This window comes from Pezoporus occidentalis, unplaced genomic scaffold (assembly GCF_034315485.1).
Source record: "Pezoporus occidentalis ecotype Australia unplaced genomic scaffold, CSIRO_AGI_Poc_V1 ctg50, whole genome shotgun sequence".
In the NCBI taxonomy this organism is placed as follows: domain Eukaryota; kingdom Metazoa; phylum Chordata; class Aves; order Psittaciformes; family Psittacidae; genus Pezoporus; species Pezoporus occidentalis.
Genome location: NW_026915836.1, coordinates 2398900 through 2841675, shown reverse-complemented (window position 1 = coordinate 2841675; position 442776 = coordinate 2398900). Strand labels below are relative to the sequence as shown.

Genomic DNA, 442776 nt, shown 5'->3' with positions numbered 1-442776 from the left:
TGATTTGGAGTATGATTTTAACCCAGTTCCATATTCAAATGGCCACCAGAGAGCCCTGGAGAATCCAGTGCAAAATGTGGGCAGATTAAAATGCCTGTCTTCAGGAAACATCCTCCTTCCATTAAACATGCAGGAGAATAAAAACATCTTCATGAAATTTTTAGAATTCAAATGAGGTTAAAATAAGATCATGCTGCCTTTGTAGCCATTACAATGAAATCCAGAACGCTCCAAGAGAAAATTAAGGAAACAGGTCACACTAAAAGAGATCTGGGCAAAAATGGGATGTTAGTAGTAATAACACAGGATTTCTCATATGGAGTTCGCATTTACCTGTAGTAGGATTTGTACTTTGGTGTATTTAGTGGCATTTTTAGATTATCGCTCTTAAAATACGTACGTTGATTAAAAAGCAGTGGGTCCAATACCACCCTTGGTTCAGATGGTACGCAGAAAGTGTTCTCTTTATTACGCTTGATCTGTATTTGCAGGTGTATATTTGAGAATAACGTTGGGACCCCCTACCTGGCAGGTAAGAAAGAAGTTAATATAAATTAACTTCTATATGGAAGTTAATAGTATACTAAAACCAGATTTTAGTGAGTAAAAGTACCTGTCAAAGATAACTGAAAGGCTTTAGCAGGTGTCTAAGCAGGGAGGCTGGGAGAAACCTGTGCCAAGCAAGGCTGAGGCACAAGTTGAAATGTGTATGTCACTTCTTTCCTGGGAAAGAAAAGAGCTTTTCTATCCAGAGTGATTGATTAGACTTCTTTATGTGGGCTTAAACGAAAAAGAGCTAAGATCTTTAGACAGATGGAGAATAACCATAATTGACGTACCATCCAAGAAACTCTGCCGTAACCTGAAAACAGCAGTAATAACAGCACAAGAGGATATGAAGTATATGAGAGTTTCAATGTGCTAAATCCAGGACCTTTAGCTATGTACTTATATATGCTGCTTTCAAATATCAACTCCGTGTCAGCGGTACAATTCCAAGTATGATTTGAGAAGCAGTCTCAGTAAAAGCAGCGTTATCCCATTTTCTGAGCCTTAGGCTAGCTGCTATTTCAAGTTCCAAGGGCCAAAGCCTGACTGGTTAATCCTGGCAGAAGTACCACAATATATATCAGTGGAAATACTTTTTCCATTTCTGACCTCCTGTATCAGTGTGTAATAAAATTTATCAATTCCAGCTCTTAATGCTCATCTTCAGATTGTAAGTAGCATAAAAGCAGGACCCAAATGTAAATGAAGATGGTTCCTGTCGACATTTAAAATTAAGCTTTTTCAGGATAACAGTGATACGTTTGCATTGCGTCCCACGCCTGTGGTCTGTTGAGATAGTCAGAATGCTTTCCATCAGAGCAAACAGATAATGCTTATGATACATTTATGTATTATATATGTTACGCAACAAATAAAAATTATATAATATATATAATATGAGATATAATATATGATTATATATCATTAAATACAACATTAATTTTATAATACATAAAATATAACCCTGAAGGTTATATAAGAGCAGGTTCAAAAAATGCAGTGTCTCAGAGATGAAGGCAAGGATGCAGGAGAGAATGATAGTGTCCATGAGTCAAGCCTCAAAAGTCTGCAATGCTTTTACCATGCATAGTTTATGTGTATATATATATATATATATATGTATTCCTTGCCTGGCTGAATTTTGAATACCTCTAGGAATAGACATTCTCAGTCTCTATGGACACTTTTTTTCTCATGTCCATCTGGAATGCCTTCTGCTGCAGTGTTCAGAAATTGCCTCTTATTCTTTCTCTTTGTACCACCAAGAAGACTTGGTTAGAAGACTGTGTAGTAGAAGGTAACTACAACTGGATCCCCTTTACACCTCTCTAAGGTTAAGTCCAAATTATATAAAGATTTTGTTATATACTTATTCTGTCTATTGAATGCTATGTAAACTTTCATGAATTTATAAAATACACCTAACATTGCATCTGATTTGTTCGTAATACTAAACATGCTCATATAAACTGGGTGCTTAATACCACAGTTCTGTTAGATTAGATGTTCAGAGTGATTTTTACAATTTTCTTCTTTAAATTTTAAATTCCTGTCTCCAAGAAGCATATTATAACATATAAAGGAGTAACATCTTTTGAAAGAGTACTATTTGCATTCAGAAATAAGTGATAATATCATGCAATACAATCACTCATGCTTTGACTTCAATTTAACTTGATTGCAGTTTTCTTTTAGTCCCATAGACTTTATTAGTTTCATTGTAAAAAATGCCTCAAAATGGAAAACAATCAACAACTTTTCTTCCTCTCCAGCTAAAGTATATAAATGATATGTTAAGCACATATTTCGTTTAAATTGCTTGGGCTTCTCAATCCTGCACTGGCAAACAGGTCCAGCAGCCTGTGTTTTATTCTGCTCTCTGATTTAGTAAATAGTCTGCTACAGCTGGTTGGCAGATGCCAACTACAGGATGCCCAACACCACCAGGGTGTACCAGATGATGTGCTCAAATTAAGACTGGTCATATTCTGCTGTGTATGTGGCAGCCTGTTGCTGAATCCCATGAGAGTCTTGGGGACAAAAATGTTGCCTCACTTGTTTTTCCTCTATACTATGTTCTTTCTGATCCCTTCGCCTAGGGGTAGCCTTGTGTGAGCAACATGGCAGAGGAAGGTCAATTAGCGAGCTGTAAGGCAAAAGGGCTGTCTTGAGTGCCATGGGAACAGAGAGAATGCATCCATGGGATGCCATGGGAGCGCCAATGTCACTGCCATTGTCCTAGACAGGTTGTAGCAGTCACGGGAGGTTCTCCATTAGAAGAACATGGCAGCATCACAGCCATGTTCAAAAGTGGGAGAAGGAGAACCTGGGGGACTACCAGTTGGTGAGTTTCTGGGAAGATCACAGAGCAAAATCTCATAGAAGTTATTTCTTCTAGGCTGAAGGTGACTGGGAACAGCCTGTGAGGATTTGCTAAGAAGAAATTTTTCTTGCTAAACCTTATTGCTGTCTATGATGAATTGACTGTTTCAGTGGATGAGGGGGAGCAGTGGGCATACTTTCATTTTAACACAGCTTATGGCATGGCCTACTATGGTACTTTTATAGTCAGACTGGAGAATAGAGACTTGAATGGGTGAACTACAAGCTGAGTGTTAAACTTGCTGGACTTTTGGCCTAGAAAAGTATTTGTCAACAGTAAAAATCCAGCTGATGTACAGCTTTTAACAAGATTATTTAGGGTTTAAGAGAGGTGGCAGAGATATCTTTGTTCCTGGATGACAGGACAGTCAACTTTTGCAAGCTCACAGATGTCAACAAGCTGAGGAGCAGGGTAGGGAGATCTTCAGAACCTGGAGATGTTCAGAACTTGCATGGCCAAGGCTCTGAGCAACCTGATAAAAGCCTGGAGTTAACACTGGTTTGAAGGAGAGCTGGATCAGATCTACAGAGGCCCCTTAGACCCTGCCCCATGATTTTGCATATAGCATCTTGCAAGAAAAGCGTGCTCTATATACACATGTTGGGAAATACCCAACTTCATGGTAGGGACAGACATCCACTGCAGCTGTGCTCCTAAGTGAGTCGGTACGCAACATTAAGAATTTTAAACATGCTGCCTCTGTTGCTTATATGTGGAGAATCTTCTCGTCTTTAAATTATTAAGCCTTCTTTTTTCCTCACAGAAATAATGAACCACAAAAGATGCCATTAATAATGCAGCCTTCTAGGGGTCCTAAATTTAGCAATGGTATGCCAAAATGATATTTTTAGCTATCGATCATCCTGTAGGCACCAATTTATCATACACATAGACTATTACACATAGGCTCTATTTGTCTCTGCAACTCTGTCTAATATAAGGGCGCCTCCTCTGTCATCTTTTCCTTCTCTATAGTAACATTTACTCTTATTTCATGCCAATTTGGGCCATGGAGTTAGTAGAGAGGAGTTTAAAATTATTACATACAGCTCGTGCTAGTCTAGAAACTGAAGATCCTGGTGGATAAACTTTTCTTTTACCCAAACAAGTGCAAGATTTAAACACAGCATAATTGAAACTTGGCACTCGAGGGAAACAGGCCTAAAGAAGAAAAAATGACAACAAGAATTTAGTCCAGGGAGAAACCTAACAAAGAAGTCTCCCTCAGCCGATTACAGAGCACAGTTGGTTGACAGAAAGTGTACAGTAACTAAGAGAGGTCCTGAGACCCCCATGGGAAATGGTAAATCCAGCCCTTGTTCTGCAAGTTTATGAAGCAAGGACAGAAGCAAGAGGCCTCTATGAAATGGAGAGGGGAGGGATTTTGGGCCAGTTTTTTCAGTAACGTGAGGTTTCCTTTTGTTGCTGTATTTCTTCAATGGGTAAGACCTGAATGAGTGTATCCTAAACTACATTTGGGCAGTAGGGTGGAAGAACAGCATTTAAGAGCCTGTTTACATGGCTGGCAGAGCTCTTTGGTGGCCACAGCTGTAGCCCAGAGCCTCCTGAAGGGTTGGGCATGGCACACACAGAAGGTCAGGGCAGGACGTTGGATGTACTTCTGGGTCTGCCTAGGGCACGAGCACCCCGAGGCTGCAGAAAGCAGCTTCCACAATTGATATGCAGCTGAGATCAGAGGGAAGAGCCGGCAGCTCTTGTTCCCTCTTCTTCCAGCTAGCAGCTCTCTGGTTCTGTCAGGTCCTGCAATGAACTTCATGCTTCCTCCACACCATTCCTAGGCGCAGGGATGAGAAAAGAATCGTAAATAAGTTAGTTGGTGAAGCTGCTATGCTGACTAGATGTGAGCTGTGAAGATGTTCACTAGCAGGAGGGCCCACACTATTGGTTACTGCAGCTCATCTGACAAAAACGCCTGTTGTGCTTCGATGATTACTGATTAGGTATCCGTATTTTGATTCATTTAGTGCTATTTCTGTTCTTTACTTCCTACAAGGATAAAAGAAGTTCTAAACCTGATTATTTTGTTTATAATGTACTTACCACTAATGAAGAGCTGCCAAAAAGACCTTTTTTTTTCTAGCTAATGGAATAACAATTTGCCAATGGGCAACAGTGCGAGCGGGCTGTCTGTCATGCAGCCCTTTCTTAATTGAAAAACAAAAGTCTTCTTTTCCTTCTTCTGATCCTGCATAAATTGAATTGAAAAGGCTGTAAGCTTATACACAATATTATGACTGATAACGTGATTCAGGAAGGGAGTCAGAGGTCAGAGAATGGAACTTAAAACCATCCATGTGCTTTGTGCTTCCAACTTGCTTACAACTGAGAGTAAATGAGGTGACGAGGCAGCTCCTCGTAGGAATGAGTTTACATAGTTTGATGCTTCAATATCCTCTCGCAAAGGCGCGTAAGCATGGTCCAGAGGAGTCGATGGATACTGGAGCCAAGATCAACCCAGAACCCCACAAGCAGACACAGAGCTGTTGGCTTAGTGCTTGGAGTCAGTTCAAAGCCAATCCTCCTGAGCTACCAACAGAACGTCTAAATCCTTATCCTTATATCCAAGCACAACTTGTAGGTATTTTGATGGGAAATCTTGGGCACTAAGGCACAGATTTTTATGCTATGCATTGAATTGCAATTAAGTTTAATCTGGAAAAGCAGTCTTCTCTCTGACTGGACCTACTTGCAGGCCTGATTTCATATTTCCCACAGTTCCTGCCTGCTTATTCTACTGGAAACATGTCTCAGTAACAACCCATAAGCAACCAGAGAAGAAATTGATTCCTCAGCAAACAGCTCCTTCTGTTCCCTGCCCCTGTTCTGCTGTCATTGGGAAAAGAGGGGACCGCAGGTACTTGCCATAGAGAGAGGTTGTGGTGCTAGATCAGAGGCATTTGAAAAAGGAAAAAGGCAATGAAAGAAAACAAACCAAAGCCAACCCCTGTGAGTTATTTGGACTCAATTATCTTGACTCATGACACGTGTTGTCATGGTGTTTCTGGTTTTAGTTAACTTTTGGAGAGGTGGCTGTCAACCGCTTGTTGGCAGTGTGTGTGCCATACTCTCCTATTCTGTGCCTCTTTCCAGCCTCGCAGCGCACCACTTGCAGGCTTGTGATGGGAGGTCTTGTGGGCAGCTCCCAGCTGGTGCCTGTCCATCGTTTAAGGTGCAGAAATTGTGAGCTTTGGTCCATCACAGTATCTGAGCACCATCGCAATGTCAAGACAAGCATTTGTAACTCTGGAGGGTTTTGGCAGCTGTTTTGCTCCTGCCTTCCCTTGGAGCCCAGGAAATCTAGAATATCCTTCCTAGAACAAGCAGTGCAAGGAGTCAGATTTCTGTGACTGAAGGAGAAACTACTAAGGAAGAGTACCTTGAAAACAAGAAGTAGCAGGGGGGGTTGTGTGAGTTTCTGATGGCTATATTTGCCATCAGAAGAATTTAAACAATGGTTAGATCAAGTAGTGTATCAGCAGGCAGGGAGATAGCAGAATGGGATCCGTGGCGACATCTGCTTGTGAACGGTGCTGAGTGCTGTTTATAAGGCATAAATATCAGCATATTAACAGCAGGACTCTTCTTTGCATGTAGGTCTTCTTAATAATGCCCAATATATGGCATTTTAAACTTTCTGATACTGTTCAAACAGTGGTCTACACATGCCTTCTGCTGGTTTCATGTTATAACGCTTTGCATTTGTTGATTTACCTTTCTGTCTCTTAAAGAACACAAAATACTTATCCATGTTCGAACGTTTAGCTCCAACAATCTAGAGAGCAAATGCTTGGTAGCACATAGTACCGTCAGTTGTAAATTACCATATGGTCCTCGGTTTTGGGAATCACGCCGTGAAGTCTCAGTGCAACCAGGAGCAGAAGCACTTTACTGGAAGCTTTTTGTATCTGTCAATTACTTTCAAGGCAATGCAGTAAGTTTCTCTCAGGTGGGCAGATGAAGGTGAAGAACTGCGTTTCCTTTACTGCCGAGGCAGTTGGAGCACATGCTTCACTAGAGTCCAGGCAGGAGGGGCTTCAAAATACCTCCTTGGTGGCAAAAGCTTTAGTCAGAACTCGTATCTAAGACAAGTGAGCAGGAGACAGATCAATAGGAAAGCCTGTTTCATTAGCACCCCTGCTCTGCAGCTGTTTATTTTTCCTTTACAAAGGCTTATTTACGTCATTGTTTTCTGGCAACTCGTGACTCCTCTTTGACCTCATTTTATCTCTTCTTTTTATGTGCTTCATAAAGGGCTCTTTCTCTGCCATCACTCGCCCCAATTCCAAGTTATTTTCTAGTCTGTTGAAGAGCTTTTTACCTTGCAGCTCATCGTATACCCAATTTTGGTTATGATTTGGTGTACATAAACGGTTTATCTTCAGTGTAAGTTAGTTAACTAGTTCCTAGTACTTAGGAAAAGTTCCCTCAGACAAGCAGAGCCAAAGCGGTAAATGGCCTTGAAAAGCAGGCAGACATCAGGTAAGGGTAAGATAAATGGCCTTGATTTTGTTCGCATGCTGTGTGGGACTTGGGAGAAGGTAGATTCACTCCTTCCGTTAAGGGTTCTCACTGATAGCAATGGGAGCATTTTCCTTAAGTGAGGAATGAGTAAGGATTTGGAAGTGAATATTTGTGCAGTTGTTTATCAGTTTGGCCAGGAGGACATTCAGCATCATCTGCCCTACAGCCTTAAATTATAAATTATGTGAGGCCCAGGAGGTATTTTTTGTCCCATTCTTGCCCAGTGCAGCACGATGCTTTTTATCAGCTGTGGCTTGTACATTGTATAGATGCAAAGTAAGGCTAATAAAAGCAGCAGAAAGCAGAAAGTTGCTTTATTGTGCATACTCAGAGGATTCTTGGTGCTGAAATAAACTTGCTGAAAGCCTGCAAGTGCAGGAAAGCGGTGTTAGTGCCATTTGCCCCAGGGCCAGTACATCTTCAAATACTTTTATAATCATTTATACTGAACTGAATTGTTTGATGATTGTCTGTACTTTTCAATTCTTCTGGCTAACTAGGTCATGTATAAAGGTGCACTGTCAAACTAACAGGAGAATAGCTAAACCTGGACTATGGGCTGACAACTGCCATTCCTCATGTGCTAGATGACATTTAGTATCGGTGAGGATGCTGTTCAGACTAGAGGAGAAAACCGCATGGTTTAGATTAAAGAAGTTTATAAGATATTGTTTGCACCCTTGGGATGACCTCTGCCTTACTAAAATAGCTCTGAATGTTTGATTTGATTAGTAGGCATTTGAATCCATCTGTCCAGCTTGTAAGGAAAAATGTAACCAAGTGCCGGTAGGTAAACACAGACTGACAGCCAGTGATTGCTGAAATGCCCTGGCTACTGTTTAAAGACATAAGAGTTTGTCACATGCTGATTGTGAACTGAAGGGAAAATGGCTGAACAAGGAACTTATTTCAACAGAGTTCATGTTTTTCAGTAACCTGAGTGACTAGATATTCAAAGCAGTAAAGCTTTGCATGAAGAATAGGAGCTCCTATTTGTTTCATGAGGTAGGCAATGAAAGTGGGCTATTCCTCCCAGTCAATCGAGGCCTTCAAAGTCCCATTTGAAAGCTCTCCTGGACAGCCAAGGAAGTGATATGTCATGTAGTATAATAAAACCTGCCTTCCCAAGAGCACAGAATCATAGAAAGGTTACACCGAAGGAACACAAATCATAAAAAGGTTTGAGTTGGAAGGGAACTTAAAACTCATCCAGTTCCAACCCCCTGCCATGGGCAGGGACACCTTCCACTAGAGCAGCTTGCTCCAAGCCTCATTCAACTTGACCTTGAACACTGGCAGGGACGGGGCAGCCACAGCTTCTCTGGGCGCCCTGTGCCTCACCACCCTCAGAGTAGAGAACTTCTTCCTCATATCTAACCTGAACTTCCCCTGTTTCAGTTTGAAGCCATCACCCCTTGTCCTATCGCTGCAGTCCCTGATGAAGAGTCCCTCTCCAGCATCCTTGTAGCCCCCTTCAGACACTGGAAGCTGCTCTGAGGTCTCCAGGCAGCTTCTCTTCTCCAGGCTGAACAGCCCCAATATTCTCAGCCTATTTTCATACGGGAGGTGCTGCAGCCCCTGAGCATCCTTGTGGCCTCCTCTGGACTTGCTCCAGCAGCTCCATGTCCTTCTTATGTTGAGGACCCCAGAACCGCACACAGTGCTGCAAGTGGGGTCTCACAAGAGCACAGTAGAGGGGCAGGATCACCTCCATGGTATGCACAGAAGATTTCTTTTAAAAACCAAATAAATCTGGACAGCTCAGGCCCTTGACGGATGTATTTACTAAATAAACATCCACACTGGATTAGAACAGCAAGTATTTTGTTTCTTGTTATTTCTTTCAACTCTGCTTGTTGTTTTACTGCTCTCACAGAAACGAGTGCTCCGTGGGAAGGCATGCCTCGCATTTATGCTGACTTCACCCAGGAACCCTTACTGGCTCCTGTGTTTACCTCGCGCACAACAAAACACATCCAGATTTGAACTCTGTCACTTGCATTCTGTTCGGAAGACAAAAACAAGTCCCTTTGGCCCCCTCTGCCTCTGAGCTTTGGCTTATTTGCGCTCTTGAGCTGCATGCAGTGTGTTTTCTGGAACACGTAGCCTGGTTATATCAATCATAAAACGCGCCGGAGGACAAGTGTAATGCTGTTTGTCTGCTTTACAGCTTGGGAGTTGGTACCCCTGTGCTTGTCGCTCCGCTTTCCTCTTGATCTTCTTTGGTTTGGGTTTTCTTGTGCTTTTTTGCTTGACGTTTGTTTCCTGATCCGCGGTTGCATAAAGCAGGAAGCAAGCAAGCGGGCTCACGGTTAAAGGATGTGCTTTTTCACACAACAGATAACTTCATGGTGGAACCCATTACCGTGGGATACATTATTGGTCTATTCAAATGGATTCAAAAGATCACAGAGGGAACGTCCACTCGGGGCTATTAAACACAGCAACTTGATGTCACCTTGTCTTGGAGGTCCCTATAGCCATATACTTCCCAAATTGTACACAAGGAAGAATCTTCTGGTATTTGCCATTTCTTGACTGCTTCTCTGACATCTATGGCTTGTTGCAAAAGACAAAATGTTAGGTTTGGATGAACCTCTGCTCTGTTCTAGTATGCCTCTTCCTATGGCATAAGCTCTAATAGAGCTAATTCTGAACTACAGGAAGTTTTACCATTTGTTTCTTGTCTATTTTTAATCATTCCCTATGGTCTGCATGGGATAGCTTCTAACCTATGCTGCTTTCTGTCAGTGCTGTCCTTGAAGGCACAGCTCCTAGGTCTAAGCTCAAGATTTTGCTAGTTGGAAAGACCCACAATCTTTGAGGATTAGATTGAGGAGAGATGCTCGATCTAAACAAGACAGAGGTTGCTCTGAGGGAGGGGATGAGCTGGGAGCCAAGTATGACGCAGGTAGGGCAGTCAGCCCAGCCACCACGACTCAGTTAGGGGTTGCTCTTAGGGTCTGCTGACAAGTCTGGACATGGTAAAGTAACAAATCCAGTGTCCACACAGGGATGCCGGCCAGGAGCAACAGGAGATGGGGCTGATGACACGGCTACAACATAGGGCCAAAGTTCATCCAGGAAAACTGTTCAGCAAGTCGGGAAAGCAAAGGACAAGGCCAGGTATGGGTGCACCTACAACGTACCTCAAGTTAAATAAGCCATGAGAAGCTGGATGGGAGGAAGACCGAGGTGAGAGTGGTCACAATAATCAGGGTCAACTGGTGGCCCAGGTTCCTATAGAGATTCAGTCCTTTGTATCAATTGTTTTATTGCCTTGTTGGGGTTTGCTTCTCTCTGAGTGTCAGTGGGTTCTGAGTTGGAGTGGTACACAAATCTCTGAAGGGACAATGAAATAGATCACAGGCTGAGTGAAAGCAACAGGAGGTCTGCAGCACTTGGGCCTTGCCATGTTTTAGTAGTGTCTCAAAGCTAGTAGCATCTCCTTAACCAGTAAAAGTTAACACGCGGTTTTAGGATAGCAGGCAGGAGGAAGTGTGCAATAACCAAATAATTTTAATCTCAGTGACTCTGAAATCAACATCTGCAGCAATAGTAAGCAAATGCTAACAATTAAATGGAAAAAATAAAGCCAGGAATACTGTAATCAATCCTGAGGGAACATTCACAGCCAAGTTCTACACTCCTTTGCAGTCAATTGGATTTACAGGCACAGGTATTGGTTGGAATCAGTAACTTTAGCTTGTGTTTCAAAGATGATAGAATGTTTTGACATAGATTTTAACAATCAACATGTAATAGAATCAGATGAACATCTTTTTAGTGACCGGAATGGTTTGTACATCTGTTATAAATCAGGAAAAACCCAATGTAAATAACTTCTTTCAGGTCTACCACATGATGAAGGTTGGGCGAAGCCTTGGATGGCATGGTTTAGTGTGAGGTGTCCCTGCCCATGGCAGGGGGGTTGGAACTGGATGATCTTAAGGTCCTTTTCAACCCTAACTATTCTATGATTCTATGATTGATTTTTTTTTTTTTTAGCTAAAAACCCCAAACAAGCCAACAAAACCAAGAGATCAAATTTGCAGTTTTCTGTGTTTCAAAGTCTCGGTAACTGCGTAACTGCTCACCGTTACATTTTAATTCATGAAGCATTTGTGACTGTATCCAGACCATTTAAACGCCTTGGCGCTTATCTATAGCTACGAATTTGGTCCTCTAGGATGGGTGTACCTTCTGAAGAAGGAGATGGTGGTTTAAACGCACAAGATTGGGACCACCCTGCGGAGCACTTAACCTCAATAGCACTGCTTCCGCTTGAAGCGGATTAAAGGAAGAGGTGCTCCGATGTAGAAACATGGAATTGTGTTTCTGAAGTTCATCCAGAAACTCTTCTGACTTTTGGATCTGGAAATATTGCAAATCTTTTGTCACTGTTTTGCAAATATTCTGTTTATTTCCATAAGGATTGGTATGAAATCGTGTTTTGCCTTTCTGAAACTACTCGGGCAAAACTTAAGCCTTTCTTGAATGCTATGGAAGAAGGCGGAAGAAAGAGGAGGCATAGGAAGGGTGAATTTCATTTCTCATTCATTGTAATCCGTTGCCTCGGGACATCTTAGCAGGCAAGTTACTTGATCCAGTGTTCAGCACCAGTGAGGATTTGCAAACAGCATATTCTCTTGGGTATATTCCCTGCCGGCTCCTCCTCTAACACTTTCCTGGAGCTGTGGTAGCTCATCAGTGCATTTAATTAAATATGACTTTAGGCTTATTTATGGCTATATAAATGTATTTGAGTTTTAGTCGAGATTTTATCACTTTTGTTCACTTTTATTCTTTTTTTTTTTTTGAGAGTTTTATTCACTTTATACTGACTTGAAGTCACTTTATTCCCTTTTGTCTCTTCATTCACTTTATCCTCACTTTTTACTCACTTTTTTCAGGTTTTGGTTTTTATTTTTCCAACATTTAATCACTTCTGCTCGCATTTATTTGCTTTTACTCAAGTTTTTGTTCACTTCTATTCACTTTTAATCACTTTTTACGCAGCTTTGTCAGGACAACGTGGTTTCGATAACAGCTTGTGAAGCAGAGAGAGGTTTAAAGCTTTGTTTGAATAAAGGGAGATCTCCATCAGACACACCTGGTTCAGGGCTCTCCATTTGCAGTCAGTAGCCACCTATTTGATACCTTCCCTGCCTGCAAAGTCCCTCCTCCTTCCTCCTTTGCCTTGGATCCATTCTGCACTGCGTAAGTTACAGTTCCCACGAGACAGGTGAGTTCTGCATGGTTGAACAAGCTACCACGTTATTTACAGTGTCTTTTCCATAGAACCACAGGTGTTTGTGCACAGAGGACTCTGTCAGTCAGTCCCAGTGACAGTGAGCCTGTGTGGGCCTGAACGGGAGATTTCAGTGAGAGTCTGAGCCATTCTGCATTAGAATGAGCCTGCATGAGAGTGAGCCTGAGCGGCAGGGAGTTTGCGTGTGTCTGAATGTCGTTTCTGAGTGTGAGGCTGAGCCGGATGGGAAAAACCCCAGGCTGATGCTCGTCTGACAGCTTTTATTCCAGCTGGTGCTTTGTGGGAGGGGTCGTGGGCCGGGCCTCGGGTACATCAGGCACAGCCTTTGATTTGGGAGCTCATTACCACGTTTGTCCGTATGAAACAACTGCACCAAATGTTGAAGCTTCTCCAAAGAGCTTACCGAGTCAGAGCAGAAGCCGCGCCCGCTCAGGGTAAAAGGCCGCCCGAAGGACTGAAGTTCCAGTAACTGGTCACTAGATGGCAGCAGAGACGGTGAAATGCATTTCGGGTCTCTGCCCCCTGCTCTTGGGAGGGGGACGCGGGACGTGCTGGCCAAGTCTGGTGTATGTATATGTATTAAGAAAGAAAACCTAAGCGATGCGCTGACTCACAGGCTATTACCGGGGAGCAGTTCCGAGGAGAAATCCCGGTGCAGCCCCAGCCCTGTGATGAAAGGGTACCTGCTCACCAGTCTCATTGGCTGTTCTCTGCTTCAGGGGTGCGTGGGTTTTGGGTTGGTTTTCCTTGTTTTGTTCCCTTTCTCCCCTCCCGTTCCCTGGCGGGGGAGAGGGGGGAGTTGACCCCCCCTAACCGAAGGGAGATCGGGGTTGCGCGGTGTGGGTTTTGGTTACTGGGTTATGGGGGCAGGACGGGCCGGGACTGCGTGCTCACAGCGGGGAGTGTGCTTTGGGGTCCAGGCTCTTCCCCCGCACCGCCGCATCCCTCGCCCTCGTTCGCTGCCATTGAGGCTGCTTTCGGTTGACCCTGGAATACCCCGTCTCCAGCAGCAGAGCTGGAATGTTGCCTGGAGGGATCCCGGCGACGGGAAACAGGGTGAAATGAAGGAGTAAGGTAAAGGAGAGCGGGAGGGAAGGACGGGGAGACCCGGAACAGAGTCCGAGGGAGAAAGGGAAGAATACAGAAAGGAACGGGGTGCGCGCGTGTTTTAGGCAGAAGCCTTCACCCCTGGAAGGGAGGGGGGAGCGAAAGGGGGGATGCAGGGACGGCGGGAGATTGCTGTGGAGGGAGGGCGAGAGATAGAGAGAGAGATGATAGATAGATAGAGAATGATAGATACAGATGACAGAGATTATTATAGAGATGATAGGTGATAGATGATAGAGATGATAAATGATAGATGGTAGATGATAGGTGATAGATGATAGATAAAAAATGAATGAAAATTTTATCATAAAATTAAAAAGCCCCACCCCGCTTCAGTAAAAAGAAAGAAAGGGATTAAGGAATAAAAAGATGAATTCACTAATTCATGAATAAGTCACCAACTTGTTAACAAATGGATTGGGTGGACCTAAATGCGCTGGAGGAGGTAAGTCATGGGCTGCTCCAGACTCTCTGTGGGTGAATTCTTGCACCACAAGTCCACCTTTTGAGAGACATTTCTCTTTCTCCTACATCCAGTCTGAACCTTCCGAGCTGCACTTTGTAGAGGTTTCCTTCTCTTCCCATTAGCAAGAAAACCTCCATCATCTCAGAAACCACCCTTCAAGTAGCTGTAGGCTGCTATTACAGTGTTAATTCAGCAGGCGGAGTGAACATCCCTCAGCAAGGCCACCTAAAGAAGGCTTCTAGAGGAATGGGTGATGCCATCAGTATAGAGAACCTAGCACCGTGGAGGAGCAGCGGGAAAAGCCAATGGTCTGGACCAAGAACTTCTTAGCAAGACCTGAAAGGAAAGGTGGTGTCCTTGCGTACAAGGTACCCCATGCTCTGGGAATAGGGCACTTCATCTGCAACATTAGCACTGATACCATCTCAGCACCCCCTTCAGGCCTGCAAAAGGTATACTACAGCTCCCTCCTAAGGGGAGTCAGAAGCCCAGGACTGGCCTTTGCATTCACCACACCATTCTTCAGAACAACCACAAGAACCCAGACACCACCTTCAGTACTCTGATTTCTGAGTATTTATTTTACTTTATTAGAAATTACAAAGAGACTCTCTCCAGGAGAGCAAGGAAAAACAAAACCCAACCCTGAAATATTTCCAAGCAATTCTGTTCCATATAAACACAAGCAAAGTTACATATTTCATTCACATGCATGTACAAAAACATCTTAAGTGAAACATCCTTCACGCAGAACATGTCCATTAGTCTCAGAATCAAGCACATAATCAGACTGGCCTCACTTACCCTACCTAATCTTATTTTCCTGTTTTAAGCTGTAAATTTCTATGCAAGAAACAGCTCTTTTTTTTGTGCACAGCATTATGCACATTCGAATTAGCATGGATGGTCTTAGAATTAAATCACTGGGTGGCACAAGCTGCAGTACAGCTGTATACTAAAGCTGTTACACTGACGTTTATATAGTGGACTTTGTTGGGTACCAGGCAGAACTCTTCAAAAGGAATAAAAAGTTATTGCTAGAGGGACAAAGGAGTGTGACACACAGCGCTCTCTCAACTGCGACCCTGTATCATTCCCATGCAAAACACTTCAAAAGCCAAGTAATTCACAGATCTCCCTCTCCAAATTGATATCAAAGTTCTCAACAATTTCAGTCACGGCAAAATAATTCACTAAAGACATCAATGCTACTGGATTCAGACGTGGCCAATACGCAATACTCCAATTTGCCATCCTCCCACCTTTGGATAGAGAAGGGAAAGAGAAGAAAGAACCAACAAAACTGCAGCCTCCTGAGGCAGGTGGGTCAGCAGAGCACTTTACCAGTGACCAGTAGGAAACCACAACTGCCAGAGCATTCCAACCCGCTGCATAATCTCACTGTGGCTTAACATCTGGGCATTACATGGTCAATGACCTCCTCGCTAGTTGCCCAAGGCTGCATTAGCACCTGATTCATCAAAAGAGCATACTGTCTGTATCTGACTCTGTGAGCCAGGCTTGAAATTTCACTGTTTCGCACATGATGAACACCACTGTAAATCCAAGGACTGTAAACGCTCGGAGGGGAAGGGCTCACCCAGAAGTTAAAGCTTCTACAGGTATAGGAAGAAACACAAATGTCAGAAACAGCACAGCGTAACGGCAGAACAGGAGGTACAGGTTTTACTCTGCCATCGTTTTTAAATGTACAAGCGATACAAACGCGTTTCACATCTCTGCATAAACACACACCCCCAAACGCTTCTCTCTTACACTGCAAGAACACAGCTGAATCAAAGGAGGGTGTTTAAATATACTTGAAGCACTCCTGGCTTGTTGCAGAGTGTGTGTTAGAGAGAAATGGGTGTGAGAAAGTGATGTAAAATAACACAACTAGAAGTAAGACAGAACATCTGCAAGTGAGCAGTATAAAGACAGTACTGAAGGTTGACACTCAGAAGGTGTCACCAAAGCCCCTGGAGAACACTAGATTTGTATTTTTAGCCCACTTTAGCCCACCCATTTAGCAAATGAGCAAGTGATGCTGGCAGCACTCTGTCCTCTAGCTGCTAAGAATAGTGCAAGGGACTTTGCATAGGTGCCCCAGCCTCAAGGATACTTGAGTAAAACAGTTTGGGCCTTTCTCTGTAGATGCTTTGCCACCGATAGGTGCTCTCCTTCAGTATGAGACACAAGGGCCAAACTGGGCTAAACCCTGAGGCCCCAGCCTAGCACATTCTGTGTGCTGTGGTTGTGGTCTGCTGGTTTGGATAGCTGAGCAGTCTGCTTTTAGCCCTGTACTACCATTTGAACAGCAAGCTCTGCTAAATGTGTAGAAAAGAAGCAGCACCAGCCCAGCAGGAGGAAGTCTCTTCTGATTCCCATACAAAAAAGGCTAAAGGCAGGTCACTTAGCTGAGATACTGATGGTGTGGATGTCTTCAGCTGAGGCAGTCAAGTTGAAGTCACTTCCTGGGCACACAAAGGGAAAACATACATTTCTAAAAATGCCGTTCATCTGACCTGCTTTATACTTCAAGGCAGATGAACTGCAACCTCAGAATGACTATTTCTCTTCAGCTACAAATGTGACCCAGAGGAACAAATTAGATGCAGGCATGTAAAACTGAGCGAGAAAATATCACCCCAAATGTCCTCCTTGTAGCTGGGCAGTCGAATAGCACAGTTGTGCTGTTCTTCTTCATTACAAGAAATTTTGCTTAAAACCAGTACCGTACAGGTCAGTAACATTTCAGTGTCCATCTAAGCATTCTCCAGCCAGCAACAGTCCTGCCAAAATGGAAGCAAAGATCACAACACTCACAAAACCCTGAATGACCACAGTCCCTTTCCTGAATAGTGACTAAATCTCAAACACTCTTCTAAGAGGCAAATACTACTGGCTGAGAAAACAGGGACACTGAAGGTTGCCTAATGGTGCCTCAAAGGGAATCAAAACGAAGATTTCCTGATACAATCATATGCTCTTCTACTACTGACTAGCTTCAAATAGATGGAATTTACTCCCCAGGAGAAACCTTTAAAACTCTGATGGGCAGTTTTAACTCTAGTGTCCATAAAAGCCTGTGGTCACACATTCTTATAAAACATGGAGGAATTTCATGTTTGGCTTCTACTTCTATAACGTGGAAGAGAAATACAGTTAGGAAAAAAGATTAAGGCTAGGCATGTTATACACAAAGAAAAATACTATGCCTGAAGCTCATTCTTTCAAAAGATAAACTTGCAATTGTAAGGACAAATGGGAGGTTTGGTAAATCCCCTCAAACACCCCAAGGGGTTACAGGTATAAAGCCAGTTTAAGTGGCTGTTCATTCTTGATTCATGTTCATTCCAGCTTTTTTGATAGATACACACACTGAAACAAGTTAAAGACCACGCTGATCAAGTGAGGGTTGTGCAGGACAAGAAAAAATGCCATCAGTCAGCTGAGCCATAAAAGAAAGCAGCAAAACAGATTCTGTTTCAGACTAAGCTGTCAAGATAACAACTTTGAATACAAAACCTCAGCCAGCCTGAAGCTGCTGCACTCAAATCAATGAGAGCAAAGGAAAAGTTTACATTGCCAATATTGCCTCACACCAATAGTAAAAGCTGCTTCGTTCTCTCCAGAAAACCACATCAACTTCTCTGACCAGACGATCAATAAATCAATCAGGGAAGAAGCTCTGATGGGCTTCTTTGTAACAAGGAAGAATTACTGGAGAATGTGAAGGTCTTACCTGCAGCAGACGTGGACTTGTACACCTTCAGTAGCAAGTACAAGGGAGAGTCCTGCACCTTTAGGACAACATATTTGGGTTTATTCAAGGAATGTCTTGGCAGGATCTCAGAAGAGACTGCCCTGGCCTTCCAAAGGGGCCCAAGTGTGCTGCCTTATCTCGAAAGGCAGCTTTCTCAAAGTAGAACAGTCCTTGTGATGAGCAGAAATTAAAGCAGGCGTGACAGAAGGCCAGCACAGGTGACCAAGGAACTCCTGACTGAGCTCAAACACAAAGGAAAGAGTACACAGAAGTGGAAGTGAGGATGGGCTGGCCAGCAGGGATACAGAGACAACAGCCTAAGTGTGCAGGGACAGTTAGAAAGGCCAAAGCTCAGTTAGAGTTGAAACTGGTATGAAATGTGCAGAAAGGCTTTTTTAAGTTCACTGGAAGCAAATGAAAGGCTAAAGAAAAAGGGTTTGCAACAACAAGGGTTTACAACAGTGCAGGCAATCTGGTGACAAAGGATGCTCTTTATACTTTGAGGCTGATGCACTCAACACCTTATTTTGCCTTTTTTGACCGATCTGGTCTGCCTTCAGGCCTGCTAGGTCCCTGGGTCTTCTAGCAGAGTATGTGGGAGTAAAGTATTAGCTACAATAGAGGAAGATCAAGTTAACAACAACTTAACCCAATTGGACATACCTAAATCCATAGAACAAGACATCTGAAGGCACTGAAGGAGCTGGCTGACGGCACTGTGAGGCTACCCTACAGCATCTTTGCTAGGCCATCATAATCATCAGTGATAGTCCCCAATCAGTGAAATACCCTGCACAAATTAGCTGTGCTTCAAGCAGGGGACTGGACTAGAAATGTCAAGAGGTCCCTTCAACCCAAAATATTCAATGATTCTATGACTTAGCACATCTCCTCACAGCTGCTTTCCACTGGTAACTTTGGGATTAATCTGTCAAAGCAAGCCTTGCCACCATCAAATGTACAGGGTGATCTTCAATCTCATGAGTCAAGAGGGAGTAGAGAAGCCAGCAAAGAGGGGAGCTGAAGAGCACCACATCAAACCTCTTATAATAATTTTATGCAAGGTCCCTCATACATCAGGGCCAGCCCTGTTTATGAATCACAACCATCACAGTATTCTCTCAGTCTGTTTCAAGTCTATTACATATCTTCAAGACTAAATAAAAAGGCTGTCTGTTTCACATCTTCTTCATCTTTTTCTTGCAGCGCTGGTTGAAGACAGGCGAGGATCCCATCAGACTGTCAGCAGAATGAGAATCGTAGCTGCTCTCAGAGCCATTGGGGCTCTGTGGCATCCCAGCTTCACTCATGCCTGACATTGGTTCCTCAAAGACATCACTGCCTAGGACCCCATGGCCATGCACATTAGCCTCCTCATTTTCCTGTGGCTCCATTTTCACCTGTGCCAAGTTCCAGAGTGGGGAAGCATTCACCTCAGCCCCTGGAGAAAGAAAAAGCACACAGTAGTAACTGAGTAAAAAGACAGATCACAAACAGCAGATGCAAGACAGCAGCACAGATAAAGAAGGAGCAAAACCAAAGGTACAGGTGAACTAAAGTGGAAGGAAAACAAACAAAACACACCTAGAAATAAGTGAAACAATAAATAAAATTACGTTGCATTTGTTTTTTTTATAACCCAGTGATCATTGCTCTAGAAAATACAATGCTATCCTTTCATAGCAATTCTCCACATGGCTTTCTGCATGAGAAGAAACAACAACTTAAAGACCCCATATCACTCTCCAGGAGTGTCTCAGCAGCAATGAGTACACCAACAGCACACGGACTACACCCTGCACACAAGCAAGACTTCGAGGCAGTCCACAAGTCATTCATGATTATGAGGTCCTTGCGATGTCTGCAACCTCCTTTAACCTGTCAGACATACTGGACTTCTGCAGCAAAAGTGAAGTGAGGATTAGGTAGATGAGCTTCCAGCACTGAAATGCAGGCACATAAGAGCTGCAGTGAGCCACTGCCTGCCTCCTTGTACTCAACACCCACAGGTCTCATCCCATCCTTCAGCAGAACAGAAGGAAATCCTGGCTAAACCTTGCAGACCCCCTTGCTGAGAACTAGCTCTTCTGGGCTATTTTGGACCAGTGTGCAACCTGAGCAGACTGAGGATTTTCTGTACAAGACTATGAAACCATACTTCTTGATAACAGCAAATGTTTTTCTCCCCAAGAGCAGTAATTATAGATTGCATTATTTCTGCTTATTTACAGTTTTAAGAGAGACAAAAAAATCCTAGGAAAAACAGACTAATTGGGTTCCTTGCTGAGATGGACATAAACAGCCCAGAACTGAACAAAGCTGGAAATCTCTTCACTTTTAAATCTGGTCCCTCTTGTGTGGGGTTAAATTCAAATGGCTAATAAACAAACCTTGGAAACCAGTTTTAATAAGTTTTCCAAACCTTGTGTCTCGAGGAGCTTCACTGCAGTTTGAAAACACAACCAAACCTCTTGCACTGAGCCCAACCTACTACTGTTCCCAATTATCAATATACTACTCCTCATTAATAGCAATTATATAGAGAACAAATCTACCACCAGTGATTTGTACTCAGTGTTGTACCACCAGTGTTTGTACTGAGAATTCTCCCTTATGAAGGCATTAGGAATCTTTTCCATAGCAGCTTAGCTCAAACCAGGGTTTAGGAGACCTTTGAGATAACACAGCCTACATTAGCTTAGCAGTTAGACAGCAAGCCAGAATGAAAGTACTCGCTGGTGTCCAGTTGCCTTAATGAAAAGTCCTTTTTATGTTCATTATAAGTAAATGTATTCCTCTCAACAGCAATGGACACATCATTAAAACACTTATCAGTTCCACAGAGTTGCAGCTCCAGCCTACACAACAATCAAAAATGCTCACAAAACCTGTGTCTTTCTTTCATCAATTGCTCTTCATTGCTCAGCCTTATTCCTTTCACCTCTATCAGCTGTCATTGAGAGTGTCACTAATGACTGAAAGTACTTCAGCATGGACACAGGTTATTTCACCTTCAAAGCACTTTAACTTCAACGTACTTTGCAAATGAGATAATCCTCGTGTTATCCTGCTGAGTGGAGGAACAAGGTCCCCAGGTTTGCCTCCATTTCCCTAACTGCAATGAAATTAAACAGCTAGCCCACAGCTCATCAGCCACACACACGCAGAAACACACACACACACGCAGAAACACACACACACACACGCAGAAACACACACACACACACACGCAGAAACACAAATGTTGTACCAAGAGTTTTGCCCTCAGACACCGAAGCCTTGCTGCCCTCTCTGTGGGCCTCACACTTGTATTTTTGAGATGGAGATGTCCTAAGTGCAGCAGCTTTGTTTTGCTCCTCATGATATTAGGCTCTTCAGCCTACCCAGCTCTAGACTGGGATTCTCACAGCAATGAGATTTTCATAGGCCTTGTGAAGTGAAGGGGGATTTTCAGGAAGGAACAGAGCATTTGTCTTCTTAATTAGAAAACATCAATTCAGTATCAAAGAGGCAGTCAATATACAGCTAACATGCTAACCTCTGGGTCTCAGGTGGCTGATGCTAATGCAAAGCTTTCCAGATGAATCACTCGCAACCCCACATGGGCCATAGGAGTCTGCTGTTCCCTCTCCCACAAAAATGCAGTTCCATAGTACCTCTCATTTCAGAGGTACTGTGAAAAACAACACGAGCTTCCAGAAAAACATCAGCTTTTTAAGACTCAGCAGAATGTGCTATTTGGAAAAAAAACCAACAACTAATGGACTCAAGGGTATACTCTAACCTCACAATATATGCTGCTTAGTTTAGAGTGAATAGGAGGATAGGCTTCACTGGTTTTTAACCAGATTTTTAAGTGAAACAGCTGTTACCACAGGGATTTCCAGAGCTCAGAATGTTCTATATAAAATTCACAAGTGGCCGTCTTTGGGAGAAGAATGTCTTCTCCATTTTTCATTTAGCACTACTAAATGGTGCACAGAGTAAAACTCGTATATGGACATCGAAAAGGCACAGCACAGCAGATTCTCCCATGCTGGCAGTGTGCTTCAGTGCCAACATCAAGGGATGACACTTTAAGGAAGAATGCAGTCTTCATAACCCCACTACTTCACTCACCATTCACTTTCCCTGGCCTCAGCTAACTACAGCAAGCTTCGGAGTAAAGATGCTAGAACAGGAGAGACTCCCATGAGCCCATTCCTTCTAAGTCCCTTCTGAGCTTTCATAAAACAATGACTGTCACTACCAGGGTGACTTCTGAATATGGAGGACTGCACTAAGTATCATTAGTATTTCCATAATTCATTCAGTGCCTAAACTATATAGGGTCTTGAATTCACTTCAGTCACAAGGAACATGGCTTTCAACTTTTCAGTAACATGAATCTCTGGACAAGAATCCAAAACTACCCAGGAAAAAAGAAACCAAACAAAAGGAAAAAAAAAAAAAATCCAGGAATCTCCTTACCAGAAATAAGGATAAACTCCAGTCTCTTAAATTAAAATGCATAAAACCAGAAGTTATTATTGTCTTTGTTACATTAGCCTGGAAAAAAACAACCCAGTACTGATATCTGCAGCAAATACCCTACTTCAAAAAGCAAAGCCCTAGGGACATCACTGTGGAAAAACAATCTACCTCACACCAGCAACAAAGCCAAGAACTTTGATCATCCCCTAAAAAGCAACACCATGAAAAGCATTTTGTGTTCTACAGGGTCCACAAATGGAGTAAATATTCAATAAATCCCAGCAACTGATACCTTTGATTCTTTGGGTTTGTATTTAGGAGCAAGTTAAGAGTTTCCCTCCCATCCAAGTGTTTTAGTTAAAACTCACAATTCCTTCTTCCTCTCCCTCTTCTGCTATTAAAAATGGGAATATGGACCTGCTGATGGACTGTTTCCAGGAGCAGCAAGAAACCCCTACCTGAAGTCTGTGGGGAAGCTTCTACTTCTAAGTTGGCAGAGAAGCGCTCGCTTTGAGCTCCAAGGACTCCAACGGGCAAAGACTGGTCACCAGAAGCTAGATCTCCTTCCAGCTCCTCACTTATGGGGAAAGTAATATCACTGACAGGCTCCTCCTTAATCTTCACAGGCTTTGTGTCTTCTGCTGCCTTTTCAGGGTTGACAATCTTCTCATATTCTTCAGACAGCTGCTTGCTAACCTGTCAAAGATCAATGGGGGTGAAAAAGCAGCCAGAAAGGTCAGTGACTTCAGAGACTCTGATGGCAATTACACTGCACTGTTCCCACATTATTAACATCTGACCTGAACAAACAAGTAAGTAGGCTACCAGCTACACAGAAAAGACTTTTGTTTTTTCCTCTTTAACAGCATTTTCTGTTCTGTAACAAGGGAGGTTTAATCCATTAATACATCTCCAAACAGATATGAGCACCTTTATTTCAGACACAGATGATGAGGCCCAGAAACTTAAACGGAAGATGAAACAAAAGCAAAGTGTCTCAGTCTTACTCTTTGCTTTTACCTATAGTACTGTCCCCGTCCCCATCTAGGAACAAATTTAGCCGAGCATTAAAAAATAAGCAGCTCAGACACTCATCTGAGCCAAAGCCTGGGTATCTTCTGTCAGATTAAAGCAAAAAACTCAGAAGTCTTCTCCAATGAGAGAAGCGAAACAAATACAGGAATAAGATTTAGCATAAGCCTGTACTAGAAATTTAACAACAGTCAGCAATTAATTAAAAATTTCAGATTTCACCTGCATCTAACAAATACTTGTTTATACCACTGAATCCCAACAGTCAGCAAACTGTGCTCAGGAAAATCCCAAGGCTTTCTAACAGCAGAAGCAAGAAGGAAAAAGAACAGCAAAGCCTATTTCCTCTAGATATACTTCCAGATACAGAGACTGCTGTGAATAGACCTCATAATCTATCACAAAATACACACTTACAGGTGTGGCTGTTTTATACTGTCTCTGTATGCCACAAGGTGTCAACCCCAGGAAAATAAGGAGCACAAGGTAATTGCTCCAAAATGAGTCAACTGGCACTCATCTCCTCAGACAAGGAAGAAGGGATGGCAGGTTTTACCTTTGGTCACAGGCTACCTACTTGATTCAGGTCTTGGATTTTGATGAGTAAGAGTAAAACTCCTACTTCAAATCCTTGCATTTCTCTAAGTCCATAACAGGCAGTCTTACATCATTCAAACAAAATGCTTTAATTTCATAGAATACATGGACCAAGAGAAACTATACCCATATTCTTACAACTTATGTGATACCTCTTATTCCAAGGAATTTAACAACTCCTTTGCTTCCTCCATAAAAGCACAGTCCTCTCTAGAGTTGAAAGTAGCACCTCTGTGACAACTCAGATCAGCACAATACTACCCTATACTCCTAAAGCTTAAGCAAGTCACCCCTTGCTGAAGCAAACACAAGCCACTATACATCCTAGTAATTTTTGTTTGCCTCCTTGTTTTCCGAGATGGTAAGCAGCAAAACATCCCATTAAAGCAAAAAATTCAGTCAGTACTGATTCTACCTCTACTTGATGCCTTTCTCTGGGACATTCAAGAGCTGTGTGTTAAGCTCCTCTTAAACCCAGACAAACAGCCAGTAGAGCATTCTAAGCCTCAGAAGAGACACAAATAAGGGGCTCTGTCTTCCAGACAAAAAAATGCCTTGATGATTCCCCTCCACATGGTTTCCTAATTGGATTTTAGCTCAGTAAGACCCTGGACTTGCTATAGGAATAAGCAATTGTACTGGGGGTACATTTCTTGGTGCTGTCAGGTGCCTACAGCTCTTCCCACCTGAAGCATGTAGCTGTGATAATCCTTAATACGGTGCTGCCAGAACTTCTGCAGTGAGAGCACGCTGCCAATGCCCACTTCATGGAAGACCTGCTCCATGACATCAGGGAATGGGGTGTGCCCAAGGCGGGCTTCTCGATCCACTGCAAAGCGCAACAGTTTGGTGAACTTCAAGCAGTACTCGTGGGCAATGTCTGTCAGGGTCTCCAGGACACTCTCATTGGCACACTCAAAGCCTGTGTGAGCCAGGATGGTGGCCATGGACTGGTAGAGAAGCTGCCGGCAGGAGGACCAACTCAGCTCAGTCACTGGTTCCCCTTTTCCTCTGAAAAACAGAACATATAAAAATAGCACATCTCCACAAACTGAAAGCAATGTTACCAGTTGAAGAGATACTGTCAATAATAAAGCGATGTACAAAGGGAAAGACAGAAAGGAGCTGTCCACAGCTTCTCCACCTGGAGAGCTGGACTTGAATTTCTACCAAATGGAGTGCAACAGGGTCACTTCAGAGCCATTTTCCCAAAACAGCAGAATAAAGAAGAACATTGGAAAAACAAGATTACACCAGTCAGAGTGCATCAAAGAGCACAGCACACTAACGCAAACAAGAAAGTCATCTCCTTCTGGAAAAAGGCTTCTTTCCACCTCAACCTCATCAAGCCTCTTTTAAAATATCTTTGCTGTGTCTACAGAAGGCTGCAAATGCATAAAAAGAAACTGCTCAAGAGATTATGGCAAAATAACAGCAAAAATAAATCGTGTCCCAGCAGCACAACCCAGAAGACCAGATAGTCTGGGGGGTAAGCCAAAGTACTCAGTCCATCAGGGGAAGTTATGTTCTGCCTGCTGTATTTATCACTGCTACAAACCCCTCCCAACATTAAACCTATCCCATTGACATGTGCTCCCCTACCTCTGTACAGGCATTTCTTCACTACAAGCCCTTCTGCCATGAACTGTCTTCCCCTTGCAAGCTCCCAGTTTTGTGCACAGATTATCTTTCTATGCAAAGCACACATCCCATGCAGTCAGGAACACAAACGAGAGAACGGCAGAGAAATCTGTTAAGAAACAAACCATGCATGCACAAGAAAAAGCATCTGAGGAGGCACATAATGAATAGGTTTCTTTTGGAGACAGATCCATGATAATTGGAGGAAGGTGAACAGAGAAGGAAATGCTAACAGTCATAGTGTAGTAAGAGCCTCCTGTTCAAATGGTAGTTTCAAGTCTACAGTTCCTTACTTATTCTTCACTGGTAATACTTTAAGCTCACCGTCTGTTTCTATACCAACCAAAAACCAAATGTTAATATCTTTATCGTGTATTCCAAGAACCGTAACAGCAACAGCTGCAAATCAGCAGGTCCAGATGGTGATTCATCCGGGAACAGTAAAGGAATTCAAGGATGAAATAGGTGTGGTGATCACCTCTCGCACAGTTGCCTTGGCCCATGAGGACCAGAAGGCAGAAAACGTGAAAACATTTTAATACATTCAGAAGAGATGTGATCAGCTGCAAGCTGGGAAGCCCGAGATATTCTGGTGCGTCAGAGAAATTCCAAGAAATTATAAGAACAGAGTTAAAGGACATATGTGTAAGAGCCCAGATAGCTTTTGTAAATGGAAAGCCTGCTGTGTAAACCTACTAGAGTCCTCCAAATCCATCCACAAGCAAGTATGTGAAAGATTTCCACTGTGGAGTCCAGGTCTCCCCTCGTGCATCTGTGCCAGAATCAAGGTTTGTTTCAGTGTATTTATGAAAATGGAGGAAAGGAACAGCATTGTTATTAAAACTGATGGTGGTACAGATTTGTGGGGATTGGAAAAATCAAAACAACTGGAAAATAGCAGTGGATTAGGTTCTGCCTCTTCCTCACCTCAGAAGGGAGAAGGTGGTAGGAGCTACAGGGATGAGGACACAGGGCACACACAGAATGAACCTGGGCAATAGCAAAATAAAAGACAAGAGTGCAGGGTCAAAGGATGACAATGAATAACAAGGCAACAGGAAAGGACATGTCTATATTGAAGAAACTTGTGATCATATTCAGGCTTGCCACTCTTATCTTTCTTTCTTCCTATGTCTAAATAGGTGTATGCGTTGCTTCTTCTCAAACCCAGGTTACCGCCAAAGAAAACTGAATTAAAATATGTATTCAGTCAAATACTGTAACTCTGACAATGGCACTTCAGAAGGCAGAATAAAAATAAGCCCTTCCATGTTTTATTAAGGGGAAGAAGGGCCTTTAATTTGTTTTTACACCACACTAAGAGCAAGCATTATCAAACCATATAACTATTTTTACTGCTGTAACAGCACCTGCTGTTCTTAATGCATGTAAGTGTCTTAAACGAGTTAAGAACAAACATGCAACAACAAATGCAAAGCTTTCTTCCTGGAAAAGCATAAATGTGTTTGGTTTGGCAAGCACAGCAGCTCATTAGAAATCCACTGTCAGCCACGAAACATCTCGCTTCAAAAATGTCTATCCAGTTATTACAATCTGGTCTTTAAACTCCCCCATGTGGCTGACTGCTAAATAACATTTCTTTCCTTAGACCCCAGAAACTCGCAAGGGACAATAAAGAGACATAACAGCCCCCCGAAACATGGACAGAGCCACAGAAAACCGAACTTAAAACTGAAGGCATCAGGGAACACATTGCAGAGCACTGCTCAGGTCTACAAACTACAAGGCCAGAAAGAGCAGGAGTCACAGGGATCAGACTTCCTTCTCACACAATTGTGTTTCCCTTCACTCCTCCTGGCTAATTACTTTATTTCTTCCAAAAATGATGGTGTTCCTTCACAAACAGCACTAAAGAATCACCCTCATGTTCAGAGGCACTATGTTACCAAAAGCATCATCATGCAATAAAATGCATTTTATACAACCTCAGGCCATTAACGATCTCTGTGGGATTTAACTGTAAGTTCTATTTCACTGGTGCACAGTCTCCCCATTTTAAAAACTAAGAAACATTATCCTCTCATACATCATGTCCATTGGTGCACAGCCTTCAATCTAAGAATGGGAACGTAACATAGTGAGGATTTATCCCTGAATTTAAATGCATGTAAACTACAAAGTATTGCAAGATCCTGCAAGAGATGCAGCATGTCCTTGTGAATTTAGTGCTTGTCAGAAGGGTAGACAGGGCAGTGGTGGCAGCAGTATTTAGTCAAAGATTGGCTGCTGAGGTAGAAGCAATACAACCTTCCTTTATGTTTTGTCCAGCCCTTGGCTAGTAGGGTCAGTACCAGAAACAAGAATTCCCTTCACCCATGCTCATCACCAGCATAACACCAAGAAATGGGGCAAAATGTGATAGTAACATCATCTCAGGTCCTTGGCCACTGAACTCTTACAAAAGCACATTTATTTTAAATAATGTGCATGTCATCCACACAGCAGAAAACTCAACCTTTCCTTTCTGAAGCCTGTTTCACACTTTGAATACAAGTGTTTGACCCTTCAGCCTAATGGAATTGATGTAGCTATATATATATATATGTTAAAAAACACTCAGCTTTCCTTCAGTCAAGAACTAACCCAAGGAAATACCAACACACCTGTAGAAATCACTCTCCGGGTCACTGTGCCTCAGCTGAAATGGCATTTTGGGGGTTTTGCTATCCAGAGGAAGCAGGTCATCAGGGAGAGGCGGAGAGGCCGGACGAGATGGCAGAGGTTCATTGTCTTCAGCTTTTATACCCTCCGCTTGCTGCTGGTTCTGAGCCTGAGCCATGGCGATGAGGCTGCGCAGCCGCCTGTTGTGCTGGATGAGCTGGATGGTGTGAATGGTGAGGCTGCAGGGCTCCGAGGGGATGTCCAGCATGGTGGTGGGACGGGGTTTGTTCGCAGAGGGCTGGTGCAGTGGAGGATCCTGGACTTCCACTGTACGGAACTCACGCTGAAGCAGGTCAAAGGAGCTGCGGTTGGCCTGGTTAGATGAAACTGGAATCTCGCCCCAGTATCGCAGCATCTTTGCCCAGGAGAAGGCTCCCGAACGCTGTGGTACAGAGGAGCCCTGTCGCAGGGGAAAGTGCTAAGCTTTGGACAGCAATGGGAGCTGGGTGACACTCCTGAATGAAGCCGACTACGAGCGCCACGAAAGCCGCCGCTCAGTGCCTCACGACGCTCCAGGCCGCAGCGCTGGCACTGAGCAGGTTACATCGCTGCTGCTCCTGAGGGGGAAAGAGAAAGAAACGCACCCGTGAGGCAGTAACTACTTATGTCTCTAACAGAGGCCGCTCTGGGTCTATCCCCTGCGGGCCCTCACTTGAGCAAAGGAACTCCGGAGGCCGCACTCGGCTCTCCCGCCCTCTGTGCCTCCCTCCTTCGTCCTCACCGGGGCTCCCAATACCCCGCGCCCCCGCCGCTACCCCCGGCCTACCCGCTCCGCTTGCCCGCCGAGCCGGAAGTGAGCCCTGGTCCTGCACCAGAAGCCGTTCCCCCGCCACCACCGCTCCTTCAAGCCGGCAGAAGGGAAAAAAATCGCCGTCGCTCCCGCCGCCGCCGCCGCCGCCTCTCTCCTTGTCTCACCCCTCACGCTACCCTGGGCCGCAGCTGGGGCAGTGGCTCCACACCCTGGAGCCACTCACTACCCCCGGCACTGCAACCGCAGCGGTGCTCGTTTCCGGAGGACTCTATTTAGGACCGGACCCGGGAAGATGGCGGAGGCCATGGAGCTGCCGCCGGAGGTTGCCGTCGAGCCCCCCGCCTTCAAGCGGCCGAGCTGCCCGCTGCCCGCCGCACCCCGCGCCGCGGAGGGTGGGGAGCCGGGGCCCAGCCCGCCGCCAGCCCGCCCTGCCGCCGCGCCGCGCTACGAGGAGCCGCCGTGGGGCAGCCGCCCTCCGGACGGAGCCGGCTACGGGCTGGAGGTGCTGAAGGGCGGCGTGGTGCTGGGCTCGGTGCGGCTGGAGGGCGGCAGCTGGTTCCTGGTGGGGCGGCTGCCCAGCTGCGCCCTGGCGCTGGAGCACCCCTCGGTGTCGCGGCACCACGCCGTGCTGCAGTACCGCGGCGCTGGCTGCGCCCCCGATGACCCCAACGCCGACGATGCCGCCGGCTTCTATGTGTACGACCTGGGCAGCACCCACGGCACCTTCCTCAACAAGACGCGGGTGCCGCCCCGCACCTACTGCCGGGTGCGGGTGGGTCACGGGCTCCGCTTCGGCGGCAGCTCCCGCCTCTTCTTCCTGCAGGTGAGTCGGGGCCCGGGGCTTGTGTCGGTAGAAGCTTCCCCGGATCGAGCTCTGGGATTTACTTGTCTCCATCTTCATCGCCATGGGATGGGAAAGCCGCTTCTGCCGTGTGAGGTGGTTTGGGTGCTATGAAAGCAGCCGAGCGCTGCTATGGTGGTTGTGCTGGCAAAAGCAGTCAGTTGTAAGTATCCGCTGCGAGCTCTGCGGTGAGGTTTGGGGCTGAAGGACAGAGCAGCGCATTGCTGCTCTGGGCGGCTCTGCGGATTGCTCCGCATGAGAACAGGGCTGGCAGCTTCTGCCGGCGTGTAGTGAGTGCAGAAGGCATTTCTCTCCGGCAGGATGATGCGTTAGTGAAGCGAAACGCTGATATTTCTGTGTGAACAAGGGCAGCTTTCATTACCAGAAATTTAGGGCACTTGGTGTGCCTTGCACATATGTCAGAGGCTGCTCGTTACTCACATTCTTCCATATGGTGTTGAGGGACTTTTTTACCTTCTGTCTTTAAAGTACAGCTATATTTGAGTTTGGTCTGACTGCAAGTACACAATAACACTCATCTCTTTTTTTCTCCCTTTCAGAAAAGGCTTTAAGACTGATATGTTCAGTTATGCAAGCTGTAACAAATGGTCTAATAATTCCACTTTTTGAAGAGCACTGTAATGATTTATTTATGTTATTGTATGTAAACTGGATCTGTGTTGAAAATACCTCTTTATTTTTCTTTTAAAAACCATTTTTGCTAAGTTACTGTTTGTGACTTAGGGACCCAAGGAGGACCAGGAGTCTGAGTCAGAACTAACTGTGACTCAACTGAAGGCACTGCGCAAGCAGCAGCAAGCAAAGCTAGAAAAGACAATGTTGGGAGAGGACTCTGATGAAGAAGATGAAAAAGAGGAGAAAAATGAGAGGAGTCAGAACAGTGATATGAGCTGCTCGTGGGGAATGGGTAAGTGATGATGTGTAAATCAGCTGATACATCTTGGAAGGTCTTTAAGCCAGTTTTCAGGGAATACCAGGGTTGAAATTCCAGCTTTATGCCAGGAAAGTCTTGGCTACACAGTAATCCTTTTAAAAAGAAGAGTGCTGTGACAAGGGAAGCTTGTATTTGGTGGGAAGTATGCCAGAGCTCTTTTAGATGCGGGGAGGAATTTGCCTATGCCTATAAAAGACCATGAAACTGAGAGTCTAGGTTTGTTCACACTTCTGCCTGAGAGGTGAAATTTAATTGCTTGAGACTTCTATGCAGTATGGTTGTCTTTAAATTTAAAGAAGTCCACATCTTAAAGCTAGATAAATTGTAATTAATGAGCTGTTCAGGCCAAAAGGAGTTGGGGATTTTGAATGGAAATATATAAGCACATAATCCTTTAATGTGCTGACACAGCAGTGATGTTCATCTGCAAAACTGCATCTTATGATAGAATGAGTAATAGTAAAAATGAAGCAGAAGCAGGGTGTTTTTTTTGGTTGGATGCAGAAATAATATTCAAGCTAAGGGAAATAATCTTAGGATTACATAGCTGCTGCTTCTTTCAAACTAAGACAAGTTGAAATATACTGGTGATCTCTTTCTCCCGTTTCACCATACTTTTGCACTTTCTGTGTCTTGTAGGGGAGGATGCTGAGGAGGATGAGGTTGAAGAAAACCCTATTGCTGTTGATTTTCAGGATGTGCAAGATGCCTTTTATATGAAAGATCCTAGGAAGGCCTTACAGGGCTTTTTTGACAGAGAAGGTACTGTACAATTTTTCTAAGTTTAACGTGAATTTCCTGTTTACCAAAGTGTGATGTTTATGCCCATGTTTGCCTTTGGGAATTAAGGTGTAGGAGCTAAACTTTTCTCTTACCTTGTGATCAAATTTTGGGTGGGGGTTGGTGGTGGTTTGAGTTCTTTGTGTGGTTTTGTGTTTGTGGTTTGGCTGTGGGTTTTTTTGTTACTTTGTTTGATTTGGTTAATTTAATTTAATTAGTTAGTTTAATTTAATTAATTAAAACTTAGATCACCATTGTATATCTGAGACTTCCTTAGTTACTAATTCCTAAACTGGGAATTGTAGCGAGAGTTGTATGCCTTTGGAGCAACACAGAAACCACAACCATGCTTTGAAGCTATGCTGAAAGATTCATACCCATCAAATTTCAGTCTCTTCTGTTTGGCAATGGCTGTGATTGCGAGATAGAATTGGAAAGTCCAACAAGACAAATGGCAGTAACGAATTGCTCTGAACTTCCAGTGGTTGCTAGTGAAACTTACAGATGACTCACTTATTTGTGAAAAATTAATCTTCAAAATATCTGTGAGTTCAGACTGAAAAATGTCATTACTTCAGTGTCATTTACTTGAATACATATAGAGACAAGATTGTTTTTTCTTTGAACTACACTGTGAAAAACAACCACATGAGCATAGTACCAAGAGAAGATCCCATGGCAAATTCATGCTTATAACAAGGGCAACTTAACCTGTTTTTTTTAACCATGACATTCTTCTCTGCTGTAATGATTATTCTTGTTTATTTCAATTTTGGTTACTACATCAACTTTCTTTTTCTCTCTAGGAGAAGAGTTAGAATATGAATATGATGATCGTGGGCACAACAGCTGGCTATGCAGGATCAAGTATGTATCTCCATTCACTTTCTCTGCATAGAAGCTGACTTCATTGAATTCACAAACAGAGCCTGAAGGAATTACTTGTCTTGTCACACTTGGCAAGGAGGCCAGCTGGAATTCGATACTGAGACAGAAGTTCAAGGATCAGTGCCTAGTTTAGTGTCTGTGCTCCTTTCTGGTCTGGCAGCGTGGAGACCTCATAGCAGCCTCCCCATCTGAAGGGGGCCTTTAAGGATGCTGGGGAAGGACTCTTCATTAGGGACTGTAGTGGTAGAACAAGGGGTAATGGGTTCAAACTTAAACATGGGAAGTTTGGATTAGATATAGGGAGGAAATTCTTTATTGTAAGGGCGGTGAGGCACTGAAATGGGTTGCCCAGGGAGGTTGTGAATGCTCCATCCCTGGTGGTGTTTCAAAGCCCAGTTAGACAGAGCCTTGGGTGACATGGTTTAGTGTGAGGTGTCCCTGCCCATGGCAGGGGGGTTGGAACTGAATGATCTTAAGGTTCTTTCCAACCCTAACTATTCTATGATTCCGTAAGGCAGTTTTTGATAGGTTCCTGCAAGAGGCCACTAACGTAACTTTGTTATCAGAAGAAGGTGAGGTGAAAATTAAGTCAACAAGGTAGGTTTCAAATGGATAGGAACAACATTACAGTGACTGTACTGCTTAAGAAACCTTTTCTTCAGCATGGAAAGTATTTGTTAGTGGTTGCATGGATGCAAGGTACTGGTGCTTAAAATGATTCTGAGACTGACATTTAACTTTTTAGCTTGTTATATTCCCAATGGAATGAATATAGGAAGAGTTACTGTTTGGACTAGTGAAATAAAATGTGTGCTTTAGGTTATCTTGTGTTTTGATTGGTACTATATGAAGTGAAAAGTGAAAAATACTTAACCCACCGGAAAAGACCAGATTAAAACGGAAAGAACAATGTCACTATGATAAATAATATATGTTTGTATCTGAGCTGTTCTCTGATGTTTCAAACTGAACAGGTTGCCCGTGGATGATGCATCAGGGAAGCAGCTGGTGGCAGAGATTCTCCATTCAGGAAAGAAGAAGGAAGCAATGATACAGTGCGCCCTGGAAGCTTGCAGGCTACTCGATGCTCGGGGAGTACTAAGGCAAGAAGCAGGTGAGTAATGAGTCAAATGCTATGATTGTTCTAAAAGCCTTAAATTAGGGATTTGCGATTGCTATCTTGAATTTGTTTTATTGCTCAGTGGTATACAAATCATTGGCTTCTTGCCTTCTCCCTTCCCTTTGCCAGTATCCCGAAAAAGGAAATCAAAGAACTGGGAAGATGAGGATTTTTACGACAGTGATGATGACACCTTCCTTGATCGAACTGGTGCTGTAGAAAAGAAACGGCTGAACAGAATGAAAAAAGCTGGTAAAATAGAAGAAAAACCAGAGACTTATGACTCCTTGGTAAGAATTGTTATGATATGCCAGGCTTATTCTCTCATGCACCTATTAGTACTAAGAAAGAAAATCAAAGCTGTTTCCTGATCTTTCTTTGATAACTTGAACTCTGATATCATTTCAGACCTTTCACTCTCATTTGGCCAAGTTGCAATAAAATAGTGGTTTTTTTTTTATTTGTGGACAATATCTATGAATATCTTAAAGTATTGATTTGCTTTATTGAAGAAGTAGCATACTACCTTGCTTTTGCCTGTGTAGTATGGACTGCTACTTGATGAATCGTGGCAGCGGGTGAATGAAATACCAGGGCAGGATACTTTTATAATAGTTTTAAAGCATCAGAAAATAATTGCAGCCTTTCAGGCATACAGGGCACATCGTAAAGAAGAACGGGATCATAAAGAAGGATCTCATTCTGCTTCAAAGAATAAGTGTCCTGGACTGACAGGCATATGACAACTAAAAGCCATGCACAGACAATAGGGTGTGGGGGAGCAGGGATAGGGAGGATTGGAGGATCACATTGGTGCTGTAACATTGCTGCAGAAGCATTACCATATTTTTGTGTTTCAGACAGAAAATGATTTGAACGGTATGTGAAGGGATTGCTAGTTGTTTAGGGACAATCTAGACTATATTTTTTTCAGCCCAGAAACCCTGGTCAAAGATCAGAAGTAGATAAATGGAGGTAATTTGGTAGGATATTTGAATAACTCTTAAAAGGGGATTTTAAGAAGATACAAAGATCTTCTAAGCATGTTCTTTTCTAGGTCAAAAAGCTAAATGAAGTTGAAAATGAGCTTTCTGAGATAACAGAGAAGCTGAAGGCTTCAGGGAAAGGTAAGGCCTGAAGTTTATTTGGTCATAGTGCTTTTCATAAAGAGCAGTAAGGAGATAAAAATGTATTTTATGGATTTCTGTCTTAAGGGCCTTTTTTTTAATGTCCACTTTTCACAAAGGGGTAGGGAGATTTGCAGGTCACTGTGTTAGCTTAATAAGGATACTTAATACTCTTCAGCCAATAGTTTATGTACCGTGTGTATATAGTCACTTGCTAATAAATGCAGCCTTGTCCAAAGCAAGCAACATCTAAGCTAAGTTGAGGGGAGTGTACAAGTTCATGGGTGAGCATTATTACTGGTTATCTGCCCATATTAGTGAAACTGACCCAATTTGAGGAACGCTTTTTCTCGTGAGTTCCAAAACTGTTTATAAGGGAAGACTAAGCAACTGGCAGAAAAGACAGTGTATTTTATTTCGCTTCTCTCATTGTAAATGCATCTTAAAAAGGAAAGGTGAGAGAAGAAAAATGTGCAGTCAAAACAAGTTTTTCAGAACTAATTACTGATGGACTAACGGTATCTCTCACTCACTGATGCAGCTGAATGAAAATCAGATGCATAGAGCTCTTCAGTCTCATCTTTGGTTACCCATTCAGAAGAAAATTATCAATAAGTTGATGGTGCAGTAAATAGCCCTATACCTTTAGTCACTGAAATATAAAGCGTAATAACCATGGTTGACTTACCTCCCAGCAACATCAAGTTTTACTTCAGTAGTGTAGAAAACTGCTTCAACAGATACTGAATGCTAACAGTAAACATCTAAGTTGAATTACCTGATCTTAGGCACTGCTGGAATCAAGCAGAGAATTGTATTTGCAAGAAGGGGTGATCTGACTCGTTGAAGATCACTCCCTGATTGAAGCACTTACATGGTTGTGCAGATAAAGAAGCAAACTGCACCTTTAATTGTTCTGAATTACCTGACTAGACACTAAGCCATATCTTTGAAATTTGGTGTTTAAATTAAATGATCATCCTGCTCAACTCCTGCCTGCTAGGAGCTTCAGACTGTTATCAGTAAGTTTTCGTTGATGTTTTTTGTCTTGGTTCATATAAATAGTTGCAAGGAGAGTATTTCTGTCTGAGTTTCCTTTATGACAAGTTTTGTCATCATTTATAATTGTGTGGAGGTGAATGCTATAACAGTTTCTTGGGTTTTGAAGCCTCTAAATTCTGTATATATTTGAACAGTTACTGTTATGGCTTTAATATGCTTGCGGATTATAAACTGTGTTTTGTTCTAGCTCAGCAATATCCTTTCCACTTGAGTCCATTTGTAAACATAAGTCTTACTAGACTTTTCTGTAAATATTTGTCATGTAAAATTGCTTGAATGTGCACCTTTAACAAAACCATGCTATTTTATTGAAATTTAACATATGCTGCTTTAAATACAAAGTGCTATTTAATTAGCTCAAGCTGAACTGAAAATAACTTATTGTTTGCATAATTATGCTTGTGCATATATACATAAATGCTTCTAATGCAGCAAATGCCAGATTTGCCACTTTTCATATAACACTGAAGGGCAGAAGGAGGCTGCCTGTCAAAAGGCTCATTCAGATTCTAGCAGCAACGTTCTTCTTTGTTTGCATTCAAGTTGTATTTGAATGCTGTATAAAAACTTGTTCAAGCCCAAGGAAGGAGTTTTTCTGTGGGTATTTTGCTTGGTTATTTGAATTCCATGTGTTAGAATTCTGCAATCATTTTTCTTTGTCATTAGAGCTTTAGTTTTTCCTCTTGAGTTTGAATTGCATCAACATAGACAGAATTATTAATATTTGAAATCAAGTGGAGGAGAAAGACTGTCACTGTTCTTTTCCAAGTACAAAGCAGTGTTTTCTCATTAGAAAATGCAGTCAAAACAAAGGTAAATCTCGTGTGATTGGCCTAACATATGAAACTATTCTTGTATACACTCTGTCATGCAGGGTTGGGAGGCAGCATCATGTGTTGATTCATTCTCAGCTTTGCAAATGTTATTACATACACGTTCCAGGAAAGTCAAAATGGGATTCCCCGTGCAGTGGTGTGGCATTCTTTGTAGCTGTGTTTATTTTAGTCTGTGACTACAAAAAGAACCCATAAGCCACTTTGTTAAGGAGAGCAGATCTTGCAGTGAGATGAATAACTGAAAAGACACTCATAAAGAAGCATTCAATTTTAAGAGAGGCTTTGTTATGTAAGTGGATGAAAGTTTACTCTGAGGCTTTTGTTAAGAGAAATGCTTTCATCTTTCCAGGGCTAATAACCTCTATTATTTCACCTTGCAACAGAAACTTGCAGAGAGGACAGTTTTTCCTATATACGGTATTCTGTAAAGGTAGGACTTGAGTACAGCTGTTGTCTCCCCACTCGTAACAATGCATATCTGCCCTTTATCTTGCCTAGTCCAGTCCCAGCCAGCACCTCAAGATTCCTTGGATGAATTCATGACTGAAATAAAATCAGGATCTACCTTAGACAGTGTGGCACGAAAGAAGCTTCACTTGAGGTCCTTTGAACTGAAGAAAGAGCAACAGAGGCTGAAAGGGCTAGTAAAGCTTGTCAAGCCTGCAGAACTGCCTGAGCTGAAGCCCCGGTAAGTCTTGGCTATAGTGTAAAACAATTGCTTTTACCGTTGTTGTTATCCATGGGTAGTTGTGCAAACCCAGTAAATAGACAGCCTTCCAAACACAAAGGCAGGACTGCCTTCCAACCTACCTGGCCAACCTACCGCTTCAAAGAGACGCTGTGCCTTTTGGGTGTTGCAGCATCTGTGGTTGAGGCAGATGTACCGCAACACTGGAGTAAGCTAAGCCCACGCCGGGAGGATGAGAAGGGGAAAGGATTGGAGTCGTGGTGTCAGCTTTCACGTTTTTTTTCCCAACCTGCATCTAAAAGGAGCAGAGGAATGTTACAGGTGTTATGTACAAGTTGAAAACCACTTTAATTCCATGAAGCGTACCTGGAAGTCAGGTGTAGTGGCTCTTCAAGTACTGCCTCGCAGAACTGCTGCAGTTCAAGAGGGTGTGTGCTGGGTTCATCATTTGCTAGTGGCAGCTTAATTACAGGCTTAATTAGTTGGCTTAAATTGAGTTTATCCTTCAAGTGTGTTTTTCTATATGCATAAGTATTATATACATATGTAGGTGTGTGCAGTTGAATTTGAGGGAGTCTGTGAGACAGGTGTTTTTTTTCTCCTTATTTTTTGCTTCCTGTTCCTTGGATGCTGCAAGTGAGAGAGAAATTAAAGGATTTTTATATATCCATTTCTAATTTGCAGATTGGTTTGCATTTGTAAATGTAAGACTGGGTTGATGCTATGTGCACTCTTTTCCTCTGTATCTATTTTTTTATTAGGAGTGGGAGTTACAGTCTGGAAGCAGAGAACAAGCCTAAAAAGATTACCTTGCCTCTGTTTGGTGCAATGAAAGGGGGGAGCAAATTCAAGCTGAAAACTGGAAGCCTAGGGGTAAGTTTGACTTGCAAGAGCAAGTCAGAGGCTGTTCTCAGGGTATGGAGACTGTAGGTGGCAACCATGTCTTCTCACATGCAAGGAAACAGAATGGAGGTGCAGGCCTGTGGCAGTGGAAGGTGCACAGGGCAGCAAGCAGTGGCTGTTGGATGTTTGCTGCCAGCAGTTGCCGTTCTCTGTCCTTGTACAGCCAGTCTCCTAGGCACAGCTGTGGTCAAAAGGCAATGAATTGAGTAGAGGCAGCCTGGGGACATCAGGCTGAACCACTGCTATACCTCAGCAGTTTTTCTTGGTCTTATGGCAAAGATCATATCCAAGATTGATTCTGTTTCCAGTGCCCTCTTGTGAAAACATTGTGCTCCTTGTCTATGGACTGGGTGTATTTTTTCATCTTCCATCTCTACTAATAACTTTTCTTTAAAACCTAACTGTTCTTCATCCTGAGAGTGTTTCCTTACCTGCTGTCGCTGACAGTAATGTGTGTGTTTTCTTCTGTAACTAATATCTGTGGCATCCAGCTCCATTTATCGTAGCACTGAAGCACAACTCTTTCTCCCACAGAAGTTGCCTGTTAGGCGCCCAGAAGTCCCTGAAAGCTTGTTAAAAACAAAAGATGATGGACCAGAGGAGGAGGAAGAGGAGGAAGAGGAAGAAATGGAGGAGAAGCAAGAAATAGATACAATAAACAGCAGAGCATCAAACGTGGAAACAAAAATTACAGCAGAAGAAGAAACAGAAAAAGAAACTAATGCTCCTGATGGTTCTTCTTGCAATAACAAGAATCTAGAATCCCTTCAGGATGGTAAATCATTGGTTTTGTTTTTTCCCAGTAATGAAGCTGAGACTGTTGCTGCTGAATTTTTCAGAGCTCTGTGAATCTCCTAGTGTCTGAGTCACAGTTTCTCCAGCAGATTTCTTTTCCATATGTTTTTCCTACAAGTCCAGACTCTGTGTGTCAACAGCTGAGTTTAACATGGTTCCAGTTGAAGCTCCCTGTGGCAGGCAGTTCTCCATGCTTTTGGTGAAATAGAAGAAATCTCCTGCACTCAAAAGTCAAAAGTTTGATCAATGTCCTGGGTTCAGCTGTAACAGTTACTTTTCTCCTTCTTGGTAGCTGGTGCAGTGCTGAGTTTTGGCTTTGGTCTGAGAACAGTGCTGATAACACACCAATGTTTTAGTTGTTGCTAAGTAGTACTTAACTCTGATCAAAGACTTTTCAGTTTCCAATACTCTGCCAATGAGGAGGGGCACAAGAAGCTGGGAAGGAGCAGAGACAGGACAGCTGACCCAAGGGGTATTCCATACCATAGCATGTCATGCCCAGTATATAAACTGGGGGGAGTTACCCAGAGGGGCTAGCTCACTGCTCGGGTTGGGTTGGGTATTGGTCGGTGGGTGGTGAGCAGTTGTATTCTCTCCCCTTGTTATTTCCCTTACTGTTATTATTAGTAGTAGTTGTTCTGTATTATACTTTAGTTATTGGACTGTTCTTATCTCAACCCATGGGGTTTACACTCTTTTCAATTCTCCTCCCCATCCTGCCCGGAGAGGGTGAACAAGGGGAGAGTGAGTGAGTGGCTGCACGGTGCTGGGTTACTGGTTGGGCTTACACCATGACAGTGAGTCCTGCTTTCATTGGATTGAGTGTCCATATGAAAACAACTGCAATGCATTGTTGGCAGGGAGAGTGGCTTAATAAGGAAAAAACAAAAAAGTCTGTGTAAAGCTTCAGATCTCTTTGTAAGGAGGAAAAATACTTTTAAAAATGGCAGTGGAGAGGCATCTTCTTGTGTCTGTGTGGTTTACCCCCATTCCCTCCTTTTCTGTATCAGCTTGATGCATTTGAAAAGTCAGTACTGATGTTTCTCAGTAAATGAGATGTTTGATGACAAACCTAATTCTAACTTTTTGTCTTAATGCTGAACAAGTTACTGGCATGTTTTAATTGGTCACAAGTTTTTCTTTAATATTGTATTGTGAGGGACTTGGTACATGAAGTAATTTGGAGAACTTTCAAGAGGAGTTATTCCTGTGACAAATGCAACCCTTTTGTACTTTGTCTCAGGGATGTTAGTGCTCTGCTCAGCAGAGTTACTGCAGAGTGCTCATCTGGCTCTTTCTTTTCTCTTTTACAGGGGCTCCTTTTCTGCCTGAGCCAAAGGTACTAAGGAAAGAATCTCAGATGGGACCCTCACAAGAGAAATCTCAAGGTGAGCAATAGAGTTTAGGCTCTGTTGTACAGTAGCATGTTAGTTTAGAAACTGTCTAAGGGACTTAACTGTCTTCTGTCAGTAGAAGGAAACTAAGCTTAATCTAGAATTGAAACAAAGGATTGTGTTTTGCTTGCAAAGCGGTAAGTGTGTGGTGAAGACAGGTCATTTCAACCATGTTTCAGTCCTCTGTGCTTTTCATAGTCATTAGCTCATTTGAGATCCTTTGTTTAAAGAAGAAAGAGGTATGAGAAGAAAAATTATTTTAATTTAGGAGCTTAAACATAATGCTCCCCACCCCCTGCCCTACTGTCTTGCAGTAGCTCTGAACACTAGGAAGGACAGAACTTTTATAAAGTGACAAATCTTCTGTAACATTAGCTAATAATCTATTAATGACCTAGGTGACCAGTCTGTATGTACATGCACACAAGAAGGATCCCCAAAGTGAAAACTGATGTACTGAACGTAGAGGAGATTGATATGAATATTCTGTTTTTTCATAACTGAGACTCTTCAGAATGTTATCCTGTCCTCATTGTCTCATCCATAGTCTTTACGCCACAAGAGGCTCAGTATTTCACAGCTCAAGTGGCAGAAGAACAAGGCATGCTTCTATCTCTTCTGTATTCCACTCACAAGTTTTGGGGTTATTTTTTGGTTGGTTGATGTTTTTAAAAATGCATGTTGATCCTGTGCAATTCTGTTTTCTTCTAAATCAATCCCTGCAGTGATTACAGATAGAGAGTATCTTTAGAAAGGAAACATCTGCCGTTAACCAAAGTGCGTTATAGAATACCAAATAGAGGACCTTATTGAACTGCATTCAGATAGGTGACTCACAGTGTATTAAGCATATGTTAATAAACCTGTGAAAACTGAAAGGATGTTCAGCAGTCTGAGCTATTAATTTTGTTGCAGTGAGCTGTCTTGGATTTCCTTTTGTGCCAATTTTTGTGTAAACTTCCTGCAAGCTTATTTCTGATAGTGTTTGTCATTTATGATGTGTTGTAAACCAAATCTTTCTTCCCAGCATCTGAGGCAGCGTGTAGGGAACCTGAGGAGGCATCTGAGAAAGTTAAGGAAATCAACAGCTCAAGCAAGGTGAGTTACAACACAATGACTCCTGCAGTTTAGGAGTTTCAGGAAATCATTTAGTAGGCTATTTTATAGTGAAATAGTAGCAGTTTGACTGAGTATAACTTAGTGGCAGTAGTGCTTTGCTGCTGATGAAAACCCAAACATAGAACCACATAGTGCCACTGGGCACAGATTTTGGAGAAGGTAAAGTATGGTATTTTTGACATGATGGAGGCTCTCAATTCAACCACAATCTGTTTTAGAGTTTGACGTTTCTTCTTCCCTGTGTATTATAGCTTTCATCCCTGACTCTAGTAGAAATAGCCCTCCCCTTTCAGTATTTGTCTCTGAATTAATGAGAGGTTTAGTGGCTGGGATACATTGGTGTAAGGGTGCAGCACCTTAAATCGTTTTTGCTTTTGCAGGCAAAGCAACCACCATTTTTTTCCTCACAGTACCCAGATGATGACCCAGACTACTGCATATGGGTCCCTCCTGCAGGTATCAACCATTTCCTTACCTTTTTTAGTCTTATAACTCAAGAATCTAGCTAATAGGTAGTCCAGGTGTCCTTGTAACTTCTGGAGAAAAAGATAACTCGGGAATACTTTAACCAGAACCTGATGTTTTCTGGCATTTTATGCCACATATCTGCTGTATGGCCATGCAAGTCTTGCAGTGTCTGTAGTAGCTTCATCTCAAGGGACAGATACACCTGAGGTTTGTTTCTGAGTGTCGTAACAGCCGAGGGAGCTAACTCCAGTCACACGGAGTAATACAGTGATCTAGTTGAAAGAGAAGCTCAGACCTTCACTACAGATAGTCTGCAGCTATTATAATAACTCCAAAAGGAGTAAGAAAAATGAGAATCAGTTTCACTGAAGAAAACTATAATCTGGTGAATCATCCTTCAGTGAAAAGACTGCTCTGCTCTGGCATATGAATCCACTGGAACAAAACACCCGATGCAGTAACGTGGAGGTCTGATCTCGGATAGCCAGGCAAGCTGTGTCCATAAGAGGGAGCTCATTTCTCTGTCTCTGCCTGCTAATAATAATAACCTGTTTTCTGAGATGGCATAATGAGGATACAAGAAAAAAACCAAACAAAAACCCCACAGGAATATATGATGCAATCTTGGCATGATTAGTAAAATTAAGAGGAATGATATGTATAAATCAAAAGACGATTTCAATTGTAATATCCAGTCTGACTTTTTATCCTCTTTGTGGTTATCTGACTGCTGCTGCCTGGAGACTGTTTCATGCTTGGGTACACATTTATCTTGGATAAGAGGGGGAAAATTAATTCAGCTTTTCCTCTTTGCCCATTAGGTCAAAGTGGTGATGGCAAGACTCATCTCAATGAAAAATACGGCTACTGAGCATCAAGTGCCCTGGAGTACAGCTGAGGCTTGAAGGATGGCTCTGTTTTGGACTCTTTCACTACATGTTAAGTGAGGGATAAAAGACTTGGCTTTTCAGAAGCTGTTCCAGATTCAAGGGCATTAGCAGCAGCTCTGGCTGCTGCTGGCTTTCCTGGTGTGTTCTCTTCTAGTCTTTTAAATGCTTTTTTAAAAGTAAAAGCCCACACATTTTTCTGCCTCATCCTTTTCATTTGGCTTCAACCCATGGGCTCAGTTTTCCTTTTGTAAATAAAAGTATACAAAAAAAATACACCTCTGTATACTTAAAGGCTTGATCAAATTTATTCCTGTTGGTTTTATGCGATTAAAATGAGAAACACTACTGGTATGCTGCTTTGGCTCCTGTTTGAAAAGACTGTGATGGTAAATACAACCTAAAACTTGAGGGTTTGCTTTCGGTTTTTTCCTATGGAAAGAAAAGGTATTTTGAGAAGAAAATTGTTTTCATTTCTTCCTCCAGCAGTTGGGGGAGTACTTGGTTGGGAGCGGACTGGAAAGTGGGAGCATACAGTGTTTTTTATACATGTATGTATGCATACCTATAGTAGACATATACATGCACACACAAGGTGTGGAAATGCCAAGGAACTAAAGAGGCTGGCACTGCTTATCTTATCAGAGGCTAACAGAAGAAATTATGGAAAGATATTATGAGCTGGAAAAGCTTATAATGAAGCCTGTCTTTCTGTTGCAAAACAAGAGCAAAGCATCATCTTAATGCAATTTAAGGTATGCCTGTTCTTGATTTATCACAAATATTAATTTTGAATGCCTATATAATTAGTTTATGAAGTTCTGTGTATTTATATATGTGCCTATTTAGTGTGTATATGCTATATAGATTTTTAAAAAAATCATTTAAATATCCATAAAAATGCAGGTATGAATTGGATGACTCCCAGTCGTCCCAGAGCCTGTGTTGTGGTAAAGGCACAGGTCACAGAGGACATCTGAGGGATGGTAAATCTCTAGACACAAACATACAGGGGCAAGGAAAGCTGGAGAAATTCTAGTGTTGTGCTCCAGGGTCATACATCCTTTGCCATGCTTCCACTGGACAAGGCTGCATCCCTGTGGATAGATTGCAGGAGGGCATGTCAGAAGCCAGGGAGAAGGGGTAGCTGTACAGCTCTTCTGGTTCTTGAAGGGATAGTGTTGGAGCAACGGAGCTCACTCTGATTTTACCCTACAGGTAATGTAAAGCAGTTTTGGAGCTTGGCACTTTGGGTGTTTTACTTTATATGCTCAAGCTGCAGAACCAGCATCTTTGCACCTACCATCTTCAACATGTTTAGCTTTGCATTTTGACAGCATCTGTGCACCAGGCTGGGGCAGCCTGATGCTCACTGCTTCTGGCAGAGGCCTATCTGTACATAAGCCAAGGAAGGGCTGTCGCCCCTCTGTTCAAAGTGCCAGCTCTCAACAGGTTTCACAGACTTCTCCAGAGCCTTGCTCCAGTGTGCAGCAGGCATCTGCAAGGGCTTCTGTTCATCACTGTGGGTGCAGAGGGCCTGGCAGGTGTCAATGCAGCACAAGGGAAACAACAGTTTGCCAGTTATGCTCATGAGAAGCACAGGGAGAAGAGCCCACGAGGTGGGTACAGCTTTACTTTGATAGCAAAATCACAGCGATGTATCTCTTCATCGGGGGCTGCTTTGTAGTACAGAGAAATGGTACTTGTCCTGCTGCCAAAAAGCACATCTCTGGGGATCAGGGACTTGGGCAGTTTGGTCCTGGCTAAGACCATGAGCTTCCCCATCTTTCTTTTCATAAGGGCTCAATTGTGCCTCTGTAGAGATCTGATGGTAAGTCCTGCTCTTTTTCGGTGGTCCATCTTTTGTTGCATTGTGTAATATGAATACCTAAAGGTGGTCCCCACTGGTGCTTCCAGTCATTTTCATGGTAGCACTCAACAAAAGCAATGGGAAATAGCACCCCTTATATTTGAAAGTTGTTATCATCCCATCGATGATCCCTTAGCCATCTCAGAAGAAGGTTTTCAGTTGCTCACAGCCACATAACTCAAGACAGGGTTAAATCTTTTCCTTTTTGGCCAGGTACATGTATTATTTGTCAAATATCTCTTTCTTCTGCTGATAGCCATAAACCAGCGTGTGTGTGTGTGTGTGTGCAAGCAGGGGCTGCCATTTTAGGCAGAAAGAGATAGATACACACAGTGATAAACCTTCACCTCGTCATCACTCTCTCGTCCACTGGGCCATCACCATAACCTTGTTTCTTTATGATCTGCAAGTCCTCAAAATACTTACACCTTGCTGGCAATAGTAACCCTGTTCTCACTGCAACTTGAAGCTCTCCTGAGGGTCTGTGTATGTGTCAAGGGTTGGGGTTCTTTTCCTTAAGCACCATGATGTACGTCCTGTCATGATCCCATTGTGGAGGAGGGCATAGTCAACTGGGATTTTCAGCAGCAGGATAAAAACGGAGGGCATAACTTTTGCAGCCCTTGGGGGAGACGGCTTAATTTCATGGATACAGAACGTAGAGTCTATGAAAACCAAACATAATTGCATGGCATTTTGGCATCCTGGGTGATTAATTACACACATTTCTCCTTCAGAAGCTGGCTGACAGCTGAGCAGCCACCATAGCCTTTGGCCTTAGAGAAGTGTAGCCCTGAAACTCTGTGTCATCAAGCAGCTGACTAAAGTCCACATGTGCCCTTAAGTGCCTGTTCTCCTTCAGTTTTCCTCTCCACTCCTCCTTCATCCCACAGGGCAGCTGGCACTAACTCCATGGCAAAACCATCACTTGGGCTGTGCTCCCAGTCTCCTCTATGTGTCTCCTCTACCCCTGCCCTGCAGATGGAGTTCTGATCATGGACACGGAGCGCTGCTGCTGGCTGACATTACAGGCCTGTTCCAGGCTCGGTGTTTGAGATGTTTTCCACATAGATCTTCCATTTTCACACAAAATCAGAGCCAAACAATCTGGGTTCCCCAGATTCACACAGCAGTCTGCAGCTGGGGCACCTTCTTGCGGCAGTGTTAGGCAGGCAGCCAGCAGAGACAGCTCTGAGTGTGATTAAAGCATGGATGCCAAAGCTCACCAAGGTTTCTTGCCCCAGGTAGCTTTCCTGACCTCCCTAACACCATAATGATGCTCACTGTGTCAGAGGAAGAAACAGGTCTTGGGTTATCTAGGACTGTTGCTTGGCTTAAGGATCCCCAACATTATTTTTCCACCCAGGAGGATGATGAATATATTAACACACAGCATGTCTTCAAACAAGGGGATGCTGCTCAGCATGACCCTCCAGTGCTCAGACCACTCTTCTTCCATGGAGCTCTCTTGCTCTGCTCAACAGTTCTGCACCAGTCAGACCCCTTGCCGCCGTAAGCAGTGTGAGACCTCCAGCAAAACAGAGATAACCATCACCGGTGAGGTTTAGCTCAATCATACAGCACCATTTTTTGCCTGTAACATTAGAACAAAGACAGGCTGCAGGCCCCTGTGTACCCTATTCTCAACAGGCTGTACTGTAAGAGGAGCTGGACGGACGGTCTGATCGCATCTTGGCTTTCCCTGAACGTACTGACTCAGTCTGAAACTTGTTTCTGAATCCATGGTGCTTCAATTAACAGTGGAAGGCTCTGCTTGGAGCTGTGCACGCAGGCAGCCTTGGGGTAGAGCTGAGCAAAGTCACCAGATCGAACATCTGGCATAAGTCAGCAGAAGATTGACCCTCACCCCAAACTGCGCTTTGGGAGCTTCTTGCCTCAATGCCTTATCCAGACTAACAAACCTGTACTTTTCCATGGCCATTCCCACTGCTCTGGGTGCCATTTGTTTTCCAGATGCCCCTGGTTGATGCTTGGTGATTTTCAACTCAGCACTGTTACATCTTCACTTCATTCAAAACCAAAGATCAGAGCAAACAACCTCCAGATGGAGCTCCTGGTGCACAGACATCACCGTACCTTAGGTCTCCTCTGACTTAAAGTAAGGAAGCTCGGCTCTATCTGTGGATATGGTCCCTGAAGAATGCTTCCTCTTGCTTATCCAAGGAAAACCGAAGCTACATGTGACGCTCCGCTTTCAGGAATGGAAAGGAGCATTCATAAGGTCTTTTCAAAGCATTCAAAAGAGCATAACACCTATTTGGTTACCTACTGGTCAGATTGGGGTCACAGCACTGTAAAAAGCCACAGGACACAGGGAGGTGTCATTAATAAGTCGAGTGTCCTATAGCCAGCCCACAGACCTTGCTCCACCATTCAAGAAGGGATTGTTTAAAGCTGCTGTTTCCTGTCACAGCACTCACGATTAGTTGGTGTTTTCTTTGCAACATGTGTTTACCTCATTATCATACTTACTTTCCACTGCTATGAAACTTCCACTTCTGTATTCACCTAATAAATACTCTTAAATTTATGGAGCATCAATGCCCAAAGGCCTGTGAGCACCTAATATTTGGGCAGCTGGCGGCAAGATATTTTCTTTTGCAGTTCAATGCACAAAGCAATATCTATTTTGATACCTGCATAGCACCACATTCTGCTGTTCTGGGCCACAGGACTATGCATACACACTCAGCATGGCTGTAGATGAGGTTTGTAGCTGGGGGGTAGGTTTAGTTTCTACAATCTGAAAATGAAATGCTGTCTTAGGAGTTCTCAGTTTCATTATCAAAGTGAATGTGAGGTAAGATGTGAGAAACGGTCCCTAAGGAAAGGTCTATAGATGATCTCGATTTGCTTCGTTATGCTTTTAAACTGGGGAAGTGTTCTGTTGGTTGTGCAGCTGTATGGATGTATGTGCAGGTGTACGCGCGCTTTCAACCATGAATATATTGCTTTGTTTCTCTGCTTTGACCTGCTAAATAACTTGAAACTCAAATTTGTGCTTTTGCTGGACACAGTCTGCTGAAACTGCAGTTTTAGGGCATATGCTGAGTACCTGTTTCAAATCCAGTTTCTTCTGGCACCAAGAAATGAGATATGCAGGCTAAGAATTGCATATGATACAAACCCACCTGCAGGTGACTGCTCAAGGGAAGTCTGACTGAGATTAAGCTCATGGTCATCAGCTCCCCCAGGGTAGAGGCAAAAGGCATTGAGCCTCCCTTTTTGTAGGGATTGTGTTTTTACCCCTGTATATAAAGATCTACTTGCTGAAGTCTTGACTGCATGGTCAGTATGCAGTGTGTGCAGTACTTTGTCCATATGGTCAGTATGCAATGTGTGCAGCTCTTTGTCTGTATGGTCAGTATGCAGTGTGTGCAGTACTTTGTCCATATGGTCAGTATGCAGTGTGTGCAGTACTTTGTCCATATGGTCAGTATGCAGTGTGTGCAGTATTTTGGTTTAAATGCACCACATGGACTCTGACAAAAATTGATATTCATCCTAATGGCAAAAATCTTCATACATATGGAAAAGTTTAGGAGCTGGTGTATGCAATACAGGCGCAGCAGCGTCTGCTCTGGAAGGGCAATTCCAAAAGGGAGAGATTTACCCAGTGGCTTCTTACACTTTCTTCTGTTTGGGAAGTGATTATTTTCTTTCCATGCAGAAGCCAGGGACTAGCAGGCACCTTCTGAAGCCCCTCCTTGACAATAGGTTTGGCTGATTTAAATTGATCTCGTCTCTGTTCTCCCACCAGACTCAGTTGGGTCTGTTGTGTGGCTGCTCTGCCATTGCTTCTCATGGATGCTGAACCCTGTTCAAGCTTCATGGTACCCCATGGGGCAGAACTACGTTGTGCTGAGCTCCTTCCTTTGTTTGCCTTCATTCTCAAGCTCACCTTCGCCTTACCTGTAGCCCAAAACCATCCCTTTCATACTTTTATCCTGCTCCTGAGTTGTGCAAGCCTGAAGAACGATTCTGTCCCTCAGCCAAGCAGAAACTGAACCTGAATCTGTATTTCAAAGTTTTGAGTGGAACCTCAACCAAGTGTTCTTTTGTTGGGCACCTGAGATTTGCCCTTGCAGATGCCTTCAGGGGGACAATGGCAGAGCTGTGAGCTCATGATAGGGCGGGATGACGTTTCTCTGCAGAAAGCCAGAGGAACACTGATGTGAAATCTCATACCTTACTCATTCATCTCCTTATCCCCCAGCCATAAATAACCACCCCACTCCCATTACACCTCTTCAAGGAACAGCGATCCAGACTGCTCCATAGCAGCAAGGCAGCAACACTCTAATTGCTCTTACATGCTAGGGTAGTTATGATGGGGTCTGTGGTGGAAAGATGATTTACTTTCCGGTGTTGAAAGCACAGCTGTAAGCACACAGACCTTCTCTGTGCTTCCTCCTGACACAGCTCTCTTGGCCTCTCAGGTGTCTCACCGCAAAACAGATGAAACCATTTTCTCTCTCCGAATTAGCAGATTTGCCTGAGAGCTGTTGTCTGCCCTTGCAGAGCAGTCAGACAAGGGGACATGCCGTGAAGTGCTGATGCTCTGTTCAGTTTCTCTTCTGCTGCTCAAAGCATACAGACAAGAACTAAACAGTTTGGGCTCAGGCCTAAGGGGAATCAACTGAGACTGCATCCTGACTCCCTCCCAACCTCTGACTTTCCCGTGGCATTTACCTCTTGCTGCCCAATTCACCTAGCAGTAAAATGTGGCTAACTTCACAGAAATGCAGTTGTACTCAATGAGAGAAACCTCGACCTCTTTGAAAGACGCTGGCACTACATCTAGGACCTTTGTAAATGGCTTTGTTAGCTAGGATTAAAAGGTGCCATCAAGCATCTCCCCCCCTGAAGATGCAGTGCTGTTTGGGGTGGCAAGGAGAGAGGGGAGGATGACAGGGTCTCTCTTGTATAGGAAAAGGCAGAATTCAAGCTGCGCTTGAAATGACTACAGAAAAGCTTTCTAGATGTTTGAATGGGCCAGTGAGAGATAGGAAATGGGCAGGAGATACAATTTTATTATGCCAAAAAAATCACCCTGGTTAGCTCTTGTAGCACCTGGGTAATTAAAAACCTGTTTCGGATTAGCCCCAGGCTGTTCCCCAAAGACAAATGTAAAGATGTGCTCTTTTCAGAGTACAGAGTAATGGTTAGAGGTTACAGTATGATTGCTTTCATCTCATAAAATAAGAATGAGAAAAACCCTCTAAGATCCATTAGCGAGAGCACTGGCTGGGTAGTCCACAGGTACAGATAGTTTAATCTCTTTTATACTGTATCACAAATGGCTTTCGTGCCTGTGAACACTGGCCATATATTTCTCTCTAATCATCCTTCCACAGGCCAGATCATACCAGTTGTGTTCTGCTCAGGGGCAGAATGGCTGTGAAATCTGGAGTGGCTTCCCCAGCAAGAGCATGGCTTCATAATCAAGCAGCTTCCTCAGTGTTGCCTCTATGTGCTGGGAAATAATTGGGCTTCATTCTTCTTATGGCTATAAGCCCAAGACACATACAGCTGTGCTCAAGGAAGTTATGTACCCAGTGGCAGTTTATGATGGCTCTTCTCCAGTCTCACAGAGATGATATGTGGTGGCTATATACAGAGAGAGAGAGATGCAGAGCATCTACAAGCAATATTGTTATCGTGTATAAAATGACATAAAAACTACAGCAAGCCAGATTTCATTGTCGATCCTGCCTTCCCTCTGTTTGGAATTTGATGAAATGTGCCATGACTGTAGGCTTAACCCAAACTAGTAAAACTCTTTTAATAATGACTTCTCTTTGTCTCCACTAGCTGCAAAGACTTACTTAATGTTCTGTTGGTTTTTCTAACAAGCATCCAGTGTCAATGGGACTTCATTAGAAGGGGGTTTTTAAACTACAGCTCTTGCTCCAATTTGTATTTTGTAATAGTCATGTTTAAAGAAAGAGGAAAGAAATGTCATGTTCCAAGCCATGAGGGGGGCATGTGTCTAAATAATACAAAGGAACTGGAGCTGTGCAACAGCAGGAGAAGGAAGAAAACGCCAGATCCTCTCCACAGCCACTCAGATTTTAGTAGAAATAGGAATAGATGCACTGGCCCAAAGGCTCTGCTTAGCTTGTTACCTCTTGGATGCACAGGGGAAGAAGCACAAGAAACAGAATGTGTGTGAATGCCTACATAGAATCATAGAATAGTTAGGTTGGAAAGGACCTTAAGATCATCTAGTTCCAACCCCCGCTGCCATGGGCAGGGACACCTCCCACTAAACAATGCCATGTGTGTATGTATATATCCACACACACACATATATGTCAGACTGACCTCAGAGATGCACAGTGGTAGGGCAGAGGCAACAGTGACAAGCTGCAGGAAGGAATATTCCAAGTAAGTATTAGGAAATGCTCTTCAGGCCTGGAAGGACTCAGCTCTCAACTGGACGAGGGCGTGAGCAATCTGACCTAGGCTGGGCTGGCTTTCAGGGAATTAAACATGATCACCTCCAGAGGTGTTCTCCAGCCTGAATGAATTCATATACATGAATATACATATATATGATTATACGTATTATATATACATAGGCATAGATCACAGACATACACATTTTTGGAACATATGAAGACACATATATGTATGGTATGTATGTGGAACACTCCCTCTTCACATTCCGTGTGGACAAGGGCCGCTTACCTAACCTGTTGCACTGTTGGCTAGTCTTTGCAGTGAAAAGAGAGACCTTTTGGACCTCATCCTCCAGACACACTTGTTCCGCGGTGTTCCTCACGCAGCTCTCAATGCAGAACTCATTCCTTCGGAATTGAGTAGGGCTCCTGGCATGGGCCATTCTCATGAAAGAGTTTCAAAATCTCAAAACTCAAGCTAGAGCAAGCATGCTACGAAACAGATTTAGGCGAGCAGCTGCCAGATCTGTCTTGTTTTGAGTCTGACGTTTGGCCAAAGGATGAGGATGGTTGTTTTCAAACTGGAAGTTCAGATATTGGGGGAAATTATGGCCTTCCTTCTGCAAGGAATGACAGCATGAAACGAGTGCTGTGTGCGAGGGAGTGAACGGGCTGTTGTCTCCTAAACTCTGGTTTTAGTTCTTCCTTGGATCCTATTGCCTTTTGCATAGAAACTTGACTTCTACAATCCCTTCAGCCTAAAGCAATGTCCTTCCCCTTGTGAGTGGGTGGGAAGCTCTTATTTCAGAATCCTTTAAATAACCAGACTCAATTTCACCCTCATAAATCTGATCTCCAACACACTTCCCCTTACTAAATAAGCAAATATTTTCCCTAAAAACAGTTTGGCTTATTCTTAGGTTGACCTTTTGTCAACAAAGCATGAAGATATTATCGTGATGATTGGAAACACTTTTCTAAGGCCCATAAACCAGGCAAACAAAAAGGGGAGAGGGGAGGGGGGAAAGGCTGAGGCTTAAAAAACTCATTTTGGAAATGTCAACTGAGCAAGCAAACAGCATGAACTATGAAAAACAGTGAAAGAGGCAGAGAAACAATGTGTGAACAGTGACAGAGCCGGTAATTCACCGTATACACAACAAATCCATCTGTTAAGCTGGGAAACAATACTTTGCTTAGTTCTGTGGGGTTTTCCATGGCGGGGTTCAGATGGCACCGTCTCCAGAGTGCCTTGAGAAGGTCCTCAGCTCCTGCCCTGCCACAAACAGCCTTGTCAGGAGGGACACCAGGGATGCACAGGGTCCCTCCTCCATCCCAGCTGTGGTTGCCAGCCTAGTAAGCGATTTCCATGTGCCACAGGTGAGGAGGCAGTTTCTCCAAAGTGTCTGTCACCTTCCTCTGCCAGTGAAACTAAAGGTAAAGGCTGTTTGGTTTTCATTCCCCCAACAGGATTTAACCTGGCCAGGGATGTCGGCCCTGCTGCCTCCACTGGTCCCCAGAGCTCCCAGCACACAGGTTTGACCCATACAGTGCTGGGATGTCCCAAAGCAGCCGAGTGTTGTTGGAGGGCACAAGTTAGTCTCTGTTTGAGCTCTCCAAGTCCAAGCCCAGACAGGTGGTAAGTGAGGTGAGTGATTAGGTACAGCCTGTTCAAACAAGATGCTTCATAAACCTAAGCAAAGTTCATTCCAAAAGCTGAGAAGCACTGGTCCCATGACTTAGGCAGTTTTAGTGTCATGGAGAGGAAAAGCCTGGGGTAAGCACGGGAGAAATGGTTCACTTAGCTCCAGAGTGGCATAATTCCTGCTAGGGAAAGCTCACTACGTCATATAGGTCTTCAGCAGCAGTGGGAAGGAATGATCTATCTCAGTGACCTCTCTTAGAGGTGCTCTTTCCCAGCTGGTTCAAACCCCTCTCATCATAGCAGCACTACTGAGACAAAGGGCAGCATGGATTGACAAGGATTTGGTGTTGGGGAACTGGGAAGGACATTACTCACCACCAGAAGTCCCTTCGCAGCTGGAAGCTGATAGAGCTTTTCCTCACCAACCACCGACATACCAATCTTCTGGATCAACCAGCAGCTATTGACACCTCCTTTTCCTTATGATAGTGACTGGGATGAGTAAAGCAAACAAGACGGCTACTCCTTCTTGCTCCCATTTTCTCTTCCTTGCCTTAGACAAGCTGCATCCTGGGCTGGCCACTGTGCGTTACCACCAGTGCTGTCATCAACTCCAAAGTGACATAGAAGAGTTGGTGGAAGAACCAAATGGTGTTGTGCTAAGGGACAAGGTATCACAACAAATATACCCAGGGTCCAGCACAGGGCAGATAATGCCCATTATCTGTTGTGGTCAGTGGAGTGCAAATATCTCTCTCTGTTTTGCTCTCCCTGTTACAGTTTGCTGTGCTTTTACTGCCATCACAGACATTAGAGAGGAGGGAGAGATGAGAGCACAGTTCTTAACAGATTTAGGGAAAGGCTGGAGCTATAAATCAAGCTCTTCAATGCATTTCATCTCCTTCCCTTTCAGCATTTAGCAAGAAAACAAATGCATACACAGGAAATAGGGAACAGATGCGCAAGCGCATCTCGGGACATATAAACTAAGATGCAAGTAAGCAGGCAGGCAAGAGTAGCAATAAAGGGTAATTAGACCACACAGGCACCACCAACATGGGGCTGGACCTCCAAATATTGCCAACATCCAAGAAGATCACAGCAAAGTGAACTCTTCCATTTGTGGCAGTGGTGGTCTCAGGCCAGGACTTCAGCTATAAGTACCTGATGCGCTGATGGCTGGTGGGGTAGTGATGCTCCCCAGGGATAAAGAATCACTGAGGGATACAGGAGAGCATCTGACAGAAACCCCCTGGTTCCCTCTTTGGGGACAATTCTCTCTCTCCACAGCAACTAATCTAATGAGAGAGAGCTTAGGGCAGGGATTGGAAAGCCATCATATCCAGCCATCATATCATACTTGCTCTTGGGTTTGAGTGTGGTCAGCACTTTTCATCTCCCACCCTGTATACAGAAAGATGGGTGTTTTTATACTGGATCTATTGAGGTTGAGACATTCTTCCCTTGTTCCCAGGGCTCCATAAATCCTTACCCACAAGTATCCCAGGACACCAGCCTGCAATCCTGTGCAAAACTCGATCTTGCAGCACCCACAGAAACATGGTACAGCCTTGTTGCAGAGGCCTGTTGGTCCCTTCAAGGCCAGTAACAGCCCTTTGGTCCTGCAGAGTCTTACATGGCAGGGCAGGGTTTGACTCTGAGCACCTGAATCACCTCAGGTCCGTACGCTTATCATGCTCCTACCTTGCTCTCCCAGTTTCTGCCTTGCATGCGTTAGACGGGCATCTCTGCATATGTTTTACTTCAAGGTCTGCCCAGGCTTTTCTGAATATACTGAGAGCATCACACAACACAATCACCGCAGTGATTTGTACTTAGGTCCAAGTAAAAAGTGTCTTTATTCCTTTGCATTCCCCCTGTCTTGCTTACCTGCACGGGACTGTGAATGCAGGAAGGTTATGGTTTGTACTGTGTTCTGCACCATTCGCCAGGGAGGTCCCTGCTCTGCTCCCCACCACCCTCTGCACTGCCTCTGGGGATTCAAAGGGTCCAGACAGCGATGTCCCTGAGCCTGGTGACTTAAGAGAGCTGGCAAAAAGTACTAATGTGACCATCCCACCTCCCACTGCAGGAGGGAAGGGGGGGTTCTGCTCCTCCTGCCTCACTTGCTCCAGAGAAGTGCACTCTGCTTTCCAGCTAGACCAAAGTATTTAGTTAATATCTGAGATAATTTCTGTATTCCCCAGATAGGGAAAGGTCAGGCACTTGGAATAAAATATCTCCACAAGGCCTCCCTCACAACTTACAGATGACACAAACATGCTGCTTCTTTCTTTTATCCCATTGTTCCTCCTCTGCCTCCTTTATCTACCATCTACCTCCCCCTCAAGTCCTAGTGGCACTCTTTTCTCCTCATCCTCCCTGCTCTCCCCTCTCACTGTACATTGCACAGATCACTTAACTGCATTTGCCAGGAGCTGGGCGTCATTAGGTCTCATGCTCATTCATGAGCACCCCATGCTGGAAGCACACTGCAGGCTGCCCTTCAGTGCCCAGGGGCTTTGGTGGAGTGTTGGCAGGAAGGTCTTCAAAGTCAACAGGAGCATGAGTAGCCCCAGATGCTGGCCATCTTAAGCAGAGCCCTGTGTGCAGGCAGGAGGGAGGTGGTACTGTCCATTGCCAGAGGGCATTTTCCTCCATGTCCTCCAGCCTTTTGCTGGGGGATATGCTTATATTTAACTCCATGTTTCCAGGTCAGAAGAACTGTTGCCCCTTCCCGAAAACAGACCATCTTAATGCCTATGCATGTGGTCTCACAAATCGTTTCCCCACAACAACAGCTGTTGAAGCTGTTTGCCACTGTGTAGAGCACTTCCTGAGCAGGGGAGTCTTGCTTTTCAATCAGAGGACAACACGCATGAAGGGGACCTGATGGGCTGTATCTAGGCCTTTGCTATCACAGGCATCTAGGTCATAAAATCCCCTCAGAGACCTTTCCTTTACTCGGTGGTGGTATTCCGGGGAATGTTTGGTTAGCAAGAGTAATTACATTAAGCATGAACCAGAATCAAACCTCAAGCACAGGTTTCAGTTCTTGCTTGGCATTTCCTGAGCCCCATTGCAACAACACATGAAATCTCTAACCCTTCAGGTTTGGTTTCACGCTCTCTCTTACCTGTGCCTCCAACCAGGCTACCTTGATATACTGCAGTGTAGAAACAACAAGCTTGCATTCAGCTGTAAGACCCTGCCCAGGGTACCCCATGTATCCCACTGAGTGGGACCCAAAGCGCATGACAGGTTATGGAAAGGTTTCTAGGAACCACTTGGGGTCCTGCTGAGAAGCAGCCACCTCTGAACACATTGCAGCACTCATTGAATGGCTTCCAACCATGTAAGAGCTTCATTTGTGAGACTCCTAAGGAGATTGCATCCAGTTGTCATTGCAAAAGGGGGAATTTAAGGCACGCACAATGAAATTATTCCCACTGGGAGCTGCCAAAAACAACAAGGGTGGCACCCCATTGCTATGAAGAGGAAAAAAAGGCTGTAGACTGTCATCTCCTGCTGTGTGTGGCCAGGACTTTGATGTCCCATCTCCTCTGAGCACAGCCCTTCCCCACATGGCTTCCCCTCCACCAGCCTCCCAGGCTCCCCAGGTACTACAGAAGAGCATGGACCAGGCTGGAGGCAGAGGTGAGCCCCATCAAGCTGCACAAGCTCTTTGCCTGCCTGGTGTGGGAGCACAGACCTGTACTCGGGGATAGGCTACCAGCTATTTTATTATTATTATGTATTATAATTATAATATATATTATAATATATAATGCATATTAATATATTATTATTATTATTATTATTTGGAATATATATTTTGGAAGGTCAAAATTTCATTTACAATGTATTACCAGCAAATCCCTTAGATCTGGGTGGTCACTGAAGTAGTGAGTTCTCCTGGATTTAACTTGGAGTTTGGTGTCTAAATGCTTCCGAGGATCTTTCTGTAAAACAAGGATAACGGCACCTCAGGTCTACAGAGAGGTTTTGTGAGGACACAGAAACTCCACCTGGTGAGGTGGGCAGATCTGGCAGCACACGTAGGTTATGCCTTAGGGGCATTGCCCTTTCTTTAGCAGGAGCTCAGTGCCACCATGCTGCTGCTGCCCTGCCATACAGAGGACTTCCTGTCGATGTCCATAAGCCTGAAGGCTTCCCAGTTGGGTAGTCCTGCCTCAGTTATCCGAAGACAAAGACATGCCTGGGTTGTCAAGCTGGAAAGCTCATCCATAAACTGTCCCAGGCTTCCCCACCACCCTCCGGGCTCTGCAAATGTCTTCTGGTGTCACCAGAGTTTTAAAAGACCTGGGAAGCAACACCTGGACCAGATCTAGGGTTCATTAATCTGTAAGAGGTCCTTTCTTCTCTAACCAAGCATACAAAGCAAAACGACAAAGATCTCTGGGGGAGGCTGGGCCTGGAAGAGGCTCAAAAGAACTTAATCTCATTCTGCTGTGTATGTTTTTGCTTTGTATAGTGCTCTGTACATGCTTTCTCTCCAGATGTCAGCACCAGAGATGTCAGCATCAGCCAAGCTGCGGGTGACAGAGCAGCTGCAGAGGTGGTGGGGCTGCCATGAGCATGCTGGCCAGGAGGGGTGGGCATCCTGCACTAGGGCAGCGTCACCCTCACTCTCTCCCATGGCATCACTGCTGGTGCTGCAAGGCTGTTCCCAGCACTGACTCTGCTGGTGTGAGACAGCCTGGTCCCCAGTTGTTAAGAGGAGCTGTGTCTGATCTGATCTCCCATGAGGAGGACAGCTCAAGTGAAACCATTGGATAGGTCTGCCCAATGGCTGGAGCTGGGCGCCATGGGCATGGCACAGTGCTGCCAGATGCCAAAATGCAGGAAGCGTCCCGCTGACAAGAAGATGTACAGTGAAATGGCCAAAGGGGCATTGATCAATCTTCAGCATCAGCTCTAGGTTTCAGTAGTTGTTTCGATCTGTGAGTTAAATAATACCAGTGCTTCACTGAAAGTACATTTGGAGAGGTTTAGCAGCAATTAAACTCATATGTATCTCTCGCATGGGAGCTTGACTTCAGTGAATATGGCTCCAATAATCAAGTGGTATTTTATTTACGTGCTGTAATTCTGATATTAAAATCTATACACAAACCTCAGTGGAGACAGCAGTCTTCTAATGCATGCTGGGCTTTGCAACTGGCAGCAGGACGCAGAGGTAAAAGGTGACAAGATGGATGTGATGTGAGTGCCCCTAAGATTAACCAACACCACAAACACAGCTGAGTGGGGTCCCTGACAACAAAGGCACAGCTTCCAGATCTTCAGCTGCAAGCTACTAGAAGGCTAGCTGAAATCCCTGACAGATAAGCACTGGCAGGAGACCAGTTTGGGATGCTCTGTCCCGCAACAGGGTCACAGCATGGATGAAGTATTTAAACTCATAGCTGCTTGCAAGCTTCATACAGCGAGGGCTCATATTTAGGATGAAGGTAATGCTCCCCTCAAATGACAGGATGCAGGATCCTGAACCTTAGTCCTTTGAAATTGCCTACGGGACCCAAAAAGGGTTGCACTGGGAAATTTGCCTTGTGGAGGAAACCTTTTAGGAGAACCAGAGAAAACTTCAGAGGCCTCACAAAGACACAATGATTCTGCATCTACTGCCACAAGTCAAGCACAAGTGGCTCAGTACCATTCCTGGTTCAAAAGCCTTCAGTACCTCACGTTCCCTCTATGGATTTGCGTCTCCCACCTCATGGTTGTCTTCTCCACCTGCACCGTGAGCTTTAGGAGAAAGAAGCTCTGTTGATACCAGATGCTTGACCCAGAGATTTTGCCTAGTGAGTCATAGCCAGTGCCCCAGTGAGGATGCAGCCAGGAGATAATCAGTAAGAGCTGCTGAGGAGAAGTATCTATCTTGAGAACTTATGTTTTCCCTTCGTTCTGAATGTGGATAACCCTGTCCTGCCAGGGACACATCAACCTCTCCGTGCCCATCACCCGGACACCACTGCTCAGGCTCTCTGGGCTGCACTGCATGGTCAGCCGAGCAGGATCATAATGGCTGCTCCTCCCTTTGATATCTGTGGCCACAAAGGAGAGTTCATTTCTTTGTCACATGTTGAGTTGATGACTTTCCTCCAAGCAGAGGAGTTGTGGGGAGGGAAACAGTCAGAGGCTGAGATGAAACGGTACCTCCAGTAATAAAAGTGAAGCAGATTTGCCTATAGTGAGTTTTCCTTTCTGAGAGCCATGCCTGGATAATCTCAGTTTCTACCTAAGAGATAGCAGAGCTGACATACTCCATGTGGCCACACATGAAACCACAGACATGACCCCTTGGCTCTTAGTAAAGGGGAGGAGGGAAAAGCACTAGCAAGGGAAAAGAAAACAATGAAACCCAAATTCATAGGGCAAACAAATGTAAGAGCTCCTATTTTTACTCAGTAATTTAAACGCCAGGCCCCCTTCTTATTTCTTCCATTTTTAATCTACAGTAAGTATCTCTGAACTTTGCTGAGACAATAAATCTGGGCCTCTTTGAAGACCTTAGGCGGCAGTGCAACAACAATACACTTTCTAAACTAAACATTTTAGATTCGTTTTCCTTTTGATGTGCAGCATGGTACCCCCACTGCATACGTATGCACACACCAACGCACGCACGCATCCTGCTGAACCCACCACGCTGAGGTCTATTGTTCCTCTGCCACCAGCAATGGACATAAGAGAGCTCATAGCTGGACGCAATACGCAATAACACCCTCGCAGAGACGCACAAGTGAGCAAAGGCTCCTTGGTAAAAGAACACCATAAAAGATGTGACCAGTAAACAGCAGAGTTTAAGGTCACAGAGGAGGAATTAATTGTTCCGTGGTAGGGGCAGGAAGTGGTTGTAAGGAATGTTAGAGTGTTTATTTTTAAAGCACGGTGAGAGAAAAGGAAAGAAACTTCAGTGCATGATGTTTCCCTGGCACCCCCGGGGACTATCAGCAGGGTCACGTCCATGAGATCTACTATGCAGGCTTCAGCCCCCTGAACTAGCAGACTAAGTGAGGGCAACAGCTATTTATCATCCTTTGTGTGAGCCTGCTCTGGATGCTTTGCCTGTGGGTTTCACTGACAATTGTTGACAGAGAAAAAACAACAAGGCACCGATCACTTCACCGCTCCAGCAGATGTGCATCCTAGTCCATGTGCCTCCTACAGCCATCCAGCTGAAGGGATGCAAAGCAGTTATGAAGCGCACATTACTCACCAGTCCATCACTCACCTGCTTCCCAAATAGAGCTCCCCTGGGCCAGCAGTATGGCTGTAGATTAGCAAGCAAGCATGATCTCTGAGCACAGCAATTTGGGGCAGAGCTCAAAGAAAGACAGTGAAATCTGGAGGGAGAGGAATGCGTGGCCCATGTTCTGTCTCCTGGTCATGGTGATGTGAAGTCCCCGTTTCACCAGATTCATCATTTAAGCCACAAATAGGTCAGCAACAGCACTTGCTGTGTGATACGCACTGTGGAGATCGAAGCACGGTGTTAAATCACTCATTTTCTTGATAACCCAGCCTCTTGTTATCCTACCAACTCTGCAAGCAATGATTCAAACTCCAGAATATCAACTTCTGCTGAAGGCAGAAATGTCTATGGAAAAGCTCACTCAAAGTGTGAGACGAGGTTAATTAAAGCAATGTTGTCTTCTTGAGCCTGGAGAGAGCTTGAAACAACAGCTTGGAGAGGTGGAAAAGCTTTTTTTCCACATTAAGTTTCTAATTCTGGGACAACAACTGATTTAAGTATCACTGTTTGGCTTGCTAGTGTTTTATCAGCAGTATCCAGCTTAGATGTCCATGCCAGGTCTTAAATAATCTCCTGCACTTCTCCTGCTGCCATATAGCCTTTTGTTCTATTGCCTGCTTAATTGCCTTTTGCTCTGTAACAAGATCTTCAGTTTCTTCCCTGTGATTTTTAATGGAGATACGGTTTGACGATGTAGTAGTGTGTCAAAACATGGACCCAGCCAAGGGAGCGAAGGGGACAGGAGGGAGAGAGAAGGAGTGATGCTCAAACTCCTCGTTCTCCCCACACTTGCTGCCTGGGGAAGAGCTGCACCAGGCACATGGAGCCATGGGGACAGAGGAGCAGGGCGATAGCTGCAGCTTTCTGAATCATCAGTGTCCTCCAACCCCTGCCCTCCAAAAAGCAAAGCCAAAACGGATCTGCCCGGCACACATTCATTCCCTGGAGACGGCAGAGCGGGTTAAAAGCACATGCGAGTGCTCACCCGCAGCGCCCAAGCCCTGAAACCTGACCCGGAGCAAGCTGTGGCAGGCAAGCCTGACACAGGGGGATGCTGAAAGCTCTCCATCCCCGCAGGAGGTGGAAGCGAACCATGCTGCCCCTTCGGTGGTTCAAGCTGGTAAGCAGAGGGAAGCGCTGGTGTTTGGACAGATGCAGGCCTGTGTCACAGGCAGAAAGGCTGAGCACAGCGCTGCATCCCCTGCTGCCTGTTATGGGTCCATCCATACTAATTCTCCAGGCTCCTTTTAGCCATCTCAAAAGGACTTGCTCTCCAGCTGCTTCTCAGGTCCTCATCACTCTACAACTCTAGTCCCACCGTAGTAACAGAGCAGACACCAGTGAGGACACTGTGGTTTGACAGAGCAGTAGCAAAAAGTGATTCAGGCTCTGGATTGCCCTCTGATCCTTTGAAGAGGAGCTATAAAGAGCAAAGGCTTAAAGAAATACATTTCAGGCTTTCCCATCTTGCTTTCAGGGCCCAGAGAAGTGTCAGTCTCCAGGGTCCCAACACTGAATTTTGCATGTTACTTCTGACTCTCCCTGATCACACTTTGCTGCCCAGATGACACCCCAGCACACCAAGGCATTGCACAGCAGTGAGTGGATGTCTCACAGCAAGGGTACAGTGCCCATAAGCATAAAGCAGATGTCAAAGTACGGGTGGGTTTATAACACTAGACACACCTAAGGCCAGTCCCAGGTCCTGGCTTTCATTCTTTGTGCTCAGGATCAGAGGAGCTCAGAAATTAGGGCTAGGAAATACCTTCAAGAGTTTGCAAGACAGTATCGGCTATCCCTACACTGCTCCTGACATGTTTGTCCAAGTTCTTCTTTGGGACACCTCCACTAATGGATTTCCACCACTCTTTTGTGTGATCCATTAGCAAAGATGACCTAAGACATGCTTAACAGCTTGGAGAGGCAAGCAGTAAACACCGCAGTGACTGCTTTCCAGGCTGAGAGAAGGGGAGAAAGTTAAACAGGAGAAGGATGGGAAAGCTGAGAGGAGCCACAAAGAGTCTGCACAGATTTTGATTTGTGTCCCCTTCAAACCTCCAAGAGCTGCACAAAGCCCAATCCTCCTCTCATCCCATCTGGAGGCCCAAGAGGCTTCCAGATGGTCTACAAATGAAGAGTCAGAGCCATGTCAGCACCCCATGAGCTCGCATCACCACCAGGAGGTGATGCGTGAGAGTGTGACTGTAAAACCCGAGTCTTTGTCTCAAGCCAGGAATAAGAGACTGTTGGGAACACAGTCACTGGCATGTGGCACCGCTCCCTCCCATTAAAGTAGCCTCTTTAGTTTGACAGATGCTGGTGGTGCCAACGCCAGGGCCTTGACACCACAGCAGCTCTCTTGCAATTGGCTTGTTTCAGCTCCAAGCGGGTACAGCCCTGTAATAGCAGCACAACTCCACTCGCTACACTTGGACATTACCATTACTGTTGATCTTGGCGTATTATTTATCCATCTTCCCAGCCATAAATTTCCTTCCTGGACTCCATGACTTGCTTTATGACCGCACTCTTTGAGCTGAGACTGCAAAGCCCTGGGGACGAGACCTTTGCCTCTGTGCTTTCTATTTAGAGCCTTGCAGCTTTATGACACTAACAGAAAGAGTAACCTCATAGACTCACAGAATCATAGAACTTCCCAGATGACTTTGCAGCCCAAGCCCAAGTCTGTTGAAATGCTACTTTTTGGCTACTTAGAAGGTCACCCATAAGAGCATGGATAAATCTCACGCCCCAGCTACTACACATGGGGAGGAGGAGATCTTGATAGCTTGCTTCAAATATGACCTACAACAAACCATAAAGTCTTTCCCCTGTTCTCCCAAACAGATCAGCATAAAAGTCCACCCCAGAGGCTCATTACTTGGCCTCTGTTTCCTGAGTTTAAAGCCTCAAAGGAGGTGAGTAGTCCCACTGTATTAACACCAGAGGCTCACAGATCTTTGCACCAAGCTTTGGGAGCTCAAGCAAGGCCAGGGCTCACACAGCATGCATTAACGCCTGTCTGTCAGAGAGTCCCAGAGCTTGCCATGCTCCTGGCTCATGCTGATGGCCTCAGAAACAATCTGATGACAGCACAGCCCAGCAGCAGCTGCCTAATGCTCCAGTCCCCCTCCCAAAGTCATTCCTTCCTACCAGCTCTCTTGCTCTGGACCTCTTCAAGCAGTCTGCTGTGGGTGTCTTTTCATTGGGGTGAGTAAATCTGAATGATGCTTTCCATCCCTGTCTGCCTCAGCTTGGAGGGGTCCCTTGGGTGCACCATGAAAGGAGAGGCACATCTCGACTGGATAACAGGGTGGTGCAGTGCTTTTTATAGCTACAGATTCCTGCATATGTTTCTGAGCAGGACGTATATACTCACATATAAAGATGCAGAGAGACGTCAGGGTTGAGGGCCCTCATACAAATGAGTCCTTCTTGGTTGCCCCCTCTTTGGAGGGCACCTTGGTGGGCTGGGGGTGATGAGAGATGCTCTTGGCTGCTGACAACCAGCTCTCCCACTGGGCATGGAGTGTTGCTTCTTTCTGAGAACAGAGGCCAAACGGAGGGAGTCATTTGCACCATTGAGAAGTGGGTGTAACGCCGTGATTTACTGGCATATTACAGCCACATCGGCACTGACTTCGCACGGATAAGGACAACTGTGAGGAAAACAAGGGAGGAGGCAACAAGACTCAGAGTAAATCCACAGAGATCAATAACGTTACATCAGATTTACGCTGGTTAGTAAACCAAAGGTTGCAGTCTGCTCCCCACAACACTGGTTTATTACAGCTCCAGATTTCATACCACAGCCACTGAAACCAGGATCTGTCCCCTGAGGTTTGATAAATAACCTCTTCCTCTCGAAAAGCCTCTTCTTTAGCTCTCTGTGAGTGGAGAAGAAGAGACAATGATGCGTGGATGGAAAAGCAACAAAAAGAACTAAATTAGAACTAAAACGCAGCAAGGCTCCAAAGAATTCACAGATGTCTCTCCTCTCCTCTCCTCTCCTTCCCCCCTCCCCTTCTCCGTGGTCAGCTGTAAATATTTATCTGGCAGGCTGCAGCGAAAGGCATGGCCCAAAACACTTCATCACCATTTCAGCGTGGCTGCCCTCCAGAGCACCCTGAGCATGGGGGTCGGGGAGCTCTTTCCTGCAGCTTTGTTAGAGGAAGGTCCCTCTGTCCTTATGCGGGCACAGGACTGCTTTCAGAAGCAATTCAGAGTATCTCAAACACGGGCTGCTGGATGCGTTGCTTTTCTTCCTTTTGGGGGTTGTTTGTCTTCTTTTTTAGGGATGTTTTCACTTCCTAGAGGGTCTGATTTTCCTTTTTTAAGCTGGAGGGAGGAACACGGGTCAGCTCTGCCACCCCAACACCAGCAGCATGGTGCTGATTGCCAGACAGAAGTAGTGAAGGGGGGATGTGAAGTTGGACTGGATCAGTCAGGAGCTTCCTTTGGGAAGCGAAGGAATCACTGTATTTCTGTAATTCACCCCAAAGTGTTGATGAGACATGACCCCATCTCCCCTGGCAAGGGTGGCTGTCTCAAGAGTGGAGCCCATCAGCTCCTATGGGGAGCTCAGCTCCACTAGGGACAAGTGGAAGCTCTCCAGAGGCTGGCAGTTTGAGGGGCTTTGTTTTGAGGATGCCCAGCAAGAAACACCATTGGTGCCTAGGGTTGTATTCAGAAACCAAGTCAAAACAATTCCAGCAACTGCACTTAGTGTGTACCTCCGTTTGCCAAGAGCAGCTGCCTCCTCCTATGGTTGTGGTTAAGGGAATGCATTGGGTGTTTAAAGGGGAAAAAAAACAAAGGCTTCCTCAAGCAAACACTTGGACACATGTAGAGAGATGCCAGCTCAGAGAAGATAGGGACTAGCTCAGCTGGATCTCCCTGGTTGGTGGTGTTTAGAGGTGCCAACACAGGGCAAGAGAAGGCATCATTGCCTTCAGCTAGCACCAACGTGACATGCAGAATCCAAATATTCCATCCAAAATATTCCTCCTTTTTGTTTTTTTTCTAACTTCTTCCTGCCCCTTCCTCCCTGTTCAAATCCAGAGCGGTGTCTAGGGCCCAGAAACACCCAGCAAAATTCATCTGTTGACTTCCTTCAAAGAAGGTATTGTGCTGAGCCTCTGAAATGGCTCACCCTACACCCTGGTATGGAGGAGCTGGGAGAGGAGAAAGGGAGGACAGGACCATAACAGGTCCACCCTCAGGGTCTCCTTAGAGGTTCACTCCAGCCCCACAGCAGCTCAGAGGCCAATGCATGGTAGAGTCTTCCTTGAGAGAGGCACTGAGATGGCCAACCAAAACCTCTCTTGCTACTTCAATGAGCAGCTTATTGCCCCAGTCTCCAGCTGAAGCATGAAAGTAGTTTGTTTTTCCAGTTCCCTGCTATTTTCTGCAGGGAACAGCACACTTTGGCAAAGCAGAGCCATGCCTGACATCATATATTCTTACTGGCCTTCATCACACTGCAATTTACTGCCAATTAGCTGGTTCCCCCCTGATTATTTATTAGTCTGCCTTTATGCCTTCCTGGGCAATGAGATTCAGTTCACTTCTTCCCTCCTTGCCAATGCTTCCAGTGGAAATGAGGCTTGGTCAGCACATCTGCAAACATGCAGAGTTCCTTGAAAAGGCAAGTCCCCTCCTTGCAATGAACTCCTTTAGAGCAGGGGAGCAGTAACCACACACATGAACTGATCTGAGGTTAATCTATTGTCGTATCCATGGCTCTTGTAATATTTAACACTCTCAGAGCCTCCTGCCTGTAAATGTAAATGTATGAGAATCTCCTCTTCCTTCATAAAATGAACAGCCCTGTAACTCCCTTCTCTGCAGTAATTAGGGTGCCTTCGCAATTGCAATGCCAATGTGGCCCAGCTGTATCCAAAGGTTTTAAAAACCCAAACAGAGGCTAAGTAATCAGACTTCAAACTGCACAGGTTTTAAGCCAGTGCTGCGAGATGTGAGGCCTTACTTGGGACTTTGAAATCTCCAGGGCTGACAGTACTGCAGCAGTTAACTGTGTGCACTGACACTGATCACAGCGTTATTACCTGGATGCTCTGTGAGCAGCATCTCCTCTTAGGGCAGGCTTTCCCAAAAGGCTCTGTTTCCTTTGACCAAACTGGGCTGTTGGCTTTTTACGGCATGCAGGGCACTGTACCGTGAGCAATTTCCAGTCTCCCTCTGAGCCCATGACAGTGACTGGCCAGCATCACACCCCAAAATCCCTGATAGTGGCCGGCCCACCTTTTCCCCTTATAATGTACTAAATGACAACACACAGGGGCACGTGGGGAAAGACCACTTCTACGGTAAGGAGCCTGGTGCCTCAGAAGAGCCAAGGAGAAGGTGAGGGAAGGCTTTGCATTATCAGTACTGCATTATTGGTGCATTAGGGTCAGCCCTGGGAGTGCCAGGCACCAACTTTGAGCAGGACAGAACAGAGCTGGTGCTTTGCATGACCCCATGGGGTTAACATGGCATTGAGTTTACCCAGCTGCAGTTCCCATCATCTCCTCTGTAGTCAGTCCCCATGTCCAGCCAGCAGGCGCTCGGAGTAGCTGACTCATCCATCAGTCCTGCTCCATCAGGGCAGCCAGTTATTGCTGCCTTCATAGCAGTGAGGCCAAGCATGGCAGGCATGGGGAAGGCACAAAGTGGGGGGATGAAATATTTTGTGCACTGCAACTGCTGCCGAGCTGACAACAGCCAGCAAGAGCTGGGATTTCCCACGATCCCTTCACCTTCCCATCAGTGGGAAGTGCCAGTCTGGCCCCCGGCTACTGGCCAGCTCTCAAGGGGTGGGGAGGTGGAAGGGACCTCCCAGGCCCAGCTGGAGCTTCTCTGACCCAGACATCCAGCACGACGCTGTTTTGGCGATGCACTTTGCCCTCCCGCTTTGCAAGCCAAGAGTTTATAAACCCTGCAGGAAAAGTGCCTCCTCTTCCTCCCTGCACTGCCAGCCCTGCTTTCAGCTGCAGGCGCTGCTTTGCCACCTGCCTCTGAGCTGCAGATGCAGCTCACTCTTCCCTCTTGTCTTATTAAAGCTGTTTGCTTTTCCTGGGCAAGGGACCGGCTTGGTGACAAGCAGGAGATGACAGGGAAAGGTGAGAAGGAGCTGAGGCTCTGGGTGAAGCCCATGCACAGTGCTAGACAGAGGCTGGCTGACACTGCTGCACCACAGCTGCCCCGCGGCCAAGCCTGGGTGGTCAGAGCCTCCCTATCCCAGCACCGAGCCCATCCACAAACTGGGAAATTTGTAGTAAACACGTTGTTTATGGACTAACAGCCTTGGGAGTTAGGGAAGGGCACCTTGCACCTTGGAGGGAAGATGCTCCTTGCAGTGAGACCATCAAGACAGACTGGAGATGCAGGGCAAAGCCTTCATGCAACCAAGAATTTCTCTAAGGACTGAAATGATTTGCTTACTCTGCTCTGAGTTTCAGCTCCAAAGGGAGGATCTTTCCTCTGTGCAGATTTTTCCTATTCAGATATAGCAGGAAAACTCAGTATTTTGGTTTGTGCAAGAAGTAAAATCCTATTTACCTTGAATCTTGCACTGTCTCCCAGAGGCAATCACAAGGCTACAGTTTGTAGAGCACCACAGTAAAGCAAGCCCCAGAAATACCACTGGAGATAGAAAGGGGAGGTGATTTAATATGAACCATACGTGCTGCTCAGGGGTTTCTGAGTAATCCAGCTTCTGCATGTCCCCGCTGCATTACAGAAATGATGCATTGTCTCCCCTTTCCTTGGCTTCATTGCAGGGAATGAATCTTCCCCGAGACCCTAATTGCTTCCAATGCTCTCTGCTCTATTTATGTTTGATTTTACCCAGTGGTTTCAAGCAGTACTGATCCTGAATGACTGTTGATCTAGGGCTGTACCCTGGCTAACATCTGTTTTGAAAGAGCTGTGTGCAGGTCTGTTTGAATAACGTTAGACAGGGCAGAGAGGACTTGACTCTTCAATTAAAGGCTTTAGAATGAGCCAGTCAATACAGTGCTTTTCTTCACAGACACAGCCATGTAACCATGATGGTTTTCATTTCAGGCTAATGTGTATCTTTCCACTATCTTTGTGTCAATTCCTTGCCTTAGCTGCTCCCTGCCTCGGTTTCCTCCTCACAAACTGGCTGTAGCTCCTTGTGCTTTGGCCAGCGTGCAGTCAAAACCTTAATACCACACCGTGCCCTATTGAAAAGAGCAGGAGCCATGACTGCCATCAGCCCTAGCATCCAGAGGTCAGCAGATAGAGGCAGCATCTCTTGCTGCTTCTGGGCAGAGCAGGAGGGGAACGTTTGTAGCCTTGTCTGAGCACACGGTGACCCACTTCATAGGCAGGGCAAAGTGATGCCTTCTCTGTCTGCTCTCATGAGAACAGACGCAGCTCAGTCTGTGTGGTGGTGGAGGACAGGAGGAGCATGTAAAGCAGACAGATGGCTACACAGCCAGCCCGGTTATTACTGGACTAAATTGGGTAAATCACAGGCTAAGCAGTTGCTCTCCCTGCGGTAGGAGAGGATCTGACACTGTGATTGAAAATCAGCAGCACCTCAGGGGCAATCATGGCTGGGAAGCTTGCTGTGCTGGGAAGCGCCGCTCAACCGGGTGCGGCACTTGGCCTCTGTTATTACTGCACTTTAAACCACGAGAACAAAATGTTTGGGACATGCTAATGACACCAGGAGAAACAGAAGCATTCTGATTTGGTAGTAATTGTTGTAATTATTTGCTACCAGAGCAGACAGGAATATAACATAATGGGTCTGATTATTTATCAGCATTCAACACAAGAAGAAAACAGTGCCGGTAAATAGCAGAGGGTTTACTTTGGGGAACTGTTTAAAGCTAGGAAAGGACAAAACATCTCTCTTCAAAACAGGGCCTGTGCAGGCTCTGCACTGAGGTCTGATAAAGGCTTTCAGGATTCAAAACATGGTTGAGGGTTTGCCCTATGTATTTGGCTTGGTCGCACTGCCCTGGCCAGGTTTGCTGAGCAGCCTTCCCTTAGGCAAGACCCTCGCCAGCATCTTGCCAAATGTTACCCATTGGCAGTGAAACCATCCAAGGTGGAACACTCTGGTTACCCTTTTTGGGAAAATCTGGCAAGGATGCTTCAAGCATTTCCAGGAATGGCAACGTAGTTTTGTCTACGTTAACACCTTACTGCTGCTGAGAGGAAAGGATGAGACCAGATTGCCAAGGAAGGAAATGAGTATGACAAGATTTGTGAGTGAAAAGAAATTGCACCGAGACCCCAGTGCCAAAGCCTCTGGGCTGGCTCGCTGCAGGGTCTTAGGGGAACCTGAAACCAGGAGAGGAGGTGAAGAAATGGGAGGCCTGGAAAAATACGTGGTTAGGTAGAGGAAAGGCATTCATGGAGGCCAGGGAGAAAGAGAAGTAGGCCCAGGTGGACAAACAGGAGAGCTATGGGCACACAAGGACAGGTCTCGCACCAGCAATACAGGGCACTAAAGGCTCACCATCCCTGTGGGACCCAATGGTGTAGTATGCCAGTGTGCTCCAAGGCTCCCCTACATGGAGGACACGTGCTGGTTAGCCTACCTTGGGGCATCTGCAGGATGAGCCATGGTGAGAAGAGCAGAGCTCCTGGGGGAGCCTTTGATAGAAAGCAACTTTCCTCCCATTGCGGATGGTGACCACTTTCCTCATCAAAGGGGCTTTGTTGTCTCCATTTATGTCCCCACTTGGCATCTCGCTCCCATGGCACTTTCAGTTCCCCACTCCTCTGACCTTGGAGCTACTATGCTATGAACATGTCAGACAGGAACATGCAATTGATGCTGGCCAACCCACTAACTGACTGAGCTATTATTACAGCAGGCACTGATGTGAGCAGCCACAGAAAGGAAAACAGATTTTGGGGCTCCTCATGTGTCTGGGGCTATCTGCACATCCTGTCCCGGGTTAACTGAAAACATGTGGTCAAGGCTGCGAGGCTGGTGTGCAGCTACAGCCAGAGCTAGCTCTCAAAGCATCTGTATCTTCTATTTCCTCGTCCCCTTTCTTGAGTAAGCTCACTAAAATCTAGCTCAGGAAATGGTAAGATACCAACATGCTTAAATGTCCTCCTCGTCGCTGATGTGAATTCTGCAGAGCCCTGCTGTTTCAGCTGCATCCTTTTTGGCTTGCTCACTCCCATGTGAGGGTTACCACTTGCTGGAAGACACTTGTCCTTATTTTCCTCAGGTGTTCCTGTATCCCCAAAATGTATTACATGTGTAATATACATCTCATAAGCCTGAAAGTGCTCAAACCAAACTCACTTTGTTCCTGTGACACATGGACACCGGCCTGTGACCCGGTAAAGACCTGACCCACTTTAGAAACCAAAGCTGTGCCCTTGCAACCAGACTCTGCACGTACTGACCATGGATGGTTCAGGCTCAACCCGGCTGTGGCAAGTGATGTGATGGATACCAGGCAGTGCTGGCGAACTGGGGTGAGAGCAGAGAGGCTGAGATGGGGCTGGCAGACAGCAACCTTCCCACCTCCAGAAAGCCTTCCCACCTCCTCACCTTCCTCAGCCAGAGGTGGCACTTGTGCAGGCAGTGTTTCCTGGGGAGCAGTTGTCATTCTTTCTTTTCAGATGTGGAGCCATGTACATAGCGAGCAGCCTCCGCCTCCTGTGGTGCAGGGCTCCCCAGGGCAACCTCGCACTTGGTGCAGATCCGCTTCCAGTTGTTTGCTTTGAACCTGCCACCTGCTGCTTTTATTTGATGTCCCTGAAGTTCTTGTCTGAGAAGGAACAGTATACAATCACTCTCTATTTTGTAACCAGGTCGCTTTGTTTTGAGTCACTGTTGTCTGGGTCCCTGCTTCTTTTTAATTCAATGGCAAAAGCTTCCAAGTGCCTCAAGGACATAGATCAGGCATTTGCAATTTTTAATTCACTTTTCCTAAATATTACTGGTGTGATGCTTTGCTAAAGTCTGCCAGTTGCTGCCACAAGTGGCTAAGACTGCAGAAAGAGCAAAGAGATACTCACTACCCTTGCCTTGGCACACGTAACCTATTTGTATACCCTCTGTACATCACCACCTGCAAACATACAGCCTCATTCATGTCCCTCCCCAGCACAAGCTCTTCTGCCCATGCCCTAGGATCCACCAGCAGCCACCCTGCCAGCCCCACACCTGCCTGCATGCATACCCATTGCCTCCACGACTTCCTTTCCACTTCAAATATAAACAACATGCTGTAAATGTAAATGCCATAACCATATAAATGCCACTACCAACGCACTCTGTATCTATACACCCACACGGCATCAGCACATACCCCATCCAACCCTAACCTGATACACACCCTTGAACTCATTCTTCCACCCCACGCCTTGCTACAACAGGCTAAGCAGCTTCAGAAAGAGCAAGGGAAAGCCCCAGTCCTTTTGAATCTTTTTCCATGCAGATGGAAACGGGGTAGGTGTGTTTTCCAAGTATCATCGTGCTTTGTAGCACATGGGTGGGGAACGTGCCGCAGGCGGGCTTCACATCAGGCCCTGTCAAACAGTGAGCACAGGCTCCCTGCTCATGGGTGACTGCAGGAGTACAGAGATTTCTGCATAAATAAAACATATGAAGACACACATATATATTTGTGCATATATGTACAGACATCTGTGTAAGAGGATGTTTGGACAACACATCAAGAAGCGCCAGTCTTGTGGGCTGGTTGCAAAGGGACTTGCCAATCCTAGAGCACACATACAACTCACTTTGCCACTGCTGTGAGCTTGGATCCCCCTCTGGTATTTTTATAAGGCCATAGCATTAACCTAATTAATTTGCTTTAATTGGAGAACATTATTAGCCTAAATGGTCCCACTTAAATCACAGAGAAGCCGTGGCCAAGCTCTTCAAACAGCCGCCTGTCCCCACTCACCCTCCTGCAGCTGGTTAACACAGCTGAGTTCAGCCCGGGCTGTGCCTTGGCACAGCAGTCCTCCTCTTCACAGGGCTTGTTTTCTGCTCTGCAGGGAAAGACTCAGAGCAAAGATACCAGCTTAGTAGTTACAGGTTCCCTCACCGAGCCATCACCCAGACCTGGTGGGAAGAGACCAGTGTCCTGAGCCACCTTTGGAAGCTACACTGGTAACTACAGCTGAAAAGTACCCATAAAATCTTCGCAAATACCACTAGCCTGCTATTGGCTTTAGAGATACCAAGGTTTATCACCACACTTTACCACAAAACCTGCCCTCTTTTGTCATTAACATTAAGGGCTAGCTGCAGGGAGATATAGAGGTGGCCGTGACTGAACTTAACCCATGCTGGGTTAACATGCTGGGGACCCAGACTACAGCCCTGGGTGCAGCAGAGACAGCTCACTCAGCCGATGGCACATCGCAACGCTTCACGTCAGCTTTCTGCCGTTCCCTGCTGAAGCCAGGCTTTGGCACAATAGGTGCCCATACCTATGGTGTGGTTGATACAAGATCAATGCATCCCTCTCTATGCACTGATATACTTGTGATCGAGCTTGTCCTGGCAGAAGGCTGCAGATGATCAGTGTTTGTGGAGCCACAGCAGCCACCGTGCTTCTGAATGGCCTCTAGGCCCCCAAAGGCAGGTGCTGAGCAGTGAGGATGGTTTGGAATAAACATCATGTAGAAAGGTAATTCTGTATAGGAGGTATGAGAGCAAAGGGCTTGGGAGAGCAGCGGGACCACCTTAGAACCCTTGCAAAATGGGCCAAGGCCAATTAACTGTGAGCTGCAGCTGACAGAGAGGGGAGGAGGATTTCAAGAGACAGCAGGAAGCCTAGAGGAGATCAGAGCTTGGAGAGGAGGGCAGAGAAGGCCTCCTGGGAGCAACTCTAAGTAGGACTGCTAAGGGAATTTAAGCTGGTATCTCTCAGGAGGCCTTGGAAAAGGGGACATAGGTAACAGTGCTGTGAGGTGCTGGCTAAGATACAGAGATAGGAGTATGAGGAATTAGCTCAAGGAGATAGCAAGGGGTGGGAAATGCACATTACAAGTACCTGAGATGGAGATTTCGGAGCAAGATCCAGAGGAAGGCGATGGCTACAGTCATGCCACTGAGGAGCATAAGTGCTCTGGCTGTAAGCAAAAGGGCTGCTGAGAATCTTGGGATAGAGATGGAAGGTGCACTGAGGCTAAAATTGCAAGCTGAAGACCAGCTGTGTGGTCACCCACCCTTCTGTTCTGGGGGGATGGAGACCTCCAGCCAGGTCACATTCAACCTCACCTCTGAGCAATAGGCAGGTCACTCAATAGCCAAAGCACCTTCTTGATGGGGGAAGCACTACTGAGAGCAAATCAATACAATCCTATCAGGGTTAGCCTCAAAGGAAGCAGCTGCACAGGGAGCTCGTCTTATATGCAAAGAATTGGGTATTCGTGTTTTCAAAGCTCTTGCTAGCTGATTGTTTCCATGCTCTTGCAGGTCTGGGATTTGGAAGTGCTTGGGGCTGTCAGTGCTGTCATAGCTCACTCTTCTCCATCCTCTCCTGTGCCCCCTGGCCCACAAACACCTAGATGGTAGCAAACAAGAGACCCACCAGAGGTGTTAATATAGCAGCTGTTACACTTTATTTCATTGCTTTTTTAATTATTTTTCCAATTCAAAAAGACAAGAAAAGTTACAAAAGTACTAAAAGGCATCGATATTGGCAGGACATCCCTGTGCTCCCACCTGGGGAAGGCAGCTGGCAGCACCCATGGGTTGGCAGAAACACAGCTCTGGGGCCAAGCACCTCAGCAGCTCTTGCTGAGCAAAGCCTGGGGCCACAAAGGGGCTGCTGTCCCAGCCATCTGCATGGGGAACGTGGCTCTTCAGACAAGGACCACACTTCCTGAGCACAGGGATTTGGTCTGAAGGGCCAATGCTTCCTGTCCTGCACTGGTCAGGTTGATGGGCAGCAGTTAAAAAGCAGAGGCGTGCCATCAGAACAAGACAAGCAGAGTCTCTATAGGGGCAGGAGGATTCAGCAGAGGAATTGGCCTTTCTTGGAAAAAGGGACTTACTGCAGGGAGCCACGATGCTCTGCCAGAGGTACCTCACCAACAAAAGCAAGCACACCCTTGGAGGTGATGCTGGTGCGGGGGGTGGCCCAGCTGTGGTGGCCTGGAGCCAAAGAGCAGGCAGAGCTGGGTCAGCATCTGGACAGATGTTCCCTCACCGCCTTGCCCAGCTGCTCTGCCTGTCTGAGTGAGAGGCGGCTGGGGAGGGAGGAGGATAGAGATGGGGATTTGGGTCCCCAGGGCTCCACGGCCTTTGGGCTTTCCCCAAGGGTCTCAGTGAAGGGCCCGGAAAGCACCAGTGAATGCTGGTTCACTGTGTAGCCTCTTAGCGGCAGCCGGACTGACGCTGGTCTCATCCACAGAGTGGCATCAAAGACCTCCCCACTGCAGCAGAGTTAAACCCAAGTATTTTACTCACAGTTGCTCCTCTTGACCCAGGCAAGAAGTAAACTGCTCACTCCCCCTTGCACTCAGCAAGATAGAGGCTCAAGGTGGGGAGCACCTAGACAAAGAGGTTACTCTCTCTGCCAAGTGCAGCAAGGGGAAATGCCTTGTTCCTCTGCTTCACCAAAAGAGGTAAAACCTTGTTCTATTAGCTGTTGCCTTGTGGCACATGCACGCCTCAAGGACAGATCCCAGTCAAATTCCAGTGGCAGTAAGGCCAGCACGGTCCCAACTGCCTTAGGACTGTATGGAGAAATGTCCCATAGCTTCACTGGAACTCCCCTCCTACTTCTTCTACCAATAAGTGGCCACAAAACGGAGACCTCTTTCTTCCACTCTATGCTATATCTAGGAATACTTGTTCCACTGGTATAAGTGTACCTGAATTTACTAGCCAGCATAACAGGGGAGTGGAAAGCTTGCTGGAGGCATTAGATTTGGTTGAGTTTGGTGATAGCCGTTACTTTTAGCATCATGCTAGGGCAGCAGGGCAATGCTGTGAAGAAATGCTGCATACTCCAGAACACAGCCTCAGCAGAGAGGAACCCAATAGCACACAGTCGCCCCCAAGCTATTCTCTCTGATAACGCTGAGGACTGAGGGTGGGTGCTGTTTTCTCAGACGGCTGAACACAGACCTGCCATTCTAGAGTTTTACTCTACACATGGGAGGCTCAAGCCTCTCTCATTTCAATCTCCTTTTAGATGATATCACTGAGCTGCCAGCAGACCAGCTGGAACTCACAGCTAGATGTGCCTACTACCTCTCTGCACCCCTCCTCCGAGGGTCTTCCATTCACAAGAGCTTGAAGTGAATGCAATTATAGCAATATCAGAGAGGGATCTTCCTGCTTTGCAGGCAGTCCTGTGTAGCCTCTGCCTCCAATCCTGAGCTCACTTCTGAGCGAGAGAAGGATTAGATCTATAGCAAAGCACTGCAGACACAGGCACTCTTGGGAAACTGACTGGACTTGGTTTCACACCCGTGGACCACTTGTCCCTGCTGCCATATAGGCCATACTAGCCCCTGAACCCCTCCCAGAGATCAACCACCACCATCCCCAGGTTTGACACTGCCTTGGTGGCTGCCCTTGCCAGTTTGTGGACCTGACTGGTTTGTTTTGCCCTGAAAGACAAAATCTCTCCCTTTGCCACTATTCAGATATGGCATTGGTATGAAAACAGGCACTGCTGCAAAGCCATACGCTTCCTGCTGCCAGAAAAGCTGTACTGCAAAGAAGTGTCAATGTCCTCTTCTTCTCCCACCCATCCCCTTGGGTATCACCACCTCCCCTTCTCCCTGCCAGGCAGGTGGCTGGATTACAGTTCCTGAGGTTTTTGGAGAAACTCCTTCAGTAGGCACATGACGGTTCTTCCACTGGAGCTATCGGGCTCAGCGGCTTCAAGGTGCTGAGGGAACGGAAGGCAAAGGTGGATGGATCATACACAAAGTGGGGTGGCGGGCAGCCTCCATTGATGCTCTGCCGGGGAATAAAAAGAGGGATTAAGTCAGTGCTCATACAAGCTGCAAATGGTAAAGGTCCTGCCTTGAGTGCTGGTCACATCCCTCTCCAGCACAATTGCACCTCCTTGAATGAGGTCATGCTTGTACTTGCAGCAAGTGCAACATAAGCAGTGAAGCTCTTTGCTTGTGTCCTTACTCCTACCCACTGAGAAAAAAGCATGCATATCCCACCTCCTCCAGGACTGAGATCCCTGGGATCCACATGCCTAGGACTCATTTCATTGCACCTGCAGCCAGTAAGTGAAATAGGATATCCATGATGCATGGCTCCAGACTGCAGGGTTCAATGAGGAATGGCTGAGAGATTCTCAGAGGAAAAGATCCCACCTGAAGGCCTTACAGCCTGGTTCCATTCCCTCTTTTGCTCCCAGTGTTCAGAGCAGACCCAGAGTGCATGACAGGAGGGAAATGCTGTTCTTCCCTAGGCTCTGCCAGGACCTGTGGATCCCAGAGGAATTATAGCACCAAAGAAGTGATTCTGCTCTGTTAAATAGGAAGCGTTTTCCTTCTACTTCTTGGGAACTGTTTTGTTTCTTCTCTTCCGCAAGCACAAGCACCAGTGTGGCAGCTGCTTCACAGGCACTCTTTAGCCAGGAGATGAGGTCTCACCACTTCATGGGCCAGCAGAGTACTTAATCATAATCCCATAGAGTTCTTTCCCCAGGGATAGGGATGAGCTACTGTGAGTGCCACACACTGGGAAGTTCAGAAGCTTAGAAACTCATGCAGACGTCCCGCACCCTCATCTCACTTCCATCACTGCTGGGAAGGGCTTTACTATTGCTTTCATGGAGGCTACATAAGAGATCTGACCTGGGCTCTGGTGTTCTGTGCCCCCCCTGCTCCCTCTTCCAGACTTTTCCTAGCAAACCCCATGGTTTCCATTGCTCAGCCTGCACTCGGGGACTGCTCTTCAAATAACAGGGCTTTTTAGGAACAATTACCACCTCTGCTGTCTCCTCTAAGACAGAGGTTCATTTTGGCTCTTCAAAGTCAGGTCTATCAGACAGCTGCAACCACAAAATGGCACGGCAAGGTGATGTTTTGATGCCACCTGCTTCTGTCCTGGCTGGGTTGTCACTTGTCATCACAGCACAGACACACACAGCTTTTCCCAGACAGCTATCAAACGGTGGGGCTCACACAGTCACCTCAAATTAGAGGGAGCTGTGGCAGTGTCCAAGCCAGGCCCTGGGTGCTGAAAGATCTGGGAGCCTCTGCCTCTAGGATCTTGGTCATAGCTGGGCCCCATAAGCCCTTCATGTCAGAAAGGGCCTCTTTAAAAGCCAGTATGGGCAGCATGTTCCTGCCTAGTTGGTACCTCCTCTGCCAATTAAGATGGGCACTTGAGAATGGAAAATGCCAACATGGTGCTTGGCCTCATCTGTGCCTGGATTTTCAGCCAGCAAATCATGCCCTGCTTCATCCCCCTGACACCTTGGCCAGCAGCATAAGAAACAAGAGAGGCAGATTTAAGGGCCCTCACTCAATAGCCACCTGCTGTGGGGTTATATATGGTGTGTGCTCTGGCAAGCCTCAGAGCTGGAGAGTAACATAGCAACCCCTATTCAAAGCTAAGGGGCAGAATAAATCAGCACATTTGTCCTTCTCCAGAGCAGAGAACGTCCCCTGCCAGTGCCAAAAGGGAATGCAAACAAAGAACCTGGCAGTCCCCTCCATTTTGAAATGCCAGACAGGATTAGGGAAGGCAGCTGAATCGGTTCATTTCTGGCACACAGCAGATGAAGAAGAGGCTGGGGAAAGACGGATCCAGAGGACAAGCAAAAGTCATCCACAATAGCCACCAGGCTTTGGATGGGAAGGTGCCCTGGGGTTTCTCTCTGGACCTTTTTCTGGGTCAATGTATGGGGCAAAGAGCTTTCCCAGGTACTGCAAGGAACACAGCACATAACAAAGGCTGAGGAGAAGGACAGGGATGTGAAAAGACAGGAGGATGCAGAGATTCACAGTTGGTCAGGGAGCTGCAAGTAAGGCACAAACTGCACCAATCCTGCCTCTTCATCACGGAACCTCTCAAGCAGCCACAAGATGATGTCTGGCTTTCAACAGCACAGCTACCACAATGGCAGGCAAAGGCAGGGTGAGAAGAGCCCTGCAGGCAGTAACAGGAGGATGCTGTAATGCAACCACCTTAATTCATGGCAACACCAGGACCAGTCTGCAGTGATTTATAACCCTGAGCAGTATGGGTCTGTCTTGCACCTATTCCGTGACTGATAGAGCAGCAACTCTGCTAGGAAGAGCGAGCACCGGCACCAAATCACTCCACAGTCTTCTTGCAGAAGAGCATGTTTTCTTTGGAGCCTTATCCTGCCCTGGGGATGACCAGACCTGATCTGGCTTAGTCCACTACACCATTTGGGATCACAGCATGTGGTGGTCTGGCTCTGATGAGTAGCACAAGGCAAAGCTCTGTAGATGTATTCCCAGAAAGAAGATGGATAGGGCTGGCTGCCAGAGAGGGAAACATGTTCCTCCCACCCTATCACTTGGGCCAGCTGCCTCTCTGTAATGTGGGCACACATCCTAGCTAGCCTGCTCTTCCCCCCGGGTGCCCAGTGCCAGCCTGGGATGCCTAGGATATCGCTCTGACTACAGAAGGCTGTTAGAGTGGTTGCTGCCCCTGCAGCAGCTCCAGGGAGCTCACTATAAACCTGCCTGACAGCCCCTGCTGAGCAACCCCAGACCAGCTCCTGCAGAGGCTCCTTAGAGCGCAAACAGTCCGCGCTCGACATTAAAGGCCGGTGCGTTCACTCTAATGGCATTCAGACAGCTGGGTAACTCGCACAAAATGGAGCCTAATATGGGCCCTGTGCTAATGGCAATCATTAACCAGGGCCCTCAATTTGTTAGGCAATGTATTTACACAGCTGGAGAATGGCCTGAGACACGAGCACTCAGCTGCAGGCAGGAGGGGGCACACGCTCCATCACACGTGCCCGTGCTCACTTGCACACGCTCACCTGCTCTCACACGCCTCGGGTTCTCCCCAGGACACAGGCACTTGTCCGCATCCCTCTGTGCACACACAGACCTTCTCGTGACTTGGAAACCGAAAGGAGAGCTGTCCCTGCTCATACAATTCTTCTCTGCTCACATCGTAACTCAAGGCAAGCAGGGCTTGAACTCCACAGGCATCAGGGGACAGTCCAAGGCACCACAGCTCATCACTTGCTTATACAACTGCCCCGAGCAGGAGGTCGTTTCAGTACCTGCAGACACCTGTGCTGCCTCATTGCACGCCTCATTTGAGTTAGAGGAGCTCCTAAGGGACCCAGCTTGGGTTACACTATGTGCAGACCACCTTGGTCGCGTAGACTTGTCAGCATGCACACAGACACACGCTTCTTCCTCCACATACACCCACCTACACGCACACTCTTGCAAACCTGCCACCAACTGCATTACCACCACTGAATACAGGCGGTAAATAAGCAGCCAGGCTTGAAGCGTATCTAAAGCACATTAACAAAGCAGCACAACAGACGATGGTACAGATAGCGACAGGATGCAGGTGCCTCAAAGAAGACCAGCAAGATTAAACACCACAGAAGAAATGCAGGATTTCAATCATATTAGCAGCCCTCAGAAAGCAGAGAAATGGGAACTGCTTCATAAATCCATCTGTAACATGATTGTACATACCAGCAAGGAAAAAGTACATAGGAATCAGATAAAACAGGTAAAGCATAAGCCTACTGAAACAAACACACATTCCTTCTAGAAACCCATCCCTTACCCCTGTGAAGTCTGGGAAAACATCCCAAATGCAGATTGTGAAACAACTTTATTTTGGACTCATGATCCCACAGAAGTGAGGTTCTCTGGACAAAGCAGAAGCAAGCACAGCTCCAAGCATGCTTTCAGCTGTGGGAATGACAATCCCCACAGGAGGGGTAAATGAAGTTACCTAACACAACAATGTCTTAGAAGGGAGTGGTGGGCCAGGGGTGATACAAAACTAAGCCCTGCTTAATACTCTTTGGTCCTCTTTCATAAGAGCTCTAGTATCCTGGTGGGATTCAAAATCAGATCAGCTTGTGCACTCTGCCAACCCATCCCTTACTCAGGGCCAACGCAGCACAGGAGTCCCTTCTTTTTCCTACCCTTGGGCCCTGCTGATTGGGAAATGCTGTCGAGCTCTGTTTAAAGGATACTGCCTTCCAGTGGTGGATGCCTCTCAGTGGTGGGCGAATGATCCCTTTGCAGCCTGCAGACTCACTTGTTAAAAGTCCTTTGGGATGAAAGGCACCATGTAATTGCAAGTTGTAAAGGCGCACCCGATTCCCACCACTGCCCTATGTGGAAAGGAATGAATTCCCAAAAGAGCCTTGGCAAAGACAGATGTCTGCCTGCTTGAGACAGTTGCCTTGCCCAGGAGTAGACAGAGCCAGAGGTAGTACTGATACTCAGGCAAGGCACAGAGAGAGTAAAGGCTGTCAGACTCCATACTGGAGCATTTATAGTTACACTGCTTTTGATTCCACTCTTCATTCTCCTTCCACTCACCCCTGCCAGGTGGTTAGAAAAGAAACTGATGACACTTCAACCTTGATGGGTGAAACCATCAGCTGTGAGCAAGGGAAGGGGACCTTCATACTTGCTCCTAGCTATATTCCAAACATGGCCCTGACCAAGCCACTTCCTCAGTTTCTCCTATCCTGCTTTCAGCTGGGATAGAGAAATGTTCTTTCTAGTAGCTGGTACAGGGCTGTGTTTTGGATTTAGTATGAGTATGAGAGTAAGGGTGATAACGCACTAATTTTTAGTTGTTGCCCGGTAGTGTTTATATCAAATCAAGGACTTAGATCTTCTCATGCCCTGCCGGTGTGAAGGCTGGAGTGGCACAAGGAATTGGGAGGGGACACAGCTGGGACAACTGCCCCAACTGACCCAAGAGATATTCCACACCATATGATATCTGCTCAGCATATGAACTAGGGGGACGTTTGGAGCGATGGTGTTTGTCTTCCCGAGTAACTGCTAGGTGTGATTAAGTCCTGCTCTCCTGGAGATGGCTGAACATCTGCCTGCTGATGGGAAGTGGTGAATGAGCTCCTTGTTTTGCTTTGCTTCTGTGCGTGGCTTTTGCTTTACTTATTAAACTGTCTTCATCTCAATGCACAAGCTCTCTCGCTTTTACCCTCCTGATCCCACTGGCTGTGTGGTGCCTAGTTGCCAGCTGGGGTTAAACCGTGACATACACCACAGTCAGGCAGCCAGGATGAACTAATTACCACCTAGGTGTGGGGACCTTCCATGAGAGGCGATTTCCTTTCAATTACAGTCTTGCTTCAGGCAGTTTTCAAGAAATAGTGGCTGACAAGCAGGACCAGCTCCTCCAGTGGAGCAGCAATTCACATTTAACTGCTGCTTCCTTAACTCCTGGAGGGCCTCTGACAATTTATTCCAGTCACAGACCTGGAGCAGCAAAAAGAGTAGCTTTTCAAAGGCAAGCCCCTTTCCTCCTGGAAGTCTCTCCTCCACATCCAGGTTCATATACAGTTTAACTTCAACTAAAAGATATAGCATAACCGAACTTCATTCCAAGACTATCCTCCCTTCTCTTCCAAGAAAAGAAAGGGTCAACTCCAAACACTGTTCTGACAAGGAAAACAAAACTCTGCAGTGAGCTTTGTTTCCCTGGGTTCTCCATTGCCCTTCCCTACAAGGCTGAAAGGGCTGTCTTCCTCCACCAGGGTACGGCTGCCCAATACCAACTTCCTTCTGTGCAACCACTCTGCAGAGAGCAGTCCATCAGTTTACAAACACATCACTGTTCTCCTCTGAAGAGAAGGAAACCCCTTGAGAATCTATCAAACATCTGCACATCTGTGTGCAGAGTTGTCAGATGGCAACTACCACACCTAAGAGAGGTGCAACCAGACAGACACCACCAAACTTCTTTGGAAGGTGCTTCAAAGGACCTAGCAGATGCTTGCTGGTCACTTGCCCAAAAGCAGAAATAAGCCAGTTTCAGCTACGGGTCCCTGCTGGCACCAGTGAGCTAAGCCTTTCTTCTCCTCTCTCGCACATCTTTGAGATGTGTCTTTGAGAAAGCTGTTTGCAGGCTTTGATTTGCCAGCCTGACAACCTGAAGGAAGGAGGCTGCATGCTGAAAAGGGACAGATGGGTCATTCAGAGGGGCAGGCTGTCAGTGGTCCCTGGCCAACCTGAGGAACTCACTGCTCCAGGGTCCGGGCCCAGTGAAGGTCATGCTCCGAAGGCCACACAAACCTCTTACGAACAAGTGAATGAACCCACATGCCCCTACTCATGAGCTGTGTCTTGTCCCCACTTTCTCTCTGTCTGATACAGCGGCCTGTGCTTCCCTAAACACACCTGCAGCAGCTCCTGCACACACCACAAGGTCTGTGTGTGCCTGAGTGGGATGACGAGCAGGCATGAGAGGAGCTCCAAGCACCCACAAGACACACGCAAGGCACAATCTGACCCTAAGTCTAAAGTCTGTACCTAAGTGACACTACCTTTTCCTCTCCTCCTTCCCCACCTTCCCCTTCCCTCCCTGTGTGGCAGGAACATTGTCCCTGCAGAGAGATCAGAGCCAACTGCCCTCGCAGCCCTCCTCCCTTCAGGCCAGGAGCCCCAGCTACCATGCTTCTGACACAGCAGGCGCATGGTGCATACTTGTACACGTGCAGCTTCCAGTTTGGATGAGGCCAGGACAACCTGCCTGCCTCTGGCCAGGCAGGCTGGCACAGAGCAGCACGCGGCTTGCAACTTAAAGGGAACGCAGATTAAAACTGCAAAGTGAGTATTAATTACCCTGGCATGAGCAGGCTGCAAACACATGCTGACACAGCGCGCTTGCCTCTGGACAAACCGCCCCCAAGTGCAGGAAGTAGGTGTATTATGGGAGAGGTGCGTGGGGAAAGAGGATTACAGCTCTGGGGATTGGGAGAGGGAACGGGTGCCAGGTTCCCACAAACAAAGGGGAGCGGGGAGCAACTGCAGTGGGACTGGATGCGGTGGCAAAAGACATGCCTGATGTGCCATCTTGGACTCGAAGCTCTGCTGGAGAACAGCAGCAGAGCCACCGTGACCCTCCGCCATCCCCTACCCTTCTCCCTCTGCTCTACCACCCAGGTGTGACCAAATCTGTCCCCCAGTCCCTTGCACCATGGTGCCACCAGCCACAGCCACCACCCAGGGCTGCACCTCTGCCCTAAACTCCTTTCTACCCCTTTTCCACACCCCCCTTCTTAAACCAGACCCGTAAGCCACATCTGACCACAAAGCAAGGACAGCGCTGCGAATAGGAATAGGAGGGATGTCAGCCTCCTGACTCACCAGCCACTCTCTACTTTCATAATGATGTCTGGATTATGCAGCTCTTGGTGATTCCACAACATCCCTTCGGCAAGTACTTACATGATATAATGGGTGCAAGGGCACACATAGCAGGACTTATGAAAAGCAGGCAGCACTAAAAATCCTTTAAGGAAGCAGGAAAAGAGACATGACAGTCCCTCTTCTGGCTGCTATGGACAGGCTGAAGGCTAGTTAGCCTTTGCCATGAAACCTAATGAAAGCAATGCTAAGTAGAAGAACGTCTAGAGCCAGATGCTTGGGACTGTTTTTAACAGAGGCATTCCCACCTTGGCTACACTGGATCCAGAGGAAACTCTGGACAAAGTCTTTTGTCAGGAATTATTCACACTAAGGGCTGAGGTTCTCCAGGGCCAGCTATCACTGCACAGAGACCCTCAGCAGGAGCAGGCAGCTCAGGGGCTGGGTTGGGAGCATGGGGGGAACTGGTTCCCTCAATAAGCGAATGGATATTCATACTCTCACTTAGCAGAGGACCTTCTCGATTTTGCTCAGCACACACGTGCCTATCCACAGGAGACAGGAGCCCACACGGGGAACTGGAATGTTAAAACCTCAATGAGCAGCCTCTGCACAGCAAGTAACCCAAGGATGCTACCAGCGAGGGAGATGAGTCTCTCTCATTGCTTCTAAAGGGCAGGTTCAGGTTTAGGCACACTAAGGACAACCAGGGCAGTTTGACAAACTGTTAGCTAGCTGCAGTTTGGGATCTCTGCTGCCTGAGATGTCAGAGCCATTTGTACTGCATGATAGGGTACGAATAAAGACACAGCTCAAGGTATGTGGTTTGAAGATCAAAGTCCAGACTTCAGGTCTCCTCACACTGTCTCTCTTTGGGCAAGTGCTGGTTTCTCAGTTTAACTCTGCCTCTGGGATGCTATAGTTAGCAGTGCTTGCAAAGCGCATTGGGAGCCTGTGATGGAAGGAGCAACATACGTGTGTGTATGTACACAGGGTCTTCTGACTTTTTAGAAACCTTTACCTCATGCTGCGTGGCCAGAACAAGAGGCTTCACCAGCACTACTCTGTCACCTAGCCTGCCTTACATTTGTGAATGGCTCAGGTGTTTGCCAAGAAGGTATCTCCTGCTCAGCTCCAACATGAAAAGGTCCCTTATTTTAGGAGAAGAAAACCTAGCATGTTTCTGCAGTGGCCTTTTATAGGATGCAGATGCAAGAGATACAAGAGAGGGAAGTCATTCCAGGGATCTGGCCTCTGGCCAAGCAGAAGGCGTTCTCAACATTGATAAGATCAAGGCAAGAGCACAAGAGGTTTATATTCCAATTTAAAATTCCTATTTTGTTTTTACATAGCAGAAAACATCTCTCTGATCGGCCAGGTTATCAGATTGGCCTTGAAATCCTTACTCCCTCTCTGCCTGCTCCAACAAGAGCTCTTGAGATACCCAGGGGCTTGCCAGTTGGGTCTTCCACCCACCTGCTGCTGAGATAAGCCCATTCAGAGATTGCAGGTAGGAATTTGTGAAGGAAGAACACGAATAGGACTAGATGAGTGTCTTGTAAAAGGGCCTGGAGAACTGAAAACTTGTGGTATTGCAGAAAGACTTTGGAAGATGGGTCTCTGCAGCCAGAGCTGGCTACAGCTGACCAAGCCTGGTCCAGGGCAGAGCACAAGCACATCCTTCCAGTGCTAAGGGAGTGTCTCCATGCAACACCCAGCTGAACCATGCAAACATGCTCTGGATGCTCAAATACCCACCCGCATGCTGTACCCCTCATCCACACCTACAGCCTTGCTTTCAGTTACACACATTACACGAGCTGAGCAGGTCTGCACACACGCATTGCCCACCTCACTGTGCAGCACCCATGGAGGCTCATGCCAACCGCTCCCCTTGCAGTGACATGTGCTATGCTACACGTATCTACATGTACAGATCCATACTTCATACACACACTGTCACCTCCAACTGCTCTCTGCCCGAGGGGCTGATTCTCCTGTTCCATTACCCTTTACTGGGGGGAAACAGAAGCAAGATTTTTTGAGCATTATTTTCCCTTCACTATAGGCCCTCCCCTTGCACAGCTGCTGTTCCTGAACACATTTCAACACAACTGCACTGCTGGACGTTTGGGAAGTTTATTAATCTCTCTGCCTTAATCTGTTCAAGTTCTTAGGCTTGTCACATCACTGTCCTATCATCCCTCTTAAGAACTGCTGAATGAGTAGAAAGGTTGCAGCCTGACACCACCTGAGCTGCCCCTTGGGGAAGCTGAAGGGAACATTGATAAGGTGACACTTTAGTGTTAAAACAGCACGTGGAGAAGCAAAACCCCACCTCACTACCTTATGAAACAATGTCCTCAGCAAGGACAGGACAAAAATGCTTCATTGATGTTACTAGCAGGTCACCGCCATTGTCATCCTCACAAAGGAGGCAATAAGCATAATCCTTTCTCCTTCACTCTATCCAGCAGCAGAACTACAGGGAGAAAACAATCACGTCTTAGTGGCTGGACTGAGATTTCCCTTCATAGGACAAGAGAATAGCATCATCCTTCAGAGGTACTGACCTCTCTCAGCTGCTTCCAGAGCTGAGGCACCTCAGCAAGGTATTCTGCCAGGGACCTGCTGCCTCCTAAGCTAGATATACTAAAGTGGGCACTTGCAATCACTTGAAAAATGGAAGCAAAAATGGTCTCCTTTACCTAATGACTCGGCCACTGTGACAGACCAACAAGAGACAGTGAAGTATCATATGCTATTGTCATGGAAACCACATGAGCACCTCAGGTATAGAGATGCGCTGCCACAGCTTGGCAGGGTTGGCCAGAGAAGCATGGATTCTGTGCCATCTGTCAGAATGGTGTGCTCTCAGTTTCTGCTGTTTATTTTAGTGTGAGCTGACATGGGCTCAGCAGGGAGCAAAGGGGTAATTCTGCCTCTCAGATTCTCCAGGGACACAAGAGTAGTTGCAATAATGAACTCAAGGTGTCAGAGGAAACCGCGCCACTGAGGCATCACTGGAACCCCAGGGACTGAGGGACTGACACCAAGCAGCACTGGAAATAGCTACAGGTCCAGGGACACCCAGGAAAAATTGTGGAAGCACATGGACAGGCATAAAGGAAGGTGATAATCAAGTTGCACTAAAACACTGCAGCAGGATTAGACTGTCAGTAGGTCTGAAGGACAGGCACAGTATGGGGAAGCTCACAGAGCACAGGAGGAGACAGCTCTAGTTAAAACAATCCAAGCAGGAGCACAAGAGATGATAATAGATCAGGATTAATTGTGCAATCAGAAGTATCAGGTCATTGTGGGGATGCTGAAAGACAGGACTGAAGTGCCCTGGCAGAAGGCATGTAAGGGAGTTGGAGAAACACTGTCCAGCTCTGCACAAGGTTCTAGCCAGGCCAACCTGCTCCTCCTCCTCTCAAATACCAAATTCACCATAGGGGCACTCAAAAGCATGCCCATAAACAGAAGCACTTCTGGGTGCACAAAGGCATCAGTCCCTTTTCCTGCTGGACAAGGTATAAACCCTGAAGGATCCTGGTCTGTCATTCATCCCTCCTGCAAGACTATAATTACTGCAATGAAAGTAGTAGCTTTATCACAAAGGATATCTGTTTTCTTCATCCTGACCTGGTTTTGCCTGTGTATCACAAACATGGGGAGCATCAGATGGGGCTCAGTGGACTAAGGCACTTGTTTTGGCTGCAGCGTGCAAGGTCACAGACACATCTCCCACAACACTATCCAGTACTGACCAAAAGAACGCCAAGGTACCCATGGAAGAGACAGGCTGGCTGAAAAGTCAGGGTATAGGGTGCTAGAGACAGACTCAGAGGTGCAGGCAGTGTAAATTACAAGCAGGAGAGTTGGGCAGACCTAGCCCTGCTAGGCATGTGTGTGCTCAAGCATGGGAGATGCTCAGACACTGCAGTGTCAGCCCAGCTACAAAGCCACCCAAGCAATCTAGCCTTCTTGTCTGCCATCATTCAGTCTCACATGCCATGCAGTTCTGCAGGTATAGTCCATTTTCTGCAGCTGCCTACTCAGTACCTCTCACCTCTACCAACCACCACTTGTTACCTCAGATTAGCCCTTCCCTCAGCCAAGAAGGATCCAAATGACACCCTACAGGACAGATATGCATAGCTGTATGAGCTCACAGGAGGGAATGTAGTTTCACTCCAAGAAAGCTTTGAGCCCACAGCCTCCAAAACAGAAAAGCCAGTGTATTATTAGCCTCATCAGCACCTAACCTAAATTACAAGTAGCAGCTTTTGTTATGCAGCTGATCAAGCCACAGGAAACCTCCACAGATAATCTTCTGGGTATAGATGTTCACAAAGAATCACCACATTCAGATACATGCGGAAAGATGCAGGAACTGGACCAGAAAAGGGCAACTTACATGAATTTTAATTACTCTAGTCTTCGCTCCACAATTCTTCTTAAGCAGCATCTTCTGAAAGAGAAGTAGAATCCAGGGATTAGTAGCAGTAGCACGAGGGAACAGAAAGAGGGAGGTTGCAGGGAGTCTCTTTTCATCAACATTTAATTAGCAAACAAGACGGATGGATGGGTAGGTGAGATATGAAAGGCTAAGAATTACTAGAGGTGGCCTAACCTGAGACTGTCCCACCCAACCTGCACAGTCCCTTGGCAGCGACTGACACCCTGGGATCTGAAAGAACATACAAGAAATTCCAGGGAGAAAGAGATGGAACAACTGCCTAAAAGGAAGTTTCTTCTGTCCATTAGCAGTTAGACTTTGCCCTGATGCAGGTGAATTTATCTTCCTTTCGTGAAGAAAAGAATAGTGTATTTAATGTAAATGTGGATGTTCTCATTATTTAATAGCTATTTTCATTATGTTTATTTAGAATTAAAAAACAAGGTAAAAAGCACCTGCCCACAGACCTAAATCCTCTTGCTATATACCGCAAGGGCCATTAAAGTTGCCATAACACATGAACTGCACAACTTAGCAAACAGGATATCCTTAAACCAGCAATTACTGTGTGTAACTACAGAAATAAACAGGTGAGTTACAGCTTTATCCCAGTTCCGAGGCAGTGCTTTGAAAGTTGGCAAGTGAATAAAATCATTCCTTCCCCTCAAAAAACCTCCAAAAAGTGACTCAGAGTGGAAAAACAAGGCTTTAGGAGAACAGTTTTTCCCATAAATAATACTTCAACTACATTTTTATGACAAAAAGCTTGGTGATGGAGGTGCATCAGGAAGAAGCTTCTCCATCAGCTTTTGAAATAAAGAATAGATTTTCCTAGCTCCTGCTTGTTTTCAAAGAATCAGGTTGTAAAAGAGGCCTGATTCTCAGTTTTCGAGGCCCATCCCTGAGGGGAAGAGCACTGTTGCAGCAGAACATATCCTGCTGCATCCCATTTGACTACAAGCTGCATGACTTTGGACAAGACTCTCAAAGTTCTCTAAGCAAGGTTCTCTAAGCTCCTGTAACATGAGCTTTGCAATGGTACTTGGCTGAACCCTCAAGGATGGAGCAAGGCTGTGACACCTAACTCCACAGTGCCTCAGTAGCACCACAGGATCCTCAGCTGAAAGGGGAAAAGTATCTTTAACCTGTTAGCCAGGGAGCAAGCAAACCACTTTCCAGTGCAGTCCAGAAGGGTCCAGTGCCTAATGAGGTCGCATCCACAGATCCATCCCCCAGTGACTCCATCACAGTGCAACAAAAGACATTATTTCCCATGTATCAGTTAGCTGAGGCAGCAAGACCTTAAATTTACTCATCCTGACCTTCTACTAAAACACACAGGGAGGAAAAACAGAGACAGCAATTACAAGACAACAACTAAGACTGTCTGAAAAGCTTGAACTAGCCCATGGGTGGATGGACGGACGGATGGTCAATACAGCAACTCTACCAAGAGGAATTCAAGTGCTCAGCTATATCCCAAACCCTGTATTTCTGGCAGAAAAATCAGGTGCTCTTTTAGCAGTGCTGTTGTGATGAGTTTTAACCACATGAGGATCTTACCACTATTTGCACCGTTGCTACAACGTGCAGCAAGAGCATGATGCCCTACATAACAATTTTTGTTAGTTAATAGAGATCTTTGGTGTGCCTCTTGATGAGCTTAGAAGTAAAATGGGGACATGACATCCCCTTATCCACAGGCTGTAAAACTGGAGCATAAGCCTCAGAGGGAAGTCTCTGGAACTGCTGGATTTTCCTCCTTCCGTTTAAAGTGGAAGTGGAGCAAGACCATTTGTGCTGTACTCTTCCAACTTCACTGCAAGATCCCAAGAACATCATAGCAGACAAAACAGAGGGGGAGGGGGGGCAGAGAGCGAGCAAGCCAGCCACATGATCCTGCAGCTAAAAGTGAATAAACAGAAGGCCAGTTATCAAATGTTATTCTGTTTAATCAAATTGCTTCCACCTCACTTGCAGCCACACACTCGCTGCACCCAGCACAGTAAAGCCATGCTTTACAAAAAGTAAGTTGAGCATCTTTGTGTGGTTTTCCATTCCTTGGTTTTCCCTTTCCTTGCCAAACCTGAGTGCAGACTTCCAGTCGGGGAAGCTAAAATGCAGTGCTGCCTAGCAACAACCAGGGACTTTCCATGGCAGCGTCTCCTCCTCATCCTCCCTCTGGAGACCTCCACGTCACAAGTCAGCCAGGAGATGCAGCAACTCATTAACTCCTATTTACACAGATAGAGGGTAGAGCTGAAATAACATTTATTTGGCTACATGACTTGCAGTAGCCTAAAAGCAGGAGAAATGGCATATAAGAAAGGTGACACATTCAGTTTAGTAATTATGTGATTGTTCCTAACTACTAAGCCAACCTGGAAGTGCAGTTTTGTTTCCGAGTTATTTTTTGGGAGCTATGACAAGGAGATTTGCTGAAGGTCATAGAAAAAGTAGCAGAGCTGAGAATAAATGGTAGGGTTTGGTTTCTGAGATTCTTTCTTCCACCTGCAGAAAAGGAAATGAAAGAAGAGGCAGCGTCTGTATCCAGTTTTTAATTTCAATTAAAAAGGCCCTCCTGTTGGTCTCTGACAGAACTGCTGGCATCAGAGCTGAAACCTACAGATTGGGAGCACTGTTATGTGCACCAAGGAAAGTTTGTTTTATGATCCTCTACTTAAAAAGAGGAAATGACATGACTAAGGAAACATGGAAAGTCTTTTTAAGGGCACAAGAGTTATGTCTCTCTCTAAAAATAAGACTAAATTGGAATGGTTTGGGTTAAACTCCCAGGAAACAGCAGAATCTGGTCAGCCTAAAAACCCTCCCACCAGTCTCACCTCCTGTTACACAAATACTTTCTGTTTATAAAGCCAGTGACTGTGCTCTGGATTCAAAAGAAAGCTGCAGGGACTGGAAACGATCACTTGGAGAGTTACATATTTACCGAGTAAGATGTGGTAATGAACCCCTGAACAGGCACGTGTGGCTTTGCTGCACATCGCTGCCTCATCAAAATACCACATTAAGAGCAGAGATGAACCACCCCCCCTGCTTCCCCCAGAGCACAGCTCTCTAGTGCAGCCTTGTTTTAGCAGAGATCTCTGATTAAGCTCCAAGTCCTCTACCACTAACTTAAGCTGTAATGAACTAACCCTACTAACTAATGAACTAACACCCTAACTAACTAAGGGTGTTAAGTGTTGCACACATGTATTTGCTTATGTACACAAGCTCCTGTACCCAGATCTACTGCATACAAACTGTATTACCTAGATGATTGTAACAGATACTAACAAAATACAGGTATTCTTAACAGAAGGTCATTCTAGGAATAGTGAAACTCTCAAGAGGGATGAATCTATGTCACACTACTGCAGCTCAAAACTAAGTACTTACCACTGTGCCAATGAATGGCTTAAAGACGGGCATCACAGCTAAACATTAGAATATTTAAGAGTTTGAACAATCTCTTAAATCACTGTACAATGCAAAGTACCAGCTTATATGTTAATAAACACCTTTCATCTTGCATCTGCTTTTTATGTGCACAGTTTTAGAGTGATTTCATTTTCACTACCTCCATAGGACAAAGCAACAGCTCTGTCTACTGGTGGGGGATTATTATCTTAACTTCATTATCTGGTTGTAGTTTTAAACCTAAGAGCTGGATGCTGTTTAGCTGCTACCACTTTTTTTCAGAACAGTTTAGTCTATTTCATGCAAGAGAGCACAGGAACTCTCAGTTCAACTTAACCCATGTAATTGACAACAAATCAGTGCACTTCATCAAATGGTCCATACTGATACACAATCTGCTTTGCTTTGACTGAATAATTTTGCACCTATTTTCACTTGTTTAATGGAAAAGATTTCAAAAGTGAAGAATTTGTTTCAGTAACTGTGCTGCCACTTGACTCAAAACCCAGACTTTCAGAAGAACATCAAGCAGGCCAGAAGTCTGCCTTTCATTAGTTTTCCTGAGGACCCTCCACAGCACTTTGAAGACACTGATGTGTCTATCACTTTTTGGCATCTTAAAGCTCTTGACAGGATACTAAGGTTAAAGCAGACCAAGTTTTAAGAAGTCTCTTTAGCTCCATAACTCTTGTTTTACTTCCACGCTGTTAACCCTACCAGTCTGCTTCCCAGGTGTCTGGAGTCTTCCAGAAACAAGGCAGATCAAGCTTGAATGTCCATCACAGAAAACACGTATGTAGAAACAGACTGATGATGCTTCGTTGTTCAGAAAGAACTGAAAGAAACATTGTGACATGAGTAGAAACTGTGCTCTAAGTCATAGCAGAAGGCTGATGTGAAGGAAAAACCATGCCCGGTGATGTGATGGCCATAAAGAGGAAAAAAAAAACCCGACAGCAAGGCAGTGAAGCAGCTCCATGGCCCAACAAGCAGAGGGCTGAAAAGCCCTCAACAAGATGCCTCTTGTGAGGGGGAAGTGAAGCAGACGCCAGTGCAGAGGCAGTGCCAATGGGTGAGCTCCAGCCCAATGCCACTCCTGGTGCACGCGCAGAGCTGGCCAGGGGAGCACAGCCCCATGGCCCTTCTCTCCTGGGAAGGCACTGGAGCGCAAGGAGCCTGCCCGACGCATTTCCTGCTGGCCCCTGGAGCCTGGTTTGGGCCAGGAGAAGCAGCCTTCCCCACCAGCCCGCTGCTGAACACGGCCTGTCCCAGCCCACCGCTGCCGAGGCAGGGAGAGCGCACGGAGGGTTAAGGCGCAGGGCAGCAGCGCAGCTGCGGGCAGTGGGCAGATGAGGTCAGGGCCCCGCACAAAGTGGCTATTGTGCAGCACACTGTGGCTGCAGGCTTCTGCTTGACCAAGACCCACCTCCGGCCCACCGCGGGGCATGGGGTGGGTGGCCCAGGGGTCCGCAGGGGCAGGAGGCTCACGGCTGCTGGACACCAGAGAAAGGGGACACACGCAGGCAAGCAAAGCAGCAGCAGCACCCGCCGGGTACCGAGCGGAGCATTGCAGCAGGGCCCTTTTTTACAGCACTGGGTGAATTAAAGGAAGGGGATCGACTACCTCCAAAGGCAATGCTCCCACAAGAGAGGCCCCAGCCAGAGCTCAGTGGGGATGCTGAAGTTATCAGTCCCTCCCTGATGCAGCACCAATGCCTCTGGGCTTAAACATCAGAGCCCAGTGCGCTCTCTGCTTTCACAGACATCTCCTATCCAGGAGCACAGTGCTCCATGCCCATGCAGCAGAGCGCAAGGGAGCCAGACCACGGCTCCTGTCCTTCTGCCAACGCAGTTATGGGTGCTCTGCAACGGGCAAAGCTGGCTCTGCCCTCCCAGTCGGTTTAGGAGGATAACAAGGAAAAAACCTTTTAAATCTATTTTGTAGGTTGATTTTGGACTGGATCTTTAAATTCCTTGGCACTGAGCAGTGCTGCTAGGACACTGGCATCACCTTTTAGCTCTGCAGTACAAAAACTGTATGGAAGAAGAACATCACAGGCTCCTCCTTGCTGCTGTAAAGCTAAGGCAACTCCAGCTGACCTTACCCCCCAGCCAGGCTCAGGCTCACAGGCACACATGACTATAATCAGCAGAGAAACAAGAGGGGCAGGCCTTCCCAGCTCCCTGCCCAGCCCCTACATCAGCACAGCATTTCACCCACAGCCTTAAATCACAGTTATCATCTGTCAGTCTGCAGACTGCTCCACCAGAAGTTAAACAGCCTCACAGCACTTTAAAATACAGGCTAATTCAAGTGCTTTGGCCAACAGGCTCCTCCCAGGAAAACAAACTCCAGCATCCAAAGACTGTAAGCTGTGGTAATGCCATGGAATATCCTGAAAAGCTTTGGAGTTCTTTAGCAAGTCCTTTCTATTTCATATTCAGTTGAATTAGTCATTAACGCTTCTTTTGCAACATTTACCCTCAATCTGCCTTCAAAACATCAATACCTTTGGTCTTTCAACACTGTCATAAAGGGACCCCATCTCTATCAGACACAGGAGCCCCAGTTTTCCAGGCAGCACCTCTGCCAGCAAGTGGCACGAATCCATGGCCTCCGTATACTGCAAACACTGACCACTTAGCATCTCTGGGCAGGGCAGCAGAGGAAATGCTGATTACTAAAGTGATCACTGAGAACAAATTCAAACTAGAAGCGAAACAAAAAACCAGACGAGGCCTTACAAAACAGAGCACTGCAGGGACCTGCCTGAGACCACACATGGCAAACGGTGGACCATGAAAGGCACAATAAACTAACTTCTGTGGTTAGCAAAATCCCTTCTAATCATGGTCCCATTCATCACCCTATTTTGTACACTACTAGGAGTGGTTCAGCTGTCACTGCTTAAGAGACATGGGCGAAAGCCTACAGCAAACACAAAATGGCCCTGAACCAGGGGTGAGTCTTACCTGGCAGAATAGCAAGTCTATCCCACAGGTGATTGCTCTCTAAATAAGCACAACCCAGTTGCAATGCCCACTACAAGAGAGTGTGAGCCCAAGCCTGGCCAGGAAGGTCTGCCACCTGGCAGGGCATCTGAATTCCCACCTCTCCCAGGGAGCAGGAAGCAGATAAGGTTATTAAATTACAGGCTGCTTTTTGAAGTTCTCACTGACTATTACACTACTGCCATAGCTAATGCAAACACAGCTACCAATTTACACAGTTATGGTCTAAGCAAACAGACTGGCCAGGTGACTGGTTTTCTACTGCTCCTCTGTCACCTTTGTGGCATATGGTCTCCAGATATGCTCTGGATCTGTACAGAAGCCCTGTCCCCCTAGGCACAGAGAAGAGGCCAGATTTGCCCTGGCACTTTTACCACTAGCCCTTTGATGTGAATTTGGGGATGGAGGAAGTGAACACTGCACGGTGCATCTCTGGCTCAGCAGCCGCTTCCCCTGCTGGTTTGCCTGGCAGGGTCTGAGTCTGCTGGTCTGCAGGGTGCATCAGATGGTTCATCTATTCACTCCTCGCCAACCCCAAATCCCTCACTGGTTTTCTTTGAGGCCTGGAAAGAATGCAAAGCTCCATTTGCGTAGCAAGCAGACATGACCAAAACCTCCAGCACCTGTGGAGTAGCACAAATACAAAGAAGGAGCAAGATTCATTAATTCCCCATCACTCGGCTGCACTTGCCAAAGTTATCAAAGTTCAAATGCTGGGCTTGCCCCTCCTGCTCACTGGAGCCTGGGAATGGAGGAGGGAGGGGTGTGAAGGGACAGAAGGCTCTAGTTTCACAGCTGGCAGGCATGGTAGCAGCTCTTGAGGAAAAGCTGACAAGGCTTTTAATTCAGGGCTGCCAACGTGACCGTTTCCTCGCTTCGTTCCTGGCCTTGATACCAAAGCTGTCCACAGGGAACACCCAGTCTGGTCTAACTCACCATCTTATGTCTCTGTAGTGTATGTTACTTGTGCAGTTCCAGCTTGTGACTGTTAACTGAAGCCTTGGCTTGGATGCAAGTCCAAAGCCCTCCCTCCCCACGGACTTTTGCCATAGGCAGAGTGAGGGCAGAAGGCACGTTGCTGCTTGCAGCTTTATCCTGTTCCCCTTGTCAGCGCATGGGAAATGCTGCTTCACCACTGTCCCTGAGCACACCAAGAAGGGGTGAAGACATTAGCCCAAGTCAGGCAATAGAGTAAACGCTTTCCTCCAAGCAGGAAGACAAGAGAGGGCTCTGTAAGCCACACGGCTGCATTACAAGAGAAAGAATTCAAATCAATGAAAGGTGCAGGCTCTTGTCAGCTGTGACACTGCAGGGACACAGAGAGGGAGAGAAGCCACAGATGGCTGCTCCTAATCCCAAAGCACACAGGCACTACCAGGGAGAGGGCCAGGTTACCTGCACACCATCCGCTAACTGAAAAACCTACAAGACATTCCAAAGGCTCTGGGCAAGCCCCAGCTTCTGGTGCATACCAGCCAGAGAGTGCACAGCTTAGGCGTCTGGGACACCACATTTCCAGAAGGAGACTCCACGCTCATACAGGTTCAGCCTGGCAGAGGAAACAATAGCTGTACGCAGAGAAGGTAAAAGAAAAAGGTCAGAATTCTTTCAAGTCTGGATTTTTAAGCCAATTTCTTCATGGTTTTGAGCCAACGTGAATGATTTAGATGTTGATCTCATCTATTTATGTTTTAAAGTATAAATTCTTGGCCTGGAATACCTGTTTGTGAGCCCAAAAGCCTGCTCTAAAGAGTATAGTTAGAAAAGGGACTTTTCAGGAGGTAGAAACCCCACACTGTACCTACCTAATCCATCACAGTAACTGTACAATGGAGATCAGTGTGTTGGTCTGGGGAGAACCTGGACTATGCACCTTTTCAGCAGATTCTTAGCTAGAGGGTTGGTGTTAGTGGAGCTTCCCACAAACAGGGCAACATGGGGTATACTCATCGGACTCAAGGAGGGAAGGACTTTTCAGCGGCAGAGGAGGCAGGCATGGCCTGTCCTTTACAATAGAAACCTCAGAACATGACTGAATCGCCTCCCACCCTCTCTCCAGCTGAGTGCCAGAGACACTACCCTATGGGAACCCCTGCCTTGGGTTCAGCTGGTGCTGCTGGGAGCACTCACAAAGGCAGCTTTCAGCAGAACACACACAAGGTCACATCTTCCGATGAGAACTTGGATGTGTGGACAGTGGAGAAGCTCTGAAGAAAAGTGAAATGCAAGCTGACTGCATAAAGAGCTCTGGGAAGCCAAAACAAGCCTGTCAAACAAGCAAGCATCCTTGCGCCATGGGGCTTGCTCAGGCTCCACAAAGTTGAAAACAGGGCACAGAATCCCACTCCTCTTCCCAAGACACACACAGGCACATGCCACGTCTGCACAGCCCCACAGCATATTTTAGCATCTTTCCTTTCATATGACTCTGGTTTTGAGATCTCATTTGTTTCCATGGGCACATGAAAATAATTTTACATAAACAAGTAATGTATAGAAATTACATGCCAGAAGATTATTAACAAACCTGAGAGACCATTTGTTTGCCTTCAAATAGGTGTCCATGAAGTGGATTTGTAAGTTGAAGCTCAGAGCTTTTGATGGGGTTTGACCACCAACTTTAAAAGGGCTGACCTAGGCCTGTACCCATGTGAACAGCTCGCAAGGATTTCAGAGGCACCAGTATCCCCCACCTGGTGCTCTGTCCTTCCTCTTCAGTAGGTATACGGTCCCCTTCAGCACTGGAAATCAGCACTCGTGGATTCTAGTGCACCCTCTTTGTTCACATCCTCATGGCTGCATGTGACTCCAGATGGCCCAGAAGCTGGTCCAGGGATGCCTCCCCAGTGCAAGACACAAAACAACCCGGCAAACAGTGCTTTCTCTGGTCACTTCAATGCACTCAGCTTCAGCATCTCCCCGTGTCCATGGGTGCCAGCACAGGATACACATTACTCCTGCCAACGTTTTGAACCTTCTCTATGTGAGAGCAGTGATGAACCAGCTCAGAGCCAGAAGCAGGCCACCACCTCCCCAGCCCTTGTTAGCAGAGCATGGCAACCCTTATAGCTGTGCCCAAAGCACTAATAGGAGAACTGCTGCCCTCTTGTATTGTTCTCAATTGTGTGCATCAGGATCCACTTTCCAAATCGTTGGCAATATGCCTTCAACTCAAAAGCCTGCAAGATCCACATCAGAGCCTGTATAACACGTGCCAGCGCTCATAACATGTGCATCGATTTTAACACACAAATCAATTTGTTGTTTCCTTTTTTCAGTTCAGGATTTTGGCTCATCTGATGCTTACAAAACAGTCATGTCCTAGGACCAAGAGGGCTCATTCACCCACCACACTGGAGAAGAGCAAAAGCTCATGTCATCTCATTAAAAGAAGAAAGAGTCCAGAGAGAGACCTGAATGCCTCAAGGCCAAGGTTATTAAGATCCTCTGTGCACAGAAAGTTGATAATCAAAGCAAACATTGATACCACGTTTACATGAATAGTTTTGAGGTAGTTTGCATGATTTGGGTAGTTGCATCTGGAAAGCAAACAAACCAGTGTCCCCACTCAGTACAGTTTTATACAGTGGACCAAGCACAGGCAAGTCTCACAGCTGCAGCAGTAGTTACCACTGCTTTACACTTCAAACCCTACCAGCAGCCCCATCATGAGATAGCAATCTGATTTGTTTCAGCTTCTTGTGGTTTACTGTTGCACTAATCTTTAGGGTCTTCCCATAGGCTGTTTAGCACAACTGCCCATAGTGAGAGCCTGCAAAATGCAGACAGGAAGAATTAGCACAAAAATGCCTTTTCACACTTATTCTTCTCAAGGCTGACTGCTACATTGCCTGTATGATGAAAGATACAGGAACACTATAAAGATGTCCTACTAGAAGTCCCTCTGCTCAAAAACACGCCTTCAAATCACATTTTCCAACTTCCACTGCTCATAATTACACTCTTACCACTAACAATACTTAGAGCTGGCCATGCTCTTCAGAGGATGCCATGACATTCTATTGAGTTGAAGACAAGCTCAGAGCTTGATCTGATGATACACCAGATTCAGAACTACAATGAAAACACATATATCATGAACTCACTGTGCTATTTCCACCAGAGCTCCGACCAAAGTGACACATCTTAGGCTGAGACTTACATTAAGGTGTGCTCAATATAGCATCTTATCACCTAGCCAGGTACAGCACGTTCTTGTGTGAGGTTTGCCCGTCTTTCCTGCACAGACAGGAAACAATGGCACTAACAGACTTTCCTGAGCAAACCCAGGGCATTCCCTATGGTGGTTTCCCCAGCTGCAGACCACATCGCCTGTAACATAACATCTAATGGGTTTAACAGCAGTGAGAAAACCAGACATGTGACTGGCTGCATTTTAAAGGAACTGCACAGATCCACTGGCTTTGGAGCTTGGGAAAGGATGTGTTAAACTGCCCTCTGTTTCTTAATCACATATGATGCCCACACACCATCACACCAGAGCCTAGAGGAGTGTCCGATGAGCCTCTGAAGTGATATGCAAGATAGGGAGGGTCCTGAAGTCTCCACAGGCAGCAAAAATGCTTTCAAAAATGAACATGCTTACAATAAGATTGCAAAGTAACTTGCAGAGTGATTCAGGGTTTTATGCTTTGTGTAACCTGCTTTTTCCATAATCAAAGGCATGAAGGTGAAATTATAGCTTACAAGGATATGCCAGGGTCTTGAAACACAAGCACATTCTTAGATTTAAAAATACAGTTTGCCTAGCATAGATATGACCACAGACTTCATTTATATTAAGTTCCTAACACTCCAGAAGATCCTCAGTGTTGTAAATCCATTCTTAGGAAATCGCTTTCCATGACCTCATAGCAGCCTTCCAGTATCTGAAGGGGGGCTATAGGGATGCTGGGGAGGGACTCTTCATTAGGGACTGTAGAGATAGGACAAGGGGTAACGGGTTCAGACTGAAGCAGGGGAAGTTTAGATTGGATATAAGGAAGAAGTTCATTACTGTGAGGCACTGGAACGGGTTGCCCAGGGAAGTTGTGAATGCTTCATCCCTGGCAGTGTTCAAGGCCAGGTTGGGCAGAGCCTTGGGTGACATGGTTTAGTGCAAGGTGCCCCTGCCCATGGCAGGGGGGGTGGAACTGGATGATCTTAAGGTCCTTTCCAACCCTAACTATTCTATGATACTATGAATAAGCAAAGTCCACCAGGAGATTGAAAAGATTATTTTCAATAAGGAAAACCAGCAAACTTAATAGGGCTTCTGTTCAGTATCTTAATTTGTGCTTTCTTTTAATGTACCTGGAGCCTCCAGGACTCCTATGCTTTTGAAGCCTTGAATTCAGGAAAGAACATAATCCTATGTTTGTGTCTTGGAGAGGAAAGGTTCACCTCTGACATACCGGTCATCTCAAAACCAACTGCACCTCAGCAAGAACTGGGTGTCTGGGAACAGAGCTCTGGAGAAGGGCAAGAAAGTTTAGAAGAGAATATGCTCTGGTTTAACTCAGTCTCCATCTACATGAGAAGTAGATGCCTCTATTGAGTGCCTCCTGCGAGATGAGCTGTGGACCAATGCCCAAAACTCCCATTGACATCAACAGGCTGAAAGAAAGTGCGAGCAGAGCCCAGCAGTGTGGTTCTCATGTGAGCCAACAATGGAGAGGCTATTCAGAGCTAAGGCAGAAAATCAGAGCTAAACCCCAGCCCATGCCAAGGACAGCTGTGTTGTTGACAGCCAGGCTGGCTATTCTACTATGCCAAAGCTTGTCCAAAAAGAGTATTTCCTAGAGTGTTTACTCTAGTTGCAGGCTTAGCCTTAAAAGCCCAGCCAGCTTCTGCCTCTTGAACAGCAATGGCTGCTATATTTCCATGTGTCAGACCTGCCCTGGCACAAGCTGCTTGCTTTCAGTGTGCCATGGCAGACCCGGAGCACAAACGCCTGCCATTAATAGTTAATGTTCACCATCACAGGACCGCCCTGCTTCTGTTGATTCCAAACCCGCACTACCACCTCCCTCCTTCCTTCTCACTCACAGGCAGTGCCCCAGGGGAGACTGCAGGGTGGAAAGCACACCTCTCAGCACCGCTGCCAAGCCGTGCTGGATGAGGACAGTGTCCTGCTTCAGAGATACAGGGCTAAGCAGTGCCAGTGGAAAACAAAGGGAAAAACAAGCTCTTACTTTCTGTTCCTTGATGCCATTGTAGTGCTTTGAACAAGCCTCTTACTATTCGATTTTTAAGGAGCAGCAGGCCCTGTTGTCTCATAGGTGCTGAATTTTAAGAGACTGGTCATTTGCTTAAGTGCTCAAGGTGGGAATTCAACACTTAGTGGTGGTGGTAGGGTAGGAAGAAGAGAAAAAGCCTAACCTATCTCTTCTGCTCATTTCAGTTTCTTGATCTATGTAACAGCAAGAAAAGCAAGCCGAAAACTGCCATCAGGCACTTTCTGGACTACATGAGGAATAACCAGTTTGGCTCTAAATAGCAATTTACCCTCTCCAGTCTCCTCAAGCTCACCTCGCTGCTCCTCTGAAGAGGTAAACGTAAGGCTTTCTCCTTTTCAGAGGCTGCTAGCATAAGCAAAAGATGTAACTTACCACGCCTGAAGAGAGATCCATTCATCCGCAAGCCAAACACAACATGGGCAGTGACAGCATATGGTGAAGCCACCTGCAAACTCCTTTTCTCCCCAGGCAAGGATGAGATATTTGTATCACAATGAGCCACATGCTGCAGGAGGAGTGGGAAAGGAGAGGTATCAACAGCCACATGGGGACCCAACCCAAGCAGCACTTCTAGTCCAGACACACCAAGGCTGTGTGAAGACAATCCAGCCCTATTCCAGGAGAAAGCACTATAGAGAGGGTTCTGGCCTTCATTTCCAAGCAACATCTACTAACTGGTCTTGCTGGAAAGTACAAACAGGTTACAGCAAAACTTCTTAATCTGCCAGGCCCTCAAGGCTACTTGGGCTGAATTGAGACAGTGGGGAAGAAAATGTGCCAGCATTATCCTTCTGCACTCTATTGTGTCAAAACAAGAAACAAAACACCCTTTGGAAAACCTTCTTCAAAAAGCATCCACAACAGCCACATGCCAAGAGAAAGAAGAGGAATATGCTGCAAGATGGACACAATTGGGTAGCCAACCCAGCAGCCACTCTGTGACTGCCATTCACCCCCCCTGCAGTTAGGATCTCTAGGGTTTGCTGAGTGATGATTTGTGTGGCCTGACACCAGCCAGCCATGAACCACTGCAGGAAATATGGGGGACTGGGCTTTCCTTCTGCTCCTTCAGCAAACATTATTCTCTGTGGTTCTTTGAGAGAAAAAGGATAGAGGTCAAGACCCCAGCCCTGTCCATTCATATGCAGATATTCTGGCAGTCACTTTCAGGTGGGAACACTCTCCCCTCCCACCCCCAAATTTACTCCCTTCAGGCCTACCTACCCTCAGTCACACCAGGAGTTCAAGCCTCACACAGTATCACCACCCTCACAAAAGACTTGCTCCCTAAGTCACATCTCAAGGACACATGCCAGTGGTGCCCATATGCCCATTTGATCTCCTTTCTCTCTGGTCTGCAGCCAAAGAATTGGCTTTAGCCTAATACCTTCTTACCAAGCTTTAGAGCTTAGAGAAAAAAGGACAACAGGGTTGGGAAGGTAGCCAGCAAGCTCGCCAATCTAAATGATAAGCCATCAGCTTTAGCCTTAGGCTCGTAATTTACTGCCACTGGTGCCAGGGTGCTATTATTGTCCCTTTGGGAATCTTAATACAACAAAATTACTTTCTCTAGCTCTGTCTCTACCCATTCTTAATCTCCTCTTCCCCACAGCTCTTTTCTTGCCTTCAACACATACTTTTCCAAGCTTCAGCCACATCTATTTTCCTTCCCTAGTCTTCCTTTTCCTTCACCCAAGCTCTCTGGTGCACTCCAAATTGCTCTGACCAACCTAATCCCCACTCTCTCATAATTCAAAGCAGCACCTCAAGGAACCAGGTTTCAGCAGATGTTCAGGCTGCTGGCTTACACTTGGAGACAGCCCAAATGGTACTTAGGTCTCATGGTAGCTATATTCACCAACATACAAGCTCCTAGGAAAAGAAGGCAAAGTTACATGGGTATCTACCCAGAGACAGATAAATATTTCCAGAAAGAAGCACATTTAGTAGCTCCCTTGTCCATCTCCCCCTTGAACTGATGCCCCTTTGCATGTGCTACAAAACCAGGTGAAAAATGCACTCAGGCAAAACAGGGAAGGAAGGGATTAAGGGAGAAGAGCTGAAGTGTTTGACATGAGGAACAGACAAGCTAACACACTGTCATAGGTCTAACACAATGATAGAAGAGGTCCAAGGAGAGATGCATGATCAGAATGAAGGTTTGCAAGTAGCACACCTGAAAGGTGAACACAGCATCAAGAGATCTCATGGGTTGAGGCCACATCTGGAGTGCTGGGTCCAGTTCTGGACAGGAGAGATGAGGAGCTACTGGAGAAAGTCCAACAGAGGGCCACAAAGGTGATTAAGGGACTGAAGCATCCCTCCTATGAGGAGTGGCTGAGAGAGCTTGGATTGTTCTTATATTGCGCACCAATATCTGAAGGGAGGATGGAGCCTGTGCTTTTCACTGGTGCCCAGGACCAGGGGCAATGGGCACAAACTGAAACACAGGAAGAGGTTCCCTCTGAATGGCAGGAATCACAATTACTGTGAGGGTAACTAAGCACTGGCACAAGGGAAGTTATGGAGTTTCCATCCTTGGAAATACTCAAAAGCTGTCTGGATGCAGTCCTAGACCACTGGCTGTAGGTGACCATCGCTGAGCACAGCGGTTGGACAGGATAATCTCCAGAGGTCCCTTCCAACCTCAAGCGTTCTGTGAGAATGCTCTAACCTCTGTCATACTGACTGATGCCAAGAGTTTAGGAATAGGACTACGTTATCCTACTTGCTTTGCCTTTGGCATTTACAACCTGGCACTGTGGCAGCAGGTGAACCTTACTGTCAGTGAAGTGAAAACATAGTCAGCCCAATTGCCTCCTTCAGGAAAGAAACAAAAATCATTACCCTTTCTAGGAAGCAGCTAGGCCAAGTTCTACATGGGTTACTGCTCTCTGATGCTCTGATTCATCCAGCCCAACAGCACGCAGGCACTTCCACTACGGCATGTTTTTGCATGGATTAGATAACCATCCAGGGAACACTTAGGGAACACAGAGAAAGAGGTATCTGCTGCCTGGCAGAGTCATAATCACCCCCTGGGGGCAGGGTGGGGTTCCTCATGCCTTCCCTTGTTATTGAGTCTCTCTACCTTCCAGACAGCACCCTTCCTTCCCACTCCCCCCTCTCCACCACTGTCAAACTAGGAGTGCCTTAATCAGCAAACCAGACATCAGCTGGGTGGCACTGAGCCAGAGTCCTTGCAGCAAACATCAAACCAGAAGAGAACATCAACTCAGCTCCTCCAAACGTACGAAGAACAAGACACCTCTGCCATGCCCCATTGTGCATTCATGTGGTCCATGCCTACAGTCCCAGAGCTACATCCCTGCAGGCGAGTAGCCTGGACCACCAGTCATTTTCAGCTCCAAACTTTCTCATGGTTCGGATTGCCTTGCAGCAGCCAGGCACAGCCTTTGTTTTGCTGTCTGCTTTGGTGCCAAATGCTGGTAGGGGTGACATGGACCGGAGCTTCTGTGCTGGAGGAACAGCTGGTGTAGAATATTTCTGGGGGTGACAAATACAAGCAAAATTGCAGGAGGTTACCAGAAGCAGGATTTCTCATTCTGTAATGGTGCAATCAGCTTCTGCAACAGTTTCCTTACTGCATTGCTTCAGCAAGCACCCTGCTGCACCCCGGGACAAAGAGCTGCTATGGCCCAGTTTCTCACACCTGGGAGAGACAAGCTCCGGCACGGGGCTGCTTGGGAAATGGTGTAAGCCATTAACACTAAGCACAAGCCCCTCAAACCCACTCAGTCCCTCTGGAGAGTGAGGCTCAGGGCAGAGACAGCACCAGCAGCGGGGGTTTCCAGCTCCCCATCGGCACAGAGGCAGGCTCAGGCAGGCAAACAGATGATAACAATTTTCAGGAGCTGACAAGGCCTGGATTCAAAGGGGAGGCCAAGAGGTGAAAAGGACTCACGAGCTCACACGTTCTCTATCTGGAAGCTATTTGTCAAGTCCTGGAGAGACAGACAAGGGCAAAGCCCAGCTGTGGTAAGGATATGGAAATCTCACCCTGGAGCCATTAGCAGCCCAAAGGCTGGACCCCAGTGAGCCAAAGGTCATACACTGGTCCTTGGTCATGGGTGTTGAGTGCTGCCCTGCAGCCTCTGTGCAACCAATATTGGCCCCAAGAAAGCTTCCAAGTGACAATCACCCTACCAGGCCCAGTCCAACCAAAGAACCAGCACTCAAACATTGAGCAGAAGCACTGCTGGGCTTGGTATTACACAGCTAAGCCCAGATCAGAGTTCACACTGTATTCAGGCCACTTTCAGTGTCAAGCCAAGATGAAGTTCCACTTACCTGCTGTGCACTGCAACTATCCACCCACCAAAGGGGTGCATTGTCTGCAGGGAGAAATCCAAATGTTAGCACAGGATGCATTTTTCTCTTCTGTGATGGCCTTTTTCATCCTAGCATTAAACCTCCATAAGACAAGAGTATTGATATTATCTAATCATACATACAGGCAAACCATAGCAGGAAGGTTTCACAACTTGCTCAGAACTACCTAGCGACTTTGTAGTGTAACTGGAAATACACTTTGTAGTGTAACTGGAAATACACCCTTGTAGCCAAACTCTCTGCCTTGTACTTTAAAACAATGCTTTCCTTACTAGCCACCTACCCACACATAAATGAGGACAATTTGGATTGCTCACCATGCCAACCCAAAGCTGCTCTCCTCCAAGAGAGATGTTTTACGTTCTCTCTCCCTGAAATGCTACACTCTGGCTTTTCAAGTGCTGAAAGATTTCAAAGGAGCTCCAGGCAGTCCCACTAAACAGCACTGGAGGAAGGACCCTTTACTTCCTCTCCATTTACACAATGTGCCAAGACCGGGGGAATAAGTTCAGCAACTCCATAGAGTCTTTGTGACACCCTGGACTTCCTTACACCTCAGCTGACCCTTGCATCCCTCCGTGCCTTCACCTCAAGAATGTCCCTCCTCTCCTTGACCTCATGCTCTCAGCATTGCTGTAAAAGCCAGGGCTGTCCAAGGTAACAGAGTGGAAGCAACCACAGGCTTTCTAGGATATGCATCATGTTCATTCCACAGCAAGTGGATGGCAGCAGAGCCTGCATGTAAAGACACTGCTGTCCAAGGACCATGATCAAGGGGTGGCTGGAGAGGTCATTCACTGCTGTGGCATGGGTGTCTGCACAGCCTGGCACCTCATCAGAAAAGGACTTTTTAAGCCTGCTCCTGTGCAGCCTTCCCTGCTGAGGGAGGCTGAACTGAAATGCCCAGATGATAGAGATTTCCATTTACCCACAGGCCATGAAGGCAGAAGCACAGCAAATCCCTAACACCTTAAACGTGTTCAGATTGCTCCTAGCCCACTTGGTTTCTCCCACACTTCCTAGAATTGGAGAATGGGCTGGGTAGGAAGGGACCTTATAGCTCATCCAGTTCCAACCCCCTGCCATGGACACCTTCCACTAGGCCAGGTTGCTCCAAGCTCCATCCAACCTGGCCTTGAACACAGCTTCTCTGGACAACCTGCGCCAGTGTCTCAACACCCTAATACTGAAGATTTTCCCCCAAATATCTAATCTAAATCTACCCTCTGGCAGTTTAAAACCATTTCCCCTTTTTCTATAGGGTCTCCCCAGAGCCTTCTCTTCTCCAGGCTGAAGGAGCCCAGCTCTCTCAGCTGGTCTTCATAGGAGAGGTACTCCAGCCCCGTGAGCATTTTTGTGGCCCTTCTTTGGACCCAATCCAACAGGTCCAAGTCCCTCTTGTGGTGCTGCCCCCAGAGCTGAATGCAGTACTGCAGGTGGGTCTCACAAGAGGGGAGAAGAGGGGGAGAATCACCTCCCTCAAACTGCTAGCCACACTCCTTTTGGTGCAGCCCAGCATACAGTTGGCTTCCTGGGCTGCAAGCACATACTGCCAGCTCCTGTTGAGCTTTTCATCAATGAACATCCACAAGACATCCCACAGAGCCGCTCTCTGGACTAATTTTCTGTCATCATCCAATATAAACAGAATTTGATGCAAAGGCAAAGCACTCAACATCTCTTCTTCAACCCTTGAGTAACCCATACCCCATCATGCACCCAAAAGTGCCGTTCGGTCTTAGAACACATTTGCTTCTGGTACACATTAACCTTGCCTGATCCTCTTTGTCATCTGACAGCTCCACAAAGCTGCAGGAATGGAAAGTAAGAGCCCAGATGAAGCCTTACAGTAGCCAGTTTAATACTGTCGTTCCTCGCTTACATTGTTTACCTGGCTGAAAAACACATGATGCCAAGTGCTGCCCAGGGAGTTAATACCAGTTTTGTTGGAGAATGAAAACAGACCAAGAAACACCTTGGTCCCATTTTACAGGTGGGGAATAGAGGTATGGAATGAGATTTGCCCAAGGATTTGTGGCAGAACTCCAACCCCAGATTTCAGATCATTCTCATAAGAAATAAGATTGCTGAGTTTAGGTAAGCTGATGGGAATCCAAATGTCAGAAGATGGAATCTACAACACAATTCTATTGCTATTTTTGTAGCAGAAACAAGTACAGATAGCAAGTAAGAAGTCATCATAAAGCTTCAAGGTTTACTGGTTGACAAGTAACCAATTGGAACTATAAAAATGATGCAAATGACCACACACTGTTCCAATATTCAGGCTACATCTTGCTTTGCATGTGTTCTGTCACCCCTATCTCTCACCAAAGTACACTCTTAAATTAAAGCCACCAGGTGAATAGCCTCTCTTTATCACAGGGATTCCACAACCTACAAGCGTAAAAGTACTTTAAAAACCACACAACTCCACACCAGCTTCCAGCATCTTTTGCAATACTCTTTGCTTCAACTGATAGAGAAGTGTGGAGAGCAGATAGACCAGGGAGCAAATTGGCCTCACAAGGCTGCCCAGAGAAAGCACAACAGTTCGTAAAGCTTGCTTCATTATACCCTAACCTTCACCAACACACTCCCAAACACACTGTTGAGAAGAAGTGTAGGCAAAGTAGGTAGATGCTATGCCTGGGATCCAAATGAGAGCAAGCACCTGCTCTAAAGGAACATTTCGACATTTACTCACATGCACTCCAAAAGAACAGGCAGCTGGGCACCGGCTCACCAGCTTTCCTCTCATCTCATTAGGATGTGAGACTAATTAAAGTCTGTCAGTATCAGTAGAAGATTTGGGTGATGTGAAATGCAAGACTGGGCCTTTTGAATGTTCTGTGAGCAGAAACTTGGCTACAAGAGCAGAGGGAGTGATGAAAACTGTACTGAAACCACAAGTCCCTGAATTATGTATTCATGAGATGTATGCTGCCAGCAGGACTGAGAACAAGCAGCAATGTAATGGGGAAATGGAGGGGTCTTGCATACATCTCGGAAAATGAACATATAGTCCTTTCTTTCAGTGGGTTCATCTTGTAGGCTTAAAGGGGGTGTTGTTAGTGAGGTTAAAACTAGTACATCCCACCAACCAGAGGCTGTAAAATTCTTCCCTAGCAAGAGGAAATTCAGAATTAACCGTCTTTAACTTACTGCAGTTTACCAGAGTCAGCAGATGCCTGCAGGTACCCTTTCAAACAGTTGTTCTACGCCAGTGCAAGAAAAACAAGTGATCAAGAGGGAGCTGGAACACTAGCTCTGCAGTAATGCCTCATGGAAAAGAGATGCCAGATGGGCACTACGCAGGGCAGCCCAGCACACCAGTACCAGGCGCATGCCATTTCCCAGCCACTACAGAAATAAGGCAACCTCCTGGCATTTACACACCTTAACCCCAGGCCCCTACACAGGTCCTGCAAAACCAAGAGTAACTGCACCTAGAGCAAACTGTAATCCTTCGTAGAGTGTTGAAAAGGTGAAACGCACTGCATTACATTGATGTGAAACTCCTAGGAGATATAGAGAGACCTGGCTCCAAGGAGATCAACAAGTGTGAAAACACCTATCCCCATCAAGTCTCCAGTCACTTTCATCACAAAGGTGTCTCCTTATACACCCCTAAGCAATTCATTCCTTTTGGAGTAACTGGTATGGGTCAGATCATGGCCACAGGGTAACTTGACGCAAGTCAACTCCAGTGATTTTGTTCCTGCGTCACGCGATCAACCGGGCAGTATAGGGGGTAGCAAGAGAACAGCCCAACTGTAGTAAGAGCAACTCAAGTAGCAGCAGCTACTTAAGTATCTACACTTAGGCCTAGCTTATCCTAGACAGAGCGCAGAAGTAGGCTTAAAGGGGGCATTCACAAGAAGATGTATTCACAAGAGGCAGCCCTATGAGTTTACTGAGCCCTGCCCCAATAACTCGTTTTTGTCTTTCCTTACACCACCTTCTCTCAAGCCATGCTGCCTTCCTCTTGCGAAGCTCTTACCTGTTGCATTTTTTCCAGGTCAAGGCTGGGCCTGCTGACCTTATCCCCATACCCTTGTCGATGTCTCTTACAAGGCATGACTTGCTCAAGGCCCGCCCCGACGCTTGTGAAGATTAAAGGTCTGGAGGCTGTGCTCCGCACCAAGGGCTGGAGTCTCTTGGGAGGGGAGGCACTGAAGAGCACGGGGCTGGGGCTGGCGTGCAGGCCGTCGGCGGGCTCTGCCACAGGCCGGAAGGACATGGCGCACAGGTTCTTCACCTCGTCGTCGCTGGAGGAGGTGTTGTTGCTGTCACTGCAGCAGGCAAGCCTGCTCACCTGCGACCACTTCCGCTTCTCAGCCGCAAACTCCCGGTGGATGCGCTCGAGCTCCTCTTCCGAGCTGTGGCGGTCAAGGCTGGCGTGCAGGAGGGCACGGACCTTGCAGCATTGGTTCTCCTGGTTCTGGAGCTGGTTGGGGGCCAGAGGGGTCAAGGTACAATTCCGTCTTCTCTCTGGTGGGAAGAGGGGAGAGAGAGTAGTGGCAGAGCGTTTCTGTGCCCCATGCCCTGGGCCTGCCTGTTCCTGACCTGTGTTTTTCACCTCCTCCCAAGTAAACTGAGCTGTTTTCCCACCTTTTCCTCCCCAGAAGACACCCACTCTGGCCGAATGCTTCCCTTTGGAAGTTTCCAGACTTTTGCCTAGACCAGGCTGCTAGACATCCCCTCACAAACTGTCACTTGGAAGTCTAGTTGCAGAGCAAGAACGTGGATCTGCTGCCCACCTCATCCCCTGGATGAGGAGCTTCCCTGAGGAACTTGCTTCCAACTAAAACCACTAAGTTCCAATGACCAGTTCTCAGGGCACAGGAGGCAAATAAGTTACATTATCCTTAGCAGCACGTCTGTGGCTCAGATAATAGAGATCTGGTTTCTGGAGGTGAAAGTCCTCTTTCTATTACAAGGCTTGCCATACAAGAAAGCCTGCCTTCAGCCATAAGCTGGGCACACTTTACCTGTTCTGCTGAGCTCTTTCTATGTTAAGCATATGGGGCAGGGATTTCAATTTTGATAGGACATGTCCTGTGGGTCAGGAATTTTAGTTCTGCCTTTGCATAAGAGCCCACTTGAATTTGGCTAAACAGCAATAAAACACAGAGCATACACAGAGACTTAGCACAGCTCAACAGATGTTCTAAGCTGCTTTATACCAGATTCAAAAACAGCAGCAGAGCACCTGTCTGTCCTCTGTCAATAGGGCTGCCTAACACCAACAGTACAGGAGGAACGGAGCAAGCTAAGTAGAAAAGGAGCCCAGGGGAATGAGGGAAGTAAAGGTCAGAACTCAAGGAAAAGGAAACCTAGAACAAAGATGGTGCAGGTGCACAAGAATGGAATAGAAGATAAGTTTTTAGTCCCAGTTCTGCCACTGGCTCAGTTGTAAGTCTTTGCTGCTCCATCTCTGCAGCACTGATGCTTTAACACATCTACCTCTGGTACGAAAAGTGTGACTGCAGTTTCTGATAACCAGCTTCTACCTGTGAGGTCCCAAAGACTACAGGGTGACTGATTCAATGTATTTGGTTGTGGTACACTGGGGACAGAGGAGGCACTTCCAAGAACATGAGCACATCCCTTTACCTCTATCAATCTGAGCAAGTTCCTGGTTCTCTCCCTCAGAGTCATCGCTGTCCTCATCACTCTGGGGGTAGGAGATCTAGGGGGCAAAGAGAAATAAAAGGCTTCATCATGAACACTGAATATTGCCCTGCTGCTGCCCAAGCAGCTTCTCCCACCCTCCCACTCTCATACCCTGCAGGCATCACCCCACCTAACCGCACACACCCAACCATACCACCTCCCTGTTTACACATCCTCATCTCCAGCCTCAAACTCCCATCATACCCTCTTACTTGCAGCAACACAAAACACACAGCCCACTGCTATTTCCACCTTACTGCACCGCCAGCTCTTTCCCAAGCACAACGAATATGCCCTGCCCTGAGCTTGCCAGGCATGCAGCTTGTAACCATCACGGCCTACCACATCCACATCACGTGGACAACTGAATCTCCAAAAGCCACTGCCGAAATAAAGACACATCCTGTCAACAGCACTATCATCTTGCAAGGTACCCACAAATGGAAGTGGTATGTTAACTTCAGCCATCCTATGTATGTACCCACACTTCCCCTCCACAGCACACACTATGCTGTCCCTGCCAGCACAGAATCTTACAGTCCCACTGAACACCCGTAAATGCTCTAAGAGTAACGATAATTCACATATTCTACCAGGAATTTTCAGGAACATTTGCTCTGGGTCAGCCAATGGACTTCTCCACATCACTTACTGTATACCCAAATACCCAACTAAAACACGTTCTAACACTGAACAAACTTGGTAGTTGCCTCTTGAGAAGGGTTGGGATATCTGAAACCAAAGCTTTTGTAGGTCAGATAGATCCCATTGCTGCAGTTTCCTGTGTAGAGGAAACTCTACCTTAGCATGTGTCTCTGGCAGCGGCCAAAAGCAAGTAAGTCAAAGGAAAATGCAATACTTCAAAAGAAACCTTCATGGAGACAGTTCTGGAATAACATGATCACTACAAGAGCAGTTTCATGATTCCTTACAGCTTTTTATTCAGAACAACAAGCATTCCCATCATTCTTAGCCAAGTCTCACAAGCTACTTGCCCACAACAGAACTCTGTGACAACAGGTTTCAAAAGGTTACATGCTGTGTTTCCTTTGAAAAAGGCCTGATGTGCTGTGCTTGGCTTTTATAGATAAGGCAGGATGCAGCCATCACACTGATGGGGACCTGTTTTGCCTCCACCACTGTTCTAGAGAAGCACCCCTGGAGTGCTTCATCCTCTCAGAGACCCAGAAGAGCAACTACACTTCACTAGGTGCCTACAAAAGACACATACAGCTGGTGCAGAGAAACAGGAACAGTGGAGAAATTCTGACTGACACAGCTAGCAAGTCAACACACCTATTTTGTGATCATCACAATATGACTGGGTCTGCAGATTCTGTTCCCCCCTGCCCCAAGCCTGTTGCCACCTTTTTTCTCCTCCTTTTTTAAAGCTACCTTTTGCCCTTCTCTATTTACATTGCGCTTTAAGAAATCAGAACTACTTTTCTTCCTAGCTAGTCTTTAATCTACTTTCCCAAGTGTTAAATGATGAATGGTGAAAGTGGCACAGCTTTACCCCCATTGCTGATATTCCTGAAGTAAACGCAGGGCGTTGTTTTTCCCACTGCAGCCACAATTTTCTTGGATGCATTCACACACACGTGTCATTTAAGAAAGGCAGCTGGCACTGAGGAGCCCTGCCAAGTTAACAGACCTCTGCTTGTCCCCAGAACAGGTATAATACCTTGTTTGTGCCACAGCAGTTCACAGAGGGGACAGCTGACACTGAGGTGCCATTGTGCTAGCTGCTGTACAGACAGACAGCAGGGTCCTGTCTTCCTTACAAAAGCCAAGGCTCCAATTCTAACCCGAGAGGTACTGACCTTAGTCTGTGGCTCATTCCCACATAAAACCCTTTCATTTGGATGTGGCAGGGCTTTCAGTGAAGTTTAACAGCTCTGCCTGGGAAACCCATCAGCCATTGTTTTGTACCATGTAAATGTCAATACATGGCATGGCCCTGCTTCAAAAAAGGCAACGACATCTAGCACATGCAGGTCAGAGAGCTACTGCACAACATCACTGGCTTGAGATGCTTAACATAGGAGCTGGATTTGAGTCAATGATTGACACTTTGAAGGTCTTTGTGTCTATTGGTCCTGGGCTTCCAAAATACTCACTCTTCCCTGTAGAAGTGCAATCTTGCTGCCCTCTGGTCTCATAGGGATAACACCCCTCCATTAAGTCTTCAACAGTCCCACAGGCAGCCTAACACTAATCCCCTGTGAGTTACCTCCATCACTTCTCTGGAGGCTTTGTTCAGAGCACCTGTGAGAGAAATCTCTTTCAAACAAGAAGATACTGGCTCTGTGGATTTGGTCTCATTGTAGATCCCAAAGAAATGTAAGTGGTGGGACAATATGAAAGGCTTCATGGAGAAAAGGGGATCCTCTAGTCTTGCATCCTGACACTAGTCATGGAAACATAAGCACCGGCTCTTTAACCAACTAGAGTTTTTACAAGTAACATATCAAGTGCTTTTCAGAATGAAGACAATCAGAGACACCTTCCTGACACCCACCTTTTGGAAGAACATACCAGTGGCCCATTTCTCTACACAGTCACACTTGGGTTCTCCCATTATTCCCACTGGTGCCATCATACCCTTGTTCTAGCCCATACCTTTGTTCTGGACAATACCCTCAAAAATTAGAATATTTTCATGATGTACATCACAGGCTAAGCAAAAAAAGCATTAAAATCGAGCGATTGTGCATTTTGTGCATGACAGATGCTAAGTCTCAGAAGTCACATTGCCTCTTATGTCCCATGACCTGTACTGGCTTTCAGACTGCCTCGCATCTCTTATTTTGTGTGCGTTACATGCAAATACCCTCCTGCTTCATCTTCGCATCTTCCGATCAGGAACATCATCATTTTCTTCCCATTTGTCATTTAGCAAGTTCTTCTGTTTTAGTACTTTCTATTAGTAAACCCTCCCACAAATTACATGCTAGCTGTGGGAACTGAAGTCTCCCAAGCTCCTGTGTATGAGACCCTCACTCCCGTGTTCCCTAACAGAGAACCATCACTCATGGCAGACTAACTCATTGCTCATGAATCTTGCAGAGTTGCTATTTTACACATGAAACTCCTTGCCATAATACAGCACGCAGATGAAGACTAATGGAAGTTAAAAAAAAAGAAAGATTTTGTCTCTGTACGGATAACAAGAATTCCTAGAAATGATAAAGATATAAGGACTCAAAGACTAACGCTCTAAGTACTTGGAAATTAACGCTCTCTCCCTTGACTCTTCCAAGGCTTTCACACTTTTCTCTTTTCAAAAGCATCCCACTAAACACAGCAGTGTTGTGTTCAGGTCTCCAGCCTCCCTGTGTAAGTCCCTGTCTTATAGCAGCCACAGCTTTACTTTCATCCAAGGAAGCACAGCCTTGTTTTCCTCACAAACTCAGAATTGTGGCACTGCTACAGCAGAAAACTTGATCTCCTCCTACCAGGTCATGGCTTCAGTCACAGCATACAAGTCTTAGAACTGTTTATATTAAAAAGACACCTCTTGTTATCATCTCATCCAAGCCCTGATCAACTAGAACAGGTTGCTCAGGACCGTGCCAAGGACACTCTGTACCTTAACACACAAAAGTGAGAAGAAGAAATCTCCAGTTCACAGAGATCTGTAAACGTTTACAAGCCACAGCAAGAAAAACAAGCCAGAAAAAGGACAGGTGCCCATCCATCCTCCAGGCTTTCTTCAGGAAACACACCAGATCCCAAGGGCAAAGACAGCAGCCTCCTGTTGATGAGGTTCTCAATCTTACACCTGGGTTCTTCAGCTCCAGCACCAGACATGCCTTCTGCCAGGCTAAGGACTACTGTGACAAATGGAAACATGGACAAACTTCCCCACAGATTTGATTTTGTGGTCTCCAGCAAGGAAAGATGGGCTTGTATAGAATAACCAGATGGAGTTTAAGAGGAACCAAATGTCAAACTTATAACTCTGAGGGAGAGTTAACATGAAAGAAATTAGCAGATACAAGAAAAAGCTAGAGACAGAGAAACATCCCTTTCTCACCACACTGCTGTGTATCAACTGAGGAACGGTAACTAGCTGCAGCCAGAACTGGCCAGGTCCTAAAGGGTCCCATCACCCTTGAAGCCTAAAGCCCCAAAACACACCAGACAACAACCCCCACCCACCCACCCTGGTAAAGTGGAGCCCCTCTTGGCTTCGCTTACAGAAAACAACCTGCTATCACAGGATCAAAAGTAACTGCATCAAGAATCATCTGGGAGCTTACAAAAGAGAAGGGAATCTCACTTACATGGCAGAATAAATCTCTCCCAACAGACTTCACTTAACGTCTGTATTGTCCTAAAACCATAAACATCAACAATGTGGTTTGGTGCAGTGGAGGGTGTTTGCCTGAGGAGCAGATAAGACAAAGATACAGCTGAGCACAGGTAAACCCTCATTCCCTGTTTGAATCAAGAATACACACGGGCTGGAGGGCATGTTCCCAACCTACCTCTGGGAGGGAGAGAATTTACCTCCAGCCAGGTGGCTGCCCCAGAAGAGGCAAATACTGCCTGTGCTGCTACATACAAGGTTTTGACACAGGCTCATTCACTTGAGCCCTGGTACTCCAGGGAGTCTCTGCAACTGAGTAAAGCCCCTTCCAAGAGTCCAGCAAAGAGACTTTGCTCAGTTGGGCTCGCCCACTGGCTCCTGGCACAAAAGCACAAAGGGCTGATGAGCTCACCAATGACTACTGGTATCTCTGCCATGGGGAACCAATTTCCATTTCTTCAGATCAGAGAAATGAAACCAGTGCTCACTTACATTGTCCCTGCCACACAGCCTTCGGAACACCTGCTAGAGACATGGGCATCCTAAAGCACAGGGCTCTGCTCCTGGCTCTTCTCCATCCCCACTGCTTGGCTTTAGTAAAAGCATTTTACTAGATTTCCCCCGTGTTATTTTGCCAGGTCAACAATCACTGCAGTTGCTATGGGACACTGCCTCATCTTCAACGAGGGAGGTGCCAGCCTCCCAAGTATAAGAAACATTCAATTAAACAAGTGAGAAACAGGAGTGATGAGACACCAAAAGGCAGTTTTGAGCCATGGAACAACATGAGGAAGAAGGAAGGAATGAGTCAAACAGACCTCCAAATTAACATCTAATTCCTCTTACAAGTTCTTCTTTAACTTCTATTTTAGAGATATTACAGGGACAATGTATGTTAGTAAAACAAGCTGTAATGCCTGCTTTCTCCTCAAGAAGAGTTAGAGATTTAATTCAGTGTTTAAGTATCCGTGAGATATGACTACCCAGACTAGATATGGGGTCCTTCAACAGCTAAACTTCCAGCCAGAACAGTCTCTGGAAACACTTTCTAAAGTCTTTCTTTCCGTTGTTACTATTGTTTTCCTTTTTAATTTTCGTAGCAGCTCTGCCTTCAAACACCTTTCCCCATTTCCTTGCAAATGGTTACAATTCAAACCCATGGTTCATAACCTGTCCTGCTTGATAGAGGAGCTGTCTGGCTGAGTCCTGAAAGCAGAACAGGCCAGTGGGACACTGCACCCCAAGGTCCTCGTTTCCCAGGCTTGCTCTATGCTGAAAACAGCAAAATCCATGTTTTTGTAGGAAGGCTGCACGTTTAGTCAGACACATCAGCTTCTGCACGGGCCCAGAGCCCACTTCACCATCAGTGGTCTCACAGATTTGAGAGCAGAGGGTCTCTCCAGGCAGCAGAGCCCACAATGTGTTAACAATATAAATGTCATTTCTGTTGAATGCTTGCCTTACACAAACACAGGCAAACATGGGGACTGGCAACAATCAGGGTGCAACTGGTGGGAGTCATTAAGCAGAGAACATAGAAACTGAGCCTCTGGTCTGAGGAACAACTGCTGAACTTGGTTTCCAGAACCACGGGTTTCAGTTGGATTACCTAGACCTTGAGAGGAAAGCACTATGCTTACACACAACAGTGAGGACGTGAGCCATGGGCAGGAGGAGGTGCATGTGTGGTCCTCTTACTGTCTTAAATCCTCTTCCTCATGCTTCTGCAATTCCAAGAACGAATATGTGTGTTTTCAGCCTAGTTCGCATGGCAAGATTATGTTTAGCTACTGTCTACAGCTCCTGCAAAGAAGTTATAACTGTGGCCAAATCTGACTAGAAGTACAGAGGCAACAAGGGCACTGGCTTAGGCTTGGGAATCCCCACTTGCAAGTGAAGTGCAGAAGAGGACTCATGACAGAGGCAGCTGCAGTGGGGCTGGCTCCAGCACTGTGAAGGGGCACCAAGAAACAGGCCAAACCCACAGAGCAAGCTGGGCTCCTTGTACTCTCTCACCTGCCCCATATCAGTTCTCCTGCAGCAGTCAATCTGCATCAAGCCTCCTCTTCTAGACTTCCCCTTGCTCTTCCCAGGGCAAAGTTGAAATGAGACTAAAGATGAGCACACAGGGGGCTTTCACAAAGTAAAAAATAATAAATTAAAGCACACACAAACCCAAACAACCAGCAAATCCCAATGCTTCAACATCACTCCAGATCAGTATGGTACACAGCACCAGTAATCCTATGGTGCGTGGACATGTGGACTGCATAGTCAACCAGAAACAACAGACATTTGATGTTCTCTGATCCCAGGGAACTGAATGCAGCTGATGCTTACAGCCAACACTTCTATATCCACCCTGGCTCTGTTCTCAAAAGCTCTGGGCAAATACTGTTAGAAGAGCAAAACCAAAATCATCCTTTTTAATTCCACTCAAGATAAACATCCAAAAGACAGTGTTTGCAAAGAGACTAGAACAGACTCGGTTCTACACAGCAGAGATTCTTGGAACAGTAACGTTCACCTGTTAACTTACTCATCCTGTGCGGGGAGATAGCATTTTACATACATCCAGAAAGGAATCAGCAAGAAAAACAGTGTAAAATGTTGGGAAACACCCATCAGAAAGAAGCAGTGACCTACAAAACGGTTGTGCTGCAAAGAGATCCCTTTGCAAAGGAGGTCAACTGTTCTGACAGCTCACAGCATGGAGCCCTGGCATTCCCCTGGCTCGCACTCTGCAGGAGCAGCGTTACTCAGCAGTGTTGACACCACAAAGCACAGCAGTCCAGAAAGACAAGAAGGAGCCTGAAGGATTAAAGACCTTCATTATGGGGCCTCATCCAACCTGCATTAAGATACAGCAGCTTAGCTCCATCTGTAATTTATAGCCCATTTGCTGCTGAACCCCAGCTCCAAACACAGTCAGATTAAAAGCAGCACTATTTGTCACAGGCTGACAACCCTTGCAGACATAAGGGGAAGACAGTACAAGGGACACCTAGAACTGGAGAGGCACCTATAGCATAGCTAATTTTATCTGTAACACATGTACTGAGAGGGGAGAATGGCAGATGGATGCTCACCAGTGCCAACCATTCCTGCTTTGGCCATGGGGATTTAAATACGCGCCCTCCCCACTGGCATAACTCAGTGATTACATTGCTGTGATGAGAAGAGATGCCTTTGCACAGACCAGCTTCTCTGACGGTTCACAGCGAGTCCCCAGCACTGCATGGGTCCCCTCCACCAGGGTGGTAGAGCTGGCAGCAGCTGCCATAAACAGCACATCTGGTAATGGTTGTTCCATTCCCTTCTCAAAAGGCCCAGAAAGGGCAACTGCCATCGCCCCGAGATACCTCATTAGCTGAGGAGAAGCTGTCGGTCTTGGGAGACCTCACTCAACACTCACCTCTGCCCAGCCACAGAGAACTACATTAGCCAGATTTGCAAACACAAGGAACAATGCCTTACAGTCAGGCTGGAAAATGCATTTGGAGCACACGAGACATTTCAGGCTTCTCCTCCTCTAAAAATCCCACATTAACCCTTCTGAGTACAAGCAGACAGGAGCTGTTTCACCTCTGTGGATTGACATCAAACTTGCATTTTAGCATGGAGCAAGGCAGTAATGCAGGATAACCCTTCCAGAGCAGATCTTTGAATCATCCCATCAGGCATCTTTTAAAGTAAGAGTTAGAACTATGTAAGAGCTTGCAGTAGCTCTTGCAGCACCAAATCCTCTCCTTGTAGGATTCCAAGTGGTTCCTAGTTCGGACAATCTGGCCAAAGTGGTGGTCTCTTCACCCCGCACATGAGGGATGGGCTAGAGATGAGTGACACAAAGAAAGAATTTGAGTGTTTACTGTCTCCTCCATGAAATTAAATCAGTAAAGAGGTAAGGCCTAAGCAAACAATGGGGATCCTTCAGCGACAAGGAGGTAATGGGGTGATATTTTTTGCCACAAGCTGTTCTGGATGCAGACATTTGGTGGGGGGAAGTGGACAGGTTTGCGTAAAAGAAGTTCATTGGGCTACTAATGTACAGACAGCAGCTCTTCCTGAGAAGTCTCACAGACCAAAATATGTGCTGTTCTCATGGTCCCCCCTACGTGCCCATTTCTGGTGCCTGCAGGAGATAGGATACCAGGGGAAACAGGCTATGGGTCTACGACAGGATGGATGCTCTCAAGCCCCATTCATGCAAGCAGGCCGTGCAGCACATGCATTGACTTGCAATGTCACAACAAGGGAATGAACGCAAAACACAAAGGTGTTCTTACAGATCCAACTCGCCACAGCTACTGAGCCAGTGCCCAAGCACCACAAAAATCAGCACCCCCATGTACCATTTCAGGAACATGAAAGGAAAAGTTGCATTGCAGAATACCACTGAGGGGTTTCCCAAGAGTGACCTGTTCTGTCCAAGCCAGGATAAAGGGTTTCTATGAACAAAAATGTATACACAGAAGCTGCTGATTTTTTAAGCCTCTAGATTATTTCACCAAATAGCACTGTTCTCCCCTGTTAAAGGGCCTTTGGCCAAAGAACTTTTATTTCTTTGGAATAACCAAGTCCTAGGAATAGAAATGAAAAAAGGAACCCCCACACAAACCAGTCTGGCTGCAGACAACCGGCTGGAACAACCACTTGGCTTGTGTGTAGCAACTGGGTGACAGGATATGGAAGGGTTATTTTGTATTTTCCCAGCTTACATCCAGACACACTCTCAGCACACTGGAGGATGGATCTAGATGCCTGTCTGGCACCTTTCTGCAGGATGGGAAATTCCCTCTTCAACCAAAGAAAAGTTTCTCTTCATCTTACGCCCATATAGAGCTCGGCAGATTGTGGCCTCTGATGCCAAGAAGGACATCAGTTAGAAAATAGCCTGCACCATGGAAACAATGTGGGCCCATTAGGAAGGAGTAAAATAAGGCAGATTTCTGGACAAAATGAGTGCGAGGGAATGGGATCTGTATGCCATCAGCAACTTGGATTCATGATCAGCTTGCAATCAGTGGCTGAAAACCAGGGATGTAACCTAGTCAATCAATCAGCTAAGCAAGACCAGTCAATACTGTGCTCCCTAGAAGTGTCAGAAACCAAGGTCTGCCTACTCTCATTGTGGACATTAATGAATATTAAGGTATTTGGGAGTACTTCATGCAGGAATCTCCTGCCCTTTCAGAAACCTAAACTCAGATAAGGACCTGCCTTGCAGTCAGGCAACAAGCCTCAGGTCAACCCATCCCTGAAATGGTACACATAAAGACCTCCTTAGGCTACCTAGGCTTAGGCACTAGTTGCCTCTTTTCCTCAGAAGTTACTTCTAGTCCTGAACTCTTAGGTCTTCTCATACGGGCTGATGCTGGAACAAGGGCCAAGAGGTGATCCCAGGCAAAGCTGTAAAGGGCTTTCCTGAGGTGAGTTCACTGGGTACAACGACCAACCTACCCATGTTGTCATGCCAGTCCCACACAAGGCAGCTCATCTGAGGAAGCCAATCCATAGCCTCACAGACTACCATGCCTGAGGGACACCTCCCCAGGTTCCACCACATCTCGCTGACAGCACTCATTTAGAAGGTGCGTGCCAGTGGGGCACAAGCACTGCCTTCTGTTCCCAGCACCACAGCTCAAACCTTGGCAAGCTGAAAGGGCTCTGCAGCAGGACTTCATCTCTACAGTGAGCCTGGATGGTGAGCCAAGAGTGCTGGGGGAGGAGAGGGCTGAAAACAGACTGCCTACACCAGCTGCTTGCAAGGCTGATAGTCACTCACATAACCTTACCCAGGCTCTTAGCTCCTGCCATGCTAACCCGCAACAGCTAAGGAAGACCCAGGATCTGGGTCACTGTAGGTGCAGCTATGTGACAGCTTTGATGTAAACCTTCCAAGCAAGATACTTTCCTACATCCAGGTCCACCAGGAAGCTTTCCTAAGTGTCCACGGTATTTCACACTCCATAAAGGCTAGACTATGGAGGCAACCAGATGAGCTCTTCACATGATGTATTTTGTTGCAGCATTCCTGTTCTGCTAGGGGTGTCTCAGAGAGAACAGCAGACATTCACCTGGCCAAGGACTTGGTGTGCTGCAGTAATTTAAAGAGGAGGAAGAGAGACTTCTTACCATGCAAGATCCACTCCCACTGCCTCAGCCAGCTCCTGAGATGCTCCAGCCTCAAAACGCCTGTCCTACAACAACTGAACGATTCATAATGCTGTATATACTGAGGTACATGTGGAGGCCAGGTCAATGTTCAAACAGACCAGTCCATGGCAAGGATAATGAGTCTGAAAAGCAAGAACACAGCAAGACAGGGGAGAAATGCCCAGGATCACCCCGTTGGTCCAGAAGAAGCCTTTTTTGAGCTGTGCTTCATCTGTGTGCCATGTTCCCACAGCTTGAGCAGGCCTGTGTCCAGAGTAGGATAGAGACAGCTCTGCAAGGTCACACTGGGCCATATGTCCTTTACATTGACTTTTAGGCCTGGGTCAGAGCAGAGTTTGCACCACGCAGGGAATCCTTTCTGTGCAGATAAAGGTCAGAACTAATTGGCTTTTCTCTAAATCCTTGCCTGGGTGGTTCATGCTGAGTAGTTGTGGGTGGTACTGGTGCCTATTCAAAAACAGCTTAGCTGGCTTACTCTGCTGGTCAACGATGGCAAGAGGACAAACAGGCTCTGCCCACAGCCACGTACAACAGTTACTGCAGAGAAAACAGCCCTGAGTGCACACATACCTGTGATGCTGGTTGCTAGGAAGAGCTGGGTCACCAGGCAACCCGAGTCCCACTGAACAGGAGAACAGGGGCTACAGATAAATGCACGGGGGTAGGAGAGGTTGACGCTGCCTACACTGTGGGTGGTAGTGTATTTCTCACTGAAAAGGGAATACAGCCCCCGATTCCCATACTGAGGCATCCCAACAACACTTCTGTAGCCCCAGCATGCTTGAGAAACAGCCAAAGGAGCTGGCCAGACTGGCCCTGCCACCCACCGCTCCTCAGAGATGTCCTCAGAGGATGCAAGCCTTGCCTTTTAGTTTAAAAAAGGTGAACTCACTGTTCTGCAAGACATAATTAAAGTAAGTTATGACCTGGGTCTGCTTTCTATTTTCACTTAAGCTATAAGCTGTTTTCCTGATGAGGAAAACTTCTACCATCCCAAATAGTGCAACATAAATTCAGGAATTATAAGACAGTGCATGACAGCAGGAAATTAAGCGCAAAGTCCAGCAAAGCGGAATGGATTTATCTGTTTAACTTCATGCAAAAGTTCAATACACAGTATTACCTCTTCAGAATTCATTTTGCATTCAAGTAAAAATCAAGAATTTAGAAATAGAAGAAAAACTAATGACATTTCCTCATTACACTGGTGAGTAGGTTTTTCTTCTTTTAATTTAGCCCATACTTTCCTATCAGTCAGAGAGAAGGCAGCTGAGAGGATGTCCACTGACCTATCCCAGCATCAGTGAACTGCCCCTTATGCTGTATCTGCAATATCTGCAATTTGTCTAAAGTCCAGCTCTCTGGAATTAAGTCATTACAGGAGGTTATCAGCACTGGATGTTAGCACAGGAAAGATGACAACCCTTAAGGATTAAGACATTAGAAGCCAAGTAGAAAGATTTGCCAACTTATTATTTTACAATGCCTCAGGCATTAATCTCAAAAACTCAAGGTTTCTGAGTGGCTGGGATTGCCTTTTCTATCCTTTCCCTTGGGTAAGGGTCTATCACAGCATTTCTAACCCATTAACATAATTCTAGTTCAAAATACCACAAGCCTAACTTTAGGCATATTCACAGATACTCCAATAGCCAAAACTGTACTTACACACGTTTATGCAAGTGCTTGTGTCCCTCCTGAGCAAGAGCAAGACAAACCAGAAGGCTCTAACGTTACCAGGTGCTAATAGGAAGAAAAGCAAAGCTGGAGGAATGAACCTGTTTGGTGAGATGTGCTGAAAAACCCGTGAAGGAGACAAAACCTTCATACACCACAGGAGACAGACAAAGGTACATTTTCACTGCGCCAGCCTGTCTTCAGCAAGCCTGAAGAGCAGAGGCTGGCTGAGCACGTGACAAGCAATCAGCCCAAAGAAAGAAGGAAATTAATCTGTCCTCATTCATACGAAGCATGAGCCCTTACACAGATCTTTGAAAGCACACCCACTGTGCACCAAGAATAATGACTCTACTTCACTCTTCCTTTGGTCTGAGCAGGAAAAAAACTTGAATCACACGCTCTTGGCTCTGCAGAATAACCAGCTGCCACCAGGACAGTGACTCAAGTCACTGCCTGCAAGCCTGAGGTTCACTTTCCACAGCCAAGCAAACCCTTTCATATAGGAAGGATCAGGATGATTCCCAGGCTGGCCAGACTGGAGTCTCACAGCTGATTCCAGATACAGGTGCCAGTAGAGAATAACCAACATGACTTGCTGGTCCCCAGTGCTGTGCACACACACATGCGAGCAGAGCTTTGTTAACGCCTCATCCACAGTCCCCTGGTGCAACAGACACCCATGTTCCATGTCACCCACAGTTCCCATGTCACCAGAACAGACTCACCTATGACTTCATTTCATTGATGAACATTAACGAAATGACAAACATGTCTGTCTCACCTCTGCCGAGGACAAAAAGCAACATCCCAAGCACATAAGCAATTTAACAGCTTTTCTGGATTAGAACATCAATTGTATCACCTCCAAAGCTGTCTGTGTCGACAGCAAAGTTGGAATGGAATTGCCACCCTTAAAGTGCTCAGTTTTCTTCAGCTGCATGTTCCAGCCAGCTACTTTTTTAACACCCCACAATCCAAGTACTTCATTCTGATAACACCTAGGGCCACAAATTAAGGGCTTAGTTTGACTGGCAATGCACAGACTTGTTCCAACGAGATGCTCCCTGCCCCAAGGAGCCTGCTTGCAAGCAAAGCTTAGAAAATAGATGCCTACACTTTAGCTACTACACAAATGTGCAAGGGCACAAGAGCTGAAGAGGGATTTGGAAGAAACGCATTTGTATGAGAAAACCCTAACCCAAGGTGCAGGGATGAACAAGACATTTCATTAGTAGAAAGCTTACTGTGTCAGAGGAGAATACTCCTAAGGACTCAGTACTCAACAGCAATGCACCCTGAGCAAGCTCACTGACTACATCAAGCTGTGTGTTGCGGTCAACACACAGCCATCCAGAGGGACCTGGACAGGCCTGGCAGGAGAGGAGGGCCAGTGCAAACCTAATGAAGTTCAACAAGGCCAAGTACAAGATCCTGCATCTTGGCTCGGACAATCCCAAGCACAAATACAGGCTGGGAGGAGAATGGATTGAGCAGCCCTGGGGAGAAGGACTTGGAGGTGCTGGTTGGCAAGAAGCTCAAAATGACCTGGCAGTGTGTGCTCACAGCTCAGAAACCAACCGTATCCTGGGCTGCATCAAAAGCAGTGTGACCAGCAGGTCAAGGGAGGTGATTCTCCCCCTGTACTTCACTCTCCTGAGACCTCACCTACAGTACTGTGTTAAGCTCTGGGGGCAACAAGACAAGAGGGATGTGGACCTGCTCGAGCAAGTCCAGAGGAGGCCTCAAAGAAAATCAGAAGGATGGAACACCTCTCCTATGGAAACAGGCTGAGAGAGTTGGGCTTGTTCAGCCTGAAGAGGAGGCTCTGAGAAGACCTTAGAGCAGCTTCCAGGGGCTAAAGGGACCTACAAGATATTTTGAAAGGGACTTTTTACAGGGCCTGTAGGGATAAGACAAGGGGTAATGGCTTTAAACTGACAGAGGGGAGATTTAGGTATTAGGAAGTTCTTCCCCATGAGGGTGGAAAGACACCGGCACAGGTTGCCACAAGAAGCTGTGGCTGCTCCAACTCTGGCAGTTCTGAAGGCCACGCTGGACAGCAACCTGGTCTAGTGGAAGGTGTCACTGCCCATGGTAGGGGGTTGGAACTAGATGAGCTCTAAGGTCCCTTCCAACCCAAACCGTTCTATAACAATTCATGCTTTAGCCACAGCAGCTGAAGGACTCTAAGCCACTTGGCTGGACTATGAACCGTAACAGCTCAGGAACAGACATGCTGCCACTTACCTACCTCTGCTACAGTGGTGCCAGTGCCCAGTGGGCAGGCAGCAAGGTCAGCAGGACCTGACTTCCAACGGTTCAGATTTGAACCCTAACTACCACAGTTCACAGCCCAGCCACCCCTACCACAAACTGCCGGCAGCACTAACCCAACAGCAGGTGAAACATCAGTCTGTCAATCCCTCCCTTCCCCTTATGGTGACTTCTGGTGAAAGGGCAATAAAAGAGACACTAACCTCAGCAACACCAATCATCAGGCCTCTTGAGTCAAAGCCCTCTGAGCATTGTTAGCTGTCAACTGCCTAAAGGCCGACTTTAATAGGGAACATAAAGAAAAGTTCATTGTATCAACACCCAAACCTTGTGTATTTCCTCGTTTCACTTACAGGAGGCAACGGCAGCCTCTCAGCTCCTCCAAGGAGGGGAAGACTAGGAAGACCGGTCACAGCAACATTAAACCTGTTCAGCACACATGGTACCAAAGTGAAGCCCTTAGAGTGGGCAGAGATTTCATCCTGAAAAGATTTCCAAAGCTTGGCTGACAATCCAAGGTTGGTCAAATCTCCTAAGCTTACAAGAATGAGTTGACATTTTATCCAAGGACAGTCTCCTGGGACTTTGCCTCATGGTAATACTGTTGCAAGCTGGAAACAAAACAGCAGCTTGCTTTTCCTTGAATTCGGGAACTTCCAACAAAGGTCATAAAGTGGAAAAGCAAATGTGTAATGAAGGAGAAGAGCAGCTAAGCACACTGTTCTTGAAGCTCTTGGTTTGGGTGGTGGATGCAGAGCAGTTTTTATTCTACCCAAACTAGATGCTCATTCTCCACTTACACTCCTATAGACCTGATTTTATGCTCACACCTAACTTTTCACTAGGTTTCAAGACAACAAACTGAGCCTTTTAAATAATGCACGTAACACGTGCCAGCAAATACATAAACCTGTAGAAACACAGACCGGCATGAGGAAGTTGAGAAGGCAGAAGTGGGGTCCATGCCATCTGAGGGCAATAGAGGGAGAAGGTACAGGACACCTGGCCTTGTCAGAAGGCCCATGCAGCGAGCCATGGGAAGCTCCCACAGCACTTGCTGCTTGTGACACCTACCCACTGCCCACACCTGCAAGGAGATCTGGCCCAGTGCCTAAGATAGAGCACTGCACGGTGTTAATGTAAAGTGATTACAGATGCTGACACAAGGCTCCACCAAGACCAAGCAGCTGCACAAGATCCCCAAAGGCCCACAAACCATACATAAACCCAGAGCTTGAAAGTCTGGCTTTCTGCCCATACACATGTATACCAGCCATTGTACCACTCCCCAAAGCAGGTCGCAATGATACCTCTGATGCTCTGTGCATCAGCCTTGCAAGAACCAGTGCAAGATTAAACCGCTGTTCTCTATTGAGCCAGCAAAAATGCAGACAACCTGTTTGCAGCACAAACCCCTGGCACCAGTATGGACAAAATGGCTGCAGATACCCACTCCTGCAGGTCTTCCTGCATGCCTCCAAGCATCCTTAGTGCTGTATACACCCCCAGAGCTCTTTCCAAAAATTCTTCTGGTTTCTCAACCTAAGGTTCCAAGAGACAAACAAGGCCGTGAATCACAGTGTTCAAGAGAAATCCCCCCCAGTCTCTGCAGAGATTCACTGCACTGAATAGGTCCACTACAGCCTAAAGCACTGGCTTTATTTCCAAAAATAAAGTCTAATCCTGCCTCCTCCAAGAACCATAGAACGTGCAGTCCCCAACGGAAGAAGTTCACAGTCACAGCAAACTTTGAGGAAGCATCAGCACTGTTTCTAACCAAGTTTCCATCAGCCAGTGAATGTGCAGAAGTTTCCATCACACAGTGAATGTGCAGAAGTGCAGCCACACAGCAATCCGCCCTGTGCAACACATACAAAAGACCACTAGAGCCTGGTATAGGAATCCCCAGCCCCCAACTCACGCAACAAGGGCTGCTACTTTCCCCAGATCCCTTCTTTGATTTGTGGCCAGACACTGCACTTCCCACAGTACTGATGCCAATCCAGAGCAGCTCTGCTGATTACAGGGGGTATCCCCGAGTTCACAACACTTCTGCCAAGTCAGGATCTGGTATTTTTTTGTAACTCACTCCCCAGGACTCCATTTTATCCCATTGCATATGGCTCAAAAATTCCTCCTTGCATTTGGTAGGAAAGGCTTAGATATTCCTTATCCTGAATTTGTGATGCTCATTTTTCTTTTGAGCACTAAGAAAGGATGTAAGCAGAGTGCAGAAAGCCAGGGGTCAGTGCAGTGTGCCGGCCTGTAAACTCCAGCTCAGAATCTGTCCTTTAGGGCCAGAAGAGAGAAATGCAAATAATGAGCCAAAAGGCATTTTAGCCAAACCATGTTTGTAGAGTACCTGGCACAGTGGGGTTGTAGCCTGGCAAGGGCTGGGAGGTTGCACACATACAGAGGTAACTAGACAGGCAAAAAGTTAAACATGAACCCTGTTAAAAGTAAATACTTCTAAAGGACAAATACATCTACCTTTATCAACCTTTCTGTATTACCTATTGGATTATGCAGAATAACCCTCAGAGCAAAGAAACAGGACTTCGGTAAGAGGAACACAGCCTAGGCCAGCTCAATAGCACACTGGCTGAGAGGAAACTGACCTGGCATAATAAACACTGCAAGTTACTAGCTTCCCAAAGCCCCGTTATTAGTTACACGAGGGGTACGAAAAAACAACAGTGACAAAACGGGCTGTTCTTACCTTTAGCTGGAAAGGCTGAATTTCGTTCAAACTCTGGTTCCTGAGCTTTTTGGTGAGGATTTTCAGCATGGTACAAATCCGAGGAGCCAAGAAAGGGTTAAGTACACACGCACGCCCCTTACATCTGCCGAGCCGCCGCCGCTGCTGCGCTCGGAGGAGCTCCGCAGAGCTCGCATCCAGCACCCCAGGTACGCGGCGGCGGGGTGAGGCTCGGGACAGCCCGCTCCAGCTGTGCCCCTCTCTCTTCCGCCCCGCACTCCGTCCTGCAGCCCTCGGCGGCGGCAGGGAGAGGGAACCCCTTTTCAAAGCCTACGGAGAGACACCAAACTTCCTCCGCGTTCAGCCCCCTCCCCGGCCGAGGAGGGAGGTACAGCTGGCAGCGCGCAGCAGGGGACAGGCGGCATGGGCCGGCAGCGCTCACTGCGGGCCGAGGCCCCGGGCTCCGCTCGCCCCAGGCGGGTCCCGCACCGCCCCGCACCGCATCGCGCTCCGCTTGGACCCCCGGGCGCCGCGCGGCCCCGCGCCCGCACCGCGACGCGCAACTTGTAACGAACGGCGCGGCACCCATTGGCGGCACGGGCCGGGACGGGCGGGGCCTCCGCTTAAAGGGACCCCGCCGGCGGCGCCGCTGGGGTGGATCCTTAGGGACGGTGTGAGGAGAGAGGGAAGGGCACCCATGGGGCGCTGACTGCAGGAAAGGCCTCGGTTCGGCTCCAGGTGGCAAAGTAACTTCTCTTAAAGGCGTGCAGCAGGCAGCGCCTGAGCCAGAAAACAGCTCTGCTCTTCAGGCAGTGCCCTCCTAGAGGTGCCTGCAGTACCTCCTCTGTTAAAGCATCCTGGCATTCACGCTGTGAACTGATTTCCCCCAGTTCACACCAAATTGGAATCACCATCCACACTTAGGGCTCTAAGCCACCGTACGTTGTTCTAGGTACTTCTGGTTTCCTTATTGCAGGAATACAGAAAACCAGGGACAGCTCACATGAGCAGATCGCTAGCTGAACACCCTGCCTCCCATGGGGAAGAGTAAAACGCCAGGTGAAAGCAGAAATCCTCCCTGTAGATATGCAATAGTATACCCAATGTTAGGTAAGAACTGCTCCTGATCCCTGACTGCTAATCACGGTATATCCCTAAGCCCAACATCTGAGAATCTCTTATTACAATTTTCTTACCCCAGTGAATGTCACTTAACAAGATTTGGTTTTATTTTCCATACAAAGCCCAGTTCCCCAGCCTTTATTCTTTCCTTATTCTGGCGCTGGAGCCATTGGCTTTCCCCGCAATGGTCTGTTAAATATCACCCATAAACCACCACCATGTGGCTGCTTTCCCATATCTGAACTCTCCAGGTTCAAGCAATGGGACAGGCACACGTCAGGGCCCATTTTTTTTTGTCTCAGGGCAGATGAAGCTGAAAAAGCTCCCTGGAACAGAGAAGAGCAGAACCTGCCATCCCCCTTGCATCGCCTCACAGCCCTGTACCCAAACTGTTACTGCCCCACTAAGGCACAGAGCAGCAGGGGCCAGTACTGCTTAAGACAAGTGGCAAAAGCATGTGCCCATGAGGCGCTTGTGATGTGAGAGAGACTAATACTGTAATTCCTTGTGTTAACTCTGCTCTTCCCACCTTTACCTGCATGTATTCCAGCAGACACCTGCAGAGCAGCTATTTCTTTCTTGCTCTGTATTCCATATAAGCAGAATAGCCAGGAACACCGCCTTCAGGTACACCTGGAGCTTTTGGGGGTCAGGCTGTACACACCTGCTCCAGTGTTGTCTCAGACTGCGTAGCCATGAGCATCTCTGTTCCAGTAGGCTCAGGAGAAACTCACACTCTCAAGTTCCCTCCCCAGCTAACCTCGTACCTCGCCCTGGTAAAGTACTGTGACCTCTCTCCTGCTCCACAAACTCAATGCCAGGAGGAACTGATTGACAGATCACAAGCTCTCCATTGGTTCACAACATCCAGCCGCAGCTCTGAATGAGGCACAGGGACACACTGCTATAACCAACAACCAGCAATTTAGCAAACCCTTGCAGAAAGCAGAGTTGCAGCGTACTGCTGCGACTCCTGTCTTGTGTGAGCCCTGCCCCAAGGATGAAGCTTGACATGCTAGATGGCCTCCCTGTAGACGACAAGTCACACTGCTGCATCATGTACTGGAAAGCAAGCTTCCTGTGAGGCCTAGATGTGCTGCTCCTTCACACACGTACAGGTTGCAGAACACTGCCAAATAACTTTTACCCAAGGATAGCAACATACTTTCCAGGCCTAAATAACAGTATTATTCCCAAAGGAGAAAACTAAGATAGAGGAAGGTTACTTGAGTTTCTAAAGGTCACTGAGGAAAGCCGTGGAAGATCCAAGAATAGAAGTGGTATCTCCTGGCCCCTAGCCGCATGCTCCAGGCTGTAATCTAGCCTGTTACTAGATCACACTGCTGGAGCTATGCAAAATTCAGTGGTTTCACTGCCCAAGCATCTCATGTGATCACTTTGCTTTGGTTTTGGTTGCTGTGGGTTTCTCACCCCTGGAGTTTTGATCTGCCTACTGGGTTCAATCCAAATCTCAAACCTCATCCAAGTTTCCTCTGGTCACACAATAAAAACCTGAAAACTACATTGCATAACATGAGGGTAAGCCCAGACCCCTGCTCCAGCATTGCTTGAAGATCTCTTTAAATTCCCCATGGCCACACCAGAAGCAGAAGGGAGGCAGGTGACAAGTTTCCCCTGCAGGAGCACATGGCATTGCAGAGACAGGGAGAGGGCAGAGGGCTGTGAGCTGAGCCAGGATCCTGGTTCACTTCCACAGTACCCACATGTGCCTGCCTGCTGCTGCCATGGGGAAGAGGTCGCTGGAGAACTGCCTCAGCTGATGGCGTGCCACATCTTATTTTCCTTCCAAGACATACCTCTGTGGGAATTCTGGCCAAAGACCATAATAAAGGAGACAGGCAGGAGGTGTGAAGACAGTGCAGCAAGGACTGCTTTAATACTCAGATTCCCCCTGAGCTGTATTTCTTGTGCTTGGAGGACAATCTAATACCTTCTGCAGTTTATTCTGCCCAGGGTGTACCATTAACATTGCAAGACACAAAACCAGGAATGTGTGTGGGTGCAGAAGGGCCCATTAGGCAGGCCTGGCCAAGCCTTCTCATAAGGAAAGAGAAGCTATTTTCACCTTTTGAAGTCACCCGGGGCTCACCTTGCACAATGAACCCCCTTCGGCCCTCTTTTCCTTCACACTCTGCCACAGCTGGATCATGCTGCATCTGCGCGGACGTTGCTCCGAACATCCCGATGTTGGAAGCAATCAAAAACCCATCCAAGGCAGAGGCTCAAGTGCCATCTATTGGGGATCTCCCCTCATTACACCAAAGGAAGCAAGGGGATGGAAAACCCCTATCAGACCGGTCTCACTTATGGCCCTGACTGGGTGATGTCTGATAGACACTGGAGCTACAGCAAGCGCCAGGCGCGGAAGCAGCATCTATCTGCCAAGGGCAACGCTAAAAGAGAATAGCAAGGCAGAGGCAGGATGAAAGCTGAGCCTAGAGCTTGCTTTGGAGGGAGATGTGGGCCCAAAGCATGGCATGGTTTGAATGGTGCCACGGAGCAAGGCCATCCACCAGCTGCCTCGGCCACAGTCCAGTGGGTAAAAGCAGAGGAGGACAGTCCACAGAAACAATGCTAATTGTTCCCAGAACAGTGTGACTGACAAAACAGGCAAAGGGCACTGCGCTCTGCCCCTCAGCCAGCCACTGATCACCTGTGGCAGGTACCGCTGGGCACCTCTCCTCCCAGTGAGGGAATTGCTCTCTATAGACACCCATAGGGGAGAACTGGCCACTCTTATCTGAATGGCTACAAACTGTCACAGAATGGAGCCAGCCGCTGTCATGCAAACACTTTGGACACTCAGGGAGCATCAGGAAGGGCTGGTCAGAGATGGCTGAGATTGACAACTACCTGCTCTCTTTTAGATGCATCTCTTTTAGGCACATCCAGGCAATGAACTATTCGGTATACATGTTTTGCAGATACAGTTTTTGACTGCCACAAGAAGAGGAAAAGAAGCAGAACAGAAATTAAATACAAAGCTGTTTGGCAATTACTGATCCTTACTATTTGATAGAGGAACAATGTCCATGCCAGCACAGGCCACGTGACAGCAGTAAGGAAAAGAGATGATCCTCTTAACATCACTGCTGGGCAGCCCCATTTCTGTTATAACTCCCTTGCTGCCCATTCTCTCCCTGCAAATTGCTAGGGCCAATTGGAAAGTCAGCGTGTGGCTAATACACCAAGAGCCAGGGAGAGCAGGATTGTAACGGCCGTTTACACCATGCTCCTCTAACTGGTATATTTGTTCCCCTGCAAAGAGGCCTGGAAGGGGCCCCATGACACCCACTTGGTAATGAGCTGCTTGGACAGTGCCCACAGGGCCCGCAGTTTAGCTTGGCCAGCTGGAAGCTCCAGGGTAAGTGTAGCCTGGCTTCTTGGAATCACAGGCAAAGAGAATAGATGATTCTCACTTTAAATAGGTTCTTCCCTCTAACCCCTGGAGAAGAGGAATTATGTCATCTGGCTAAAGGATCTCTGACCTTCTTCTCTTCAAATACAGTCACTGTAACTCTATTCCTTTTCAAATGCTTTCATGGTAACAGTCCTCAGCATAGATCACACAGTGGTTCTGAGCCCTGCCATGTAGCGAGCCAGGAGTCCAAAGACAAAATAAACATCCTAGCCCCACAGAGAGGGTCATCCAACTCATCAGCTGCCTTGGGATTGAAGCCTTTAGGTCAAAACCAAGAAACCTCAATCTACAATGCTTATTTAGAAGGGCAGCATCAGAGAGAAAGGGCCCATGATCCTGCAAAAGCAGGGAACTTCTTAAGCAGAAGTGCTAGAAATGAGCACAGACAGTCTGCACATGGGAAGGGAAAAATATTATTGTGGTTGCTAGTTTGATGGGGGAAATTCCTTTCTGGAACTTCCTGGCTGCCCAGACAGCCTCTGGGCTTATCCCAAGTGTACAAATAAAATACAGCTTTCAACATCAAAGAGGTTTCCCAGTTCATCTAGTTGGGCACTATGTCTAGATGTGTATTTGTGAGTGGTTTCAGTGCTTCTAAGAAAAGTGCAGAAAGAGCCAGGTTAGTATCACCAGGGAAAGGAATTCCGGGAATGATTTCCAGGAGGTGCAAGTTTGAACTTGCTGCCTTGCAGCTCCTGCTTACCATGGGCCCAGTGCATAGGAGGAGAGCAACAGCCAGGTGTCGCGCATGCTGGGCCAGGCTGGAAGTCTCCTGGCCACAGGGCCTGGCTGCAAGCCTGGCCAGACCTCTCAGATTGCCATCAGATGATCAGAAAACATCAGCCAGGCACTGGGACTCCCATCAGCCTGCCTGTGCCCCAGCTCCAGCTGCTGCCAGAACCCAGTTCGTCAGTGGCGAGGGAAGACAGTTCTGGGTCTGCTGAAGTCAGGGCATAAACCTGTGCTACTGAGCTGCTCAGGGAAGGCTGGGGACAGGAGCACGTGCTACCTGAGGCCTCTGCAGGAGTGACAGCACAGCAGAATCCTCAGAGAAAGGCTTGGAGGTAAAACATACAGCTCTCAAAATAACTGTAGAACTGAAAACGGCTGAGGATTTGTGGCCACAAACCAGCTGAAAGCCAGTTGAAGGGGTCCAAACATCCCGTAAAACTGCGCTTTGAGGAACAGAACAAGACAACTTGTCTTCATAAGCCTCTGCCTCCAAAGCTCAGACTGCCAGACTGGCCAAGGGAAGAGAGACCTTAGAAAAGTTTGTAATGAGAATAAGCCACAGGCATGTCTTACTCCTGGCTTTCTGAACTCTGAATGCGTGCTGTGTCTGTATATTCCCCCCTCTTCCTCCCCTTCTCCAGTTTCTTCCAGAGGCCAAGGCCAAATGCTGAAGCTTTAATCAGTTTCTTACAACTAAGGACAGTTATTTGCAAGCTATCCACCAGAAATCCCAGTTGGAACAGCTCTCTAGGCAGCATGGCTGTGTAAACAAGGATGAAAATGGCCTTGAGAGGGAGGAAATGAGTTTGGCATCAGAAACCGTGAGCTCTGCATGAAGGCACGCCAGCACTAAAAATGGTCAAAAAGGGGGGCAAGAGAAGATGGGCTAAGACAAAGGGCAGACAGAGGGTGAGGATGAGATATTACTGTGGAAGTCTTATGTTACATCACTCCTTTATGTCTCTTTGTTCCCAGGGTCAAACGCTTCAGCTAAGAGGTGCTGTCGGAACAGAAGGAGGATGTGGCAGATCCATGAAGAGAAGACAGCCATGGCCTGCTGCTGTCCGACAAACCTCCCTTATGGGGGGCTGCCTGAAGGAAACCTTGTGGAAAGCCGTGTCTTGCATCCGATACTTTCTGTTGCCTGTATTATATACATCCATCCCCAGAGGGCACAAGAGACCATCACTTTGCCTCCGCCCCGGCTCACCCGCTCCAGCTGAGCACCGCCGGGAGAACAGAGAGCGATCTGAAGGGGTTCTTGTTTTTTTTCCCATCTTTGCCTCTGTGTCCTTCCTTCCTTCCTCATGAGCTGTGGCAGAACCGGGGTAACTACACAGCAGCAAGGGGCTGCTTTATGTTGACAGGCACGCACGCAAGCAGGAAGTTACACTTTGTTAGCCAAAGTGCCTCACGCGTAGCCAGCCAGGTTGCTGATCCCAGGCGCTGCACGTTCCTTTGTCACTGCTTAAGCCCAAGGACAGTGTAACCAGTCTCCTGGCCCCCAAAGAAGAACAGAACACACAACCTGACAGCATTCAGAGGACGCAATGTAGAAGGAAATTCTCTGGGTCTTAGTTTCCCCACCGCAGCCAGCATTCCTAGAGGTATTTGTGAGTCATTATCCGGAACCTGGTTTTGAAAAACCCCTCGTTTCTCAGCCAGATCCACTCAGCTGGATGCTGGCTCCTCTCTAGATGGCTAACGGGCCCAAATACATAGCATCAAATCCCCCCGATTAACCTGCTCATGCTACACAAAGAGGCACATACAGCAGGTGTGTGGGATTCAGTCTCTGGGAGATCTGCACAGCTGTGTAGCAAATTGCAAGAAAAGTAGGATAGATTGAGCCTAAAGAACGTTAATCTCATCACTCCCCAACCCTCCCCTTTTCTCCTTTATAAACCCAAAGGATGACTTCTGAAGATCCAGGCAGATTTGCTGTATGCATGGCAGACACACGTCATGCCAGCAGATAAATGGGCTTTCAATACACTTCTGCCCAGTTCCTTGCTGCTGTCATCACCACACTACATGAACATCACTACAGTATCAGAGTTGTCCCAACATCTATTTGCACATGTGGGTGGGATGGCTGGATACTTAAGTCACATATTGCATAGTAGAGTGGGAGTCCCAGCAGAGCAACCAGGCTTGCACAGGTAAGAAGAGACACTCATTATGTATGAGTTCATCTCAGCCCTGGCCTGTGCATTCTGGTGCTAATGTGGTGGCTACGCTGACAGAAATGAAGCTCAAGTTATGGTAAGAGTCAGGCTAAGAGGATAATAACCATAAAAATTTAGGAGAAAGAGCTATGATTAGAAGAGCAGATGGGTCAGGAAAAGTATCCAACTTGGAGCACTGTCATTAGCACCCTGACCAAAGGACTTCTGTTCCTTGACACCAATGCAGCTTTGCTGCTGTCAGTCAGACACCTTCCTGTGCCATTCCTCAGAGGACATAGAGAAGCTAAAATCTCAAGTGCATTCACGTAGTGGAAACTGGATAGTGCCGTTCCCAGGAGGTGCTGTACCACAGGGGTCAGTGTAACTGGGCACACTTGCAGGGGTGTTCCCTTGCAGAATCTAGTCAGTCCCTCCATAATTTCATATAGCAAAATTAGTGTAATCTTAAAATCCCCAGGTTTTACCTGAAGGAAAAACTATTTTCTACCAAGCCTGATGAAACTTAGCCAGGCTTTGAAAAGCTACTGGTTTGTATGGTTTTATTTTTTCCTCTTAATGTTTTATGTGACTTTCTTCCTAAAAATATATTTAAAAATGTTAATTAAGCAGAGTTCACCATTGTTATATGCTACTGTCATGAAGGCAGCAATAATAAAACCGTGTAATTATACTTCACCTTCCACCAGGGGTATGTTATTTAGGGACAACATGAAAGGGCCATTAACTGCAGAAGGCAAGGTGATAGAAGATTTAAAGGATCAAGGCCCATGTCCACAAAACACATAAGGTACCATAAAATGGATCTTGGGAGAAATCAAGTATCTAAGTCCAGGCATGCAACCCTTAAAACCCTGCCTAATCCCTTGGGCTCCCAGACTATGTCTATACCAGTAAATTAAACGTGCCCAGGTCTGTTCTCTGGCACTGAGGGCCCTGGCACAGGATGGCTTGCACCCATAACATTAAACTCTTTTATCCTTCAAGCAAGGCATTTGGATCCAAGTGGTTGTTGGGAACGGCCCCTGGCCCACACTTACTCCCTCCCTCAGTCATGCCTGGGAATTGTTTGGAAGAGGGCTAACTGGCACAGCCCAAAAAACACAGCAAGAATAAATTAATGGGGATCAGCTATTAATTTCTTAGACGATGGAGTTGTAGTGCCCCAGAGCATTTGCCAATATAGACGTAACCCTAAAATCCTGTGTGTGCATATGTATTATCTATATACATACTTATACAATACCTCTCTCTATACATTTATGTAGATTATTATGCACTTATACTGTATATAGTTACAAGTGTCAAGTTTGGTCTGCACAGGAGGGATTCCTTGGCAGAAGTGCAGTGGATAGGTGTTTATGTTGGTGGCTGACCAGCCACCAGTAGTCCTTACTTTAAAGTGTCTTCATTCCTCCCTTCCAGGTTAACCTGGAATTTCTACCTTCACAGACACTGCAGGTTTGTTCTGAATAACTGGAAATATTTGGGGCAGTTTTCACATCCATTTTCACAACTGGAGTGTGCATTCGTCCATGCTTAGAGGTACTTGTCTGGAGATTGCCTTTGCTTTGGAGATTTGCTGTGCATCTCTAACTGTCTCATGTCGATGCTGTACGTGACCTGGCAGATGGCAGGAACGGTGTAAAGCCCAGGGCTCTCCTGTGACTGAGCACCTTGTGTCCACCTTGTCAGAAGGGAGCCTGAATCTCCAGCTCTACCTGCTCCTCATGCTAAACACCACTGCAGCCCTTCAGAGCTGGAAGCCATTGCTCTGTCCTGCCTGCCTGACGTCAGTCACAGTGTCATTTTGCAGAGGCAAACAGGACACGCAGGGATGACAGGATTGGCATGGCAATTGTGGGCCCGTTCCTATAGCACATACAGAACCTAGAACGTATCCCAGATTACAAGGTACACTTTGATTTCTCCTGGTAGCAATAGCTGGTTTTCCCTAAAACTACTCCACACAAGTCATGTGGAGGCATACAATATTTATTTCCAGGCTTAGCTTTCACACCATCCATCAAAAGAATAGCATCTTCTGTCCAGCCTTGTTTCAGCAGCGGAACATGAGCAGTAGCTTATCTTGACTTCTACAGGAAAGAGCCTGAGCTACAAAGGCAAAACTCCAGTGCTGTAGAAAAGGAAACTTTATGTTCACATAACCATGTCCATATAAACCGTACCATGTCCTTGTTCATATAAAACAATATACCGTGAAACCTGCTGCTCCATGCGGTGGGTCTTCTGTGCTAGACAGACAGTATGAGCTTGAAAAGCCTGTTTTGTGAGACTCTGCAGGTGAGTTACCTGGTCCTTGAGCTATGCTGACACCTTCCAGTCAGCAGTGGGTAAATACCAGGCACTAAGGCGGCTGCGGAATAGCCCCCTGCCAGCTGCAGTTAGTGCCTGATGGGTGCTAAGGGACCCGCAAAACAACAGCCCAAGGCTTGTCTCCAAACTGCCCCCACGCGAGCGGGAGAGTAGGATGTCTTCACAGCTGAAGACCTGAGCCAAAAGCCAGAGCAATACACGCTGTGACTGATGCCGCTGAGTCAAGAGGAAATGACCCACTCCTAGGTAGCACTGCAGGAACTGCTGCAGGGATAGAGTCATACACATGCACTGCCGGGCAAGGCACGCCGTAACTGAGAGCATCTGCAAGCCCGCTCCGCTGCGGGGGACCGGCCAAGCCATGCCCGGCGAGGGGAGCGCGGTGTGTCCGGAGGTCCGCAGAGCCTGGCGTGGCAGCAGCGATCTGCTCGCAGCCGGAAGGGAAGCCTTGCTGCTCCCTTAGCCCAGGCAGGGAGTCACATCCTCCCGTCCAAAACGAGCCCTCGGGGGTCTTGCTGCCCGCTGTCCCCGGTCCCTGCGGGCCGAGATCGCCGCCGGCCGCTTCCCCTCAGCGCTACCCCAGCGGGGCCGGCAGGGGGCAGCAGCGCCGCACGCACCGACACGGAACGCGCTCAACGTGCCACGGCCCTAACGGCCCGCGGGGCGCGGCCTCTGCAGCCCCGGGTCCTGCCGCCGCCCGCCGCGCACCCCCTACGGGCCCCGGAGCCCCCCAGCTCCGAACGGGCCGCCTGCAGGAACCCCTGTGCTCGGCTGTAACGCCACTGGTGCCGGGTTTACAGCGCTCAGCGACCCAAACCACCTTGGTCCCCTTCCCCCTTGGCGGGGAGCGAGTATCCCCGTGTTCCCTGTCACTACAGCGCGGCGGGGGCACCGAGCCCCCTCCTCGCTTCACCCCGAGGCCTCGGCCAAGAATGCTCTCATGGTTGCCTCCACACTCCCTGTCCCGAGCTTTCCTCGCTCCGGTGCAATCCCTCCTTGCAACAGCTGGAACATCGAAGCCAGTTGCAAGAGTGCGTGTGCGAGTCCCTGCCAAGACGTTCCCATTGTCACGGCTCGCTGAGTTCCTTCCCCTTCCTCCACCCACCGAATCCTGCTGGGTTACTGGAAACACCGCAGTCCTCGTGTACCAGTGTCTTCAGGCCACCTATGGCAGAAAGGGATTTTTCCAGGAAAGGCACTTAATCACTGTCATTCCCAACTTCTCTGGCACTTGGAACTGATTCTCCCTTACTGAAGGGGGTGAAAACCTATTTCGACAGCATAAGCTCCTCGATAGGGCAGAAATAAAGAAATAAAAGTTAATAATAGTAACCTAGGTGAATCTGTGTTCCCCAAGCTCCAGGACACAGCCAACCTGATCCATACAAAACCCACCCCAGAGGCTAGCTCCATCACATCCTACCCACCTGTGCAGTGGCTGGAGCCTCCTGATAAGGTCACTGTGTAGGCAGGCACTTCAGTTACATGGGGTTAAAGTGACAATTGTACCTTTTTAGGGTCGCAACCTGAAGGAAAATAAGACTGATGATTAACTAGAAGTGGAGAACACTCCGTTAATGAAGGCAATGAAGGCAGGACTATGAGGTTCTTGTTCTCTTTCTTAAGGCTGGATTATTCTGTCGTTCTGCAAACTTAGCTTTTAAATGCTAATGTCTTAAAGCTTTTTTAAATGCCTCAAACTGCAAAATGGAGGTAAATGCCTACTGCACAGAGGCAACATGAGATTTATTTATATAAACAACACTGGCCAGATAAGGTATGTCACAGAAGAGCAGAGAACAAAGTAAATATGGCCAATAGCTTCAGCATGAAGGAAGTAGTGTATATTTTTGTCTTTGTGACTGAGAAGTATAAGGAATAAACAGCCTCTTTTTACACTGTACATTACATTTGCTTGCTGAACATTTTCTGCTAGATACCCAATTTTCTAGCTAGAACTCAGGACTCTCATGTTATTGTCACCAGACACAACCCTAAAGAGAGCGAAACACAAACAGAGAAACAACCAGAAACTTTCTTGTACCATCAAAGATGTAGGAAAAGGAGCAAGGAAAGGTGGCAAGCCACAAAGTTTGCCCAACAGAGAGGCCAAAACAGGGCAGAGAAGCATCAAAAGCAGCCACAGGCATCTGAAAGGAAAGCACAAGTGAGTGGGAGGGAGACAATGCAGTAATACAAAAATAAAGCCCCAGGCCCATTTGGGCACTACAGATTAAAGGGCAGGGGCCAGCCAGACTGACAACTGTCTTGGAGCTCTTCCCCAGGCAGCAAGGCACTGGGTGCTCTCCGTCTGTAATAGAAAGGCTTTAGGCACTTCTGGTCATGCCAGCTCCCTTTATTACTTGTTCCTCAGTGAACTGCTCTTCCCCCCTCCACAGCTTTCCCCAGCAGCCTTACCTGAACCCTTAAGGCAAGTGCTGCTTTCTTCTGGCCACAGGGCAGCAGAACAGAACACCCACCACAGGCACCCCACCAGGCCTACCAAGGTACAAAATCCGCCAGAACAACTTACTAAGGACTTGCTTATTTTGGCCATTCTGAGGAGAAAAGCCACAGGGTTTCAGTCACATCTCAGGTGCTCTTTTTACCCAACAGACCCCCACTGACCTAATGCACGAGAACCATTAAGTGATGCTGGCCAGCTGCACTGCATCTTCACTACCATAAAAGCACACAGCATGGTACTGTAATGGTAAAAACTTGAAAGACAGCTAGGAAATCTCCCTCTCTCCATAACTCCAGCAAAGATATACACATGGGAATGCCCTGACATGCTTTTTAATTCAGTTCTTGCCTCACAGTTCAGAGCCTGCTGCATCCCAGTAGCACATGCAGTATAACACAGCCCAGCAAAACCTGGGTGTGATGTAGGTGGGCTCAAAGCCTCTACCCTGTCTAAAACGTTTCTACAAGAAGTCATCTTCACAGCCCTACTCACCCCTAAGTAAATTCTGCTCCAGTTTTGGCATCCTCCATGCACTGCTGGAATCTCAGGACTCCTTCTTGTCTGAGAAGGCCTCACAGTATAAGAGCAGGCTCCATAGTTGCCCTTTTCTCTACTGCATTTATAAGCCATGGAGAACCAGACTGGTGGAAGCCCCTTGATGCCACCCTGCTAGCTGGGAGAAGTAGAGCAACCAGGAAAGATAAGACGACCTCATAGCACTTCAGGCTTTTTGTTACCTCCAGGTAGTTTGGGTTTGATCCAGCCCCATCCTCCTTGAAGGATCTCCAGCCAAATTGCCCACTGTTCTGTAGGAAGGACACTACCTGGTTCCCCCCACAAGCTTGGCTGACCAGGTTGATGGCAGAATGGTTTTGGTGTGAAATGATGGGAAGACCCTGAGTATCAGATCTGTTGTTTCTCCCAGCTCAAAGATTCACTAGGGAAACCTGGTGCCTTTTCTTTCCTTTCTGAGGAGCTTGGCTTGACTCCAGAGAGATTAGAGAAGCTGAACTGTGAGGGGAGGATCCTGCCATTAATAAAGGACCAGGTGCAAGTGTGGGGAAGGAATCTATTCCACCATTAAGATACCTCCATTCCCTCTGGGAAGCCCCTGACCTGTAGTAAGGGTTCAATGTCATTCTTGAGGCTGGTGGAGGAAGCAATCTCTTCACTCTCTCCTTCCTGCTCCATCTCCGTAGATGTCTTGCACCATGAAACAGAAGTCCTTACCCATGCACAACCCTTACCTATTGCCAAGTGTTGGGAAAGCTGTGCCTTCAGGAACTGTTACAAGAAGGTCACTGAGCTGCTGAAATCTGACAGCATCTCCATCACATCCAAACCATGGCAGCCAGTTTGTTCTCTGCACCGCCTTCCACAGCTACAATAAAAGTGGGCAGCCCAGCAGGTAATGCTTGCAACTCAGAGTAGCTGAAATTGCATAGGGCCCAATTCCAACCCTGCTTTTGTGCAAATCTGGGAAAGACACCAATTCTTCCTGCACCCAAGTGAAAAAGACCAGCCATCAGGCAGGAGGCTGGCTTGTCTGAATGAATTAATAGCTGTAAAACAACCCAAGTTCCACACAGGCCTGTCAAAGCCATTATTGGCAGTCTGGCTATCACCCCTCCTTCAGAAACAAAGGGCAAAAAGATGCAAAAGGCATCAAGCAACTGCAGAATGACCCAGCCTCAGAGAGAGATTCATCATCATGCAGGTGCCTAAAAGTAACATTTATCTGACTGATGTAGACTAGACTTGAACCAGGCAGTCTGGAGTTTCATAGCCATCCTCTTAGCTCTTAAGGCTGAGAGCCTTAGAAGGTTGAAGCATCTAAATAACATCAACTACCTGAAACCTAAATACTTTTGAAGAGCAGGACCTCAGGATTAGCCTGCTAACCAGAGGAGCCTAACTTCATGCTACTGGGAACACCAGTGTCACCTGATACTTGCAAAGAGGCAGTTGAGGATTGAGAACCCACCCAGTTAAAGCAGTATAGTATCTTGCTTCTTAATAGGCAGATATAATTGATGTTAATCTTTTGGGTGTGCTACTAAATACCCAAAGGGGATGTTTGTTTTTCAATTTCCCTCTTCCTTAATGGCAGGTTTTCCCTACCCTGCACAGTCAGTCACCCTGCAATTCAAAGCTATAAATATTTTAGCTTGCTTGATAGCTGTAGCATTTCAGTGCCTTTCACCTCAAGCTTCACCTCATCCATTATCCACTGCTCCTTTGTGGCGGGGTTTCTGAGCTGATCTCCTCCTGTTAAGCTACACAGGCTGTGAGTTCTGTGTCAGCTTTTCCTCCAGCTGATCCATACCAGGTACCTGAAGGAGAAGTATCAAAGGAGAGGGAGCTCCTGCCTTGGGCAACTCGGAGAGATGCAAGCTGTTTTCCTGCACCACTAGAGACAGCAGAGATGTCCATCTCTGACTGAAGAAGATGGATGAGACTGGGAGCCAGGGTAGACTGAAAAGGGGAACAGAGAAGGAGGGGGACAGGATGGGTTGTCACGAGAAGGGCAGCAGGAAGCATAAGGCAGACGAAAGCTGGAGCAGAAGTGGGGGAGAGGCAGGATGTATAGGGAGAAACAGGGTTTGAAAGGAATGGGCTGATAGGCAGAGTGGGCATGGCTTAGAGTCATACATGAAGTTTAGCTAAGGGGCCGATGTATGTGGGAGAGTGGAGATCATGTGGGGAAAGAAGGCAGCAGCAGTTGTGGAAATGGATGGATATAGTTAGATTCTTACCTACCGAGTCCTAGCTATGGAAGTAGTTCTGGAGTTGCTATACAGTGGGCCTTAGCAAGGGCCAAAACCAACCCAATGGGTTTTTACAATGGGGCTTGAGAAGTCTCTGACATGATGCCTAGAGAGGACATGTCTAAGATGTGACTGGAGAGAATGGAAATCTGCAACCTGGAGACTTCTTAGGCATAAGGTTTGGGAGGGTTGGGAGTAGTGGGTGAGTGAACAGCAGGAGAAGGTGGCATTAGTATTTCTTGAGGAAGAATAGCAGAAAGAGTGTGCAGAGAATATGAACAGATTGAAGGAAAAGCAATGATGCTACTGTTGTTCCTAGCCTCTTAGGCAACCATATGCAAGTGCTCTAGGTGAAGCCAGCTTTGCTGTAGGCTTTACAGTTAATGCCATTTTAATTTATGACATGCCACTAATGGAGAAAGATTTAACATGTATTTATTCAATGTCACTAAAAATACTCCAGCAGTTGCAGGGGGAAGAGGATAGTGCTGATCACTGGGGGATGGTGGGGAGGGCTTGTACTTTCATAAGGACTGAAGTGTGATGCTTACAAGTGGGATTTGGAAATGCTCTCTCCCACTAAGTGCCCAGTATCCTCTGCCATGAAAACCTGCTGTCAAGTGTCATGTCAAATCAAGGAGACTGGGCAGAGGCAGAGAGAGACCCTTCTCCTAAGTGCAGCCCGATGGACAGACAGGAATTTCACTGCTATGGCATTGCCTGAACCTGGCAGGTTCTCACTAGAAGCAAATGCTGTTTGGCTGATAATGAAGGACAGGGTTATTCTGATTTCAGTCCAGGTGAGAATGTTCAGTGCAGGAGTCCCTTTGTCACTGGTAACACTGTGTTAGCCATGAGCAATCATCTGGCAGGTTTTAATCTGTCACAAAGTCTGCAGAAAGTGTGGGGCAGTAGGTCAGCTGTGGGGACAGCTGGGTGCACGATTTTCTTCCTCCTTCTTCCTGCAAAGCCAGGTTTCTGGTTCCTGTCCTGTGCTTCTTCCTTGTCTCTACATGGGGAAGCTTGTGTCTACAGCAAGGGGTGGCAGAGTGCCTTCTCCTTGCTCCGGAGCTGGATGCAGCCTTGATGCGCAGATGGTGAAGATGTACAGATCTGTCCCTACTTCCATACTGGAAGGTAGACAGCAAACTGGGCAGGGGCTCATGGCTCCCTGCGCTCCCTCAGTAAACCAGCCTGCCTTCCCTGGAATAACCAAGAGGATATAATGCCTCCTGGCCAGGAGTGACTGTGATGTCCTGACTCCTCCAACATAATTGGGCTATAAAGTAATAGAAGGCTTCTTGCTCACAGTATGCAGCTCTGTCCCTATGTTTGCTAATTAGAGATGGGCTCACATAAAATGCTAAGATTCAAGCCTCCATGGGCACCAAGGGAACTCGGATCCAGGTTAGACAGTGCTTGGATGCTTTGGTGATTGGCACCTCAGAAATTACAGAGATAGCGCACAGTGGAAATAGATGGGACTTTGCAGCTTTGGCTCTTCTCTGCTAGTTATAATTATTTAACATGATGTTTCACATCATATTCAAGCTCCTGTGCAGACAGCAGCAGCAGAGAACAAGAGCTCTCAGTCACCTAGGAGAGGATTATGTGGCTATGACAATGTTCAAACCCACTGGGCTCTGCCATGCTGCATTATTTAAGCCCAGTAACCAAATTTAGTAACCAACCCCTGAGGCACTGAGAGAAAAACACAGCTTCCAGAGCTCCTTCCCTGCAGTCCTGTCGCTCCCTCCCTTAAAGGAGCCACTGCTTTTCCCTTCCTCTCTCAGCCCTACCAGCCAGGCCTGACCTACCACAGTGCTCCCACAGGAGCAGTGAAGTCCTTTGCATAGGCATAACGTGTGACCCAGGTAGAAGCCATCCCACACAGTGTGAAGCCGTGGCAGTTGGGTGCAGAGTTACCACATAGGGAAAACAAGAGTTGTCCCAGCTCCAGCCCTTCAGGATGCAGGAACCTGAGGTTGCGTCTGTGCAGTGAGGCATGAGCTCAGGTACAGACAGACCAACCCTACAGCCAGCGCAAAGCCTGTCTGGAGGACTGGCTGCTTCCCAGCTGTAGCTCCGTACTAGATATCCATGTGTGCTCAGGCTGCTAATGCTTCCCACTCTTCCCACACCTGGCTGTCAGCTCTGCAGCTCCAGCTAAATCTGTGCGTGAATGTGCCTGCTGGTAAAGTGTGTGGACAAAAGCAATTCTGGACATATGGACAGGCTTAAACTTGTGCTTGGGTGAAGATCTCTCCTTGCCTTCCCTGCCCACCAAGCGCTGCAGCTGGAGGAAAGCAATGGACTCAGCTCTAGCTCTCACCAGCTCATGCCTTCCCTCATTGGCAGAGCTTTGTCACTGCTCCACCATGTCACAGTGCCAAACAATGGCACTTGTTAACCAGTTTTTACAAGGAATAAGACAAGGGGAGCCTGGCAGTCTTGGGCAGACCCTCTTCACCAGCACCTCAGACTGTTGGCTCATTTGGCTTGGGTTCAGTGAGAAGGTGCTATGCCACAACAGGCCCTTGTCTCCCCAGTAAGATGGGAGAGCCCAAGCCCAAGCTCTCTGGAGCGATCCGTGGGAAGGAGAGATTGGGCAGAGTGAATATTTAACCAGCACTATGTCAAATGCAAACACACATCCACCGTGGTGTTTGTCATCGCCGAGCACTGATCTTGTACACACGTTTAATGCAACGCAGCTTACCTCCCTGCTGATTCTGGCAGAGCTGGCTTGAGAGACCCAGCATTTACCTCGGCTTGTGAAGAGGTCATTTCAGTAGAGCCCAAGGTCAGCCTCAGGGAGCCATGAATTAGTGCTGAGACCTGCGGGTGCTGTAGGTGACTCCCACCACCACCGCTATTAACTGCAAGGTGTGTCCGCTCCACAGCAGCAATCGGACGCCACAGCCTCTCAAAGCTGTCTGCCGTCTCTCCGATCCCTCCCTGGCCTCCTGCCCAGCGCCCCAGAGGCAGCGAGTCGGAGCCTGGTGTTTACAAACACAGCCTTTCAAACCCTGCCTGGAATGAGGAAAAGGAGCAAGCCCAGCTGGAGGGCCCTGGGAGGAGCACATCTCCTAGGAGCTCATCGGGAACATCTTCCCGAGCCACCTCTCTTGACCTAGATGAGCTATGGCTGAGCTGCCAGAACAAGGAACAACGAGAGGCCAGCAGCAAGACTGGCCTTGCTCCAGCTGGGCCTCTGGTGGCTGCCATGCCAGGGAGCATACAGCAAGACTGATCATAAGGGCGAGCTCTGCAAGGAAAGAAAGACTTTGGGGTGGCACGGATGGTATCAGCTAGTTCACAGGCCAAAACATCCCTGCCAGCTTGTGCCATTCTCAGAATCCAAACTGGGGGTATTCAGGATTCATCGGGCTTCTAACTTCTTTGCTGTTGTTGTTTCTGCAATACCCTGCCTGGCCAAACTCAGGGATGGGTTATTAATCACATGCCTTGAATGACACATATGGCTTATTGCACCAATGCCCCTGAGCTACCCCTATGCCACAGCCATTTTGTCTGCAGACCTCAGGCTCCTTCCCAGTACTCGTACTGATGCGGTGGCCACCAGAGCCGATACCAGCCTCTGGAGGATGATCCCTGCAAGCAGGATGCCCTCATGCCCAGCCAGCTCTTTCCCTGCCACACAGACACCCACCACAGTGCTGCGGGTGGCAGCGAGGATGGCGGCAGTGGCTGCCATGTGGGGCTCAGCCCTTGGAGAGCTGTCCTCGTCCAACGCACAGCACTCAATGCCTGGCGGTTCCAGGCTGGCTCCTGCTGCGCAGCACAGGACAGGCCTGGGTTTCTGTGAAGTCAAGATACCCCAGTCCTTTCTAGGGTCTTGTCCCGAGGGGAGAACTTATTCTGCAGCAACGTCTAAAGCAGCTGCCCATGGGACACATTATGCTGGAAAAACAGTCGGTTCATTGGGGTGTGATCGCTCCCCCCCTCCCATGTGCTGGAAATCAGCTTGCTTGATTCAGCTGCAAGCTCTTTTGCGGGCCGTGGTTTGGCCCGCGAGAGGACAGCCGCCCAGCTCTGCAGGCTGCTGTGCCCTCCTCGCTGCTTCAAAACAAACAGCAAAGCCTGCAAGTGCGCGACGCTAGCGTGGATCCCGCTCTTGGGAAGGGATGTGGCTCCTCAGCCTTCTCTAGGGACACACATGGAAACCGAGCTGTCGGGATAAAAATACTGGTCCTGGTGAGAGCACAGCAGCTGTGACTAACATCAATCCACTTGGCAAAGGGCTTCCCGCTCTCCGCCTCTCCCCTTCTCCGGGAACCCTCAAAGGGCATAACTGGAATCCCCGTCTGGGGAAGGGGAGGATGAGGAACACGCAGACGCCCAGCCTGGGATTCCCTACAGCTATTGCTGGTTCCAGGCAGGCGAGAGCCACGTGCAGCAATCTCACAGGAAGCGAAAGGCGTGAGACTGTTTGTGTGCGATATATACAGGCGGGCTGGCTGAGGGCAGCCCAGGACCTCTGCTCTCGGCATGCAGGAGCAAGGCCCCGGGTTCCGCCAGCAGCCTGCCGCCATCCCGCCTGCTCGCTTGCGCTAGCGGGAATGCATCCGCAGCAGCAAACACCCAGGCAGAGGAGGTTTTCAGGGTGGGCTGCTTGGCCGGGAGGGAAGGGGTGAGTGGGTGTGGAGGGGATAAACCCGTGGTGCTCCTCAGTTGCGGTGCAGAAGCAGGCCTCAGATTTCCTACCCAGTAGAAACCTACCCCAGCAGAACTCTTATCAGTGCCCAGCCTCACAGTCGTGCAGGGAAGTGCCACCACTGCCGGGTGCACAGGGCCCTTCCTGGTACTGCAGGCTCTGTTCTTCTGCCTTAGACTTCCTCAGGGCTGACCCGGTGGCAGCCAAAGCCACAGGAGACACATGGATGCAGCAGAACCACACAGACGTGAGCTGCGTCCTGGCACAGGCAGGATGAAGCTGTTGCCTGGGAGAAAAATTACTGGGGGCATAGAAACGTGCTGACTGCCTTTACACAGAAGCAGGCTCAGGAGAGAAACCCACTGTAGAGCAGTTGAGCTCTGTCCTGTCTCCTCTACTCCACAAAGCACGTGCCGCTCATGCAGTACCCTTCTCATCCCATGCCTGCACCAGCCATGGCCCATCATTAACAGCCTTCCTTCCCAGACAGACCATCCTCGCAACAAGGGTAACCTCTCTGAGTGGAACAGCACTTTCAAAGCAGTGTGCCCTGCAAGCCATGGTCCTAATATTGTTTGCATTGAAGTCCAAAAGATCAGCCTTTTTGATCTCTCCCGGGCAGCCAACAACTAACCTCTGGAACCTGCCTGTTTACGAGACACGGAGAGCAATTGTCTAAAAGAGGGCGATGAAGAGGACGTGGGTGCAGGGGGAGGAGGAAGGCGGGGAGGGGGAGAGGAGGGATACGTGTGTCACAGCTTACCTCAGAGCCAGAATTAGAAGCTGGGTAAAAAAATAAAATCATAGCAGGAAATAATGTGTGGCTTAAAATAGCAACATCAAATGGGAGCGAGAATGGGGAGTGGGTGGCATCTGAGGTTGCTGCTCTGTTCCTCCCTCAATGGCAGGGTGATTAATATGTCTACGCTACTTGTGTTTATGTAACAAAGGGCACTAAAGGCCAAAGCTGCGTTTTCACTAACAAACACTGCAAGGGAGTCCGTGAATCTTTTCTTCCCCCCGTAGCATTAAGTGGGAGGATCTGCACTCGCGCTTCCTGCCCCAGAAACACAAAAAACCATCACCAAAAATCCACGCTCCGGCACTGCACGCGCAGATACTTTTCCACGCTTGGCACAGAGGCACAGAGACCTCTAAGGCTTTGAAGGCATTCTTCTGTCTTTCATGGCTCCCCACAGAAAGAGCCTGTTCCCGGAGCACACCTGTAAACGTGGTCAGGTTGTCTCTGGCTGGAGGCTGTGTTCTAATAGCAGGCAAGGTACCACTGCGTGTTACTACACATTTTTGTGCTCATACTCTGTATTTGCAGTGAATCATAGATCTCTGAGATGGGTCATGCAGTCCATTTCCTTGCCAATGTAGGATTGTTCCCAGCCATATACTTAATCCCTCACGTTTCTCTTGGGAGACGATGACTCAGACTGATCAGTCTTCTCTCTCCACACCTTGCACCCTGAGAACTGCATTAAAGACTGGCTCTCATTCATGTGTTTTGGTAAGGAAAGGACATTTCTCTTGGGTGCACCAAGAAATATTCAACCCACCACATCACTGTTCACAGATGATGCTGAAGTTACCTAGCAAAGTGGCCAAGGAAGGTATGGCACTTGTGTTTTGGACTGCTGTGATCTCCTCTGGACTAATAAGCAGAACAGGCCTGCTCTGAACTTGCAGACAAAAGAGACCTGGAAAGCATCCCAAGTGAGCCCCGTGGGGTGCAGGAATCTCGTGTCTCAGTACCTCCCCTTCATCAACAAGGCGGTGTGCTACTACAGGTCACCCTCCCATGTCTGTCCACTCAGAGAGCAAAGGCAAGAGCAGAGACCTCCCTTCACCTGCACACACAGCCTAAGCCTGCACTCCCTCACAGTCACTGCTCCTATCAAAATGCACATTTGCAAATATCTGTACACACAAATAGCCCAAGACCAAGTTTGTTGTGTGATAAAAACCTTCTGTACAGGCCTGATTCTGATACTCTCTGACATCAGCAGATATCTTTGACATAAGCTGGGCTGTGCTGCTGTCAGAGGAAGGAGAATCTGGCCCAGATCTGATGCAAATCTTCCCACAGGCAGGCAGAGCAGCACGATTTGTTTAAACATGGTATGCTGCTGGTGCAGACACAGATCACTTCCAGCAACTCCATCAACATGTATAATATCCTGCTAGTTAAATCCAGCCGAGGTAAATATCTCCACCATGTTATCCCTCCAAGCAAATATAGTACCTGTATGGAAGAAATTCCTTAGAACATTTCCTGTCTGGAGCTGAAGCTTGCCAGGGACTGAATTTCCTGTGAGGCTACAGTTGGGAATGCAAAGCAAAGAAGCTAACAAGAAAATGAGATACGTATTTGAACCTGCTCTACACAGATCCTCCTCAGCAAGCACATCCACCCCCTCCCCCTTTAGATAAAAATGAAGCACTTTGATTTTCACATATCACCTGGGTCATTTTTCATTAGTAATTATTATTTTTACCCCCCTGCCCCCTTTCTGCCTCTTTTTTTCCAGCTGCAATTCTGTGACTTACGCATCCTGAAAATGAAAGAGATTGTTTTTGCCAATAGCAAAGTGCTATGCATCCTTTCAACCATCTGGAAATGGATTTTTTATTCTTCCCGTCTCCCAACCACACATGCACGTGCACACACACAACCAAGTCTTTGTCTCTTGGAATTATTTCCCGCACCGAAGCTGATGGCCATGAAAAGAATTCAATAAAAGAAGTCCCACAAGCATTAAGAGGCCGAGACAGAATAAACAGGCTGACTTCCTGGGCACTTGTTCTCGTCCAAACTGCCACCTCACGAGGAAGTGATGAATGCAATGGAGCATATGGTTCAGTGGTTAGAGATTAAGAGAGGTTGTTAAGGCTCCTGTGTTTTCATCCTGGCTTTGCTACAAATCTTTGTCACTACCAGCAAGTTGCCTACCTGCCTAGTGCCTAACCTCCCCCAGCTATAAATAGGGTTACAGATATTTTCTAATCCCTTGTGATGATCAATCTGTTCGTGTTTGTAACGCGAGCTGATCTCCAGAGATAAAAGAAGTAATCTAAAGTGAAAATTGCCACGGTAGCTATATGCTGAGACAAATAGAGTCAAGCAGGACAGTCTGGGAGCCAATGACTAGACTTGATCATCTCTTGCCCAGAGGCAAATGTTAAGTGAGCTATGTCACCATGCTATCCAGATGAGTGCAGGTCTGCAAGAGACAAAGAACAGCCAGAGCCACACTAACTGGTACAAACATGCTTACGGTGTCCAGCTGAGAATGAGTAACAGCTGCTTGCTCATCATCCTGATTTCTGTCACTACTAGTGTTTCTGAACGCTGAAGTGTCCCAATGCTGTGACTCAGGGTTGTGAGTCATGGGGCTGCATGTCTCTGCCGCGTGGAATCACTCACTTGCTCTCTCTGATGAGACTGCAGAAATCACAGATCATCTTGGGTCTCCTATACTGGTAAGCCTTAAAAATATAGGCGGATATTTACAAACACATCCGGACCAAAGTCTCCAATGACTGTCTATCTGGGATTCATATTAAGAAATCAGTTTCACATACACCCCCCATCCAAAAAAAATCTAGGAAAAGCGAAGCATTTTTTTCCTTCTGTGGACATTTAATTCCTATATCCCCAAAGCTCTAGTAAATCTGGACTAAACAGGATGCTGTGCAGGTAGGATTCAGCTTCTTGCTTCCCCTGCTTTTACCAGTCACGCATTTAGACCTGAAATGCTGACAGCAGGGTGACACAATGTTTTTTGGCACCACATCTGCCTCATCCTTGTCCCAGCTCTCCAGCCTTCCTGGTGAGGAAGCTTTGATCTAGCAGCATTCTCCTAACCTCAGCGCTAGGCTGCAATTAGCTGCACACAGGGCTGCACTGGGAGCCCTCTGTGAGCTGGCTGGCAAGACCTCTGAGAACACACCAGATATTCCACAGGTATCATCAAGACCTGTGTTGACCACATACAATGCAGTGGGCAATCTTCCCATCTGCAGACTGCAACAGCAACCGGCCGCGTGTCCCGGAGCTCACCTCCAGTTTGTATAAATTCCCTGTTGATACAGGTGCAGCTGAAATGGCTGCTGCTTCCTCTTGGGATGAGGGAGCATCACCTCAGCACTGAGGTGCAAAGCCCTGCGTGATCTCACTGGCTGGGAACCTCCTGTGCTGCCTGCCCGTACAGCCCCTAATCAGTGAAGCGGAGGCCCCATGCTGACAAGAGTGGGATTGCCGATACTCCACTAGTGGCAGCGTGGTTTGTGTTGGCAAAAGAGTGTTTCTGTTGGCATATGCCTCTTCCCTGAACTGATTAAGTCATGCCTGTTTTTGCAAGTATCTCTGCGGCAAGGTGTTTTGCTGGTGTAAAGATGTGGTAAAGAATCACTGTCCCTGCTCACAGCCAGTTCCCCGAAAAGCAGATAAAGAGCTATGATGGCAATCTCTCTGAGTGAGCTTTCTGTGTGCTGAGACAGGGTGAGTGCCCTTATATGTCTGCACTAATGCAGACAATCACCAAGATCCATACTAGGAAAGCAAACACAATGCTCTGAGCACAGGGACTCCCGAGTGATAGGAAGTGACTTCAGCACACCAATTCCTCTGTTCCCGTAACTCTCTGTGGGTTTGCCAACAATCCTTATCGTCCTTGCTGAGAAAGGAGTGCCTTTGCTAACTGATTACATCCTCCTTTCCTTACCATGGTCAGCCAGTTGCTGCATGCCAGAAACAGCTGGTATGATTGATAGATAAGCACATGTCTCAATGTATTTTCCTGTCTGCTGTAACCACATCCATCCCTGCAGCCACTAGAAGGCAGTTCTAGAAAGGAGTGAAACAACACAGAGCAGTTTTGTTACTACTACTGGTTTTCTAGAAACACTCATCCAGGGAATCTCAACCTTTCCCATATTTCCATACAAAACACTGCAGGTCTCTGTGAAGGAAGGCAGGGTGGTCCCAAACCTCTCAGCTAGCATCCATGCCCCGCACTGGTGCAGGGTCAGGTCTAACAACACAACCCGAGACTAACCAAGAAATGTGCAAGACCAGACTCTTTGAGGACAAGCATGAATGTTTTTGGCCTTTATCCCACTTTGGTTAAAGCTTTGTGTACCTGGAATTCAACATTTTTTGACAGCCTGCAGGCATTCTTCGAATGCAGTAGCACAGTTAAGTAATAAAACGCTTCAGGATCCTCTCTATTCTGAGTAAATCACCCTCTCTTAAGTAGCACATCCTAACAAAAGGCACGTCAGGCCAAATTTCTCTTCAATTTGAGTCACAGGAGTGACATCAGAGATGGAGTTAGCCTTGCTTGTTAAGTGCCTCGAAGATGCCCAATTTTATTTTATGGGGCTTTGTTCTGTGAGTTCCTGGAATCTGTTTTGTAGACACAGCCCTTCCCTTGCTGTTAGCTCACACCATGAGGTGGGCAGAGAATTTCACACAGCATCTTCTTTGACCTTCCTGGTACTGAGATGATTGCTGCTGCTGTTTTGGAGGCTTCTGAGAAGCTCCCACAAGCTTTTGTCCCCCTATCTCCTGAGCTGCATCTGCAGCATCCAACCACAGTCCCTCCGGAGGGCAGGCTGGCTCTCACAGTGACGACACCGCACTCTTAATTTGTTCCAGCCTGTTTCACACTGACATTTTAGCACTGACGTCACCAGCTGCTGAAATTTCATTGCTGCTGCTAAGAATAACAGCCCTTCTCATCCCCCACCTTACTCCAAATAATTAGTTTAATACAGTAGGGATCAAGGCTTATCTTCTCTGACACAAATCAGGGTCTGGTGGTTAAAAGAAGTAGGAACAAAGCAGTGAAGATGCTTATGTGTTCTGTCAGCCTGGGACCAAAAAAAAACCCAACCAAGAGTGTATTGTTAGGTGGTAAGAGTGCTATAAAAAAATGAATGGGAGAAGTTCAGACTGATTTAAAGCTCTCTTGCCATACATGCTTAGCTTAAATAGCCTAGGCTACAGTCTGCCCCAGAAGTCCTTCATAAAGCCCCTTCCCAATTCTCCAAGGCTTTGTACATTGAATATTTGCTTATACTGGTGCAGAGCGGGCATAAAATACTGCCAAATCCAGATTTCCCATTGAGTTTGGGGCCTGAACCAAATCCCATTGATTTCTGCGGGAGGATTTCTATTAACTTGAATGGGCATTGAATCAAACCTAAATTGGCAGTGCTCTGCAGCCATTTGGCATAGTGTAGTTGTCTGCATAAGGTGGAGAATCGGGTCCAAAGACACTAAGAAATGCTTTAATTAAGAGTTTTACTGAGGAGAGCGAGATTTTCCATCATTAATCAGATAAACTGAATTTGCTCTATACTTTTAATGGCAAAGGGTCAGGTTTTCAAGGACGCCTGGACTGAAGACGAAGCCGAGTGCTTATGGGGTTTTAAGAAATGTTTAAAGGCAAATCAGGCGTTGAGGAGTCTTTCCAATCAACAGGTCTGTCCAGTTACTTACACCCTTTGAAAATCCTACTTGTATTTTGGGTAGCCTTATAAATCCAGTCATAAGAAACCTGTCCCCTGTGGCCCCTCCTCATAGACGAAGACCGTCACCTCTGTCAGATGCAGCCACTCATCCGCAGTCCCTCGTGGTCAGAGGTGACAAAGGCCTTTATAAAGCAGACACACGGGGCCCTGGAAATGTTATTTCCAACCCCTGCTGGGGAAGTTGGTGGCTAGCACAGCTTCCGCTCCAGAAGCGGACCTGAACCTACACAGACCAGCATCCGGTCAGCAAGAACAGTCTCAAAACTTCTTTGTTACCACTTCCCCATCAGCTCTGAGGTCCGGCATCATTTCCTATGTTGTTGCTGACCCTCTCGGCCACCTTCCTCCACTGCTTGATCTTTAGAAACAGCCACATTCATTATCTCTGCATGTCCCTTTACTGCAGAACAAGGGAAGATTCAGGAGCTGGCTCTTCTGATGGATCCTTTGGCTTCTTGGCTGGAGTGTTTTGCCTAGTTATTATTTTGAATTTGGACTTGAGTGCTTGGCGTAATCTTTTTCTGGAGAGCACAGGGAGATTGGTCACGAGACATGAAAGAGACATGTCTGCTCCGAAATCCCAGAGGACAAGAGAGGAAAGATGGGCGCAGCACTGTCACGCTGGGATGCCTTCCCCTGAAGCGCAGCAAGGGAAGAGATCCAGAGGGGTCGATCCTAGAGAGGGAAGGAAAGCAAAGAGAAAGTGAAAGTGCTGTTCAAGCCGAGCCCTGAAAATGAAATAGAGGCCTGTGGAATGTCTCCTCCGACCCCTGGCAGCCATTCTTGTTCGGCCCGAATCAGTCAGCCAGGTCACATGCTGCTGGGCCGAAGGAGCATACCTCCAAGCTGACGTGCCTCTCCCAGCAGACATCAGGATGGGCTTGGCTGGAAGCCTGTGGGATTGCTGCGGCCACCTGATTTCCTCACCCCCCCACACTAACCTCTTCCTCCCCATGACTAACTGTGCTGTGCCTCCTCCTCCATGGTCCCTCACCCCGTGCACTTTCATGCACCAAAGAAACTTGCTAGGTTGCACCACTTACTCCCGGGATGAGTACCAGGTAAAGAGAGAGGAGTGCAGCAGGGAACACAACTCTTGCAAAGCAAGGAAGGGGAGAAACTCCAGCCTGGCACTGGCAGGCACTGCAACAGCTCCTTCTGATAAAAACCCTGTCTCTGGGTTGGAAAACGTGCCCTAAAAAACACAGACTGAAGTTGATGAAAACCTGTTTGCTACCAACAGTAAGGCCTCAGGTACACTCATGGCCAGGCTGGGGAGTCAGCAGGCCAGGCGATACCAGAGCTGCTTCAGCTCCAAGCTTCATGTCTTGGAGTCCCACTCTAAAGCCAAGCTGTGCCCAGCGGCATTCCTGGATGGAAGCAGGAATGGCATTGCCGCACAGTGTATTTTTCATTTTCTTTTGCTGACATCCACAAAACTGCTCCCAGCTTTGGGCTGTGGCCCTCGTTCTGCACCATACCAGTCTGATGCTGGTGCTGCTTCACTGAGGACCAGCTTTGAGTCTCATCTTCCCTGGGGCGAGCAAGAGGGGGAATGGGCCTACGGTTTTATTTGTTGCTTACTCCAAAAAGAATCATCTAATTAAAAATCACTGGAAACCACATGCATTTGCAGAAATGGCTCCACTTCAGAGGAATCTCTCGAGGCAAATAAGTGAGTAATTTTTCAAGGGTTTAGACGTTTATGAAAATAGCCTCTATAGTTACACTCGCTCGGATAAAATTACAAGTGTTTTCAATCCTCATACTTTGGGTCATAAGTTGATCCTCAGCTGGGGGCCAGGGAGGAATTTCCTCCCAGAGGATATTATTGTTCTGTGAGGTTCTCAGGGGAGATTCACATCCTCCAGAGGACCTGGCAATAGCCATTGCATCAAAAAAAGATCCTGCTCAGATCGAGCCGGTGCTCTGCCCTGCCTCTCCTGTCTCTATGCTTTTAACTAACCGGCTGCGACGCACCCTTACCTAACAGCTCACCCCGGCCTAACGCACCGGGGAGCTGCCGCCCGTGGGAAGGCATCCTGCACCGCGGGGGCCAGCAGCGGGACGGCCGCGGCCACAGCCCCGCTCCTTCTGGGAAGCGCCGGGATCCACCGCAGCACCGCCCCGCCCCGCCCCGCCCGCGGGATCAGCCAATCACCGCCCGGACATTTGCATACAGGCCCGGGCGGTTCTGGTCCCGCAGCAGGGTCCGCAGCCGGCTGCGGCCTCCGCTCCCCCTCCAGCAGCCGCTACCGGGCACCGCGGCGGCTCCGCAGGGGAGCAGCGGCGAGAGGGGTCCCTGGGCAGAGCGCCCCTCGCCCTGTCCTTGGGGTGAGCACAGGACGCGGCTTCATGTATGGAGCGTCGACGGTTTGCAAGCTGCCCGGATGACCCTCAGTGGTCTGGGGTGCAGGCTTCAAACCTGTAGCTGTCTAGCGACAGAGTGGTTCAATTCCACCTTTCGGGCGAGCCGCCGGAGACCCAGCCCCTCCGCAACACTTTTTACACCCCAGCGTCGAATGCACACCTGGGAATCAAAAGGCATCTTCCACTGCATCATTATCCCTTGTCACGGTGCAGGGACACTGGCCCTAAAGAACACATCCTGGGCACAACAGGGAGGTCCCATCCACTCATATTCCACCGGGCTGGCAAACAAGTGTTTTTCCTTTCCATTTGTTATTGCCATCCCCTCAGAGCACAGGACTGGACTGATGAAGTGGCAGTGTGCTGGCACAGCTGAGGGAAGAGAAATCACCCAAGGGTGCCTGGGGGAGATTTGGATTTTAATTGGATTCTGCTAAGCAGTTCTTTGTTATGGTGTCACGCATCCTACAAGAACAAAAACGAAGTAAATAACAGAAGTCATTCTCTAGATCTGCTCCATATTGATGATAACCCATCTCCCACCCACACTACAACAAAGATGCTTCACTTCAGCAGCAAGCACGGGTGCTAATAATGTCACCCAGCCCCACGAAAAATAAAGGTTAGCATGAAGCTAAAAACCATATTCTTCAAGCAGAAGGCATTTATTTTGTGATACCCTATTGCGATGACTCCAGCAGATGATTTGTGGAGCCTCTAGCTAGGATGAGACCCAACCAGCCCCACTGCAAGGGAGAGTGAGGATTTGAAGGGCATTTCCTTGGCACCTCCTGGTCCCACACGCAGGAAGGGTGATTCTGCCCGGTGAATCCCCCGGAGGGAAGGGAGGAATACTGAGTGAAATACCGGGTCCCCGGTGTTCCTGGGTGCCTTCTGGGGTGTGCACTGCCATCAGGAGTTAAGTAGGTAAGCACCCCTGGGGAGGTAAGCTGGAATGACTGTGCTTCCTGTACATCACTGACTCACTCAGGGAAGCATCGGGAAAAGAAGGGAAGGGCAGCAAGGACCCGGACACCCCTCCTGATGGCCGCTGCTGCTTCCAGCCCACAGATTGCCCCATTCAATGTGAGAGGCGCAGCCCTAGTGCCAGCAAGGCCTGCTGCTCGGGAATACACTGCTCCGTTATGGGAAATCTCAGGGGAAAACCCCTCTGTGGCTCAATCCAGGGTTTTTACAGCCTTGTAGGGGACGTGCGTGCGCTCTCCCGAGCGCAGCAGGGAGTGCTCCAAGCCCTAGATGGCTATCTCTGTGCTCCGTGCCGCTCCGTTTACCAGCCAGCCTCCTCTGCCTATAATGAACTTTCTATGTGGAATTTCTCTGCGGCCTCAGAAACTGGTATCCGCACCGCAGCTTGGCTGGGGGCTTTTGTTTGTGGCAGGGGGGGAGCACTGGAAAGGCCTTTGCCCAGTAGTGGGCAGCTGAGGACGTTAACATTGGATGTCAGTTGCCGAGTCGAGCATAATACGGCTCTTTCATGTGGTGTTTATAACTGAACATGCTGTTTTGTGTCAGCCTGGTGTTTTTTTCTCTTCCAAGAAGTAGTTTTGGATTAAATTATGACAATTACATTCTTATATTCACCCCCCTCGCCAACCCCCACCCTTGCCCTGCGTGCACATAAACACAAATGGGAATTATGTGCTCTGAGCGCGATTTGAACTATACAGCCTGGGATCTGTGCCTGGCATTGAGTTCACTTTTTTCCCTCCAGAACAAAAAGGCCACATCCACTCTGCACTCTTTCATCGCCTTAGGATAAAGTAGGATGGTCAGATTGTTGGGGTGGGTGATACTGTCCCACAGGGAGTTCATGGGGAAAAGAGACTTTCAAGAGCATGAGACAGGAGGCTGGGGCACCGTAGCAGGGGAGGTTGTAGTAAGCAGCATGGGGGGCTAGGTTTGTGAAATCCAGTGTGAATCCCTACTCCGAGCTGCTTACACCCCCTGGCTGGCTCACGTACCTGGGCAGACAGCAGGAAGTGATCCCGTCCTTTGGGGCTGTGTGCCCTTTAGGATGTGGCTGAATGTAGGGAAACATGGGGTTTCATGAGGACAGGAGACACCACAAGGCTGCTCTTGCAGCCTTTAGCCGACACCGTAGGTGGGACAAGGCTTAGGAAACAGGGCACCCTCTATTTTGGTGCTATTCTTTAATCACTAGCTGGAGAAGAGCACCAGTGCGGAGTCCCGTGTAGATGATCTGCCTGTAGGAGGGACATTTTGCACAACGCTATCCATGTCTTGCCTGAGTTGGCTTTGTTTGGAGTCACTCATTAGTCAGGCAAAGCTTTCGGTGTTTGAACCTGCATGTCACTTTCTTCCCTGACAAAGGGCCAAGCTAAGAGGAGCCAAGGCTTCACCACTGGTTAGAAGGCAAGCCGGGGGTTACTCAGAGCCAAGACGCACGAGATCCTGGCTCCTCAGCAAACGTAATCTGCCTCCTGCTGTTTTCCCCATGGAGTCACGGCGGGGTGAGGAGGATGTGCTGGTGACAGATGGCTGACGCGACTCGCTGAGTGCTGAGGGTGACTGGGCTGTGACTCAGCAAGTGTTTGGTTTCAAGAGCTTGGGAGCACGTGCTTTTGCACTGGCAATGGTGGCCCTCGCTGGCTCTCCTGGAGGACTGGGCATGGGCTGTCATCTGAAGCCTGTGCCTGGTGTTCTCCACAGGAGGAAAGCAGGCACACGTGGCCCATTGAAGCAGAAAGTCAAGCTCCTGATTACTGTTTCCATTGGTAAAGGAGAATGTTTGAGCGTGTATAAACGTATGACCTGCCAGTGGTGCTCAGGTGTCCTACTGGCCTTCAGAAAGGAAACCATTCAATATCCTGGCCTAAAATAATGACCAGCTTGCTTGGAGGGAGTAGGACTCGGAAAACTTCTTTTGCAGTCGAGTCACTAGAGGGGGACAAAGACCTAGTCTGGGTACACATCACTCTACCAGCTCCCCCGGTGCAGCGGTGGGAGACACCTTGGAAGAGCAGAGATGGCCCTTGTCTACTTCAGACTTGAAGGTGTCCAAGTGCTGCGACAGCTTTCTGGATGCTGAGAACCAGCAATGTATCGGGGAAATAAAGCCACTCCGCTCCCCCAGAAGCAGGTTAGCACATGCACGTTCATGAGTAGTTGAGCAGCCTTTATGTTGGCTCTTCCAGCATATCTCCCTACCTAGGGCCAGCCTGTCCATAGCTGGCTGGAGCTTTCAAAGGCTAAATACCAGCCATTGCACAGCACAAGACAGTGTCACCTGGGTGGACAGCCCAGACAATCATGTATGTTCACAGGCACATACCATTGTTCTCCTTTCTCTTATGAACGGGGAAGAGCTGAATTCTCAGGTCTGGATAGGTGCCAGGTGTTACTGTTATCTCTGTGTGTTAAAGACGTCATGGAAACACTGGAGGACTTGAACAGAGTGTACCTGAGTGCATCCCACACACGTGCAGAGAGTAGACAGAAGTGGCCACGGCAAGCAGTAAGGCAGTGCTTGCAGCTAACATATTGACCTGAAGGGCTTAAAAGCCACTACACATTCTCCCCTGGCAAAATGTCGACCAGAATGACTCATGCGAATGGATCGTGATACGCAGCCCTCAGCCCAGCCAGGCTGTGCGGGGAACCAAGACACTCCCATTTTCTCCCCTCCAGCATAACTACCCTGACCAGAGCCAGGACTGAGCCATTTTGGCTCTGACTGGAGCTGGTCAGAACATGTTTTTCTTTTCTTCTCTTTTCCCCTCCTTTACCCTTTGGAAAATGTTGACATTTTAGCAAAAGGCTGAAAACCCAAACCCTGAATATTTTCCATTGGAAAGTGCTGGGGGGAAAGGGAGGAGAACAATCCCCAAAATGCCAACAATCAAATCTCTTTTGCTTTTAAGGCTTTTGGGTTTATGAGAGGGGGCACATTTGAAGGACAGTGAACACCTTCTATGAAAATATCTGCTCTCTCGAGCCCCATGTTTTTACTAGGCAAGTGTTCCAGCTGGCATCCTTTTCACTGGTGATGGTTTGGACATTCTCTACATCTAATTTTGGAATCGACCTGAAGAAAACTTAATTGATTTTATTGGAATATAAGGCACAAATGATACTCCCACAGCACAATTGATACTCTCTTGGTATTCCCAGTATCAGGAGAATATATCCTGATATTCTTTCTTTGACAACAGTGCTGTTTACACAAACATCTCAAGCAAGTTTGGGACCTGGTCTCTGGAGACACTGCACTCCCAGAGCTCCAGCTGACTTGCCTCAGACCTCAGAGCACATTCCTGAAGGGAATCTACCTTTCACAAGATCACATTAAAGACTGTGAAGGAAAAAATATGTACTGCGAGGCACGTTACTTGTAAATATTCCTTGACTGATTGATAGCACAGAAACACTTACAGAGCATTTTGTTCTGATGTCTTCAGCTGATTTAGATTTCTGTCTGAATTGTAATGTAGACCTGGAACATCTGTTTCATCTCGTCTTTGCACATCACTGCTTTCCTGTAAGTTAAAAATAGAAAAGGGACAGTGTTAGCATAACAGAGCACACACATTTGTAGGAGATGAGTTCTGCCCTCAAAACTTTTACTAAATGTGGCTAATAGCAGGTTAGAGTTTAAAAAAGGAAAGATCTGAAAACGGGCATACCCTGGTCATACATAAATTCAGGCTGCAAGCTAGCAGAAGCTTTCAAAACAACAGCAGAAGAGAGTTCAGAATAGCCTCCAAAGAGGAACAATGGGAATAAAACCTGTTTGAACATATCTCTTTATCAGCTGTGGGATATGACAGCAGAGTAGATTCAATGACCCAGAGATCCCCTCTAATTTGTTGTGCCTCTTCCCCCATTTTTTTGCACACTGAAGCAGTTACTCTTTACATTCCCTCTGCTATAATCTAGCAATTGCACTGCTGCACTTTGTCCAGATTTAGCACAGGTCTCTGCCCACTGTCACCTCCAGGTTTTTCTGAACTAGCCACCTGTGGTTGAATTAAATCAGTGCCAAAGAAGAGGCGTATTTGGCACCAGCAAATCTCTGTGTTTTATTTCCTTTTCTGTTTAGGAACATCTCCCCATCATGATTAAAGCTTGTAAAGCAGTGGGTTTAGAAGAATAATGGTGCAAAATCTCAGTTTTAGACCTCACCTTTATCAGCTGGGGACAACTAAGTTGCATATTGATAAAAGGAAGAGGCACTAAATGTCTCTGGTAATGCAGTGACAAGAAACACAGAGCTCCCAAGAACCTGCATTGGTGCTGTTTGTCCTTTGTCATCATTTTTCAAGGTAAGTAGCCAATTTTTCACTTGCAGAACTCTACTTCTGAGTTAATAAAGTCAGAAAATCAAGAGATTTCATCCCGCACCTTGGAAACACAACTGCGTGCAAGAAGCCACAGCAGGTACCCTAAAAGTAGACATCCAGCGATGAAGAGCTGTAACTAGCCATTGGAAAACCATACATATATAGCTAGGGTGTAGCTATATGACTTGCCAAAGGCTGAGCTGTCCTTGCTCCTGTCGGTCCTAAAGGGGCAGATGCAGAAACAAGGAGATTCCAAGTAAGAAGACAAAGGGTCAATTGAATCACCCAGTCCTTGTGTGAAATGTAACAACTGGGAGAGCAAACAAATTAATGTAGGGCTTAGAACTGTTAACATTCAGGAAACATGTTCCACAAATCCAGCTTTCCAAGAAAAATCCAATTCTAGCTTCCTTCTGGTAATTTAAGGAAGCAACAATCTGTTCATACGACCCTCAGATCAGGCTGGCACAGGGACTGGATCTGCCAATAAACACTGAAGAACAGCCCTTGTGGGCCAGAGCAGTGGTACTCCCCATGGACCACTCTGCTCCCAACTGGGGCAAGGTGAGAGGCTACCCAGGGAGAGAACTTGGACCTGGAGATTTCCCTCTCCCTTGTGTTTCCTCAGCATTTGCCTTTGTTGGATAGAGATGTTAGATGGTTAGATGGTTAGATGTCCCCTTTAGTGTCCATTTACAGACCTGTTGTCTGCGAATTTGTCTGATCCCACTTTGAGCCTGCTGATGCTGTCTGCCTCAGTAGCCTGCTGGGCCAGCAGCTTCCAGAAGTTCTCTGCTTAACGTGATGTAATTTCTTTAATCTGTTTTAAACTTGTCTTCTCCCAGTTTCACCGAGAGCTCCCTGCTCTACTGTTGGCCACTCATAGCTCTGCATTCACCTCAGCCATCCTCGTTTTGGGAACATAGCCCTTAATCATCAGAAAAACAGCCAAGAATTGCAATATTGGGTTGCTCAGCTCACTTCCATCCCTGTCGCTTGCTGACCTGCCCGGAGTGGTTCTGTGCCTGGAGCACTCTGGCTGTTACCAAACTCAGAGGGGAGCAAAACGACAGCAGAGCAAATGGAGCGCAACTTCCTCCCAGTGCTTGACTGCCTGCGCAGCTGCTCACGGGTGACGCAATGGGTCCATTCCTGCGGTCAGGAGCTGGATGCTGATGGTCCTGTCCCCATCCTGGGGCTCTGCAGGTCCCTGCCCTGCAGGGGGCTGCAAAGCAGCGAGCTGGATTTGGGCAGGGTAGGCTGGCAGCCCCGGCGGGGGATTCGGGGGCATCTTCCAAAGTGGCTTTAATTAATGAGCACATGTGCAGCGAGGAGAGTTACAGCATCCCACTCAAATTGTTGACTTGGAGCCGCTTCTGGAGACAGCCGTATTCTGCTCATTAGGAAAGAGCTTTTTTGCAATGCCCTTGGATTGGATGGCTCTTGGATTGCACCACGAGATCAAGTCCACGTACGGGCTGCCTGCCTTTCGGCTGCCAGCTCCAAGAGGGTTGTTTTTCTTGTCTTCTCATTCTCAAGGAGTGCTCAGCCAGATGGCCTGTTTTCGAATGCACTGTGCGTTGGTTGGATGTGTGTTTGGAGAGTCTGCCAGCTTCACGAGAAGGAAGAAAGAGCAAAAGAAAGGGAAAAAAGCGCCATTTGGTATCTATCTCTGGGACCCAGCCAGAGTTGAGGCTCTGTTTGAAGAAGGGGGGAGTCTTAAGAAAGAAACTCTAGACAAAATTAAAAGCTGGAAAAACTTTCAAGCTTGACAGACTGGGAGACTGAAGTTCTGTGCAACATCCATCCACTACCTGGCTCCCTTGCAAACATGTAGCAGACTCCTTCAAGATCAATAGTAAGAGCAAGCACAAGCACCAAGCATCTGCCTTGCTGTCCTCCCAGCGCACTTCACCTATGGGCTGGCACGTGGAGAGATGACCCAGCCATTCTGCTCACCAAGGCTGCGTAACACTGCCTGTGGCCTCTGGGATTTTGCTCTCAGTTCACCAGCACGCAGCCCGGACACATCAGCCCGGAAAGAGGAGCCACAGTTGATCTGTATAAAATCACCATCACCGCGGCCCAGCTCTCAAAGAAGCTAGCCTTAATTTCACTGCAGGCCAATGCCGTTTTCTTGCAGCCCCTCATGTTCACTTCCCAGAAATACCTTCTGTTGATTTGGGGCGGCAAATAAACACAGGCCAAACCAGAGCAACGGCTTTTTCCAGCACTCATTGGCAAATAATTTGAACCTGACGAGAAAAATCTGTGGTTGAAGGGAAGGGGGAAGTTTTGAAGTTTGGGTGGATTGTGCTCGGCTTTCTTTTTTAACTAGATGTCGTGTTGTGGTAAAAACACATTGTTCCAAGCAGCAGGAGGAGGTCTTGTTAAGCAGAGCTGGAGAAAGCCACGTTTGTAACCATCCCCGCTGGCTGTCACGCCACTGCGCCTTACAAGCAGGCTTCAGTACTGAAACCATGGCACAAAGAGGACGGTTGCGGGAGCATGTGTATCTGTGCGGTGGGTGCCTGCAACCCCCCCGTCTCTGCTGGTTGCATCATATGATTTTCAGTGAAATGATGAGGATTCGGGGGCCCAGGGTGAACAGTGTGTCCATGGCAACACCCCCTGGGCTGTGGGTTACACGCTGCAGACAGCAGGGGCAAAGGGGCTCTTCTCACATGAGCTGTGGGCCACACATCTCAGGCAAGACCTGCCGGTACCTGCAGCCTGTGGTAGGCACCTGTGGTCTTCCAGAACTTCCCGACTGGCACTGCGCGGTGTCCAGGACGTATTCAGTGTTCCTTTCACAGCAGTAGCAAAGTGCATTTGCAGTTCCCAGCATGTAAAGAGCAGGAGCCTTCCCTGCACACAGGGAAACAGCAGCAGCTGGTGGCAAAATGGACTCTGACACTGAGACTTGGTGGTGCAGAGGCTGCCCTGGAAGGGAAGGAGGATCTGACAGTTCAAGACAAGGACTACGTCATGCAAATACATTTCTGCATGGGTATGAAGGCTGCACAATGACATCACCTCAATTCTATTCTGCTGGTAAATCATTTACCAATTTTGGTAAATATTTCCAGCACAAGAAACCCAGCCTGCAGTACCTACAGTCACAGCTAAAACCATCACAAGGGGTTGGATTTTCTGCCTGACAGAAAACAAGGTGGGAAAATCCAACAGGAAGTTTTTGAGGGCTCATTAAACCATTCAGGCAAGTGCCTGATTGTCACCAAGTGCCACGTCATGGAATTGGTAAAGGAAGGATTTCTGTCCTTAAGCATACAGAAAATTCAGGGGTCCAGGAACCATAAGACTGGGCTTTGCCACAGCCAAATGAACTGCCTTAGGCTTGTTACTGCACCTCTTGGCACATGGAAATAGTAATTACCACAGTGTTCACATGAGTACTGTTGGGATGAGGTAGCTGCATGTTTAAAAGGTCCTTGGTGCACTTTGGGGGGGAGATCAGCTGCAAACAAACTCACCCAAGCTGCATGGCTGTGTCAGACATCAACACTAACGTGTTAGTTTTCATGTGCTTTACCTCATTGCTGTAGTGCTGCCTGATCCCTGGATCAATGCACCTCTAGGACACACACAATGGGCTTCAGGCAGGAGCTGACAGGCCAGTCTGAGACAACCTTTGCCTCTAAGCTGTCTGCTGGCTGTCATTACATAGCTAACACTGTTTAAGGAGGGGAAGCTATAGGGATTGCCCAAACATGGGAGTTTGGAGATGCACGTACTGTGAAGAGGGGGGAGGCTTGCCTTCTAGCACCAGTCCTGGCTGCTCTGTCACCAGCCTTTGTGTATAGCTATTTTAGCCAGTCAGTACCTGGATGGGAGATCTCTAACACTGAGAAAGTCTCCTCTACCCAGCTAGGCAGAGGTCAGTACACACTTCAATATGGCATGTTGAGGTATTATGTTGTCCATTATGAACAACAGCGAGTGTGGCTGCACCCGAGTTCAGTAGCACCCACTGAAGTACTGTGGAGGATGGCTCCAATTAAGCAGCAGAGCAGCTCACTTAGGCACCATCCTCCTTCAATTCCTAAAGGCTTTGAGAGGGAGTGAGCTCCCGAACCCAGTTATAAAATGGCCAACAATCTCCCCTTCCTCCATGTGTGGCCCCACTCTCTACCCAGAAGCTTTCAGAGCATGTTCTTAACTTCATTCGAAAAGTAATATGTTGCTACCAAGAAGAGATGATGGGGAGCACACAGAGCTTCTATTTCCCAGTTGCCAGGCAAAACTTTCTGCACTACATCTCCAAATGACAGGAGATGACACAACAGGCAGAGGACAGAGTTGGACATCAGTAGCAACAATGTGATGGTTGAAGCTGGAGAGCTGGTTTAAATTTAGAGCCTAAAGATACACAGAGTGGAGGGTGCCTGAGAACCGTACTGCTTATGTTGACAAACCTATGCAGGCCAGGCATGGAGCCAGTCCTGTTCTTCTGGAGTGTCTCACTCACATCCATTCTCAGTCCATGAGCTTCCCATGATTTTATTGGTGGTCCATATCTCCTATAGCCCACATGTTTGACATTACTATGGAAAGCAGAGGTCAGAAAGATTAGAACTCTTTTTGAAGTTAAGGGAAGGAAAATCTTTAGCGAATGACTTATGGCTGGAAGTAGCTCCATCATTCAAATGCAGAGACCCATTTGACACACGACTGGAGCTGGATGTAAGGACAAAGATGGTTGCTTTAAGAAATCCTGGTCAAAGGTAAAACGGAAAACAACAGAGCGCATGTTCAAGAAATCAAACTCTAAGACCCAAATGCACTTCAATGCCACGCTGACTGGCTTTTAGTCTGTGACTGCATGGTAGTTCCCAGTCTGTTTTCAAAAGCACATGCACATACACACACATACAAGTAAATACAAAATACGTAGCTGTTATTCACACAGGATTTCTTGGCAGGCATTTTACCATGACTTTAGCAAGGCTTAACACTATCTACCACAATATTCGTGCATTCCAGTTAGGATGTTATGGTCTGGATGGATGGACTAGCAGAAGGTAAAAAACTGGTTTAGATGGTCAGGCTCAGAGAGGAGTGGATGTGTGTTGTGCTCTACATGCAGGCTGGCAACAAATGGGGTACTGCAGGGGTCTATCCTGGGCCCTGTCCCATTTAAAAATCTTTAGCAGTTGCCTGGATGATTTAATGGAGTGCTTGTTCATCAAGTTTGGAGACAACATCAAAGTAGTAGGGGGCAGTCGATATGCTTGAGTGCAGGGTTGCCATTCAGAGGACCCTGGGCAGGCTGGAAGAATGGACTGATAGGAACCTTATGAAATTCACCAAGGATACATGGGAAGGAAGAGCCCCTGCAGCAGTATAGGCTGAAACTGATGGGCAGAGAAGCAGCTCTGCAAAAATGGTTTGAGTATCCAGTAAGAAAGCAAGCCAAAGGCACTCTGGGCTGTATTAACAGAGTCACAGCCAGTAGGTCGACAGATTGACGGGTGTGTTTATCCCCTTTCCCTAGGTACTCAGATGGCAACTGCGAAACTGAACCCAGTTTTGACTCCCAGTGCAAGAAAAACATTGACACATGGGACCAAGTTCAGCAGACACCACCAAGATGGCTGGGGGCCTGAGTCCTGAGAGGAGAGGCTGAGGGACAACTGGGCTGGTTTGGTCTGGAAGACAAATGGTTTTGTAGGGGACAAACAATGGCCTGACAGCTCCTACATGGAGGTTATCATGAAGATAGAGCCAGGCTCCTCGTGATAGTGCATAGTGGGAGGACAAGAGACAAAGGACATAAAGACGTTCAGGCTGGCAATAAGGAAAAGCATTTTCACCATGAAGACAGTCAAGTATTGTTCTTGTCTTATAGCTGACTTTCTCCTTCCTGTTCAGCCTGGAGAAGAGAAGGCTGTGTGGAGACCTCATAGCAGCCTTCCAGTATCTGAAGGGGGGCTATAGGGATGCTGGGGATGGACTCTTCATTAGGGACTGTAGTGACAGGACAAGGAGTAATGGGTTAAAACTTAAACAGGGGAAGTTTAGATTGGATATAAGGAGGAAATTCTTTACTGTGAGGGTGGTGAGGCACTGGGATGTGTTGCCCAGGGAGGTTGTGAATGCTCCATCCCTGGCGGTGTTCAAGGCCAGATTGGACAGAGCCTTGGGTGACATGGTTTAGTGTGAGGTGTCCCTGCCCATGGCAGGGGGGTTGGAACTGGAAGATCTTAAGGTCCTTTCCAACCCTAACTATTCTATGATTCTATTCGATGATTCTTTGAATAAGAGGTGAAACTAGAGACCTCCTAAAGTTGTTTCTAACTTGAGCAATTCTGTGATGTATGGTTTTGAAAGGTATTTGGGAGCCTGAGTGTTATCCACTTAAGGAGCAAACACAGTACCATGTGAGATGATTGGCCAACTACTCTGCATGAGTAGAAACTACTCAATCAAAAGTCACAATGAATCATCTGCAAAAAGATTTGTTTGTATAAAACAATGCACTGACAGTTTTAGACTAACAAATAGTTGAGCAAAAGTCTGTTCTTCACAGCCTGACAAGGAACGCAATTTCAGTGAATTTATGACCCACTTGCACACCAGTTTTCCTTACTGCCCAGTAAACTGAGAACTCTCTTCTCCTGTTGAGGGCTGTCATCTTTACATGAAAAAGAATGAGAAGACCAAAACCCAAAGCAGCTAGAAATATTTCTTTGATTATTATTATGGCATCTTCGGACTGAAAACTCAGATTGCTTCACTGCTGTTAATTAATTAAGCCTAGAAACACTCATGCCAGGAAGTTTGATATCATCACCCCTTTTTACAGATGGGGGAGAACAAGACATAAGATTCACTCAGGGCTGCTCAGTGAGTGAAGGGCCAAACCAGAAATAAAACCTGGGAATCCTGGCTCAGAGTTTTCTCTTACAATCTCCAGACAAAGCTTCTTTCCTGTAAAAATCCATCTAAGCTCTTCATAGAATAATGAGAGCCAATTTATTTCCTCACTTGTTAACAATGAAATCTGACAGGCTTTGTAGTCAGGATGCTGCAGCTCAGTTAGGGGACCAAGGCTCTTCCCCATGAGGGGAGGCCTGGAATGTCAGTCTTTAGGTGGCTTAGCAGGGGCATGGTTCCAGCTGCCAGGTACTTGAACTCCTCCCCCTGTGGCAAAGCTTTAGGGAAGAACTGGGATATAAATGACCAAAGTGACCTGCCAGAAATGTTAGGGGAAGATTTAGACAAATGGCAGCTGGTTTTGTAATGATAATGCTTTGCCCTTGTTGGCACTTAAGAGGTAATGAAAGAACATTTACCTGCCCCTCTATCAGGTTGGTTTCTCTTTCCTTTCTATTTCCTTTCCCTATGAACCACTTCAGAGAGCTGAAAAACCTCTGAGACACAGGCAAGTTCCAGGCAGCACTTCAGCTGTGCCCCTCAGTTCTGCCTTCTTCAGTTCCCTCAGGTCCAGAGCACACAAAGTTCCTAAGGGCTTACAGCTCACGAGCAGTGACTTGCACTACCTTGGGATATGTAAGAAGGTAATGAGTCACAGACTTCTCTACCTTCTCTGCCCAGGGCAAATGGCTCACCATCCTCTCTGTCATCACTTCCAGGGTTTCTTCAGAGGCCAAGAAACAGAGACATGAAGAGCTCCACAAGTGCTGACCATCCAATATTTTGAAACTAATGACTGAAGATTGCTCAGCACCTTTTAACCACAGGACATTACATCTGAAACTAGAGCATCCCAAACTAGGGGACGTGTGTAACTGTGCCATACTTGCTCAGCATCACATGAAACAGGCTCTGGCAGAGGAGAAGCACACTCAAGATTTCCGCATTAAAAACCCTGTACTTTTTCTGCTCTGATGTATTTTCTTTTTGCAAAGCAGTACAAGAAACACTATTCCCACAGAGCTTCTGGGGCAATCCTGCATGCCCTCTGTGTTGCTGCCTTCAGCTTTTGGCTATAGGAAAGCTTTCTGCAGGGTAGAGTTGAGGACACTGATCATAAAGTACAGAAACCAGAAGAGGGGAGGGAGGGTCCATCTTTTACAACAAATCCTTGGGGAATATGGAGGCTCATCCTCTCTGTCTCTCCAGCGCCATCTGCCCCATCTCTACCAAGTCTCCAAGCTCAGGTCCAGTAGGTGGCATGTTTGAATGGACTAAACATCTGGAAATAGTTTGCTATTTGCAGTCCCCTCCCTCAAAGCTCCATTTGTGGTTACACGTGGTTAACAAATCACTTCTTTGGTCCCAGATGTTTGCTGTGGCCCTTCCCTTTCCCTCGGGGGCATTTTTAGCCACCAGTACAGAGCGTGCATCGCCTCCTGCAGGGAGGCAGACTGAAGAAAACAATGGCAGGAAAGCCACTAACTTAACATTTGGGGCCAAATCACCTAGCCTCTGGCTACCCATGTCCCTTGGTCCAGCACTGTCTTGGTGACCTGGGAAGTAGAATTTCATATACACCTTCTCCCACAGGAGAAGTAAGAATGTGAAAGAGGTAGATGCAACCCTTCTAAGGTTGCAAACTCAGCTGAGGTCTGGGGAGGGTGGTGGTAAAAAGAGAGAACAGAGAGAAGAGGGAAAACACAGAGAAGAGCACTTGTGTCTGTCAAAGCAAAACTAAAAGGTCTGGCGACCACAGGAGGTTGGCTTAGGCTTTGGCTTTGGCTCAAGATCAAAGCCTGGAGGTAGCTGTGGCTTTCTGAACTTCTAGCTAAAAGTAGCAGAAAGAGGCTCCTGTTTTATGATGCTGTTGGTACCAAGAGCTGCTTGCAAGGATCCAAAACTGCAGAGAGAGTGAGACTCAAGGACGCGAGCCTTCCCATCACACTGATTTTTCACTTGGAGGGAGAGAGAGGTTGGTGGGATTCGAGTCTCACCTAACAGGGAAGACAATTTAGGTTATACTACCTCAATGGCTTCAGAAAGGCCAAGAGCAAACACAACAACTGCCTATCTGGTTGAAGCAGGGTTAGGGGAAGCTGCACAATAGGGAAGGGGCTAATTCTTCACCAAGCTGTGTGTTCAATGGAAACATGCATTGGCAAGAAAGGAGAGTTCAGCTGAAGCCTAGAACATGAAATTGAACAAGTGGCTTTCTAAGGAAAAGCTAAAGGAGAAGTTCCACAGCTTGTTTCACTGTAGCAAATCACAGCAAGACATGGGAGAAGGGAGTCAGGTTAATTTGTAATTAAGAAGGGACTTGATACTCTACTGAACTACAATTTGTGTAAGTGTTGTACAGACAACTGTTTTCTTGAGGGCATCTACCTCTTTCAAATGTAGATGAGAATGACTGAGGACATTCTCAAGAGAGGATAGCTTTCCATAGTGTTGAATCTTTGCCCAGAAGCCACACCAGCCTTCTATTCATTCACAAGTAGCCCGGTCTGTCAATCACTTACCATGCAGCCTCGCCATTGAGACAAATCGCTGGGATTGATAGGTTAGGAAGCACTAGATATGGTAACTAGAATCAGTTGAAGCAGCCACTTAAGAAGCTTCTTGGGATGATAGACATGCACCCATGTCAGGAGTTTCACAGTTCAGTACAGTTGACATTCAATTATTTCTCCCTCTGAATTTCTTGCATACCAAAGGATTCTGGCAAAGAAACAAGGAGAAGGGCTCAGCTAACCCAGGAGTAGCTGGTTTTTATGTCTCTTTGCATCCTGAGACACGGGAACACTTTTACACATTAGTACGTTGGTGTCTCACCGTGGCTTGGCTGGGATCAATGGCAGATGGCATAGTGGCTTGTCCAGCAGAAGGACTAACAATACAAGAAAATGTCTTCTGTGGCCAGTGAAGCTGTGGCAGAGACCACTGCAGCAGTTCGTGCTAACAACTCACAAATAATACAACCAACCAATAGGAAGGTTACTGTAAATTCATCAGGCAAATATTATTCAACCATCTGAAGAACGGCTTGACTAATGAAAAGGTTACTTGTGAATAATTCCAGAAGGATGATAACACGTTGGAAAAAGTACAGAGAAGAGATACTGGGCTGATTAAAGGACTAGAAACCATGCCTTACAGTGGAAGACTCCAGGAGCTCAATCCGCTTGAACAAAGATCAGGTGAAGGGTTAATCTGATCACAGCCTCTTAGCGCCAATATAAAAGCAGAGGTCTGACGAAGGAGGGTTGTTCAAACTGGCAGACAAATAGATAAAACAATGGCAGAGAACTGAAATTGGACAAATACTGTCTAGAAAAGAACCCATGCTTTTTCAGAAGTGAGAGTCATTAAGCAGTTTAAGTAAGGCTTCTCATAGATTACTCCATTCAGCAGCGATTTGTAAAGCAAAAAAACCCTCTCTGAAATCTCTGTATTTCCAAGAAAAAGTGAGTGTGATTCTGCAGCCTATGGTATTTAGGAGCTCAGACTCATGATACCACTGGCTCCTTCTCACTTTGCAGTCTCTGAAGCAACTCAGAACTGGCAGCAGCAGGTGAGGTGCTGAACAGAGGGATACACCAATTGTGAGTGTTATTCATCAAGATTTAATTGCTATGTTTGTAGTGACTGAGGAGATCAATGGAAAGACTCCTAGTGAAGACATCACCTTGAGGAAATCACTGTTGACAAGACACACCTTCTCTCCCTTTGTTCTTCAGGGAGCAAAATCCTCTATGCATATGTCTTTTGCCCCTTGCAGTGCCTCTTTCCCTTTGCCTTCCCCCAGTGAAAGCAACTTAGCACTAACTCAGGAAGGATTTGTGAGGTTTAACTCACTAATGATTGCACAGTGCTCTAGGAGCCTCATCTGGGAGATCAAGCCTGTTTGTGTGTGATCCTACTCATTCCCTTAGACAAATGGAGGGAGGCACTTGCATCCTCCTATCTGGCAGCTAGTGCAATAACAACTTTAAAAATAGATTTTGGCAGAGAACTAAAAAAATTAAAAGTGTCCTAACTTGAAAGGCTAGAACAAGGATTAGACAAGGCTGCTTGATCTGGTAATTCACAGGAAATCAGTAGTTCCTTCACTCATGACTGTATCATTCGTTGAATAAAGAGAGCCACTGCCTGAACCATTCCCAGTTCCATGTAGCTTAAAGGAAAAAAAAGCCACTCTTACTGTGGCCAAATGCAAAGTCACTCTTTGGATCATGGGATAATGCCATAAGGGTTTGGTCTGATTCCTTTTAAGACAGGAGGTTTTCGTATCGGTGAAAAAGGCAGTTCAGCAAATCAGTTCAGCCTCCACTCCATCAGCAGATTTCACCTCTAAAATCATAACAAAAGCTGCCAGGAGGGAAACAGGCCCACTGCTCAGCTGCCTTTCTTTGTGTATCTGCTTGAAACCAATCTTGCAGAAAGCTCGTAGCCTCTAGACTAACACTAGTTGAGCTGAAATAAATATGAATCTACAGTGGTTAGGATGCTCAAGAAATAACAGTTGGTAGTGTGGTAATGGAAGAGAAGAAAGGGAGTGGTGTAGACAGAAGTCCATGTGTGTGGATTCCTTTGACAGTGGGTTTGCTTTGCCTAAGTGTAATAATTCCTTGTACTTTTATAAAGCTTTCCTTCCAAAGACCTCCAAATTTCTTAGAGATAAAACTGTCTTTATCTTAGAGCTGTCAAGCAGTACAAACAGGGAAATGTAACTGTCCTTATCTCAGAGGTACCAAGAGGTACAGAGAAAATTAACTGCTTGAGACCACACAGAAGGACTGCCTATTGTAATGCACTTAACTAAAAGACCTAAACTGTAGATCTCATGCCAATTGCTGCTAATGGAAAGAGATAGGATTCCATCTGCTCTCTGAAATGGCTATAGCAGTTGATGAAACTTTAAGTATCTAAGGTTCGACAGGATGAGGTTAAGACATCAGCCCAACACCTTAATGCTTTGTTTTAGCTGAAACTCCCTCCACAAAACTCACTGGAATCAGTGGGAAACCTCTCAAGGATGCCAATGAACTTAGAAGAAAGCCATACAGCTCAAGGTCCAGGCCTTGGTGGCTACCACTTTGTTTTGGGAACTTCAGTTTAGATTTTCAAAACAGTTCAGCTGCAGGTACCTACCCACTGCCAGGACTGTATCGTTCAGCCTGACTGGGAATAGGTGTCATTCCCTGTGGGAGAGTCAGACGCTGAGGAGATGCAGCATTTCCTTAGTGACAACTCAACTCTGAGCCATGTATATGAGTCAATTGCACATTTCCACAGTGGCTGGAGTCCTGGCTGCAAATGCAGTGGAAGACGGTCTGTCTGTGTGTGCTGCCCCACTGACCAGGATTTCTGGAGAGCCGCAGTCAGAGTGGAAAATCCATCATTCTGCTCAAGAACCTCAGCTACTCTTACCTAACTCCTGTCGATCAGTCAATGAGTTACAGGCTCCTTCTGAAACAGGAGCAACCTCACAAGAAGCAAGGCAATGAACACAGCGGCAGAGCAGGCAGCTACTCCATCCTCCTGTTAAGTGGAGACTGCAGCAGAGTTATGGAAGATTACACACCCCTCCATTGCCAATCACAGCTCTTCCTTTTCTTGGTAAAAAAAAATCAGAATTGATCAAAGGGCCTTTGCTCTTTGTTGCATTTCACACTGTTTGACCTTTCTGCTCAGGAGTTCCAAGAATGAGAAAATGAAGCCAAGATTGGCAACTCGTAGATTTGCTTAAAAAGGTTAAATGATAAATTGCATCTGAGTGAGTGAACCCAGGAGGCCTACAGCAATTCAGCCTCTCTAAATCCTGGGATTTTATTGAAAGGGGTATAGCTGCATCTGATATGAACATATGCAGTAGGGAGACATGAATGCTCTATTTCTAAGCTTACTCTGGTATTACCAAAGCCCTTGGATACGTAAAGGCATACTGTCCATACAGCCTGGCACACAGGAAGGGCCACTGACCAAGCTGCTGTTGCTGTCACTGCCACTTACAGCTGAGTGTGTTTAACCAAGGAATCATTCAGCTCCTTGTAAGAGGAACTCATCACTGCTGTATCTGAGCATCTCCATGCAGGACCAAAATCAGGACCTTCGAGGACTCGCTGGCAGAATTTGGTCACAGCAGCATTGCAGGAGTGTGCACCCAGGAGCATCATCTAGGCTCTTACAGAGCGTCTGACAGCTCATGATATCAGTGCTGCCTAACACCAGGAGATTCGATGGGAAGAGGGAAGCCAACTGCAGGGAGACATAAGCAGGCAGTGCCTTTTTAACTCTCTCAGTGAAGGAGACCTTTGCTCTTTGCTCTGACAGTCTTTTCGCATATCATTCCTGGGAGGCACCACGTAGAGCCCAGTCCTGGGGAAGAGCCACCCAAGCATTTATAGCAGCTGGGGACGTAAGATAGTACTGTGGCTGAAGAATGGGTTCGGATTCTTGTCAAGGTACCAGTCTCAGTGTGCTGCTTTCTGAAGACAATGCAGTGCTGGGTCCTGACTTCACATAAAAAGAGGGGAAAAGGAATCACCAAAAAAGCCTCAACAGGGCATGTTTTCCACAGGGAAAATGAAAAAAAACTCCAAACCAATAAATAAATAAAAAAAGGAAATTGTCCACTGGGATGAAAACATGAAACCCACTGAAACCCATAGACTTTTCTATGTAATTTACTTGATTTTTAAAAATAAAATAATTAAAAAAAAAGACAGTGAAAAATGTTTACTTTTTTCCTCACCTTTCCTTTCTCCCCTTCCCCTTTTCTCCCGTGCCACCACTGAAAAGGGGATAAGAGGAAAACTGACAATAAAGCCTGGGTCGCACAGGCTTCTGAGGAGAGCAATATGTTCTTTGCAGGAAGACTTTCAAAAAAGGTCCATGAGCAGCCCCACATCTTGACATTAGGCACGTTGAGCTTCCCCCTCTCTACTCCCTGTTCTTCAGGGAAATCCATTTGCCCCTGGGGTTAAGTGCTTCAGTTATTAATCCAGGTATATAATCAGGGCTGAGTACAGCCACGATGTGCAGCATGACTGCTCTCTCATCAAATGACTGGGAATATTCACCAAAAGGGCAGAGAAGGTGTGACCTCTTCACGTTCCCGTTTAACTCTGTTCCCAATTAAATTCCCTAAAGGCGAGTTGATCAGCATGAGACCTCCCGTCGGACAGGTAAGTTGGTACAAAGGGGTTTTGCTCTCCTTGCTTTCCAATTATTATTTCATGAAAAATACATCAGTTCTAAAACGTCTGGAATGGATCCTGAGCTACATATGGAAGCGGATGGTTTGCCAGTGCTGGATGCTACCATAACATGTACGTCACCATGCCTTTCTCAGTTGGTGACTAGTAGTTTGCAAAGTCTGGGTGAGCATGGAGTGATTTTACCAGACATGAGTGAGATGCTATGTAAAAGCAGTCGTATGGTGTTTGAGGTTTGTCTTTGTAACTGGCTCAAGCATTCAAATACACCTCCTCCCAAGCTGTTGTTTCCTACTCTGTACATAAATCTTCCATCCACTTAGCTTGAATTTTGTTTTTTTGCTATGAAAGACATTATAGATATGAGATGTGATTGCCTAGAGAGGGCAGGCAGATAATCTCAGTTGTAGAGTTATATTTTTCTGTGTTAGCTTTCCGGGTTTGCCCTTTAAAGATATGACAGTTGTATATAACTGGAAGTAATTTAGCCCTGGAGGGGTGAAATTCTTTTTTAAGCTCTCCATGTAATCTTAATTTGTTATTGCAAAAAGATCTCTAACCAGGAGCAACTGGGTCCAATCTGATGCTGAATTATAAATAACTAGAAATCCTGGGGCAGTGCTCTGCAGTGCCAGAGCTGTTGCCAGATGCAGTTGGCGTCAGATGTACGTCTAACTCGAAGGCATCTGCCCATATTTCACCCACAGGTATTGCAGACAGGAGGGGAGCTGGAGATGTGTCCTGCTGACTGTCCTGCAAGTGAAGCCTTCCCAACACCATGGTGCAGAGGATCAGATGGGTTGGCACTCTACAAAACTAGTGGCTGTACCGATACACAGTAGAAGACAGTCCCTACCTAGAAGAGTTAAAAGGCTGCAACTGGTAACAGAGAAGTGCAATGACTGCCTCTGGTTGTTCAGCAGCTCAGAAAACCCTTGGAACTGATTTGGCTCTGCAGACACTTTAAAAACAAGTTTAATCCCTTTCCACTAAATCATTCTGGTTTAGTGCTAGCATGAGATGTCCTGACCACCATTTTATATACAAGCATGAGGTCACTACAGCCAGTACTGGATTATGTACACTCTTCAGTGGGAGTATCGCCATTTCAAAATGATGCAAGAGTGTTTTTGTACTGAGGAAGTGGTGAGACCTTGTTACCCAGAACTAGGTCATCAGAAGCTAGTGCAGGGCAGGGCCGGGAATATCAACCCACCAGTCTTCTCCCACTTCATCTGGAGAATGGACTGAGTCACGTGAGAAAGCAGAACATTTGGGCAGGAACTTATCTAAGGTCAGGTGCTATGGATCACATCTTCGTCATGTTTACATATATGATTCTTATGCAGCTATGCCCCTTGGATACTCACTGAGGTTAGGCTAAATAGCAAGGCACCCTTAAAGAACTGGAGTAGAGCCATAGGACCTTTTGGGAATAACAATTAGTTTCTTACTGATCTTCACAGTTAGGAAGAGCAATATTTCCTGAAATGGGGTTAGAGCCTGTGTTGTAAGACTTGTGAGAAAAAGGATGGTGAATGTTTTTTTCTGGTTCTTTCAGGTAGGATAACTCCTGGTGAAAATATGTGATTCAGTCTAGCTTTGTTTTGAGGGAAGTTCAGGAATATCTTGGTCTATCTAATGGCATGGGAAAATAGGTTGTTCTTTGTCAGACAAGGAATATTTCCAGCCAGCTAGCTAGAGCTAACTTTAATTGATTTGATCTAGCAGTATGACAGCACTGAAGAGTTTAATGCGGGCTAAAAGGTGACTGGAGTGTACATATACCTTCATGGATCAACAGGTCCCTTACAACAGGCCACCTGTGAATGCTGTTACAGTCCTTATCTTGTTAACCTAATGGACTGCCACCCCTTTACAGGAGGGAGACTGTTTCTTCATATCTGGGAATGTGACGGGGCAAGGCCAGATGGACAGTGCTTATGAAACAGAAAGAGGAAAGACAATGTTTTTGCAGACTATGCAAAGGTCACAGCATCCACATTGTGCGTCATCAGGACTTAAAAATTGCTTGTATGTGTTTAAGTGAAATGGGTCTAGGGAGACTACAGCAGATGAAAAAACATTTAGGGAACTAGCCAGAGACAGTTATGCAAGAGTCCAAGACTTCAAACAGATGTCTACACACGCTCCTGCCGAGCCTCATTTCTAGTACCTGTCCCTTTGTGATGGTTCCTATTTTCAGTTTTCATCCCAGGTCTAGCTCAAACCTGAGCTGGGCAGACAGAAATGAATGGAACACTGCCCTGCTTAACACTGTTTTTCTGCTGTCCCATCAGGTGCAAATGACTGACTGGCTTCAGAAGCAGAAATGCATAGAAAAAAAGAGCGATGATGCATTCAGTGCTTGCAGTGACGAAGCCCTGGGGCTTTCTAAGCCTGGTGTTCTCAGATCAAGCAGCCATCAAAGCACATGACACCGCAAATTTATGTCCTGCTCCTCCTTCCCAGCTCCCCGCCCTTCATAAAATCCATCAATATGCCTGCTCCAAATTCCCCAGAGACACGCTATTACCAGACACAGCCAGCCAGCCAGCCATCAGTTACTGAGGTACAGCTCATAAGCAGCTCACTAAAGAGCCTGCCGGGATAAGGGAGGGAACTGCTGTGGGTGTATTGTTACAGCCCCATCATTTCCCAAAACACTGAATGGAGTAATAGCTTGTTTATAATGATGCATGACATCAAGGCAATGCTATACAGCAGCACTTGAGAAACAGCTTTGAACCCTATGACCTTCTTCCAAGTGAGAAAATCTTTAGGGATGCCATGGGATGCAGAAACATCCTTTTTCCTCCCTTCTGGTTCTCTAGAGAATTATTATTATTATTATCATATTCTTCTTATTATTATAATTATTATTAAATGGACAGGACCACATCCACTTGCCACTGTTGAACCTGCTTATTTTATTTTCCTTTGGAGGTGATCACTCCGGCTTAAAGTTGAAGATATCCCCTTGCCAGGAAGTGATGGGAGTGATACACCAATTATTCCATAGTAGATTTTTGACATAAAATGAACCATGTCCAAGCACTTGAGCTGTTCTCCAATAGGAGGAAAAAATTCCATCCCCTATCTGTGTCACACCATGTTCTCATATTTATTCTGACATAATTATTCTCTCCCTTTTCCTTTATTTACTCTGGTTAAAGATAACTGACCTTACAGGTTCACAGCTTTGATTTTGATACACTCTTTCTTTGCCACAGTACCACAGCTAAATCCCTTTATGCTACATGGCAACCAATCCCCCCTTCCTTTGATAGTGCACTCAGTACGCTGCCTGGTTGGATTCCATGTTTCTCAGCAATAGAGAGCATTTGCTGACCAGCTAGCTCCTTATATTCATGTTTTACACTGTAGCAAAAATGAAAGCAATCCAGATTTTAGGGGGGTTGAGGGGGAGAGTGGGGACAAGCCAAAACAAATGACAACTGCTCCTGTTCTCCTGAGATATCTGCTTTAGAGATGAAATCTAACGCACCTTCTACCCCATCCTCCCCCAGGCAGCTTCTTCCAAAGAAAGGAATAATGTCTTCAGTATCAGCGTGGGTGACTTACTTCTGCGGGACTAAAAAGTCTTAGGACTGAGCCCTGCAGATGACTTAAGCTGCTCTGTGTACAGAAGTCCATGCATAGAAGGCAAAAGCCTTGTTTTGTTGCCCCAAAATGGAAGAAGGTTTAGAAGCTTGCTAAAAACAACTTTCAATCAGTTTTACACATGTAGACAATGCTGCCTTTAGTGTCCCATATGGTCCCAGCTGTTGGCATAAGCAATGACAATGACACTCATTTTTTTGCACATATGTCCCATGCAAGTCCAATTTTTCAGCTGCCTGCTGATGGGAAGTGATATTCACCCAGAGAAAAGCTGTCCTTGAGACCCACAGGATCCCAAATGCTGGGGAAAAAGTGTCAGTGGGGAGGATTAGTTGTACTATCACTTCCGGCTACCATCTAATTTTATCTGTGTGTCACTGATGCCGAACGTCATTCTTTTTACCATGAGAACCCCTCGACAAACAGGACTAAAAATAAAAGGCAAGAGCTCAGAGTTGGCACAAAGTGCGCTACATGGACTCCAATTTGTATAGCAGGAACTATAATCACTCTGAGACGTGCCCAAGCCCTCAGGCATCCCACGGGATTGCAGTCACTTGTTTACAAGGTGTTTTGATTTGCAGCTGTTTGACTACTGTGGCATTTCAAGAGGGGGCGGTTTGAAAGGATGTTGTTACTTTGGACGTTTGGATTGGGAAACGAGTATTGAAAAATCACACAAGAAAACAGGTGAGTGCTGTCTTTGTTCCTCCCCCTTTACATATGAATGACGCCAGTGCTGGAGAAAGGAGCGCTGAGAACAGAGCCGGAGACAGGAGCTTTGGAAGGGAATAAGCAGGGAACAGGTAAAGCTCTGAGAATGGAGCCATGCCCTAACCTACACCACCAAAGTTCCCCATATCTGATCGAAGAGAACTAAGCACCGGAGGTGAGAAGGGAACCATCCAAGCCCATTGCTTTTCTGCCTTTTCTAACAAGGCTGCCAACAAATACATTGACACCGTGCCATGGACACCCTATGAACTGGGCTAAAGGCCATCACCAGCTCACTTCAAACAGGCCAGCAGCTGAAATGGATTTGGTCACTGGCTCAAAGTGATTTAGCTCCTTCCATCATTCCTGCTCTCCTGACCTGGACAGTACCTCTTTCAGAGCTGCATTAAGCTAATGCCCACTTTCTTCTGAGCCCTCTTGGGATAATGGATTCAGATATGCAGAAAGAATGTAAAAATCCACCTGCTATGTGGGATGAGTGATGTGCCCGTGAGTGTTTGTTTAACACTGTGGACAGCACGAACTCTACTAAGTTGTAACACGATGAGAAAGGGAAAGCAAGGGGAGAGGAGAAAACAGCCTGGCTGTTTTAAAACTACGTCCACCGAGCTGTGTGCATTTTTGGCTTAGTTAGCTGTTTGCCTGTTTTTTTGTGGGAAACCAGGAAGGACACGTGGAGCTTTTCCCAGGCTTTAGTGTGTTATTCTCTTGTTTCCAGCACTGGGTTCTGTATGTGTTAATTGACAGTAACTCATGTAGAAAACAGAGTGCCAAGAGGATATTTACCTTGCAAACATCTCATCTGCTGCCCCGCTCTCCTTTCCTGTGACTTTCTCAAGTGATGACTGATTTGAAGTGCCACACGCACTTGAAGAAGCATCACTCCTGCCAACCTTCGGCACAAGCGCCTTTGCCTGCCCAGTGTGTGCCAGCAACCTGACCGCACTGTCTTGGCAAGGAGCAGCCATCTCCTCACTTCCTGGAGGTAAAAGAGGGCTCAGCCTAGAATGTAAAGCATAAAAATGGAAAGAATAAGTTAGGGTACAACGTGACAAATTGTTGTTTTTCTAGCTGAATTAAAACCCACCCTATGTTTGATTCTGAGTGACACTGATTGGTTTGGCACCAGCAGCTTCTCCACTGGAGACATAAGTGACTTCTCTCTCAGCAAGCACCAGAATTATCTAGGCTGGCATTACAGTTCATCACACTCCTTGCTTTCTTTAGGCAAAGTTGAAGGAAAAATGTGCATTTGCATTGCACATGCCACCGAAGATCCCAAAGTACACGACTTATCCTAGCCCACACAGCAAATCTGTATCACAGTCATGGTTAGAAATCCTGACTCTCCCTCCTTTCCTCCAGCCAGGATGCCTTGTCCCCAAGGTTAGCTATGACTGCAGCCATGAGGGGCGTGCCACGCTGTCACCACCTTGCCATACGCACCAGTTTCAGCCTCCCTGGTTTTCACCCATAGCTATGGAAAACTGCCTGCAGAAGAGGCTGCTAGAAAGGAAGCCGAAGATTGCTGAAGTCTATTCTAATCCACGGTGTCTATATTTATGCAGCCCTTGTCACAGCAGAGCAGAGAAAATGTCACTGGAACAGTTTCCTTTTTGCCAGCAGGCAAGAGGTTTAAAAAGAGGCAGTATAACCTCTATTTGATGATGTGTTTGTACAAATGTTTAACTTGCTATTTCATTTGAAAATCATCTTTAATGTTGATTTATATTCCTGGCAGTGAAGCCAGGAGGTTGGCAATCCCATTCCATTTCAGTCTGTTCACTGACTGAGGCAGTAACGCAGATCAAAGAGAAGAAGTCTTACAGCACTCACATTCTATCATCCTGACTGTTTTCAAGTTCTCACTCTGGTATTCACGGGCAGATTATGTAACTACTAGATTTATACTTCTGAAGGCCAAATAGTAAAGACTGAGCCGATGTATCATTAAGAGGAAGCATTTGGAAATGCCTGGATTGAAACAAAGAGCAATATATCAAGTGAACACTTGACAGGAGCCGCGTGGCTTTCCTTGAGATGTTGTCTTGCTCCAGTCTTTTACAGGGTCAGCCACTTGAGTTTATGCCACAGAATATCAAATTAACTGCATGTTATTAAACATCCCAAGTCTTGCTTTCCACCTAAATACGTCAGGCTGAAATTGTCATTGCCTTAGTAATCGCTAAATAGTCAAGGACTTGAACTCCATCATTAACGGTGTACCCAATGGGTGGGAGAGGGGGAAGTAAGCCACAGAGCTGTTATCCTTTAGAGGGTAACAGCTTACAGTTCTTCTCCTAACTGCTCAGAAGAACATCAAAACTTGCCTGGGTGCCCCCTTGAGCCTCCCTGCCCATGGGTTTTGCACAGTCTCTCATAACACTGATAGGTTTAGTTTCCTAATGCCTCAGACACTTGATAGCGCAGTAGTACCCCCTTTTCACACAACAGGGAACAAAGACAGGTGGGGGTTAGCAGATGTGCTGAAGGGTGACAGAATGGATTGAGAGCAGCCCCAAGAAGAAAGGCTTGGGGGTGTTGCCTGACAAGAAGCTCAAAATGACCTGGCAGGGTGCAATCACAGCCCAGAAACCAACCGTGTCCTGGGCTGTGTCAAAAGCAGCGTGACCAGCAGGTCGAAGGAGGTGATCCTGCCCCTCTACTCTGCTCTCGTGAGACCTCACTTGGAGCATTGTGTGCAGTGCTGGGGTCCTCAGCACAAGAGGGATGCTGCTCATGTGAGGCCAGAGGAGGCCATGAAGATGCTCAGAGGGCTGGAGCACCTTTGCTATGCAGACGAGAGGGCTGGGCTTGTTCAGCCTGGAAAAGAAAAGGCTCCATATGGGGAGCCCTCAGCAGCGCCAGTGCCTAAAGGGGCTGACAAGAAGTCTGGAGAGGGGCTTTTTACAAGGGCGTGTAGTGACAGGACAAGGGGCTTTAAACTAAAGAAGGGTAGGTTTAGATTGCGTAAGAGGAAGAGGTTCTTCCCTGTGAGGGTGCTGAGGTGCTGGCACAGGGTGCCCAGAGAAGCTGTGGCTGCCCCATCCCTGGCAGTGCTCAAGGCCAGGTTGGACACAGGGGTTTGGAGCACCCTGCTCCAGTGGAAGGTGTCCCTGCCTGTGGCAGAGGGTTGGAGCTGGTCCCTTCCAACCCAGACCATCCTGGGACTGTTCTGTGGGGCTGGGCCCCCATGGCGGCCGCCCCGCACCTCAGGCGCTGCCTCCCGAGTGCCCTCCCGGACCCAGGCCGCGCCGCGGACCCTCCCGGCCCCCACCTCCGGGCGCTAACGGGCACCGCGCCCCGCCCCGCCTCCGCCCTGCGCCCCGGAACCGCTTCCCCGGGCGGCCCGGAACTGTCGGTGGCAGCGGAGGGCGTGCGGCCGGCGCGATGTTTGTAACGGTAGCGGCCTGTGAGTGGCGCGGGGGCAGCGGAGCGGGACCGCGGGTGGGCCCCTGGGGGGGGAGCCGAGGTGGGGAGCCGGGGGAAGCGGAACTTGTGAGCCCTCAGTGGGGAGGTTGGGAAGCTCCAGCGCCTGAGTGGAGAAATGGGAAGTGGCGGGGGGGAGGGAGGGGTGGATGTGCCCGCCTGGTGTCTGGAGGAGGTTGGGCTGTGGTGGAGGAACGGTGCCGAGGGAGGCTGGGCAGAAGGTAGTGATGGCCTAAGCAAGACCTGCGTGGATGGAATATAGATCAGCCTTTGTTGGTGGGGGGGTGTTTATTGTTTACGCCGTAGATTTATGATTGCCTTAGGTTCAGTTTGCTGACAGAAATAGGTAATTTTGCCTGTTTCGTGCTATGTGGCGGGTTAGATCAGGGGAACAAAACACAACCTTCCGAGAAGGTCACTGTTATCCGAGAACAGCTCTGGCCCGGTTCACCGTGCGGCCACATGAACCACTGCACTGTGACAGGAGGCAGAGCAGGTGTAAGCAAGCAGGGAGTGGGGCTGCAGCTCTCAGTGGCAGAGTTGTTTATGTCATACCTGCCCTATGCATGTCCCCATAGTGAGTTCATATCCAGCACCTAAAGCATCTGCAGGCTGCAGCATCTGCGCACCGCAGAGGTAGTGGTGGTGGAAGACGGAGCAGGCAACTGTGGGCACGTAGACGGGTGGAAGAGTGCAAGGTTTTGGTGACAGCAAAGCTCTTTCACAACCTGTCTGGGGCTATGGCAAAGGCAGGCAGTGGAAAACTCTTAATCTTTATATGTTGCATACAGAGGAAACAAGATAAAATAACTTTTTCTTTTTTATTCTTCTTCCTCTTCTTTGTGCTGCAAAAAACCAGTGGCCAAGAGCAAATCTAAGTAAGTGTTTTCCTCGTCAGCTTTTGATTTCTGTTACTACCCTGTATCTTCAAGTGACTTCACATAATATTAGGTATCTCTAGCGTTTTGTAATGTACCCGAGAGGACTGCAGTCCTTAAGTCTAGCTGCATCCTCTTGGTCCTTCTGCATGTGTGTCTTTTCACAGGTAAGTGCAGAATGGTATAAATCTCCCTCAGGTTCTGGAATTGCAGCAAAGGCGGGTTTTGCCCTATAGGCTGTTGCATTTTGCAGAGCTGTAATATCCAAAGCACCCTGCACAGGGGAAACACACGTCTGTGCTGTGTGATTAAAGAGAGGCTGTAAATTTTCCCCATGACCTTCCTCTTGTTGACCTTACATTTGTTTTAGTTGAGGAGGGCAAGCTGGGGTACCCTGTGGGTCTTTGGACAGGTGCCGTGAACCTTTCCCATGGGCAGAGTGCAGGACACTTCCCAGCTATAGCATGTTTGTGTGTCTGTGTGTGAGCGGATGGGGTGCAGGCAGTGCTCTGGGCGTCTTGGTTTGCTCTGTACTCCAGCTCAGGATGTCTCTGTGTTTTACTGTTATCTGTTATTTGTGGAAACAAACAACAGTAAAGCAGGATGTTTCTGTGAGGTGGAAAAACAGCTTTTAAAAATGGTGTTTTTCATGGTAATGTACTGATTTCCCCCACTCCCTTTTCTGTTTTCCCCCTGGTCTTCATTTCTCTGTTCTTTGCATAGTCCCATCTATACTTCAGGAATATGTTATCTCCTTATATTACCTATAAAATTAGGGTTTTTGAATAAGGTGTGTATTGTTCAGAAAAAGGCTTGGCCTCAAATCTGTGGTGCACAAGAATTTTAAGGCCTGGTTGTACGGATACCACTGAAAGGAGAAACCACACAGAGGGTCTGAGGAAGTGGGTGAGATACAGGGGAAATAGTCTGTGTGGTTACTGTTGCTACAGTACTGTACAGGAGAGGATAATAATTGGGGATAATCCCTACACTGTCCTTTGTCAGTTGGTCTCCAGGAATCCAGCATTCTGTTTATTTTGATCTCTAGAGTGACTTAGATTGCAGAGCTAAAATGGGAGAGCTCAAGGAAGTACATTGGTCAGAGCTGCACAAGTGGGGAAGAATGGATGTCTCTGCAAGGTTAATTTTGACAATACAATTTTGTGTTAGAAGCAGGAAAATCCAGGGAAATTAATTGAATGCTTACGTGCAGAGATGTATCCACCTTTACATTGCAGTGCAAGAGAAGGACACAATTTGCAGGCTGGTTACAGGGTTTGACCTTTCTTTTGAAACTGCAGAAGCTGCCCCATGTCTGGGAAGTTGTGCAGATCTGGGCATGCTTCCAGGCTGGAGGTATGGTGTCTCCTCAGTCTCCTGACTTGTCCTGTTCCAGGGACACTGCAGCTGCTGCCAGTCAGCCCCACAGACCAAGAGCCCTCCAGTGGGGAAGGGGCTTCCTGGTGCTGGATTAAAGCCCTGTATCTGTAGTGGGATGTGCCATGCTGATGTGTTCTGCTTCTCCTTTTGCATGCCACTTGTTGCATCCTATCTGCTCAGGTTCTTCTCTGCCTGTGGAAGTGATATTCTGTGATGCAGTGTCATCTATAGCCCAAACATCTTCAACTACCATCATCCTTCCTCTGTCGCTGTTCTCTTTAAGTTACAATGACTCAAGTGTATGCTGATTCATTTTTCTTTTCCTTTTTTTTCCTCCTTCTTTTACTTTCCTTTTTTTTCAGTTTTTCTTTTCCTTCTCGTTCCTTCTTTTCTGTTCCCTTTCTTTCCCTTTCTCTCTTCACTGCTTTGTGGAGGAGCTACTTCTTTCTGGTCTTGTATTCTGTTCACGAGTTACTTAAACTTGATGCTGGATCTTACGGGTTATAGTGGGCTCTTTGTCTGTTGTAAGTTTAGCATATAATACTGACACTCCTCTCCAGAACAGCCATGAAATTGAAATATCTTACGTGACTCTGCCAAGTTGTTTATGCTGAAAGCTTGTCCATGCCCTGGCAGACGGGGCAGGCCGTTGCTGTGTGTTGGTGCACTGACACAAAGACATTCCTTGTGACTTTAGATACATCCTGGTGAGGATGAAAAGTGCGGCCGAGACAGGCTACTGTTTCAACGTCAGGAGACTCCGGCTGCAGGAGAAACTGGTCCTGTACAAGTACGATCCCATTGGTAAGAGCTGGGGGAAGAAGTCTGCCTGCTCTGTATAAGCTTCTTGGACTGTGTGGGGCAAAAGGATTGAATGTAACAGGATTCTTCCCATCTAAGCAGAATATGTCATAAGATGTTTCATACTGGGATGACTGTATGGTTGCTGTTCTTTATGACATTCCAGTGGGAAGTAAACTTTACCCTCATTACAGATCGTGGCAGTGAAACAAAGTAATGACTTGCCTGACACATCAGAGCTTTGATGACAGCCATGCCACATGTCAGTGGCAAAGCAAAGTAACACAGGAGTTCTTTCATTCTGTTTCTTTGTGTGGTTTGATAGACTGTGCTACCTCCAACAAGCAGCCACGAAGTACGCCTCAATAGAAATGCTCCTTTATGCTCCCATGGGTGCTCTAGACAATAAATTTTAACCATCACTTACATAATAGACTTTTTCTTTTGAAGAAATAAACACAAGTTCGTCCTTCTCCACAGATGATACTGCTGTCCACGTGACAGTTTGTGGGTTCTTCTATGTTCCTCTGGACTTTGTAGATTTTCTCAGTTTAAGAATCCTATTTGTTGAGGGGTTATAGCACTTGCCAAGCTGCCTTTTGCTCACCCAGCTTTCTGAAAGATGGCTGAGAGCTTAAGTTTCTGAGGGAGAAATCAGTCTGTAGTTACTATTAAAAAGCTTAATTTGGGGAAACTTAGAACCTAAACCAGAGCATGCTAGAAATAGCATGACGGAGTTAATGCGAGAAAGGCTTACTTAAATCTCTAGAACAGAGAAGTGTATTAAGCAGCTCTAAGTAGATGACATAATGCATGGCCAGTAGTTATGTTTTTCAAGCTTATTTTTTGATTATGTTCTTGTTATCTGACTGACCTTTTCACACTGAGCTCTGACAGTACAGGAGGTTCATGGCAGGTGAGAGGAGCCGCCACAGAAGCAGTATGCTCTCATTGGAGGACTCACGCTGACAGAGGTTGTGGCTCCCCTTCTGAATTCCGTACAGAAGGGGAATTGGAGATCACTGGGATTATTTTGTTGACTAAGAAAAGTTGAAATTACTGCATTGAGACATTGTGCAAAGTGATCTTCTAGAAGCTTCTCAAGCTGCAGGGAATGCGAAGAGTAGGAGAGCTCGGGCTAAGCAGCGCTTCTGTTGTGGAACATGTAGTAGGTTGTTGAAGTACGAAATTGGAAGTAATTAAGAAAAAAAGCTCTGATCTTTGTAGCCGGTAGTAGAACACAAGTGAGAAATTGATGTGAGAAAGTGCTGCATGTGTGAAGGGAAGTAAATCCGAGTCTAGATACCAGCTCACATCAGGAATATGTTAGGAAGCATTTTCACTTGGCATGCATTTTCACCTTATGTTTTGTACTTCTCAGAAACCTGGGACCTCTGCAGAATGAAGCTTTTTAGTGAAGTAGTGGCAGTGGTGCCCAAGTTTCACTACCTCCTAACTGCAGCAACAGAATGTGTTACTAAGTTGCACTATTTCTTAAAATGAAACTTTTATGTCGAAGAAGAGATTTTGTTATTGTGTAGCTTTCACAGGAATTCATATAATGCAGTTCAGTCGGAACAGCGGTGCCGTTCGTATGTCATTGTAAAGCTTTGCTTTCATTTATTTTTGGGGCTTTTTTAAAGTAATGCATTGACTATGCTGAACCTGCAGCTGAACTGACTTTGCCAGCATGTGCATCAGGCATTGGAGGCAGGGTCAGTTTGTGCCTCTCTCATGGATCCACAGGACACTTAGTTAAGGTTTCAGTCAGTCCATGAGACCACCTAGATCCAGCTCATCATCTGTAGTTGTTCGGGCTTTGAAGTTGAAGAATAGTAGAAAGCAATAAGAACCTATTTTTGTCCCTACACTGAGCAGCTGTGACTCAGAATAGTCACACAGAGCAGCTGTTGAATGTTTTCAGGCACTCAAATCTTGATACTTATTTCCATAGAGGTAAAATGGACCTCTTAGGAACTAAAAATTACATGTGGTAAAGTGAAAGCACTACTAAACCCTTCAAGACCTGGTTAGCAGCAGCACTGCACCAGTTGGTTGCTCCACGCTCATTTAAGCAGCGAAGACAGCCATGAGAAAGGGACATAGGCTCGTTGGATTGCATTTTAACACTTCAGGCTTCTTAACAGAGTCTTTTTTTCCCCTCTAGCAAAACAACGTGTCCTCTTCACAGAGAAGAGAAAAATCCGCTCTCTCTGAACAATGACCGGAGTTGATTTATGTGAGAAGAGAGATGGTCTGGGGGGAGGATGGGGTGAATACTGATTCAGAAATCCAGCAACATGGGCTGAAAAGAGAGGAAATGAACTGGGATCACCGTCTCCTGTGATTTGAAGGCCATTGTGAATAAAACAATGTAGAGAGAGAAAATTCTTAATGTCTGGACATAGATCATCAGAGTAACATTTATTTATCTTTTGAGTTATTTTTACAGTACTCAATTAAAAAAAAATTAAATAGCAAATCCCATTGTGTTTTCCATTGTGAAAGAGGTTGTAATCTTCAAAGGAGCTATTGTTTTATACGGCAATAAAAATTAACATTTTCCACAGCAGGAATTCAATGGCAGGATTGCGAGTTTTTCTAACCTACCAGCCACAGCTTCAACAGCAGTGACCACGAACTGGTCATTCCTTGGAGGGGAAGTTCTGCACCAGCACCTTCCTAGGAAAGAAATAAACAGTGGGAACCCGGTGAATTGAGATGAGCTTTTGGAGAAGCTGTGACCACGGCTGTAAGGGCTAGGTTATTGTCAGTCAGGTAAGCAGGATGGAGTTTTCTCTCCTGCGTGTTTGTCCGGCATGAGGAAAGCAGACAGTGTAGTTCTGTGATAGTTTTGCAAGTTTTTCTTCTTTAAGTAGCTCACCTCTTAGCTAATAGTGCTAGAAATGTTTTTCAAAGTCTACCTTAGTAGCACACTCATCCTCTTTCCAGTCTGAGGGACCTTCCCCAGCCTGGCAGAGCACATGGGAGCAGATGGGGAAGGAGCCAAGTGCTGGCCTAGGTGTCTGCAGCCCAGGACTGACGCTGTAGTCTCAAAGCTAATGCTCTGCTTCATGTGAGCATTAGCCCCGTGGTTGTGTGTGGGGCTAGAGAGACCTGCTGCTGTGCTGTGTTCAGAAGACCCCATGTGCCCACCCTGTCTTACTACTCTAGAGCAGCAATGAACAGGATTCCTCAGGTAAGAAGCAAAAAGGCTTTCCTGGTCTTTCCAGGTGGCAGAGAAGAACCTCAGCAGTCAGGAGACTAATGTTGTCTGCGATAAGATAAAATTGGTACCTTGAGCTAAGCAATGTCAGTTAGAAGAGGTTCTGGGGCAGGTCCTTTCTATAAGGATATGAAGATTGTGCCCCTGCTGCCTGGACGCTCACTGATGCGACGTAATTAGAATTCCTGACCATTTCCTCCATGGGTAACTTGGGATAGTAAGCCAGGTAGAAGGCCAGTGCTCCCACAAAACTGTCTCCAGCTCCCTGGAATAAAATGACAAGTTTTAGTAACCTCAGAGAGGGAAACAATTCAGACACATTTACTGGAAAGACAAAAGTTGCAGCACGGGTTGCAGGAGCCAGGAAACTGTTTGGGGGTTGAGTACTATTCACTTTTCTATGCCCAGGAAATTCTGCTGTGTTAAACTGTCGATACGACTGTACTATCCAAACCACGATCCTGTCTTTGTGCCCAGCTGTTGAGTCAAGGTACACGCTATAATATGACTGAAAGCATAAAGAAAAGCAAGTGTGCCACAGTTCAGCAACGTGCTGTTCTAAACACTGCTTTTGAAACTTCCTGTTGTTGGAGTGTCCAATTTTGATTTCTCAACCTGAATGTTTCATTAAAGTTATTTTTCTCTCCTTTAACTTCTGTTTTTCATAAAGGTCAGTGGTAGAAGGGACAGAGAAAAGGGGAAAAAAAAAGAAGCCACGTGGCTTGTGGCATCTGTAAATTCCTGGTTGCAGAAAGATACATTTGGATGCCTCTAGAACTTGGCTGCTGCTTATTATAAAGGTCCCACTCATGAAGGTCTGTGCTGTGTATCTCACATAACCCACTCTTACTCCTGGGGCAAGCTTTGGCACCTGTGATGATTTGCTGTATGAGTAGAAGGCAGGTTCTCCTGGCAGCTATGGCCCTTTCCAGCTATCCATCCCTGGGCCACATCTCCCAGCAGAGCTGTCCCATGCTCTGCCCACCCTGCATGATGATCCCTGGGCAAACAGGGAGGACACCATGCCCTGCCTTGCTCTGAGGTACCACCTGGTGCTGCTCTGATCAGCAGAGAGTGACAACTGTTTGCCTCACAAGTGCTTTTGAACAGTAACTGCTGTTTTGTGATGTTGACTGCTCTGTGAAGTCCCCAACAACTGGCAAAATGATTCATTTTTAACTAGATTTGCTCATTTCATTCCACAGGGTCCCTGCCCCCTCCTCCCCTAAAACTGCCTTGATCTCTAAGGCCAGACTAATAGCAATTCTTGTTGATATCATAAAACTGGTTCTAAGGTCCCCTTTTTGAAATCATACTTTTTATCAGGAAAAGCATTACACTGAATGCACTGGTAATATCTTCTGCATTCAAAACCCAGCATATGGACTATCCCCCCTCAGGGGATTTGCCCCTGGAGTTGTGATAAATAGGCCCCAAGAGTCATGGGACAAGAGCAAAGGGCCTGGAAAAAGTTAGTTAAGATAGCTGAGCAAAGTTTGTAACTGGAAGTTAATGTTAGGAAGTAGTTTTCCAGCTCTGAGTTCTAGTGGTTCTCAGTGTTAAACTCCTACTTCCCATAAAATGAGCTGCATGTAAGATCATTCCAGCTACAATCCCACCGCTTCCACAGAAATCTGTCCGTAACGTTACAAGCAGCTGACAGGCAGGGCAGAGCAGTGTGGCAATGCAAGGGGACCCTACAAGGGTAAGCACAGGATACAGGCGCCCACACCGTGCCTTGGCTCTCTTTGTCCAGCCCTTCCACAGCAGCTGTTTGCATTGGCGTTCCCAGATGGGAGACTCCCTGCTTAACTCTCACTTAGCCTGGTGTTTGGACTCTGTCTCCCATTGCCTTCCCAGTGGTACACGATGGAGAGCGGCATCTGGCAAGGCAGAAGTTAACAGGGAAGCTGTACCCCCGGCGGGCAGCACCTGTTTCAACAGTTCTGTATTCCTGAACATACCATGGGCAATCGAAGGCTTTTATCAACTTCTACTGGGCCTTTGTCTCTCTCCTGGTTTCCAGAGTGCTCCCACAAAGGCAGGTGGAGCAGGAGCCCGTGAGTGCTAGTTAAGCATTGCCAGTGCCCTTTGTCTGATGCATAATACAAGAATCCCTGGCCCATCTCGTGAGTTTATAATCTAATCAGTGCATGATTAATTATTAAAGCTATTTTGGCGCTGCTGTTACAGACAAGTAGAATTTCAGATCTGTTATGCTGTAGCTGTAGCAGGAAGAACTCATTTTTACATCAAATATTTCTCATGCCATGATCACTGGGTAATGGAAGTGGCCAAATACTATTTTCATGCAGAATGCTCAGAATATCAGGTGTCAAATAGCAAAAACTATTACTCACAAGCAGCATCGAGCAGAATACTGGCTTTCTCATCTTTTTAAATGGAGGTAACTAAATACTGCCCCAAATATTTGCTGCACTGTTTGCTACTGGAGCAAGAAAAGACTAACTGCACATCTCCCAGGTCTTAGCACGGATCATGGCAAGAGAAAACGTAAGTGATTCTCCTTGCAATGTTACTGTGCCTCTCCACTTGTGGGTGATGCACTGACATTGTGAGGCAGCTGTAGATCTCCCTTTTGGAGAGGCTGGACAACATGAGGGGACTACAAAGGTGGAAAAGGGGTGAAGAGCAGATCTCCATGCAGAATGGAATAAGGCCCCCTAGATAGAAAGGATTATGGAATGACTGGGACAATATACAGAAGGATTTGATGCCCAGAAACTTTTGCTGAAATCCTTACTTCCCATACATAGACTGAAGGAGTTGGTATCTCTAAAGCTCAGCTACCGCAGACCCCAAGGGTGTCATATGTTCAGTTGCTGGTCAGTAAATGTTTTGTATGTGGGGTGTTTTCAGTATAGCTACTGCAGTGCAAACAGCGGCATGCATCAGGGTGATGATGCAGATGCCCTGTTCAACCTCACTTCTGGTCCATGCAGACATGACTGGCCAAACATGCCTTAAAAAGCAATAGCAGAACTGATTCAGCTGCAAGGTTAACTGCAGTAAAAACTATTTTCAGCTTACAGAAATAGACCTTCCCTCTTTGGTATTGTGGATTAAGCTACATTGGGTTTGGTAGCTTCAGAAAAGGTCAGTGCAGAACAGAAGGAGGAACCGGCTCGGAGTAAAATCAAGATCATCCAGACTCTGGATTAGCAAATACTGATTTTACATTTACCTGTTTCAAAGTCTTCTGTAAGCAAAAAAAAACCAACCCTGCAACAACAAACAACTCCTTTGCAAAAATAATGAATTATGAAAATGACCACTAAGGTGCATTTATTCTGCCCACTGACAAAATATAAACACAGGATATGTAATATTTTACATTCTTCAGCATTTCTTTTCCAGGAATTCTAAATCCATTGCAGATTTTGAGATAATCTTCATCTCTGTGAGTGCCTGGAGACAATTCCTTCCATAAGTATAAAAACTGAACTTGTTTAACCTTTCCCTAACGCTCGTTTGTATGAAATAAAATAGAAAACTAGATCAAAAAAATAAGGCCTGATATGGTGTGGCTCGCTCTAAAATGTGAATGTTATGGTTTTGACTAAGATTTACAGTTTTGAAAACCTATTTATACTCTGTGCCACTAGTCTGGAAGGCCCTTGTTTTCCTGTTTGTCTGGAAAAGGGCATTTTTGTGTGTTACAATCCAGCACCGATTGAGATTCTGTGCCTCTAGAGAAGAGAAAACCCATGAAAACCCTTCTATTTATACCTTAGCTTTTGTTAGTCCTGATTTGTCAGAAGCTGGTTCACAACTTTAGTAGAACTATTTTTATACAATGCTGCCCTGAGAAGCTTTTTAAGGAAAGTGCTTTGTAAGTGGAAACTATATTGTTCAACAGACTTTCCGGCAACGAAAGCATTTTTCAACCAGTCATGCGTGGAATAATAGGATGCATTTCACTTATACAATAAGGTATCTTGTTCACCCGAAAAATCGGAGGCCACGAGGCCAAAAGCACAGTTCACAGCGTTTACAGCTGCTTTGTTCCAGGGCAGCCTCTTGCTCAGGCTTTGCCCTCCCTGCCTGTCCTCTTGGGCAAGAGTGATGCCAACCATGTAAGAACAGGAGGGGGCTCTGGCTCATCGTGTTATTGCTGAACCACAGAAAACCTTCCTCAGCTGCTCTTTCAAGAAGTCACATAGAATCATAGAATGGTTTGGGTTGGAAGAGAACTTAAAGCTCATCCAGTTCCAACCCTCCTGCCACAGGCAGGGACCCCTTCCACTAGAGCAGGTTGCTCCGAGCCCCTGTGTCCAACCTGGCCTTGAACACTGCCAGGGATGGGGCAGCCACAGCTGCTCTGGGCACCCTGTGCCAGCACCTCAGCACCCTCACAGGGAAGAACTTCTTCCTAATACCTATCCTAAATCTACCTTCTTTTGGTTTAAAGCCATTCCCTATGTGCACTCTGTGTATTACATGGATTCACTCCATTAAATACATTGTAAGAGCATGTTCCCAAGGAATGATGTGTTGTATAGTAGTACAAGAGAAACGTTAGGCATGCCTGTAACGATAAATGCTTCGTCTAGTGAATAAATCAAAACATCAATCCAAAAGCTGTCAAAAACTGCATTATAATGTAGAATCAATGATATTGCTTGCAATGATGCTTCTAGTCTCATAAGAGCACTCATAGCAGTGCAAAAATGAATGAAGCCTGAGGATTACACTGATATAGTGTAGTCTAAATGCATGGCAAGACAGAGATGCCCAACTGTGCTGAAGGAATTGGGCCTTGGAGAATTCCTGTTGTATTTATAGCACTCCACAACCATGTGATACTGGATTATGCTGAGGATGTTATCGCTTTGTGTCACATCTGCTCAACATTCCTTGCTGTTCTCTTGCCTACTCTGTACCCGAACTACAAATTAGCCCCATGTAACACAAAAATAGCTACCAGTGAAGATGCTCACATCCATTCCTTGTAAGCAAGGAAAGCCTAGGTCTCCCTACAACAATCCCCAGCTTGTGGGTTGATGAAAGGTTACTAATGGAACCGGTGAAATGTTTCCAGCCCTCAGGACATACTTGGACACTCCTGTGCCATGAGGGTCTATGTCTCAGCTAAGAGATAATTTCAGCTAAAATACTCAGGGAGTGAAATATCCCTTGGTAACTGTGTGGTGGGTTCACCCTGGCTGCAGTCCAGGTGCCCACCAAAGCTGCTCTATCCCTGCCCTCCTCAGCTGGCAGAGAAGATACAAGGAAAAGCTCATGGGTCAAAATAAGCACAGGGAGAGATCACTCACCGATCACCATCATGGGCAAAATAGACTTGACTTGGGGAAATAAGTTTAATTAATTACCAATCAAATCAGACAAGGATAGTGAGAAACCAAACCAAACCTTAAAAACAACTTCCCCCCCATCCCTTCCTTCTTCCCAGGCTTAACTTTACTCCCAGTTTCACTACATCCTCCCCCCAAGTGGTGCAGGATGACACAGGGAATGGGATTGTGGTCAGTTCATCACATACTGCCCCTGCTGCTCCTTCCTCCCCAGGGGAGGATCCCTCACACTCTTCCCCTGCTCCAGTGTGGGCTCCTGTCTGCATAAGCCACAGCTCCTGCCAGGAGCCTGCTCCAGGATGGGCTTCCCACAGGGTCACAGCCTCCTTCAGGCATCCCGTGCTCCAGTGTGGGGACCTCCATGGGATGCAGGTGGAGATCTGCTCCACCGTGCACCTCCAGGGGCTGCAGGGGCAGAGCCTGCCTCACCATGGGCTGCACCATGGCCTGTGGGGAAACCTCTGCTCTGGAGCCGGGAGCACTGCCTCTCTTCTCCTGCACTACTCTTGGTGTCTGCAGACACTGGTGGTGGGCTGTGCATGGTTGTGCTCACAAGAGCAGACCTTTAGAGGTCACAAACTTCTAAAACATGAAATAGCTGAAAATTACAAAGAGATTTCCCACTAGCACTGTTATTCCTATATCTGTGCATGGAATTCTGAGACAGAAAGAAATGATAAAAAGTCCTTAACATGGAACTACCAAATTTTGCAATAAAACCCAAGTAAACTTGGAACAAATAAACAGGGCTCACCTTCCTAAGTCTAAGTTAGGCTTTTGGTGCAGACTAGAGAGCACTGCAAAGCTACTTGGGTTGAAGATAAAGGAGAAATGCTCAGAGAAGCACTCTGCACACTGTGCTCCAGACCTTTGGGGTCTGGATCCACAGCTGCATTACTATGCTTTATCTGTGCTCTGGTAACTGAGTGTTTCTGCAGTCTTGCCACAAGGACAAGCTAGAACATGTTACCTTAAGCTGAAAGACAATACAGAGAGAGAATCCAAGGCAGTAGTGCTTGTCTCCTCCTTTCTCCTTCCCCTCTGTCTTCCTCAAAACACATTGCCGCTGCGTGATGTGGTCTGCATGCTCCAGACCAAGTCCTGGGGTGCTGTTGTGCTGCTGCCTCACCACATGCTCCTTCCTCCTAGCCACGTGCAGAATGGCTGTATTTGGCCACTGTTTGACAACGGCAGGAGGTGTAAGCTAACACGTTTTAATTTGCATTCCCTGTAGGTTGACAATACGCTCTTAACTAAGTGATTCAGACTGCAGTTTCGTAATAGGCTTAAGCCAATCCATGGTTATGTTATGGCTGAAAGGCTCAGTCCTCGCTCATGTTTTTCTCCTTGTCTCATGTTCCCACACCCTCCTCTACATCAGAACTAGCGCTCGTGAGGTCAAGCAGTGAAGCAGATCAGGTCTCTGATCCTTCTGAAGGCTAAGCCAGCCAACACTGACCAAGAAACACGCAGATCAGCAAGCTGCTGTATTACCGCAATAGCTAGTCCAGTGCAAAGGAGAGAAAGGTTAGAAACACTCCTTTCAGCAGCAGCATGATCTTGGATCAGCCTAAGCCAACTGTGAAACCTCACCCTCGGTCAACACCAGGCAATTCATTAACTCAGTTGTGTATCCAAGACATAATACTCTGGCTTCTCACTCGCACAGGGAGAGCTGCCTGTTCCACTCTTCCCCCTCCACCCTGTGGGCTTGGACTGGAGGAGTGAGGGAACGATCACGCTTCCTTTCTGTCTCTTTTCCAGGCTGTGTTCTGGGAAGCTGTGGGAAGGAGCAATCCCTGACTTCCTTGCATTTATATTGCATCGTCATACTTGCATAGCCATGCAAGGGGAAAATTTCTTGCTCACTTACTCAAGCTGAATGAGGGCAGCATGTCCTCTGGTCCTTCACATGTCTTGAGAACTTAGAGGTAACTCAACTACACCCACTGCAGACTATCAGTTGGGAAACATCAAAACCAAAGTGCACCGCAAAATGCTTCACATCAGCTGTCAGGAATTTTTACCCACTTCCTGACAGATTTCCTGATGGTTCATTAACAGTGATTAATCAGCATGACCGTTAACCCCCTGCATTCCTGAGAGATTAATCTCGATACAAGGCCTCCTGCATGCATTTTCTTTCCTTTCTGAAACATCCTACTACATTAAGTTATTCACTGTTTCTAAAACGATCAGTGACAAGCATTACAGATGCATGAATTCCCCTATAAAGTTATCTGGTTTGTGGTGAACGTTGGAAACAAAACATACAGCATTCACAACTCTGCAGTTTTTAATTTGTATGTCATCTAAAAAGCACAGCTGAAAGTATCTAGAGATCTGGCAATAGCACACAGTCCTGCTTCACATTCCAAGACCCCTGTACAGCATCTGTTTTGAAGGCAGGTAATAGCGCTCCCATTTCAGAGGACAGGAAATGAACCCAACTTTAGATCAAGGATGTTAAGAACACCCACTTTGAGACATCTGTGGGCTCAATCCAGAGCTCCTGATCTTGCAAGGACTTCAATGTGGGTCACACCGGCTACCCATCCTTTGAAAATGAGGCACAGCTTGGGAGCCCCAAAACTGATGTGTACAAAACTACTAAGTGGACCTCCACGAGGTGCCATGTTTCTGCTGCATTCTCAGTCGGGATCAGAACAGAGGAGCTCCCACCTTGCTGTTTGCAAGAAAAGTACTGCAAGGTGGCTGCGAGGTGATGGCTTTCTCTTAGTGCACAGTGAAGAAATCTGGGAGGGAGCATGGGAGAGCTTCCTTCTGCCAGGTAATAATATTCCAGTACGCCACTCAGCACCAGGGAAGAAAGTTATTGCGTGTTACAGACTAACCCCAGAAAGCCAACAAAGTATTCACCCACAGGGAACGCTGTTTTCTGAATCATCGAAACAATTCAGTGTGCTGATGCTCATATAAACTCCTTTCAACTCCAGACAGCATTAATGAGAGGTGACAAATTTATGTCTTTCTTACACAATGGAGTAAGAGCACTGAACCAGGAACTCTACACGCTGTTTGGAAAACAATAGATCCATGCTGCTGAACCTGTGAAATTCCCATCAACCAAACAATTCGCCGCTACTCAGATTCCTATGCTACCAGAGTGATATTTTGTCAAGGAATATTTCAATTTAGGATACAAGTCTGTGTAAATCATAGAATCATAGAATAGTTAGGGTTGGAAAGGACCTTAAGATCATCAAGTTCCAACCCCCCTGCCATGGGCAGGGACACCTTATGCTAAATCATATCACCCAAGGCCTCGTCCAACCTGGTCTTGAACACTGCCAGGGATGGAGCATTCACAACCTCCCCGGGTAACCTATTCCAGTGCCTCACCACCCTAACAGGAAAGAATTTCCTCTTTATATCCAATCTAAACTTCCCCTGTTTAAGTTGTAACCCGTTACCCCTCGTCCTATCACTACGGTCTCTAATGAAGAGTCCCTCCTCAGCACCCCTATAGGCCCCTTTCAGATACTGGAAGGCTGCTATGAGGTCTCCACGCAGCTTCTCTTCTCCAGCCTGAACAGCCCCAACTTCCTCACCCTGTCTTCATATGGGAGGTGCTCCAGTCCCCTGATCATCCTCGTGGCCCTTCTCTGGACTTGTTCCAACAGTTCCATATCCTTCAGTTAGCTTTTGCCTTGGTACATGATTCTTCCCCCATTTCACATCTATGTTCTGTGACCTCCTTTCATCTGATCTGAGAGTTAATTCCTCACAGAGAAACTCAAAGTCAGCAGAGGAAACCCTCCACACTTGGTTGTTTTTTTTTTTGCTGGAGCACATATAGAAAACTTATGACATACAAAACACAGTACTGGAGAACTCTCATCACACTTCAGCTCAATACAAAACTCTCCAGTGGCACTCTTGCAAAAAGAACAACTTATACACCAAGATGGGTCAACAACAGGGGAGCACGTAGATATCGCCACTAACAGAAACAAGATTGCAGCTGAACATGCTACAGGAGCTCTAGCTACCTTTCCCAAAGCTTGAGCTTGCACAGAATCAGTTGTGGTTGAAGTTTGTCACTAAATGTATCAGCTGCTCAGAAGGTTGATTTGTACTTCTCAAACTGGTTTATCAAGCCTCAACAACACACAGCTAGTCTCCTACCCTAATCAAAAGCTTCACTTATCTCACTTCCTTGAGAAGTACTCCATTCCCTTCATTATTCATGTCACGCTCATGCCAACTTGTAATTTCTTCCTAACAAAGCTCATGCTTAGGTGTTAATTCACAAATTTCATGTAATGAACATATGAAACTACAGCTGAAGCCCAGCCCAGAATACATCATGTTACGCTGATAGTACTCTGCAAATACTGGCAGTAGGTTTCCCTTCCAGACAATGAGCCAATGAGCTCCCCAACCAGGACAGAACTGGCCAAATTGTCATGACTGTGTCACATCAGGGCTTCAGGACCCCATAGTCTAACAGCCAAGTCAGAAGGGAAAAACCTCTTTGCTGGGCAATTTCACTAACCACACATGGTTTTTTTTTTTCTCTCTGACTGAAAATGCCAAAAGACTCTTAGTGATCCCATCTAATCTGATGAGATGCACTCAGAATGACACAACTGCCATCTCGCCTGGAATTGATCAAAAAGCCATTCTTTTTTTGCACGAAAGCTCCATATGCTCGAGTGCCTCTTTCAAAAGTAACTAGGCTTTGTTGGCTGGCCACTGCTCCTGCCTACCTCAGAACTACATATCCTGGAGGGAAAAAAGAAACCACCAGACTTCAGGAGTTGTTTTTTTTTTGTCTGAGCTCACTTTAGCGTTGTCCTCTTGCCAGCTCCCTGCATTCTTCTTCCTACTGAGTTTGTCTAAACTTTTCGATGAGTACTCGAGCTGTATCTCCTCTCTCTAGGTTCAGCCAGATGTGACCTATGAGCCAGAACTGCTGCTCTCCTCTAGAGTATTGTTCTCTGTAACCCACCCATTCTGCTGTCCTTAACCTGTGGTGGGGCAGATGTGCAGAAAACAGAGTTCCCACACCTCAGTCATGGTTTCCAGCAGTAGGTGACCACCAAGGCACTGCAAGCACCAAAAGGCATTCTCTGTGGGATTCCCTGTGAAATGGATCTTTACAACGAACATACTTACTGCATACTTAATGATTTCAGTAACAAAATCACAGACAGCAGCTATGAGGCATAAGACTTTCCTTACCTTTTCCCTGTATTTCTAGAATCACAGAATGGTTTGGGTTGGAAGGGACCTTAAAGCTCATCCAGTTCCAACCCTCCTGCCACGGGCAGGGACACCTTCCACTAGAGCAGCTTGCTCCAAGCCCCTGTGTCCAACCTGGCCTTGAATATTGCCAGGGATGGGGCAGCCACAGCTTCTCTGGGCAACCTGTGCCAGTGCCTCACTACTCTCATAGTGAAGAATTTCTGTGTCTATTTGTGCTTTGAAAGGAATAAAAGCAATATGACTTATAGCCATTGCTATAAGTAAATATTGTTGCCAGAATTTGGTTTTCTACAGTGGAGTTGTTCTAGAAGAGCTGGTTTTATACCTGTATGTCTATCTCTACACACACAGACATAAAACCCTGAGAAAAGTGACAAAATCATTACACTCAACTGTAAACTCTCTATTAAAGACATTTCTATAAGTTACTGTCATCAGTCACCAAAACTTACAGCTTTAGCTTCCTTCCATTAGTCTAGCTTAAGCTGTAAAACATATTCTGTCCTTGGGACAGGCTACTAAAGATTTCAGTCCTTTACTCTTTATAAGAAATAAAACTTCTGGCATTTTCTGTGGTTAGAATTTGCAAAAGCAAGAAGCCTGATTTCCCCACTATTCTCATTTCTCTGTTCTTGTTCTTTTGAAAACCTAATTATGCAATATCACCGATCCAGCACAAACCTTTCTGGTTTCTGTAGTGACCAGAATGGGCAATGTAATCTCTGCTGGGGGAAATCAGGTCTTAGTTCATTATCAACATTACTGCAATTGGGTAACTAAGCAGGCAAGGGGCTCTGGGGCCAGGCTTGCCTTCTCTCTCACCGTAGCCAGAACTCGTGAACAGATTGAGCAGACTAGCTTACATTCCACAACAGCCAGGATGATACCTGGTTCTGCAGAAACTAGCTTTAAAGAAGAAAAGGAGGCATAAGACATGCGTAAGCTAACCATAAACACAAGAGGTAAAAAATACTGAGGAGTTTGGCCAGGAATATGCTGCACTATTACACAGCAGATCACATTTGCAGCTTCCTACGGCTCAGGCCAGAAAAAGATGCTTGGGAAGGTGACGCTCTGGATGTGCCAGAAGCGCCAGCTTCCACTAGCTATTTTTAACTGCAGGAATTTAATTAGAAAGGATGGCTGCACACAGTTGGTCTTCCTTCCTCTCCATCCTTTGTGCAGCTCAGATATCCCTGAGTGCTATACACCATTACAACCGACACTGTCTTGTATGCATGCTTTGGAGGCCCAGTGTCTGCTCCAAGCACAGGGTGAGCCACATAGCAGGACTGAACATCCTCTTGGAGGAGACCATGTGCTGGCTTCGTTGTAAAGACAGGGGGAGAAGAGCAAATCAAGAAAAGGGATGCAGCATGTTCCACTGCAACGATTTTGATTTATGTTGCAAACCACAGCTAGCCCAAGAGAAGCAATAAAAGGGCATGTCCTACTCTGCACTCAACCTGTATAAATTTTACCAGTGTTTCATTTACTAAAGCATCCCAGAATTGAGATGGCACAAAGACAGCTTGAAGATATTTCTGATTTTAGCTTCCCTAGACCTTATCAGAATATAATCTCAGGTCCAGATGTTGGATGCTGGATTCTTCACTCGTTCTGTCCCCAAACAAAACAATTCAGTTGGTGCATAAATGCTACCAGCATCCCTACTTCTTTCTGTCCAGGCCAATCAAATGGGTTAACTTCTGAACCGGAATATTTCTCATTATGACAATAGTGCAGCCAAAGCATGTGTCCTTGTAGTGTATCTCCACAAATCCCTTACAGCCTCTTCAAGAAGCATCCAATGCAAAGCAACTCTGCATTACTATGCACTTTTTCATTCACATGGACATCTACAATGATGTCCAGCTCTAAAAATGAGACAGCTGATACCCTGACAAAATTTTTCCTCCAGTCCTAACTCTGGTTCAAGAGAAGTACAGAGAAGAAGTTATGGTTTTATCAAGGGAAGCAGGTTCACTTGCCACTGGCAAGCCGGTCCCTGTGCACTTTTGTTCCTCATCTGCAAAGCAGTGGTAAGAATAGCACTTTACCTTGTATTGTGAGTGTTGTGAGTACAGAGGTAGTAAATAATGTAAAGTGCTTAGCAACTTACGTAAACAAGTATACAGAACAAAGATGTAGGACACAATGGGACAAAACATCATGAACTGATATGGATGGTGTGTAGCCCAAACCAAACAGTTCTTGGTATCACTAAAGCAACTGGGACAGAAACTCAGATTTATGATGAAGTTTTGTTGCCTGGCACTCTGTAATCTTAGAAGGGGCTTTAAAATATCTAAATATTGGTTTTAATCTTCTTTTTATTCTACATCTTCATTAAGTACCCCCTTGTAATTTAATCCAATTTGTGGCAAATGCTAATACTGCTTTGGGCCCACTTCTCCCTGTCAGCTCTATCTGTTAAATTATGCATTTCCATCTGGAAAGAAACTGTACAGGACTGTAGGCTCTCTTCCACTTAAGAGTCAGGAATGGAAAGGGATTTAATTAGATGCTCCGTGGTTGAGAAAAGGACTAGAGCAAAGCCTGGGTGGTCTGTGGAATCTTCCACTGGAAAACAAGGCTGCAAATTGTTCTGTGCAAGCCTGCTTCTGTTTGCTCATTTTGTTTACATTGTTTGTTCTTAACAGATTAAAATAGACAGTTACTAGGCAGATAAACAGTGTTTCCTTCCATGATAATGCTGTCTAGAAGTAAAGAGAGTAGCATGGGTCATTTTTTGGCTGCATGACCCCAACTCGCCATGGAACTTGGAGAGGGTATTTTTAGCTGGTGTTTCAGAGCACCTAATCGCTAACATTTTTTGTTCCATTTCTCCTACCTGTGAAGTGGGGATAGTATAGCTTTCTGCTCTCAAAGAGGAAAGAGGGCTTGCTCTGCCATTTCTCAGCTGACTGCCGATGCAGAGAGACGCATCTCATGCAATCCCTCTCATCACTGGCTGGATACCTGTATACACTTCGGCCACTGGCCAATCCTTCAGAAACAGAAGTGTCTTCAGAAGGCCTGAATCAGAAGCAGAAACTTGTGATGAGCCAAACAATTCCCATCTACACTTAACCGTGAGTCAACTCAAATGCAGTGATTTCAGTCATGTGCCCTTTCACAGTTCAGCTGAACTTCAGAACATAATAGACGCAGCTTTAAATAGATTTACAGTGCAGATTGCTGATTGGAGTGTCTGGAAGATTAACTTATTCCTCGTGGTTTTTGTGTTCCAAAATTCAATGGATTCCATATTTGTAAAAGAGGGAACGCAGAAGTCTAAGTCAGAAAGTGGGCTATGACTGAAACTAAACTTATTTATTAACCTATTTTGGTTGTGTGTTAAAGAAAGGAAGCTATTATGCTGTCGGTTTGTGGGATGTTAATGGGAGCTCTGGGCATAATTACTCTGTGTTGGTGTGTGAATAAACCCCACTGATAGATAAGCTGTTTGCCCTATAGTAACTTTTTCCCTTTCCTTGAAGAAGAAAGGGAAGATAAGAAAAGAAAAAAGAGAAGAAAGAAGAAAGGAGAAAAGAAAAAAGAGAAAAAAAAGGAAGAATAAAAATTAAAAAAAAACAGAAAAAGAAAAAGAGAAAGAAAAAGAAAAAAAGGGAAAAAAAAGGAAAAGGAAAAGAAAAAGAAAAAATAAGGAAAAGAAAAGGAAATGGAAAGGGAAAAGAAAAGGAAAAGGAAAAGGAAGAAGAAAAGGAAAAAGAAAAACAAAAAATATGAAAAGGAAAAATAAAAAGAAAAAGTGAAAAAGAAAAGAAAAAATGAAAAAGGAAAAAAGAAAAAAGAACAAAAGAAAAAGAGAAAGAAAAAAAAGAAGGAAAATAGAATCTTGCCCTTTGTGGTCACTTTACTCCTTGCTACAGCCTTGGGTAGGAAAAGGTTAAACACTCAACAACATTTTTCTCTTCTTAGCAAGTTAGAGAACTGTACATCAGACACATTGTCTGCCAAATGCTTCATTTACTACCAGCTGCATTTTTACTTTGTTGAGAGATAGCCGAAATAAAATCACTGCTCTTTGTGGAAACGGCATGCTAAATAATGTACGGCTACAAGATTATTAAATAGCAAAGGCATTTGATAATATTAGAGTCAACCACAAGTCCCACTTCTGCTGATGCACAGAATTTTGAGTAATTAGTCATTGCACAGAGTGTTGTATTTATATCCCCTTGAGCTTCAGACGTTAGGCCACAAAGTCAGGAGACAAAGAATTGCTGTTATTAGGAGGACTGTTTTGGATTTATTTATATTCTAAGGCTTTATTTCAGTGTCCACTTCACTCCTCTGGCTCAGGCTTCCTCCAAACCAGAAGATACAGCAAAGTCAGAGCATTTTAGTGTAAACCATATTTTTACAGACAAGACCTCTTAATTTCAAGCAGAACTTCAATGAGTTTGCAAAGCCCCCAAAGAAGCACAACTGGCCTGAGGTTATATGACAAGCCTGGGAAAAAGGCCTCCCAGGTTCTGTTCTGATCTCTAACAGACTTCTCATGGTTTACATGCAATACATTAATAGCAGCTCCAATTTACGGATAGATGAATTGGGATACAAAGAGGACAAGTAACTCTCCCAAGGATTTACAGCAAGTCTTTTGCAGAGCCCTGGAACTCTTACTCAGTCCTTTGTTCAAATTGCTAAACCACACTGCCTTCTTTAGACCACAATTACTGCACAGGCCTGAATACTGTCACATATCTAAAATTATACAGCTATACACTTATATGAGGCTTTATTAAAATAAAGATTGTGTAACATCTTCAGAGTTCAGTGCAAAGCTGCACAGTGAGCACTCAGTTGCTTAAAGACAGCCTTTTTAATTGTCTCCCCTAGCAAAAGAGCCAGATGTAATATATCGCAATGAGAAATCAGAGGGAAACTTAGCAGGATTCGAACACAAAACATCTGATGACAAATTCATATTCTAGCAATGAGCCTTCATTTTGCAGAACTGACATGAAAAAACAGTGGTAACATTTATGATTGTGACAAATAGTATGTATCATCTGTCTCTGAGAATGTCATACAGAGTAAGACTCTATGGAACAAATCACACACTCATGTCAAATTTCAGGCATAACTGAGTAGATTAAGTTTTGAATTTGATCATGTCTCAAATGAGTTTCCTGTTCATAAGCATGGCTTATAAAGACTATAAGGCTAAGGAGATCAACCTAAGCTGAGATCCTCAGCTTCCCTCAGCAGGTTGTGTACTCTCTGTATCCAAAAGCACAACCAGACAGGGAAAATGCTGGTATCATGAGAAATGATACAGGGAATTTAATGTTGTGCTTAGAAATACTGTGAAGTTAACCATGCTGGGCTCTCCATGAGATTTAAAAGGGAGACCATGGACTTGTTTGGACTAGGGGCACCTCTGTGAAAAGCGATCACACTTTTCCATTTAAACATTGTGTGCCCAAGTGTCTCTGTTTGCCTTCACTGGGAATACATCCATGCCTAAGCCAGATACGCAGATGCCTGATCTGATTGTGAGTGTGCTAATGCAGGACTTTTGTGCACACAGCATTGGCATGTGTAAACCCTGAGGTCAAGTAAAAGCTGATGAAAAGAGCTTAAGCAGAGCAACTGTACTTAAAACTCCTGATGGGATGGAAATAAGAAAGTCACCCTAGCTGATGCAAGCATGCATGGGTGCTATTCAGCATCTTGATTCAAACTGGGCTCTAGAGCAAACCAGAGGTTTCAGAAACTAACCCTAGAGTACTTCCCTCCCCAGAGTGGCCTCTGTGCTGGCAATGGGGATGCAGGGGGTGTCAGTGGGCAGCTCTGGCTTGCTTGGTCATCATTTTCCACTAGTACCTCCACACAGGAGAGATTCTGCCTGTGCCAACCCTCCAATTGAAAGCATAGATCCTAGACAGGACACCCCACCTTCAACTACAAGGAGCAATGACAGTAAAAGGCAAAACCCCGAGTCCCGGGGTGCAGCCCCAGAGCCAGCAGACATGTTCCAGCCTGCCACAGCTTCTGGCCACTAGACTGACCCACCTCCCAGGAAGGCCTGGCATGGACAACCCATGGATAACCTGGAGCCCCCACAAAGCCCACCTGCACATACCAAGCCCTAGGCAGGCCTCCACAGTACCTCAGGGGCACGACTTGGTCCCCAGCTGCCACCTGAAGCACTCGGCTCTGTTAAATCATATAGTCTTCTTTTGCAAAATGGAAGGGAACTAATCTCACTGCTGGCCAAATTCCAGCTTTGAGTAATTACTTTCTTCTGACAAATTTTCCTTGGCAGTTTGAATGGAATATAATTAGTAAATGTAAATAGATGTAAATAGTGCTGTAAATTACACTTTGCGTGACTGCAGAAGCAGAGGGGGAGAGTGAGGGTGAAGGGGCGAAAAGAGCAGAACTTCATTCTCCACACCATAGACAACGGTGTTGCCTTCCCTGCCATCAGGCTGGGAATGCCTCTGCCAGGACGGTGTGTTCAGGGCTCGTGCAGCAGCAGATGCCACGATCTAGGATCATCACACAGATCATCCACTTCACCTCAAGTACAGTTTTGACCTGGTGGTTTTCAGTCATGTCCCACAGCTGTGTTCTCAAGCAGCTGCTGTGTTCCACCTCAGCTGTGCTTCTGCTTCAGCAGCAGGCAAACTGCTTCACACACAGACACACTCAACTGCTAAATGTGTGTGCATGATATTATTGTTTTCTATGAAATGGTTATCAGATTTGTGAATGGTTTGTGAAACCTTCTGCTACCAACTGAAGAAGTGTCATAGAAGTGGAGTTATATAATTATCCTTCACAGCTATTTTAATGCAGCCTCGTGTACTAGCTTCACCTAAAGCGGAAATAGCTCCTTCCAAAAATAAAACAAATGCATATATTTAACTTCATGCAGTCAAGTGAATTTAAAAGCAACTATTTAAAGTAATGAAAACAGATTATAACGTACGCTTTTCTTATATTATCTACACATTAATACTTTTCTATATGTCAAATGTCTCTTACGTAGGTCATCTGCTTTAAATACACATTGATGTGGCTAGTAAGCTTCATCAGGTATTGCTTTCACATAGTAAATCTGAGTATGATTTTTCAATTATTCACTTATTTTTGTTTTCATTCAAAATCTGCATATAGAAAATAGCAGAAACTAGTAAAACGAAGGGAAAGTTTGTTTTCTTAACAAAAGCTTGTTGCCCTGTTTAGCTATAACAGGAGAAACAGATGTTTCAGCTTTACAATACTGAGTCTTGCAAAACTTCCCTCTGAACGCCTAGTCGTGCTCTACATGTTTTGGACTGTGTATGGAGAGCTCTGCTAACAGTCATGGGAAGCATTGCATACATTAGCAAAGCCCACATTAAGATAATTAGCGCTAAAAAAAATAAATCAACAAGCCTCTTTTTTTTCCCCTTTATAGTATTGATTTAGTGTGGGTGAAAAATGCCAGATTTTCAATCGTGAAGATTCATGTTCCACCACAGAGCGGGAGATGGAGCCAGCTTTTCCCACTGTTCTGCCAATAAACTCTGAGATTAACCATCTCAAGAGCTACGAGGAAGAGCCAGGCTCTACGGTCTAACAACCCGTAGCCTCTCTGATGAACCTATGAGCACGGAGAATGGGGAGCACACAGTGTGAGACTAAGGGAACTCAAATTCTTAATCTTTGTGGCTGGACTTGTGCAAGTATTTTCTTGTAAAAGATGTCCAGAATTGCTGTGGCCGGCAGAAAGGGCCAGGAGGCAGTGCTGAAGTTGCACTGCTGCAGAGAGGACTCCAGGCAGTGGTAGCAGCTATGGGAAAAGTTCTGCAGTGAAGGGAGTCTTTGAAGTTCATTTTGTATCTCAAGTGTGTATCTTCTAAGTGACATGCTCTGTTTTAATACAGACTGTTTTCCTAAGGGGTCTGCAAGTCTTTTGCAAGTCCTGTGATGGGTTATACACACGTTTAAGTCTGTCTGGTGGTAACTTTACCTTCTGTGGATCCAAACAATGTCAATATGGATACTGGCACATAACCAGATGTGATTGGATTATGGCAGCTTAAAAAATGACTCCGTGGTCCCTCGAGCAGCTGAAGTCAGGGCAGTTTAAGGTAGCAAGTTTTGTTTAGTATTAAATTACATGCTAAGAGCTTGCACATGAGCAGCTCTGAATACTCTGTGGGTAGGTGGCTACTTGCTAAGCCACCTAACAGCTTGAGTTTATTCTCCTGGGGAAGGATCCACTGCAGACATACCTCTGAAGACAGTAATGTGTCCTAGTAGGAAGTCTAGTATTTATTTTAGTAACAGAATTATCCAGGTTAGTTGAGGATGTTTGGAAGGGTTGCTTTAAAACCACTTGCTTGCAGGCAAAGTGATAATCAGTCTAAGCACTGTAAGACTTTTCTAATGGAAGGCCAACACATCTTTTTTCATTCAGTCTGCAAGAGTAAACTGAGCGCAGCTGTTTTACTGAAAACAACCCACTGGTATTTAAGCAGATTAACAAAATTAACTGTGAAAATCCTCTGCTATGTGAAAGCCAATAACCTGGTGGCCACAAGGAGGCAGGGCAAGGATTCAGTAAACTCAACGAAATTGCTTCATTTAAGAAAAAAAAAAAAAGAAAAAGAAAAAAGAGGAGCATTGAATCAGTTCAGTCATGAATTTCTGAACTGCTAGGCAAGATAAAAAGCACTTTTCAGCCCCAGTGTGTGGTTTCAGTATTGCTGCTTTATTCCAAGAGCAGCAAATATCTTAGGATATCAAACAATAGCTGACCTGGCAGCAATTGTCTGCTTCTTTTGAAGAAGCAGATCACACATGTTTCTTCTTCATCACTTCTGTGTGATGTAAAGAAAAACTCTAAGGCTAAGCTTTGATAGCAATAGTGGTTTTATCAACTCAGAGCAAGCCACACTGCCAGGTTCATAAGGTGTTGCTCCCAAACTGATAAACTCTGCTTCTGGGCAGCTTTGGGAGCTCTGCCTTTTGCTCCCATGGCACTTCTAATTCAGTGCTAAAAGCAGGCAGAGGCAGTTTGGTGTCTCTAGTCCCCTACCAAGAACCTTATGCACAGTACAATACAGCAATACTTCCTTAAACCAGAACTTAAGGACATTCCAAATTCAGCACTAACAACAAGGTCAACCTTTGAAATGACAAAGAGGCAAAAGAGGAAAATAAAGCCAAAGTATCTCTGTTTCAGAGTTAAATTGAAAAGGATTCAATTTAACAGTGAAACAGCCCTCCACAATATCAGCACATCACAGTCCAAATCTATGAGTGACCTTCTGTCTCAGATGAAGTGACTACTCCTAGCTCTGCCACTGCATGCTACTGAGATAGGTAATTTCAGTCCTCTATGCCTTTGTTTCCTCATCTTTTAAGCAGTTGCTTTCCCTCTTTGTGAAGCAGTATGAGGCCCATGGATAAAAAAACATGCTACAAGAACTAGTTATTATTAATGCAGTTCAGATATGGAATGCACCAGATGGCAAAATCTCCAGGATTTTAATGAACTATTGTAACAGAACATATGTAATATGACGTTATTATAACAGGCATTTAAATGTATAGTTAGTACATACAACGTGACCTGCTCTGCTCTCAGTAACTCCACTGGAATTATTTTGGATTTATGTCAGATAATACTAGGAACACAAAATAGCCCCATATGTGCAATGTGGTAAGGTTTTCATAGCAATGCTATCTTAACTATTGCCTGTCCTGTTTTCATTTTTTGCTGGGGGTATTGCATTTAGACTGAAATGCCTCTGACCAAGTATCCCTTACCTATCATCAGAAAATAGTTGTCATGGAGCAGCAAGAACTTTGGGGTTCTTCCACTAAATTCTCTAAAAATTACGTCTTTGAGGACCTTAAGCTAGCACCTGGTAAGCAATTCACTCTTGTGTCAGAAGAGCCAAATGTTCAGTTTCAGACTGTGAGGACAGTAGTAACTCCTTTCTCCCACAGCATTTGAGTTGTGGACAAGATGAGTTATATGACTGGGCAAAGGTGAAAAAGCAGGACTGCAGCTCAAGCCACAGGCATCAAACATTACAGTCAGAGACAGGTACTGACTTCAGTAAAAGAGGAACATGAAGATACTATCAGTATGTATAATAATTCTAGCTCATCTACAATACAGACTATAAAACTCAACTCAACTGACATTTAATATATGAGAGGCTAGAAGCAAGATATCAATTTCACATCATAAATTAGCCTTTGTGCTAGTGCCCAAAGATTTGGCTGATTACTCATTGCTTTCCCTTAGTGCTTAAGCAGTCTTTTCCAAAGCAAGACAGTTAAACCACAAAAACGTACCGTAGTGTCCATAGCCCTGACCTTCCCAGCAGGAACGTGCTTTGGAATGGGTTCTTCTACTGATATCATCATGCAGCCTTCTGCTCCAAGAGTAACAATTACGAGCTTACACCCTCTTTCTAACAGCATGCGTCCCACCTTTGCAGCATCTTCAAAGTTGCCAACTGGGATGCCCGTTAAAATTTCTGCCTGGAAAATAACCCACACAAATGAAAATCACAATCTGACAGAATTCATTTTTGGACAACAGTTGCATTTGAAAACATTAGTATCATTTTTAAATGTGTATTATAGGATGATCATGAAACCACTTCCTACACTGATAATTCAGCTGTCTTGCTCCTCATCTGAAATCACTGGGTACTTCAGGCACAGCACACTAAGAGAGTAAGAGAGTAGCCTAGGCCGAGACGCAGGAGGCATGGTTTCTGTTCCAGTTTCTATGACTTACCTGGCATGCAGCTCTTAATAAAATCCCATTTCTCCCACGTACCTCAGTTTCTTCATCTGTGAAATGAACACAAGGGCACAGCCTTGGCAAAAGCATTTTGTGCTCTAATGTGCAAAATGCTACATGGCAACTTGGCCACTATTGCTGGGGGATATTTAGCCCCAAGGGCGAAACTTTTAAAATTCCCTTTTAAATTCTCAGTGTTCAGCTAGAGGGAAATCATGAGGGAAAATCTCTTCAAGAGGAAAAAAATAATTCTCAGCTTTGACCACTCTGTTCACTTTAGCATATATTTTTAGATAAAAATACCTAAAAGTTATCTGGAGCCTGCTGTGGGCAAAGGCCCATCTCAAGATTATTATATATTTGTGTAAGGGCCATGTCCATAGGCTTCTGTCAAAACTGACTCTCCTGTGTTGGCTCTGTGCAAACACAGATAAACTCTTTTTCTAACAGATGGTGACCTTAAGTCAGCTTCTCCCAGCTGGCTCTTACAATTAATCTCTTCTAGTTCCACCCAACAAAGAGCAAATTTTCCCCAAAATTTGCAATGAAGACTCCAGGATCAAGCATCCTTTTCACCACTTCATACATCGTCCTGAAGGCATAGCATTGTCAACTGTCATGTACTTTTGGCAGGGAAGAGAACAAGAATGAAACAGCAAGGAAGGGAAGAGAAAATACAGTGGCATAATACAGTATGCCTTCAATTGTAAATAAAGAGACATAGTCTATTTTGCTGTCTTTACTACATCTTGTCCTGCTTGACTGAGGAGAGGGAAGTCCTGCTTTATCTTGCACTACGAGGTTGCTGCTGGATCTGAAAAATGCAATCTGAAGTATTTTTAGTTAACTGCCTAGTAACCGGGCATAGCTTCCACTCTCTTAGGGTTACTTTCAGTGGTAAACTTACTTTGGAAGCTATTCACCCGCTCGTCTTCCTGACCTCTGCTACATTGGCTTCTTGGGAAGCCTAATTGGCTTCTTGGGAAACAGCTGCTGAAATATTTCGAAGTACCTTCCTCTGCATTACCGAAACCTGAATTCAGCACACATACTTCTTGATGTAACAGCCTATAAACTATAGTGATTAAACAACTGCTCCATGGAGCATGAGCCATGCCTGTAGTAAAGACAGGGAGACAGCTAGGGACAGGAACTACTACAGCCATCCCCGAGTAAACCGCCCCCAGCTGTGAGTCAGCGCCCGCTGCTTGCCACTGTCATTTCCTGTGTTTCAGCCTGACCCAGGAGAGAGAAGCCACCCTTAGGCTCTGAAAGGCCAGATTATGCCAACACACTCCCTAGAGCTTATAGTATCATTAGCAGAGTACTTACTGCTTTTAATTTTCAAACTTACAGGACCAAGCTCTCAGTCCCTACTTGGACAGATGCATAAATGGTTTCAAGCACTGTCGAGCTGATCGCTGCAAGGCAGAACCTGGTGTGGCACAAACCTTGGTGGGTAAATTCGTGCAGTGCAGGGGCAAGGTGTGGTTAATGTGCACACGCAACTGAAAACTACTTTTTTTTTAACCTCACTGATCCCAGACAAGGATACAGTAAGCTTTAAATTCGAAGACAGCATGTAGACCCATCAAATTTTCTTTAGCATGTCACCATGCTGCTCAAACATCTCTTGCAGTACTAACTATTGAAGCAAATGGAACCTACTTCAGTTTTTAAAGGCTTATAAAAGCATTTTCAATGAAGAAACTTTGTTTCAAATAGTATCTCACAAAATCTTTTGAATGTATCTTCTTGCAAGGTTTGCAAGGAGTCAATACTCCAATAATGGCTTTGGAGAAACCAAGGACAGAAAATAAAGAGTATTATAAGATACATACACTCTATTCTAATGTTCAAGAGTCTAAAAAGTCTGTGCCTTTTCATGATTTTTAAGCTCTCTGGAGCTTAGACTATTCCTGTACCCAGAACACATAGCACATCATGTTACAGGAATAAAAATGGATTAACACGGATCCTTGACTAAAACTGGCTAACTGGCATTTTACCTAATGTTGCAAAGTCTCCAGGACAAAAATGGGTTTGGTTTTGGTAGAGAAACAGTACATCTAATTTGGGTTTATTTACTTTGTATTTACACTTTCCATGAGCAAGGTAAATGAAGTATTTAAATATCATATTCTTCCTAATGAAGCACATACGTTGTATGCCCTCTTTGTGCTTGCTGAGCCCCAAGTCAACAGGACTTTTTTGCTTAGGTAGTTAAAGAATTGTTCTGGGACTGATATGTGCAAGGTTTTGCAGAAATCTTTCTCTTCATCTTTACACTGCTTGTATCAATAAACAAAATTATTTTGAACAGACAGAGTCTGTATAAAAGTAGATCTTCAACTGCTTGAAACCCCTATCATCTAACTCATCTACGGCAGGATGGTAACACTAAAAAACACTGGAACAAGCTGGAAGAGCCATAAAAGCAGCAGAAGCCAGACAGATTCTGTGCCAATAATTAGAGATTGCGGTAAATGTCAACTGATGTTAAATACTGTGGTGAGTTTCTAAGTTCCTCCCTTCAGTAGAATCTTATTTAAAAAACAAACTGTGGTACAATTGAAGGAAATAACTAATGGTTATGTAAAGAAAAAATTGAATAACAATGCTAAAAGCCCAATGTGGACATTTGCCATCGCACTGTACAAAAGAGCAGCAAATCGAGAACTTTATTTTTCTGCAGCTAGTCCCATAAAACTCCTCAGTTCAATGGACCTATTAAAGGAAGAGGATGTTCCACAAAACTGCTGTCAGAATAAACCTTCGGTGGGTATTATATGAATAATCGACACAGAATTCTCTTAATTTTGTTTACAAAAGTGGAAGAGAAATTTAACTGAAGCTTTTCATTTAACTGATATGAAGGTTTTTGGCCATAATCCTTGCTAATCTTAGTTAGCTCTCATGCCTCTGTAGACTGTAGTCTAGTCACAGTAAGTTAACACAAACCAGCACTGCTACAGTAAATAATGGTCCTACTTTTTCCCTTCCACTCTGGCCCGCATGGTCCATACTCTTGTGCCAGCACAGCCATTTGTGTGGCCAGGAAACAAATTGAATTGCAAGGCAGATTTGTGTCAAAATTAATGCCACCCCAATCCCATACTACCCCCAAAAGCCAATCTAAACCAATTAATTCTCTCAACAGCAGTACTGGTTTACCCTGGTTATAAGTGAGAATGAAACTGTGACATGAACCTTTGCCCAGTGTTCCTGGCTGTTGTGTGTTTGGGGCAGCCTATGGCTTACACAGCCACTTTCAGGAAGATGTCCTGGATCCTCTGCTTGGCATTTGCAAGACCAGATCTGCGCCACGGTATCTATTTTGGGGATCTCTGGCGCAAGTGAGACACTGACATGTTACAGCATACTAAAGTGGAAGGCTGTCAAGATACTCAGAGGGCCAAAGACCAGGACATACAAGAAGAGGGTGGGTGAAGTGGGCTTGTTCAGCCTTAAGAACACAAGGCTCAGAGGAGAGATAATTGCTGTCTATGGCAATTTAATGGGTGGATATCGAGAAAATGAAGCCACAGTCCTCTTGAAGGGATGGGACGGGACTAGAGACAACAGGCACAAGCTGGAACATGGGAAATTCCAGTACTAGGACAAGCTTTCTCACCACAAGGGTGATGAAGCATTGGAACAGGTGCCCAGAGGTCATGCAATCTCCATCCTTGGAGATTCAGAACTTGACTGGACCTGAGCAATCTGACCTAAATTGGCCACGCTTCACCAGGGTGTTGGACTACAGCCCTCCAGAGGTCTGTTCCCAGCTTCTATGATCCTCAGCAAATAGAAACTGGTGAAACAACAAGAAGTGTTAATTCTCTGGGGAGCAGTCTATCACTTGGACTGCTTTCTGTGCACCTCGCACAATAACAGCTTTGCAAATGCTGCCAGGTACTGCTGGAACAGAAATAATAATAATACAGAAACGGTGCCAGTTTTAAGGCTAACCCACCTAAAACTACATATGATAACTTAAAATATTTTTGATCTAAAATATTTAAACACAGTAAGCCAGTTGGCTACAAACTTGGCTTGTACCTTAGAAGATTTCTTTGAGAATGACAGCACAAGAACTCAATCTCATTAATTCTAACACATGTGAACAGTCCCAACGAAGCAGTGAGATAGATCTGGTGCAAAAGCAATTGCAAGATCAGGCCACAAGCCAAGCTAGTTCCAGTTGTTTCAAATTATAAAATTTTTACATACATACGGGCAGAAATACTTATCGTGCTGGAATAATTAAAAACTGATTGAAATGAATTGGCTTGAAGCTATTCCCTCCCCTCCCCAAAGTAACATCTTTCATTTTAGACTAAATATGGGAAATTTCATAGTTTCCAGCAACTGATAAAATGAGGCTTAGAACAAAGCTGGAATTAAAATATACTGTGAATCACTGGCAACTTCTGCTTTATGGTGTAATAGTAGCCTTCCATTGCTTGAAACAGAAAAAGCAAATTCAAGAGACATTCTGGAATATTTTAATTCTAAAGGACTTATTTTTGTTTTGACTACTAGACATATCAATTATTTTTCTTAAGGAAGACTATCCCTAGGATTAATGTTGCTATATTAATAAGCAGTATCTTAAATGTCCTAATCCATGACTCTAAAACAGTTTTATGAACTTGATAGCCCCCTGGTCTTGTAAAGGGCAATACTGTATCTTGATTTTGGACATACTACCACGAACTTCCATTCTTAATATTTCTTCCAAAAATGATCTAACCTCTAGCAATAGACAACAACACTTAAAAAGAAATAATAGGATGGTATCTATTTTTACATGCTATTTTTTACACCCCTTTCAGCTTTCTTTAACAAAATTAGCATTAACCTACTTTTAGTTGTCCTGCTTTCTATCACTGATGCCGTAAAGTAGTCTGTTAGCATTTAATCAAATCTTTGCTAGGCCTTTCTTATTTAGATCAGAAGTCTGATACCCATTCTACAACAGGGAGAAAGCAGTTCTCAGTTTTGCATTAAAAATAGCTTGACAAACTAAATCATTTGCTGTAACCATTTAGAAGTTTTCCTTCTCCCGAAGTGCTCCTCAGTGTTCTTTGAACAGAGAGGCAGCTGCTCTTCAAAATGTTTAGGACCAAGCTGAAATCGCTGATGTGCAATATATTTTGGTTCCTAACCTGCAGGGCTAAGTAATTGCATGCACACACTAAGTAAGAAAAACAACACATGAACTGTATTGACATTGTGGTTGTGCCTAGAGCCATGCTGCAGCAAGGCAGCACACAAATACGTGGGGAAAAAATGGTAAGCATTCCAAAGGGCTCATCTTGTATAGGGTTGTCTGTTTCTCAACATTTGTGGATGACTGAAAAGAACAACCATTGGTTTTCACTAAAGTGACATTGGATACATTTATTTTTCATTAGAAGAATTAAGGGAACTGAGAACTAGCACATTCCTGCACAAACCTCAGGGATTAGGCTGTGCTACATCTGGGAATTAACAAACTAGTCTCAACAAGTTTGATCTTCCTGGGAAAAGATAAAACTGAACTACAGGCTAAGCAAAGAAAGAACTGATAACCTTGCAAGATTTGCTCTGAGTTTTTTTGGTCATGAACCACATAAAAAGAAAGTAATGTCAGACATAGAAAAAAATTATTATTGCAACAAGCAAGAGTGAAAAGAACAGCTTGTGAAGAGCCTTCTAGACAAACTAATGGTAGATAATGCACTGATAGTATAATTTTGTTTGCTTCTCTCTAGCACATAAATCCATAAGAACAAGCTGTGCTGTTATACCAGATACAGCATGTGATTTCATTAAATCCTAAAGCATTTAATGAAGGATAAAGTGCAACGCTGTATCTGATGCCTGCATGTTTGGGACCCAACATCCCATGGCTGGCTGAGGCTACAGCTGACATTTTTAAACCATTATTGTGTGACAAAGGCATTGCAGATCAAACCTCCTGACCTTCGTGGCAGTAAATAACAGGAACTTCTCACACAGTAATAGTTCAGCTAATCACAAGGACTACCCCATTTTTAACAATGCAAACACTCCACACAGTGTATGAGGTGTCTAGCTAAATGGCTAATGTTCTGTTCTCCAGCTAACATAATCTCCTCTTAGCAAACACATGCACATATTATTCACAAACCACAGGATTTTATCATTTAAAGGTATTTCTTGGTGAACAAGAAAGTTAAGGACATTTTGGTAAAACTGTGTGATAAATACTTGTAAATTTAAGTGATTAAACCAAAACTTGCAACTAAAAAAAAGAAAAAAAAAATCAGTGTAAATTTAATCTATATATCTGTTTTATATATATATATATATATATCAGTGTTTAAAAGTATGTCTGCGTTTTAGAAGCAGCTGAACTGGAATGCTCATCTTTAAATCCAAGATGATTTATTAACTATTTAAAAGATCTAGTAACAATAAAGCAGAAGTACACCTGGTAGCACCTAAAAATCCTCCACCAAAAATAAAAGATCCCAAAAGGGGGTAAGGCTGGAGCATAAATAGAACTTTGGCTAGAAGGAAGTTATTTGAAACTTAGAAATACCAAGCAGGAGAGGCAATGGAGCTGGAACAGAGTATCTCAGGAAGACATTTTTAAGCGGCATGTTCAATAAATTTGACCATAGAGACTAATGATTAAAAAAAAAATCCATAAAATAAGAATGGCCATAATGGCTCAGAGCAAAGAGCAAAATTCCATCTTATCCAATTGCTCCTTTCTGACTGTGACTGCTAGTAGGTACTGAGGGAAATGAAAAAAATATGTATAAAAAGATCTTTTCCCATTATATGTTCTGCATCACCAAAGTCCTGGGTTCTTCCTGGTGTCAGAAGATAAAGGAAATGCATATGTAGTTCATTGAATGGAAAAAGTCTTAACCATTAGAATTATCTTTAAGATCGGTAGAATTAACATTGCTTTTAAGTGCCACACAGGGATGTGACGGGTAACCTTTATTTGAGTATGTAAACATTTATCTCTATATCAAACTTCTCAAGTGAATATATTACAGGGATCTGAAATTAAAGAAAGTCATGAAAGAAAACAGAAAACAGATGGCATATGAATATATAACAATTACTAAAGCCCCAACTTTCAAACTTGTGACATAAGAAAAACAAATGCTTCATTCTTCCTCTTCTCTCAGCAAAAAGAAAGGAACAATGGCAATAGTTCATCCCTGAAAATCAATTCAGTAACAAATCAGATGCACAGAGAGGATGAAATCAAACATAACTGATTATTACAGTCATGCTTATGTAATTGATTTCATTGCAAAGTATGAAAATGTTACTGCTAAAAGCAAAGGTACTTATGTGCCATTCTTGTTCTCAGAATATGCTGTAGGAGTCCCACATTGGATCAGTGCTCCCATATGGCTGGCAGGAACTTCCAGGTCTACCATTTCCACACATTCAGAAGAGAGAAGCCTCCTCAACAGTAGAGAGTGTATTTCTATGCCTGACTGTGCCTACAGTGATCCCAGCTATCTTCAAATGTTAATTACTTTTTAAAAGAAAATAGCAGAAAAGAATGCAAACTGTGCCACCAGCTCTGCAGGAAAGGCAGAGGAGTGAGCAGGGATCTATTATAATTATACACCTGTATTTCTTGTTCTTCAAATAGAAGTAATTTTCTTTTCTCCATGTGGTCGTCATAATAATACACTCTGGCTCCAGCAAGCTGAACTTCTCAAAGAATGTCTCTTTCAAGACTGTCCTCTAGCAATAAAGTATAACAAAGGGAAAACTTTAACATGTGTGTTACAAAGAGCAACGAGACAGAAGTCAGGAATAGACAAGTAATAGAAAACAAAGTTTTGCTTCTAACATATGGGGGATAAGTTTTTGCAGGGGGAAAAAAAAGAAGTAACTAGTGACATTATGAAAAAGGCAAACAACGAATGACATTTACTAAACTGGTGGGAGAGCATGGGTGTTCTGAGCTCAAAATGTTAGCTAATCCAGGGGCATAGTCCAGGCACAAGTGTTTCCTGAAGCATGAAGAAAACACCATATGGGTGCCCTGCGAGTCCTCTGAACAAGAATAAATACTTTTGCCTTAGCATTCTCTTCATTACATCTAAATGAGTCCTGATAGCTGTTGGGTTGAGCCACAAATGCTACCACTGCCAGTTACACTGGGAACTTTGCCTTTCGGAGACCTGAGAAGCTGTGGCATCCATCTCCCACATCGCTATTTTGCTAACTCCCGAATGCTTTGGGGTATCTGAACTGGGCAGGCACATACTGAAACATCTCAGAACAAAATTCAGATGCCCATTTGGGTTATTTAGACTGAAGCTTTAATGCTAGACTTGTGAACTGAGAACTTCTGATACAGTTTGTGACGGGTTTTAAAAGAACTTGCAGAAAAGGGTAATCGAGTCTTGAAGAACTTACTCTGATAGACACTGTCATCAGACAAAAATCCTGTAAATAAGGAGGACCAAGCTTTTCTCTTAGCTCTTGCCCCTTATCTCCACAATGAACAAGGTAACATGTTCATTCCAGAAATCAAGTTTGCTGGAGATATCTTTAACTATGATCAAGGCATGGCTTCTATCCACTAGGTTACTTTTCCCACATTCCTGTTTACATAAAGAAAGGGTGAGGGGAAGGAACACAGCATGCATAATGTTAATAAATAGGAAATTTCAACAAAGGCCTTATGAGATGAGCTTAATTTGTCTCTTGTGTGACAAAAATAATTTCCTTTGGGAAATAACACACTTGAATTAGAAAAGAGGGAGAAAGGAGGGCAAAAAAAAAAGGAAGACGGAAAACACAGTTGAAGGGCCAGAGAAACAGATTCACTGAAAACAGATCTGACAGGAAAAGGCATATGAAGCTACTATTTGCCATCAAGTGCAGCAGGCGTGCATCACCTCCTGGCAAGTGAGTTTAAAACTGTCAGAACACTATGGCTAGCACATTCCTGCTAATCATATCAAGGGACTGCAGACAAGGACAAGGATCTATCTAAATATTTCCCACTCATTGAAAACGTTTTAAAAGTGTCCTTTTATGGATTTGTTTTAAGGACACAACCTTCCCACTGCAAATTTTGAGTGCAATCTAAAGGTATTCTAGAATACTCCTCTCTGCTTGTTGAGCCAGGTGGCAAACTTGTTACCTCCAAAGTCCTATGTGAGAGGAGCATGCCTCAGTTTTCCTGCTCCCTATGCTGCATTACTGAGAAGAGAATCTCTCTGAAATTTTACTGCTCAAGGCTCCTTCTTTAACATGACATATGACCATTACCTCAGTTTCATTGCAGCAGAAGATATCAGAATGGGTATAAAATTGTGGATCTAGGTCAGCAAGGGCTGGAGCTGGATTAAATAAAGTCTTTACTGGAAAAAGAAAAAAAAAAAGAAAGAAAAAGTCTAAATCTCTGGTGGTTTAGATTCATAAACCATCACCTGAAATACCACTGAGTTTAATTCACAGCCCCCAATGCTTATTATTAACATGCAAATGACTCTTGGTTCCTGTAACCTCATTTTATAGAAATGCTAGAAGTTTTGTTTACTTTATTAAAGTTCCTTCTGATTTATGCGCAGGCACCTGTCATGGTGGGAACATGACAGAAGAGTAACAGGAAAAATAACCAAGAAATGACTAAAAAAGAGGGGAAAGCATTAGCCAGCAATGCAGTTTGTTTAACTGATGATGCTTCTTCCAGGATTTTAGTAAGTATAGTTCTAGAGTTTTTTCAGCGTTGTTATCTGCGTTCTGTGCATGAAGCAACAGGGGTATGGAGTAATGAAGGGCATGTCCAGACAAGGAGTTAAACGTGCTTCTGAATGTGTTACCTAACTTGTTCAAACTGCCACATTATAAAACTGTAGTGTAGACGAGGCATTGTATGTTTTTAATATGCTATCTGGCAGAGCTAGACCTAAACTTAACACGTGGTAGAGTATGTTAGTTAACCTAACTTTAAACTGTAGCCTAAGGCCCTGTGTAACAGCAGAAAAGGTTTGTCATGAGGACAGTGACTTACTCACTGCTAGCACAGGAAATCTTCAGACTTGGTTTCTACTTTGCCAATTTCATGATGAATACTTCTGTGTCTTAGCCACAAGGCCATCATTTTTACACAAAGCACACTCTCTTACATTAGAAATATTCCTTATAGTAAGTGATCAGATCTTCCAAATTGGATGCCTGTGTTTTCAGACTAAGTTTTAGACCCTATGCTATAGCACATAATATTCAGACTATTTGGAATCCCAGTTAATGCCCTAGAAGAGAAAGATGCACAGAGACCTGTGAAACCTGAGTACTGATGACTTCAGAAGATGACCTTTTGATACACTGAGAGTTTTAGCCTTTGACTGTACAACTTTATCATGTTTCTCTACCTGCTTTGGTAAAATGAGTATTAAAGTGACAAAGACATTTATTCAGAAGTCAGAAAATGCAAGGATTAGGATTTCCAATGAAATTTTAATTTGGCTCCCTTATATTATTACAATACAGTATGTATTATAACAAACTCTTTAATTATATAATCACATACCACTGAAAAACAGCATGTGATCACATAATTAAAGACTGCAACATAATACATATGCAGAAAGGATACAAATTAAGGTTTCACATGCAACCTTAACTCTTGCATTTCCTATTTCCTGAATTGCAACCCTAACAAAGTTTTTCGAGACACAAATATTTAAGGTATACTTTCCTACCTAGGTAAGACAAACAAACAGCACATATTGGAAAACAAACTCTGTCGTGGTATCATACCAATGCATACATGGGTCACGAGCAGCACTGGAAGTGTTCCAACTTGGGTTTTAAGTAATACAGATGCATCATGAATAGTGTGCAATGCATTACTATTAGTTTGCTCCCATATTTAATATCTGCTGAGCCTGGGGGAGATAGAGGAACCATAAAATTCTCTTTCAGGCTGTGAAGAAGCACATAGCTTGTGAACAGGGAAATCTGTTCGGTCTCCCTGAGGAACACCAAATTATTTTTTGCCCAGTTCTTTCTCATCCTTTGCCAAGAATCCATACTCCTCCCCTAGCTTCCATTCTTGATGCCTCCTTACATAAGCACAATGCAATAGTAACCTTTTTCACTCAACTTGTATCACATAATAGCTCTTTATGCCCCTTCTATGTTTTCTTTTTTCCTCTTCCGGTACCCACAGCCTACTCCCTACCTCCATATTCCAATTTCTATTCAAATTCAACAAATCCTATTATCTATTCCAATTTTGTTCCTCTTTCAGTTTCTTTCTTCCTTCATCCTCTGCCACCCCCAAAATCAAGCAAATCCCTCCTACACTTCTCTTTGAAATCTACTCTCCGTCCCCAGCATTCCTGTCCAGCTTTCTCTCTTCTGTATTCAAATCAAGGATTCTCCTGCTCTGCACTTCCTGGGCCTGTGAGAGATCTTCAGTAGTATAAAAGAAGTTACTTAAAACCAGATTCAGGAACTACACCGAAAGTCATGCTGCCCAAAGGGACAACTGCTTGCATGGACAGGCTCTCATGGGAAGCTAGCTGTGAAGCTCTAACAAGTCTATGTGGAAAGTAGTTATTTCTCAAAGGCGGATGATACAGTAAAAATCATGCAGATTTCCATGCTATTGTAAAGGCTTTTCTTTGAAAGAAAGCTCCTTTGCTACCAAGACTCATGTAAATTTTAAGGTAGGCAGCATTCATAATTTAAAAAGGGGGTAGCCCTTTTAGCCGCTGTGCTTTGGCAGAAATTACAAGGAGTTTAACCACAGAAAAACAACTGATCTGAAAAATCACAGCCCGAGATTAAAAAGGTGAAGCACCTGAAAAATAGATCCTTTCCTTGCAGGTGGCACAGAACCTTAATAACTGAGGTTGCTTCCAGCCCATTTTTCACTACAGTATTAATAGGCTGGACATTATTAGTCATCTTTTATAGAATCTTTCATTACAGAAGCCCCAAAACTGCTTTATAGACTTAGATGTACACTAACATTTTGCCCATCAATGAAGCGGCTCCCGTCTTGGAAAAATCAGCAGCTTCACAGCACATGGCCATTAAAGACCTAGAATTTTCCTGTCAGATTTCCACTACAATTCATACTCACTTCATATCATTATTCACAATTAACCTTTCCCTTCCCTTCCCTTCCCTTCCCTTCCCTTCCCTTCCCTTCCCTTCCCTTCCCTTTCCTTTCCCTTTCCCTTTCCCTTTCCCTTTCCCTTTCCGTTTCCCTTTCCCTTTCCTCTATATCTTTAATAATCTGTACCACAATGAGTGGGTATCAGAACATGAAATGTCCCTCTCTAGCTTACAGATCCAGGTGATGCTGAACAGAAGCCAAGGGTTCTTGCCTGTGTGTCCACATTCTTTCTCCATCTTATCGTATTTTTTTTCAGTAAGAATGAAGACAAATAAGCAAAAAAAACCCAACCCTTGAAACAGGGGTTTGAGGCATCTGGGTTTGCATCTGTTTTAAACAAAAATAGTCTAGTGCACTTCTTAAGATGCAGTACTGCATTATACATGAGGGTATTGGAGGCTAAAAGAAGGAAAATTGCAGGAACAATTTACAGTTGGCTAAGGATAGATTTTTACAGTGCTACAAACTCAGCTGTTTACTTCGATTTGACTGCACATGACATTTGAACATGTGTAGCCTACTGCTTTAAAGCAGAAGCAACCAAAGCTTTCTGGATACGAGAGCTGCACAGCAGTGGCTGACTGACAGCACAGAACTATAGCTGGCCTTCAGTTAACTACTATCTTTTCTCGATATATTGTGCTGTCTACAGATGCTAAATGCTTGCATGCCAGTTCCATGTATCAGGTTTGGATTTTTTATTTTCATTGCCTTAAAAAACACCCCTCTCTTCTGTCACAGACCGGACATTTTGCCATATGAAGGTGACAGAAGTGTGAAGCATCTTACCAGAGCTATGCATAGAGTTACAAGTAGACAAAATAAGTCATGGATATTGACTCATGACTCAACTATAGTCCATTAACCACTAGGTTAAGAATGCTTTTATCCATTTTCATAAAACATAATGAAAAAATATAGTATGCTCTGTTCCCCCCTTATATCACAAGCATTTCAGGTGCTACTCAGTTTTCTGAAGTTTTTGTCTAGATTTGCATGAAACCAACTTTGATATTTCAAACAGAAGTCAAAATAACTTTTCCCCATGCACAGTTCTGTTTATAGAGTTTATGACTATTACCACCTCAGTTTCAGAGCCACTCTCCTCCAGCCTCACATCTAGTTCCATCTCTGACCCGCATCTCTATCCCCTCCCAGTCTTATCTGCTCTACAGACATGAACAACATACTTTTAATCTCATACAGATGTCTCACTAGCATAATTATTTACCTAGTGTTCAAGCACTGTGGAAATTGTGCTTGTGTAACTGAAAGCATTACAGGCACTTAAACAAGCCATCATGTTGGTAGTAAAACCCCATCCTGTTCAAGCAAAATGACAGTTTTCATTTACATATATACACACTGAAGGAACAAGCACCTACATTTAAAAGTACAATTTACTAATGATTTCACAGACCATGACTGTCTATTCAAAGGCAACATGTCAAGTCACACTCTAAGAATGTTGGCTAAGAAGAAAAAGCTTTAAAGATGTTTACTTCTATGCAGAAAACCACAGCCATACCTACTGCTGTGCTAAGAGAACAAGGGCATAAGTCTGTTTTTGAGGCCATTTCATTCACTTCATTGTGTTTACAACTTCACTGACTTGCATTCATTATCCTTGTTCTACTCTGGAATAATACCAGAGTCAGGCCAATGGTTCCTGACCTAACAAGATTATACTGTATTTCTTCACAGCATGAAAATCAGAGGAAAAGCAGCACCAAACATATACAGGTTGATTATAAGGGTACGGGTCGATTTGCCATGCAAGGTAAATACTGCAAAGTTTAAAAACTGAACTCAGTTTTCATTGGTGTAGCATGGATTTGTTGGCTATTATTTCATTTCTAAATAAAACCAGTATGGCAGAAACCAGAATAGACCTCAATATCTTTATTTAGAAAGCATGATAAGGAATATTTTTCATGCCACACAAATGAGGGAGACAGAATGGCTTATGTTAAATTACCTCCACTGGCACTTGCCATTTTCAGAACTTCAAGAGAAACAGCAGGGGTTATTTCTAGCTGGCAAACAACCACTTTGGCTTTACAGATGACAGCAGAAGCCCTCTTCAGATCTTCAAAATTTAAAAGCAGGTTGGCTCCTGGGACTATGACAATAACATTCTGTCCTAAAGAGAAGATATCGTGGTTTTTATGTTAACATTTGCAATAAAGTATGTAAAACAATTCCCTGCTTTTCTACAATAAATTTCAGATGAGTGTTTCAATTTACTTTCCAAAAAATCCACATTAAAGATGTATGCATTGCTGACATTTTCAAGTGTTGGATACTTTTAAGATTCAGCTGGACAGCGTGCTGAGCCATCTTGTCTAGACTGTGTTTTTGCAAAGAAATGTTGGACCAGATGATCCTTGAGGTCCCTTCCAACCTGGTATTCTGTGATTCTATGACATAACTGAAGATTTCAGAAGATAATCAAAAAGATCATCGGACTAATGAACCACCACACAACACATGCAGTATATATTCCATTGGGAAAAGTCACATACGAGCTTTCCCCAGACTTATTTTGGTGTTTTCTATGAATTCTAAAGATTCACTGTACATTCACTGTACTAGTCACAGTGGAGAAGGGGGACATATCCTAAGGCTGATATTTCGGAGAATCCTAGAATGGTTTGGGTTGGAAGGGACATTAAAGATCACCTCTTTCCAACCCCCTGCCATGGGCAGGGACACCTTCCACTAGACCAGGTTGCTCAAAGCCCTGTCCAATCTGGCCTCATTTTTGTCTTCCCCTTTTAGTCAGCAGTTTGTCAGCACTACTTTGTGTTTGAAAAATAGCCCCCAAGTTCTTTCTTATTCAATCCAGCTTCATTTCCCTCCTCAAGAAAATAGAATGAAGCTATTACTTCTTGTGCACATAGCTGCCCTGTCGCATTTTACACACCTCATCAGTACTGAGCACCAGGATGGCAGGGGACACAAGTGATGGGGCAATTTGCATTCTCCTAAAATATGCCAGTAGCACTCGGAAAAGCATCAATGTGATTATTGAGCTCATGTGCCAAAAATGCCACAAACATTTTAAATTTTCCCATCAGCTGGGAACAGAAGACTATTTCCCACAGCTATGAAAATTATGCATGTTCTGCATAGCAGCAGGCTTGCTCCATTCACCTGTGACACTTCAAGTCAGGGCCCCTAACTATCATCAACACCAGAATCAGCTAGTCACAAAAACCCAGAAAGGTAAAATGTCTGTGTCTAAGGAAAGCTTTATCAGGAGAGAGTAAAGAAGGTGGGTGACACATTCTGCTGGCCAGCAGAATGGTCTAAGCAAAACTACAGGTGCAGAAGCTCAGCAGTATCTCAAAGCATGTGAAAGATCCTTTTAATTCTCATAGTTTGTTTTATAGTTAGGTGAGGAGGGTCATTTACGTAGGTTCCCAATATTCTTTTGTTTTCCTTCAGACATGCAAGTTGCCTCCTTTTATTGCAGTTTCTTTCTTTCATTGTTTTTTTTTAATCTCTGTTACAACACTCAGAGACCTTCAGGCATAAGAGCCTTCAAATTAAAATGTATTGTTAATCACTTAGGTATTAAATTCAATAAGTCAGTTGTTCCTTGATTTACAGGCTCAGCCCGCCCCCGCTGAAGATTCCTTTAAGGACTGCCAATCATTAAAGGCTACCAATTCTGTAATGAACTGAATTACTCTGTAAATAAATATTTATGTTTTTAAATACATTATTTTTGTTGAATGCAACTTCAAAGTCCTTTGAATGAGAAATGTGCAAAGCTTGTCTCCGTAAATATGCTCTGAAAAGAAAGCAGGACAATGGAAAGAATAATATAGTGATCTCAGAGGGAGGGGCCCAAGCTTTCCAAAGCAATTCTGCTGTCAATGGTTTGGTACAGAACAGCTGCATATGAAAAGCAAAACCTCAGCATTTAAAGCCAACGCCCTGCTTTTCAACAGACAATGATGGGCATCTCGGATAAAAAAAAAGCCTTCTGCAAGAAGTAAATGCTACCAAAGATACCTGAACCCTGCAAAGGGAACATTCAAAGGCAAGTTGTGCCTTATTTTGAAAGCTTACAGGGTGCAGCAGTGCAAACAGTAAAAGGCAGGAAATCAGTGGACAAAACCACATTTCATTTCTGCCTGGACTCTGTGCTACCTAGAATCTTCAGACTCTATCCACATGTCTTGCTGCATTATCTTGCTGAACTATTTAGCTGTACTGACATGTATATTATTATTAGACTTTAGAGCTAATGGCCCAAGGCAATAAGGAAGGCTGTTTGCTTAAACCCATATGTGCAAATTCAAGGTAGACCACGTTGCACTGGATCACAGTCAGAAGCTTTTCTTTGCAGCTACAGAAGGTCAGAGACTTAAAGTCTGCTTTCAAACCTGCCAGGGAAATGCAGCACCTACTGCGGTACAGCAGTCCGGATGGGCTTCACCCAAGCTGGAGGGAAGTAGCCACATTCTGTTTGTAGCTACATACACCACACTAGCTGTGAACGACAGCGCTCACCACAAGCTTACACCAGTGTGCATGAAAGGAGAATCTGGACCCATGCACTCATAATTAATACCAGAATCTTGTATTACCAGCAACCATTTTGTTGAAAGCAATTGCTTCTTGCCAGGGAAATCAGATGGGAAATTGGCACCAGGGACAACCGAGTTAAAGACAGATGGCAAAGAGGGGTGGGATTCATCTTGTCCAACATTGACTAATTCTTAAGTTTAAGAGAAAAATCCTACATTCTAGGAAATTCTAAGAAAACTGATTTCTAAAAAATAGTCTTCTAAGTTCCTTCAACAAGGAGGAGAGACAAGTATTTTCAGAGGTTTTATAATCTTACATATCTCAGATATCTGTGTGATGAGGAGATAAACTACTGTCCATAAATGCCTATGTACTTCTGTTAACTCCAGGTGAAGCCTTGAGCCATACACCTCATTTGGAAACAGCTCAGGCGAGGTTAAATGTTACCCACACTAAGAATGAGAAAAATATACTCACTGCATTGCCATTAATTCCAAGAGATCTTTACTTAGACTAAAAATTCTCACTTTTAATGGGAGCATCTATATAATTTTAAGTTTTGCAGACATCAGCTGGAATATTAAGGGCCACATTCACAGTTGCTATAAGCTAGAACAGCTAAATGAAGCTGATAAGCTTGTGGAGGCTTACACCAGATGGGGATTGGGTCCAATCAATACTTTAAACAGTGTGAATGCTGTCCCCAGTTGGGCTTCTAAACCTGCTACTGTCACTTCTTAGAAAGGTGGGTAACCCAAGCTAGATTTTTTTTACAAGTGACATTTTATAGAGGCCACTAGATTAGAAGTGTCAGCAGAAAAATCAAAGCCAAACCGTACACAATACAGTGCAATAATCATCACTTTTTAATATGGATGGCGAGCTAAAAGCCGTTGGTAGTGCTTAGAACTCCCCAAAATCTCAAACAATGTAATTATAACCTTAGCTGTGGAGCTTCTGCATAACAATAAGTAAGTAAATAAACAAAGGTGATATTTGTGATCAGAAAATAATGCTACATAAAAAATGTTTGCTGCCAAATCACACAGTTCATGAATATGAGGGCAAGTTATGGGTGTGTCATGGTATCATCATTTTCATGCAATTACTTGGTAGAAGCATTGTGTAGTCTGCTATACAAAACATTTAAGTTCATGAGGAATGCCAATACAAAAGTTATCCTATAAAAAATCAGGTGACATTTCTTCATAAACCTGAAGGTTCCAAACAAAGATTTTCTCTTTGGAAAGTATAATTCAAACAAGCTAGCGTATGTATTCTACGTTTGCCCTGTTTATTTAGCCTTACCTCAATATATATTTTAAATGGGTTTATACTGGTTGTGCTTTGGTATTGAAGGTATACTAACCTATAAAATAATGCCTATTTACCATTCATGAATCATTAATAAATTTACCATAAAGTCAGCACAATGCCTATCTCAAGTGAGGGTTATCTCACAGTATTATGTGTAGGTGAGCTCTAAGTTCTAACTTGAAATAATCAAGAACACTTTAATCATGACCCATCAACCTCTGTTGTCTCTCCATTAAATTTTTGCTATGAACCTTGAAGTTGTCAGATCAGTCCTAGCTATCGGTCCAGCCAGGCCAGCTTAATGGCACTATCAACACTCATTATTAGATATAGACAAAGCTGCAACAAACTTCAGAGGTGATCATGCAAAATATTACCCATAAAGAGTTTATTTTTTTCCCTGTAAGTGTATGTAAAAATGCAACACACATCTTCAATTCATGGCAATCTTACCTCTTAATAGCACACTGTTAGCAGAAGGTGTGCTAAGTGACAGAGCTAGAGGAAAGGTGGCAGGCTGGAAAGGGGAAAGAAAAGCTGGGCTTCAAAGTGATGTGATGTACTTCAAAGAGAATGTGTTAAGAAAAGCAGCCAAATGTACCAGCTTTTCTCCTTAAGGGAGAAAGTACAGGTTCAAAGTGTACAGGGTCCTGGTAAACTGAAGCCTGTGTTTAGTCAAAATCTACCTGAACAGGCAACCACATAAAAGAGAACAACTGAAAGGAACACGAGGCTCCAGAAAGATTTCTGCACAGAATTCTGAGACCAGTCCAGAGGGAAACTTTGCAGTGTCTCTGGGCCGCATATTTTCCAGTGCAGCATTATAAACTCGTTATACATCTCTCCACCATTTTGCATTAAAGCAGCAATTTAACCTCTCTTTTATTGAAATTATACTGTCTTGTCCCAGAATACAAAACAACTTTCAGAATATCAGATGTGCCTGACAACTGCCAAATTTTTAGTACTTTGCCAATTACAATAATGGGTGAGTTATAGCTTTGCAACTCAGTAACCAGCAAGAAAGCTTCCCAGAAACTGAGCAGCACTGGCTAGACAGATGCAGGTAACATCCGGGAAAGTTTATTTCAGAGCCTCCGTTGACTCTGGTCTCTAGAGCTTTCTTTTCCTCTGTATTCACTCATCCATCATTGCCTGCTCCCTCTACTTGAGTATCTCCCCTACTTCTGCCTGTAATTTTATTCAGTTGGTTGGAGTTGGCATTTTTCTCATGTACCAGTACTTGTAAAGAACTGGTAAGCTGCAAGTGTGGGTTAGGTGTGTGAAAATACAGCAATTAAAACTTGGTGATTTAAAGAGATGATACCTATGTTTTTTTTATTTGTCCTTCATTGTCTTAACACAAAACACCACCACTATCCCCAACTTCAAATGCTTCCCTTTTAGGTATAATTTGAACTAGCACAAACTACTTTACATCAGTGCATTGAATACTGTGGTGTTTCAGCTATGCCAACACAACTACTGCGGTAAAACATACATGCGTAGACAAGCCCTATGCAAAGTGCTGTAAAACTTGTTTAAGTCAAATCAGCCAGGTTTCTACAGGGGAAAAACAAAAAAGAAGAAAAAGATGTCTCTTGCAACAGCAAAGCACAAAAGCATTGCTATTTTATTGCAATTTACGCAATTCAAGGACCAGATGGTTTTAGAGAGGAGCTGCAACCAGAACCATTACCAATTCTGTGCATGAGTTTGCTTTGTAGTATAGTTCTGACCAGGTTTGCTCTTCTACTAGATTTTAAATGAAATCTGAGGCCAGTGGTAACTTAATTAAGGACTTTTTCAGTTTCTCAGAGAAAGAAACTACATGACATTTTGCACTATTCATCTTACTATGTGAATAACAAGACTATCACAGACCCTTTGACACTAACATGTAAGACAGCCTACTGTGAACTTGTGCCACTGAACAATCAGTTTCCACTCCTGATGTTTATAAAGGTTTTAGATCCACAAGATGGCTTTGTTCATTAGCCTCCAGAAAGATTCATGGTGTTATAATTTTAAGAGGTCATCCTCTGTTCATTCAAGTTTAGACCACGTCTATCTTAGCTGGCTATGCATGTGGATCTGGAAGTAGTAAGACTGCTTCTTGCTCAGCTATTCTGGACAGCAAACCTTTTGCAAATCATGGTTACATGTACAGAACAGTGAGGCCTGGGAGCATGCTAGCTTTTTCTCACAGTCTCTCCTATTTACAATGGCAAGAGTAGTGACTCTATGTGGTATAAGACAGACCTTCTTAAGAGTTACTGTGGTAATTTATCTGGTGATGTAAACCAAGAGAAAGGGGTGGAAATAAGAGGCAGGTATCCAGTTTATTCCATGTATTAGAGCTACCTTATTTCTGAATTAGAGCTGTCATGCAAGGCTTTGATTAATCTGACTTACAGAAAATTAAACTGACATCTCCAACTAATTTGCCTAATTTTCCGAATGCTCCTGTGTAGACTTGCCTTTAGTCACAGTTCCTTCCCAGGTCTGCTCTTGGAGTGAACAGTCATGTTTCCTTTCCCATTTTGAGCTGTAGCCCAATGTACTACCATCAGGTTACAAAGTTAAATCAATGTGTAGCTAAACTATGGTAACTGTTCAAATGACAGCTTTTAGCTGAACTTAAAGTAAATTAATCCATCCAATCACACTTAATTTATTACGTTTGCACAACCATTATTGGTCTCCTGAGCTCTACATCTTGATCCAGACACATGTACTTCTAAGAGCTCTCAACAGCGCAACTTGCTTGAGGAAAAGACAGAAAGTTTTCAGATGATAATTTAGCAACCTCGAAGAAGAATATGAAAACAAGACAAATTTTCTTTTCTTCTTCCCCTGCAATATGACAGCAAAGGCACAGGCTAAGGAAAATTAACATAGAAAAAACAGATACGCCATTTCACTGCGTATGCATCACAGCAGATGTAACTTGGGATCAAGAATTGTGGTAATATTACAAGATCAGCATAAATATTTGTACTTACACTAAGGACAATTCCTTTTCCTGATTCAAGGCCTAATGACTCAGTGTGCTGATGAGGGAAACCCTTTCCCCACAGGACACGAGGAAATGGAAATGGCCTCAAGTTGCACCAGGGAAGGAAGGTTTAGATTTCACACTAGGAAAAATTTCTTCACCAAAAAGGTTGTCAAGAGTTGGAAAGGGCTGAAACAGGGAAGTGTCTGAGTCGCCATCCCTGGAGGTATTTAAAAGACCTGTAGATGTGGTGCTCAGGGATATGGTTTTAGTGGTGGACTTGGCAGTGCTAGGTGAACGGTTAGACTCAATGACTCTAAAGGTCTTTTTCAACCTAAATTATTCAATGATTCTACAGTAAAAGTGGAAAAGGAGAGCTTTAACCTTCTGCTACACCATGTGCTCTGGCCAATGTAAAACTAGATAGATCAGCTGGCTGACTGAATTATGGCAATCACACTGTTAATCTAAGTATTTGAATTTTGCCACTTTCAGGCACCTCATCCTACAACACTGTCTGAAATAGAAGGAAGTTTCACAAAGCATGAATAAAATCTTGAAAAAATTAAAGATGTAGAAAAAAGTAATTCCACAGTTAACAGTGATAAGGCAAAGGTTTCTTTTATGGCTGTAGAGGCAGAACAAAGAGGACAATTCAGAGTAGAAATATGTACCTTCACTGTTGACAATTATTGAAGCAGTTCCAGTAGCAGCATCTGCAGTCTGACCTACAAATGCTAAGAAAGGGAAAAGTTACAGCATGCATTAGTTCAATACATTACTTTCAACCAATAGCATGTGATGCAGTTTAATTGAATTAAATCTAAAATGAACCCATAACCTCCAGTAATTTAAAAATGCTAATTACTCTTTCATGTGCAACAATGCCAGAGAAGCTAACAACAACAAAAAGTGTTAATTTACACCCACAAAACAGAAATGCAAGTCCAACATTCTTTAATTTGGCTACATCTCTGCTTTAGAAAAAGCATATTATTTATACAGCCTTCTCAGGCACTCTACTCCTACGTGAAAGTATTTCTTTTATCCAATGAAACAAAAGAGTCAAGGCTGGAGAAAACAAAAATATTAAAACAACACAGCATTTAATTCTGTGTAGATTTGCATTTCAGCAGTAGTATTAACGTGTGCTATAAAAGCAGTGGTGAGGCTGTGTTTCCTCTTTGGATTATTATTCAGCTAAATTAACTAGAAGTGAGGCTGGCAGCACTGCCTGTTACAAAGATTGTTCCATGTTTACTACTATAAGAACCTGTTTCCAGCCATCAGCAAATTTGTCAGATATTAAACAAATTATAGGTGGAGGGTTTTTTTAGGGAGAACTGTAGTAGAAAACTGTCAAAATAAATTGAGTTGTTTCTCCCTCAAAAAACAAAATCTGTATTTGAGACAAATCTACTATTTGAGGCAAATTCTGGTGACCTTTTTAAGAAGCTCTCGTGCCCTAACATTGTAGAACGTGGACTTGATGCTAGGCAGAAGTTGGCTTCTTTCTTAAGATGTGCCTTTTGCAGCCAATTTAAAAATCTGCTCAAATTTGAACAAGGCTGAAAAAACCACATAACATCATGCTCATTCAGGTTTGCTAAAGTATTCCAGGTACTTGCCCTGGAGGTACCCTTATCTAGCTCAGAGTTACAGGGCTCAGAGCAGAACCTTTGCTTCTCTTCACCATGAGTTAGGCCTGCACACTAGCATTGAAAACTTGTGTCTTCTGTGCTCTCAGTGCTCTTCCTGCAGGAAATAAGCAGCATGAGCTGCAAGCTACCCAGTTTACATCAGTAAAGGTCTAAATGGTCTGAGCAGCACTGGTAGCTGATTGTTGTGGAAATTGTGGAAGACAAGAAGACTGGGAAAAGAAAATTGAGAAATGGTTTGAAACTGGAAAGAAAAGGGGTAAGATGATACATTAGGAAACAGAAAAGTGATGCAAAGAAGACATACGACAGGCATCCAGGATACGAAATTCGGCAGAACTGGCATTACAGCAAGGATTATGATCCAGTAGCTGGTATCTTTATGTATAACAACAGAGATAGGCTAGACAAGAATAAAACTGAGATGGAAAGACAGTGACTGAAGTAAGACAGTCCTAAGCAAACTGAATCACCCTTGCCTGCAAATCCTGGAATGCAAGCTGGGATCCTGGACCAGCATCACCAGCACTACATCCTATCTTCCTGCAGGGCTGATCAACATAGTGAGTGACTAACACCATTCTGAGATGTTTTTAACTCAATCAGCAGAAATTGGTAACTTGGACCTAAAACTTCCAACCCTGCAGCTGATCTATCTAGGTATCAAGGAAGTGCAACGTGATGGAATTTCTGATTTTTTTTTTTCCCTTTCTGATTTTTTTCTTTTGCTACTATAAAGACTATTCAAAAATCTATGTTAAGTTTGCAAGAGCAATCACTTAAATCAGAAAACATAAAATTTAAGGTTCCTTGTGGAATATACATTTTCATTAAGTGCTATGCATTATAATAGCTTTATTTACATGATCAAAGTCTTTATTCATGAGGTAGGCATGCTTTGGAGAGATTTATGACTGTACATTAACAGACATTATTTTATGGTAGCCTTGCTTGGTTTCTGCGTAAGTTGAAAGACACACAATGAATAAACCTGTATATGCACTGGTGAAATATTTAGATGCTGTACTGATAAGCCTAATAAAAAAGCCCACAAAATACTGATAGTTCTGTCTTTAAAGCAGGATTTGAATGCAGTAAATGAAGCTTGTGGCTGAACATTAAGCAGAAAAGATAAACAGAATATTGAATTGCCACTTAATGATTGCATCTGCCCACCCTTGTCCACCCTGAAGGAGACGAGTCATGCAGACAAAAATGTGACCATGTAGTCCAGCAGCACACAACAATACATTTACATAAGAGAAAGAATTAGGCTTACAAAGATGCAAAGATATCTAGAATACTGTGAATGTTTAATTTTCCCTTTTCTCCAAAAGCTTTTAACATTGATTTTTGTGTGTATGTGTGTTAACAAATATCCGTTGCAGTCTCTAAAATGACTGCATGTGTCATTTCACAGAATAGAGGTGAGATGCACTGAGTTGACAAATGCATTTCCACTCTATCCTTCTGTTCCCAACATGAAATTCAGAATGAATAATCAGACTGGAGTTTTCAATTTCTCACAGGCATTACAATCATTAATGCCAGCCTAAACAATTGTATTTCTCCAAGATATCTTCAGGTGAATTCTACTGATGTAATCAGCTGAGATTTAGAGGTAATAACACTGTATTTTATTTTTAGTGGTACAGCTGATTTCAGAAGTCCCCGTATTCTCACTCATACTCATTCATTCCTGCCAGTTGTGTCAAAATAATTATTCATAGTTCTGAATGGCAAAACACATCAAATAAGGCAATAAAATAAGAAACCCTCCACTGCCAGCTTTTAAAGCTTAAAAAGTATACATAAGGTTTCTTTAAAATAAAATTTTACCTGTAGAAATACCATTCTTCTTCAAATTTTCAACATAATCATTGCCAAAGGAATCCTCCCCAACCTATACAAAAGACAAAAGGATAGGTTTTCTCTACAGAAAAGTGAGAGGATATATAGATCATCTTTACACAACAGAATCCTCTACTGTAATCTGAATGTAATACTTTCTGTTTTGCAGCACTTTGCCTTATTAACAAACAAATAATAACCTAATAAATGATAGTAAAAATGTATTAATAGTATTAATAACCAATAGGAATAGTGTTCTGCAGTTTCCCCTCCTGTATTACAAAACTGCCCCGTACAACAATGTTGCTATATTAAGGTTTTATTCTTTTAATACCACCTGGCACTGAAGCTTTCTGGGGACTGTAAAATCTGGAAGAGTACTGAATCATTCAGCTTCAAATTGAAAGCATTTATAGTAACTCCCATGCCCTTTTTAGTTGCATTTCATGTTTTGAATTTTCTACCTCAAGTTTCCTCAGTGGAAAAATATCAAACTGTCCTTATAGGCCAAAAAGGGACGATAAATATGGCATTGATGATTTCTGTAATTCTCAGCGCTAAATGTACTGTTTACAAATTCAACATTTTTTGTTTGCTTTACCCAGCAACAGCAGATTAAGTTGAGTTGGGAAGTCAAGCTATGCTCTATTGTTTTTCTAACAGCAAGTTAAAGAGTTTGTAATTTCAGATCCACTAATCCTTTTAGCTGAACAGAACTCTGCCTGCTGGTTATTCAGACTAACAAATTTTTTTTGGTAACATTACACAAGCTGAACAAAGGAGATGAGGTATATGGAGAAAAAAAATGGTGTAACTTGCCTAATGTCAAAATAACACTTAAAATATATTTAGAAAGCCAACACAGTTTCAAATGCACTACTTTTAGTCTATGTCTTCAGCATGCAGAGTGTGTGCTCCCACTTCCAAGGTTAAGTTTTGTAACTGAGTGGTATCAAAGGCTGACCAGTACTACAGGAAGTATTTTTGCATGAGAAGAGAAAACATCTTTCAGGTTAGAAGCTAAATCAAGATCCTGGTCACAGTCTAAACAGCGAAGGAATTACATGGGAAGCCCTAACTAATGACCCACCTTCTCATAAAACAGCTCTAAACAGCTAATGGTATATTTGAATTACTGGAAGCACAGAGCAGTTGCCCCTATTGCCTGCTATTAGAAATTTGTCTATTCATGAGCTCAGTACTTTAGAAAGCTCAGAGAAGACCCGAGTGCTAGCTACTGATCACAACAAGCAAACCCTGAGATTCAGAACTGTATAATTTAAAGTGTCATGGATGGATGATCCTTCCCCCACATGTCCTATTGCACAACCATGTTTTGAAACATACTTTCATTTCCTACAATCTCTATAAGGGATTTTTCTAAAGTATTATTAGGGGTGGTCCTGATCTTTTACCAGATGAGGACGGCAATTTAAGTCAAAACAGTCTAAGCAGACAGAACATTCCTCTAGTACATGGAAAAAAAAATCCAACCAACAACATTTCTGTGGGTCACTGTGTTATTCATTGTTTGCACATTAGAGTATTTCTGTATCTCTGACTACTCCCAGTTTGCCAGACAGGGCGGGTTGTCAGAAGCTGCATCTTCTGACTGCTTCAGGCTGGATGACTGCAGCCATCTGTGATTTCAACCTGAGCTGTGCTCACCTCTGCAGCCTAACAGCTGTACTACTGGAATGCACTCCGCCTGATGGTATCACCTTCTCCCTGCCTTGCTGCTACAGAGCTTCTACAACAAATCTTAGGATTTGCTCAGTTATTTCAGCAACAAAATATTTCATAATAATTTTCCAAAAGCTCAACTGAAACTTCCTTCCTTCAGTTCTGGGTCCTACATAACTGACAGACAGGCATCCCGTATTGTTCAACTGTCACAACAACTGAGATCAGCCGTGGTACTTTTGCTCACAGCAAGACACTGCAGTGCTGGAGGGAAGCCCTTGAAGGGGTCTCCATGGAGGTCCTTTTCCTCTGGAAACTTTTTTCCATGTTAGTTCATCAGTATCTAACCCAGTTAATCCTAGAGCGTTTGAAGGGCTTATCTTTCCATTCAGGCTTTACCCCCAAGGAAGAGAGAGTACTGGGCATCAGACTCATTTTAGATTAAAGGCATATTTACTGACCATGTCAAATTATGTAACATTGTTTTAAATATTCTCTACTTTTGCACAGTCCTTGATATTGGATAAACAGAAAAAATAAATGTCTTGGTCTGTTGACCACAGAACATTGTATGCACTGAAATAGCATTTCTTCTTTCTTGAGTCCTTAACAACAAGCTGTTTGTACAAGCATTATGGTCACATAGTTTGCATATTAGAACAAGTGGAATTACATCAGTATTTTTCAGTCTGCTTTCTTCCTGCTCACCATCATGTTTTCCATGTGGAGCTAAGGGACCTGGCTGGCACCACAGAAGCTAAAATTCTAGCAGCTGAGAGAATCAAACTCCTCTGTACCTGAAAATTAATTGCAATAAAATCATGTACCTCTTAACAACTGTTTGTTTAATCTGTTCTATATGCTCTTTTTTCTTCATTAGGGAACTAAACAAGTACTAAAGACTAAGACAGAAATACAAAAGGAAAAAACAATTGATGTTATCCATCATATTCTGGGCTGCATCTGAATATAGCTATGTTCTTACAGTGAAGTGAATAAATAAAGTATTCTTACAATAAAATTCTTACAGAACTTGAACTTAAATTTGGCTTACAGATCATTTAAAAAGAGAAGACTACATAGCATGGTAATACAGCTCTTCCTGTTTCTAAGTAGGAATCAAATGCAGCTGGTGTTTAATAGAATTTAGTATGTGCAGTATCAGGCTAGTGACATCTATGTCCAGTGAGGAGGATTCTAAATTGTTTGTCAGAAGTAAACCAGGCCTTTTTTCAGTACACGCAATGCCTCTCAGACCAACATCCCTCCACCATCTTAATCCAGGATGTTTAACTGATTTTTTTGGTAATGGCCACTAAAAAAACAAACAACCAAACAAACAAAACGCCCCCAAAAAAACCCAAACAAAAAACCAAAAAATGTTTGGGACTTAGGAATTCCTCAAGACCACTGTGCATTTTTCAGTACTGCAGCAGGGTTCTTGCATGAACAACGAGCAATTAATTTATTTGCTTGCTTCCTTAAGTTCCCTGACAGTAATCCTTTTCTCTGAACAACTGTCTTTGTCTTTTTGAAGTGGCAAGTTTTCCATCAATATGTTGTCTTACTGTAGTGAGCAAATCGAGGAGGGGAGTTTCAGACTGATACTGTGATACATACTGATAACCCAGAGTAACAGCGGCCACTTGCAGGGAGATGCAGGCAGAACACTGTTTGCATTTCCACTACTCAAACTCAGTACTTGATTTTACATTAAAATTCACAGCATTCTGTGGCATCTCCAGTCAGAACTGTAAGTCATTCTAAAACTCCCTCTTCTCTCAAACCCTCGCCAGATAGTCACTGGCTCTCTTTTGCATTTTAAAGCTCTGAAGTATGAAGAGTGCCTTGTCATTTGATCGGAGATGTCTGCTGCTACTCTTGCTGAGGACATCCTCAGTCTAAATTACAGTCCTTGTAAGAGGATGCCACACTCCAGCACAATATCTCTCTAGTATTAATACCAATTTTATTCTGTGAACTTCAGAATGTAGAAGGAATTGTTGCACTTGTACTGGAAAATAAATGTTGGGAATTATGATCAAAACATAAGCATATTACTGAGCACTGTGTGTGTATGAAGGGAAATCTGGCTTTAAGAACCACTGAATACTCATGATGACTTGTTAAAGTAAAGATAATCTAATTGTAATGGCTCATTACTGCCTGACTCTTCTTATTTTACTCAGCAAGAAACTTTATACTACATCCTATTGACCTCTGCAGATATAAGACTGTGCTGCCATGGGATGAGACTATTCTGGGAGGCTACAAGTGCATAATTAATTCAGAAAGTAAATACTGCCTTTTAAAATCTAAAAAAAAACCACAAAATATGGATATTAACAGTCAATCTCTGCCATTTCTTTGCTCCAATAAATACACATCAGAATGAAAGAAAGAAGACTGGGTTTTACTGAAATAACATAAATATGATTTTGGAAAGTAATTAGAAATTATAGTAACTGCTATATTTTATTAGGAATGCAAACGTTTCCAGAAACATGTATGCACTGAGCAAAGGCTAGACCATTAAAAAAGAAAACAAAATTCACACTTTCAGTGGAAAAAAAACCCTGCTAACATTTAGCAGGAAATGTTAGCAGGGAATTCATTGCCAGTTCATCTTGTTCTTGAATCTGATCGTTATTGAATGCAAAGATGATCAAATATACACAATATTACAGAAGCCCAAACATTGCCAACATATATATATATATAAAGTACACTGCAGAACAAGTAGTGATAATGACAGACAGAAATTATTGCAGGTGTAATTTAGACTTATAGCTATCATTCTTTAGCTTAAAGATTGGATTGGAAAACCAGTGAGAAAGGCTTCTTTGAGATGTTTCCAGGGTTTCTCAAAAAATCCCTGACAGACAATGATCCAACAAATTTAGCATCCTCCCCAGCTATGGCAAGAACAAAGTATGCCCAGTCAATTTGAAGTTTCATTTACAGTTGGCACAGGATGGACATTAAGGCTACAGAGAGAGAAAATTTGATCTTAACTTTGATAATGATCACCCAAAACTGATAATGTTTAATGACAAAAATGAAACAAAGTCATTGTAAGAATGTAGCATCTGCCAAGCTGAATCAGCCCAATGGTCTGCGAGCCAGCCTCTAGAACTGCTGCATATTACATGTTCCAGAAAAGCAGGCAAAAAAATCCCATAGCATGCAAAGGTGCTAGGATTTGGACGTGAATATCTCATCCTAATCCCAAGTAATGAGATAATGATTTAACCCTTGAAGCACAAAGTTTTGCATTGCTTCTCAAAGTTGTTACTGGCTTGTCAGTGTCTGGTTTTTAATCACTTACAAAGTAAATTTCAGATGGACTGCAGTGCCTAGCACCTGAATGTCATCGAAGAAGCCCTGATCTTTGCAACAGTGGCGAACATAAAAAGGAGAGGCTAACCAAGATTACAAGAATTTCGAACATCTCAAACTCTCTCCCATTCTCTTTTCCATGGTGCATCAATCTTAAGTTTCGCAATCCTTCTTTATACGCAATTTCTGCCAGATCTCTAGCCAACTAGTCTTTGGTTCTGGCAGTGTTTTTAGAACAGCCTCCTCCATGCTTAAATTTATAGCTGAAGTAAGGAAAAGAAAAGAGAATTAGAGAGGGATTAAAACAAAAAAGAAAACCCAAAACCACGAGGAACTTTTCTGTAAATCACCTAAAGGTTTACTGGAATTTGCATAAACATTTAGTTCAGCTGTAATCCAAGAGCATGTTGGTGCTTACCTTGCAGATCAGTGAGGTCTTGGCCCCAAGTCGAGCAGACTGGACACACTGGTTGGCTCCTTTCCCACCAAAACCAATGAAAAACTTATGTCCAAGGACAGTTTCTCCAGCTCTTGGCAATCGTGTAGTAAGGCTATTCCAATTTAAAGCAATATTTACAGCATTAGTGACTGAAAATAACAAGCATCTTCAAAATAAGAGTTACATTCTTATAATCCTGAATGGTCCAACAGCCAGCGAGTAAGACCAAAAAAGACTCAAAAGACCTTTTAGGGTCTCTACTCCACACCCCACCAATTTAAGTTTATTCCTTATAGGCCACCCAGTCGAACTTCTTGTTTATTACTCAAGAGAGGTACTGCATTTCTTTTGTTCATGTTTCATGTTTCTACAGGAAAAGAAAGCGCTTGATCCCTGCCTGGGATTCCCCAGTGCTAACTCGATACAGATAAATAGTAAATCTATAGCCTCACTGCTCATGTTTTACTGTAACATTCAGTTCAAGTTTACATATTGTTCATTTAATTTCATTACATCTAATTATACCTTCTCGAACCACCCTCAGTAATTTTTCACTCTGTTGGTGTTCACACCCCTCCAAACTGTAGATTGGTATCAAAACCTTCCTCCCCTCTGCTGTCACTCAGGAGCCCTGTACGTATTTAACTTTTCCTTTTGTGAAGTTTTTCTCTCACAAATCAAGCTTTACAACTTCTCAGCATATTTTTTTTCTTGAATGCAGTCCAATTGCATTTACATCCTTCTGGGGATGGGTGCCCAGAATCAGATGCACTAATACAAGCGGAGACCCATCAGGAGTGTGTTCTGGTTTAATTCCCATTTTGGAAAAAAGAAAACAAAACTGTAATTCTGTTAACCCCACCAGATGCTTTGCTATCTCCAGCAGAAGTTGAAAGGAAGAAAAAAGACACCACTGAGACTATGTGGAGGAATTTCTCTGAATCACAGAATCAGCCAGGTTGGAAAAGACCTTCAAGATCATCAAGTCCAACCATTCCTCCAGCACTGCCAAGACCACCACTAAACCATGCCACTAAGGGATGCAAAGGGCTAGCTTACTTTTGCCACTTCCATTAAAATATGTAACACAAAACTGTGTTTACTGCAGTTGGGTTACCAAAATTCCTGCCTTCTCAAGCCATACATTCCAGGCACCAAGTTTAAAAATGTAATTCTTTCTATCTCTTAAGCTACAACACATGTGCAGGGAGGGCTTCCTGTCTATCATGTACTAGTGACCCGTTCAGTCAGTGACAGTTCAGACAGGTTTCCAAAAGTCTGCAGGAAAGAAAAGTGGGGAAGGGGAATCTGAAAGAACAGAGAGGAATGTGCCCTAATGAGGAAGAGATTAACTTCAATTCTGTTTGTTAACTTATTATTTTACCCCAAAATCTTCCCACAAAGTTGCCAGCCCTCCAGTTCTGAGAAAAAGTGACGTGCTTCTGCACTAGCAAATCACTACAGAGTGCTCTTTGAAAAGGACATGAAGAATACATGCAGATTACTTTCTGAGTTTATGCTGCAACTTCTGAGGCATATTGGAGTTCACAAAATCTTCTGAATTAATGACAACGCACAACCTGATTTACTGAAAATTCACAGGAAAAAGAAAACAATTTTCCCTACTGATTTTCCATTTCAGCACCCATCAGTCCAAAGGCTTAGGACCATTAGGAAATCAAGAAAACCTAAAATTAAACTAGCAAACCCAAACAAGTCCTGAACTCCCAGAAATTAAGATTTTTCCTTTGAAGGAGTTATTAGGGGTCTGTGCTTCATCAGTAGTTACAGTTTCTGGAGAGATGCAGGTGGGGATGCAGTCTCTAAGTAACCAACAGAGCACCCCAGATTTTAGTGTGAGGGGATGGTGCCCAGCCAGCAGGTTTATTTCATGTGGGTGACCACAAAGAAAGCCCAGAAGGTTCACACATACAGCTAATGGCACTCACTTTGTTTTGAGAGAGGCAGAGCTAGGGTCATTCTATTGGGAAATGCTTAAACCATTTTAAATAAAAATACAACAGCATTTTAGAAGCATACTTATAGGTACCTTATACATGGAAAGGATTGTTAAGTTAAAACTACCTACAGCAGCATCTGGCAGGTTGCTTACAACAGTGAGTAACTATAAGGTTTCAGGGAATAAGGTGTAATGAGTGTATATAAGTAACGTTTATTCATGGTAACATCTATAATTTATCGTTATTTTCGCCATTGGAAGACAAAGTAGTGATGGCTGTGGACCAGAGAATGAAGGCCACAAAACCCAGCTGAGGAACCTCCTCTTCAGCTAGTGCCAGGGTACTCCATGCACGCTTCTAACATCATGTACATTCAGTAAAGAGTAGTTGTTTCACCCGGCTTGGTAAGAAATAGTAATAGCAGCTCTTGTATAATTGCTTTCATCCACAGATCTCACTGCGCTTTTAAAAGCAGAACAAAACCATTATTCCTACTTTTTGGGCATGAAATTTAGGCAAATCATTTTGCCTTTTTGTGCCTTGGGTCAGCCAAGAAGCCAGCCGCAAAATCAAAACTAGAGATCAGCTCAATTCACTGGCTCATGCTGCCTTCTCATTTAAATTCTGCAGTCTGAAAATGGTATCAAGTCTCAATTCATTTTCCTTCCTTAGGGTGCTTTTCAGAGATTACAGCTTATTCTAAATAGAATTTGTTTCCACAAAAAGCTCCTATATTTTTAGACAAAAATTAACAATTGCGACATCCCAGCAGACATCTGCTAATAGCGCTGTGCTGAGTTCGTACGCATTCTCAAGAAGTACTTTCAACCATATATATTCTTGTTTTAACAGTAACCAGACCATGACTTAACTCTTGTCTGAGTTATGTTGGCATCAACACACAAGTCCAATGGAAGCATCATAACTGTACCGGTGAAAAAACAGGCTCGGTGAGATGAGAATCTGGGCCTCAATGTTACAAGCAGCATGGCACAACAACTGCCTCTGGGAATCAAACAGCATGTTGAAGATGGGGAGATGACCTTTTCTATTGTTTTGATGGAAAGGTACAAGGCAAAGGGCAAAGGATCAAGTTGGAACAGTGATTTATAATTAGCCAATTTTAAAAATAGGCTAACAAACCAGGCAAGACCAGGCAGCAGGCCCCGGTAGCTCACTGTAAACAAACCTTCACCTTATTACATTTCAAGCATGACTGCCAATCCTTTTAGACCAATTCTCCAATTCTTCATTTCAGAAGCCTATTTTTATTTCTCATATTAAACAGATTTAGAGTACTGATCTACATATAAGCCTGGAGGCTTCACTTTCACTGCAACCGGTGTTCCAGATTCTTATTTTTTGCTAATATAATGCTATTCTCTTGTCATTTTATTGTGCAACTCTACTAACTTTTGATTCACATCAGAGAATGTTAATGAGCATTTCGGGCTTCTGTTATGAGCAGGCAATGATGAGTAATCTGTATGATTAAGGAACCCTATAAATTCTTGGCTTATTAATGGTGCCACAAATACTACTCAAAATAGCCTAAAAATGATGAAACAGCTAACGTTACTCCAAAACTAGGCTAAATAAGTTAATTAGAAAAACTGTCACACAGGCTTTCAGAACTGTTACAAGAATGTTTTGTAAAGCCATTTACAACTTTGACGTCATTTGAAAACACAGACCTGTTAAACCTAATGTAAATTGCTATCAAACAGACCGCTCTTTGCTTATGCGATAAATTCTGCTCAGCCTTGAGAGAATAAATGGCTCAAAGGACATTGGGCTCTTATGTCTTGTGAGCAACCAGAAACTAAACTTGAAACCCCCCAACACTTACTGATGTGAAATAAAATTACTACATAATGTTTTGCAAATTGTGCACCATACTACTGAGTCCTATTTATAGAGGAAAGTTCAGACTGAAGCACCCTGAAATACTTACAAAGGAAGGGATAGAATCACTCAGAATTTCAACTGAGTTTTTTCCAACACGGTATTTAAATGTAATGCACACAGCAATGCTGCCCACATTTGTTCAGGGGAAATGAAAAGTCTTACAGCAACTTATGTTTCAGAGGTTTGGGATGAATAAAAGCACACACATTAGAATTTGCAGCAAATTCAACCCTCTCTTCCAGTAAGTGTGAGCCACAAGTTCCCTTAGAGGCGATTCCTGAGTAGCATTCGTATTTTTAGACAGGCAACCCTTTGGAAGGATGGCATTAGAAATAGAACAGAAAACCTTTACTACTGTGTTGAAGCACTGAATCAGAGGTGAATGTGTAACTCACTGAGTCATTAATGCCACTCCTGCCGGTATTCTGGGTTTTCTTGAAAAGTTCCCATCTAAGCAGTGACTAGATTATATTCAGAGATAGAAAATCTGAAGAAGAAAGGAGGGGAAAGGAAGAGATGTATACCTGCAGCATTTGCATAAACTAATCCTGAAATTAGTCATGGTTTGCTTCAGATTCTTGACACCTAACCAGTGTCTGTTCACTGTTTTCAACACATGAAAGTGCTATAAAGATGTATCTTAAGCTGACATAAACCCTCACCCTCCCCTCAGCAGCATTTTTATGCTGTTTCTCTTGCATTGCTTTTATTGCTCACAGAGCTTCCTAATTCAAACTATTTTTTTTTTTTGCTCATAGGATAGTTTTAATTTGGATCACCAAATTGGTCCAACTTAGTGCACAGCAGCAAGGGTGGACCAGAACTGCAGAACTGAGAAGGCATTAGTACAGCCGCACTGCTCTAAGCAGTGTTGAAACTTTGACTTGACACTACTTTGTACGTTGAAAACACTGAATACCATGTAACTAAGGCTTAATGATGTAGTCCAATATACCCTTAAACACATTGAAGAAAAGCATAAAGTATCAGTATGCTCCTGAGAAGTGACATGTGCGCAAGAAAGGAAAATAGACAAGTAAATAACTATTTTTCTCTTAAAAAAAAACCCAAACAATATTTTCATCAGGCAACTGAGAGGAGAAGAGATTTTGTAGGTTATCTGAGGTGACTGCCATTTATATGGTATCAGGAGAAACATTCAGACTTGTGTTTTTATTCCTGAAGAAAGGTGAAGATAATCAGGGGTATCAAAATGGTAGCAGAAATGCCACATTTAAAAGGATCTTAAGGAAAATGAGTATAATGTAAAGGTCTAGAATTTAGCTTTGATTCTGCTCTGTTTGAATCACTGAACAAAACTGACTCTTTCTGCCCTCTTGGGAATTTCCTAGAATGGGGAAAATCCCTGTGAGGTTGGAGTAGGTGTAACTAGCCACTGTCTAGTACATACAATTTACTGGGCTTTCACGATTCTCAGAACTGAACAAACACAAACGAGGGAACAGTTCTTGCCTCTAACTAAGAATACTAGTACAATATTGTGGTGAAGAAAATCTTAGACCTCTTCTGAATCTGGCTTAATATTTTGGTTTAGCCTTGGTCTGTTTTGTCTAGTGTAATTTCTAAAGATTTGAACATGTGCTATAGGAAAATATCCGTAACACAGAGACAGAAAGACCACAGTTCTTGTCAAAATCTCATGTTCTTGGCTCGTTGATGCTTTCATTCCTTTTAAAAATCCACTAAAGCATCTTATTGGAAGGTAGAAACGTCCAAGATTTATCAAGAGCCCACCTCAGGAATTCAGTTAACTACAGGTTGGTTTAAGTACGGGGCTATCCAGTTTTAGGTTCTTAGATCTTTAGTGACTGAAAAAAAGTGTTACAAGAAAATCAGAAATCATAGAAAATCTCTATCATTTTCTTCCTCCTGTCTCCCTGAACATGGCAAGTTTTTCTTTAAAAAATAAAATAATTAACTTTTCATACACTTCATATAATTGGTTATTGCTCTCTAGCCTCCAGTAAAGAACAGTGTAAAAACACTACCCAAACTGGTACCAGGAAAAATACTTGATGCTTAAAGAGTGGTCCCTTTGCAGGACAGTGCTGGAGCACAGAGTGAGATGCGCACCTTTACCCCATCATCCATTCAGAGTTGGTTTTTTAAACCTGTCTGATTTGGCATGATAAACAGTTTGTTACCACAACACAAACAAGCGAATGATGAATTGGTGCAGAGCAGCAGGAATCTTTTCGATCAGTTTCACCACCAGCAAAAATAGGTATTTTATGAAACACAAATATATACATATTTTAAAAGACAAACTGTTTTGTACATCTCATTCCTGCATGGATAAACAACTGAACTGAAACAAATGGTGAAAATTTCCAGCAAGGGAGAAAATTAAATGGATGGCTGCAACTACAGGTAGGAGCACCACAGCAGTCGCTATCTTCTTAGATATGCAATCACAACCTCAGTTTAAAAGGACTGAAATCTGTAACACGTAGAATGAGAACAGATGTCCACAGCTCTTCAAGAGTGAACATTTCTGTTGACCCTATGTGCAGGAAAAAATTTTATGCTCCTAGATATTAAAAGATGAAATAAACAAGAAGGCAAGGCATCCAAATGAATGTCCTGAAGCATTTATGACAGCTCACCGCACCGAACCTTAGTGAAATGACAGTATCACCAACAGATCAAAATTCCTAAATTATGGTAGGAGAATGAAACCTTCAGCACAAAGAAATTATTGATTTGACAAATTGCCATAAGTAAAAAGCTTCCTCATGGAAAATCAAACCTGTAACGTTTCCTCACATCACCAGCAGTTAAATTCTAGGAAAAGGTGGGCACAGTTCATCATCTATGGAATGTTTAATTCTAAACTCGAACCTCTAAAGAGATCAAAAACCCACAAACAAATATGAATCTATCTTCAGATATTTAAGTCTCAGTAAACATTCCATCACTCTTACCAAACATCTGCTTTGTATTTCAGAAAGATTGTGGAAATTTTCAGAATTGCTACTCTCTAACTTTATTTGCCTCCCACGTTGTTCTTCATTGATGTCTCTCGATTACATTATTTTTGGAACTGCAGTTACATAATTATTTTCAAGGCAATCTGATGGCAATATTAGAACAGACTGTCGCTGAAACAAGCTGTGCTCACCCAGCACTGAAGAAGGCTGCCTACGGTTCCTATACCAAACAGAACATTGTATCATGATGCAGTACCAGGGCTAAAGCAGAAAAACCAACACAAAACAAAGCAACCTTTGCGACCAAGCAAAGAGTGATCTTCACATGCCCAAGGACAGACTAAGATCAAAGAGACATATATAGAATAACAGAACAGTTAGGGTTCGATGACGATTAATCTTTACCTCTTAAAGAAAGGATTTATCAGGCAACAATGAACAAAGTGGAAATAGTATGGTTGAGTGGATAGGCTACAGGGTCCTTGTTCATGTCATCATGATTTTTTATATACTGGTAAATCAACAAAGTAATCTGTGCTTCTGCTTTACTATCATGAAGAAAATAGGGCACCTACTGACCCCTCTACAATTCTCGTCATCAGTCTTTTCCAGGTAAAAAACGAAGGACCTCACTCCCCCGTAACTATTGGCATTTTTCACACAAGCATATTGTGCTTTATAAACTGTAAGATTAAGAGTGATAATCATAGATGTGTTCTCACTACATATCATCAAAACAAAGTCCAGTCCAGTCCAAACATTAATAATTTTCTTCAGTAATATGTTGCTCTAAAAGTTTGTACCCAGGACAATAATTCTGACAAGCACATTTTTCATCAAGTTGGTAACTAGTGCTTCCTACAGAATCTGTATGATGGGTCACAAATGTAAAGTATAACCCAAATAATACTTTACTGATACTTAATGTATCGCAGATAATGAAGGTAATCAACATATCTAAACTTAGTAAGAGGATAGGATGGAATGGAATGGAATAGACTAGACTAGTGTGGACTAGACCAGAATAGAACAGTTCCATTGGAAAGGACCTTCAACCATCATCCAGTCCAACTGCCTGACCACTTTAGGGTTAAATTTCCAGTGTCTTCACTAGACAAGTTTTCACTTTGCAAATATCCTGCCCTTGATTCACTGATTCAAAAACAAAAACAAAAACAACTTTATCTAAATTCAAACTAATTATGAAGGTATCTACTAAAATCTTGGATTGCAGTAACATTAAGGTTTGTGGGGCAAAGATGAGAATGTGCAGGGGGATGCCCGGGCTTTGCTGGCCAAGGTTAACTCTGCCGTGACAGGTAGGAATCTCCTCTAGATAAGTACCTTCACCTTTTTCACAATCTAAGCTCTCTTGGAAAACGTAGATTCCCGAATATCAAAAAAGGTGTAATTCTGTATAACGCTGCCTTGTGATGCCTGCTGATGGACAACTCCCAAATGTCCATTAATGCCCAGAAAGGAAAGAAAACTGAATTCAGACAAGATTGAACAATAACAACAGGATATTCCCAATGAACAAAACTAACATTCAGACAGAAGAAGGCAAGTATATTCACTCTTATTACAGCTGAGAACCTGGAAAGTGCCTGTCTTTCCATGGGAGTTCTGAACGTGATCTGCCTATCCTTTATTTTCAGCTCTGATCAATATGACTTTTTTTCTTTCTACTGTTTATACTATTGGGGTTTATGCATTTTGTATAAACAGGTATCTGAAAACTGACAGGAAGTACAGCAAGTGATGGATGGAATAAACTAGCGAAAGGGATTTATGACTCTGGAAGCAGAAGTTATTTGAAAGATGAGAGGCAAGAAAAGAGCAATATAAAAAAGAAGTTCACTGTAACAATGTGATGTAGAAAGATAACAAGAAGAGGTGAAGACAAATAAGGGGTAATCATAGATGGTTCAGGGATGACATGCTATTGATCTAGTACAGGAAAAAAGGAAAAAAAAATGCACTGAAGTCAGAAATGGAAAGAAGAAATAATGCAACCCAGAAGAGAGCACATGACCGATATATTCGGGAACATTACCACCTTCTTATTTTATAATTAGTTGTCACAAAGATCAACCTGTTCTATCAAGCTGCACCCACTTATGCAACATACTGGTGAAAAATAATCTTGTATTTTTCTTCAGGCCCAAAGTATATGATGCTAGGCTTGAAAGGTACCAGGATGCCAGCATCAAATAACCTACTGCAGCTTGATATAGGGGCTAACAAGTGAAGCCATATAAAACAAGCAAACAAAACCTTCCTGGTAGACTCCTATGGAAAGAACAGCTCAGACAGCTCCTAGAGGCAACATGATATATATGCCTGCCCAGAGTGTTTTTACACAAATTTGTTACGATCGACTCTGGATGATTTTTATTGCAGCTTTTGATTTGTGCCAGAAGCTCTTTACTGTCAGGAGTACTAAAATTCACCCCAAAATATTTATGTCTAGAAATGCATCTAGGAAAATGGTTATTTCCATTAACGGTACAGCCAGCAAATACTTCATTCCCAAGACAGAACAGAACTATTACTCATATCATTCTGTGGCTCATAAAGGGGGAGAAACTACAATATCCTCGGTGTTGAGTGTTAAAATATAGTTCCTAACAACTGTTTATTGTGAGAAATACTTTCAAAGGAGTTCCTTTAGAGAATTTCCCCTTTGGCTGTCGTGAATCTGGTATGTCAAATACCTCTAGACTGAAAAGGCAAGAGATGTTTTATTTTAAACAGTCAAAAAGAATTTCCAGTAATAGCAGGGATGACAACCAAAACAATAAAACCCCATGGGAGTTATATGGTGAAAGAGTATTCATTGGGGCTAGAAAATATAGATACATTCATAACACAACATGCTTTTCAGTCTTTATCACTGGGATACAGAAGAAGCCCAAGGAATACCCTGAAGACCAATGCCAAAGACCAGTATATTGCTGGTTTTCATGCTATTTACTTGGAACTGACCAGATGTCAAAGAACCCAACAGAAAGCAAATAGCAACAGCTGTGTTACCTGTAAAGTGGGATGTTATAGCGTGAAGCAATGGCCATATGCTGAAGTGCATTGCGGAGATAAAATTGCATCTCTCTGTAGCAGAAATGGACATGATACCCCTTACTCCTGATGTTGATATTGGACAATCGGTAAATAAGCTTTTATGCCAATAGCCTCTCCCCTGATGATAATGTTAGTACTTCCTGATTTCTCATTTTCTTCAGAGGTATCACTGTGGATTTTCCAGAGACAGATAAAGCCTCAGCAGGAATGCAGAATTACAGGGGAACTGCACACTCAGGAAGTTGCTATAACATCACCTGAATGTATGCTCAGCAAATATGGGCCAGGCCTGTTATGGCAGGAGTAATCCCAGTGTCCAGACAGTAATTCTGTCTGTCTTCTGTTCCATTCCAGCCCGGTTCCATTTCCATGAATGCTGTCAATGAGAAAAGGAACTTCTCTCTACTGTAGTGACTAACATGGTAATGATTTCAGAAAGAATCTTTTCAGGTCCTAGACTTTCTGTGGAATTTGACACATGCAAGTCTTGTATGCATACAGGGCACACCATTTTGAGGTATTTTTCTTTTTCTAATATTCTGATTTTTTAAACAAATATTTATTTGAAGTGATGAAATAAATTGTGCTCTGGATCCACCATTTTTGTCTTGCAGAATTAGCAACTGATCTAACACCAGATACTACATTTTAAATGAATGAATTTTCTTTTGCCATCACAGTGTTGAAACTGGTCTCTGCTGTCACCAACCCCTGAGAAAGCATGTACATACTCACGAAGGTTCAACAAAGAGATCCAACTCCTGATAGCTGGCAAACAGGGCACCCATTAAAAAAGATGAAAAGTCTGATAACCTCGTGGTTTGATTTTTGTGGGTAGTGCATAATGGCTTACTGACCTCCAAAGGGGAAAAATGCCAGTCTAATGAGACTAGAAAATTGTAATTCTTTAATTCAAGCATTTAAGAAGCTCTGGATAACAAAACAATAAGGAGTACCATGGTGTTTCAGACAAGTGTTCTTTGCCATACAAGAGAACACAAGATGGAGTAGCTGATTTTCTTCTCCCATTAGGAAAATATACCCCCAAAAACTTATCACCTGCTATGATCAAAATGTTTCTGGATTCATTTACTCCATTACCCAAGTGAACCCTCTAGAGAATTAAGCAATAGTTTCCCATTTTCATATGGACTAAACCTAAAAGCTTGGTAAACATCAGTTTTATCTCACAAACCATAATTTTTAATTGCTAACACACATAGGAAAGGCATAATCCTCCACTGATGATATCATAGTCTACTGCCATGGAAATGGCTGCAGAATCATAAACACAGGTTTAAGATGACCTCACTTTCATAGGAAAGAGGAAAATTTCACTGGAATGTGAATGACATTGGGAATAAGCACACACAGATACTACAGAGTGAAAAAACTCTCTTACTAGTCAGTCAAAATATGGAAGATGAAGACAACAGCTAGATGTGCAGCTGAACAGCGAAGGGGTTGTCCTGTCCAAACACCGTATTGCTACCTATGAGTCTTTGAACAAAGAGAGCTTTCTTAACTACTGTCAGGGTTCCCCTCCATAAATTCACCATACCAGACAGGAGTGAAATCCCTGCCCTGACAGGCTTACAGTTAAACCACAAGAACATGAACAAAGTATGGCTATAAGAATACAGTGTAGGATCACAGAACAACATCGTAGCTGGAATGCTTCCTAGAATGAGTAAGTACTTCAGAAGTGGGAGGAAAAGAACTATACAGTCTCTTCAAGCACACAAAATAACATGAAGTCAGACGCAAATGCAGAAGTACGATCTTAGTGCAGCAAGTGCTAAGTATTCTGGCTTTGGCTCAGGAAAATACATATATTTAACCTTCAGCTCTGAAGCACTCTAAAAGGCATCAAACAACTCAAGGATTGGAAGTTGAAATTTCTGTGTAAGCTTTGTGTTGCCCTGAGCTGGGAACGTTGAGCACTGTGCGGGACCCCAAGTTCAGATGAGACAAGAAGCTTGAGCTGAGAACAGGGAGTGCAGAAATGTAGTAGGTGATAATGATCTCACTTAAGTAGAACCTTTCATCTTGAAGGATCTCAAAGCAGTTTACAAACTTAGACCAGACACTGCAGCTGGTACAAACAGAAGCAGACAGCTGGGAACTCATTCATGGGAGGGAGGAGGTAACAGAGGACTTATTGGGTGCCGTATCTTCCAAAATGCTGGTGCTGGGTGAAGATGGCAAGACCACAACAGAGCTTTTCCCTGAACCTTGCCATGCAGCCACGTGAGAAAACTGCAGAAAGTAAGCAGAGAGCCAGAGCTGGCACAGAGAAACAGAAAAACCTCTGGATAGCTGAGGAGCTGTCACTGTTAGGATTGTAGTTTCCCTGCCTTTTATCTCAACCTCAGTTCCATAGACTCTTCACACTTTCTGCAGTAAAACCTTATGTCTTTCTTATGTATGCCCTTTCCTATTTTTATCCTTTTAATATATTTCTATTTCTCTTCATCTTTTTCCTTTCTTACAAAGCAAACTGCCCTTCTACTCCTGCGACACCAAAATGTTTTACAAATGCATAGTAGGACAAACAGTGCTACTCTTGGTTACTGAGAAGCCAAAGAAATTATTTCAGCTATGGCATTCATAGAGTACAGGCCTGACTGTAGTACCAGAAGGGCTATTCTTTAGCTCAAAAGCACTACAAAATACATGTTATTACAACTGAACTAGATAAACAAGTCTAAAAAACAAGAGTCATATTAGTTATTGCTGAAATGGAATTGCTTCCTGAAGGAAAGACAGCGTCTAATTAAAGTACATAGTAGCTTAGGACACAAAATGAAGACACCAAATGAAAGGGCAGGGAGGATTCAATTAAATAGAATTCAGAAACCAACATTTTTGTTGTGCTTCTATTAAGAGACATTGTGTGACCAGTCTCACATTCATATTTCCCAAGACTTTTAAAACTTCCACATTTCCATTTAGGAAGGGGAGAAAAAAAGTTTTCATGGATAAGAGCCAAAGACAAGTGCTGAGCAGGTGTTCCAGCACCACCAGCTCTTCTCAGAGAAGACCACAGCATCCTCTGTTGCATAAACAGCAGTTTCTTTCAGAAAGTGCCAGCTGGGATCAATGGCACACTGTTTCTTGCTTTCATAACCTTGGTTGCAAATAGGGGTCTTTTAATGGGTTAAAAAAAGCCTTTAGTGGCCTTGCCCTAGTTATTTTGTGTCAATTTAAGAACACCCAACCATTTAAGAACACCCAACCAGACATTTTCTTTCCTTTTTCCCTCTTCGATATTTTGTCACTTTTTGTTGGAGGAATTTTGCTGGAAGCTTTTTAGGTTTGGAGTACAACACCAAATACTTTTAACAGAACTAGAACTGTGTCTCACCTAAAATAAACTGATCACTCACTTGTTTTGTGATCAAACAGATTTAATGGAGGGACAACAATTTAATGAGATGACAGCAGTGAAAAGCTTCTTTTGACATGAATGAGCTTGTATCAGGCCCACATAAAATGAGCAATGCCTGGGCCACTATAGATATTTAAAAGCTGTATACAAATAGAACTCAGTTTTCTTACCGAATTCCATTACTGAGTATTTAATCAACTTGATTTTTATCCCATTTTTCTTTTTGGGCCCCTGAGATACAGCTTTCTGCCTGTCAGGCAATAGAAGGCAAAGGGGAGTTTCTCTAAACCACGTTTAGGTCCTCTAAAATCAGGGCAGAACAACAAAACACTTAGCCTGTGCATCTTTCATCTACCATACACCCAAACTTTGTTAGGTCAGAGAAGAAGACAAGGGAATAGTACTGGCTCTGAAATCAAGCCCAGATTTTTCACTATTACATAAATGAAACGATTCACAGATGACACATTTTCTCATGCCTTGATGCCTTTCTCTGGATCCAAAAGATTAATTTCCTCAACTGGACTAAGCTTGTATTCCTTCACAGTTGTGCTTTCCCATGCTGCTGGCAATGGCAGATTGACTAGAATAAGGAGTGGCTGCTGCAGGGGAAGCATTACAGATAAAAACAAAAACACAAATGGATTTGAAGGATTCTAGAACACTTTGCTGCTAGGAGAAGTTGGAGAGCAGAAAAAAAAGAAAACATTAAAGCCAGAAAAAAACATTAAAACTTGGTGACTATGCATGCAAGAGAAGTGGTGGAAGTAATACACGTGAAAGACCTGAAAACAAAGTAAAGAAGAAAATGAAGTCACATGTGAGGCTCTGCTCTGCTCACTCAAAAGAAGCATGAGAAAATTCCTTTCAATTTTCCCAGAAAAGAAGCCTGAAATTATTGTCCCAAACATTGCATTTTTAAAAAAGAATGTATAGACATAGCTTTGGATCGTGGACATTTCCAATGAACCGTTTACTTCAGCTGAAGTAACTGAAACTAGAGACTTAAGAAGAAGATGCAGAATCTCACAAATGGAGATACCTTTGCCGTTTTCCATAGGCAAAGACTGTGCTTGGTCAGTGAATATTTGAAGTGTCCATCAGACTGCTCTGGGATGTTAGTTCTGGATGTGCATTTGTCACCACTGTCCACTCCAGTCTAGCAACATACTATTTCATTTTTTCATGTTTTCTCTGATGCGTCTTTCCTCTCTTGCTAAATGCTTTCAGTCAATCAGTCTAGTACTTGTAATAACTCTTAACAACAGTTGTTACAACAGGGGACTGGATGCATTTCTTTTAGTTATACTCCCTACAGCATATGAAGCAACCTAAGGGAAGGAAAGAGCTACACAGGAAACTAAGACTTCAAATTTTGAACATCCTAAAAAACACAGTTTTACAGTATTCGGGCTGTGGTCTTATTTCCTTGAGTTAAACTGAAAAACTGTTGTTGTTGTGACTATCCAAACACTGTTTTTCCATTTACATTTTGTTCTTTGCTTCTGCTGTTTTCAATTGCCATGCCAAAGTTTCTCCTGTTTATTCTAATTGTTTTAGTATGTCTGACTCTCATTGGTTTATATGTTTAGTCTTGTCCTGATTTAATATGAATTAAAATGCCAATGCCACGACCAGTCTGCAAATATGAGTCAGAGCAGAAACTATTTAAATAATACTATGGATGGTACCCGTCTGGTTTGGTATCTAGATCATATAGAATAATGCTGTTTTTGTTTTCTACTACTATTGCCTGCTATTCCCAATGAAGTGTTGATTGTGATTTTGACCACAAATATGTTTTGTTCCTGGTCCTATTAGCCAAAAAAGTGTGGTTTACTGCATGTATGTACGTGAGGTTGTTTTGATTATACTAAATTCACTTTAGAAAACCCACATTCTGCCACTGCAGCGCTACAGGACAATGAGAAAAGAATTTCCAATGAGAACACTATTTTAAAAGCAAACCACTGGGCCCCTTCCCTTTAAATGAATTTTAAGGCACACTACCCTTTCTTCTGAATTTGATTATTACATCAGAATACTGCCTTCCACAGAAGGCCCCTGTCCTTTTCCATCTCAGTCATTACATAAGACAGAGTAAACTTCAAGTTGTACATTTCCAATTCACACCAAGGTTACGCTTTTTTAAATCATTAGTTTACTGCATTGAGAAAAACATTAGGTGCTGTTTTTTTTATTATTTATTTAGTGGTGAACGTGGCTAGCACATGCCCAATGGCAGCTTGAAGGTTATCTTCCTGATTCTTGATACCTCTATGGACATGGGAATATTTTCCATTTCATGTCTGCCAGTCTGAGCCTGTAGCTTTCCAGACAGAGGGGCAAGGCAGAGGGGCTTCATATTTGATCAGTTCAAGTTACAACAGAGCATTGTCAATTTCTGGCAGAGTCTCAGTTAATATGACTGGCTTCTAGAAAAGACAGGCTTAAGTGTCAAGTGGTGAATATGCCTACCAAACACAATGAGTCTTGAATTCCTCTGCATGACTTTCATTCCTAATTTAGTTTACTCAGCCTCCTCCAAACAGGTGACAGTTGGGCATCTAGCATGCTGTCCATGTCTTTTACAAGCTGAAACATTAGCATAAATGACAGACAAACTAGCAAAAGCCTGATGCTCTTTCATCCTGTCTGAAATGAACCTGAAATGAACCGGCTTTAAATCTAGAGTATGGAACCCCTCTAAATTCCAGACATAAAGACAGTCAGGAGATACCCTCCTGGCATCAACCCTAATCCTAATCTGGCAGTTTTTACCATATTTGATAAAGATGGCTTATCATTCCCTGTTTCACAGCTTTGCTCTCTCCTCAGGCACATCCCAGCCAACAGCTTAGTACTTGACAGTAATTTTACCAGGACTTTTGTAACACAGGATACATTTAAACTATGTGTACCTGGGGACTACATGGAGATTTCAGTAAGATTAAACTCTTGTCAGCTAAATTTAAACGCACTCTTTGTCTTCAGTGCCTGAAGTCCTGTGCTAGTAACACAAAGAATGAGGCTGTCCCCTCTTTTTCAGCGGAAGCAAATCAGCTTATCACTAATAAAAAGCCCTTCACTGCTCCTTAAAGTAGAGACTAATAACGGTGAGTCAGATATATTCTTGTGTTAGCATTTGTACAATTTAAGAAACCCTCCCAGCTGATTGAAAAGTGAAATGGCATTTCTCCAACCACTTAATCTCAGTGTAACAGCATCTGTGGCTACAACCCATGGTTTAATCTCCGGTTACAGTACGGCCAGTTAATATGGCTTTGAATAAATGACTGCATTTCTATAATATCAAACTTGCAGCCAAAAAATGAGGGGAGTTTTCTTTCTTTTCTTTTCTTTTTTTTTTTAAGTTAAAAAAAAAAAAGCAGAAAAAACCCAAAGGTGTGGCTGTCAGCAGTGCTTGACCTGGTAGACAACTTCTTGATGATTTTTTTGCCCGCGTTTCAGAGAGACAGGAAAAGGAACGTCTTGTCATGTTTTATATTTTAATATAACGTCACAAGCATCTGATAGCTCATTCACGCATAACGTCAAGATCTGTTCTACAAGATCTTACTGCGACTTACAAGACAATTACTCTCCTTGGAAAGCTGCCAGTGTGTTCTGCACATTACATAAAACATTAAATCTTTCTGACACAGGTTCTACGATTATTTCAAGGGTTTTCACTGTTTCTGCTACACATGCCTATGCCTGAACTGTACTTACTTCTCAACATATTCTTCTAATCATCTATTCTACACTTTCTTGACCCACAGGCTTTGATACAATTGTCTGGTGATAGAGAAATTGAGTTTTTTATTGCAGAATTCCCAGCAGGAGAAGCTGATGGAGTCCAGATACATAGACTTTTAAATCCTATTTTAACCAAGACTGCATATGTAGTTTAAAACCAGATGTGTTTAAAATTGTGCAAATCAAAGACTGATTTGCAAGTTTACTGGGGTTGACAAGGTCAACCAGTGTAGGTTAGTATTTTGCATCGTTGTTAGTATTTTGCATCGTTGCCAACTTTTGCAATTTTGCTTGAATCTGTTGATATTTAGTATGTACTATAAAATGGTGGAACCAAGAGCTTTCATGAAGTTCTGAACTTTAATCCTACAACAAAGTTTCCAAACCGTACCTATGTACCAAAACAAAGAGAATGAGACCCAAGTACGTAATTATAAATGCAAAACACCCAGAAAAATGAATAAAAAGGAATTAAAGCATTCTTTTAAAAAAAGTTTTCGTAATTTAAAAACAAGCTTTGGTGTGCAGCGGTGCTAAATTTTTGAGGGTTTCCCACTTCCACTTACTCTGTTTGGATATGAGTAGCTTGGGAGGCCTCCTCCCTCTCTCCTTTCAAAAGGCCACATAAAATGTTGTCTTCAAGCCATCAACTTACAACCTACTTGCATACTTTCATTGCATACTTTGTCGCTTTTCTAGTGGAGACAAGTGCTTTGAACAGAAAACGTGTTACAGCTGACCAGCTTTATTTACTTTCATGAAATCGTTTCAAACTCCTCTGTTGATTAAGCGTGTCAGAGTTCACGATTCCCCAGGCGGGATTACCACGAAATGCCGCTTTCTTGGCAAGGCTAACGCCGAGCCACCTAGCCCAGCTGAAAACACAACCCCAAGTCTCTCTTCTCCCTACAGTTGCAGACAGCTGATCAAAGCTCCAGCAGACAACACGTCCAAACTTCTCCCCGTTCCCACAGTCTTCTTTCAAAGCCGTATTTGCAGTGCTGACATCACCGGGCCCAGCCGCCCCCACGGCTGCTCCGCTCCTTCCCCCCTGCCCTGCCGCTACCAGCTCCCTCTGCCCAGGGCCGAGAGCTCCTCGTCGCCGCTCCCGGTGCCGACCCCACGTCTCCGGTCCTGGCCTGGAGGGACACACGACGCCCGCTGTTCCCGGGCTCAGAGTGTGTGTGTGGGGGGGCACCCGGGCCCGGCCCGCTCTCGGGAGGCGCAGGGAGCCGCTGCTCTGCCCCTGGCACCGTGACGCCCTGTGCTCCCACCCGTGACCTCGGGGACCGGCCCCGTGCCGGGGCCTGCCGGAGCCCCCGCGGGTACTAACCTGACCAGGTCGGTCATACAGGATCCCACAACCACCACCTCAGCGGCCATGGCGCCGGGGGAACGGGTTATCCCCAGGCCCCGCTGCCCGGGCCTTGGACCCTGGACCCGGACTTCGCGCCAGGCCCCGCCACCGCCGCGGCTTCACCCGTTGCCATGGGCGACGGGTGGGGGAGCGGCCGGCCCGCAGGGACCTTCGGCCTGGAGGGGTGCCCATGGCGAACGCCTGCTGGCGAGGCCGCCCCCCCTCCTCTCCCTCCTTTCTCCCTCGCCCCACTCCGGCTGCAACGGACCCGCAGCCGCACTCCTGCACGGCGGGACAGTCCGCACAGGCACTGCGGCAGCCGCCAATAGCGGGCCCGGTGAAGACCCCTCCGGCCAGAGGAGCGGCAGTGGCGGGGAGGGGGGCGGAGGCGCGCACGCCGCGCGGAGGGGCGGGAGCGCCGGGAGCGCGCACGCCCGGCGCGGGTGGACGGGACGGGCGCGTATCCGCAGCCGTTGCTAAGCGGTTGCTTTCCGGCCGCCGTAGGTATGGCGGGGCCCGGGCAGGGCCGGGGACGGGCGGGCGGGAGCAGCGCCCCTGCCGGCCCCGGGGGAGCGGCGCGGCGGGCGGCAGGCCAGGCACGCAGGCAGGCGGGCTGGCTTGCTTGCTTGCTTCTGCCCTGGCGCCCGCCTCCTCCGCCAGCCCCGGGGCGGCTGCAGGCCGGTTCTTAAGGAACTGGCCAGGAGGCGGCCCGGGGGCCGATGTAGCCCGGGGTCACGGCTGGCCGAAGCCTGGTTCTCTCTCGGGCGCCGCCGCCGTGCAGGGATGGAGCGGGGCTGCACGCAGCGGCTCCGGTGGTGGGCCCGCCGCCTCCGCACGGGGCGTCGGTGGGGCGGTGAGGCGGTGGCCGCCCCCGGGTGGAGCGGAGGAGCGCGGCTGGCAGGGTCAGCCTGGTGCGCGGCCTCTGTGCCAGGGCTGAGGGAGCCTGGGGTTACCCGGGGCTCTGCAGACCCGCGGTGCTGCTCCCATCGCGGGCTGCCAGGCGGGGCTGCCTTCGGCCACGGCGGGAGGAGGCGAAGGTGGTCGTGAGTTCCCTGGTTTCCCTACACCCAGACACCCGTTGCATCCTCGAAGTGAAAAGCGTAGGCCCAGCTTGTCGGCAGCCGAGCGAGAGGGTTAGTCTGGAAAGGTTCCCTCGCTCTTCAAGGCCTCCATCACAATATTCACCTTTTCCTTGCTTCACTTAATGCCCACAGTGCTGTTACCGGTGGTGGGGAGCAGAGTGTCTTGCATCTGGACGCTCTCTGGTGCCCAAAGCAGTGCCTGGGATTTCAGGGTCACTGTGAAGCATACGGTACATTTGCCCGAATGCAAAGGATTCACTCTTAGTTTGTTTACTTCTTTCAGATGTTTTGTTTTCAGAGGGAAACAGTCTAGTGAATTTTGTTTTCGTTTACTCCCTTGAGTTTGTTTGTGTTCTGTTTCAAGTGCTGTGGGAAAATGAAGCTGGGAAAAAGAAGTGACAACTGAAACTTACGAAAGCAGTCCTAATTGCGTTAGTTTGTAAAGACCTCTGTTTACAAAATAAATTGGTGAGTTTAATTGGTAGTGACCCTGTATATCTGGCTTTTTACGTAGAAGGTATTGTGGATCTTAAAGAAATGATGCAATAAAACTAGGAAAAATGCCTAGCAGTCATTGGCATCTTGTTTTGACAATATCCGCGTATTTTAGTAACAAAACGATAAGGAATCTCATCCTGCAGTTCATTTTGGAAGGTGCAGCTGTTGATCAGATCATCAGCTTGGATCACCATGTGTATCTCGTTAACGCCTCGCAATTCTGTTTTCCTAACAGTGTCATTATCCCCTTAACGTGTCATTATCAGAACTGATTCTGAGAGGCCTGTGTATACCTTTAAGATTGCTAGGCGGATAGCTTGGTTTTCGGCATGTTTTTAATGATTAGGAAGTTCTTGCTTTCTTCAGTCTAGCTGCCTCGCAGTTCCCAGCTGTGGAGCCAGCAGACTGAAACATGTGCTCTGTTTTAGCCACTCTTGTGCAAAGAAGTTCTTTAGTGAGGCACTGGCACAGGGTGCCCAGAGAAGCTGTGGCTGCCCCATCCCTTGCAGTGTTCAAGGCCACATTGGATGTGGCTTGGAGCAACCTGGCCTAGGAAAGGTTTCCTAGGGGTTGGAGCTAGATGAGCTTTAAGGTCCCTTCCACCCAAAACCATTCCATGATTAGTTTAAACTCATGTTTTATTAGTGGTTCAATCTAAGCTATTGGATTTTGTGCTGAAGGAGGCTTGTGGTCTCTGAGTTCCTCTGGGGAAAAATAAAGGTGAGCAGGCAGTAATTTTTGGTAGAAAAGTAACAAACAGGAGGTTGCATTTTAAATTGCTATGGATGTTTGCTAAGTGAACTTAAGTAGTTGCCTCTTGTCAATTGCAGCAAATCAAATGTGTGGAGAGTGTGTTATGTGTTAGGACATGGATATTTAATCTTAAGCTTTTTGTCTACCATAAAATGTAAGAACCAGAGTATTAAAGATAATTGCCATTTTTAGGAAGTCTTAATTTATTAGTCTTTTTGTTTGCCTTAGAGTGTCTGGCCTTTGCTTTATTCAGATACATTCCAACTAGCTAGGATAAATACTCTTTTCTTGAACATTGCTTCGCACTCCTTCAGTCGGAATGACTTTCATGAGAACAAAATGTGTAACTTTAATGTTGCTACCAGTTCCAGGGAGTTACCAGTTTGTGGAATATCCCTTAGTTACCAACTAATACTTGTAAACCGAGTGTTAGAAACAACAGCAAATTGCAACTGTTGCCATGAGTTGTTCACACTCTCTTTATAGAACACTTATTAGTACAGCAGCCCATATGGGGCATTTTGGAAGGAAGTAAATACAGTATGTATTGGTGGTTTTCAATTAAGTGGATGTTTCTAAAAAATATCTTTTAATGGTCAGAATTTAAGTATGAGCTCCTCTAGCCCACTTGTCAGTGGCATGTTTATGTTACCTTGACTCATTTATGGTTTTGTTTTCTCAAACTATCAAGTTCAGTTAATTTTCTGTTGACACTCTCTGCCTAAGAATATGCTCGAATATGATACCTTAGCATTTTAACAGGTTACCCTTCTTTTCTCCCATTTCTCTTACCACAGTCTGCTGTCCACATGCTATAGCCTTTTGGAGGTACAATGAGTTAAAACGTGTGCATGTTCAGTTTCTGCATTTCAGCTAAGAGGTAGCAGGTTCTTGAAGTGTGCTAACTTAGTGGGCTAACTGATACAGCATAAGGTCACACAATTGCAAGCACTTCTTTAAAAAGGCATGCTTAAAATGTGGACACATCAGCTTCCTGATCTGTTTTGTGAATGAAGATGCCTTTCAAAGAGTGTGGTGATACCACGGAAAGAAAAGCAGTGTTAGCTTTTAAAAGGCATTGTGAAATGCTGTAAATAGCTACCTAATGGAAGTAATGTGAAAGTAATACTGATTAAGGCTAGACAAGTGGTATTAGAAATTACAAATGAGAATGCGAAGAGACAATCAAACCCTTGCTCCCATTGCAGTCGGTAATGTGAGTGCCATTGATTTTGGTGGAAACAGAACAGATGTGGCTTGTCAATTACAGGCTCCTGGTGGAAACACTCATGAGAAGGCACAGGCTGTGAAGTGTCAGAGTGGCCATCAGTTTTATTGCTTTCTTGTAGGGATAGGGTCTTAATTAAAGGAGCCTAGGACATATGTCTGTTTTTATCTTGATGTTGAATAAATGGGCTTCATTGAATGTTGCAGAGGTAGGAGGAAAAGAATTAGCTGTGTTTATTTTTTTCTTTATAAAGCTGTGCACACTTTGGTTACTCTACATTCCTAATCCTTTGCATGCATAGATTTTTTTCTGTCCATGTTTGCAGAGTGCATGTGATTTTACATCAAATAAGTAGGATATTTTCTGATTTTATTTCCCCCTTACCATCCTTGTGCAGCTCAAGACAAAAGGAAAGAGGAACATACTAAGATGTCACCTGAAGTAGCCTTGAACAGAATTTCTCCAGCACTCTCACCCTTTATTTCCAGTGTGGTCAGAAATGGAAAAGTAGGACTGGATGCTACCAATTGTTTACGGATTACAGACTTGAAGTCTGGGTAAGTGATCCTCATCCGAAAAGGATATCCAGCCCATTACAGTTGTCTTTCTAGGACTGAATTTTATGAGGTTCATGTGTGTTTAAGCATTTCCAGTATATCTGGAGCTACATACTAGCTACATTATTTTTTGTCTTACTACTGTTTCATAGTTTAGGAAACTTAATTTGTCATATTGTTGGCAATAATACTCTTGTTAAAACACTTCCATTGCTGCCACTTGATAGTGCCGGTTTTCAGAAGCAAGATAAACACTTTTTCTTGTTGTTTATCACTTGCTTACTCGATCTTTTCTGTGAATTAAAAACTTGATAAATTTGTGTGACCTTGCCTTTAATCAGGAATATGCTAAATAAGAAAAAAATGCTTGTGACTCCCTCAAGATCAGTACATCAAGTGGTTAACGGCCAAGTGCTTGAAATGGGCCAAGCTACTCCTTAATTTTAATTTTGGGAGGGTTCACGATGGTTTTCATATAGCAATAAAGCGTGGGATCCACGTGTACAAAGGGACTTTGGTGTGTAACCTCTGTGAATAATACATGGGGAAAGTGAAGTGCTTACAGTTTACTTTAGGTATTGGGCAGAGAGGGGAGGCAGCTAAGGTCACTGATAAAAGAATACTTGAAATGGGGTGTGTTGGAAACAGCATTGTTCTTTTAGAGTTAGGCATCTAATGGCGTCCCTGATTCAGGTGTTTGATACTGGAGTTCAGAGCCTGAAACTGGCTTATCTTAAGGTGTCTAAATCATGGCTTGTGCACAAACTGCTGCTCTGTGTGTAATTTTGAATGGTAGTGTAACCCATCTTGAGAACCACCAGAAATCACTGTTGTTTAAAATTTAGTTCTGCTGAAAACTTTGTTTAATATGCTTCTGTAAGGCTGCATGTTTCTGGTAGTTACAGTGCCTTTTCAGGAAGGAGGTGTGAATTCTAGGGTTAGTTTGAAAGAAACCGTTTCTTCTCTGTAAAACCCTGTGACAGATTTACTTAGTCTGAGAAGCTATAACTTTGTTGCTAGTGATGTCTGGTTTGCCATTTAGGCTTGCAAATTATCTGAGATAGGCTGAATGTCTATGCATCAGCTGCTGTCATTTCATGCTGGACCTTGCTTTCTCTTGAAGTAAGCTCCCATCTCAGCCTTCCTAGAAGACATCTTAACGTTTCTCCTATTTAATCTGAGAATGCAAAATATGATAGAGAAAAAACACAGTAGTCTGGTGGTGAAGGTATCAGCTTGTTGGGAGGCAGATAAGGGTTTTGCTCTGTGCCCAATGAAAGCTTATGCTGCCTGTCTTTAAAAGAAGAGATTAAAATAATATGAAGTGGTGTTTTCCTGCTGACTCTTTTCAGAGGTATTTAGAATGAAGTGTCTGAAGTTTTCAGCCAGTGATCTTACCAAGATGATCTTGAATTTACTTTGATAAATCCTGAATGTTTCCCAGGGGTTTATTCTTTGAAAAACTAAAACCTGCACTAGGAGCACCTGTTACCAAACCCAAGGATTCAAATTGTGTATTAACTGCGTTGAGCATGGTGTCTACAAGGCAAATACAACACCTGACAGAGATTGGACTGTATATTGTTAAAGGCATAGGCTCAGCTAGATGCAAGTTCTAGCAATTTATTTATTTATTTGTTTATTCTTGTTCTGTAACATAAAGAATGAGGTTCATTTCTACGTTGAGGTTTTTTTTATGGCTTGAGGTTATTAGGAGCTGGAGTTGAGATAACTAAGAGTCTGCATGTAGTTGAGAATTATTTTTTAAGGTGATTTTTGGTGGAGGGGGTACAAGTAAGTTTCTTAAAAGCTGTATTGTAAATGGGATTTATTAGCGATTGCTTGAAACTTGTTTAAAATGTGTCATGCATGTGTTTTTTTTTTTTAGAAAAGGTGTTTTATTTTTTTGTCTTACAAATAAATAATTGCTACTTTATAGTAGGAAAACTCTGGCTTTACACATTGGTGTGTAAATACAAAGTTCCTTGTCGTTTATGCTTTATAGGGAAACAGCGTAAAATCATTCAACGTAAGACAGATGGAATTGCAGAGGAGTCCCTTCCATAACTCAAGATCTCATTCATTGGTCTTTAACCTTTGATATAGGAGCCTTTGGGACTCCACAGACTGTTTTTGAGAGGCCTATATCAGTTGATAAATAAAAAAATCTTCAACCCACGATATTGTCAGGAGATGTGAATTTGTTGCTGCTTCTTAAGGAAGAGAGTCCAAAAAATTGACTGAAAACCATTGCTCTGCTCACCTCCCTACCCTTATATTTCAGGACTATTCAAACACTGGTATACAGAAGAAATGGCAGGCAGAGGTAAATGCAGGTGATAGCCCAATGAAGAAACAGAAGTATAAGCACACAGAGCTTGGACATAAGCAAGAGGAAAATGAGAACCTTTGCTAGAGAAATAGAGATGAGGTTCAGGACATTAATTGCAAAACTCCCTTCAGTTTCAATGGAGCAGAATCAGGCTTTAAACAGTGGAACAGGAAAGCGAGGAAGAGGTACTAGATGAATGATGTTAAATAAAAAATACTTCTTGATCTCAAATGAATATGACCATTTATAAGAAGTATCAGTTCAGAAACTTTGCTTTCGAGTAGTGTTTGCACCATTATTGACACATGAAGAGGGCTGTAAACACATCTCTTCCATAGTCTATAGATTTTTATTACAAAATATGTGAGTATTTTTTATGCTATAACTGGTGTGTTGTGTGGAAGATTTTTGAAGTCTAAAATAAATGTTACTGTATTTAAAGTAATCATCTTCATAACTGTTAACTCCAATAACGGAAGCATCTGGAAGATTCTGGGACAAGGGGAGGAGCTGCGTGGCTGTTCCACTGTCACGTACCACACTGTTGTTCTGATAGAAAGTTAGGGGTTGCTGTAGTTACGCCACTTCCCTGAGGAACTGGTGCTTTACAGTTATAAGAACACAAAGTGTACAAACTGAAGATCCATCCATTCTAATTTCTTAGGATTTCAAAATGAGCTGCGACTTAAAAGTGAATAATGGTAACATATTAAATACAGTGGTATCTCTAAGGCCTTGCCCGTTCAGAGCCGTTGTTTTGACATTCTCAGCTCGAAAGTGGAAAGAATTTCCCTTTCAATTCATCAATGTAAGATCAAGTTCCAGGTTTATTAGTCTGTCATGTCAGTTGGTTTTGATTTGTAAATGGCAAACATGTTAAGCCTTTAATTATTTGAAAAGTCAATCTATATGTCAGATGGTTTTAGTAAGGAACTTATTTTGCACTTATTTGAACTTATTGCTAAGATTGACTACTTAGGTTTGTTGTGTTTTATGAACTGTATTAAAGAGCTGATGTTAGATTAGAAGTCTGAAGTATGATATGTTAATTTGCTTTGCTTGGTAGTGTAGGAGGGAAATATGTCATAGTAAAGAAATCCTATTGTTTTTCAGTCTTTGAGTATGTAAATGTTTTATAATGATATGTTATGGTTCCATAATGTCTGTGTGTTTTACAAACTTATTAGACAGTACCAGTCTCATCAGACACTTAAATACATTTACATCTATGAGCAGGACCTTCAGGAACAAGTCCTGTTTATAGAAATTATATGGCCGCTGCTGGTGTAGAGTGAGTTAGGGTTGGGGTTCAACCTAACCCTAAACCTGGGTACCCCTGAACTGAGCTCAGCAATATGGCATGACAGGAAAGAAGGAAAATCTTCAATGGAAATAGTAATAAAAAGTTAGGTGGCTAATTCTGCAGTGCTGTTACCTTCTTGTGAAACGGGCTCCAGAGTGAACAAACCAGAACCTGAGTGTTGGGTCACATCTAAAATACAGCACCGTTAGCAGCATTGATTCTGGTGATAAGAAAACCCTGGCGGCATCTCTGTTTCATTAATAAAAGACATTCTTTGAGATGACAGAGTGGATCAAAGCATTTTTAACTCCTGCATAGGTTATTACCTCGTTCTAGACTCAAAGAAAATACTGCTGCCAGTTGACTCAATGCCATGTATTGTATCATTCAGTAAATCTCAAGTGGTGTCTCTCTGAAATAATGACCCATCTTAATTAGGTATTAAAATCTACTCATAACCAACTGAATTGTGGCTAAGGCATTTTTCTTAGCATTTATGCATATAATCATGGGAAAGATGTTGAAGTGATTATTAGGTAGATTTAGAAATAGAGGACATTTTCCTGTGTGAAGGGTGTTTAATTATTGTGTAATGTAGAATCCAATTATTTAAGAGGCTGCTGCTTTTCCTATGGTGTATTACAGTAGTGAAAAACATATTTGTGGTGGTCATTGCCTTTGAGAGCTCTTTTTTTTTTTTTATTGGTGGGGGGTGTTTGGTTTTCTTTTTCTTTTCCCTTACAGCTGCTCATCAGGGCCCATGCTTGATCCCCAAATTATGCTGCAAGCCTATTCTTACTCAACAAACTTTGCTTTGTTTTTTAAATGACTTTGATGTGTTGCACCAGCCAGAATTTCAAAATGAATACAGTGATTTAAAGCTGCATATATTAAGATTCTAATTTTTTTTTTTTAAGATACCACTCATAGAAAGATTTTAAATTTCATACTTGTGTGGTTCTACTTTTTCCATATTTATGAGGAGATTAATTGTGGAATTTTGATGTAACTGGTTTGTAGTAAACCGTGTTGGTATTCTGTTCTTTGCTGTTGTCTGATTTGCTATTGATTTCTGCATGTTTACTTGATATTGAGCTGTGTTTACAATCAGTGTGTTCCTAACAGAAATCTATGTGAAGAGTGGTCAAAAGAATCTAGTAGATTCTGAAGTAATGTTTAACATACAAATATATTATCAAGCTGTAATAAGCTATTTATAACTTTATTGCCCTGTTTCCTAGTGAGCAGTGATGATTTACTTTTTTGTGTTATCAAGTAGACTGCAATATGGTTTGGTATTTCCCTTTCTTTTGGGCATTTCCCTTTTTAAAGTAAATATGCATTTTATGTGCGTATTTCATGAAATCATATTGTTTTTGACTATGAAATACTATTACAATACTGTAGTGGTTATTTAAAGCTTCTGCTTGATCTTTTGATTAATTTAAACTGAAAGAGTCAACTTCAGTTACTTGGTAAAAGTTCACATTCCATCAGTCACATTGGTATTTATAGAGGGGTTTTTAACATGCATTCTGTTTATGTATAAAGTTTAATGAGTCTGACTCTTCTGAACACAATTACTATGAAAAGCTGTTTTAAAACCTGATAATGTTCTGAGTATAATGTATACTTGAGAGGATTGGCAGTTTCTAGGTGAGGTATGGTCTTACGAGTCCTTTATTGTTATATTGGATAAGTCATAAACCGTTACTTTTGCACAGAGTAGGTAATTTCTGATAACAAATACATTTCTTCACTACAAAGAATTTTATTACTTGATGTTAAGCAAAATTTAACAGGCCGAAGTTCTGATGGGACCATGTTGAGAGAGTTATCACTGTGGAGGAGCACTTGGAACTTCAAACAGCAATTTTTCTGTGCTGGTCCAAAAAAGGCAATCCCCAGGACTGCTCTTTCCTGCATTTACTTCTGAATGTTGAGAAAACAAAGACAAATGTCTGTCTGATAAAGATCTAAGTGTTATATGCATGCATTTCATAATGGTTTTGTAAATATTCTTCACAGAGTTTAGCTTTTTTTAATATTAATTTTAAACAAGGTGCTTGATGTTGTTCAGGAAGGAGGTGTGTTTTCAGTTTCAAGTGCTATGAGTAAAGAAAGTATTCTAAATAGTAAAAGTAGTATTAGATAATTGTGGTAATTTGGGCTCTAGTTTGAAAGATTACATAGGTTTTCCTAAAATTTGTTCAATTTAAATACTGCATGGTATGTATTTGCTGGTATTTTTAGTCTGGGACAATGAGAGATGAATGACTTGCCCTTCCTTGACCTTGAAAAAAACTGCATGTAATGTCTACCAGCTTTATGCTTTAATAAAAATAAGAAGAAACTATTTGATGCAGGTGCTGTTTCTTTTCCAATTTGTTTGACATGATGTAGTACTGATACATGTGTCAAATACGGTTGGAAAGATGTATCTTAGCAAGGTATGTAATTGTACGTTGGTAATTCATTGAACAGCTCTTGAAAGCCAGGGCTTGCATTAATATATTGTATGTCTCTGTCCAGCACTTTCTGCGATTGGAACAGATGTTTGTCTAACTTCTTTGCATTGTGCATCATTGCAGGAGAAAAATTCCGAAGACTTTATCTTTTGTTTTAAAGATAGCTAAAAATCTAATCATTTGGTACATGGTCGAATTTCTTTGTAGCGTTTGTTTAATATGAGCTGGATAGATCTCTTGCATACTATAGATTTTGGACGTACATTACATTTCACAAGAAGCTGAGAAAACTGGCTTTTAATTATTCATTCAGAGAAGAATGTATTCCTGGATAGGTGGTTGGTAAATTCTTCCAGCCTTACCTAGGCAATTATAATTCATGTATGCCTGACGCTCTTATATGCATATACACAAACATGGCTTAACATTAAAAGGCTAGTAGTATACACTTGTAACGAAGCAGAAGCAAAAGATTGATTTTTCTTGTTGTTTGTTTTATTCTGTTTGTTGCAGTCATTGTCTGATGAGTTTAGGGGCTTTAAAAGCATAGGAGGTGGTCAGAGGCTCAGTCTTGACAGACCTGTATACAACAGTGATGAAGACAGCTGATTCTGCCATGTTTATATTACAGCCAACAGAAATCAATGGGAATATTTCTGTAAATTGCTTCTGTGAGTCAGTGATAGTAAAAGAAGCAAATTATTAACTTTTGAAAACAGATTCTGTACACAGTCATTCTCTAACTGGGGGAAATAAAAAACTGTGCAGGCCTTTCCTTATGATGTTATTGATTACTTTGTAAACCTGTGTCATTGTCATAAGAGTCTCTTCTGCTGATGCTTAAGCTGATATCTCTCCATTGGTGCCTTTTTAAATGCACCTTTTAAAGTGCTTTGGGATCTCTCAAACCGCTATTGTGGCTGGTGGAGAAATTTTTCTGACCATTCAAGTAACTTTGTCCAGCTGTGAATTTGTACTATAGGTTTCATATCTTAAATTCAACTGGAAATTGAATAAACACACCATTGCAACGCTTTGCCTGAGCTATTTTAATCTGTTTCTCGAGATACGTAGCTTAGGCATTTACTTGGCACTGCATAATGTAGATGTACCTTGAAGCAGCTATTGTCTAGCAGAAAGTGAGCATTTGAAAAGGATATTTTGGGCTGTATATGTAAGTGGACAGTTTTGTTTGCTTTTGAAATTGATGTTTCATTGAACATAGTGAACTCAATCCTTAGGTAAAGGTAATCCATAGAAAAGTAGAAGTTGTTAAAAGGGAAAAGTCTTGTTTTGCCTTTCCTGAGAGAAGGGAATTGATATTTCTGAGGCAAACCACTCCACAGTGGAGGCCACAGGTTCTTTTCTTTGTAATCTGTGGTATATGGCTGAAATAACAAAATTAGACCACTGGGATGAGGGTGGTTTGGTTGGTTTGGTTTTTTTTTTCTTTGTTTTTTTTACTGTAAGATAAAGTAAAAAAAAAACCAACCCAATGAGATTGAGTTAATTAAAGAAAACTGCAGAATTCCATTATGGAAAAGAAGCAAAAAAAGCCAAATATAAACCCCTCTAAAACAGTATTTTCCTAAAAACCCAAAACAAAGCCCCAGATCCCTGTGCATCACTGCAGTACTATTTGTAAACTGAAAAGGGGATGGAGTACCTGTTGCTCTGGTTTGGATGGTCAGTTCTTTGTTCAATAAAACACTTGTTGGGATTATTCTTGTTCATAGTTAGGGTTATGAGTGATCTTTCAAAATGTCTCCCACTTTACATTATTTGTGTGAAATAAATGGCTTAGAAAATAAGAGACTTTATGGCTCCTACAGCCAATGTTGGGAGCAATGCTAAATGACTTATGGAAGGTATGTTTATAATAGCTTAGCTTTTGTGACTTGCTGTATGAATATGCTCTTTCTGTGAACACTGAAAGGATCTGAAACTGCAGGTGGTAGACTGTAATTTCATTCTTGGTCAAGAATGGTTCTCTTTTAGAGTAATCTAAAAGTAAAAATGTTCCTTATCTGGTGGTTTTCTTTTTCTTTCTTCAGAAATTGAATTCACATTAGAGAACAGCAGAGGTAGAACATGAGAGATTATTAGATTCTAATTCATTACCAAGTAATGCATAATCAAATGGCAGTTGTGAAAATATGAAGCAGAACTTTAAATCTGCCAGGAGGAGAAAGAGATGTAGTAAATCTAAAGGACGCATCTGCCACTCTCTCATGTGTTCTCTAAAACGTTGCTTATGAGTTTCAAGGATTTGAAGTACAGCTGGGTTTACCTTACAATGAAGTAGTCCCTTTTCCCTTGCCTGAATGTGTGATGGAAAGGTAGTTTATGATGCTGCAGATTCACTAAAACTTGGGTGTGCATTGGGTGTTATCCCATTGCAATTGTCTTGTTCCTGTTATTTTTTTCCAATTGCTCCTTCATTAAAATTTCCGTCTTCTGTTTCTCTTTTATTACTCTGGGGAGCAAGTGTGCCATGTGTAGTTTGTAAAGAGTTACAGGCAACTACCAGACTGTAAAAGGTCTTGCTTACGAAGGTGATCAATTTGATTATAAAAGATGTTTGAAAATCATGTTTGTAAAGCATGTTTTGTTGTAAATTTCCTTTTGTCAGTTGGTTGTAATTTGTATCGTAATTAGCTCCCTGAGACCCAATAATAATGAGCTCCCACCCTAAACTATGGGGATTTTACAAGTGGAAGCCTTTGAAATGGACTATTCTTTGGAGATTTTCTTTCAAGTACACCTTAAAGTATATAAGATGTGGTGCTGGTTAGCAGCTCTGTCTTAATGCTCCTTTTTGTAGTGGCTTTTTCCAACCTGTCCTATGGTGGCTGGAAAAAGCTCTTCTAAAACCAGCTTTCCTAGGCTTAATGAACAGATAGTTTGTGATGCTAAAAAAAGTATCCCGATCATGCAGGTTTTGTACATGCTTTCTTTTAACGTAGATGTTCTCTGAGAATATATATGAAAATACATGTGTGTGCATCCTCTGTTTCCCTCCTAGAGACTGGGCTGAATGCCTGCTTCCAGCAGATGTAGCCGTACTTTGGGAAACTGGGGGGTACCTGCCACAAGACCAGGGCAGATGTGAAGGAAATTTGTAGTTCTAGAAGCAGGCCTAGAGCTCTCCCCACCTGCAACATGTGCTTTGGCAAGCTCTCACTCATATCATGTAAATCTACACTTTCTGTTAACATTCAGCTGCTGTATTTGTTTTACTAATGACAGTAGTCGTTGGATGCTTTTGCGCAGTGCTTCTAGTGAAAGCAGGTTGCTGGCAGCTGAATCAATCTTAGTTGTTTGAACTTTACTTTTTAAGAGACTCCACTCTGCCTGTGGGTACAGAAGGGAAGCGAGGCGTTGTTTCCCTAGGGTATGTGTTCTGCCTAGTGTCCCACCTCTTTTCTGAAAGTTCCAGTTAGTACAATGAACTTCATGCCAGAAAACATAAATACGTACATAAAGTAAGATCAGCACTGAGAGAAGATGAAGGTTTTGTTTGGAATATAGCTGACATATGTGGAGACACCTTGGAATTTCCCACTTCAGAACTATTTCTTGAAATGCTGTTACAATTATGGAATATCGTCCACATTAACAGGATTTATAAACGATGTCATCATCAGTATAACAATACCAAAAGTACTCTATATATAGCTTAATTTTCTATTAGGTTTAAAGAAACCAGCTAGGTTGCAAATTAGTTTTATGAGGTTTTTTTATCTGTTGGAAAGCTCCTGGGAATAATTATCACTGGGCTTTCAGATTTTAATATTTTAATTAAAATATGTAACTAAGTAGTGATCATTCTAATTGTAACTGGAAAGCAGTGGTGTGTGTCTTTGTGTTTTTAAGTGCAAGTCCTTCTGTCTCATATGTGTAATGCATATGTTTGTACAAGGAAGGGGAACTGAAGATGAATATTGGTTGACTAGACCATCTTTCCCATTTCAAATTTGGCCTGATTGACAGAATTTTGGTTGGATCTGTCGGTTTTCAGTAGCAGCTGCTCAGTACTCTTGTGTATTTGCAGGCCCCTAGGAACCTGTAAAGCATTGTGCACTGTTGCATGGAGCTGGAGTGCGATACAGGTTTTCGCTATCAGTGTCAGCTGTTAAAATGTCACTTTTGCCATTTTTCTGTTTCTTGATCCTTGCAAAAAAATCCCTGTCACCTGCTGGCCTGCCTTCCACTCTCCTCCCCCCTCCATACACTTTAATTATTCTTAATGCCTCTGTAGATGACTTACCCATCTGTTGTGAATTCTGCAATTAATTCTTAATTAAACGGGGCAAAATAATGTGTCTTCAAGCAACACTGGAGCAGATTTCCATCTACAAAAAGGGGAGGGAAAAAGAATCTAGAGGCTGTTCTACTTGCGTTGAACATGAAGGTATTTTTCTTAGCAAAGACCACATAAGAGCTTTGGGTGGAGTTTTGAGTTTGCTGCCTCTCACTAGTAATGAGGGATTTACTTGTCTTTGCCTCTGAATTATATTTGACTCTTGCTGACAGAACCTTCAGCCTCTAAACCCCTGACTGAATTGCCTCATCATTACAAAAATAATCCTCATTTTCTTCTTTAGCCTTTTGTGATGTGAAAGGAACTTGACCTCCTTTTCCCCCTAGCAGTATCTTTGTGTGACACACATAGGAACAGTTAGAAATGTATTCTAGGTACTCTGGAGATGGGAAAGGTTGGGAATGCAGCCAGTGGTCAGAATGTACTTTGTGGTGTTGCTCTTTTTATTTGTGTGTGGGGGTTTTTTTAGCAGTGTTCTCCATCAGGGTATTTCTGATGCTGTGTGACACTTTCTTGGCTTTTACATCAGCAGCTTGGTGAACAAAAATGTTGTCTATTATCCAAAAAGTACTGATCCTCAAGAACAGCAAATGCAGTAGACTAAGCATCATGAGATTAAAGAAGCCTTTGCATTTCTTGCTGTTTGGTTTAGACAGTCTCAGTATTAAGCTCCTTAAATTATAGGGGTTATGAGTTGGGTTTTTGTTAAGTCTTTGGATAGACTAACCACTTATCTCCAGGCTTTAAGGATTAAGGTGGTAAACACTTGGGTTCTTGTTTCATTGTGACCCTTCAGCTGGCACAGAACTTATTTTTTGCTGAGATCTTACCAGAGCCCAAATAATTTAAGGCTGCTTGTCTTGGAAATACTTTCAAGTGGTGGTTGTAGATGACTGGTTGATAGGAAGACCATATTGAAACCTACCACAGTCCTCCTTATTGTCAAATATTGCAGTCCTCCTGTCAAAGTGGCTCAGAAGGGAAAGGTTTTCTTGGTTGGTTGGTTGTTTTTTAACTTAAGCAAAACAGAAGAAGAGTTAATTTAAGAGAATTGTCAATTATAAATGCATTGGTGGCAGAGAAAGCCATGATGTTAAGCTCACCTGCAGCTGCCTTTCCAGAGGCTTTTTGAATACTCTGGGAAGAAGGATTGATTCTGAAAAAAAAACCTTCTGGCACAACTATTGTTATAGGCTGATGCCTTATTCCAAGCAGCAAAACTGAGTAACTTTCCTGATTTATTTATTTATTTATTTATTTCCCTCTTGGATAATCTTTCCTGTTTCCTTTTGTGGCTGGTGAAGAATTCTGAACATTTCTAACTAAGCATCTGGTGCTGACGATGACCTTTTATTTGAATAAGAACTCGTTTGATTTATGTGTGGTTTATTTACTGTGAAGGTAACCTTTCCCAGCAGGTCACAGACAATTCCAACTGTAAGATGCATCAAACACTGAATGAAGGAATGTTCTACTTTTCTTCTACTTGGAATACATATTTCATAAGAATGTAATGTATCTCAGCTTGCTTAATCTGCTGTATTTGCTCAAGGAATTTAGCTAAAATCTGCTGAGAAAGGAAAGAGTTTATATTCAGCTATGGTTTCTTGCATACTCAGTTTCATCGACTAGATTCCAAATGTAGGTCTCAGTACAGCTCCTGAACAAGGCAGTATGGTTTTAAGCAATACCTTCAAGGATATTCCTTCATCCTGGAAACTTGTCAAGTGAATGATTCTTTGATGTTTTAATAGGGAAACCATTGTGGGAGATCTTGTGGTATGGCATTAATCATGTTATGAAGATTAATGCCTATCACTGCTCTGAGCATCAGAGTGTTAATTCTTGCTTCCATGGCTTTCCTATGTAAAATGTTGACTATTTAGATGAAGATATGCAAACTAGTGTAATATTTTTCTGTGAATGAAGAGGGAGATAGCACATCATTCATCATGAGATGGAGTCAGCTTCTGAAATTAATATTCAACATGAGGTATTGCTGTCCTATCTGTCAATTTCCTGTGAAAACAGGACAACAGATAATCTTTAACAGACCTGGTTAAAAGTAATTCCTTTTCAATGTGACTTTTTTGTGGACCACATTAATTAAAAGGATCAGAAAGTGTAAAATCTTATACTTTGGAGGAGAGAGAGGTCATGCTTCTGGGTTGGGCACGTTTGTAATTATAAGAGGTTCTGTGATTTAAGGAAATTCAAGCAGATGTCCGTAGCCAGGCCGTTATCTGTGGCGATCTGTTGAAATAAGGTCACATATAGATTTCTAGATATACCAAAGTTTTGATTTGCCTTAGAAGTTTTGTTCTTTTACTGTTTATACTGAGATGTAGCTGCCTCCTTTCAAATGGATGCATGTAAGGTTTGTGCTTGGTTGCTCAGCCTGTCACAGTTATTGAAGCCTCTTGCACAGCCTAGCCAGAGTAATCTGAGAAAGAACGAAGGAAAGACTGTGAATATTGTCACTTTCTATCACTTCTATACCAGTAAAATTAAAAACATCTCTAGTGAAGTTCAGTAATCTAGGTACATAGTATTGCTTTTACGGACATTTGCCATTAAATCAGGCTTTTATTTTAATGTTATAGAACATTCTACTTTCCCTGAGTATTTCCAAATGGCCCATTGTACTAAAAGTAAAAACTGTAGGGTATTTGCAGGATCAGAAAGTTTTTTGTCTGCTGAAAAGCTAACAACAAAGTTATTTTGATGGTATTTGAGAAATGCGTCTCAGACTGTGACCTATGATACCTTGGAAGAATCTCCCATTAAATATTAACGGACGTTGCAGAGATAGTTTTGAACCTGCAGAGAAGTTTTTTGTTTCTCTTTTTTGGTATGCTTCCTAGAATTGGCCTTATACATGATGTAAGCCTTAGAAATGACTTGAAAGTAGATAATACTTTCATATCTATAGCTGTAAAATTGACAGCCATTAAAGCACCATACTGATGGGCACTCCTGTTTGCTGTTCTCACCTACTAAAAAAAAAAAAGCATCTTTGAAAAAATTATACTCTTTTGTTATTTCTGTTGCACTGAAGCTTCAGTCTTTCATATTCTCAAACTGGTGTTGCTCCCAGTGATAATGGTGGTGCTTTACTATTCTGGCTAAGCCTTACCTAGATGTAATTCATAAAGAAGTAATACAGACTGTTAAATCTAAACATTTTCCAGCTCTGGTCCTGTCATCCAGCATGCTGCATTCCCTTTTGTGTAGCATTGTTGGCCTGTTTTATAAACATCATCTCTTTTCTATCATCAGTCTTTCAATGAAATATGAAGTAGTGTTATACCAGAAGAAAACCCAGTGAGGTCATTCTTCCGAGATGGAGCAAGATGTGAACTAATCTGTTTTGAAACTTGCTTTCCAGTCAGCTCTGCACACATCTGATACTAGTTGGATGTGTATTGTTTCTGTAAATCATTTGCATGGTGCTCTCACAAGACCTTTCTGAAGTGAAGATAGGACATTGTTGCTTCCCTTTTATTTGCAAGGACAGTGTTCTAGTTTCTGTAATGATCCTGAGAGAAATGTAGTGTATCGTTGAATCGGTGTAGGCTGTTAATTGCATCTGTGTTAGATTCTAGGTGTGCATAAGTGGTTTGCTTATGTTTTCTAGTGTTTTTGTCGAAACGTCATTAAAGTTAATTGATCCAGAGTTCTGTGGTTGCTTCTTTTTGATGAAACTGCATGTGGGCAGAAATTTGGTTAAATAGTAAATGTAGCCCACTGAATAAAAACAGTCTCAGATTTTCTGCATGTGGTTTCCTTAACTTGCAAGTGTAAAGAGAAGGGAGTGTAGAGCCAGTGTCTGAGAAAAATGGCTCTCTAAAGCATTTAGAGTATGCTGACGTGAATTAGCATTGCCCTGTTTGCTGTGATGCCTCTTCTGAGCTAAAGCAGAGCTGCAGGAGTTGTGTTTCTGTCTGATAAGGTAGGATGAAAGTTTTTGCTTTTTCGCTTACTCATCTTTTATCCTTTAGTGTGTGTATGGCCCAGTAAACCTATCTCCTTTCATTATATTGTCAGTGGTTTGTATTAGAGCTCAACCAGTGGTCCAATATATAAGCTTGGTCAAGTTATTTTACCTTTGTCTACCTTGTTTGCACTCTTTCGTCCAGAGTTGGCCAGTATAGCTTTGAGCTTTAAGCGGCTTGCAACAAGCCTAGCTCTGATGCTGGGGCTATAAAGATACAAAGCTAGCAAGAAGACTTCTGGGATCCCTGGATATGGGTAGCAATGTACTGCTGAGGGCTTCCAGCATTTTTGCTGCTGGGACCTATCATGCCTGCCAGCCCATAGTGGTGACAGCTCCAGGGACCGATCCTGTCGGTGAAACAATTTGTGTTGCTGTTTCTCCTTTTGCAGCTGAGATTTTTGGTTCTTTGTTATGCAAAGGTTTTGGCACATGACTTAAAAGGTTGTGAAAAAGCTGATCATTTCTGCCCTAGATGCTGAACAGTTTTTCAGTGACTTTTGTGTTCATAAAATATTCGCTCATCAGTGTAAGACCCAACTGCTGTTGTGATGCTCTGGATAAACAGGAGTTATGCAATAATCACAGATCATGAACGTACGTGCTCAGCTGTCACAGCCTCAAATACCTGAATCTGAAACTTGCTCACCTGGAGACTTATTGTGAGACTTTTCCACAGGGGAACAGTTAAAGCTTAGTGTAGGTAAAAGTGGCTGAACATTTGTGTATTAAGACTAAGATTCATCTGAATGGCAGGGATAGAGGGCATGTAACCGTGGTACTGTGGCACAGACAGAGTTGTGACCTGCAAAATTGTATACAAAGTAGATAATTTGGTGGCTTTGACTAGTTCATATAGAGTCGTATATGATTCTAGTAACACTCTTGAACCAATTGTGTATATATTTTTTGTGTTAAAATGGGGAAAAAAAAAAAGATAGTTGGCACAGATCCTGAAGTTTCTTATGCCGTTATGAGAACTGCTGGTCAAAAGAGAATGGGCCTCTGCATCTTTCCCATCTTTTCTTCTTTTCTAGAATCCTAGGGATGAGTATTTCTAGTATTCTCAACATCTTTATTATGTCAGTCGTTTTTACCCTGTAGAATAATGTCAGCATTTGCCACCATCTGTAACTGCTTAGCACATTCTTTTCTTATCTTTGTTTTCAGCTGTACATCCTTGACCCCTGGACCTAGCTGTGATCGGTTTAAGCTACATATCCCTTATGCTGGAGAAACACTCAAATGTAAGTTAAAAACTATTGCTATTGCATCTTGGCCTTTCTTTCAATGTTCTATATCATGCTAAGTTTTCCAGTGTGTCTGACTTCAGAGGTTTGAGATACCTGTGTTTGTTGTTTTTTCTTAAAGGTTCAGCTCTAAGAATATGCGACTGTAAAAACATCTAATTTTTAACTTAAGTTTACAGCCTTCCTTAATGCTACAAATTTGAAAACATGAATCCTGAAAGCCAAAAGTCACCTCCCAGCATTTCTAATAAAATCTCATGCCCAAGACAATCTCATGACCATTTTTAGACTCACTTCTGATTTGTATATGCTTTGTGTTGTTTCCTTCTCTTTTATGAAGAATTCCTTATTAAGCTCCAATAAAAGTAGTTGGTCTGATATTTTATTAGGTGTCTCTAAACAGTAACTGCCATAATTGACCAAATTAGAGAAATGTGACTTTTTTTTTTCTGGTTTAGTGGTGTGGTTAAATCCTCCTTACCCTTGGAGGCTCTGTAGATAGCTGGCTCATTTGTCCACTCTTCTATTATTTTGTTTTATTTCAAAGGATTAGGATAAAATTTGCTTTTTTATGTTTTTAGAAGGTAAAAGCCAGTTTTCTAAACACTTGAGTTGTTAAAAATGGTAAGGTTGTGTTGTTTTTATCTCTTAACAACTGAAACATGAGAAGGGATGAAGAATTTTCAGATAAAGTAAAATTTAAAATTTGGTGATTTTAGATTTAGGGCAGCGCTGGGGAAACCACGTCTGTAGTACTGTGTCCAGTTCAGGTCTACCTAGTGCCAGAAATGCATGGACACAGTGGAATAAGTCCAGCAAAAGACCACAACAGTGACTGAGGGACTGGAGCCTCTGTTGTGCAAGGAAAGGCCAAGAGAGCTGGGGTTTCTCAAGAAGAGAAGGCTCAGGGCAGATCTTTTCAGTGTGTATAAATACCTGATGGGGGGAAATGGAGAAGATGGAGCCAGGCTCTTCGCAGTGGTGGTCACTGTAGGGAAATGGTCACAAATTGAAATGCAGAAAATTCTATTTAAATATAATAACCCCCCCCTCATTTTGCGAGGGTGGTCAGTAAGTGGAATACAGTGTATTCGGAGCTCGTGTAGCTTGTATTTCTCCATTCTTGGAAATACTCAAAAAGCAACTGGATGTGGTCCTTATCAGTCTGTTCTTGGTGACGCTGCTCTGGGCTGAGGGATTGGACTAGGCAGTCTCTAGAGATGCTGTCCAAGCTCAGCTACCTTGTGGAGTCTGTGGAAAATAATGCTGTCTGGAGGCGCATGTACTCAGTGTGAACAGAAATGGTAAACACTGCAAACGCTGCTTTGATAGAATCCACTTAGACTGCATCATACATATGCTGGAGCTCTCCAAGGCATTTAAATAAGTTGTATTCCTTCTGTAGTAGTTTTTCTTGTCATTATGTAGTGTGCTAAAAGCCCTTCTTTATGAATAGAAATCAACACAATTAAACTTCTTATCACTAGAAGTACTTTAAATCTTCCATTTGGCACTTACAAAGAAAGTTGACTTTCCCAGTAGGTGGTCTAGAAGTTTGCTCGTGTGTTTGAGAGGGGAGCTAGGCTCGTGTATCAGTCTACTGTGACTATTTTATCTATTCTAAAAGTATGAAATTATGGCTCAAGAGGCTTTACTAATCATTCCCAAGAGATAAAAATGAAATATTAAGTCCTAGCTAGCAATTATTCAAAGAAGAAAAGGATATAGCTGTGCATTTATGCAGAATATTCAGTAAGTAACGGCCTTATTTATATGAAGCCAACAACCCTACTGGGTAGATTTTGTCTTTATTTAAACTTCTGTTTAAAAAAAAATGTGATACTGTGTAGCAGACTCAACCTGTTGAGTCTTCATGTGTCCTGCAGTGTGTGGTAGATTCTGCATGAGACTTGTTTGATGACAACAATCAAGATTTGGTGAAAAGAGGCTTCATTGGATGATACTGCTTTAGAGAGTAGTATTTTATTTTCTATGGGACTGTAGTAACTCTCTTATTTATCACCATACAGGGCCTTACTAGTACATTCTGAGAGCTTTACATCTTTACTGGTTTTTAAGTAGGTGCTATAATTGTTCCAGATTCATAAAGGAAAATTAGTAGATTAAAATGCCTGTATGCAAGGACATAGGAATACAGACTATAATAACATACTAAATGACTGTAGGCCAGTTAGAATACCTAGAAATACGATTATGGACTATGCCTTGAATTTAAATATTGAGAAATCAGCTGCTTACACCCCCTCCCCAGTTCTTTTATTTTGTACATCACATAAGCAATTAAAGGAAACAACTATAATGCTACTGCTCTTCTCCATCTTTGCAAAACCCATACCACGCATTCTAACCATGCTATGTATTTTAAGGTGATCAATTGAAAGTGATGTAAACAAGTGTATCTTTTCAGAGGTACCTAATAATATCAAGTAATAATAATACTCCACATTTCAGCATTACATGTTTGGAAATGCTGTGAATCGTTCAGTCTCACAGCATGTGGAATAAATAGTGATGTGGGCAGATTCAAGAAAGCTTGAATAATTTTGTGTTTAGATCTGTAATGTTGGCAAGGGAAGACGGCCATGGTGTGCAACCAGAGATTTGTAGATACTTTGTTGTAGGCTGTTGCTAGATATGTTATCTTTCAAAGGCAGAATATTTCTGCAAAAGAAAGTTGCGAAATCTGCCAGAATAAAAAGGTTGGCTGAAAATGCTCAAGATCACCAATGTACGGTCTTTATTATGTGGTACCAAATACAGGCTCAAGTGTGTAGTTCCTTTGTGGTTTGTGTTACATCCTCTTTGCAACAGATCAGATCTTTGCATATCATCAATCATAACCGCTGCCACTGCACAAATACCCTAATATGAATCCTAGTGTGTCGAAAACTGTTGGTTTGCTACTTTAGGGAAGTATAATTGCATAGTCACAGTCCTCGTTTCTGAAAGACCAGAAAATTCACTGTTCCTTGAAAAAGGAGAAAGTACTTGCAGACAAGGCAGTGGCTGACTACCTATAGTGTAAAACAATTGTCTTATTAGCTTTGGTAAGATCTTGTAAACATCTTGTGAGTTAACAATGGCTTGTTCATAACTAATGTGTTTCTGGAGATCCAGCTAGTTACCTAATCAGGGTGGTTTTTTTTTCAGATGCCATGTTTCACCTTACTCTTGCATGTATTTCAAGCTGCTGGAATGTTATTCAGCTCCACCTAGGAAGCTTGGAGACCTTGGAGATAACCACAATTTTATGCTGGAGAAAAAGCTATGTCAATGTGTGTTGTCAGGGGGCTTATAAGGATGCTGAGGAGGGAGTCTTCATTAGGGACTGTAGTGACAGGACAAGGGGTAACAGGTTAAAACTTAAATAGGGGGAGTTTAGATTGGATATAAGGAGGAAATTCTTTTCTGTAAGGGTGGTGAGGCACTGGAATGGGTTGCCCAAGGAAGTTGTCAATGCTTCATCCCTGGTGGTGTTGAAGGCCAGGTTGGACAGAGCCTTGGGTGCCATGGTTTGGTGTGAGGTGTCCCTGCCCATGGAAGAGGGGTTGGAACTGAATGATCTTAAGGTCCTTTCCAACCCAAACTATTCTATGATAAATTAGTTTGTGATACCATAAGTTTTGTGTTTTCATGGCCAGAATGGTTAGAAAACTTGAGTCTACACTTCCTTGACTGTCAGTTAAAATCTGAGGCAGACATTGTTTTATCAGTTCATCCAGCACTTAATGCTGTTTTGTTAAACTTAGTGCTTTCCTTTATATTTGCATTTTTCAAAGCTTGTAATGTTTGACTCCAAGAAGACTGTCTGTAATATCCAGGAAGAGGTTGAATCTGTGTTCCAAGGATAAAGCCTACTTAAAGTGGCATGCAGAGCTGTCCTTTATTGCTAACTGGACAGCAGTATCTGCTGAGTAAAGTTTGGTATTCTTTCTGGAGAAGTACTTGTGTATTTTCAGGTGAAGTGTTTTGTAACTCTTGCAGGTATTTTGGTTTTCCTTGCTAAACCATCAAAGCAGATGTCACAGTGGAAACTGTCAGGCTAAGCAGAGTTCTAAGCTGTAATGGGCTTTATTGAATAATATCAATAATTAAAATATACCATTAAGAATCAGTTCCTTGGTCATGGCAATTTTCTCCCAGTGAACCCTGGAATCTGTTGATTTTTGGTTTTCCTTTGTCACTCAAGCTTTCACTGCTTCTTGCTGATAAGAGAGGTTGATTCTTGGTAGTATTTTGTTTTTGTGTATTTTTTTTTTTTGCCTATGCTCTTCAGATTTTCTTTTTCAGGCACTGATGCCTCCCTCCCTCTCTCTCTGTCTTTCAGTGCTGTCATCTGGAATTTCACAGTGATTAAACAATGTGTTGCCCTTGCAATGCTACTGTTCTCTGTGGCCTCTTGAACTCTAGTATTTGAATCTTCTGTCTGATTTTTCACTGTTTTTTCTGTGAGAGGATTACAGCTCTGGGTTCTACTGGCACCACTTTGATTTCCTTGATCTCAAAGAACATTTCCTTTGTCTCGTTTAAAGCTTGGATTTTCCTTTTTTGCTTCTGATTTCTATTTTTTCCTGTCTTACTCATTTTAGTTACAGGTCTTAGAGGAGGAAATCACAGTTTTGCTGCCTAAGTGGTCTAAGAATATAGCTCATAATGCACTGTACAGAATTTCATCTGCCTTTATTCCCGTGATGGACAGCAACACCCCAGCAAAAATGGAATTACTCCTGCATCTTCTCCCAGTAGTAATTTTGTATTTACCAAAGTTGTGCTGTCATTCCAGGAACTGTATCTTTCTTGCCAGCCAATTAATAATGGGCTCTATAGATAGTCTATTACTGAATTTGACTTCAAGCCTCTAGACCAAAAATCTTTATAGTGGGATCCAGTGACAAGTCAGCAGGTCTGCATTTAGTTCATTTAAATCCTGTCCTACTGCTGACTACACTGACTTGTTATCTTGGTTGCAGATTGTAGTGAATAACTGGTTATTTTTGTACCTGTAAAGACAGTTAACAGTGGCTGGTTTAGGTAAGAATTATTTTATAGAGGGGATTGATCAGTGGGTTTTGTCTACAACTTGTGTGGCTATTAGAAGAGATACGTTAACATTCTGCATAGATGAATAATATGGTTCTACTTACTGTCTGTTTATTCTCCATACTTAGTGCTGACCTAGACATTCTTGCGTCAGTAAAAGCTGAAGAATATTATGCTCTCAAAAGTAGAGGAAGTTAACTGGTACATTGTTTCCTAATTTTGCTGCCTTCAGGGATGTTAACCCCATCTTTCAACAATACCAAATATATGGTATGGTTAACAAAAAGAAGAATATCTCAAAAGGGAAGTTATCAAGAGAGGAAGAACTGTATATAGGAGAGGCCAGTGGAAAGCAACTATAAGAATTTAAGAAATATCTCTGTGTGAGAGTTACACCTGTCTTGCTTTAAGTTAATCCTTACTACTTTGTTAGAATTGCTTATGCATTTTGATAGATGAGAGAAGAACAGTGTGTGCATGTGTTTTAAAGAAATTATAGATTTAAATATGATTTTTTTTTTGACCATTGGGAGCATATTATCTTTTTTTTTGAAATTCTGTAAAGTAAAATATTTCAAAATATAATGTTGTTTGCCTGAGGAGATAAAAGGAAGAGAAAGTAATATTTTTGGATAATGAAAAAAGAAAGATCTACCATACATCCCTTTTCTTCTAAATTTATCTTTGAGCCCATGGCTTTAACTTTATTAAAGTAATTTCAAATTCTGTAGTAGTATTTAATTGGAATTGTAATTCCACTGAAGTAATTATTGGCTAGTGTATCTATAGAAATGAGAGAAATATGATATAAGTATGAAGGTTTTGCTTCCTTTGTTCTAACAGTGGGATGGTCATGGTCAGTAGCCCTGAGAACACCACTGTCAAGGGAATAACAGTTGAAACATGAGGATCTGCATACTCATGGGTTGGAGATACAAGAGAAAAGGGTATTTGTTTCATTTAGGTGAGAAGGGGAGAGAATGCAGGGGGTTTTGCTGGTTTTGCTTTTGAAATTAAAATGGTAACCATTCTCAGACTCTTTAAGCACAACATTTTTGCCAGTGGCTTTATTGGTTGAAAATCTGTATGGTTTCATCACAGCACAGTTATATTGAAGGAAGGTAAACCACTGGTAAACTGTGCAGTTATTCAACTAGATTTGTAACTGTAAATTGCTAAAAAAAAGGTAAAAAGAAAAAAATGTGTTTTTCTACTGGGTCAGGACAAACTGGTAGCTTGTGATTCAAAATATTGACCACCTTGTATTTTGTAAGCACAATGCGGAGGCTAGTGTTAACATTAATCTGAAGCAAAACCAGATTTGCTTGTTGCCTTGGCCATTGTTTTTGGTTAAATACGTTGTATTTGACGGCAGAGAAGCTTTTTTCAATTTATGTGTCGTACTCCTGCCAAGCAAACTGTTAACTGCAGTTTTAATTTCTCTGCTTTGTGGTATTTAACAAGAATAAAATTCAGATTTAGGATTGTTTCCCTTTCTTTAGTCTGATTTTGAATGGTGTATTTTTGTGGAGAATATATAACTTATGAAAATATCTCATGCTTGTGGTTGTGAATAGAGCAAACTCATTCCTTAGTACCCAAGCTTCTGAGAGTCAGAGGTGTTGCTTTTTCTGGCCTAGTATGGTAAAATAAGCAAGACATGGGAGAAACTATGTAGAAGAGGAGAGCATGGAACAGAAAAGATAGAGAGGCCGGGGATCAAGTGGGTGAATGTCTAACATGGCTCAGAAAAAGGTTTTTTTTCTTTCCTTTACCAACTAGCTGAACGCTTTTGGATTCATGGCATAAGCGAGACTTACTAGAATAAGATTTGACCAAGGGGATGCATTTTTCCTTTTTTAAGTCAGTGGAAAAAAATGTTCTAAGGTTACATCTTCAGTAGTAAGTTGCAGTATTTAACTGCCAGAATGAAAACCACTGATGATAGAAAGCACAGCTTTTTTCTAACTGTTTACATTGAAGTGGAAATGCCATTTGGTTGTGATCTTTTTTGTCTTTAATGTCACCCAGCCTGTGTGAGGTTTGATTGTAGCAGAATAAATTAGGGTTTACATTTGGATAAAAACCTGTGGTACTGTAGGAAGAGGGTGTTGTGTTTCTGGTTTACTTAGAAAATAAGGACAACAGCATGATTTGATTGGTTCCATGGGGTTGTAAAATGTTTTGAGTATGTCTCAGCGCTAGTGTTTTGTTATTTTATGATCAACAGGCACTGAAATAATAGTTTTGCTTATTTTGAAACCTGGAGAACCCTTCAGCCATGTACTGTGTAGTGTTTTGGAAGATGACTATAGGGAAAAATAATCTTGAGATACACATGGGTTTCAAAATTACTTTTACTAAAGGGACTTGGGAGTTTGGATTTGAGGCATGTTTATCCTAGGCTGGTAGAAGCAATGACAGCAATTATAAGTAACAGTAACAGAAAATAAAATATCACAATGTTAATTTTGACTCTGGATTCTGATCCTTGTAGTGAGTACCTCTGTGATGGCAGTAGATGGTGAAAACTTCTCAAACCAAAATACCTGTGTAGTTAGTCATTCACTGTGAATAAGGAATGATATACCACTTGGTAGGAGAAGGAGTGTGACAGAAAGTAATAAAGAACAACTATGGGCATGTAAGAGAGGTAGTAGATTGGCTTGACCAGCTGCAATCGTGATGTGCCTAACTTCAGCATGACCATGCATCACACCTGAGTGGTAAGAGAGGGTCCTGTCCTTAGGTATTGATCCTGGTTCCACGGCAGGAATCACTGCATAGATAGGCAGCTGACCTAAACCTCAAGTTGTGAAAGTTTACCCCTTAGCATTTTAAACTAATAATGCCAATTTCAGTTTACTGTCATACTGCACCCGTGCATGGGATGATGTGCTGGGGGCTGCTGTGAATTCAGTTCATGCTGTAGAACCGAAAACACTGGGAGGAAACAAGTTTGTACCTGCTTGAACTTTCACATCGCACCTACTGTCGCAGTTTTGCTGAAGTTCACCTGTTACTGTGGAGCTTGCAGACTTGAATACTCTTAGAAGAGTCTTGGAGCCACCTCATGATCTAAGGTTCTATAACAGATTCTCGCTAATCAAATATGGAGTTATAACATGAAAAATATGCAATTATTTTGAGCCTTTTTTTACTCTGGGCAGTCTTTTGTAGTGTCTGTGTAGTTGGAGTGCAGCTCCTGGTGAGCAGAGCTGTAGCTGTGTGCACTGTTTCATCAGCTCTGTTAAAACAGGAATGCAGAGAATGAAAAGCATGCAACTAGCAACTGCAATACGAAAACTGTGTGTTAAATGAGTTACTTAGCATCACATAAGAATATGGTAAGACCACAGATACAGTTCTTTCCTTCCGAGTAGCACAGGGTTACCGAAGTCTTTTTCATTGTGCTGTGTTCTGAGTTATTCCTAACACACCTTTATCTAAGCAAAGATCAGTCAAAGACTGTATAAAGGTGCCATCTCCTTCAACACATAACCTCAAGAGTTGCCTGCTGTGGATGTAGAAATTGGTGAGGTTGTTGCAAGAAGCGATACACAACTTTTTAATTATAGTAAATATGAAGAAAAGGATTGAGTTATGGTGGCATAGGAACTATCCAGCCTAATAAATGTCAACTTTCTGAATTTTGTTGCTGTATTAAGGTTTGGGCACTCTAGTAATTATTTTCTCTTAATAAGGTGCCTTTCTTATTGCAAGTTTATGCAGGTGTTGGTGCCTGTTTTGTTCTTCTTTGAAATGAAATGAAAGATTGATTTCGTTGACTGTGTTGGGTATTTTAACTGGCAGACTTCTGTTATTTGCCGTGTCCCATACTTATATGTGCTCCTGACAGTTGTGAAAGGAAGGAGTGTGGACAGGATAAACCTACACTGTGTTCTACTGAGTCCTGTGATCAGCGAGTTTATGATTTAGAGTAATACTGTAGAGCATACCTACTGCAGCCTGGCTGTTGGCTTCTTGGTGGTGAGCCCTTATCCTCTGCAAATTAATCTTTACAGCATCCTTGCTTCCAGCAAGAGCCAGGATAAGTTTACAAAATATTAGCAATTAAAATTGTCACCTTGAATGTCTTGTGTAGGCACTGACTTCTTTCTTCTAATGCTTGCTACATCACAAATATGCTTTATGTAAAAGCTCGGAGTTATGTTGTCATATCTTCATAAAGAAGAAAGAGTGATTATGGCTGGGTTTTTTTAAAGACCTCACATGCAGATGACCACCTCAACCTATATGAACTCTGAAGTATGTTTACTAGTGAAATAACACAGCCCAAATTTCATTGCACTGTCACCTCAGTAATTAACTGCATATCTTGTGACACTGGCAAGATGAGAACTCAGTGCCAAGCTGTGATGAAGTTTTACGGTTTTAGTTAATTTTAGTCTTTCCATTTAGATGCATAATACTGCATTTCTCTTGGCCTGAATTTGGATAGTTGGAATGGTTCCTATTGAACTGCATGTTCTTCCTTCTAAGAGTTGGGGGTGGCAAGGAGACTAAGGAGTAAGTGCTACTAAGTTTTGAAAGCTTCAGTATTTTGAAAATTCCAATCTTAGTAGTTTGCATTTGACTTTAAGTTAATATGCCAAGCACAGCAATCTAAATGTGGCACTTCTTGAAAACAAGATTACTTTTCTAAGTTGATGGTTTGAGGCAACCCTCAGTAGTGTTTGAATTGCCATTTGAGATATGAAGCAATAATGTATTTCATGTTTCATTGCTTGCAGAGGAGGAAGAAGCTGTGCCTCAGGAATTTGACTTCATCCCCCAAAACATCTGATGCTTATCTTGCCTGTGAAGTTTTGTAAAATATATGGACATATACATGAAATATATTTAATGTAGCTATCAAATTTTATATGAAAATGTGTATCATATGTACAATATTTTATGTATTTATAAGCAGATACATAAAAATGCAAACAATGTATTCATTTATTACTTTTCAGGGGATATAATTTTCAATGCTCACTATCCTGACCTGCCACCAGATTTTATCTTTGGAGAGGATGCTGAATTTTTGCCTGATCCTTCTGCCTTGCATGTAAGTACTTCACTGTTTGAGAGCCTTATACTGTGCAAGGAGACTTGGCTTTTTAAAATAGCTTCAGCAGTAGGAATTTTCTAACAATGCAGAATAAAGAGAAAAACCCACCTTTGTTCTCATTGTTATGCGAGTATAAACACTTTGTCTTCTAATGTGATTTAAAGTTGAATTCATAAATGTGGGTTGTTTTTTTAATATGTATTTTAATCAAGATGACATTTACAATAACTATTCAGAGTATCTTTAAGAATGTGTCTGTTTAATATTTGACCATCTTAAAAGGTCTGTCTTGTCAGAAAGGATTATTAATTGTGTCTTTAAAAAGCATTTAGAAAGTACCATAATTGTGTGCAGGGATGCTGATTTCTGTTTTCCTGTGAGGAAGGATAGAGCCAGGTTGTATGTTGTTGGAACCACTGCATCAAAGAAAGGTAGCTGCTCATATGTGTTAGTGTTACTATCAAGACAAAGAAATGCCCTTCTAAAAGGTGGGAGGGTCAGGAATTAGCAATAAAATATTTTTACACAGCCTTATTACTGTGGAAAAGAAGAATACAACCTGAAACCAAGCATTTTGTTGCCTATTCAAAATTAGCCTCAAGTAGTAAAGCCTGGTTTGAAGAATCATAGAATCACAGAATGATTTGGGTTGGAAGGAGCCTTAAAGCTCATCCAGTTCCAACCTTCCTGCCTTGAGCAGAGGCACCTTCCACTGGACCAGGTTGCTCAAAGCCCTGTCCAACCTTGTCTAATAAAAAGCTATTAATGCTTTTAAAATACTTCTCCTTCTCAGAAGTTGCTAAAGCCATATTAAGGTATTTTGAAACCCAAAGTGTTTTTCTCTTTTACTCTCCCCCTCTCTTTGGGTTCTATTCTGATGCCTTTGCAGATCTGAAGCCTTGTTTCTGAGTTGACAGTATCGTTTGTCAATAGGATTTGGGCACGTTTTCTTTTTCCAGTAAGTCTGCAGTGCTTGTAGTTATGTTGCAGAGTTTAGTGGCTGTGTCAGAAAAGTATGCCTTTGCCAGAGAGCTCTACTGTAATTCCTGCTTGGTCACTTCCTCTGTACTTTCAGCGTTTATTAGAAAATTGACCAAAAATCAATGGACACTTAATATTTCATTTTGTCGGGTGCCTGTAAGGGTATATGGGAGTCACTGGCACAAACGTGCACCTGGGAAATGTTCCTTAACTGAACTTCTCCTGGTGCAGGGCCTTGCTAGGCTCTTTACACAGTCCTCTCCTGCAGCCTCGTGTGTTTTATGAGCATGACTCCAGAGCTCCGCAAAGCAAGGTAGAGGCTGTCATGCTGTACTGTTCAGTGCTGGGGTACATGTGTCATGGTGGATGAACACAAGGCAGTGGCCACGGAGTTGAAGACGTCCTTCACATGTGATGTGACAGATGTGTTCTTTTTTGGTGTTAGCTTTATTCACGTCACAGTAAGTTGTATTAAGACGCTACACAATCTTAAAATAATTAGTTTTAATAATTACTTTTAGCATGCCTAGCAGAAGTTTTAAAAGGTGAATGTCTTCTTTGCGCAGTCACTGTGCTGTTAAGCTTGCAGGCTCTTTTGGGAAGGAGGCAGGCTGCTGCTGAAGAGTTATGTGTTAGTCATTTATAGGAAAGGTTTTTCTTTATATGATAATCCTAGAATTATTTTTACACTTTTATTTACTACTTCTTCTATTCTCCCCTTTTTATGTTTTTTTTTTCACAGTCTTAAAACTTCCTAACAAGTATTCATTCTAGCAACCGCTTCCTACACTTCATGTTAAAGGAAGAGGAGCACTTTGTAATGTACTGAAAAACTGAAATTAATAACAAATAGAAACTGTGATATTAAATAAAGACAATTTGGGGCATCTTGCAGAAATGCTATTCAGATGGAGAAGCTTGCTGAGAGTGATACGGTGCCATATTTCTCATGTGAAAGGAAGTCATTAGCAACGATAAAAACTTTAGTTTTCTTTCTCTCTTTCTTACATTGTTCATTAATGATGCTCCTTTTGGGAGTGTTGTTTTTCCCCTGCCGAAGCACAGAACAGACTTCCCATCCTCTTTGTTGGATAGTGTCTTGAAGAGCCATTTGCTCCTTGATAGGTGATGATATATGAACCAGCCTATTTTAAAATTAATTAAAAAGAAACCAAAAAGGAAATTTGCAAGTCAACAGCATTCTTTTGGTCATTATATCTTACTATAGTATTCACTATGTAAATGTAACCTTTTTGATAAGGTTCTTGGTCATTCTTTTGCAGTCCATCCTGATGTTATCGGAGCGCATTATCTCTACCTTGCAGCTGTGGTCTATATGGAGTATTTTTGCTTTTGCATTTGCCTTTCAGCATTCAGCATGGTTTGCAGAGTTTTTCTTCAAAATGTTATGTTAACAATTATGATAAATATTTGAATAAGTCCCTTTTTTCCACAAATCTCAGAGCTGTTTAATGAAGATAATTTTAATTGAATTCTAAGATATTAACAGGATTCTTTTATGTACTACCATGTCTTTCTACTAAATATAAATAAAAATAGATTAGCATGTTGAACGCAATTTAGTGCTCTTAATCTTGAGCAATCTTCCGATACTTTTGATGCAATGGTTCCTGGCAATCAAAACAAAATCTACCATGCACAAAAGCATGTAGATGGCATTAAATGAGTGCAGTCTTTAAGTAAGTAGTATGTACAGCTGGATCTGTGGGAATTCTGATGTTGAGCCTTCCTGCACTGCTCTCATCTGCCTGAATGTCTTGTTTTCCAAGCAGAAGTCATCACACACTTATATGGCTTGAGTCAGGTATTATGCTTAGCTTGAAATGAGAACCAGGTACTCCAGATTCCTCAATCTTACGTGGCTTTAATAGAGGCTGTTGGTAGAGTTCCCTGAAGACATTTGAATGGCTGTGCTGCAGATGGCTTTAGTCACTCCTTCAGTTTCCATGGCCATGGGCAGACCTTCGAGTTAGGTTTTCACCAAGCATGCTAACAGGTATTCAGTTAAGCAGTTTATAGGCAGACAGCTAAAACAAGATTCCATATATACTGCATTTTAAAAAGTAGATGCTGTAGGTGAAGACTTCATACTATGGTTTGGTTTTGTGTTTTTTTTTTCCTGAAGAATTCCTAAATAGCTGGGCCAGTGTTTCCGCACTGGGTGATACATTGAGTGCTCCTTTTTTAATAAGCAGAGCTAATCAACTGCTTTGTTAAATTGGTATTGCAATCACAGAATCAAGTTGAAAATGCTCATTGAAACTCAGTTTTGCTTCTGTGTCTTGCACAAAGATTATAAGTCACTTCAGTGTGAAACTCACGTTGAGTCTCAAGTTTAGCACTGCAAAATACATGCTTGTTTAAATGCCTTACCAGAAGTACTTGCTCCTCTGGTCACAGGGTCTGATTGTGCGCATTCTGATCTTATTCTAGAATGATGTAGGCATCGAGGAACAACTTAACAGAGGGGCAACTGTTCCTTATATTTTGGGTTGGTTTTTTTTTTTTATAATACAGTTTGTTACAGTCAGAGGGCTAAATTCTTCAGGTTGATGATGCTATTCACGCTAGAAACAGACTTGTTTTTTTATTTTCATTAACGATGTACTCAACTGTCGCATGCATTTGATACTTGTGTATAGTATGCATAAATAAGATCAGCTTCTCTCAATGTAAATAAAAAGCTTCTTCCCTGCTCTAGTGTTTATTCATTTTGGATAACAAGTATTAGAAATGGATTTTAAAAACAACCTATGATTCACTCGGTTCTGATTAAAAATTCAGTTGGCACAAAACAAGATTAGTGATTGTGTGCGGATGAGATTAATTTGGAGCTCATTACAATGACGCCAGTTTGAGTAACAAGAATTGTTTGTTATGTTAGCCTAGTTGATTGTTAATGTGAGACAGTTAATAACTGAAGTGCTTATGCAAAATGTTAACCCCAGTTTTCCAATGATTTTGAAATGTATTCTGTTTGGCAAAGAGGAGACAATAGTGGTACACGCAAGCTAACTGTCAGTTTAAGGATTTGGGTTTCTTAGCATCCTACTTCAGGTCTCCAGCTAGTGCCCACCCATTGATATCAAAAAGGCTCCATTAACCTCATTGAGCACAGAGGCAAGAGGACATTAGCATTTCCTGAAGCTTAGTAAGTGCTGAATGAGGTCCTTGTGGGATAGTATATATGGGAGTACTTAGTGTTAGTGACATGCATTGGTGTGGGAGAGGGAGGAGGGCATTGTCATCACAGAACTTCAGAGAATGGGCCACTGCTGTTCTCGTGCCAGTGCATAGTATTGGGAGGATTGTTTCCCTTTGTCTAATTGCTGTTACTGAGTGCACATTTCAGTCACTGTAGAGTTGATTCAGCTAATTGTGCGCATTGAGTGAATTGGCTGTCATGCTCTATATCTTCTGTAAAACAATGTTTATTTTAAGTTCTTGTATTTGTAGTTATTAGACTCCATATTTATCATTTGGCTATATGATGACTGTCATGAAGGCTGTATTGCTTTCTATAGCTGTGTTCAGAATCTTAATCATTACAACTCTCAACTTGCTGATTTAGCTTTTAATGAGTAGCGTAGAGATCCTTTAAATATCTCCCTATTCCATAACTATTGTTCATTTACTATCAGGTGGATGAGACTGATGTTTAAACAGCATCAATTGTTCCTATGCTCACAGTAACTACAAAAAAGCCCAAATAGCCCTTATGCTAGCTAATGCCACTTGAACTGTTCTGTTCTGTCTGTTGTATTATTGACAAAGACGCAGGTGTTATGTGTTCTAGTATGAAAGCCCCACATAAGAGCAATGAGCATGATTGTTTTCAGAATATGACATTAAAGTCACGCAGCAGGTTCTCTTTGTCTGGGAAATGTGTGGGTAAGTTCAAATTATTTTGGCATTACTGTCACTTCTGCTTGCTTCATTTGGGATGGCAGCAGCAGATTTTGTTCTTGGACCTCTAACCTATTACACTTGTACTGAAAGCCTTAAATTACTTTGTTTTCAGTTGAACTTAGGGAATTTAAGTGAAACAGAATGCAGGATTTGATCCTGCATATTATTAGATTTTTTTTGTCTTGTTTTAAACTTTTTTATGTTCATATTTTTTGTGTTCACTTTTTAGTCATGTCCTGGCTTTCTATGTCAGGATGTGTTTTGGTGATGTATAATCCAGTGCTATTTGCTGTTTGATTTTCTAAAACAAATGTGAGTTCTGAAAACTGTTTATTCCTGTCCTTCTATATCGATCCTACCCATTTTTATGTATTGGGGATGTATGTGTGCATATATGTACACATATACATGGTAAATGCATATGGTTGCTGAGGTTTGTATGGTATGAATAAGCAGTGTTAACAAAGTCACGTTTTATACCATCAGAAGAGTAATTTAACTCGGGAACTTTCCCAACAGGAGGACCTTTTGGCCAATATTGTTGGCTTTTATGGTATACGTTTTGTCCATGTTTTCAAACAGTAGAGTTATTGCTCTTTAAGCCAGACCTGAAAGGATCTAATTTTGGGTGTATTTTGGTCTGGGTTTGATGTCTGAGCTCCATGCAGTTCTCCCAGGCAATCCTCGTTTTTTCTTCCTTGATGCAGCTAACAAGGGCTGTCACAAACCAGGCACAGGTTTTCTGCCTTTTATTTTTGCTGTGCTTGTACTTGCTTTAAAACCCCCAAAAGAGGGTTCTGGCTGGGAATCATCTCCTGGGGTGGCCTGGTCAGCTTGACTATAACCTGTGTGAGGCCAGAATCCAGGAGGTCCTTTTGAGAAGTCATACGGTGCTGAGAGGGAGGGTTAGGATCGTCTGTGTGGTACAGTTCAGTAGAAGGAATTCAAGATGATGACAGAAAACAAGGTTTTCCTATCATCTTTCCATTTCCTCTTCCTTCAAGGCCTTTCTATATTGGTAAATTACTCCTTTTTCTCCTTGTTTTAGTTTCTGAATTTCTCTGCTAACTTTCCCTTTTTACTTATCCTCTTAGTCCAAAACGTTTATATTTATAGGGCTGAGATGGAGTTAGCTACATTGTATTACTTTGTGATTTTCTTTTCATCTAAATCGTTGTATATATTTACCTTACTTTTGTTTTCCAAACTTTCAGCATTTCCTAGCACAGTTTACAAAACTTGGCTTTCTGTCTCAAAGTGTAAGCAGAAGAGAATATGCTGAGGTCCGTAGTTCTGCTTTAGTTGATCACAGCATTTTGTCTGGACTTCTCACCCAGCAAATCCAGAAATTGGGAAAAAAGTCCACAGTTTGATATTGCTTGCTTAATTTTGTAGGGAAGAAAATACCTGAAAATACCTTTCTTGTTCTAATCTTGCTAGCATAGAATGGAACATTAATTCCATTAGTTCTCTGAAGGGCTCAGGGGGGAAACATTTCCTTTCATTTTGTGGCACAAGCTTTTCTGATAATGCAATTCCTCCCTAAAATGTGGAAAATCTACAGTATTAGCTCTTAAAATATAGTATTTCAGTCCAGGAAATACTAGTTTCAGGAGAACATTAGGAATGTGTATGGATCGTTTGACTGAAGGATGGCAAAGTGGGAGAAAATATTTTTCTGCCATACTAACTAATGTGGATGTGATGAGAGAATTAATGATTGTAGACTAGCAAAAAAGGGGAAAAAACATTTAATGACTTTCCATTCATGGTGTATATTAGTTTAAAAAAAACATAAGAGTTTATTTTCATTTGTCACCTGAATCTGACCATCTTTCTCAAGGTCACAGTGTTAGGTGATCCAGAAGGTTGGACCACAATAACAGATGCTTAAATCTAACTGTAAAGGCTAAAAAAGATGTTTAGGCTTACATTTCTTTCAAGCCTATGTCTGTTTAGCTTATACCTGAGCCCAGAGTACTGGCCTCATGAGTTCCTGGATTCTCTCTTGAATTGATGTTGAATTAATCTTGATTACTCAGTGAATTAACTCATTTCTTAGGTGGGCAACAGTTGCTACTGAGCTTGAGATGCTCCTCTAAGTGTAAAATTGAGTAGCAGATCCTGAAGACCTGGTAGGTGACGAAGGAGCACTTACATACGTAGGTATTAGTCTTAGCTGAGAGCTGCCATATGGGCACTTGCACAATCATCACTCATCTCTTAATTAGTTCTTGTGTGGCAGGAGGGATCGTGGGCTCATCTTTGCTCTTCTCTGACCCCTGGAGACTGAAAGGCTAGTGGTGGGACAAGCTTGCTTCTAACTCTGCGTGTGAGGGAGAGCTGAGCAGGCTGTCAGTGAGCTGGTGCACAAGCTGAAGCTTAGGCTGTGCCTGAACTTACACTCTCTATACAGCTAAAGGTGTTCTAGGTAGCTTTGCCAATATACATTCTTATGCTTTTCATAAGGTACCCTTGCATGACTGAAATCTGAATGCATTTCAAACTTAGTTGGTTTTGGTTTTTTTCCTTAACCCCTTTTTGTTTAATTTGTGCTTTATTTAATTTACTCGTCCAGTTAGATACTCTATTTCCATCTTCCTGGTGTTCCTTCCACTTCTTCAGGGTTTTTGACTGTGTTTATGTGCAAACTCTTAAAGAGTGCTAGGCAAGCCATTTCACTATGGCACTTAATCCAAATGTTTTCAGATTTCCTCTGGAAGCCCATTTCAACATTTGGAGGTCCTCCAGACCACTTACTCTGTAGGCTGTGATAATACCCCATCAGAGATAGTCAATCTGTATTAGTACCTCATACTAATGTATCTTGCCTTAAGGGTAAGTGAAGTCTGTTAATATCACAGTATCACAGTATCACAGTATGCTGGAGATTGGAAGGGACCTCAAAAGATCATCTAGTCCAATCCCCCTGCCAGAGCAGGAACACCTAGATAACGTTACACAGGAATGTGTCCAGGCGGGCTTTGAATGTCTCCAGGGAAGGAGACTCCACAACCTCCCTGGGCAGCCTGTTCCAGTGTTCCGTCACCCTCACTGAGAAGAAGTTCCTTCTCAAGTTTAAGTGGAACCTCTTGTGTTCCAGTTTGCACCCGTTACTCCTTGTCCTATCATTGTTTGCCACTGAGTAGAGCCTGGCTCCATCCTCGTGACACTCCCCCTTTATATATTTATAGACACTTATAAGGTCACCCCTCAGTCTCCTCTTCTCTAAACTATAAAGACCCAGCTCCCTCAGTCTTTCCTCATAAGGGAGATGCTCCACTCCCTTAATCATCTTGGTTGCCCTGCGCTGGACTCTCTCCAGCAGCTCCCTGTCCTTCTTGAACTGAGGGGCCCAGAACTGGACACAATATTCCAGATGGGGTCTCACCAGGGCAGAGTAGAGGGGAAGAAGGACCTCTCTCGACCTACTAACCACCGCCCTTCTAATGCATCCCAGGATGCCATTGGCCTTCTTAGCCACAAGGGCACAGTGTTGGCTCATGGTCATCCTGTCGTCCACTAGGACCCCCAGGTCCCTCTCCCCTACACTGCTCTCTAGCAGGTCGTTCCCCAACATATACTGGAACCTGGGGTTGTTCCTGCCCAGATGCAGGACTCTACACTTTCCCTTGTTATATTTCATCCCGTTATTCCCTGCCCAACTCTCCAGCCTGTCCAGGTCTCGCTGGATGGCAGCACAGCCTTCTGGCGTGTCAGCCACTCCTCCCAGCTTAGTGTCATCAGCAAACTTGCTGATAGTACACTCAATTCCCTCATCTAAATCGTTGATGAATATATTAAATAATACTGGTCCCAGTACTGACCCTTGAGGCACTCCACTAGTTACAGGCCTCCAACTAGACTCAGCCCCATAGACCACAACTCTCTGGCTTCTCTCCTTCAGCCAGTTCGCAGTCCACCTCACTACCTGGTCATCCAGTCCACACTTCCTCAATTTAGCCGTGAGGATGCTGTGGGAGACTGTGTCAAAGGCTTTGCTGAAGTCAAGGTAGACCACATCCACCGCTCTGCCATCATCCATCCACCGTGTTATTTCCTCATAGAAGGCTAAGAGATTGGTCAAACATGATTTCCCCTTGGTGAAGCCATGTTGACTGCCCCTCATAACCCTCTTATCCTTGATATACTTTAAGATGGCACCAAGGACAAGGTGTTCCATCACTTTCCCAGGGATGGAGGTGAGGCTGACCGGTCTATAGTTACCCGGGTCCTCCTTCTTGCCCTTTTTGAAGACTGGAGTGACATTTGCCTTCCTCCAGTCCTCAGGCACCTCTCCCGTTTCCCAGGACTTGGTAAAGATGATGGCGAGTGGTCTAGCAATGACTTCCGCCAGTTCCCTCAGCACCCGCGGGTGCATCCCATCTGGACCCATGGATTTATGGATGTCCAGATTGCTCAACTGATCTCTAACCCATTCCTCATCGACTAAGGCAAGTCGCTCCGTCGACCTGACTTCATCTAAGGTCTCAGGGGTACAGGGCTCTTCAGGACTGCCTGCGGCAGAGTAGACAGAGACAAAGAAGGCATTCAGTAACTCTGCCATCTCTGTATCTTCTGTCACCAGGGCACCCATCCCGTTCATCAGTGGGCCTACATTGCCTCTGGTGTTAGTTTTGTCTGCCATGTACTTGAAAAAGCTCTTTTTGCTGTCCTTGACCCTTCTTGCCAGGTTTAATTCTAAGGAAGCCTTAGTCCTCCTAGCTGCCTTCCTACATCCCCTAGCAGCAGCCTTATATTCCTCCCAAGTGGCCAGCCCCTCCTTCCATGACCTGTAAACTCTCCTCTTCCACTTGAGCATACCCAGCAATTCCCTATTTAGCCACACAGGTCTCTTGGCCCTCTTCCTTGACTTCCTACGTGTCGGGATGCTCCGATCTTGAGCTCGGAAAAAGCAGTCCTTGAATGTCAACCAACTATCTTGGGCCCCTTTTCCTTCAAGCAGCCTTGCCCACGGGATTTCCCCTAGCAATTGCTTGAAAAGGCCAAAGTTTGCCCTGCTAAAGTCCAGGGTTGCAATTCTACTTGGTATTCTACTAGTCCTACCACACAAGATCCTGAACTTCACCATCTCGTGGTCGCTGCAACCAAGGCAGCCCTCTACCCTTACTGCTTCAACCAGACCCTCCTTGTTAGTGAGGATGAGATCCAGCAGCGCTCCTCTCCTGGTCGGCTCATCCACCATTTGCAGGAGGAAGTTATCATCCACACACTGGAGGAACCTCCTGGACTGCGGCTGGGTTGCCGAGTGGTCCTTCCAGCAAACATCAGGGAAGTTAAAATCCCCCACGACGACCACGGCCTGTGACTGTGAGGCCTCTCTCAGCTGCCTGTAGAAGGCCTCGTCAACTTCCTCACCCTGATCTGGTGGTCTGTAACAGACACCTACAACAGTATCCCCCCTGCCAGCCTGCCCCTTAATTCTCACCCACAGACTCTCAACTCGCTCATCATCTGTCCCCAGACAGAACTCGGTGCATTGTAGTTCCTCCCGCACATAAAGAGCGACCCCACCACCCCTCCTGGCTGGCCTGTCTTTCCTGAAAAGGACATAGCCCTCCATGACTATATTCCAGTCATGTGAGCTGTCCCACCAAGTCTCTGTAATTGCCACCAGATCATAGTCTCCTGACTTAACACAGGTTTCCAACTCCTCCTGCTTATTTCCCATGCTGCGCGCATTGGTGTACAGACATTCCAGGGAGCGAGCTGAGCACACCGATTTCACCCTAGGATTATAGGAGGCCTCCCAGTCTTCATTAATTCTGGAGCGCTGCCCCACTGGGGCAAGCCCAGCAACAACCCCATCCCCCTTCGAATCTAGTTTAAAGCTCTCCAAATGAGCCCTGCTAATTCGTGCCCCAGCATCCTTTTGCCTCTGTGAGACAAACCTTTCTCACTTGACATTGTCCAGACTGGTGCCCTATAAAACCAGCCATTATCAAAGAATCCAAAGCCCTGCCTGTAGCACCAGTCTCGTAGCCAATCGTTCATGAACTGAATCTTCCCATTCCTTCCCACATCATCAGTGGAAGATGGAAGGAGTGCAGAGAAGATCACTTGAGCCCCAGACTCTTTCACCATCCTCCCCAAGGCCCTGTAGTCTTTCTTCATCCCCCTCAGACTGCGGGAAGCAGCTTCCTCCCCACCTGTCTGGAAGACCAGCAGCGGGTAGTAGTCTGTCGGGTGCACCAGGCTGGGGAGCGCCCTGGTGATATCCCTGATCCGGGCTCCAGGCAGACTACACACTTCCCTATGATGAGGGTCAACTCTGCATATCGGGCCCTCTGTTCCTCTCAGAAGGGAATCCCCTACTACAATGACCCTTCTTTCTTTCTTAACAGAGGCAGTCCTGAGGTGCAAAGTCGACCGCCTTTTCCTATGTGGCCTTGTGGGCTGGCCTTGCCCCACATTCTCACTTACCTCTCCTTCAAGATCCAGGGCCTCGAACCTATTACGGACGGACACCTGGGGAAGCAGGGCAGGAAGGGGGGAGGGTTTCCCCCGACGTCGAACCGGAACTCGCTTCCAACCCTCGTCGTCTTTTTGGTCCCCTACCTCTGCGCTACAGCTACAGGGCAGGGGCTGTCTCGGGCCATCCCCCTCTGCCTGAGAAGGCAGGGGGTCCTTCCCCTTTTGGGGGGTATCTCCCTGGAACCGTTCCGACCGGCACTCCAGGGAGTTACTCCACCAGTCGATCTCCCTTTCACACTCCCTGATGGTCCTCAGCGTCTCGACCTCCTCCTTAAGTCTTGCCACCAGGCTAAGCAGATCTTCTACCTGCTCACACCTCACGCAGGTGGAATGCTGTCCTCCCTCCCCCGGCAGCAGAACAAGAGAAAAATTGAAGTTGTGAACTGTGTAGTTATGTTAGATAATAAATGGGGGGGGACACACAGTATGCCCTCAAATATTCTTTAAGGGATAGTTGAAGTCAATGAATGTGCAATTATTCTTGTAGGCAATGACTGTTGGGTCTGTGACTTGCTTCCTCCCAACATCAGTTGCTTATGTTGCTCGGTATTTTCACAAGGGCAACTTGCAGTTGATGAAGACAAAGCAAAAGCTCCTCTTTTGGCTTATCTTTTTTACCAGTTTTCAGAGACTTTGCCCACTTCTAGAGGCTTTTCACCACTTCTCATTGAAGGAGCTATGCATAGCAACTGTTCCACTGCCTGTTTTAAAGGCACCTAAATCTAGTGCCATCTATTCCAGTTTGATCACTGTGTATTAACTGTTATTCCTTTTCTGTAGAAACACTGAAAGGGATTTCTAGGCTTTGTGAGGATAGTTTTAGGAAGTGCTAGGAAGAAGCTGCAGAACGTGCTCAGATTTTCTCAGTGTATTACACTGCCATTATTAACACTGTGAATGTCTTTCTCTCCAGCAAGGTTTTCTTTTGTGGCGAGTCAGGTTGATCTAGTAATGCCCTAGTCTCCTTCACGGTCTCTTCCCCTTATATTCAATAGGCATCAGTTTTTCCTCTGAGAAGCACAACTTTCTCTGTTATCACTGATGGTTGCCCGAGGAAGCAGCAAGATTGAGCAAACAAAAGACTCTTCAGGCAGATGGTGTCATGTTGGAGTGAAATTATGATAAGAGTGAAAGACTTGCTGTTTAAAAAGGGGCTCTTGAGGTGAAGTGTTAACATTGAGACAGTGGTCTGTTCTCTGGTCCACCAAGGGCCTGAAGAGTTGGAGCCTCTTCACACTACCATCAGTGCATGACGAGTAAATCTTTAGATAGAAGATGTGCATGCGTATGTCTTGTGTTGAAATGAATCTTGTCTTCATGCTTTGTTCCTTTTACTTGCCGTGTCTAGTTAAATATGTACGCCTCTGGTAATCGACTCCCAAGGGGGAAAAAATGTTGTGTGCTCACATGGATTAACTAATGGTTAGTTCATTGGATTCCCTATCGGAGGAGTTATACGTGCTGAGGGAATTAAGAAATTCCTTCTTGGAACAGATAAAGGTACCATCTGCTTTCCAAGAGAGGTGTGCTGGGAGGTCTGGAAAGGAGCAAAACTTGCTCTAATCCCTTAGCAAAGTAGGACAAGAAATTCTTCTGCGTGCCAAGTCTTTAGGAGATTAATTAGATAGCATTGTACTCTCTCTCTTTGACAGTAGGCAGTTGTAGCTTTTAAGGGTCTGATTAATCTGTAAGAGAGCTCTGTGGGAGAAACAGGCAGACTTTTTCCAGGAAGAGGGCACAACTTAAAAGTGCTCTCCTGGGCTTAGCTTCACAGTTTCTGCATCTCCAGAGCACCCTTAGCAAAGATCAGCTCTATCTTAACTGCTCCTACAGCAGGGCATAGGAGTAATCTGTAGTAACCTTTGGAAGTTTAGTTTGCTCCTTTTTGCCTCTTCTTCTGGAGAGAAAGTGATATTCTGAGTGAAGACAGAGGAGTTTCTTCCATGTGTCAGATTTGCTGGGGTTTATTTTAGAGTTGCTTTTAGTATGGGATCATCAATCAAGAATCACACTGTGTGTCCAGTAGAAGAAAAGAGGGAAGATAAGCTTATACAAAATGTAAGGTGCTTTCCAAAAGCAGAATTCATTTCTTAATGCGTTGTTTTCCTGCTGTGCATTTTCATGCTAATTTAAGGCCTTCAGGTATTTGAGATTAGAGGTAAGCATTTATAAGGTGCTGTAATTTCTGCATCCAGTTTTCACAGCCCCTCACTAAAACTTAAAAAAATAAAGTAAATTTTTACTATCCCAAGCTTTGCTTTGTGCAAAGCTTTTAATATCTTCTTTTAATATCTTTTTAATATCTTTAATAACTTTTTATCTGTTATACACAAGAGCTAGTAGAGCACACAAGGTCTGTAAGGTTTTCGGTTGTATTTGCCATGACAGAAGCGCTCCTGACTTGAACTGTTTTTATGAAATGTTAAGTTTTGATGTTTGCTTGTGCCCAAAAATGATCATTTTCAGCAGATCACTCCAGAAAGTTGTTCCAGTGGTGCTTTGGGGGAGGGGGATTCGAAGAACCTGTGAAAATAAGATGACAAGTAGATGGCATGTAGGTTTACAGTGATTGATTTGAAGCTGCAGCCTGTAGGATGTTTAAGTGCTGGCTGCTAAGAAACTGAAGCCTTTGAAGTTGTTCTAACACTCCAGCCCTGCAAATACTGTGAAAAATATCTGTTGATAGAAAGATGTGAGCATATGGCAGATAATTATCCTGTGCCTGTCTCTGTGAGCAATTTCCCCATGGTGGCCCGTGAAGACTATAGCAACGTAGGGACTGAAACCAGGTATCCCAGTTTCTAGACTAATGCTGTACCCTCTGGACTTCTACGTATCTCCTCTGTATTTATGCGGAGCTTAAGTGCTAATGTCACAGTGTGATCTTTCCTCTTTCAGGTAGAAACTTCCTTTGGTACTGGTTTTAAACCACTGCAGAGTGCAATTTGTTTGCATGTAGTGTGCAGAGATATAAACAAAATGCAAATCTGTCCTTGCGTTATCCTTTATGATAATTCTGGATGAAAGATCTGTAGAGATGCATTACCACTGTTACGGGCTTGGGAGGTTTTGTTTACCGATTTCTTTCTCGTGGAAGTTAATTTCTTGCTTAGAAATATAAAAGTACACTAACTTAAAATAAGATCTTGGTGTTGTTTCCTGTAGTATAGCCAGGAAAAACAGTTACAATCTGTCTTCTTTAAAATCACATTCCTGGAAGATATTCTGGCAACCTGGATATTTAAACACATTTTCAAAGAAAAACAACTTCAGATCAATTAGGAATGATCGTATTTTCTTTCTGATAGCATAGAATTATACTTCACTGCAGACATTGCCTGGAGTTACGAAATAAGCAATAACCTGTGAAGGAGGCTATGAATTAGCTGCTGATGGAACATGAGGTGCATTATGTTCTAAAAAAGGAGGAATAGGTAATCACAGACACTGAGTAGTTCGCATAGGTTCTCAGTTAGATTTTTTTTTTTTTTTGGAAGGATAAAGGAAAGATTGCAAAGCACAAAATGTTCCAGAACAAAATTTAAATTTGGTTTCTTTGCCAAAAGTTGAGTTAGTATGGCTACTTTGGAAAGCTGGAGTCTGCATGGTCTTGCTAGTGGGCCTGAGAAGCTGCTTTGGTGGGGGGGGTTCACTTGCCTCACCTCTAAGAAGATCTCACTGGAACTGATACTGTCTGCCTGCAAATTTTCTTTGTCTCTTCTTGAAATCCAGTTGGTGTCACTGCTAGTCATTTAAATGAGTTATTGTTGAAATGGCTTCATTTTCACTCTGTGGGTGGCCTTATAATATCTTTGCCTCTTTATACACACTCTTAAGTATATTCGTTTTCTCAGTACCTTGGTTGTGTCTTACGGCCTAAACCAAACCACTTTCTCAGTCAGACTGCTTACTTGCTATGGAACCAACTGCTGGCAGGAGACAGGATCAAAAGCCAGAGAAATTGAGGATTGACTTTGCACCCCGACAAGATCTATGGGGTTATACTTCTTAGTGCAACTTAATGCTCTTTGGTGAGCTTGTTCGAACTGATTATCTGGCAGATCTTCAGAATCTCCTGAATCACTTTGCATTTCTCTAGTGTAGACGTACTTTAATGGATGCTTACTGTTGACTGGGTTTTGTATTATAACTGAATATTGGTTTTATAGTGGACATACATGCTATTGGTTAATTACTCCAAGGTCCAGAGTTTTCATTTTCCCAAAGACCTTATCCTGAAACATAGACCAATAAAGAAAAAGGTTAGCAATTGCCAGGGAAGCTTCCACCACAAAAGAATACTCAGCTTCCTTAGGTTGAATTGCTTACTCACAGATAGGTAAATAGTTATTGGCCATCTTCTGTAGGACAGTAGCTACAATGTGTGGGTATTGATGCTTTGTCATATGGAAGTTCTTGTTCCATTACATTTTCAATTCATTCCTTAATGGGGAAAATGGGGATTAGCCAGTCGTCACTGATGACATTACTGGGCTTTTGTACTGCAAGAAAATACATAGTCATCTTGTGATGCTACTAAACTGTACAATATATGTTTTTTATATATATATATGCGTACCAAAATACATAGTCATCTTCTGATGCAGTATGACCAAGCCAAAAGCCAATTAAAAGCTTGAAATTAAGGTCTGAAGATCCTAGTTTTTTTTTGAATTATGGAAAGTCATGAGAGCAGTGTCTAGACAGAAGGGAGCTGTTTAACTGAGCCTCCATGCATGTGCTCAGAAATGACAGGTATGTTCTATGATAAGCTGAAAAAAATGATAACCTTAAAAATGGTCATAACCAATCTGAGATGTGAATATAAGACTTCATATGAGACAAGCATGAATGCAGATCTAGTTGAAGATGCACAGTCTGAGTTGATTCATACTTCTATATTGTTGTACAGTGGGCCACTTTCAGTCTAGCTGGCTAACTTATGAGAAACTTGGAGAGTTTGCACTGCAGAGTTCACTTAAAGATATCTATTGGCAAACAAGACAAGGAATTGGATCCAGCTCTGTATTTCTTTATTTTAAATGCTTCAGTGATTGTTCTGTAAAATTTGATTAACCCTCTGGAAAGTCTGCAGAAATCTCTTTTCAAATTAGAAAAGATTTATTGAGCGAAAGACCTAACTTAAAACCCCAGTCGGTCATTTTGTAATATAAAATTCATTTCAATTGGAATTTTATAGTAATTTCAGATTAAAAAAAAACCCAAACCTGTCTTTCTGGCATGCATGACATTCTGGTATGATGATGTGAATGTATAAATTTTGTCAGTGACAAAATTGAAGGTCATATTGAGAAGAGCAGAAGGAGATTTTGACAGAAGCCACAGAAAGCAACAAGTCTTTTGCTGTGTACATGTTTGCTGGTTATTTCTTTAATGAGGTATTTTGTACCTGCCAGGCTTCAGCAGTCTGGCTGCAGAAAATGAGGTTATGTTTGTTCCAGGGTTTTCTGAAACCTCATGATTTTGAAGTTGCTCTCAGAGCATGATTCTTACGCAAGATTTGAGTTTTGTGGCAAAACTTGGATCCGTGCAGCACAAATACTGGAAGCTCACTTTGTTCTTCTAATGTTTAAAGTGTTTTAAAATGTTATTTCTTTAAAAAGCTGCATTGGCTAGGGTTGGAATACAGCCTTCGGGCAAACAATCAGAACATAAGCGCACAGGCTTCCCTTCTATTTGCTTCAAAGCCTTAGTTTAAGATTTTGCTGAATATAATGCTGCATGGCTAAATAAAATTTTGTTTAGGAGATCCTTTATCTCTAAAGAAGGAGGTCAGCTTGCTGTTGCAGAGTCACTACTCATTGACTAAAGTGACAAATCCTTGTGTGTTCTTGGCAGAATCATTATAATGCTGAAATTGTAGCGCTTAAGACCTTCTGCAAGAGATCACATCAAACTCTGCTGTAGTTAGGTTTCAACAGTGTGTGTTACAGGTAGTTGCTTATTTTGTCTTTGATTTCAAAAACAGAAGAAAGATCAAAGAAGGTACAGTTTGAGAGAACCATGTAGCATGGAGTTTGGCATACTGTTGAAACTGGATCACAATAAAATGGTTTTAAAGTATTTCCAGGTGAATAAACCTTAATGAAGAGGGCAAGTAAGCAGCACTTACATATGTAAGAATTTTTGCATACATAAATACGTCATTGTATTCAGAAGGGTTTGTGTTAAAATTTAGAAGATTTGATCTTCTGAAAAGAGCAGCACTTCTGCAAAGTTAACAAAATGGGCAGAAATGTGATGGCTAACTGCCAGACAAGAAGCACTACGGTACTGTAATTCCCAAGTTCAAAATGAATGTTTATTTAAATGAGAATTTGTGTTACAGAAGATTTGTTTGACCATTGTATATTTACGCTTTCATCAGTGAGAATCTGTTGTAATTGATGTATGCGCTGGGTGGGTAGTTGAGTTTTTCTCCAGGTGATTTGCTTTTTATATCCAGTTTGTACTTGGTTTGAATATTTACTGAATGAAAGGTATTTAGTAAGGATCCTACAGTCAAATAATTCATTCTAATTCATGTAGCTTTAAGGCAATGCAGCATAAAGCCAGTTTTCATGCGGTGTTCTTGAATTCTTTGAAGAGAGCAGTCCTCTGCTCTGTGCTGGACAGGTGACAATGGATTTCCTCTTGCTCGGTTCTTTTTTTTTTGTTCTGTAGTGTAATGTTATTTAAAAAACAAAAGGTTTGGTTGCATTTAGGTCAGTTATTAAAATATTGCGGGTCATTTCCTTTGACAGAACATTTCTATTGTGTTATACCAATGACATTAGGAGGAAAGGTTATTCCCACTTGTCTGGCTGATATCAATACGTACTGGCATATTACATCCTCTGGCTTTCTGGAAATGCTTTATTTCAGCAGCAGCTTGGGAACAGGAAATTTAAGGTTATACTCTGTCTGGTTTTAGACTGCATGATGCAAAATGTGTTTCCTAGAAGACGCTGTCTACCTGACAAATTCTGTAGATTTGGATAAGCTTAAATGGGTCAAGACGGGATTAGATTTTTACAAGCTGTAGATGCAGACAAGGCAGAACAAGGCTTTTAGTCTCTTGGTAGTATGTATTTGAGGAACTTAGATGAATCGCATTAGTATCTCAGCCATTCAACAATTACTCCAGAATGTAGTTTACTTTTTAAGATATGGAAGTGATAATATTCTCATTTTATAAGTGTTCTTACTGTCTAGAAGGAAGAAAAAAAAAACCCAACCCCAAACCAGTGCTTCTACTTCAAGCCATCATCAAATGTAAAGTCTGTGACACTGTGGTAGCTTCTAAGGACAGAGGTTTAAGGAGTACAGTTTATTCCTGTAACTGTTCATTGAACTGTTCATTCATCCATGTAAAACAAAGCCAATTGTGATCAGCAGTTATGTCCTGTTGTGCTTTTTAAGCTGAGCCTGTCAGTCTTGGGTGAGTCTGTAAATTCTGTAAATATCAGGTTCTTTTCAAATCTGTACTCAGGGGCAAGTGTTCCCCTAAGTGCTCCATCCGCATTCTAAGATCGTAAGTTTTTCTTTTTAGCAAAGCAAGAACAATGTCTGTGTTTCTGAGGAATGGGATCACCACCTTCCAGACCTCTTGTTTCTCCCAACCATTTTCATGTGACAGAAATGTATGTTTTTCATCGTAATCACAGCAATGAGTGATGAGTAGACAGTTAATGCAGCACTGTCAGCCACAGTCATTCAAAAATCATGAATTGTGTTGCTGAAAGTCATGACCTGGTTTCCTTCCAAAGCATGATATAAACTTTGCATTTAATATTATGGTTTATTTTGTTTGTCACAAACCTTCCATGTGCATACATGCCTTTAGTATCAGTATGGAAGGAGGAGTGCTTGTCTTTCTATTGCTGTAGACAATTTTGGTCTCTGTTCTTTTCCAATTCAACAGAATTTAGCTTCTTGGAATCCTTCAAACCCTGAGTGTCTCCTCCTTGTTGTGAAAGAACTCGTGCAGCAGTATCACCAATTTCAATGCAGCCGATTACGTGAGAGCTCTCGTCTCATGTTCGAATATCAAACTTTACTTGAAGAGCCCCAGTATGGAGAAAACATGGAAATCTATGCTGGCAAGAAGAACAACTGGGTAAGTTATTCAGAGTATTTCTGCCAAAGTGCTTTTAGTGTCACTTAATACAGCTCTTATCTTGCTAAACTTGAGTTGTTTCTGTGAATCTCCATGCCTTGTTCCAAATGGAGAAAACTTCTATTTGACTTCAGCTCACTTTCTATGTTCCTGTTTTGTACATTGTTGTCATTCCACTGCCTTGGTTGGACCAGATTTCCAGGTGAGTAACTTTATCAGCCTGGTGTTAGTTCATCTGAGTTATAGACAAAAACTATGAAAACTGTTGAATGGCCTGTGCAGTATTTACAGGGCACAGTGTAGTGTTATTTGGAAGTTTGAGTTAGCTCTGAAGATTTGAGAGGCAGAATAGCAGTGTTGGTATGATGCCCTGTCCTAGTCAGTAAAGGTAGGATGTATTAGGGTGTGGTGCCATATTACAGTTGAGTTGCTGCAGCTGCCTGTGTCCCTCTGGCATTTGTTTAAGCTAAGTTGTTTCAGGAACTTAAACTGGAGAGGAAAAAAAAACCCAAACACCAAAATTTCTGCAGAAGGACAGTAAGAGGTGACATGGGGTTAGAGCAGTGACCTTGTAAGGCCATGTCTTTGTACAGCAGTTAGACATTAAACGGGCTTATCTGTTTCCTGAAGTTGTATCCTTTGCCTTAGGAAATGTGCTGTGCTGCATAGAAATGCTCCACGTATACCACCTCATCCTCCTAAAATGAGGCTATTGGCAGTGTAGACATTTTGGTTTGTGGGTGGTTTATTTTTTAGGTTTTTAAAATGGATCTCTGCCACAGAATAAGCTTTACAAAAATCAGGTTTTTTGCATTGGTAATATGTATTTATCATGGGAAGCTTGGAGTCAGATATATCAGGAAATACTCAGTTGTGTTTATGCTGAACACGTCCCCCTCTTACTTTCATCAACAGCATACTCTCAGGATATACTGGCCTTCAGAAACAGCATCTGCTGAAATAGAAAACTGATGAAAATTCAGCATTCCTGTTATCAGGCCCTAAAATTCAGCTTTATGTCACTTTAATCATCCTTAAGTTACAGGTGACACAAGGATGTTTACAACTCTCAGTACTGTTTTTCTTTTCTTAGACAAGTCACATAGGCTTTTTATTTTAAGCCAAGTAAAATTTTCATCAGAGAATTTCAGATTTCTTATGTTCATAGATCAGAATATTTCATTAATTTGTTCTTAAATGTTGTTCTCTATAGCTCCCATCACAAACAACTTGCCACATCTGTAAATATCATCAGACTGGTTTATTGAAATGCAAAAGACTTCCTGAACTGTAGTGAGATTTTTGTCACAGTTTTTGGCAGCTGTCAAAATTCCACTCAAGACTGTAGAAAACTATGGGTGTTTTCCTTTTTTTTTAGTAGGAAAGCAGTATCTACTTGAGTCTTTTAAGTCTTTCCTCAGTCTTTGTTTGGGGACTGAATAAACAAATTATTTTTTTTCACATTTGAAATGCTGTCTTAGTTAAAAATATTCCCATAAAATAAATCTTAAATACATTTTGGGATAAATCCTTTAAATCACTGCAGAGCTATTTGAGGTTTCTGTAGCGTGTGCTTTGTTTTCAAAGTTTATGCTCTCTATCAAGAAAAGATTTGAGAGCCTTGTTTGGAGATTCTATGAACCTGGTGTATACATGACAGAGGCTTGTTTATGAGTGTCCTAAAACTCAAAACTATGAAACTAGCTTGTGTTCTTTTTCCTGTTCTTTACAACTGTTTTGTTAGTCTTGATTATCAGGGCAGCAGGAGTGTTTATGTGAAAAATGAGATAAACTGCATGTTACCTCCTTTTCCTGGAAGTCATTGAGAATCACGTTATTGCCATCTCTCAGGGATCAATAGTAGCTCACCAGGCTCATGAAGTTATCATCTATAAGTGAACCTTGCACTGTGTTATAAAAGCAATCATTATAAGTGCATGAGTTAAAAAGCTTTGAAGAGGAGGCCTCAATTCAGTGCTGTGTCCCAAAATGGAACAGAAATTTTCTCTTATGCATTTATTCCAGAATCTTCAATTTTGTGAAGTGTCTCCAAGATCTATGACAAATAGACAAACCATGATCTTAAGGCCCTTTCCCACCCTCATTTTCTATGATTCTATGATTATCTAGCTCAGCAGCTTCATGTTGGCAGAGTACTGACTGGTACAGATGCCCGCTAGCTCTCTAATCTCTCAGTGCTGTGGCCAGAAATTGATTTGACTCTACCTGATGGCTGTGACCAGGCGGTTGGATTTGGGTAGGCGAGCACCATGGACAGGGACTGCTCCCTGCCCCTCCAGAACACTTTGAGAATCGATGCTCTGCAAAATAATCATGGTTGAATGACAAAAGGATGTAGTCTGTGAGTCCTTATTTACTCCCATGTCTTGGAGCAGCTGTTTTGATCAGAGGCCATTCATCTGTTCAGTGGCAATCCCTGTTCATCAGACTTGTTTTTTTACCAGAAATAACTGTCTGGATTTTATGGCCAATGTCCTGTGGCATTTTTTGGAAGCTAAATCCAGACAAGAAGCACTGTCTATAATATCAGTTTCACTCTGAATGAAAAGCAAGTGCCCTGGCTGTCATCAGAGCAGTCTTTGTGTTATACATGCACAAGAAGGCGGTGATTTTCCTGCATGCATAAATAATACCGCTTCAGAAAGTTGGCATCTATCCTCACAAGTAGTATCATCATGAAGTCTGGCTTTAATATGTGTTCACTTTCTGTTGCATAGTTAGTATGTTCAGGAAACAGTGCAGTAGTACATATGTGTTACTGTGGGAGAACGGATACTGCATATTCATACACCTTTGATTTGTCCCCTTGCCTGTTAAAACGAAGTACTATGTTTTAAAAGTTGTATGTCATCATGTAACTAAGTAAGGGGTGTGTGCAAAGACAGGGCAGTGTGAAAACTGAAAACAAGTTTTGCTGCCTTGTGTCAAGATATCCCAATTTTCTATACTTAACTATGCACTTACTGTTTAATGCTTTTTGTCCGACTAATTCAATGTGACAGAAATAACTGCTATATGGCTGTTTTATTGAATAAAAAACCAGAGATGAACAAAAAATTAATATAGCGGAAATCAGGCAGGCATTTGTTTTTCAAAAAGAGCCAACTTCATTGCTTCATAGCCAGGTGGACAAAGTCTGGTGTTCGGGAAGTGTATGTAACAGAAAGGAAATCCTTTCCACTTCCTTTGCATACGCTTTATGCATAAATAAAGAGCAATGTGTAGGGGACGCCTGGCAAATTCTTAGTAAGCTGTTGCCTAGGTGTTAAGAGTCACATAATTCTGAAAAATAAATTATAAAACCTGCTACTTCAGTTCTTTCCTCTGTGTTTATTCAGAGGGCGCTTGTGGTGCAGTGTCACATTAGTCATTCCAGATTCACTTGGGAAGATGCCTCTCTCTCATGCATATGCTCTTTTAAATTTGTCAGGTTTTTAGCTTTGTTTTCAGACTGTTTGCATGTCTTGCCAGGCTTTTGTCCGGAAATGAGTACAGCCAAGACGGGTCTCTATTTAGGGCCTAACAAACCATAGTCTGATTTTGTTGTATTCTGACTACTTTTTGATGTTGACTTACTGGCAGTGATGTTTTAGGGTTTCTAAGGTGTTTTCTCATAACATCTGTGAAATCTGTAAATCATTTTCTCCATCTTCAGTAATTCCAGTCAGAAATGTTCTAAATGTAAACCCTTCTGCTTGGTGTGAGTGCTCACATTTTTCTAGTTTCATACTCTGAACATTCAGTTTGCTGTTCTGTCTTAGACACCAGGTCTCATTAGTGTTACCTTTCTTCCACAGACTGGAGAATTCTCAGCTCGCTTCCTCTTGAAGTTGCCTGTAGATTTCAGTAACATTCCTACCTACCTGCTCAAGGTAAAGTTAATGTCTAAGTTGAGAGTGCTTGTGAGAGAGTATGAGTTCTGGAAATGTTCTTAGTAAAATTTTCTGCCCTCCTCCTTTCCAGGACTTTGAAAGTCCACCATTTCTAAACCTGATTGGTTTATGTTTTGGAAAGGTGATGTTAGGCCACACTGGTTTTTCACATGCCGTTTTACCAGGTAGTAGATATACACCTATATCACTCTAAAGCACCTTGCAGGATTAGGGTTGTTGTAGGAGATGCTGTGCAATGCAAATGTTCTGGGTTTTTAGACAATATTGTAAGTAGCAAACTCTTGACTAAATCCAAGGTATTATCTTGGGGAGCAAATTTAAATATTTACAGATAAACTCTTTTGTATTAGTCTGTGGAATTTCATGTTATGTAAGTGTTGTTTTTTAATGAGCAGTCCCAGTTTTACCAGTAGTCTTAATAGTAGAAGCAGAATAGCAAACTAAAAATACCATTTCTTATTAGGGAATGAAAGCAAATACCTGATGACAAGAATTGAGGGTTTTGATGTTTACTTTGTTTCTGAACACTAATTTGACCAGATACTTTAGAAAGTAGGACTATAGAGTATTGATTTGAATTGGAAAAAAGTATTTTTACCAAAAAAAAGCCCAGACCCAACAAACAAACAAACCCAAAACAAACTTGTGACAAACTACCAGTATGGAAGAATTTGAAATGAGTGGTCTTCACAGCAGGGGACAGTCAGTCTTTCAAGCCATTGCTGTGGAAGCCCATTGTAAAGTCAGTGTTATTATGTTCAGAGAAGCAGTGAAAGATCAGGGTTGTCCCTGTTATCGTTACTGTTGAATGAAGTGCTGAACTTCTACTGCAGACAAAGTTTGAGTTACCTGATGTTACCAGCACCCATCTTTCCTCTGAACTGTACGCCTGCCTCTTAATCATCTTTTTACTTTTAAATATTTGGGAAGAACAGCTACTTAATGTTGAGTAACTTTTTTATGTTAAGATGAAAACGTCAGTGTGGATTCCATTACCTCCTCTTCATCTTATTGTTACAACAGTCTTCAACTATTGTTAGATCACAATTGCAGTTTCTCCAAATAAGATGTTTCAAGCTTAGAACCGTGAAACTAAAAGTGGGCACAACTATGATCTACCTGAAATTTTTGGTTGTAGTCTGAGATTGGTATCCTGTGATCTCTTTGCTTTCTGTAGACTGCTGTTTGAGTAATGAGCTGCTCCTAACTTTCCCCAATACATCCGAATATTTTCAGTTTGTTCTGTGTTCATCAGGACATTCTCTTCTCACTTGAACATTTCCAGTCAGATGTAAGGTGGTTGGCAAAGGCCTTTTCAGGAAGGGCGGTGTTGAGAAGCAGGGTGCAGCAGCAGCTCGCCTGGACTGTAGGATAGCTGTGATTTGCTTCTGAAAGACTGGTAAAAAAAAGACTGAGAACATCTAATGCAAACTATGGAGTTCTGGCAAGAGCAGGCAGCAAGTACCTTGTTTTCCAGGAACGCTTTTAAATTGGTTGGGAATTTCAGGACAAGTACATACCCAGTATGCTTAACAGCTTCAGTCACAGGACTGTCTTATACCTCTGTTTAGTCTCTGAGGAAACTGTGTAACTTGGAGGTTGGAACGTGGTGAATGAATTCATGTAGCATGTAAGACCCCTGTGATAAAAACAGATGCTACTTTTGATTCTAAAGAGTAACATTTTAAGGCGTGACAGCATATTCCTCTTCAGCATAATGCAATGTTCACTGAATATCTTCCACCTTCTCTAAAGAAGGTTGGTATACTGCGGATAAACCAGCAGTGCGCCACAACTTCACCCTGAGTACTGAATGATTCAATAGTCTGAAGAAAAATGTGTATTTATTTTGCTTGCATATGTAGATGGTGTGATGTGAAGAGGCATGCACAGAAGGTAGCAGAATCAGTTTCCAAGGCTTGCTTTATTTTCACATTTCTAAAACCTTAATGTCTAAGATTTGGGGGTTTAAAATTAATGTATTTTTGTACATAACAGCCTTATAACAGCTGATCCTTCTTGATGGGCAGTGTATTGATGAAATCCTGAGGTTTCTTACACAGACTTCTTCTAGGCAAGCAGATGTATTAACTGTCTGTGGTAGGAGAATGATACGTAGTCTGAATGAGTATCCACAGGAGAAGAAATACTGTTTTATTCCAGTAGTGTTTGATGATAACGGAAGAATGGTTTGACTCAGGCTCCAGCATGAATTATGACAGTGTGTGTTCTGCAGCAGGCATGGATCTTTTACCCTTGCTGCGTTTAGCTCCTTCTATTCTGACATTATCAGCCATACAAATGTCATCTCTTAAGGCAGCAATATAAAGGCAGATAGAGTTGGAGCTACTCTGTTGTGGCTGAAATAATTATTCTCTGACTGCTCCAAATTTATAAAGCTATTAAAAAAAACTAAGCTATGTCTTTTTTTTTTTTTTTTCTGATGAGACTTTTGACATAAATAGTTCTTTGATTTGTTGCAATAAAATAGGAGTTGATTTTCCATCATGCCTGCCAGTTGGCTTCAGTGCTACCTGCTGGATTATGGTACATGATAGAGCATCTATTGATTGATGCGGTGGAAATAATTGTTAATGTATTACCCTGAAAGGTGGAGGAGCAGTCAGTAATAGAAGGCTGTTAGTGTATTAACAGCTTAATGTTTAACTGCAGAATTTAATGTGTTTGAGTTATGTTCTAGTCTGTAGCCAGCCTTACAGCTTCTCTGTGACAGTTTGCAAAGTTCAAACCTGTGTTGTACTTTCTCTGCTATCTTCTTTTTTGATGTTTAATTAATACTACTTGTATTAAAATCTGGTGAAATATTTAAAGACCATCATTTTTGCCTCATCAGTTACTCCTAGTACCCCAATGATTTGTAACTCTCTTCTGAAATGTTTATTGGTGGCAGTAGGTAAACACAAGCATGGCTGGAAAGCCTTGTGTAGTTTGCCAGTATTCAGGTTTAAGGATGTAAGCTGTCAGGGCAGTCTAAGTGTTACAAAATCTTTGGAGTTGTTGAGAATCAAACCCCAGAATCAGAAGATCTTACTCTGTCAAATTTGCACTGATGGTGGTGAGAGTATTCTTCTTTCCCTATAAAGAATAACGATTTAAGGCATAGGATGAGTTGGGTTTTTATACTGGAGGGGCAGATTTAACCAGGTCATTTTAAAGGTATTCACTGTACTAGATTTAAAATTCAGTTCAAGTGTATGCATGTTAAGGAAAATAGCTGAGCACATAAAGAAGAGCAAGAATGATTAAAAGAGCAATGCATAACACACTGTCTCTTCCTCTGAATTCTGAAGTTCTAGTAAAAGTTCTTCACTTCTGCATTTGGAAACATAATACCACCTGCAGCAGATAAATCTTTTTTCCTGAGTATTCTTGGCACATTGCTTCACATTTGCAAGAAAAAAGTACCATTCTTTCTTTTCCATGCTAAAGAACTGTTCAGAAAGAAAATGTTGATTTACACTGAAAAAGCACATTTAGGAAAAGACGCCCTTTCATTACGCTTTCTTTTACAGAGGTATACTTTAATACAAAGGTTTTGAATTTAACGTGGACCTTTTCATCCACTTCTGCATTGTTTTCTAGTGCGAATCATATCCATTACATTTTAATTCTTGACATAACTGCAGAATCAAGCTGGTGGCTCAAACTACTTCAAGGTTCATTGTTGGTAAGCCTTTCATTAAGGTTCTCTTTTTGATAAAAATGGAGCTTTGGCTTGCTCAGGAAAATCCTTATATCTCTATCCTGTTTACTATCGTGCTTTCCCTTTCCCTTTCTTGCAGTTGGATTTTTAATCACATTATTTTTGGCTTAAATTCTTTTATGTTGGTTGCAATATTTTTAATTTTTGCCACTATTTCATAAATGGAAGCATTCTCTGTACATACAGGTTTGGAGAGTCAGTCCGTAGTTCACACTTTACAGGTACTATGTGTGCCACAGCAGTGATGGAGCGGATAGACTTAGCATCTAAAATGCCTCATCCAAATCATTCTTTGTGGTTTTGGTCAGATGCAGGAACATGTGTTATCATAATGATAATTCATTAAAAGTCTCCAGCTCAGTAATATACAAATTATACTGGGTTATGTGACTGTAGTATGATTACACAGTATGAGTGAACTTTAGCATATGTTGCCGGTGATGCTGTTGAAAGCAAGACATTTAGGTGTTTTTCTTTTATTTCCATAGGGTTTTGAGGTTTTGGCTAAGAAAGATGTTCTGTGATTACCACCACCTTCTTGTATGTAATTTTTAAAGTATTCATTTTCCTTAAGTATCTGCTTCTTCTGCCCTGGTGAACAGCTAGTATCTGGACCAATTTATCTATGATGCTGTGAGCAGCAGGCTTCCAATGACTTTTTTACTGTTCAAGAGTAAAGGAAATACAGAAAGCAGACCTAATTGCTTTTTGTAGATGATTTTCGTTTTTTTTTTAATCTTTAAATCTATTTTTCATGAGTTTTTTGTGTTGACCATTTCATTTAGTGCGTATCTTTTAGAACTGAAACAAATAAGAGACGTTGTCTAGACACATTGCCAGGGGCCAAACAGTTGTGTGTAAGACTGTCAGTGGAAAAGGTTTATCAAGTCCAAATTGAAAGATAAGAACATATTTGTGTTTTTCCTTACTGTGATTTCATCATTTGGAAGTCTGTTAAAAGACTTCAGTGCAACCTTTGCTTATGACGTAGACCAGATTCCAAGTACTGTGAAAAGATTGCAGTACTTGTGTGTGTATGAGTAATCAGCTATAGTAGAGAACAAACAGAAGTTAAGTCATAGTATTCAGGGTCAAACAAGATTTATATTTTTTTCCCCAGGCTGGTTTCTTTACTATTGTGATTTAGCAGTTTGATTTATTTGACAGCTTTTAAGGTTCGTGTTAAATTACTCCAAATACCAAAACACAAACATGCTTGTATAAAAAGTAGTACTACGTCTGTTCAATTAAAAAAATATGAGCTAAATGTTCTGAAAAAGTATGTTTTCTTTTCCTTTGAAATTCATTTGATTTTTGTTGCTAGCTAGCTAACTAAAACCTAATGTGTGGTGTCTTAAGGTCACAAAGTCAACGACAAGAAGGAATTGGAGTCCAGATCTGACTTGATCCTTTTATACTACCTTGGGCAGCTATGTCCCAAAAGAACATAAAGCATTTTGCAGTAGATACTATTTGACTGTCTTCCCATAATGTATGTATGTCTTCTGTATTGGGTAGAATGATGGACCTGTACGTCACATGAAACTTATGTCTATGGTGGCAGCTGTCATTTTACGTCCTTTACAAATAGGAAGACTGGCAATATATAAGGCTTGTAGGTAATTCTGAAATAATATGTAGCTCTAATAACTCTGAATACTTCCACCATACATTCCATAGAGATCTCCTAATGCATTGCTGTCAATCTTATGCTACTTAACTTTATGCCTCTGTCACAAAGTCTTAATTTCCTAATTGTATTCCGTAATGTATTTCTGATCTTGAGATGTATTACAGGCATTTGGAGCCAATAGTTTAAGGTTTAAAACTAGACAGAGGTATGATATTCAGTATATTACTTATTGTAGCAGCATCAAATTACTTAAAAGGAATATCAGATTGTCAAAGGTTGTCTAAGTTTCTTCTGTTAATAGTTTAAATGTAAACTTTATAACATGCAATTATATTGAGCCATTGAGATTTTAGATTAGAAGTGGGTCTGTGCAAGTCAGTACTGGCAGAGTTCAAAACAGAAGTTTGTAGTAGCTGAAGCCAGTGAATTGTACGATCCAGGGGCCATGAAAATAAATATATCTGTGTGTAAGACATTTATCAAGAAGAGCTGGCATTGATGGTTGTCTCTAAGAGTCTTTCACTTTAGCCTGTGCACAGAAATCTGTGGTTTACTTTTGCTGTCTACATATTTCATCAAAAAGTACTAAATGAATTGCCATCAAGGAAGTGTTCTTCCTCAGTATGCTGGCCAGTGTCAGAGTAGCAGCCTCTTGCCAGAAGCATGGAAACTCCAAGCAGGGGAGGTGGCATAACAACTGAGGCCAAAACTAAAGAGAAAACCAAAACCATTTCATGTCATGGAATGCTTCTGGCAGTTTAGGAAGTTGTAGAGTCAGAAAAACAGTGAGTCTTTTGGTGATAAAATATTTAAAACATAAGTTCTGTCAGCTGAAAAGGTTTGGGGATTTTGGTTGCTATTTATTTGTTATTTTCTTTTAATTTAGCAGGATATTTTAGTTGTCACTGTAGGTAGAAGTGTAAGATCTTAACGTATTCCACTGCATTGTGCTTCTTGGCTAGTCTTACTGCTGCAGTGTCTTTATTAATCATACAGGGTTTTGCAGAATAAGTCAGGCCTCTTGCTTTGTTACAGAATCTACTCATTCTGGCACTGGAGGGGTAAGAGTAAAGTGTTACTGCTATAATTTAGTGAAGCTCCAGAAATACCTATAGAAACTACAGATTGATTAGTCATTCTTTCATTATTTTATTCTGCTATCTTCTGCCCATAACACAAGGGAAGCAAAGCCCTATATTAATACTATTTCTAATGAGAACATGTTATATTTGAATTTTGCAAACTGATCATTTCCCTTTATTCTCAGTGAATTATATTAGTACAACTTTTCCCCAACCACATGATTTGTCTGTAGTAACTAGTCACTAAAACCACATAAACCATGTTAGTGTCAGGAGTACCTTAAGGTCCATATGCTGGAAGCCAAAAGCAGTTTCTTAAAATCAGCTTTTTCTGTAATTTATTGGAAGAGTTTGTTAATAAGATCTGTCAACTGGAACAGCTCATTCTGCACAGCTGATGATTTTTATAGATTATGATCTTAATATGAATCATAATCTCTAATCAACTGTATTTCTGATGACAGTTATCTCATATTCGAACCTTTTATTTTCATAATGCAGTAGTAAAGGACCACCACATCTACTGATAAATTAAATCTTAGAACATTTGTCTTGATTTCTGTGAATTTTTCTCTAATTTGATAGAACTAATTTCCTGTTCTGAGATGAGCAGAAATAGGGGGTTTCCATTAATTTTATTAAAAAAAAAAAGAAAAAATAAAAATTGAAGGAAAAATGAGTTAAAAAGAACAGCTTTTGAAATTTAAAAGCCTTTTTTGCATCTGGTGGGAATGTTTATAGACAAGTTATGTTGCGTGACTTGGTTCAGATTTACTGCCTTGTTAGGGCTTGTAATTTGTACTATTGCTTTACATTTGCATTCTATGTATTGCATAGGAAGAATGGAATTCAATAGCTGTAAAAATAATTGCAGGTTATTACATAATGATGGTGCTTGTTTTATCTTTCGTGGTCCACCCATAGTATGTAGGCCAAGCATTGTACAGTGGTCTTAAACTGGGAAGAGGATCTTGGACCTGTTTTTAAAAACTTTTTCTTTCCTTCCCCTTTGCCATTTCTTCTTGAAAGGAAAAATATTTGAGAAGTTGTTGAGCATAAAATATGAGTATAGCAATAATCTGTAAAATTCATTAACCAGGAATGATGCATTTAGAAATACAGAAGTACATAAAGCACGATGGAAGGATTTTAAGCAGGATATTTCAGTGCTGAGCCCACAACCTCTTTCTACTATTAGGTTTCTTTCTTAGTCTTCAGATCAGGGCTTACGTCCAGCAGCTCATGTTTTGAGGTTTTAAAGTCAATTTTGTGTACAAAAGTGCCAGTTATTTACTGTTACAGTGATTGCGTTGGTTTAGTGTTTGGGTTTTTTTTGTTCTGGTTTTCAGATTATTAGATTATGTTTATCTTAAGAAATAGTAGCACTAACAGAAATGTACATCTGTATGATGATTACGTATGATTCTTAGTCATTCTTGTTTGGGTTCTGTTATTTGTGCTGGTAACTTTCTGTTAAATTCACAAAATCCTTTGATGGCTGTCAATCTAAAAACGGGATTTTTTGTTTGGTTGGGTTTGAAGGAGTGGGGTTTGTTCATTTGGGGTGGTTTTTTTTTTATGTACCTGAAAAATAACTGCTCCCTTTTATGTGATTTTTAGGTCTCAAGGTTTAATCAAAAAATATTAAAAAAAGGGAAAAACATGAAAGCTTTACTGTTGAATCAGTTACTCTCAGCAGTAAATATTCTGAGGTTGGGTGATCCATCACATTCATTTTTGCCTAACTGATACTGACAATGTCATTGATCATAATATCACCAAACATCAAAAGAAGAAAACATCTAGGCTGTTCTGCTGTATTCCCACCATGTTACCAAAAGAATGCCCAGCATTTTCTCCATTAATTGCTAATAAAAAATGTGCTACATTTCTATCAAGACTTGTATTTCTGTAGTAGCTTCCATTTTGGAAAGTAGTTGCTTGTTTACATAAGGTGTATTTGGGTATTTTCTGTTTTAGGAGGAGACTTAAGATGGAGAAGGGTAAAGAAAAGTCTGCTTTGTCCACCAGCATCTCAGTGAAACAGTGAAAGAATAAATAAAACTTAAACCTGTTGACTCGCTATTTCTATTTTAGTGGTTTAAGTGTTCATGCTAGAACTTGTATGTCTTTTATGTGCTGGGACCTGTAATCATTGCAAACAGCACGTCCATGGGAGAGATGGGGCACTGAGGAGGAGCATTAGTTTGGCTTCATTTGGTATGCAGTTAGGTGCAGTCCTTAGGTCTTAACAGGTTACTCGTACATCAGAAGTTGGGCAAAAAGATGTCTGTGAATTAAATGTTGTCTTTCAGTTATGTAATGAACTGTCTGGAGTGCACATACAATATTGAAGTATACCCACATAACATAGATAGGAAGTACTTCTGCTGAGGGAAAACAGTGAAATAGTTCAACTAATAATGCTGCTCCCACTCAGCCCTTCTTTGGCATTTTAATATGTTTTAAAATATATCTAACCGTATTTATAGATCAAATATTCTGTGTTTTACTTAAAATCTTTTCTGGTCTAGAAAAATGTTAGACAAATATGACTGATGTCTTGACTAAGACTGATGACTGACTGATGGTATGTAAATAACCAGCCGCTTATTTGCAAGAACCCTGAGGACAGTGTGTTGGTTAACAAAGAATAAACACGCTCATTCCAAATTATTATTTTCGTTGTTTAGCATTTCTAATGTGTGTCCTAGATAAAATCATTAATTCTATCTCATTTCACCTAGACTCGTGACTTTTTCTAAGTAATAAATCTTACTTAATTTCCATCTTACTTTTGCTAAGTGATTAGATTAGCTCTTGGAATGTAGGTCAAATTATATGCAAGTTGCCATTTAGACATTACATATAGGTATTGTCGCATTTTATCTACATAGGCTAGATGAAAACAGCAGCTGAGCATCGCACAAGTTCTTAGTGTATTGTTCACAGTAGCTGTGACATATGAAAAAACACCAGTTTTTTTTTAGACAGGATTAGAAGCATTTAGGGACGAGGTGTATATAAACTTACAGTGGAGTCCTGAGCCCTGAGCAGAGAGCTTGTCCAAGGCTTTAACCAGAATGGTGTTCTTCCTCTCCCCTCTCTTTCTATAGTGTTTGCAATTCATCACAGTTACAATGAGCAGTCATTCAGGTCCAGTATATTTTGTCACATTTTACTTGAAAGAAAAGCAAGTTACCTCTGTCAACAGGGAGAGTTGTATGACTTCAGAGTTGTTGGAGGTTTTTCTTGTAGGCCGTTTTTCCACTGATAAAGATTTTTATGTTGTCCCTCCATAACTGTTCTTGGGTGTCTTAAGTGCCTGTTGATTTTAGGTATCATGGACACCTCTTACCATTTGGACAATTGCTTGTCAGATGTTACATTGACTCATATAAGTCACTTTTTCCACTGGAAAATTTCATGCCCCCAAACTATATAGTTAAACAACAACAACTCTCTCTAGCATTAAAAAGAATGGCACTCAGAATTCCAGCATTGGTCCAAGCAATAAAAAGCATTTGGTTTCCATTTCTGAAAGGAATGTGATGCTCCCTGCATTGCCAGTGACTTCAGTGGCAATAAACTCATTACAAGTACATGATATTTCTCAGAATCGGGTTCTTGTGAGTATGTTATAGAGCTCAGTGAAATGGAGTATAGCTCTGGCGATGCTTAGAGCTTCTATGATACCTTCTTTCCAAAGTTCACAGATCCCACCTTTGTTCTGCATGAAAGAAGAACACTGTAACTGTTTCATTAAAGTTTCATTAAAAATTAAAAATAAAAAATTAAAAAAAAAATTCAAATAAATGCCAGCAAGGTGTGGAGTACGTGAAATCTGGCTTGCTGTCTGCTTGATAGCCCTGTCAGGGTGAGAAATATCTAAACTAGGATACAAGTTCCATTTGATATTCTTTATATTGTGCTTCATCTTTGTTTGCAAATGGAACGTTTAACTTTCTAGGTAGGCTGTGGTTCTTTGTATATCCCTTTTGGTTTATGCATATTGTGTATTTTGACAGTGTATGTAAAAGGCTATGAAAATGGCAGTAATTTCTTGTCTTTGTTCTGTGTAATTAACCTTGACTGCACAAGAACTAGTGAACAGAAGAGCTGTTTGTCTTGCATTAAAAATTCATTTTAATATGGTAACTCAAGCTACTTTTGCAAGTTTCAATTTATTTTCTTTTTTTTTTAGTGTAAAATCAAGAAATGTTGAGACTTTATTTCAAGGTGTGGAAATTAATAGGTGGATACTGAGTAATGGAAAAGACTTACTTAGAGCAGGCAGTGTATCTGGATTAGTAGCCAGGATTTGTGCAACTTGTTTGCTAGAAATGAAGGGCTCTGGTGCTAATAATACAACACTTCAGGACCGTGTGGCTTATGAGCTCTCCTAAGCCAAGGGAAATGTTGGAATGAAATTACCAGATGAATTCTTCTGGTTGCAATAGCAAGCATTTCATGAGAAGCTGTGCAACTGAATTTGCAATAAACAAGACTGGCATTTTATGACTGAGTTCTTGCAGCATCAGTTTTACTGCGTGGCAGCAATGTAATAACTAAAATATTCTCCTTTTTTTTATGTTTACCACGCTGCCAGTTCCTTTTTGAAAAGATGTGTGATCAAACTGCAGCCCAGTTTACAGGCCTTCGGGCAATGATAGTATCAGGTTTAGGAGACTATACCTGTTAAAGCAACTTGGAGGCATGTATTATCTTTGACTCATGTGAAACAACACTGCAGTCTGCAGAATTACTTTTCCTTGGCTTCTTATTTATAAGTTTTGTGAATATAAGTGGATAAACTTACCCCTCCTAGAAAACTGGTATAGAAAGCTTTATGCCAGTGATACCAAAATGTTGTCACTGTTATCAAAAGGTAAGTAACTGTGTAAAGATTAACTTTATATTAATGTAATGTGGCAATAGTAAATCAAAAAGAAAAAGTAGCACTAGAAAGGTAATTTAATAGCAAAGAACTGAGAATCATTGGAAGCTTTGTAAGAAAAGAAGATCTATATAAGATTGAAAAAAATGCAGTCTGTTAGGTTTGGAGGGATGCATTTCCAGGAAATTTGAACAATTATATTGGTAATCTGTATAAGTAGGATGTAAAATAAAATACTGCCATGCAGTTCAGCAAGACAAAAGGTGAGTTTGTGCTTAGTAGGACTGCTCTTACGGAGCAGGGTGATGTGTGTGCAGTTTTCTGGCACTCACAGAGGTAGAATTGAAGACTTTAATTAAACCAGCCAGATTTGTGAGCAGTAGAAATAGTGAAGCTTCACTTCGTACACGTTTAAACCCTTATTTCCTTGGATCTCTGTCCTATGCCATTATGGTTTCCCCATGTGTCTCACACAGCAACTTATGAAATGAAAAGGTGAGAAGTGCTTTCACTGGTTGCCCCCCAGTTGCTACCACTTATAGCAAGCTGACTTTACCTTTTGCAGTATTAGGTGGGGTAATCAGTTGTCTGTCTCCCTGTCTCCCTGCTGATCTTCATATAGCTTCTGTCTATATGTCTATAAGTCCATTAATTGTTTTTGAGACTAAAAACAGGTTGTTGAAGAGAGGGAGGAGGGCTTAGAGGCATCTGAAAGTGTGCTCACATATGCACCAAACTTGAAAGCAAACTAAAAGGGAGAGAAATCATTACAATGTGTGTACATTAGAATTAAAAACTTGTTGACGCTCCCGTTTTCCATCATCCAAGAAGTTTTAGAACAGCTTTGCTTGAGTGGGATGAATGGCGAAGTAGAACGTTTGCACTTGGTTAGCACTGAGACATTTGGTTGAATTTGTTTGTAAACTCATTCCTGCAACCTAATCCTCTATCAGTGTTGTTTAAATCAAATTGGGAATGCCCATCTAAGGGGTTTTACCGTTTAAAAATAAATCTTTAGCCAAGAGAACAATGCAGGAAGATTTGTGGTAGGTCAAGGTGCAACTGGTATTCTCTTCCACCAAGTTCATCACTGTTACTGTGAAGAAAAATCTCTCCTTTCACATGAGCTAAGAGAATCAATAGTAAGTTTTCAATGTGAAGACTGCTTAACAGCTCATTTAATGTGCCAAATCTGTTTTAGGGTCGGACAGTAAAAGCAAGACTGAGTTTGTAGAGAAAGATGAATAATGTCTGCATTATCATATTAAGATAATTTTGGAAGGTACTATCAATTTTAAGTTATCGACAGCTATACAAAACACATTAGAGTGTGCTGTTTAAATCTTGGAGAGGAGTAGAAACAAGCCTTATCTGTTCATCTTTGTTTAATTTTGGATTCTTTAAAATACAATGAAAAAGATTCTTATTGAGATTAATATTTTGGAAGCTTATTGCATTTAACTTTTAAAAACACTAGTTGGAAACTTTCACAGTATTGTCTCCAGATACTTGGTTGTTTCTTCTGTGCGTGAGTGCATTCAGATCCTTACAAAACTATTATGGAAAAAGGTATTTGAAAATGCTCAGTTTATTTTTTTAAGTAAACGATTGATTTGGGTCTATTTACTTTTTTTTATGTTGCTATTAATTGCAAACCAGCTTCTAACACACTGAAAGCTAGACAAACACACAGCAAGGCATTTATCAATGCTGATTGAGAAAGGAATATTCAGAACTTGACAAAAATACCTTGGCAGTGTCCTGTTAAGTAATCATCTGCAAATATATTAATTCCATTCTTTTAATGGCTCCTTTCTTGATTAATCAGTGACCTTATTCTCCTAAGCATATCTGTCAGGACATGTCTTCCTAACAAATCTATTCAGCCTGGAGCATGTAAAGCCTCATCCTCATCTTCAAACTGTGTTAAGTCAAGAAAATATTGTGGTAATGTGGGCATCGCTTGTCCAAGAGCATTAAGAGCCTTGGTCAGGATCTTTTTAACCATAAAAGGATGTGTGTTATGCTTTCTTGTTTGGAAGGGAGTGAAAAAAAATACAGAAGGAATTTTTATTACAGAGAAGTATTTCCCTCCAAAGAGCACATGAAGGAATACCGTGTCTGAAAAAAGATTTCGTTGGCAAGGGGAAGGAGTAGTCTGAACTACATAGTGTTGCTGATAAATGTCTTAGCTGTAGATGAATAATGTATTTGAAATTCAAATTTGTTTAACAGCAGAAACATAAAGTTAGTTTTTAGACACCTCCTTACTTTTTTATCTGCGTAAATCTTTCTCTGGGTACTAGGCCAGATTCCTCCCCCCATACCTAGAGACTGTTACCAATTACAGGTGATTAGAAGCTTACCTGTAAAATGAAGAAGTAAATGAGCTTGGCATTGTGTGTTTCCAGGAATTTGCATATGAAGAGAAGAGGTTTTCAGAGCAATTCCAGCCTGGTGGTGTGCAAAAGTAATTGTTAGCAAAATGTTTGTTTATTGTTCTTCAGTACCTTTTGTATTTCTTTTGAGAATGATGAAAAATTCCTGGGCATTGATATTATTTATGGTGGGGAAAATGGTACATTTTATTTTATGATTTCGCAATCTTAAAAGAAGTTCAAAAGCAAATCGCTACTTTAAGGCTCTTCAATTTGCATTCTGATTTAAGAGTATGTTTCCTTTTTAAGTTTATCAGCATTAATAAAATTCTTAGTTTCAAGCTCATCTTTGGTGACCAAAACTGTTGAGCATAATAAGAGGGATGTATGCTCCCCTTTGTTTCCATGGATGATATATGGATTGGTATATTACGCATAAGTATGCAACACATGCCACTGACGGTAAAGACTTTGAATGTTTCTGAGATTCTATAAAAACCCAAAATATATTAATATCTTTAAGGCTTCTGTTGCAGGGGGAGTGTCAGTGTCTTCTCTTTTGGTACCTCACGGTGATGAAACTGTGTCAACATGAAGGACTGAGAAGCACAAATTTGTTATTCTGCTTTGATTTCCACGGATGTTCTTACAGAGATTCAGTGTGATGCTGAGAGGACAAGTCACATAATCTCCTGTTTTCATACTTGAAATAGGCGAGGGGGAAGGCCTGTAAAACTCCTTAGTGACATACCCTTTCACATTGATGCAGTGCTTTGTTTCTTTATTGCAGTCTTAAATTTCTTTCAATTACAAATGATTGGTTCTCAGCTATTCCAGTGGTTTAGAAGCATTTATGTGCTGAAAAGGCAGGTAGAAATCTTTTCAGGAGGGGTGTGTGTGTGTGTCTAATACGTGCTTGTAATTTCAGAGCAGTGAAAGGATTCCTGAGAGTGTTTTGGTTTTGTTTTGGTTTTTTTTTTGTATTTATTTTCTGTGAAGGACTGAAGGAATGAGACTAAAGTTTAATTATTTCTGCTGTATTTTTCCTACAGTGTGTTTTGTAGACAGTTATACATGTTGCAAATATGAGATATAAAATGGAGATTTCAGTCAATAAAATAACACCTACAAAGCTATATATTTATAGAGAAGTACACAGTATGGAATGTATATTGCCATATAATTTTCTGGAATAATGCTGTGGCTTCACTGACTTTTCCTTCTCATCTTTTCTTACACAAATACTGGAAATAATAGTACAGTTAGTCTGAGTAACTGGTTATTCAGTAATGAGAATCAAGTCACTTGCATGTGGAAACAAGGAATCCTGACATACTCAAATACAATAAAAAGTAGTTGATCTCTAGCTTTAAACCAGTGTTTTGTCTGAAGTGGAGAGCAAGTGTGTACATCATGGTTGGTGGTTTTTCCCTGCTTTGCAAAGAAATATTCATTACACTTCATATTGTGGGAAAGGACTAGCTAGTAGATTCATTTCCCCGTGCTTGTGTTAGGAAAAAAAGAAGAGGTTTATGATCCTGGAAAGTGATCAAGGCAAGAAGTATTATGACTCCTGTTATGAAACCAGTTGCATGCAATTTCTTAAAAACAAATATTTCAGATGCTTTTATGGCAAGGCTGCTCTAATGGCCCATTTGGTGGATTTGGGGCCAGTCAAGAGACAACTGAGTTTTTAATTCCAAGAGGTGTATTCTGCCCTCATTGAAGTCAATAGGAACATGATCACAGAACTATATTCATAAACATAGATTTTCAAACCATCTGAAATATGAAGGATAATTATATGGCATTATATATAAAGGCTTCTTTGTGTTATATGCTTGTTCTGTGTTTCAGAGGGATAAATACATACAAGCATTGTGGGTGTGTCAAAGCAGCAAAACTGGTTCAGACAGGTAAAAGCATTTGAAGTGGTGTCTTTTGCACCATTAATAGTTTAGAGTTTGTCTCAATATTTCTCCATCAATATTATGAATCCTGTTTTCAGGGATTTATTGCACCTATAAATACATCAGGCTGAAATTTGGTTCATCAAATGAATTACTCTTTCATTCTTTTTCTGTTAAAAGAATTTTGTGCTGTCAGTGATAGCTGTCTGATACTGGAAATGCTTCTGCAACTTGAGTTTTTTTCAGTAGTTAAATTAAGATTAATAGGCTTTCTTTCTGCTGCATTGATGGAGAACTTTGCAGTCAGGATCTAAAAGGTCAGAAATACTGACTTAAGGACTGGCACATCACTGATAAGATGTATCAGTCTCCGTGTTTTAAAACTGGGAAACTGGTTTATGAAGTTTGTCTACAGTCATGTAGTGATAGATCAGAAATAGGTTTTGGTAGTTGTGATTTTGAAGGCATGAACTATCAAATACTGTAACTACTTTATGTGCTAATTTAGTTGTGGCTGTCAACCTAAATTTAGTCTGATATTTATTTAGAGGTGGGCCCAAGCTGTTCTGTGTGCTAATCTTTGTCCATTTGAGTATTTGTTTATCATGGTTGAACTTTACACAATTTAAGGAGCTGTCATTCAGTAGAAGTTTTAAAATCTTCAAGTAATATCCTTTGATACAGCAATGCTGGAGAGAGAGAGGAAATGAGCAATTTTATTAATTTCAACCAAACGGAAAAGGCTGGAAATACTTGCTTTAAACACTAAGGTTTGCTTTAGTCATAGGATATCTTTTAAATGCTTTTTCAGTCCATTTTAATTATAGTTGGAATTGCTATCAGCAGCTTAATGTATGTGTATGTACGAATTTAGGATTACAAGTGTTTTGCATGATAAGTACTTTGCAAATGCTTTTGTGCTGCTTTATTTAAAAAACTATATAATGTCAGTTCAAGATGTTAAAATTAAGCAGAAGAAAGTGGAAATTACATTATAATCTATCCATGTGAGCACTGGCATGCATCAGGTTCACTTAACATTAAAATTAAGTAGACTTTCAGTGGTGAGACTTCATTGTCCTGCTTGCTTTGATTTCATTGGCAAATAAACATTCAGGCCTTTAGATGTAAACAGCAACTCAAGCTGTTGTGTCAGGCTGATCAAACCAAACCTCAGTTTAGGAATGGCCTCAGTTCTTTATGTCTTCCCCTAACTTACCCTATGCATGATTCAGCAGTCTGTGAATGAAACTTATGTATTAAGTTTTATTATACCAACTATCAGTTCACAAGCATTGGTATTCCCAGTACTGCGGTGCCTGTTACCAGTGTCTGGATTGCTGGTATCAGTAGTATCTGCTCTGGTAAGATTGAAAAACCAGTCACGATTACTTCTGCAATAACCCAGTTTTCTCAACACAGAGCTCAGTCCTTGCTCGTCTAAGACAGTGGCTTCTATCATCTTCCTTACCTACTACAAATTGTGCTAAGCCCCCACTGCATCAATGGGAGCAAGACCTTCCTTCTATGTGGTTCATTTACTTCTTGAGTAGAAAGCATAATAAATAAGGAATCTTGGCCTTCAGAAGTAGTATCGGAGGGTACCTTAGAATCCTAGAATGGTTTGGGTTGGAAGGGACTTTAAAGATCATTGAGTTCCAACCCCTCTGCTACAGACAGGGATGCCTTCCACTAGACCAGGTTGCTCAAAGCTTTCATGGGCAACCTGTTCCAGTGCCTCGGCACTCTCACAGTAAAGAATTTCTTTGTTGTATCCAGCCTAACTCCCCCGTTTAAGTTGGTCATACCTACAGCATTCTGTGCAACATCCTTGGAATTTCTGTATGCCTGGAGAAGCTGTATGATGTCCAAGACCTGTTTTATCTTCGGATTGTAGATTCAGAACTAAATGAAGTGCTGCCTTTGAGACAGAACGACACTTTAAGTCCCAAAGCAGATCAGTCTTATTCATGCCTATCTTATCATTGGTACCAGTGTCAGAAGTTTGTTATCTTTCTTTTTGAGTGTCTTTTTTGTTTGTTTATTTTTATTTGTTGTTTGGTGGTTTTTTTCCTTAATTAATGAGGGTAATTTAGTTTTCTCAGTATCGCAGCTGGGTACCCTCAGACCATGCATCCTTATGTTTCCAGGTGCTGAAATATGGAGGATACTGAAGTTTCTTTGTTAAAAACAAAAAAAAAAAACCAAAAAAACCCAAACCCACCTGCCCCCCAAAAAACATCCCCCAAAAGCCAACCAAACAAACAAAAAGTTAGCTCTTGATAAAATATGGCAGGCAGAAGGTTTTCACCAATTCAAAATATAGGAAGTGGCATCATTTCTAAGAGAAATGAAATTCAAGATCAGTATTTACTTTATTGGCGATGTCCTCTAACATGGGATCTTGTAAAAGTTGGCAAATATCTACTTAATTTCTTTGTTAGAATAATAATGGTGTCTTAGTTCTGGTGAGATTTGTAACATCCTAAATTTGTATAATTAAATCCAACTTTAAGTGGGAATTAGTGCAAAGATATATTCACAAACTGCCTAAGGCTTATAAAAACAAATGAGTCCGGTCTAGTGAGCAGACACCAGGTAACTACAACATTGCTACGGTTGCTCCGGTTACTGCAGCTACGTTTGTGCCAGCACCTGTTTAAAGCTCAAGCTTTTGATTCCATTACCTAAGTTTCCTGGAGAATTACAGCCAAGAAAAAGGATCTCCTATTAGACTTTGCATTAACAATAGTTTTACTATGTTAGATTAAAGAACAGTGTTTAGGTCACTGGGAATGTACATATTCTTCTAAGAATAACTCTTTTTAGCTGAAAGAACTGATCATGAGCATCAAAGATTGCAAGAAAAATATTTGTAAGAGCCAGTGCATTATGTCACTTATCTAGTAGGTTGTGGTCCCATTCATTGTCCTGGATAATGCATTTTACCTATTATTTCTTTAATGAAAATACGATCGAACAAGAATGATACCACTTCATATTTCATAGGAAATTAATGGAAAATTCAAGGACTATAACTAGAAATGATCTATAGCATGAAGACAAACAAAGTATTTCCTCTTTCAAAACCTAATCTTAATACAGTATCTGTGATCTTCAAAGAAAACACATTTCTGTGTTCTTGCCAATTAGTCCACCAGGGGCTATTGTATAGTCAAGTTAGCAGCTTGACAAAGGTCTCTTCCGTAAACAGAGTGAAATGGAAGCATTTTTCAGAATTGAAGAATGCAGTATATAATTCATGTTAACAGTGCACTGAAGTACTTTATTTGAACTGAAACAAAGAGGAGACAGTTGTTTATGAAAGGTGATTTAAAGTGTAGCACCTTTGCTACAGCGTGGTAGTTTTAAGTGTGTATGTTTTAAGTGTGTGGGTGTTCACCAACCTAAGTATGAAGTTTTCAGTAGCATCGTCTTAATTTTCTTCAGCAGGCACTAAGAGAAGACCTCACGTGCTTTGTTCAAGGAGTACATTATAGGCTGATTCAAGTTAGAAATGTCTGTGCCACTCTTTCTCCTTTCTTCTCCCACTAACAGCTGTCCAGTTTTTCTGTTTCCAAAAATCATTTCAAACAAGGAAAAATAATCTAAGTTCTGCTCACTCCCCCCCAGGAGGACTGCCATTTTTACAGACTTTGAACCTCTTTACAGTTCAAACTTACCTCATGTTTTGTTTTTAATCTTCCTATAAATCAAGATGTTTTGTCTGAAACTATTTTTGCAGATAGTGAATGGATGTCGCTTTCTGAGGAGCTGTACAAACATTTCACTGTCAGTCCTTAGCCTCCGCTTTCTATGCTTACTGAACCTTAAGTGCAGCCTATGGACTTGCTGCACAAGTATGTGCCATACTCATCTCGGACATATATCTGCTTGTACAACACAGACTCCCGTTTTTGTTTCTCAGGAGTTGGCTTTTCAATTGGAAATGCCAGCCTCTAGAAGGAATGGGGTACTGCTGCCATCCTCCGAAGACAATTCTGTGAATGACTGCTTCATACATTTTTATGTCAAGGGTTTACCTACCATATTTGAGAATTTCAGAAAGAACACAATGTTCATCTAACTAATTTTAGCTTGGTTTCCTAAGGAAACGAGGCATCAGTGATTATGTTGTCTTGAGTGTGTCTGTTCTCCCCTTTTCTCAAGTAACTGTACCTCGCATATCAGTATGTTCCAGAGTAAAACTGGCTCTGGAAATAAATGCCCTTCAGTTAGTTCCTTCTCTTGTTCTAAGATAATTTGTTGTGAGAGCTATAGAAAATGAGTTAATTACAATACAAAGCAAGCAAATATTAGGAAAAAAATGGGATGTTTATTTTTGTCTCTGGACTCTCCTGGTATCTTTATACATCTGCCTTCCAGATAGTAAAGACTTATAAAAGGGACTGCTCCTCTTTTAACAATAGAGCATCAAACACGTGGTTGCCACAAAACCAGTTATTACAGTGCAACTAATAATTATAGTAATCTTGTGAAGATTAAAGTTTTAATGTAAAGCATCTTGGAAACCAATTTCAAAGATACAAAAATACCTGCAGAGAATATTTCTTAATGTGGGAACACTCAATCCTTGATTAATGCAGTGGAGTTTAAACTGCTCTCAGAGTGAATGAAAGAAAAGTTTTTGGGGAAGAAAATACAAACAAAGCTGTAGGTGTTGACTAGACCTAGTGGAAAAGGATATCTGTTCTATATTTATTAAAAACAGACAACCTCTTACCATAAGCACATCTATGTGGACACAGGGTAGTTTTAAGACAAACTAGTGTCAAGTAAGTGCAGTTGTTCTGAGTAAAAACCAAGACAGATGTGTTCAAGTAACCAGCTTGTATTTCAGGCTCAAGGGACTCAAGCAATTGAAGCTTCTGTTCCCAGAAAGATCATCTATACCATGGAAATAAAAAATATATTAAGAAAACAACTTACTAACCAACTAAACCTTTATAAAGCACTTCAGTTAGTTTAGGATAGTGAGGAATTGAAAGTGGAGGAAGACAAAAGAAATGGCATTATTTCTTTACCGAGCATTCGGAAAATGTTGAAAGTTTCATTTTTATCTAAGTATATATATTGCCATTGATGAAAGTGGGAGTGTTAAAGCCCAGCTTGGAAATCAGTTTCAGGAGTAAGCCTGTTGGAAAACTGGAAGACTCTGGAAGTTTTCATACTGATTGACGTAGAGTATAGGGGTTACAAAGCACTTACTCACAGGGAGCCAGGACAGTGGTTATTTCCAAAGAATATTTGACAATTTCTGTTTAATATTGAAGAGACTTGGGTACCTGTCAAGAGTAACAAAGGCTTGATCTAAACAGAGCTTTCTGGGCATCGCTGTGGTGCCAGTAAGTGGAGGGAGTAGTAGCCCTTGTTGCAGACCAAGTGGTTAACGATATGGTGTGGAGAGGGGAGGTCTTGAGTTTCATAGTTAATGGGAAGTCTGTGTTCATGACGTGAGTAACTGGGCTTGAAAGGTCAGAACTTGGCAAGACTGTAGTATGGATCCCAAATGAAGCAGCAAAAATGGAGAGGATAGAAAGATCTTCACTTCTGTTTCATTTAAGCTGTTTACCATAGTGTCTGTCTGGTAACTAGAGCATAACTTGTGTTGAAAGAACCTGTATAAACTCGTGTGTATGTGCACCTGCATATGCCATGGGTATATCTAAGGAGCTTGTCATCATGATGATAACATTGTGGAAAGGAATGTGAAGATTAATATATTGGCATATCATTTCTTTAAATAACTTTTAACATACTTGGCTGTGGAGCACTTTACCATGGGTTGCAGTTAGTGCTATTTTTTAATTGTTTGACACTAATTTAGCCAAAATACAATAAACTTTATTATAACAAATAGCTACACCTTTGAAAGTATCACCTACTAGAACTAAAACTGAGGGTCCATTCCCAGTGTGTGTAACTCTATGGAGCTCTAGTTAGATTGTAGAATGAAACCAGTCTGATTTGAGTTTGTATTTCCAGTTAGACTGATCCTTTTCCTGGATTTACTGTTTTCAGTGATGCTAGGATTGCAGTAGCATTTATTGGATTTAAAGCTTAGGTAAGTACTGAGTGTAAGCACAAATTTAATTTTTTAAAATAAATCGTTAAATTGACAATTTGTTCTTGCTTTTATAAATATCAATAAAAATGCAGATAGATTTATTTGAAGTCAGGTCAGTTATGATTTTCACTTAAACACAAGTTGTTACATTGCTAATGAAGTGCACATAACAGAGACATATGGCTGTCACTTTGCTAGCAGACTTTTTAGTTTAATCCTATGGCTATATAATCTGTGTAACTGTGAAGTTAACACAAAGGAAGGTCCGGTCTCTGCATAGCTGTAAAGTAAAAGTAAGATGATGCTGGATTTCACTGTCAATGCCTAACAGTTCCTTTAATTGCAATGACAAAATATTCACATGCTCCGTGGATAGCTCCTAAACGTTTCTGTTGAAATACTCAGCCTATGTCTGTGACTAAGTTCACAGTTTTAATTGGTAAGTTTTCATTTTCTGTTATACAAGAGCTTAAGTTACACCTGTTTCTGGGATTCTCCATGTGGTGATGTTTCATTGTATGCTATTTCAATTATGACGCTACAAAGGGTCAGAGTCTCCTGTTAGGTTTTAAAGAGAACATATTGCCGCTAGTTAGTGGGTTTGCTTAATGTATTCGGTCTTAATTAGAGTGGACTTTCAGACAGCTTTATCTCATGGCTAGAACTTGAGCAATGTTTATGGTTAAAGCAGTGATTCTCAACTGTTTATTTGAACCTAGGTCGATATCGGTCTTAAAGTGTTTTCATTAACCCTTCTCATTTCTCCAGCATTTTTTCTCTGCTTCCAAAGAAGTGGAAAAGTAGAACATTATGTATTGCGTGGGGCAGAACATGCATGTAGAGGGTTTTCTTCTGTCACTACCATGGATGTGCAGTGTACAAAGTGCAAACAGGGGACCAAAACTTCAGTTGTTCTTCGATAATAGCAAGATAGGCTTCTAAAATTATGCTTGGACCCTAAAGTAGATGATGAGACACATTTTATTTCCAGAAAAACACCATAAAGTAAAAAAGAGGAATTTTGCACGAGATACCACGACAGCAGAAGCAATTTTACATACGCTTGCAAAAAGCAAGTTGCTGATGGTGGCAAGATTAATTAGAAAAACTGACCTGAATTTAGCAGTTTTAGAGAATTCCCAGCATGCATCCAAAGTGAATCTTTCCTCTCCCTTGATCCTTAAAATGCTATTGGCTACGATTTTGTCACTGATAAACACAACTGTTTTCTTCTTAGTAGAAAAGGCTCAGTGTTGTCAGACTTGAGGCTTGCTAATGTACATGGGAGTTTAAATACTGCTCTTTAACACCACTAATTTTAATATGTTTTTTTTTTTAGGGTGGCATCTGAAGTATTGACTTCTCAGGGTTTTTTAAGCTGGCAGCTACGTTGGTGTTCTTATGCTATTTTATAAAGGTCTTTTAAAAATTCTTAATATTTTGTCCCCAAAGAACTGTCACAGTGGGTCCCACTATAGATGTGCATATATGACACAAATGAGGGACTGCATTCTTTTGAAACTGATGCCTGAAGGGGAGCTGAGGTCCACAAAGAAGTGGCAAGTGAAGGAGTTAGCATTGTCTGTCAGTCCACACTAACTGTTCATAAAAGCAGGAAGGAACCCGGTTGAACCCCATCAGTTATGAAGTTTGAACAGCAAAATTGCATTGTTTTGTGATGTATGCAGTAGTGAAACAGGTAGGGGAAAAGATCTGGTGATCTTTTGTGAATCACCAGGGAAATCTCAGTGCTAGAATCAGTCTTTGATCTGGAAATATGTGATGTATTATTCTAGCAACTACCAGTTTAATTTATTTGGGCCACATCAGAGCTGAACACCCTGTGTTTCAGGCACTGTCTTGGGCAAGGTAAATAACAATAGATAGGTCAACCTTAACCTGAGCAGTATGCTGAGGTACCGGAGTTCCTGTCTCACTCTATAGGCTCCAGAGACCTTTCTTGGCACAGAATGTGACTTTCTTATATATAGAACAAAGAGTATCCCTGTGAATTTTTCCTCACATTGTGCGTCTGATTTATATGCTTATTACAGAAGTGAACTCTGAAAGACCAATGTCCCAGTCATTATTGAGTAATGCAGCTTTTATCTGTCGTTCCTTCTGCTTTTACCACCTGTAGCAGGATCCACCTTCACAAAAAAGCAAGAAAAAAGTTGTGTTTTTCTTCTTTGTGACATCTATACACATACACACTTGTGTGCACGACTGCACCAAGTATGTTGTTTGTGGGAATGGTGAGCGTTTGTAAATAGAACTGAATGGGACAAGATGCTCTGACGTGCATGTTCTTTGTACAAAGCCGAAAATGCCCCACAGACACTCTTTTATTTTAAGATCCTGTAGACATAAATGTAATAATGGGACAAAGGGGTAATAGAATTCTCTGGAAAATAAATGTAAATGTTATACACTTGAAATGGAAATGCATAAGAATAATTTGTAAATCAAAAGTGCTGTAGACTTCAGTAAGAAACACTCCTATTTTCGGGAAGCAGCAGTTGACATAGCTATTCACAGCAATTAATAGTTTTAATATTGGTACCTTTTTTAAAACAAAATGTTTCATATTTTATATCAGGTCAGCAGTGCTAAGCTGCGATGTTGAGAGACCACTGAGCAAGTGTAACTTTGCTTGTTTTCACCTTACACTTTGATTATTCACTTTTTCATCTGTGAAATCTTGTTGGTACTTCCTGGTTCACTGAAGATACATCTCAGGATATGGCTTTACTCTGGCGTTCATGTTGTGACCCATGTAATCTATAGTATTTCTGATTCTGCAGAGATATTCACTGAACCAGGAACATAAAAGAATCTGTGGAGAGCAGAGGGAAAAGCTTTTATAGAAGTTGGATTGATTTAAGAAATAAATGTTGATGCTGACTTCCAACTTCAACATGGTTACAGAAATGCTTATCACTGGTGTCTCTCTTTAACTGTATTTAACTTTTACTCTTTTTTTCTTCTTGTGAGATTTATTAATTGTATCAGTGAGCCATTTCACTAACTTAAAAAACCCTTCTCATTAGTGTCATGCTGTCGTTCTGAGACTTAGCTTTGTACCTAGTGTCCTTACTTGCTCAAACGTATTGCAGTATTCCCAACGAATTATTACCTCAGAATCTTCTTCAGCCCTGTATACTAATCTGTTTGTTTTGTCAACTTACATATATAAAGTATAGATACCTATGCATGAGAAAGCTATATTTGTTAATTAGAAAGTTGACTTTGCAGGAAAATGATTTTATTTTGAACTGTATTAGTGATCTGTTTGCACTTTAGTTAAGTACTTGGGCATTTATTAGGTCTTGGTTTTCATTGGAAATGGGATCACTGCTCTTTGGCCTCTGCAATGACATTACTATTTTTAAAGAGATGGGAAATCAGTGAAATGGGGGAGAAGAATGTGAATATTACTTTCTGGTTAAATTATAGCCCAGTCGTCTGAAGAGATGGTTGGAGAGATTCGAGTCTCAGTGGAATCCTAGTGAAGGATTTGAGTTCTAAGCGGCATGTGTCATTATCTGGAAAAGCAAGTTAAAAACTAGCTTACATTAAGAAATGGATCGTACTGCAAGCTGAGGAAGCAGCTTGATAGCTTTGGGAGATTTTTAGAGAAAGAAACTACATGAAAGTGACCTGCCATAAGTCATTTAAATGGAAAGTATTTTTGTGTTTTCTTTTTATTTCTATTTACTTGTTTCTGAGAGCATTGAAAGTGGGCTTTTACATTTGGCAAAATTATAAATGCACTTTACATTGTTTCCGGTAACTAAGACTGTATGTATACATACACACACAAAAAAGTTGTCTCATGGTCTTTGAACATCAGCATCCTTGAACATTGGGGTTTGAGCTACATTTTTATTTCCTAGTACAGTTCTTGTCAGTATTTGGAGTGTAAAAAGTAGATAGCAATGCAGAATTAAGTGTGAAGTAAATGTCTTTGTGACTGTTGTCAGCAAGGAAATACCATGGCACGTGGCAAAGTAATACAGAGAGTTTCTGAGCCCTCACAGAAGTCCTAGAATTAATTATATTACTACATTATAAATCTTAATAGTTCTCAAATGAAAAGTAGTGAACATCTAAAACACTGGTGAAGAGGAGTCCTCCCTGCACTAAAAATGCATACAACAGTGTAAAAGCATACAACTGAATGTAGTACTTGCCCGGAATCAGTGTGTCTGTCACTGTATTGGTAGGAAAAAAAAGATTTTGCTTTTCAGGAATTTGTTTTTGTGCTGGTTGGTTTAAAAAGGAAAAGTTGTTTATCAAGGCATGGCAACATTGGCTTGGTCTGACTGGATGCAGCTGCTGCTCACTAGTTAAGAATGAGCAATGTGCCCACTATAGAAAGCTAAGCTTTGGACTCTCTGAACACTGTTCATCCCATTATCAGCCGGTAATGGCAGAGGCAGCTGTTTCTGTCAACCTCAAGGTGCTTTGCCTGAGGTTTTAGGAAAGATGTGGTGGTGTTGGAATCCCTTTCCTGCCTACAGAACTTCATTAGAATAAGGGGGTGTGTTCGAGTTAACCTACTTTTTTGATGGTAAAACTGTAGAGTTTTATTCTGACTTATTTGGTCTGCTTAGAAATTAGAAGTAAAACAGAAATTAAGCACTCCTGTGTAGTGTTGAGTAAATCGAGGTCCTGGGAAACAAAAGCACTCTTTCCTGAATGCATGGGGAAAAGTCTGAGATTACCTCACAGAAGTGTAGATTCCTAATATTTTGTGTTATCTTTATTCTAATTCATTTGCAGATTCATTCCTAGCTATGTGAATGTAGTTTATTAATCTTATTTTAATCTGAGTGTGACACCTGATATTGGAGTAGGTAGAGCGAATACTTAAGTTTCATTGAGCAAACTGAAGTTTAAGATCACAAGCATCTTAGATATCAGTCTCTTCTAAAAATATAAAATATACCCTACTGTAGTGTCATTAAAACATATGCAATAAATGCAGTTGTTTGGTGAGGACTTGGATTCAGTCAACAGAATGGTATGGTCCTTGCTTGCAAATGTATTTTGTATTTCTTATATATAAAAATGATTATGTAGAAACATTTTAGCTCACTTGAAATCAGTTCAGAAATACTAATTTTAGACCGCACCCAATATAAAGTTTAGACTGTGCCGCACATGGGTTGTTTCCAATTTGAGTCCCAAACTTACCAAAACATGATTTTGACCCTTGAAATCTACCTTATTTTCTGAGATTGTGTTTTTCAGGCTTAAGGAAACAGTTGTGGTGAACGTATCGCCACAACTTTATCTGGTGTCAGAATGAATTAGTTTTTATCCATTTAAATTACATTAATCTTGAAAGTTATGTATCTAGTATGTATTTTTGTGGACAAGAATGTTATTCTTCCTTCTTAACCATTTTATTTTTTCTTACACTTTTCCTAACAGCATTCTTTACCTAATGGAGATGGTCAATCCTATTGTGGAAGTAGTGGTAAATTGCCATGACAAAAGAAAATGGTGCAGGCAAACCAGATTTGGCGTAGGGAATCACAATATATTTATGTGTAAAAGTCTGAAAACAAAGCAGAACAAAAAATGGCAATGAAAAAAAATCCTGGGATGTTACTCACACTTGAAGAAAATACTGCTTGCTTAAAAATATTTGCTTATCAATGCCCAGTGATATACGTGGAGGTCTTGCTGTTACTTTTGATGCTTAATTTAATTCTGTTTTAATGAAAAAAAACTCGGTACATTGTCCTAGAAGCTCACTCTTCAGATTCTGCAAAGTTGTTCCTAGACTACTATTTCCATGGAACTTTTACACTGGGTTCAAATGTGCTCTCTGCCCTGACTGAACACTGCAAGCATTCTGTTGCGTTACTTTGGGAGAATGGCTGCATTTGGAACGCTTTGATGCCATGGGCAGTGCACGCAAGGTAGCTGCCTTTGTTTTCATTAAAGAACCAGCACTCCTTGATCAGACCCGGTGGGTTTCCTGGAAGACAGGAGAAAGAATTTCCTGGAATAATTGCATATTCTCCCTGGAGTGAAGCAGATTTCTCAGTCTCATTTGCCACATTCCTTTGCCTGCTTTCCCCTAGTGTGTTTTGTTATATTTCTAAAAAAACATTAGATGTAGAAAAAGGTTGGGAGAACATGTAACTGCTTGTATCAAAGCTGGTTGGTGACACTGCTATGCAGCAAGCGTACAAGTTGCTTGTGCTTTATTTGACAGTTGTTTTTCCTGTGGTTGCACACTGTCATTTGGAGGGAAAAGGCCAAACTTTGCTAACTGGTGTGATGCAAGGAGCCCATTAGTACCAATAAAGTGAATAAGTGTTTTCTTCTCTGGTGCAATTCACGTTTCAGTTTCAACAAATTCTGTTGCTTACTTCTCTGATCAGTTGTTAGTATGGTTTCATTACAGGTTTGAATTGCACACAATTACATGGGGTTAAGTTTGACCCTAAGATAAATTACCTTTCTGAATGCATGTTGTTCTCATGCATTTATGCTCTGGAGACCTTTTTCCTCCAGAAGGGATCATGCAGTATAAATTTCACACTCCAGTGAAGCTAGCTGAGTTGGTAGGGCTGAGTGGTACCAGTCAAGTAAGTGTCTGTTAAGACTTCCACATATCATAAGCTGGATGCTAAGATCAGCGCCTCCACAGTCCACTGTGCTCTCATCTGTATTCTGCCTTTCTATTCCACCTTCTCCCAACATCCATCATGTAAGCTGTAAATTGTCTGAGTTGAAATGTGAATGGTTTGGGTTGGAAGGGACCTTAAATCTCATCCAGTTCCAACCTGCTGCCATGGGCAGGGACACTTTCCACTAGACTGGGTTTCTCAATCCAGCCTAGCCTTGGAACACATTCTGTAGGTCGAACAGTTTGTGTCCTCTTCCTTACCTCACTTTTATCCCCAAAACAGTTGCTGCTTGCACTTACTGTACTAACTTAACCCTACAAGAAGCCCTGTTCCCTTGTCTCATTTCCTGCCATCCCCAAGGCCTGAAGCTGCTTGTCCTTCCCAAAGTGTGACAGTGCTCTTCCTGCACATCTTTCCTATCTTTTCTACCAAATTCTAAAGTTATTTTCTTCTCAGTTCTGACTTTACAGTTAATTGTGCTGAGCTAGATACTGTGCTTCAACTGACTGTGCACTTTCCTCCCAGCCTTAAGTCCCTTACTTTTCAAGTCTTCCACTTCCATGCAAAACCAGGTCCTTCCACTACCTGGGATGTGCCTGCAGTCACTTTCCACTTTGTGCATTGATATTTGCTGCAGGGAATTGCGCTTGCATGCCAAATACAGAAATACCTCCTCTTGAAAGAGTACTCTAATCAAAGGTTGCAACGGATTCTTTGTTGATAGCTAAGAAAAGGTAATAACTGGTTTTCCAGACTCTGCATCTTTAAGGAAAAGGAACTGCAATGTACAACTTGGTTGGACTCCAGGCACAAGAGGAAATGGGTTATAGCAGTTGTGACTGTGTGGAGCAGATGTTTTGGTTGGACTGGCTATCAAGCATCTGACTCATAATAAATTGTCAGTTCCAGTAAATTCCCAGTTTTCAATTACAGTAGGTAGGATACAAGAAAACAATGCCGTTTGGATGCTGTATTTAAAGTGGTTTTGATGGCAATTTTCATAAACTGCTCATATGAACTCTGTAAAAAGATTAAGTATCTTGCAACGGGAGCAGCTGTAACATTCAAATGCATGCTTTGATGTTTATTTTGATTGATAGGAATAAAGACTAACAAATGGTTGTTTTAGACAGTGTTGGTATAATTAGAAGCAAGATTTGAAGTTTTACTTTGGAGTCTTCAGATACCTGAAGTCTTTTCCTAAAGGTTTTTGAGGGGAAAACAAATCTGAAATCACATCAAACTGCTGTTTTCATCTGTTCTGTGCTGCTGTATTTTCACCTGGCCTCTTGTTCTTCAGCTTCAAACATGCACACTTAATGAAGCTTTCATCTGCATTGGCTAAGGAGACTAAGGGTACATTAGACTGAAATACCCGAGCTTTCTCTCTGTTTTTTTTTGTGAACACAAAGTTTTTGCTAGAAGGTCTCTGCAATGGAAAAAAGAGCCTATGGGTTGAAAACCTTTAGGTTTGTTGGTATTTTGTTCCTTTCTCACCACATTGCTTTACAATGTGTATTTTGCATTTACACAGTACTTTGGAGGTTCAGTCAAGGACCAGTCCACACTGTGCAAAGTATCCTGTAAATATAGGCAACCCCTTGCAGTTCTTGAGAAGGAAAACTGTTGATTTTTAGTGTAAAATGGTGCATCCAGGGTTTTTTTTTCTCTGTTTGATTTGAATGTGCATTTCCTAAAATGAAGAAAAGATTATTTTTCTTTAAAAAAGCACATGGTAGGGAAATGCCAGAAAGGCACCATGAAAATCCATGTTGGATCTTTTACGCTGCAGTGTGCTAGAGAGGTTTTTTTTACTATCAAGCATGAGACTGTTGTGGAAGAACTCATAGGTGTGCATTATCCTGTGCTCAACTACTGTTTTCAAGCATTTTTGCAAACATCCAGTTTTTTTCAGCCTCAAAATTCCTGTGGCCCAGATTGTGTTCTCTGTTCAGTGGAAGTACATTTTAATAATACCTTCCGTAGAGCCTTGTGTGGAAGAAGTTCTGTGACTGTAAAACAGTACTTTAATGTGGCAGCTCTAGCCTTGGATGCTAACGTTTATAGAAAATTACCATTCTTAATGTTCACAAAATCAGTTTTTCGTGTTAAGAAAACGTTTGTATTTAACTCCTCTAACATTGTGCTGCGAGTTAAATACAAATTATGAGAAGGAGCATGGCTACTTAAATATTGTAAAATGTGTCTTTAGTTCAGCAGTCTCTTTCTTTTTTTCCTAAAAGGAAATAATATTGCCAAAGAAATTGGATGTCGCTCTCTCTTTTGAAGCCAGCTGAAAAATAAAAAGAGAGGTGATTTTTTTCTTTTCTGCTCTATTTAAATCTGGCCTCTTCTTTGAGAGAAACACACATGCAGAAGTGGGAAAGGGGAATGCACTGCCTGGGCAGAGTTTGATAAGCATTAAAACAACCTTTGCCTTTGGACCCTTTTGGTGTAATGGTGGAAGGATCTCAACGTGTGTTCTGGAGCAATGTCATTGCCTGGTGATGTAAGGATTTATCTCTGCACCTAGTCACTAACAGGTTTTGTAGAGGTGACCAGGAGGGAAATCACTGAAGGAGTTAAGTTATGGCTGGCACAGACAACACAAAAAAGGTCTATCAGTTGAAAAGCTTTCCATAGTTTATCTGTAAGACATGTGGCTTTGGTTTAGTTTTATAAACGACAGTTGTAACAAATGCACTAGGGTTGAATGCATTTCTACCAAGCAGATTCTCGCATAAATGAAAGTAACGAGGTCCGAAAGGAATAAATAGTATGGTGTCAGATAGAAGGGCCTTTGTCATAAATGTGTGTAAACCTGCAGCCACCTGAGCAGTAAGGTAGAGCAGCTTCATGGTGTTACTGCATGGCATCTTTTAAAACCTACAGGAATGAAGGGCTTTGGGGTCTTTCATAAGTTACAGTTTTCATTTCTTGGAGTGGAAAATATGCATCCATTTGAATAGTGGTAATTACAGAAGAATGCCAGTTTCCTCACTCAGATTCACATTGGGCAGTAGCTGCATGAACACATGCAGTGCTGTGCTGGCAACAGGAGTTGCAGTAGTGTTTGTTGGGTGTTTGTCAAAAAATCCCATCTCAGTTTATTGTTCTTACTACACACATCAGTTTCAGCTTAACATGCAAAGGTACTGTGATGGTTTATGTTGTTGTATGGTGGGTTTTTTTTCCCCTGGCATAAGTCTTCATACTAAAAAAGCCACTAGTGGGTGTAGAAAATACAATGTAGTAATACCGTATGGGTTAATAGCTGCTGTGGTGGTGTTCACCTAACATTTTTGGGGGTTTATTTTTTGTTTTCTTGTTTTGATTTTCTTTGATCAGTAAGCACCTGGGTGGTATTCTAGAAACTGGTCTTATGTGTGGTGTCAATCTGTATATGCACGTTAACTTAAGCACCAATACTACATGCGAGATTACGTACGTTTGGCTTTGTCCATGCAGGTTGTAAAATGCACGTGGGTTCTATTCTGTAAAAACAAACTATGTAAAAAAAATTACAAACAAAAATAAGGTATCAGAAGAGCTGTATATGTATATGAGTCAGTGTATTATATCATAGAATCATAGAATGGTTTGGGTTGGAAGGCACCTTAAAGATTATCTAGTTCTAACCCTCTGACATGGGTAAGGATGCCTTCCACTAGACCAGGTTGCTCAAAACCCCATTCAACCTGGCCTTGAACACTTTCAGGGATGCAGCTTCACTGAGCAACCTGTCCAGTGCCTCACCACCCTCATAGTTAAGAATTTTTTCCTGATGTCTAATCTAAAACTATCCTCTTAGGTTTTAAAACTATTCCCTCTTGTCCTATCCCTGCAAGCCCTTATGAAAAGTCCCTCTCCAGTTTCTTGTAGCCTCCCTTTAGGCACTGGAAGCTGCTCTAAGGTCTCCCCAGAGCCTTCTCTTCTGCAGGCTGCAGAACCCCAACTCTCTCAGCCTGTCTTCGTAGGAGAGGTGCTCCAGCCCTCTGTTTAGTGGCCAGTAAATTCCCAGTTTTCAATTACAGCAGGAAATACTGTGAAGTAGGAAATACCTGGATCAGAGGTCTTTCCTGTACTGAGAATTCCAGAGCTGGATGCAATACTTCAAGCGGGGTCTCACAAGAGCAGAGTAGAGGGGAAGAATCACCTCCCTCGACTTGCTGGTCACACTCTTTTTGATGCAGTCCAGCATACAGTTGACTTTCTGGGCTGCAAGTGCACGCTGCCAGCTCATGTTGAGCTTCTCATCAGCAAAACAATTATACGTACTTGTCATCTCTTGAAGAATGCCCATTGAAATAAAATCTTTTTAATCATTAGTATTACTGCTTAATCTGTCTCAATAGTTCTTTTCATTTGATTGACAATTAGCAAATTAATGGGAAATAACAGTTAATGCCATGTTCAGCTTCAGGAGTCAAAGCTGTTCCGAAGTTAATTTTTTTGCCTTGATGTCAGAAATACATGAAATACAGGGGAAAAGGTTGTAGGGGATTGCACTCTTAGGTGTTTTTTATTGTTGTTTGTCTTGTTGAAAAAGATTTTGTAATTTGTGCTGTTTTTTCTACTTTAGATCTAGTATCACTTGGAAATGTAACACTGAAGGGAATATCGTGGATCGCAAGATCTTGTCCATAGCTGTTACAGGCAACCATGTCATATAATCCCATTCATAAACTGATCATACCCCAACAGAACAGCAGTTGGTTTTTGTCCTCACCGCTACGTATGTGTTGCCCTGTAACTGCAGGTGAAAACAGTGTTCTGATTTCCAGCCATAGTGTGCTCGTGACCATTTTATAGACATTTCTTTCGGCTGTCAGCAGTGAGCTGCACAGCAAGGCAGAATTTAAGAAAACACTGTCAGCTCCATCTCATTTTTCATCTAAGACAATTAAGCTTTTTTAAGACCCATTCTTCCCTGCAGCTTATCACTAAGTTCCTTGGCATGTTGTGTTCTGCACGTAATAGCTGGTATGCGGCTAGTCTCCCTGGACGTTAACAGTTTCAGCCCTGCCAAAGCTCCAAATGGCACAAGTCTTCCTGAAACCACTCAGCAGTCACTTTTGTTTTCTCCCCAGATAGGGCAAGGTCTCCTAACAATGTTTAAGTGGTTTGCATGTTCCTTCCTCCCAGCTGCTTGTGGGACAGAGCATAGCAGGGCACACTGCACCATGTTGATCCTGCTTCGAGCACATATCTGCCGGGTTATCTATTTCCTCTCCTGTTTTTCCAAAACGGATAAAAACAAATGCATCTTGGCGAGTTGCTATGTACGTATGCACAAGCACATTAAAGGACTTCTTTGTGAGCAGCAAGTGGCACAGTGTTACTTGCTGTCAATGAAGGTGACTGCACTGCTAACTCATTAGTTTCTAACTAGAGGTCAAGAGCTTAAATTGTGTGTAGCATAAATATACTTGTTTGTACTGTATGTGATTTATGAATTGGAGAGATGTCAGGTTCTAACCAAAAACAATTTGTTCTAGCTGATCCCTAAACTGTAACTGATTGTTCTGATACAAAGAAAGCCTCAACTTTGAATGCATTAAGATTGGCTGTTATGGTATTTAGCACGAATGTTCAGGCTTTTTTCTTACAGTAGTTTTTATAGAGTATGCAGTCTTTGCTGAAAGTAATGTGTGCATTTAATTTGCAGGAAAGTTGGGGACAGTGACTTCTAGATACAAATTTCTGATTGCAGAAATGTTTTTCATCCACATGAGGAGTTGAATGCAGCAGCAATCTTGGACCGTGTAATACTTTCAATAACAAATATAAAATCTGTGGTCATAACTCAGTGATCTTATAATATTTAAGAGAAAATTATGGCATTTCCATCAGATGTTAGTGTTAAACCAAGAATTCTTAAAAATGAAATCTGCATCTTTACTGAAATAGGAAGGTCAGCTGGTTAAAGAAGAGGAGCTACACTACTGCACACTTGCTAACACAGTAATTTGGCTTAATATATCAAAGGGAATTAAGCACGGCAAAATATCTTTTACGTGTTAATGTAGTAAGAAATAATACACTTGTAATCTGTTTTTCAATGGCTCCACTTTAGATTCCTCAGTTAAGCATCTCCTAAATAAGTTGGTATTTGACTTACTAGTTGTTATCTGTAAGCTTATAAGTACTCAGTTTGTTACTTGCTCTTTTATATTTATTATTTCTTATATACAGGATGTGAATGAAGACCCTGGAGAAGATGTTGCACTTCTCTCAGTTAGTTTTGAGGATGCAGAAGCCACTCAGGTTTTTCCTAAGCTGTACCTCTCCCCGCGTATTGAACAGTGAGTGAGACTGTTTCTTCTCGAGTGTTTGTTCCACTTCATCTCTGAACTTACCATTTTTCCTGGTATATGTGAGAAATGTTGGCTAGGTGATAACATGCTGTTGCTTTAAATCGCTTAGAGTCATAGTGATGACCTCAAGTGTGTGTCTGGTGTAGAAATGACACATCTTTCAGCTAGTTCTGCATCTGTGGCTGGACCACATCTGAATGAGGAAGAGGCATCACTGGCTACATGCAATATTCTTGTAGCATCATAATCTATGAAAACTATGCTGTGTTGTAGTAGATATTTTGAGTGCCTGCTGTGGTACAGCACACTGATACCTTTTTTTGTGGAGGAATCTTTTATTTCTTTTGGGAAGATGTTATCTGTATGAATATAATACATTTGAATGAAGTATTGTGGAAGCTAAACGGCTTTATTAACTGTGATTTAGGATTTTGCAGCTTTAGTAAGTTATGTTTTTCAGGAGAATATCAGAATATTTCATTTAAAGATTGTTGAACATTACTGATCTGTTTACCAGTTGGCAAACAGATTTGTTGAGAAATGGATTTCTGCTCCTAAAATGGAAGAGTGAGGATTGGAAATCGGTCTGCTTTCATTGAATTTCTCTTCTTCCATTTCTGGAATTAAAAATATTTTAATACTTCTCCTTCTCCTCCGTATTTTAGTCTTGTAATGTCTGCTTCAAAAATGTCACTACGTTAGACTGTTCAGATATACAACAGTCACACTGGTCTAGCATTGTTTCAGTGATGCTTTGTTTTTATGGTTACTACTGGAGTGACTTTCCTCTGAACCTCTGGTAACACTTCTGGGTAGAGAAGAAAAGATGGGAAATACTGACTCCCACAGTTTTATAATGACTCAGTGATAAAGCTTGTGTGAGTGATGGAACGTGGTATCTTGATATTCTGCTCAATGGGGCATTGGCCTTGGTAACATGTCGGATGCAATTTAGAGAAAAAACAAAAACCAGGATTTCATTTCGATAAAGACGTAAGACTTCCCAGGTATTTTACTTAAGGAAATGTAGGTTACACATCCACATGCAATCACACACATGATCCATTTGGCAGCTGTTACCTCTTCATATTTTATATCAACTCACTACTTCCTGTCAACATTAGTTGAGTGAATAATTGTAGTCAAACATGTCATTATCATTCTGTGTTCCAAAGAATTCTGCTCAGCTGCTGTTAAGTGCTGCCACTAGTTTCCATTGTATTTTCAGATGTACTCACCTATTGATTCTTAAGGTATTTCAGACTACCTGGTTAAGTCTCTCTAAATGACCCATTTGCTAATGAGTACATTGCTTATTTTCCTGCTTTCAAAAGTGTCTTAGAAGGGTGTTAAGCTCTTGATACCAGGCAGAATAGCAATACAAAGGAACATTTTGTCTTCCTCATTTTGTGTCAGTGCCCCAAAGAATATCTGATTTTAGAGGTGTGATGTAGAGCGATATAGCAGAAAGATATCTGAGTGGTGTTGGTACGTATCTGACATATTTATGACTTTGTCATTTATAGCTTATGTAGTCATGTTAGAATCATGCCAGTAAACCCTGGAGTTAGTTCCACACCAGATCTTGTCACGTTATCTGTGTATCAGAGTTGAGATAATTCACTCCTCTAACTCAATTTGTCCTCATGTATTTGTAAGGTATTCATCACAGTATTCAGATACTGGTAACCTAACATACCAGAGTTGCTTGCGAGTTGTTGCACCTTCCTTTATTCTACTGGCTACTTCTTATGTGCCCTGAAAAAAAATAGATGGGTATGTTTCCGTGTTTGTTCAGTTGCACTTTATAACAAAGATCTAGCTGTCTCTTGTTCTTTTCCAAAACCAATCTCTGCTCTGTTTAGCAGGGGCTGACAGTTTAGATATTTAACTTCCCAATGTTTGGGAACTGAAGCAACAATGTGTACTTCTTTATACTTTTTGCCAAAAGTACAAAAAGCCTCAAGGAGCCCTGAGGATTAGTTTAATGACTTGAGGCCGTGGCATGTTACATTTGAATTGTGTTCTGCTTATAAAAGGTCTTTCCTGCTGCTAACAGTAATTGCATCTACAAAAGCCATGTAAGCAAATTACCAGTGTATTTTTTTATGTAGCAGATTCTGAGGTGGAGTAAGTAATAGTTGACAGTTCCCAGCATAACATTCCCAAGTACTCAACAAAACAGGAAAAATACCAAATTCCCACAATTATTTTGCTAATACTAAACTCAATTCACCTTAGGAAGAACAAGCAAACAGGAATAACATTTTCCTGACGTATGAAAAAACATGTTCAGATAGAAATGTTTCAGCTTTGTAGAGAAATAAGAGCAAAGGGCCTGTTTGTGTAACGTGAGTTATCTCCTGCTTTCCCAAGAGGTTTCATTGCTTTTGTGTTTTACCATATAAACATGCATTCCCACATTGCTTTTTCTAAGAATGCAGTACCCACAGATCTGGTCAGTGAATTTGAGCCCTAGCAGTATGAATACATTGGGTTTGCTTTCAAGGGTTGTTGTAAAGCATGTTTGCTCTATTTTTAGGTGGATGATAAGCATAATACTAGTAAGACTTTGGTCTTTGTCATAGATTCTGGAAGAGAGCTTTGCAAAGTGGAGAAAATGTTCACTTTTTAATGGTTTGGGGCTAAGATATTAGTACATCGGTGGGCTTGAAAAAGCTCACGTATTAGAACAGGAGGTAAAAATGCAGTAGAGAAGTATTGTGGCTCATTCAAGGCAATATTGGTGTGGTGTGGTGTCTAGCTGCAAGAGTGTTAAGCCCAGTTCTTATAGTCAAAAAACAACCCCATGCTTAGGGATGGGAAGCATTTGTGTTAGCTTATAAAAATCCCAGCAGTAATTGGTCATAACTATACCTCGTTTAATTCTTTAATTAAAATCTGCTAATTTAAAAATACTCCTTTAAATATTACTTGTTCAAAACACATTAACCACAATTTCTAGTTAATGGTTCCTTAAGTTGAAATCAAACATTTTAAAAAAGCTTTCATTTTATAATTTTAAGAATTCTTCCTTATTGCACTGCATCAATAAGCAGGTAGATGCCAACAGCAGCCACTTCTAATGATTTTGAATGTTAGATTAAGTTAAAATGAAATGTGGGGTATTTACGTTATGTGTTTTGTTTAAAAAGTACCATTATAACTGTAGCATCATAAAAACAAGTTTCCGCACACTTCTGGAGGAAGTGGCAAGATGGGAAAACCCCACAGACTGACCACCCAACTAGAGAAGATGGTGATTGTCAGCATCCGTAAGCATGTGTCCGCAGCTCGGCCTGCTCCTCCTCCCACCGTGGGGCTGCAGGCTGTTCTTGAACCCCTGCTCATGGCTGCTGTGCTTTGGGGAGCGGGTCAGAGAGCTGAGCAGTGCCAGGACCTGCAGCCCCTCACTCGCCCATCCACCTGACCTCCTCCTACTGCTAGGTAGGCACAGGCATTCTGAGGCTGCTTCTGCACGGCAGGGAGCTGCTGGGTTATTTACCCCTTATGGCTCTGTCACGTTTCTCTAAACCTGTCAGTAGAAAGCATCTTGATGACTCAAAATTATCTTTGTAGTGAAAGTATACTAGACATTCATATGGAAAGGAAATTTGTAATGAAAATACCCATCATATCTTTGGTTTCCATTTATTAAGAATCACTAGATTCTAAATCCAAGCAGTCAGGGCAAGATCGAACAGCTGATTTCTATATTAACGCTTAAAATGTGTGTCAGCATAGCGCACACGGATGTGGATCAGAAGTTTTGTAGGTTGGGGTTTTTAAAGAAAAAATTCAATGTGTGCATTTTTCTCCTGTATGAGTTGTCCATGCTAAAGAAAATAAGAACGGGTTTGTCTTGCTTCACGTCTTACGAAAAGAAGATATTGGGGTAGAAACACTGCTGCTCAGTGAATGCTATGTTCCTTGGATTCACAAAAATAATCTTGCAATAAACACTGTTGTCCTGGAGGGCTTTTTTCTGATAAATATGTGGACATGAATATGCTAAGAAAACCAGCTGTCAGTAGAACTTGTTTTGCTTAAATGGATCAGGCTCCATGCTCTGGGGACCGAAATGGTCGTTTTTTACTGGTCTGGGAGTTGTGCCAGAGGGTTCTTCGTGACTGAGGGTGGTATGCAGAGTTCGGTGACTGCGTTTAACCTTCTCTTATGGGCAGGGGAGAATAACAAGAACCTGATCTGAACTCTTAGACTTTGAATGTTTCTGTATGTTTTTCACCAGTGAAAGAAAAGTAGAATAGAAAATTAAACACATGTATTTGCTTTAAGGTGTTATCTTTTACCTGTCCTTTCTGCTGGGAGCTGGGAGGAGGAAAACCACAGAATATTATCCAGTACTGCCAGGCACCACCTCTCACTATGTTTGAGGTACGGGGGTGCCGTGAAGGGCTTTGCCTTTCAAATTGGCATGCCATACTGCTGAGCGTACATCACTGGTTGAAGCCTGCTGTTTCAGAATGATTATGAATACACAGTCTTTAAATGAGTGGTCATGCTCTAGGCCTTTTTATGTGTCTGTCTTTGTAGACGGCAGAAGTAAGACGTTTTTCTGTTTGACATATTAAAATGGGCATATTCATCCGAGCTGATGTTTTCAGGAGAATTGTTAATAGGTAGCTAAGACAGCCCATGACTTCTTAAAATCCCAGAGCATCTTAGCAGACATGGGAAGCAGGAGTGACGGTTGTTTTTCAGGGCTTTCTCTTCCAGTAAAAGCCTAGTTTGGTCATGCCTCTAAGCAATGCCTGGCCAGTGAATCAGTGATAACTCCTGCCTGCTGTATATGCCATGTCCCTGTCATCTAAGTCTTCTGAAAATGTAGACAGTACAGGGCTAGTTTCTAGTTAGTTCTGCTTTGCAGTTCTTCCTGTGTCCTAAAAATCATGTTTTGCTGTAGCCACCTTTTGATGGCTTGTTGACAGCTTCAGAAGAGATCAGGGTAGACTGGGGTTGACAGTCAAAACATATTGACATGCACTCCTGTCCTGGGTGCTCAGCTGTACTGGCTGTTCCTTTTCTTTCTAAAACTGATAGAGAACAATTACTGAAAATAGTTGTAGAAGACCTAAGATTATGTGTCCATCATCCAAATGGTGCTTTAACGCAAGATATGTTAATGCTGTCCTTAAACGATTCAGGGTTTTTTTTAGGATGGTTTCTTTCAGTTAAGAGACTTTCTTTCAGTTAAGAGACTAAGCAATTAGACCTGATCAGTTAGGTATGAAATACTTGAAGCAGTTTGGGACTGATGTTTGTTGCTAGGTAATGAGGTACCATTTCTCTGTATAGGAGATAAGGGGCAGGTTTTGGTCTGATATACACTTTGGGACAATCCAGAGCTCATCATTGCCTCAGGTCTCAGAGAAAAGTATTGAGTTGAATGTTGGGAAGGGTTTGTGCCTTGCTGGAGAGTCAGCATGTATTTGTAAGGTTCTGTAACCTGATGGTAGAGGGAGTGTTTTTAGATGATATATCAAGTACTTTAACCTTTAAAGGGTTTTCTTGTATAGTAGAAAAATATGTACAGAAAATTGAATCAATAAGAAATTAAGAAAGAAAATGGAAAGATGATTGAAGAATGGCCCTTCCTCTACATGCTTCTAACTGGAGTGCAATGGTCTACAGAAATTTCAGTACCTTTAAGCAATTTGTTTCCTTAAGATGGAAATCTTTCTGTTAAGGTGTTGTGTTTTTTCACTTGTGTTCCTATAGTTTATTTCAGGTTACCCTAATTAAATATACAATTATGTTTCGTGTTTTGTTGTTATATGCTATGAGTATACCATGTTTCATTATGGTAACCTCTGTTTCAACATAGGCATTTCTAAGTACCATTGTAAAGCTGTGCTCTTCTAAAATATCCTCCTCAGCATTTTTACTGTGGTATCACTGCATCTAGGTGTGTTTACCCTCCTACAAAGCATGATAACGAAGGAAAAAGGGAACAAAGTATTTTTTCTTTAGGACATCAGACGTTATTATAAGGGTATTCTTGGTTCTTTACTGTTACCCGTATGTTTAGACATGTATCTTTCTCCTGTGAGATTGTCTGAAAGACTTCTCATTACTCAAAACTAATTCTGGCAATGACTTCAAAACTTACTGTAATCACAGCTACTAGCTAGGCCAGTGCTTAGCACAGTTGAAATTAAATGTTGCCCTGTATTTGCAGTAGGGTTTGGGGTTTTTTGGGGTTGTTTTGGTATTTATTTCTTTTTATTTTCTCAGATTGTGTTTACTTTGCCACTGAAATTCATTTCGGTTTTACTAATGCCTTTTTCTTTTGATACATCAGTGGTTTTGGCTTTGCTGTTGACTGTGGCGTTCTTACAGTTTGGGGGGTGTTGGAAGGTATTTTTGTTGCTATTCTGACATCCCTGGTGCAGTACTGAAATGCCTTTCTCAGATACCTCCCCAAGACATTAGAGCACACACAGCAGATTTCCTCTTCCTTTCCTGAAGTGTTTTTATAGAAGGAGGGAAGCCTGCTGAACAGAATCAATCCATGATAGCACTGAACCGTGTCTGTTACAGGTGACAGGGTTTTTTTTTTTTCATACCTAAGAATGAATAGGAATCAGTCTTGATTTCTTTTACATACGACTTTTTGTTCTCCAGAACTGTGCTGGCCAGCTGTAGGGTGAGCTTGGATTTCTTGGAATGTTTCCCATAAAATTAGTTAGGGAAATTTGACTAGAGAAATTTGAAACAAGTGTCATCTTGTTTTATTGCGTGGCTTGTGATATGGCCGTATTAGAGCAGGCAAGAGGGTCTGGTAACTGGGGATAAGTGTAAACATAGACTTGTTTAGGTTGGAAAAGACCTTTACAATTGAGTCCCACTATTAACCCAGCACTGCCAAGTCCACCACTAAACTATGTCCTTAAGTGCTACATCTACATGTCTTTAAATACCCCCAGGGATGATGACACAACCACTTTTCTGGGCAGCCTTATCCAACGCTTGACCCTGCAGTGAAGAAATTTTTCCTTATATCCAGTCTAAACCTCCCCTGGGGCAGCTTGAGGCTATTTCCTCTCATCCTATCACTTGCTACCTGGGAGAAGGGATCTACTCCCACCTCATTACAACCTCCTTTCGGGCAGTTGTAGAGAATGATAAGGCCCCCCCCGCCCCTGAGCCTTCTCTTCTCCAGACTAAACAACCCCAATTCTGTCAGCTGCTTCTCATAAGACTTGTTCTCCATACCTTTCACCAGCTTCACTGAACTTCCTTGGGCACACTCCAGCAGCTCAATGCCTCTCTTACTCAGGGCGGACCGACAACTGAACACAGTATTTCAAGTGCTGAGTACAGGGGGATATCACTGCCTTAGTCCTGCTGGCCACACTACTATGATACAAGTCAGCTGGCCTTCTTGGCTGCTGGGCACGAGCTGACTCATGTTCAGCATCCCCGAGTCTTTTTCCACCAATCAGCTTTCCAGCCACTCTTCTCCAAGCCTGTAGCATTGCATGGGGTTGTTGTGGTCCAAATTCAGGACCTGGCACTCACCCTTTTTGAGCCTTATACAATTGGTCTTGCTATTGATCCAGCCTGTCCAGATCCCTCTGCAGAGCTGTCCTACCCTCAAACAGATCAACACTCCTGCCAAGCTTGGTGTTATCTGCAAACTTACCAAGAGTACACACGAGTCCCTCATCCAGATCATCAATAAAGGTATTAAGTAGAACTGGCCCCAACACTGAGCCATGGGAAACAGCAGTTGTGACTGGCCACCAGTTGGATTTAACTCCATTCACCACACTCTTTGGGCTCAGCCACCAAGCTGTTTTTTTACCCAGCAAACAGTACACCCATCTAAGTACTGAGGTCAGACTGACAGGCCTGTAGTTCCCTGTATCCTCCTTCCAGACCTTGCTAACTTCCAGTCAACAGAGACCTCCCCAGTTAGGCAGGACTGCTGATGATTGAAAGTAGCAAGAGCAGGTAATGCAAAGTTTTTCTTTAATCTTGAAGCTGCGCTTTAGCTGTTCAACTGTATCCATTCTAACTGGGTATTAATTACCAAAACTGACAAACAGTACTTAACAGTGAGTTAATTAGAATATGTCTTGGCAGCAAATACAGTGAGTATGGAAAGACATTCACCCAACAGTTATGAAAACTCAAATTTCCTAGAGTACACTTTGAACCTGCTTTTGTTGCTGCGTGGGTATTTTTCCCAGTTCTTGATGTAAATCCAAGCCCACCACTACAGAACATGGTATCTTTTATCATAGTACGCTTTTCTCAAGCTGAGTTTTGTGTATTTGGGATATGTGGCTTGCTTTCTGAATACGGTGACTAAGTCATTTGTTTTCAGAGAATTTCACTCTAATTGTGGTCTGCGCATTATGGTGTTCTGTCTTCAGACTTTTACTATTTTATTATTTAAAACAGTTAACAGACAGTCAGCTACTGTTCAGTGCTTGCTCCCAGATGGTTACATTCAATTGGTACAAACCTCTGACCACTTGGAAGTGAAGAGTTAAGGATTTTCAGCTAAAATCTCTGAAAAATGTGGAACATAGAATTAAAGTTGTATGTGAAAGACCTTGGTTTTTATTGGCTCTGTCATCTTCTTCCCCCCATCCAGGTTGGGGAGAGCTGGCAATACGCACTAGGTAGGGTATATTCCTAGGTACTATGGGTACTAAGTACCCATAGTATATACTTGGTACTATATATACCATATATACTGTACACTAGGTCCTATGTTCCTGTTGCTGGCATTTCAGCAGGGAATGTGATGGCACAGGGGATGTGCATTCAGGAGAATGACAGAGGAACAGCCCTGCAGGGAGTCTGATGGGCAGGAGGGAGACTGTAAGTGGAGGGATCTTCTTGAGAGGAGCTTTAATGCCTCCTTAATTATCTCTTGTAGGAAGATGCTATTTCCCCAAAATAAATTGTGACTGATTTTTGCAACATGACTACTAGGTTTCTGGGGAATTCCTTTTCCCTAATTACCGTCAAGAATGTGATTCATTGTACTGCTGATTTCATTTAAGGCTTAAGAGGCAGGCACAGTCTGTCCTGCTACATAACTACACGAGCTATTCAGCTCATGTGAATGCTAGTTGAAACCTCGTTTCCTTTCAGCACTTGCACATTGGACCTATCTGGAGAATACGTACAAAAGACACATTCTTAAATGATCACATTCAACAAGAAGTTGAATGATCTGTTCCTAGATAATGAAGACTCCCTTCAGAAGTATTGAGAACTTATTTCCTAGAAGCTTTCCTTTAAAGAATCCCCTTAACAAATCACAAGGATTTGTTGAATTGTAAACCCAAAGCAGGCATCCTGTAACTATACTAAACTTCAGTTTTCTTTAAATGAAAGTGCACATTGTAGGCAACTTAGAAAAGTCATTCTTTAAATGGAATGGAATTGCTGTATTTTTTGGTTTGCTCATTGAAAAACATGTAAGCTGATCTTCGTGGAAAGATCAGAAACAGCCAAAAACATAATGGTGCAGAGCAGGGCTTCATGTCCCGTGTATTTTCCCTCTAATGTTCCTTTAGAGCCAGTACTTCTTGAGGACTAGCAAGACCTGATTAATCTGCAACCTGGAAGAAACACACAGTGCTATTTAGCATTGGCCTAAGAGTCACCTTGCATCCAAGGAACTGAATGCTCCTTTTATGTTAAAAGAACCTTGGTGGGGGGTTTTTTGTTTGGTTGTTTTTTGTTTTTTTTTTAATCAAGAAGTAACATTCTTGTACCTGAAATATTTGGTTTTGTACCTCAAACGAGTCAATCAGTGAATTATTCTGCTGTGTTTCATCACAGAGTCACAGGTTTGGGGTGGAAAGGACTTCCTCCTCTGGACTTGTTCCAGCAGTTCCATATCCTTCTCATGTTGAGGACACCAGAACTGCACACAATACTCCAGGTTAGGTCTCACAAGGGCAGAGTAGAGGGGCAGGATCACCTCCTTCGACCTGCTGGTCACGCTCCTTTTGATGCAGCCCAGGATACGGTTGCTTTCTGGGCTGCGAGCGCACACTGAAGCCGGCTCATGTTCATTTTCTCATTGACCAACACCCCCAAGTCCTTCTCCGCAGGGCTGCTCTGAATCTCTTTTCTGCCCAACCTGTAGCTGTGCCTGGGATTGCTCCGACCCAGGTGTAGGACCTTGCACTTGGCATGGTTAAACTTCATGAGGTTGGCATCAGCCCACCTCACAAGCGTGTCGAGGTCCCTCTGGATGGCATTCCTTCCCTCCAGCGTATCAGGCAAACCACACATCTTAGTGTCATCAGCAGACTCGCTGAGGGTGCACTCAATCCCACTCTCCATGTCACCAACAGCCACCTCATTGTTTTTCGTGTGCCGTAGCATGGTTTCCAGGAGAACCTGCTCCAAGATTTTGCCAGGCACAGAGAGAGTGACGGGTCTGTAGTTCCCCCGATCTTCCATTTTCCCCTTCTTGAAAATGGGGGCTGTATTTCCCTTTTTCCAGTCATCAGGAACTTCACCTGACTGCCACGATTTGAGTTGTTACAGGCTACAGCTGAACTGTGGAGCCCACCTCTGAGGTTTGCACCCTGGTCACAAACACACAGAAGACCTGAGTGTTCAAGATCCTGCTTCCCACCCTGATTTACATTGGAAGACACCCTGAGCACTTGGTTATGGAGGAACTCGTGTGATCCAACAGGTCTTTGATCTCAATGACTGAGAGCCAGAACTCTGGTGTACATTGTGAGGCACACCTGCCGTGCTTCGTTTTCTGGGGGGTTGGGGTTTCTCTTTTATTTTTTGTGCAGTCATTGATAAATCTAGCCAAGAAAATTCAGAAATGCTTATTTTAGACATTTCTTGAACATAAGATGGGGTAGCAGTGTTTTGAAATCCTTTCATTGCGGTGGCTTCATAAACCATTCCTGTCTTTCATGATTTCTACATGTCTGTGTGCTGCTAAAGAATATTATAGAATTTAAATCACTGATCTCACGTGTGATATTTAGTAGGTGCATGCAGTCTGTGTCAAATATCCCAAGTTAAATCTGGCAGGAACTGAAACCTTAGAATACAAAAAATGTAGATTCTTTTTCATTGGATCTTGAAACTAAATTTCTTTGAGCTGGTTTCTGGCCAGGGGCCACTGAAAATACACGAGGAGGAAACCAGCTATTTAACAATTTCAGTGGACAAAACTCTGTTAGTACCAAAGTTGCCGACACCACAGTGCAGTGGAAAAACCTGTACAAATAGAGCGAAACAATTTGGCTTGCAGATATTTGCTGTTGAAGCCAATAAAAGGGCTGTGCTCTTCTGTGTGGTTTAGTGATGTCAAGCACTGCTTGCTGGAGGCAGCTGTGCTACTGCAATGCTTTCTTGACCTTAAATAGCCTATATGCTGGGTAATGCAAGCATTCAAATATAAATACAGGGCACATAAGGACAGAAGGAGGCCAGAAAAGGCATCCAGGCCCCTTTCCTCTCTTGAATTACTCAGTGTCTTCCTCAGTATTCTTCTAGTCTGGTATTTGTCCAAGATATTTACAAAACCGTTCAGACTAATTGTTCCCTTGTGTTGCTTCAGTGCTGTTTATTCCATATGTTAAGTACTGCATGCAAAGCAATCCTCTTTAGCGTGGCTGCTGCTTGCTTTCCTTTCCTTTTCCTTTCTCGTGGTTGTCCTTGGTAGTAACCCAAACAGCTGTGCAACCTCTGTCTGTCCTGAGAGGTTGTGTGTACCTGAGCAGCAGCAGCAGCCCACTGCTCTTCCCCAGCCCCACTCTCTAGGGCAAGTAGGACTTTCTGGCACATTTGGTGGAGGTAGTTCCTTCAGGTCAGGTTTTTGGTTGATTTCCCAGATATTTTGGGGGGATTGTTTTTTTTCCCCTTCTATTCTAGTGGTAAGATGGTATGTAATGGTAGATGGCATGCATGTGTAATTACATAGTGATCCTCTTGATTTGTTCCATTGCTCAATGATTTTCTGTGTTTCATTTTTAGCTGTACTGAGGACTGTGTAACTCACTTCCTACCACCTCAAATCCTGTTGTTTTCAGTTGGTTCTCATGTCTTTGTTCACTTACCTACCACTTAAGTTTCTCTTACCGCTTGCTTTCTTTCTTTCTCTTTTCTCTCCTTCCCCCTTTAAGTTCCATCTCTATTTGCTGGTTTTTGTGTCTGCCGTTTGTTTTCAGCTCTGCACACATCTCTGATAACGTGTTCCATTTTCAACAAGTGAGCCTCCGTTTTTTTTGCACGTCAGGTATTTTTCCTGCAGTTGACATAGAAACTGCGAGGGTTTTGAATGATGAGTGTAGATCATGACAAAGGAAGCCTCGCTGGAAGTTCATGCACAGTTTGATCAAGGAAAATCTTTACAGCTTTTTAATTGCCTGATGCACAGAATCGGTGCACATCCAGAACAGTCATTAGCATTGTCTAAGATATCAGGGCCTTTGTTCTCTTTATTTTAAAACATTCTAACATTAATGGGCTTTTTAAAAACACTTTAAAATGTTTTTTTTTTGTATTTCTTTTAACAGTGTTTCTCTTTACAGTTAATTGCTTCCATGTATAAAAGGAGCGAAAACTTAAGGATTTTTATGGAACAATGAAAGCAAAAAAATTCCATTAGTTTTTTTTTGTCAAAACCCAGGTTACATATAATTGAACAACCTTTTCTCCCCTCCATAACAGTATTCTATTTAGAGTACCTCTCAGCAGTAACAGGGGTTGTATTTCTCAGTACTGTGAATTTCTTTACTGATTTTGTTTTGCTAGTATTACGTTAAAGTTTTCGAGGTCAAATCAATTCATAAAATATATTAAGTTCCTTAACCTGTGATAGCGACAGGGATTTGTAGAAAATTCATTTGCGCCAAATAAGATTTCACATCAGAGTCCTAGAGCTCTTTGCTGGAAAGGAACTCTGAGTCATCCAGCCCAGCTTCCTGCTTGGCATGGGAATACCGCCAGCACCAGCTCAGGTTTTGTGTAGCGGGGCCTTTGTCTGGCCATGTCTTGAACACTTCCCACAGTATAGATCCTACAGCTTCCCTGAGGAGCCGGCTTGCTGCTCTGCCACTCTCCTTAGGGGAGGAGTTCTGAAAGAAGTCTGAGCATCCCAATGCTTCGGTTGGCCCAGTCCTTGAGATCATAAAGGTCCATCTGGATTGAGGCTGTGCAGTCTGTTGTAGCAGTATTATACAATGTCATTAACAGTATGCCATTTATCATGTGGCTATGGAAGCAAGGTACTCTTCACCCTTGAGCTACCATTCTTCCATTTCAACTCTGAATCAGTAACAAGCTATGTTAACACCACTGGCTTCCCCCATAAATCAGGGTTTTTCAATCAGTCTCATTGTGCTTCTCTAGCCATATGGAAGGGTGAGGGCTTAAGGACCTACTAGCTAGAGTTTGCTGTGGCTGGAGGTCATGATGAGCTGGCATAAAGTTACGTTGCGTTCCTATCTTGCTGCTAACACAATAAAGGGATGGCATGAGGAGTGAGGGTATGAGTGTGCTGCCTTCTGACAAATATTGCCAATGCATGGTCCTTTGGGAACAGCTGGTACATAACATAATTCAGAGGAGTATAGGGCAGTATGGGGCCAAAAATCAGATGATTTGGGTCAGTTTTATGGGTGGTGTTTATGCCTTGCCACGCCAAGGCACATAATAAAGGGAAATCTCTTTTACTTCATCTTTTTAACTCTGTATACTGAAGCCTTCTAGACTCCTTTTCAGTACACAAACACAAATTTGTATTTTCCTTTCTTAAATTTCATATATTATAGCAAAATAAATTAAAAAAAAAGTCACCCTGAAATAACAAATTAGTCCCAAGCAGTGAATGATCATAGCAGAGCAACTGGCATTGTACTGCCGAGTACTTTCTACGTATAACTGAGCATACTTAAAATGCTGGGAAAAGGATGGATTTACCCTGATTTTGTCTGTTATACTAATGCTATGAAAGTCTAGCGTTCTGTTTTGGTTCATCTACCAATCTGTTCGGCATATTTAGTAGTTTAATGGTAGAGTCTACATGCAACCACCCCTGTTACATCAGACTCTGTGCAACTGAAATGTTTACTTTTCACCAAGGCAACTCTCTGTTTTTTGTCAGTTACTACCTAACAAAGTCCTACAGCTGACTCCCTTTAGAATCAAGAATATAGAGGTGTTCAGGATTTATAGGCATACTGTGCTGAGGCCTTGTAGCAGCAGCATGTTTTATGTAACTGGTCTATTCAAGGACTTGGTTTGGGGTGGTTTTAGTTTGGGGTTTCATTTTGGTTTGGGTTCGGTGTTTTTTTTTTCATTTTTAGATGTATGTATATTCTTTTATTCTTCTTTAGTTGTCTTGGGCAGGTTGTGTTTGCTCTGCACGTGCACAGTCCTGTAATACCTGCTGCTGTGAAGTTATTTTCTTAGTCAGCAGAATGAAATTGAGAAGGTTTGTGGAAAAGTCTTTTACAGCAAATAACCTCTCACTGTTCTTTTGGGGACTAAAGGAGAACTCGCATTTCTGATGTGGTCAAATTGGGAACCATGGCTTGTGTTTAAAGTACAAGCACTTCATGTTTCTTATTGTTGACAACAGGACATCCCTCAAATGTCTTCATTACAACTACCAGCAGGGGATATTTTTTATGAAATGTTTATGTGTTTTGTCCAGACTTGATTTGAAATTATGCAAGGAATACAGCATACACAATTTTTGCTGTGCTATTCCAGTGATAAAATATTTTACTGTTTTTTAATCTGAATATCTTGTCAGTTTTTGACAGACTTTAATGTGTTTGTCTTCTTGGTGCCCTCCTGGACAAGTTAGTACCAAGCATTGTCAGGATGTGTGACCGTATCCCTCTGTGTCAGTAAGATTTCATGATTAGGAAACTAAAAGCAAATAGAGACCCCATTTAATAATCTCAGGTCATACCACATAAATGTTGCTAGGCTTATAAATGTGGTTTCTTTCTTTTATAGTCGCATCTTATACCTAAAATGCCTTCCTGCTTAATGATCATCCTTAATTACTGTCCTGCCGTAGCTATGTAGTCTGTCTTGAAGCTATACTCATTTAGGTGCACTGACATGTAGTACAGGTTCCTCTAGCATCTCCGCTGTTGTCATTTGAGTAGTAAGCTCTAAAGAAAATGAAATAAAAAATTCAGTATGTGCAGAAGTACATTTCTTTCCACCATGAAAAAGTCTTAATAATTGCCTTGACCCTTGCCAGAATATCTTAGTAGCATAGAGGCAAATAGATATTGCAGTTGGCAAGCTGTTTATAATTGTATGTTAAGGCATGCAGAAAAAGCCTTCTAATTCAGTGCTAAAAACCTGTAAAAATACTGGATTCTATTTTAAGAACGAATAGTAGGTAAATAGTGTTCCACCCAAAATCTGCCAATTACAGATTGTGTTTGTGTTCTCTTGATTTTGATGGGGTTTTTTTTCAGTTCCTTTGTTGTAGGAGGACATCTTGGCAGAGCTTCATGTATGTGGTTAACTGCTTGCTGAGCCACAAGCAAATAATACTGTACAGTTAAGCATTTCTTCCTGCATCACCAATTTCTATTCTCTTGGGCAACAGGAGTTCAAATCTGGGCAAAGATGACAGGCGTAAACCTGTCTGATTGGATTAATAGCATAGAAACTGTTGCTAGCCTCCATAGCAATATTTTAAAGTTGATCTCGTGGTTACGTTTCTCAACCTAGATTTTGATTTTATTATACCTGTAAATAGATAGGTGAATAACTCTGGAGTCCTAAAGAGCAAAAGGAGAATCTGCTTCCCATCTTCAGGCTTGGCAGATATCAATTCTTCTAAAGGAGGTTGGAAAGGGTACCTGGAAACCTGATGGGCAGTGGTGATTCAGAGATATTACAGTATATTGACTGTGGGGGATTTGGTTTTAAACACTCTGTCATTTTTGCTGGTGTGGTGTTTTTAGTCTTCCAAACTGCCTTTTCGTGGAAATAAGAAGTAATTAGTTTGAGGGGGTACACGTTTTCCATTCAGTGTGTTCATTCACACCTGGAATGGAGCTGCGAAGTAGAATCAGTTTAGCTTATCAATTGGATAATAAGGAAAAAAAGTTGGTTTGATAAATGTATTTAATCATAAAATCAGTGCTGCACAGGGAGAGTAATGTTTGTTGTTGTGTGTTGTTAGGGAGAATGACCATAAATTGTCCCTTTATCATAACCTTGCAGAAGCCTCAAGTAGCATATTTCGGGTAGTAGGTTTGGGTTGTACCGTTAAACTGAATGCCTGGGGAAAATCCAATCTGTAACTTAAGTTTACTTTTCTGTGCCTTTGTAGTTGTGCTGAAATGATAATAACAGCTAATAGGAGGGTGAAGTTCTGAAATTCAGATGATGTTCAAGGGCTTGGTTTATTGCAATTTCTTATACCTGCAGCATGGCATAAGTTCAACTTCAGTTCCCTTCAGAATGCTGCAGTAGGCCTTTACAAACTCAGCTTATAATTTTGTATGTGCAATGTGAGACCTAAATCCTTAGGAAGGAAAAAAGAAAAACATTTTTGGAAATAAATTTGGTCCTTTCAGAATTATTCCAGTGTCTGGGCAGTCTTGATATGGTACCTGCTGAAGAGACCTTGACCTTGATGAGGATAGCGATCCCTCAAACTGGTTTTGGAAATGACACAGCCATGGCTGTTTTAAACTCTGATTTGTTGAAACTACCTAAAAGATTTGTTCAAGTATAGTACTTAACTTGAATTAACTGTTGGAGAAGTATCTGTTTCTTTTGGGTAGCTTTTAGTACCATATGAAATAGGAACAAAAGTATATGAAGTAACACAAAGGGGAGGCTCAGTTTGATTGTTTAGAAAAAAAAAACCCAAGCCAAACCTGGAAGTAAAGTTACAAATTAAATAAACCATAAACTGTATTTTATGACTGTATTTTCAATGTTCCAGTGTTCTCCTAATTTCTCCTATGTCTCCTATCCAACTATCTTTCCTTTCTCTCCTTCCCCTCCTTCCTTTTCTACCCTTTCACCACCCAAATTCTCAAAGCTCCTACCAGGGGATGTTCCCGAACCTCTGTCTTCTCTGTCGCTTTGTTTGAGCAGTGTATTCCTCTTGTCTTGCCAGGCCTTGCCCAGAAATCTCTTCGTTGTTCTTTTAACTAATAGAAATTCATTTTTTAAGTGTAATTATTTTTTCCCCCAACTATAAGCTTTTGCTCTTTTATTCTCCCTCTCCTCCTTCCTTAGGAGTTGCTTTTGTTTCATCTCCCCTTTAATGTATATTTACATTCAAGGAAAGATGAAAGTGCTTCATTCAACAGAACTGAGCAGTCTTTGGGACTGCATGGTAGACAGATGGTAGAGTGCTGGATTTTCAAGGCAAAGCATGAAATTTAAAATGAAAAGAGTGTTTGTATCTTTGGGAACTTGAAGCATCTACCCAGTGTTTTGCACGTGATAAATAATGGTTTGTAGTCAGCCATTCTCCAGACTTCCCTTTGCTTTTACATGTACTGCATTTTTAGTTCTTCCTGCAAAGCAGAAAAATCAGACCATGTATTGGACATAAATTCCAGCCTTTCCCAGCATTTGGCTGGAGGAGCTACAATTAGTTATTTTTAGTCCTGACCAAGTTTGCATAAATGTTCTTCAGGTTGACACTAATTAGACACTGAATAAATACATGGTTCCATGAAGGACAGATATTTTTTCCAAGTCCTGACTATGGCTTTAGATAGATCACTTTCCAAAGTAGGTCTCCAAAGACACAGGAGTTTGGAGCAGGTGCTGCACAAGCTATAGGAGTGTTTGATATGTGATGGTCTGGGTGTCCTCTTTTCTACCACAATTAATACGTGGAATTTGAAGTCACTCGCTAGGCAGTAAATCTGTGCATTTCAGAAAATACATTTTACTGTATTGTCAAGTTGAAAGATAAAAGTCAGATGTTCTCCCAGCCAGTTCTTTCATGCTCTGAGAATATTTTGGACACAGATTGCATTAGAAATTTATGGCTATGCTAAGCGAGTTGGTAACAGCTGCATGTTACTGGTTTGGCAGACTTGGAGAATAGGAAGCGATGTGTTCGTTACAAGGACTAATCTAGATATTAGATCATTAGAATATTTTATGATGTATATAACCATGACATCCAGTCTTTTTAGTAATGCTATTGCAATCCCAAACTTTTAACAAAAAGCTGCTCTGTCAGGGCAGTCAGAACGGAGATGCAAATCGTTTGTGTTTCCTTTATGTTTTAGAAGTGTGTCTTTGGTTGTGTAGCTCAGGTGCTGTAAACAGGCAACCTAGTGTTTCAGGAAACTTGTCTCTCATGAAAGAATGAGGTGTATTCTTCTCTACTACTTCTGCTTCTCTTGAACAGCACAGGATTTCATGGTAGGTGTAAATCTGTCTTGGATGGTGCCTTGCCTCTGATTATCATGAGTCTAGAATAACACCACCCTTCAGATTTTTCTCTACTGGAAACTTAAGTTGCCACACACACACACACACACACACACACACACACACCCCTTGGTATTATTTTTTTCCTGAGGTTGTTTGTGGTTAAATATTCAACTTGTATTCTTCCACAGTAGGAAATTTTTAATAACTTAATGCTGGGGCTTTTGCGGTGTCTTAACTAGATGGCATTAGTTTCCTAAGCTTTTACAGTGTTCAAGAATGGCAGCAAGTTAGTAAAGAAGGGAAGGCTGGGAAATCCATTAATTATTGATTTTTATCTGATTTTAATGTAGCAAAGAAGTGGAATAATGACTGGGAAGTGAGTTGGTTGTCTTTTAATTCCTTATAGACACATCTTTAGTCTGATAGTCTCTTCCATGCTATAATTCTGACACATCTTGTTTGAACTCCCAGTGAAATAGCCGAAGTCTGACTTTGACTGTAGCTACTGAATTTACCTCCTGTGCATAGTGAGGATTTCTGTGGGCATTTATCCTGAGTTTGGAGGGTTGTTATGGAGATGCTTTTGGTGTTGCTGCCCTATGGAGAGCTGTTTCATGTACTGTGGATTTCAGTACTGAAGTGTGCTAAGTTGCAGAACTTCAAATAAATTGGCCTGTCTAGTTGTACTTGATAATATTTTTACTTCAAGTTCCCATGAATAAAAATACCTCAAGTATCAACTCAAGTTTGCATTATAACTCTCCCAAAGAGCACACAAAGAAGAACGTTACACCAAGTAAAACATTTGTAGTTGTGTTCCCTCCCTCTCTCCCCACTTCCCAGAAAAGGTTAAATAGAGCTAGCTGCATCTCTCATCACCCACATCTCTGCTTGAAAACAAAGAGCACGCAAGCAGGCAGCAGCACTGGCTAATGACAGAATCTGTGTATGTAAGAGGCCTTAGCAGTGATGTTTGTGATTGCTGTAAGACCTTTCATCACAACTGCAGCATTGCCTGTACTTCACTAGTGTGTAAGCGCATCCCTAAATCACCTCTGTGCTTGGGAATGTGATTTGCTCGCCCTCCTCTCTCGGGATCTGGCAGCCAGCCGTACCTGTATGCAGCAATATTGCTCTGCAGAGGAATTTGCTGGTGGTGTCTTTCAGCCTGTTGTATCCTCATTTGACTCCACCTCCTCTGAGAAGTTTGACCTGCTCTGTTTCCCAAAGTACATAGTGTTTGGGGTTTGGTTGTTTTGTTCATACTGTTTCATCCCCACAGAGGAATGGAGTCATTTTGTAACCTTGACTCTCAAGCTTACTTCCTTCACTCTCCTCTTAAACCTCATCACAGTAACTGTTAGCATTTGAAATTCTCTTTCAAACAAGCACATGCCATCCAAATCATGGTGGTATGTGAAATGTAACGTTAGGCAACTGTTGATATTGTCAGAGGGATTGTATGTTAAGCTGGGGTGGGGAAGCTAGCACAGTACATTTTGCAGAGCTGTGCATTTTTAAAGACATCATCATGACCTCTGGCATATCACTTGTACATGCAGAAGAGGGCAGGGTCCTATACCTTCAGGTGGGGTGCTTTTCCAGATGTTCCACCCAGCCTGGGTTCATGTCGAACAAGTCAGGTCGATGTTACAGAGCTATTGAGGTATTCAGAGGAGGATCTGTATTTCAGTTTCATTCTTTTTATTGAATATAGTGCTCTTTGAAGGTGTACCACCTTTCATTCTGCTCATCACAAAATTAGTTCATTTAAAACCTCCCTGGGGGGGAAAGAAAATACAACTGTTCTAAAGTTCTGCCTTCCCCTCCAACCCCCAAGAGTTCAGGCTAAATTTACAACTACTTGCATTGCATTTTTAAGCAAACCCCATCATTTAAATGATTAGCATTTATTTTAATCATATAATACTGTGACAATCCTTTTCGTTTTTTGTTAATAGAGATATGTTTGTGATTATTTATCACTGTAAACGACCTTGCATCTAAATATGTTGCCCAGCTAGAAAATCACATGCATGTGCGAAATCCATGTGATTTTCCTGTTGGTTTTGAACCTAGCTCCTGTTTGCTTGTGTAATGCTGACCACTACACTTGTAGTGGAAGAGACAGCAACTAGACAATGCTTATTCACATTTTCCACATCACTCATCATGTTATGGTTCTCAGTCATACTCCTGTCCTCATTGTCTTCTTTCCAGACTGAGTTGTCCTGCAGACAACTACCTATTTCTTTCCTCACAATCCCATAATTCTTTTTGGTTTGGCTTTTTATTTGGTGCTGAGCTGACATTGTAACTGAACTGTCAGTCAAAACCCCAAGATCAGCTGAATGTGCAGCTTGGTGTCCATCACTTTATATCTTCAGTTAGGATTGTTTTATCCATGTGCATCACTTCCTATTCATCTGTGTTAAATCTCCCATTTCTTCCTATTATCCAGTTCTTCTGCAAAGCATGTTTGTTACTTTTCATGGTTGAAACTTGACTACCCTCCATAACATGTCATCACTGGATTGCCCCCTGGCAGCTCACCTGTTTGCCAGGTCTTTATGAACATTTTGAACAACCCAAATCACTACTGACACTCCACCATCACTCGCTGTGGACTTAACTCCCCTGTTAGAGCTGGTTACGTACTTGTACTTCTCAGTGACTCTTTCCAAAGAGCTGCAGTAGGTGTGTGAGGCAGGACTAGCCTTAACTGGGAAGGAATCAGCATAGCTCTTACATAGTGCACTATGCACTCATGTGTGCTGGGAGAGAGGTTCTGCAATGAGCAATTGCCCATTTGGGCAAATTATCCATTCACCTAAACCTTAGGGAAACCCCTGCAGGACAAAAGCCAGCTTTTATCATGTATTTGTTGTTTCCATGGCCACCTCCTTTAACTTGGTTTTTGTTGAGTGGAAATCCTTATCTTTGCAGGGCTTAAAAAGCCCTGGTGATGATTCTCCAGATACAGGTTGCTCTCAGGATACTGTTTATTAATGTTAAATTTCCAGTGAGTTTTCCCTTGTGGTGCCTGACATCAGTGCAAGAGAGAGCACAGTGCTTGAGGTGGCCTTCATTGCCTCCAGCAAGGAACAACCAGTCTTTAAGCATCCTATAAGTAAGTAGTAAAGCTACATTCAGGAATATCCTGTGCGCTCATCAGAATGGAACCAGTTTAAAGTCCAGAGAGCTGTTGTAACAGTTCATATACATGTGAACAGCAGCATTTCTGCTTTGTGCGGGAAGGGGTTCTGTTCTGCAAGAGCTAACTACCCTTGCATAACAGGCAATTGTTTTACTGTAAATCAGTAGCAAATCAGATGGTGAGTAGCTTTTACTAGACAGTGTTGCTAGAAAGAACTCTGAGAGCAGGTTCTGTTGTGGGGTGTTTTTTCCTCTTAAGTGTATAGAACAGAAGAATCCACTCAGGGTTTTCTGGAAATTAAGTGGTGGAGGAAAAAAATAGCAGCAAGGAAGTGTGAGAGTCGCTCTTTGTTTGTATAATGTTTTTAGATAGCATTGGGGTTGGATAATACATGAGGAGAACTGGTTCCTGGAAAAACAGGACCATCCTTGGCACATGCATTTTGTATTACTTTTTTACATTCACCCTGGAGGAGATGGGCAGAGTACAAAATCCTTTTCTAACTGAAGAAATGGTGGTAAAACGTCGATATTTTCCACTGTATCTAGTGAATGCAAGCAAGTTTTCATCACCTTCTGGGTATTGTGATCATCCTTTTCCCTGTGTTGATTCATTCACCTTCTTTTCCCACCAACTGAGCAAGGATAGTAAACTTCCTGTGAAACTAGCAGAGGTTTTTCTCTAACACAGGCTGCCAGCTGGGGCAAAAAAAAAGGGTAACACTGGATGACGGATGCCTTTAAATTTTATAGTGTGGGTACTGCCCATGGAGAGACTCATAAATACTTGACATGTCCAAAAGTCAACGATAAAGCCTAATAGATTCCTGCTCTGGAGCTTCGGGGAAAAAAATGGTCATATCTCTAAACTTAGGCTAAAAGGAGTTTGCCAGATATTTTCAGCGGTATTAAGCAACTCCTGCTTTCCAGTAAAGCTGGAAGCTGGGAGCACGAAGAACCTTTGAAATTTGCTGCAGTTGGAAATTGCCTCATGTTTTCCATTATAAATATTTTTCTTTTGTTTCTTTTATTTAGAAATTTGTCAGTTGCAGACTGAAGGTTTTCCGTATGAGATAACTGCTTCAAATGAGGACTGGTTTGCAGCTTCTTTAGGGTTAGCGTATCTGCCTTAGCAATTCAGATTTCCCTCCCTCAAAGGCATCCATATTTCTTCCGTGACCGTTATACCCTCCTCTGGCAGGTTTACAGCGCTTTTGCCTATGCACCTGTGTGCCCTAATGGTAAAGACAGTGGTTTACTGGTATTATATTAGCAGTCAGGGGGTTGTGGTTAAGAAGACATTTGTAGAAGCTCTCACAACCGTGGTTTTGACAAATGATTTACCTAATGGGATAAAGTTTCCTATGCTTGTTCTTATTCAGGAAGCATCTGAAGAAAAACTGTTCGTCTCTCCGAATTGTATGTGCAATCAGTTATTTGTCACTTTTTTATTGAAGCTTTCAGGTTAATCAATGGGGTTGCTTTTTGGGGGGGGGGTGAGGTTTGTTTTGGGAATTGCTGTAGTTTTCCGCATAGGCTGAGGGTGAGGTCTTGGCTCTGTTCCTGCTGGTGAGCTCTGCCAAGCACTTCAGTGGAGTCGCAATTCCTCCGTAGATATTTTGTGTGGTGGGAAGCCATGGTTATTTTTTAATCTGGCTTCCTAAGAAAATGAACTTTTGTTTCCTATAAAATTAGGTCATGCTGTCTGTGCATGGAGGTGTCTGTGTTTTCTGCCCTTCAAGCTTCCTTGAGCCTGCTGGCAAACTTCAGGAATGTGTGGCAGGAGGGTAGAAGTCTTGAAAATACAAAGTTCCTGTGCTTGCATGAATATAACCACTTGTAAGAAGGAGATTCTGTTACTGCTACCTGAAAGAAAGGCTGAAGCCCCTGCACAAGTGTATTCTGTGAACAGAGAGTCAATCTTGGAAAAATAAATGATGAATATACTAATCCTAGGAAGAGCTTCAATGAGAATTCATGCCTTACAAAACATCACAGGGGAAAAAAACCCAACCTCCTCTTCAGTCCAGATTTGTATCCTGAATATATTCACTGATGTATTACAAGGCATGAACACCATTTGAAGCTTTTTCTTTGGCAAAGACATTTAGGACATCTTTCCTGTGTGGTTTCTCTGATGTTTAATAAAGAGCAAACTCATGCTGTGCTGTGGCTTTAAAACAACTCGGCTAAAAAGTTAATCCAATGCAGTATAGAAGTCCACTGGAAGCCAAACTTTGTAACTGTGCTATCCATGAACTTCCTTGTTATTTTTGCTGTGAATAGTCCCGAAATAAGCAAATACAGATAGGTAAACATTGACTGGCAGGTATTCAGGAATAAATGAAATACAGAGATTACATCCATGGAATATTACACCCGATGTTTACACACATAAAGCTCATGCAATATAAAGAAGTAATTCATCAACCTTTAGTAGCTCATGTCCATATCGGTATGGTATTAATGTTGGTAATAGTGTGTTGCTATAGCACATGTGCAGAAGAGGACCAAATGACTATTCATGTGGGAACTAAAAATTTGAAACTATGATTCTTTTAGGGATTTTGGAAAAAGGAAAAAAAAGGTGTTATTTGACTTACTGTTATGCGTTTTGTATATGAACGTGTGTATGAGGTTCATATAGATGGAGGTGCTTGTATGGGTAAAGGCAGTATCTCATTTTCTTGCCAAATTCAAATAGACTTTCAGATAAGGATTTACATGTTCAAGGTTATAATAACTGAAGTCTGTATATAGTGCATTGTATCCAGTATATGCAAATGCCAAGTTTGAACCAATGTATTTAAGGAAGAAAGAAGAAATAAAAGCAATTTAGGCTGAGAAAGTTGGAGCTGTTAAGCCTGGAGAAGAGAAGGCTGTGTGGAGACCCCATAGCAGCCTTCCAGTATCTGAAGGGGGCCTATAGGGATGCTGGGGAGGGACTCTTCATTAGGGACTGTAGTGACAAGACAAGGGGTAATGGGTTAAAACTTAAACAGGGGAAGTTTAGATTGGATATAAGGAGGAAATTCTTTACTGTTAGGGTGGTGAGGCACTGGAATGGGTTGCCCAGGGAGGTTGTGAATGCTCCATCCCTGGCGGTGTTCAAGACCAGGTTGGGCGAGGCCTTGGGTGAGATGGTTTAGTGTGAGGTGTCCCTGCCCATGGCAGGGGGGTTGGAACTGGATGATCTTAAGGTCCTTTCCAACCCATTCTATGATTCTGTGATAATTTTTTGATTTGCTGTCCTTCCTGAAGTCAGAATTAGATAACCTCTTCTCGCTATTACTTTCTTTATCAGCATGAAAATAGGTTTAGTAAATCCAAATCCCATGGTTATAAGCACATTTTTATTTTAAAATAAAGTGGATAAGAATTTACCTATGTGAAAGAGGATTAAGTCTTTTTCCTTCCCTCATTTGCATTACCAAACAGCTGCTTTTTTTAAACCCTGTGGTTGGTTCGTGATTGGAAGTGAAATTGGACATGTGTAGTATCCAAGAACTGCATCCTCACCCTGGGCTCTTGGTGAGAGATGGGAAACCTGAAAGAGGGAGATGAATAAGATTTCTCCAGTGTCAGTGTAACTCCTGCAATTTTTAAGGAAAATTACAATTGACCAGTAGCCAAAGAAACACTAACTATAGTAGCAGTTATTAAAGGCAAGGCCTCCAGGCATTTGGAAGAAGGAAACCCAATGAACAGAGGCTATATACAGGAAAGTTTAGGTTTAAATTCAGAACTGTATTTTATGTTTTGTTCTTGTAGGGTCAGTTTATTTTCTTTTTTCCTCCAACTTTGCAGCAGACCTAAAATCTTCATAAGGTAACGCATTCATTATAATTCACTTAAAAGCATCCAATGACGGCCTGTATGTTAAGACAGGAAACAAAAGAGAGAGCAAAAAGCTCTTTCTGAGACCTTAAGTGTTTGCACCAAAATAATAACCTAAGCATGATCAGCTATTTCTGCCCTGGGGTTAGCTGGTAAGTTAGAATTCTGGAATACTGTTTATAGATTTAAATAATACTGAAGGCTTCATTTTTTACATTCTTTAGTCAATTCAGAAATAACTTTTGTGAGTGACAGATCTTCGCTATAAAAGAAGCCTGCGAAGTTGCTAGGTCCAACGTAACGTGCTTCTGCAATTACAGGTAGGTAGTGTAGACAGTGTGCAGTGTCTTTCTTAAGTGTTGTGAAGTGAGAAAATGGGTAACCTGCCTTAGCAGTTAGTATCCATGGGATTTGGCTGACACTGTGATGTTATTAGCTGATGGAAGGAAGACTTTGGATGAACTGAAATGACTTAATAATAAAATTCACCTTGAAAGATGCTGAGGACCTCCTTGAGAAATGCTGGTCATATTCAGCTATTTCCTCTTGATTTATCCCAGATACTATTGGCAGAATTGGGTTAAAATGCAGAATTTGTGTCTTCCAGTGCAGTGTAGTGATTTGACATTAAAGTGGAAGATCATAAACTTTAAGCATGCACATGTGAAAGGGAGATCTTGAAGAGAAAAAACACTTTTATTTTGTACAATTAAAATATATTACTGCAGCTTCTTTTGTAGTTCTGGTGATTTATCAAATGGCATTAACACAGCTTTGAATGCTGAAGGTTGCCAGTCATGTCGTGCAGTGACAGGGATGGAGGTGGTGAGGAAAATCAAACTCTTTGGTAGCACTGCTGAAAGCCTTTAAAGAAATCAAACTTTAAAGAGCTTCAAAGAAATAGAAGTACAAGATATCCAAACATATGTGTGGATAACACAGAAGATTCCAACACCATGCTAATGTTTATTGCTGGTAGAAACAGCCAAATGCAATTAGAATGCAAACATTCTCAGCCAAAAAATAGAGTATTTTGCAGTAAGTCATTGATAGGTTAAGCTAGATGAAATATTAAAACCACATGCTGTTATTTAGCCATACAAGGTAATTATGACAGCTTCCTACTCATGAGCACACATGGGACAGTGCTAGCAGCCACTTCATTTAGGATTTAATTAATGAAAAAAAAATTGCCCCATATATTGTATAATGAGTGAAAAGTTGCTAAATCATTGAATTGGTTTGAATGAAGGAAGAGTTCTGTTAGAATTCATTCAAAAGTCAATTAAAAGCTGATATTTTTAGGAGATCTTTGCATATAATGCAGAAGTTTGGTTTGTCCTTTTTTTTATAAAAAGGAGAAAACTATTCTTTTATCGAAGAACTTTATATAAGAACACAAAAATACTGGCAAAATATCATAATCTTCATCAGATTGAATGATGAGCATCCTGTAATCTAGTCACAAGATAACTAATAATAATACTAAATTAGGTGTCAGAAGGTTGGAGTACAGGAATAAACAAAGCATGAATATAATGGGATTTGTTACATGATTTATCTTGATAAGTGAATCTCTACGGACCAGTGGTAGATCTTTGACATGGAAATAAGCCACCATTACCGGAAAGGGTTCTTTGAAGTAGGTCTCATCTCTTGTAGATTTTAGTCGAATGTTCTCATTCAATCACTTGGTTTATGGTTTTTAGCTGTCCTTTTAGAGTGTATCCATAGTGCTCTTGGTTTTACAATGCCTGATGCATTTAGTACCAAATACAAAAATTAGTGCTTTTGATTTTTGAATGGGTAGATGAAAGAACTAGTTGGGAAAGAAAACAGAAATTGCTTTCTAATACTTTAAAAGCGAAGGAGCAGGAAAGCAAGGTTGATGCTATTTCGTATTTTAACCCATTTCTTCATTATTCTTATTAAAAACTTCTTTTTTTAAATGTCTTTTTTTAAACATATGTATAGGACTCAAGAGCCTTAGTATAATTTCCAAAAAGAAAAGACTTAACTTAGGAAGGTGTTGATGTAGAATCCTAGTATCTTCAGTCTTATTAAAAGACAGGATGTAAATGATTTAGAGGCTGACATTCTTCAACTAAAAAGGCTGGTTTATCAAGCATCTGATGCTTATTTCTAAATACATCTGCAGCAGATACTGTTTAGGCCACTCCATTATCTAAGCACTCAACTTGCAAATGCACTCAAGCCCTTAAACATTAAGTAAGATGAATCAAACCCTTAAAAACTGACAAGGTGTCCTAATGTAAGGTTGGAATTTCTGTCTTTCGGTGACCGTGTCATTATTTGCAGTTTCTAGGGGGAAAAGGGCCTGCATTGAAGGAGGTTTACAGATGCACATGTGTGCATTTGTCTCAGGCCTGACTGATGTCTTATGTGCACTATAGGCATTCATAATCTCTTCTAGGGAAAGGGGAATCTTTGTGAAAAGGATTTTTGCTGTAGTCTCTGTCTCGCAGCATGTGCTGTAATGAAACTGCTCCATGGACAAAACGCAGGCAGCAGTAAAAACTATCCCAGGAATGCTTGTATTAACCTTTTTATCAACTAAGCACTGCTCTAAGTTGAAAATTACAACACTTCCAGTTTCTTGTGTGTGTATGGGGTCCCTGCTTTGATTTTAACACAGTGAAGACCTGTGGTTTTATTTTCTGCCTTGCCTTGTTTGCTTTAAATGTGGACCTTTGTCTGCCTTGTTACAGAAGGAAGCTTTGTTACCTCTGATGTAAACCAGGGTTTCAAAGTGCCAGTATTTTCTTCCAAGAACTATTCCCAGTCTTCCACCTGCCAGAGGCTGCCTTTGTGCAAAACTCTGCTTCCCCCCTTTTGAAGATAATATATTAGGATGAATATTGAATTATTTATGTTATAGAATCAGCTAGGTTGGAAAATACCTTCGAGACCATCAAGTCCAACCTTTGTTCACAGGAACAAAACACACTTACACACATACCTGTGGTAGATTCTGAAAGGGACTGTAAAAAACATCTGAACAGATTCATATCATCTTGTTAAATGAGTAAGGGTTTAACGTGGATCTTATTAGCTTGTCAAACCACAGTGGCTGTGTTTACATGAAAAGCTTATGTTCTGTTGCCTTGCGTCCACATGTGAACGTATTTGGCTTACACAAAACCTGAGCTCACTAGGCCTCTTGGAGCATTTAGCAGGAGCACCAGACCAGACTTGTAGCATTCCATATCATTGTGAACATAAGATAAAGCCAGTTGCAAGATCTGAGCAAGAATGCCCCTTAATCATACTGCGTATGCATGGAAATCGGTGTCAGAAGCCAGATGTATGAAAGAAAAGCACTTTTCTCTTCTAACTTTCTGCCTCCCTTGGGCATTCTTATCAATGACCTAAATGCTCGACTTCAGATCCAGAAGATTTCCACCATGTTGCTCTCATTTCATTTCTGCATTTTTTTTCCTGCAGGATTTCTAATCCTTTCAGTACATTTTTTGTCCTTCATGTAAGCTAAGCACGTGTGATGCTGATGATGCAGGGGACAGGATGTTTCTTAAACAAAATGTTTCTGCAGATAGAAGAGATCCTCAAATGAGGATTACTGTCTGACCTAAGGAGAATGGAAAAAATGTTATGATGTGGGAGAGGTCTGTGACACCGCTCTATTTTAGCACAGAGGGAAAAAAATAGCATGCTTACAAAATGACTGTGCCACTGGAAGTGGTAGGCATTAAGCAATATCAGGAAAAGATTAACAATAACAGATAATTACTGTAATTTGACTAGTAGATTAGGGAACATAAATAAAATAAAGAACAATATAAGCAAGTGCAATTATAAAGCATAAAAGGCTGCAAGTTATAGGAAATTACTGTTGTACTTCAGAAATAGGTGAAAACAGTGGGCAAGGAAGGCAATGGAGTCGTACAGGTTTTGGAAACTAATTTTTCTGCTGTATGATAAAGACACTGCTGGTTAGCTGGGCTTAGTACAAGTGTTAGAAAATTACCTGCTATGAGAACAATTGTAATACAGTAATCTGCATGCTATTGAATGCGTGCCAAAAGAAATTACAGGTATATAAGGCATATGTTTGTAAATATAACTGATACCACCTTAGAACAGGCATTCATTTGTTACCCACTTTATTGATGGATAATAAGAAAAAAATCACACGGATTTGTGATTAATATTCTGTTCAATGGGATTGTTTGAGAGATCTCCATCACTAAAGCAGAGGGGATTATCTGAAGTGATGACAAGCACTGTGTAAAACACTGCCCAGGCTTCAATGCAGAAGAATTTCCTGTGATTCTCAGTGAAAATAAATCCTCAATTTTTTCATTAATTTATTGAGTCCTTCTATTTCAGAGGAGAAGATACTGCTCACAGCATACCAGATCTCTAGTCTTGTTTCTCTTGCTTATGCAAAAGTGTCTAATTCCCAGCTCCTATCTTCATGCTATATGTAAGCCATTTTTAGTTCCTTTGAGGTGCCTTTTCAAGTCAATACGTTTTTCCCTTGAAGAAGAAGAGCCAATCCCCAGTATTATTTGACTTGCTACTTAGAAGACCCTCAATATATTCACACTTAAGGTGGTTGTAAATAAATGTGCAAAACAAGTAATGCCATTAAAGGCATGCTTCTGAAGAACAGAAAATTGAAATGTAAATTTTCAGGTAACAGATTCAACTTCTTCACAGTCCACACGAAGGAGAAATGGGAATAGTGCATCAGTTCAAAGAAGCTTCCGGTTTTGTGCAGGATGAAGAAGTGTTGCAATTAGGTTACAGTTCGCTCGCTCTTCAGCCAAAATCTTGTTCTCCCTTAGTTGTGACAAGTCCCCAGCCTGTTTCACACATGCTCTCCTTCCTGACATCCATACCGAAGACAATTGCCACAGGTTAAGCTACATGGTCTTTCTCTTGGCATCTTAAATAATTTCTGTCTTTACTCACTGCTATTTTAACTTCTTTGGAAGTAAAAGCAAAATAGGGTGGCATAGTGGTCTCCTTCTTGATCTGCCCATGTTGCTTATCTGACCTGTACCTTTTCCTGCCAAGATCTCTTTGAGAAATAAGCAAAATATTTTGGAAATATGTATTTCTCCATTGTAACTGTTTAATTCTCCTTGCTGCAGCCCGTGCTCTTCCTCCCCTGTTGTTCAGTGCCTGCTTTTCAGTTCCTTGCTGTGTGAAATAGTGGATTGCAAAAGTACTTTGGAACAAGAGCCATGCTCTCCTGTTTAAACTGTGATGCATCTAGCAACTTGTTCAGATCTTGTTATAGCTATTTACCTTAAATAATGCTGTGCTGATGGAAAATTAATATTAGTAAGTAACACATTGTGAGGGGGGAAGATGGGGAATGTGACACACTAAAACTACGTTTTTTACATCATGAAAAGTGTCTCTACAGTTCTTATGTAATTTGCTATGGATTCCTATTACTATTTGCCCCAAATGACTGAGTATATTACATTTGTGATACACCTTGCTACTGGGTTTTTTTGGGAGGCTTGGGGGGGAAGAGTGTGGTAAGTTGCAACACAAAAGTGATATTTCTCAGATTTTTTTGAGCCTTATAAGGGAGAATCACACTCTCCTTATGGCCTGTGAAACTTTTTGTATCCTCTTTTTGAGCCTCTTTGCACAGTATTTTGAAGTATAAGGGGGTTTTCAATGCTGTGAATCAGTTTGAAGTACATTTCTCTTACACTTTTCACTTTGATTTTAAATTGTCTGAATGAATAAGTAACCAAAATTTCTTTACTGTGCAGTGTTTCATAGAGTACTGTTGTTGGCACTAGCGAAGTTAGCCTGTATTTTAAACCACTGCACACATTGAAGCCTTGCTGATGATTTCTGTTGCACTTGCTTGGACTTTTGCTGAAGTTTATACCTTGAAATATGATGAAGGTATGATGTCTCCAGAGTAAATACTAGTGTTCTCAGACTTTTGTACTATCAAATAGCAGTAAGAAAATGTTTCTACTGCAAGAGCATCTCTTCTTTCTCCTTCCAGTTCTATGTCTTGCCAGAGAAGGGAAGAAATGTATTCTAGTTTAATTATAGGGTTAGTTATCTATTCATCTCATGCCTCTTGTTTGGTTTATTCTTTCCTTGAGGAGGAGTAGCATCCTGGGATGGAGCTCCTATCCTCATCTTCCAATATTGGATCACCTGAGCTATGGTTTGTGTGTAAGTCTGTTAGGTTAAAGTCTGCTAAACCCCAGGATTTATACAGTCGTGTAAATCTTTCCTTGGTGCAGCCACTTTGTCTAAAATGGGAAATACCTTATAGAAAACTCCTTTTTTTTGGCAATTTTACCTGCAGCAGAATACTGAATTTGGAATAACCCAAACAAAGCAGCATTCATTAGCACTTAAGGATGACTTCATCCCACAGCTTTTATACTAGCCTTTGAGTGTTATTAAATTGCAGTGTACCTCAGTGTAAGAATCTGGACATTATTGGTGGGCAAGCAGAAAAGAAGACTGGTTGCAATAACTTGCTAGAACGTATGAAGTCAGCAGAAGAGTTGCAAATAAGGCTCACAAAGTCTGACTTGCAGTTTTCTTGCACAGTCGGTGAAACTCAAATACATTTTGGGTTTAGTATTTGCTTTTTACAGTGATTATTACAGTCACTAATGAGGAGGAGCTCAGAGGAATTTACCCTGAACCTCTAGTAGGTCAAGGGAAAAATATATAGTATTATCCTTTCAGCTCTAGTGGCCAAATTTTCAATCTGAGTTTGACCAGAATTCTTTCTCCAAATAAGTAGGCTTGGCAGAGTTTTCCCTCTAGGTCTGTTTGTGATTGTATTTTTTTTTCTGTACACTCAACAACGCAGCTACCTCAAATTGTATCTCTTAGCTGAAAACATACATTTCCCTTTTAGCGATATTGAACAAGAAATAATTATGAGTAAAAATTGTTCCTTTAAAATAGAATGGAAACTTTTTGGACGCACTTTAGCTTGGAGCAGATTTGAGTGGACAAGCAATATGTTAATTATGGTTGCTTTAAATGGAGTGTTACTAGAAAGGGGAGAAAACACTTTCATAAACTTAGACTGACCAATTTTTGACTAACAGGAGCGATGTTCAGTTCTTTTACCATTAATCTGTCTATTGCTGATGGAAGCACTAGCCCAAGGCTTCTGCCAAGCGCCACATTGTTCATGTGATAAGGGAGGATTTGGTTACGGTCGGGCAAGTCTGAAAAATGGTAAACTGACAGCAAATCTGGGCTCATGGCTGGGGAGGCAGCTTTTGTGGTCACGTGCTTTATTTGATGTGGTTCCTCATGTCTCCTGTGCCAAATGGTGTAATGTAATAAAGTGATGAAGCTGCAAAAGGTGGGGGGGAAGTCAACGATTTACTTCAGCAACAAAGGAGAAAGGGAATGGGGAAGGAGATTAAAGCCCATAACATGAGGCTCGAAACAGGAAAAAAGAGCAAAAAGAAGGGAATTTCTTTCCACAAGCTTCAGGCTACTCTTGCTTATAGTCATCATGAGTAATAAACCCTTTAAATGCTTGTGTCGGTCTGCAGTGTGCTTCAGCTTGAAAATAAGGCAGGTGAGAACTTAGAGTTAAGAAGGGTATATCCTGGTAAAAGCAAAGGCTACAGTCTGTAAAGTCTGTAGTCTACTTTCCATCACTAGCACGTAGATTTGAACATGTTTTAACATTGGCCATGCTGAGAGAAAAGCTCTTAGTTATTTTAAACCAGTATAAAAAGTCTTTCCGTGCAGAGGCAAGTTTCTTGTTTATTTACATTTTCAAAGCTAGACAAATCTTCAACTGTATCATTCACAGTCATTGAAATTGTTATTTCCCTATTTTTTTGCAGAAAGAATACATTGGATTAGGAACATTGCTTGGTGCAATCAGTATAATTTACCACTTTCTTGTGGTATAAAGCTCCTTAATGCTACATTCACACTGTATTCAGGGATAAATACCATTCTTCTTCCAGTGCTGGACCTCCTTCCCAAATACATGTTTTTCATTCTTTCCTCCCTTGGAGCAAAAGTACATTTTGGGAGATGGGGAATGCTAACAGATAAGGCAAAAAAAAAAGAGTAAAATATTATAGAGACAGTATTACACATATACAGGTGCTTAACTCTAGTACAATAACCTGTGTTAGCACATAATGTTTACTTATTTATAAACTGTGGTATTTTTATTCTTGTGGGACCCTGCAAGGAGTAGGGGGTGTCTAAAGCAACCCCCTCATTTTCCAGAGTCAGCTAAAAAGTTTCCCAGCAATCTAGAGAAACCTCCATTTTTGTGCTCTGAGCAAGGGGGAAGCAAAATGGGCTGCATGGAAGAGATGGATGGAGTGAATGACAGGGTGAAATTCTTGGGTGATATGATTTAGCGTAAGGTGTCCCTGCCCACGGCAGGAGGGTTGGAACTAGATGATCTTAAGGTCCTTTCCAACCCTAACTATTCTATGATTCTATGATTCTATGAAAGGAGTTTAGGGAAACTAGTCAGTTCCAACAGAGCATGGGGAGAGTTGCAGGGAAGAGGTAGATTAGGAATGGGAGTAGGAGCATCTTCTTTCATGCCTCCAAGTCTGCCTTGCCAAGCCACCCAGTCTTCTGAGTGTGGGACTCAGAAACACCCTACTTCTTCTCTAGTGAAGAGATGTTGTTAAGGAAGGGGAGATAACTGGTTCTTTACACATAAATACCCAAGAACAAAACCAGTCACTTCTGTAAATCTGTGAATTAATGCTAAGGCTTTTTTTTTTTAAGGATCATTTCTTGAGAAAGACATTTTAATGTAATTGTAAGCTATCAAGAAATGGGAAATAACTTTTCATTTTGTATGTGGGTCTGAATAAATAGATCCATTGAGAAACAGACAGAGCAAGTCTCTTGGAATGCACCAGTCAACAGCACAAATGTAAACATACTCCAGCCACACTCTGCACTTGTATTTCAGCACGTCTCAGAACAGAACTGCTATTAATGCAGGCTGACTGCTGCTCTTGTTGAATTCAGTGGTGAGTTCCTGACAAAGTCCAGTTTAATTCACAGACCATGGACCAGAACCACATTGTGTCTGACGCTTTGGAAACTCAGGAAAGCAAAAGAGTCTCTGGTCTGTCTTAAAGTGAGGTGTATGAAGTTGGTTTGCGGCTGAGTAGGTTGAGGATGACAGCAAGGAAATAAAATGCTGAGGACAACAGATCTTTGTCTCTGTGTTCCAATGTGTTCATACAACCTTATCTCCTAGATAAGGTAGACCTACCGCGTATTTATGCTCATCTGGTACGAGTCCTGATGAAACAGAATCCACTAAGACTGGTGCTCCATGAATTCAGATAATTGCAGAAAGCCAGTAGCAAAATCTGTTAGAATCTTAGCCTTTAAAAACTATCAGGTTACTGGAAAAGAACTGTGTAAAACAAAAACACAGTTCATTTGATTGCGCTGAAACTGGACTTATCCTGGCAGCTGCAGGGGAGCAGTATCAATGAGGCTGTGGTTAAAAATAAAATAACTTCTTCATCATATCTTGATTTTTTGTTAGGGTTTTTTGGTTGTTTTTTTTTGTTGCTGTTGTTGTCTTGATAAATGAATGTCACCAAACCTGATCGTGTGATGTTATAGTTGTCTTTAATCCAAAGTATGACAATGTGGTTTGTTTGTAAGGGGTGTATAATAGTGATACCAATAAGGAAAGCTTAATCACGAACGGATGTGTGTAAGATCTGTGCTCCAAGAGTCCTAACTGTCTGGAAAACAAGCTTGATGTGCAGGAATCTTTAGCTTCTGCTGGTGAAACCTCTTGCCAAATAGAACGTCCTTGGCTATAAAAAGCTGCTTATGCCATTCTTTGTCTTACACATTCTTGATTGGGCTTTGTAAAAAGCAGTATTAGATACTGAGTTGCATGCTAAAATTCCCTTGCCTGATTTTCTCCATTTCACATATTTCATTGCTTCTTTTACAGATCCTTCTTATTTGACATTTAAGTCACTTCTTCCTTCACCTGCAGGTTTATTACAGGGTCAAAGGGATTACTGTAGCCTCTTGTCCTGTCTCATGATTGTGAGGTACTTCAGATATGTTGCTCTGGCATAACAGAGGCATAGAACAGCAGAGTCAAATCAAACTCTGAGCAATAGCTTCCTTATGTGTTTAAAAATAAAAGGTAAATATAAGTTTCATTAGGCAAATGTACCTTAATTACTGAATGTTTATAGAACATTTTGGATGGTCAGAGGCAAGGTCCTGTGCAAATGCAGTATTTTATTAAAATATTTAATAAGCAGATTCTCTGACCCAGTAGAGGGAACAAAGATGCCTGGCCTCTCTTAATTTTCCCTACCCATAATTATTTCTACAGAACATAAATTACATATTGTACAGCTTTATTCTGTTTTCAGAGGGTAATTATGCTAGAATTTCCAGCTTTCTTTCTGTGGAGGGACCTTTTTCTCAGAAACCACACCTTGTAGCAGTCTGTTTTTCACTTGAGAAGGGTTGAATTCCCATTTTTGTCAACAAGTTTTTATGAATTCACTGCTTTCAAAAGATGGATACAGGTAAAATGGAAAGCTGTTATGCACAAATCATAGACCTCATAGCAGCCTTCCAGTATCTGAAGGGGACTATAAGGATGCTGGGGAGGGACTCTTCATTAGGGACTGTAGTGATAGGACACGGGGTAACGGGTTAAAGCTTAAACAGGGGAAGTTTAGATTGGATATAAGGAGGAAATTCTTTCCTGTTAGGGTGGTGAGGCACTGGAATGGGTTGCCCAGGGAAGTTGTGAATGCTCCATCCCTGGCGGTGTTGAAGGCCAGGTTGGACAGAGCCTTGGATGACATGGTTTAGTGTGAGGTGTCCCTGCCCATGGCAGGGGGGTTAAAATTTGATGATCTTAAGGTCCTATTCACCCCTAACTATTCTATGATTCTGTGATTCTATGGTTCAGCCTGGGAGTTGTATTGGAAGCTGATGACATAGGAGGTGAAGGGTTTTTTTTGCATGTGAAATCTGTTAGCGATTACTTCTAATTTCATGCCTGCTACTGTAATCGTGAGAGGAACCTGTAATTCTTGTTGTACTCATCTGAACGTCTTCAGTGGTATCTCCATGCTGAGGGGGAACTTGGACCTGGTTGCAAATGAGGCAAGGCAGAATGCAAAGCGGGCAGTACAATTTGCTCTGTGTATAAGATTGGAGGTTTTTATGGGTATATTTACAAAAGCATTTAAGGAGTTTAATAAACTGAAAGACAGGGTCTTAAAGGAAAGTTCACAACCCCCTTGGAACAAACTAGGAGAGATGAGTTCTTCATTCTCCAACCCTAAAGACTGATGGACCCACTATACTTTCAATTTCCTAAGAGCAAACTGCTGTTTCAGAAATGTTCCAGCTTAGTAATAATCTCATAGTCAACGCTTTGCTGTTTCGCTGTTTTTAACATCTACAAGTAGCAAAATTATATCCCCTTGTGAGTAATTTCAGTAAGGGGGTAGCAGCAAGGAACCTGAATTCTGGGGGGTGTTAAATCCCGTTGAAGTCTTCTCCTGGCAAAGTTTGTTTGTGTTTTTACGTAGCTGTGCTGTGCTCAAGGCTTTTCTTATTTTTTTTTCCATCATTGCATATGCAAAATCCAGACCTGCAGAACTGTTCCATGTGGTGAGCAGTCTGCTGAACCCAGACTGTTTTGCCTGAGTAGCAGATTTCCATATACCTCATTATGAGTTTGGGGTTTTTGATTTATGTAGGCTCCGTTCCTTCAAAGGGATGTACGACTGTAGACCTTTATACCTACCAAAGTGATATCTTATCAAGCACTGTGGAAAACACAAGGGCAGGTCCCACTGGAGAATAAGAGCCTTGTTTTGCAGAGAACTTTCTTTCCAGCCTGTTTAATCTTTCATGGAAACAGCATGTAAACAGGAGTCCACAAAGTGACTTAGCTTTTGAAGCTTTCTAATTGTACCCAACAAGGTTCTGGATGTTTAGTGAATGATGTGAGCCACAGTGTGTAATGCAAATTTATACCCCTTTTGATTGGTAAAAGACTATAAGAAGGATTTAGGTCAGTACTGCTGAAAGAAAGTAGTATGGACTGTAGTTGGTTGTTGCCTTATACAACCTCATTTAAATAAAAAGTGCTAGGTCTTTCCACGCCAAAGAAGTTATTATCCTCAGCAACAGCAGGCATGCTTCAGTCTTCCATCCTGTGATAAAGGCAATTGATAAAGGTGCCTAAATACACCTCTGAAGTTATCTTACTTATGTGAATTCAGATTTCCAGTCTATGTATGGACAGAGTTAATGCCTTTGTCCTTATTATTTCCTTCTGGGGATGAACAAAATCATAAAACAATGTAGGCTGGAGAGGACCTCTGGATATTACCTGGCCAAGCCCCTCCTCGGAGAAGGGCTAGCTTAGATCAGCATACTCATGGGCAGCTGTTCAGCTGAGCACCTCTGATGACAGAGATGCCCCAGCCCTTCTGGGCCTACCTTCCAGTATTTGATTACTGTCATTGGGAAAACATTTTTCCTAATAGCTAACCAGAACTTCCTTTGTTGCAACATGTCTGCATTGCCTTTCATCCTGTCACTGTGCACTTAATGGAAGAATGGCTCTGTTTCTCTGTATTTTTTCATTAGATGACTGAAGGCATCAATATGCCTTCAATAACAATATGCCTTCAATGTCCCTCTTCAATATCACCCCCCCTTCCTCCTCAGTGTTCTCTTAAGACTGAACAAACCCACTTTTTTTGGCATCTCCCCCTTACGTCATGTACCTAATAATCTTTTTGCCCCCTTGATCTAAGTACATTAACATCTGTGTTGTATTGGAAGGACCGAAATTGGAGTAGATGGCAAAACTGACATTGCATATATCAACGTATTACTTCTCAGTCCTAATTATTTTGCTTTACGTAGCTGTTCTGACTGAAGGTGACTTTTTGAGTAATTCAAGACTCAGAGTCTCTCCTGCCATGTTAACAAGATAACTACAGTCGTCCACATCTTATTGATGAGGGCTAAGAAACAGAACTGTTTAAAACGGAAAAAGCTGTTTCCTGAGAGAATGCTTTGCATTACTGATACTCTTGATTAAAGTAGTTTAATTACAGTGGGTCATGGTATAACCTGCTTTTATAGATGGTATCACTCAATACTTTTTATATCACCACAGCATAAAATTCACTTGCTCATTAAGGCCCTCTGACTTTCAGAACAGGGAAAGAGGGCAGTGTAGAAATCACTTTCAAATCCCAGGGACTGTACATGTAATGTAGTGTTCTATTAACTTCTGTTCCTAGTGCACTCGGAGGATCATCTGCCCTTCACATCCCAGCCTTTCCTGGTGGAGGTTGTCTTATCGACTATGTACCCCAAGTATGCCAGCTGCTAACAAACAAGGTAAGTTAGTAAAGAGAACTCAGTTATCCTTTCTCTTATGTGCTGTGCTGTACTGTATTGCAGCAACACGCTATAGCATCTCTATAGACATAGTTTTTCTTCTGCCAGGTCCAAGCACATTACACTTAAGGTGAGCTGCTACACAAGGAGTATCTTCTTGATAAGAGCTGATCACCTAAGCAGTGTGTTAAATACAATGACTCTGTTAAGTAAAAAAAGTATGTTTGGGATCAGATCCTGGAGTGGGATTTTCTTCCTGTGACATATTAAGATTTAGGACAAAATGTTAGTGTATCGGACAACAACTGTAGCATATTATTTCGCTATTAAATACAGATGTAGTTTGCATATTATTTTTCCAGTTGGAAGCTTTCATACCATAGTCATCTTGTAGGTTTTGAGTACTTCCAGTGATTTTCTTCTCAGCTCTTTCATCCAGATGAACTGAATCAGCAGTCTATTTGGGTGTTTATACAGCAACAACTGTTTAAGGTTGCTGAAAAGGTTGCGTTCTGGTTAGCTTGCTGTTTAAACAAAAAAGAGTGAATATAGTATTTTGAAAGCATCTCCGTTATTTAAGTATAATCTTCAAAAGAAAGCTTAGGTGCCAACATCTGGGAATCTTCCTATTACAGACCTCCTATTGTATATTATTTTTACCTTCAATTGTCCAAATGAGGAAAATAATTTTGTCTTTCAGCAGAAGTTCTTCAAAATGCATTTCCGTAATTATATTGGAGTCTATCTTTAGAGTTGTTTTTGTTGTGGCTTTCTGTTCAAATTACTTTCTGTTTTTAAAATCGGCAAGTACACAGGACTGCTTTTATCCTTTCTTAAACGAAGTCACTTAAGCAAACTTATCGTATGTTTTCCTTTTCCCAAAATAGCATTTCAGATCCTACACGGAACCTTCAAAACCATTGCAGTTTTTTATCAAACGCAATAAGTCTTCGATTCATAAATAAAATGTAATTTTAAGGGGTACGGGATAGCTCTCAGCAATGGCTGTAGCAAAGCTTTTCAAAAACTTTGAGAAAGCATTTGCCAGCCAAGAAATTCTGATGTTGCCATAGCCAAGAAAAATATTCTTCCTCTTCTTTTCATGTTCAGTGGGAAAAAAGGGCTCTTAAAATGTTAGTTTTCATTCTGGACGACAAAGGTATTTATGTAGGCAATCACATATGGAACCATGCTGTAAACACTTGAAATAAACAGTTGTAAACCAGATGCTCTTGCAGCCTGACAACACATGCATTGTTTCTGTTACGGGTCAGACCCTGTTCATGCTGTTCTGCTAAGTAATCCCATTCAAATCAATAAGAAAACATACATGGTGCGAAGAGAATTTTGCCTGAAGTCTTCCAAGTTTAGCATTGTTGGGTTTTGCCAGGATGGAAGCCTTTCAAAACCCAGAATGCCTCAGAAATTGATGTTCGCAGTTGAGTAGGTGGCTCCCTGAGTCAGCATGAAACCACTGAGAGAGCTTAGCGTTAAGAAGATTTTGTTGGAGGTGCAGTCTCCAGCAGACACCCAAGATCAGTTGTGAAATACTTTTCTTTTCTTTTAGAACCAGAATGTTATTTTGATACTGAACCAACTGTCAGTTCAGGTAATTACGATTTGCCTATCGCTTCTTCCTGCTCAAACTCCAGCAAGGCAAGGCCACGCATTGCTTTTCTTCAGTCTTCATCTTCTGCCGTTAAACAGTGCTTCCGTACGCTGTGAAACACTAAGTTTCACTCAGAAGTGAGTGAAGAGATTTCTTTGTGCAAGAACAGATTTTGTGTGTACAAGATCCAGTGTTTGTTTTAAAGGCATTTTAGGATTCTGTAGGGAAATCATGCAAGCTAAATGTAGGATTCAGAGCTGCCACCGTGACAGACATAAATTTTCCTTTACAAGGAATATATGACAAATTGGGACCATTGGCTTTTCTTATCTTTTTATAGCTCTGGATTTGTTTGTCTCTTTTCTTTCTTAAGGTACAGTATGTTATTCAGGGATACCATAAGAGAAGAGAGTACATTGCAGCTTTCCTGAGTCACTTTGGAACGTAAGTTTTCTTTTGATACATTATTTTCTGTAGCGTGGGGGAAAGTGGTGTTTTCTGCACATGATCTTTGGTTGTGTGGCTGCTGTCCACTGGATTAGATGGAATCTGGTCATTTTTCACAGAATGGTGGGTGTAGATTGTCCCTCCGTGGCAGTGCTGGGATGAAGTTCAGTGTTACTTCTGTGCCAGTTGCCGATCTGATTTCACTAGAAAATAGCTGGTGATGGGAAAAGGCCAGTTGGGGTTTTCTCCTTGTGCAAAAGAAATATGCTCATTTCTGAATAAATGACTGGAGGGGTCTTACAGTAATAGGCAGTCACTGAGGCGGGAGCATGGGGAAGTGGGTACGGTTACAAGCCTTGCAGAAGCCAGAAACCACTGCTTGGCAGGAAGGGAGGACTGGGAGACCAGCTGCTTCCACTGCTGAGAAGGATCTTGTTTCGAGAGAGAAAGGGCTGTCAGGTCATGTTGAATTCCTGCTGCTCAAAGGGCCTGGCATGACAACGTATTAGCTTCACAAATCAACTAACCAAGCGCACCTTGGCACCATGAAGGGTAGGCACTTTGGTTTCCCACTGAAATCCTGACTCAAGTGAGAGTCCAGGAGCCTACCCAAGAGTGAGTGCCTGACCAGCAGTGCTTCATTTCACTGGGAGAAGGGGGTCTCTGCTTCCACGTGGTGATGCCAAATGACATGAATATTTCAACTCTCAGGTCTCTCAAGTGAAGGTAGGAAGACAAGTGGCTTCCAGTATGCACCCAAATTTTGTACAGCTATAGATAGGTAACAATGACTTGAACTGGGCATATGAATAGGCACAATATATGAGTTGATGGAAGCTCAATCCTTATGTGAAAAGAAGATGCTTCCTTTTCTTCTGAGAAAACTACAATATAGAAGTGGGCCAGATATGCCTATGAATTTATTTCACTCATGAAGTGGTTCATGAGTCCTGATACTGCTTGAGGCTGTTAGAGAATACCGACTCTGGGTGCTTGAAATTTTTATTCCATCTGCTGAGCAAGTCTTCTATATTTAATTTTTCATATGGTCTTGTGCTTTGCTTTTTTTATATTTCTCCTTTTAAATTTTCAAATCTAAACTCTCCTCAGCCTGCGCGTTTTCAATGTTACTGTCGCCTACTACAGAGTTACTGAATTATCTTAATCTGAGTAACATACAGGGAATTTGTGCATGTAGTTTTTATCAGTTTAGTATTGCAGATGTGTTAGCAGCTCTCCTTTCATTCTAAAGTGTATTTGTATAAATTGAATACGACCTTTCTCTGGGTAGGAAGCTCCAATAACCCAATAAGTAAGATTATTAAGATGAAAAATGTAATCTAATTTTCATTCAGATAGCAAATTATAAGTTAATAAATAAACAAAATCCTGGAAGTTTCTGAAACAAGCATAGAAACAAATCAATCCCTGTAAATACAGATTTTACAGATTTATCATCCAGTATTAGAATGAATGGTAGATAAAAATCGTATTCATTTTTTTGTTTGGATTTTTTTTTGTTGGTAGTGGTGTGGTGGAATATGATGCAGAAGGCTTCACAAAACTTACCCTGCTGCTGATGTGGAAAGATTTTTGCTTTCTTGTTCACAGTGAGTAACACTTTGCCTCAGGCATAAATGTCTATCGTTGTGAAGATACAAGTTCATAAACAAAAAAATACAATTACAGGAAACAATTCAAAAGTTTGAGCTGTATTTGTGCGTTGCTGAATGTATTTTTGAGGTGACCACTTTGAAAACACAAAATCCTGATTGTATTTGGAGAAGGAGAGAGGATCCACATCAATAGTGTGCTGCCTGCTTTGCAGAATGCCAGAAGCATTATGGGAAGGTTTTCTGGTAATTTGGCTCAAGACTAAGTTCACAGTTGTACATGCCTAAAATCTCCTGTAACTATCAGGCATTAATGCATTGGTAGTGATAGTAAAGACACGTTAATGTAAGGAAAAATGTATTAAATGGGAAATAACACTAAACTGTCATTACGAACCAAAAGTTATTCCTAGACTGGAACTCTGTAGGCAAAACTGTCTAGCAGTCTGCCACAGTATGTACATAGATTTCCTGTAATTTGAAGGTTTTAAATCAAGATTGTATTACTTTAAAAAGGCATTCTTAATTAAATAAATATGTAAGAATTAATTCATGTAAAAATTAGTACCTGTGGTTTTGTTACTGCCTTGTACATGTTACCTTAAATAGCAGTTACTATTTTTCCTATGGTAAGGTGAAAACACAGCTATCAAAGAGATTTTAGTCTGGGCAAATCCAGTCATTCTACCCCTTTATTTCTGATTATTACACTTCTCATCTCTGTTTAAAATGGTTACAGTGCAATCTGGGCAGCTGCAACATTAGTGCTTGTTTAACACTCTAGCACTGGAATGTTTCAGAGTATGTAATTTTTGATTGAGGATATGATGTGGTAAACTATGATGTCTTAATGACATCATAGAAATTTGTCCCAGAGTTTTTAAAGCAGGAAGTGGGGATTGCAATTGTTCAGAGAAGTCCTTTTCCCTGTGTTGTATTGGAGGTCATAAAAAATGGTCTCACTGATCCATTTGGTTTTATCAACTAAGATTTCCAGACAGGTCTAGAAAACTCAAACCTAAAATTAAGAAACTTCTATCACATTAATATGATTTACATTGTGGGGAAAGAAAAAAGAAATAAAACTGACACTTCCTGAAAAATTGTCCTTATTACATCTTTACTTACTCTTCAGCTCAAATTAGAATTGGTCACTGAGTGATTCTCTTCTATAAGATGATGCTTTTTTATGTACAACCTCTTGAAGATTTCTTACCTTTCCTACTCACCAGTCTGTTTGCCTTAATTTTATTAGTGTTAAAATTCCTGTGGATTTGATTCTTTGCTATGGGATAATATAACTGAGTAGATGTTGAATCAGTTAGATTTCAGGGGAATCAAAATTCAAATTTCTGTTAAATAACAGAGTAGGTTTTAACTGTGTAATATTCAGAGTATCCAATTTAAGTGGCATGAAAGCTACAATTATAACTGAATACTTTATCACTATGTATTAACCCTGTGGCCCTAGAAATCATACACTGGCTTAGCTATGTAAGCCATTGCATCACTTGCTTGTTGAACAACTCACTGCAAAAACATTTATGTTCCATGCACTGAAGGATATTGCAATGAAAGGACCGAAACCTGCCCTTCATTTCCTGAGTGAAGTAATGTAGGCTTTCATCTCTAAACCACTGACATAACTATGTATATTATGGTGAATATTTAGCAAGCGTCTAATAAAATGTCTGGGAGAGATAGCTGTAAGTTGAAAACTGTTCCACTTTGTGTATTTACTGTAGTATGTAGAGAAGGTATTCAGAAGAGGATAAATAGGTCAGTATACAGCAAGCACTGTGGCAGATCAACTGAAAGGAACCATAGTAAATTTTACTGGCATCTGAATTTTGGTTAAGATTTTAGGTTTAATTGAGATTGTGAGGTATGTAAACCCTAACAGGAGTTGTGTTTCATTTAATAGATGCATTCAGGGGTTTCAAAAATAACTTTTTTTGGTGACTGTATTCAAAGTTACAAACTTGTTTGGAAACTAGGAAGAAGTAAAATGAAATTATTGAGAGTAGTTTTGTTGAGAAACAAGAAACAGCTAAGTCCTTCTGGATTGCAAAAGCCCAATAACCTCAAAACAGTTTCACTTGCTAAAAAGACCTGATTTGTGCTGTAGTTACAGAATGAAGAGCAAAGTCTACCCACTCTATGTTAAAAAGCAGAAGAGCTACCTAATTGCAAACTTAATCATTAGATTAATGTACTTGCTGAAGTTGTTGTATTAGATCAAAGAGCAGTCAAAGGAGCTCTTGCTTTAGTGGTTTAGTTTTAAGAATTAATCAGGTGCTTTCAAATATATGACAGAAGAAATAAACAGAGAAGTTCATGCATCCATATAGAAGAGGAAATCATTAATCAGGTTTACTGCTTTTGATATTGATACTGGTTTTGAGTAAGTCTCAGTACGAAGCTTTGTAAGTAAACTTCAATAAGCTGCTGATTTGTTTCTCATGTATAAATCACCTATGATTAGGTTTTGGAGATAGTTTTTTCTTCATATTATTGTTCCTGCAGACATTCTGTATACTTATACCATGTATGAATGTAAACACAGGTTACATTAACTATGCATTATTAGCCTTATGGAATGGATACAAAAGTAGGACTCCTGTGTATAGGCTTTTCAAAGACTGTTTTTTATATGATGAGATTTTTAGGTTATCAGCACAAAGGATATTGACAGAAGTTGGGCCAGTTGCAGTAGCAAATGAAACACTGCTTGCATTAGTGGTTATGTACTTAAAACCTCTCGAAAAGGATAGATGCTAAACTAAAAAGGTTTTGCTTCATTAAGCAGTATTTCGAGGGATAGAGAATGTTGGAAGCTGCTAACATTTGTATGCTAAGTTTGTGGAGGATCTCAGACTTGGGTGAAGCTGGTGGGAACACTCGCTACCACTGACCTTGGCTTAACTGTAAGGGGTTTCAGGTTCTTTGTTGGGTAATGCCGGTGACACACAAGGTCCAAAGTACTGGTCATGTAAAAGCTAAAGTTTAATTATTGAGGTTTCTGTCTATGGAAGTGCCAATTGAAATAGCTTTTGTCCACCCTCTTACCTGTCTGTGCAGTTACGTGGTTACCTTTGTCAGAGAACAGATCAGAAATAGGCAATATGTCAACAAGAAGTTTTTTACACAGGAGAGAGAAGCAAGCAAGGGGCCTAAAGGATTATTTGGGTAATAGAAGTTTATACCAGTGAGTATCAGGCTTTGGGCAGACACCCACTTCTGGAGTCAGGGCTGTTTTGATGAAAGTCATAAGTACCAGCTTCTGATGCATTACTCTTTGGTACTGCTATGTGCACGTTTGTCAGCAAAGCAATTTGTGCCCCTGCAATCAGCTTACATTGTTTGAATTGATGGCCTGATCTAAACGATGGATGCTCGCTCACATAAACCTCTGTTGGATCTGGATGAGCACATCCATCCACAGCCTCAGAAAGCAGCTTGGAAAATAGCAAGACACAAAGAATTTTTGGTAGCCATGGTTGTCAGATGGGCTTTGGAAGAAGGGGAAGGAGGGAAATAGGACAAACTGGGGAAAGAGCATTGGTATCTGGGAAGACAAGCTTACACTGCTATGAAAAGAAAGTGGTTTAGTAGTGTTCGGAGTAAGAGGAACATTTGCCTGCTCACTGCAAATAAATAAAATTGCATTGAAGAAGTAATTCACTCCACCAGTTCCCTCTCCAAGCAGAAATAGCTCATTAGGCTCTGTGTATTGTTTCAATAATTCAGTAGAGCAACAATAATCCTTAGAATGTAGGTAAATGTGAATTTTTCAAGCACCTGGTATAGTTTAAGGTGTTACCTTTCCTTTAAAGGAGATTACCCCAGCTCTGGAAAGTCAACTGAACACAGTGAATGAGCATTTGTCAGCCCCTTCATCTGTTCCTCCAGCAGCTGTTTAAATAAGTTAGACTTTGTAAATAGCTAGCAAGGAGGTTTGGTAAAGTCTTAAACAGAAGATTTTTCCTACATGAACATGTGTCTGATTGCTTAGTGTTTGCTATTTGGGATTAGGAGAATTTATGTGAGAAGGCAATAGTATTTTCTTCACCTATGATTGTATTTAGTGTTCTTTTTTAGATTGCATCTGCAGATTCTTATTTGAAAAGCCACGTGCCTCTTTGTCGTGGTTTAAACCCAGTCAGGTAATTCGTTCACTCACTTCCCCCCCCTTTCTTGCCCTCCCCCTGCTCTCGGAGGGACGGAGAGGAGAATCGAAAAGAATGCAACTCCCACGGGTTGAGATAAGAACAGTTTAGTAACTAAGGTATAACACAAATCACTACTGCTACCACCAATGATAACGATGATAAAGGAAATAACAAGGGAAGAGAATACATCATCTCACCACCAGCCGACCGATAACTCGCCCCCCAAGCCCGACCAAGCTCTGACCGATACCTCCTCCAACCCTGCAGTCTCCCGGCCCTTCCGGCTAACTCCCAGTTACATCCTGGGCATGACGTGCTGTGGTATGGAATACCTCTTTGGTCAGTTTGGATCAGGTGTCCTGTCTCTGCTTCCTCCTGGCTTCCCCTCCTCCCTGGCAGAGCATGAGGCTCACAAAGTCCTTGGCCAAACCTAAACATCACTATCAGCTCTGTTCCCAAGCTGAAAGTCAAAACACTGCACTGCACCAGCTACCAAGAAGGGGAAAAATGACTGCTACTGCTGAACCCAGGACATTATCCACCCCTTATTCCATACCATTCACGTCATGCTCAGATCCCACATTTTCAATACACCCATCACTCCACTCTTATCTAAGTGCATGGACTATAAAGCTATATCCCTATAAAGCTGCTGAGTCCATCTGGTCCATAATGTCAGGCTCCATCTCTTGTAACAGTCTTCCAGAGCAGGAGAGACTGTGTGCAGTGTTCACACTCGTGAATAACCTGGGCAATAGTGTCCATTGCTAAGTCCACCCCTCGATCATGAGTCCATGTCTGTGTTGCATCTCTGCTCTGATGGCCTGAAGTGCCATGGGCTGACCAGACTCAAAATAATTCACTGTCCCCTTAAGCACTTTCTGCAGCTTGCTGCTGGGGATTCCATACAGCTGCCTTCCATCTCCGACGCTTCCAAAGCACTGGAGGGGCCCAGTGGACTAGATACTTGCCCATACTGTCCCACACACCCTGCCACTCATGACTCTCCAGCCTTGGGGAAAATCTCTTGGTCCCCCTATATTGTCGTCTAACCCCAGACAAGACCCAAACCTGACTCTGCTTAACTTTTGAGATCAGACAAAATGGTTGTGGGTAGAACACAGCCTGTGTGTGTGCCAACATGCTGATCCCCATCACAATCAGCAGGCAGGTCCCAAGGACACCCAAAGGCCATTCAAAACCTTCAGAACTCTCAGTTGATGCTGCTGTACTTGTCACTGGGGCTGGTGCAGCTGCTGTTCTTGCCGGCTCTCCCACCGCCAGCTTCTCTTTTCCTGAGTCCAGCTCTTCCTCCTCTGCCTTGCTGGGAAATGCTGCGTGGTCTCCTGCATCCTCCTGGGGCTCGGCGGGCGGCTTCCGGGGGATGCTCTCGGCCGTCGCGGGGCTGGGCTCGGCCGCGGGGCTCGGCTCCTCCGCGGGGCTCGGCTCGGCCGCGGGGCTCGGCTCCTCCGCCGCCTGCTCCCGCTGCTCGGCAGCCGCTTCCTTCTGCTCCTCGACCGCCCCGACCTCCTCCACCGGCAGCCGTCCCCTCGCGGCCTCCGGCCCCGCTCCCGCCGCCGCCTGGTCCCCGGGGCCGCTCTCCCGGGCCGGTTCGGCTGCCGCCGGCTCCCGGGGCCGCTCCCCCTCGGCTCCCCGCAGCCTCACGAAGATGGAGAGTAGGGTGAGGGCCAGGACGGTGAAGAGCAGCCGGACGGCCAGGTACAAGTCCACGGCCACGTCCGTCCCACCCTGCTGCTGGAGCCCACCCGTGTTACAAGCCATTGCCATAAAGCACAGTGAGACAAGAACCTTAGCCCAGGCCCCATACTTGATAAACACTAACACAGCAAATACCGGCTCTACGTAAGTTACAACATTCTGAAGCTGCGAGATCAAGCAAAACAACTCTGAGAGCCAATAAATCAGCATTGTGACGAGTGACTATTAATCCAGTCAGATCTGTCGTTATCTCAACCCTTCGTGCCCCACGTTGGGCGCCAAAAAGAACTGTCGTGGCTTAAACCCAGTCAGGTAATTCGTTCACTCACTTCCCCCCCCTTTCTTGCCCTCCCCCTGCTCTCGGAGGGACGGAGAGGAGAATCGAAAAGAATGCAACTCCCACGGGTTGAGATAAGAACAGTTTAGTAACTAAGGTATAACACAAATCACTACTGCTACCACCAATGATAACGATGATAAAGGAAATAACAAGGGAAGAGAATACATCATCTCACCACCAGCCGACCGATAACTCGCCCCCCAAGCCCGACCAAGCTCTGACCGATACCTCCTCCAACCCTGCAGTCTCCCAGCCCTTCCGGCTAACTCCCAGTTACATCCTGGGCATGACGTGCTGTGGTATGGAATACCTCTTTGGTCAGTTTGGGTCAGGTGTCCTGTCTCTGCTTCCTCCTGGCTTCCCCTCCTCCCTGGCAGAGCATGAGGCTCACAAAGTCCTTGGCCAAACCTAAACATCACTATCAGCTCTGTTCCCAAGCTGAAAGTCAAAACACTGCACTGCACCAGCTACCAAGAAGGGGAAAAATGACTGCTACTGCTGAACCCAGGACACTCTTGCTAATTCCATGGTCAGAGAAACAAATTATTTCTTAAATATTTTTATTATCCAAGCAATTTGGATCCTAGAACATGAGACTGTTTCATGTTATTCCTGTAAATACTTCAGTAAACCTTTATCTGCCTGTAGTTTTGGTCATAGATCCCTCTGTTATATAGGAGCTATAGATCTTGTTAAGTGTAAGCATGAGGAGTAGCTAGTGTTTGTTGGTTTGATATGGTATTTAATGCAGTTGGATACGTTCAGTGATTCCTGTGTGCTACTGGAGCATGGATAACATTTGAGTGGGGTTGGTAGCTTTGGAGATGTATATTTTTCAGTTTTCTGTTATGTAAGACTCAGTAGCAAATCTTTTGGAAGCTGAAAAGAAGTTCACCTTCAAGAGTTTCTCATCTTCATCAATATGAGTGTCTCGCAGTGATTACAATTAACAGTTAAAGTTCCAGGGGAAAAAAATCTTTGGAGGAAAAGAAGGTTGCGTTCCCTGCTTCAGGGAAGTTATTCTCATTATGAAAGAGAAGTCTCTTCAACAGACAGTATGGAATAATAAACTGCTGTCTGCCCAAGTCATTCCCTAAAAAAGGGCCAGTTGTTGAGTGGAATATTTATATTAGATTGCTTGGGTGAGCTTTTATCTAATGAGGTGTTTTGGCTTCCTTATGCAGTGCTTTTATTTTATTCTTCTATTTTATTATTATTTCACTGTTCCTTAAATGGAAACGGGAATTTATGACTCTCTGAGGGAGAAGGAAAAAGAGAACTCATGACAGGGTGCATAACAAGGTATAGGAGAATGGAGCAATGTCTGGTAGTGTCAGGAGAGCAGGGTAGTTCAGCAGAACTTTCAGAAGTCTAGTATGAGAAGAACCATGCTGATCAAAAGAGTTGTTATAAGGTGTCATTTTGTTCTTAAGTGAGTAACTAGAGATTAATAAAGCCCCAGTGATGTAGAATTGGCTGGCAGAAGTCAAAAACCATTTGGATCTTGTGGTTGGGAGTTACTTTTTGACTGTTTAGCAAGCAGGGAAGTGTCTCTCATGAAGTGGCCTTTTCCTCTGACTCCCCCAGTAGTTTTAGTCAGTACCATGTGTTTCTTTGAATGTGATCTTGAAAGTTCCTGAGCACATGTCATTGTGCCTGCAGCAGCATATACCCTGAGCAGTTGGGGTCTCCTCAACACGTTGTACATTGTTTTAATCGCCACAGAACAAGGCATTCTCTGGCATTTCCTGTGTAGTGAGGTGTGTACCGCTTAACTGAAGTCGACGAAAGCTGCAGACGTCGCAGTGCTGCAGTGGATCGGGCAGTGTGATGGAGAAGTAGCTTGAGTCACAGGCAGAGGGTACAGCACTTAACCAAGCATAGGCAGGGTCTAATCCCAGGACTGAACTGCAGCATTTGGAAAATAAATTAGCTTTTTGCTGATCATTTTTCTCTGTTGCATATTTTTCTCCTTTATTTCTAAGGAACACTGCCAACTAGATTGTTTGAAATTTCCATTGTAAACTGATAGTTTTATTTTTGTCAATAAGAGTATATGAGACAATATATATTCTTTGAATCCATCATGGATATTTACTTGTACTTGAGCTGAGTGAGATTTTCCTTATTTAGGTATTCATAATGGATGCAAGTGAACCTGAAAAGGGGTGTTTTCTATTCCTGTTTTTCTGTTTCTGTGTGTTCATTTTGTAACCGTGTCACTCAGTATAAACTACTTCTGGGTTTGTATTCATAATTCTGCTCAAAAAGGGAGAATGGACACCGGGCAATTCATAAAACTTGGTATGAACAGCAGTAAACAGGAAACAACTGTTGTGATGGGAATTAGGTTTTACAAGGATTTTATGATGGCCTGACGTGGGTGGACTGGCAAACTATTTCAAAGTGTCACTTTGCTGTGGATTTTAACTTCATAATTTCTGAGAAACACATATATTTGCCCTTCATTTGAAACCATAGTACCGAGCTGTAGACATTAATTGATGTTCTTCCAGGAACTACGAGCACTGTAACAAATGGACTGAAAGGCTTTGTGGTAACTTCTTCTAAAATGGCACTTTTCAGAACAGCCAACTTGTTGCTTTTCCTTATCTAATAGATATATCTAGAGTACTGCTGCGTGCCCGAGTAAGTGACAGATAACTAACAAATTCTCAGAAAAGATGCCTGAGATAGGGAAGCGATACAATCCTATTTTATCCACTCGAGTTTTGAAAAAACAGAATAGGGTCGCAGGATGTCACTGACAGAGTTGGGACTTGACTGCAGATTGTGGTACTTCTTCTTGTGACTACACATTCTGATGTTGTCTTACATGGCATTCACAGATAGGTGAGAAATACATTAAAGGTGTGAGATATGGCAAGTTGAAAATTGCCCACAGTAGCAAGTAGAAGGCAAATATTTTGCTTTCAGTCTGGAAAGGAGATTATGAGCATGGGTTTCACATGGATCAGTCCTGGGTTCAATACGAGGCACTGCTTTCAGAAAAAAAACAGGATGATACAGAACACCACAGGAATTTCTGGAAATAAGAGCTGCACCAAGAGATTTTCTGAATTCTTTTTCCCTGTCTCCCTCTTCTTTCTACCAAATGACCGTCTCTTTGTCACCAAAGTAAACTTTTTTCTAGCGATCCATATGTAACACAGCAATGGCACACAAATGCGATGGCTGCGTGCCTTTTATGAGGTATGTAAATATAATTTATTCTTTAATAATAAGAGATACAGCTTAGTTTAGAGGTGGAATCGGTTACAAAGACACTATAACGTTAAAATGATGGAAGGAAGGAGGGGGTGCTTAAGCTTCTTTTCTGTTTCCTTTGTCCCCAGTTCCCCTGCCCCATTCAGCATCAGTCCCTCATTATCACTAGTCTCCCTTTTTGCTATTGCTGCTCCTGTAACAGCCCACCTTGTTGTCCATCATGCCCCTTGCCAGATTCGTTCCAGGTGAACTTTGACATTCCCAGCCTGGTCTCTGCATGCTCAGAGAGTGTCCACATCTCATGTGCTTCCTTTTTATATTTGAGTTCCTTTTTATATTTGAGGTTTCTTCTTTGTCAGAAGCATCTTGTTCATCCATGTAGGCCTCTTGCTACTATAGCTTCAGTTTCTGCTCATTAAGATGGACCATTTTTGTGCTTGGAGGAGGTGATCATGGACCCCCCTTCTCTCCACGGCCATTATCCCATAGGATTCTTCTATGGGAGGAACAAGAACCCTGAACAGACCAAAGTTTGCTCCCTGGATCTTAGGGCTGTGATCCTGCTATTTGTCTTTCTTCATCCTTGAATGGAGTATTCACAAGAGAGCACCAAAAAATGCCTGGTAGTCTAGAAAGAACGCCTTAATAAGAATACATTCCCAGAGTTAATTCTTTAGGTCATGAAGAGGTGATAGAAGACTAAGCCTTTAGATCTGTGAAAGGTGGTATCAAGAGCAGAAGTGATAAACTGTATTATTCAGGAGTGGGAAGAAGCAATGGGCCTATACTGCAGTAAATAGATTTCCATTTAGCTTTAAAAGTATCTGGAGTGGCATAGCTGGCTAGTTGGGTCAGGCAGGATTACGCTCTGTTGTGATTTGAAAACCATAAGCTCTCATGGAGCAGAGCGTGAAAGAACGGAATAGCATGTGTGTCAGCAGAGGGTCCTCTTGACCTGCGGGATAATGTCACGCTGGTCACAGATGACAGTGAAATAAATCAATTTACGTTCAAATCCCAGGCAGCATTTAAAACCAGAAAAAGAACTTGTTTGAAAGCCTCGCAAGCTTAATAAAGTGTCAATGAGAGAAGCTAATGTTTTTGCACAGCTGCTTTTTGGGTGAAAACATGCTTTAGAATTCTTTCTGTGCTGCTGAAAGTAATGTAAAACTTCCTAGTGTTTAGCACTGTCTCTCTATTAAGAAAGCAGAGGACAAGTTTTTGCCTTTTCTCCACCTGTAGCATGCAGTGGTCACCAGCCTGTGACAAGAACAGGCACAGCTTGGTCTTTATGCCTGTAACAACTGCATTTAAAGCATAAGCTTCAAGCAATTGAGATGGATAAGAGACAGCTTTTAGTAGCATCAATCTCATCAGCACTTAGAGAAGTTACTATAGAAACTGTTACAGCAGAAACAATAAAAGGAAATAAAAGCGGAAGGGGGAGGGAATGAAGATCTTTGAGAATGTGAAGTAAAAATAAAGCAAAATAGATGTCAGTAGCTGTAGCTTGTAAGGTAAAAATAAAAAGCCTGTCTCTCAACTAAAAACAATCCTGGTTGCAGGAACTGGAGAAGGAAAGGAGCTGTGAGGCCCTTTCTCTGGGCTCGCTGGACGATTATGAGAGATTCCATGGCATGTTTTTAGGAGGTAGTCCAGTCTTGCTGTGAAAGGCTGAAGAAGTATGACACAGTTGAGATGGGTGATGGCACCCCAAAGCAAGAAGACATTATAAAGCAGTTTTGGAGTTAAGTTGCAACACTTCCTCATGGTCTTTGACTGCATAGCTGGAAACAGAAGAATATCTTGATTTGATCTGTTATTAGTTCCTCCTCAAGACTAAGCAAAGAATTAGATACTCTGTCTGCAGCACATGACTTTAACTTAAGGAATTTAAACTGGTTTTTGGCACTTTTTTTTAAAATGCCATTTTGCATGAAGGCTGAGGTACTTAACAAGAAAAATGCAGGTTATGATAAAGACCTGGGACCACAGGATATTTCTACAACAGTATCACCTGCCTACGTTAAAGGAAAATTAAAACAATAATAATCATAAATCTGGTTGCCATTGGTGCCTAGACTATATCGTAGTCCCTATTATCAGTGGAATAAGAACCACAAAGTAGATACAGCAGTGTCATGCAGTCCTCTTCAAATAAAACTGGGTTACGTACTTTATATTAAAAGAAATAAAAGAAAACTAAGTCATAAATTTATTCTAGTCTCATTGACATCCACAAGTAAGCAGATCTACTCTCTGTAATGTGTTGGGATAATTATTGTTTCCATTCTTCAGAAATAGTACTGGGCTTTAAGGAGAGGGACGTGGGCTTCCTGATGGACATAGAGTTGTCCATGAGCCAGTAGAAGTGTGCCCTTGTGGCCAAGAAGGCCAATGGTATCCTGGGCTGCATTAGGAAGAGCACTGCCAAGCAGGTCAAGGGACGTGATCCTCCCTCTCTGCTCAGCCCTGGTGAGGCCTCATCTGGGGGACTGGGTTCCCCAGTAAAGAGAGACACAGAGCTCCTGGATCGTCTCCAGTGAAGGGCTACTAGAATGATTAAGTCCCACAGTCATGCCATTGATATGTTATTTGTCATCTTGCTCTCTCATTCTCGCAAGACTACATCATCACGCGCCAAAGCAAGATAGCTGTGGCATTTAGTAATTCTGTGTGTTTAGAGCCAAACTCGCCCTTTCAGTTTTTGCCAGTAGAATGTAGGGTAAAGGCCTTCAGCCACGTACAAGTCAAGGAAGCATTCACTAGGCAAAATAGCCTGAAATCCTACCCTGCAGAGATTTGTACTAGCCACTACAGTCCCCAAAATACCTGTGGCTGAATCTGTTCAGGTTTCTCAGCAGGTAGAGTGGTCAGTCTGATTCCTGAAAGGCCTCCTGTACTGGAATTTCTGTGTAAAAAACTGAAGATTGCTGGTTTTCCTTGAAGATAGATGAAGATTTCTGATCCATCATCCAGGCTGTCTGGAACAGCTTTCCCATAGGAGAAGTTATGTCAGAAAATCTAGACATTTTCATTTTAAAACAGAGCTTGATAGGTGTGTCAGGAACATTATATATAATATGCTGTGTTACCACTAAGTTGCATTGTAAATTCATATGAGTCTTACCCACGTGAGCACATCAGGAAAACTGGAGAGCTCCGAGTTCAAGGAACTTTTCAGTTTGAGGCAGTGCATTCGAATCCACAAGCTGTTTTTCCCAGCACTGTGAGCTCAGCTGTAAGTAAAGCAGAGAGAATGTGAGATTCAGTGAACCAAAAAAAGAACAAGGGAAAAGATGAAGAATATATACTAATAAGAAACAGTTCTCAAGTCTGGAATATGTGTTTCCTGTTTCCATTAGTTTGCTTCATCAGAAGTACTTGAATGCACAGGCAGTCCTGGCCGAAGCTGGGTGATACATAAAGAGTGGGAAGGAGTAGAAGGAGTTGTGTTTTGGCTATATAAAAGATAGTCTACTATTAAATCTCAGAAGAATTGGGTTCTACAGGCATCAGTACACATGTTGACTGTCCTTTCCTTGTTCTGTTGCTCCTGATCTGGAATCCCTAGGTAGCCTCTCAACTCGTGAAGTTGCTGTGAAACAATTTTAAAACTATATCAATATTTTTTTTCAATTCAATATATTTGATTTATCATCATCTGTTATGATTATTAGAATCATCTCATTGCAAAGCTCATGAAGAAATGAATGCATATTTAACCAGAGCAAGGCTTTGGTGTTGTGCATTAAATAAACGCAGAGGAGTAGAGTCTGTCTGGTGGGGCAAACCAGAACAGTGACCCATTTGGCCACCTCTGTCCAGCCTAGGCACAGAACTGGAAAGAATACTGAGTGTGTTACCCTGTGTTTGAAGGCTGCTCCGTAAAGCAAGCAGAGATTGAATTAAGGTTATGCAGGCCATGAAAACTTGTAGGAGTCTCACCAGTAAAATAGCCAGATCGGCTAGTGTTTATGAGGGTATAAGAAATGATAGGTGCAGTTAACTGCAGCAGATTCAAGCATCCAGGAGGTTAATAAGATAACCCGTATAGTCTCATCCAAGCATTAAAATGGTGTGTAACAGTCAGTGAGTAAATGTTGACTTCTGTGAAAACAAATATCTAGATTTACCCAGTGCCATCCAAAGGATAAATAAACCTTTTCTGTAGAACAGGGGAACAGTATATGGAAAATTTTCTCAGTATTACCATCTAAGTACATTGAAATGTTTGTATGGTCAGCATGCATTTCAGCCATGGGTTTGTTTTCCCTTCTCTTCTCTCCAGTACTTAAAGGCAGGGAGGGGAGCGCTGTGGTAACCCTGTCTTTTTTCTTCTGAGCATTTTTAGCTTCAGAAACCCTGTGGCTGCACTGGTGTATGCTTTTGCATGTTTTCGCTTTTATCCCTTCCACATTTCATACCCTCTTTAAAAAGCTATAAAACTAGATGCTAAAGATATTGTTTTGAAGTTAATAAGACTGTCAAAATCAACTCTGTGGTTGTTGACATAAGCTTAACAAACATGTAACCTGTTCCAGATCTCAGATGGTTGTTCTTTAAGAAAATGAACAATTAAACCTTACTGATTCATTGCACAGATTTTTAGTTATTAATGAATCAGGATTTTGGCTTTAAGATGACTGTGTTTTGAATATATGTATGCATTAAATGCTAAGTCAAGAGAAGCAAATTTATGTGTTACTTCTCGGTAGTTTCTTACGTTTCCAAAAGAGAGCAACTTCAACTATTTATAAACTGTAATTAAGTTTCTTTACAACATGACTCATTCTCAACAAGCAAGTCCTTTTTCTTTTGCTTTCTTATGAACTGTGTGGGAAAATTAGGGTTCAATCACCAAAGAATTTACTCAATGCTTAATTACCCAAAGCAGCCCTCCGAGTTCTGCTCATGTAGAGCTTTCATAAAGATGTGATTTTCCCCACATTATGGCTTTCTAAAACTTGACTTTTAAAAAATGATCTGTAAATTGTAACACAAGAGAAAGCAGTATTTTACTATGGTACTGGCTTCTTCCTCCAGTCTGCTTCTTTAAGCTCCTCTTATGTTAACAGTGTGATGCTTAGAAAAGCCAAAGTAAGAAATCATCAGGATTAAACTACTTTGGGCATGGAACTAAATTGGAAACCTTTACTTTCCTGCATGAGCTAATTGTTTAAATTTTCCAAAGGAAATGTTTCTATTTCTGTGAGAGAAGGGGTAAATGGGACTTCCTCTGACATAACTTTCATTTTAAATCTGAGCTTGACAGCAAGATTTTTACCTTCATAACCAAATATTACTTCTTAACTGCATGACTTGTATAAGCCTGCGAGTTGCAGTGACTCACTTACGTAGATGAAGTTATTTTTAGGGAGATAATTTGCACTGTTTTAAAGAGGAAAAAGAAGAGAGAGAGTCCTACTAAAAGCTAGATACCTCATTATAGTTTACAGAGCTCGTGAACCCAGCATCCGAGCAAAAGATGACTAAGCAAGGGGTCTATTGGTACTTTCAGGAATTTACAGACATGACTCATCTGCTTATTTTCTGCAGACATACCACCAGGGTACTTTATGAGTCAGCTGTTATTTGGAAATAGTACTTTTATTCAACATGAACACATTTTTTTTTAGTTCTTAGGTAACTAGCATGCCAAACCAAAGCAGGCTCTTATAGTTTGTCTTGTTCAGGTGCTGATTTACAAAAGCAGTGCATTGGTTTTAACTGTGATACGTTTTTCATGACAAAGTGTAAATGTTGTCTGGGATGTAATTATGATAACGCTTCCTTTGCCACCTTATCCATTGCATGAAGGGAGATCTGATTTGATACTAATGTTGAGAGTCAGATTGCCTATACTACCAAGTAAAAAGAAACATTATCAACCTGCATGACTGTGAGCAGGATGTGACCTTTTATCACCTTGCTGGTGTTCACTACTACTGGTATTTGTTTATTTATCATATACAGTAAAATGTTGCACCCCAAATCCAGGCATTCTGTGCCCTCACAGTGTCAATGGATGGGCACCCACTGCAACGGAAGTGAGTTCTTGCCTTCCCTTCCTACTGCTGAAATAATAGCTGGCTACCTTGAGATATGTATAACACTTTACAACTCAAGGCTGTTTCCTGTTTACTGGTCTTTTAGGTGTGGTTGTGTTCCAGAATTAGGGACAGGTTTTTTTACTTGGTCTGGACTCATCTCACACCTTGCATTAAGGAAACACTTGGGTTAGAAAAATGGGAGTGGGGCAGTTTGGGACGATACTGCTGTTGGCCAGATGTGGGATGCACAATTATAAATCCCGTTTGATTATCTGATTTAACAGTTTCTATTGTAAGTTATTCCTGAAAATTCCTAGACAGGGTTTGGTTAATAGAAGAAGAAAATGTTTTCTATTTTGGTGGTACCTTTGTTGGAAGAATATCTTTATGAAAGAGAGGCTTCTTGTAACAAATGGAAGCATCTCTGTAGCGAAAGCAATGTCTTGATTATCCATTTAAGCAGTGTTTCTAGTGCTAGATACTTTCTCCTAAGTGCAAACCTGTAGCTTTAGGTAACAGGAAGAAAACTGCTACTTCTCGCACCTGTTATGTATACAGAGGTTTTCAAAGGAAAGCTAATGGAACTTAGGAATTCGCAAGTAAAATGTGAAGTGTAAAGACTAAACTATTACTCAAGTGTCTTGCTAAGGTTTGTTATTCCTTTCACACAGTGACAGAATCCACAAGTATGCAGAGTAGTTTACTGTTAAGGAGTTGGTACTTAAGGCAAAAGATGCTCTAGAGGAGCAGAATTTAAGCACTCGGAGCAGAAGTATATTTATAACATTAAAATGGAGAGCCTGTTTTCTTGCTTCATACTCTTTTCCTTGGTGAAGTCCTTCACAGGCTGCAGCATGCACATCTGCGAGGGGAGGAGAGAACTTGCTGATAAATGGCCTTGATGCACCAATGTTTTTCATGGCTGTCATTTAATAATCATGTTATAAAGAGGAATTGGACAGAGCAATCTTTGAATCTAACCTTTGCTACAGCAGTGATCTGCCCTCAAATTAGCAGAACTCTGCCCATGTCGTTACCGCTTAAGTATCTGCTGGAAGCTGCTGTGTGAGCTGAGTCACCAGAACTCCGGGAGTTAGCACGTGTAGCTCAGACTGGGTCATGAACTGAGCAAACACTGTTGTCCACAGTGATTTGTTGTATTTTGAGACTACAGCTGAGTCTCAGTGTTCAAAGACACTCAGTTTTGTGTCCTTCGTGGCTACAAATGGTTTTACTCATAGAGCTTGGAGGGTAATTTAGGAGCAAGGGAGCTGTGGTGTGTCTGATGTGCATCCAAGTATTTCAGGTGTGATTAGAAGACACTAAAAAGTTAGGAAACTAACAGAATGACAGCGTGGTATTTGGAAAAATAAAACCTATCTTACACCAATGGCTCAGTCTGTGAGCAGAGATTTCAGAGGAAGTGCTGGAATCTCTGCTCCATGAAGCATTTAAAAGTGGAAAATACAGCACATTACCAAGTGTACTGGAGGGGAGATCCTGTTGTGCCTGAGGATGGTCTTAGTCCTGTAATGTTCCTTTCACTTCAAATTCTGTTTGTGCTGATTTTGCCACCTGCTTTGATTCCTACTTCAACTGTTACAACCTGTTCAGGAGTCCTTCCTTCTCTTGAAAAAGGACTGAAGTGACAGAGAGAATACCAAGAACCCAGGCTAATATGGATTAATTATAGTCCTATTAATTGATTTGACTCATCGCTACACCAATAGGAATTTATGTAAGATTTACAGGGAGATACTATTCCATAGCAGTGCTCTTTCATCGTGCAGAATTAAAGAACCGGGATTTGAAAGATAACAAAAGTGAAGTCTACACCTTTAAAGAAATGCACATTTTTGTTGATTTTGGGGTTAGATTAGCCATTTAATGTAAGTAATTCGAGTATGTTGTCAGGAATCAGTTTAACTGCAGATTTCTGAAGCTGAAGTAAAATTAGAGCAAGCAAATCTGAACTATAAATCTAGCAATTAAAAGATTAAGAAACAGTTTCTGACTATATTATTAACTGTTTCAGACTATTGTTCTGCCAGACCTGGCTGATCATGAGACAGTGATAAGCAAAGGGAACTAAGAGGTTCTGATTTTTATTTTTAGCGAGGTATTTTGGGTATTAGTGACTTTGCAGTGTGTTTTTGGCTTTGTGGGTTGGGTTTTTTTGTCTAGCAGATGACAGCACGTGGAGATCTTTTCCAACTCATGTGACTGAATGTTTCTACATCCTTTATCAAATCATTTAACCGCTTTAGGTCTCAGATAGCTGTAAAATGAGAATGATGATGTCCATGGGGGCACCAAAATGAATAGGCTAAAGCAGATGAAGTGGAATCTCTTTCTTGAATGGAAAGCACAAACAGAAAGTATTTTGTGAATTTTCAAAAAGGGAGAATTTCACCGTAAAGGAAAATAACTGTGTTATATTTTTTGATAACAAAATAATCATGGTGTAAACATTATGATTAACATAGAAATACTCTAGCTAAACGTTATTTAACTACGTACTTTACAGAAGCATTTTGATAGAACAAAGTGATGTGTTGGAAACATTACTTATATGAAATACAGAAGTGTATTTTAATTATCAATCCTTTTCTCTCACCTTTAAATCAATAGAAAGGAATTCTATATTCCCAATTAAAAAAAAAAAAAGAGGAAAACAAAATGAAGTGGTGAATTTTTATGACTATTTTTTTCTTTTCCTTTTTGTATTTCAGTTGACCTTCCCCTATACTTTCCTCGAGATCAACCAACCCTAACATTTCAGTCTGTCTACCACTTCACTAACAGTGGCCAGCTGTATTCCCAGGCCCAGAAGAATTACCCTTACAGCCCCCGCTGGGATGGCAATGAAATGGCCAAGAGAGCAAAGTAAGTCTGATTGCTGTTTCCTACTAAGGATTCCATGTGTTGCATGTTTTTCTGCCAGTAGAAGTTTAGTGGATTTAACTGTGCATTTCCAGCATTACAAAAGCTGAACTTGTTTTTGTTCACTGATAGTTCTCTATCTGATGAGTATAGACATACTTTATTAATCATGCATGTTACATTAGTGTCAGAGGACTGATCAAAAGAAGATTCTTTCTGATAGGCATTGTATAGGCACAGAGTGGTGACAGTCGCTGCTCCAAAGAGCTTCCAGGGTAAGCAGACAAGGTAGCCCCCAGCAGGAGTAATCTGCATGGTAGCAGTCAGTCAAGGTAACTGCATGGTTTTGTGTGGGTGTTGGGGCGACCCTGAAGGGAAGCATGTGAGATGGAGAAAGCAAGGAAGAAAAACCTGAAAGGTATAGAATTAGGCTGTAATAAAAAGGCAGAGAAGAACAGGAGGAGGTAGAGCAAACCACCCATCTGGCATAGGAGGCAGTCCTATTAGAACATGAGAAAGTTATCTGAAGGTGTGACTGTCTCTTTCTTTGCTGCTTTTTCTGTTGGCTAGAAACAGAGAATCTCTGACTCCTTCCTCGTCAGTTTTTCTGCAAGCCCTTATTTCAGGCTGGGGAGACACTACTTCAGTCTGAGCATCTCCGTTAGTTAAAGATGACAGTACAGCCTCCCCAGAGTGGCTCTATCGCAAGGGCAAGCTGCCACGGGCAGTGGTGCCCCTTTCATATACTAGGTAAGATTTTACCTGAGTGGAGCAGTATGGGCAACAGCCTTGCTGCAATATTTCAATTTTCCAAAGTGTAAAAATGTTAGAGCAGCAAGAGATTTAAACAGGCTGGTTATCAGTTATTCAGCATGTAAAGGCATCAAACTGCATAAAGAACAAGGCATATTGGGATGAGTGTTCTGAATGACAATCAGAAGATTAAATTAAATTAGCAAGGATGCGTAAATAAGAGTCAAATGAAAATTGTTCAAGCTGAGTAAATCAAATGAATGGCATGGACAGAGACTGTAATTTGGAAATGATGGAAGGGAACAACAACTGACTGAAGCATTTGCAGATTTTATATATTTAAATTTTATGGAGAACATCAAGTAACATTTGATTTTTGGATTTTGATCCATTGTAATAGAGTTTTTTCCCTTGTATTTGGTTTTGCTGCCATACTGTCGAGGAGAGCCATTTTTTGATCAAATGTGATTTGAATTTTGTGGACTCATTTCTTTTCTCTAGCAGAATATTGGGAGTATTTTGTTAAGAAAAAAAAAATGGAAGCATTGCTGTGGCTTGTTTTATAACTGTACTACAAAATGCACTTCTTCCGCAGCTGGAGGCTTACAAGTACCTATGTGCTGTCTGCTAAGTGCATTCATTTCTGAGTGGGTGTCTATAAGTGGACTTCTCTGCCCTGCACTTGAAATTCAGAAGTATTGTAACAGTTCCTTTAAAAAGCGCTAAGTATGTACACTTACTATCACATGTGCGTTTTGTGAGGTTATTCACTCCTCTCTTTGAGCCTTCGCATTTAAGTTTTACACTGGATACGTAATATGAGAAAGATGATGAGAAGCGGGGGAAGAAAGTATGCTGCAGTGTCTGAAATAACTATCATTGAGCTGCAGAGACAGAGAAGCTGCTCTAGTTAAAAGCGCTTTGCTTGCAGGAACGAGTAGTGATTCCTCAGTAGGTACCATAAATAAATCTGTATCAAGAAAAGTATGATGTTACAATACGTGTGAGCATATTTTAGGATGGATCTTTAACACAATTGAGCACCTTATGTAAACAGTGCCTAAAATATTTGCTAGGGCTTCTTAGAATAGTGTGTTTCAACACATCCAAATAATTTTTCACTCTGTTTTTACCATAGCCACATTATGGACCAAGAATATAGGAATATATATAGACAAGGATACGGGAACATATATACGGAAGTATTCTAATTAAATGTATTACTTCAAGCACCACGTCAAAACATCCCAAATAAAAACAGAAAAGGAGGATACATGATTTAGCCTCCAGAAGCAATGTAATTCTGCTCAGCTGAAGGAAATTTAACCCTGGGCAAATCAGAGACAGCTTGTTTGTGTTTCTGAATACTGTCCATTAGGTTTTGCTTTTATGGAGTCTTTTTCCTTAGCCAAATGGTCCCCCAAGTACTTGGCATCCTTTGAGACAAAACAGCTCTGTTTATCTTTCTGGCCCTACTGTTCTAGGGCCACAGGGTCTCCCACTTGACATTCTGGTATCTGACCACATTCTCTGCCCTTGTTCTGAGACGCTTGGTGGATCACTCTGCATCTTCCTCAATGTAGCTTAAGACACCTTCAAGGATGGCTTTTACTTGCTTTTGCACCAAGTGGGTTCACTAGCTCTTCAGTCGTATATTGAATGAAGACTGTATACCACATTGCTCACAGGTATAGAAGCACCACCAGCTTTGAAATTACACCAGTCAGCAATTTCCTTGTCCTCAATTTTGGCAAGCCCTGCGTCTGTTTTCAGCAGCTCGACGCAGTCTGCTTATTCATAGGCAGAGCTGTCATAAGTTCATGCCAAAGGGACTTTGACTCTGTGCCCAGCCTTCTCCCAGGGTTGTTGGGTTTTTTTCCCAACCAGGTGAGCCCATTTAATGCCTTCAACTCAGGGCTAAACTTGAAAGTCTTGGTATCCTTGCTTATCTTTGTGGCCCCCAGCAGAGGTAGGCATCTCTTTTGAAGCTGGGACTTCACCCTTTGCTGTAGCCTTGAGACAATCAGTAGTAACTGTAAGGAGGAGCAAAATTACCCCCCTAAAATGCATATATATATATATATAAGTAGATTGTATGCATTCACACTTAGACCTCGATTTAAGAGGCAAGTTCTCAAATCAGAGTATCAGTTTAGGAGGAACTTCTTCATTCACAGGGAAAAACTGCTCATGTTCTTGATGGAAAGATTGGACCAATTTATGCCTGTCTGATAAAGTCCATGAAATCGAGTTTCTCTTTCTCTGTGTCCTTTTCCAGCAGCTTTTAAAATCACCTGGCTCCTTTGATGCCCAATGACTTAGATTCCTCACTGAGAGATAGCATCTGGTAACTGAAGCTTGCTATTGTCTTAGCCCAGGGATTGCCCTCTGGCTTGATTTAATTCTAAGGGACAAATCAAGGCCTGATTAAACAGTGTGATTCCAAATGCCTCCAGATTGCTCGTTTCTCAGCTAAATGCAAAATTTTAACCTGTTCCTCCAGCCAGGAGCAGGGAAGCCAAAGACATCACCGTTTTCTTACAAGCTGCTGAGATTCTGTTTCCTCTCAGTTCACATCTCAAGCTTTGCCTGTCTTAGGTAATTTATTTATATATCTGTGGCCTCCTGTGTCAGCAGCTTCTCCAAAAGATATGGTCCTAAAGTACAATAGCAAGCCTAAGAAAATACAGTAAATTATGGAAAGTTAGCAGCCTTGTTTGTGGTGTACGTGTGAAGTAAAACATCTCTGTGTGGTTTCCATGGGAAAGCTCTCTTGTTTTTTGCTTAAATAAGCATTCAAGGGTACATAAATGGATTCTTTAATGAACATGCAGACTCCAAGCCTGGGATTTTATGAAGGAATACAGTAAATAAAGCTTGTTTGTTTATACAAATTCAATTCAGTTCTTAGATGCCCAATTTCTGTCTGACCCAGTGCTGCTCTGTAGACTTGGGTTATACTCCGGGCAAGTTGACTCAGTTTACTCTTTTATCCTACATAAATCCTCCTGCTCTTCATTAAAAATAGCAGGATCACAATAAAAAGTTGTTCTGAGGGTTCATATTCTTTCTTTCAAGGGGGCTGATAAAGCTGGTTTCTGGGTAAGTGTTGTCCCTGGCCACTCACTGGTGTTTGCTGGATGTTCATTTTACATATCCCTCAGGGCTCTGCAAGAGTGAAAGCTTAAAAGGGCTCTTAGTGCTCAACTGTATATTGGCTGTTTGTTCTGCCATAAGGTCTTAAGATTATGTGCAGACACATCTTGTGGAGCTACGTGTGTATCACCAGCGTGGCTGCAGCTATGGCTTGTGGTCAGCATAAGCATGCTATGATTAGGAAGTGTCAGGCTGGTGCTGTAGCGTTTTCAGCCTCATCAATACCTGTTCCTTGAGTATCATCAAATTGGAAGATGGCTATTGTGTGAAGATGCTAGTTGCTATTTGGCTGAAGTGGTTGCTTTAAGCTCTTATGTTCCCTGGCAAGGAAAGGAAATGCGTTTTTTTGGTCTAATAAAAGGATATTTGGGAAAAAAAGAGAGTGGGACACAATTGTTGCGTTGCTGTTAAGACAAACTCAGCTGGAATATGTCAAACACTTGCTCTTGTATTCAGTAAATTTTGAGTGCCCTAGCGATTTTTTAATTTTATTTTGACATTAGCCAGTTTTTCAACTCCTACATTTTTTATTAAGTCAAAATTCTTTCACATTTTACTACATTTTAAATTCTCTTAAAGTAAGAGGTTTCTCTATTTCCGTGAAGCCTTTGTTTTCCATCTATACTACTTTGAATCTCGCTATACAGTTTACATGTAAACATTGCACCTTTTTTATAATCGTCTCTCCTTGATAGGTGTAATTAGGGTAATAAATCATTTGTCATTATTTGGTTTGTATTTCAGTATTTTTCCTGCTTACACATAAAAGTAGCAAATTGTATTTGCATGTGTTATGTGATTTTCATGCACATTAAGCATCTCTAAAGAGTAGATTTCCAAAAACTAACTTGTTTGCATTTGCATATGCTCACTCATAGAGCTTTTCTCCTGACTGTCTTTGGCTCTGTTGTGCATTATCTTAAACTTCAAAAGAAATTGAGGAGAAATTGTAGAGTAAGGAACAGGAGCAGGAGACACAGGAACAGCACCCTGCCATAGCCATGTGTGTTAGGGCGTTTGCAAGGCTCAGAGGATGGTTTTGGGGAAGAGCAGCAGGATAGGTACAAACTAAGGGCTGAGGTGCTGAGTTAGGTCACTTGTTTAGCTCACTGGTCTTCGATAGTTGCATATCAGAAACTGAACAAAAGTGATTTCCTTGCCTGAAGCAGTTGGTGGGCTCTTTCTCAGAACACAAAAGGGCCAATACGCTGTGACAGCCGTAACAAGAAGAGAAGTGGCGACCAGCCGTGTGAAGCTTACAAAGGAGTTAATTTGATTTTATAGACGATTAAATCAAAACTGATTTTCTGTGGGCGTGTCAGCTGACCAGAATTTTATGTGAAAAGTAGAAAGGCAAATAGGGAAAAAAGTGATGTTTAGTTAAAATACTCAAGGATTGCATTTGTCCTGGTAGCATGGTCTGCAGTTGATTTATCACCAAACCTTAATAACAGAATTGTTTTGATTGTAACACGTAAGAGGCAAAGTAGATACAGCTTTTCATTAGAATTTTCCCTATTAGTTCATTTTTACATTGTTCCTCTGCATACACTACACAATGCAGTCCATACACGTGATGGTTGCACTGCTTGAGTCATATTTTTCACATACTTTTCTTTAAATGTCTCCTTGGATAATTAAGCCTGACTCTTAAGTTATGGTATGTTAGTTTCTGACAGGTGCCTGCCAGGGATCTTCAGTGCTGTCATGCATTACGTGGATTTCAGCCAAGACAGAAGGGCCTGGATATTTGTTTCTGGTCACTTCTCATTAAAGCTTTGACTGTGGGAAAAGAAAAGCAGCTATTTAAAGACGAGGAGTATAACTGCTATAGGAAGTGCATAGAAATAAATCTGTTAGGAAACTAGTTTTTCTGTGTTTTTATATAGACATCATGTATATGTGTGAACTGTACATATGTGCATTCCGATATATAGTAAATATTCTTTCTGCAAAAAAGGATTCTCTCATATATTGATAAGAGAAATGCACTGAAGAGATTGGAAGACTTGGCTTGGTATAAGTGTAATATAATAGCACTTTGCTGGAAGACAACTGCTTTGTAGGAATTAAAGGCTGGAATTTCATGTAGGTGGTTCTTAGATAACCATGGTTAGGTGGTGATCCAGAAATACTATGATAATCTGCCTGATTTGGCTTCATTAGAGAGCTCCGTTATGTATTTATAAAGCTGATAGATCTATATTAGAGCATGGAATTATAGTTAGGAGCTGATGCAAAAAAAACGTCTTCCCTTGCTTGAGAGAAAACAGTAGACAGAAATACGTGGTTTTGGAAGGAGCTGAAGTTTAACAGCCCAGATAAATACTGATGCTTGATCAACTGCAAAATAAACAGCCCAGTAAAAATAGTAGGGGGGCTCCATGGTCTTGTCTTTAGGGTAATATTCGTAATTGCTCTGTTAAATACAAAGAATGATCATAACTAGGTCAAACTCAACACTCATTTAACCCTCTATCATGGCTCTGTTAATAGGTAGTAGCCAGTAGTGGAAGAGCACAGCAGAGCATGTAGTCATATTTTCATGGCATGTTCTACCATCTTCAAGGAATTATATATCCAGAATTGGTGCTGTTTCTATTGGTTTCTGTTCAATAGCTCTACCTAGCTTTCCTCCTGGTTGATTGCTTTTTGAACCCACATCATAACATCACAAAGTTCTGTAGCAAGGGACTGCACAGAAAATGTGTGATGTGAAGAACAAGCTTTGTTGGCTTTTTGCATTCCTGCCTCCTGCTAGCTCCAGTTGTTACCCTCTAGCTCTTGTATGAAAAGGCAGCAAATTAATCCACTGGTCCCCTTCATAACCTTTGTGATTTTATGAAGCTCTTCACATCTCTTCTATCACCTTTCCTCCTGCTCTGCTCAGGCCTGCTGCAGAACCATTTGTATTTATGAATGCCCTTGTCCCACTTCTTTATCCCTTTACTATTTCTGCCATATTCTTTCTGAGGCTGGGAACTGCATGTTACTCATGATACAGTCACTGTGCATTTATATGGTGGATATATCATATGGACAGTTTAACAGATACTGTCAGGTTTGTTCTTTATTCCAGTTCTAATAACATCTGATTTGGTTTTCCACATATGGCTGAAGGTTACGCCGACATTTTAGCACAAAGATCTCCTTACTATCTGTTTTTCAGAGCCTGCATTTTTTGTGTATGTAAAATTAAGTCTTTTTCCTCACATATCTCCCTTTCATGTTTGTCAATATTGACTTTTCACCTGGTATCTTATCTCCCAGTCTCCCTGTGCAGTTCAGAACCATCTGCAGTTCCTCATAATTGTGCCTCAGTTTTCCTTCTGTTACTGAATTGTTAGCATTAGCAAACCTTGCTATCTTCTTGTGCTCATTTTTGCAGGTCATGTAGTAATATGTTGAACAGCACAGGTCAAAACGCCCATTTCTGTGCAGTTCTCAGGTGACTTCACCCTAACAGTACTCATCACGCATTCCTATCTATTTTTTCCTTATCTTGACCTGCTATTTGTCCACTCATGGGTCTTTTCTCTTGCTGTGGTAATTCAGTTTTTTAAAAGCCTTTGAAAAAGCTTCCCAAATGCCTGTAGGAAAGTTGAGCACTGTGTGTCACTTGAATCTTTCTTGTCCACATGGTTTTGGTATGTTAAGAAAATAAGACATTTATGAAGCAGAAGTTTGATTCCTAGCCAATATATCATATTTACTCGAGTCCACTAATGCTGGGCTTTTTATACATGTATGCTTTCTTACAGCAGGCTCTACCAATTTGGAAGGTACAGACATGAGATTTACTGGTCCACGGTTCTCTCTATCCTCCCAGAACTTTTTTAACTTGACATCACACTTCCCTGATACCAAGCTGTTCTAAGCAGGAGGTTACAAGCTATAGAAGAGTCTAACTTTCTCACACTTGAGTTTCTCTAGAACTCAGGTGTGAATGTACTATGGGCCTGCTGATTTGCTTGTGTGTGTTTTGTTGGTTTGTTCGTTAACTTTTTGGCTGACATTTCGGTGTGAATCAGATCTTTTGGTACTTCCCTTATAAAGCAGGGCTCCGGTACAGCAGCTTCAAGTGCCTCCACAGTGAACTTGGATACAAAAATCCTCTCAGTTATTCCTTGTGACTTTATTTCTTCTGAGCATTCTTTGTACTTTTTGACTGGCTTTTGTACCGTTTGACAAGTTATTTGGAGGGCCACAGCTAGTTTGTTCCTCACTCATTTTTGATCTGCATTTTCTCTGCTTTTACCTGTAAGTGTCAAGGTTTGTTTCTGCATTTGGAGAGGTCTGACTTTTTAAGAATTTCCTCTTATTTCTGATAGCAAACATACATCTTTTAAAGAGTAAAGAGAAATAACATCTTTAATATGTTTGATGTAATTACAGGTATGTGGCATCTCATCCCTTTCCTTCTGACTGGTTTTTCCTAATGAATATCCAAGGAGGTTTCTTTTATGTTTTGGTATGTTGCCTTTGGCCCCTGTTGATAAGCAATCTGGCAAAGAAAAGCGGATGGCATGATGAAATCAGTGCTTTCACCTGCAAGCAAACTTTGTTTTCAGGGATGCTGGTTGTCAGACTCGTTATGGGTGCATCTGTGGTGTAACCTTTCATTTCTGCCTCTGAAGTACAATTAGGGGATTCAGTAATCTCTTAAAGATCATTCAAATTCCATTATTACTTCTGTGATCTCCTCTCTTCTTGAATCTCTACACTTGTCTTTCTTTGCAAGCTTCACTGCTGAATGTGGTTTTGCCCAGTCTTTTCTTCTTTTCTCTACTTCTTACATGGTCCCTGCTTTTCCCCCCTCCTTATTTCATCACATTCTTCACCCGGCCTTTTATGCTCAAAAGAGATTTGTAATTGCATCTTGGCATTGACTCTCTCCTTCAAATCTACTAAATAATTTGCTAGATAATTGCTCTCCAACAATAGAGTTCAGCATGTATTTATGTAGCCTAGATAGAAGGAAATAGTGTCTTGAATAAACAGTATCTCTTTAAAAAGTTAACCTTTACCTGGAGTGGAAAAATATGGCTATGGCACTTCAGCAAATAGGAAAAATAGAGCAGGCTTGTCACACTGTAGCTCATAGGATTGGAAATTTCCTATGAATTAGCACTGTATTTAAAAAGGCCATATGAAGATTGACTTTTTCCATGATGGTCTTGGAATTTCGTTCTCATGATCCACTGGTAAGGAAGTGGAGTGACCGTGCTGTGATAGAGATATTCCAGTGCCCCCTTCACAGACACCCGGTACCCCAGCACTGAGTAATCCCCTGCGGGGAAAATGGATGTTAAGAAAGCAGAAGCAAAATTTGCTATGATCTAAAACCGCAGGCCTTCATCTGACTGAAGCAAGTCTATTTATGTACATTGTGGAGAAGGTAAAGGAAGTGAAGGGTTTATCTCTTGAACTGGCAAGAAGAAGGCATTGATAAAACTGTTTCAAAAAGAGAGGTTCGTTTAGCTATGTGTGCCTTGGGACACATAGAGCCACTGTGTCTGTGCAGTGCACCTTTGTCAATTCCCAAATATCTGCATTGGAAACCTGTGAGAGAATAAATCCCAGAATCTTGATTTCCAGATGATTCAGAAAGGTCGCTTGCATAATTGCTGGCCTCGGTCTATACGCACTGGTTATGTCCAGTGGCTGCAATTTTTGCCTGTAATGTAATGTAAGGTCTATGCACTTGGGAGCTCTTATATTCTTGGAATCAAAGTTGACCCTGCTTATGCTGCTACTTTAAAATAAGCATTAATTGCCAGCCTACATAATGACCTACAGTCCTGGCTCCACAGCAGTTCCCTAAGAACTCCCTTCCTTTACATTTTGCCTTTAGTCAGGTTGTTATATTTATGGTGTTTCATGATTTGAACAGACTGTTCAGATTCATTTTGCTTTATGCTAAGTTGGGCAGCAAAATCACCTTAATTTTTACAGCAGAGCTGTGTTGACTTCTTGACTTCATTTATAAAATCAATAGATATCATATTTCATTGGAACAGACACAAAAATGTATAACCAAATGAAAATTTAAGTTTTATTTCTGTGTGCTTCATTTGAGTAAAGCCACCTGTTACTTCTGCAATCAGCAAACCGATGAAAAACATGTCTAAATATAACCATTTCTTGTACCTTTTTGCATGACATGAATCAGAAATGGTAATAAATCCAACAGCTTCTGGAGGAAGGAGGTATTGTTAGTAAAATACAGAATGCAGCTTTTGGACATGAGTGGATTTTAATGTTTTAACTTCAGATGTGTACACAGTTTCAGTAGTTCTACCACTATTTCCTGTTATGGTTTTGGTAGCACATTTTGTTTTGCTTGTACCACTGGAGACAATTTTCTGTCATGTAATACAATGAACTGAGCTGAAGGCAATAATATTTCTTACAAACTTGTGTTTTAATGGCTGCCCATTGCAGACCTCCAGCTCACTTGATGCTTGATTACTGTCCTGTCCATCAGCCTGGCTGCACGGTCAGTGCCTTGTGTAGACTGGCAGGTAGAAGTGAGCATAGGAAGTTTACTAAGCTCCTTGCAGGTAAATCACAGCAAAAGGAATTAGAGAGAGAGAACTATTAGAAGAGGAAGAGAGATTGTGATGAATTTGTTTGGCGCCTGGAATAAAAAATTGCTAGCAGCATAATGGCATCGTGCACTGCTTTGTACATTTGTGTGTGTAGCCAGTTACAGTAGCAGTAATTTAAGAACTATTGTCTTGCTGTTGTATAAACACTTCAGATGTTTGCTTGGCATTGCCAGTTTTGGAGATGTATAAAATGAAGAACTGTGTAGACATTGTGTTTCACATAAAAGCAAAATATTTGCTATAGATAAAGCTGCCTAGTAAGGAAATTATAAACCACATCCCAGAGAACATACCATCAAGAAGCTTAGTTTAGAAACATGAGTCCGTGCCAAGTATCATTATGTATATTTGAAGCGATAAAGAAATCCTGGAAGGTACCTTTATCATTCTGCTGCTGTGCTTGGATAAGTTTTAGTGATGTTTGGATTCAAACGGTGGTTTAGAAGTGCTGCTGCCTCCTGAATGCCTAGCGCATGCCATAATAGTTCTGATCTTCATTCACTCTCCTGAGCCTTTGCCACTTGGCACCCAGTCATGTTGTGGGCCTGCCTGATTCCAGCTATGAAACCAAAAGTTAGAGTGCTGAGAACTATTTGTCACTTCAGTCATCATAATATCTTAGATCTGGAGAGGATTAGAATTTGATTTAGCAGTCATTTTCTCCTAATAGAGGTGTCATAAAATAACTAGTGTAGAATTAATCTCCTGTTACCCTGTATTTATTCCAAAGCAGGAGACTGGGTTATTCTGCTCTGCCCTGAGTGCTCACGTATCTTTAGACTGTTGAGGAATGCTGTAGAAGTGCCTGTGGATAAATAGACAACATAGTTTGCCCAGTGGAAATATGTTTTTAATGCATTATATATAGTAAAAATAGCAAAGAGGTTTAAATGCTTTGCGTCTGAATTTACAAGGGAAAAACTATGCCTTGGACGTTGGACTGAGGCCCGTCAAAAGAATGGGCTTCCAGTAGATTTCCACACTTTTGTATTCAGCCCTTGTTAAATGCAAGGCGTGGAGATGCAGGAGGAGGGTATAACCACCTGTTAAGGACCTAATGAGCACTCTTATGGAATATGACCTAAATACGTACCTGCTATTGGAATTAATGTAATAATTTTTTAATCTAAGATCCTTTGGTTAATTAGTACTAATCATGTTGAATTAAATAGCTCCTGACAAATGGAATTTAGAAAGAAAACAATTACATAAAAAAGAAAGGTTGGTGTCTGTGATTATGTTCTGTTATAAACAATCAGCAGATCCTAGAGTTTGGAAAGGTGGTAAATATCTTCTACACAGGAGGTGAATTATTCATGGTTCCATGAAGCAAACTCTTCCATGAACCTGGCTCTGCCTGTGTAGTCACGGGAGGACAAACTCTCTTGTCTGGCACCCAAAAAGGATTGTTGTAGGTGTACAGTATTTTCAAAACAAGTTTTCATTGAGTCAAAACAAGTTGCGACAGGAATATAGAAGTACAAAGGCACGGTACGTATGTGTATGTATGCTCCACGCAGAAAAGCTTTGTGCTTCAAAAAGTGATTAATTGGGTGGCGTTGATAAAGCCCTTTTATAATTCTATTATGGCTGCGCTGTTGAAATAATTTATATAACAAGATTTTATTGCACAATGTCAGCATAATAATACTAGTCTGGGAGGAATAGGTCAAAGACCTCAAGAAGCCTCAGGCTGTCCTTTACTCTGACCTACGCCCTTCTTAGTTCATGTTTTCACCTAATGTAATTGGAAGAGGGGAGAACGTTGCTATTCTAGCCAATTTATTAAGATCAGTCATCTCAGACTGGATTTTTTTCTGTCAGGATTCTGTGGATTGAAGAAACATGAAGATACCTTGCAGCAGTTCCTTTAGGGTGCAAAAGGAAAGAAATATGGGGTACAAATGATGCAAATCATAGAATGCTTTATGTTCATCAAGTTCCAACCCCCCTGCCATGGGCAGAGCCACCTTCCATTAGGCCACATTGCTCAAAGCCCTGTCCAGCCTGGCCTTGAACACTACCAGGGATGGGGCAGTCACAGTTTCTCTGGACAATCTGTTCCAATGTCTCACCATTCTCATAGTGAAATCCTAGAGCTGCAACTCCTCTAAGAGAAATGGACAGTAGTTGGGGTAAATGCCCCAACAGTGACTCTCAGCTGCGCCTAATGCAGCTGAAAAAGGTGTGGTTCAATTCTCACCTCAGTCCTGGTAAATAATAGCCTTTGCAGGATAGTCAAACTCAGTGGTGGACAATGTAAACAACAGAGGACTGCAGAGGAGGAGGGTGTCCTAGCTATAGACCATGCTCCAGAAGACTTAGAAAGGTTATGCAGAACTCCTCAGAGATCCTGGCAACTACAGGAGAGCTTGCCCAAGACGGATGTATTAGCTTGAAAAGGCTAAGGAAAAGAACACCACGTTTTCCTGTATGCCTTGCCTACAGTAGGAGAAAAGGGATGTATTTATCAAATATATTAGCTACAATGATTTTGAGTACAATAAGGTTCTATAATTAGAGCCTAGTATTTTCAGAATTAAACCATACTCCTGGTAGCTACTAAAATATTTTCCAAGAATGAATTAGAATATTGAAATAATGGGTAGTATTTAAGAATAATGCTTGTTCTCAAAGCTAATAGTAGGAAAAAATCCAAGTAAAATAACCTGAGTTTGCCTTCTGATGAGAAGAAACACAATATGTGCACCTGATATGGTGACAGAAAGTAATGACAGCCCTAGTGTCTTTATGAAAAGATGAAGATTTTGGATCAAGGGCTTTCATTTGCCAGTAAGGAATATGCAGGGACAGAATACACTGCGCTGTAGACATGTTGCTATACAGCTAAGTCTGTACTTGATGTGGACCATCAGGATTACTTCATCCCCTTCCTTAAATCATCTTGTGATGGAAAAGGCACTTGAAACTCCCACATCTTGAGTTGAAACACATAAAACATGAGTACAAATAAGGCTAGCGTGGATGGATTTGAGATCAGCCTACTGAAAAACTTGGCACTATTGAACCAAGGATTTTAAGGGGAATCTATTTTGTGAATGACTTAGGAAGATGATTCATCACCCCTTGATGAATGTCCTTGTCCCAGACAGAAAAAGCGGAACTCTCTCTGGTATGGCATTTTGTGTGCTTTTTTCCTTGCGGAGTTTGAATGTTCTGCTCCGAGTTTCCAACGTGACAATTTTAAGAGAACTAGGAACACCTAGACAACCCTTCTAACTTTATGACACAATGAGCAGTAACTACAAATCCACAGTACGCTTGGTTGTAGCACCAGTCAAGCAAAAACAATGGCAGAAAACTGTTCACCACAAATACGTGTGGTGTTTGATGGGAGATCACAGCTACATAACTTAAAACCTTTGCAGGTTTTCAGCGTAGGAATCTGAAGCAGAAGTTGTTATCAAACGGTCAATGCAGATTTTTCTACCAATGTCATTTTAAAAACCCAGCACTAATTTATACTGGAAAAAAAAAACAACCAACCAACCAAACAATTAGAATGAAATTTCACAAAAGTGTGTGGATTCTGAGTCAAGTATGGTTTATGCACTGCAAACCCACACCCTAGGGTTTAAACATGTATGGGCTTCTGGAGACCTTGGACCACAGTGTTTTATATCACTAGAAAACACGTAAACAACGAGTAATCCAGTTCTGCCTTCTTTTAGATATTTACCATTTGCAATAGCAAGACGTTCTTTCCACTGGATAATAAGATGAAGGAGAGATAAGTGCTTTACTCTCAGCAGATGTCCTTGAATGTAGCACCTGAAATTCAGTGCACGATATCAAGTATATATAGTAGTTAACTACAGCAAAATGTGTTGTTTTCTGGAGTGCTGAAGTAAAATTTCCATAGAAACCCCTTAACTTGCTACCTTGAACTTGGAAAATGACCATTTGAGGGAACAAACAAATAGGCAAAAAACAATAGATTCTTACAGTAAGGCACTCAAGGAAGAGTTTAGACGTGTGTCTGTATGAGTATGAAGATTGGCACCCACTCTAAGCTGAAAAGAAAGCAACTCTTTAAACACTCTTTAAGATCTGAACCATTGCAAGAGGGTGCAGAGCCATTGTGCTCAACACTCCTATAAAAGGGTATCTGTGGACTTTGTACAAACCAGTTTTTCTGTATTTGAAGGAGCATTTTACGTGGTTCTTCTGAGCTTGGTGTAAGGTCATTGTGGCACAGACCCACCATGAACCTGGTAGAGTAAAGCAGGAGAAAGAAGGAACTCCGTGTTTCCCAGAAAGGCGAAAAAGCATTGATTAAAACCTGATTTGTGCCCTATGACACAGGTTAGAGAAACCATAGGTCAAGTTAGCTTTCTGCATCTTCAGTATAATCCAAATTACTGATTTTAGTAGCAGTTCTCTAGAGCTGAAAAGTGTATCTAGTGGATGTAGCAATAACAATTTCAAAGCATCTCAGAGATACTTGACAGGATCGTGTGGCAAGCTGCCTAAAAAAAAATAGGGGTTTATGTGAATTCTTGTGGTGTAGCACAAATCAGAGTGACTGAGGGTGTGTAAATCTGTGTGAGTGGTTTATGTGATAGGGTCTGAGAAGTTAATCTTTCTCCAAAGTTCATGTTTACGTTTGCTTTTTCTCCGAGCCTGTATGTGCAGGATGCTGAAGTGTGAGTGTTTCTATTAATCTGAAACCTTTCTAAAAAGGATAGTGTTCCATGTGAAAAGGGTTCTTGCCATCCACTCTGTAGCAGTCTTTTGGAAAATTTTATAGTTCTCTTATGTAATTTATTGTGACATAATATATTCATGTCATGGTCCTATCTGTGTGGAAATGTGTACACTTTGACCTCAGTGCCAGTTGTTTGATAGGTGACACTTACTCAAACCAGTAACTGGTGCTTGTTCTTTTCCTCCTTACCGGTAATCTCTGCAGAGGAGAAAAAAATGTCAGAATTTCCATTTCACAGGAAATCTGAGTATTTTAACTATGGTTTTGTCCCAAATTTCAGATGAAAAGTTCTGAAAGAAATTTTGCTTGAATGCATGGCAAAAAAAATGCTATTAATGTGACACTGTAATGCATCTGCTAGCAGTAGCACAGTGCCTCCTGGGACAAGAAATTCTAGTGATTCATACTGTCATTCTTTCTTCACAGACTGGGTCCTTTGAAGAGACTACATTACCTCTTATGTTTATACTTATATTTCAGTCTCTTGTGATGCACCAGGGCCTTTTTGTGTGTGACTAGATACATTATCTCCGAAATGCTGGACCACACATAAGGAGGTTAATATCAAACTGATTGTTTCGGCTTAGTTCTACAAACCAGAACATCTCAGATGAAGCCAAACTGAAGTAGCTCATTCTCATCTTTCTTTTCCTAAAGAGGAACCACTTTTCAGTAGTGGTTCCACAGAAACACACATAAATGGGTAAAAATGTAATCTTCCTTTGGCTTTCATGTGATTTTAATAAACTAATAATTCCAGCAAGTTCTCATAGTGCATAATGTCTTTGCTGCCTGTTCTACTCTTTAATATGTACTCAAAAAAGTCTTGTTACTTTTCTGCACTAACACTTGCCATTTCCTCCCTGTCTGCAGTGTCCACTAATATTGAAGCAGTTTAACCTCCCTTCTCTTACTTCCCCATCTTTCCTCTTCAGTCTGTTAAATGTGCTGTAGCTGATACAGTCCTATCAAGTGTATTGTGCTTTTGGATCTTTTGGCAGGTTCCTTTTTGGTTTGGGGTGTGGAGAGTTAATTCATTTTTTGTGTGAGCCTGTGTGTGATGAACCATGATTACCCAAATGTGTTTTCCAAAATGTCTTTAATCCCAGATACCTCGGGTGTGTGGGAGAGGGGCAGAAATGGAGTTATATATCCTGGGTAAACATGTGGTATTACATCTGCTTCAGTCTGGACAAGACCGCAAATGATAAGGGCAAACCTAAGCCTGTACTTTAAAGTAGGAAAGAAAAAAGTAGACATTTACAAATTATAAAGGCCTAATGGAATTTTTGTAGTGCATGGAGCATGGCCAAGAGGTCCATCTGAACTACCAGGGAAATAACGTCCTCTTCAAAATAGTACATCTGATAGAACATAGGGAGGTGTTGGATTTAGTTTTGCAGCAAAGGATACAAGCTCTACTGTAGGAATCAGTGAAAAGAAAGGATGCAAATGTAGATAAAGATAGTGTGGGAGGGTGTATGTGGTATCAGAAGCATTCGTTCTGGAATTTGCCTAAGTCAATGCAATATAATTCAGTAAGTTTGGTTTAATACAAAGCACAGAAATGCTGCAAAGGAGGTGTTTCAGAAAAGAAATAAATGTAGAAAAATACTTCTGCTTACATCCCATTTAATGATTGAGAATTTTTACAGTTTAGGAAGAGGGAAGTCTTAAGTAACATTTATCAAGTCAGTAAGAAGAGCATGTGCATGGAAGAGAGTCTGCAGAGACACTATCAAAGGGGAAGGAAGAAGCTACTTAAAATAAGCAAGCAGAGGAAATGTAGTTAAATGTTAAGACAGATAATGCAAGTAGAAATAAAAGGATGATAGATCCTGGCATTGACAGTGTGCAAGTGACATGCCTTGAGCTAGCAAAATGACATAGGGCCGACCAGGGGCTGCAGTTCCAAAGGTGTGCTCTAAAAACACAAATGCAGAAACATCATTCAAGCGTAAAGACCAGATGACAGACATGGCATACCTTCTTAGCTGGTTTATGCATGCATTTATGCCAGGCTGAACAATCACTTTTGTGGGCATGATTATGAGGGCTGCTTTCTGAACTTTGGTTCAATAAATCAAAGTGTAATCTGTAAACACGCAGCACAAATCTGTGTGTGCTATAAAATGCGTGTGCTGGTTGCCCTTCTCCTTTTCTGCACTCAGCTCCTCAGTGCAGAAATGCTTTTACTTTCCACTGCTCTTTTAACCTTTGGATGGCACCTTGTATGTGTTTACAGCTTCTGTACAAAAGCTGACTGCAGCTCTGTGTTAATTAATTTGCCAGGCACAACTTCACAAAGAGGGGGGAGCATTCTCTTTTGTGATCTCACAGCGTTTTTAATTGTGAGGTATGGTTGGTGTTCAGTGATTGCCAAGCTTCTACCCAAATTATGAAACACGTATCATGGTTGCGAAGATGAGCAGCCTGTGTTTGCTTCAGGAGGTATACCAGCAGAGCGATCAGGAACGTAATGAACATAATTGCAGCTATTCCCACTCTGGATTGTTGGGTTTGGTGGGGGGAGAGGTTCTTTTGTTAGGGAGGGCAGGAGGCAGTTCTCCTTATATATAAGTTTATGAAGGCCAGTAATGTGAACGCAAAACAAAACGTTGGGTTGTTTTTAAGGAGGAGAGAAAGTGAAAATTTGGTGCAGAAAGTAGTAGGCAGAGACCAAAGGCAGAATGATGAAGCAGCTTCTAATATAACTTGCAAATAAAGAGTATCATTGGGACACATAAAATATGTTTAGTACATGGTTGAGTATTTCAGAGCAATAAACTTGAAGGTACAGTTCACACTCTATTTTGGATACTTAGGATCAGCTCATTTTACGGATTTATGAGTCACTTGATTCTTAGTAAAGAAGATAGACTAAGATACAAAATAGACAAAGCACATCCTAATTTAGAGGATAATGTTCTAACTTTCAGTCTAAGAAAAGGAATTACAGTTCACCCAAAGTGTTAGTATTTATTCACTAAGCCTTATGCAAACTACTGCCATCAACAGTGACTCTGCATTGCGTCAAGGTTTCTATAAGGAGACAGATAAACGGCTTATCTCCTGCACGTATTCTGACTTCACAACTTTCCTGCTCCCTTGACTTGTCTGTCTTTGGGCCTTTGGTACCCTATGTGAAGCTTTCCTCAACATGGGAGGCGGAAAAAAAAAAACAACTTTTTATCCCAGAACATCAATTGCATTAGAAAGTCCCAGTTATAAAACGCTGCAGATCGTGGCATAGCCACACTTGTGTTTCTCATTTTTACAGCCATTCAGAGGTTTATTTTCCAGTGCATAATACAGTTTATCTCTGGAGCTTTGCATTGGGTAGAATATGGGCAATGTCAAGTTGCTGATGTTGACCATTTGGTTGGTGGGGAGGACACTGGGGAAAGAAGTACTGCTGGGTCTAGAAAGCTGAAGTGTATGGATCTACTGTGTAGTAAACACTTGTAAGAAAAACACGACTCATTTATGAGATCTAATACTGCACTGAGCATGGTCACATTATGCTTCTCTGTTAAAACCCTATCTGCGTACACACTCACATCAAGTTCTAAGTTTATCCTTTCCTAACCATGCATTTTCTGTTTTTTTTTTAACTAGGGCATATTTCAAAACGTTTGTCCCTCAGTTCCAGGAGGCAGCATTTGCTAACGGGAAGCTTTAGGCAGCCTTGGGCACAGAGATGATGCTGGACGGATCCTTCAGTCTGTGCGCGCAGCCCACAAGAAGAGCGCCTGGAAACGGGTTGGACTGTCTTGATGGGTGCTTTCTTGCCTCTGAAATTGTTTTGGTCGCTTCAGGTTTTGTCAGGTTTCTGAAACAAAAGACCTCACTAACATGCTTAAAACTGCGTATTTGATGTTTGGCCTGGCCCTTTGCCTCTGCCACCACCATTCCTATATATATCTACTGGATTAAATTGAAAAGGGTGTGTTTTGATGTGATAACATAGTCTTGTGCCAACAATGTCCTATATGTTATGCCTTGTTTCGTTGTCTTCAAATGGTGTAAATTGGATAGGTTTCCCCCCACAGAATTACAGTGTAGTTTGTATATTTAGTTGCCATTTCCAGTTTATCCTAAGAAAATACAAAACTGCCGTACATACCAGGAATGCCTAATGGACTGTACAGTGCCATGTTCTGCCTGGGAGGTTTGTGTCTCGCTGTGGTTAACTCTCACAGGTATGGATATGAGTAGCACGCTTCAATTCTCAGTGCCTTTCAAGTTGGTCTGATATTAATATGGCAAGGTATTGGAGGGTTTGGGTTTTTTTTTATATTTCAGTTGAAAGCTCATGTTATATGAAATGTTGTGTTTTTATGCTTTGTTTTTATTTCCAGCTGTACAATTTCAGTGGGGTTTTTTTAATGAACTCCCCTTGCCGTTATGAAAAAGTTCTACTTCTTTAGTACCAGTGTGCAAAGAACTGGTTATATAAATCACTGTAACAAAATAAAGCTCTTTCATAGACCTCTAATTTTTCCAAGTAAGATAAATACTGCTGAGAAGCAAACTTTCAACAAAGGAATGAATGATGTCTTGGAGAATAACAGATGAAATACTGTAGAGCTGCAAGTATTTAGCTTAATGCTTAAGTTCAACATGTCTTCTCAGAAATAATTTTAACTGTATATAACTGGAAACATTACCTCTCCTAGTTCTGAAATGCCAAATACAAAATCCCACCTATTCATCCTTTCTTTCATGCTTGTGTCAGGCACACCAGTTGGGGCTAAAACTGTCACGATGTCACTTCCCAAATTAATTTGTAAATAGACCAGGGTACTTTCCAGTATGGAATAAAATTAACAGTGCATGGAAAAAACACTGTTACTTCTGCTAAAATAGAAGGAACTAAATGAACAGTATGCAGATGATACAGTGGCACTGGAAAACATTTAATTTGAAATTATCCAGTGTAGCACTACTGTCTGCTTATGTGATGAAATCTCATCAAATTACTTGATTGGCAGTATTCTCCTACCCTTTCTAAAACTTATTATTTTCCATTAAAATTAGTCCTTTCCAGGCTAACGTCCACCTAGGAAATGCAGATGGGGTTTGAGCAGCGAAGCTTAACAATTAAGAATCATGCAAATAATTTGCCTCTAGAAGCTACAGGTATTTTTAGCTAGTTTATAGGCAAAAGTTTCTGTTTAATACTAAATTTCCTGGCTGGAAATCAAGCTGCAAACAAAATCAGAAGCCTGAGGGTTATAAACAGCTCCAAAGGTCTAAGCCTCAATTTCTTCTATTGGAGGCATTGCATTAGGCTTTTGCATGCAAACCAAGACTTAGAATCATAGTATCATAGAATAGTTAGGGTTGGAAAGGACCTTAAGATCATCAAGTTCCAACCCCCCTGCCATGGGCAGGGACACCTCACACCAAACCATGTCACCCAAGGCTCTTTCCAGCCTGGCCTTGAACACCACCAGGGATGGAGCATTCACAACTTCCCTGGGCAACCCATTCCAGTGCCTCACCAGACTTAAAACACACGTGGAGTGTTATGGTTTTATGTGAATAGCAACACCATAAGTGCACAACCTTAAATGACTGAAGACACGTTTTGTTCTGTATACCAGGAGGATCCCACTTCTGCATTTCTTCAGGTAAAAGTCAAAGCCACACACATGTTCAAGAATAAGCAAACTCTTGTGAACAGGGTGGGAGGAGGATGGCTAATGTAAAACATTTGTTTTCATAGTGTTCAAAACCTGATAAAAACCACCTCTAGCCCTTTTCAAAAGGTGAAAAACAAACCTTCAAGTTGCATCTGTAGATTCCTGGAATCATATGTTTTATATCCTCGTGTTTCGTTCCGTGCTGTAGTGGTTGTTCCATGAGCACAGTGTTCTTCAATGTTCTACCGTGATTCAAAGACTAGCAAATGTTACAAATGACAAGGTATTTCAAAAAGAGGTCCACTCTTCACAGTTAATATGAGTTTTCAACCAAAAATTCATCCTCCACCTTAGTCCTAGTACATTTGGACAAAAGACTGCTTTACTATTAAAGGACTAAGAGTTTTAGAAACCATGAAAGAAAATGCTTGGAGGACATAAAATGCCTAAACCAGCAGTTCCTTATGTTGAATTCAGTAGTTTCACCAACTTTTCACTGATATATATGGAAATGAACCAATGGTTTCAGTCTGAATTTTTCATCATGTTGCAACAGGTAGTGTTTTGGAGGGGAAGAGGGTAGAAATGGAACTGTTTGGGTTTAAGATGAAATCTGTGAGCTTGTCAGTTTTTAGATTAGCAGAAAAGATATTGTCCTTACACTCAATGAACATTTTCTTTATTTCAAAGCCACCGTACACTCTGACCTGCAAAGTATTTTATGGAGCCCCTTCCTGATGGTTCTCAGAGGAATGTAGGGGGGTGTTAGCACTACAAATGGGTGCTGGAAGGAAGGACATAGAAATGAGAGAAGTCATCTCTCCAGAAGGAAGAATACCATATAATATTACATTGGAAAAGAGAGTTAGTTTAATTTCATATCAAATCAAGCATTTGTTGAAGGCATTTAAATTACCCACAAAAGTTCTAATCTAGTAAATTGGAGTTATTTCTATTATCTCCTTTTTTACAATATCCATTGTGGCTGCTTTAATGGCAATGAGGCTTCCAGCACTTTCTTTCCTGTTATGTGATATATGTAATTGGAAGGAGCAGTCAGACCTCGGCTAGTTTCTTCGGGTTGTGAGAACCACAAAATATAAGAGAAAAATAGCAATGCTACAAACATCAAAAAGCCAAAATTCTACTGTGTCATAATTTTGATTGAAAGAATGTAGTAAGTCTCTAGTTTCTAAGCCCCTTTAATGCATGATTGCCAAAGGTCCTTTACACTGCAAACTTAGTCATGCCTTTATTCATCTGCATACTTAATCCACTGTGCTAGAAGTAATACCAAATCTTTTGGATTCAGAGTTAGACTTTTGTGAACTTGCTGGAAAGACTGGTCAAACAGCTGGAAGAATAAATAAAAGTTAACTATATCATACGTAGTTTGGCCTTCATTCATCTTCCTGTGTGCTGGTCATTGCTTTGTTGATTAGCATGTTTCATTTGCTGAATCAGCAGCAGTTTTGGTATTGTCACTGAACATCCTGCCATTCATATGTAGAGTAGGCTTGAGTCAGTTTATAAGGAGAAATCATTGCTAGAATTAGCACAGATCTCCTACGCGTTGCTAGACCCTCACTAGGCATGTTTCTCTGTGTGCTTCCTTACTCTTACTCTGTCTGGCGCTTGTGGCAACAAGCATCTTTGGTGATTCAGTCGGGAGAGAAGATTTAGCACTAGTACCCTCAGTTACTTCAGGTAGGTTTGCACAGAGACTTGTTACCTCTGAAAGGGGGGAATAAATCTGAATAGTCTCCACTGAGCAGTGCTCCCTAATACAAGTCAGGGCGTTTAGAAGAGGTAAAAACCCTGTTTAACAAGTAGTGAGTAGGGACTGCTGCTCAGGCATCCTTCTATGGTGGTACCCGTAACAACCAGAGAAGCAGCAGGCAGTAGAAACCCCTAGCAGTACGTGAGGGTCACCCCTGCGGGTCTGAATCCATTTCTAATGCCATGATGCCTACGCAGCAGCAATACATGGAGATGAAGGGGTGAGTCCTCTGTCAGTGGAGAAGGGGAGTTTCTCACCTTTCCAGCTTTGTGAGGAAGGTGTGCTGCAGGGAGCTTTGGACACGGCTTCTGACCATGACTGCTAATTACAGGGTGCTGTCTCTGCCCTGTGAATCAAATGAAGTCTGTGACCAAACTGACAGCCAGTGAACGCTCTTCCCTTAAATTACTTATGTCTCTGTAATTGATGTATTGTAATGCTCATTAAACCTAAAGGTTACGCTTACTTCTTAAATGTTACTGAAAATCCCTTAAGTCATCTCCTTTTCTGTTTTTATTTTCAGGTGTCTGTAATGTACTAGGACAATTTTGTTTCATCCTTACTGCTATTTTTAGCAAGTTTGAGGTTTATGTTTTAACAAGGGAACAAGGTGTGTGCCAGCATCTTATGGGCCTGCATTAAATATAGAATTATTTGCTGTAAAAAATACTCAGTAGAAACTGGTTTTATTTATTAAGCCAAATATTGTGTTGTCCATAACAGAATAATTAGAAGGAAAGACTCTGTTGTTCCCCAGAAGAGAGAGGATAATCATTCTGATAGAATTGGATACATTTTTTACACTGAATTTCATTTCATTTCATTTGCTTCTAAGCATCAGCAGGGAAAAGTGTATTCTGCTTTTCTGAAGGAAACCTGCACCTGAATAAGCCATTGATCAGGCTGTATCTTTTCCTGTTTGTACTTCAAAAAACAATAGGGTTTGTCCCTATAGGCAAAGCCAGTAAAAGGCTGAACAATGCCAGGTACATCATGTACCCCCTGTCAGGTACAGGGGTTTTTCATATCTTTATTTCCTGATTTATGTGGATTCAGAGAATAATTTCAAACTTTGTGCTGGGCGAAGGTAAACAACACAAATATCAGAAGCGTGCAAGTCATTTTAGCTCGTATGAAGTAAAAGAGTAGCAGTTTAAATATTATTCTGCAGGAGCTCAAGGGTTCTGCCATATATTTCTAAGCATGCCTCTTGAAAAGCCATGGTGTGTCAGTGATTTTAGTGCTGCTTTTCCTATTCTGTTCCCTGTCTTAAATTTAAAAGCTCAGTTCATGGTTCCAAGGCACTGCACAAACACCATTTTGTTAAAATGGTAGTTACCAAGCAAAAAGGCGGGGGGGGGGGGACTGGGATCAGCTGCTGAAAATAGGTCTTAAATCATCAAGAAATCAACAAAGGAAGCAAGGTTTGGCGGCTGCTCTGCCACTTGCTGAGTCTACAATATGGGCCTTCAAACATGTCCCCAGCACAAATTAGAAGAAAATACAGGAGGTTTTTCTTGCAGTGCTAAAGAATAAACACAGTTTTAAACAACAGGAAATAAAGCAAGCGTTTAATTGCAGGCATGAAAAGCAAAATACACGCTACAAGTTTAACATTATTTGTGCCTACAGCTCCCCGCGTTTCTCCTGTCACCAGAGCGGGTGAAGAATTAATGCCTCGTGCTGCAGCTGCCTGTGGTGAAAATTGATCCTTGGGGTGCTCCGTGTTTTCATCAAACTCTTACTTAAACTCTAATGATGCTTTTTCTATCCCTGAGGATGGCAACACGGTACCAAGGAAAAGCGAATCTTATGCTATCAGGGGCTTCTGTTCTATTGCTGCTCCATTTCAAGCCCTTGATTTGGGTGGGGTGAGCACTTTGTAAACCGTCAAGCCTGCCAGCAAACAGGGTACATTTTATTTCCTTGCTGTTTATTTGAAATGATTCAAGCTGATTATAGTGGGACATCGTGTTTCCTTTATTCTGCTGTGCTACTCAGCCAAAGTTTGTTTGCTTGTTTAAAAATCAAAGCCATCAAGGTTATTTGTGTCTTTTGATGGGGATGTAGCACAGCTCAAGCTCGGAGCCCTGCGTTTCTTCTATGAACTGCACGGTCAGCAGCAGCCTGAGCGTCACGCACCCCTCCCAGCAAACCTCACTTCGACTCAGCCTGACAGGGTGACAACCAGGAGTGACAAAACCTGACCTTCTTTTGCTTGTCCTCAGAGGGCTACCTCAATGGCATCCATGGCTCAGTCACTCTATATAGCCTCCTCCACTACCTCCAAGAGGTCCTGGCTGCAGGAGGTAATGGGCTCTGGTCGCTCATCAGCTGAGGTTAGGTTCATTTCTGTACCCAACAGACGAGCAGTGCCAGAGGGGAATGCTGTCCTGCTGCTGCTGAAGCCAGGCATTTCCTAACGCCCTGATAGGAAAAGACAGCTGCAAAATCCAGCTGCAACTCAGGTACAGTCCTGCCAACTAGGAGTGATTTCTTGTGTGTTTTGGCCAACTGAGCCGGCTCTTGGTTCAGCTGCCTCCATTCTGCCATAGAGTGGATGCTGCAGAAAACTCTCCTTGCATCACCGGCATTGACATAGAGATATGTAAAAAGTTCCATGGCCATCAGGAGCCAGCTTTCTATCTGAACTTTGCCATCCTTGTTACGAGAAGGGGAAGCAAAATGTCCAGATAAAAATCTGTTTCTTATATTTCTGACACGAGGAAGAAATTCTTTACAGTGAGGGTGGTTAAATACTGGCACAGGTTGCCCAGAGAGGTGGTGGATGTTCTGTCTCTGGAGACATTCAAGGCCAGGCTGGATGTGGTTCTGGGCAACCTGGTCTAGGAGAAAGTGTCCCTGCTCATTGCAAGGGGTTGGACTAGCTTTGAATGTCCCTTTCAACCCAAACTGTTTTGATTCCGTGACTTGTTTCAATGGTTGTTTCATCATCGTTCTCTGATGAAAGAGATACTAGCATCTGTGTTTTCTAGCCTTTCTGCACTCATCCCCCTGTGCCTTGTATCCAGTAGGCACTGTGTCAGCATCTCTCTTTACCTCTGGACCATAGGGATGTTCTTAGCATCCTATGAACCATGAAGGAGGGACAGCATCTTCTGGTTTCAGCAAGAAAGAGGTGAGTTTGGGTGGATGGGTTTGTGCTGTAAGAATTGGGCTCGTGTTCTTCAGAGCACCCACAGCACTTGCAGCCGAGAAGAAATAACAGCTTCTGTCTAATGGGGTCAGATAGCTAAATGGAGCAGTTTCCGCACGGTGGTGGCTGGTATAATTATACGCTGGGCTATGGCGTGTCTGGTCCTAATAGCACCCGGGACTCTTGTGAGTGACTCAGCCACTGCTTGAGGCTAATTATGGGCAGGTTGCATGAAAAAACCCCGCAACTTGATCCTGCCTTCCTCTCTTTCAGTGGATGGGTGTTCAGCACCGACAGGGATTGCTCATGCAAAGCTACATAAATGCCTGCTCATAAGGGAAAGGCTTTTCAAAGCAAGACAGCAAACAACACTCAGAGGCGCCTGGTTTGAGAGGAGGTGGTGTCTGTCAGGACACAGCTCAGTTGAATCCAATTCCCTCTCCCTGGCATTAGCCTGTGCCAGGCTTCCAAAACTTCCAAAATTTGAGAGATTCCAAAATAACCTAATCACTTGGTTTGTCATGCTGCTTGTGGTTGACAGGACTATTTCTTCGGCGTTTGTAATGGCCATTTTGTTGAATTTAGCTTTATTTTTATTATGGTGGTTTAGAAATGGATCACAGGCTTATTTGTCCCTTTTTAAAACTGAACCTTGTATGGTGATATACTCTGTCAAGAGCTATAATGTATGAAGTGTTAGCTATCTTTCCTGCTTCAGAGAGACAGGCACAAGAAGCAGGTTGTATGCTTGCAGTCAGCTCAGAGAAGATTGTCAGAAGGTGCTGGTGGTTACCAGCATCACCTAATTCATTGTTTGTATAACCCCATCTTTGCTAAGAATAACTTACTGATTTTAAAGCATATATGGGAATGACATATATCAGAATATATATCAGAAGTATATACCTATGTCTAGTGTTACATGTACAGGATTAGAGGAGCTGCAAGAAGCTGTTGCAGTGAATTTACAGGGAGTTTCATGACTCCTTCATCAGGCTCTGTTGGATTATGTTTATGGGGAAGACTTTTACCTAAAATTCTTCCTCCAGAAGCAACACCATCAATAGCACATATCTCCAGGATACCAAGCCCAGGGCAGAGAGCGTTTCCACCAGGAGGACACAGACCAGCAATGGAAGAGGTGCCCCTCGAGACGTATGAGACATTCCTGATCTAGCCACTGATGATAGTCCTGCTTCAAGCAAAAGGCTGGGCTAGAGGGCCTGCAGACATACCTCTCAGGCAACCTGGATGTGGTTCTATTAACTTTTTTAAAAGCCTGGGATACAGATCTCAGCACAACCCGGTAATACCTGCCTTTAAAGATTGTTCAGAGACAACACCACATGAAAACAAAATAAAGAGCAGAAGTGGTGGTTTCTAAAGATCACTCTTTCTATCCGTTTTCAGATCCTAAAAGCGCGAAGACAAATTCAGTGCTTTTACAGTCACTCGTGTTAGTAGGGATGGCTGCAAAAACATGGCTAATGAATACACAGCACAGTGCTCTTAAGTAAATGCCTAGGCTAATTCTGAGCAGAGTAGCTTAACTACTTGAAGCACTGTAGAGGTATTGCATCATCCCTTCATTTTTATGAAAGGTACCTTGATGTTGCCTTGAAGAAAAACCACGTTTGGATTTGAAAGTAGGCTGGGCATCTGGAGCCAATGCTCAATGTATACAAACAAGATGCCTCTTCAGGGAGGAGTCAGGGCTGGAAACTGGTCCAACATGCATTGAATTCTAGCTGTTTCGAGTTGTTTAGACTATTTAAAGAGCAGTTCACAAACAGGAAGGAGTTAAAACTGAGTGAAATAAGCTGTTTCATGAGCCATTCTATCAGGGCAGTTCCCATTGTAGCAAGAAGCCCTTTGCAGGCCAACCTGAGGGCCCCATTTGCAGGCAAGTCAGCTTTTATATCCTGACATCTTGCTATAGAAAAGTAAGAATTGTTTTGAGGTTTGTCTTTGCGCCTAGTCCTGCCACTCAAGATTAAATCTCGCAGACAAAACAAGCTGTTTGGGAGGCGGACCAAGAATGCCTTTACAGTGAAGAAAAATATAAACACTCAGCCAACTGTGATTAACTATTGAATGCAAAACACTCCCTGGGTTTTGTTTATTTGTAGACTGTAGGAAAAGCTCCCAAACGATGCCATGCATTCAGTGTGAAAACACTTCAGCCTCTGCAACCCACTGTTGCTGGAGGAAGGAAAGGATTTTGTCCAAGATGGGTTTTGGGGGCTTTTTCTTTATTTTTTCCTCTCAAATGTGTTGTTTATCTGCTTTGCAAAGGCAATGTACACAGCTTCCTCTCATTGTGAATATTCCTGCTTCCAGCTGCTCACACCTGAGCTGGACTTTGGCTCCTTCACCTCTCTATCCACTGGGCAGCATGGGCTAAAAGTGCCTGGCTCAGCTGCAGTGCTGCCAGCAGCACTGCCATGCATGGGATCCTGGTGTCCTTTGAATGCTGCCCAGATCAGCATGGAAAAATTGTCATTAAAAACAAAAAAGAGACAGAAAAAAGTGTTTGTGAGCAATTGCCTATTGCTCAAAGGCAGCTCTGGGCATCGCCAAGCTTTGAGACGCCTGCTGGAATGATGGTGTACAAAGAGCCCAAGCCCTTTGCAGTGTGCTTCGTGTGTGTATTTACCTGCTTGTGTAAGTGAAACAGTAATGTCCAAGTTCACAGCCAGTTTTCGAGTTCAAGGAAGGGAGAAAGAGCGGGTGCTGGCAGCTGGGGTGGGAAGGAGCAGAGGCTCACTCACCACTGTGCTGCTGTCCTGTCTGGAACGACACTGCTGAGTGCAGTGAAATTACCCTGTCCTGGGAGGTCTGACTGCAAAGTATGTCTTGTAAATGTGCAGTAAATGTTTATATGGAGTTTTATTCTAGTTTTATAATCTAATTTAAATCAAGTGTGACGCCACTGGGGCCATGCACCGTCTGGGTGCTGCGTTAGGGCTGTGAGGGCTAAAGGTGGAGGCAGGTACGTGGGATTGTGCAGGATTGCTTTTCAAGGTCAAGGAAATGCAGAAAGTAAGCAGTGTTAATTGGGAAAGAAAAGCAGGATTATTAAGACTCCTTCGGCTCCAGTTCCCTAAATTACAGGAGACGGAGCATTTGTATTTTGTCATTAACTTACTGGTGCATCTTTAGAGGCAGCACTGGACAGGCCTGTTGAGAATTCTAACATTTAAAGCTGCACTTTCATCCCTCCGCTGTGCACACACATCTGAGCCCTCATCTGGGCCCTATGGGACAGTTTCCTCCTGTTTCGACGTTAGTTATCAAATGAGTGTAAATTAAAGCACGGGCTCTGCGGTTGTGTCTGCTGACTTAACAGCACCATGCGCTCCATGGTGAAGGCAGAATCGGGGCTCCTCAGTCCCAGCTCCCCAGGCTGGGCCTTTACCACTGAAGCAGTAAAACTGTACAGGGGACAGTCTCAATGGCAGATTAGACAAAAACAGCAAATGAGATTTGACACAAACAGGTTCTCGTTTAGAAACCAGTTGACTTGTTGGGTTTTTGTTGGTTTAGGTTTCTTTCTTGAAGGACTATTTAGCTTATTTCAGTGACGGTAAGTATAAAGTCACTCCTGGCTGCTCCCTGAAGTTACAAGAGACCTCTGCATTAACTCTTCTGCCATTTTACTATGTTACTCTTTAAAAACAAAGCAGGATCCAAACCATGCTGCAGCAGTTTCTGTACGTGTAAAGAGCAAAACTGATAACATCTAATCAGCCTCTTTGCCAAGGCAAGACAGCAAGAAGTTCTTGCTTTATAACATTAAAAATGCTTTGTAGTTATATAGGACTTTTCGTGTGAAGACATCAAAGCACATTACAGGTATTAATTAATTAGGTTTCACAACACCCTGGTGAAGTATTTGTGTCCATTTACAAACAAGGCGCTGAGGCAAAAAGCAAGGTATGTGGCTAGTCGGGGGTGGCATGGCTGCCCCACGGACTGGGGCTGGGCCTGGTGTCGGTGTGAGGCTGGGAGACGGCTCCATCCTCACGCCGGCTCTCTCCTGCCGCATCCCCACCGCACTGCCTGGGAGCGGAGGGGCTGGGGAGGGCAGCGCAGAGCCTCCCTGGCCGCCCTCAAGCCTGTGTGTGAGCTCGGCCACGCAGCAGGACAGGCCCGGTACAGGGCATGGGAGCAGTGCAAGGCAGAAGGCCGTGCTCATCCTCATGTGGGCTCGGTGCTCTTCACCCCACGCCATCACGAGGCATAGCCATGCCCTGAGTCACCGGCCGCGAGATTTCATTCCTTTCAGACTATTGCCTAAAGCTGGAAGCCTGTTGACGCTGGTTGGGAGCAGGCAGTTTCCCCAGGAGCCCACCAGCCTGCTGTCAGCCATGTTGCCGCCTGCCTTGGCTCACAGCAGAGCCCAGCGCCAACCCTGCTCTTCAGAGGCTCCGGCTGATGCCAGGCACGCTCAGCGCCCGTCTCCCAGTCTCCCTCAGGGATCAGCCCTGTGTAAGGCAGCAGTCCATGGGAGCCTGGTGAAGAAGCGGCCACCATCACCCTCCCATTCAGCGGCTGTATGGCTGAGAGGAGCCGCTGTGCTGGCAGCACTCCTGAGGATTTCCCCTCAGCGCCGAGCGAGGCACCTAATCCCAGTGGGAAAAGGGACGGTGCCCGTTGGCTCTACCACCCACAGCAGCGGAACCTCCCTGTGGAGCAGCACGCATGTGCCCAGGAGAGACAGGTTCAGACGAAGGAAGTACGTGGGTCCGGTGCTGAGCGTGAGCAGCCGGCTTAAGACACGGCCAGGCTGGAAGCCGCTTTCCCAGCAGGAAAGGGTGGAGGAGCATTTGCATGCCACTGCTCCAGCAGCAAGGTATGCCTGCCTCTCAGGAAACTGCCCAGAGCCCTTTGATCAGCAGGGAGAATAATGGAAAACTTTGATTTAATAGAGGTCAAATTAACATAGATTCCATTGGCTAAATGGGGGAAATCCTAAAATAGAAGATGTTCCTTAAGAAAGAAAGAAAAAATCAGATTAAGACCAGATGAGCCTGGTCCAACTGGGAAGCATAAAATATTCTTCCCAGCGTGTTGTGGTTATTTTGTAATAACCATGCATTACACTGATATGCCTGTGTAATTGCGTACAGGGAGAACAGGAGTAGCATGTAGTATAAAATTGCCAGACACCATCAGCTACCATGAGGTAAAGCCTATTCGTAGTGGTCCACATGTTTCCCTTATCTTACATGTCAGTAATTCCCTTTCTTGTGTTGTTTTGCCTGAATAACATTATAACTTTTTTCCCAATATTTGACCCCATAATACTTCCTTGAGGAAGAGGGAAGTGTCCTAGAAGACCACCTCATTGTTTCATTCACTTTCCTTGAATCCTTAAAGCTCAACCTACAACAAACAGTTTGTAAATGAAAGATGCCAAATGACGTAGTATCTGCTTCCAGTTCTCCTTGATCCCACCCAAGTTTTTGATGTCCGAACTGAACTGAAATGTGGAAATTCCTCTAAAAGCTGCGTAACTGTATAAAAAAAAAAGACAACAAATCCAGTTGGCCAAGGTACGATCTTCAGGCCCAAGTTCAAACATGGCATTTAAGCACTTGCTTAACTTACTAATTGAAGTCAATGGGATTTCAAGCACTTCGCTGAAACGGGAGATTCCGTGGACAACGTTTGTGCCAGTACATTTGTAATACAGAAATCAAGTAGTGCCAGGTTTATTTTGGCTTTGGGTTTCTTTGTGGTGGTGATTGACAAATCCACAGAATTGGACTAATACCAGGAAGGTGATGACTATAAGAGAAGCGATGACAAGAAATAATAAATTCTGAACTGGCAAATGCTTTAACTTGGGCAGACCGAAAACCTCTGCGTAAGGGAACAAAGCGGTCTATTTATGCTGATAGGTGCACTCTTTTCAGGAAGACCTCCAGTTAATCAGCAACTAATGTGCTCGGACAGCTAAAAATTTTGAAGCAAATCCTTTTACAAGTGGTGTAACTACTCTGAAGCTTTTGGAAATGGGCAGGTTTACATCACTCGATAGTCTAGTCATATAATCTTATAATCACTTTGAAAAGATTCATTTCCTGGAGAAAAAATTTCATGCCTTTGCATTGCAGGCAATAGGACAGAGCTCAGCATGGTAATGGATTTCGTGTCTGTTGCTGGAGGTTGTCCAAACCCACCCCACTAACCAATAAATCACTGCCTAATTGAAAAGATTCACAGAAACAGATTACAACATAGAGGATGGAACCAGTACGGTAGGAATTAGACTGACAGTGTCCATACGTAGGGTGTGGTGGTGATCTTACAGCTTGCCCCCACTTGCCCTTCTCACTCCTTTTCCTCCTCCTGCCACTCCTTGCTGCCTGATCGCTCCCTTCGTCCTCCACACTGGCTCCAGTACATAGCTGGTCGCATGGAGAGTGCGTTTGACTCCCTAACCCAGAGAGGAAAAGAAAGAGAATTTTTTGGTGGAGTTAATTTTTCCTATTTTAATGAGTTGACTCATTACAGTGCGAGCGAGGAGAGCATGACTGGGGAAAACCTCAGTCCTGCTGTGGACACGGGCAGTTATTCCGGCTTTAGCCACCTCATGATACCACACCTTGACTGTGCCGTGGCAATTTCCACTTTACTGACACAGGGCAACGTGGACAAGTTATTGCCGGTACATCAAAGAGCTGGAAAAAATTAATCAACAGCACCTCCGAGCTATTAGGCATAGACTGTCGTTAGATAAAATCATAAATAATGAAATCCCGTAAGGATGTTGCACAACAAGTATTGAAGCAAAGCTCATAAAACTCTTCCTCACTGCATTTGAGCGTTTTCCTTCCACAGAAGACATCGTTTTCTAAAAGTGATTTTTTTGTTGCACAGCAAACTCACGCTGGGCAGAGGCGGGAAGGGCCCCAGCCCATGTGATGTCAGGATAAATATGTGGGAAGCCAATGCAGCAGAAAACCCAGCCAGAGGAATGTCTGGTGCAGAGCGAGTGGCGCAGGAGCGGGCTGGCTGCTGCTCCCACCCTCCATGGCACCCGCGAGGTGCGAGCGAGTGCTCAGGCTCCGGCCATGGCCAATGTCTATGTGGGACGGCCCCTTGGCTGTATAGGCTCAGCCTGAGGTTTGTCGTCTCCTGCTCCCCCCCGCCCCGAGGGGATGCCACCCCAAAACGCGTGTTCCTCTCCCGAGGGTGCTCTGAGTGAACTGGATGGGCTTGTCTATCAGATGCGGAAGCAATTAGCCTGGGCTTTAATGAAGGATTTTAGCATCTGAGTGTAGAAAACCTTAACAAAAGACCTTTGCACTAGACTCTGCAAATTTGTTGTAAGCAACAAGTAACAAGAGCAGATTTAGAGATTAAGATAATAAAAAACATTGCATTCCCTTGCCCAAAAGCCTATAAATCAAGACTTTGGCTCTTCACTGCAGAAATGCTCTCAGATGTAATTGGAAACAGGCAGCACCAATCTGAAACACTTCATTGAGCTCAGTTTGCTATGGCTTGGGTGAGGAGGTTTCCAGCACCCCTCAAGAAGAGGCTCCCCCTTCCTAATTAACAGGTCAGTAACGTGAAACCCTGTACCACCACCCTACCTGTCCATTTCATCTGAAGCTGACTAGGGATTCAGCAGCAATAAAACATGCACCCACGGCATGTGCGTGAGGAGGTCCCTGTGGGCCCACAAGCATCTGCACACTAAACAGGCAGGGCAATGCACAGGGCAGAGGCTCATGGGTTAGCAGAGCCATGAAGCAGCTGGCTCTTTGCATGTGGAGGAAGAGGAAGGACTCCTCCAAACCTACTGATCCTTCCCACCAAACGCCTGGAGTAGGACACATGGTGCCACCACCTTACAAATGGCATTATCACCCCACATGCAGCATACCCACGATGGCTTCCCTTCCAGGAGACCACCCTTGGCTTTGCCCCACAGGTGTAGAAGGTCCCGACATATCCATAATGCTGGAGGATCCAGCATGACAAAGAAGAGTCAGTTTCCTCATTCTGGGTAGCTTTCATACCTCAGAGCCCCATCTATGGTGGCTCAGGTGTCAAGCATGGTTTGAACTCAGAGGCCAAATAGCTGTCT

The 442776-nt window shown here is 42.8% G+C and overlaps 6 protein-coding genes and 1 non-coding gene across 17 annotated transcripts; 4 read left to right on the top strand and 3 right to left on the bottom strand.

Moving 5' to 3' along the window:
* Positions 1-19120: 19120 nt before the first annotated feature.
* SUPT7L (SPT7 like, STAGA complex subunit gamma) lies at positions 19121-28870 on the bottom strand. Its single transcript, XM_062637035.1, has 4 exons — positions 28453-28870; positions 24874-25198; positions 23017-23254; positions 19121-19526 (listed from the first exon to the last, which is right to left on the bottom strand). Exons 1-4 carry the CDS (start codon positions 28863-28865, stop codon positions 19264-19266), a joined length of 1239 nt encoding a protein of 412 aa, XP_062493019.1. The 5' UTR covers positions 28866-28870; the 3' UTR covers positions 19121-19263.
* A 547-nt stretch (positions 28871-29417) lies between these two features.
* On the top strand, positions 29418-43324 carry SLC4A1AP (solute carrier family 4 member 1 adaptor protein). The gene is made up of 14 exons (XM_062637028.1): positions 29418-30084; positions 30847-31030; positions 31697-31819; positions 32644-32704; positions 33700-33839; positions 33975-34135; positions 34903-34972; positions 37369-37558; positions 38320-38431; positions 38996-39236; positions 40570-40644; positions 41678-41748; positions 42150-42225; positions 43059-43324. Exons 1-14 carry the CDS (start codon positions 29554-29556, stop codon positions 43106-43108), a joined length of 2085 nt encoding a protein of 694 aa, XP_062493012.1. The 5' UTR covers positions 29418-29553; the 3' UTR covers positions 43109-43324.
* Positions 43325-73915: 30591 nt separating this feature from the next.
* LOC134173243 (uncharacterized) lies at positions 73916-128354 on the bottom strand. Of its 3 annotated transcripts, none has more exons than XM_062637046.1 (5): positions 128005-128354; positions 110780-110855; positions 109164-109654; positions 88092-88145; positions 73916-76292 (listed from the first exon to the last, which is right to left on the bottom strand). In XM_062637046.1, the coding sequence occupies exons 1-5, from the start codon at positions 128071-128073 to the stop codon at positions 76164-76166; spliced, it is 819 nt and encodes a 272-aa protein (XP_062493030.1). In that variant the 5' UTR covers positions 128074-128354; the 3' UTR covers positions 73916-76163. The 3 variants fall into 3 exon arrangements, with proteins under 3 accessions (XP_062493030.1, XP_062493031.1, XP_062493032.1); XM_062637047.1 differs by having other exon boundaries at positions 88092-88142; XM_062637048.1 differs by lacking the exon at positions 88092-88145.
* A 28291-nt stretch (positions 128355-156645) lies between these two features.
* On the top strand, positions 156646-156732 carry TRNASTOP-UCA (transfer RNA opal suppressor (anticodon UCA)). The gene has a single exon. It is a non-coding gene; the product is annotated as a tRNA-Sec (tRNA).
* Positions 156733-180399: 23667 nt separating this feature from the next.
* Positions 180400-189398, top strand: MRPL33 (mitochondrial ribosomal protein L33). 6 transcript variants are annotated; one of them, XM_062637051.1, is made up of 4 exons: positions 180400-180499; positions 184717-184735; positions 186813-186919; positions 189084-189398. In XM_062637051.1, exons 1-4 carry the CDS (start codon positions 180421-180423, stop codon positions 189131-189133), a joined length of 255 nt encoding a protein of 84 aa, XP_062493035.1. In that variant the 5' UTR covers positions 180400-180420; the 3' UTR covers positions 189134-189398. The 6 variants fall into 6 exon arrangements, with proteins under 6 accessions (XP_062493035.1, XP_062493036.1, XP_062493037.1 ...); XM_062637052.1 differs by lacking the exon at positions 180400-180499 and adding an exon at positions 182454-182496; XM_062637053.1 differs by lacking the exon at positions 180400-180499 and adding an exon at positions 183813-183840.
* On the bottom strand, positions 189322-260250 carry RBKS (ribokinase). Of its 2 annotated transcripts, XM_062637043.1 has the most exons (9): positions 259871-260247; positions 241466-241598; positions 236014-236077; positions 233191-233253; positions 225638-225802; positions 220797-220888; positions 211049-211237; positions 190214-190407; positions 189322-189598 (listed from the first exon to the last, which is right to left on the bottom strand). In XM_062637043.1, exons 1-8 carry the CDS (start codon positions 259918-259920, stop codon positions 190234-190236), a joined length of 930 nt encoding a protein of 309 aa, XP_062493027.1. In that variant the 5' UTR covers positions 259921-260247; the 3' UTR covers positions 189322-189598; positions 190214-190233. The 2 variants fall into 2 exon arrangements, with proteins under 2 accessions (XP_062493027.1, XP_062493028.1); XM_062637044.1 differs by lacking the exon at positions 225638-225802 and having other exon boundaries at positions 259871-260250.
* Positions 260251-260281: 31 nt separating this feature from the next.
* Positions 260282-428585, top strand: BABAM2 (BRISC and BRCA1 A complex member 2). 3 transcript variants are annotated; one of them, XM_062637037.1, is made up of 13 exons: positions 260282-260398; positions 261341-261444; positions 263853-264012; positions 279604-279680; positions 289721-289815; positions 309149-309343; positions 313162-313236; positions 347815-347924; positions 386675-386774; positions 388757-388827; positions 390358-390440; positions 408688-408841; positions 427706-428585. In XM_062637037.1, exons 3-13 carry the CDS (start codon positions 263885-263887, stop codon positions 427767-427769), a joined length of 1152 nt encoding a protein of 383 aa, XP_062493021.1. In that variant the 5' UTR covers positions 260282-260398; positions 261341-261444; positions 263853-263884; the 3' UTR covers positions 427770-428585. The 3 variants fall into 3 exon arrangements, with proteins under 3 accessions (XP_062493021.1, XP_062493023.1, XP_062493022.1); XM_062637039.1 differs by lacking the exon at positions 261341-261444 and having other exon boundaries at positions 260291-260398; XM_062637038.1 differs by lacking the exons at positions 260282-260398; positions 261341-261444 and adding an exon at positions 260515-260709.
* Positions 428586-442776: the final 14191 nt, after the last annotated feature.

Bases quoted from the DNA above. Each gene is read 5' to 3' on its own strand.
- LOC134173243 (XM_062637046.1), bottom strand. From the start codon at position 128,073: ATGCTGAAAATCCTCACCAAAAAGCTCAGGAACCAGAGTTTGAACGAA. The intron at 109,655-110,779 runs GTAAAGGGATGT...TCTTCCCACCAG, and splicing joins ACTTGCTCAGATTGATAGAG to AGAGAAGACGGAATTGTACC. The intron at 88,146-109,163 runs GTAAGAGCTTCG...CTTCTCTTTCAG, and splicing joins ACCTGGAAAAAATGCAACAG to AAGATGCTGCTTAAGAAGAA.
- MRPL33 (XM_062637051.1), top strand. From the start codon at position 180,421: ATGACGCCAGTGCTGGAGAAAGGAGCGCTGAGAACAGAGCCGGAGACA. The intron at 186,920-189,083 runs GTAAGAGCTGGG...TTTCCCCTCTAG, and splicing joins GTACAAGTACGATCCCATTG to CAAAACAACGTGTCCTCTTC.
- SLC4A1AP (XM_062637028.1), top strand. From the start codon at position 29,554: ATGGCGGAGGCCATGGAGCTGCCGCCGGAGGTTGCCGTCGAGCCCCCC. The intron at 34,973-37,368 runs GTAAGGCCTGAA...TATCTTGCCTAG, and splicing joins GCTGAAGGCTTCAGGGAAAG to TCCAGTCCCAGCCAGCACCT. The intron at 38,432-38,995 runs GTAAGTTTGACT...TTTCTCCCACAG, and splicing joins TGAAAACTGGAAGCCTAGGG to AAGTTGCCTGTTAGGCGCCC.
- RBKS (XM_062637043.1), bottom strand. From the start codon at position 259,920: ATGGCCGCTGAGGTGGTGGTTGTGGGATCCTGTATGACCGACCTGGTC. The intron at 220,889-225,637 runs GTAATTTAACAT...TTCTTTTTCCAG, and splicing joins AATGGCAAGTGCCAGTGGAG to TAAAGACTTTATTTAATCCA. The intron at 211,238-220,796 runs GTAATGGTCATA...GTTATTTTCCAG, and splicing joins TCTGCTGCAATGAAACTGAG to GCAGAAATTTTAACGGGCAT.
- SUPT7L (XM_062637035.1), bottom strand. From the start codon at position 28,865: ATGCTGCGATACTGGGGCGAGATTCCAGTTTCATCTAACCAGGCCAAC. The intron at 25,199-28,452 runs GTGTGTTGGTAT...TCTGTTTTTCAG, and splicing joins CCGGAGAGTGATTTCTACAG to AGGAAAAGGGGAACCAGTGA. The intron at 19,527-23,016 runs GTAGGGGTTTCT...TTCTTTCTCCAG, and splicing joins AGCTTCCCCACAGACTTCAG to GGGCTGAGGTGAATGCTTCC.
- BABAM2 (XM_062637037.1), top strand. From the start codon at position 263,885: ATGTCACCTGAAGTAGCCTTGAACAGAATTTCTCCAGCACTCTCACCC. The intron at 264,013-279,603 runs GTAAGTGATCCT...CTTTGTTTTCAG, and splicing joins ATTACAGACTTGAAGTCTGG to CTGTACATCCTTGACCCCTG. The intron at 390,441-408,687 runs GTGAGTAACACT...TTTGTATTTCAG, and splicing joins TTTTTGCTTTCTTGTTCACA to TTGACCTTCCCCTATACTTT.